Source organism: Buteo buteo, chromosome Z (genome assembly GCF_964188355.1).
Source record: "Buteo buteo chromosome Z, bButBut1.hap1.1, whole genome shotgun sequence".
Taxonomy (NCBI): Eukaryota; Metazoa; Chordata; class Aves; order Accipitriformes; family Accipitridae; genus Buteo; species Buteo buteo.
The window spans coordinates 84,743,367-85,320,082 of record NC_134204.1 but is presented as its reverse complement, the minus strand read 5'-3'; the positions used below and the strand labels follow the sequence as shown (position 1 = coordinate 85,320,082).

At 38.1% G+C, this 576,716-nt stretch overlaps 2 protein-coding genes and 1 long non-coding RNA gene across 3 annotated transcripts; 1 reads left to right on the top strand and 2 right to left on the bottom strand.

Annotated features, from left to right (window-relative positions):
* Window positions 1-182,053: 182,053 nt before the first annotated feature.
* On the bottom strand, window positions 182,054-197,394 carry LOC142027301 (uncharacterized). The gene is made up of 4 exons (XR_012649077.1): window positions 197,268-197,394; window positions 192,976-193,111; window positions 191,602-191,732; window positions 182,054-183,769 (listed from the first exon to the last, which is right to left on the bottom strand). It is a non-coding gene; the product is annotated as an uncharacterized LOC142027301 (long non-coding RNA).
* Window positions 195,331-209,545, top strand: ARRDC3 (arrestin domain containing 3). Its single transcript, XM_075021208.1, has 8 exons — window positions 195,331-195,861; window positions 199,269-199,350; window positions 201,802-201,949; window positions 203,192-203,294; window positions 203,682-203,938; window positions 204,348-204,510; window positions 205,363-205,517; window positions 206,941-209,545. Exons 1-8 carry the CDS (start codon window positions 195,582-195,584, stop codon window positions 206,995-206,997), a joined length of 1,245 nt encoding a protein of 414 aa, XP_074877309.1. The 5' UTR covers window positions 195,331-195,581; the 3' UTR covers window positions 206,998-209,545.
* Window positions 209,546-274,657: 65,112 nt separating this feature from the next.
* On the bottom strand, window positions 274,658-559,460 carry ADGRV1 (adhesion G protein-coupled receptor V1). The gene is made up of 89 exons (XM_075019382.1): window positions 559,244-559,460; window positions 557,109-557,258; window positions 555,928-556,023; window positions 554,725-554,829; window positions 553,211-553,324; window positions 549,437-550,002; window positions 547,898-548,168; window positions 546,760-547,089; window positions 543,292-543,468; window positions 542,010-542,233; window positions 533,615-533,741; window positions 533,341-533,526; window positions 532,252-532,432; window positions 531,486-531,649; window positions 530,706-530,829; window positions 530,062-530,328; window positions 526,859-526,985; window positions 524,508-524,725; window positions 522,621-523,364; window positions 520,193-520,566; window positions 518,163-518,339; window positions 516,265-516,445; window positions 515,445-515,647; window positions 514,676-514,805; window positions 513,092-513,172; window positions 511,620-511,759; window positions 510,579-511,188; window positions 509,407-509,622; window positions 507,966-508,181; window positions 506,560-506,804; window positions 506,182-506,363; window positions 504,617-505,428; window positions 503,158-503,367; window positions 499,001-499,131; window positions 498,629-498,728; window positions 496,337-496,516; window positions 494,622-494,785; window positions 493,913-494,006; window positions 491,161-491,239; window positions 490,408-490,546; window positions 489,747-489,888; window positions 488,459-488,721; window positions 486,728-486,903; window positions 485,895-486,019; window positions 484,545-484,711; window positions 484,320-484,463; window positions 483,737-483,844; window positions 482,994-483,246; window positions 481,891-482,037; window positions 481,463-481,685; window positions 480,780-480,984; window positions 479,669-479,815; window positions 473,779-474,034; window positions 471,885-472,087; window positions 470,977-471,150; window positions 470,374-470,556; window positions 469,457-469,636; window positions 468,654-468,818; window positions 467,176-467,293; window positions 466,464-466,587; window positions 465,165-465,303; window positions 464,841-465,026; window positions 464,277-464,509; window positions 463,622-463,770; window positions 463,321-463,522; window positions 462,613-462,832; window positions 461,220-461,459; window positions 459,543-459,692; window positions 458,232-458,705; window positions 457,319-457,462; window positions 455,894-456,065; window positions 455,373-455,508; window positions 452,890-453,737; window positions 450,804-450,921; window positions 449,750-449,921; window positions 446,873-447,115; window positions 444,059-444,466; window positions 442,867-443,051; window positions 441,436-441,685; window positions 441,120-441,259; window positions 439,305-439,465; window positions 436,686-436,786; window positions 365,450-365,566; window positions 357,962-358,140; window positions 330,477-330,634; window positions 314,577-314,698; window positions 285,512-285,703; window positions 283,642-283,819; window positions 274,658-275,117 (listed from the first exon to the last, which is right to left on the bottom strand). Exons 1-89 carry the CDS (start codon window positions 559,424-559,426, stop codon window positions 274,999-275,001), a joined length of 18,657 nt encoding a protein of 6,218 aa, XP_074875483.1. The 5' UTR covers window positions 559,427-559,460; the 3' UTR covers window positions 274,658-274,998.
* Window positions 559,461-576,716: the final 17,256 nt, after the last annotated feature.

The window sequence follows — 576,716 nt, the reverse complement described above, 5'->3', positions numbered from 1 at the left end:
CTTTTCCTCCATATGCAACAACACTGTACAGTGAAAGTTATATTAGATGAGTTGAGACTAGATACCCATTTTACATTTCTGCAGTTCACCCTTTGAAATCCACAGCCTTTGTTCTTTACATAATATTCCTGTGCTGCTGACCTTCCAAATGTTTCTTTAATTTCTGTTCCCTGCTGCACTGCAGGAGTTTTATGAGGGTGAACATAGAATTAGTAGTCCATTTCCATTAGTAATAAATCTGCTTTTGCCCTTGCAGGGGAACCTTTGCTTCAGTGTCTGTACTTTTGCAAAAATAATGAATTCATGCAGGAGGTTACCCAGATAACAGCAAACCAGGGTTTAAAGTCTAACCTGGTACATCACCACCTCAGGGCTAAATTCTGAGCCCATTTAAGCAGGAGAGATGGGCCACAAACATGAAAACACTCCCAGCAGCCCCCATGGCTGCTTGAGTCACCAAATCACATTCAGAGGCTAATGATTCTTTAATTTAACTGTGCTGTGAATACTCTGTTTTCAAGGGAACAAAAAGGCCCTTTAATCAGGATTTTCTCTCTCTTTTCTTGATTGGTTTCAACCATTTAACTGGCTTGTGTTTTAGCTGCATGAGTTCTGGGAAGTTAGTGCATTCATGATCATCTTCAGAAACGTTACATTGTTTCATTTATTTGTTTTAAATTTTTATACATGTTACCTTTATTGCTTATTCATATATTTATAATTCATATATATGTAATTTATATATATAATTTATGTATTTTTTTACTATGAATTTGTTATTCTTTTCTGCTATGATTTCAACAATGCTTGAGAAAATTCTACCTCTATTGTGAACCTCATATTCAGATTACAGTGTCAACATTTAAAGGAATTTCTCCTGCTGTTTTTAAATGAAAACAAATTGAAATATTTATCTTGAGGTTCCAAGATAGCACAAAAAAACCGCTATCATTACATTTTGCTACATATTCTTTGCAGGACATAGAGAGTACAAGACAAGGCTTAAATATATAATTACCACACCCAGAAGTATAATAAAACTGGTTAAATGACAAAAAAAAAACAACACCAGCATGTACCGTTTTTTGATGATATCTTTTTGAAATTTGGATAAATTTTTAACTGATGTGATGAGCTATAAAAATGGCCATTCAATAAAAAAAAAAATCAGAAAAATGCTCTTGTGTAAGAATGGTATTAACATTATATTAAAAGAATTAGAGAGACAGATCTCCTACAACTAAAGTCCACCATTGTTTGGTATATATTTAAAAGTATATTTGATATGTATTAAAAAACTAACTGTTTATCCACTTATTTATAAGAAAGCAGCTTTCTATACATGTATTGGTCTAAGCCTGAATACCAGGCTGCTGAATAAATGTAGAAAAGGAAGGATAGCTGATAACTTGCTCCACTGAGCAGCTCAGAAGAGTGATGGAATAGCATCAGAACAACTTTCCTAAGCAAAAGTTTATCTTATTAGTCACTTCCCATTTCAATGCAACAGTAAACAGTGTGATCTGTTTCGAGGAGCAACTGCCTTGAATAGATTAGCTTTTCATCTGAATTTGGCTGCTTAAAAGTTAATATGAAGAAGCTTTCAATACTGATCAGCTTATGAGTGAAACAATGAGGATTACAGGGTGTTAGGGAGGTTGGATGTACCCTAAGGGTATAATCTCTGGTGAGGTCAAGGCTGGATGGCTTGGGGAAAAAGAGACATGTAAGCACTGTAAAGATCCATTTTCCCAGCTCAATAAAAAAGGCCAGAGCATAGTTTGATGGCTTACTCTTTACCAGGTGAAGTGCATGGAAAAAAGGTTACACATGCTCCTCTTGCATTTAAATTGAAAAATAAGTAGAAAGATAGCTCCCGTTCTTTTTGTATTTAATCAGGTTTATAACCTGTTAAGCATGGACAAATATAAGTGACAGATAATGAAATTTTTGTAAATGTATCTCCATATTTGTTCTTGTCTGAGTCTCCAAGCTGCTAACATTCGGAGTTTCCAGAGAAGAGGTTGTGGAAACACAGGGAAAAGAGGAAAATTTTGAACAAGTAACTGTAATAAAAATTAATATAACCCTTTTTTGGTATATAAAACAAATGACCCATACACTCTGATTTTCTAAATAAGGCTTCCAGACTTTCCCCCAGACCTTTGTTCTGTGCTGCCATAAAACAAGATTAGCCTTCTGGAGGAAGGAGAGAGCATCACAGAACCAGTATTTCAGCAGCATCCAACTGTCAGAAATGTTCCCCCTTGCAGAATGGTTGCAGCTGCTTTGAGTGCTAATCTCTATGCCCATTGAAATCTGAATTTCTTACTTTCAAAAGGAGATACATATGTTGTGGTTTAGCAAAATTGCACAGTCAGGAATACTAAAGTTTCACAACACAGAAGTGTCTAAAAATCAGAATAGGATTTTTTTTTTTTTTAAACAGCTTTCTGAATAATGGGGAGCAACTGAGGGTCGGAGAACAGCATTTTGCAGCAAAAGCAGGCAAAGAAAACTTTTCAACTTATGAAAATGTTCCATTTTCCACATCTCATGTCAGAGTGGTACTTGCTTAAATGTGAATACTTTAAGTCATGAAAGGATAATAAAATGGCATAACATTTAAACTATATTTAATTTGAAATATTTTGAACATTTAAAACTCTTGAAATATGAAAACACTTGCACTTTAATATTGGGATTCAGTTGAGAGAAAACCCATTCTTGTAATAACTAATCAAATTAATTGCCCTGGTCATATTCTCCTAATATCTGGAACTGACAGCTGCCAGATGAGATGAATGTGCGATGCAAGCTTGTGTAGTAATTTTTTTCTTTGCAAATGTTTTTATCATACAATCTAAGTGATTCTTGCAAATTGAGAACCACATTAAGTGGGTAGTTGAAGTCACTTGCTGTTCATACTAATGACTTGCAATATCTGTGTAGTAAGATATATTTTGAATATCTAGATACGTATCGGTGTAAAGCTTCTCTGTGGGATAAATTGAAAACCCCACATTCCACACTTTTAAGAAAGCTTATAAATATTACATAAATCCTTTAGAAATAGCCCAACTATAATTAATTAGGCTGATAATGAGATCAAGTTTTCTAGACCTTTTCCCTACACAGGACTGTAATAGAAACTACAAGTACAGCTGCACTTCCTTAGATGAAAGCTACAATCTCCATGTGTTATAAATCAGTGTCTTTTTTTTCTTTTTTGGAAAGAAAATGTCAAAGTAACATGCAGCCAGACTTTTCCACCTCACTGCACCTTTCTGACCACGATCAGCAAGACCAGTTGCATAATAATCAATTCTGTTGCTCACGTGCTTAAATTAAGTGTGTATTTAGATGTTTTGCTGAGAGAGACTTATGCTGCTATACAATGCAAATAAGGGGGTTGAAGCTAACCCTTAGGGCCTCTGACAAAGTTAATAAGAACCTTGCCATTGATTTCCATAGGCTTTGTATCAGGATCTTAGATTTTAACAAGTGGATCCTTGGGACCTGAGGGGTAGAGTGAATGTAACACAACCCACAGGGGAGGTTTCTCTTCTCCTCCTGGGACATATCCACGCTAAGGGTATGAGTCAGTTACAGCTTTCAGCAATCAGCCCTGTCAAATTCAAGTCGTAAGTGTTCGGATGTTCTCTTCTGACATTTCTCCTGCTCGGCCCCTATGAGTTAAAGTGGCAACCACCATATAAATAAAGCCGGTTGTGAGAGCTAAGCCTGCTAATTATCTTCAAATGCATCACAGTAGCATGTGCCTTAGTTAAACGGTAAGGTTTTCCTTCTCAGTAGCACGGCTTTGAATAGGAAAATCGATATTTGCGTTATTTCTAAAAAATAAGCACGTCCTTGGAGATTTGTATTTTTATGTCATCTCTGGAAACAGAGTGACCTTTCACACTTAAGGGTGGGACTTCAGTAAGAGAGCCCACTAACCTGACGATCACTTCCTGAGTTTAAATCATCCTAAAAAAAACTACCAAAATTTTCTTAATTTAATCTGTTAAAAATGTTAGAGTAGCCTGAAAATTTTCTGAAGCAAGTCCCTTAACACTGCCACAGCTAAGGTTGGACAAAATAAATAATTGTAACTATTCCAAGTTTTTTTTTTCCCTGCAAGCACTATTATCTCACTCCCAGAAATGGCAGACTTTTATTTTTCCATCCAAAAATAAAAATAAAAATGATGATCTTGTTTTAAAGGATAATCTAATTTATTGTTAATGGTTTGAATCATTCCAGGGGTCAAAGGCATCTTTTACATCAATTTGCAAAAGCAAATTAATGTTTTGAAGGAAATGTAAAAGTCAAGTTGCTTGGGAGTACATTAAATTATATGCTAGTTAATGGTGTTAGAGAGATGGTTTAAAAATAAATTGCCCATAATACCTTTTAATAAAGGAGCTAAATGCATTTTTGTTCCCTGCTAAAAGCAGATGCCTATTTGGCACTGTTTTGAATCCCATTTGCCATGTATATTTTGATTAATACTATGCTGGGTAATCTGCACTACGTGGTCTAGGTTCAGTAACCTCACTGTAAAATAATGAGCCTTCAAGAATAAAAAATACGTTAGCTATAAGGTTGTATATTCTGAGGGGCTCTGAACATATTCAAACAAAAATAAAATAATAATAATAAAAAAGGCGCTTTCACCCAGTAAATTTGCTCCAAAGTGAAACTTGCATATCTCAATTTGTATTTAGCGTTCTGTCTGAGCTCTGAAAATTGGACAAGTCATCAACTCTTTGCAGATGTTTTCTATAAATACCTTTTCTTTGAGTTAGCTGCCACAGGACATTGCAAAAGCCCCAGTCTTAAGGGAGCTTATGGCAACTGGGATGCAGCCAATAGCAATGAGTTCATTCGCTAAGTAGTGTCTTCAGAAAAAGGTCCAGCACTCATATTTTATGAAATATGTAACATGATTTACCCAAGGTTGTCAAAAGAGATGAATTTCAGCCAAATGCAAGGTAATAAATAGTAATATGTGCTGCATATAGTTGACTTATAACCCCTGGCATTTTGAAACAAAATTCTTTTGAAGAATTCATTTTATACGTCATAAACTTTCCTATTGTTTTTCCTGTTTTGACTGTCTTTGTCATCAGATTTCTTGTCGAAAGTATTTGTGAAAACTGTAAATGAAGCAATATTTTCAAGAATACTTATATAGGTCTCTATTTCCATGGTATTCTTGGAATAAGAAAGTTAGTAGTGTAGAAAAATGGTCTGTTTCATTAAATCGGAACCTAGGGGGAAAAAGAGGCAATAAGGTAATGTATATGTGAGCTTTTTTATTATTATTTATTTAATGATTATAGGAAAACCTTTTCCAAGGTTGAAAGTTATTTGTTTGCATGACATACACACGTTATTTTGAGGAACAGAGTAATTTAGGGGTTGTATTATTGTTATTATTATTGTTGTTGTTGATGTTGTTGTTATGAATCAATTTTGTGATAGAATGCAAAGTACATTTATTCAATCATTTATACTTACTTTAAAGTAAGTATAATTGAAAACCTGTATTATATTATGATGTATCCACTTCAAATCTGCTGGTTTAAAATATGTATATGCAGTTATGAATCCTCAAATATGAGTGAAATACATGTCCTTTACTGCCATCCCATGCACCTCAATTTAGGCTTCTATAGCACTACCTGACATCTGTTAAAACAACAACAACCAGGCATCGGCAGGGCATGCTGCATGCTGGTGAATCTTAAAATGGATTTGTTGACTTCCAGACAGCATGATCATAATTTGGCACGTATTCCAATTTTTGAAACATTTTCTTGCTGAAAAGTTTCACTGACCACAATGGTAGCCAACAGGGGATCCTATGAAGAGCCTCAAAGCCCTGTAAGCATGCAATGAGTTTTCCCCAAAACACTGCCCCATTGACTAGTGGTCTGTGTCTTACTGAGTCCTTCAACCAGGACTGGTATCTGAGAATAACACTATACATACATACATATGCTTTCACATATATATACATATAAGTGTGTGTATATATATATATAAAATGATATCATAGAGTCATAGAATCATTCAGTTTGGAAAAGACTTTTAAGATTACCAAGTCCAGCCATTAACCCAGCACTGCCAAGTCCACCACTAATCCGTGTCCCTAAAGTGCCACGTCTACCCGTCTTTTAAACACCTCCAGGGATGATGACTCCACCACTTCCCTGGGCAGCCTGTTCCAATCCTTGACAACCCTTTCAGTGAAGAAATTTTTCCTAATATCCAATCTAAACCTCCCCTGGCACACCTTAAGGCCATTTCCTCTCATCCTATCACTTGCCACTTGGGAGAAGAGACCGACCCCCACCTTGTGTCATGGTTTAACCCCAGCCAGCAACCAAGCAGCACGCAGCTGCTCACTCATTGCCCCCCCCCAACCCCGCAGTGGGATGGGGGACAAAATTGGGAAAAGAAGTAAAACTCGTGGGTTGAGATAAGAACGGTTTAATAGAACAGAAAAGAAGAAACTAATAATGATAGTGATAACACTAATAAAATGACAACAGTAATAATCAAAGGATTGGAATGTACAAATGGTGCACAGTGCAATTGCTCACCACCCACCGATCGACACCCAGTTAGTCCCCGAGTGGCAATCCCCCACCCCCACTCCCCCCAGTTTATACCCTAGATGGGACGTCCCATGGTATGGAATACCCTGTTGTCCAGTCTGGGTCAGCTGCCCTGGCTCTGTCCTGTCCCAACTTCTTGTGCCCCTCCAGCTTTCTCGCTGGCTGGGCATCAGAAGCTGAAAAATCCTTGACTTAGTCTAAACACTGCTTAACAACAACTGAAAACATCAGTGTGTTATCAACATTCTTCGCATACTGAACTCAAAACATAGCGCTGTACCAGCTACTGGGAAGACAATTAACTCTATCCCAGCTGAAACCAGGACACCCCCACCTCACTACAACCCCCCTTCAGGTAGTTGTAGAGAGCGATCAGGTCTCCCCTCAGCCTCCTCTTCTCCAGACTAAACAGCCCCAGTTCCCTCAGCCGCTCCTCATCAGACTTGTGCTCCAGACCCCTCACCAGCTCGGTTGCCCTTCTCTGGACACGCTCCAGCACCTTGTCCCAATCCAATGTGGGGGAAGGTTTTCGATATGATCCCAAGAGTGAGATTAAGACATGGATGATTTCAAACACTGTATACCCAAACCAGCTTTTATTACCAAAAGTATCAAAAGTAGAAAATAATAGAGATGGGATAGAATGGAAGAAAAAGGCAGAAATCAAGCAAGCAGTCGGGATAGGGTTGCAAGGACAGCCACTGCCATGGATCCAGCGGTGTCCCATTGGTTGTCAGTCTTCAGTTCTTCTGTGGTGGATGCACACCACATCTTGTCTCCACGGTTTTTTATAGGGCACAGTCCTACATGCACATATATACTGTTCACGTGCTGCCGGTTTTGTCTATCTCGGGACCTTCATTTTGTCTATCACAGGACCTTCATGTGGTCAACAAACCAGTACGTTATCTCAAGGACTACAATTTCCATGACAATGGTAGTCTCCTTGTATTCCTGCATGCTACGGGTGGCTCCAGCCCTTCTCGTCCCTGGGAGGATTCAGTGGCCTGGTAATCATCCTTATCGGCCAGAGGACTGTCCTGCTTAAACAAGCCATCCTCGAGACAAACAGCTCGAGATAAATAGTTCACAGTTCCATCTTTCACGGCAAACAAGCTTTGAGACATATGGCTGGAGATGAATCACTCTCACACACCTCCAAGTCTTTCCTGTCGTGAGCGGCCCAAAACTGAACACAGGACTCGAGGTGCGGCCTCACCAGTGCCCAGAGCAGGGGAACAATCCCTGCTCCTGCTGGCCACACCATTTCTGATACAAAATATATCCTATATACCATATGTATGACATATATGGTATATGTTATACATATACATGTGTCCTCAGATACAGGAACAATGTATGGATGTACAAGAAAAAGTTTTATAGAAACCCTCTGTGGACAATTTTGGTTTTCACCTCTTCAGTTTATATGCAGAGAGATAATAACAGTTCAATGATCCACTTTTTCTAGACAGATACAGAAAGGCTGCCCCCAAAGGCTCTCCATGTGAAGATCTCACAGGATTGTCTTTTTCATAATGTCAAGGCAGGAACTGTAAATCTGAAGCATTTGGGAAGGTAATCCATCCCCTCAAATTTTAGGGTCCAGTTAAAACAAGTTTGGACATTGTTGAATATAATCCAAAATTATAAGTATCTGGATAGAATGCCATCTCAGTAATGTTTGCAACCACTGCTCAAATAATATACAGGCAGATTGAACCTGATCTTGTCATACTAAGCTCCAATTACAGCCAAGGAAGAAAGTAAGCACTTTCAGGGAGCAAGTAATCTGAACTATTTTCAATATCTAGCCTGACATTACAATAATTGAACTCTAAAAATGTTTCCATGAACCATAAAGTAAGGATAGAGGACCAGATCAGATGCAGAAGTCTGCATTTCTCCCCTGATGCCAACATATTAAGAGAAACATTGATCCACCCAAGACCCTTTAATTTCTTTGTTGTTCTAGAGCAAACTGTAATAAGCTGTTGGAAAGAAGCCAAGAAGTGTAAGCACAACCTTAAAAAGCCAGGGATAATACCAGTAGGCGATGAAAGATTTTGGAGAGGTCTGTAGGTACTCCTGTAGCTAAGCAGGAATACTTGTCCCAAGCACAGTCCTCAGACATGCTGTTAATCCTAAAACCCAAGATTCTCAGTGGTTTCCATTTTTGCACTTACAGGCACACCATAGTGGAAGAAACAAAAGAACATATTAGAGAACTTTTTTTTTCCCTACTTTTGGCATATATGCATTCACATAAACATAAGCTGGAAGAAATTGAACAGATGCTACTTAACTAATAAAACGGTACAAGATTCAGATGCAGGAGACACTATAATTTTTTGAAATACGACACGCATTAAACATGTAGCCAATGTTCAACTTATCATAGTTGGATGTAAGGAAACAGACTTTAAGGTCAGAGGTAGATGTTCTCATTATTTAACCTTTTACTCTGGCCCTAAAGAGGACATACAACTTCACTTGGCAGCTACTGGAAAAGGGCTGCAACATTTGAGTCAGCTTGGGTGAGCTGATGGTAACTCCAGAAAATGTAGGAACCTTCTAGAAGGTGGTTGTTACCTTGTTAAAACCTTCATGAGAAATTTAATTTTTCTGAAGTATTCTGCAGAAGTCTTCTGGGAAATAATGTAAATACCATCACCTCAGCTGCGGAAAGAGTATTGCAGATTTTGATGTAGGTACTGGAAATTGGGAACTGTGATTTAAGGCAGAATGCACCCCCAGGTTTACAGAATTAAATTGAAGTTAGGTTTTTTTCCTTCATTTCAACCACTTATTTTCAATAAAGTGTATATCTTTTATTTTATTGCAAATAATTAGTACGAGGGAATGAGACCTTTAAATATAACAAGAAGAATTTGGAGACAGGAGTCCCAGGAGGATCTTATCTGCTGCACAATCTAGAAAAGGAGATTTAATTCCTTGATTGTTGTTCAGTTTGTAAACTGGGAGGTACTTGACATCGTCTCTCACTCCATCTAGCCCTCGGCTGACCCTCCGAGGCATCGCGGCCAGCACACCCCAGGCATTGCTGAAGACACCTTCTGAAGCACCATGGAATGTGCACAAGGGGCTGAGGACAGCTGCTCAGCAGGATGTGGTGGCTCCCAAAAGCCATCTGGGCTTACAAAGTTTAATGTCTACCACAAGGCTTCTACACAGCACTATTTCAGAGCTGACTGACACCATAAGTATAAGCATTTCAGTTTGTGCTTTAGTGAAAGTATGTGTCTTTAAAAGAGCTGTTACTGATTTAATAAATTATTTCAATTGTTTTCTTTAACAGAGAATCTGAAAAATTTTTACACCTAATTTTATTTCCATATGATTTTTTTTTTCCTTATTGAGAGGAACTAAATATGGGTGTTTTCTGCACTGTTCTTTCTAGCAGTTCTAATATTTAAATCATGTTAGCACACTTAGCAGCATACAAATTACTGTTGAAATGCAAAATTTCATACCAACATTAAAAAATCTCTTAAAAAGTCATCAAAGGTAACATAAAAAGGGTTATGATTTTTCAAAATACTTCAACCACAAACTCTGCCCTGACCGCTTTGATCTCTAGGAAAAATACAGAAAGACCAACTTCAAAACTCCCGGATTACATCAGGTGTGTAACATCCTTCAGAAGAATACATACAATATGTGTTTATTTAGATCAAAATGCACATATACAGATATATAACTTATGTGTACAGTTATAATATGGATTCAAAACTCTCTCTATATGTTTATATTTATGTGTTGCATATAGATATTATACACACACACACACATATATTTACACACATGAATGTGTGTATACACCAAAACATATACACATACTTCTAATCTGAAATCTGTATAAAGGGTGGAAGCCACTAACCTGAAGTTAGGGAGGTGATATCAGGAAGATATGCTACTCTTGGATTTTTTTAAATGATCTGCTGCAAGCACATAGTCTCATATGCAAAAAGAGACAGTAAATTATCGGAAAGGATGACTTGACTGGTGGAAAAGAGCTTCTGCTCTAAAACCAAATATGTGTGAAAAGTCAGGCTATGTTACTTTTTTTAAAAAAGAAGCATCCTAGTGCTACTTTTTTAAAACAAAAATCTTACTGGTGACCCCATTTACCTAAATTAAGTACCACTTTCATTTTGTGAAACTCTTAAAACAGGAGATTTACAAGGACAAGATAAGAGGACTGGCAGATGTTCTTTGATTCATTCATTTGAAGGGAAGGGCATTTGGAAATGGCACTGGCACAGAATGACATTTGGAATAATGGCCTGTGATTCTGTTGGCACTTTTAGTGTTAAGCAAGTGATCTGCAAGGTAAAGTGGATTCACAGTTAGAGTCAGCACCAGTGCACAGGTCGCCCGTAAAAATAGAAGATTCCATTATTCTTCAGGCTCCCCAGAGGGAGCAAGGTCTCCAGCATCATTACCAGGACTAAATCTGACTTTTCTACCTCCCCTAATTTCCTCCTAGTAATTATAGGTCAAGCACTCTTTTGTAAATTATAAAACCTTTGTTCTTATCAAAAATGAATAGCTGAGAAAAAAAATTATAAAGAGAGTCCTAGGAAAAAAATTTCAATTAGAAAACCAAGCTAATTTGGTATGACCAAAGACTGTCAGGCATACTGACAGTGCTCTATTATGCAGTCATTTGGGCTCTTTCAAATTAGTTATGTTAATGTCCTGTGAGTGAATGTAACACTTGGATGGGACAAGATTTCTGCAATTAATTTCTGCAGTCAGTGGAGAGACAAGCAAATTTATTTTCCCCCTCTCTGGGAATTGGTAGTGGAGGGTGTGAGGTAGAGAAAGTGCATTTAGGAACAGAGTACAAGCTAAACACAAGCCCTAAATAAAGCAGAAACAATGGGAGCCAATGCCTCCTCATTCATTCAATTGACAATGTTTTGCAGCTTAAACCTGTTTTATTAATTATGTTTGACATTTCCTTAATTAGTTTCATTTACACCAAATCAATCCCTACTGCTGTATGGCATCATTTATCATTTTGAAAAATTTGCATACTGAGTGCTGACTTTTTCTACTTAATTATACATTAAAAGTGTCAAGCGTGCTTGCTGCCTGGCATTATCTGCGCCAGAAAGGTTTGTGGCTGGACTGTGATGGTATTAATCATTAAGAGCCCCCAAGTGCTGCTGGGTAATATCTGGGGAGTAGAGTGGCTCTCATTTTAACGCTAGAGAGCAGAAGTGCTTCTGTAAAATGACCCAAAGCAAAAACAAAATAAATGACCTAAAACATCCGGTCTACTGTAATGCTTCGCTCTTTCAGTGGAAATATGCTCTGGGAAAAAAAAAAAAAAGAAAAAAATGTTTACTGTTAACTATTAGCCTCCTGCATGTTGAAGCTGCAGAGACACCTCTTCAGGATAGCCAATGTTTTGTCTGAATGTGAAATGTGACATTTCAGTTAAATATATATTGATGGCTGAGTAACAGACCAAGCAAAGCATGTACATATCAGTTTTTTCTGATTTTTACTGTTTGGGCTTTTTTTTTTCCACTATAAAGGATTTAAGATAAAGCATGACCAGGAATTAACATCTCCTTTCATAAAACCTGTAACTTACTTTAAACCTCTTAAGAAATAACCGACCATTTTTTAAATAAGTGTTTATGTCACATTCTGCAGGTTGTTAGAAAGAACGTGGCTCCAGCCACAAGTCGTTCCCAAACAGAGAAGTAAAAGGATGGAGTGCATACAACACCACATTGCTAATCTGTCTGTAAGTACCTATAATCCAGTACAGGTATTTCAGAGGCAAATTAGCTGTGAGTCTGACAACTCACAGGTGCACTTCCACATTTAGAGCAGCAGCTGCTTTTGAACAGCTTTAACTACTTATCAGCAGTAGCTTTCAGAAATGCTCTTTCTCTCCCAACAGTTGTGCTCATCATTTAACTCCTTCTGAGACCCCGTGAAGACCCTTAGCCAGGCTGACCATTGATTTCAGAAAAAATTGAATCCATTTCATTTATCACATGTTCTCTCTTCTTCCATATGCCTAGTTAGGACCAGGGCCAAAATTAATGTTTTTGGCTAGCCCAAGGTTATCAACAGCCAGCTTAGTTTCTGCCTTTGACAACCAGTTGCAAGAATTGTTTTGATGCCCCACCAAGGCAAATGCAAAAACCTCAGAGTTCGAGTTATTGTTAATAAATATTTGTGAAGCCATGTTAGATATCTTGTTTCACCAAATTCTTAGCTGTGTTAGAGTTTTTAGTGGTATTACATAAACCAGCAAGTTTTGCAAAATGACCCAATGCACACTTTGGGAGCTGGACCCTCCTACCTACCCCTCCCAAATCTTTATCCACTCCAGCTGAAACTGCAGCTAGTGAGCTGCTAAATATATTCATAAATATGCATTTCTGTAGACTTTTTGATCTGCCATGATGCCTGCTATGAAGACCACCAACTCTGCTGAGTAGGAACTAAAAATCGCCACACAAAGATGGAAGGAGTTAGCATGGCCAAAAATGCAGTTTTCAGTGAGAAAGCTCAGAAATACATGAACGCATCTTCTATCAGCTGGCAAACACAGGCTCAAAAGCACCCTGTCACTCTGTGGCACAGGACTGATTTCTCCTTTTCTGCCCTTCTCTCCTTCTCATCGCACCTGAGCAGAATCAACCTCAAGCAGAGAGTCAAGTCGGAGCTTGGTGTTGGCAAGAGGTGAAGGGTAACCCTCTGCCAATATGGGACATCACCACCAAGTGAGTCTGCTTTGGACATCCGACCGTTCTCAGTTTTCCATTCCTGTAGTTGCAGAGGCTGTGATACTGATGAGGACCCTGCCATTACTCTGCCCAGCAAAAAAACCTATGAGCTGTGAGTGTTCATTCCTAGCTGAAATAAGCAGAATTTGACTTCTGTCTTTGATAAATATTTTTTTTTCTCTCTAGTACACACATGTGCACACATGCCAGTAGCAGCATTTGTAGACACTCCCAGGCACGTCAGCTTTCCCCGTGCCTGCCATTCAGACATGCCAAGGGTATGAAAGACCATGAAAAAAAAATCTCATTTTAAACAGAATGTTTCTGTTTAAACAGAAGAAGGCTAAACAGAGAAGGGCTAGAGATAAGGTAAAGGCTGAGACATGCAGCTATATTGTAAGGAAAAGCAACACATTTCTGCAGAGGACCCCAGAAGTTACTTGTGGTCTATGAACCAATGTCTCATAGCCCAGTGCCTGCTCAGAGGATGAGGGAGGAGGAGCAGTGATATAGCTGTTTAGAGGACTAGAGGGATAATTAAACAGGTATCGTGGTCTCACACGGCCACAAGTGGGGATCATCTTAATTCTTGTGTTTGCCACCCATAATCCACTCCCATGCAATTCAGTTTCATTGCTTGTAGGGCTGGGGAAGGACCATGAAGCGTGTGACTTTCTGCGTGCTCTACAAGAAAGGTTTGGAAATAGTTTCACTAGCACTCTGCATGACGAAATGGGGAACAAAGTGACATGTTAAGTCAATATGGTCCCTCTTACTTCTGCACTCCGTACTCCATGGTTTCTAAAGGCACAATTATGGACATACCCAGTGGTGCTCACAGTCATGGAAGCACGCAGTAATTTCATTTGCAAGGGGTCTCTGGAGGTCTTTTGGTCTAACCCCCTTTTCAAACCATGGCCAGATCCAAAGACACATGGGGTTGCTCTGCACCCCGTCCAGTCTACCTTTGAGTATCTCAAGGATGGGAAGCATAGTGCCCTCCCTGTGCAACTTCTCAGGGCAACGAGTCAGCCCTTAAGGAAGACTAGAGCCCTATTTATTTCATGTAATTCTAATTGCTTTTGGCTGAAGCCAAATAAAACGGCTAAACATGTGTCTACCCCTATTATACACTTCAGAAACTGCTTAAAAACTGGCCAAAAGCCGATGACACATCTGACATACCGAAGATGAGAGTACATATTGTGGTGGTTAGTCTTTCACATCTCCATCATGATTACAGCTGTGATAGATGCCTCCACCACAAACTAAGCAATCACCAGTGAACCATATGCGACTCATGTGGCCAATTTCCAGAGAGCGGTGCTCACCATTTCTGCACATTTCCTGAAGGATGTGCGGGGCTGCGGCAAAAGCAGAAGCAGCTCATCTCCTACAATTATTAGCAGCAAAGTCTGCTGGACTTGAGCTTATTTTAGCCAACAGAGCACAACACAACTGACTTAGAAATGCACTGATGTGGAGGAACACAGGATGAGCTGTGGGATTTGATATGACAGGGACTAGACTTTAATAGCAATACAGATGGTCATCTAATATTTCACTTATAATTATGGGTATTTTGACACAGACAATATCCTACCCTGTAAGAGCCCTGAAAGGGTTAAAAAAGAATCTATTTCCTATGCTTTACATCAGCCATGCCTGCATTCATGTCAGAACCCAAACTTACTGTGTTTAATATTCAAGTTCATTTTCAAATTCTTGCCCATTAACATAATCTATGCCATTTTGCAAGCCTGGTCAGGGAAATCTGTAACTAAATAATTTTCAAGTTTCCTTCATATCCAATGCATTATATGCAGTGTGAAATTATTTCCCCACTCTATCCTTCATAGAAGAGCAGAAAAGCAATACACAATATACATGATATTGTTGTAAAATGTATTACAGACTTTAAAAGTTACTACATGTGTATGAACAATAGTAATAACTAATCCTAAATGACTATTTAATTGTCTATTTTAAGTTATATTTGATATGCCTTTACAAGGTAAGCATTCAAAACTTGCAGGACAAGAGATACATAAATGTTAAAATTATTTTTATGAAAACCTTCTTTCTCTTTCTTTTGGTACTGCAGTATAACTCTCCTTAGTCCAAATCCTCTTGTGAGTATACCCGCTATATGTCAAAATTATGAGAAGCATAAACATAAAAGAAGCTAAGAATTTAGGCCATGCCTAATTCATAAGTAATTTTTGTTTACACAAAAATTTCTAATAAAAATTTAATGAGAAAATCAAAGATGGAGACTCTGAGAAACTCATGCAACAAAACTGGGAGTCACCCAATCATGTATGTAGTGGATTAGATGATACTCTAAACTCAGATAGGCTTATCATCAAAGAGTTCACCAGGTTCAAAGAACCCTTTTCAGCGTAACCAGCCACTGCTCCAAGCAGACCTGCCTGTGTATGGAAACCGAGCAAAAAATCTGTTTTTACTGAATTAGCTTTGAGATCTCAAGACATTCTAAACTAAAAATTCAAGGTAGATAACTGGTTATGCTATGGTATGCAAGCACTTAAAAATAAACTGATCTTATCTCTAAATATAAGTCTCTAGACTTTAAATTTATACCTGTTTATACTGATACTGATTTTGAACCTCTGTTGAACTTCTGAGATAGGAAACAGAAGTCCACATATAAAAAATCCAAATTCCACTACTGAAAATTCTGTAATAAAGTATTACTGAAGCCAGTAAGAATTTGCACTCAAATCAACAGACATTAAGATTTTAAATTTCTGAATATTTTGAAAATATTCTATTTTCGAAAATGGTTAACTATACTTGTTTATCATTTAATCAGATTTTTTAATTTTATTTTTTTTTTTTACAATGAGATTCAAATTAACTCAAGATACAACAGTAAGCTTATAATAAATATATTGCAGGTATTTTTTGATCACACTGGCATAGGGATAACCACAGCAGGCTTACATTCAGTGTATGCTGTTTTAGATAATGCACATTACTGAGCTCAGATACAGTGTACAGTCAAATATCATGAAATTCTATTCATAATAATATGCACACACAGTGATATTTGAACTAAAATACAGTCCCAGATCCAGATTCTGCTACATACTTAAGCTCTAGATTAATTTAAAGAACTTCAGTAATTCCACTGTACTGTTACACAGGTCTTTAAATGTAAAAATATGTAGTACAATTTACTTTGGTAGAGCTAGTCACAATGGTAAGCCTTCACAAGATCAGTCTCTAAAATTCTTTAAATACATTAAACCATTTGTCCCCACTGAGCATTAAATCTCTTGTCAGTTGAGTATTTTTTAATGAATATACTTTTGAGTTTTGTCATCATTTGAATGACTCAATTAACAGAAAGTCACCTCCCCCACTTTTACATACCACTAAATTCCAAAGATGTCCAGAGAAATAATTTTGCCAGATCCTCCTAAAAAGTCCTCAAGACTGGAATAAGCACAAGAATTTTGACAGAAATTTGTTTTCTTCAGAAATGTATAAGCAAGTGTACTTCATAATTTTCTACAAACAGCCATTTCAAAAAAGTTAATTCTGATTGTAGTTGAAATAATTTTTGCTCCATAGTTTATTCTTAAAAAACTTATTCCCAAAATAGAGGAATTCAAATTTAGGTTATATGTCAATTAGTCACACAATATTTTGCATTTTCTTTCTGGACAACTTTTGTCTCTAAAAATCAATGCTACCTAAAATAAAAATAAAAATCAGTTTATAGATATTTTTAACTGTGTTTTACAAGCATGCCTACTGGTTCTCTTGCATCAGTCCTATACTATTTCAGTAACAGAGTTATTTCCAATTTTTCCTAAAAATTCAAATAACAAGAAAGACAAGCTGATCCTTTTCAATACCTATGTAAAATGTTCAGTGCCTATGATTTTTTTTCTTTTATCAGTTTTTTTACCTTACAACTTTATTCCAAAGTGAATCCTTTCATAAATTCCTCTTGTTTTGATTTCTAGCAGTATTCATCCATCTCTGGATGCATAATTTCTAAAGCATAAGCACTGCAGTCATTTCTCATCTAATGCAATCAAAGATAAATGGAACCAGCCTCTCAGAGTCTTTACAGCACCTCTACAGTCATACCATAGTCATCGTCACTCTGCATTTTAGTAGCAAAACTTCCCGTATTTCCACTTGCCTGACATGAGGTCCATCAATGTCATGGGTACCCTATATAAACAGCTATTATGTAAAAGTATTGAGAGGATGGCTGTGACAAAGACAGAAATTCTTCTGAAAAACAAGCGCGGGCAGATGTCTTTCATTCCAGGGCTGTGGCTCCTCTGCCAGCAAGTGTCCCTCTGTAGTCCTGGGCAAAGTCCATTGGAGAAGATGAACGTCCTCCACAGTTCCAGGCGATGTTCTCACCAGGAGGGCATCACGAGAGAGGGAGATGGTGGCAGCACGTGGGCAGGCAGTTCAGGAGACATCTTTGCAGAAGGTGCAAGCGAGATATAGGCTCAAGACTGTCAAGGGTGTCTGTTAGGCACCAGGATGAAATATCATTCCTTTTAGATACTGCAAGCTAAGACATGCATGGTCTCACGACTCAGGTAAAAAATAAGCAAGTATGAAGGACAGAGCTGTCACAATACAATAGCTGTTTTCAGAGGTTTAAGGAGTATGCTGAATTCCCAGGTCTGCAAGACACAGACAGTAGTGCTTTCTAAAAGTATATAATGAACTCCATATCTCAAGAGGCAGGGCTGACCTGAGGCCAGCTGCTATAATTTCCTCTGCTCTAGGAGAATGATCCTTTATCTGACTTTCATATGACAGCCCTACCAAAAAAAGTAGCAATACAAAAAAGCAGAAAGACAACCATTTTACCAAAGTTATTTTTGCCTAATTTGTTGGTTTAAAATAAATAAATAAAGCTAATACAAAGAGTATAAATAGCCCATTGAATAAGGTTTTTCTCTATTGCAGATAGGGGAGAAATGAAGGGAATTTTAAGTACTGCTTAAGAAATAAGACTTCACAGAAATAAGAGAGCCAAATCCTGTTTGCTTTGCTAAAGTGAGTTCTCCCACTGACAGTGGAACTACTTATGGATGAAATTTTTTTGCTGTGCAAGGAAAAGACACAAAGTCTAAGCACCAAATACGCTCCTCTTCAGTTCTCAAAACAAGGGCTAGTGAACCTTCATGTAAGGGTAGAATTCAATCTGCATGAAAGGGAACTGGAGGGTGATGCCGGATCCCCAGCCTCACAAAGCCCTTCATGACTTTTGCAGATCAAGGTACATGAGGAAGGGGATAAAACTGGAAACATACAAGGAAAAATTAAAAAAAAAAAAGCTTCAGAGGAATTCTCTTCACCTTTAAAGGGGTGAATTACTTGAAGTAATTTTGGTTTAAGGTTCCTACCATTAGTCAAACTCTGTTAGACCCATAATACTATTCTCAAGTAGGTGAAATCTTGCTTAAAGAAAAAAAAAATCACTTAGAATTTTGAATTTTGAATAAAGCACAATTATGTTTTATTAGATTGTAAGATCTCTGGCTCATTTTAAAACTGAATAGTTAAAAGAAGGCTACTAAATCTGTATTTGTGCACTTAAGCAAGTGGGCCAGTTTTATAAGATGCTCTCATTGTTTTGAATTCAGCAGGACGTTCAGCCAGGCCTAGGTAATTACCTGGCTTAATGACTCTGTTGGAGATACTTTGCTTTTGTGCAAAATGTTATGTGTCTTTTTGTCTGCACAACAGGTGTATTAACTCAAGAATCTTTTAAACTCTCAAAATGAACCAAGATGTCACCCTTAACAAAGGTCCCGTGGTACCAGCAAAAACCAAAGCAAACAAACAAAAAAACCCCCCTTCACTAAATTGTTTTCCAGTACTGCATTGTTGCCTTCCTGGATGAATTTAAAAAAACATAATCCATAATGTTCAGAAATTAAATTCTGTTAGAGGTTTCATGCAGGAAAGAAGAGACACTTTTTCTACTTTTCATGCATGCTGATCTTTCATAGTGATCCCTACTGGAAGCATTATTGAGGGAAACTACATTTTTGTTGAACGCCTGTCCTTTTAGTCCTGCATTTCAAGATTTTCAAGTCTTTGAAACTGAATGATAAAGAACAGAAAGATTTCTTCATGATGAAATTGTCCATTCTACAGCCTCAGCGATCACTTGACAAATTCAAAAATATTGTTTGCTTTTTCCTTGTGATTTCTGTTTCAGGCCACCTGGTTCAGAAGTTTTATTCTTTGGGAATGTCACAACAGATCAGTCTTCAGCTAGCCATTGAAGGACAATCAAAAAGGACATTTTGATACTTTAATCTATAAAGATGATCATTCTTCTTGAGAATTTTTTAAAGTTATTTGCCTTTTCCTTCCTGTCATTGTGATCTTTGAATGTAACTAGGCTGTATTTAATCTCCTAGGGAGGAGCAAGCTCACAAAGATACCATTCATTACGAACACAGGTGGCTTCTATTTCAAACATTTTTATGTACAATGTAAATTTATTGTTAATACTGAACTTCTGTACTAATAATAATATTGCATATGTTCATTTTTGACAATTTTCAATTATGGGAGAAAGTACAAAAAAGTCCCAAGGACTTAAACCAAAAGCATTCCAGTAGTAATGAAGGTGTAAAATCTCTCTCTCTTTTTTTTTTTTTTTTAATTTACATTTTAGATTTAATTTATAGAGCTATGCCTCATCTTTGGAGAATTTTACAATGAAATTTTTCTGCTTGATATTTAGACACAGCTAAGTAAATATATATACACTGATATATGGATATGGTGTGTGCAGAACATATATCTATTATAATTTAGTATTATACAGAAAGAAGTGTATTTGAATTTTACCAGTGCACCAGAAAAAGGCTCCAAGTACAGCAGGCACAGTCATACTAGCTGTACATAGGCAGTCAATAGCAGTGAGGATGGGGTAACATGGATTTCAGAACAGATCAGCAGTGAAAGAACACATCTGAGGTCTGCACTAGGCTCATGCAGCCCGTGGTAAACTATATGCTGCCACATTTTCCCCTGTTACTGATGAATACATTAACTATATTAACAGAACATGGTTGTGTCTACTTGCAAGGAATCCTGCTTTTATTTGACTTTATGGGTATATGTGAAGAGACAATAGAGGGAGTAGGAGCAATTGATTCAATTATGATGGAGGACTACTTGAGTTTAACAAATTTTCTGTATCTATTAAAAATAACAATAAAGATAAAACAAGAAGAAATACATTATGCTATCTTTATAATGTAATATTGAACTAAATTTAATTTATTTGATTTTGGATTTCATGACACTTCCCAAATTGTACTCACATTCTCTGAAGATATGCTAAGACTTATTGTCAGCCAAAGCCCAGCTTAGACAAATAGGCACTATTTGATTTCATTCATTTGTGGTATATTTTCATGTAATATCAACATTTAATGTGCTTCAGCATTTTCAGCTCCATTCGGAGATACTTTACAAATTCAGATTCCAAAGAGAAATTAGGGTCTGCAAGTGCACCTTAACTGAGGCCAAAAAAAAATGGTGTTCTCAGGAACCCCTGTTAACCAAAACTGCTATGTTTTAGAGAGCTCTGGAATTAACACAATTCATGTTCAGGCAGCCTTTCCAAATGTCTTCTCCAGATAATTCAGCTAAACTGTCATATTTTTTAAAAGTATTTCAGAGTTGGTACAGAATGAGATCATTGTTAGAAGCCTCTCTAATATACATGTGCATTCATATGCATTTTTCCCCAAGGTGATTCACACAGCTGGCTGTGGAATACATTTAGTAGACACTTATACATAGGGCTGTCTTTCTGTCATAATCTTTCTTTTCATAGGACAATTTGTGGGACTCCATGATATGCAGCTAGAAGTGCCTGTACTCAAATGAAGTGATACTGAATTTCTATTATGCATGTGCCTTGGAAACCTAGCAGCTCGCCATAAAGATTTTATTCACACAGCAGATTTGTTGTTACTTAGATAGTTTCAGACAATTTTAGATTTGAATGGACATGGCAGGATCTGACAGCATAAAAAGAAATACCAAGAGAAAGAAGCATGTAGAACCAAATGATATATGATGCAACCTAGAGAGCAACAAAGAAAGCAGGATGTCGAGGTACTCTTGTAAACAACTATCTTTCAAGGAATTCAGGTTTCTTTTTCATAACACTTTTAAAATATTCAGTATGCATTACATAGGGAATAGATAGATGCATCGATAGATACATACACACTCACACACGCTTGTACACAGATGCTGTGCTTGTCAAAATCCTTTCTTGTCTCGTAATGTTTCTGGGATCACTTTTAAAAATTTTGTGTCTAAGCTGCAAACACAGAATATGCAAATCTACATATCAACCAAAAATGCACACACAATTTACACTTCTCACAAAGTTTCCTTTTGCAGTTGCACCTGCAACTGGATGTATAGTTTTGTTCATGTATTGCAGGAGGAAGTAGTGTACTATTTTTAATACAGACATAGACTCTTTATTTCTTACCACAATTAATTTTTCATTTTCCAGCAGCAAGGGAGGAAATGTTTATATATATATGAAGCTGAAGTCCTGCTCATTGATGCAAATGATGAGAGAGAGAGAAGAGTATGTCAAAGAAGCCTTGTCCTTCTATGTAAAGAAAAGGGGCAGAACAGCAGTGGCTGAAAATTTGCTGCATGTGAAAAGGAAAAGAATGTTCTTTGTTTAGGGGAAATTGTAGTTACTTATGTCTGTGGATGGAAGCAGCAGTGTCAGGATTTCCCCATACAGTCAATGTTTCTTTCTGGATGCAAGACGAAAAAAGGACAGGTTATAACATATGTGGTTTAATCAAACCACAATTTTATTAATTCAAATCATCTGGGAACAATCCATCAGTAACTACTACATAACTTCTTTTGTATTCATCCCCATGTAATGTTCTGCCTCAGATTCCCCACCTCTTCATAACTCCATAACTCACGTCATCCCTCCTATGGTGATTAAGCAGTAAGGGAAAGGGCCTTGTCTCCTTATTTCCACCAGGCAGCAGGACCTCCAGCCCCTTCTTTTATCCTCCCTTGATGACATCTTTTCTTAGCTTTTTTTTTCAACTCTGATTTAGCAAAAAATTGGAAATTTTATGCATTAAATATACTAATTATTAGTAGCAATCAGTACTTAGCTTGTTTATACCCTCTCCCACACACCTGTTTCCACTCAGAATAGAGGCCAATGAGGCTCCCCACAGGAGAAGATGTTGTCCCACTTTTCCACTCAGGAACAGTTCTTGGAATTGTGAGTGGGGAGAGAAAAACAGGAATCTTAGACTCTGTAAAAAAGTAAACCATCATGTGCAACATTATGCAGATATAGCCTAGATCAAACATCAGAGATTTATCTGAGGACAAATAACTATAATAAGGAACCCAATCCTTCTGAGGAATTAGATCTGTGGAGGAAAGACCAAGAGAAAATGAAAGGAAATTAAACAGAAATAAAAGGTAAACAGAAAGCAGGGAAAACACCGAACCCCACAGGAGGGTGTTATCTGGTCTCCATGAGCCCATACCTTTGTTTAAGGGAAGACAGCATCACCAGCAACTGGACCATTTCCTACAACTTCTTGTAAATCTGAAGAAGAACACCATTCTCTGCAGATCTTCCTCCAAGTATTTTAGAAGAACGAGTCAAGTAAGAGTACACAAAAAATTAATATACATATGTTGGTGTTTGATTAAAGCGAGAGACTTGTGACGTGTTTACTTGCAGTATCAGGGTAAATGACCTAAAATGACATTTCTAGTGCTTTGTTCCTCTGCTTGAATAAGATTTGATGCTTTGCATAAAACAAAACACAGTGGAGAAATGTTTTCATGTATCTGCTTTCTTGCTTACATGCAGAAATATGTTATATAATTCATGGACAACCATGAACATAAGGACAAGGCTGCAGCTTTAAGTATGCATCTGGGACATTACCTTAAAATAAATGTGTTTAGCCTTTATTTGTGTTAGACATGGACATTACTGTGAGTGCATTTTTCAATGAGTAACCTCAACTATCTTTTTATAGGGAATACTGCAGAATGCTTAACTATATTTGTAAATGCTTTGTGTGATCTTCTTTCTGATTTAAACACAGGATCTTCAAGAGTGCAGAGCAGGCCCTTTGGTAGGGGTTGCTAAGATAGCTAAACCTATGAAATCAGCATTCTTCCCATTCTGCCTTCTCTCTCCAGTTTATAAACTATCTCTAAAATGAGCAAAAATATTCTCTGATATTTCATTGTCTGGAAAATGTATTGACTTGATAGCATGAGTACTCCTGCACTGAAGAAATCTGGGGAATACTTTGACAGCAGGTAATCAAAATCATCCTTCAATTGTTTCATCCTGATTATTAAAGGGAATCCAACCTCCAAAGTCAGGCCTCCAAGCCCTTGCCCTTCTAGTTGTGCATCTGAGAAGAAATTATGGTAATCTTAAAATCCTATTGATGCTGAAAGGCATTTCATCAACTGCAAAAATTAAGAGTGAGATGCAGAGGATGTTTTTCTATTTAGAGGAACCCCTGCTTATATGAATAGGCTTCATGTGGTGACTCTTTTGAAGCTGAGGACTTCAAAGGAGATCACTGACTTCCAGTGGGATAATCACTTAATGCAAGAGTGGGTAGATGGAATTATTACCATGCAGTCAAGCTAGATTTATCCCTCCTCCCCTTCTTAAAAAAAAAAAAAAAAAAAAGAGAGAGAGAGAAAAAAAGGAACAAGTGGAGCTTTGGCTTCTCTGTCCCCACAGTTCAAAAGTGATGATGATACGTTGTTAAGGGTACTAATCCTGCATCAGACATCAGCTGAAAAGTAGAGCAGGCAAATGAACAAAAAAAATCAAGGATATACAAGAAACGTGAGTAGCTTTGATTCATTTACAAGAACAACAATTTTTTATTTTCACTACAAAAAGCTTTACAATGTAAATACTGATAGTCACCTTTGTAAATAAGATCAGACCAGTGTGCCAATTTACTTTTCTAATCAACAAATAAAATGTCTTTTGGAAAGTTCATTTACAGATATTTCTACATGTAGATGGAGCCATGGCCAAGAGAGAAAATTGCTGAATAGGTAACAAGCTTCCTTGTTTCTTAGAAAGTTGAAGAAATTAACTAGGAAGTGCAATTTTCTACATTTTCAAGCAGTATTGGGTAGGATTTCTAGTCATTTCTAGCCCTGCAGATCTGAGTTTGAACCAGCAGCACCTTTGTCTCTCACCTCTTAGAAGTACACAAGTTCAGTGGGAGGATTTGGGACCCTTAGTTTAGTGTAAGTGAGGTTATTCACATTAGAGAGAATTAGGCTGTTGCCAAACTCGGTAATGCATAGTACCTCTGTATCTTTAAATAACATTTCTGATGATGGAAAAAAGAAAATAAAAGCAATTTTGGTTTGTTTCTTTATTTTCCTGTTCATTTTTTAAAAAGGGGGAAGAAGCATGAAAGCCCAGTGATCTGATCTCACCTCACTATGAGATTTCATTTACTGAATACAACTGAAATTAACCACACCTCTGATGCTACATGTCTGATTGTTAAAACTGTGCTTGAGAAATCTTGGTTGAAATGTGTCAAGAACCCAAAAAAGCATATGTGTGTGTGTGTGTGTGTGTGTGTGTGGCTGGACTGACAACAGGACTTCAATCCAAATGTCACTGACACACAAATATATATTCATATATATATACACACTTCCTACAAGCTAAGCATGTCAAGGGCAAGATTTCCAAGAACAAACATCATTTACAGACTAAATGTGTATATTACAAGTCTACCAACTGCGTAGGTAAAATTCTGCAACCATCCACTCAAAGGATGGCTCACAAAGCTTGTATGTCATTTTTAGACAGTTGTATGCCACTATTCTTCATCTTACACACACATTTAATGTTAATAAAACACCCAAAACTGGGAGTTAATGCAGGCTCACTATTTCAGAAAATTGGACACATTCTAGGTGCTCTGGTATGGATTGAAGGGGCACAACACTTTTGAAAATTTGAGCCTAAGAGCCCAGAACCTACAGAAATTCTGTTCTTACTGTTGTCCACACTGGTAAACAGGAACCAAATTATATCAATTATTAATTAATTATTAATCAATAAATTATTATTTAATACCTTCTTCTCAACTTTTTCAAACAGCTGTATAACATTCAGAAAGTTTTTAGAACATTATTTCACAAATTATTTCACCCTTCCTACAAACTAACATTCCTAAACTGTAATGGCCATGTTCTTTTATGCCACATATAACACAACATATTGCAAACTACATTTATTATCCTCTTTTCTTGTTGTCTTTTCCTACCAAAACATGTTTGCAACCCCTTTTTCTAGTAGCTATGTCCCAGATACAGGAAATTCCTTTTCCCCTAACTATTCCCTATATACTTTTTTCAGGTAGAAGAGTTTGCACTCCTATGACAAAGGCTGGGAGCCATCCTTGACCCTGGTGGTAGCTGTATGCCAAATAGTATGGACTTGTGATGACAGATTTTCAAATTAAAAACAGTTAATACTTTGCTCTACTAACTAATGCAGGATTGGGGTTTGTTTTGGTTTTCTACTTCTGTGTTTATCAAGATAGCCCCAGTTGCATTAGCATCCTACATATTATAAAGGAACAACAAAAGGTGTCTTCTCTAAGAAACATTGTGAGTAAAAATAATTACATAGCAGAAAATACTGGAGAATACATACAGTAGTATCATTCATTGCTAATGAGTTAAAAGGATATCACAGTGCATTTATAAATCACTACACAGTGTTGCATAGTTTATTTAAATTCATTGTGCCTCATTATAATTGAGCTATGCACCTTTAGGTCTGAGTTGATTAGGAATGCTATAGCTCAGAATAGCTTTTAATTCAGCAAAACATGGTCTGACCTTTACCATAATCCTGTGTGAAACACACTATAGTTTAGACATTAATAATGATACTACATCTTTTTTGTACTGGTAAGATGCTACTTAAAAAAATTGTATTATTAGTTAACAGGCTCAGGACAATTTATCAAAACCAAATTATCCTTCTGTGTATAACTGCAGTACTTAATTCCAAGTTCCTCATCTCTCATAACTATTACCTACTCTTTAAAAATGCTAAAAACTAAAACATAATAGTGTCATGTCAGAGTAATAAGTCACAGACACACACTTACTGACTCCCCATGGACTTACGCCGTACCCAGCTTAGGGATCTGAACAACATGATGTACATTACACAGGATAAGGCATCTCTTTTGTTTGACCTTTGTCTTCATATTTAAGTGTAAAATTTCCTTAAACCACTTTCTGGTAACTCTGCAGTTTCCACTAACAGCACTTTGCTGCTCTTCCGTCATTATTGCTCAGTTTCAGACTAAAATTCCAAGCATGACCAAAAAAACCTGTGTACAGCCTGCAGCCAGCAATCAGTCTCATAGGAGGTGAAGGGCCAGGTTAGTCTGAGAGAACTTAAAACTCACCCAGCAAGCCTGCCTCGCCATCCATGACCCCAGGGACCAGAGTGATTTCTTCATTCCCTCAGACCTCCTCTACAACTCAGTGCATTTGCTGGTCACAGCTGCTCCTTGGGTTTTTGGATGATTTGCAGTTACCAGCCTTCCAAAGTCTTGGTTGGTGTTTGCATGAATTGTCTTCTCAAGACAAGTCCTTTGTTTCCAGTGTTGTCAACAGCCTATTTTTAATGGCTGTCAGGGCTTCAGTAATCTTCTCATTACAGCTACATAAGATTCATAAAGATTAATTCTGATGGAAGAAGATATGGGTTTGCATCTGTTATACAAGTGTATTTCTGATCTTGAGCTCAATGAGCATATTCTCTAAGCAAGAGTGACATTCAGAATAAAAGGCATCAAAGAATTGGTTTTAATGTTCCTACATAACAGTGATTAGGATTATATGTCATCAATCTACTTCCATTTACTTATGAAACAAAAGACATCGAATAACTTTATTTGTTCACACTTTATCTGTATAAGAGGAAATCAAGATCAAACTGACATTAGCTAACACGTTAAGTAATCTAATCCTTTCCCCTAGCTGTAGCTGTAGGTTAATGTCCCAGTTTAGCAGACTGAGATCAACACAACTGGGTCAATTTCAATTCCCTAAGCTGAGCTGTGGGAAACACTGTTTGTGTCAAAACAAAAAAAATATGTTTTTTAAGTTGAGATTTAGTAATTGCTGACCTAGTCTCAATGTTCCTGTTTATAAAGTTTCTCTCCTCAAGGGACTAGTGCTTCCTGAATACTTAATAGAAAGCAAACAAAAATACTTTTTTTTCTCTCCAAAACTAAAGACAACAGTTTCCGTTGTTTTCATGGCTTGTGCTGAGTGCTGCTCGCTGGTGAGGAAGAGGACAGCATAAGTGATGGTGTGAGCCAGGAAAGGAAAATCGGTTTAGTATGGTGTTTACTTCTGAAAAATGTATCCAAGAATAAGCTGCATTTCCATCCTGAGCAACTGATTACAGGTCTTCTCCCTCCTCCAGCATGGTTTGTCTCATCACTCAGAGTATCCAAGGGAGGAAAAGTCAGCATCGTGCCAGCTCTGAAGCACAGACTGAATAAAGAGAAGAAAATTACAAAGAAGTTTGACCTGGTAATTATCCACATAGATTCAAATAACAAATACCTATTAAAACACTTTCTGAAGGCCTGGAGCTTTCAGAAGAAAATATAAAGGCATCTCTCCCTGGAAAACATTGTCTTTCATCTTTGCATTCTTTAGAAAACCAGGTCTTTTCAAGTTTTCTGGCTAAGATGTTACTTTGTGATGTATCATGTGTTATATCTAAATGCATCTGTCATGAAGCTTTGAGTTGACACATGTTCCTATTTATACCTGTTCACTCAAGCAGTATTCACTTCCACACAAGACGGTTAATACAGTATCAACTTCTAGTGCAGATATTCTCAGTGTAAATCTTTATTATAATAGCCATATTCAAGACAAAGCTTCCCAGGTGAATACAGGGCACAAAAAATAGGTCAGAATGGGTCAAACTATGTATTACAGATAATGCATGCTATATATTTATATTAAAATTCTGCAAATATAAATGAATTCATTATTTTCCAATGGAATGTTCATTTTTAGCACTCTGCAAAATTAAGTCTGCAGAAATAAATAAGCAAATATGTCTTTATTCTCTCTGAATATTTATAGCTAATAAATAAATATTTGATAAAGAACATTCTTTCCATAGGACTTATAGTAATACTTAGCATTGCATAAAAACTCTACAAAAGATCGTTTACAGTGTTGTAGGTATTATTGGAAGAAAATAGCATTTCTTCTCCTTATTAGTGGTAACGTTGATCTGCATTTGCTTGCAAAAATATCAGAAGGCACAGAGAAGATTCTACAGAAGGGAACAGCTCAGGTGCCTCATGGTATTGTCCAGACATCCATGTGTGGCTGTTGGGGATTTAGATACCTCCGAGCTAATGCATGACTTGGAAGGACTTGGCAGGAACATTGACAGACTGCAAAATGAGACCAGTCACGTACACCAAGGGATGACAGCACAGATTTGGTGAAGTACAAGGCTTTACAGACAATCCCTTTTAAAACCTTTCTGGTCTTGTCTCTTGGTTTTTTTTTTTTCTGTGTTATGAGATCTTACATAGCCATAGGTTACCAGAAGCATACGCAATGCTGTTTCACTCTGCCCAAGTGGAAACTAAAGAGGACAGCTTTGGCTGAGAATAGAAAACAAAGTGCAACCCAAGAAAATGGTGTGGGATCCAGTGGATGAGGAAAAAAACCCACATAATTATACTAGCCCTTGTTGCCAAACCAGTATGTCCTCATATTGTTAAAAGCTAAATAAATTGGTTAATATCATTTATGTGCCTAAGTCAAATAAATAGATTAAAAAAATTAATAATGTACATATCCAAAAACATTTTAAGTAAATGAGAGGCCTTAGCCAACTAAATCAGTCAGTTCCCATAACACCAAAAATCAAAAGCCAACAAAAAAAATTACAGAAGTAAAGGCTGAATCTGATAAATCAAGCAACTGCAGCCAAACCTCAAGCACCAGAGTTTTCCAAGCAAATTCTGTTTAAAGGAGAAAATCCGATGAAATAAATCAATTCTGATGCACAAGTTCAAAAACTAATGTCTTTAAACAGGCTTCCATTGTATTTAACACTTTACAACAGAATCATAGGAAGATATACCCAGAACTGAGAAAATCCATTAATACATATTTAGTTCTGTATTTTTTCTCTCTTTTTGGGGAAATGTATAATGTTAAAACATTTATCAATTTTGAAAAGCTATATTTGGAAGTTTCTTTGATTTTTGAATCTATTTAGCTCTTAGAAAGCACTGAGAATTGGCACTGCTGAAGACCACATAATTCTGATGTTTATCCAAAAGAAAGGAAGAGTAAAGCCAGTAGCGCTTCTCTCTTTCACACATGGATTTGAAGGGATCTCCTGCAGAAAAAAAAAAAAAAAGTACTATCCTCCATGGGACTATAAGATTTTTTTGATATATGTGTAGAAAATGCCAATAAAAATAAAATCAGTGGTTACTGTAACTCTTGGTATTCTGAAATAAACCAAGTGCCTCATTTAAAGGGTCAAACCACCATGTCATTTCCCATGGTTTAACAGACAGCTTTGATTTTGTATACATTTTTTAAATAGTAATGTACAGCATGGTGGAATTAATGGTATAAGAGATGAAAAATTTGTCACTGTGTTACATCTCAAAGATCTCTATAGGACTTATACATATTTAAACATAAAAGATTCCTGAAATAAATATTTTACCAAACCTGTTGGGAAGTTGGTTTATTTTTCTCAGTTTTTATGCTTAGAAAAATAAGTAGAAATCTGTCATACAGTTACAAGCCTAGTTTTTAAGCTAGGTTTTATCTTGTGCTAGTATAAACATTGCCAAAAACATTTCTCTACTGTCACTATTTTGGAGGCAATTTCCAAAATGCACGACGTTGTTATAACTCTGTCCTACTGAAACCAATACAAATTAGCAAGTGAAGAAGATAGGAGGTCTCATGGGATATTCTTCAGTTGCTGTGGGCAAAAAGTATGTCTGGCATTCTCGAGGAATTGTTAAAAACAGGGAAGGAGAAGAATTCAGGCAACATGAAGCAGTTCTGTATGGTAGGTAAAAGAAGGGCTGGCTGCAATCCTGGTGCAATGGTGGCAGCCCTGTAGCTACCCCTGCTAGACATCATGTCGAAAACAATTAAAAGGATGTGAGAAGCACCCATCACTACCTCATTGTCAAAATTTAGCCTCATTCCCCAAAGAAATTCCTTCCTGAGCAGACAGGTATTGTCATAGACATGTTTTGAGGACAATTTCATAGAATATTCTTGAATGGGTGAGGCCATACACATCCTCAGCACTAAGGGTTGGGCAACACAGCTGAGGAATCATCTCGTCTAAGAGAAAAGGTGCTTCTGAAACTCAACATGGTACTCCATCAATTTTTCTGATACATTGTCCTCAACTAATAAGGCAAAGGAGAAAATCTACACATATTCACTCCATTTTATTAAAAAACCTATCAAATAACAACAAAAAATGGCGGAAGATGGAAGAGAGAGAGCAAGTTAATAGCATATTCAAAAATTAAAGTACAGGAAGAAGGGATGAAATCCTAGAAAGTAAATTGCAGTAATACAGCAAAGGCTCAGGAAAGTCAAAGACAATGTTATCCTTGAAATGTTACGGTGGTCTACTTCCTCAGTGTAATTCTGTATTTAATAGGCATGCTGATGGGTACTTGCCTTCTTATTCATCATGGTTCTAATCCCATAGAAATGTTCACCTACCTCCTTCTTGGAAAAAAGTTAAGAGGATTTTAGAAGATCAGTTCTGAAACACGCCCTGTCCCCAAGTTGTTTTGTCAAGTTACATTACAGGACAAAGGGTTTGGATTTGGGGATTTTTTTAAATCCCAGACTTTCACGTTTGTGCACAAACATAGTTTAGCTTAATTTTTCCTCAGAAATTACAGTGGGTTTTTAAATGGTTTGGGGTTTGGGGTTTTTTTTGGAGGGGGGAAGATGTTTAAGAGCATGATTTGTCCCTTTGGCCCCTGACTACATACCTAATGGCTAGTTCTGTGAGTTTAGTGACTGAAATCTCAAAAAGCATATAATTTCACTTATCAACTATCTTTGCTTAATTCTTACTGATAATACTGATCATAGGGTTCACTGAAATGAACTGAAATTTATTTCAGTTCTCTTATTAAAACAGCAACATCCTCTGCAGGTAATATTGTTCTTATTCCCATTACTTACTACACATCCCAAGCATTCATTTGTTTAGTTTCCAAATTGTATATTAAGGCTATTTCAGCAAAAGTATTTGTTTCTTCATATCCTGCTTAGGTGTTTTTCAGTCTGTCATGATGCTGAAGAGGGGCACAGTAAGGGTAACAGGCCTGTGTAAATTGTTAGTACCACAGAAAAATATTTTGTTGAGAATTGAATTTCAAGAGTTAGAATGGGCCCAGGGGACACCCTAGCCTCAGAAGAAAAACCCAAACCAACAACAAAAAAAAACCAGATAGCTCAGAATAATAAACACATCTTTGAAAGTAACTGACTCACATGGTTACGAAGAAAAGGTAACCAATGTAAGACTGCTAAGAAGTGAAATTTAAGTAACTAGAGAGTCATACTAAACATGGTACATTTAGTCTTTATGCAAGAATTTCATGATAGGAACCAGACAGCTTTAAGTTTGTTTTCCTCCAACATCACGGACCTGTACTTTCTATAATTGAAAACATCATAAACACAATACATGGCACTGGAAAAAACTGCAAGAACTCCAATAAAATGCATTACGACTTTTCACATTTTTACTAAGTTATGTTATGGACTACGTAACGTGAATAAAGAGACTGGCAACAGCACACTAGCTTAGAGGAAAGTTTCAACAATCTGGAGGAATTGGCCGACAGTAATTCCATAAAGTTCAGCAAAGGCAAATGCCAAGTCATCAGCTGGGGAGGAACAACCCCATGCACCAATACATGCTGGCAGCTGACCAGCTAGAAGCAGCTTTGCAGGAGATGTTTCTGGTGGACACCAAGTTGAACATGAGCCAGCGTTGTGCCCTTGTGGCAAAGAAGGCCAGCAGCATCCTGTGGTTGAACTAGGAAATGAGGACAACCATCATCAGCAAGTGGAGGGAGGTGATGCTTGCCTTCTATTCGGTACTGAGATGTACACAACGGGAGGACAGTATTCAGTTCTGGAGTCCTCAGTACAAGAGACACATGGATATGTTGGAGAGAATCCAGCAAAGGGCCACAAAGATCATTAGGTCATTGGAGCATCTGACATAAGGAGAGGCTGAGACAGCTGGGACTATTTAGCCTGGAGAAGAGGAGGCTCAGGGGCATCTTACCTCTGTGTATAAATACCTGATGTGGGAGTAAAGACAGACCCAGACTCTTCCCAGTGGTGCCCAGCAAAAGGGTAAGAGGCAATGGGCACAACAGAGAAAACTCCATTTAAAGAAAAGAAAAAAAAATGTTACTGTAAGTGGGATCAAATACTGGAACAGGTTTCTTGGAGGGGCTGTGACGTCTCCATCTTTGGAGATATTCAAAACCCAGACGCGCATAGACCTGAGCAACTTGCTCTAGTTGACCCTCTCAGAGCTGGGCGGGTGGAGTAGATGATTTCCCAAGGTTCCTTCCAGCCTCAGCTATTCTTTAATTCTGTGAATATCAGACTAATCTCAAATCCCAGGTCTCAAAGAAAATATTTTTTGAACATCAAAGATCCTGAACAAAAGAGGCAAAATTTGAAAATATTTGCAAGGTTAGAGAAATTCTCATCTGAGCACAAGATATAGCCAAAAGAGATTAATTTCTCACTAATCCTTGCCTTTAGAATAATTGCTATTAGTAGGATGCAGAAGGTAATAGATATCCTAGCTGGTTAGCCTATTAAAAGCCATAGGACCAACAGAGACAGGGTCTGTTTTATTGCATGAAAGAACTAATTAATTCTACCTAAAAAGTGCAGAATTTTGATGCGAGAGATATTGGCATATTTTCTATATTCGCTGTGTCAGCACAGTTCTCTACAGGTCTTACAAAAATCAGAATATGCATTTATGTTCAACTCGTACTCTTCTTGAAAGTCATTCTGGAGATTGTTGTCTGGTTTCTGTTCAACACTCCAAATATTTCACAAATAAATACAATATGGTTTACATTACAATGGAAATACAATGAGTAAATACAAAACAAGTAAATACAATGGGTATACAAATAGAATAAGGAACACAAAAGTCTAGATGAGATTCTGTTATGGAAAAAAAACAGTGTAAGAATATGACAAGAATTTTTGAGCAGCATGGAAAGCAGCAGAGTTTCTATCCCAGAGCTAAGCAAGCAGTAATGTAAATACTACGCAAGAGAAAAAAAACAAAGCTGAGGGGAATTTACCACTAAGTATACAAATAGATCTCAATAAATTTGTGGCCAACCTTAATATGTTTGCCTTAGTAAATATAGACAAAGTACAACATTTCCTCAGGATAATAATTTATGTTAGGATTATGTCTAAGTGCTTATTCCATCCACTTGGACTGGTAACGACCCTGGGAGTATGAGCACGCTGCCACATCCAAAAGCCATGAGATGCAAATCTTAATGATGAGGGGAAATGGAAGGCATTAAAGATGCCTGAGTGTTAGGTACAATGATAGTACACATTTAACCAGATTTCCACAGATGACTCACAAGGAAGGTATAGCAGGCAATTATCTCACAAGAATATGAGGCTGTTAGTCTGTATGTGACAAAATGTAATGAAAGTTATATGTTAACCCATTTTAAAATAAAATAGGCTCAAGCCACAGCCCAAAGGAGTAACATGTTTTGCACCATTAGTTATGGCATGCATATGTTAGCTTAAAATGATCACAAATTACAGGTTATGATTGCTGAAAGAATCCTAACAAATAGTTCACACAGAAATACACAGGGGTTTCTTTCATCCTTAAATCTTTCAGTTGGAAATGGGATACAAATCTGAGAGATGTACGATATTTGTAAATACACTCCATAATATTTACCAAAAGCATGGTTAATATCTAGATAATTTAACAGCTGTACATGTTAAAATTATTTTTTAAAATTAATCAGTTTCATAAAAAAAATGTGAACTGTGATTGCCAAACACACTACTAGTGATGAAACCTTGTAGGCAATAATTAAAGCTACCAGTAGACTATTGCCAAGACAGTGTATTTTCTACTTGTTTTGAGAATTCACATTATACAGAGGTTTTGTTTTAAAGCAACTAAAAGATTCTTGCTAAGGAACAAAGGACAAAGATCATCCTTGAATTGTCAAAGAATAAGAATTTTGAAAATATATAAAAATTTATTTACTTTACAGATCTAAAATTTGAAGATCTGAGACAGGAATGTGCTCGTTCTTGGCACATATACTCAAACATTGACCAAGTGAAGAGAGACTGTCTTTGAAATGCAGGAAAAATGAACTTGTCATGAAGTAGACAATAAACATTATATTATCAGAGCTGAATTTTAATAGGAAATGAACTTTCATTAAGGTCTAGATCCAAATACCACAGTGTGAATGTAAACTTAAACCAAGAATTGTGTTTAGAGAATTATTGGTAGTTAACTGTCAAGAAGGAAGGATGTTACAAATGTACTATGTAATATTAGGAATATCTACATATTGAAATAAAAGGTACAGATATTAAATTTGCAGATTGCACTAGACTGGCAAGGCCTACTAGCATCTTTCAAGATGATTTTACAGTTCAAAATGATCTTGACAAACTGGAGACATAGTCTGTGTTCATTTTCAGTAGGAGCAAGTGCAAGATGTTACAGCCAGGCAGAAAAAAACAAACAAACACACAAACAAAACCCCCTTGCTATATAACCTGGGAAGCAGTTGGTAGACAAAATATTCAGCAGGAAAGGATTAGAGCCTTTTTGTGAATCATAATGACTCTTAACAAAGTTTTCCATTTGCAAAAAGGGTGGTGCTGACCTGGGGTTTATGAACAGTAGAAGAAACACACTGGCATCTGAAATTATCTTCTTTTTTCTGTTCTGACAGGCAAGGCTTTAGGTCGATTACAGTGTATTTCTACAAGAAATTAACTCCTTACATAGAGTCCAGAAAACATGAATGAAAATAGCAGTGGTGTAGAAAATATAGCCTATGAAGAAATATATAATGAATAGGAACTGGTTTGTCTAGAGGACGAAAATGAAGGGCCACGTGACAACTGTTTTCAAATTCATGAACCATTTCTACAGAGGGAAAAGCAACACTGTTCTCCAAGTAAATAGGATAAGAAGTCACAGGCTCGTACTGCAGGCAGGGTACATTAACCATGGTAAACATCAGAATAAATTAGGAGGTTACAAAGATCTTACAGAAAGTTTAGACAAGCCTGTACCAGAAATTACAAGGGCAACTGACTCTGGAGACCTGAGTTGCCTGGATGATTTCAGAGGGTTCCCCCCAGCCCTATGACCCACTTACAAGACATGAAAAAAAAAAAAAGGGAAAGTGATTGATTATTTTCATATGGCAGCTTCACTAGAAGATTCTATAGCTAATAATTGCATCAAAGTTTTCTTAATCGCGGTTTATCTAATAATGTACTGCATTAAGCAGTCTGCAGTGAAGTGCAAGTTACATCATGTTACTTTCCACGATCCCATGGAAACCATAAACCAATAGCTGAGTTGAAAACGGCCTATATAAGGATACAAACTCAAACTTCAGCCTATAATTAGTATTATGAAATTCCAGGAACACATCAGCGAAACATGGGTCACCATCTGCTGACATTTTGGCAAAAAAGGGAGGAGAGGAAACTGAATGCCTGCCTAATTAGAAACTGATGTCAGAATCACCAACTCTTACAGCTAAATACAGGGATAGGAAAGGTAAAATAAAAGCCCATCCTATGCTGAGTTCACAGAAACTGATATTCACATTTACAGTGGGAAACAAGGTTTTTAAACATGCAGTGCTATCATAAAAATACTTCTATAATCCCCAGAGATCATGATTTCAGACTGATTCAAACCATAATCCTTTTTCATTGTTCTAGATTAGAAAGGGTCCCTGTTTGTCCAGAGACAGTTGATAAAGAAATCATATAAAAGAGAACACTTCTGATGTAAATATTTAAAAATAAAAATATAATTGCATAAAGGACAAGAAAAATATAATGAACAAACACCCTATAGCCTCTGTTGTGCAAGCACACAGATCTCCTCACTAAGGGACTTTATTACTGAATTATATTATGTCTATAACTAAAAGGTATTATGAAAACTGAAATCTTCCCCAACAGCCATCAGTCTCAAGGACCCATTTTCCTATAATCTTCCAAGAATGTAAAAACTGATAAAAAGCACCATGAAGCCTTACAGTCTCCATGACCTGACTGTTCCTGTGCGCGGTTAACAAGGACAATATAACCTGTTCTGCTCAGGTGCAGAATATCAACGGTGGTTCCATCACAAAACATCTCCAGGTTGACACCACCACAGCACCATTGGCACTTGCCCATCTCCAGTCTATCTAGATTTCCCAAACAGGAGCTAAACACTCAGACCTGACTTTGCTCCGGCTCTTCTCCAGAAAACTCCAACTTCTTGCTTGTGACCAACCTTGTCCAACACCTTCCTACAGCTTAGGTTGGGTATGAAGCTGGCTTTGGCTAAACTACATCCTGAAAAAATGTAAGTGCTTTGGGTTACAAATAATCCTTTTAATGCAGGTTTAAAATACCTAATGAAATGCCATCAAAATCTATGCTTTTTAATATTTAATAAAAATATTAAATACTACATTTACACATCAGAGGACTCCACAAGAGTGTATTAAAGCAGAAGATGGATTCAGAAAGTTTGCATCCCACATTATGCACTGAAGTTACTAGAGCTTCAGTCATTATTCAGTCAAAAGAGATTTGCAATAACTGCTGAGGAAAATTTGAAGTGTTTTAGAATCAGCAATTAAACATTTTTTCCTTATTAAACAAACTTGACTGATCTCAAATACAAAGACTATAGATTAATGCCAAAACTGGGAAAAAAGGCTGAAAAACAGGTGTAACAAATTTAAATTTCTGAAATTTATACCCTCAGGATGAGAATCCCTTTATTTTATTAAAACAGTGGAAAACTTCATAAACAAGATAGCTAAAATCAAAATTTTGTTAATTTTTAGAAAACTTGCACCAGGTCCCCTCCACACAGCATCAAACAAACATGTTTTTAGCACATTTAGATTGGGTTGGTCACAACTTCTTAATAGGTGTGAAAAAAGCAAATAAGTTGGTAAAATAGTCTTATCAAAGGGCAAAAAGATAACATAGTAGTCCTAAGCAGTTAATATATGAGAGACTCGGTCACTAGATTTTCTGCTTTATATGTAGCATTGCAAATTTTCTGGATTTGAGAATATGTGTACAGCTTTTTATGTTTAATGAATGAATATCACATAAATGAAATTACCAGTTATATGATACCCACAATCTTACATGCACCTTAGAAAGTTATAATATAATCCATCCTAGCAGATTTGCATCATTATGAAAAAAAGAATGGAATCTGACAATTGTTTTGTCTCAAGAATCCATCCTTCAGATGTTAGGAATTTTTCTGTTAAATTCAGGCTAACATTACAGGAAAATCTGACTTAAACTATTGGCCAGTCCTATAACATTTAGGATTCTGTTTAGCATTTGCACTTAGATCTCTACAGCATCATTAAAAGATTTTGAGCCATTCTGTAACTTGTATTGAAAGAGTAAGACACATTAAATATTCACAGGTTCAATATGGTGCAAAACTGTTACATTATAGAAAACCATATGTTTTAAGATTTTAATCATTTCCAGCAGTCCCAGTTCTAATATTTTAGTTTTAAAAACATAATAATAGAGCAAGAAGTGGACAGGCAGACTCCATGGTCTTCCCCAAAATGAGAAAGCATATAGACTATAGTATAAAAGTCTTGCAAAAGCTACTTAATATTCCTCCATTAAGTTCCTAGAGAAGATCCTTTCTGCCTCTTTTTTACATACAATCAATAGATTACTTAACACAAAAGGTCAGTCACGAACTGTATCGCTCCTTCTCAAAGCATTTAAATGACTTTAGGGACTCAAAGACATATTTCAAACTATGATTTCTTGAGTTTTGATGTTGTAAATATGCCATTCTGCACTGTAACATTTAACACAATAGCCTAATTTTATATTGAGTAGACCTTTCTAAATAATTAAGAAACTTATTTGAAAACATAATAAATAAAATGGCTGTTTCACTCTACTGTGAAATCATTGCATCTGCATCTCATTTGTGCAAATTTAAACATATGATAAACGTGGAAAAATATTAAATCTGAACAGTTTCATTAATCCTAAACCAAATTATCATTCAGGTAACTGGAAATTCACTGAAAATTCAGGTTAACAGTTTACCAGATATGCTAGTTAACAAATTTTGGTCATTTGTTACTATCTTCCCGCCCCCCCCCCCCCCCCTTATCGATCTAAGATATCTAGTCAAAACATTTAGTTATTTAATTAAAATAACTATTCTAGGTCATAGTGAACATGTTACAAGTCAGCTCTCTCAAACCTTCCAAAACCTAGGTATTTGAACAAAACTGGTAAAAAAAAAAAAAAAAAAAAAAAAAAAGTCTTCTATGTATTTTTAGTATTTTTTCATTGAATATTTTCCTGGAACTTTTTCCTAGAATATCTTGTAAAAAGTTTAATTTTGTGAAAATTTTCATGGCCGAAAATATCAAAACCATTGCAGAAGATTCATTTAGAAACTGTGCTTTTTAGTTATTCTTTTTCATTTGTTATTATTTGTACAATCTTTCATCTCTTGCTCCATGTCTAAATAAAAATTATGTTTGAAATGTCAGTCTGAAAACAGAAAATCCTATCTCACTTTAAAAACTAAAAAAATGTTGGTGCATTCAGCAAATAATCATAATATTTACTAAGTAATTGTGATAATACAGTTTCACAAGGAAAATAAATGGGATGAAATGTACCTATTTCTCTTATTCAGGGTAGAACTCTGATTTAGGATGTCTGCTGAAGAAAGGTATTTAAAAGATATTGTACAATGGTTGTTGCAGTCAGTAAGACCTACACCTTCTGCAACTATGTTTACATGCTCTTTTTACCTATGCATTGAACAAAGAACTGGTTGTAGTAAAATTCTCAGACTTCCCATAACATAGAATATATTTGAAAGTAAACAAAGGTGGATTACTGAATCAGCATACTGTTTATTTTGTTAGACTCTGTCAATTGCAATAAAAAATATTTAGGTTAAATTCATCAGATATTAATTGAATAATGATTATGGACATATGGATTTTTAATTGCTGTATTGTTCTACTGTTATCATTTTTTTACCAAAATAATTTTATGTTTTAATATTTAAAAACATATTATGGATATTTGCTTACCCCAATTTTAAGTAAAAATAAAGTAAATGTGATTCTAATTTTATTTGATTACATACTGATAGCACATCACTTGAAAGTGGTGAAATACAGTAAAAAATATATCCCCAAGTTTAAAGCACTGTTAAAAAAAAATTACATGATTACACTACTGCATGTGTACCACAGGAGCATTTTCTAAATAGTACTATCATTCTCAGTAGAATTTTATGTTCAAAACAAAGAATAAAGAAAATTATGGGGAAAAAAGTGGCAAATTGGAAATAGAACCAGAAGCTCTGTTTCACAGGCTGTTGATGATCACTTTTCTATTTTATGTGTCAGGTTTAAATTTCCCTGTGGCAGCAATTTAAATCTTTTTTTCTTTCCTGAGGCTGCTTAAAAATTTAATTTAGCTCAGGCACGGTGTCTATGTTTTATAATAGGAATATAGAAAACTATTCTAATTTGGGGGCTGACCCTTTTAACAGATTATAGAAATTTAAACATAATTAATCAGCTTTATTCATAGAGTTACATGGGCTTTCCACAATTTACTCATGTAAATTTCTTTGCTTGAGTTACAGTAGACTACATTAGAGAAGGGTATTTGAAGGCAGATATTCACAAGTCACACATTCATGTGGTGCATATACAGTGGAAGAGTCATTTGCATGCACATCCACACACACACAGATACACATACATAAATCCAATAAATCTACATCTCTTCAGAAGTTTCACCAGTCATCCTCAACTCACATTAACTCCTTCACATTCAAGTTCCTGTATTATTTTTTCTGTATTTTTAGCTAAGGATTGGAAATGGATTCTCACTTCAGAAATTACTGCGTGGTACAGTCCTTTCATCCTTCTCTGCTGGGTTAGAATATCACAGTCCTCAATATGAAATGGTACTAAAGTCAGATATTAGGATCACAGGTTTTTGTTAGGTTCACTGATTGTTAAAGGCAAATACAAAATTTTAAAAGAATAATATCACTGTAAAATCCTTAATTACATGCTTTACTATTTTCTTTGTAGGTTATAGCTAAAGAGTATTCTAAATGGCTTTAACTAGTAGGAAGGATAGCATCATTTTTTTGTAAAGCATAGAGTTCAACACAACAGACTTAAAGACTGCATTTCTCAGAACTTGTATTCTACCAGCGGATGAATTTTTAAAAGGAAAAAAGGTGACACTTGATCCACTTCTGGCATATCCACAAATCTATAGCTGCACAGAATTCAGGCAATGTCAACAACAGTGATGTTCCCCTTAGCTTTTATCATACCTATGTATATTTAATTTCTTTGCAATGAGTCACTCTCTTGATTCTGAGAAAGAGTGTATTTATGCATTTCAATTATTATGTTCTAGATTCACCTCATCCTCAAAAACAAACAAACAAACAAACAAACAAAACAAACCAACCAACAAACCCAAAACATGTGGACTTCATGTTATCTTCCAGACCTACCAAACAAGGTGATGGAGAATGGCAGCTCGATACAGGCTTCCAATTCTGCATGTTTCACAGTTGTCCAAACAGATGAAGAAGTGTGGTTATGAGGATTTCTGTGCCCTGTTCCCACCTCTTTCTCACTCTGGTTCCTACAGCAAATTTTGTTTTCAGTTCTGTGCTCTTCACCTTGCCCAGCTGTGAAAGAGTACACTTCTTCATACAGGTGTTTTTTAACATATAAATATATGACATTTAAAAGAAGATTAAAGACACTAAAGAAGAGAAGAGCTTTATTAAAATAGAGAAGAGCATGAGAAGAGATTTTGGCTGCTGCTCATTGTACTTTTTGAGGTCACTGAAGAGAAATCAGCTGAAATTATCTGAATAAAAAAATACCCTGGAAATATTGTTCAAAGGTTATGGGTGAATAAAAGATCACAGTAAAATTAGAAATTACTGCTAAGAGAAATAAGAGAAGTCAAGGGGATAATTAACTAAGAATGATTTCAGAGTAAAAGGACATTGCTCAGTTAGCTTAAGTTCCATCTATTATTAAAGAACACAGTTAAGTCTGTGTAATAGTATTGGAGTTGTTTTGTTTATGAGTTTATTGCAAACTGCTTTGATAGCCAATAGCAGAACATGTGTCACACACAGGAACAACTAAGAAACTGGGGGCTTTTTGTGTTGTTCCTGCTGCTCTTACCACAATTCGTTGAACAGAGCAAAAGGAGAGCAAGACAGTGAAACAAATCAGTGAACATATAAGAGGGGGAAAAGAGTGTTTTCATTATACCATCCCCACAGACACCATAATTCATCTCTCTGCTTGTAAACATCTTGTTCTGGTGGGAGGGGAAAGGACCAACAGGACCGAAGCTATCTGTGTCAAGATCCATCTCCATGACGCTACAGGGAATAAAACCATCTGAATTCAAATCCAGCTTGCATTAATTACCTTGTCCTGCTCTCGCTCTCTGTGATGAAGGTCAGAACAAATGACAGCTGAGCAAAAACCCTAGGTCAACATGGTTGGTCATGGTATCTTGCATGGATCATGGATGGCCACAGTATCTCAAGACCTACAAGCCTTTACTCCCACATTCACAACACCTGTCAGCTTAGAATACAGACACCACTTTCTTACCCATTTTACTTTTGGAAGTATTGTTCAGTGGTGTTAATACTTTTCCACAAAGAGAAATATGAAACAAACTTGATAAATGGCTCTTTTCCATCCCTTAAGAAAGCATGTCCAAGGGAGGCATGCAGGCTCCAATAGCCTTAGCAAAAATAAATACATTAAAAGAAAATAAAATAGATAAATAAAATAAAATAAAATAAAAAATAAAATAAAACCAAACCAGGACATACATACATACAGCCTGGCACCATAAACTGTCTGGGAAAGCAAATGTGACTGTTTCTGAGAATCTAGTACTAATGGTAGTTCCTTCTCTGTCAATGTCTACAGAAATAGAAATAGTACATAATAAATAAACATTTCAGTGTATGCTGATTAGTTTTCAGCTTCACTAAGGCTACTCTTCATCACTTAACATTGCTACCATCTTTTATCTAACTCTCCTCCTTATGCTTCTAAGTGTTTCTAGAAAGATATTTAAAAAGCCTTTTTCAGTTCAGTGAAACATTGGTATGAAAGGGCAGATTTATAAAACTGGCACCAAAACAATCTTGTAATAGATCACAGGTTATTACAGGACCACTAAGAAGATATGTTCAGCTAGATCCAATTGTTATAATAATTAAAATAACAAATGGATTGTGTATTAGTGATTTAATTATTTAAATAAAATATAAACTCAGTTGTCATACACTCTTCTTTAACCCCACCATAAGTTTCATTCAGCCTTGAAACCAATTTAAAGATGCTGTGCTACTGAAGGACATGTTTTTTGTTCTGAAAACAAAAAACGTTAGAGAAACATTCATTCATTATCATACTGGTCTATCAACTATATTCTGTCTACTTCATGTTGCACTTATGACATGATAGAGCATTTGCTTTTTCTACAATGTTTTTCAAGGTTATATATCCAGTACAATCCCAAACCAGCCACAAATAGCTAACCTTTTGTTGTTTTCTTCACTTCTCAGATCTCCATTGCAACAAACCTAAATGTGTATTAAGATAGAGCATTGGAGGTGATAAGGTGAGCTTTATTTTAAACACTATACAATAAAAAAAACCTGACTTTTTATCTCTGTTTTCAAATATAATGCACACAGTTGGATTATGGCTAATCCTTTTATATTTGGATTATGAGATTCTAAAATATTCAGGTGAAAACAATCTGGTACTGGATAGAGAATATTTGGAGAATACATTTTTTGCAAATTTTATGCTATGCATTGTTTATTTGCAATATTACATGATGGCTTCAAGAATTTGAGACTCAAGAGAAAAAATCGTCGATCTCAACATTCTTTAACAATTTTCTTCTTAGCATTTGAGTTGGACCAAGTTTTCCAAAGCTGAGTACCTACTGTTAGTCTTTTAAATAAAGATTTAGGAGTTCACAGATTTCAGAGTCTAGTTATACGGTGGCTTTGAATGGGATGTTCAGCACCTTAAAAGATCAAGACTGGTGTCTGAAAACTTAAGACCATGATCAAGAAGAGATTCATAAATACATTTAACAGTGAGTATAAATTTCAATACATGACATGAAGATATAAGCACAAAGGCCAAAATAAAGTTATTGGAAGCCTTCAAAAAAAATCAAAGACAGATTGCAATTTTCAAATACTCGTTATTCATACAGTAATAAAGAATGAACATTTAGTAGAATATATAGGTTAGGCAAATGCTTTAATATATTAGAGATTGGAGAATGGTTCCTATTTACAATAAGGCTAATTCCTGATGCTTTAGCAACATGAAGGGACCTTTCAAAGTGAAAACAGATACATCTGTACATGCCTACTGTGACCAGGGAGCTGATAATTAGAAAGGTGCTAAACTGTATTGATGCATGCCAGGATAAAGCCTAAAGTGGTTGTAAACCCAGATTTACACTACCTGATGCCAAAAGGAATCTTTTAAATGATGGCAAGGGATATTTCATCGGGATACCTATGAGACCTTAATTAAAGAATGAAAAACTAACTGCCTAATGCCTAAAATATGAAGACGTGCTGCAAGAAGTCCTTGGAACTGCAAAGCAAGCTGAGCTGCTGAAAACATTTCAAGTGGACCAAGTTTCTTCCTGTTGCAGAAAGTACTATATTCTACATGATAACCTCAATGCAGCTACGCTGACAATTTGATGGTACATTGCACAGATATCCACAAGATGTGCAAGTCTAACAGCATTATAATTCAGCCATGCCAGGGAGGCTCCTGCCTGTGGAAGAACAGACTATGTGAAACATGTTGCCAAATCAGGCACTGTATCGTTCACACCTCGTGGGGTCTGAGAATCTTGTAAGATCTTTTGCCAGCAGCTCTCCATGCACATTGAGTTTCCTCATAAGCTCTTCCTTTCAGCACCTGAGTCATATCTTCCCCTTCCTCAGTCTGTTTTGCCATCCCCATTAGCAATATTGGCCACTGATTTTTCTGTTATAAACTGTATAGCAGCTTTGGGATTATCGTGGTGTAATCCAGAGCAAAAAGTGAACAGATTGAAGACAGAATCCCACACATATGTTGCATAGCAGAGTCTTCTGACTCAGCACAGCAGGAGCTATCTGATACCATATAGAAATTACAAATTTCTTACATTGTCTAGATAGCTGAAACAGGATAAAATCAAGCCACAGCTCCATACTACTTCAAATTGTCTGTGCAATAAATTCCTACCTACATTGCAAAATGCAACTCTGCTTTGAGAGCCATCATTTCACAAAAAGTAGTGCAGTTTCTAGCAGTTTCATGAAAGCAGCCTCCTCTGGACCTCAAAGCCTTTTGCCAGCAGTGGACTTTTCTCAAATTGTTTTCAAATAGACCAGGCATCTTCATATTGTGTAATTTGCCTAAGTAGTTCAAAAAGTACCCAAAAATTTTATTCCAACAATTGATAAGTACACTGACATAGCAGGCATTTTAAAAAAACCTGACTAAACATTATCATAATGTAAGCATTAGCAGATTTCCAACTCCAGAGATGAAATGTGTTGTTTCTTTCTCCATTCACCTTTTTCTATGCTACACAGAATCACCTTTCTCCATATTTCTCCTTCCCTCCATCAGACAGAAGGGAGACTGGCCAGCTTCATTGATAGGAAAGTCAACATTTACAGAGTCAACCTAGACACAGTTGCATTGCAATGGTTAATGAATTCATTTCTCAGGAACACTATCCATGTAATATAAGCAAGTTATATAGCAGAACAAATTAATTTTAGATTTGGTATTATCTACAAAAATAAGCTCAGACTAAGATTAAAAATGAAATAAGATCCATTCATGATTGTTGAGTGGTTTTAGTGCATTGATCATTTACTACAATATCCTAATTGTGCAATTCACATTCAAACCAGGGTTAAGAAATTTATATTGCTTAACTGTAAAATGAATTTCTAAACTCTGCTCTATGTTGACATTCATGGTGCAACTCATTTTGAAAATGAAACAGAAAACAAGGGGAAAAAAGGAAATGCAGAAAAAGAGATAAAATTTTCTAGAAAAAAATTCTAGAACATACATTTAAAATCTTTTCAGACTTCAGGGTTTTCTTGCTATTTAGACATCTGAATGACCTTCATACAGTTATCCAGCAAATCTGAAGATGAACTGAAACACAGCCAACGACTGCTACCACCATGCTTCCAGTTGTACAAGTTCTCATAAGACCTTCAAGTGAGAAGGTTTCAATAGAGAGGCAATCATGAAACATGCATGAGAACAAAGCTATTGACATGCTGTATTTTCTGGGACAATCTCTAACCTTTAACACTTGAATAATGAAAAGTAAGTTAAATATAAAAATAAATGTAAAAATCTTTCCAACCAAAGGGACATTTTTCAAACTAATTTTTACAAAAATCCAGCTGAAACCTGGGCATTGTTCATGACTGAAAGGCAAATCTTTGACTTACTTTGAATGAACAGGTTTTAGTCATGAAAAGCAACTTTATCTTCATACTGATGGTGAAACTAGGTAAATGCAGACTTGTCAGCCAATCCTCTGTTCCTTTGTGCACTACCGTCAGTGGTATTTATTCACTCTCATATTTCTGTTTAAGATAAATTCTGAGTCAATTGGGGCCTAGAAATGTCGTAGTAAGTATTAGTGCCTTGTATTTAACTTTTCATATTACAACTTAATAGTTGTCAGATCATTGTTGATGATTGGAACATGGTAATTATTAGCTTTATTCTTGACAATATAAAAATGCGTGAGACAGAACTGAACTTAACCTTATAAAAGAGTTTGTGAAAGAAAATGCTTTCACCAGGAAAAGTTAAGGAATAACAAGTCGTATTCATATTTCTGTTTCATGTTATCTCCCTGTGAGGAACCTTTGCTCTCCTTGGTGATTCAGATCTGCTGCTCCATATACGCACTCTGTGACTCTCAGGAGAGATTAAGGACATGCTTCCAGCAGAAATGGACAGGCTTCCAGCAAGTTATTTCACAGGAATCACTTGAAAAGCTAGAAAGAAGTTGTACTTTATTATTACTGATTCAGGAAAGTTTTGAAATTCTGTTGGAGAAATGTATGCTGTTTACTGTGAAGAGTAAACATGCAAACTTAACATTTACTGGGTTTTGCTAATATCCAATGACACATCTACATTTGGCATTTAAATGAACAATTATGCTACATGCATTTTCCTAAAAGGTGAACAAAACCCACAGGTTACTGTCTGAGGAACTTTCTTTTAAAGCTTAAAAGACTTCTTCTACCTCCTCCCATGCAAGTATTCCTTTCATGACATTTCATACAATACTTCATGATGTTGGAAATCAACAACCATAAAGCCAAGAAAAAAATTTTAAAAAGAGAAAAATAATTAAAGATAATGAAGGCATAAATTAGCCTTGGTCTATTGAAACTGCATGGACATGAAAAAACACTTAGCGATGATACTGAGACACAATAGAGAATTTCAGAACTTGCTTGCTTTTGTTGTGTCATGAAAATCAAGACATTAAGATCCTGTCTTCTTTTCCAGATTTCTATGAAATGCTATACAAGTGTGCTAGTAATAAATCAGAGTGCAGCAGATGTCAGAGGCAGAAATTTTCCATTAGGTGACACCCTGCCTTCTACAGCCAATACAAAGTTATTTCCCAGCAAGAAAACCTTTCCCTAGACCGGCTTTCAAAGATTCAAACTATGGGGCTTCCATCACTTCTCTCTAGAGACTATTCCACAATTCTAATAGATCTCACTATTAGATACATTTCCCTGGTAATAAGACTAAATTTTCCTTTGCTCAATTTCATCCCTGCAAAATGCATCCCTTGGTTGCAGTATGAAACACTTGCTGGTTCAAAACTAACCATGTGTCTTTTTGCTTCCACATAGCAGCATAACCTACAGTGCTCTGGTTTTATTCACTTTATTTTTAAAGATTTTATATGCTATAAAAGTCACCATTTTAGTATATAAAACACTTTTTTTCTAGTCTTACTTTTTCATAAGTGGGAACTCCACTTCCCCCAGTTCCCAAACTCTGAAATTTAGAAAACTGCACCTTCATGCATTGTTAAAGGCTTGGGTTCTGTCTGCCTGGCTTTTCACAAGCAGTTCACCATTTACAGAAGAGGTTAGAAAAATTTAGTTCTATGTGAGCGAGTAGTTTAACTTCTTTAAACACATAATTTCATGGCCTACTTTCTTATACCAAATGGACTCAGACATATCTAGTATGTACAGGTGCATTCAAGAGGATTTTCTTCATTTAAATTTTAAATATTTAAATACTACATTTACCCTGTGTAAATTCATTTCCTTGACAAAAAAAACCACAAGAAACAAAGGGGGGAGGGGGGAGAGATAATAAATTTATTAATACTAACTTATATTTAACAAAATTTCTTCCCCAAATTTTTTATATTTATTTTACTTCTGTATTATTGCATGCTTACCCCTGAATTGCCACACATACCATGATCCTGTTTCTCAGAATATCAGCAGGGTTGCACTACATCAACCCCATAGCCATCGTGCAAGCAGACACTAGAAAGAGAGATAATTTTTCCTGGTTTGAGGGCCTTTCTGTACAACAGTGTACAGACAGATGGTATTTCAATGGAAATTTTTCAAGGTACTTTGCTAGGGTCCATGCCTATACAAGTCTTAATCATATGCATCACCAAACACTGACATAGATGCTTACTGTCTAATGGTTTAATATTATTCAAGGTGTAGCATCTTAGGACCCTCAAATATTTAGAAACTTGAGAAAATTGGTAAGAAGAAATGGATTTCATAAAAAATTACAGGAAGTGACTTTGGCTCAGTAGAAGGTGAAATCCAGTGTTCACTGCTAAGAAATGCAGCATGGAAGAGTGTAAAATGAAATGCCATATGGATGGCATACCCCAGAAGTTGTTAAAAGGACATACATATTAGCAAGGCATATAGGTTCAGTTTATCAGAGCAGCATTTGGCCAAGGGAACAGCTATCCTGCTTTGGCTTAAGTTTGGTTTAAAATCAGGGTCCAGAGAACTTGTTTTACTAAAACAAGAACTGACCTGAACCTTCACCAGACATGAACTACTTAGTAAATATTTCAGAGCAGCATAAAAAATGTAAAATTCTGCATAAATGCTTAAGCATGTCACGCTTGATTCTGCCATCCTTACTCACATCAAGTAGTCTCTTACTCTTTGAGTAGTCTCACAAAACATGTATTTACCCAGGGAATAAGATAGCTGCACAATGTAACAGTACAGAACAGCTCTATTTTTGCCTACTCCTTTCTTCAGTGGTTGGTGAGGAAGATGTCTTGCATACCAGACCTGACAGTAATGCACAATAAAATGCTTAGAGAGAGGTAGATACCACTTTGTTTAAAGCAATTTCTGAACTAGACCCTTTTCTAATCTCTGCTTTAAGTGCAGTACTTAGCAACAATCTGAATACATTTTTTCCATGTTAAAATCTTCTTTTGACACTGCACCTGTCACACAACCAACATGTCTGACCCAGATGTACAGAGTAAGCCCCACAGATTATTTGTCAAACAAATTCTGGAACCTAATATTTGGGTCTTTTATTTAATTGGTATGCAAATGAGGAAACAAGACAGCATTTGTGCTCGATACAGTTGTCACTTCAAATTCTGGTAACATTCATTATCATGCTTACAGATGTTTTTTTTACACCTAACATCTGCCAATACTACCTAAACCGCAGGAAGTTGACAAACCTGTGCAAACTTCCTCTGTCTCCCTCTCACTTTCTGTTATCTGTTCCATGCACACTAATTTTGTGCATCTGAGGCCTCTGCTCGCCAGAATTATGCCTGCTTCCTAACACCTCTGCCTCCAGAGCTTTGGATTTGAAATTGAACAGACACAGAGCCAATTTATCATAGGATGACATGTGTCATGTTCATGGTATAACCAGAGGGACCTACTGTATGCACTGTATTTATCCTTTTGTTGTCAACACGGACAAAGACAATACCAGCAATAGGCAGCTATTAAATTTTTAAAATACAATACATATACTTAACTGTTGTTCTGTTAGAGTTGGGATTTTTAAATGTAGTACTAGCTCATTTTGTTTAACACCAGATTTCCTTTGTCAGATAATCATCTGTCATTCAGGCATGCAGCATATTAAAATATGTGAGCACCAAATACCAATACATTAGCAGCAAGTCTTCAAAAAAGCAACATAAAAACCATTTCATACATACACTTTCTGCAAGAAATCATAATCAGATTTAATGACAGCTTACACATATTTATATATACTAATGTTGTTTGTAGCTATATTTATATCTAACTATACATAATGTGTTTGCAGAATAGACGTATAAATATGTGTATATGTATGTCTATAAATATATATGTGCATATGTGTGTGCATGTGTGTTTACATATATATGTATATATAACCTATATTTTGCTACAGATAAAGATGCAGACAAAATTAGTAACCTGACTAGTAATGAGTGAATTAAATAAACATCTCAAAATATTGAGAAGATATTTCTATCAGAAAAGTATGTCCAAAGATTTAATTCCCAGAGAGCAAGAAAGCAAAAGTTGATGTAATTTACCTGTCATCTCCTGACTCTGAGCCACCCCAGGAACAGAAAAATCCCTGGTACCTTTCAGCTGATTTCCAGGTATGGTCTCTGATACCTCATTCACCTACTGTCTTTTACTGAGGAATATCCTGGAGCAAGCAATGGGTCTACTCTTTCACTGCAGTGATAAGCCTCCAATGTGGCTTTATTTTAAATAGTGTTGTTCCTACAAAGTATTCTTAGTTAAGTCTACTGGTTGATCTACACAATAACAACAAGGTGGGTTTGATGAAGTAGTAACACAGGAGAACTACCCAGGGGACAAAGTTGAGGGCTTTGTTTCAGGAGCAGGTAAGGGTCAAGTAGACACTACTGCTCAACAGCCTGAATGACAAGTGAGAAGACCCATTTCTACAAATATATTTCTCATTCGGGAAAACTGAAGATATTGTTTATTCAAACATATTTCATATTATAGGAAGAATATGTGCTAGTTATTCTCAATTCATAGACTGTCAGAAGTCACCAAGGCCATATCATAGATTCATAGAATGGTTTGGGTTGGAAGGGACCCTAGAGATCATCTAGCTCCAGCCCCCCTGCCATGGTCAGGGACACCTTCCACTAGACCAGGTTGCTCAAAGCCCCATCCAACCTGATGTTGAACACTGCCAGGGATGACGCATCCACAACTTCTCTGGGCAACCTGTTGTTCCAGTGCCTCACCACCCTCACAGGGAAGAACATCTTCCTTACATCTCACCTGAATCTACCTTCTTTCAGTTTAAAGCCATTACCCCTTGTCCTATCCCTAGATGTCCTTGTAAAAAGTCCCTCTCCAGCTTTCCTGTAGGCCCCCTTTAGGTACTGGACAGAGCCTTCTCTTCTCCAGGCTGAACAACCCCAACTCTCTCAGCCTGTCTTCATAGGAGAGGTGCTCCAGCCCCCTGATCACCTTTGTGGCCCTACTCTGGACTCCCTCCAACAAGTCCATGTCCTTCTTATGTTGGGGACCCCAGAGCTGGATGCAGTACTGCAGGTGGGGTCTCACCAGAGCAGAGCAGAGCAGAGCAGAGGGGCAGAATCCCCTCCCTCAACCTGCTGGTCATGCTTCTTTTGATGTAGCCCAGGAAAGTCTGGCTTTCTGGGCTGCGAGTGCACATTGCTGGGTCATGTTGAGCTTCTCGTCAACCAACACCCCCAAGTCCTTCTCCTCAGGGCTGGTCTCAATCCACTCATCACCCAGCCTGTATTTGAGCTTGGGATTGCACCATCTCGGGTGCAGGACCTTACACGTGGTCTTGTTGAACTTCATGAGGTTTGCACAGGCCCACCTCTTCAGCGTGTCAATGTCCCTCTGGATGGCATCCCTTCCCTCCAGCGTGTTGACCACACCACACAGCTTGGTGTCATCAGCAAACTTGCTGAGGGCGTACCCAATCCCACTGTCCATGTCACTGACAAAGCTGTTAAACAGCGTCAGTCCCGGTACCAGTCCCTGAGGAACACCACTCACCACTGCTCTCCACTTCAAGCCATTGACCGCAATATTTTGTGTGTGAGCATCCAGCCAATTCCTATCCACTGAGTGGTCCATCCATCAGATCCATGTCCCTCCAACTTAGAGACAAGGATGTCGTGCGGGACAGTGTCAAATGCTTTGTAAAAGTCCAGGTAGGTGATGTCACTTGCTCCTCCCTTATCCACCAACGCTGTAACCCTGTCATAGAAGGCCACCAAATTTGTCAGGCAGGTTTTGCCCTTAGTGGAGTCATGTTGGCTGTCACCAGTCACCTCCTTATTTTCCATGTGCCTTAGCATAGTTTCCAGGAGGATCTGCTCCATGATCTTGCCAGGCACAGAGGTGATACTGACTTGCCTGTAGTTCCCCGGGTCTTTCTTTTTTCCCTTTTCAAAAATGGGGGTTATGTTTCCTCTTTTCCAGTCAGTGGGAACTTCACTGGGCTGCCACAGCTTCTCAAATATGATGAATAGTGCCTTAGCCACTTCATCTGCCAGTTCCCTTAGGAGCCATGGATGCATGTCATCAGGTCCCACGGACTTGTGCACCTTCAGGTTCCTTAGATGGTCTGATCTTCTCATACCATGGGCAGTTCTTCATTCTCCCAGTCCCTGCCTTGTCCTTCTGCAACTTGGGCAGTGTGGCTGGAGCACTTGCCCGTAAAGACTGAGGCAAAAAAGTCATACAGTACCTCAGCTTTCTCCATATCCCAATTAGACAGGTCTCCCATTTCCTTCTGGAGAAGGACCACATTTTCCCTTGTCTTCCTTTTATCACTGATGTATCTATAGAACCTTTTCTTGTTGTCCTTGACGACCCTGTACATATTTAATTCTATCAGGCTTTAGCTTTCCCTGGCTGCTCAGACAATTTCTCCGTATTCCTCACAGGCTTCCTGTCCTTGCTTCCACCTTCTGTCGGCTTCCTTTTTGTGTTTGAGTTTGTCCAGGAGCTCCTCGCTCCTCCATGCAGGCCTCCTGGCATTTTTGACTGACTTCCTCTTTGCTGGAATGCATCACTCCTGAGCGTAAAGGAGGTGATCCATGAATATTAACCAGCTTTCTCTGGCCCCACTTCCCTCCAGGGCTTTATCCCATGATACGCTACCAAGCAGATCCCTGAAGAGGCCAAAGTCTGCTCTCCTGAAGTCCATGGTAGCGAGCTTGCTGTCCACCCTCCTCGCTGCCCTAAGGATCTTGAACTCCACCATTTCATGGTCACTGCAGCCAAGGCTGCCCTTGAGCTTCACATTCCCCACCAGCCCCTCTCTGTTGGTGAGAACAAGGTGCAGCATAGCAGCTCTCCTCATTGGCTCCTCTATCACTTGGAGAAGGAATTTGTCATCAACACATTCCAGGAACCTCCTGGATTCCTTATGCCCTGCTGTGTTGTGCCTCCAACAGATATCAGGGTGGTTGAAGTCTCCCATGAGTACCAGGGCTTGTGAACATGAGGTTGCTCATACGTGTCTATAGAGCTCCTCATCTGCTCGGTCTTCCTGGTGGGGGGGCCTGCAGCAGATGCTCCCTATAATTTCACCTGTCCCTGCCCTCCCCTTAATTCTGACCCATAGGCTCTTAGTCAACTCCTCACCCATCCCCAGGCGGAGCTCCATGCACTCCAGCTGTTCACGGACATAGAGGGTGACACCCCCTGCTTGTCCTTCCTAAGGAGCCTGTATCCCTCCATTCCAACACTCCAGTCACAGAAGCTATCCCACCACTTCTCCATGATGCCAATAAGATCATAGCCTGGTAGGCGTGCGGACATATCTAACTCCTCTTGTTTATTCCTCATGCTGTGTGCGTTGGCATAGAGGCATTCAAGTTGGTCCCCTGATGAAGTTGACTGACTGGCTGGCATGGCTGGAATTCCTTTGTGCTGCTCTTCAGGTGCTCTCCTGCTGAGCTGTGATCCCTCTCCAGGCTCTGGGCATCTGTTGCTGGCACTGGCATCAAACTGGTAGGAGTGGGATGGGTTGAGGTTCCCCTCCCGTGGCAACTTTAGTTGAAAGCCCTCTTTACCAGCCTAGCAAGCTTGTGACCGAAGATGCTCTTCCCCTTCTCTGATAGATGGACCCCATCAGCCCCCAGTAGACCAGGTTTCTCCAAGCCAGTCCCACGGTCTAAGTAGCCAAACTGCTGGCTGTGCCACCAGTCCCATAACCATTTGTTGATTCACCAAGGTTCAACTGGCCCTTTCAAACCCCTTCCCTTTGGAAGGATTGGGAAAATAACTACCTGCGCTCCAGAGTCCCTTACCACGGCTCCCAGGGCTCTGTAATCCTTTGTGGTCCTCCTCAGACTGCTCCGGGCTGTATCACTGGTGCCCACATGAAACAACAGCAGCGGACAATAGTCGGTGGGCTCCCTCGGTGATGTCCCTGATAGGAGCCCCCAGTAAGCAGCACACCTCTCTAGAGCACATCAGGCTGGCAGATGGTGCCTCCGCACCGCTCGGAAGAGAGTCACCTACCACTGCCACCCACCGCCTTTTGTTAATTGCGGTGGTTGTTACACGGGGAGCAGATTGGGCTGCTTTAGCTCCAGCGTCTCTCCTGATGCGATGGGTCTTTCCTCTTTGGTCTGAAGACCGATGAAGTGGTTCTGCAAGGGCATGGAAGGCTTTGTGGGAAGTCCCTTCCTCCTGCAGGTCCTCACCATTGCAAGCTTCCATTCTTCTGCGTTAGTGGCCCCATTCCCTTCCGTGTGTGCCCATGGGGAAGTTTTTGGCTGTTTGGCCATGGGCTGTGGGTCCACTGCAGACTGCACAGTAATATCTGATTACTTCTCCTCCCATATTGGTGAATGAGTCTGTTTTAACAGGGGTTTAATGTATAGTATATAGTGAATAATGGCCAGACGTATCGTATTTTATACCATTTTATTTTAGTGATACAACTATTCCAAATTCACAAAAAAGTGGATTTGAACATTTTCACAGAGTGCAAATGATTGCATAATAGAACAAATTCTGTGTACATATTTGCATATGTGATGTGATTTACACTATTACAGCCTTAACACAAGTGGAAGCAAAAAAGGAGGGAATCTTGCTCTGCGCACATACACTGTTAAGAGAGAATCTACTACTGTTCTTCCCCAACTTAGCAGACTGCAGGTTTCCCTTTTTTTTTTCTTTGCCAGTATGAGAAACATCAGATTTTTCTGCTGAACATGAGGGATAGGAAAGAGTTCGTTAAAGTCTTCAAAAATTCAAGGTAGATTCAGATTGCCTTTTAGATGAAGTGAAGGATGAAAGGCTTTGATCTTATTTGATTTCATCCAGTTACTCTATTCCTGGTAATGTAAAACCATACTAGAAAAAAGCTAACAGTGGGGGGAAAAAAAGGAAAGAAAAATAATGGCTAAACCCAGGAAAGCATTAACATGAAATAAACCAAGTAATCCCTATTCTTCATAATAGTCTCTCTTCTGGAGGAATAAAAAGAAATAGAAAGTTAGGCAATACATTTTTGCTGTAAGTTAGCATAAAAGATAACCAGAACTAGGCATATTATGCATTTTGTTTTGTTTTATTTTTAAACAATTGGAGGGAGAAAAAGCTTGGATTTAGCAGAGAATTTGCAACTGAAAATTTTCTGACAGCACTGCCTCTGCCCATCTGTGCAAAGATTTTTAGTAATGCAAACATAGCAGTGATGAAGAGCATAACATGAAATACCATGTATTTGGCTCATTTCAAGATACCAGCCAAAGAGCATGGCTCAAAAATCATAAAATGACTGTGCAAGTTTTCCAGCATAGATATTCCAGTGGATAGCTTTTAATTGTCAAAACAGTCACAGGTCAGTTCTCACAATCACATACTTAAAAGTTTTAAGGAGAGCTTCATTTTCATTATAGGGCAGGAACAAGGACTAACAGTGAATGGGGGGGGTGGGAGGAGGAGATTTTCATATTCATCCCATATTGTAACCCCATACAATCTTTCTCCTTAATCTTTTCCCAACTCCACAAATGTACTTCTTCATATATAAGAAATAGTTTGGAACAGCCTGATGGTGTTTATATTTTATTCACAAGAAGTTATTGATGTTATGGGATTAACTACTGGAGCAATGGGAATGAGATAGAAAAGGCAAACATCACCAGGCAGAAATAGGCCAAAATGTCTACAAAGTAGAATATCTTCATCTGACTTGTAAAAGCAATATAATTTGGTTCTATTTTACAATGAATACAGAAAAACATAAAAACATGACTGGGGTGAATTTTATGTGAACTGTTTATAGCTCAAATGATTCAAAGCTCCTTGTGGCTGCTATAGCTATCTCTTATGACATATGACCATGGGTATTTCCTGACCAGCATCTTATAAGTGACTAAAGTGCAAGTTTTTGCTCAGTTTCTGGTGTTCTCAAGTACACATTTGAAAAAAATAGTAAATCACATAATACTTCACCTTCAGTTATAAACACCTGTAGACAACAGTACACTTGTTTCACTGCTCTTGCATAATGGGACGTTTATTTCCCATTACACAAGTTATACAATATATAATTATACAATAAAATTTTCCCTACTAAGCAGATATAACAGAGCCAGGAGTACAGTTATGTGAGGACCAAATCTGAAAAAATGTTTGAGTCTTTCGGATGCTGCTGATAGCAGCACTGAGGAAGGTGACTGGAGTCCTCACAGCCCTCCAGCCAGGGTAGCAGCTCTATCAGTGGGGTCTAAATGGGAAAGACAAAAAAGTGGAAACTAAGAACAATAGAAGACAAAAAAAAAAAAAAGAAAGGGAAAGGAAAAAGACGTGTGAGCAAAAGGAGGTAAAAATGTCTTAGACTCATTAAGGGACAAATGCTCCAACTTGCCCACATGTATAATCCACATTGCTGCGGAATCACAGTCACAGTTAGCTGGTGGTTTTTTTCCATATAGGTAAGTAGGAAAGCTACATGCTCAGAAATTCAGACTGATGAGAAAATACTGCTTACAGGCAGTTTAGGGATTTTGTTTGGTTTTCTCAGATTATTTTTTTTAATACACAAATCAGGCTAAAACAATTTTGTTGGGATACACAAACAAATGAGCAGATAAATCAGACTGATTTAAGCAACAGACCTCAACATTAACACTAGAAAAAGTGCTCAGCCCCACACTTCCAGCTCTGTACAATAAGCATTTAATTATGTGTGGTGCTGAGAATAATACATTGTAACCTTGCTTGAATTTTTCTTAGGATTCATTTTATTTTTGAAATCCATACACTTCATCATACAATGAGTGAAGAAAGTCAGTGGGCATCATATTAATCCATAAGGACATTGGTTATTCCCCCTTCCACAAAAGACCCAGGTCTCTTTATTTGCTGGAAGTTGACCTATATCCAAACTGCAAAGAGTCCAAAATTCAACAATTAAATATAGATTTCCTAGCTTTATGCTATTCAATCTAACTTTGCCTTCAAAACACCAAGAGAAAGTTGAAACAAATCCTGGACTATTTCCTCTAAATAAGGAAAGAAAGTGGACAGAATTGGTTCTTGAAAAGTATATATGCAGTTTAAACAGACCAGCTCCTCCTACCCTACCAACCACTCAGTCCACCTGTAAGCAGAAGACACCAAACTTAATGGAAGAAGAGGTCTGTCCCCAGCTCTTGCAGCCATGTTGCTCTCCAGTCATATTTGATGGTATCGAAGAAGAGCATAACACCTATGTTTTCGATGACTATGCTTCTGAGGACTTTCATTGCAATGTCTGCTGCAACTTAACATCTGCCCATGCTCTCAAAGTGTCACTGTTTTGAAGCAGAAAGAAAAAAGAAAGACTGAGAGTGAGAACAGACATTAGAGAGTGCTCACAACATTGCAAAGATTGAATAGCAAAGCAAAAGTATGCAGTGATGGCTAGAGATATGGAAAAAGGATCACACACTCTTTTCAATACTTTCTACCTCAGCTGGCAAAGTAAAATGAAGGCAGTACTAAATAAAGAAGAACTGTCTGGATGTGAAGTAGTCTTTTTTCTGAATTTTTATATCTGTCTGCCTTCAGGGTCTGCTCATGAGTCTCCTATCTAGCATGTATCTCTGACACCAGCCTTCCTTGGTGAAGGGCTTGGACCTCCATAAGGAAGGGAGCTCATGGGTTTCCAGGGGCACAGGAGGCCTCCTGCATTTCTTGAAGGTCATCCCTAGACAGGAGTGGCATGTATGAGCAATCACCCAATGATCATTGCAGGGTGTTGAAGGAGACCAAAGTTTCTCACCGCTATCTGTCTGAGGTTGGAGCAGCGTAGGGATAACGTCAGTCAGCACAACTGCCTGCAGCTATAGAATCATACCCAGGATGATCTAAAAACTTTGACTCCTCTTATCCTCAGAGACGCTTTCAGTCCAGAAACGTGGTGCAAAGATGAGCTGTGAAGATAGTCTGGTAAAGAATGAAAGGCCATTCCACTGCAACCCCTCCTGCGCCAGTGCCAGTGCCAGTCCTGAACGCAGTATTTGCACTCATTGTCCACTTATGGTTGGATGGTAACCGCTGTGAACATGGAATGTGTTTGCACTACATCTCTGCCCTAGCCGAGTCATGTTGTGGAAAGTGAGTACCAAGATATGCCTCATAGTCTTCTACCACAGGTCCTTGCCAGGTGTGGAGCCCTGCTGCCTGTTTCCTTCATAATAATTTATATTTTCAGGGTTAACTGTACAATGAAAGCAAGTTAAAAAAAAAGAGTTAAGCTCACTTAGTTTAAAAGAGAAAAAAAGAAACAAACAGCAAAAAAAGTTGAAAGCTGTAATTCTCTTTCTAGGGGGCTAAAGGTTAGGTTTGTTAACAAGGATCTTGTCTGTGACCCTTCAAGCCCTCTCCTGTTCATCAGTGAGAAAAGCATTTTGACTTCTAAGAGGGCCTGAAAGTGCAATTTTTATCAAGTAGTGTGTCCAGGTAGATTTCAGTCTTAGAGGATATAGAGATGGAGCCTGCGATGAAGATGGCTCATAAGCAAATATTCATTTGTTAATTTTTGAAGGAGATACATACAATTGTATCTGGTAGTACATATGAGCTCCATCTATTTTGTATTGCAATCAAGTTTTCATATTATTTCTTTGGCTAAAATGGAGATCTATGAATTATTTATCCATTTGTGTAGCTGGTCGTTGCTGATAAACTGAGCAAACATGGGGTTCCTCTGATATCACATATCATGCAGCTCACAGAAAATCTGATGCTTTATGTCAACTACCTAATCGCTGAAAGAGGACAACAAATAGGCATAATGTAAAAAAAAAAAAAAAAAAGGCTGTTGAAGTATTTCAGAAGAAGTTAACTAAGAAAATCACCAATCCTTGAGATTAAGCTTTACCAGTTTCAAGGAAAGCTTGGGATAGCTAGTAAGGAAGAGAGGAAAAGTTAGAAACAATTGTGTTTCTTAACAACTTGCACATATTATTAACAGGCTACAATTGAAATTAGTGAGTATCTTTCATTTCTAGGAATTAAACTTAACCTGATGCTGTTATTCATACAGAGACTGGACTCATCTTCTCTTTCCCAAGTCACTGATTCAACCTATTTTCCTGCTTTCTTTGTTTCACATAAATCATAAAGCAGCTGGGATGGGGTGGAGGGTAACAGGTGCTGACCAGGCTTATTGGTTTAAGCAGGATTGTTTGTGCTCAACAGGGTGCTGAGAAATTGCCCAGCACTCTACAGCATGAGGAAAGTTAACAAAGAAGCATACATGCTACCCACCAGGTAATGAGCAAAACACTACATTTTTTATTTTGATGTATGCCTTTGTCACTTGACAGTGTCATTTCTCTGGCCACTGACAAAGTTACTGTGTTTTTCTTTATAGTGACAATCTCATTTCATTTCTCTCTCTCTGACTCTACATATTAAAAAAAAAAAGAGGGGGCAAAGAAAGTTGGTGTTCTCTATTTGGGATAGGATGACTGACAGCATACAAAGTGTGGACTGGATCCCTACTGTGTCAGGGAGACACCAGACAGCATAGTAAAGATGGTCAAGTTATCATTGACTTGTCAAGTGTTAACTTTATTTTCTAAGACAGGTTCAGCCCCATTTCAGCTGAAAGTGCCTAAAAAAATTACAGGATTGTTCTACGTGCTGCCACAGATCAGGAATGAGAGTTCTTATCCCTGTTCCTGAACTTAAACCAGCTACTTTTCAGAGCTTCTCAGTGTAGCCATACATAAACACACACACACACACACATATATATGTATATACACACTGAAGTCCAGTCTCATCCATGGACTAATTTTAGGCAGTTTTTGGGAAGCGGAAGACAGACACCCAGAGATTTCAGACTAAGATCTGAACTAGCTAATGACTACAGAAGGGGTTCCTGCCTTGGAAATCTGCACTACATGTGCAATGGTAGCTGAAATTAATCTAGGTCTCTGGAAAAAATTAATAAGGCAACAGTGTTTTTACATCTACTAGGTCTAGCCTTTCTGATACTATTTTGCCCCATCTTTTTTCACTATCCATTCTTCTCTTCCTACAGGCTTTAGTGTTAAGTCCAGGGCAGTCTTTTGCAGTTCTTGAAGATTATCTTCTGCTTTTTTTTCCCGTTAGGGATCTGTGAGGTTTATTTCAAAGGCAAGTTACATTTCAACATTTATTTTCAACTGCTTTTATGGCAATACTACAGTTGGATTCTTCCTGCAGCAGTCAGAAGTGTCAGAAGACCAGGCTCACCTTCCACTCTGTTTTGCTGCTCCTATGTTTCTCCTCATCTTCCCTTGATTCCCACTCCTGAACTTTGATGATCTTTAACCTTTCAAGTAAACAATAACTGTTTCCACATGATGCTTTTTCTATGCTGTCCTGGACATTACTAGGTAGGTAGATTGAAAGGCCTAAGGAAGGTCTCATGTATTCTGTCCCTTAACAACACTCTCAATAATAATTCCAACACCTTATGCTCCAGAAAATCCTCTTTATCCTTTCTGCCAACAAATATTATCATATTCATCATAAAAATGTTTAACATGAAGATTATTTGGTTTTAGTTCTGCAGAAAAAATAGGTTTTCCTCTGTGTTATTTCATGTTATAGAGATCATGTTAATCAAACTCTTGTAACAGATTTTTAGTTATGCAGCTAAAGGAGAAGAAACAAGCAAACCCTTAGTGATTTTAAAATAACTTCAATTCCCTACTAATGTACCAAGTGGATTGAGCAGGACACAATCCCTGAATCCCTGAATTCAAATAATCTATTACCCTGCATGGTTTCCTATAAATGAAATGCCAACATACATACACACAGCCAATGTTGAGCCACTACCACATAGATAGCTTCCCAATTGTAGTAAGAGCAATTATTAAGAGGTAGCAACTGTTAAGAAAAGGAGGCAAAATGCAGTATATAGCAATCAGTGGTGTAATGACATTGAAATATACTAGGAATAAAACATTGTACTGCCAGACAATACCCAGGTCACTGGTTCCAACTGAAATCAGTTTCCTTTGCTGGATAAGGTATTCATGCTGTACCATGCATTTAGTTTACTTTGTGATAATAAGAGGCTTCCACACAGATGTGTTCCACCATGTCTGGATGTCTATTATTTCTTCTGCTAAGTTACTCTGGAAAGAGGGGGGTTCATTTCTTTTCATATTAATGCAAACTAGTCATTAGACATGAAAGCACAGAGTGAATAAGACTGTAGAGCTAATCAAGGGGTAAATAACACTGAAATGCCTCCTTGCAGTATTTTCCTGAAGAAAATCATCATTCAAATAGTTGAAATTTGGTTCTTCCTGCTCAACTGAGGAAACACAAATTAAATCATCAGTACCCTTACCATCTCTCATTGCCTACTCTCATTTTTTCAGAGCCTGTTGTACAAACAGGTTTATGCTTTATGCATAAGGTGCTGGAAGTCAAGCTTTCCTCTGTCCCACAGGTCATCTAGTCGTCATCTTGCCCTTGTTAGTCCCTTTCCCAGTTGACCCTGAGCTACAATAAACAGGCTGAATGAACTGTTCCAACTGGAGCTGATTACCTGTGTTTTCACCTTTTCCAAGGGCCTCCTTTTGCTTAATTTGGTAGGTTTTCACCTAATTATATGGTGGGATAGAGACTGCAGAGCACTGAAGTAAATAGAAGTGGGATGTGAACTTTCAGCGCAATTCCTCTGAATTGCAGACCAATTCCCACTTAGCTTTGAGACACTTCGTCTGCAGAAGCATGAGACCTATCGCATTTGCAGCAGAGTGCGGGGAAGCTTTTGATCCAGCCACATGTCGGGAGCAATTCCACAGTACGGGATCTCATCAGAGCACCGCTGTGTACCACTATCTTAAGCTTTCCCAGTTAAAACAAAAATGGTACTCCAATCCACCCTGTCCTACAGACTAAAAAGAGAATACACAAACCCTAAGAAAACCCCCAAACAATAACCATTTTTCAGAAAGTCAACATAATCACAAAATCTAAAAATAATCCCCAGCTACCCACAAACATCCAGGCTGATGAGCAGAAAAAAGATGCAAGGAAAAAGAAAGACAAATATGGATTTGTCAAAAAATAAGATAATCTAATATAGGAACTAGTTATCTGTTATAGAGCTAAGGAGACAGGAAACAAAAAAGAGGAACCTTACTGAAATAATGGCTATGGCATGGGAACCACCAAAGCACCTCTTTGTCTTTAACACTGAGATCCTGACAACTTACCTGTGAAAAGTCAGAAAGACTGTAGATGACCCATTAACTCCACTGGCCATGACCAAGTCCTGAAATCCACCTGGACACTCAGACTTGTGCTTCTGTTGTCACATTATCTGCCATTTCCCCTTCCCCACATCACTACTTTTCTTTTTTTTTTGCTTTGTAATTAAAATCCACTTGAGCTGTTTTTCTGGAACACTTACAGTGATCCTGAAACTGAAAAGGTAGCTAAAAGCCTGGAGATGGTCCAAATATGCTGTATCTCTTGAACACATAATAAAAACTATATAATTCCTCTGTCTTTCCAAAACAACATGGTTGAAAACAAAAATCAACATGCAAAACCAAAGCTGTATCTTCTGGTTTTGCAGTTCTTTTCAGTTTTACATGCATGTCATAATATTTTTCTCAGGGAAATAGTTAGAGATTGGTAACAGGATCAGAAACTTCAGTTCTTCCCAACTTCTTTTTACTCATTAAGGATAGCTATTCCCATCTCTTAATATCATACAAAAGCCTGTCAATAGGAGGTTTCTCCTCAAAAAGAACACACCACCCCCCTGCCAAAAAAACCCCAAACAACTAAACAAATAATCCTGTAGCTGGAAAAGAAAGGTAATAAGGACTTCTACCTTTAAATATTTTATTAATGTTTTACATTTTCAGTGTCTGAAATTATCTTTAATAAAAGTTATAAACCATATTTATTTTAAGAATGCATAGGCCAAGCCATGCATATTCAAAACCTTTAACTATGCTTACTACATAATGATGTCAAGAGTTATGACCCTGAGGGCCTCTTATTCAAAAAGAAGTAATATCACATAACTTTCTAGCATTGTCTACTAACAATTCCCTCCCATTCCCACAACTATGAATACTCATTTTCCTTTTCCTTGTATGCTAATCAAAACTAACAAGCCTTCCTCCTAGTGCTTTCTTACTGTTCTTAGCAATTCATCACCTTATTACCACTACATCTTCTCCCCTCTTCCTGGAGATCTGAAGTCCTGAAGCTATTTATGGGTGCACAGAAATAGACAAGCAGAAAGCAAAGTAGTTACGAAATGTAATTGTCAAAGGAAACCAATTTTCTAACAGTTCATTCTGATTTATTTTGCTTATATTTAGGCAAATTTCTGTGGCAGAGCTGAAAGACCACTTGGGTCCTGTAAGGAAGAGAAAGTGTTTTGTTCAAAAGCAATCAGGTATAAACTTGGTTTGATGAAATTTCAGGAAGGATTCCAGCCAGGAGTGGTCAGTGTTAATATTCTTGAAATTCTCTTACATTGCAAGGGTTGCTTTTATTTTCACCAGAACACATTTGTGTATCAAGTTGTTCAGCACTTCATAAAGCCAGAGTCTAAATGTGTTTGCTTTGTTCACATTCATCCACCAATTTTGAAGGCTGAGATTCCAGTGATAACTTTTTATTGGAATTTAGCAAAAAAACTTTTGAGATAAGACCAATAAAAGGTCAAAATCTAAAGGAAATTTTTGATACAGTTACATGTAAGTATAAAGAGAAATTTATGATTGAAGCTGAATAGCAGCTTTAAATATAGACCTTATTGCTGCCAATGTGATAGTCAAAACTGAAAAGTCTGGTTTTATTATATCCTTCTGAAACTTCATTGCCACATCCACCAAGGGAAAGATTGGGCCTGCAGAAAGTTCATTACTGATGGTTACTCCAGAGTCCAGGGCAAGAGGACAGGAAAGGAGACAGGGAGATACAGCAGCTTCAACCAGAGGATCCACCACAAGCTCTCTCTACCAGCCTGAAGAACAGACAAACCATTCAGTTCTCAGGTGAGCACATTTTATAAGGAAGACATTGAAGCTATGGAGTAATGGGCATTTCAACAGCCATTTTACAGAGTGCAGAACACCATTTCCAGGCTTAGAGTTTTAGTTGGCATTGTTCTGTGAAACAAATGGGAAGGAGCAACAAAGAAGAAAGAAAAGTCCAAACCAAAATCTCATTTCTCCTCTCTGTTGTGTCTCATGTTCAAAACAACATAGCCAGCTCAAAAATTTCAGTCCATTTCTCTTGAACCTGTCTGTATTCAAGCTCTCAACTAGCTATCAGTCACAGGCCTTCAAAAGAAAAAACCCCAAACTGTTGTGCATAGAAATAGGAGTACAATAGGTACCATACGTACAAGCAATATATCACAGAGCCAGAAACAATATCAACAACATTCCTTCAAAGAAAAAAAAAAAAAAAAGCCTTAACAATAGCATTTCAGCTGCCAATTAAAGAAACACAGTAACTTCATATTAAGGACAGAATCTTCACAAAAGCAACAAGCCCTTTAAGAACAGGATATTTGCATAAGAAGTACATTCAATGAAACTTTTTCTGATGTTTCACTGCATTGACATAATCTTTTTTTCTGAAACTAGATAAAAAATTGCAAATCTTATTTCTTTGTGTATGTAATCTGTTTGAAAAAATTTCCTTTCTCCCTCCCCCCCTCCCAGCCCCAAACAGGAAATTATCTTCAGGGCCAAACTCCTAATCTTTTAAGTCCCTTTTTGTGTTGAACAACTATGTAATCTTCCTCAGGCCATTGAGTTTTGTGAGGAGAAAAGTGATCACAATCAGAAAACCAGAAAACTTTAAAGTTTCCAAAAATGCAAGATGGATAATGGCAGTGTATGATCCATGAGACAAATTTAAGGGCGCTGTTTCATGACTAGACAACTTAATCAAGAGTTTAGAGTAAGAACAAGAACTGTAGAGTTCAAAAATCATCAGGGAACTGTAATGGACTTCTTATGAGCGTTGACTGTTTATGTGACCTTGGATAAAATGTTGAATAACTTCTATCTTTATTTTACTCTGCAAAACAAAACCAATAAAATCGTGTAATACATAAAAGGAACAAAACCCACTTTGTGATTAATGAATGCCACTGCACAAAAGAAGAGAAGAGTATTTTTAGTGCTTATATCTGAGACTCCTAAAAGTACTGACATATCACAGTCTCCTGTATATTTAGCATAAAATTGAAGGACGACTTGGGAAAGCAAACTATATTTTTCCTTCCCTGTGAAGATGACCTCAGTATGAAAATTTGGATTTTTTCCATAGTGACTGATTAGTATAAATACTAGCAGTTGAAGAGCTCTGTAGTCCCAGTTCAACCTGTTGAAAGTTTAAGATACCTGATCACTTGATCTCTTCCAGCTCTTACTCTATACATTGAAATCAGCTACTTGCTCAAATTCTGCTATTTGAATTAAGTTAAACCTACATATCATTTTAAGTGCCCTGTTTATTGACCTACACAAACCAAGTGGGGAGATACAACTACAAATCTTCTTCTCATCTTCTTAATGCTCCCCTGAATCAGGTAGGTTCTTTGACAGTCCATTCATTTAAAGTGTAAGTGCTCATTGCAGCTTCGAGATCGGTGAGCGACAAACGGGCAGTTAGTTCTGTCTGCTCAAGTGCACATGAGGTGTCTTCATTGAGTCCTTTTTTCCTATCAGTTTAGGAGCTGACATAACTGAATAACTATTGATACTATTACATATTACACATATATTCCACGTTATACTGTGGGATAACTCCAGAAATTTCAGTGAAGTATTTTTTTAATTTACACCACTGCAAATATGATTAATACCTAGTTTTTACTTTCAACAAAATCTTGTGTATCATGTGACAATCTCACCTTAAGTTCTGGGAGTAAACACTCTTGCGTCCTGGGGTTATCTAGTTCTGGGTTCTGCAGTAAATGCAAGTGCCATAATAACAGCCAGTACAATAAAATTGTGCTTCTCACTGGATTAAATTTGAAATTCTATGATACATTAAGTATAATATACCTGTACCAAATTTCAGATATTGTATCTGCTTGTGTAAATCCCCAGTAATCTAAAGTAAGATTCTTAACTTTAAATTTAAGCCCAGTATGATTTTGGACACCTGAATATTACCCCCTCTTTAGTATCCCAAAGCTTTTTATAATGGCAATAAGAAATTAGTGTGCCAGATATATATGTTAATATATGTACAGATAAGTGTAATTTGTAGAATTTGTCCTTTCACAGGCATGAAACTATTTTGATTTCAGGTCTGGAAAGAGAATTCTTTAAAAATCTCCTTTATGAGGAAACGATGGGGAAAAAATTTGAGGAAAGGGGGAATCAAAATGGTGATTTTTTAAAATCAGCATTGAACTAGAGAGAGTTCAACTGAAGGGAGGAGGAAGGAGAAACATACAGGCATGCCTCTGCATCTCTAAACAATCTCTGCCTGTTTTGTACAAAAAGAACCAGTATCTACTCAGGCTAGACCATTGTAAGCATGCCTTTATCACTTCAGCAGGAAAAAAATAGAATAATAGGCAATACACTTTTTATTGTTTTATATACCTAAGTAGTTTTGATTTTGTGCATTAATAGATACAAATGAGTTCATTCAGGGATAATTAAATGAAGTCAAATTAAGGAGTAATAAGGAAAGTAAAAGAAGAACAACCTCTCATGAAAAATGGCTCACTTTGACTTCACAAATGCTAGAGTTTAGATAAGTAACAAAACTGTGGTTTTCTCTATTTGAAGGTCAAGTTGCACTCATTAAGAAGTCAATTCCAATACGATCCTAATATTTACCACTATACCAAGTAATAAATTTCTCAGCTGAAATGGCCGAACACAAGAACAGTTAAGAATGGTGACATCTGAACTAATTCCAAATAAGTCTCAAAATTAGTGATTACTGAAATAAGCTGAAACAGTTTGCAGGCTCTCAAGCTAGTTTCAGACTGTAACGTAAAGCTTCAAATTCAGGTATTGATGGCAGCACAAGCAAAAAGACCTGGAACTCAGTATAGGCAGTACCAGGGGGCTGGACTAAATAATTCATGAGGTGCTAATCTATACACCTATTTATTCAGCTTCTCAAAAACATTCTGAAGCCTATGCCAAGCTCCACGTTTCTGTAGCTACACTGCTACCACTATCAATATATTATAACTAAGGAGGATAAAAATACAGTCAATTCAGTGACTGGAGATAATGTAAACCAGACACCTCCTGTCTACATCCAGGCCAGAGGAAAAACTACACTGGTAGCTTGCCTTGGTTCCTTTTTTGAAAACTCCTTAGTTGATATCTAAGCTTTTTGTCATTAAAAAAAAAAATAAAAAATTAAATAAAATAGGCTTCACTAAAGAGTGGCATGATAGACAGGAGATCTTCGGACAGGTTCTCTCATTAGAAAACAATGAGTTTCCAGTTATCCTGACAGTAACTTTCATAGATAATTATCTGGAAAGTACCTCTGGTGTTAGGAAAATTGAAATAAAAGAACCTAAGATTCAAGGGTATGAGGTCAGGTATGTGCTTGCTTGGATTAAATGGCTGATCTAGAATCACTCTAGTTTCCTGCATGAAAAAGTGCACTTTTGTTTGACAAATGCCTGGTTATATGCACATATGAAGCATTTATCTATACTCGTGAACATATACCTTGAAGTTGCCTTTAAGGTACAAAGAACCTTTCTTCTTGCTGCCATTTTAGGACTTAATTGCACTTTGAACAAAGAAAATTCTGGATTTACACCTGAGTAAATGAACACAGCAACTTGCAAATAATTTTAATGAAAACTATTTTCATCCTAAATAATATCTTAGAGTTTAGAAAGTTCATATTTGCACCTATTTTAATGTCATAAAACACTTTCAGAGACTGTATTTTTCATGTGTGGAACTTGACTCAATTTACTGAGTACTAAATTCAGCTCCTTATTTCTATACATGAAAATAGTAGTGGACATTTCAAACGAGCATCTAGTTAACTGTGGATAGATAACGATTTCACAAATGCTGCCATCTACATATCTAATAAGAAGGTATTTTACTACAACACGGTATCACTCAGCAACCTCCAAATCAAAAACTGAGCTGGTTTTCCTTCTGCTACTCACTTAGGGTTTTTGCAATTTTATGCACTCTGCCAGTTTTTATCCTATACACAGCAAGAAAATGAGGACAAGGAATAGAAACCATATTACTGTTCCTCACTTTTTCTTGCTCACATAGCTTACATACCAAAGTTGATTCTATGAAATAGCAAAGCCACCTCATCTTGACCTTAGTTTATAGGCCAAAGCAATACTAACAAATCTGCTAAAATGTACAGGATCAGATAAGCCAAAAAGAAAAAGTAAGCAAGCATCATGATAAAGAATATATTTCCATCCATTTCATTTAATATGAAACAACACAAATGTTATTATATGAATACTTAACACATTTTCTTTGTTGTAATAACTATAAGATGATTTAAATCTCAACATACATAAATGGCTTTTATCACAGTGGGATCTAAATACCTGCTTTTTCCAGGAATATATTTAACTGACATTATCAAGATCCTTTACAATTAGAATTCACCTCCTTTACATTAGAAATCAACAAAATTAGCTATGAAATAATCATCATTAGTTCATTGTTACAGACAGTAAGTGAACTGTAAGAATAGTATTTCAATAATAATATAAAAGGACAATGAGAGACAACAGATAATATTTACATACAATCTATTAATTATTTAACTTTTTGAATTACCATTATATATTTATAATCTTAATTATGCACACAAATGCCCTCAATATTAAATGGGGAAATTATATTATCATTATTATTATTATTAAATATGGCACAACAAAAGCAATGTCACACTGCATATTTATAATGGATCACTAGTGCCCCCTTCTGATATGAAGTAAGAAAAATCTAAGTTTTACACAGTATACTTCATGGTATGCTCTAATACCTAGAGATTTCTTTCAGTTATGTGTTATTTTTAATACAGAAAACCTGTTAAGAAGCTAGTTATAAACTGACCAGACTTGCATTCACAATCGTAAGCACTTTCACTTCGGTTAATCATATTGTAAAAGGGAGAAAAAAGATAAATGTGAAAATATAAGGCATATATTACTGAAAATACCTGATTAACCTTTTGGTTTTGAGTCTATCTTGCAGTATAACTTTTGGAAATAGTCTCAATTTATACTGTTTTTTTTTTTTAAATTAATAATAATTTTTTATGCTTGTACATGGGAAATAATAAACGGGAGCTACAACCCAGGATTAATCACGCTAAATGTCATATTGCCAGGTTTCCTACAGAACTGTTGCTGACGAGAATGAAGACATGCTCATTCATTATAGCCCCTTCCCTTTGACTTAATATAAAGGGCAAAAGGCAGCATGATAGATTTAAAAGATATTGTCTACAGCATTGATTGTTCTATATTGATACTTTTTTGTTGCTGCATCTTGATGCTGTTTTGTGTGCAAGATCTATGATCATTCCTTGCATTATTTGATATTATCTTACCCTTTCATTTTAATTACAATTATTTTCTAGTAATTGCTAAACTAAGGATTTGATTCACCTATTGCAATAGTAAGGAAATTAAGTCCTGAAAAACAGAAATAAACTTTCTTCTTAATTTGAAAAACGTTTTCTTTTCTCATGAAGACATATGAAAAACAGATACATGGAAATCAAATTAAGGAGTGTTAAAGTCATGTTACTCTTTTCAAAATTTTGGTATCTTCATCTGGCATATCCTATTCTAATTTTTTTTGCATATTCACTTTATTAAAGTTCTGAAACCTTCTGTAAAAATACCAGAAGCAAATCAACAGCAGGTTTCAGTGACACAGAAAAGATCCCAGTACTTGTTTGGGAGCTGTTACTGCAAAGCTAGTCCGCAGTACTTGAGATCAACACCAGAAACAAATTACAGTTGTAATCAGAAGTGCCGACTTAAAACAGGATGATTAGATGGATCTTAATAAGCTTGAAAACTAGTATTTATTGAAGTTAAGCATATGATTTGGCTGTGAAGTGGCCTTTCACAAATATTTTCATAATAATTCTTTAGAGAAATAATGCTTTCATTTTAATCTGATGTTTCCACTTTCTGCATCTGGGTAGTCTGAACATATTCCCTCTCACCATAATCACTTCACACACAAAAATGAAGAGATTCAGTTTTCTGACAGAGCACATTAGCTTCTGCTAACTATTGCACTAAATATATTTGGATCTGTGCTTCGTGTCACAAATTTTAAGAGGCTGATTTCATGAAATATGGCAAAAACAGAAGTTATAGACTTCATCGACAACTGCAGATAATAAAATTTTTTCTTTTTCAGAATCAGAAATGTGTTATATATTTAGCAAAACCTTGCCTTCTTCAAACAGAAATCTTAACATCCCTATGTTATAAACCAAGTAAGCTCTCAGTCAAATCACATTCTTCGGGCAAATCAACAATAAGAGATACATATGTTGTATATATGCTCCTCAAAATTCACCACGTTCATTTATTGGCCGCATGTCCTTACTTGTCATTACATCACAATTTCAGAAAATGTAAAAGCAAAAAAAAAAAAAGTACTATAAATAACAAATTCCAGTTTGAAAATTTCTCTATGAAAAACAATTGCTCTCAGAGACTGCCTCGCTGCAACTTCTTCGTGAGCATTCCCACTTACATTTCTAAGACAGCTCCAATATTTTTAAGACTACATGACTGACACATTTTGGAGCTTGGATGTTTTTGTACTTAGCTAAGTACATCACTTCCATTACCCCAGAAAAGTGGGTGCTGGTGGGGAGATGCCATTTGAAGACAGAAAATATCATATTAACAAGCAACAGGTGACCAAGCTGTCTAAGCTTGTCACCTGGGCCTGACCTCTGAATTGCCATGAAGTATGAACACTAAAGAGAATCATTTTTTTTTACAGTCAAAAGAGGCAAAGGAGCGATACAGAGAGGACTGAACCAATACATTGTGAGTTTTCTGTTCCAGCATCATACTGTCCTTCCAGTCTTGCACAAGGCACAAGGTTGTAAATCAGTTATGTTGCCTGCTATTTACCTACCAAACCCTTGCACTGGTAAAAATTGTGTCAAAATATGAAAATAGGTATATTTTTAAAAAAGTAAACAGCTTAGGAAGGATTCAAGAAAATAGCTTAGATGAAATTGTGCTGAAGAGGTTCTTCAAAAGCAGGTTTTTTAGTAGCTGTATACGATTACAGAGAAATATGCCAGATGTTGCATATTTCTTAAAATAATTTTAACATCTATTTATGGAGTAACAAGAATGATACAAAACATTGCTTTATGTTCTCTCTCTTGGCTGAACTTCCCAGTTTGTAACACTGCAATTTTTAAGGCTAATTTTAAAACTGACTGCAAAAAAACCCCTGAAATTGTAACAATTTACCAAGAGTAAATGAAAATACCATTGCAGTGGAGAAAACTTAGATGATAACACATTATTGCAAGGATCAGTCATCAATATATAACATATGGTAACTAATTGATGTATACATTATTTTCATTAAAACAATAACATGGCAAACTTACATAACATAATTACCTGAACCTGAATTCCAAGCACATCCGTCCCTCTCTGAAAACTCTAAATTATAATAGCTTATGAAATCTTTCAGTTAAGAAGATTTATTTTATGTATGTCTTTCAGAAACACTGCCTATCACCTAGTGTTTTAAGATTGTCCTTCTCAACAACATCCTTTTTCTTAGCCATAACTATCATTTCATTTTGTTTCCATTATCTGGCAAGAAAACAAAAAAGTCCAAGCAATAACACCTTCATGAAAAAAAAAAAAAAGAAAGAAAAGAAACAAAAAAAAAATAATTCAGAAAGGGCTTTTCACAAACTCATCAAAAAGGCTTTGAAGTACAAGACAGCAAATGACTTCTTATGTAGGAATCAGACTGCAGCAGGGAAAAAAACCCACAGAGCAGAGTGCCCTAACATATTGGCAGGTGGGTCACATGCTGGGAGAGCACACCACCCACAACACATATGATAGAGTTCTGCACTCACACACAGAGTAAATTTCAGTTTCGTAACGTGCAGGTACTTGACTGGCGGACAGCTTGGGCTCCATTGCGGGAGCAGTGTTTGGCATGTGTAGGGCTCAATTCTGGTTTTGCCTAGAGATGCCGCCATCACTACTTTGGCTTCCCTGTGTCCATGCTGCAAGGTGAGATTAGGATCAGTCTCAACACGTGCTTAAAATCTGAGTTGCAGCTTAAATTCACCAAGAACCTTGTTAGTGAATCCCCTAATAAATGTAATTGTCATCTCGCCTGACCCGTTGTCTACAGAAAATGCCTAAACGTAATGGAAGATGTCAGTGAACCACAAAGGCAGGACATGGGGGAGAGAAAAAGAGGCAGCTTTCTTGTAGAATTTCACAAAGCCAACAAGTAGAGGGACCTTCCATACCATCGCATCCTGCTCCAGACCCCCCAATCCCACCTCATCGTCGCATAAATTGCGCCTGCAGCTGCAGCAGTTCACCTGAGGCTACAGAGCTTTTATGCACTACTGTTTATCCAGCTGGAAGAAGTCAGGCCCACAACGAAGAGCAAAAGCTAAGGCCAAAAATTCCCCAGAATTTGTAGGCCAGGGAAGCTTATGCAAATGAATTCCAGAGTTTTTGTTATTCAGTCCTTATTATGCTGTCCCCGGTAAGGCACACACTGCGGCAATTAGTCCCTGTGCAATGCCTCCAGGTGGGGCTACAGATCTAGTCCTGCTGACATCCATTGAGTGTTCCCAGGAGTGAGAATCTGGTTTTCTTCTGGCTATTAGTCAATGTTTGGCAATGTTGCTCCATGGCTCCATCCTCTCCTACCATTTTTGTTCAATGTTGAATCCTTTTTTTTTTTACACCACAACCCCAACTTTCTCATATCATTCTGTGCAAGGGGTCCTACAACCGGAGAGAAATTGGGAAAGAATGGAAAGGCTGGCTTAGCAAGCTGGGAAATCTGTAACATAAGGAGAGAGAAGGAACAACTAATTTGTTAGGAAAAAAAAAAAAACTTGCCTTGCCTTGAGCAAGATTCAAGATTGAATTGTTCTAGCTCTCAACCACATATAGTTACTGCAAACATATATCCCCCACAGAAGATCCCGGATGCTTGCAAGCAGCCACATACATACTGATGCTTTGAGAATTTTGTGAGTTATAACAATAGTACTTCACATTAAAATGTTGTTCCCTAGCCTGGCTTTGGTAGCTGTAATCCAAGCTCATCAGTTTGCATTGCACTCCCAAAGTTAGGGGTTGTAAACAGGAAGGTGGTATAGCTGGCTATGGGCATTTTCACGTGGAGTTTGGGGTTTTATGGGGAAGTCTATGCCCCAGCTTTGTAGATTGTAAAAGTTCAGTATAGGTTACTAGAGTTTGACCCCCTTCGCACAGTCTTCCAGCTTCCTCACCTTTGTGACAGACCGTAAGGTTACAGCAGAATCAAAGGCTCAGTGGTAGCTGCTGGAGTTGGCCCACTGTGCTGAGAAAACGAACATCATTCAAGCTACTGCAGTGAAGATAATCACTCTTCATTATCCAAGCAAACTTTTTCAAATGCATTTTAACAACACTGTTCTTAAACAAAAGAAAGGACTGCCTGAAAAGATATTGGGAACTTAAAGTCTTCTGCTTGAAGAGCAGTTGCAGACTGAGTATTGTTTTGCAGTTGGAAATGTGCAACTGACAGTAGAAATGCGTATGTGCCTGTGTATGTCTGCTGCGTGTGAAGTCTAGAGGGATTATTCCATGTTAATGAGAGCCAAGGAATTCCTCTAGCAGCATCTTGCATAAGTGAGAATCACATAATTTAAAGCTGGCCAGGGGCAGCTTTAACTTACATGCCATTTTCAAAATTGCTTTTTTTTTTTTCCCAGGAAAGAAAAGCTATAACTACACTCGTTTTTGCTAGCTCCCTTCCATTTTGCATGTCCACTAACCCTTCTACAGAATGGATTTGCACCCTTCTAAAAACCTGTAAGTGGAATAGATGTTATTTCCTTAATGGACGAATACTGATTTTGCAGAACGAAAGTGATAATACTACACAATGCTTCCCTCAAGTCCATTAAATGAAACTCCAGGCTATACAGTCTGTAAATCACAGCAGATTATGCTACTAGGGTCTATATTCTTCCTCTCCTCTGACTCCTTTCTTTTTTTCCTATAACACAGCATGGAAAGGGTTGTCTTTCAATAAAAGAGTAGTTGTTCTTTTCATTAATGTATTTGTTTTAGTGTGCCCAGCAATGGGAAAACATGATAACTACCCCAGTTTATTTCTAAAATCTGTAAACAAAGATACATTAAAATATAGGACCTTTCTGTTTGTAGCCACTCACATCTGTGACAGTTTCCTCCTCTCACCATGCAGTAAATGAAAGTCTATAGTTTATCATATTTTATAATAATTTAATTCAAAATTTCTCCCATTTAACAAAGCAATTGCCTAACAGTAACTCATCATTTTTCCAAAACTGAGGCATTTAGCTGTACAGAAGCTACCTTTGATTTGCTGCGGACCTCTGGACAAAGCTCTTGTTTTAAGTGAATTTTCTCAGCTTTAGCTTTGCTTTAGAAATCTCCATCTAGGCTAGGCATGGATATAATACAAGGCTGCAATCTTTACACGGTAAAGTGTGTCACTAACAACATCTGTATAAGATAAGGCAAACTGCAAGACAAAAATCTAGATCCCTTTTAGTACAATTTTAATTGGATTTTAAATATTTTTCATGACACCAGCACAAATGAATCTAGCCCGTAGTTTTGTTGTTAGGAGGGGAAATGTGGTAATGATACAGATTGAATAGTTATGACCTTTCCATCTCTAGCCTTCTTTCCATCCCAAACACAGATAGGCAATGCAAATCAGCTGAAGAGAGAAGGTATGGTAAACCGCCTGACTCAGTGTTTCTGTTCAGCAGGTAATTAACAGGGAGCTCCAGCCACCACCCATTTCCAGTACAACAACCAAATAACAAAAAATTAGATACTATGCATATAGGAACTTCTTTTATTTGACCCTTGATGAACACAAGTACTAAATCCATAACTTCCATGACCTCCCAAAGAACTGAGAAAAGGCAAAACATATTTCTGCAAAGATTATAAGCAAGTATGAGGCAAACCTCAGTTTAAAATAGTACCATTAAATGTTGGCTGGAGCTTACAGTAGCAGAGACCAAAAAGAAACCATCCAAGACATTATTTTGTTTAAAATTACAAAATCTCTATAGAATTATTCAGAAATAGTGGGGGGGTTAGCTCCTGTACATTAATTTAAATATGAAGCAACACCTCTACATTTCATGCTAACTATCATTTCTTTTATTCTCAAAGTAATCTTAGTAGGTGGAGGGAGGGAGAGGCAAACCTTTTAAGCATTTCTAGCCTGATGTGGGGGTGGAAAAAAAAGCTTGTAGGCTCTGATAGTGACTGCCCCTGGAAAACAATAATTAGCTCGAGAAAAGCACAGCAGTTTCAGCTGTCAAAAGGCACGAAATCCCAGTGTCACCAGTTTGATCAGCTCATTGATAGGATATGCAAGGACCTGTTCAGAAACGCAGGAGCAGCAGTGATAGGGATCGGCATGTTTGTACTGTGTCAGTTTCAGGCAGTGAAAAAATAGTATGATTGTCAAATTTGAAAAAGTAAAAATAAATCCCAGAACTTAAACAAACTGAGTTATAGTTCTAAAGATGATGTCTTAGCTAAGCTTTGCCGTTCACTTTTCTGAAAGAATAAACAAAATACAGGCTAAAAATAATGCATCAGCAAAAGAAAAGGAGAAAAAAAGCAGGACAAAAATCTTTATAAACTGATTTCACTTGGCTTTTGGACATACAGAAAATTAGTAACTATGCAAAACAAATTTTCCTTTGAGTTCCTAATACAGCAAGTAAAACAAATTTTTAAACATTCTAACACTTTTAAAATTATTTTTATTTACTGGCAGACTTATCTGGTGCTTTACAAATCAAAAAAGTCACAGTTTCTGCCACTGCAAGTTTGTCACCTTTGCTAAAAAATAGCCTGTAGAGAGACTGCATATTCACTCAGGTTGAAGGTCAAAACTTCAGGTTTTGTTTGTGTCTTTTGCAGAAAAGCACATTTTTCCTAGTCAGCCACTTTCCATTGGAAGCTGTGCATTTGTAAAAATGTTGGCTAAAGACTGGAAGCTTTTCGTGCAGGGTTCATCATTTGCTGTATTTTTATAGCATGCTCAGCACGCCAGAGACATGGCCTCCCGCGTTGTGGCTGACCATGGCTGGTGCAATACAAGAAAGATTTGGAAAATAAAAACAGGGTGGGAACAGGGTAAGGAAATTACAGAAAACAACTTTCCTGCCATCCTTCTGCAGACTCTGTAAACCCACAAACACATCATACACATATACAAATAAAAGCTGATGCATAAACCAGTGTATCCCTAGTCTCTGGGAAAGCATCATCATCAATATTCTTACTTTGGGAAATGAACCCCTCAACAGCATACTGTACCAGCAGTGCCTACCAGCCTGGCATTTCTGCCTTTCAGGGGGAAGAAAAAAACCTTACTGTAATATTGGAGGAAGGAAAGGAGTTTCCCAGGTTTTTTTTTCCATGGGTATGAATGAATAGGAACAAACATAACAGCAATTACCCTCCAACTGTAGCTGATTGTCTTACTCTAGTCTGCTTTATCTTTTCATTCTGTTACAGCACTCACAATGAAGTACAAAACTTAAAAGCCCATGGGCCCAGCTATGCACAGATACCGATGCACACAGGGTGTTCCTCTGACTGTATCCAGCCAGCACTTTATGAATGCTTAAAAACTTTGTTTCTACAGAGCTGAAACTAGAGGAACACTTTCCTGAGATTCAGAAGCATTTGCCATTTCTGTTTCAAGAAAAAAGAAACTCAGAAGCAACTGCGATTGATAAGAAAAAGTTGTTCAAGCAGTATTTTTTGGTTCAAAAGGAACACAAGTTCATTCCAGAAACACACTATTTAGGAGATGAAGGCCTTTTGCATCAAGTCAGGTTAAACAGTTAAAGTACCAGGGACCTCCCTGACAGAAACAAAATTTTTAAATCTCAAGAAAGCACGCTGGATATATTCTAGTGATTTCCTCTGTATCGCTGGGAAACACATCACTGATATAATTTTCTTATCACAATTTAGAAATATTTTTAAAACTTCTAATTCCAAATATAAGGATTACAGATAGCAAGAGAATTTAAGAGGAAAACATTCATTGAGAGAGATCTTAATATATTTCAGGTTTTATGTGAAAAATAGCCACAATCCTGATCTGTTCTCAGTCAGTTGGACTTCTGCCAATATATAGTAAGATAAAAATATAAGATTAAAAGATGTTTCAAGATACTTCTACAATAACTGGCCTAGAGGTGAATTTTATTTCTGTAGCTAGTACCTAAACACACAATCTATGAACAATTAAATAGGAAAGTAAATTTTTCATTCTTTTTCCCTTAAAAGAAAAAAAAAGAATACTATTAATTCTGATATAGACTATTTCAATTACAGCTCTTCATGCCTTCCAACTCCAGTGCATTAAGTGAAACAGAAAGGTTATTCAGTTAAATTACAGAATCTCTGGAAATGTATGAAATCTTTCCAATGGAAATCTTAATTATTAAGGAACTCCAGATTGTAATTATTTTTAGCTAATTGGAGAAGAAAATATTTTTAAACCTCCATTTTTGAGAAGGTACAGTTATAATATTCCTACAATGTCTCTTGGTTTTGAAATGTGGCATATTATTCAGCCTGGGTCCTTTGATGTGTGTTTTTCCCTCAATCCATGCTCCAACAATTCTGTCATACAGAGAACTGAAAATTAAGTTATTCTCACCAGCAATACTCCCCCACAAAGAATCTATCAAACCATAGATATAAACCTCAGAACAATCCCTGCCAGGTTTCTCATGCAAATGCTGCAGAAAAACTTACAAGAGCACTTTAAGATATTGAGAACCCTTCAATACAACCCAGTATAATAACTTTTACTTGCTAATTTCTATGGGTCAGTTGCAAAGGAATAGACCTGTCAATCTTTTTCAGATGTAGCAGAATTTGTCTGTCTACAAACAGGGATGCTTTGTTGTTGCCATAGAGACTAATCCTCCACTTTCCTTCTGTTGACACAGCTAGTCACACTCTAAACTACCTGATCACACTTTTAATAGGCAGCTGACTCCAGTACCATAAAATGCTCAAATCAAGTTCGCAACACTTGACGCATCTACTGTTACTTTTTAAAATAATAATAAAAAATAATAATAATAAAAATAATAATAACAAGAACAAATTATAATAGAGGGTTGCATAAGGAGAATTCTACCACTCTTGTCCCAAAAAGTAGATTGTATAGAAATAGTGACTGTCTAACAATTACTTTGCTCAAGTTCCAACTTAATTATATTATTCTAAGTGAATAAATTGTTATAATAGAGGAAATGTTATTTTAAACTTGCTCTTTTATATCTTGGATATGAATTTCCTTTAAGCATCAATTGATTAAACATACAAAGTAGTATAACAATTACCCAGAAAATCATTTCTGGTTCTTTTCACAGAATTCAGTATATTATATAATTTTCTCATTTTCAAATTTTAAAACCTGACAAGATAGCAAATGTGGAGGCGACTCACGCCCTGCAATAAAGCAATGTTCTGAGAAAGGCAATTTTCATTTGGGTGACTTGAAACTTTGTGATGTTTTAATAAATATTCTATACGTAAAGCTGATTCAAAGTCTATTCATACCTTCTTGGTTTGCAAATCAAATACTCAGAAGTGAGCCTTTTTCTTTAAAAAAAAAAGAAAAAAGAAAAGGAAAAAAAAAGGTTCAAATACGTTTTCTTTTGTCCAGGTTAGAATAATTTTACAAGCTTTTTCCTTTATTATTCATTGCTTAAATAAAAGGTGAAAGGGACAAAAACAACAAAATGGAAGGACGTTAATACGTTAAATGAACTTTTTGCTTCTAAAATGACAGAAAGTCTTAATTAAATTTTTCATGATGGCATTATTTTGATGTTTATTTAAATACATTCTTTTGCACATTGGCAGTAAAATGTCTCTACTTCCATTCTTCAAGCTGTCTTTAGCTGCATTCAGTGTTAAATTGCTAATTCTCTTCCCAGTTCCTCCTAATACAAAATGAAAATTCTAAAGGTAATTTTCCAAAGCTATTTTGCCCTGCTTTAACATATATTATAAAAAGTTTGTTGTGACTCCTTCAATTAACAAGAAAAATTGATGTGTATCATTAATTACGTCAGTAGAAATCATAAATCATCACTGAGTGCTGCAATTAATTATTTTAAAGTCATGTGAAGACAAATGACAGGCAGAAGATAAATCCACAGACTCTTCAGATCAGAGTGAAATGGAAGAGAAAAAATGGAGAAGAAGAAAAGATGCAACAAAATCGGCAATAGTTTATGAATTACACATGAATCATTTTCCCTTGGTTTAACCATGTTAGTAAAGAAATTATAGCAAAACTAAAACACGAGTAGAAGTCAAAGGTGTTTCCATTACAAGCATTAATTTTCAACTGTTGTGTATTTTTATTTTCACTATTTATAAACTGACTGAAAAAGATTCTCTTACAGCTTACCCTTTTTGCTTTCTATTTGTCTTTGTTTTGGAGAAGGGTGGCTAAAATGCCAGAGGATCAAGCACGCTTTTTTTAATGTATTTTACCATCTTTTCTGCTGTAATGTCACTGAACAATATGATGTTTTAACCAACTTTTTCTGGTGAAAAATGACTAGCGTGAATGGGAATTTTCTGTATATATATTAGTCATATTTGAAATGATACAGCCTACTAATTTAACTCTTTTAGTCCTTTTCTCTAACATTCGCACTAAGAAAGGTGGCTCAGAACATCCAGGAAGATGTAGAGAAATGATGTTAGTACTGCATACCTTAAATGACAGGCTTTTCCTGAAAACTATGCCAAACAGATGGGCTTACAAATATCATGACTTTTAATAAAAGTTGCTATTCTTACAATCCAAGTGTAGGAATTTGCACAGTATTGCTACCTGCATAGATACATGGAGGTGCACAAATATGGGCTAATACAGTCTCACAAATTCTTGCAGGAACATAGTGCCTAGGTGAAAAAAAAAAAAAAGAACTTGGAATTTATCTTAGAGGATAAGAAATTTCTGGAAAAACTTCAGGATTTAAAATCTGTACCAACCTTCTTGATATAGATATTTGCAAATAAAACTATATATACCATTTCTGTATATACCTATGTGTCACTAGCAGCTCGCTTTCTTAGCCGCAGTCTTGGGGCTTAGGACAAAGCACAAATACCCACAGTATTAGAAAGTTTTCAAATTCAGAATGTAAACACAGTTTTTCCAGTTAATTAAGCAGAGAAATAGTATAACGGTTTTCAAATCATTTACAAAAGACCAAGGCATTCATACTTCTCACGTGCACTGAATGACACCTAACCCTTCCCCAACTTTTTTCCCACCATACTGTGTACACGGGGAATGCCAGCGTGAACATCAGTGTCCACAGATAACACAATTTAACATCCTCGTTGAATCACCAGCTATGAAACTAGGAAATGCTTTAATAGGGTATGAGCAGTTGTACTTTGAGGAGGGGAGCAACACACTGCAGAACCAAAACTTGCTGTGCTTTTCATCTTAATACTGTAAGGGCATGCGAGCTTTCAGTTTGCAGAATTGATTTACAACAGTGAAGACGCAATACCTGTTTTAAAGCATTACACAGGATGCTATGGGAAAGATCAGCAAAGAGGTAGAGTGAGTTCTGGGATTTTAAGTCACCCTCATGTCACAAGCACATGAATTTTACAATCTTTTGCTTTAGCTAGTCCAGCTCCGTAAACAAAATTGTAGCTGTTACCACTGCCCATCCGTTACCTGCACAACTAGGGCCAGTGCTTTTAGGTCCCTTTTTTGTTCTAAAATTCAGTTGTGCAATGCCGTGTTTAAAATGTCAGCAGCCACTTAAATTTTATTCAGAAAAATGCTTCTACTTCGGCTACCAGTAGCAGAGCTAAGCAGGAGACAAGAAAAGGAACCATTGTCAAAAGGACCCTTACGAAAATCAGTGTTTTCTCTTTGAGTCTCATGTCATTGAGAGCATTTAGCAATTATTCCTGTCAACATGAAAAATATTATTTTTTTTTCGGACAGTATTCATAATAAAAATACTGTTGTCTCAACTTAACATTGTGCACAGAGGCACAAAAATGGTACATATGGATGAAGATGAAGACACAACATCTTGTCATTACTTTTTCCAAAGACGTAGGGATTTACAGCATTTCTCCTGACCTTAAAGAGAGCCCTGCATTTAGAGTCCTTTTCTTTTTCTGATAAGTCAGCCAAATATAATATCCATCTGATAGCAAGTACACACTAAACTAGATCATAAAAGGGCCCAATAGGATCACTCATCAGTTTTGGGTGTCAGCAATAAATGTCCCTTTTTGACATTCAGCTCATCTTGACTACTGCATTCCTTCAATAATTCCAAAAAAATCAATAGGATTACCCACTGAGTAAACTATATGTTAAACACGAAGTTAAGTGGTTGGAAATTTGGTTCATATTTCTATTGGAAAACACGTCTTTGTTATATTCTTATCCCATATAACCTTGTCTGTTGTGGTAAACATATTTCAATTTACAGAAGCAGTGCACAAAAATGTAGATGCAAGGTTCCCCGTAAACTCAGTCTTGCAAATGAAGGTCCAGTGCAGTCTAATATGACCCTCAGCAGTCTAGTTTGTAAACTTGTATTGAGCTATTCATTCCTAAACTATTGAACCAGCAGACTAGACCAAGTAAATTTTTATAACATACTTTAACAAGACAGCTACATCCTACTTGTAGGATATTTTTGTAGACCACTAGTCTGGGAACCACTGTTCCTATAAGCCGTGTAGGTAGCATTTCCCACACATGCAAAAACATATATGCAAACTGTCCTTTCACTCAATTCTTTGTGCAAAGTGAAAAAATAGTGTCATTTGTTGCTATAGGGGATTTAAAAGTAAGTCCAAGTGTAAATAATGCAGTGATTCTACTTTTATAAGGAAATGTAGTCAATTAGGAAGGTCTAATAAAAAAATAATAATAATAAAAAAGATAAAAAAACATTAAATGATCAGAATCTTTCTACAATGTACTTTGGAAACAGTTCCTCAAACATAATCATTTACTGGAATATATCTTGTTTTCTTTTTCTTAACTTTTGCTTACATTGGTAAAGATGACCTATTGCAGATCAATTTTCCACTGTTTCCAATCCTTTGTCTTCCTGGTTGCACATTGCATGCTCTCCTTATGCAACTTTCCACTTGCAACAAGAGAAAAGATTTAAAGATCAAAGAATATTGATCTCCATTCCAAAGTCAATGCCACATATCCTAATGTGTGCATCAAGCAACGCAAGTTAATTTACAGTCATGCACATGAGGCCATGCAGGACAGACCTATCAGAGCTGCTGTTCAGAAACAAAAAAATCCAACAGGGTAAAAACAACAAGACTGCCAGATTAACAATTGATGCAAAATGGAAAAACTGAGCTATCAAAGAGGAATATAAATGCAAAAGTTACGTTCCTTTATTGTATTTCAATTCCAGTTTTCCCCTACCAACTTTTTAACAGACATTGCACTGCAGCACATAACCTGTTTTTATAAGTTCTGCATGCCTTGCTTGGTCTTAAAATGACTACCATCAACAATTCTAATTGTTGTGGACACTCTAAAGTCTTTACTAATTAAATTTAATGCTAAAGGGACTTGTGAGACAACCTGCTAAAACTGATTTCACTGTACTCTTCACATTTCTTCAGCCACACTTTATGTATCACAGTGGCCCTCAGTTGTGCTAGACTGTCAACTATGATGCAGTTTTATCTTTTTTATCTTTATCATTTATCTTATCTGTACAGAATAATCATCATTGATTAAAATACATTGCTTCTGTAAAAATGCAGTAGTAGACAGTGATTATTTTTTTTAATATTTTGTTTCCCCACAAAGATGGAGATACTATTGAAGACATCTCCTTGCTTCTGGAATTCTGGGTAGGGAAAGAGAGACTGAAGGGGGAAAGAGTGCATGAAGGGTTTTGTGTTGTTCTTTTGGTTCTTCATAATTTCAAAAGATAGAGATTTTGTTCACAAAAAGATTACAGAACTATACCCTGCTGCTTAAAAATCTTAAGATGTATTTTGTCTATTCTTCCAAAGAGCCCGCTTTTGTCACTCTTACTCCTCCTGAGCAATATTTTATATCAGTATTAAAGCAGCATTTTCTCTGTGTTAATAAATGGCAGAACAGAATAGGTTTCTTTTTATTAACTGCCTTTAGAAGTCTGCTCCTCTAAAATGTATTTTTAAATGTAGAATTATTCAGCTTTTGTCACAATCCTCTCCTCTTCAAAAATAAATCAAAATGGCTGATATATAAAAGTTCAAGATAGGTGAGATTTCAAAGGCTAATCCCTGGGAAAAATAAAACAGAGTATCAAGAAACCAGTTACCCAATTCTACTAGTTCTTGGGCTGGGAAGAGTAATACAAAGGATGTGTGTGATGGTGAAATCTGGAAAGTTACTTAAATGCTTTTCAAACCTACTTTAGACCTGGCTATGAATATGCTATGAATCCATTGTTCAAGAAAGATATTCTTTCTGACAAAATAAGTGAAGTCTGTCTTGATTGACAGCTATGATAAAAAGTTCTCCTTGGCATCTGTGGAACCAGGATTTTTCTATAGGGATCTTACCCTGCTTCTTATTTACTATTACTACAAGAAACAATTGCTGTTATAGCTAGTTGCTTTGACATGAAATGGAGTGGTATTTACTCCTGGTGAGGATCCACAGTAATCATACTCGGCTGGGTGTGAAGAAGTCACTCACCTACTCTACAAACACTCTTACATGAGACAACAAAGTACTTTTGTCTGTCTATAACCCATCCAGATCACTGTGTCTCCCTCATCATGAGAAAACTTGCCAAAACAATTTGGGCATGAGATCATGAGCGTGAATTAATTACATTTCATTAATGTGGTAAAATGCATTTTTTTCCTATTACATGGGCAAGACTGAGGGTGAAGTTTAAACTAGTGAACTAACTGAAGATGAAGATTAAAGAAGGATAATATTGATAAGTTAAAGAGATACTTCAGATATAAGAGGTGTTCTTTCACACTGTAAAACATTTTACACAGATTACAGCATAATCTGACATTATTAAGATTATGCAGGCAAATCACTTACTGAAGTTGCCTATTTATGTGGCATATGCCACATTTGCAGTGCACCTGACCTTATAAGGTAGACATTTTTAGAAGTGTGTCCTTTCTGTGAAAAATATAGGTTGCCTAAGGACACCTGGACCACAGCAGTGTCTGGCTACTAATAGTTAACTGATTAGCTTGCAGCACGTAAGCATCTGAGAGGGCAAATGCCTTTATGGATCTTTCTGTAAGGGAACTACTCCCTCTCTTTGCACCCACTCATTGGGGTTGGCTTATAGTCTCAAAATCTTAATCTGATTTCTGTGTGACAGCATTCCTGATTAACAGTTTAGCATCTGAGGGAATACCACCATCATCAGCCATCCAGGTTAACATTTGGAAAATTGAACATGATTTTATTTTCCAGGAAAAAAGACTGAGTCAGAATTTTTTACAGGGTTATTTTTGCATCTGGTGAATTAATACATTCCTTTACTGCTGTTTTTGAAGATTTATGTTGATTTGGATATAAAAAGTAGAGCTCTGATTGGCATGAAGACAATCTTTAACTGTATTTCTCCTGATTGTAGTAAACTTCCAGATTACTTTATCTGCCTTTATTACTTGTTACTCTGTAGAAATATGCATGTATGTACAAACATTAACAGCTTTACAGCAGAGAAGCAAGGATTAAAGAGGCTTTATCCTTTTATCCTTTCCATCATTATCAGCCAGCATGGTATGTGCTCCTGTATTACATGAAAAAGAACATCCCCTGCCTTATCCCTATTTAGACTATGGTAGTGTACTCTTCATCATGTGTGCCTAGAGATATAGTAAATAAACATAGTCCTTCTGTTTATTAGTTCTTTATGTATGATTAATACTGTAACTGAAAAAAAGCTATTCCAGAAAGTTTAGCAGACAGCATGTCCATACAATTACATGCAAAGTATTTGCTGCATAGCTGAAGATCACTTCAGAAAAGGAATAACCTTTACACACAAGCTTAATAAACAGGCAGGTCAAGAAAGGTATGAGAACAATGTCCACTCTGTGAAACTCCCTTTGGGTACATAAAGAACAGAATTATACAGTCTGGAGAGAAACCACTTCAAGGTAGAGAGTTTAGCTTTTATTAGCTGAGGGCCACTAAGTAGTTTTGGGTGTATCTATTACATTTTTTTCAGCTCTGGAGTAAAGGTAAAAGGGCCTTAGTGCAAGGAATAAGTTGGACTCCAGCCTTTTTTGTTGTTTTTTTTAAAATGTGATTTAGGTCAACAAGAAAAAAAAAATATCTGCAAGACAAAGAATAACAGAGACACAAAACAAAATGAAATGTTTGTGCTGCAGTTCCATAGAATAGCTGAAGTCCTTCCTGCTGGTGGGAAAAAACAGTTGCACAGTTTCTTCCTAGCCACGGGTCTCCATTTTAGCTTTTGTATATAAACATGTACAGCAGGATGTTTGCTGCTTAACTGAAAAGTCCCTGACTTAAGAGCAAGGACAGAGAAGCACAGTGAAACTGCATCATACAAATTGTCTATAAAGTTCTAAAGTCACAGGCTGCTGAATTAAAGGAGTGTTGATGGGTACTCTTCTCCAGAAATTTTCTATCCTTTCTGCTCCTAAGGATTATTACAAGTTTTCAAAACAAATTGAAGTTGTTGTTGTTGTTGTTGTTGTTGTTAAACAGTTCTATGTCTCTATTTTCTGAACAACAAATCAACATTTCTGTATGGGTTGAGCCAGACTATGCATTTTCCTTTACACTCCTTTTTTAATCTTTGGGGGATTTTGTAGCTGAAAACTTTGTTATTTACATGATCCTGTGGACCATTTTCTTCAGTGTTTCAATGTTATTTTTAAAAAATCTTATTCATATGCATGGAGTCTTAGGTACCTAAAGCATACTCCACTGACTGAATGCTGATATCCAGCCAAAAAGCTACATGGGTTACACTCACAACTTACACAGCTAGGAATCCGCAGGCAGAACATAAACCCATCAAGACCTGGTGATGAAAACAATTGTGAAAAGTGATGCAATACCACTGGCTTTCAATATTACAAAATCCTTTGAACTGGAAAAAACCACAATGCTAGCCTTACTCACGTGGACCATTATTTGTAGTGAGCTTTCCCAAAAGCATTGCACATGGTATAAAGCCTGCTTTTAAAATATGCAATTATTCATGGAGCTAAACTCAGAACTCTTTCAATTTTAAAAAAGGAATTAAATTCAGGCAAGTTTTTGGAATGCAGTTTCAGGCAGGAATGGTCATCTGCTTGTAGAGAGACAGTGATGCTGCTGCAGCTGCTTCTATTCATTATACTGTATTTCACATTTTCTTCACTGTCAACCTTTTATGCATTGAATCAACAGCATTAGGGAAGGACTTATTCACTACAGGAGCATGTTTCTGAGGTTCTCTGGGCTTGCAGCTATGCGCATAAGAGCAGAATCTGCCCTAATATGAAACACGGGAGAATTTACTGAAAGAATCCTTCTGTTTATCCTTCTCCTCATTCTATTTCTTCCGTTTCCTCACTTATCAAATGAAGCAACAGCTTTCTTCCATAACATTGGTAGAGAGTTAATTCCCAAGATTCCCACTTTGATACTTCCAAGTTCCCCCGAACTCACATTCCTGCCAAGAGCAAAAACCTTTTAGTAAATCTCTGAGAGTTTTTGTAAATAGGATGCTATCCAGCAGATTAATCAGACTTTCAAAGCAAATAGCTGAGGGGTTTGATAAACAAGAGTTATAATAAAGCGGAGTGTTAAAATACATATATATATATGTATTTTTAATATATATATATATATAAATGCTTGCATTACAGGCAGGAAACAATTCATGCCTGGGACGACTGCATTATTAGTCACAGCGCTGTGACCTCTCACCCCAAGTGATAAAGTACACAGGTCAGAATTGACAATACATACTCATGGCTGATCATGGCTGCCAGTTATTGATCCGAGAAGGGGAAAAAAAAGAAAACTTTGCAGGAAAAACATTGCTCTGAATTACAAACACACGTTCTCCTGAGACTCAGCAGCTCTCTGGGTTTCTCCCACTGGAGCTGGAAAGCAAGAAGTGAGTTCAGCCAGTATTTAATATCAAGTGAATGTGGTGTTTAATCAATACTATTCTGCTTTTGTTCCACGATGTGGAAAGCAGTGTCTATTCATTCAGTAAAGGTTAATGCCAAGGGTCAAGTGATTTCACACTCTCTGTAGGATCCACAACATTTCAGTAGTTCAGATGCCTTGGACAATGATGACTCAGTTGGACTGATTTATTGCCACTCTAAGGCCCTGCTTAATACTAAAGTGCTATCTTATGATAATACCTCAGAAAATAGCACTGATAAAAGAGGAGGCAATAATTACCTACATTTTGAAGTAATGTCTTCATTTCTAACATCCTATAAAGATGTAAGGTCCATTTAAAATGATCTGCTCCTCGTATTAGCAAGTCAGTTAAATCAGATATTATCAGTGTTCTCTGGTTTATGAAATGCTATCTATGCAAAAGAAATCTGGTGGATGTATTAAGAAAAATGCAAATTGCACGCAAATGTAATACAGTACATCATTTAACATACATTTTAAAGAATAACTTATTTCCTTGTCTACTTGCCCAAATAAAGAAATACTGTTCTAAGAAAGATTAGTAAGACAAAAAAAAGGGAGGAAATTGTCAGACAATGTAGAATAAAAATATAACAATCATCACAGACACTCTATGCTCTAATCAGGCTTTAATATGTGAGACCACATAACCAACAGTATTTACAATTGCTTCTATTATATTTTTTTTTCTTTAAAATTTCTAACTTAAGGGTAGATATGCAAAAAGGGCAAGGCTATATACTCCCCTTCAATATGATATACGGAAAATGACATTAGGTGAGGTCATTGTCTAAATCAGAATGCATTTGACTTTGTCAGGGGTTCTAATTTTGAACATGTTAGGATCCCTGATTATTATTCAGCAATGTCTTATTCAAGATGTGTTTTATATAATGAAAGAAGTTCAGATGTCACCAGGAAAATAGTGTGAGAAGAATTAATTGGAAGGCTTATCAGAGAAAAGTAATTTAGAATCCAGCTCTACCTAATATATCATTGAATGATGAATATACCAATCAATTAGTGAAATAAAATAAATTCTGCAAATTTGACTGAAGACATCCTATTATTATAAGTGGGAGGATATTTGGAACAGTTAATTACTCCTTATTTTAGGTTCTAAGCATGCAAAAATCCTTTATGTGAATTTTCAGCATCCTTCTCCCCCCAATTACAGATATTTAGAAATTTCTTCTGACTTGTTTTAAATGACAATGTCATATTTTCTATAACACCACAGCAGATATAGAAGAAAGGCATTTTAAGGTGAGGTAAAGGAAAAAAAAATCCTGCATTCTTACATTTGTAAGATACTGTGTTGCTTTACAAAATAAAAGAGTAATCAGTGCAAAAAAAAAAAAAAATGTTCAGCATTGTTTTTATTGAGAGATGGTTTAGTTATTATGAAAAAAATCTACATTGTAAGGCAACCAGTTTACTGTCTGTGATGTAATAAATTGTTACTGATATTATGAAATACTTAGTGAATGACTTTGTCTTTCCACTCTTTGACTACTCTTTGAATAGGAAATGTCAAAAATATCACTAGATTATGAATGATGGTGAAACAATACTGTTAAAGACCAAAACCAAAAAATGCCAAGACTCGCTGCTTAATTTTATAGACTTAAAAAGCTCTAAATAGTTCACAGTTCCAGACAACAGATTCATACTATCTGACATCTGTTGATTTCTTCCTCTCCCAACAAGGTTTCAAAGTCGTAGTCTCAAATATAAAACTCCACCACCTTTCTAGTTAAAATTTCATACAGAAATTTAGGTGTTGGTAACTAACATACTTCAGAGATTTCTAACGTACTTCCAGATATCTCCAAAGATGTCTGGAACAGAAAACAAAAAGTTTGTCTACTTAAAACTGACTGAAGTTAAAAAAATAAAATCCTTTGTGTTAGGAAGGAAAGTTTGTCTCTTTACTTGAACAAGATGCTTTTTTTTAATTTATTTAAAACCAGAATGCTTTGGATGATCTCAGTTTACAATAACAAAGACTTTGTCACACTAAATCAGACCACTGCACCATTAAGTTCAGAATCTTGCCTGCAGCCCCAGCCAGTGCCCAATGTATCAGACAACAGGAACATCCAAGGAAAAAGACATATTCTTTCTGACCCCATTGAGTGTGAGTATCCGCCTTGAAGCAGGAACTTTATTAATCCCATTTTTTTCTGCACAATCAGTATTAGAGATTATTTGCTGGTAAAGCTTCACAAGTTAGCATTCAGAAAACTCACATAGAGGAGTTTAGAAAATACAGTCCATCTTAACACTAACTAATTTTCTCATGAGTACATACACACCCAAAACATGTGTAATATGCAGTTTCGCTCCCAACAGGAATAGCTATATAACAGCAATATCCCAAGATCGCAATAAAGACATGGACTATTTGCAGTACTTAGTGGAATAAACAGCCAGGAAAGCTGAAGATTGCAAAATCGGACCAAAAGCTGTTCCTAGACAATTTAACATAACTGTATGATCTATACGATTCAAATATTTCATCTTTAGTCTAACGACTGGACTTCATATTACTTCTTTCTGTTTGGCACACTGCAGTAGAATTCTAGTACAGTGGGTATTTTGGAAATGAAGTGTTGAAAAAGAATAAGTTGTAGAGAGAAGAGAATGGCTATTCAGATCAACATCACTGTAATACCTAATAGGATACCAAGAATAAAAAAAAGAAAGAGAGACATGCCTAAAATTAGGCTTCTGAATCCATACTTAGGCAATTAAATAAAAAGCCTAATTACGAAGACAGCTAAGCAGCCAGGAGCTCCTATTATAGTGGGTGTCATCCTATTGCAGTGAGGGCAGTGAACTAGCTGGCTCCTGAAAAATGTGGCTGAGTATCCAGGCTAATTATGCAAAATACTTGCTTTGTGACAGAGTGCAACATCAGTGAGATTTATACAGGCAGATTTAGCTGCCTTTTATACACTGAGTGATACAGACTGAATTTGGATCTCCGTTCATGTGCAAGTTATATGTGATATGAATGAACGTGTGAATCAATCATGAATAAAGTGTTTATTACAACTCTGTTACTGTTCTGATTTATACTCTTGTCTACTGTTTTGTTCCATTTTTACCACTTTTTTTTTTTGTTTAATTTTCAGTTGTGTATGACTGGAGTTTGGCTGACTTGCAGTTGAGTTTTAACTGTGTAACTTTATTAGAGTACAAAAGAAATTAAAATAATACACATAAACCATTTTCCAAATATTACAAATAAATAAAATAAAATTATTTAAGAATTTAATTATTAGAAAACAGAACTACTGTTTTCATACTACTAGGCCACCTGCCAAAGACAGTCAAAATAATGAAAAAGCTAATCTTGCTTAGTTTTATGAAAAATAAGACATTGTTTGAGATAATTCAGTTTGAGATAAATTATTTGTAAAACAGCAATTTACCTAGTGGTACTAAATACATGCCTAATTAAAAAAACACCCATGCTAATCTGAGTTCTACTCCAACAGCTGGTGTTTCTCTGCAGCTCGCTGGTGGTAAAAGGGTGCTGCCTAGGCTCAGGGCTCTTATGGGAGAGGACTTCCTCCAGGACTGAAACTTTGATTGGTAGGAAATTTAAACAAAAATATCGTTGCTAAAATGAGGAGATCACCAAACCTTGAGATGCAATCTTTCCTTCTAGAATGGTTCCTGTGCCTTCACCGAGGTGTGCAATGGATTTCATGCACTCAGGTGCAACCTGTTGAGAATGCATACGTGCATCTCAAATCTCTTAAAATTTTATCTGAAGTCTCCAACTGTTAAAGGTTGGCATCCACTGACCTAGAAGATTAAAAAGCTACTGCCAGCGTGCTGAACAAGGTTGGCATCCTAACTGAACCCACGGAGTGACTTTGGAAAGGCAAGACACTTACTTTATGCTCCCAGCTGCACAAGAGTAGAGTAAATGTGGCTTTTAATATCACTATGAGTTGCAACAGACACCATACCAAACTGAAATAAACAAACAAGCTTTCAGAAATTACTCATATGATATCGTGCTATAGTCAGTTCAGTCAGAAGAATTAAAACCAAAACAGCTCACCAAGCCCCCCACAAAAAAAATTCAGAAGAATAGCAAATAATGTATGGTGCTTACCTTCTCATTTCCTTTCTTTCAAGAATTTCTTCAAGCAGTTATTTATGCTGGAAGTGCAGGTCACCACAAGGGAGACTCTAGGAGAAAAATATTTCCCTTTACTTTCAATTCTAATGAAAAACTGCATCTTTCCTCAAAACACTCATACCATTTGTAAAGTGCCATTATTCTCTGCACTGTGTTCACTATTCACAATGTCTCTAAAACAGGAAATTAAATCCATCATTATGGGCCCGTAAGCCAAATCCCCTCCTTTACTTATAGTTATAATATGATGTCTCTCAAGAAAATACTCAGGAGTAGCTATACCCTGCACCTCCAGGCTGCACAGCTCTTGCTCAGCTCCCTGTAATTTCACTTGCTGTCCTCCCTCCATCCTGCTAGGCTTGGCAAAGCATCCCTCGAGGACATGGCTCCCGTGGCTGTCCCCTCTCTGTCGTACATCGTGATACACAGGGCCCACCTGAGAGCGCAGCATCCTGAATCCTGACCCCAGGCATATTCAACAGCATTGCAAATTTTCCACACCTGTGAAGCAGACGGGGGGGAAGAATATGTCAAAGGCAGCTGTTTTACCATGCAGCATTAGTCTGTTTTTAATCTCTTCGCTTCAGTTGCTGAACTGAAATGTTATACAAATATGTCATTCTTTATGACAAAAGCCAAATAAATGCTAATACTATCATTAAAAAGAAACTTGTGTCTGGGGTGTAATGGGGAGATCAAGTGACAGAGGCAGTAGCTTTTGCTCAAGGAAAACAAATGCAAGTGTTCTTCATCTTAAATGAGTGATGCCATTGCAGCACATCAGTTGGGTTACGTCGGTCTGGGTGCTGCATGGCACAAATACTCCAAACCAGGTCTCCGTCTGATGTCATTAAGCATAGAAACACTGAACTGTGATGCCCAGACTGAAACAATACGCTGGCTAGCAGCAGCAATAATCCTTGTGTTACTGTTGGAGACTGGGCTTGACAGACCACATTCTGCAAAGAAGCCTCTAATTAGCCCGGAGAGATATGTTGTGCAAGCCCACAACCTTTTTGGTACAAAGTGCATAGTTTTTCAGAAAATACCATTTTTACCTGCAATATACATACCTTTTCTAGGAATGAGGCCTCACCACTTCATTTCTTGAGTGTGATTATCAAATAACACATACTTAAATTAGATGACAAGAGGAACCAGAACTCTCTTTGAGCCAGTCAAAGACAGTATGGTTTGTCTAGCTTGGATAAAGAAGTCTTTAATCTTTACATGCACATTATTTGTTCTGCCTTTGCACAGTGCCCACCACAGTGAGACCCTCATCCAGTGCTGGAGGAAATAGACAGTATAAAAATACAGAATGCTCTTACTTCCTTTCATAACTGATGACTTATCATCTTCCCAGGCATCTAAATACTGTGCTTACACATAATGCCGACTGAAGATCAAACGAGCGTGTAGACAGCATCCCTCCACAACCTCCCATCCCTCTTCACACAGCTGTTCACATCATATTTGAGGTCAGTTCAGTCAAAGCTACCTCAGCTTTGTTAAATTTTTTGACAATGCTGTAGCTTTTGGATGCCAGTGCAAACAAGCTGCCATCACATCCCCAGGATTAGGAAAGATTTTAAATTTCAGTCAACTTGGCCTTGTTTGTTTGCCTTAGCTAAGATGAGGAGTTGTCAAACTACACAATTTCCATAGCTGTCAAGGATGTTTTTGAACATGCAAATCTGCAGTACATTTTATCACAAACATTGCAAAAAGCTTTAAAACCAGGACATATGAAATATGTATACTTTCTTTTTGTTAAAAAAAATGAAGTCTCTAGCTCAGGATATAGGCCTTCACCCTGTATATCGATGTATTGCTGTCTTGGTTTTTTGTAGCCAGATGGAAACAATACAGCATCAACAGCATTGTCAGCTCCCTCAATTTATCTCTTTTGAGCCTTTCATTATACACAGGCGTAAAGAATGTTATTCTTATTCAGTTTTTATTCTGCTTGGAAGCCTTGAAATTTTCTGAGGATGTGACCTAATCCCACCTACCAGGTTTAATTTACCCCTCCAAACAGGTATTGAAGAGAGGTTGGTGTACAAAGCAGCAGCTTGCCAAACATACTGAGAAGGGTGATGAGCAGTCTGGAGTGTATTGGGTCCGTTTATCAGTTCTCAGGTACACATGCCCCCTCCTGCGTGTTAAGAGTGGAAGATGTCACTCTTACCACTTAATGCATGAGAAACCCAAGGTTACAATGACTAGGAAATGATGGGTGATTATTTCCAACAAGCATCACCACAATTTAAAACAAGGTACTTTGTCCAAAAAAGTGCATTTAACACTAAGGAACTTAACATAAAAAATTTTTTAGGAAATGTGTGTGTGTGTGTGTGTGTGTGTGTCCCCAGTTATTTTAAGTTTGGGGGTTTTGCAAACAAAAATGTGTAACCGTGCAAACTTCAAACCCGTTTCATTTACTTTAGGCACACAGCCATCTCCTTGGGCTCTCTCCCCCACTGCTGTGTTCTCCTCCCTCTCCTTAGACCTCTATCGCTGTTGACACACATAGGAGCAGACGTGGTGGTGATTCATCAGCCTGCAGGTCTGCTGCTGAACTCTGTATTCTTCCACTGGTGTCTAAAACCACACGTAAGCTGGGTCTTGCACACATGACAGAATTCTCTGCTTTTCGTGAGAAAAAGTTGCTTGTTGAGTTTTACCTGCTTGGACATTTTCATCTTTGGTTACAATTAGAGATTTCCTGTTAAATGGGCTGACTCTGCTACAGCAGCAAGGGAATATTTGAAATGCTAATGAAAGACCCAGACAAAACAGACTGAAGGATCTGTTGGAGAAACTGCAGAATCAACCAAGATGCAGAGGAGAGAGACTGTGAAGCGAGTACAGTATTTACCTCTGCTGTGGCAAGCATCTTGCCTTCATCAGGCAGAAATGTTGGAGAGTATTCCCTGGTTTTGAGCCTTTAGTTTAGGTTCATTTTGAGTCATTTATTTCAAATAAGCCAGATCACTGTGTTCTGCCTACAGAACCCCAATACAAAATATCATGTTTCCCCACTTCCCACATGGAATAAACATACAGGAGCAAAACAGACAAGATTTCATATTATATTTGGCAGTTAGTCTAATGACTCATTGCCAATATACATTTCTTCTAGAAACACATTGCTTATAGTATATATGGAGTGTTAAAACCTTTATATTTTAGAGTATTATAAGACTAAGATGAACACAGCTATTTCCTGTACAGAAATACAGTTGACAAGAAATAAGGGTGATTCAAATACTGCCCTTTTACTTTTTCTTAAGGACAACAATCCTCTGTGCTCCTGCAGATATCTTGAAGGGGTTGTTGAAATGTATTATTCTGCACATTTAATACCACGTAGGACTCTGAAGAGATAAAGTTATACAATGCCTTAGGCAATTATGAACAAGGATTATAGCGAAAAAGAAGGCTGTAATGTAGAGTATAAGTGGCATGATATAAGCAGAATATTTAATATTTAGGACAACAAAATAAATACCACACTTTCCTGGCTACTGCAATAAGAGACACCATTTCTTTTCTATGTGGTTCAGATCCATTTATCTGAACCAGCAATGTTCAAATTCATTAATAAAACCATTATTGATTTGTGGAACATGACTTAAAATCTCAGCAAACACCGAACAATCTGTGAGGATCTCTTAAATACTGAACGTATGTAACTAGACATCTCAATTTAACAACCAGACATACATTAAACAGCATTAATAGCTAGGCACTTAATGGATCAATTCCCACTGTTTGTGTAATGTGGAAATAAAAAAGGCTTATTAAATGACAAGCTTTCCCTGGTTTGTGCTAATTAATTATACACTGCATCTGACTGCTAATTTAGTGGAAAAATGCAGCCCAAAACTATGGTTTCTGCTTGAACTTTGCCTCAGCACCACCTAATTCAGCACAGAGTGCAGCTGCGACCTGCCTCTGAACGACGACAGTATTAAATTAGAGCACAAGGCCATCAATTTAATAAGTACTGTAGCAGGTAATTTGAATAAGGACAGTATTAGTATTCTACCAGTGCACAACTAAAAGCAGCTGACCTTTCAGACCAGAGAAGATCCTTGAACACATCTAGCTGAATCGGAGAACACAGTAATAATCTGACCATGTTAAGAGTGCCAAGAGAGACTTTTACAGCTCTACACCCATTACTATACATCAGCTACTCTACAGTATATAAGAACACTTTATGTACAGAAAAACAAGGTTATAAATAGAACAAAGGCAATGTGAAAGATATATTTGCAATAGCACATTTGAAAATTCTCCTTATTACCTTGATTTATGGTATAAAGAACGTAAAATTAATCAATGCCCATAAAAATGCACTATGAACACCCACATAACAACTCAGTGACTTTTCACCACAAATTTAGTACCAAGAAGAACACAGGTATGTGTTGTGTAGTAAAAGTACAGCATATAAAATTATTTTGCTATCATATCTGTTTTAAACGCAGCAATATAAGAAGGACATAGAATTCAGGCAGGAGAAAGATAATGCTTTTCAGCTAATTGGCAAGTTTTTTGGAGGTTTATAACTACAGTAAAAATTCCCTATCAACAGACTGTTGGTGTAGCCACAGCACTATGAGAAATTCCTCTAAATTCAGCGAAGCCACTTTAAAGGGAATGAGGAGGCTTTTTGCAAGGGTCTGCTTATAAATATTAAAAATCACATGTAATATCAACAAAAGAAAAATCACAGTCATACTCCTATGACTGAGGGCAGAACAATTTACATGAACAACCAGAGCAATGATTTTCTGTTTCGTTCATTTTCTGAGGGATTTGGGGGGGGATCTTTTTTACTGGGTGAGGGGAAGGTTTTTAAGAAGTTGGTAATGCCAGTCCTCAGGGATTCATTCCTCATGGATGTCCTCTAGCAGAATTTTTTTTTTAAATAGGAGTAGAGTTTTCTGTATGGCCCTGGCCCCTGTTTATCAAGTTGTCCCTTTCACAACTTGCACAACTAATTCTTAGAATGAAAGAGTGGAAATGTACACTACCCTGCCAGAGTTGCTCCAAAACCTAGGATGCATAGTAAAAACCTGATTGAGAGCCTTGTCTTTTACTTCCTTCCTAGAAGATACAGTTCAGGTCCTCAGGTCCTACCCTATCCACCACATTTCAGAAATGGGCATGCATTCGCATGGTGCCAGTGATCTTAAAAAAACTGTTTACTGATGCACGTCTGAAACATTTAGTAATACCCAACGCCTCTCAAACCAGCAGGCCATTTATTTTCCATGACATAAGATGGTTTGACATGATTTTGCTAGATCTTAAAGTAGAACTGTGCAAAAAACTGTGGTTCTTAAAATACAACATAGTTATATGGACATATGAATTGCTAAATAGCTATGAAAGAATTGATATTTCTTTTGTATTATAATGTACGCTGTTTCCTGGAGCATTGCTTACAAAACATTAAACACAGTCTGAGGTTTTAAACCTCTCATCACAGCAAACAGACGTAAGTTCATTTTGGACGTCTACCTTTTATCCTCCTGAGTTGGAGCTAATGAGACCCACCTGGTCTGGTTGCCAGTAAGACTCAGCAGAACAGCCATGCATATTTATGTAGACTCCTGGAAACTGACACAGTTTGTCACATCTCCTCAGAAGCCGGGTTCAGAAATTTCAGGCTGTTTTTACTTTTTTAACACTGGCAGGAAAATTGACCAAATTTGGAGGGACAATTGATATTTTGATATTATTGCAATACCGAACGCATTTTTCGTGGCCATAACCAGGCATATATCATACTGACAGACAATTTACAAAATGGGTATTGTTCAGTTAAAATATGCATAAAGCATTGTGGGCTATATAAAATATTTATGGTCCAGATGCAAATGGCAGGTAGAGGACCCCTCTGGGGCAGAAGGGGTCCAGTCTGGAAGGAACACAAAAGAAAAGCAACATGGAGGATAAAAGAGCTGATATGGAAATGGGGAGGATAAAGCCACATATGGAGGTGACTTGCTGCCTAGAAAATAATGTGATCCTCTGTTGTGGGTTCATGAAGTCCCATAGTGTTTATGCCATGAAAATGTTGTTATTCTGTACATATTCCGGATTAAAACACATGCATTGTCCCATATTACAAATTCAACCAAATTCAACAAGTATGAAAGCAAACTCTCGGGGGGGGTGGGGGGGGAAGGCTTAAAATTAAGACATAATATTAAAAAAAAAAAAAAATCATGAACAAGAGTCAGAGAATAAGAACTATGTAATTCTAGGTTCATTTGTTTGCCCATCCCAAATTCTAGTCTAATTCATGCCTTTACCTAGTAACAGGCTAAATACATTGGATATATTTATAACCAACCCATGCTTAATGAAAAGGGCCATGAAAATAAGATTTGAAAAAATTAGAAGAAAAGGAGAAAGATGATGAAGAATGAGATATGAAAAAACATCTAAGGAAAGAGGATCCCTTTCCTCCTCATCTGCTTCAGCCTGTGCAGATCCTGCAGTTACCCAAAATCAGGCAAGTGTTCTCCTAGTTTCCAGGGCTAAATTAATGCTGGGAATTGAAAATCATGAAGTAGACTTGTAACTTAGTGATTTTCAAGAAAAAAACTTCTACAAACTCATTTAGTTTTCTCTCTATTTTACTCATGCTTAGCACCTCCTTTCTTTTTTACTTTTCATGGTTTTTAAAAAAGGTATTGTTATGTGTTTAAGCCACAGAGGACTGAGTGCAATGTTGAAACATGTTACACAAAAGACACATGACAAGATATTTCCATTAAACTTACACTACATAAAAATGGAGGGTAAACGGGACATGATTCATTCATGAATAGAGCCTTTAGTCTGATTTGTGGCAATAAGTATGCTGTCATAGGCTTACTTATTGCTAAGAATGTATCAAATTACCTTTGCTGCAATTATTAAAATTCCTTCTCCACCTTACAAGTGAACTTGATTTCAAGTGCCAAGAATCTCCCCAGTGAGCTTTCCCATCAAATATTTCATAACTAAAACGTTAAATACATCTGCTAAAAGAGGACAAGTAATAGTATAATCCATTTTATTTTAAAAAGGCATGCAATTTCAGAAAGTACTAATACTAATAATATAACCACCTAGTTTAAATGTGATACTGTATAATACCTTACCTGCCAGTCTGCTTATCTAGCATCCACAGTAGCTGTACATACAGATGGCACTGCTTAACACAAATTGCTTAACTTTAGAACTAAAGTGTTTGAGATCAGTTTTAAAACAGTCCAGCAGAAAATGATAATTACTGCAATAAATACTGATTTTCTTCAGGGCATCCATGTCATACTAAAAAAAAATTCAGTGTCTTAACTCTACTTAATTAGGCAACTCATGTTTTCACTATCGAAATGGGATAAAAGTAGTCTATAAATTTGTTAATTAACTAATTGTATTCTGGCATTTCTGACATAACTATGTTCTGGAGAGAAGGAAGCAAAAGGATGAAGTCCTGCTACATAATATAGCAGTAGTATAATGACAAACCCTTCTTTCTAGATAAATATATAATTTTTCACTGCTACAACTGAAGCTCTCACAAAAGAAGCAATGACAACCAGATCTCTCTTCCCCACTAGCAATATGTATTTTAAAATTATTTTTAATGAATAGATTATTGGCTGTAAGGGTAAAAAATGTTGAAGCAGGTACAGTGTGCTACTATAAGAATGTTCCAGCATAAAGCAAGCTTTGCATCTGGTCCTGAATATAGCAGAAATAGCAATTTTGGTGGCTGTTTTTTTTGGCTGGCTGGTTCTTTTGCTCTCCCTCCCCCATTATTGGGTTCCAGACAGTTTGGATGTGACTGTTTTGAAATTTTGGGCTCTGGCAGTATTAAAAGTCCCTTACTGTCAGACAATTTTATTGCTGCAGTAGAGCACTGTAATGGAAGGCTGTTTTTGGGAAAAGTTCCTGCTGGTGTGAGGACTAGTCCCATACCAGGACTTGTAGATCACAAGCTTGAACAGGTCTGCATTCAATGGAAAGCCAATGCACAGTATGGTACTTTGGTTGGGATGATACAATTTACTTGCTTTAGTTTCTGCATTTAAATGAATAACAGAATGCCATTCCCTTTACTTCTGATAGTCAATGCTCTCCCACCTCTGTTTCTGTGCTAAGGTAATTTAATGAGGCCTTTACATTCATTGTGTGATGAAATCAATCTTCTCTGAATCCAACCTTGACAGTCCCAATCCTACTTGCACCTTGGTAAGAGCTCTGTTAGTCTTTAATGACCTTTTCCTGTTCATCCTTATTCCTCTTCACACAATAAATATCTTTAATGCCATCAATGACACAATCCCTTTTGCCCTATCATTTCTGTGACTCATCACATGGGGAAAAAGCTAATTCTCATAAACATCCCTATTCCTTGGCTAATGCTTTTACACTAATTTTACACTAATTTACACTAATGCTTCTTGGGAAAGAGCGTTCTGAAAATGCTGGAAAGCATTACAAAAGTCAAATGTAATGTTAAAAATTATTAAGAATGGACTTGGGAATCCAACAGAAAATGTGTCATTTAGCAGAAAACTATTTTATGAAGTCCTAAATAAACTCACATCTTGAATACTGCTTCAAATCTGATCACTCCAACTCAGAAGAGTATCACAGAGCAAGGTAGGGTTATGGCACATAACTGGGCAAAAGCATGATCCGATGCAGGGACCAATTTTCTACGAGGAAAGGCATAATAGGTTAGGAATCTACTAGGGGAAAAGAACCTAAGCATAGCAAGGAGGGGGATTACACAGCAAAGATCTGTGCAATCATTAAGGGTACAGTGGGGTGTTTAGAGAATAATTACTAGTTATTTCACCCTGAGAACTAGCAGGCATTCAGAAAAGCAGGTTTAGCACAAACAAAAGGAACCTAATGTGTCATGCAAAAAAAACAGATGCAATCTTTGTTCTCGGGACACTGCCAGACAGAAACAGATTCAAAAGGATTCAAGGAGTGTAGGCCCAGGTGTAGTCTGCATCCTTCTGGATGTCCAGTTCTCAGCATAAAGTTAACATAGTCAAAGAAAACTCCTAATCTTTCTGTCCACTCAGGTGTCCCATCACCTACTAATGCAAGGCCAACACAAACACTAAATCATCAGAATTTTCTCAAAAATCAAAATGCCAGGTTTTCATGGCTATTGTTTCTGTTTTAACGCAAAGTCTGAACTAATGGAATTATTTTTCTTCTCGAATACTTGAAGTTAATAATTTCAATCCAGGCCTCAATCTCAGATCATTTATTTAAACCAAAATAAAACAAGATACAAACCTTATGTGTGCCTGAATTCAAACTCTCAGGTTTATCATTCTCTTCTCCCTGAGAAACCACCCCAGTCCTGTTACCCATACTGACAATGTGGGCATCATTTTTGACTAGGTCCTCTTCCTAAGGCTTCAATTCTAGGCTTTTGCTAAGTATGCTGATTCTTCCTGCATAAGGAAAAATCTCCAATATACTGTCTTATCTATTCATCCTCATAGCTAAACCAACTTAAATCCTGATTACTGAGACATCAGCTTCCATGACCCTGTTAAATAAAACCTTGCCCTCCTCATATCTTTCATAATACTACTGGAAAGATACAAAGTATTGCTTTTATATGTGATCTTTGTCTATTTGTAATACAAACAACCCACAATATTATTACTAATAAAAGTAACAACAATATCATGGTAAATATAATAATAATGTTTAAAAGTAATTACATAGTACACACCACAACACACAAATCTCAGAAAAAGATCTATTCTCCTTTCAGTTTTATTAAGGTAGACCCAAAAATGACTTGATTAACTTCTCTGTATTTACAATGGTTCTTGCAAGAGGAAAAATCACTATCTTCTAATCCTGACTGGCCCAAAGACCCTAAAACAGGCGATTCAAAAATGCTTACTGATTTTCCTAAGGATAGTCTTATGCTGTTCTTGTTCTCGTGTCTACCTGAACCTTCCAGACTGATAAAAGACACATCTTTCCTTGAAAAGGGAATACTGCTTTTTCAGTATTTCTCATATTTAGTCTTGCTTTTAAAGAGTCCTTTTTAGAATCACAGAATCACAGAATGGTTTGGGTTGGAAAGGACCTTTAAAGGTCACCTAGTTCCAATCCCGTGCCATGGGCAGGGACATCTTCCACTAGACCAGGTTGCTCAAAGTCCTGTCCAACCTGGCCTTGAACTCTTCCAGCAATAAGGCATCCACAACTTCTCTGGGAAACCTGTTCCAGTATCTTACCACCCTCATCATAAAAGATTTCTTCCTTATATCCATTGTAAATCTACCCTCTTTCCATTTAAAACGGTTGCCCCTTTTCCTGTCATTACAGGCCCTGGTAAAAAGTCTCTCTCTGTTTTTCTTATAAGCCCTCTTTATATATTGACAGACCACAAGAAGGTCTCCCTGGAGCCTTCTCTTCTCCAGGATGAATAACCCCAACTCCTTCAACCTTTCTTCACAGGAGAGGTGTTCCAGCCCTCAGATCATTTCCGTGCCCCTCCTCTGGACCTGCTCGCACAGGTCCATGTCCTTCTTGTGCTGACCCCAGATCTGGAGGCAGTACTGCAGGTGGGTCTCATCAGAGCGGAGCAGAGGGGCAGGATCCCCTCCCTTGACCTGCTGGTCATGCTGCTTTGGATGCAGCCCAGAATACAGTTGGCTTTCTGGGCTGTGAGTGCACATTGCCAGCTCATGTCCAATTTTTCATCCACCATTATCCCCAGGTCCTTCCCTGCAGGGCTGCTCTCAATCAATTCAACACCCAGTCTGCACTGATACTGGAGCTCACCCCATCCCAGGTGCAGGACCTTGCACTTGGCCTGGTTGAACTTCATGAGGTTCACATGGGCCCACTTCTCCAGGCTGTCAAGGTCTCTCTGGATGGCATCCTGTCCCACAGGCATATCAGCCACACCACTCAGCTTGGTGTCATCTGCAAATTTGCTGAGGGTGCACTCAATCCCACTGTCCATGTTACTGATCATGATATTAAATAGTATTGTCCATTGATGCAGTCACCCCGTTGTAGAAGCCCACTGGATTAGTAAGGCATGACTTGCCCTTAGTGAAGCCATGCTGGCTGTCTCTAATCACCTCCTTGTCTTCCATATGTTTTGACATGTCTTCCAGGAGGATCTGTTCCATGATCTTACTGGGCACAGAGGTGACACTGACTGGTCAGTAGTTCCCAGGGTCCTCGTTTTTACCCTTTTTAGAAATGAACATGATGTTTGCCTTTTTTCAGTCACTTGGGGACTTCACCTGACCACCACAAGATTTCGAATATGATGAAGAGTGGCTTGGCAACTACCTCAGCCAATTCCCTCAGGACCCTGGGAGACATCTCCTCGGGTCCCATGGACTTAGGTATGTTGAGGTTCCTCAGGTGGTCACGAACCTGATCCCACTTACGACGGGAGGGACTTAATTCCCCAAGTCCCTGCCTTGAGGTTCAAGGGTTTGAGAGGTGTGGGAAGAGGGATTACCATTGAATACTGAGGCAAAATATTGTTGAGTACCTCAGACTTCTCCATGTCAGTTGTCACTGGCTCTCCTGTCTTATTTAGGAGGGGAATACATTTACATTTACTGTAATTACTGCTTAGAAGGGATGGAATACTGCATAAACCAGGAATCAATTGAAAGACCTTAAACTAAATACACTGAGAAAAAGAAAACCCTAATTTGTATTGAATAAAATTTGCAATTTTGTAACTAGTAAACTGGGTTTCTTAAATTGGCCAATACAGACTTTTATAGCTCTACGCTTACAATCAAATGAGGAGTAAAATTATGTGTAATGAATTGATAACGTTGTACATTTTAAGTCATTGAAAATGAGAGCTTTAATGTGTAACTGGTTGAACAACTCTGAGATCATATCTCTTTACTTTGCATCATTTTAAAAAACTGAAGTAATAAAGCCTGTTAGGCAATCTGGCAATAATAGTTTTGAAGAAACTTAATGCACTGGCATGAGTCAGTGACTATTATGAAAGAAAGTAAAATTAGCATAGGTAAACCTCTGAAAAGGCAAGCTGCCTGCCACATATCAAGCATGCCTTTAACAAGGCCATTTTTTAAATTATTCATCTGGGGTTGTTTTTTTCAGATCTATGTAAAGAAAAAAAAAAGTTGCAGGGTTAAATAGGAATAAATATCAAACAATAATTTGTATATTAAGACTGGAACCAGTTGTTTGACAACCTTCTCTAGCACCGTATTGCTGTTTTCAGGAGGCGGCATGCAGGGCTTTTGACACCAAGAAGACAGATAATCAGAAAACAAGCAAATCAACAAAAAAGTTATGAAAATACCTTAGGGCCTTATGATACCAAAACCCAGCAAGAACAACAGGAAATGATCCTATCACCTTTGTGTTTATGTTTATTATCACTATAAACTTTTAACTTCTCTGAATGAACACTTTCCATGTTAAATTCATTCCTTAGACAGATCCCACATTTCCTGGGAACTATCAGAAGCTTTATTTTATACAATTGTTCAGAACAGCTATGATTAAAAAAATAAATCTCAGAAGACATAAAACAAAAGAATTGCCGTAACAGGTCAGGCCAGAGGTCTAATATAGTAACCTGTCCCCAGCACTAGCTAAAGGAAGTGTATATAAAACAGGAGATGCATAGAGAAATCCTGGTACACCACCACATCTTCCAGCAGTTAGAAACATAGAGGCTTCCTGGCTATGGTTTGCATTCCAATCATATTTAGTAGCCAGGAGTGGATTTACCATTCATGAACTTAACCAAATTTAACTTATTCGTCCCCTTTGCCTCCATGATACACCACGGCAATGAGTTGCACAACACAGCTAGGAGTTGTATGAAAAAGTATTTCCTTTTTGTTCATTTTCAGTCTGCTACCTGATTATTTCTTACAATAAAAGAACCAGCAGAAATACAATGCACCTGCAAATAATTGTTTCTTATACACTTACTTGCTGGCTGTGGAGCAGTAATCACCCCTCAGCTGCTAGTACAGCAGCAGACTTGCAATAGGTGTTTTGTCTTGTGTTCCTGTTACCAGAGGACTGTTGGCTTCCAGATTAGTAACAACACACTACAACACAACAAGGAGACTTTAAAAACAAACAAATAAAAGGGCAAAGTGCTTTCAAGCTTTCCAGCCACGCAATGAATTGTTACAGGACTTGAACTCTTCTACTTCCAGTGGAACTGCTTTCCAGCTAGGGAGTGAATTTTGTGCTCATAAGCATGAGAAAGGACAGTGCACAGCACAACACTCATGGTGAAGTGTCCCCACAAACCTCAGGTACAGCACTTTATTCCAGACCCACGCAGCACCTCTGTTATCCCAACCCCTGTGCCTCTGCCAAGCTAGGATGGTGTCAGGCTGCGCGGTGGCTTTTATTTTGTGGACAAGTGGGGAAAGAGGGAGAGAAAATTATTTCTAATTGACACCTGTATGTGAAATTGGGTCTTGGAGGTGAAAGGCTAGTGCGGTAGCCTAGCTCTAATGGAGCCCAGCTCTGGTTACACTTATTTCTGGACCTAGATGGATAATGACAGAACTATGGGAAGGGAAAAAGTGTCAGGGTCTTAGCTTTACTATAGGTATGAGAAAATAATCATCTTCAAACTAATGGGAAAGTGCAAGAAGGAAAACAAGGACAAGAAAAGAGTAGTTACCTGGTAGTTACATGATGACACGCACTATTCCAGGTCCAAACTACTTCATCAGAGTACAATTATATACTGTAAAAAAAACCCTGTCAAAATCAGAGGACAAAAGAAGCAAAAATATGTCCCATCCTGCTATACTAAAAGGTAGCAAGGCTTACGTGAAATAGACACCATAAAAATAAAATATACTCTATTATGTGAGAAACAAAACCTAAACAGAGTTGAAACTGACCCTGTCAGTCATAGTGGTTATTGTTTCTACATCAGATGTTTCTTTACCAGAGAAGCTATCCTGCAGCTAGATTAAGTTAGGTTGTCAAGTGGCATTCCTCACAATATTATTATACAGTGTAATAGAAAAATATTGTATAGAAAATAAAGAAGAAGAAGAACATCTAAAAAAAAAGTCTTAGAAAGCAACAGTTACCTTGCAAAAGGCAGAAAATAACTTTCAGTGCTCAGAGTAAGCATTCTGGAAAGAGAACCTGCAAGAGCAGGGGGTAGTGGGTGTAAGGAATATAAATCAATTTCCAAAAATGAAAGTTCAGACCTTTCTTTACTACCCTCAAAACAGCGTTATTTGGTATATTAGCATAGCAGCCATTTAAATTAGTTTATCATATGCAAAACAGTGTGCATGGTTTTTGCTCAATTTGTTATCCACGTCCAGACAAAATTTTGTCAAAGCACGGCATGCACTCTAGTAGCAAAGAGCCAAAAAAATTTCAGGAAAAGAAGGACTGCTAGGATTTGGAAGAAAATCCATGAGCTGGCAAAGGGTATGTTGTACTGTGTTCCCTCTCTGGAGGAATGCAGTTGTCAGGTGTTAGAACAAAAACAGGTCCAAGCTTTGCAACGGTGTGGTCTGAAAAATTTCTAAAGGTAAAGCATATGTAGATCCAACCACTGGCTACCAACAGCTATCAACAGGGGTCAAATTATGATCCCTCCTGAAAGGTAACTGTGAAAGGAGACTTTTACAAGGGACTTCAGCGTGGCAACGGAGGAGCAGAGCTAGACCAGCAGTCTGTGTCATCCCACAGCTGCTGTACAACACCTGGCCTGCAACAGCATGTCCTGCCTTACATGCCATGGATCACAGAGCAGCTGAGCCATTTATCAGTTTCACACAACACAGCCGAGCAAAAATATGGTCAATAGTGGGTCCATTCAGCCCAGGCTCCTGCCTCTCACAGTGACCAGATGCTCAGGGAAAGGGGATGAAGAGACAGGGTGGTAAGGCACTCCCTGCTGCTGCCGGAGAGCCTTCCAGCTGCTGGCAGCTGGATGCTGCCACATGTCCTCAGGAGGCATTTATATCCACATCTTCATGTGGATACATGCAAGGATGTAACTAACACATTTTAGAAGCCATTTATAACTTTTTTCTCCACTGTATGAGAAAATTAGTTCTACAACTTAATCATGTGAGAAAAAAAATCTTTTTTTTTTTTTTGACTATTCTAAGCCTGCCACCTCCTAATACTGAAAAGAATAACTGTCCGCTCTTCTTCACCTTGGCTGCTCTGGGATCAGCCTCCATGTGCCACAAAATCTCATGCAGCCTGCCACATTCGTTGTGCACTCTGTTAAGTACTACAGGGAAGAAGTTCTGCATGTTCCCCCATTCTTTATCAAATACTTGCCAAATGGGTTATATACTGGCCAGGGTAAGCTGAAAGCACGGACACAGCTCTGTAAACACACACTATTTTTAATGTGCTGTTGACTACGCCAATGGGGCAGTTGCATAATTCCCATTTTATTGCACATCCTTCATCCTGGGTTTACACCAGCCTGACCAACAGGAAAATGCTACGTGCATACACTAGTACAGCGCTTTATCACACATCCCAGGATTTTTTGGTTGAGTTTGGGGGTTTTTTGAGCAAACCTACAAATATGAGAAAACTTTCTCCCTGGCATAGATGAAAAGCTGAATTTGCATTCCAGCTGTACAATATGTATGGCTGTAAACATCTCTTGGTGGAGTTATAATGTGATCTGGAGTTGTTATCGTTTCATATACATCTCTTTCATCTGTCAGATCAGGTGAGAAGTGGAGATCAACTTCAAATCATTCCTCTCCATTCCTGCCCAGAACAGGAATATTGAGGTACTGAGTCTTGGATCCTCTAAACTTTCTTTCCATCTCTCTCTTGTGGCAACGTGAGTGTGTTTTCCCTATCTATCTGGTTTAAATAAGTCATATTAAGATCTAATCTTAGTGTTCAGAATTGTGGCGGTGTTCTCCCTGCCCTACTCCCCACACCCCCCAACCTGACCTGAATACCTGTATTTCCCATAACCCTGCTGTCCTGATTTCAGTTGGGATAGAGTTCATTTTCTTCCTAGTAGCTGGTGTAGTGCCATGTTTTGGGTTCAGTATGAGAATAATGTTGATAACACACTGATGGTTTCAGTTGTTGCTAAGCAGTGTTTAGACTAAGTCAAGGATTTTTCAGCTTCTGATGCCCAGCCAGCGAGAAAGCTGGAGGGGCACAAGAAGTTGGGAGGGGACACAGCCAGGGCAGCTGACCCCAACTGGCCAAAGGGGGATTCCATACCGTGTGATGTCATGCCCAGTACGTAAACTGGGGGAAGTTGACCTGAGGGGATCGCTGCTCAGGAACTAACTCGGCATTGGTTGGCGAGTGGTGAGCAATTGCATTGTGCAGCACTTGTTTTGTATATTCCAATCCTTTTATTGTTATTGTCATTTTATTATTCTTATTATTTTCATTATTATTTTCTTCCTTTCTGTTCTACTGAACTGTTCTTATCTGAACCCAAGAGTTTTACCTTTTTCCTCCTGATTCTCTCCCCCATCCCACTGGGTGGGAGGGGAATGAGTGAGCGGCTGCCTGGTGCTTAGTTATCAGCCTGGGTTAAATCACGACACCTGCTCAAGCGATAACCACCAGTGGCAGTTTTAATGGATGTGTCTGGTTGTGGTGGCTGCATCCGGCTCAAAGTAGATTCGGAGGAATCAGATAATGACACAACAGCCAAGGGCTAACTTGAACAACGCACCCACCTAACCACAGCGCTGGTCAATGTCCGACTCAAGCCAAATTTGGAAGAAGCTAATGCCTGTAGTGGAGATGTTCATATGACTATGAGTCAACCCTCTTATTCCATAAGTAGCAGACAGCCCAGGGCCCGTTGACCAATCCTGCACAGCAGCAGGTTGTGCACCAGCAGCTCCCCTTAAGTAGGATGACTGTCAAGGTTAGTTGTCGAGGTTGAGAGATTCTTTTCCACAACAGATTCTTGGTCAGTGATTAATAGCATGCTAAATTTTGTAATCTTGGTTAAGTGATGTAAAGGACTGATTGAGCATATGTAATCCTTTAGACATAAACTGTTGACCAAGTGTGGGACTAAGTCTGGGTCCAGCCACACCTAAACTCCTTCTGAGAAGGAGTTAGAACACAAGGGCATCCTTTCTGAACCTCATAATTCAACGGGAGGGTCTCCCAGGCAGTTTTGTTTGACCCTGTCCTCTGTGCAGTAAACATCAAGTGAACCTTGCCATCGAATCTTGTTAAACCACTGCCGCATTTACTATCAAACTTCATTAAATTGCTGGTTTATGTCAATAAACATATTGCTACTTCTCTTTCTTACAAGTGAAGTGCATCACTCCATCCACGGCAAAAATCTATGTATAAATACATAATAAAAACTTCTGAATCAGTTGTTTATAAACCAGTTATAGAAATTCTTTGTGGCATAGAAATTTTACAGATATTTTTGGCCTGGCAAACTTAATACTAAATGCTAATAACATATTAACTAAACACTAAAATATATTTTAACTTGATAAATTTATCTGAGTTATTTCTAGCTGTGCTCTAAAACATGGACCAGTACACACACATTCTTAGGTGGTCCTGTTTGCATATACCATTTCTGGGGAAGGGTTAATGACTGCTCAGTGTTAATCAGAATGGAGCATCCTTACTGTTATCTTGATGTCAAAAGTAATTTGGGAGGGCATACTGGGAAGAAAAATTTGTGTTTTGGAAACAAATATATAACTCTATTGATAAACCAAAAACTGAAAATATGAGCCAAATTCTAACAGGATATTCCCAGGAACAGCCAGCTTCCTTCACAGTTTAACCAGTCCAAAGAAATCCTAGGAACACCTATAGTCATATGCAAAATTTAAAAGAAGTTGACATTTTTATTGACTAAAAAAGTAGTGTATGCCCATATAGCACAGTAATGTTAGGGACTATGCTTCTAAACCAGTTCACTTGGTCTCTGCATTAAAAAAAAATTTAAAAATCAGCATGTTTGTGTGCAGAAATTAGACTTGCACATAAAGAAATCAGATGCTTAGCTAGTCCTATGCCTGTTGGCATTCATTTATTTGAATATATGCATTTAGTTATTTGGTGCATATAAATGTTCATGATCTACCACTTCAGTGACACTGAAAAGCAGTACTATTAACTCCCTCTAAGCAATGGTGAAAACAGTCATCCGCTTTACCTCATTATTTCATAAATTATCTTTACTAATGTAAAATTACTTATTTCACAAATAATAACTGATGAAATATTAAGGAACTATACTAGCATTTTTGTTTTGAAATATCTCAGCTGCACAGGTAAGAATCCAGATTCCACAATACTTGCCAGAGTATTAGGAGTTCTTTCCTAATCCCTTTATAAAACATTTTCTATGTTTTATATCACCTTTTCTAAAAACACTGAGACATCAAATCTTTCCGGTAAAGCTTCTGCACAGACTGACTTTTGCCCAAATCTACAGAAATTGAAGGTAATGTAAAGAAAATGGAACAATAAGCAACAGAGATAAAGCATTTGGTCATATTAGGCAACTGAGCCAATAAATAGACATTCATTACATTATGTTATCAATAAACATGCAGGCAGTTATTTTTGCTGGGCAATGCTAAGTAGATAAGCTTCAGAATATTGACCAAAAAAAAATAGATTTATTTTGAAACCAGAGTTTGCAGCCAATAAACAAGAAGAACCAGAAAATTTTCTCATGACACAAAGTATTAACAGTCAAAATCTAACTATGAATGTGACAGATTAATCTCACAGTGAATGATTGCACATTATCTAGAGCACTTTGAACCTCCTAGCTTATCTGAACCCGAGGAAGTTAATTTCTCCAGAGAAAGTAGTTTTTACCAGTTAGGAAGATGCTCTAGGTTCAACAAATATTTGTTGCAATGCAAAGCTGGGAATTTTGCTCTTAAACTACTGGAAGTGTGGCTGTTGTCTGTCCTGAAACGGGAGGTGGTGGCCAGGAGATGCCTACAGAGGGGAGGTGATGGAGTCCACAGCTGATCCAGAGGTTGTGGCACTTCTGGAGGTCACAGAAGAGCAGACACAGGTCATTAGCAGGCTGTTCTGTGAACATGCTGCCGCAGGCCATTTCCACCATCATTTTCCTTTCTACCTGTTTACTTGTGTCTATGCACAGGCCAAATATATCTTCTGAGTCATAAAGTGCACATATTTTTAGGCATGTACCTTGGGGTGCAAAGGAGAGCTGAGGGAATAGCAATAACAGTAAAACCTGCAGCAACAAGTATGTGTTAGTCTGACATTAATGGGTACAGTATGGATTTTGTGTCATTTTGCCAGAATGGAGCAGGAGTGTCAAGGCAAATTCAATTTGCCACAATACCCTCGCAAGAATATCTGCATAACAAAAAGGTCAAGTGGTCCAAAAGAATATCTTTTAACATATTAGAGCTGAACAGCTGTGTGTGGTCTACCTAGCAAAACACACTATTTCCTACCAGGCTTACCCCTGCATTAAATAAGATGGACTATATTCTGCTAGTCTGATCTTTTAAGTTACTCTTTTTTTCTATTAGGAAATTAGAAGTGAAAATGGGTCTGGAAGAGATGATTTGTGACAGCCATGGCAGATTGTGCATCTGACAAGTATAAGCTCTAAGAATAAAAGAGCTTTTGATAATTTTATTCCAAGTGACATTCAATGGGATTTAGGCTTCTACATTGCTCAGACACTTTTGAAATTTTTCCCCATAAAAGGAAAAAAAATTGAATCCATTCATCAGATGAGAAAATTACAATCTTAGCTCCAAGCTGAAAAAGTCTTCTCAGAGAGATGGTTTCAACATGTAAGAGTGGTTTATACCAGAAATGACACAGCAAAAAAGCCTACCAAGCCGAAGCAAAACCTTCCTTACTTCTGCCAGTCAGATAAAGACTCTCCTCCAGACTGTGAGGCGTTTGGAGACTTTACTTTTGATGGCTGATGGTCTTTCTCCCTCCTGCTGAATGTTGAGAGAGCATGGATCAGAACCATACTGTTTTCTTTTTAGACTTGAAGGTGGGGATAAAAAAAAAGGTGGGGAAAGAAAAAAAAAGGCACAATGAATATGAAAATGACTGAAAAAATTTTACTAAATGGGCTGGCATTTCTGCATACGTGGATCATATTTTGTCTTGTGCTTTGTTTGTTTTAGAAAACATCTAAATAAATGACAATCCATTCTGACCTTCCTTCCATCATCAAAAACATGTCAAAACCCCACGATGTTTATTTCCTGCTAGTAACTTCCAGAATAGAAGTGCTGTAGAGAAAAGTCAAGCAGTGCAATCACACATAGAAAAGATGCATAAACTGCAAAAACATCTACTCTATCCATAAAAATCTTAATCTCCTCATGTCCTTTGGGCCTGTTTTTTGTTGCTCTTTGCCTTATGGAGTTACTTACACAAGTCCAGAGGAGGTGTAAGGTTAGGGCAAAGACAAATTAAGTCTCTTTAACTACAGAGCGAAGTATGTGCAGGTGAAAAACTGGTTGATATTTTCAAACTAAGGGATTTAGCCACACACAGTTCCCATTGAAATTAATTAGAAGTGAGCAGATTATTCTCTCAGCTTGCCTTAAGAAGCCTCAAGCATAGAGTATAAATGAGAAAAGGGATGGGAGGAGGGGAAGAAAGTGAAAGCCCCATAAACCTTTTAAGTAAAAATAGTCTAAGCAGAATGTGTATTTCAGTTGTAACAGCCAAAAGATTTGGATGCTTTGTGTAATATAAAGCCTACCAATACACAAAGCTTATTAAAAATACTCAAGCCTGTTGGGTTGCTTTACAAGTATGAATTACTTCATAAAACTATACTTTAGAGTATAGATGTATGCAAGCACACCACACCACCACCACCACCCCCAAAAAAGAAGGAAAAAAAAAAGGGCAAAAAACTTGTAAATTGGAATTTAAGGCTGCAATCTCCCCTAATTTTTCTCTCAGAAGTTGGAATAGAGCCAAATATTAAATATCAGCTTTACGACTTATGGTATAAGTTAACACAGATATACAATGGCACTGCATATGCCTTAAAATGCTTAAGGCTTCCTTTCCTCGGAAATTCTGCGTCAGTCCATATTGAATATATTTGCAGTGGAAAGCTATGAAGAACAGGTTCCCAAAAAATGCACAAATCTTTACCCATCCAGTTGGCCAGCCAAAAGGCTGCCTTTTGGTATTTTTTCATTTCCATTTGGAGAGAGATACTTGAATATCTTTATATTTGATAGATTAAACTATAAATCAAAGCAGATTAAATCATAACTCCTCATCTTTAACAATAACACTGCAGTTCCTAAAATGACTAGCACTGTCACTGAACTGATCATCTCTGGAAGCACCATCTGAGACACGGCTTTCCATTGAAAGTGATGACCCCTTTACGACAGCCACCTCAAGTAAGCAGCAAACTGAGTTTTACAGGGCACTCGGTGAAATGCTGTCACGGATGTTGTACACTTTTTCCCTGTTAATTTGAAACTCCATCCATATAGCTTTTAAGTCCCCTTTCAATTACCATAGTTTGCTTTGAAATATATAATTTTGAATGGTCAATCAGGAGTTGAGTAAAACTTTTATTTGAGTTTTGTGCAAGAAAAAAGGAACAACTTGTAGTTCTAGTATATTTTTTACTAAATATATCTTTTTCAACCAGTTGTTTATAGCAATGAAAATTTAAGTCTTTATTACTCTTAAAATGAATAAATGCGCCTAATGAAAACAGGGGAAACCTTGTCGAGCAACACAGAGTATGTGAAAAACAGGAATTGCTATGAAGGAAGGATGTAGCAGGATGTATACTATCATTTAAGATAGTATAATGTAATAATTTTTTTCCATAAAAAAAGAATGACCCTCCTGAACTCATGGGTGGTGGCCCAGATTTCTTTCTTCCTCTCTTCTCTCCCTTCTTTTCTGGATTGTTGGCAGTATTTTCTGAAACCCAGTGCCCCAAAAATACATATTGAAATGCCCTTTTTGGCTTTCCACGTGGATTTCTACGATGATGTGTTTTGCTTGCATTGCTAGAAACAGGAGCCACTTCAGAGCCACTTTCAGAGCCATGGCACTATCTTTAGTCTATCATTTGTAGAGTCCATGCTACTGTTTTTATTCATCTTCCACCTCTCATTGAAACATTATCTCTATTAGATAATGACAACAGCACTGAGGATGACCATCTATCCAAAAGATAAACAAATTTACTTTGAGTAGGTAGTCATTCAGTCTACCAAGATGGGTTCCAACAATTCAAATACAGAATGGCTCAATCCACCTCTCCCTCCCTGCTTCAAGTTAACAAAGTGCTCCTTATCACTATCAGTCCATGGGCCCACACTGTCAGAGATCAGACCTATATTCTTGGTTATTTTTTGTGCATCACCATAGCTGGTTATGCCAATGAATTCCAAAATAATGTACAAGAAAAATGAGTGGAAATATATAAGGACAAGGAGGTGGTCCCTTCCAATTTGTTGTCCCTATGCTCATGGTAACAGCCCTTTTGAGAACAAATGGCATATATTAACTGGTGAAAAGTCATTTTCACTTCATAGCATTTCAGTGGCTTTTTCCTAAATGCAGAATTTGTTAAATGTGTTCTGTGTTGTGACAAAAATATGCTGAGGTCAATCTATTACCAAAATATTTCTGAAAAGTCCAAAACCAATGAAAATTGTTACAACACAAAGACATTTAGAGATAGCTTTAGAGAAAGCAGACTTGAACAGATGAGATTTTACAGCCAGTTCAAAATTAAGAGCTGAAATAAAGTTCTACATTATTCATGGTTCTTTTGGAAGTTTCTTTAAAAAAAAAAAAAAGATGACTACTGTACATGTTTTACAATGTGGTTATTTACATGCTGAGCTAGGTGCATTAAAAAACAAATAAAAGATGCCATCCCTGCAGGAAGACTTTATGATCTAATTTTATATGTCACCTAGATGAAAACAATGAGGTAGAACAGGGCAAGAAGAGAAGACCTTACCACTGTAAACTTACACAATTTATTGGAATCGTTCACATTTCCTGTTAGCTCAACTACATGTTATTTGATTTTCTTGCCTGGATCCTCTTCTCATTTCCTGTTTTATGCTATCATGGGGCAAAGTAAACTTTTGACTGATAACACTTGGATTGGAAGGGATGTGTGTCTTCTGAAGAAATGAGGAGAAAGGAGGTTTTGGCTTACAAAAGTAGGGAATACATTGTGGGGAACCTGGGAGAAACCTCAAAGGACCCAAAGAAGGTCTGGAAAAATTAAAGGAACCTAGAAATAAAGGCTAAGCAGTGAGATCTGATAGGTAGGTCCAAACACAACTGTGCAGAGGCCTTAAAAAATACAATGCAAATCCAGAAAAAGAACTAGAAGATGGCATGATATGGAAAGGTCAGTAAAAGGATAGGCTTTTGATGAAGTGGAAGAAAAGAGCATTGACAACAGAGATGAGGGGGATGGAGTAGCCTGTGGAGAAAATGACTGAACCCAAATATTGTTTTGGTCACAACTGCAGTGGTAGGTGGATTTACAAATAGACTCATCAAGGAAAAATCAGAAAAACTTCAACTCTCCAAGACTGCAAAAACAACCATAGCAAATTGTCATTGATGACATCTTCAGGAACAAAAAAGCCTTGGTAGTTTTATCTGTGCAGATACTCAGTTTTAATACACTAAATTTGATCTTCAGCCTGTTTGTGAATATACAAAAGAAGGATGAGAGAGAACCTGATAAATAGGATTGGGCAGAGGGGAACAAGTCCGAGGAACAGAAGCAGTTTTGCAGGTCCTGGACAATAGCCACATCCAGAAAAGCCGACACCATCCTGCAGAGATGCGGTACAGAAGAAGAATGAAAACAAAAAATAGCATGATTCTCTGGGCAGCTGTTACACAAAGATGTTGTACGAATTTGTACCGTTCTGGAATACTTGTACATCCTGAACATGCAGAGCAGGCTGCTCCAGTTTCCACACTTAATGAGCTTGCTTTTCGACCTCTGTGTGACCCTGTTTAAGTACATTTTTCTTGAAACAGAAGTCAGGATGCTTACCTCTAATAAGTTTAGCAGAAAAGATTCATTTCTTGGCTCAGAAGAATTCAGAGCTATATATTATTGGCAATTCTTTGTCATAGACTTAATGTTTTGACTTTGGGCGACATACAGCTTCCCTTTGCCTCTGACACCCTGTTTTTAAAAATGAACTTCTTCCTCTAGCAAGATTGTTGGTGAAACTAAAACCACTCGATTGTCAAATACCTTGAAATACTGGCATTTAAAATGCTTCAAAAGTGCTTAATTGTGGTAAAAGTATAAACTTTTACTTGATGACATAAGGATAAGAGCTAGGTTGTGGGGAAAAAAGCAGAGATGAAAAGAATGTGGTCTGTAAAAAAAAAAAAGAAAGTAAAAATTTGCATATTTCTATATACATTTTTCAATTTGCATTGGCATATATATTTTCTCAACACCCGAGGTACTGAAATCTCTTGCTTGTCCTATAATCAAACCATTCCTTTGTCTCTCTATAGGTTTTCTTGGCTTTTCTTCTGCTTTCCATCTGCATGTCAGTTGCTAGTGACCACATCACAGGCTCTAGATGACTTCTAGACTCTTCTCCAATTTCGCTTACAGTATGGTTTGCTGAGAAGAAACAGAAAATTGTTTGAAAACAGCACAAACAACAAAAATACAAAAGGAGGGTAGTGAAAGTAGGCACAGAGAGGAACCAGGGATGCACTGGTGGCTGGACAGGAGCACTGGGTCCAGTTCTGGGCTCCCCAGTATGAGACATGGACAGACTGGACAAAGTCCAAGGAATGGTCACTGAGATAAGTAAGGGACTGGAGCCTGTCTCCTATGAGGAGAAGAAGCTGAGAGAGCTGGGAGACTTGGCGAAGAGAAGGCTCAGGGGGATCTTATCCAGGTATAGAAACACCTGACGGGAGGGTGCACAGAGGATGGAGCCGGGTGGTGGTTTCTGTGGTGCCCAGCGACAGGACCAGAGACAATGGGCACAAATTGAAACACAGGAGACTCCATCTGAACATCAGGAAACACTTTTTCACTGTGAGGGTGACTAAGCACTGGAACAGGTTGCCCAGAGAGGTCATGGAGTTTCCATCCTCAGAGATATTCAAAAGCCACCCTGGGCAATCAGCTCTAGGTGACCCTGCTTGAGCAGGGGGGTTGGACCAGATGACCTCCAGTGGTCCCTTCCTACCTCAACCATTCTGTGATTCTGTGACCAAGGTTGGTGCAGGAAGATAAAGAGGAAACTTGGATGTCAAAGGAAACTAAAAAGGACCAGCAGTGTTCCTGCAGAGAAGGTGTACAGTTTGTGAAGTACATAGAGTCTGCATACAGAGACAAAGCAAATGTTTTAGCTAAGATTAGGAGATCTCAAAAGGGTCAGATATTAAAATCTTATATGCTTCCATCAGTACTTTTAACAAAAAAAAAAGAATTTAATTAAAAGAAACACAAAGGAGGTATAAGGTTTAGCTACCAGACTGGCAAATAGTCTCATGCAGTTAAAATTAGTAGGATACCAAATGAAGTGGAAAATGACTGTAGCTAAGTGATATTACTGCTCATAGCAAACAGGATTTTAAATTAATAAACATGAATATATTACTCCACTGTACATTGTGCAATAATGAGGGATGCTGATGTTACATATGCATCAAATGTCAGACCACAGTGTGACAGAACAATTCCTAGCAATGTGCAGAAGCCTGGGAGAAGACCTCCGCTGAAGAAATCCCCCAGTGTGAAATCACCCTAACGCTCTCATCGGAACTCTTTATTCTAAAACACATTGTGAAATCCCGAGTTACAGAAACAAAAAAGGATCAAAAGAGTAGACACACAATAGATCTTTTTCTTCCTAATCTCTACCTCTTAGAGACATAGAGGCTGAGATGCCTTCTGACTCTCAGACAACTGCTTCCCTATGTTTTCAGTAGTGAAGAGGCCAAATCCTGTCTACAGGCTGCCGTCCCAGAGTAGTAAGAGAGATTCTTAGAGTGGGGCACATTGACAGTCCCAGGAAGAGGCAGAAACACTGCCTGCTTTCAAGATGTGAAGAAAAACCTGCCATACCACCTAACATGTAAACTCTTTATCTATTTTCCTTATCTGCTGCCACCATTTGTCCCCAATCCTGCAAGCAGCAGGAAGCTTGATAGTCTTAATTAGGTCTTAGCACAATATTAGCCTCCATTTTTGTGGATCTAAAAACAGGACTGGCACCCACTTTTGAGCTTTGAACTTGTTCATATAATTTAGTCCCTTCCAAAATTTCATTTTCAAAAAGTGCAAAAAATTAACATTTAAAATAGCATGCAGGGATGCCTTAGTTTTTATTCCATCTAGAACAGGCCAAACTAATAACCAAGGTCACCAGTCTTGAGCTTCTATGTGACATGTGGTATAACTAAATATATGTACTTATTTGCATTGATTTTTGTTGCAAGCCAATTGAATTTGCAAATCATTTCCATCTGCATACTTACATAATTTGACAACTTTGCCCATCCTCAACTAACTTATTTTTAACTTGCTACAGCAACTCAGAAATGGTAAATAATTATTACTTACACTACCTTAGTTTGCAGGGATGACTACAATCAAGTTTGCAAGGGAGACTGAGCTGCCATTGGAGATTCCCTACGGTGAGTGTCTTTGCCCAAAAACAGTTTAAACAGGAAAGGATGAACAGAAATTGAACAGCAGCACTAAGTAGTGACTTGCCTAATGTGGTTCATCATTCATGTCCTGTCTGTTAGGTTCATGATGCCTCTCAAGTGGTGAACGTTTTTCCCCTTAATTTTTGCATTAAAGTTTCCTCAGTTCATTTTGTGAAATTTCTTTTTAACTTTTCAAAATATCATTTGACAAATTTTGAGGATCCAAACATTTTTCCACAGACACGTTTGTTAAATTAATTTCTAATTCAAAATGTCATGCTTTTGCACTTCATGCATTCAAAATGTCATATACAAGTGCCATGGCAGCAGACTATGGAAATCTTGGCTTGTGGAGGGAAGACGGGAAGGAATACAGTAACAGATGCTCACACATATTTATAGACTATTGTACATAGAGACAGACACACAGCAGGTAAGGCTAGGACAGAAAGGGATGCAGTTCTTCTCTGGAGCCCCTGCATGTTCATTTAAAATGGTTTAAATATTCCTGGTTAGAATATGACTTTAAGATCAATTGCCAGTATGGCTGGAAATTTTCAGTCGGACAGTCAGTGTTTCCACAACTTCCTAGTAACAGATCTGCTGTCTCCTAACGGCACAGCTAACCCTAGTGCAAAGCATAGCCTGCTTCGCTTGGTTGTTACCACCAGATTTGCTGATCTGCAGCATCTCATGTGGAGGAGGCCAAGGAAACTCAGCACCATTTTACCATTTACTCCTAATGGAGCTCAAGGCCATTTCTTTGGCATCTTCCAGCTTCTCTGCATGGCTCAGTAGTCCAAAGCAGCCATAAAAATGGTTTAATTCCTGGGCACTTGGGGATCCTGTCAAGGTCAGTAGTATTCCCTTCCTCCACTCCATGATCCTCCACACCTCTCCAGACTGGGAAGCCAAACCTCTCAATAACTACAGCAGTAGCCTTTGGAAGGTGCTGGCAGTTGGCAAAGACCATAAGGCAGCTCTAAGACTGACCCGCACTCTGCCATCATTAACCTGAAGCTGCTCCAGTCACCAGCTTCTTCAGGTATGCCTTTAGAGGGTTCAAAGACTGTTTAAACACTTTCTTAATACTGCTTTTTAATTTAAACAGTCATGGATATCAGCAAAAAAATGCATTAAGTTTTCATCCAAGGGATAATCTTTAATAAAAAATGGTGTACAATATTAAAATGCCTAGCAAAACATTGTCTAAGTAGTTTCAATAACTGTCATTAAGATATTTATTTTTAAATATTCTCAGTCTGAAAAAGCAGCATGTTTACTACTCCTAATGCAACTGAAGATTTCAGAAGAATTATTCTGGAGTGCAAAGTACCTGTAAATATTTAATTTTGTAAGGTGGCAGAACACTGTTAAAAATTTCCTTTTTAGTAATTGTTTTGGGTTTGTTTTTTTTAACCAGCAACAAGAAAGTCAACAATCCAGAAACTGAGGTGGCTTCTCAGTCTGTTTCATCACAGCCTTGAGTGAAAATAGGATTTAGCACCCTTCCACTTAAATGCAACTTCATGGTGGCAGAGAACAATAATGCACACAGACAAAAAGTGACAACCTTCCTCACCTTGGGGCACTGCAAAACTGTATTTCACAAGATACAGAAAGATGAGAGAAAAGGTCATTTTTTGCTGCCCTTTTTTTTTCCCTTTTTTTTTTCTTTTTATTTCTAGTCCTGAAATTCATCTGCAAAACAAGAGAGTCTCACAAAAAAAAAGAGGTCACACACAAGAAGCAGGAAAAGGAAAACATCCTTCTTTTACATGCTACTCCAATTATTTTCATTACATTAGAGTTTAGACACTAACAAAACCACTACTTTGCAAAATTCATTGATACTAAACCACTTGATACAAAGGGTATAGCAGGCCCTAGTAAATATTAGGGCCATAGTAACTGTGATTTCTCTGTGACTGCTTATGGCAGTTCATGGTATAGTTGGTGATAAGAGTTTACAGAACGAACTGAACACCAGCAGCGAGCAGAAAAATCATGTCACAATGATCATATTTCTTCCTGAAATCTTCAACATGGATGTCTAGTACCTATGGTACTTTTTCTATCATACATGTATGCATTATAATTCCAAATTTCAGTAGCATCACAAGTGAAAACTGAACTATGACAGGGACATAAAAATAAATTGGCATAACTTTTCTGAAATCCTGACCTTTTCTGGCTCTCATGTGCTTCTCTCTATCAGCTGTATGTCAGATATTGTCCCAAACACAAAAACTGGTACTGGTCTGAATTAAAACCAGCTGAGGATCATATTGAAAGAAAAACTCAAGAATGGTGTCTAAAAACAAATGACTATTTAAGTCCATCTGTTATTAGGATGGTATACTATATATATACACATTGTAATGTACACATATACCTACATGCACACACACACTTAATTTATGCATGCTCATACATATATGCATTTAGCTGAAAATCTCACTATCCAACAGAAGGTAAAGAATAATCTAAGCTAAAAATCAAGAGTAAGAACAGGACCCCTAGAAGCATTGAAATGTTTAGGCTGAAAAACCTCTTTAGACACAAACTCATATTTTAGCTGTACTCCTGTAAGACCACACACAAGATTTTTTTTCAGCTTGTCATTTTACAAAGGGTATCAATCTGCAAATCCTTGGGATACTTCTCTAAGTCTTGGCCTGGACTATCATATTCCAGAAGTCACTACTGAGTACAGAAGTCAAGTATGGATGTAAGATGCCAGCCCAAATACAGAACCAAAATCACTGTTTCCGTCGTGGAAATAGAAGCAAAAGGCCATGTATGGGGTTTGAACATGGCCCAATCACTAACATGAAGGTATTCAGAGTTCTGTGAGATATTGTTTGGTTTTACTATCAGTTTTGTTCTCACTTATTTAAATTACTTCAGGAGTCTCCAAGTGTTTCAACATAAATCAGTATCGATACCTGGGAAGGAAAATAGAGGATGAGAGAATGATCTCTTGCCTTTTCATACCAAATGCTGCAAGAGCAAAGGTATAGGAATAAATGATCAAGAAAGAAAGTGGAGGAGGAGCAAATACAAAATGAAAACATGAAGCATACCTTTGCGGTGAGATGTTTCTGAAGTTTACAGCAAAATCTGCTCCTTGTGGTTTACTGAACTCTGATCATTTTTCTTGAAGGATTAGTAGCAATTATCATTAAGGTTCAAGCATTTAACTGTGACTGCTGCAATAAATCTTATTAAAATAACTGAAACATACTTTTTTTGCATGTGGCAACCTGTCTCTGAATCACAACCATCTGTACATAGTTATTGCCTGGTGCACACAGATGGCAGTAAAACAACTATAAAGCTATACCATTCTTTAATCATAACTTCTAACAAAACTAAACAAAGTGAAATTTGAGTCAGACCATTAGCATTTGAAAGACTATATGATCACTGTAATTAACAAATACACTTTAGAATCCTGTTATAAAATGTTTTATTAGTTTCTGATTGAAAAAATAATAACAACACTTGCACTGGGCAACAGCTTCTTTTAATCTTTGACAGCTCATTTAAAGAAATCATATGTTAACAATAGAATCACAGTCTTAAAGTTTTTATACTGCACAGTTCCTTTACAGATTTAAAATGACAGTGAAAGGTAGTAGAATAATTTATTCCTTCTTGCTTAAGGCACAGAATCATGAATGCTTCAGGTCAGTAACTGCAGGGCTACACTAAACCCCTGTCACTCCAAATCAGTTACAAAGTGAGCATCTGTACTCTCTGCTTAGCCTTCAAGCAAAAAAAAAAGAAAAAAAGAAAAAAAGAAAAAAATCCACATTACTTACAATTGTTGGACGTCTGAACATGAACAGCTCTAAATGAAGCCAACAGGCAGCTTCCCAAATGTCTTTCTTCTGCATAATACCAAATACTGACCTGCTAGATCCAGCACCTGCATATTTCTACTTCAAATGCCTGATCTTGTAGTGTAATTTTGGGTTGGAGATGAAACGGAAATTTATACTAATGGCTGTCAGCTGATTCAAGATCTTAAAAGTGCACTCACCGTACAGGTTTTGAGACCTGTAAGACTAGTACCAAAATAAGGTCTCCCACAGAGACATATTAATATTTCCACCAGAACACATCCCTGCTTTACCTAATAAAGCTCAATATACTACTCATCCTTCATCTCCTATTCCATTCCAAGGAGACTATGGGCACAAAACATCTTCCAAGTTTATCACCTCACTTTTTCCTGAAGCAACACAGAAAAACAGGGAATCACAAGGAACTGCATTGTCATGGCTTAAAAATTTACCAGTTATCATCTGCCTGCATTAACTAATAACGCGGATGCTTTTACCTTGTTACAAAAGCAAAGGCAAAGCTCTTTCCATTTGAAATGAGCTAGGAGCCTGAACATGGTCAGTTGCATAGTTCATCTGAGGAGAGGTATCTTGTCAAGCTATGGCGGCTTGCTCCAAATCCATTAATGTTTCAGAAAGCATTTTACAGCATCCTCTGGTTGGTTCAATCTTTGGGAGGACAGCTTTCAGAGAAATCAGAAAGGAACTGAAGAAGGCAGCAGGTCCCCAGATTAAGGCTGCTTGTACTATGTTGTAAGACTGTCAAAGCACCAGATGAAAATGAACAAATTTAGATTTAAAGTACTTGAATAGGTTGTCTTGGTATTTAAATGGATGATTTGGTCTTTTATAGTTAACGTATAGATCAGCTACAGAAACATTTCACAGAATATACAAAAGAAGTTTCATTATGAAATTATTCACCGAGATGTCTACAACATTTGTCTTTTACAAGCACCTTGTTCTTGCACAGTATTAAAAATGCACATGTTTGTCTCAGTCCTTTGTCAGTTCCGAGTACAAGTAATAGGAGACAGATGTGGCGAATGTATATGTATCTTGCGAAGCATAATAGCTATTCCTTGATGGGCTTAGGGTAAGCAATTGCCCTCCCTGGGGCATATTTGAACTGTTTGAGATTCTTTCCTGCCAGCTACACAGCTTGCTACCTGTCAGGAACTGGAATTGGCAGAAAACAGCTGGTAGAAATCAATGGATGTGCCAGTTCTGGTTCATCCAGCAGAGATACTGTGGAACAGTGCCGTAACTCTGATAGGAATTAGGCAGCACAAGCACATTTTATTTGCACATAGCTTCAGTGCCTTCTCAGCCAGGGAATATTAAGGTTCAAATGATGTTAAGTGTTTATTACATTTTAAAACCTGACATTCACATAACAAGTAATACAAGAAATCAGTTGTAAACAAGGAAAAAACCAGTTGCTCAATAAGGTATACCACAAATCCCATTGTGGTTCTGCAACAAGAAATGTCAGCAGTGTTATTGGATATGTTGGTCCTGGGAACATGAAAGAAGAAGATCTCAGGGAAGCTGTAGGTCTTTAAGGACAGCAACATTCAAGTGCAAGAATAGTCTAACCCAATAGTCTGGAAAAGAAGTGGACAAATAAGGAGACCAGCCTGCCTTGGTGGGTAACTCATGACAGAGCTCCAGTGCAAAGGTGCAGCGTACAGGAGGGTGAAGCAAGGACAAGCTGCAAAGAAGAAGTTTGGAAACATTACCTGGGCACCATATTAGGATGTTGTTAGGAAAACCCCAGCTTAACTGGAGACTTGCAGGGAGTGTCAAAGGCAAAAGAAGAGCTTCTACTTTACAACAGCAGTAAATGGCTCAACAAGGAAAAAGTGGGGACATTGCTGAAGGGGGTGGATGATTTCCAAGAGCAGACACAGATGAGGATGAGGTACTCAATGCCTTCCTTGCCTCAGTTATCACCACCAAGGTCTCCCAAGCCTCCATCCTTAGAGGCAGGGTCCAAGGAGAAGAAATGATGTGGGTGAGGGTCAAGTTTACTGGAAAGAACACTATCCACTGGAGAAACATAAATCTACAGGTCTAGACAGGATGCATCCAAGAAAAAGTGTAGAGAACTGGCTGATGTCCTTGCAAGGCCACTCTCTATCATCTTTGAAAGGTAATGGAGATCAGGGGAGATCCCTGACAACTGGAAATGGGCAAACATCACAGCCATCTTCAAAAAAAGGCCAAAAAAGGGGACTTTGAGGGTCAGTAAGCCTTAATCAGTCAGGAAAATAATTGAACAAAGTCTCTTGGAACACATTTTTGGTCTTGCTACAGAGAATAAGGTGACTGGGAACAACCAGCAGGGATTTAACAAGGATAGATCATGCCAGACCAACCTGATTCCTTACTATGACAAAGTGATGGGATCCATAGATGATGGGAGAGCAGTAGACATCATTCACCTCAGCTTTCAAAGGCTTTCAACTCTGTCTCCCACAGTGATCTTGCATTCCAAAGTAGGATGTTATGGTCTCGGTAGGTGGAAAACCAGAGGGTTGTATGGTCGGGCTCAGAGGGTATTCATTAATGGGTTATGTTCTACCTGGATGTTAATAACAAAAGGAGTACTATAGTGGTATCTTCTGAGGCCTGTCCTGTTCAATACTTTTATCAATGACCTGGAGGAGAGATTGGACCGTACCCTCTTCAAGGCTGCAGATGACACCAAATTGGTGGGACGATATGATAAGCTTGAGGACAGGGCCCTCATACAGAGACACTTAAGATGGGATGGGTTTAACAGCATGTAGAAACCCTGTGGAATTCAGCAAAGTCCTGCACATGGAAAGGAAGAATCACTTGCAACAATACAGGCTGGAGATTGACTGGCTGGCAACCAGCTCTGCTGAAAAGGATCTGGGAATCCTGGTAAACATCAAGCTGAACGTGAGTCAGCAGTGTGCCCCAGCAACAAAGCAAGCCTACTGTCTCCTGGGCAGTATTCACAACAGCATAGCCAATTGATCAAGGAAATTATTGTTTCTCCACTACTCAGCACTTGCTAGACCACATCTGGAATATTACACACAGCTTTGTGTACCACAATGAAAGAATAACATTGATTAAAGTAGAGTGCATTCAGTGGAGGGCCACCACTATAGTCAGGGGCTGGATGGAGCACATGCCCTGTGAGGACAGCCTGAGGGAACTGGGCTTCTTCATCCTGGAGAAGAGTGTGGGCTTAGAGGGGCCTAATAGCAGCCTTCTAGTACCTCTCTGGAGGTTATCAGAAGAATCGTGGAAGTTATCATTGAATGGTCCACGGTAGGAGGATGAGATGCAATAGGTATAAATTGAAGCAAGAGAGGTTCCAGCTGGGTATAAAGAAATATCTTTCATCACAAGGACAGTCAAGCAGTGTAAGAGGTTGAGCAGTTTCCATCCTTGGAGGTTTTCAAGACAAGACTAAAGCCCCTGACAATTTTGATTTTACAGCTGCGTTTTTGAAGAAGAGGTTGGACTACATGATTTCTTAAGATCCCCTCCAACCTGAATTAACCCATAAACCTGTAAGAAAATAACCATCTCATGGTTACAAATGTAAAAAAGGACTAAAACACCTTCACAACATATCCGTCTAGATAAATCAGATAGACAGATAGCTAATCTATCTGTCTATTTAGATAAAAAATACATGTAGATATTACTATATTAAAGCCTTCTGCTGTCAGATTTTATGCCTACAAATTGGTTTAGCATCACAGAGTAAGTTAGCTTTAAAAAGAGACAGAAGAATACCTGGAGACAGAGAGGAAATCAATTTTACAATACTTTAGTTACATGGAATTCTCTTCCCTATCAAATGTAAACACACTGCATAAGCCCCACACTTGTGCACTCTACAGCTGAAAATGTCATTATCACACATGATACGATAAGAAAAACAACATCTGCACATTGAAAGAGGGAAAAAAAGCCTACTTTAAAAGAAAAAAAAAAGAAAGAGAAGATTGGGTCAGAGGTTTGTGATTTTTTTTGAGGAAACACCACAATGGAGAATATTTGAAAGTTAAATGTACTTTAGTATTTATACCACAGAAGTTACAGGTTTAACCAAACTCAGCCAGGCAAGACAAAAGCTAAGAAAGAGAATCTAGGCACAAAAACAGGACCTAGAGACATCCCAACTGAGCTTAAACACAAAGCCTTGTTAATAATTTGTAAGTGTGCAATGAAGTGGCTGCCTTTCAGATCTAACAGACCGAGCTGACCTAATGCTAGTATGGTGGGTTGACCCTGGCTGGATGTCAGGTGCCCACCAAAGCCACTCTACCACTTCCCTCCTCAGCTGGATAGGGGAGAGAAAATATAACAAAAGGCTCGTGGTCTGAGGTAAGGACAGGGAGACATCACTCACCAATTACTGTCATGGGCAAAACAGACTCGACTTGGGGAAAATTAATTTAATTTATTACCAATCCAATCAGATCAGGGTAATTAGAAATAAAACCAAATCTTAAAACACCTTCCCCCCACCCTTCCCTCGTTCCCGGCCCAACTCCACTCCTGATTTTCTCCACCTCCTCCCTCCCCAGCAGTGCAGGGGTACTGGGAACGGGATTTGTGGTCAGTTCATAATGTGTTGTCCCTGTCGATCCTTCCTCTTCGTACTCTTCCCCTGCTCCATCATCAAGTCCCACCCTCAGGAGAAAATCCTCCATGAACTTCTCCAACGTGGGTCCTTCCCATGGGCTGCAGTTCTTCACGAACTGCTCCAGCGTGAGTCCCTTCCCCGGGCTGCAGTCCTTCAGGCACAGACTGCTCCAGCGCCTGGAGCATCTCCTCCGCTCCTTCTGCACTGACCTGGGGGTCTGCAGGCCTGTTCCTCTCACATGCTCTCACTCCTCTCTCCTGGCTGCAGGTTGTTGTGCAGTTCTTTTTTTCATTCTTAAATATGTCATCCCACAGGCGCTACCACCATCGCTGATGGGCTCAGCCTTGGCCAGCGGTGGGTCCATTTTAGAGCCGGCTGGCATTGGCTCCATGGAACACAGGGGAAGCTTCCAGCATCTTCTCACAGAAGCTACCCCTGTAGCCCCCCTGCTACCAAAACCTTGCCACACAAACCCAGTACAGCTAGTTACAACATCTCCGCCACAGCTTTGGTTGAATAAGTATCACTTCAAATCCTGAAGAGACAGTCCCGATAAAGAATACTAGTGTGAAAAAGGCACCAAAGAGCTATTTGGACAGATTTTTCACAGATGCACACGCACACAAACACACACATATATGCACAAGGAAAACAAAATTATGAAGGATATAAGCTTTTGTAAATGCAACATCGAAATATTTCCGGCTGTCCAGAAGGAAAATGAAAAATGACAGCAGCAGTTTACACTGAAATACAACTCTTACAGGACCTCCAGAGCTAAAACCTTGATCATCTGCATTTTCAGCAAAGCACTACGATTCTAAGGAGTCAACTGTGATGGGATTCCTCTGGGTGCACCTGTAACAGACTGTTAAACCTACAGAGCCTATGCATTTTGTCTCGTCTATGAACAATGCAAGTCAGCTGCAGCCTAACTCGCCAGCATGTGCATACAGATTAAGTATCAATGACACACACAAATATCTCAAAGTCTGCCTAGATAAGACTACTTTTTTGTAGCTGAACTTTACTGTAACAATAGTCAGTAGACACCTGGGAGGTAGAGCACCCACTCACTTAAAATGGAGTCCCAAACTTGACTATCTAGGCTGACCAGGTTTGAAATAAAATATTTTGGTGCAGGGAACACATCACAAGCTTTGTCTCCCAACCAGACTTTCAGTAAATTTATAAAGACCATTAAGAACTGATATCAGGTAAGAGAGAGATTTCGTCACTTTGTTAATTTTCTTTTTTATGATTCACAGATGGATGAACAAGTCTCTATTTTACCATGCATGTCCTTGAAGAAAACAAAGCTTTCAAAGTCACCAGAGCTATAAAAAACTATTTTCAAAATACTGTTTGGAAACAGTGAAAAACATGATATTAACCGTGTGTAAGTAAAGGCAGATTTTTTATGTAACTGTTCCCTGGTCTTCAGAGATGACTGACATACTGCTCAAATTGGAGGATGGAGCACAGCATCTTCTAATTAGGCACAATAATACAACAATAATAATCAGGAGGCTACGATGGTTTAAAAGAAAACAGGAATCTACTTTTTAAAAGACTGTAACGGAAAACAGTAAGAGTAACCTGGTGGAAAAAAAATGACAATGACAATGATATACAGGAGGTAACAGTAGTCACTACAAGCCCCCGAAATCTATAAAATTTAAAAAAGTTATAAACAAAATTCTTATTTAGTACTGCAGAACTCCAAGGTTTTCCTTTATGTTTTGGTAATGTGAATCACTGAAAACCCAGCACTATTTGTGATCAGGCTGCTATTCTATGTTTTCATCTGAAATGTACTATATTTAATACTAAAATGCCTCCCAGTCACCATGCCAACGCTTCTCTACTTTTGCATCCTTTGATACCTGTTATTCTATCATGACCTTCCCAGTCAGTCCAGCTTAATTATGCTTCTGTCCTTCTATGCCTTCTTTTATAAAGATCCTTATCTCCTTCTGATACTACGCATCACACCTTTTTCTCTTCCTCCATGAGCAAAACTTTTGTCCGCAAAAAATACCTTCAATTAAACTGAAAAGCTCATACTACTTAAAAAAAATGGTTTTGCAAATGTGTCTGATAGCTCCTAAGGAAGCCATGCAAACTTATAGGCCTTTCCTTTGTCTCCTCATTGGCACATTACCTTCTAAAGCTATTATTTTCTTTCAGTATTGTAGAATTGATGTGCAACAAATCCAGCTTCTGTTTGTTTCGTGGACTACCACTTGTGTCATCTGAAATCATGTGAAGTCATCAGAGCTATACTGATTTATTCTAGTTGATGATCTGGCCCTAAAATAAAGCATGGATGCCTCTGCTTTTTTCAGGCAAACACGGAAGTATGATGAATTAAATCATGTACTCCAGTATTTACTACCCCCAGTGCAATGAGGAACATCCTTGCTGAGACCATATCTTCTGTTGCAGGGAAGAGGACATTCATTCACTGAAGAAGTGGAAAGAAAAATACACACCAGCACCTTGCATTTTACCAGTTTTGGAATGAATTAATGGCAAGAACTAGAACACAAAGCTCAGTAATCTTGTAAGCCAAAGTTACTAGCCTTTGGTTGGGGGGAAAAAAAAAAAAAAAAATCGTGTGAGGCACTTAAGCTTGCAGAAAATATCCCTTGACTGGTTTATGTATGGGGATTATGTGCATCATTCTCTAGTAAATCTAACCACTATAGGCTAGGTATGCAGAAAAAGGGTTTTCTTTCTATTAGCTCATGAAGTCAGCAATGTGTGTCTGCAAAGTGAACTGCTAGGGAAGCCATCTGTGAACTCTCTGTTAATAAATATATAATATAAGCTTTTCAGGAACATTCTTATCTTGGAAACAGAAGGCGAATTTCTTCCATTTTAAGTTTTATGCTTTTCTGCATAATTCTTTCTAACATTAAAAAGAACTTCAGATATTTTGTCTGATGCTGAATTATCATAATTCAAACCTTCCAGGAATCATGTAATCTGTTTTCTGCAAGAAATCATCTCCTCTGTGTAAGGAAGTCTTTTCTTTTGCATATCCTCTGCCCAGTTTGGTTTATTGTCAAAATAATTTGAATGATAGGCATTTGGAGTTCATGCAGTTGCCTCTCCCTCTTCCACATTTTTTTTTACTCCTACTCCTACTAAACCTGACCCTTTCTAGGCAGCATAGAGAGAAAATTAAAGTCCTGTAGCCTTTGGATCACTCGTGATGTCTCAGCACTGAAGATATCCATATTTACTTTTGCCATCAGAATAACAACCATTGCTAAAATAGCAGCTCTGATATTCCTTACTGAATCTATATTGGTACTCGCTCGCTGGGCATTTAGTGTGTCCAATGCCAAGTGAACAATTGTTGTGTCATTTTCTGCCAAGAAGAATAATTTTTTTTAATACTTACTGAACATCAGCAGCAATGACACATGGAAACTGTTCCAGATTATATCCACCAGTCACTCCAAGAACAGTCAGCCAGTCTTAAATAGGAAACTCCTTCACCAGAAGGTCAGACTAACTTCAAATACCTTTGGTAAAATCTCCTCTACATTGTGATTTTTGTAAAAAGAGTAAAACAGAACCATTATTTTCAGAAAACACTCAGAAAGAGGAAAATAAATTTGAGGTGGCCATCTTGCTATATTTTTTAAACTCCTAATCCTTCTAAGGTGTGATCACAATCGGAAGAGAGGAGAGAAGCTCAGGAGGGGTTCTGTTGCACATCTGCCCATTCCTGGTTTTTATTATTTTTTGCTGAAATCCCATGATGGATTCCAAGAGCACATGGTTTTGGGTAGCCATCCCACCAAAAAGCACACACCTCTATGCTTCACCATCTGTTGCATTACGTGTTCAAAGCCATTAATCTGAAACCTGCAGAATTTACCCTATTTAGGCTTTGAAATGATGAACTGATTCTGTACTGCCTATAAATCCTCTTCCCCCCCTCTTCCATCAGCACCTCACATGCCTCACAGGAAGGTAAATGGGTTTAATGAAATTACTAAGCAGTTAGGACTTTAAAATTTTTATTTAAATGGAGCACAACAGCGTTGCTTGACTAAAAGAAAGGCTGATGAAGGATTCAGTGGGTTTCTAAGGGAGCAGCAGACTACAGCTTCCAGCTTTCGGGACTCTTTGGACAGATGCTCAGCTCAAAGCCAGCCAGCTCTGAAGTCACTCTCCAGGCAGCCTGGGTACCCTCGCAAGGCTGTGCTTCCCATGCTGTCAGTGGACTGGGAACAGCTGCTCCAGTTCCTGGTCAGAAAGTCACCTCCTCTGCGAGAATGAAAGCAGAATTTATATATCTGGATAACAGACACCTTCTCCTTCAAACCTCTTCTAGTCACCAGCTGTAATTTCCCTTGTAGCTCTAAATAGCTTTAGCAGATATCATAGAGCAAATGTGCCCCAGCAGAACTACCCAACAGGTTTCTGTAGCTCGGCGGAGTTGAAAGGGAGCTGAGGCTTCTGTGGATCCCAATTCACTGAAGTCAGCAGTGCTATCAAAGCAGCCTACGCACAGGTCTTTGAGTTACCAGAGGAAACTTCTCGCCGTTTCCCCAGGAAGCACAAGGGAATGCAGGCATGCAGTTCCAGAAATCAATTCCTGTGCTGTAAATTGTTTTGTTTTCTTCTTTTACCTTATTCTACTTGAATAGCCAGCCCATAGGCGTGATGAGGTAACATTTGTGCAAGTTCTCCTTGCTTCAGAGATACCTAAAAACAATCAATGAGGCTCCTCTGAAAAAGGGCTTGAGATTATTTTTTCATTTGTTTGCCTGATTTATTTTTTTGCTGCAGAATAGCCTGGTGCATTTTTAGGTGAGGTGACAGAAAACAAAATTACTATATTACATCTCCAGAAGCATTCTTACATCTCTCTCAAGCAGAAAGTGATGTGCAAATGCATGCAAAGCCACTTTGGCTTTTGGTAACGAGCTGAGTTCTCCCTCAGTTCTCTGGGTAAGTGTTACTAATTTCATTGTGAAAATATAAAAGGCCAGCACAAATAACTATTTTGATGTAATTGGAGGGGGGGTATCTCCCCAATATCCCTCATTTTTCACTCTTAATATTTTTATTACCTCTATCTCACTTCTTCTCCATGATTTATTTTCTCATTCTTAATTAATTTAAATAAGGCTGGTTGTTTACTGTAATTAAAAGACAGTAAAACTTTTTATGACATAACTTTTTGCAATTCCTTAAAACTTCTGCACCAGTTTGATTCAGAAATGCTTGAAGCATATTCTACAAAGACAACAAAGTCAAAACCTGCAAAATTACTGCAAATTTCCATTGAGTTACATATCATTAGAAGCAAAAGAAACACCCAAATAAGATTATTTGGGTCATTTTGAAATACTTAGCCAGTAGAGACTATTACTCGCTAAACCAGGGTGATCAAGCTAAACTATTGCCAATTATTCTCCCCATCAATAAACCCAATTTTATGTAGCACATGTTGCATATATTAAATAGCAAAGAATTTTGAAAATGTTCAAGTAGCACAATGAAACAGGGACAGTATTAGAATGTATATAGATAATATACACATTTTTCTTCAGCAGAAAACTAAAGGTTGGGTTTTCTGTTAAGCTGTTCTCCGGGGCTTATCTATATTATACTGCTTTTTACTAAAATAATTTAGAAGACATTTATTAGCATTAATTTCACCCCAAAAAAGTTGTGGAAGTTGGAGAATGGAAGTAAGTTCACAAAGATATCTGGTCCTCCAAGTGGAGCTTAGCTGTTGTATAATAGTCTAAATCAGGTACACTGAAATCAGTCTAATGGGCTGTCAAAGGGCTAGACCAGGACCAGCATTTTTTTCTGTACTTTTTATCTTCACTTATGGGCTAAAATGTAACTGCGTTCTTGGAAATATTAGGCACATTTCTGCAATAGGAAGAGAAGGATCAAGTACCATGGGGATCAAGTATGCCCTATATCCACAGTTCCTTACCTGGCAGGAGGGAGGGGTAGGAACACAACACAAAAAAACATGGGCATGAAGTTCCCTGGCACTGCTGTGGAGGGCAAAACATGGATTTTCTGCTAGTCTTCTCCACTGCAATTTACAAAAAGGCAGGAAAAGGCTACAGAAAACGCTGAAAATCTCTGCCTCATGTCAGAACTGAATTGTACTGTATATCAGCATCGGGGATTTGACATCAGTGTCCTGGAGAGGATGTGACACCTAGCAACTCCCACATTGCTTCTGATGAGATGTTGCCTGTATAGGTCCACCATAAATAGATCACGTTTGCAGTTTTCATGTCCTTGTAACTTCCACTTTGTAGTTTCCAGGACTGCAAATGAAAGTATATCTCAATGGAAGAGCTTTATTTAATACCTACTAACCTGAATGGAAAATGGTTTAGTTGCTCTAGCCAGGGAAAGATTTCTCCAATCGAAGGGTGGGGCTAGATTTTCATTGACATCTCTGTCTCCCATTCATATAATGTATTCATCGTAGTTTACATAAAATTATTCCATTCCATCAGAAGATCATATTCCTACCCAGATGGCAGTGCCGATTCAGACTGCACAGTTTCAAGAAAGCAGATGGGAAAGGAGGCTCCTAAACCTCTGGAATTATCCCAAATATACTGTACGCCACAACTGGCAAAAAAAAGAAACTAAAGGGTAAGGCAACAGCCAGATAATGGAGGGCCCAAGAGCAGTGAATTCAGCCACAGAATGACTGACCCAATGTAAAATCACCCTAAAATTTAGAAGAAAAAAATTATAAAGCCCATACTTCTCTATTTGTCTTAAAAAGCAATGCCATGTTCTGTAATGTCTAACATGGTCAGGAAATGAGAAAGAATAAGGATCTTTAGCTGGTTTACGAGATTGTTTACTCACAGATAGCAAAGCACTTTACTAACATAAGTGGTTAGGGGTTTTGTCCTGATTTTCTAAAATACGGACTTATCAAAATCAAAATGTTTGATAAGAACATGTTGGTTGTTGCTAAATCCCAATAAAACTCAGAAGAATCTGCCTGGCGTCCCGCCAGCCTGTCCATCTGGCCTTGTGGCAACCCGTCAGGCAGGCTGCTGCAGACACCACGTGCCCAAGCTCTTTGCCCCTCAGCACCCCAGGAGCATCACGTTACACAGGACCCCCAAATCCTCAGGTTTCTACCTGGCAGGTGATTGGAGATGACCCAAGAAGCCTCAGAAACACTCTCAGTATTGCACAATGAAATGTCACTCTGACCTTCTCTAAGCAAAATGTCAGAATTTTCATTACATGGAAAATTTCAAAATGTCATTTTTGTTGCAGTTCTGAATGGTACTATTTTTAATTTCCAGAGGATAGGAATTCCAGTGTCTGTTTAGCTCTAGTCAGTACACGTTCTCCTTTCTATAGAAATCTAGGCTTACTGACTTATTGTCTAATGTTCTAATGACTTTTCTAAAGTAGTGAGAGAGTGAATCAGGAGTCAAGCATAAAATTCACAGGTTTATGCTCAAAAAGTAGTCTACCCCTTGCACTTTCTTTGTGTTCAGAGTAATTTTCCAGAGCTTTCCTAACATCACCCAAGACCATCATAACTTTGTCAGTGCCAATATATCAGTTTCAGAGGAAACAAATTCTAGCAACAGTTCAAAGTTTTTCCAGTAAAATATTCATAACACTAAAGGATTTAAACAGCAACCATTTCCTCTGCTCATGGTTAGAAAACATATCTCATTGCTGGCGTCATTCCAGTTTGCAACCAAAATACCATGCCCAAACCGTGTTAAAAGTCACCTATTTTAACTGAGTGAATTAGCATAAAAATGGTCACTTCTGAGATATAAAATTATTTAATTGCCAGATTCAGGAGAGAAAGCAAGTTGATGAGAAGGCATAGAAAGTGATTATTTGACCTTTCTGGCCATGTATGCGCTATCTACTTGATGCAGTCTTGTCTTGGGAGAAACAGCATCTTAGCCACCAGACCTGATATACAAGACAAGGACAGCTTAGTGCCTGAAGAATATTAATTCTTGAAGAGACTGCCACATTATCATTTGTTGGCATACCTCCAGCAGGACTCAGCTATTTTAGCATTCGCAGCTCCTCCAGTTAATATTCTTTGACATCCATCCTGAACAGATGTTATTACCGAGGTTATCTATAGTTCTGTCTTCTCTGCTGATTGAATGGGAAGGTTTGGAGGGATGAGCACTTTAGGCAATGGCAGCACTCGGTTTTGTCTACTCAGGCCTTAATCAGTTTTATTTCTCATCACCTCCTTTCTGCATTACCTTTCTAGCTGCTGCTGGCTTAATTTTTTCTTCCAAAATATAAAAGGGGGGCTATGAACATCACTTTTTTCCCTTCCTTTTTTTTTTCAGTCTAAACTTCCAGAGTCTCAAAAAGTGCTGTGGCACTTTGTTATTTTTTTTTACTGCCCTCCATTTAAGCTACTCCCACTCATCCCATCCAGTATCATCACTGGTGTAGAGATAATATAGACAAGGGAGGGACCACATACTGTTCTAAATAGCTCTGGATGAGGTCATGTTCATGCAATAGAAGAGATAGTGGAAGAGGAATTGACAAGGGAAGGATGTGGAAGATTGCTGGTGACAGACAAAAGACCATCAGAATAAGACTAACCGTACAAGGAAGCATTTTGTCACTGCTCTGATATACACTTTCTTAAGCAGAACAAGAGAAAAACTGTCTTTTTCAACTGTAACAACAGCATTGAGCCCTAACTTCCAAACCACAGAAGAGGGAGAGACAGAAGACAGTTTTGCAAAAATATAATCGTACAGTTATGAGCCTAGTTTGTACAAATCAATCATACAAAGGCATGAGTAAATAACCAAAAGGCTTCTAAATGCAAATCATTTGCACATCCACCTACTTGATCTGTAGCAGGTACTTGATCCACTGCAAATGCAGTGCAAGTCTTATTTCCAGCTTTGCTTCATGCCTCTTAAATTCCTTTTAAAGAGATGTACCAACTGTCCAAAATTACAGAAAACTAGGTTCAGTTGAAACACCACAGCTTGAACGGACTCTCAAAAAGAAGAATGAAAGCATCAGTTTTTACTGCAACTTGTCAAATATGTACTACTGAGGCATATGTGTATCATTTCCTTTCTTCCTGCACTAAATTCCATCAACAATGAGAAACACTAACAGGCTTTCTCTGCCTGATCCCCCCTCTTCTATCTCCTAACGAACTATCATAGCAGGCACTAGAACTTACTGTAATTTCTAGCTTCTTGACACCACAAAAATAATGATTTTTCTCTTGTTAATTTCTGACAAGTTTCATGAGACTTGAAAACCTCCCATAACCTTGTTTTGGCATGTGCGCTTGCAGATACCCAGTAACCGAATGCTTTCTAATTGAGATTGCCCAGTACTTCTGATGTTCATGCTGTTCAGCAAATTTCAGTATTTTGTTTGCCCACCCCCAGAAGCAGAATATATTTTGATTACATAGCATTTGAGCCGATGTCTGCTGGGGTTCAAAGGACACTGCCGGGCTTATCTCTCAGAATTTGCCTTTTCCTCAAAGGGTCTAGGTCAGGGTTGTACTTTTGCTGCCGAATTTAACTTACATCTCACGTGTACTTAGCAGAAAGTGAAGGATTATGTTATGTTCATATTAAAGGGTATTACGCCTTTCTTTTCTCACGAACAGGTGATACGCACAGCTGGGATACTTACATGATAAAATAAAGCACCTTTGATAAACAAACATGAAGTTAGCAAAATGAAAGGGAAATATAAAATTGTAGAATGTATGACTATACCTGAGCTATATTTCCAGTTCTGTTTCTGAAAGTGAAATATTGATTCATATGACAGTTAAAAACAGATCCAGTAGAAGACTCTCAGAGAGCCTATTCCCTAATTTTGAGAAGTGGTTGCATTCCTGCCTTTCAGGATATGCATGCATACACTGAACACAATATAAATGTTACACTGGTTCTCATGTTTTTCTCATTAATAAATAACTAATGGGAATTAATTTTCCTTAATTATATATTATGAAATAAACAGATCTTTAAAAATGTAGGCAGTGCCAGTGAGTAAAGCTGGTATTACAAAACCATAAATACGCCTGGCCTATGATTAACCTTGCAACCAATTGAGTGCAAAAATTGACCACTCAACCTGTGTGTTAAAACTAACCAGAAAAAGAAAAAAGGAAAACTGCTGTGTTTTGAGCCACCCTTTTTTCACCTCTGTGCTAGAAATATTATGAATGCAAAGTGGATTTTTTTTTTTTTTTTGCATTTGGCTTCTAAAATGGATCTTTCTCTTCTTTCTTTCTCACAGTCTAAGTAAAATATATTTTTTCAAACAACTTCTATTAGAAAATAGAAAATATTTTCTTAAACTGAGAAACGACAACTCAATCCTGCCTTTTCAAACCCTGCCGTTGGCTTACCCCTAATACTATCTCCTTGTGCTAGAAACCCAGCAGACTCAGACACTAGTGATGTAATGCCAGAAGTACAAATGTACTAGCATTTTATATTTTTAATAGTATACTCCTATTTTCGCTTTTACTTTACGAGCTGCGGAACGATTTTTGCTACCTGCCAGAACTGCGCAGACAACAGCATTCAACAGCTCTTTAACACCTGCAGCCTTACCACGCTGAATTGAGAAATACCGAGCAATGCTGGTGATGTTATGTCTAGTCCATTAATATAAGTGCTTCTTTAAGTTGCCCTAATTACTTTTGACCAGAAACATATTATTTTTTATTGCCTGTGCTGCCAGCGGCAGGGCTCTGCGGGAGGGGGTGCCTGCAGCAGCTCGGCTCCCCGCGGTGTGAGAGGGTGGAAGCTCTACCTGTCCCCAGCTTTACCCTGCACATCAAGGGTTCACAGTAAAACAGTCCTGACACTGACCTCTCAAAGACCCAGCAGCTGAAACAGCCTTAACAAGGTATTAACACAGCAACATGCCCAGTAAACTATTACCAGCTGCAGGCTGGGGAGGGGGGAGCCGGAGCAAGAGGGAGGGAGGAAGGGAGAAGGGGAGAGAGAGAAGGAAAAAGAAAAAAAAGGGGGGGGAGAGGGAAAGGGGCTGTTTCACAGCTGGAGGAGTCTTGGCATGTTCTTTTAACCTCTTTTCTGAATTCATCTCCTAGTGGCACGGCAAGGTATCCTGAGCTAAGGGTAAGCTATGTCTTATACCCTTATGTCTTGCAGTGCCTGATCTGGGTTCTCTGCTGAGTCCCGCCGTACCACACCATGCTTCTTTAGCAACAATAAATGTGCTTAACACAACATCAGAGAAGGCAGAGTTTATTTGCCTCAATTATGGGTGACTAGCAGCCTTCTGAGCAAAGAGAGAGAGCAGCAAGTGGGAATATGCCAGCCCCTGCACAGTCCCATCAGCTTTTTATGAGGCCAGTACATCGAAAAGTATGCTTCCAGTGTAATCCAAATTTACAGTTGGTCTACCTGCAATATATTAATTAGGGTAGATTTACTTCGCTGGTGATTCTGCCTTTGGGACTCTTTGGGCTACATCACCGCACTAATCAGAAACACTTAAAAAACGGAACCTTAATTTCATTTTACATTCAGTTAAGCGTGTATATCATTCACCATGCAGCAGTGCTCAACTTGGGGTTGTTGCTACAGTGCCCAAAAATGTTGTTTGATGATAGACTGCCTGTCACAGTGTACCCCTGAACTTCAAGGACAACCCACCCAGAAGCTAGACCTGCTTGAACAGTGGCAGATGATGTTACCAGGACTCAAAAAGTTAATATTTAAATGATTTATAAAAGTATCGAGAGCCACCATTAACAAACACGAAGGGAAAGATTGCTGGAAGGAGAAAAAGCCTTGGTTTTCAGGATACGAGCTTAACACTAACTATTTCGGCTTGAGAGGGCAATTTATTCCATACTGTAGTTTGTACTCTGATACGGCTGATTCTTGCTTCTGTCTGGTCCATATCCCCACCCTAACAAAGGCTCTTCTGAAACACTCTGGCGATGCCAAAAAAACCTTCTCCTTTGAGCTAAAAACATTTACATGAATAACAAGAAGCCTAAGAGCTGCAATGATTTTCATTGAGGAGCACGACAAAGGAAGAGAAGGAGGTGTTCACCCATTAAGTCTTCAAACAGGACGGGAATGGAGCTGTATCGTTATGTGTTGCAACTCGCTCTATGAGCACAGCTGAATTATTTGTACGCATTATCTTTCATTGTCTGATCGGTTGTCTGGTGGGTGAGCAAAAACAATGCCTTGTGCTAGAGGCTAATCAGCAATCCCAATTAAGAAAGAACAAATGGCTAAAACGAAAAATTCAGTAAAGAGCCTGTAGTCATAAAAGATTATGTCCAAACTCTTCCATGTGAAGTTATAAATAAGCAAATATTGGCGGTATTGTAGCAATGATGGTCTAAAGAGAAGATAACCAAGGTTGTAGGGGGATTTGGCCTAATGATTTGCTATGTTTGGAAATAATATGCAAGCTTTCAGGCTTGAGCCTTCTCTATCAGACATCATAAGAAACAGTAAAATCCATGCTGGGCAATCGTTAGAAATAATTTTTATTAGTTTAGACTAGTGATTATAACATGGATTAATCAGCTTGAAAGAAAACTACTTAGCACTTGCAGCATAGAAAGATGTTAGCAAGGCAAGAGATCACTGGAACATGTGTAAGAAGCTGTAAAACCAAGGGTTTTATTTACTCACACACTGTTAGCTTCCATTTGAGTCTGCAATTTCAGCTTCCAGGCTTAGGTCTTTTGAAGATACTTTATATGTCTTAACTGAGCAATTAGTTGTGGGATAGTAGTATGAAACATTTTGAAGAAGCATTTTTTCATTTATAACTGGGTGTCCCTGCCCTTATCACCTGTCTGTGTGTCATATGTTCACTCTGATGCCTACTGATTATTCAGTTTCAACCACTTAAATTGACTGAAGACATTTGGTGCATACATGATATATGTTCCTATATAGACTCCACTGTTAATAATGAGGAATAATAAAGTTTCTAAGAGAAAAACAGAATCGACTTGGAAAGAAGGCCAGTAAGCAAAGGAGGTTGAATTCACAGTCTGGGTTGTAAGACCTTATTCTATCAGCTGTACTGGAAACCACAACTTTGCAGTACCTAACTGCAGCCAAGGTCAGATCTGATGGCAGTGGCAAAAATTGTTGGCCAGGCAGTAGTATGTCACTGCATGTCCTTTTCCCCTTTCCCTGAACTGAAGAGAAAATAAAGAGTCCAAAAGTACACGTGTACTTTTTCAGAGATGTGCAGTAAGGATGAGGAGAGTTCAGCTGACCGAGACAGAAGAATAAAGGGACAAAACAGGTAAGAAAAAATAATGAGAAAAGATGGCATTCAGAGGGAACACAAAACAGGAGTAAGACAGGAAAAGAAAAGCAAGGGGGGAGGAAGAGGAAGGGAGATTGTAGTTGGATGAACCATGGAAAAAGGTGGGCAGAGTAAAATGTTTAACACAACAGAGTGAAGAGAAACATGACAGAAAAGAAAATCCGGCTGAAAAAAAACAAAGCCTAAAGGTCATGTTGCATCCAGAAACAGAACACGAGGAAGAAAGAAAAGAGTTAGAAAGAAAATTAGAAAAGAGTGAAGAGGGGTTTTTAAAATGCTGAAAATGTGCACAAAGAGTGAGTGAAGGTGAGTTTTGATGATGGGAAGTACAGATAGGAAAGGTACGTGAAGGCATGGGAAATGAAAAGTGGAGAATATATAAAATGAAATAAAATGAAATGAAAGGAAAAGAAATAAATAAAATAAAATAAAAGTTACAAGTTGAGATCAGTTTGTTTTACTTTCAGTAAAGCACTGTAGATGAAGTTCAAAAATTAACAAAGTTCCAACTCGTGTATTTGACTGTATTGAACACAGTAGTAAATAAACACACTGGTATTCCATAATCTGTAAATTTTATTTTCTCTGAGCAAGTTCTCTAAAAGCCTCCAGGACGTAAAAAAGCAGTATCTTGCAACATGAATCCTAAAGATTCCTTCTACAAAAAAAAAAAAGCTGGCTTTTTTGCACTTGCCATCTTCTGCAACTCGCCAGTTTCCAAGACAGAAAAATACATTACACTTCCATGTTCCTTGCAGGCAGTGCAGGGCACCTCAGATCCCCGTTTCTCCCTGGTTTTGTTGGGGTTTTTTTGTTTGTTTTCGCAGAGGAGGCGCAGGAGGGATGCTCGGCTCCCGCCGCGTCCCCGGTCCTGCAGTGACATCCAGCGTCCAGGACCGGCAGCGCCGGCTCCGGAGCAGTTTTCCTTACCAAGGGCGGTTGGTTATTAACGCCATTGCCAGGATGATTTTTTTCCACTTGGAAGAAGGGAGGATGGGGTGCCAGTGCCGCTCGGGACAAGGCTTTCTAAAAAAAAAACAAACAAGGGAGAACTGCTAGCTGGCATAGGGGATGCACGCGAGGTCGAAAGCAATTTGTGAAACAAAGAGGATTTCTTTTCAGTAACTAAGCGAACATGGGCAAAACTTATGGCGTGTAAACTTATGAGCAAAAGACCTAACTTCTTCCCCGTGTAAAGCTTTGGAAGAACCGACACAGATTGTTGCGAAAGCACTGTATTCTCCCCCCTCCCCACCCTCATGATTCTGCATAAAATGGTCAGGAATAGAAGAAATAGCTTCATGACAGTCCATTATAGAAAATACAACCCCTTTTTTTTTTTTTTTTTTTTTTTAATTTTAACTTCAGGGATTTCTCCGTTCACATTGGTGATAGGGTCAATGCACTGTGTAAATCCAGAATGTGCTGGTCAGAATAGACAAAGTACAGGCAGGCTGCTGGAACGCTCAAAACCCCTTACATTTTTGCTACAGGATCACAAAGACCTTGATTGTAGCCCTCCAAAGATAGGCCTATAATAACCTAGCTGAAAGTTTGTCACAAACAAGCTTTTAGAGTAATCAGATTATATAGGAGTAAAAGAAAACTTCTACGAAACAAGACAGCTTTCCAGCCTCCCACTCTCCTCCACCTACAGAAAGTGCTAGCCCTCTAAAGCTACTTGCAAAAATAAAAATATCTGGAGGTGCAGTTGTCATTTTACAATTTTATGGCTCCTATGGGAAATTTGAATATTTCTCCGGCACTCTGTACATTGCAAAGCTCAGTAGTTTTAATTATGAGGTGCCCTGACTGTTTTCCCTTTTAATGAAGCGTATGTCTATCTGCGTCCACAGGATGTGTGAGGAAAGAAAAGAAGCCTGTAAGAGAGGAGCTAACTTTCGGTTAGAGTTTCCACGGATTTAGGCTGCCGACGTACTTTAAGATGGCCTTAATAATCTGCCGCAATTCACAAACTCTTAGTTTTTTAAGATGACGGCTACCCAGCTCTTCTGTGTTTAGCAGACGCGATTTGCAAGGGCTCTATTCATTCACAACAGTCTGCAACCTTTGATGTCAAAGAAGCTGTGGAGTGGCTGACTGCAAGCTCCAGAGGGTCACAGAGCTCTGCTCCGCACCCAGCCTTATCTATTCATCAGAAATTCATCCAGGCCATGGAAACTTTTTTATTTTCACTGCACAGGCCTCAGAAAGCCAAATGGCATGGGAAATTTAATGTAAGTCAGTCTCACATTCCCTGACCATGAATGTGAAAAAATTAATCCTCTGCAGCTAAATACTTTTGTAGTCATTTGGTATAAAAGGCAATGGTCTGTCACTTATATCCTGTGCTAAACCAGTAATGAAATCTTGAAGGGGGGGGGGGGGGGGGGGCGGGGGGGAGTGCTGCCACAATGAAGCCAAAATTAGGCTGTTGCTTTCGTACCCCGAATCAATTTTGGAGTTAGCATAATTGAATGCATGGCGTTATCCTCAGTGGCACAGGGTGCAAGCAGACCTTGAGAAGGCAGGTGCGATGGCAAACGTTTTCAGCGACATCTGCAGAGCTTTTGCCCTTGCTTCTTTTTATGCATCTCACCATTGACTGGAGGTCTGCAGTGATATTCAATATCTGGGTTGTTCTCACCTTGTCTCACTCCGCTAACTCTGTCGTAATAATATTAAAAGCAAGTGAAGCCTCGAGGGACTCCGTCAGAGATGCACAACCAGCACTTGCCTACTATGTCTCTTCTTGCTTTGCTGCCTCCTTGGGGCAGGCAGTTCAGTAGAGAATAAGAGCCACAGGTGACAAATGTGTGTTACAGTGGTCTTCCAGCCACAAATACAGAAAGTAAATACAATAACAATAGGAGAAAAAGTTTAACCTATCAGCAGGAGGTAATAGGTGCACATGAGCAGTGACAGGTTTCCGTGACTGCTGCTTCGAAAAGCACACATGAGTTATGACTGTCTTTAGCATTCATGACACCAATTATCTCTACAAATGGTCATCAAAAATGAAAGGAATGTGGTCCTGTAAACATTACACACTTCATATTCTAAGAAATAAATATGCTGAGAATGTGCTTTATGAAAAATAATGTATTTTTGTCCTTTTAATTTAAAAGAGAGCAAAAGATTGTTACTATTGTGAAATATGGGAGATCAGCTTCTGATGAAAAATCTAAATGTTAAAAAAAATCCACAGCAAAGATCAGAAACATTTATCAGAAGAGTTCATGTTTCTGATAAATATTTAAGTGTGCAAGGCAGAACCACTGAGAACAGTAAATACTTTATAGCTGGCACTTTGTCAAAACTATAAGTGGCTCTGCCTTCGAATTTTACATCATCACTAAATTTACAGTCATTTGATAAGTGGCACAAGACAAGAATTACTTCTTTCTAAATCTAAACCAAGTAATAAATCTAACATCAGGATTCCTCTTATTGTCCGTTATCGTCTGATGACAATGCCTTTTACCTTCATTGTCTTGACAGAAATATGATATGTAAAATTGTAATGTCACATCACTCACTATGATTTAACACTATCCAGCCCATACCATTTTAATCAATCAAAATTGTCGCTTTTTAGTGTAATGATTTTCTGGTGGATTCCCTGTGTTTAATATGATATATATGTCTTATCAGCAGTTGATTTACTATTTCATTTCAGAGTCTAACAGCTCAGAAGGCCATTCTTGCCTCCTTCAGACACCACTGGAATTAGCAAACAAGCATCATTTTAGGTACTACTGGAGAACTAATTGTTGTGGAAAGCAACCGGAAGACACAAAATTATTTTTACCACAAACTAAAGGTGCCTGGGGGGGAGAAGAAAGATGAGTAAATATTGTGAAAAAAAGGAATTGGAGGAAAATGCCTCACTAAAGACAGTACAGCATAAGCAGGAGCAGTTTTTCTGTCTTTGGTATACTGAGATGGACACAGGCATCCCTAATTGGATAATGCAATTGCTGAGCTCCGCAATTTGCTTTTAAAACAATCTGAACTGCACGGTAGGCTTCCCTAAGGAAAGAAGCTCTTTTCATTATGTTCTCTGCATATTATATAGTCTTTTTTATTTATTATTTACAGAAAACTACTGCATTTATTTCTTAGACAATTGCAAGAAAAACAATTTGTGCTTGTAAAGCTCTTTCAAACACTATCCAATATATGATTGGAATAACCGACCTACATTAAAACATGTCTTTACATTAGGCTGCAGCAAAGCACAGATGCTTAGAGCTATCAAAGAATAATAAAGCAACAAGTTTAACATGAAAATTTTGCTTTTACATTCTCTTGCAGAACACCAGGCAGACTATACACTCATACATGGAAAAATGCACATGTTCAGGTAATGAACAAATGGGTGGGAATTTATAGATTTTGAGGCAACAGGTTCCTTATAAGTATCTTCAGTCATTTAATGTTTGACAACGTATAAGATGTAAATTTTAAGGGGCAAAATCACTTCAAATGGAATAAATATATCACAAACAAAAAAGGAGAGAGACAACAATATCCCTCCTTGCTTCGACTAAGGATTTTAGAGGTCTCAATCTGTCAATTTTCATTCCTGTTAGCTAGCATTTACATGAAAAACTCTGCTGAAGTAAACAGTTCTGCAAGCATAAACACATACCCCTGGGTAAGTCAAAGACTGATGACCCAGGTTTTCAAGACTGTGAATACAGGTTGCTCTTGGGCAGCAGAAGAATTACATCTCCACCATGTAGACAGTCAGCCCAAGAAGAAATGCACATCACAGTGCTCCACACCTACCTTCTTTGGAGTACAATTGCAGGTTGGTCTCCTAGATTTGCTGGGGGCAATTTTAAAATCAACAATTTTATGTTGTTGATCCAACAAGCAAGGGGCTGAGGGGCCACCTGTCTTCCTCCAAAAGTTAAAAGGGCCTCGCTTAGACCAGCTGAGATGAATTATTTTCATTCTTCAGGAACAATTAGCCTCCTCTTAGTGGCAGATAAAGAAACAAAGGTGAGACAAATGGTGTGACAAATAGCATTCACAGGGAAAAGTGACATGACACATTCCAGTTGCATCACAGATTATGTAGCTAACCTAGAAGACATGAAGTCTCTTTCATCAGTTCTTAAATGGGTACATATTCAATACCCTTCTAAGAACCAGCAAAATTAAAATATTATTTTTCCTCTGCAAGAGCAAAAATGTTTAGGAATATTGTTTTTCCCATAAAGTTCATTTTTCACAATAAGAAAACATGTAAATTGTTTTCCCTTTTCAGCACACTTTTCTTTTTTTCATAAATTTTTCTTTCTTCTAAACATATGATGTAAGTTACTCAACTTAGGACACTGAAACTTTTTAGAACAGTAACTAAAAAAAAAAAGTGAGAGCTGCCAGTAAAGAGTAGAGTCCCAGCTATGTCTTACTCTTCAATGCAGAAATTCAATTTACTTTGACAGTGTTTGGAAACCACAGAATCCCTTCATAATCCCTACATTTTTTTATTCTCCTTATAAGGAATCACAACCAAAGTGACAAAAGCTAGTTACGAATTACCAATTTTCCCTTGTGCAGAAAAACTCTACTGAGAACTTTTTAGCTGTTAGTCCATGTCTTTTATAGGAAAAAAAATTTATCTTCCAGCATGAAGGGACATTACATTAAATACCATTATGTTTTTCCTGTTGTTTTTTTTTACTGTCCTTAAAATACTCTGTGTCAATGGTATGTCTTGCAGCTGTCTAACTTCTTCCTCTGGCCATCATGAATAAACATCTTGACTTCTCCTGCAGCGTCCAAGTTCCCTGAAACTCTAGTGGTGGAAAGAAACTCATCTGCGGTGTCACAGGGGACTTCAGACACCACAGACTCAGTTCTTACGTGCTGCAAGTAAGCAATGTTGAACGAGAACCGCAAGCACCTTCATTAAACCCTTATAAACACAAATTCACCTTTTCCATATTTATTTTACACCTCTTGCAATAGAGTTTTATATGGGGGAGGAAGTCATATTCAGCTTCAAAATGGCTTAGGTGTGGGAGCCTAGAATAAATGAAATGATAAGGCAATACGGGACAACAGTAATGGGAAATACTAGGAAAATAATGGGAAATTAAAAGAATTAAACTGCAAACATTGAGAAGTCTGAACTATTTTTGTAGCCAAACATTCAGTCAAGTGATAATTCACAGCTGCTGCAGGCAAGCATAATTTGTACCTGGACATCCCTGAGTGTAGGGTATTCTTGTGAAGGACACCCTGACCTGCAGCACATCGCTGCCCTTCACACTCACCAGAACATGCTGCATGTGATATTGCTATTTGATGCTCAAGTAGCTTGGCCAGCTGCCTATGGAAAAGCAGATTTGGAAAAAAAGACAAGCTATAACATAGGCCTGAGGAGTATTTCCTTCATTAATTCTTTGGTTTTCTTGTTCTTTTAGATTGAGAGTATTTCACAGTAGGAACCACTTTACTCGTATTCCTCCATACGCAACTTATACTTTTAGCTATCCATCATACAGAAAGAAAAAAAAATAGTGTCAACTTAATTTAGGAAGAATCTTTTTATCTGATCAGGTTATTCTTTAATTTTCCATAATGGACTTCCTTCATCTTTTTCCAAAGTCTTTAGTTCACCCGCAGCCTCAGCTGTGACAGAAGTCTGGTCTGGTACAGCAATTCCTACCACAAACCACATGTTGCCGTATCTCAGATATAATCACTAGATCTGACTAGGGAATGCAGAAGCCCATCCCTTCTCCCTTGACCCTAGGGATAAATCAGCTGCCTGTATCACTCACCATTTGCTCAAGAAAGGGGTCTACTGCAGATTTTGAGTTAAAACATCTCAGAACTAAAGCAGCTTCTAAAAACACCTACCCTGCAGCTCAATACATTGCAATTAGTTTGTAGCACTCAGAACTAAATACACCTGTGATGCAATTCAGTACAGAACTATCAGCCTATAGAGCACACGCTCCCATATCACAATTTCCAAAACACCTTCTACCGTTTAAAGGGGAGAAGATACTGTATGTCATATCCAAGCTTTCATTAATTTTATGGAAGGCACGGTTTCAAGTCTGAAATGTGTTGTGATAATTTAGCACTCTTCTTCCTTGTTATTATCTCATTGTTATAGTCTTCATTTTGGGGGTTATTACTCTCAGTATACTTTCCTTTAGAAATATTTGCTTTGTAAGAGGAGCTTGGCCTGATTTGTAGACACCTTGCAGAGCCTTGTTCAGCCATAATCCCTTGGAACAAAAAATATACATCAGAAGGAAAATAGCAGATTATTTCCTCAGCAAGTGGATAATATTTTTATTACATTAAAAAAAAAACAAAGGAGGAGGGGGGGAGCACTAGATTTGAATTTCATTTTAATAAACCTTTGGCTCCTTGCCCTTATGAAGAGCTCAAATAAGCTTAGTCTCTCTACCTTTTTTCTATAATTCTTTGATCCAAGGGTTTTGCTTACACAGTACATAATAAAAGTACTTAAAAATGGCTAATGTAATTAAAAGTTTTAGGGCTAGATCTAGCTGACAACCCATACACAGGCTCCCACACTCATATCAGTGGGAAAACAGGATTTTTAAATAATCTCTTAGATCTATTCTTTATGCCCACAAAAAAAACGATTGTGTTCTGTGTTATGTATGGCTGGCACAGGGACTTCCTCTTGCTTACTGAATTGAGCAATACCATCTTAAGTATTAGAAGACGAAGCCGTAGTAATTAACCCAAAAGTTCTGTTACCATTTTTAAAATGCAATTAGGGCAGGGTAAGACTCACATAACTTTCTTTCTGGAGTGTCAGTTTGGCGGTGAAGGAGCCCTGTCCCTTGGACTGTTGTAACCCATTTTTCTTGATGACATTTTGCTAAAATAGTGTTTTGGATTTCTGGCATTCTCCAGATCCCCACGGTCAAGAGTAGGTTTAGATTCCTGCACCTAAACAATCTGAAGTGACTACTAGGGGCTACTAAAACTTTCTTTCCCTGTTTGCCTTAACTCTTTAACTGGGAAAACATTTCCTGAGTCCCAGATGGAGACAAGTATGGAAGGAGAAGCAGGCCACACTTCTACATAAGAGAGTGCCAGAATAACTTGCAAGCTACTTTGGTAGTTCTATGAGGCTGGAGAGCACCTCATTTTTAGAGCACTGCATAATGCAGTGTTGGGGCTCGCTGAAGGTCATTTAATGGTCCAGTGATAGAAAAAAAGAAAAGAAAACAGAATCCCTTACTCTAAACCCATTGCTCCAGCTGTCGTACAACATCTGCAGATCAGGTGATTGATTTGTAGCTTCACGATTAACCTGGAAAATTTAGATGAGTATGCAACACTACTTTCTTCAATAACATTGTATAGGGCAGATCAGTCACTGAATGTCTAGGGCTCAGCAATTCTGCAAGTCAAAATTACCCCTAACAGAAAACAATTCTCCATGCAAAGCACTTCAGCTCACACAAATCAAGTGACACAAAGAGGGTTTCATCTACTTAGCCAAGATCAGGTTGATAACCATGACAGGTTGATATTGGTTTTCAATGCATCCTTCCCTGATAAAATTGGACTGCTGGAAACTGTATAGAAAACAGTTTGCCTTATACTGGATTACAGACATCCAGGGTAGTTGCTAAGATCATATTTCTTTCCACCAGATTCCTTTACAGCCACCAGAAAGTCACCTTTTATGAACAAATAAAGTTTAATCTCTTTCTTCCCCTCCAGAGAAAGGGTTTCAGACCTGAAGGGAAAGAACAAGTTTGGTTCTGTGCCATCAGACTTGGCCTGAAAGCTGTAACCATATCCAGACTGCAGAAAAAAATTACATTTTCTCAGTCAGTATCTGGCCAGTGTCCTCTGGACATTAATGTTCAGGAAGTGCATCTCCCATGCACACATCACTCCGCTTCTTCAGTGCAGGTTTGGGACTTGTTTGTGATAAACAGACAGTTAAAGCAAGAGCCAAAATACTTTAATCAGATTATTCTAATTCAGAAGCAGTTTGAATGGGCTGAGTTTTGCTAGAAATAAAAATATCCCTATTCACACCCATGAAAAGCATAGAAAGTGATCCTGTTTGTTCCCTGCAGCTTAGAAGAATACCCTTTCAGAAAAAAAGACTTAAATTTATAGGTCAGCTTTAAAGCATATAGAATATGCAAGTTCATGACCTGTATCCTAACACATGCAACTTTCATTTCTTTAGACAACATAATGATAACATTTCTTCAAAAGTACACAGGCTAGAAGACATTTCCAAAAAGGGGATAAGGCCACAGCCTCACACGCTACATGACTTGGCCCTCTGTATCTGTAAAAAGACATGTCTCCCACTGATTTAGATAATAAATAATCTTATCAGTGCAGAAACAAAACATTCTCATATGCCTTTCATTCTTAAAAAAGTGAAAATAAATTCAGAATTGACAACTAATAAAACATAACATAAACTCTGCAAATATCTAGAATAATAGACAAGTTAGATTATGCAAAATGAATTACATAGAAGGCTGGTAGATATAGTGCAGGCAACTGTAGTTGTCCCTCAGGCTGCCTTTCTGTAAGTACATTACAGTATCTTATGGAATCTTACACTTACAATATCTTATATTTTCTCTGCTTACGTTGAACAAAATGAAATAGTGGACAATGACTGCTTGGTACATACACCACAGCACTGCTTCCATAGTATGACATCCAGCACTTCCAAGCATACTCCCTTCAGTAAATTAGGTTTCTTATTGAATTATGCTGCAGCTGCTCTTCTGCCTGTGTTCAGCTCAAAACAGTACAGACGCATAAATGAAACACTGAAGTTGCTAACAGAAACTACTCCAGCAAAAAGCACTTTATTAAGTATAAAATCGAGCTATCACTAACTTATTATTATTTGATTGATTTTTTTTTTAATATTTGTAACTTATTCAGAAATTTTCTTACAGAAAAGTGGCAAGGTAGATACAGCCTACAAGTATGCAAAGCAAAAGCCTATATGAACGATTTTATTTCCTTGGTAAAAACCACTTCAGAAAAGAGCTGGTCAGGCATACAGATGTAAGTGCACAACCTTTCAAAAAGCTTAAAAAAGCCAGTCACCTAATAGCAATTTGGTTTCAGGTTTTATTTGGGTGTCAGTAGAGAGCAGGGAGGAAAAAGAGAGGCTTGGACTTGGTTTGGTGCACACTGGGTATACACTGCATTAATTTGCTCTACATATGTTCTACATAGATGCCGAAAAGCTGAGACAGCCTCCTGTAAATTTAACCCTATAAATAATGAACTATATCCTTTTTAAAAAAGCACAACTCCATCGACTCCAATGTCATCAATGTTTCAGAGAAGTACATTCACATTGTCCACTAAAATTTTGTCTACGGTTACATCAAACCAGTCTGACAAATATTTGCTCAAATGTATATTTTAGCAAATATGCTCAAATTTTTTAAAAACGGGTATGGAAATGCTCATTGCAAGTGATAAAGAATTTATGCTGGTGCAAGCCATTACAGTTAGCTGAGATTTAGTGTTAGTATGGTTATCTTCTGATGGTAAGCTGTGACGTTCAAGCAGGAATTGTGAATTCAAATATTTTTATATTACTTATGAATGCAACATACTCAGCATGTATTACCTTCTCTGAGCTATTCGTGTTTGGCAAGAGGGACATCATAAAGAAAAATGAGAAGTTATGAGGTTTAAATATTGGATTTTATCCAAAACAAAGTCATAAGGACTTTAATTAGGTAGGTGACAATAAAGTAACATTAATTTCAACATTACATAATGGACAATGCATATGTGTAGAGTCAGCAATTTGATTGGAGACTGAGAAACCTGGTGGAAAAATATGGATTTAAGGAAGGTGACCTCAGTCTATACACTGGCACCGCTCTAACACTCCTTCGTATTTGAAACCAGTAAAAGTAATAAATACTTTAGCCTAACACTTATTCTATGTTTTAAGAGTTTAAGGAAATTACCATATTCCTTTGATTCTTCTTTAAAAATATACAAAGCTGCTGCTACAGGACTAAGCTCCACTATTGACACCTCTTTTTCTTTGACCCTCCCTGCCTTTCCCACCTGTCCTATGCATATGATAAGTCCTGTATCTCCAGCAAGGTCCCCAGATCATGGCACCAACTGTGCTACATGAATTGCATTCAGAGCAATTGGTGGGTCCTACAAGAACTCAGCACCGCTCCCAGCATTATGCACTGTGCTGGAGCAATAAGGAAAAAAAAAACAAGTGTAAAAAGAATTCTTTTTTTTTTTTAACTTACTTCTTGTCACAGCATTTAGCTCCCATTCACTTCAGTTATTTTGAAGGGCTGGGAAAACCATGTTTCTGTTAAAAAAAAAAAATTTTTGAATCTCTTCTTGAAAAAAATGCCACTGTATTTTCTGTATCACCAGAGTTTCTGACAAAGTCAAAAGGTGCAGCCTACCTGCTGCCACACACTGTGGTCCCTGTCTCCTTACCAAAGGAGCTGGTGATGCACCACTTTATAGAAATATATTATCAAACAGTGCATTAGAGAATTGTTGCTAAAGTGTTGGCACATGCTAGGTATAAGAAGCAATGTTATTGTTTTTCTGGCAATGTGCATGGAATGTTTTGTCATGATATCATAAAACCTTACCACTGACAAACTAATGAAAAGAAACAATGATAATATCCAAAGGAATTCCCCATATTCCTTAGGCTACTATTTTGTGTAAAAGATCTATAGTTTAATATAAAATTGGTTTTGTTTTTTATCAAAAAGTGTTCATTTTGACTATGAAAACTAAAAAAGTAGCAACATAAAAAGAGAAAATAGTGTAAGTTTGTATGCTGCAAGCTTTGAGGCTGAGACATCTGTAATGCCATCAGCTGGGCTGACAGTGTACTGTGGACAAAATCAGTGGCCAGAAAAGCCAAAATGGTCATGGCAATTTCCAGCAGCAATTTTCAGCACTGTTCATTGCTGACCAGACTGAGGTCCTTCTGAAGTCCATGGAAGTTTTAGTAAAGATATTAGTAAAAGGGTATTTGGACAACTATTGAATACTTCAGGAAATGCTGACCAAAATTGACACCATGCTGCAAAGTTCAGCAGTATTGGGAGCATAACCTGAAAAAGCTGAAGGTCCTGTAACAAAAACAGAAGTGTGCCAAAGGATTGTGTTAATCACATATGTTACAATCTTGACCTTATAATAATTAAAAATTGATGTTTAGAGTATAATACAGATGTGCAACCATATTTAAGCCTTCTGATTTCATAGAAAGAAGAAAGTTGTATCAAAAGGTCACAGTCTAATTTCATGACCATATATTTACTCTTTATTCCCACAGTGAAAATGTCTAATTTTCAAAAGAGCAAACCAATAATTACTTATTATGAAAGTATTTTAGTCAATACCTAATTTCTTAGTATTGATTACTATTTAGACATTTAAAATGTACCCTACAGCACCAACAATATGTTTATCATACTATTCTTCTTACTTGTGCTTGTAAGTATTAGAGATATTGATTAAAAGCAGTGGGCTAAAATGCCAAACATGGCATTCATTATAATACAAATAAATTTTGTTTAGCCATCTCAAAAATAGAATTTAATTAGCAAGTAATTTAAACACTCAACAGTTAAAGATACATTGGTGAAACAATGCAGATTTCTGTTACAAAATGCATTTAGTCCTTGACTGGATTAGACATTACAAATTCTGCTTTCTGTTTCAGGGGTACATTACAGGAGGGGGGAAGGGCCAAGGGGGTTTTTGGGGGTTGTTTTTTTTTCATTGAGTGGCAAGATGTTCGGTTCCTTAACACAAACTTTCAAAAAATTATGAAGAGCCATTTAATTAAGAAGTTCCTTGAGTATCTCATTTTAAATTACTGGCATCCTGCTAAATACAACTCACCTGTAATTCATTATGTTGTGCAGTAGGTATTCAGAAATCTAAGATCACCAACACAGCTCAGTGAATGAGGCTGAAAATGAATGGATAGTTCAAGCAAGTAAGAAACCTTCTGGTTGAATTTTTCACTGAATTTGTGTCTCTCGTGTAAATATTGGGCTGGAAACTCCGCATGAACACTTGGCTAACTAATCATCTGGTGAAGAAATTCACAGAGATATGAGAATAGCTTTGTAATTTTTACTTCTGAAGATTGACCTCAAAGAGTGGACAGATACACTATAAAAATGACCAAAAAAATAAAATAATTAGATCTTGATTTTTCAATGTTAGAGGCCAAAATTAATTAGTTTGAATATTAATAGTTTTCACAAAATCATCATCACTCTATTTTCTAAGTAAAACCATGGCATTATCTTTTGAACTACGCAAATTGCCTAGCCTTTCCTAGATGCTTTTTGAGGCTTCAGTCTACTTCTTACTATTTCGATAGACAAAGCCCAGAAAGACTACTGCTCATTTTTTCTGTCTCAGTTGGAAGAACGCAGAAAGCATCTGGTTTATATGCATGTATGCTTGTCAGCAACAAGTTAAGAAAAGTCTGTCTCCTGAATTTTATCTTCCTTGATTCCCTTGTTGATGCTATCTGAAGCTATGAAAAGAATGTCCTCAGAGGAGGTTCCTCAGATGGGAAATTTCCAGAGCAAGTATGCATGCTCCTTCTCTATGGAATAGCACCAAAAGTTTATACTAGGAATACGAAAATAAATAAATATTTAGAAGCTTATGAAGTTGACATACACATACTAAAATTATTTGAAGTTCTTACCATCTTCAATTAATACACAAATATGTTCTGGTGTTTTAAAATATCTTTCGGTCATTATGAAAAATTATTGAACTTCTGCTGCTGAATACTTGCAAACTTTGCACCTACAGATATAATTAACAGCATTAGTCAGTAATTCTGCTTTGTACACTCTGTGTAGATATGAATTCTACCCCAAGGGAAAATTAATGAAATGTACTCTTTACCAGGAGACATGTAAAAACATCAGTTTCCATTTCCTAAGGACTGAGTAGAGAAAGCACAGACTGCACAGTAAAAGTCTATCTCTAATAGAAAAGTATGTATATCTTACTCAGTTTTATGTTCTTGTTCTGAGACTCTTCTAGAAATGCAGATTTTAAAAAAAATCTTTATATTAAAAATAGAGGTAAGTGTAAATTCCTAAGTTTTAAAAGCTGCCATAGATCTAAAAGCTGTATGTTCTTATGGGTACGCTGTCTTTATGTGAGGTTAGCAGGACAGGTGTTACATCAACTCTTCCAAAGCCAATTTCTAAGCTATAAATAAACACGTCTTTCTATAAACACGTGTATATACAAAACCAAACATGACTTATGATCGCAGGCAATGCTTTACAACATTTTGCACTCTAATAGAATATAAGGTAAGTTCTACCTTCTCCTTCATTTTAGTGATATTTGTGCTTTATGAAGCATGCCAGCCTGACTGCATATCTTTATCCAAAGAAAAGGTGGTATACAAAGTATACGGTGGTATACAAAGCAAGACAAAGCACAGGCTGTGAATATAGGGGAACAAATGTAGCTAGCCAAGATTCATTTAATGCTAAATTAGAACCCCTTCAGCAGTTAATCAATACCTTTGAAGAGACTCCAACAAAGCCTGCCAACTGTGCTGGTGATATAATTTTACCTTTTAACACTGATATACAAACAGAAACCTAAATCAATAAGTAATTCATAAAGCAACTAAAAAGTAACAAACTATGCACACTACTAAGTAAGTCTTGAAATAATAGCTTGAAATACTCACTATCAGGCTAGGAGTCTACAGAGTCATCAAGTGTCTGTTCTCTTTTTTTTTTAACTATTCAGGTTAGGTCCTCTACAGAGCCAGAAAATACACTTTTATTTTCCTTTAAAAAAATAGGAACCTCTGGTCCTTTTAATTTACAAAATCATGAATAAACCCAAAGACCAGGTTTGGAGAGAATGTGCCATGCACAGGGGAAGGAAGAGAGAAGGGAGCAGTTCATTTCAAAGCTGAAGGCAGTCTTTCCATTTACTTTAGGTCAGGTCTTTTCAATGACAGCTTTTCTAATTCTTCCTGCATTAGTGCTCTACGAATGTGCTTTTTGTGACTGGAACAGTCTTCAGCAGACAGAGCGACAGACCAGAGTATGGGGAAAACAGCTTTTACTTAAGGGACGGGTCAGACAGTTAAACAAAAGCAGTAGAAAGCAATTCCAGCCCATCGCAGACTGTACTATTTATACAAAAGGTTAAAAATTGGGGTCTGCCTGTCTACTGCTGGGCAGCGGGAAACCCTACAGGTCAGCTGCCTTATTCATCATTTTTCACAGAGTCTTTTTAGCAAAGGAAATCAAGAATTTCACTAGGCACCAGGGGGAGCTGAAGAATGTAATAAAAACATTGACATTAACTGCAAAGGTTAATTAAACATTTCTGTAACAGTAACAAGAGTTCAAACAAAGTGCTTCTCTAGCTTTCACCAGCTATACATAAATAAATTTCATGCTATAAAATGCTCCACACAATCACAGTCAGTCAGGGAAAATTCCACATTAATGTAGCAGGTATTTTTATTACAGGTGAATGAGCATGACTATTGAGTTTTTAAGATGCCCAAACCTTAATGTGAGTTCATGAAAGGACTCCAAGTTCATGAAGAGAACCAGTCAAGTTATTATTACAAGTAAATAATAAGTCTGTCTGGTTGCAAAGCCAACCAGTCTTGGCTATATATATCATATATGTATGATACATATATATCTCTCATATATATCATAGACAGTTGGACTAGATGATCTTTGTAGGTCCCTTCCAGCTGAACTAATTCTATTCTATTCTATTCTAGCATTAATTTGTAATGAGGGCATAAACACACACCTATAGGATCTTCATAATAATAATTTTACTTCTTTTGCTCTTCCTTGTTTCTGATACATATTTGGCCAGATAAACCAGGTGATGCTTTTATCTGGCATACAGAAATCAAAAGAAAGAAAACTAAAATAAGGTTTGTGAATAAAAAAATGATTGATAAACACCATATATTATGCATGGATAGCCTAGTTCAGCTATAAACAGTGCCACATTTACAAATGGCAAGAATTGACCAAAACCAATGGAAAACAGAAAAAAACACTGTGAAATAAAAGTAATGGGTAAGATTCAGACACAGCTTAAAAGACCAGTCACTCCTTAATACAAACAAAATGTTGGCTCATTTATCTCTCTCCGTCTGCACAGCTTTCTCCTACACTAATATATCCATATCTTGCTGTTTATATAACAAAATCTGGCTGAAAAAGGAGAAGTTACTCCTTGTGCTAGGAATAGGAAAGCAATCCTCCTCCTCCCCACCATCCTCCCGGACGTTAGTCTCACTCAATGAATTATCGGAAAGAATAATTGGCAGAACAATTCATATTTCTGAAAATCTGTGCAAACCAAAGCTCTTCTGAGACTTGAGATAATGCTGAAGTGAAATTTTTGTTTAAGAAGCACAGACAGGGGTATCCAAGCAGGACTTCTCAGCAAAGGTTTCCATGGAAGTGGGGAACTTTGAGCGAGACATAGAATCACAGAATGGTTTGGGTGGGAAGGGACCTTTAAAGGTCATCTAGACCAACTTACCTACAATAAGCAGGGACATCATCAACTCAATCAGGTTGCTCAGAGCCCCGTCCAACCTGATGGTCCCTGCAACTCACTCCCTTGCTGAAAAAAACCAACTCCCTAAGCAGGAATGATGTTTCCTTTTTCTCACGTATTTTGATAGATTTATTTTATAAACTTTTCAACAGGATAACCAAGTCCTTGTAGGTTTGCATTCTAGATTTCATGAAAGGATCCCAATATCAGTTGTGCTCTGTTAAGAAAGTAAATATAATACAACCACTATAGGGGTTTTTTTTAATATGTATAATTTAATTACATATGGCAAGGAAATAGAGCCAATCCCCTACATTTGGGGATTCAGCTGTGACACTATAAGTGGATTCAGACATAGAAAATTAGTAAAATGAAAGAAAAACATTTAAGTATGTGAGAAAGCTCATGAATGAATCTTATTTGACAGTGTCTTATCTCAGAAGGAAGAACTAACAGCGGTGGTTGGGACCTTTGAAACATATCAAGGGCAAACAGCTGAGGAGCCTCCTCAAACATAGTGGGCAGCCTGAATGCAGGAGAGCAGCTGAACTCTAACCAAAACAAGCAAAGACCCAAAACTAAGTCTTACTTGTGCAGATATTACAATGAAATATTATTTACTATCATGCTTTTAACACAAGTTTCATTAAATCCAGTTCTCTGATGCTTTGGATCAGCATTATTACAGCTCCGAAGGTGCAACATACATGAGCCAGCGATGTGCCCTTGCTGCAAAGAAGGCCCATGGCATCCTGGGCTGCATCCAGCAGAGCGTTCCCAGCAGGTCAAGGAAGGTGATCCTTCCCCTCTGCTCAGCACTGGTGAGGCCACACCTGGAGTGCTGGCTCCAGTTCTGGGCTCCCCAGTACAAGAGAGACAGGAACAGACTGGGGAGAGTCCAATGAAGGGCCACCAAGATCAGTAAGGGATGGAGCATCTCTCCCATGAGGAAAGGCTGAGAGAGCTGGGAGAACTGGAGAAGAGAAGGCTCAGGGGGATCTTATCCAGGTATAGAAACACCTGATGGGAGGGTGCACAGAGGATGGAGCCGGGTGGTGGTTTCAGTGGTGCCCAGCGACAGGACCAGAGACAATGGGCACAAATTGAAACACAGGAGACTCCATCTGAACATCAGGAAACACTTTTTTTTACTGTGAAGCTGACAGAGCACTTGAACAGGTTGCCCAGAGAGGTCATGGAGTCTCCACCCTTGGAGATACATAAAGCCATCTGGACATGGTCCTGGGCAACTGGCTCTGGGTGTCCTTGCTTGATCAGGGGGATTGGGCAAGATGACCTCCAGCGGACCCTTCCAATCTCAACCATCCTATGATTCTGTGATTCTGTGAAAGGGGCTAAACCTCTGTTTTAACGCTTATTTGTAATCATTCAACAAAATATACGTTGGAGGGAAGTCAATGGCTTCTTGCTCTACAGGAGCAGGTGGAAAAGGAAGGAACTTGCAGGAAAATCCTAAATTTCCTTTAATTGGTGATGGCAACTTAGCTGTCTCTTCCAGTTAATGATCCATCAAGTAATTCGTCAAAGCATAATCTCACCTAAAAAGACAGTAAATTCTTCTGCTCTTATTTTAGCAAGCCAAATGCCTGTATGTAGAGTACAAGAATGTCATCATGTACTTATTGAGTCTCCAAAGGCCGTAGTCATAAAAAAAGCATTTTTATGAGAAACATATCTTTAAAAATAGACTTGATAGAAAATATATGCATATTCTGATAAGAAATTTAATGCGCTGACAACAAACCTGAGCTTTAACAGATTCTGTACAACAATAGACTCAATCATTCTAAATGTTTCTTGCTATGTATCAACAAGCTGGAAAATCATATTACCAGACTCAATTTAATTATCTAAGTATACCTTTATGTTTTGATATGCTACCTCATTCTCTCCCTCAGATATTTATTATACATCAGTCAGTTTGATTGTGTTGTATGCAGAACACAAGGCCAGATTCACAAATATTCAAACAGTTGTTTCATATAAAATACACTGCACATGGGAGAGGCATTTGTATTATTTTCTCAGAATGCCACGGTTCTTTCAATTATAGCTCTTATGAATTTATATGTCTCATTATAAAGTCATTCTGATGGAGTTTGGGGATTAAGAACTGTAGTCATTAGCTGTTTCTTCAGAGGAGAACAACTGTGACCTAAAAAAGGCAAGTTGTAAATAATAATTTCATTTTTAATATATATTCAATGTTTTATTTACAAGCAATGCTCCTACTTATCTATTAACCAGTCTCCTTGAATTTGACCATTTTCAAAAGATGGACCTAATCCTGATTGTCTAAGTTTGAATAAATCATGACATGATCCTAGAAACTTGGCAAGTACATCAATGATTTTACATCTGGCATCACACACCAGCTACATGTTGAGGGAATGAAAAAATTTTCGATTTCTTTACCTTGCCTCATTAGTCATCATGTGGTGATGCATGCATTACCAAGAGCATGCAGTCTGCAGCTCCCATGACAGTTAGAAATCCAACAATCTCATAAAATTCATGAATTACTTGCTGCAGTGCTGATTATCTTCTGCAAAAGCTAATAAGATTATTAGCTCTGCTGAAAAGTGTATTTATAAATCAATATATGCACCGTCAGTGAGAATATTAACTTACAGTATGTTAAAGGAACCTGTTGAAGAAACAATTAATGTAGGGGTAACCTTCATGTGTTACAAGTGCTCTGTCAACGCTAAAATCATTGCACAGAAGGCAGTAACAGTCTTTTTGCCAAGTCTGTGGCCACAGATGTTTTTCAATTAGCTGTCAGAAAATGCTGTATGCTCAAAAGTCATCTGATAAATTGCATTAGATGGGTTTGATGAAGTTTTCTTTAAACTCAGGGAACAAGCCTTTTTATTTTAATTAGTGACCTAGGGTCTTGAGTTACTGAAAAGATAAAGGTTACATTTCAAGCTGCAAGTCAAAAGGGTTATTAACAGATTATTATTTGCAAACTGCGTAGTCCACTGAGAAATTGCCAACCTATGCAGTTAATTTTTATATCTACTGTATGTCAGAGGATTTGTAAGCACGAATGTCGTCTTCTTCTGCTACTGAGGCTTGAATGCTGTTTTGCAACATCACTTCTCTTGTTTTATTTGAAAACTGACTGCATAAAATAGACCATTCCAGTCCATGAGTTAGTAAGACTAATATTTATAAAGCAGTAGTGGTTTTGCACATACTTCAACATTTTCATTGTTCACTTCATTTCATGTAACAAGTCATCTTGTCTCTTGAAAACTGATTATAGACAAAAACCTGTGTTCACTGAAATCACTCAATATCTTTGCATGCATTCCCACAAGCTGTATCTTTTATGGACATTGCATCAGTTCCAGTGAGAAGTACGTTTTACTAATTATTGTAAAAATTAAAGGAAAGAATTTAATCAATTCACATAACTCTTCATAATTAAAAAAAAGATGGTTGCAGGTTCAACAAAATGTCCTCATCTATGCTCATTATTCATATTTACCCTTTTTAATTACTTCTTCTGTGAATTTATCACATATTAATATTGATCAAGCTTTGCTGTTGAGCTTCAGCTGGTAATGGAGTAGGTTCTGCTTTTCACTGCATAAGCAAGCACTTTCCAGATGCGTACGTGCAAGGGTGAGCTCAAGATGCAGTTCCTATAACTATTCATGCATGTGACTGATACTTGCTTTTCTCCGACTCTGGTCAGCAAGTCTCACAGCATCTACTGAAAGAAAATATAAAAGAGAAGTAGAATGTGTTTTAAAATGCACATAAATATTTTTTGGGGATTTGGGGGGCAGGTTTTTTCGGGGGGGTGTTATTTTATTTTGGGGTCGGTTGGTGGCTTTTTTTTGCATTATTCACTGAAGTCTAGCTACAAGGCAAGCAAGCAGACAAAAGGCCAAATCCTAAGAATGATCCTAGCGTAATGAACCTCCATGACACTCTGCTAATCTGCATCTGCTAAAGAGTTGCAGCCCAATATATTTCAGCTCATAATTCATGAATAAGATGTATGAAAGTGCTGTCGACTGGTGATGGGTGAGGAGGGGGTGATGGGAGGGGGTGCTTTCCCAGGCTCTTGGGAGTGTCACACTGAAATTCTACAATATCAAAGTTTCGGATTATTTCTTTTCACTCTTGTTGTTTACCCCCTCTGGTTTCTGCTAATTCACCTCTGCCAAAGACTGCAGCTAATGAAATATTCCAGAAGTCCCACATTTTAAGCTTCAGTAAAAAAAACTACAATGAACAGACTGTCAAATATTTCCTCCTTTTGTTCCTTTCCTGTCTCTCCTTTCTGGGCTGAACAACCAATCCCCAAAATATCCTAGGTGCAGTCACCACTTAAAAGTAAACTTGTCAAACACCACGCTAGGTGTTTACATATAGTTGCCTTAGGATTCAAGTTCAAAATTTGTATTTTTTTATGAATATAATTAGCATACCTTAGCTCAACCAACTGAAAATTTAAAATCAATTTTTTTTTTTCCCAAAAAAAGAACATATTCAAATCACAACAATATTGTGGAATTGCTGTTTTTTCTCCTTAAAATGAAATAATATGTGCCTATAAATATATGCTTAATCCATTTCCAAGTATACTTAACATTTTTTACCAGTAACACTTATTTCCTTCCTAACTAACACTAAAAAAAAAGACAAAAAATAAGCTTTCCTCATGACGCCCATGACAAGTTGCTGAGTATCTTCTCCATTGATTTTGAGAGAGGGCATTTTTATTCCAAAATTAAGGAATAGGTTACCTAATTCCTTTGTTCTTCCATCTAAAAGGAGTTGTATGGATGGTTTACAGGGCTTTTCATAAGATAGCTGCTCTTTATTAACATAATGCCAGATCTAAATCTATCTGTGTGTTCAGTGGCAATTTTAGGTTAAAGAAAGAAATACTCAGTATGATAAGTGGCAATAACCACTATCAGTAATAAGGAAAAAGAGTGATTTATAAACCCTACTTTTAATATTCTTGTGGCACTTAATTCTGCCATCAGTATTCAAATCCATCTGACATCTGTGGGAGCTCAGAGTACTCAGCAACTTGCATAAGTACTCAATAAATTGCTAGATTGAGCCCTAATCCTGCAGTCAATGTTATGGGTAAGGGAAAACCTAATTATAATGAGATTTTTTTTTCAGGTTTATTTACTGCAAGAGTTCAAAGCAAGATCACATCATTGATCTCAAACTATAATACAATCAAACACAAGAAGGAACTAAAAGCTTCCTTGTAGGTCTGATCTTCTGAAAGCCTTTTATGAATTATGAGTGAAGAAGAGATAATGAACACTTAAAGGTCTCTAAGGGATTTAAAAAAAAAAAAAAAGGCATATTATTGTAAAATAAACCTGCATAATTGTGAGCTCAGTGTCCCAGCCCCTCTCAGCCACTAGTTGAAAGCAGGAATGGATTTCGCTACTGGCAGCTAAACTTGCACGATGCACAGGACTGATTCTGTGCCCACGCCTGGTTATATTCTGCATCACGCAGATTCATCCCAGGAGCTTCATGGCGCTTGAGCAGCAAGTTGTCCATCAGGTCTCAGGCGGAAGGTCCCACCAGATTGATTCAGGAGTTGTGCAAAGCTCATCTCAGCTGGAAGTCGTTTTTTGAGACAGTAAAAATAAGACCCACTTTACTGCGAGGTGAAACAGACATGTAATCATGCTCCCAGTCAAATGTGTCTCAAAATGAAACCTGTTCTTTGGGCTTTTAGCCAGTTCACTGAAAGGAAGCTTTGGTGGAATATGAAGCAACTTGCCGTGGTGCAGCCTGAACCTCTGTTTCAAAGAGCATGAACATCAGCTAGTTTGTCTGAGCTAATAGAAGCTCACATTTACTTTAGTAAATGAACTAGACATAAACATAAGGGTTAAAGAACTATTTTCCATATGAGTGGCAGAAGTTATGTATGAAATATTTTTGTTTGATTTGCAAACATTAACAAATAAACTGAGGGCCTGATTCAGCTACATTCCTAACCATATGAATAGTCCCACTGTAATCAAAACTGGAAAAACATAGAGACAAGTATAAAGATAGTACTTTTTCTTTGTACTTACTCATTTAGCATCAGTGCAAAATTCTCTTACTGAAACTACTATCAGTGGCTTCTTTTCAAAACTTGAAAGAGTAACACTCTTTGGGGGAAAAAGGACTCCAAATGGATAATAGATTTTAAAAATGGATTTTCTTTTCTATGTCCTTGCTAAGCAGTCCAATTCATTACATGAGGTTGACAGTTGTTTGTCAGGGTTTTTTTTATTTTCTGCACCCAGCTACACTTTTATTCTTCTATACCATTCCCAATTTTAACAGCATAAATCAAAGTTGAACTAGTTATCTAAGAGTAAATATCTCCTTAAAATATAAAATACCTTTCCTTTTCAGTCTTTCAAGAATTAAGATGATTGAAAACAAAAATTGAAATAACTAAAATAAATTCATGTAAACTTCAGAAATAAAATTTAAAAAAAAACAGAAAATAACCAGTCAAATTCTACCACTATGTACTATCAACTAAGAGAAGAAAACCTTCTCTGTGGGTCACAGTATGGAAAACATCACATCTCTTCTAAGCAAGTAGTACAGGATTTAACAAACTAATCTAGGTGTTGGGTTTTAAGTTTCTCATTTTCTGTGGAACAAAACACATGCACTATATGCATGGTGATCAGGCTAAAGTACATCACGTGGTGATAACCGGAATGAACCTCTTACAGGCAAGGCCAAGGCATCAAAGTCCAGTCCTGTCCACTGACACCCTACCCACATGTAGTTGTGAAAAAGCACCTGAAAAAAAATGGAAACCCAAGATATTCCAGGTCACTGGAGGCAGCTTACATTTTTTGTAAACACGTTTTGTCTCCTGCATTAGTGAGGGTTTCAGCAATCAAAATATGAATTAAATATGAAAATATGTATTCTCAACCAGCAGGGATGGCCACCATCTTTACCGCCACACATTTTGCAACATGCTTCTCAACCCGTTTCTCCCGCTTCTGAAAAGCATGAAAGTTATTGCAATGAAACAGGCAGCAACATTTCAAAACAAATCCCTTTACAGACTTTAATCTGGGGAAAAGAGATTCAAGGTCTGTCGCCAGTGGTAGGAGATAATCTTGTAGGGTAGCAAGAAGAAAGTGCCTGAGCTGTAGATAAAAGACAAACTCCTGCCGCGGAACATTATACAAATGCTGAAGATGCTGGAAAGATGCCAGAGCTCCCTGGTGATGCAGGCTGGAGACACAAGGTACGCAGCCACCGTCCTGCCGAGCGGCAAAGGATAACAGTGGCAGAATTCAATCAAGCACAGCTACAGTAAGTGCCGGTGGGGACCTTTCATCTTCAGAGCTGTCAGAAAGCACGGCCGTTCGTGGAGAGCCTTCGCTGCGGTGAACCGTCCTTTGTTTACCAAGAGTGATGACGACTTAGACAGGGATGAAATACAGGGAAGAGGAGTTACAGGACAATGACTTCTTTTTTTAAAAATCATCCACTTTAATAGTGACACTTAGCCCGTGCAAAATAATCCTGTAGCCAAAGCTGACACACTGTGTCACCATTAACTTTGTTAAGAGCCATTTACCATAATTTATAGAAAAATGAAGAGGTGTGAAACACTACACAGTTAGAGAGCTATGCTGAATGAAGGAGCCATTTATTATTGTCTAATGCAGGTAAAAAAAAAGAAAAAAGGGAGTAGGTAAAATAAGTTTGCAGATAGACGAATTCATAGGTAGTATAAATTGATCAGAAAGTGGAAGCAAGTGACAGAGAAATTGTACTAGTAACAGTTTATTTGCTAGTCCTTTAGAGGATGTTCTGTACATGTAGCTTTGTGCTAGGCAACGTCCCAGAAAAACAAAAAAGCATGAAAGAAGTAACACCCTCTGGAAATCTCGGCAGATTGATAGCATTCAGACTTTGTGATCCAAATTAATGCAAAAGAACAGTGATTTTATACAAAAAAAGTACTGTTGAGATAAGATGAGGCTCAGGTTTGGGGATGGGGTGGAGTTGGCAGTAGACAAGTAGGCTGGTGGATATGGGGAGAAGTTCCTTACATTTATCTTCCCAGAAAACAGATGTGTGTTGGTATCTTGTTTCATATCTGGATGAAACAAACTCTTTAAAACAAAAAAAAAAAACCAAAAAAAAAAAAGGAATTACAATGCCTGCTAACACATGTTCCCATTTTCCATCATAGTGTTTAGGAAGGCCATGCACTAAAATCAGGAACTGTATGTATCTTCATTACTCCATTTTTTTTATTACTATGCCAGTAGTAATCAACAGTACCTACAGCTCCAGCAAGTGCTTCAGCTCTGTCAGAAATAGCATACTGAAGCAAAAGATGCAGTACTGAAATGTGTATGAAATATGCATGAACATGATATGGGAAAGTTTTCATATGAATTTTAAAATCACATCCATGTACAATACTGTAAAATCCATTTAGACTCAAACACCTCATTGTTTCAGGCCATTGTGGGGTTGCTGTTGAAACCTATTAACTCCACTTGAGCACAAACAACCATTCTCTGGGCAGTTCATTAAAATCCACCCTTTCTTAAGCTCGAAGGGACTTCTGACTGTTTAGTTCCCATGGGAAATATTTAAAGAAAAAAAATGCAGAGAAAAATCATAGCATGTCACAACACTTAATAATAGCTACAAATGGAGTAATTTTAAATAGTTTGCATTAACTTGATGGGATAAATATTCTGAGGTACTCAAGACCCTTAGGGAGAAGTGTCACAGGGATAAGCCATACTGTGAAATTGCTATTTGAGTGCTGAATACCAATTATTTGTGATTTACTGTAATTTACTTTTAAACCCAGGAGCTTACCCAAAAGCAGTTGGTGTATGTTTTAAATGATGCATCAAGGACTTGAGATGTGAAATATCCAGAAACAGCAACAGAAAGAGAAACACCCTCAGACAATGTTCTAGATACTTCCAACTACCATATGAAAAAAAATTATAGGGAAAATGTGAGGAGTGAGGCACTGAGAGTGACATGCACATTGACTATTCTGCATCCAGGAAGCTGCAGTACTGCAAACTAATACAACTACATAACCTATTTTTGAGCAAGTTTACTCTTTCAAAGAGCTGAAATACAGGTGTAGTGGGAGCCCACCCCGGCACACTTACTACATGGTTGTTATGTGTGGGCAAGAAGCTGAATTTTGTCCTTTTTAATGAGCTGCTAAATGGAGCTGGTCGGAAAACAGACTTTCTGCTCTGGGGAACGTGCTTCTGCTTGGACCTCCTGAGGTCATTGCATCTTGGTCTTTTAACACCTTTCTCGTGCCAGGAACCAACCTCTCCTCCTCCAACCAACTTCTTGACCAAGGAAATTCAGCATAGCCGTTTTGCCCAGTCTTTTGGAGAACAGATGTTAACTCAGAGTGGGGCTCAGTGCACCCAGCTTCAGTCACCCAAACACTAATTACGCAGCCCAATTTAGCTGTCATAGGCACCCAACACCATCAGTGGTGAGAGGCAGGTATCAGCGGGAAGTGGTGCACTGCAGCTCCTGATCTTAAGATCGAATGAAAATATGTCTTTCTCCATTAATCATAAAGGCAAATCAATAGCTTGGCTGTTAATCACCTCATCTGCAGTTGGTTAACTGTTTTGAAGTTAGGTGCTATGAATCCAAAGCACAAGCACATGCTTCTGTGGTGGAGATGAGACAATCCAGTTTTCAGAAAGCAGGATATTATTTATTTAGAATAGACGTACCCATTATATAACAGCCAAATTTCTGCTTGAAGGTGCAAGTAGTTTAAGGCTAAATCCACACCGTACTCCAAATCGAAGCTTCTAACCATGACAAGCCCAAATCTGCTCTGTCCCCATGTTGCAAGAAAACAAGACCTTGACCAGACACAGGATTGAAGAGTATCGTGGGAATAACTAGTGAGAAATTTTCAGAGCTCTGCTACCCAAAACCTGCTAAAGGAATATGATTTTGGCAGCTGCCACCACCTATCCTCTCAGCAATACGATTGAATCTTCAAGGGGCATCTGGATGATGCTCTTAGTCATTTGGTTTAGTCTTAGGTAGTCCTGCGAGGAGCAGGGAGTTGGACTCGATGATCCTTATGGGTCCCTTCCAACTTGAGATATTCTGAGATTCTGTGACTCTTACATGGGGTCATTTGAGGATGGTCCAGGTAATGTCCTTTACAGGTGCAGATCAAAGGCTATAATGCTATTCATTCCCATCTTACAAGCTCTCTTTCTGGTTGTGGCTCCAAATCCTTTCTTAAGTCCAGTAAGAGTTATCTCTTGCACAGCTCCATACACTTTTATTCTCTTTGTAACCAGTGAGCTAATCAGCATTTTCTCAGGTGCTGTTTGTCTGCATTGAAAAAGTAGATACTTGCAGAAGTTACCTAACACAGACTTTGTGTTATGAAAGAAGCATCTTTTACCTGATCCATATTGTCAGAAGCACAAACCACTAGCAAAGCTACTAACACCTGCAATATTCATACAGGAGACCCTGAGTGTCTCACAAAACCTTGCTTCTATACCTCATCGCTATGTGTCTGAGTCATCTTTGATTTTACAACATCACTTTTATGACAAGTCACATAAAAACAAATGTCCTGTGAACTGATTTGAAATAGCCAATGCTGGAAACTACAGTGATTTTGATTGAAGAGCTTCACTTGAACAAGGTCAAAGAGCTTCATTTAACATTTTTAAAGCAATGGAAAATTTGAACTGCTAGACATAAAGAAGAGTGATTTGAAAAGAACCTGAGGACAGGGTGAACAAGCTGAACCAAGCCATCAACCTGCTGTTGTGGCAAACAAGACCACATGCTGGGCTGTATTACCAAGGTGCAGGGATAGGTTGATCAGGCTGCATCTGAAATGCTGTGTCATCTTTTGCACCTTCAAGTACAAGACAGAGACCCACTTACTGGAGAAAGTCTGGAGGAGGGAGGGCCACTAAATTGGGGGTTGGACCACAGTGACCATGACTAAAGGCTAAAGGAACTGGAGTTATTTAGCCTGAAGAAGAGAAGGCTTGAGGGGCATCTGACTGCAGACTTCTACAACCAAAAGCAGAGTTACGGAGAAGATGGAGCCTTCTCAGAAGTGCGCAGAAAAAGGACAAGAGGCAACAGCCACAAGTTACAGCAGAAGGAATTCAAGTTGTGCATAAGAAAAAACAGTCTTCCCCTTGTGAGTAGTTAAACACTGCAACAGGCTGCCCAGGGTGGCTGCAGCATCCTCGTCCTTGGACATATTCAAAACTGGACAAAGCCCTGGGCAACCTGATCTATGGTTGAAGTAGAAAAGGAAGTTGGACTTAATAGCTGCCAGTGGCCCCTTCCAAGCTGAATCCTTTTTATTACTATTTATTTCTGTTGTCTTTATTTCATGAAGTTAGCACTTTGTCACACCTCCAGTCAGTTCTATTTCACATATTTTTCCATTGCTAAGCAGCTTTGTCTAAAACGCAAGATGCTTTCCTGTGTTCCACAAACTTCACTTCCCATCTGGTTTCAACAGACCGTGTCATTAGTATTTCCTCACATTTTGGAATGAGGGATGCAAAATTCAGGTTGTGAGAGGAAAAATCTCCTTCCTTAACAGACTATCCTGCCAATAACAGAGGAGTCTCCACCCTTTCAACTCACCAGAAGCCCCATCTGGAGAAGCAGACAGTAATCCTTCAGTTTCACAGCTGCCCATGACAAAATGCTTTTCTCCATATTACTCCCAGGCTACGTAACATTGAATAGCATCCAAGGCAGGATTTTAGAATCACTTTTGTGTAATTTTGAGTAATTTTAATACAAGTAGTAGAGGAGGAGAAATTTGATAAGAGCATTTCTAACTTTCACTGCAACAGCATGTGAGATGAGAAATTAATCCTCTTCCCCACAAGATTAATTATGAAATGTCAAAAATACAATTTAAACTTTCATAAATGTCCCTAACTCTTTTTGCCTCTTAAGTGGTAACTTGAGCAGATTTTTGTTTTGATTCAACCAATAGGCCAGTTCTCCCACTCTACATTTTCTTTAAAATTTTCTATCCTAGATATTTGCAAATACATTTTTCCCTAAACAAATGGCAACTGATACACATATATGCATCCTACAAGAAATAAATTGGTCTTCAATACGTGAAGAACTCAATTACCTCCGTGTTGTGGTTTAACCCGGCAGGCAGCTGAACACCACACAGCCACTTACTCACTCCCCCACAGTGGGATGGGGGAGAGAATCAGAAAAAATTCTTGTGGGTTGAGATAAAGGCAGTTTAATAGGACAGAAAAGGAAGGGAAAATAATAGTAATGAAAAACAAAACAAGTGATGCACAATGCAATTGGTCACCACTCGCTGACCGATGTACAACCAGTCCCCAAGCAGTGATCCACCCCCCCACCCCAGCCCACTCCCCCCCAGTTTATATACTGGGCGTGACATCACATGGTATAGAATACCCCTTTGGCCAGTTGGGGTCAGCTGTCCTGGCTGTGTCCCCTCCCAACTTCTTGTGCCCCTCCAGCCTTCTCGCTGGCTGGGCATCAGAAGCTGAAAAATCCTTGACTAAGTATAAACACTAATTAGCAACAACTGAAAACATCAGTGTGTTGTCAACATTATTCTCATATTAAATCCAAAACACAACACTATACCAGCTACTAGAAAGAAAATTAACTCTGTCCCAGCTGAAACCAGCACACTCTGCAAAAAAATCCTAAAGCATTTTAAAAAATACATTTTTTACAATTTCAACATTTTTTTCAATTTTTTCCCTTCATTTAAAAATGCATTTTCATTTAAAAGAATGAAATTCAGCTGTGATATACTTCTTTCACTGAAATAAAAGTTATTCTTAATATTGCATTGGATTCTGACTCTCTCTCATATTCACAATGCACTTTTTCTGCTATGGATTTGTGCAAAAATACATGCACATAAAATCACTCTACATCACTTCTTCTGAAATAGTGGTGTGTCTTCAATGTCCTTCTGAAAAATTGAACTAATTTAAATAAAAAAAAAAATCACTAATTAAAACAAATTTTACTGCTGCTTAGTCTTTCTCCTGACTACAAGAAACATGACCACAAAGAACCCAGTTTCATGGACCTCAACTTCTTCCTCATTTGTTTCCAATCCCATTGGGCTCATTCTAACTAATGGGAACAGTATGAGATTATAAACCTCTGAGCAGTGCTGAATTATCATCCCTTTCATTCATTCTTACTGCTATTGGTGTGAAACCTTTTTATGCCATAGATCCTATCACAGGGTAAAGATTCCTTATCTCTCTGTCCTGTAACTTGCATTTTTCTTTCAATCTCAAAAACAATCTCCACATTTTTTCTCTTATTGGTTACTCATAATTTCTTTTTCAGCAATTTTTACTTTTACATGGCAAATGATTTTGTAATACTTTCTCTGAAAAAGATTGTCTGCACAGTTTATACATTTTTTTCACATTTTTACTCCCTGTTATCTTTTTCCTCTAAGACTGTAGTCACATCATATAGCTCTAAAGAAAGATGTCATCTAGGCCTGCTTATGGCCTTATCCATAGGTAGGTCATAGCAATGGATAAAGTAGGTAGGTGCATATCTTCCAGTGAATTCATATTCTTTAATTCTCTTTTCCATGCTGATAACTACTGTTGATAGTTGACAGATATTTCAAATTCCAAACTGGAGTTTATAGAAAGAAAGAAAGAAAAATATGTCCTTATTAAAAAGAAAATTTTATTTACCAAATGTGCGAGGACAGAAGAAGGGAAAGGCTTCTATAGATTTACCAGTCAGCCCCCAAACACCAATTCAAATAACTATCGCTCAGAGAAAGAATGTGCCCAAAAATTTCACATGTAAGCTAAATCCTCCTAAATAATAGGTCATCCTTCCTCAGCGGAAAAGAAATATAAGATATGAATATTTCAGGAACTCTCATGAAGCCTTTGGAGCTCATCTCCGTTGTCTTGTAGGACATAATTGTTTTTTTTAGGATTTGTCCCTACTCTACCTTAGTACTTATAATTAGTGCTGTATCAGTTAATGACTCTTCCTTGACTGGTTGTATCTCAAGAACTCAAGAGTATCCAACTCTTTTCTCCCTTTTTTTGTGGAAGAAGCTGTAAATATCAGCTACTTCACTTACAGGTCATCTTTTGGTTTACTATCCCTTTTGAGAAAGAAGCAGCAACTTTATGAGACACCCTAACTTTTTTCTCCTCCTTTGTACGCTCTTCTACAATTCATAGTTGCAAAGGCTCTAGGTCTTGTCCTGTGAGAGCAAGAGCCTTAAATTTTTAATGGAAAAATACTCTTAAATACTTGTACTTTTAAAAATCGGTCAAGTAGTTATGTTCAAAGCTTTTCACTTATCCAAAATGGAGTTGATGAAGGTCCTTTTAAATGGTGCTGCCCCACTATTCATTAAAATGAAACACAAATCTCTCTATGTTGGACTTTTGCAAGTAACTGTATCATCATTTTCCACAGCGTAATTAGGCAGTGAATATCCTGAACTCTAAGTAACATGCTTGAAATAAATACCTTCTTACAAAATACTTAAAATCACAATAAACCAAAAGCTGTAGCTTATTATCTGTTAATACTGTAGGTGGTATGCATGACTAGCTAATATCAGTTTGATAACTACGAAAACATATTTAACTCCTTAGTTCTCTAAAGATGTATTTTTTAATTTCATGAATTATAATCCAGAACCAACATTCAATGATCCTAACATATATAAGGCTACAAGAACTTCAGGCTTAGTGTTAAATTATCTGCATACATCACATATAAATCAAGTGCTAGTCATTGTTTTACCTTTTCTTTGTCATGCATCAAGAAAATAAGCAAAAGACTCTAGGTAATATTAAAATAGATTTCTCTTCCTGCTGCAAAATTAACTTCTCCTTTCCAATGCCTAAACTTTTTTTTTTTCCTGAGACACAGCCAGCTTCCGAAATTCTGTGGTAAATGTTTCTGACTTCCAGGAAAATCTAGTGTCCAACTTCCTTGTATTCAAGTACTCTGTTTCACGAAACAGTGCAAAATTATCTTTTCAAGACTTGTAAAATTTTTGTATACAGTTTTGATGCATTTATGGCATAAGCAATTTTCCTATTGTGTGATCTTAACTTCATTTATTTGAATTCAACATGTCTTTTCTTTAACAACCTTTTATTGAATCTTCAGTTACAAAATTAAGTTCTACATCAATACCCAACCTATATATAATAAGTGTGATATGCACATTCAGGTTAACAGTCCTAGATGATCTTTGGACAATTCCCACAAAAATGTTCCTTCATCTGTATTGTAGTTACTGTCTTTTTCACTGGATATGTATTTCTTTGGGTATCATAGTTTCTTTTTAGGCATGCAAAATACCTGTCTACATGCTTCTGCAAAATGCTCCTGTTTTCTATGCATAGTGCAGCTCTACACATGGTTCTTCTGCTGTCTTCATGCTGCTTCTTGAAAACACATTTAATCTACATTCTCTAGACTTCTCTGAAGTCTCAGCTTTTGCTTTGTCTAGAGTATTCCTGTGGGTTTGACATTTGCAGTCCAGCATGGCAGTGTCTTATTTCCTTTCCAAATTTAGTGTATTTTTGTTGTTATGAATATTTTATTCCTATGAAAGTCTAGCAATTTGTTCACACTTTCCTCTAGCCTTTCCCCTCCCCCCACAAATTTTAGTTAGGAACTTTTATAATTCTTTTTCCTAATTTTCTTTCTTTTATTTTTCTTGGATCTGTGATCATAATTACAACCTTGTTTTAAAAAAAGGATCCATGAGCTTTACAAATTGGCTTAGCTGCTTTACATATGGTATAAATGCCTTAAAAGTCTTTCCTTCTTGAGTTAGATCAATACCAGAACAAAAAAGAACTGTGTTGAGGGCAGTTCTACCACTTCAAAATTGCTCTGGCTTCTTAAGCTGCGTCTATTAACTGGCCTACTTTCCCTTACTTAAATGTATACTGCTAAGAAAAGACAGATTGTCTACCTAGGACTTTTCAAAAAATGAAATACCTTTTTCTCCCAATCTTCTTCATTAACACCACTCATTTTCATAAAGAAACAATTTTCTTATTCAGAGTTAATTAAATTACCTGCAACATACTTACAAAATTTGGGCATCTTTGGAGTTTTTACTTTCTCTGCAATTTTTAGCTACCACCTTCTGGTTCTACTTTCATTTCTAGTATCACATACTAGCAGGTAATGACGTTATAATTGAAATACCATTTCATGAGGACCACGATGACTGTTAGGCACTAATGCTAATGTTAGAGGGAAAAGTTGATGAGAGCAGAGATTTAAGTTTCTCTGCAAGGCTAACTGACTAATTGACAACTGAAAATTAAAGCTGATTGGTCCAGACTCTCCAGGGGCTACCACATTGCAACCCAAGCCACTTAAGGGGATAATTAATCTTACATACACACTATCTCACCCTTAGAAATTTTGGCCATGGAATAATAGTGCACTGGAAGTACATTTTGTAATACACTAGGTGTGTTTTTGATTCCTGTCAAAGAGGCAGCATTTTAACTTACAATGTTAAGAAAAAACCCTAGACACTCTGACACTTCAAAGAGTTAGTGGTAGAAGTTGGATAGTCAGTAAGGGGTTTGTTTTTCAACTCCAGCTAGAAACACAGCAGTGTAATTCTGCAGTCAACAGACAGGGAATTGCTCATTTTTAAATCATAAATATTTCAAAATCATTTATAGCACAGTACTGTAGGATTAAAAATATTTTTAATGAGAATAATTCTTAGGAGGATATACTGCTATACTGAAATTCTGCTTATACCATACCCAGGTCTTTAAATGCCACTTATCTAAAATGTTACTTTCAATTCATTAAAAAAAAATAGACTGTTGATACACTTTGTCACAACGAGCACCAAATTTTTATAAAGCTTAATAGAAATTAACCACCTTGTAGCAGACCTCTTCAAGAGCAACTGCATTGGCATGTTTGCCAACCCTGACCTTCAGCATAAGGGATGGGAGTTTGCTTTGAGGGTTTGAACAGGACCCATCTCGGAGACATAGGAGGCATGACTGTTGCACAGTTGGCTAGTGCATTCCCACATCCCCTCAAATCTTTAAGGCGAGAATAAAGAATTGCTGATTTTGTAAATAATTTAAATCTTTGGCTCTTTGTCTGGTCCTTTGGGGAATGGTACGTGTGTGTGTCTGGTATCAACATGACCTACCCTGTTCTACATAAAAGAAACCAAGACTCCAACTCGTAGTAATTTGGGTGCCCTCTGCTGAACCTTTGCTGGTGGCACAGATGGTTCCTGAATACCAATGCCCATTGCACACTTTGTTGTTGGTGAAGAATGACATACCTGCCTCTGTAATCAAATGGATGAAGGGACTGTGAACAGCTGACTGCAGTTGTTTCTTGCCGAGGAAAAAAGGGGGGGGGGGGGGGGGGGAGGAGAAAAAACAACAGAGCTCTTTTATGCAAGCTCAATGCATCACGTTTGGATCCAGGTTTCAGCACAGGAGTGACTCTCTAAGCATCACAGCCTGTGCACAAGCATAATCTGTAAATTGAGGGTTATATTTTGAAACTTCTGCTATTCTGACACAAGGAGTGGTGGCTGGGGGAAGGGAAAAAGTCATGTGTGTAAATGCAGTGTGCCACATGGTGTCTCCTGCCTGTTCATGTCAGAAACCATTCTCCTTCCTGACCTCAACCAATGATCCTTTTATCCATATACTACCTCAGGAGTTCCTGGAGTGGGAATCGGACCTCCTTCCCTACATTATTGGTTTGTACTAACTCCACTGGCCCAACGAATCTTGAATTATTTCATAGACAGATGGAAAAAAAAAAGGAGCAAAGAGCAATAATGGGTAAATGAAGCCTTATTTCTGCCCAGAGGAGGGCTGCAAGTTTTAGCATCTTAGGGTGAGGAGGGGACTGCAGCAAAGCAAAGTGGCGTGTGCTGTAAAAAGGCAATTAAATAGGTGAAAAAACTACTCATGATGAGTAAAAGCAATGACTGAGCTCCTCTGTGCTTCCAAAACACATATACAAACTTCCAAAACACATATAAAACATTACAAAATATATTTTAGTATGTATGCTGTGTTTGAAATCCTACGCCTTCTTATGTCAGTTCTTCCTTAATAAATCGCTGCAGGCAGCTCAAAATTTTAGAGGTTCTAGGTCCTTCCCGGGAAGCTAATCTATTCTCCTGGGCTCAACGAAGGGTCCCTCTCGCCGTCCTGTGGCAGGCACGCAGAAGTTAAGTATTGCAGCTCTCACTGCCAGGGCATCACAGTAACTTTTTTGGATTTACTCCAGAAACAACATATGGGGAGATGAAAAGTGGCAGCAGATGTATAACAGGCAGAGAGACAGACTATAATGTTGAGACAGGAGGAAAGGGAAAAAATGAAGACAAAAGTAAAGGTAAATAAAATACAGAAATACAGTGCTGGCAGAGGAGAAAAGCCACACAGGAGATCCCACTTCAGGAATAAACAGAGGAGAAAAGTGAATGGGGAAAACAACAGAAAACGATACTATAGCAGGAAAGATACGTAGAGACAGAAATGTGTCCCAGGAGACAATCTATACAGAAAACACTACGTCCAAAAAAAGAAAAACAGGGAAGAAAAATCATGTCAGCGTTCATTGAAGGGAAAATCAGGCTGACAGGTGAATGAATTATTGAACTTTGTTAGCTGTAAAATAAAAATAACACACACCAAGATATGTATCCTTCCATTCCCACATCCAGACCGAGACTTTCAGCCCTGAGCTGTATATATACAAGTTGAATCACAGCCTCTTCCTCTGATGAGCTTTTGGTTTAATTAACATGAAAGAAGCTTAACTTGACAAAAAGAGAACTGTGGTTAGCAATAAAATGGGTTCTGTTTTCCTGCCTTCTTCTGTAGCATACACATGCACAGAGTTCCATCACTGCCAATCCGCATATTTAATGCTATTGCTACAGACTGTGCTGAATATTCAGCCCCTCAGTGAGGAATTTCTTACACTTTTCCTTCCTGCCTTCTGAGCACATATGAACTCAGCAGACAGTTGCAGTTCTTGTGCAAGGACCTGCTCAGCAAGGTTTTGCTGCTGGAGAAGAACTTCTTAGTCCTTTCCACCTAAAAACTACCCCACCACACCTCCAGCTTATTCATGTCAATAATTCAAAGGCAGCATTTTAAAATTTTCTGAGATGCAAAAAAGTCCTGCCTATGCAGGTGACATCCAAAACCTTAAAAAGGCCAAGCAGCAACCTGATGCTGCCATTCCTCTTACGCTTCCACTTCTATGACAGTGTCTAACTTGGCACGATCTCTGTGGTACCTCTTATCTGCCTTTAAAAAGCTTGTTTTATTCATTTTTCCATGCAAAATGTAGGATATCAGGACCTTCTTGAAATACACTCCTTAACTTCATCTTTCATCTGGCTCACAGGTGGCAACTTCTGTTATAAACATTGTCTTCTATTGAATGTAAATATGATAAAAATTTGTCTGTACTCAATATATCTTATAGTCAATATCTAGTTAATAAATTACAAAGTCATTCCAGTGCAAGTACTTGAACTTCAAAAGAACAGTTATCTTTGCAACACAAGTGTGCCATAAACGGTTGTAGCAAATCAAAATTGACTGGAGAACTTGTTGAGAAAGCATTTGCTTTGAAAAGCAATCATCAACCTGCTCCTCTACCTTGCAGGAGTTGGGCTTCAGGGATTGCCTTCAGAATAGGCTCCATAATAGTACAGCTTGAAAGCACGTGTAAATCAAAGTAACTACAGTAGGTATGGTGTCTGGAACCGTAATCAAATAAATGCATAGAAATCACAAAACAGAAAAGGTAACTAAGTACACAATAATCCCTGTAACATACCAGAAGCAGCTAATGAAACAAATGAGAACAGCATGGGCAGGAAGGAATACAAAATACTTGAGTCTTAACTAGATGATTCATGCTTCGAGCTTACCATTATTGGTACATGATAAATAGCAGCACTGTTATTACACATTGTACCTGGACCACATTTTCAGAAGGATTCCCATATACCTTTGTGGTACTGGCTACCTAACTGCTGCTGACTATAAATGCAAAACATAGGGTCACAAAGGCTTTGCATGCATTAAACATCCATGCCTATAAATGTGGGTACCTAAATACAAACATCTCCCTGTTGCCTTCACACTAGTAGAAGTTAAGCTGCTGCTGAGGCATGAGTTTTTTGGGTTAGGGCATTTAAAAATCAGCAACCTATTCTATTAATTTCAAAGCAGACACTAGTTTTAAATAAGCAGGGTACCCACTTCCTTAATTGTACTAAAAATACAGATGCAATTTCTAGTAAAGACCTACTCCAATACATAAAGCTGTCAAAAATTAAAACACTTTTGTGTCCATTTACATTACATCATTGTGCTGGTTTTGGCTGGAGTAGAGTTGAGTTTCTTCATAGTAGTTGGCACGGGGCTATGTCTTGGATTTGTGGGGGAAACAGCGTTGATAACACAGGGATGTGTTAGTTATTGCTGAGCAGTGCTTGCACAAAGCCAAGGGCTTTTCTGCTTCTCCCCCCACCCCACCAGGGAGCAGGCTGGGGGGGCACAAGGAGTCGGGAGGGGACACAGCCGGGACAGCTGGCCCCAACTGACCCAAGGGATATCCCATGCCATAGGACGTCATGCTCAGCATAGAAAGCTGGGGAAGAAGAAGAAGAAGGAAGGGGAGGGGACATTCGGAGTGATGGAGTTTGTCTTCCCAAGTCACGGTTAGGCATGATGGAGCCCTGCTGTCCTGGAGATGGCTGAACTCCTGCCTGCCTGTGGGAAGTGCTGCATGAATTCCTTGTTTTGCTTTGCTTGCATATGTGGCTTTTGCTTTACCTGTTAAACTGTCTTTACCTCAGCCCATGAGTTTTCCCACTTTTGCCCTTCTGATGGTCTCCCCCATCCCACTGGGAGGGAGTCAGTAAATGGCTGCATGGGCCTTGGCTGCCAGCTGGGGTTAAACCACAACAATCATCAAAAATCATCCTTATAATCAAGTGAGGGACAACCTTGACCACTCAAGGCAGAATCTGGTTTGCTTTTGTATGGTAATTTTCCTGTTGTGATACTTATAAGCCCATTTTGGAAAATCTGGACAATTATGCCAGACCATCACAATAGGGACGACTACACAAGCAAAAGATTGCAAGTAATGTATATTGAAACATTTGGCTGAAGATTCAGCAGAAGGAAAGAGAACTGGCCAGATAAGGAATGGCCAAGGTGATGCCATCTGCACAGTGGGAGAGAAATCAGTTCCTGAAATGGTTACAGTAAGATGCAGAAAACTAAGTCCCTGGCAAGGACAAAAAAATATTTTTGGCCTTTGTAGTTACTGATTCTTAATGGTACAGTGTACAGGCACAAACAGTTTAGGCAGAGCCCTGCCAGACAAGAAGGGCAACTAAAAATTGTTGTGTGTCTTGGTCTTTGATGCAATCTAGAACTGTTTGCTCAAAAAACACGTGTTTGCTTTCACCTTTATATTGTGACTTCCATTCAAAGAACATAATGCACTTTACAAACATGTGTTTTGAATTATAGGTCCCACCCCCAACAGGTATTTGCTTTTTCATTTCTATTGTGGCTTGATGCAAGGGACACGGTGTGCTTTACAAACACGTTTCATTACAGCCATAGGTCTGACCACTGACAGTATTTACGGCTCATAAAAGAAAAGGTACAAGAAGCACCAAAAAGAAAGCGTGACATTTTACCCAGGGCTTTTGCTTTTCCTACCATGCAAGGGTATTGTTGACCAGTGTGATGACCTGGAAAAATCTGCCAAGTGTTGCGGTGAGCTAATTTCTTGCCCATTTCACATATCTAGAAGCTAGAAAAACTGATGCAATTTTGGTTTTTAATAGTATACATTGTAGGCTTCTGTTTTGTATTCATGTATTTTTCACTACAGTGTCTTATCGAGAAATCTACCTTAGGTGTTTTGAGGTGTCCTCAAAGGCAAACACCTATTTTTATTAACAGAATTTAGAAGTTTAACTTCATTCTCTAAATCGTATCTATATCAAATGCCTCTAGAGAACTAAGTGAATATCAATGTGGCAAAGCTGGGAGCATCTAATGTAACAAACAGAATAAATCCAAATAGCACAGGAAGGACAAGACTGTCTTTTGCCCCTTATGTGTTTCTGCAGGCAAAATGGACAACAAGTGCTTTGGGAAGAAAAGGGGGAGGGGGCATAAATTCATGGAATATGATGACTACAAAGAAATTTACTTCTACTTAGTTTACGAGATCATTAGGAGAAGACCTCAATTAAGGTTTCTATGTTGTGCTTCTTGGTAAATCGGATTTCCGTAACACCACAGCATACTGGATACTTGACTATTTTGGAAAGCCAAGCACCAGAAGTTTCTTTGATTCCAGCAGAATTTTAATCTATTAGTATTTTAATAATTTCTTACCTTAAAAACAGAGCTCAATTGCTATTAAATTATTATTATAAACCATTTTAATCCTGCTATGATCTCCTTACTGATATCATGCATTAGATAGTTTTGTCATCTACAGTAAAAACACTTTCTCCATAGACCTGTTCCTTGAACAGGAGTGGCACTGGAAAAATCTTTCATAGTACCTTCAGTTACCCAAGGGATTTTTTTTTTTCCTTCAATCTTAGTAAGATTGTAAGTACCATAAATTAAGGGTGTTGCATAAACTAATATACAAACTCCCCCTTCCTGCCTAGATTCAGGCTACCACCCATTCCTGTGAGGATGGTGCTTCCTCAGGCAGACAGTTTTAATACAATTCCTGTTTGAGTTTTTGATCCACACATATGTTTTCAAATCCCTGAACGAACGATGGAATCAGGAAGTTTCTTCTGGTTGTTAGGGTCAAGCAGGGCCACAGCATTTCACCATGCTGCTGTTTTGCAACCTCTTTAAAATTCAAAGCTTCCTCCATCCTTGCTTAGGTAACACTCCCATAGTCACCGGGAATTTAAATGGACACAGAACAGTATGTGTGAATCAACATATCCGTGTTTGTTCCCCCAGCTGAAACTTAAAAGAAGCTGGCTTATAAATGGCAAGCAAGGTCTCACATATTTTGTACAAAGTCTGTCTGCTGGCATTAATGCTCCTACAAATGCTCTACCAGCTGGCTGACGGTGGCTGAGCCAGCTCCTCTGCTGAGCAGCAGCATGACCTCTAGCTATCAAAGATTACAGCAGCATGAAATTCTTGCTCTCCAGCCTGATGTTAAGCAGGATGAAAAAGGGTACTGGTTTAGACCCCCTTGTGCCGGAAAAAGGCACTACCATAGACCTACAATATCAAGTGATGAGGTACACATCTACCCGCTTATTAAGGACCAACACAGAAATTAATGAATTAAATCTTCATGCGTTACATATACTGCAATACCCAGTGATGGACCAATTTTTTTTAACCTAATGTGTCACTTTGGGCATCAGCTCCAAGATTTATATAACATGTTAAATAAAGTTTACTTTGTTCTATCTACTCTGACAATTCTTTATCTCATACTACTTCCTTTCATTCCCCCCCTCTAATAACTCATTACAATTACTCACTCCTCCCTTGGGGCAGGATCTGGAAACAGAAACGTAGAGCCCAACTCTGAACTCTACCATGGCAGGTACTCAGTACCTCTCCTGGTTTTGGCCAGGACACATTCCAGGTAAGAGCTAAAGTGCAAGGGCATTTTGCACATTTCCATATTTTCAATAGAAAAAGGGACCCTCTTTAGTATCAATGTAAGAGGACCATCAACAGCCCTGCAGCTTTCTCTAAAAGTAAAAACAATAGGAGCCCAAAAGTTTTCCATCAGGCAGTATAAGGAGGTTTTGCATAAGGGTGAGCAAAGTCCGCAACGCCCTACACAGGTAATTCCTGAGGTGCAAATCAACCTCACCAGCTGCAACGGCGAGGAAGGCAGAGTCGTATGAAGTCAGTCAGGCAGAGGCAATCCTGGCAATGGTCCCGCATCTAACTGCCACCAGTTTCACCCGCTCAGCTGAGATGGCTGCCTTGAAGATGTTGCTCTTGGAAGTTACAAGACACTGACCCTTCTGTAAAACATGCAGGAGGAGGCTTTAAAACAGTGAGGCTCACAACATTCAGAGAAACACAGACACCCTCTCTGACACCATCTTTATTATGAGAATGAAGTGGCCTAAGAGGAAATTCGTAGTAAAGAAGGGGCGAGAGCACTTTACCTGGTAGTGCTATGTGATAGGAAGAAGTATGTTTTTTGAAAAAAAAGTAGCAGGAAGAGGCCTGTTTCAAAATGTTTCATTGCTCTGGTAATGAATGATTAGAGAACATCAAGATATGTATTTTTAAAGAATTTGATTTAATAACGGTATCAGACATTGCAGATTATTTTTTTCCAGTATAGACTGAAGAAATATGGGTGACAGTCTAGAGAACAAAACAAAAAAGACTGTAGCAAATGAGGCTGGAAGTACCAAACAGTGCAGACAGCAGCAGAAATAAAGGCAAGAGTTTGCATGAAGGAAAACCTGGCAGACAATAAACTCAGTGGCAGCACTGGGATAGAACAGCCCCATAAAAATAGTTTCATGAGCCAAAGCAAGAGCATAACAAGGATGGTCATGGCATCATCAATATAACCGAAGAGGAAATGACCTTTGGGGATAGTCGAGGCTTTCTTCACTTGCTTCGATTCATTTTGGGTAGCATGTGCCCACCTCCCACACTCAACATGCACTGTCGATGGTAGCACCAGTGCTGCATCTCCGGTCAAAGGCTCTCATGCTGCTGTGCTTTACTGTAGGTGGCTGCAGCAGCTGCCAGCTGATGGAAAGGAAAGCCTTTGTTTTCACCAACTCTAAACACCAGGCAAACTTTATGCTGAAGTTTCTATTTAGTTTATGCTATCCAAACACAGACATATGCCATGGGGCATGCACAGGGGACTAAAATCCACACAAATTATACTTTAAACCTACATTTAGATTTGTCACCTTGAAAAGGCTCTTCCTCCTTATCTTCCTGTTAAGATGCTTACCTTGCTGTTAGATCAGCGGTCATGTTAAATCTGCATCCAAAAGTTTGTGTCCACAGACATGGATGAAGCTTTTTTCTGGGTTTGCACTGAAATGAACATCTTTTCCTCTCCCTGTCTAAAGTACACTTGCATAAAACCTGATCATGATGCTGATCTAATCATTTTCCTGAAGGATTTTTCTATTACCAACACATGGAATAAATAAGGTGGACTACAGAGAAGCTATTAATGACTCCTTTTAAAAAGCCATAACAGAATCACAAACATTACACAAGAGTAGCACTTCTTTCTGCCTATGCAAAATGAAACTGAAATCTCAATGTAAGCCCTTTATTTACACTGAAACTTACATTTCTGATAAAAGTATAACCATGTATGAAACTAAATGACAAAGTAAAGCACACAAATATATCAATGAGATTAACGAATAGCATCTATTATTAGCACTTGAGTGTAGCTGGCAGGATAGCAACTGAACATGCTGAAGTAGAAAAGCAAGCTGAGTTTCAGGAATACTGTACCATATATATCCTCATATAAAAAAGAAATAATTCAAAGAGTATCTCAAAACCTCAAGTATCTTCTTTCATTTTATGATCACTGAAATTTTATTTTGGCCCTCATGTTACAGTTCTAGAAAATTGCAAATACCCGACGCTGCACAGCACTTTGCATTTTGAGTACTACTGAGGTCAACAGGACTTTTAGGCTGCATTAGTATAGGGTATTACATATTATATAGATTATGATATATAATATCACTGTATTTCCTAAATATGCTCAACATTGTTTATACAGCTGCTGATTTTATGCTTTCTGTTTGAAATTATTTGAACGCCAGCACACAAAATGTGAACAATTTGCAACAGCACTTTCTGAAATATACATAAACAGCCACCAGATGGCAATAAAACCCAGCTAATAAGCAAAGTTCCAGCTTTCTGCGATGTTCAAAATCACTTTTGTTGCCTTCCTTTCTTACAGCTAGTGGACACGCAGCAAAAATATCCACTCACGTAGTTCAAGTGCTATTCACAACTGATGAACACCTGAAATGAAAACTGGCAGTGTTTACATATTACACCAATAAGAGTGAGTTCAGTGAAACAGTAGATTAATTGCCCACCATAGAAAAACATGGCCCAGAATTACTAAGTATTCAGCATAGTTCCCCTGAATTGCAGTAAAAACTTTTCACAATACTCCCAGCTACCACCATATCCTCGTTGTTTTAATTCTTCCTTATTTATCCTCTTAGTATTTGCACAAATTTAGTTAGACTAAAAATACTAATCACCGTGACTGAGATCAATGCCACTTTATATCCTTCTTTTCCCACTATTTTTTAATTTTCAATACACATTCAGTGCAAGTGCTGACATTGAGATCTACAATACTCTACAATGCTCTCCCTTATTAACAAGAACTTCACTATTCTGAAATGTATTGTCAGGTGACATATGAGCTTTTTTTTTTTTTCTCCTTAAAGACAATTGCCTGTTTTTTTCCCATTACGTGTGATACCATCAAACACATCTCATTTTGGTTTTTTAATGGTTTTACTCAGGTACATATGCAAGAATGTATTCTTGTTGAGTATATTGTCATGTACGTAAGATATTTACTTCAGTTTAAAAAGAAAAAAAAATCAATTTATGTAAAAAAACCTATGCTGCTAGATGAGAAAAACTCCAGAGCTTTCTCAGACTCACTCAGTTAAGCAAAAATTGCTAGCCAGGCTTTATTTTCAGACAGAACTACACACAGTCATGCATAAAAACAAAACAGTCACATTGAATAGCTCTGCAACTGATATATGACATATATGAACTTTGCCAGCGTGTACCAGCCAAAGACCTTGCACTGGGACTTCTTGTTCTTCAGCAACTTTTCCAAAGAATATTTCTTAAACCTCTTCATCACTCAAGGTTAGTTTCGTAACTATTACACTGTCTGCTGGGAAAGGCATTGTGCTGAACTACCAAACTGCATATTACATTAATCAAGCTTGTTCACTTTTCTAATGTTTCATTAATTTGGGCCACTTGGATCTTCTGCTCAGCTAATTCTTCATCTCCTCATGTAACAGCAGAATGGTGAGGGGGTTTTGCTCCTTATCCAATTAAAAAAAAAAAAAAAAGGAAAAAGAAGAACAAGGTAAAAAAAATGCTGAAGTATCTTGTCATCTCAAACAGTAGGAGACATGAACCTGTTGGGTGATTTGGGATTTTTTGCACTCCTCTATTTCCTCAGCAGAAAAATAGGACTTTCTCCCTTTGCAACCCATCCTGAGGATCACTGCTGTGGTTGCTGCAACAATTAGTTTGTTAAACCACTTTACTGAAGCCACACGAGGCTTGCTGACAAACCCTGGAGGGGAGCTTAGGCTTGGAGGTCTGAGAGTTGTTTGGCCTTAATGAATGAAAATATGTGACAGCAACATTCGTCATGTTTTCCATAATTTAGCTGCTCAGCGTTACCCCTCCCTGCACTGCAGCACTTAATAAGGCCCTTAATGTCCCCTTAATCAGGCCGTACTTAATGTTACTGCTCTGCTGCCTTCTTTGTGTGACTCTTTTCCCTAAAGATATTAATAGCAGTTTCAGAGATAAAAACTACTGACAACTCCATATGTTATACAGTAGCAAGCTCCTTCCTTGGCTGATTTATTTAAGTGGAGAAGTTGCAAAAATTTCTAAGCTGTTGTTGAAGGATAAATCAACACCTCTATCAGTGAAGCATTACATCTTTTGGGACTCCTTCTGTGCACCAGTCACAATCAATCCAAGAAATATATCTGTGTGTCCCTTCGCCAGAGCACGGAGAATTTTTCTTGGTCAAGTACTCAGCAAGGACCATAGGTCATTAAAACTTAGCATCTATTTTCCTTCTTCAGTAGCTATTTTTAATGCTTACCCATGTTGGCTGAAAAGGCAGTAGATAGCAAACCTGCAACTCAGATTTAGCCACCCAGATGTCCAAAATTTAGCGTAACACTATGCTACACATGAAGGTCCTCTTAAGGAGTTCAAAATGGGAGGTATGGTAGTTTCTGTCTTCAGTGTGAAGGTGATTTTAAGCATCCCCAGCAGACCAATGAAATAACGACAGTCTCAGTAGAGCATCAAACCTGTTCAGCTAAATTTGTTTTTTCAATACAATTTTGCCAACCTGCTGAAAAAGACTCTTCTTTTGCAATCTTCACAGGGTGCAAGGTTAACTCATGGAGGACACTTAAACCCCTATGTATTAACAACTTACTGGTCAAACGAGATTACCCAATTTTACAGAAACTTCAGGGAAAAAAACAGTCTTAAGCTGCATCACTGATCTGAACATATGAATGCCATTACAAATTTTGTTACCTAGTATTTCCCTTCTTTGTAATTTCCATGTTCTGTATTCTACTGTGTTGGTGATTTCAGTGAAATGTGCAGGACTACATCTGGAAGAAAGGTTTAATCTGTTGGAGTAAGAGGAAAGCCTGAAGTGTTTCTTCCACTACTTAGTAACCATGTCATCATCACAGACAAAAACGGCAGTGAAGGAGAAAACACTAATGCTACTGGCTTCATTGTATGAGTTCATCTAGATCAGTGCTGCTTAGATCACCTTGGGTCTTCATAAAAAAGCTGTTCATTTAACGAAAGCATTCATCAGGTTAAAAAAATGTCCCCAAGTTATCACTCACCCTCATATGTTACCCAATGTGATTGTGAAAAAGTATGAGTCACTACAAGTGAGCAAGAAACTCACAGTCCAGTAAAACAGAATGCCATTGCCAAAACCGGTGGTTCCTGGAAAACCAGAGAGAAATTCTAACTACATGTTTCACTTAAATGCCTTGCTCTGGAATTGAATCCAGGCAGTTCTGCTAGGTCCAAACACAGTATGTATGGAGAATTAAGCATCTGACAATGAGACTTATAAGCAACATTACACTGAATCCACAGCTATCTGTGGCAGCCCACAAATATGTCCTGAGGGCGCAGATCAGTATTCTCTCGCTGCTGCATAGATGCTGGGTTGGGGTGGCAGGGAAACGAATCTGCTTGCTTGGGATCCACACCCTGGAGACAGGAAAATTTCAGATGGGTTAAAAAAAAAAAGGATACATTTTCTGGCACGTCAGGTTGCATGAAAAGATGAGTTGCACACACATAGTACCACACAAATGGAATAGTACAGATTTCCCTGCACAAATTACATTTGGTATAATTTCACCTATCTGCCTAGACCACCTCCTGCTTTTATATGGCCTTTATAAGAAAAAACACACACACACAAAAAAAAAAAAACAACCCAAACCCACAGAACTATGAAAAACCCAAAAGAACTCTAAAGGCCAGTCCCCTGTTTCTTAAAACCAGAGTACCCGAGAGGAGCTCAGCAGTAATACTGTCAACTAGAACAGCCTACAGACATACAAACTTTCAGATACGCTACACAAGAGTCACTTTTGGGGACCGTACTGCCCATCATTCCCTAGTGAAGCCCGAACCCCGCGAGTATACAGCCCCGTGCCAGGTGCTGCCTCCAGTGGGAAACCCAACACGACAAAGCACTGCCATCTGCTAGATGGCTGCTACGAGTGGAGCATGGACAAGGAGTAGCCTTTCCTTGCAAACTGTCCCAAACAAATTCGACATGCGTGTGCCCAAGGACATAGTTTTCGCACAACCAGAATGCTATCACAGCATAATTATGATCTGTTTTCCAATTGCGTCCCTGAGGGCTGGTGGCCAACAAATGCCCAGTTTCTGGATCCTGACCAGCTGGAATAAGAGGAAGACCAAGCTGCTCAACTCTGGCAAAAATGACCCATGCAAAACTTTCTAATAAACCTTTGAGGTGCCCCTGAAGCAGAGTGTCTCAAAGGACAGGCAGGAATTGGGCAAGGACTTTCCCATGGTCACAGTTCTGCCTAAGCTCCATTTATGGAGCCTAAATCCTTTCTCTCATTCAAACTTGGCCCACCCTGTGGAACACAAAATGCACAAAGGAGCTGACTGTGAGACATTTGTGTGGCACAACGTGTGTGCAACTCATCTTTTCAGGCAACCTGACGTGCCAGAAAAGGCATCTCTTTTTTTTAACCCATCTGAAGTTTTTTCCCTCTCCCATAATTCCTTCTTTACTCTTCTCCAGCTCGTAAGTACTTCGCTGTGACCACTTTACCCACTAACATTAAAAGTTACCAAAAATCCTTAAAACGCCCATGCTCAGTAGACCATCCTGCATCGCTACGTTCTTGCACTGTCCTTTTCTGTCCAAGCAGCTTCACACCCTGAGGTTCCAGCACCAGCCACGTACGGCTGTCAGCCCCACAGCCATCACCCCCCTGCCATTTCGGTTTTGGCTCGGGCATGAAGGCTGACTTGCTGTACTGAGCACCCTGTATATTTCTGCACGGCTTGGAAATCCTCCCCACAGAGCCGCTGAGCCAACAAGGCGTGCACAGTGTCCATGCCTTCACTTTTTAACAGCACACACCACCAAGAAGGAGAGAGGCATTGCTTCCACATACATCACTTAAGGGGCCAGAAATACAGAGAGAAGCATGGCTTCCCCAACAGTGACAACCATCACTCTTGTTGGTGAAATGTTTATCTCACTACTAAAGGCACATTGTATGTGCTTATTAGTTTAGCTCAGAAAGTTGAAGTAAAATAGATGGTCTAAAACAGAACTCAGCTCGCCTCGGGGTCACTTCCTTTCTAAAAATACTGCCTTACTAAAGGTCTGAAACTAAGCTAAGGAAGAGCTGGTGTGCTGAAAGCTGGTCTGTTCTTTTTCCAGACTATAAATTAGTCTAATAAAAGATATTACCTCTCCTAGAATCCTTGCTTACCAAAAAGCATAACAGCTTATTTCTGGAAATAAAATCACAGTATATAACTTTCCATTTTGAAACAGAAAGCTGATGGGTGTTCTTTGATGAACCAAAAGAAAGGGGAATAAAAACATTCTCAGTTTTCTTATAAAGCTCCAGTCCAAATATTTTAAAAATATTTCTTCTGCTTTTCCTGGATGTTGGGAAAGATCCTGTGACAAAAACACAAACAAAAAAACCCAGGGACTTCGTATAGCCACACCTATTACAAGATTTCTCTGTAAACTGCTAGCAAGAAGAGATGAACATGGAAAGAGAGGATGCAAAAGCAGTATTAAGAAAATAATGGTGTAGCACGGTCCTTAGTACCACCATGACCCAAGCGTGAAGCCTAGGCCTGGTTTCTCTGGCAGCAAACCTTACCAGAAAAAGCTGCGTAACATGTTTTGCTTCCTGGGCACCCAATATGGTTTGTGGCCTTCTTTATGTTGTAGCTTAATCACTCCAAGGTCATTTAGATTTCATAATCTTGCCTTTTCTCATATCCTTGCCAAAGACCTTCTAGGAAATGTTCATTAAAATAAAACACTGAGGAACAGTGGCTATCTTGCATTTTTCAAGGAATACGTCTTTACATGTTTTTTATATGTAACTGTGAGCCTGAGCCAAGGATGGAGGCTCTGCAGCTATGGCACGGACCACAAAGAGACAGTTTCAACCTAATAGGGAGCCTGTGTAAGGATAAAATAGGCGTGAGGCAAAGCCTAGAGTCCAAGCTCTGCTGAACCAGCACCCGGTCTCCACAGTGGCAGCTCAGGTATCTTTGCAGCATGCTTTCAGAAGAAGGAGTGCCCTGCTGAAATAGTGGGTGGCTCTGAATAGACCCAGATTAGCTTAGACACAGTCCCCAGCTTATCACAGTGCCAGCCCTTCTGGCAGGAGATGGAGGAGTTGGCAGGCGCCTACAGATGAAGTAGCTGCAAGGCAAGAAAGGGGGAAACGCCTTAGGGGGAGCAGGGAGGGACAACAGGGACAATCAAACCCAGTGCAGGACATGGCCACGTCCCTTCTAAACTATGTTCAGTATTCTAGCTCTGGCCCCTGTTTGACTGTCCATCGTCACGTCTGAAGTAGGTATTTCAAGCACATGCTTATATATTACTGACTGCAACTGTAAGCTTGCCCTTTGGTCATGTTTGCCAGGAAAGATTAGTTTAAATACATGTTTAACTGTTTGTTTTCTCAGTTTAACAGCACTAACAATTATTTTCTCAAACCAAAACTTGCAAATATTCAGTTTAACATGATTAATACATAACTCAAATTCTATTTTTAATAGTAAGTACACCTCAGAACTCAAGTTACTCTAAATCATTACTTAGCAAATATTTAGAAGTAAAAGAAAAAACAAAACCCTAACTAAAAACTGCAAACAAAAAGTTCCAGTTTGAATACTTTCATTACTTACAGTATGTACCTTCTGAAAAAAGAATGGTCAGAAATGCAGCTCTTTGTTGTGCACATGCTTTCTCACTAACTACTATTCTGCAAGGATACTGGTATGACCGGGCAAAGCTGCTCCTAGCTCCTAACTCCTTCAAACTCAGGAATCAGTTTCACAAACTCCAAGTTTCTTTACATCAGTGAGGATAGCATTCTCCATTATAAACCAAACCCAAAATATGCCTACTCAGTAAAACTTTCTTTTCTCTCTACCACAGCACTGACAGCTGAACAGCAATTCCAGTGCAGATGGTACCAAAAGGAAGGTCTGTAGACATCCCTCTGCATCTAGGACTTTTGGAAGCAGCTTCTCAGAGTTGCAGTGCATAGATCCATGTTATTGTAACATGATGCATCTCACCACCGTTCCACACCTTAATGTGACAATATTTCACAAATGTAGCCTCATAACCGATATGAGGAGGGAAAATTTTATTCCTCTTATTTTTATGGATGGATTGAGGATCAGATATAGCAAAGGATTACCAGAAATGAGTCCGTTAGGAGGACTTTCTAAGTACATTTCACATTTTCCATTCATTCACTGCATGAAATACAGAAACCGTCCTGGAGCATGCTTTTTCTTTCCAAGATTCTCCCTTTGATATGAACACCTCAGCCACCAGACAACGGGTAATGTCTGCTTTGACACTCTCTCTAGACCATTCTCTGCTGCACAGTGAAACAGCTTCAAAAGGAGGGGCAAACACGGTCGCCACCCCAAACCAGATAACATATCAGGATTCTCTATGAGGAGATGGGAGAAGAACCTGGAGCTTCCTATTAATGCTAGTTTATTGATTAATGAGTCAGAAGAGCATTGCAAGCTTTTCTGGCTTTGCTTTTAGAAAAAGTAATGACTGTTCTCAAGATCATTGTGCACCACACCCATCTTTGCAGGTTTATCAAGTGCACAGTGAGAAGCCAAATTAGATAAAGTCAGTAAAGGGACCAAAGCAGAATAATTCCTAACCTTTGGATTTTGGGTGGTCTTCAGCATGAATGTACTGTTTGGTCACATCAAGGCTGGGACAGCTCTGGGCTTGTAGAAAAGTGCAAATCTAGGCACCCAACAAACTCCAAAACAACAAAAAATCCTCCAAGGCTGGGTGAAAGCTCATCAAGAATTTTTAGAATATTGATTTGGGGCTTGGTGACCTAAATTCTGCCCATTCCTACATCCACATCCTTCTACTAGATCTCAGCCTGCACAGCAGTCTGCGACATAAAGGATTATGTCTGTGTTGCCTAAACACTCCAGCTAAGATCTGAACCGTGTGGACCTCTCAGAAGCAGAGCAGAGCATGCTGACACCATGCAGTCATCGATACTGGAATAGCTAAGTTCAGATGAACCAGCACTAATTTACAACAGTTTCCAGGGAAGATTCTCAGGCAATGCAATCTGTATTACCCAGCAGGTCAGGATATTTTTTTCTTTCTTTCCATAATTTTCCAACAAAATTTCCTCTCCTCTTTCCACTCTTTCCACCAAAAATAAAACCCCAAAACAACAACAACAAAAAAAAGAAAAAACAAGTCATACCCAGTTTCAGGAAATGGTTTGTTAAATGAGGTCTAATCTTTATCTCTTTATAGAGGCTGGAATATTGCCATCCTCCTTGAAGATACTGACTCCAATAAAAGACAGAGCATCACCTTCATGGTTTTCGTCAGCTAAAAAAAAAAAAAAAAAAGATTTGGACTTGATTTTTTTCAAACTTTATGCTGACTTCTATGCAGAGTCTATCATGTACAAGGCCTGAGAAAGATTATTGGAGGCTCCTGACAAATAATAACCACTCTAAGTGTGTACGAACTAGGTCTTCACTGCCTATTGTTGATCTAAATCATAAGACTTGACCATCTTTGCATTCAATTTTTTAAATCCTGATTCAGGATCTATAAAACTTTTAATACTTAACTAAAGGACAGTTTATTTGAAAAAAAAAAGAACCTCCTGAAAATTAACTAATATTCAGTTAACTAGACAACTGAAAACAATACCTCTCAATACCTCTTTTAGTTACACTTCATAGCATGTTCTCCATTTAAATAGAAGCAGAATTATTTTTTTTTTAATTGATTTTGACACAAAGGTTTCACCAACGGTTTGCAGAAATGCACAAGCAAAAAGGCTGGTAAAAGGCAGCGCAGGCAGTTCACCCCATTTGCCACAAGATGGCACGAAACACATAAATTATGAGGACGACAATAAACAGCATACCGTCAGAAATATTAAAAAAAAAAAAAGCTGCAGAGACTGAATGTATGTGTGACTTTTGGCAGAATGTGGGAAATGCATGAATACGTGCACATACAACATCCTTCTGCAGAACTGCCCACCTAAAGTTTACTATTCATAACACACACTTAACCAAATTGTGAGCCTCTTCAGGGCCCCAGGTTTAAACTCCATATAACCATATATATGGTGCAGTGATCTAGAAGGTGGCTGGAAACAAGCTGGCGTGGGATCAGAAATAAGAGCAGCAAAGAGGTAGTGGGTGGAACTTCTGGTGGGGAACAGGCTCAGATTTAAGTCAGGACAACCCGGGTGGGAGAAGGTGGTCGGCAGTGGGGAAAAGGGCTGTGGGGAAAAGGGCTGAGCAGTGGGCACCCACCCGGGCTGAATCACTCCCAGTCAGAGACAGGGGCAGCAGAAAGAGATGGGCAAGTGGGTGAGAGACGGGCAGGAGAGCAAGCACAAGTGGGCAAATGGCAGACTTAAAGAGAGATTTTTGTATACATACATGTACTTTGTACAAGACACCAAGACAAGAGATTGTTTCATTTCCGTGCTGATTTCTGGGCTGTTCTGGTGAACTCAAAGCTCTTTTCTGAACTCATCATGTCTAAAAGAGTCTGCTAGAGGTTAGCTTCTTACCTCACCTGAATCAGAGACTTTAAGTTAACATACCAAATACTGCCAGATTCATAACAAAATCTTGTGATTCGGGAGTTTACAGCTGTGCCCACGATAACCAACAGGATGCAACATGAGAAACGCTGGTCCCAAACCATTCTCCTTCCCCAAAGGACACAGGAGTGAAGAGCTGCAGGAAGGAGATTCATGTTTTAGGGAAGAGATAACAGGGACAAATAAAAAAAAAAAAAAAACAGAGGAAAGTTTCCTGACTGGAGCACTAGGAAAAGGTGGGTCATTATTACAAACAAGAGCAGATCTCAGCTCAGGTGCTTTGGGTGCGTATATATGTGCATAGCGCAGAGTGAATATGAAATTGATTTTTTCTTTTTTCACCAAGCTTTAACAGGAATTTAGAATTAGCCTTGAAAACTGGGTCAACTTTCATGTAAATCAGCACATCCGATCACTCAGGGTATTTTGTAATTAACTCAGAACAACAGCATAGCAATGTATGGAAATTAGAGAGCTTCAAAGATCGTGGGATTTTGCATAACACGGGTATCCACATGTCACACAAATTTCAGTGGACTCAGTTCTATGTGTTTGGAAGAACATCCAAGAAAGGCTCAACCATGCCTGCAGCCCTCAAAAGTTGCTCCAAATTGCAGCTGTCTCACTGTTGCAATAAAAATCAGATTTATTGGTGGCATTGTCAACATGTCCAGTAAGCCTTAAGAAGCAGGGCTACCATCCACTGCATTTTTCTCCAGACAGACATCCAAGAATAGGAAAGAGCTGTCTGCTGCTCAGGATGACGCATGGTCAGGACTTTTAAGTGTCTGCAAATTGGCAAAACCTAAAGTCCAAGAAGATGACCCACAAGTTCACAAAGGGTGTGATCTTCCTAACAGCGTACTCGTATGAAACGCTTGGCGCACATCCCACATCCCAACAGCAGCTGTGGTATTTTTAAGTTGTGTGTCTAGAAATGGATCGGCGAAAGACAGGAATCCCAGTGAGCAGGGAGGCAAGTTAGGGCTACAAGGTCTGCAGATGATATATATACAGGGGAGGTTTTACAGCAGCTGAGCAAATTGTTTTGTCCTTCTTCGACAAGCCTGGAATGGCCAAATGCAATCAATACACAAAACATATCACATGTTATCAGAAAATAAATGAGCACACACCGTACCCCAATTATGTAGGAAGGTCCCCTTCCTTATGTACATAAATACAAAAAAAAAAAAACAACACATGAATATCCACTGGGCTAGCTAGATTTGGGTCTGCAACTTCCCAGAAAAGGCAGCTTCATTTGTGCTCTTCATCATCTCTGCAGATTCGCCCTGAGAGAGGTGGATGGTGACAGCTGAGCCAGAACTGGAAGGACAGGAGCTGTGGCCCAGGCTCCGTGGATGGAAGCTGCATCCCGTCTGGCTGCCAGCTTTTGCACGTCCTACAGCAACCGCGGGCCACTGAGTTGTGGTTTCTATGACTCGTGGAGGACACGGTTACCTTCTAAATTGTAGAAAAGAGGAAGAACGTGCAAATAAACATATGCACGAGACCAACTGCATCTAAAGACACGACTGCAACAGGAAAAGCATTAGCAGGAGAGGAGTTATGACCCCTCTGCTTCTCTGGAGAGTTATCTTTTTACAGTTGGACTCTGTGATCTCAAAGTTCTGTTCCACCCTAAATGAGTCTATGACCGAAGGAAGGATGAAGCCTTGCCACAAGATGGTGCAAAAACATAAAAAGTCCCCTAACACACCCGCAGGACACAACCGAACATCTTCGTGATAAAAAAGCATGAGAACCTCCACCAGGTGTCACGTCAAGGGAAAAATGAATGACTTTTTTTTTTTTTTTTTTTACTTGAGAAAACCAGGGAATACAGGCATAAGCTTTGAAAACTTTTTAACTGTCGCTCCGAACTTCCAGCGCTGCGCCTCTGTGCCACCGCTCCCCGCCCCCAAAGCAGAGCGGCTTGGGGAGGAGATACCCACCACCATCACACCAAAACCTGGGGGAAACTGCAAGAATTACCAACGCAGGAAAAAAAAAAAAAAAAAAGAAAAAAAAAAAAGAGCACGAGAGCGTTTACCCAAGAAACGGGGATTAAAGAAAAAAAAAAGGCGGAAAAGTAACCACTCAAACGGGATGGGGGGGGAGAGGCACCGCCCCCCCGCCCTTGCACGATACCCAAAAAGTCGTGTCCAAAAAGTCGCGTTCAAAAAGTCGTGTCCAAAAAGTCGGAGGGGGGTAGATGGCCCGACCCGCTGCAGCGGGGGCGCGGACAGGCCCCGCCTACAACGACCGGTGGGCGGGGCGGAGGCGGGGCGGCGCATGCGCGTTGGGTCTTGTTTGTCAGCGGGCTTATAAGGCGGGACCGGCGGCGGCTCCGGTAGCGCCTTTGTGGGGAGAGAACCGGCAGCAGCGGCCGGGCCCCCCCGCCCGCCCGCCCCCCACCCCGCGCCGGTTGGGCTGGGGCCGGGGCTCCCTGCCGTCCCCATGAGCGCGTTTTAAGGTACGTGCTGCCAGCGTTGCTCTTTGCCCTAAGGGGTTTGGGGATTTTTTTTTTTTTTGAGGTGGGGGACTCTTCCTTTTTTTTTTTTTTTCTTAGAGTCTATTTTTCTACTCTTTGCTATAAAATCATGGTGCTGGGGAAAGTGAAGAGTCTGACGATAAGCTTTGACTGTCTGAACGACAGCAATGTCCCCGTCTATTCCAGCGGGGACACAGTCTCAGGAAGGGTCAGTTTAGAAGTCACTGGGGAAATTAGGGTGAAATCGCTTAAAATCCACGCCAGGGGACATGCAAAAGTGCGTTGGACGGAATCGAGAAATGCTGGATCCAACACTGCCTATACACAGAACTACACTGAAGAAGTAGAGTATTTCACCCATAAGGACGTCCTGGTCGGCCACGAGAGAGGTAAGGGTCTGCCTTCATAGTGCAATTTGGGGTGGCTTTTTTTTTTATTCTTTGTGGGGAAAAGGATGCATCTTTGCATCCCTGGTTCTTTTTTAACGGATGCAATTCGTTACCTTCCTGTTAAAGCTGCGGGAGATGGATCCGCACCGTGCCTGCAAGCAGGGCTGTGTTGATCTCCCTGCCCTTCAGCACAGGCATTTATTAATACTTTTTCGTTTTTTTAAATGACATTACCGTTTTGGGGTGGGTTTTTTTCACTAGTAGCATTAGCAGGATTTGCCCCTCCGTGGGGAGCATTGGTATAAAATCAAAGCCAGATAAGCAGTAAACGACTTCACTGGCAGCATCCAGGCAAATCCTGAAACACAATGAAGGCATAAAACCAGACTTTTTGACACATGGGGGGTTCTGCTTTCCGGGCAGAGAATGTGATGGGATTTTTAAGGATGGCTGCTTATTGGCCGCTAATAGATTCCCCGTGGCTTATTTTGACATGGCTATCGCCACCCCACGTGTAATTTTATTTTTTTTCCTAACCTTCTCCCGGATAAATCTCTTTCATTTCCCTCGCCCCACCCCTCGGGAAGGGTCGGGGGGGGGGGAACACCCCAATTTAAAGATGTGTCCAAAAAGCCCTGATGGCTAGCAATGGGGAGGGGGGGAGGGCTGGAAGGGGGTAGTTTGCGGTATGGAAGCATCCCTCCCCAAAACTGGGGGAGGCGAGGACCTCCTGTTCCCCCCCACCCCCCAATTAGTGCCGTGGGCTGCAGGGGGTCCCCACTCTATGGGGTGTACCCCCCCAGTAGCAAGCAGAAGGAGAGCAGCGAGGCTCGGGGTGTGTGTGTGTAGGGGTGTGTGTGGTTTTTTTGTGGGGTTTGGGGGTATTTTTTTTTTCCCCCGAAGTTCGCAGCCTTTGTTCGAAGCGGTTCAATCCTGTTTGGGACCGGTCCGGGGGGGGTGGGGGGGGGGGTGCGCCGCCTGCTCCGCGCAGATTGGCCGCACGCGTCAGGTGGTGGCGATGACTTAATTCCCTAGCACAAGAAAATAATGTTAAAAACCGGTTATGTAATTTGGGTGCCGCTTGCTTTTCCTGGTTGGGTTTGGGGTTTTTATTATTATTTTTTTAAAATAACGCCTGTTTACTGCGGGGATGGGATATTTCCCCTTCCTTTTGGGGGGGGGCGAACCTAAAACGTTAATTTCTCAAGAGCTCTGCCGGCAGCAGCGAGCCCATTCCCGAGCGTTTCTGACAGGAACGCTGCAGCAGAGCTGGGGGGGGGGCTTTTTTTTTTGGTGTTTTAATTGACACCTCCACAGCTCGCTGAGGGGGTGACTGAAGTGCCCCAAACCCCTCCTCACGCCGCCGCCGCCTCAGAAATCACTCGCCCGAGCGAAACTCCACGCACCTCCGGGTCGCGGGTGACAGAAGGGGTGCAGAGCCTCCGGTGGGGTGGGGGGTGTCGAGGAAAGGCCGCGTCCCGTCAGCCGCTACCGGCGCCCGCCTTTCAATAACTGCCCCCCGGGCGCCGCTCCCCGGACCTGGCGATCCTAAACCCGGCCCCCCGCCCTCCCCCTGATTGGCCGGTCGGCGTTTGTTGGCCCTGTTGCTAAGGCGATACCAGCCGCTGATTGGAGGAGCCGTTGGCCGCGGGGCGGTGAGGGGAGCAGGTTCCCCTGCCCGCACAGCCGGCCTGCGCCGGCAGCGCAACCCCCCCCCCCCCCTCCTCCCGCGGGGGCGGGGAGGGAGCGCTCCCCTGAGGAGCTGCGGGGGGGGGGGGGAAGCCCCTCTGTGAGGGCGGGACGCCCTGCCGCCAGTCACGTCCCCATCGCCCCCCGCCCCACACACACGCACACCGGTAACGTCCCCGGAGGGGTCTCGGCAAAAGGCGGTCGGCGCCCCGCCTTCCTTCCCTCCCTCCCTCCCCTCAGCCGGCGGGGAGCGGAGCTGCTGAGCGAATTGCGGCGGGTGTAACGTATACCGTATGTATATGAGCGGCTGGCTTGGGGATCCGCTCGCGCCGGTTTAGGCCGGTCGGCTCCTGCTCCAGCCTGGCCCCTGATTGACAGCTCAGCACTTGTTTACCACAGCTCCGCCGCGGCCGCCCGGCTCGGCGGGACTGCTGAGCTGGCAGAAAAGGGGGGGGGGGGGAGAACTTGTCTGTGAGGAGGAGGTGGCCGTGCGGGGACAGGGAGCCAACGCCAAAAGCCACGCTCCCCTTCTCTCTCTCCCTCAAAAAAAAAAAATAAAAGGCAAGCCACCCTCACGCTAATATACATTGTCTCGCCATTTCGGCGCGTCTCCCTGGCATGTATTTCGTGACGCTGTGTGCTGAAGGTGCATTTGGTCGACAGCTTGCTGGTGGAGGCTTTTTTCCTTTTTTTTTTTCTTTGGTTTGTTTCGCCTTTTTTTTTTTTAAAGATTTTTGTCGGCCTTTGCGACGTACGACAGGAAAGGGAGCATCGGCATTTCTGCAGGACAATGGGAACTTAAAACCCTCCTGTGTGCCTGCCTACCTCCATTAATGCTTCAGACCATTAAGTATAAGCGGTTGCTTTTCGCATTGTCTCTCTATATCCCATTCTATTATTCCAGCCCTTTTTATGTGCGAGGTGCTCAGTTATTTTTCTCTCAACTTTCTATTTTGATGGAGTCAGCATTTTTCTGCTCTTACGGTAATTATGTCAGAATAAACTGCAGATTTGTTGCAGTGCTTAAAGGCGTACAAGAAATCATGACCATAAATGAAGGCTGGCTTTCTGGGTGGAACCAGCAAATACCTGTATCTCGCTGTCCAAGCAAGATCAAGTTAACCTATCAAAAACCGAAAAGTTTAGCTCTAGACAGCATTGATTGGGCAGCTTGCCATTTTCTGTGCCTCTGGTACTTTCCAGGTGGTGCTTGTACAACCTTTTTTTTCCCCTCACCCCCTTTTTTTTGTGATTAATTTGTGGACGCTCTTGCTGGGCAGGAGATAAAAGGAAGTTGAATTACTAAATTTAATCTTACACAGCAGACTTCATGCAAATTGCTTAATGCTGTTAAAGAGCCATCTCTATTTCATTTTAACTAAGAATCACAGTGGAAAGCATGATTTCCATTACAGGTCTTGCAGGCAGGCCTTGAAATGGCAGCAGTTACAACTGTGTCAGTGTTCAGAGGCAAGATCATAAATGAAAGCAAGTTAACGTCTGCTTCTCTGTAAGGTGAATCTGGCAATCTTGCCTACTCTTCTGTAGGTAGGATTTGTCCATGCAACCAGTAGTTAATGTGAATGGACCAGACACCCTTGCACCACATTCTCAAGTGCTGTAATGAGTGTGTAAATCCTTTTATTCTGAAAGAGAAGCCCATGTAATGTACAAAATGTGTACAGGTGGAATAGCATATTGGGTTTTTTCCCTCCTAGATGATGACAATTCAGAAGAAGGCCTTCACACCATCCACTCGGGAAGGCACGAATATGCATTCAGCTTTGAGCTTCCACAGACGTAAGTGCCTGCGTGCAGTCCTCGTGCCCTGCTGCCCACCCGCCTGAGCAAAACTCCTGCTGTGGGTGGAGGGGAAACCTTTTCAATGGTAGTAGGAATTGTGCTCTGACATGCAGTGGAGGACATAATCTCATTAAACTGAAGAGGTTGCTTTTAAACTGACACACGCTTCCTTTTCTTTTTATTTCCACAAACTGGGAGCTCATTGCTGCCCAGTTGCTCACTTCCTTTTGACCAAGTCTTACTGATTTACTAGGTCTTCCAGTATTTTACCCCTTCCCAAGAGGAGGAAGAGGAATTTGAACCATTGCTGGAGTACTGCAGAGTGGCTGAGATACCTTCTAATCCAGCCAACAGTTTACTGGAGCCATGTAGGCTAGTAGAACTAGAGATAAGATCACAGCTGAATTGTTTGGGCTTAGTCTGGAACAGATGTGGCAAGTTTAACTACCTTTGAACAAAAGAGGAGGTTGTTCTAGTTTAAATAGGTTGTCTGCACCCGGGCTGGCCTTTATGCAGAAAGCCTGGATGGAAATAAGCAGAAGGATGGGTGGATGAAGCAAGAAAAACTCCGATACCTTATCCCATTTGTCTCAGCAAAGGTGAAGCAGGAGTGAGAGCAGAAGTGTTAAGATAAAGATTGTTTCCACACCCCCCTGAGTCTGAAATGTGTAATGTAGACATTGTGAATGGGAGATTTATACATAGAGGAGTTACCAATATGGAAAGGAGCTAAAAATACAAGTTGCAATAAAATTAAGTGCACTGGAACAGAGGGAGTCTCGACATGGATGGAAAAAGGAGCCTTTTGCTGTAACAGGCAAGCAGTGAAGTCATTAAGGTTGAAAAAATTTGGCAGTGTTACGTGAAATAGCTCAGTACCTAATATTAAAGCTAATAAACCATCTGTTTATTAGAGGTGCTGGTTTTAGGAGAATCTGCAGATGATCAACACTTCTGCGGGTCAGTTTGAAAGTGAATAGCACTGGACTTTACAGTAGATCTTACAGGAACAGCGGAAAAGAGATGTATACATGGAGATTTTTAAAGACAATGTAGCGTTCTGAAAATCTCAACTATAAAAAGAAGACATTGATCTTTGCTGGAGTTGGAAGGGGCATTTAAATACAAAAAAAAAAAGCCAAAACATTATACACAAATGTGAAATGCCTAGCTTGAAGTGAAGCAGATAGCCACCAAGATATCACAAGCATTGGCCAAAGCACAGGTTCTTTGTCTAAGTGACCTGAAGGAATAACTGTGAAACCAGCTGTTAATAATACTGAAAAAACAAAGGCTGGTATTAAAAGACTGAAGTTTAACACTGCTTATTTGTTATTTTGTGCCCACAGAATACTTCCAAAATTTACTTAAACTAAAGAGCAACAGTGGAAAGAAAGGCGATGCACACTGGCCATACTGATTTTTGCCCTAAAGAGTATGGGACAGGATGAAATATTAAAGACTGATTAGAAAATCCTTTCATTTGGATTATTAGGGAAATAAAGTAAACATCTCAGATGTGTAAGGCTAGTAGTATTCCCCATGGAAGATACAGGAGGTTTGCAAAGAATTTAATTTATATTTTACAATGTATTCAAAACATTGTATAATAGAAAATGATTTGCGTAAAAATAAGTTACAGAAAACTACTGTTAATTGGAGATAAATGGAATATAAAGATCTTCTGTCTTTCATTTTATGATGTTACAGGAAAAAAAGGTGATGCTGAAAGGTTTGGAGATCCTTTCCACATCGTTTTGCCTCCAGCTCCCAAAAAGGACTTCTTTCATCTGTCAAAAGTTCAGAGCAGAATAGGCTTGATGTTTTTATGTATATCTATGCTTATAAATGTACAGTCATATACAATGTAAAAGTTTTAAGCTGGTCTTGTCAGGGTAGAGGAAGATTAGAAGGTACTCAGAATAGCCTCTCTCTTCAGAACTCAAAATATTTACTCTGCTTAAGGTGAAACAAACTACAAAAGTGCTGAGTTACAGCTAAAATTAACCTGACACTGAGATACCAGCCAAGTGGACAATAGACAATGATTTACAAAATATGGTATCCAAAACAATAATTGGTTGATGCTAATTTTAAGTTGGTAGTCATAATTTGGCCTTAAAAGGGCATGCTTTACTCCAGAATTGAAAGTGGCCTCTTTAAGTTTAAAGGAACTGTGTACCCTCCTGGCTTTTTCTAGTACAATTCTTTAATTGATTTTTAAAGTATCTGCAAAACTGTAGTAGGATGAATTGCAGATAATTTTTTTCCTCTGATCTTTAATCTTGAATTTTGCTGAGGGATAGAAACTTTGCAAATAAGTTACGCTGCATTAAATACTATAATGCATTAAAAATGCCATTCTACATACTAATCCCTGATCTGATCAATTGTATCATTATTGGACAGAAAGACATTACTCAATTTTGACCTTTGTGTCCTGCACAGACCACTTGCTACCTCATTCGAAGGCAGACATGGCAGTGTGCGCTATTGGGTGAAAGCCGAATTGCATAGGCCTTGGTTTCTACCAGTAAAATTAAAGAAGGAATTTACAGTCTTTGAACATATAGATATCAACACTCCTTCATTACTGGTAAGAATTGACAGAATTACTCATTCTTTGTTTCTGGCATAAAAACAATGAAGTATAATAACTGAAACAATATCCACATCTAATTTTACCTAATATTTATTTGCTAGTGTAGTTACAGCTGATCTTTTAAGTACTACATCAGTTCAGCAGCTCTGTAACTACGGGTATTTTGAAAGCTATGTTTTCCTGTACTTGGAGTTTCTTTACTTCTAACATATGTAAAAAGGCTTTGTCAATTTAAATTGGTAATACTAAATTGTAAAACGTCATTGAGAATGAAAATTCTGAGAGCTGTTCCTCTTTGATTTTGAATAATCTGTGGAAGGAACAGTGAAATGTAAAAGAATACTATAGTGAGAGACTGCTAACTTAAAAATGCAAAGTAAAAAATGTACTGGCCTGCGTAATTGATAATTTCCATATAGATGGTTTTCTACCAATGGGAGGAAATTATCACAAATCTGTATAATAATTTCTGAAATGTCATTTCATTAAAATATTTTCAGTATCACATCTGCTTTCAATGAGGTTCTGATTTCAATTCAGCCTAAAATTCATTTTCTTTTTTTTCTCCTCCTCTTCCTCAAATTCTAATCCATGGAGGGGGGAAAAAAACCTCAAAGTCCATTGAAATAGGTTTCTTGTGTGTATGGGTGAAAAATCAGACTTGCAAAGGGACATTGGCCTTGTGCAAATTCCATTAAAATCAAAGGACTCCCATTTGACTTCAGTGGTCTTTCGATCAAGTCCTAAGTCCTGAAATAAAAAATAACGAAGTCTGTTTAATGTAGATGAAATGGGGTCATTCCAGAGCAGAGGAAATAGAGGGAGTCAAGGTTACAGTACTTTAGCTTAGTTATTGTTTCTGAAATGCAACGTACTTGTGAGATGTTCTAGTTTACTGATAAATGAAAAGCTCTGCTAACTATATGTTGGGATAATGTAGGCTGTAAAGCCTTTTCTTAAGTTATACAGTATTTATGTGTAAAAACTGTTTTAAGTCTGACTGTAGTATGGAAACGTAGCAGAAAAAGCAGTGTTAATGAGTAGTGGGATTAGAATAAACCTTATCTGCACAGTGCTGTTTAAATACCTTGAGGTTTTTCTTCCTCCAAATAAAACTAGCTATGTATATCAAAACAATAAGTATATTATGAAGATAACTTTTTGTGCTGATCAAAACAGATAAAGAGATTCATGGAACTCTTAATGAAAATGAGCAATGTTGTTCTTTTCTTGCAGTCACCCCAAGCAGGCACAAAAGAAAAGACTCTCTGTTGTTGGTTTTGTACCTCAGGCCCCATATCCTTAAGTGCCAAAATTGAAAGGAAGGGCTACACCCCAGGTACGTAACAGAAGTAATTATAGGAAATGTTTTTCCTTCCCTTTTAAAACAACAGTTTGTGCTTGCTGCTTTTATATAAATGAAATATTTGAACTGTTCTTACACCTCAGTCTGCATTCAGCAATTGTCTTGATATTTTCTTAACTGTGACTAATTTTGTTAACTAATGCTAGCTGTGTCTCCACATTGTTGAAGGACATCTGCTTCTGAGACCTGTACATTTTTCTTCTAGATTTGCTTGTGGTGGTCCTATTCTGTTGGCATCAGTGGATGTTTGTGAGGGTAGAGCATTGCTAGCAGCATCTAGTGCATTATAACAGAATGTGGGAATTTGCTCTAAGCTGCCTTGTAAATGTAAAGAGAATGTGAAATTCTGTTTTGTTTCAGGTGAATCAATTCAGATCTTTGCTGAGATTGAGAACTGCTCTTCCCGTGTGGTGGTGCCAAAGGCAGCCATTTACCAAACACAGGCATTTTATGCCAAAGGGAAAATGAAGGAAGTCAAACAGCTTGTTGCCAGCCTGCGTGGGGAATCCTTGTCATCTGGCAAAACAGAAACCTGGAATGGCAAACAGTTGAAAATTCCACCTGTTTCCCCTTCGATCCTCGACTGTAGTATAATCCGTGTGGAGTATTCACTGATGGTATGTACGTTGGATGGTGTGTTTCACTTGAGCATGAGTAGTTTCCATCATTTCTTGCAAATTGCTAACAAAGTGTTCTATGCCAACTAGTTACAAAAGAAATAGATACCCTATTATTAGTGACCTGACAGGAGTTCTGTAAATAAATTCAGTTTAAATCATGCATGTTCTTAAAACAGTTATGGAGTGCTGGCTGAGCAAACGTGTTAGGAGTAGGCAACAGTTCCATGTAAGGGCTCATGTTAAGAATCCTGAGCTGCTTTTGACTTGGGGAGCTTTTTTGCTCCACAGGGGCATTGGCCCTAAAACAGACAATGAGAAACTTAAGCTCCTCATGGAAAATGCTGTGGAAACTTAGTCTAATCATTACAAAGTGCTTATGCATGTCTTTGTTGTTGTTGTTCTTTAGGTATATGTTGATATTCCAGGCGCCATGGATTTATTCCTTAACTTGCCGCTGGTCATTGGTACCATTCCTCTACACCCATTTGGTAGCAGAACATCAAGTGTGAGCAGCCAGTGTAGCATGAACATGAATTGGCTTGGTCTGACATTGCCTGAAAGACCAGAAGGTAACTTGACAATACAAATCCCAGTCAATTTGCTAGTCTTGTTTTGATTTTTGTCTGCTTTATTCATTGCTGTCATGCAAACAGATCCAAATTATATCCTTCATAATAAAGCCCCTTCATAATAAAGCCCACAGGAAATCCCTTGTGGGTGTTTCCTTGCCACCTGCTTGTTCTCTGTAGAAGAACAGAGTTCCCTCCCTGCCTTACTCTCTCAAGGAGAAGCAGTGAAATGCCAGCTGCTTGGAAGCTGGCACAAGTGAAAACACAGGATGCCATTGTACCTGTGCAGAATTAATTCTGCCTCCAGTATCCCAACTGCATCCTTGGTTATAAGGCATTGTAACCTGTCAAAATAGCAATTTCTCGTGTCCTTTACCAGCCTTAGTAGCCAAGGCTTTGTGAAAAGTTAATGTCATTCATTTCAGTGGGAAATATCTCTTGTGAAAGGAGAAACTCTGTGTCTCCTTCCCTTTGTTTTCATATATCTAATAAACATCCCTTTTTTTTATGTACAAGTCCCAGACTCAGGTTTGTGGAGTCCAGAGGAATGCAATGTTACATCATTCCTACCTGTACAGAAATTTAGCATTCTGGATATGCTTTAAATTTCAAGGGGATAATTAGGCCACAATAAGCAGTGGTCAGTCTGCTCTTGGATTTGAGCATAACCTTACAATAAAACAAAACAGCCTACCCTCCTTTTCATGTTTAATAACTGTTAAAAAGTCACTGAAGTAATTTACCTACCGATGGTACATTTTACAATGATAGGAGTTTAATATTTATCATGTTACATATTTTGACATGCATAAGAACTTGTTGTTTGAACTGCATGTGCCTTTTTCCCTGCAGCACCTCCTAGCTATGCAGAAGTGGTCACGGAGGAACAAAGACAGTCCAGCCTTGCACCCATAGGTGCTTGTGATGACTTTGAGAGAGCGCTTCCAGGACCATTGTTTGCATATATCCAGGAGTTCCGTTTTCTGCCTCCACCGCTCTATTCAGAAGTAGGTACCTCAGACAGAATATGATGATTAATTCACTGCTTTTCTGAATTCTGTCTTGTGGAATAAATGTAGAAAACTGTTTCTCCTTCCTAAAAGTCAGGAGAAATCATTAAAATGATGAACAGGGGATAAGGTGACTTCATTTTGGCAAAGTGCAGGTGGACTGCATCAAGAGTTTTCAGGATTCTTCACAATTCTGATGCTTTGTAGAAATTTCCAAACTGTTGTCTGCCCTCTTAGCAACTTCATTAAAATCTTAATTACATATACAATATATTGTATTGGTTAGCACCAACATTTTGGGTCTGTAGATGCACAGCATAGTAATGTTTTTCAGCTCTGCTTCTTTCTAAAACTACTGTGCATTTTTGGTTCTGTGTGTGTAGTGCCTTCAGAGGTTCCACGTAGAGAAGTTACAAAGGTAGTCTTTCTGACTTCTTCAACATCCCTGGCTGCATTTTTAATTCTGTGAAAGCCACTCAATAACCATGACATAACTTCAAAAGCTTTCCATCTCCATATTTTTCAGGAAAAAGCAGTGCTATCACACAGAAGTTAAATAGTGTCCTCTAGCTATGTGTTGCCTGAATTCACCCTCTGATTTTTTTTCTTTTCTCCTCCTGAAGCAGTAATCTGCTACTGAGTGGGCAGAGAGGAGCATGGTTTTTGTGTGCTGGAGACTTCTCTGAGGACTCTTCCATAGTTTAACCCTAGAATACAACTCAAGTCCTTTTCATTTTAAGTACTTAAAGATTTAGAAAGAAGGCTTTTTTGTCCTCAAAAAAATGGTTATATAAAATCAACTGATAAGAATGTTGACTCAACTACATACTGTACACTTTAACAATTCTTACTATCCAGTTTTGGAGACTGAAGTTAGCAGGTTATTCCCTTTCCTTTTGTAGAAAGGAAGAAGTAGTAAGGTGTGGAACACATGAACCTCTAAGACATTTTATGGGGTGTATGAGGACGAATTACTTGTAACTTAAGTGGCATGACTTTTTACAGTAAGTTTGTGTTTTTTGAAGCAAAACATCTTCTGAAATCAATTAAATATTTTAAGTCACATTCCTAGTGATGAGTTGTCTTTTTGTCCAGTAAACAACTGAAGATTCCTGTGCTACTAAAGCAGATTTTTTCAAGATTTTTTAGTTTCTTGTGCTTAGCCTTAAATTACCATCAACCTGTAGTTTAAAATTTTCCACTAAGTTACTAATCTTTCATTCAAAGTTTTGTATAATTGACTAGAGGTTTTTCAGTTATTTTAATAACCTTTGGATTGGGAATGACATTTATCACTATGATTGTCTTAAACTTGTCAGTTTTGGTGGGGTTTTGTTGGGATTGTTTATTTCTAGCAATTGACTCTAAAAATGCCTTGTTTTTTTTTTTCTTTTTGTGTTTTTTTTCCTCTTTTGTTTAGATTGATCCAAACCCAGATCAGCCCACAGATGACAGACCATCTTGCCCCTCTCGTTGAAGGAATCCGTAAAAAGCTGACTTGACTCGGGTTTTGAATCATACCTGCCGTGTTGAAGGTCAAGGCATCATAGTGGAGACACACTTTCAAAGAAGTGGTTTTGCTCTTGCCTGTATGGTGAATAAGTGAAAACAACCTGTGATCATGCTCTGAAGCCTACAGTATCACTGTAGGACTGCTCCACATGCTTGAAGACCTGAGCTTTCCCACCTCCCCCCCACCCCCCCCCTTAAATACTGGCACATACTAGGAGCAGCCTTACTAACCTACAGTCATGTGTGTCAAAACACTCAAACCACATTGTAAGAGAGGGATGGTTTCCTCTTAATGGTTTGGAAATTTGCACATGCTCATTGCTTACGTTGTGCGGTTCAGTGTCACTACAGCTTTTTCTCATTTATGCCGGACTGTTGTTACCCCCCCTTGTTTGTGGTCCGCACAATAAGGAGCAAAAGAAAGCTTTGGCAAAAAACAACAGCAACAGACTTTGACAAATGCACTGACTTTTCTTTTTTTAATTTAATGTAGCCTGGACTTTACCTGCATATGCACATGCTCAGAATTGTCCTAGTAGGCTGATCATGTATCACCTCTTCAGCTTGGATCCTATTGTGGATTTATTTACAAACATCAAATGCCTTCAAGCCAATTCTTCTTGCTGTATGTTTTGCAGCCTACTGTAGTAGATAAGCAACAGATGTGGGGATAGGGTGGGGGGTGGAGAGCTGATAGAAACTAATAGACTTCATCAAGATTGTATATCTTCCTGATTTCTTTTGAGAATTTGTTGCCTTTCTACTATTACCACAAAGCAGCATTTTGTTACAGACTGCCTAAAAATCACTTAATCTCAGGTGAACTCATCACTTGCCAAACTGTTGGAATGCTATTTGTTTTGTTACGTTGCACTGTTGAGTTACTTCTCTTTCGTTTTGTGTTTGTGTTTTGTTTTTGTTCTTTATTCGAGAGGGGGATCTGGAATAGGGACATACACAAAAGTTACAAAACCCACCCGCATTCCCATTTCTCTTTCTGCATTACAAAAAAAGATGTTCAAGTTGTGAAGCTTTAAAAAAAGAAAAAAAAAGGCACAAATGAAAGCAGCACCAGCAGCCACCAGCTCATCCTGAAAAGAATTTTAAAAGGAAATAGTCATACACTGTCTAGGTTTCATAGACAGATTGATATCTCAAGTAGTAGGGATGGGAAGGGAAAGTAAATTTATTTTTATATATAGTTACCTAATCACCAAAAATTCTATATGTAATGAGTCTCTAGTAGAAAGTATATTTCAGACTGCAGGAAAAGCTTGGACTATGCGAAGAGCTCAGTTTGTGCACTTTGTATTATCTTCAGGGTTTATGATACTGTAAACATAGTAAGACTAGAAGTAATAATTAAACTGGGCAAGATTAGTGTTACCAGCCATACTCAGTTAGCTAGAATTGCTTTGATGATTGCATCTTCTGTGGTACTCTCAAGAGCTTTAAAACAAACAGAACAGTGAATATTACCATATTTTCATTCAGAATGCAAGAAATTCCATGGAAAGAGCACTCGCCCTTGAGTGTGCCCTAAGGAAGAAAAGAGTGCAATGGAGCTATTAGATGTGCGAACACAAATAACAGCACTTACATGCTAGAGATTTACAACAAAAGTCAACTTTCCTTTTCAGAAACCATGTAACACAGACCATTGACAAAGGGACACGCTTCTGGTGTTGACGACTTAAACAAATCAAGATGTAATCCATCAAGTATCTATCTCCTTGTGCAATAAAAGAGCTCAGAAGGGAGCGGGAGAGGGGAGGCTGGTGTTTCTGCGTGGTGCTCGTTCTTAAAAACATCTGCCTTGCTTTTAAGGCTTCATAAATGCGACAAAGTAGGCTTTTCCATAAGTGGCCTTTATGAGAACATGAACAGTAATTCATGTTTCAAAAATGACAACAGGGTGATAAAATATAAATGAGTCGCGTTTTAAGTGATTCAGTTAAAAGGCTTGGGCTTTGAGCAAGAATATTGGACGAGAAGGAAATTGGGTGATGTCTTATGTTACTAGGCCAATTTTGTGAATGTCCCTTCCCTCTACCCTCTCCAACCAGACAATTTTAAAAGCTGATGGGATCGTTGGCATAAAAGGGCATTTGGTGGTTTTACTTTCTTTTCCTTTTTTGTTACTTTAACAGACTAGGGAACAATTGCTGATATACATAGCATTAAAGTACTTACCACAGTATAATGGAAAACTGCATATGAAGCAGGATTGACCAATATCGTAGTAATTGACATGGCATCACAGCCTTTGTGATTAGAGTGAAAAATTCTGTAACTTTTATCAAATAAAGACTTTATGTTTAAATTACGTTAGTAGTTGTTCAGAGGCATTACTCTTCCACAAGTATTGGTCAATTCTCAGCATTACAAAACATGAGGTTCACAGCTGTAGCCCAGTATTTGATATAGAATTCTGATCTGAATTAGGAAAAAGTAAGTAAAATCCAAACATTAGAGAAACAAAGTGCAATATTAAATGTTTGCTTTATAGATTATATTCTATGGCTGTTTGTACTTTTTTTGTTTTTAGTTTTGGTGCTGAATATGTCCTTGTAGACTCTGTTTCAAGAAAACTATGTGGAAAACAGTTTAATTTTTCCTATTGCTCTTCCTCGTGGAAAATAAACTTTTTTTTTAAAAAAAAAAAAAGCTTTTACATGTTACAACTTACTATACATGACCTAAATAGTTTATTCAAAGCATGTCTCTCTATAAAATCCTAACCACAAGGATCACATAATAAGGTACTTAATACAGGAACGCATGTAGTACCTGTCTCAAACTAGGTAGGGAAAAGCTATTTCTAGAACCCGAGCACCACCAAGTCCGGTCTCGGCACCCTTGGCCCCTTTTATTTACATCGGTGACCTTTCGGGGCTGGCTCCCAGATGGGAAACTACAGCTTCCTCCGTGTGGAAGTGCCAGGAACTGGCAGGACCAGGCATGCTTTTCCAGGATACTGTGTTTGTCTATGACTGCAGCTGTGGTGACCCTCGTTCCAGGCGTCTGGTCCCTTCCATGAGATGGGGCTGGGGGCGCAGGGAGGGGGCGAGACGCGTTATGGTGGGGATGGAAGGAAGTCGGGGAAGGGGAATCCTGAATCCAAAGGTCTGGCGTGCAGCTGGAGCTTTGGGAGGTGGTCTGGAGGAGGTTCCCGTTGCCGTTCCCTCCGGAGCTGCGGTGTGACCAGGAGCTGAAGATGTCCACCTGCGATGCGTTCGCAGAGCTCCCCAGCGTGCCAGCGGCGAGGCACTGCCTCCGGCTTCCGCATACCACGCACAGCTGAACCTCCGACAAAACGGATTGTCGTCATCCTTCGGTATCAACATGTCGTTTGACCTAAGAGAAGGTTCAGCGGGCGAGCCGCCAGGGGCTCGGGTGGCCGGCCCGCCCCGTTGCTCTCGGCTGGTGTTCGGGGAGGGGGGACCACTGCGTTCCTGTAGTACGTACCCTCAATTTAATGGTGCAGCTGGTTAGGCGGACAGCCCAAACGTCTGGTCCCATGCCATACATGTCCCATGCTTCCTGATACAAACAGGAGGACCTTGCTCTCTGAAACGGAGCATTTCAGTTTAATTTCAAGTTTGTTATGATAGAAAATGCAGGCAGCCTTTTTAGGTTTTTTTTTCCCCCTATTAATAACACCATTAATCATTTCTGCCTGAGTTCTGGTTCAAACCGCTAAGAAACAAAAAAGCTTGTCTCTCATTTTGCTCATCGAGTGGAAGCTCTTTTATAGCTGAGCGACAAGATTCTTTTTCTAATACCTGCACAAAGTAACCAAGTTTCTAATGCTATGTGGCAGTGTTAGAATTTAAATTAGCATCGTTTAAGGGACACACACTTGAAGCAGTTCTGTGCAACATGTTCTTCAAATCTCACATTTTTAGACCAGCACCTCTACTTAACAATTTAAGCTTAGCTTTCTTGTCACCATTATTAAAGTTGGAAGTTACCGAAGTTTTGTTATTTGAGATCCAATTTTTTAATGTAAATGTTTCTTATTTCTGAGTATTAAAATACATGTGCGCACATACAGATCTGTGCTACACCAGGATGTAAAACTACTGTCTCTTCCACATCAGCTGTCCATAAAAACATATGGAAGGGCAGCAAGTTACAATGCTTGAGCCCTTCAGCTTCTGAGAGGCGCAAGGCAACGCTGCAAAATTGATCAACATCTTTTCTGGCAATTATCTAGCTAGAACATGTATCTAGCACTTTTTAACCCCTTTCTGGATTTAAGCCCTTTTCTCTTTTGCAGAAACAAACCACCAACTTGCCATAAACTCCAGCCACCTGAGCTTTCCACGGCAGGGCTACAAGGACGAAGCCCAGCTGCAGAACTGAAGAAGGGTCTCCAGAAGCGGCGCGTGAAGGTGGGCATCCACCCAATGGCGGCTTTCCACGGGAAAACGGCTTTGCCCGGGTGAATGCTGACGATTTGAACCGACTCCTGTGACTCAAGGTACAGGGCTGTGGGCAACTCTGCAGAGAGTCAAATGCCCAAAGTCAATTTTCAAGTGTTGCGGGAGGACAACTGCTCCTGGGGACGTAGAGTCTGGATGTCCCACGCAGGGTGGGTTTTGAGCAGACCCTCTGCTTCAGAGGTCCACAGAGACTTGAGGAGGGACCAGGATTTGCACTGCATGACCGTTACCGTGGATTTCAGCTCCTTGATTTTGTTTGTTTAATGAAAACCACTTGCAAAGGCTCATTGTCAGGCACATTCCACCTGCCTTCCAGACCATACCCTGGAAATAGGAGAAAAGTAACCTATTTCTTCTCCCAGCAATCATTCACTCCTAGAACTCCCTGACCTAGCTACAGCTTGCTATTTTTAGAGCTGGATGTCCCTATCTCCTGACCTAGTGGACATTAGGACAGAGTGGTAGCTTCTGAGCAGAGACCAGGTGCTGCCACGAAATCTGAGTTGAAGAGTGTACCTTTCATCTAATCCCGCTCATAACAGGGAAGATAACAAAGTTCAGAAGGACACTGTGTTTTGAGTTTGATTCAGGCACCTTGCTATGTTTGTCATATTTGGATGAAAGGCAATGTCCTAGAACAGAGAAGGTGAGAGCTTTAAACATGACATGAAGTCATTTAAGAGATGTATTTTCAGGGGGGTAGGAATATATAATTAAAAAAAAAAAAGCCCATCCAGAAGCTACTATCGAAGTGCAAAGCCTAGCACTATGCATTCATTCTCTGCCGCTCCAGCAGTAAAGTCTGATGTCTTACAGAAGAAAAAACAAAATCTCTCTAAGATGGTGCATTCCATCTACCACAAGCAGCTCCCTGCAGGGTTTCCAGCTGGGGACACCGGAGGGAATGACCAAGTTCACAGTGGTCCCCATCACTCCTGCGCATCGCTGCCGAGGGTCTCTCGCCTTCCATCTCAAGTCTCACCAGGATAAAGCGTGCCTTTGACTTGCCAACTCTCCACCAAATGCTTGGGGATGGGGAGGCCAGGACACGTTAGCTATTTGTTGGTTTAATAAAAGTTATTTCTAAAATGAACCAATGAATGCGATGCCATTCAGTTGTTCTCAAAGGAGGTAGGACACTTCTGTTTTCAGCTGAATACATGGAGAGGACATAGGAGGAGGGGAAAAATTCTTGCAAAACCTAATATTATTTATTTTTATCTGAAAATTAATGCAGTTGCCCAGATCTAAGCAAGGCCTTGCTGTCATTGGACTGCCTAGAATCAAAATGAAACTTCCCACTGGAGATGGTCATAGCAACATTCAAGGCAAATCTATCATGATTGCCCATCAGCTAAGAAACAGAATTTAATAACTCACTCTGTGGTTTGGTAGCTTTGTAAAAGGTATAGAGTATTCACTAGGTAATGATTTCTGATTAACAAATTACTTTTTTATTATTTACACCCTTGTTTTGGGGCCTATCCTAAATCAGTTGAATTCTGTCAATACTGGTCCATTTCTTCTGTAAGCAGCCCATTTTTTCCTGGTTAGGATTGCAAAGAGAATAGATCACTAACATCTTCTGCTCCTATTTAAAAAATTATTTCAATATTAAATATGTGGTATAAACAAAGAGAAACCTGCGTCAGTGTTTTACAGCTATTTAATTATCTCCCATAAATTAAACTAAATGCTCCACTTACCTATCTTTTAACAGGCTAAGACAGGAAAGACAGTTTTACTGCTGCCCATTATTTTTTTAGTGCATCAAACACCATTTATTGTGACAGAGTTGCACACCTCTAAAGCAATAAAGCGATTCATCAGTTGTACCGCATAAAACTATCCTCCCAAACAAAATAAATGAAGAAAACAATACTTGGCCTGTGCAGAAGTAGAACAATGTAGTATAAATTAACTTTCAAACCACAAGTCTGTGTTTACTTTTCTTTCTGATGTTCCCCTTTTTTCAAAGTAATTCAAAGGAGGTAACAATCTTCTCTTAATCCCTTCACTGTCTTCCCTTTCCTGTATTTTATTCAAATTTGTTAATGCTTCAAAACATTCTACTTCTTTTTGTGCTTCTATTTGCTCTTATATCCTATGCCACCAATAAAGCCTCATATAAAGCTGGAATTCCTCAAAGAAAATCCCTTTCATCTACCTTTTTGACCTGAAATGCCTTCCCAGAATGCACTTGAAAAGCCACTATATATTTCCTCCCCAAACCCACCTTTTATTGAAAAAACATGAGGAGTAGTGATTAGATAGAAGGCTATCTATCTATTAGATAGTAGTGATTAGATAGAAGGCTATTATACTAGGAATATGTAAAGTATAAAACTTACTTTTTTTTCATGGTATGACCTAGTAAGTAGGCAGTTGCAATATAGGAGCTATTGTGAGGTCTTCCAGCACTGTTACCCTGAAGTATCTCAGAATGAACGCAAATTGGCTTACCTTGAAGGTGATTTTATCACAGGTTAAAAGCATACACAGGAACGACTAATATTGGAGTACACCACAGTCATCTCTTTTTTACCTGTGAGATAACACATCCTACCACTGTCTCACAATTACCCCTCCACCCCCCCAAAAACCAAATTAAGCTTTAAATGGCTTATAAACATCATTTTTATGTAGCTAACATATGGAAAACCTGTTCTAATGAGGGCTATATTACCCTACACCCGTGCTGATCCTTTTTGCTTACCATATCCGATTAGAAAGTAATTTTAAAATACATTCATTTCTTTGGCATATAGTTGGTATTATTCCATGATTTTGCATGCCCTAGTACTAACTAGGCTTCTGGCACTACCAGAGGAAACAAGAAAAAATACACTAGAGAGCATTCTTAGGGCTGAAACAAAGTACGAGCAGCATGTTGCTTCCATTTATTTGCTGCTGCAAAAGGCAAGCTCCGCTGTGCTAAACCTTACTCTCTTGGCAACTAGTTGATAAATACAAAATACTCCAAGTCATTTCTTTCTCACTGGCTCGCTGTGAGTAGATCTGAAGGGGGAGAAGAAAAGTTGCTATCATTACAAGTAAAGAGCAGCGCAGGGAGAAGGAAGAAACCCAAATACTGCACTGGCGACTGGCCCACCAACCCAGAGCATCCAAGCAGCCACCGAGAGAGAAGCCAGACATCTCACCCCTGACGAACACATGGATATCTTTAGCTCAACAGTCCAATCTGCAGCTTGTAAGCGTGCTGCAACAGTGAAGTCCCTTGCTGAATGCAGTGCGAGCCCTCCAGGAACCTCTGATGGAGCAAATTTCCCACCAGCCTGCATCACCTCCATCCCCTAGGTGGGTCCGCGGGGACAACATGTGCACGTACCCCAAACACAAGCACACACGGACCAAGCTCCCCGGGCTGTGGGTGAAGAACAGCTTCAATTTATGTAATCCAGAAGCCTGCTAACTGGTTACACAAAACAGATCTTGTGAGTTCAGACAAGGACATTTTGGACTTGGACACACTGTTGTATTTTCCAACCTTATAAGAAGATGTTCTGTTTCTGCAACCCATAGATCTTTCTAAACATGGTGACAGTTTTAATAAGGGGTTTCAATATGCTGTTATAGGATTATTCTAGGGTGCTCTGAATCATACCCAGGAACCAAACCAAATGCTTTTCTCCAGCCTTCATGCAAGGCAAGTTGTTGACAGGAGGAGCAAGCATTCGGGTGACCTTTAAAAAGTTTCACATTCGTAAATTTTAACTCAGGCCCCCAGGAAGCCTTAGGGCTAGCATTGTTACAAAAAGATGAAGAGTGAAAAAAAAAATAAGAGCCATGTAACTTGTTGAAAAATAAAAACTACTGAGATTGCTCAGCGGCAGCAGCATGTGCCATGGATGTAGCCGGTGCAACAAAGCAAGGACCCTCCTCACAGTGCCCTCTGCTTCATTTGCTCCGAGGCAATGGGTGCCATCCATTTGCTTTCAGCTTAGTCCCGCATCACTCAGCAACGTTGAACGCGACAGCGGGGCAGCAAACGAGGTACGGTGCAGCCTCTGCAAACGGGGCCGCTCCAGGGATGATGCTAACTGCAGCACAAAAGTCATGGGCTGGTAGGGAACGCCCCATACCGAGCAATGTAAATGCGTTCGTAGGGGTGGTGTGGGAACACCGAGTCTTGTCAGCAGGCTCCAGATACCATCGCCTCGAAGCAGGGGATAGCGAAAGTGCACCCTCATCCATGGCAAGGGCTGGCTGACTCTCAAGAGCAGCTGCAGAGAAAAAAAACCAGCCCCTTGGCTCTCCGTGGGACTTCTGTAAAAGGTGCTGCTGACAACAGCCTGCTCACCCCGTCCGGGGCCAGGGAAAGGGACTGTGTCACCACCTTCCCCGGGGAGGGTCAAATCTGTCCACGCTTGCATGGGCTTTATATTCTTGGCTTCTCCTCCAGAATTCACAGCTGACACTAGTTATTTCTAGGAGTTCTTTCTCTCCAAAAGGCAAGAGTGGGGGAAGAGGATGGTTGCAATTATTTAAATAAATAGCACGTAAGCAACTAGTCTTATTAAAGAAACAGAAATAACAGGCTCAGCCTTTTCACATCTTATGGGCTTCTGTGGATTATGACAAGCCCAGTTCTGCACAATTGCTTTTATGAATGCACATTGTGCTTCTACATGATGGTGCATATAGCTAGCTAGCTTTTTTGGGGGGGGGGAGGGGAAGGGGAGGCTCATCTTCCATAAACACGGTACATAAAAAAGGCAAAAATGATGATCGAAAGTAGGATTTGTGGCTCACTGACTTTGTTTACTGAGTTAAAAAGCTAAAATTTCTTCCATCCTGTTGATTTCCTTGTAGTTCACTGACTTGGTTTACTTTTGCCTCTTTAACCCCATTTCTTCTAGCTCTGATTCATGACTACAATATTACTAAACCTGCAGACAAAGAAATTTTCATCTTCCCCAATCATCTTTATTTCTGTGGAAGAAAACTGATAGAGGAGTGCTTCACTCAAACCACACAGAATGAACACAAACCAGAGAGAGGCAATTCTGGGGGAATGAGTGGACACTGGTCTATGAAGAACATCGTGTGTTCCCCTGCATCAACATCTAAACAGTCACTGGCGATAGGCCTAAATATTTTGGATGTTGCATGTCTGTCAAATAAATGAAAGATCCAGATGTAGAATCTGGCAATGATGACATTCCGCTGGTGACTTTCAATCCATAAGCTAGTCAGCAGGACACAGAGAAGCATAAATATCATGTTTTTTGATCAGATATGGTATTTCAGGCAGCTCTTTAATTTATAGGAAAATTCACATTTATTTCTTTCAGTTCATCAAACTGGTATTTCAGAAACTTTTCAGAGGAAAGGTTCTAAGAGGAGACTTCTCTCTCAAATCACAGAGAAAAGCAAAGGTGGCATCAACCTTCAAAACATCACCTCCATAGAATGACAAGGAGGAAATGGTTTAAAGATGTGTATGAATGAAGGTAATGAAATTTAAACTATTACTTCTGAACTGAAAGGAATGCAGCATCTTACAGGATAGGCATACTGTAAAATTAAGAGACACCAACTACCTGGGGCAGCTTACTAAAGGCAAATGTACTGGATGCATTCTTGTGTTTCACTTCATGATTTCTTTTGCCTAAACCTGAGAATTCTGCAACCAAAACTGCAGAATGCTCCGTCAGACTTGCCAGCTTCATGGATCCAGCATGCTGCACCCAGCACACCCACAACTGCTCTACGCTTATCATGGCACGTCTAATATCTCCCAGACTGACGGCACACTGATTATGTCATTGGGCACATGGATTCATTTTGCACATGCTCTGCCAGGTTCAGAGGAACTTCAATAATTCATCAGTAACATACTAGGTAACGTTAAGAGGGTTTGATATTTGATAGCAAAACAAACTAAACAATTACTGGAAAATATACTATATTGCAGATTTTTGCTTTAAGTCACTGTGTCTTTCAGAAAGCTGGAAGTCTTGTCAGCCAGCCTGTGCTGAGTTTTCTGATACACACGTCGTCTCCTAATAGACACTACTCTAATTTCCATTGCTCTCTAAAGCAACCGGTGCTCTCACTGACAAGTTATTTGTCCGGTCACCCTGGAAGGACAGCAGTGGTGTCCACCACTCCCAGTGGAGCACTTGGATCAAGAAAAGTATGTTGTTTAATGCAGCTAAGCCATAGGCAGCACAGAGGATTGCCACTTTGAAGATCCATTATCTGAAATCCCATTTACTAGCATCCCTCTGACAGCGCTGTGCACAGAAACACTCGGTATGTTTGCTTAGGAAGAGGAAAGCTGCTGAAGGAAGGAAAGCAAGTGTCCTGTACGCCCCGTGTTCATGAAAACTAGTCTCTCAAAGTGCTGCAATTATCTGATGAGTTACCTGAAACAGTGACCATAAACCAAATTCTGACAACTAAATCTCACAGTTCACAATGAGATTGTTATGTTTGTAATACAACATTTTGCTGCCTTTCTCTTCAAAGCCATGAACACAGTGTGTATTAGCCATGACTGAGAAAGACAGACATTTCAAAGCAGGAGGTGACTATCCTAATACCTCTTAATGACTGCACAAGGAAAGGTTAACTATGGTTAGCCCTTATAACCTAATATAAACTCACCTTTTTATCCTAAGATAAACTACAGTTGTGGTCTTCCATTTAATATAACCATATTGGTGCCCGTCTTCTTTCATTCATTCTCGGGGTCAAGGCTTTAAGAACTATGCAACATTTATGCTAACCATTGAAAATCTGCTTTTCAACAAAAATATTTGCTTAAGAAAGCCTTTTTTTTATTACTGAGAATATCCAGTGTGCAGTGGAATTAATAAATACGCACAAATAAGCATAGGATAGAAAGCAAAATCTCAAATTTGCTCTCTGAATTTGTTCCTGGTAACTCTGTCTCTGAGGAGTGGATTTATAAGCAAACCTTATAGCCAGACATATAGTTTAAATGCCACTATCTCATCTGATTGCTGTGGCTATATGCCATGTCAACTATCTACCCAAAGTTTAGCCTTGATCATTTTTACTAAGGACAGCATTTAAGCATATATTTTTTGTGAATCCAGAGTAATTCTTATGCCATAAAAGCCTTAGGATGCAGGAGACTCAGTATTTGAAAACCATCATAGTGATCTAATTTTACAGTCTTTATAATAACATACTAAGTATTTTGAAGACCACTTTCCCACCTTCATATACTTTTTCCACTATGATCTCAGTCGAACCTTCAGACTTTCAAAGCTGAGCAGGCTAAGAAACTTTAAATAGCAATATATTCCACATAGTTTCCATCTCCCACATCTTACAGTATGACCATAAAGTGTTAAGTGAAGCCTCAGATAATTTTGGATTTGAATGAGGTTTCATGCGAGTGAATCATAAAACACACAAGCAGCACTTTCTGTAAAGAGAAGGGAAGGAATTCTTTGCCAGGGAGAGCTACCCAAATGATTTCCTTCATTATGGTTTTTCAAGTCCATGTGCTTCTTTTTAAGTAAAGGAATACTAGGCAATTGCTATAATCAGCAACACATTCCAGCTATTCTAGTCTAAAAGACTACATCCAATAACTTGACAGGGAAAAAAAAATCTAAGACAGATTTCATTTTAAGATTAAAAATTAAGATGTTTTTCAAACAAACAAACAAACAAAAAAGATACCAGCAATTTATTTTTAAAATATAAAATGCTTTTCCTTCCTCCCCTATTAACGACTATAATAAACAAACCTCTGGTGGCTTAAAACTAGAACTTATTTCCTTACAAAAAAATTGTTTTACAATTTATTTTATATAGAGCTGCATTTTTTAAATGTCCATTGAAACTAATCTGGTAGAACATGGGATTTAGAGCTGAGGTTACATGACTGCATATGAAATTTCTTAGTTTCCTGTTTTCATATACGTGCATGTCATTTGGATAGATGCTGAAAACAGAATTGACAGACTAGTCTATTGTTGTGGAGTTTCTTATAGGTATTAACTGTTTCAAATTCTTTGGTATGTATAAAAGAAATGAAAGGTGATTTTGGAGACAAACTCAACTGATTCTGATGTCCCTTTATTTTATTATCTGTTCTCCAAAGGTATGGCACATATTTGGTAAGTTTTGTGCCATAAACTCAAAACAAACCTGCACATGAAATGCATCTTTCTCACTTCTGTTTTCTTCATATGCATTCAATCCATATGTTTGAAAAGCTTTTAAAAGCCACAGTTATGGCTTTTATGCAAGGTTAAATTTAGAAATAAGGAAATACACTGAAAAAAGTGCATTAAAAATGAAAGGCCTTGTAAATGACACATGCCTATTTTTGATTTATGAAGAGTTCAGTGCTTGGAAAATGATTTGAATGTTAAGAGCAGGAAGACAGCTGGGGTACGCGTACCAGAACACACAACTGCTGCCTGTATGAAATTACCATGTTTATTGTTAAAGATTAGGACAATGCTAGGACAGCTCTAAAGCTAAATCCTGCAAAACTTGCTCTGACAGAGAGCTGCCCCTGCAGTCTGGGTCCAGCTCTCACGCTGTTCTGACAAGTTTTGTTCCTAGCCTACTGTAAACAGGAAATCAGCACGGACAAGCTAGGAAAGAAACACAAAAAAACCCGTTAAACGTGCTGTGTAATGAATTGACATGCTTGAACAGAGGGCTTACTTAACAGAAGCTGAGTCATGTTTTTGCAAACCAATGCCTGGTTTCTCCCCCCACCTCTTTTCTTTTTTTTTTTTTTTTTTGTTATTTCTGAGTCATCTCAGTCAGCCCTGACATATCCCTCCACTGCCTGGATGATTGAGAGCAGCTGTTTATAGCAATCGTCTTGATAGCACGCAAGACTGAACTTCTTGCAACTTCTCAGAGGCAGCAGCGGGAAAGGAAGGGGGCACAGACCAACAACGTCTAAAAAACCTTGACAGTGTCATTTTCATTAAGCAAAAGCTCCTCTTTCATAGGCTGCATTATTTTTTTTAAGGAAAGGCAGCAGGACAAAGTAACCGCGGTTGCGACAGGGCACTGTACTCACTCTGCTGTTATTAAACTTATACGGAGCACAAGGCAATGAATTCATTAACCCACCCACTGAGCCTCCAAAGATCAACAGTGGACTTAGCCTCACGTTGCAGGTGGGGAGAAAGTGACACATCACAAACTCATTCCACTGCCTGGAGGAGAAATCAGAAATATTTAGCTGCTATAACTCTTAGCACTCTGCCAGGCAAATATGTCAGTGCTCCAGGCACGACCAGGCTGCTGATGGAAGGGGGACGGCACAGGCTGCAGTTTGGACTCTGCTGCTGAAACAAACGCAGCAGAAAAGGCAACTTCACAGCTGGAAGGCAGGGGTTTTTTTCATTAAAAATAAATAAATGAACCAAAACAACAACCAAAAAAAATCCAAACTAAAAAACAAAATATGAAAGTTCTAATTTCAATTGCTATGTTGTTATCAGAGCATATAACACCATTCTGAGTATGTTTTTTGTTTCAATCATTTCTAAGCTTTGAAGACCTTGTCCCTCAAGTCAGTTGGTAACAGGAGAATCTCCATTTTTTTTTTTAAAAAAAGAAAGGAAATGGCTAATGCATTGTTGAGGAAGGTTTGAAGACACAACTGGAGTGAACTCTGACATCATTCACAATGCTAGACACATGCACACATATTAACTTCAAACTTAGGCCTTTTAAGAAAATCCTCTTCTTGCCATTCCTTTTAAATGGATGGAGTTGGCAATATTGATTATTTTATGTCACACACAACAACCACTAACAGAAGAAAAGTGTGAATTTCTGCACAACTAGCAATGAGATTGTGCTGCTCAGGAGAAATATTCAGCAACAGCTACATGCAAAAACAGAAAGAAAGAGGTGGAGAAGGCAATGAGAAAATAAAAGGAGCTGAACCGGCCTTATCATATTTTCTTAGATAATATTTTGTCACTTTTTGCTGTTAACTTCATTTCCCAATAAAATATAAAAGGAATTATATTCCTCACCATTGTTGGTTTTCTCAGAAAGCAGTGGCAAGTAGTAAATAATCTTTTTTTGCCTTCCCTAACTTGTGGCTACCTAAGGCAGCTTTCTTTTTCAACTGCCCTTAAAGCTGGCCCTGCGCAAGAGAGATGCATAAAATAGCAGAGGTGCTCTGCGCAGGAAAAGTGATATGTCTGTCAGCTTCATCTGGAGCCCTCAGCAATAGCAACTTGAGTTTTAATTAGTACCCAAAATTCTGTCAATCTTCATTCTGAATTGGCTTGACGGGTCATCTGCATCCTTCAGCGAGTTGATTGAAAAACAGCTGGGGACAATGCCATTGTTGCTGCCCAGAGCTCGGTCATCCACCACCTATCTCTTTCAGATGATGCCCAAATTATTCCTGAGAGAAGTCTTCCTACCTATGAAAAGCTTGACTTTCAGTAAGAAGATTTCTTCCCCCACCTAGCACTCCTACAACTCATTGTCTTGTGGTGAGCAGCAAGTTCACCTCTCCTTCAAATGCTGCTCAAAACCTCATGTTGCACCACGGCATGGTGAAAAAAGGCAACATGGCACATCACTCTTTTCTCAGTCCTCCGCCTGGTCATTTTTAAGCTTGTCTTAGTTTTGGTAGGCAGCAGACATTTTGTTTTCAATGTCAGGATTATGTCCAAAACCTCTTTTAGATAAGGAATACATTCTCACTGGCACCTCTTCTCAATCAACAGTTGCGAGTTTGGGTCTGACTCTCCCCCCCCATGAAAGCAGGGTTCGGTGAAGAAAGGTGGGAAGCAGGCCAAAGGGATGAAGAGGACCAACAGGCTGCATAGGACAAGTCTTCACCTCTGCAGTGGTGGAGGCAGCTGTGGAGTTAACCCAGCCACAGGGACTTCTGCTGGGAGGTTATTCCTCTTTCTCAAGAAAGAGGTGCCCACGGGTGTGATTTCACCATGTGCCTTCTGGTGCTTCCACAAAAGCTCCAGTCCCTGGAGCAAGGCAACACGACTCCCATGGGAGCATTGGGGTTTTGTCTGTAGCAAGTTTCTAACCACCTTGTTTCAGAAGAAAAGCTTCAAACCTGGAAGGTTAAACAAACTAAAAAAACTCAAGCCACAAATAGAGGATAAAAAAAAAATGTTAACAGCTACTCCCTGAATTACATTTGAAATCTTACCAAAAAAAATCTAAAATTGTATTTAGCTCATTGCTTTCTAAGAAACTCATATCCTACGCAGTGTCAGCAAGTCCACTCTGGTCTTTTTTTTGAACTCCACACTCCCAACAAGGCTCTGCCCTGTCCCAGCCTAGCAAGACCATGTTCTTGTATGAATTCAGGGGACGCAACTGAAAGAGAATCCAGAGCTTTACCCCATCATGAGTTCATCATTAAGGCTGTGCAACTTGTCCAAAACATTAAATTGAGACTGTCAGTTGCCATTAATTTTCTCAAATGATGGACAAAAATAAAGTGTAGCACATGCTGGCTGTACCTTCATATGCTAATGACCCTCTAACTCCACTCCTGGGGATGGAAATGGGGAAAATAATCAGCTTGGTACTTACTAATCTCCCTGTTCATGAACATACTCCCTTGGGTACTCAAAACAAATATTATCTTTCCTTTCATCCTTCTGTTTGTCTTCACATATGTCATAAATAATCTTGCAAGCAGTAAAATTCCTTATCTCTTAGGTAAATAAAGCTTAGCCCATTTTATAACCTCCACAGTAGGATTTTTCTTTTAAAGGGAAACTTAAATGCAAAAGCAGACATTCATTTTCATAAAAGTCTTTGTGGGAGTCAAAATTTCATAACCCCCCCGTCTTGTGAAGTAAGCCAAAAAAAGCCAGGAATTTCACTGCCAACAGGTCCAACGTGGCTCTTGACATTGTGCGTGTTGGCTTTAGCTGCTCTCCTCCTGTCTCTCCATCTTATTCTAAGCCACACGGAGAAGGGGAAATATATGTGCAGCAAGAGATCAACGCACAACCGCTGAATAAAGAAAAGGCGTGGGGCAAACATGAGGATTAATTTATTTTGGATCTGCTCCCATGGAAAGGGAGGAAGAGTTGAGGAGTTTGGGGAGCTCGGTATGAAATACTGAAGGTGGGAAGATACAGAGCAGAAGGAAGGACCCAGTGTGACAGGGACAAAAAGGAAGCCTCAGACTTTTTTCCCCCCTCTTCCTAGGTATTACCTTGCAAGGAAACAACCCACTTTCAGTTTTCATGTCACCTCTATTTATGAAAAGCCCTCATGAAGATACTGAGTAACTACAGGACAGAATAAAATCTCAGCCATGACATCAGGATTTGGCCCTGCCTCTTAAACTGGCAACTTAAATGAACACGTCATTAGCGCCCAACGAATTAGTCAGTACCATTCTCAGGATTACAAACTATACCATTAATTATCCCAATACACAAACAAGGAAGTAAATTAACCACAAACCAGTTCACTTCTTCCTTACTCAGCAAATGGGAAAAATTCAGTCATTGAAGAAAACAGTAGAAACAATACAGGGGAAGTGGAGGCGAAAGTTTTCTTCAACTTGGAGAAAAATAGGTAATACAGATATCTGCAGCTCATTGCTGTGTAAAAAGCTTCATATAGTAAGTTTACCCAAGTGATCATAACTCTTTCCTCTCCCCACCTTGTGGTACTGGGAGTATCCATTTGCCCCAAGTGTTACCAGCAGGATTAGTTAGAAATTTTATAGGATATACTAGCCCATGTTTAAAAAAATTTGGGTGTACAATCCATAAACATAAATTAGAGGAGCTCAGGAAGAAAAAAAAAAATAAAGTCTTAGTTTATGTTTAAAAATAGCCACTAAATGGCTAACAAACAGCTCTTCTGAGATCAAATTCTCCCACAAGAGAAAAAGGTCTCAGAAAGTATGATATGTAAAATCTACACACTAATAGCAGGTCGTCATTGAATGGACTCATATGTGCTGAGGAATGCACTGTAGTTAGTTCCCAAGGATACTGAGCTGGTGAGGAATGTTTAGGGGGCCTTAAAAACCAATAACAATATGCATTATTCATCCCCAAAAGACATATATGAACAGAACCAGAGAAATCCTAAAATAAGGCAGGAAGACTGATTTTTATTATATACTAATCTGTAAGCTACAGTTAATAAAGAGGCTGAAACTGCACTTCATTAGATCTTAACTAGCACATCCTTATGTTAGGAAAACCCAACAACTACCACCATTACAAATCATCAGTCATCAACTATCTTGGCTGAACAGTGATTCCTATATGAGCAAGAAATAATTTGTACTTCATTATCTCTCACTTTCATTACTATCCCAACCCCTCACAGCATTAAGAAATGTACAAAATATAAATGAGGGGAGTTACCTGAAATTTCAAAACTTTCAAAAACTATCAAAAAAACTTTCAAATATCATATGTCTTGTCTAAGACATAAGAAATATCATAAAAGGGTACAGCTCTCTCTTGAACAGTGTATCAGGGTTGGATACAGCAAGGAAAGGCATAGAGGAAACACTCCACGATTCCCTTATCATCTCTGTGTCAGGGTCATGGGGAGACCTATCCTCTCCCAGAAAATAAGCTCTTGATTTTAGGGATTTATATACACACCTGCAAATCTTGAGAGGTCCGTTCATTTCAGTTAAAATAAACTTTGTCGTGAATCAGTGATTGGCTTTCTGTAGTAGCTGACAAAACATGCCAATTCTAATTGCAGCTGTACTAATTCAGTTTGAGGGTGTGACATACCTTAGAAAGTCTTATAAAGAGGGAATATTGACCAGGGTATAAGCACAGGACTAAAAATAGCCACAGCTTTTTATGACAGGCAGTCTTTTCCACCCTTGGCATCTGCTATGATTCAATTGTTGCTCAGAAGGGAGACAGCATCTAGTGAATGAATCATCCTGCAGCAATTGTGTTTTCTCTCGTGGTCTTCCACAGAAGAATTGACGAGTCCCAGCCTCTGCTAGTCAGAGGGATACAGCTGGGAGCAACACTGCCAGAAGCAAATGAGTAAATGAAGGAAAAGGACAATGCCATACATGACACCATTTACATTGCCCAGCCTTGACTACACATAAACATATGCATTCATGCAACTATGTAAGTAGTCATACTGTAGTCAGGTTATTCACGTAGATAAAGTAACTTTTGTTTAAATCTTTAGAAAACAGAATGCTTGGTAAAGAGCATCCTTTAGAAACAGAGAAATGTGTTGACTAAAGGAGTTACTCATGTAGAAGATTTCTGTGATCTTTCACTTAGTTCACTTTTCACTAGCAATGCACAGCCTTAAAACATAGCTGAATGTATTTGTTCAAAATATAAAAATACTGGAATTGTAGTCAAATAATAATCATTTCAAGTATACTATCAATCTAAGCACAACATTTTACCAGAACTATCTTGAGCAGATCCTTTTATCTCCTTCATGGAAAATTGTTTCTAAAAGCCAGGCAAGAATAACATGAGTCTGACAAATTGCAGCATATCTGCTGAGGGTCTGAGGTGTGCAGGGGTGCCTTATTTTTTGTTTGAGATTTATGACTGGAAGTCATGGAAAAGAGGCTAGTTTTTCTGATTTTGCTTTCTCATCCCAAATAAAACTTCTATTGGTAAAAAAAAAGGGGGGTGGGGGAACACGGGAAAGGCTCAATGTCTGCATAAAAGGATAGTAGGTGCTCAAGTCAGTCACATTAATATTCTATTCAATTTTCTTCCCCTTGAATTCTTGTTACAGATAATATTAAGCAATGTTTTTGCAGCATGTAACCTCAGTTAGACAGCCTTTTCAAAACATATCACAGTCTCATAAAAGGAAGATCTGCTGGTTCCTGGGATCAGTCAGGCCTGCTTCGAAGCTAATTCACAAACAGTGTGAGTTTTCTAAAGACAATAAAAGAGAAAACATTGGCAAAAAGATGCAACCCCCCTGCCAAACATGACACAAACTAAGGTAAACGAGCTTCACATTACAGTACTGGTAATCCAGAAGTATACATTTTCAAGGCCGTATTAAGCCATAATGTCTTTATTTTTATATGTTATCAGCATTAGCAGATCATTTTCTGGATGCATAGACTTTATAATAGAGTTATTGCAGTTCTTTCTTTCAAACAGTAACATAATATAAAACTGGCAATCAAGAAAATTCAGATACTTCTCTTTAAAATAGGTATAGATGCACACACATGTATACACACACATATATACATATATATACACACACGTATATACACACAAATACAAACACATACTGCACATACAAATATATACACATATCTACATAAAGAAAAGCTAGAAAACTATTCTATGTAATATTCAATTTTATATCAGAAACATTGAGAAATGGAATTTACATCTAGGGAATAAAGTAATTTTTCATGATAGGAGAAAGTTACCAGCAAGATCTCTGTTGTTCAACATATACATAAGCAATTTAGATAGAAGAATGAATGGTGATATGACAGCAACCTCTCACGACACAAAACTCTTTGGGAGAGTCAGAATGAAGCCAATTATCAAGTTCTGTAGGAGGACCTCTTGGTATTACACCACTGAGCAACAAAATGGCAGATGAAATTCAACGTGATAAATGCACCTTTGCTACTCAGGAAGAAAATGATCCTAATTTCACACACTAAGTCATCTATGTCATCCCTCTTCTGCTTGTGGGTAGTCCTCCAAGGGCACCGGGTAAGAGCCCAGGCAGCGTAAGCTCCTGAAGTCTTGAAATGTAGGAGCATATGGGGGCTCCCTCACATGGGGGAGCATATGGTGAGTATATAGGGAATGTCTTTTTACAGGACATAAGAATACATATTTCAACATGTGCATGATCATTACTTCCTTAAGCAGCCTGTAATCACTGGTGCAATCCCTTCACATCCTTGACATTTAATGGTTAATAATTTTTCCCATTCTTAGACTCTTTCTTAAATGTCAACTCTCTCACACTCATGATGATGTCTTCAGATGTTATGAAACCTCCTGAGGCTGAGAGGAAAGCCAATGATGCAACCTCCCTCTGCCAAATGAAATTTCACAGTTTGTTCTTCAATGTTTGCTTTGACTTCAAAAATATATACTACGCATTTCTACATCCATCTTAAATGGAACTTAACATTACTGAGAACCAAGTTACAAAGCCTAAGAAAATATTCTCTGAAGGGATAGGGTGGAGGAGTCTGCTGAGTCTCTGCCAGCTGCTCTCCATTTTCTTTCATCCTGTGTTTATCCTGGGTAGAGATATTAAATCCAACATCCAAACAACCAGTACAATCATTTCTAACCAACAGAAGAGTCCACTGAGTCTAATCTCATTCCTCCCCTGTCTTAGTGAGGACGATAAACCCAACAAGCACTGGGGCAAGACTGAAGAAGGGGGCACTTAGAGCCAAGGAAACAGCTATTGTCTTTCTCCAGCTCTCAATCTGTGCACGTACACAAAGAAAGATGGGACATTAGCCATCTAACAGCGTGGCATTAAACACCATGTAATACTGCCTTAATCATACTTTCATCCTGTTTTCTCAGTAGGTTTCTCCTATTTGTCATTCTTCCATAATTCATTTGGAAGCTGAAATAGCTGGAGAGCACTTTGGATGTATGACCAAGTAATGAATGATTAAACAGGACTCATAGGTGAAGGACAGTTCTCTTCTTGGTCCTGTGACTGGAGAGAGGACAGCTGTGTGTGAAGGATGCGACATACATCCTACACAAGTGAACACCCATAGCTCCATTGGTGGCTGCTAAGAGGCAATAACCACAGTTACGAACACCCAAACAAGAAACTCTGAGCTCCCACAAAATAAAAATGAGTTGCAGCCACAGATGCCACTTCCTCGGCCAAAATTTTCATATGATGTCATGAAGTTGTGACATGAAACATCACTACAGCTCTGCCTTCTAGAAGAGGGTGGTTCTTCAAGGATGAAACAGATATGGATATTTCTAGTGATTAACTAACACTTGTATGGTCATTGAATGTTCTGTTTTACATATGCCCTTCCTGAAAGTTTGGTATTTTTGCCAGCCATTTCATCAAAAGTTCTGCTGTCTTTATTGGTCTCTATAGAAGGGTCAGACTCTCAAAAACATGAACTTTTCCACAGAGTGGTATGAAGCTAATAAGCAATTTTTGAGCCTAAGATGGCTGAAGCATCTACGTAACTACCAGTTCAACCAAGGAACCAGAGAGAAATATGTTGGGCAGGTATTTTTCCCACCACTCATGTCATTCATTATTCCCCAGTCCTAAAACTACAATCTTTTCAGAAAATTAAAAAGATACCAAGGCTAAAATATAAATTGGATTTACTCAGTTTAGAGGGGATCACTAATACAATAGGTACTTCAAACCAGAAACTCTCCAGTAATGATCTGTAAACAGTCATTGAAACATTGGATGATATAGATTGGAAGGGACCTCTGGAGTTCCCAAGTCAAACCCCATTCTCTCTTAGTCAATATCATAGAGCTACATGGCTACTTTTCCCCATTGTTGTGGTTTAACCCCAGCCAGCAACTAAGCACCCCGCAGCCACTCGCTCACTTCACCCCCACCCAGTGGGACTGGGGAGAGAATTGGAAGGAAAAAGGTGAAACTCATGGGTTGAGATAAGAATAGTTCAAGAGAACAGAAAGGAAGAAATAATAATGATAATAATAACAATAATAAACCAAAACCAATAATAATAAAAGGATTGGAATATACAAGTGATGCACAATGCAATTGCTCACCACTTGCTGACCGATGCTCAGTTAGTCCCCGAGCGGTGATTCCCCCCAGCCCCACTCCCCCCAGTTTATATACTGGGCATGACATCACATGGTCTGGAATCCCCCTTTGGCCAGTTGGGGTCAGCTGTCCTGGCTGTGTCCCCTCCCAACCTCTTGTGCCCCTCCAGCCTTCTCGCTGGCTGGGCATCAGAAGCTGAAAAACCCTTGACTTAGTCTAAACACTACTTAGCAACAACTGAAAACATCAGTGTGTTATCCACATTCTTCTCATACTGAACCCAAAACATGGCACTACACCAGCTACTAGGAAGAAAATGAACTCTATCCCAGGCAAAACCAGGACACCCATACATACTGAAGCTCTCACATTTGACAACTGTTCCTGTAGTCTATAACCAATCCTTAGTATTGCCAGTAGCAAAAGTCCCATCAACTTCTCCATAAGCAGGATTGGGTTATGAAAACAAACCCTTGATCTGTCTGTATCTGATGTACCTATTAATGTAACATCCAAGCCAAAGGCTGTAACACTAAATGTTTGCTCGAAAATTCACATTATGTTTTTCTTCTGAATAGAAGGCATGAATATCATAAGAAATACCTTTGGTTTGCAATACAGGTATATCAATGATAAACAAGCAATTATGTAAAAAAGAACGAATTTGCACATATCACAGCACATACTAGGTATCTAATTTGTTAGGCAGTCCAATTACTCAATCTGATCCCCTACAGTGAATTTACATCTGGCTTCCCCAGAGTGAAGAGGTTAACATCTGTTCCAACTCTTTTATTTATTTAGCAGTCTCTTGCTTATAAATGTAGAATTGTTAGGGTTGAAGTAGATTTTGCACCAGATACAGAACAAAAATAATAGATTACAGATTTTATACAGTACAAGAGTTGTGGACACATGGGTGCTTATTCAAAGTTTCTGTGAAATAACCAAATGTCACCATATAGCAGGTCCTATACTATACCTTAACCGATCATTCTCCAGACTGAAGGTGACATTTTTCCTTACTTCCAGTAAAATTTGGTTCCTTTATTTCAAACTCCATACAACTTAGGGCTCTTTGGCTTCTCCCCTCAGCTTTCACAAGCCACCAGAGGACTTAGAATGATATTTAATTCATACTAGAAGTTACTTATTTCATGATAAGTCATTCCATGTAGCCCACCCAAAACCCAGATGGTAACAGCTTTCAATTACTGTTGACATAAAGTGGATATGAAACAGATGTGGAAAGCCTAATGTAAATGTGAATACTGGCTTGCCTGAAATGAAGTTCAATACCTACTGTAGGAGGTATCCTTTAGCAGCAAAGTTTTCCTGTTACACTCCCAGCACTGTTACACATTCCTGCTCAAGGAATATATAGGAATCACCTATATATTAACTTTAATATAAGCTAGTATACGTCACTCATTTCTGCCTGATCCTGTTAAGCTAAACCAACACTTCACTTACAATGATTTTTAAGTTTTTCCTTCAGGTCTAACCAGGGTTTCTCACATTTTTTCTGAGATTTATTTGCCACTTGCTTGTCAGCAGCAGTTTCTAATGTTTATCCCTCCCATAGCACTGCCAGTTATTGCTCCAGTCCTTGCTTTTATTGCCTGATGCCAAGGAAATCTCTTGGGCTGTAAGGTTAAGCTTTTATCTTGCTCTGTGTCTGTTTTCAGCAGTGGTGCACATTGTTTTAACTCTCTGCTTCCACAGAGGAGCCTAAATGTTTCTCAGATTTTATCCTAGACGATAACATGGGGTCACACATATCAGGTACAATAAGGTTTTATCTACAACTTCAGCATAACTGTATGTTGAAAGGAAAATGAACTTTATTGTGTTTCCATTCCAAGTTTCTCTGCCAAACATATTTACAAAATAAATGCAGCCATTATATTTTCTAGCTGAAATAATTACAATATAGCAAAGTACTGCATGAATATTCATAGCAGTTTGCCAGCCAATCCTTTTTTTTTGTTAAATTTCACTTCCACAGTTTGCATTCCCTTAGTCACACAGGCGTGACTGAAAACCAAACAGAAGTCATCTGATTTCCAAAATTTTGGAGTTTGGGGGTTTTGTGTTTTATGGGGGTTTGTTTCTTCAAATATTTCTGTCTATAGATAGCCTGTCCTCTCCACAGACTCCGTCCTGTCCCACTCAGGCCCCTGAACCCCAAGGACGAAGCTGCAGCTAGGTCGTCAGCATCTACCCCTAACTGACAAAAGTATCTTATCCAGCTCAACTTCTTGGTATTGTTGACTGAGCTTGCAAGGTCTTGTACTCAACTTGAAAATATTGCTCCATTTGGATGTTACACAACAGCTGACGAACGTCACGCATGCTCAATCAATTCTGAAGTTTCAGGGAAAATAAAAGGGCAAAACTCTACTGCTGTCGTTGGGAAAAGCAGAAACACAGCAGGGTGGAGACATGAGTCTACTGGAATGTGATCGTCAAAACTTCAAACTCTAGCAATCTTTGACTTTTTTCCAAGGAAGTTGTTCCATTTCAGCTCTGTCAACTTTCTAATACACTTCTGAAAGCACTCACATCCTGAAAGAGGGGGAGGAGAAAGAGAAAGAAAGGAGTGAGAGTGCTAAAGGGCAGAGGCATAAAGGCACAAGGGAACAGGAAAAAAGGCACAAAGGAGTAGAGAAATATATAAAAATCCCAGAGTGGTGGAGAGGAAGTACATAGAGAAAGCCAGAAAGCCATTGAACAAGTAAAAAATGTGGATTAAACTTTTGGCAAGAAATGTGAGATTTGTCCCTGGAATTCAGGGCAAGTAGCAAGTAGCTACAGGGAGGCTGGAAGGGGGAAAAAAAGGAACACAAGATGCCCTTGCTATGCATGCTGAGTCGATCCTGTAGGAATAGTAACATGTAGGCCTCCAGTGCATGTAAGTTAGACTTTATCACACAAGATCCTGACAAAGTGATACAGCGTACTTTGGAAAAACACTAGCTAGTATCCATTTGGTATATGTTTTGGTAAATTATAATATAAATCTTGCAGAAGAAATCTCTCTACTCCCTGCTGGCACTATTGGAGGCTGCTAGTGTCTAATTACACTGAACAAAATTAGTGTCAACCAACCGCTCTAATTTCTAAAGGCTAGTGCACGCCCCAAAATCTTGACACCATGAACATCGCCTGGATAGTGGGACAGCAGAGTTGTGTGAGAGGCATTTATTATGGGTGATGGACAGATTTCACTGTACTGTGATGATTCAAGACCTGCTCCATCTGGCCCTGCTACCAGCTCACTGAAACAGAGGAGGAGGAGGAAGAGGAAGCCCACCATTGCTCTGCTCCAGCAGTGAACGGTGGGAGGAACCAGCAGCAAGGCTTGTATGTCCTCACCTCCTCCATTTGCCTTCAGAAAGTGGAGTGCCAGCAGGGATGGGAGCCACGGTGTCAGCAGACCGCAGAGAAAGGGGCAATGCCGGGCTGAAAATAAAACAAAAAATTTTTTTGCTTCACAAAAAGCAAAGCACCCGCATGGGGTCCTGGTCTTCCAGCAAGACTAATTCTCTTTGAGAAACAAGAGGAAGGTAATGTGAGGGAGATAAGGAGACAAACACATCTCCTTTCTTCACCGTTTATGGTTGACTTACCAACCCCTTAGGATTAGTAGTACATTGTGAAGTTTCAGTGCCTTTTCAGTGCCAGCTCCATGAAAGATTTAAGATGGGATCACCGATGACAGAGAACAGGGATGCTCTCTAGGCTGCGGAATAATGGAGGAAATTTTTCGCAGACCCTGCCCCAGCCTGAAATCTGAAGGAGGGTGTGTGTAAGCTACATCGATTGTCCACAATAGGAGACTGCGGACCAGACTTTGGGCCTCAGCATGTTATTTGCATTCCCTGACCCACACCCAAGCCTCTTACGTGACTGCAGGCATGAAACGTCCATGGAAGTGTATTCATGGCGTGCAGTTGTTCTGCAGCTGCGCTGAAGACCAAGGGCAGAATATTTGCGAATAGAACTAAAGAGATTGTCAGTTTTTGTGTACTAAAATATTTTTAAATATATCCTTCAGCATAAAGTTGTAACTGAATACAGAATATATTTTCTATTTCACCAGTTGAAACACAACATTTCTAAAAGGCTGGTAAAAATAAGAAAAAAAGAGCGCAAAATAGTCTTCTGAATTTAAAATCTAACATACTTGTGTTAGTGAGGTCTTAACTCCCTTACAAATCTAATCTATCTAAATTTCCACTGAATTAAAGAGGATTTGAGGGCCCTGGCTGCCTCACTAGACAGACAGAGAATTTTATGAGATCGGGGTCTTAATTAGATTGGTCTTGCCCGCTGATTCTTTTTTTAAACACAAGTTGATTACACAAATACATTAAGAAAGGACATACAGCCACTGCTACATAACACATAAACGCGCAAGAGAACACACTAGTTCAACACAGAGCAGGTCAGAAATAAGGCAGTATTATCAAGTTATATAAGTCCTGCTAAAAGGACTCCCCTGTTACCCAAAGTCTAACCTATACCATGTTTTCTGAAAGAGCCTCTTTTCTAACAGTCTTTCCAAAAGAGCTGCTGGAAACAGCTGCCTCCCCCCCTTGTTTCTGTGCTACATAAACTGGCTAACACAGTTCACAGTCGGTTTGGAGAGCACAAAGTGATTGCTATGTTTATGAAATCCTATTCCTGTTAGTCAAGGAAATGAGTTTGACTCACCGGCTTGTTTATGAGTTTTCCTTTATGCAAGCTACTGCTGACCTCAAACTGCTGACCCACCAACACTGCTCAAAACTCCGGCTCAGAGGGGATTTGCACAAAATAAGTTTCTACTTATGCAAAGCATTCCTGTTTCTTCAGACGTAGTGTTTTTTACTGTCTTAAAGTATTATAGTGAAAGTGGGTGATGGGCCTCATATGGTAGACGTGTAACCACAGCAATGCAGCGTGGCACCTCTGTAATATTCTCAGCTCATTTACCCTGTGAGAGGATGATTTACTCTCCCTGAGCACTCCCTTCCCATGCCAGTCCTTGGCAGCAAATATTCAACTGCAGAATTGCTGCCTTTAAATTCAAGAGTGACTCCACAGACTTCAAATTTAATCAATGACTTAAAAAAAAAAAATAAAAAAATTAGCCTTTCATATCCAGGTCTGAAGAGCTAGAAGGTGAACCCTCAAGGATTCTGAAGCAATTGCAATTATTGGTTTGAAACAGTCCGAGGTCTCAGCATTGGAACAAAGATAAAATTAGCTTACTGGAGAAAAGAGAAAAAATAGTTGAAACACTTGCAGAAATCTTGGTTTGAATGTTTCTTTTGGGGACTCTACTCTCTACTTGACATGCAGTGGAAAACGTTAATAAGATTTATCCCTCTCTCCTTTCCGGGGGTACATAACAAGTGACTGAAGGCTCCGTTCATGTTCAGGCTGTCATTCTGCCTCCCTTTGTTTGAGCCTAGCTTAGCTTGTAAACTGAGGCTGGAAGTTAAAACCATCACAAACCCATACAAAATACATTTCAGCATGAGTCAGAGATTTTTTTTATATTTTTTTTTCAGCTAACCAAAGGGAAGTCAAAGAAGAGAAACCACCCTCTGTCTTCAGTACATAGAGTTCACTGATGAAGATACGATAAGAAAATTGCACATATGAATGTACAGCTATATAGCTTGTGTGCACATGCAAGCTTACACACTGTTTGAATTTGAGCCCATTTTCAAATGCTTACTTCTGGGAATTTTAGCTTCTTAGGTAAGCATAATGTTACCACAGACTATTGGATAGTATAAAAAGAAGAGAACAAACAATAAAAAAAAAAAACCAGCAGTTGTCAGCTTTTTTTGGTTTTCAGAGATCTGAAATCTTACTTTCCTTTTTAAAGAATAAAACATTCATCCTAATTATATCCTTTCTTTCTTAATAAAAGGGGTGTTCTGTTGGTGCTGCTGAAAGACATTTAAATAAATTTTCCTTTCACCCTCCGCATACCAGGTTTCTCTCATTTGTACTTTTCCTGCTCCTTGTTATTTCGATGGGGATGGTAAGACAGCTATCAGTCTCACACTCTTTTGCACTAAAGCATCTGACTCACCGTTTTCCCTCATGCTGGCATGGGCACTCAGCTGGCCTCACAGGAAGGCAGCTCAAGGAGTTAAACTGGCAAAAAAACAAGCACAAAAAAATAGTTTTCTGCCAGCATAGCTCACCCATTGGCAGGAGAAGCAAGAACCACAACACCATGGCTAATATTCAGCAGGTCAGCTCAAGGGGCATTGCCTAGTGATACCCTAAGCCCAGTTACGTCGGACCCAATTTGTTGTATAACATTCATTTTCTGTGGCTTACAAGCTCTGAGCACGCTAGAAACGCTTCAAGCACAGCCCCGTTCCCAGCGGCTGCCAGGGGCAGTAAATATAGAACAAATCCAGCCTGCTCACGGTTCATATTGAGGTACTGTGTCAACAGCCTGTGATCTGAGGAATGCTTTTTGGACCGCTTTCAAGTTCCTGAAGGACAGTGCAAAAACCAGGTCACAGTGTGCCCGGCTCTCCCAGATGCTGAATCAAGGGAGAAAGAAAGAGAGCAGAAATTCAGTCTATCTGCTCCTCCCATCTAGCTGCATCCACTGACATCAGTGCCGCACAGATATTCTGCAGCTGCAAAAAAACAGAGCTTGCGAGGTCTGCATGGTTCCAACTTGAGGTGACTTTTTCTCAATACCTCCCCTATTCCAAGCTTGGACAGGCTTTCAATACGGTAAGAAACCCAAAGGATAAAACAGAAAAACCCAAGAGCTCCCTCACACTGCTTGTTTTCTCATTCAGTACACGGTTTAGTGAGCATGGTAGTGTTGGCCTGACAGTTGGACTCAATGATCTTAAAGGTCTTTTCCGACCTAAATGATTCTATGATTCCTACCTAAGTTTTTGGCAACTTAATGTCATTCAGGCCATAAACCTCTTCCCCCCCCCCCCCCCATTTAGGCCTGTATAGCTCTCTATAACTTCCAACTACTCCTGCAGTCTTCTCTGTCCCGGTCATCATCAGATGAGCAAGACACTTTTATCAGCCTCCTTGCTGGCTTTTTGAATAGTCGTCATTTCCTTCTTTCCCCTGCCCCTGAAACCCATTTCTGCTGAGAAACTCTTGCCTCATCTCTCACGTGTTGGGATCTGAAGTGGTACCCAGCATATCTGCTATCTCAACAGATGCAGTTGGACAGTGAAGTCCACGGGGAGTGACTACAGCTGGAAGGACAAAGGGAAGGATGAATGAGTGGGGTCATCTAGATGTAAGAGGACGATCAGATCTTGAAGAGAGGTTATGCTCCTGGTTGGAGATAAGAGAAAAGATGGGCAAAACAAAAAAAAAAGACCAACAATTAAGAAGGAGCTGGGAGTCCCTGACTTTGAACATCAAAGAATGTCTGATTCATTGCAGAGGCAGAGTAACACTCATCTGCAGAGAAAACTCGCTGAAGAAATGCAGTTTCAATGAAATGCATCTGTGATGTTTTTTGAAAACACAGATTTTAAGAAAAAAAAAAAAATGGTCAAATAGTCCTTTCCAACGCACGTTTTAAAATATTAAAACCAGCCTAATTTTTAAGAAGTTGGAGAGAAATTGAATACCCTGACATTACTTTTCTTTTTTTTTTTTCACCATCAGTCTAAAACAACTAACATTTTTTCAGCTCAAAAAAGTTGTACAATGTGAATTCAAAGTGAAACATTCTTTGTCATTTCCTTAGCAGCCCCCCCCCCCCCCAAATAATGTGGTTTGTATTTACTTATCTTAAAGGAACCTCATGTCAAGTATTGATAACTGCTTTCTGGAAATCTGTTGCATCAGTCTGGGCATCCAAAAATCACGGAGTTTATACCTTTTGTTTTTAGAAACCCTTTTCCCTAATAAAAAAAAAAAACAACCACCACAGACTGTTTAGATAGAAATGATAACGTAGGCCTGCACTGCATCCATTTTTCATGTATCTTTTCAGGTGTCTCACCATATAGATTAACAAAAGGCATATCTGAGGCAGCGCAAACTCTGCCTGCGAAAGGCAATCTGTGAGATTTGAAATATGTCCCCCCCTTGGTGACGCAAGCTATTAGCAGAATTAGAGATATGCTGAAGAGTGTGGCTCAAGATCTGGCCTTACCCATGGAAGACTGGAATCACACCAATTAACCAGCTTTTACCTAAGATTTTCTGCAATACCTGGAGCTGAAGTTTGCGAAATGTCTCCACGCGAAGCCGTAAGAGACTCAGCAGTTGCACTCTGTAGGAGTTTCCATAAACATTTTCACCTCCTGACATGCATGTGAGTTCCCCCCCCCAGCAACATAAAACAAGTCCCAATCTCTGACGGTGCTAATTCAGTTCAGCGATAACCAACTGCAGCCAGTTTTACAATGAGAAAGGGAATTGCAAGACGCGAAAAAAACCATTGTACGCAAACCTGATGGCAAAACCAGGAACTTCCCCAAATTAAGCCAAAGTTGAGGCAAGGGAGATTTAGGTTAGATATTAGGAAAAAATTTTTTACTGAGAGGGTTGTCAAACATTGGAATGGGCTGCCCAGGGAAGGGGTTGAGTCACCATCCCTGGAGATATTAAAAAAGCGAGTGGACAGGGTACTTCAGGACATGGTTTAGTGGGCATGGTTAATGGTTGGACTCGATGATCTTGAAGGTCTTTTCCAACCTAAATGATTCTATGATTCTATGATGACTACAACAGGTCGTTAAGTCAGCACGCTCCAACGCTGACGCTGCACTTCAAATCTACGTTGTGCGCTAAATTCTCACTTTGGGCTTGGACTGGATTCTTCCAAAAATCCATTTAAACCCACGAATGGATAAAACCAGCAGAGCCGTGCCAGCAGCTGTACGAGTTTCTGTTGTGTCGGGGTGTGGGGGGAGGAAGGTTAGGAGGTTTGTTTTGCCCTTTTTTTTATTTATTTTTCTTCTCCCCCCCCTTTCCTTTCCTGTTTGTTTGCTTTTGACGCACTGCTGGGAGCTGAGGAAACACATTGCTTGCGAATATCCTCCGCCCCCCCCGACCCGCCCCAGCCGCCGGAGCCGCTTCCCACGGCTGCCCGACCCGGGGACCGGGACCGGGATGGGGATGGGACCGGGGGGGACCAAAGGGGGGTCGGCGGTGAACTCCGCGGGGACTCCCCACACAGGGACAGGGTGGTGGTGGGGGGGTTGTTACTCATTTCTGTACTTGGTGTTCTGCTGTTTTGTGGTTTTACTGCTTTGGTTTTTATCGTTTTGGTGTTCTACCGTTTTATCGTTTCATAATTTTATTATTTCATTATTTTACTGTTATTTAATCATTTTATCATTTCATTAATTTGCTATTTTACTGTTCTGCAATGTTGTTATTTCACTATTTTACTACTTTATCATTTCCTGCTTTTATTATTTATTTTACTATTTTATTCTTTCATAATTTTATTGTTATTTCATTAATTCCTTATTTTATTATGTCATTATTATTTCATTATTTTATTATTTCATTATTCCATCATTTTATTATTTCATTATTCCATTATTCCATTACATTATTATTTAATTATTTAATTATTTAATTTTTTAAATTTTTATTATTGTTACTGATGTTTTGTCATTATTATTGTTGTTGTTGTTATTCCTTTGGAAGATTTATTAAAAAAGCTGAAATGCCCATGCATTTGCGCCAGCCAGAAGGTAACAGGCAAGCACTCCCCCTGGCAGTCAGTGTCTCCGTCGATCTGTACCACAGAAAAGAAAAAGAAAAAAAAAAATTACATCTATCTCTCATGCCTACTTCTCCTCACCCTCACCTCCCTGTAAGCCCCAGAGTTACAAGGTTGTCATTGCTATACCTTGCAAAACTAGCATTGGGGCAAAATCACCATAGCGGTGACGCAAATCAAGTCGGCACTTGGCACAGGCTGCCAGCACTAAGTGGCAAAATAAAACAGCAAAGGACATTTTAGATTGATAACTAAGTTGCATTTATTCACTTCAGATTGCTAACTAAGTAGATAATATTTCTGGTGTTCTCATTTCTGAAATACCTCTAGTGTTTCCCTGAACATGATAAGGGAACACTGGTAGTGCAAGTTACTTTTAGATTTCTAAATAACTTGTGCAGAATTTAACAAGATGTTTATTAGTAGCTCAGTTTCTTAATCTGGGAAGATAGTGCCTTAAGAATGGCTGAAAATCCACAAGTGCAGGTGCTAAATGCTTAGCTGCTATGGAAATGTTGATGCCTGAAGAATGCTGGCCTGAATTTCTGGGACAGATAAAGCTGCCCACAGTTCCTGGCTCTGCACTTCCGCTTTAAAAGTGTAAAAAGTCACTTGATTTCTCATTTGGCCATTTCTCTGTCTGTGAAATGGAGTTAACACCGCAGTGTTTTCCAACACACGGTGAGAAGTGCTGTACAAAACACTGACTGCCAACATCTCCCTTGGATGACTGGAAGGACAACTCATTCAAAGGTCATGTCAGTGTGTTATTAAAATATAATCAGAGCACTGGTTCGCGTACGTGCAGCCACATTCTTTTGGGGTCATTGTTTCAGTGCTGGAAGGGGAGTTGTTTGCTCTTACTCCACCTGCTTCACAGCGAAGATGTATGATTTGAAGGACGAATGAAGGAGGGGGAAGGGACAGAAGAATTGAGCAGGCATAGGAAGTGCATCACTTCTCCCAAGAACTTCCAAGGACCTTTGAAGAGGACCACAGCCAGCTCTTCTTTTTCCACAGCTGTCCTGCTACCAGCAGCAGACCATAGAATTCATGGAATGATTTAGGTTGAAGAGACCCTTAAGATCACTGAGTCCAACCTAGCACTGCCAAGTCCACCTCCAAACCATGTCCCTAAGCACCACAACACCTCCAGGGATGGTGACTCCACCCCTTCCCTGAGCAGCCTGTTCCGGTGCTTGACAACCCTTTCGGTGAAGAAATTTTTCCTAATATCCAATCTAAACCTCCCCTGGCGCAACCTGAGGCCGTTTGCTCTTGTCCCATCGCTTGTTACTCGGGAGAAGAGACAGACACCCAAGATGAAGCAGTTGGTAGAAGCTGCAAAGGTGTGAAGCATCCTCCTCCCCCGCCCAGGGACACAGCTGAGGAACAGTTCCTCAGACGAACCTGAGGTCCCTCGGTGAGGAAGAGACCAAGGCAATGCTGGAAGTGGCATGTGGTAGGAGAGCTGTTGGGCAGCTGGGAGGTTTGCAGGCTCAGGAGAAACAGGACTGCAGTGGAGGTAAGGTGGCTTCCCCCAGCAGATGATTTGCACTGACTTGGCCAGTGGGTGAGCAGCACCCTAAATTTCCTTCCCGATAAAAATCCTATTCCCCTTCTTCCCCAAAAGACCCTAAAAAGTGCTGTTGAACCTGTTTAGGAGAAAACAAAGCATAGAAGTTTCCTAACATACGTCCGTTTCCTTGAGGGGAAGCACATACGTACCTCTCAGATCTTTCATCTGAAGAGCATTTAGCAACCCATTTTCTGAGTTCACAAACTGCATCCGTCCCTAACACGTACCCCCACGCGAAAGAAATCCAGGCCCAGCAGAATGCCTCACTCAAGCTCCTAAAAACCAGATAAGACTGGTTAGACAGTGTTTACTTTCTGGGACTCAGAGACTGAGTCACTCTCTCTTCCTGTGCTGCCTTTGTTTCAGATTAGGACATATGAAACTCATTGCCAGAAGTCATCACTACTGGGAAACTACATACTGGGAAACTACGCATTTTATTGTTGTTTTTTGGGCTCACGTGACCTTCGTTATAAAATAGCTACGCAGATTAAAAAAAAAAAAAAAAAGAAAAAAAAACAACAAAAAAGCTAGACAAGTCTTGGTAACTCATGGAAAAATTACGAGTGAGGCAGCAGTTGCACAAGGCTCCTGGTGTTGCCTCAGGGTACTCCGACAAGAAGTTGCCCTCTTGGTCTCTCCTCCTTACGGGATGGTTGCGACAGCCCACGTGTGATGCGTGGGCGCCGGGGGAGGGCAGGAGGCAAGCCCGTGCAGTAGAAACGAACAACCTTTTCTCCAAGAAGAAGCGACAGAGGAAGGGATACAGTCACAGCTCTGTTAGCTCTCGCCAGCCCATCCATTGTGAAGCCCAGGACGGCACTGCTTGGGAGCTGGGGCAGGACAAAAGACTTTTCCCACCCTAAACCTGCGGCAGGGTTAACAGTCCTTCCCCGCTCGCTGCCTGCAGGGCGAGCTCCAAGTGTCTGCACTGTGGAACGCAGGATGTTTTTGCTGAAGAGGGGTGCTCATCACTGTGAACTGCACTGAAACCCCCGAAAGGGAAAAAAGATTTAAAAAAAAAAAAACAAGTTGTGCTGATACAGTTCTTGCATTTCAGTACTGAGTCAAAACCCCCAAATTTTGTGTTAAAGTTTGACCTTTGTTATTCTTTTCCAATAAAAGCAAATCTTGAATTAAAATTATTTCATCTAAAGATCTGCATGTTTTCTTTTAAAATAGCAAACTAAGAATTTGCAAGTTTTAGAGTATTTTTTATTTTCATTGTTCCAGCTAAGAAACACATCAGTTTATAAGGTGTTATGAATCTACATAATTTGAAATTTAATTTGTACTTTTAAAATTAAATCTTCCACAAGACTTTCTTCATTCAAAAGTCATTTAGACAGTAATAGTATTTTGGTACTACTGCTGTTAACATATGATCTTGCAAGATGATTGCCTCATGACAGACATACATTTCTTCAAGTCATCTTTCTCTATAGGATGCAGTATTGCTCCTCTCCACTTTCTTCCCAAGACGTATAGAAGTGGAAAGCACTGAATTACCAAATCTGAGCTCCAAATCCCACATCTAAAAGCACATGATCTGCTATGACATTTCTGTCCATCTAAAGCTATGCTTGCCAGGTCTGGCTGTTTCTTTTTCTGAAAATCATAGAATTTGGACAGACATTCTGTACTTTTTTTCCCAAATAGCAGGATATGTTTCTTGGAAGGATAGCATTGAAGGAAAAGAAACAATAGGGATCAGGAAAAGCATCCTACTATACCCAGATTCATGTATTCCCTTCTGCATCCTCATTTTAAAACTAATGAATTTTTGAATCCAGTGTTACAACTGCACTTCTCTCTTCTGCCAAAAATTAATTTCCTAGACAGGCCTTATAGTAACTGTGAGTTTGTACTTCAGAGGAATGGCTTCCTTGCTAATATTAGTATCTCATGCACCTGAATTCATGCTAATTATCGACATATGGACCGATTGGTGAGTCATATTTGCACACTTAGAGAGTATAGGAGGGATCTCAAAACTCAGCACTAACTAAACTTACCATGGCTAACACTGTAATCTCTGGATTTATGTTCAGAAGAGCTGAACTGGTACTCCCTGACTTACCACATCAATATTGTAATTAAAGTTTTCAGAGGGAGTGAAAGTCTGCTTTGGAGCAAAAGAAAGGATAAGCATCTAGTTTCCTGCTCTGGAGACTTAAAAGCATTTGAAAACTCTCTGTCTTTTACATCAAGAATGATATTTGTGATTAATTCTTTGGGCAAGTTTTTTTTTTAAAACCATATTTTACCTCTTTTTAAGTGAAGACAGATTTGTACAGGCCAGCACCATGACAGATTTGACTTTGTTTTGCAAGGGACAAGTTACATATTTTAGCTTGTATTTTTAGCTTTTACTTTGAAGCTGGAGACATATATGGTCTGAACTGAATATTGTGAGAGGATCTTTTTGCCTGGAACATACTGAAAAGTCCGTTAAGAATGCACCTAATTAAAACTGTCTCTCAAATTATTGAAAAAAAACCATTATTTCATCATGAATTATTAAATTGCTACCCATGTCTCTGTGGAATACTGATTTAGTCAATTTTGGCCAAGTGATTTTGGGGGAGGGGTTAGGTGAATATGCTATGTAATTTTAATTGCCACTTTTATTAATAACCCCAAAGAAATTCTAAGATACATGAGCTTTGTCTTCCACACATTCCACAAAGCCCAAATACCACACCAAAAAATTACTGGTTTGGATATAAGGTGCTAAGGGAATTATAATGTAAACCAAGGTACTTTCCTTTATTTCAAGTGAATTATTTAAGCTTTCAAGAAAAAAACTAACCATACCACTTATATTACTAAACCATTTCAGTTTTCTGCAGCAACCTTTATGACTCAATGTTCTGTTCTGCTCAAATATTTTGTGTTTGTGAAAAAGAGAGAACAAAGTTTAGTGAGATTAGGAATTAAATTATGTGAAGGGACACTATAGGCGTTAAAGGCTATGCCAATGAGGGAACTGAATGTGTCCATAGCATATTCATGGTAGTTAATGCACTTAGCCAAAGTCCTTCAAAATTTTGTATTTTCTGGCCTTATCTTGTTAGGTGCTTGTTGGATCATGCTCCCTGGGCCAGCTGTAGAGAGGAACCCTGAATTCTGGATTTGTACCAAGCAGTTGAGCCCTACCTGATGTCTCCTACGCCTGCTTGGTGCTCAAGCTGGAAATTTGAAGGCCAGCAAGGCTAAAGACATACGGAAATTATGGTCTTGGTGAGAATACAGCTCCTGTTTTGGAGCTGGCCCTTTCTCAGAGGTAGGGGCTTGCCAAAATAATGCTGTTCACCCTTAGAGACTGGAGTGGTCCTCTCTGGATGCTCCTGTATTCTGGGTTAGCAGCGCTGAGCACGCTTGTAACACACCAAACACAGAAAATTAATAACGCTGATGCCTTTTTGGCCTTGTAGGTAAACATGATACAGTGTTCCAGCTCTTCCACAGTTAATTCACAAATCCTCCACCTACACACGCATATACTATAATTCCTTGTTTTGACAGCCACTAAATCCCCAAACCTGAGAGCGGCTCTTTTTCTCTCCCAGTGTGTGCCGTGGGGCCTCCTGCGGCTCTGTCCCTGGCACCAAGCTGCTCGCCAGCCAAGTTATACAACAGAGAGTGCATTAGCTGAAAGTGGGAAAAGCTTCAATTACCTAAATAGCTGAAGGTCTAAAAATAGTTTCCCAGTGCCAGTTAATACAGCCATGGCCAGGATCCCGTCTCTGGCTTGCAAGGAAAGTGCTGAGTTCCACCGTCCGTTTATGAATCTCCAGAAAGAGTCCACTTTAAGTCAGTAAAGAACCCAGAACGTCTGTTAATTAATTTCTCTACATTATATATGGCAATTATATGCATTAAAGTGTTATAGCCATCAGTGGATTGGGTGTTCAACAGGAGAAGTGTCTTTGAAGTAGTACTGCAAAGTTACTTCAGACCTTCCTCCAAAGCCTTCTCCATTTAACTTCTCAAATAAGAGAACCAACAGCTAGGTTAAAATATAACTAGCTGAAAGACAAGAATTCTTATCACCAGGGCGCAGTGCAATGGAAAAAAAAGCAGCCCAAAGTAAATCTCATCGGTCCCACGATGATGAAAATCTAACACAGCAGCTGTTTGCCCGGGAACAGTCTCTCAACACATTTTGATTTCACAGCACTGAATTAATCTTTTCTAGAGAGCACACAAGAACAGCAGCTCTCCTGGAAGATGGGGTGGACCATTCTTCTGATACAACTCAGTGGCTGCTGTAACACCAACACATTTCTTAGGGCTGTGCCCTGGACACGGCAGGATGGGAGCGGGAAAGAACATCCATGGCACTGGGAATCTTCAAAGGGAAGAAGCAAAGTTACACACTTTAGGTCTGATTATATCCACTAATGAAAAGCAAATTTTAAATTAGCAACAGAACATTTGCTTGCGAAGTGCATAATTAACCTTTAAAACTCAAAATGCCATTGGATTTAAGAGACCAGCTGGAGGCAAGACGGATTATGTATTTATGTTTACAATGCAGACATCTATAGATACATTAGGGAAAGAAAGAGAGCTGCCCTCATGCTGCAGATCTGTGTATATGAACTGGTTTGTGCCAATAAGATTAAGTCAGCAGAAAAACTGATGTCATTAAATCAGTGAAAATCGCAGGTTGCAGAGCGATGAACATGTGTCATTTAGGTAAACTACTCCAGTATAATCACAATTTCTTTGCATTTTAAGTTGAAAAATCTTCCACTCCTGAAATAAAGTGGTACCACAGAATAATATAAAAACGTTGTTATCAATTCTTCTGTAAATGTGATGACAGACATAGATGTTAAAGCTTATATGTGAGGACGCGTACTAGAAAGCAAACAAAAGATACCATGTTTTCTCTAAACCACGATGATTTTCTACATACAATCTCAGTTCTTAAGGTGATTTTTTTTAGTACAATGGCTGTACTAAATCAAACTGCTGTGTAGGAATGGGAAAGTAACTTCACCAGACTATTTCCAGAGCGTTCAGGTTAAGATATATCACACAAGTCAGGGAAGAATATGTGCCCGTATTCTTTCAGGTTTTTAGTTGCAAACCTACAAAACTTTCTTCACAAAGATTTTCAGCAATTTCTGAAAAAGGAAAGCAGACTAGAAATAGTAATCCTGATCTCACCATGTAATTTATTTTGGCAAATTTAGATGGGCTTCTTTTTCCCCTTGGAATATAGTACAGCAATTTCAAGTGGACACTGTAGGTGCTACAGCTTTGTAGAAGAATGTTGAAACAAATTTAAGTTTTTTTCTAACACTCCTAATTATATTTTATGTACTGTAATAACATGAAAAAATATTAATATTGTAATATTAGCATGTCAAAACAGTGTTCATAAGTCCACAGTGATTTGTCAGCTGTCTTGTTACTATGACATTAAAAATGAAAAGACAGATGCGCAAAGTCTTAAAAAATGCTACACAGCAAACTGAATATTCCAAAATATTCCATATTCCATGAAGATAAAACTCTCTTTTATGTTAATTTCCTATGGAAGGAAAGTTTTTCTGTAACTGCATCTGACCATCTGGCCAAGGCAGAAAAGCTGGAAATCAGAGTAATGAGATGCAACTTTACTAGTGGTAATGGTTTTTCTTGAATTGTTGGATCTATTCTGCTTTAGATTGACTCATGCAAGTGGTGTTTAGGTTTTATTTTTTAAACACACATGCACACAGAGGTTTTTCTTTACCTGGATTCTCTACTAGTGATTTATCTGCCAAGAGTTTTGCATTAAAGGCATTTCAGAAGATAATATTTGTTCTCAGCTGTGACTCTTAATTCTATAGGAAAGCAAGTGCAGACCACGTCTCCTGCTAATAAGAAGCATGAATGTCAAATTTCTATGGCTTTTTATGGGCGGCGAGGACAACATTAAAGGGAAGCAGCATCCTTGCAATGTCAGCTTTTACACTGACATTTTTTGCATTCTGTATGGATGTTTTTTTGGTACTGTTTTCTTTTTCATATGTGCATACTCTCTCTATACGAAGAAAAATCTTATAAGCTGCATAGTAGTGTGTTATGGAAAGATTACCTTGAGAGAAATATCTGCAGACATAAACAGCAAAATCCTGTTGCCTTCCAATGAAACTAGTGCACATTTATCTGTTCACCTGCAGAGACAGCAAACAGAATTATTAAGGAGAAGAATAAAGTGCAGAAAATAGCGAGGTTCAAAATTACAGCTTAAGCAAGTTTCCATTCACATTGTTTGTGCTCTGAAAGATATAGAGATACAACTCAAAAATTGAAAAAAGTCTTACCACCAAGATATTGAAATAAGTAACTGAATCATCTGTGTATGGAAGACTGATCTAAAGTAAACAATTCCATGATAAATTAAGGGCTATTTGTTTCTCACTTACTGCTAAACCAAAGCAAGCTATTTTTAAAAGGGACAAGTGTTACACAAAAAGGCTGCCCTTGCCAGCCTGACAATGCTTAATTCAACAGTTGTGTGTACTCTGAGATCCAGATCACAGTATTTCATTCTGCTGTGCACATTTATTCAGCACGTCCAGCTGAGTTTGGACTAGCAGCTACACACCTCTGCTTGGGTGCCTGGGGTCAGCCTGAAAATCACAAAAAGAGGCAAATGCCTATTATACATGAGAGCAGAAAAGAAAAAGTTTAAAAGCACACAATCTTACCTAAAATCTAGGCTCATTTTATAGGTGTCTCCCAGCTGCTCCAGTCCCAATCAACATCCCTGCATTGAGGCTTGCAAGTCAATTTGAACCTTCGGTTAAAATTTTCCTAACTACTGGTCAATGACACAGGCTAGAAGATGTGAAGAAAACTGATGAGCACATCTTCCATCCTTCACATGTCTCATGCCTGAACATTTGCCTAAGCTATTCTTCACAGCTACAACATGCCACCAGTGCTCCACAGCTTTCCTGCACAGTACTTCCTTAGCCCTAAGGAAAAGTCTTAACTGGTAATCAAAGCTCCTTTTTTGCAAGTTAAACTCACTGCTTTCTAATGTATTTCTCATCCTTATGGGAGAACAGACTGGCTTTGGCTTTTGCAACTTTTTTTATGTATTGGGAGGCTTACCTCCTCTTGGTTAGATAAACATGTAAACATTTTTTATCTCTCCTCTGGAGATCTTTCGTTCTAGATCTTTGACCAGGTTGTTACTTATTTGATTGTCTCAAAATTATTTTTCCTCCATGCACGGTATCTCAAACACAGCACTGCCATGGAAACCTTGCAGCACTGAATGATGAAGAAGAAAGGTTGTTTCACCTTGCTTTCACAGACTATCTTCTAATTTCACTCCCAGAAGCGTGTTTACTTTCTCACCCGAACAGCATTGTTGACTCATCCAACCTGTGGATCACAATCATTCTTGGGTCCCTTTTAACAAAAATGTTGCTAACTCAGTTGCTCTTCATTCTGTGTTTGAAAAGATGATGGCTCCTGCTGAGATGCAGTGCCCTGCACTTGTCCTTGTTGGCTCGTATTCACCAACTTGTCAAGATCAATTTTAATGCTGATCCTGTCCACACACTCTCATTCTCTTCCAGCTTAAATGTTACCTCTAAATTTAATGACTGTACTCTTATTTCATCATCCAAACATTAATACAAAGTATTGATGAGTGCCACACACAGGTCATATTCACTGACTTTAAGCCACTGAATTCTGAGTACAGTTTTCCAACCAGTATTGCACCGAGCCTTCAACACGTACAGCTAACCATGCTTCCTCGCCAAGAAAGTGTCAGGTGAAACAATACAACAATTTTGTACCAAAAGCAGAATGTGTAACATCTGCTGTTTCTATCTGTTAAGAAAGCCTTCCTTATTTTCAAAGGCAGAAATTGAATTGGTTAGACGTGATTTGTTCTTGACATATCTGTGTTGGCTGTTTCTCAGCATGTTGTTTTCTTTTAGATACTTGCAAATTCTACCGTATTTGTCCAGCATTTCTGCAGAAATTTCTAGCAAGCTGTGAGACAGTTTGCCATCTATCCCTTTTCTCCCTTTTTAAAAATTAAATAAGGTAGACAACAGTTTTTTCCTTTTTTTCAGCCTTCCATCATTTTGCCCATCCTACACAGATTTTCAAAAGTAGCTGCAAATGCCACAGGGATATCAAGATCTCCCCCATGGAGTTCACAAGCAATGCTCTTGTGAATTTCAGGATCCTTCGGCTTCACTTGGATGACACTGAAGATGGTCAGTTTTCTCACATCAAGATGGACTCTGTCCTCCAACACAAGGCTGCTGGTGAGTGCATTGCATGCTGCAGTGATCCGTGCTGGAGCTCTCTGCCTTGCACGGTCCTTGTCTGTGCAAACGCACCCATTTTCCCTGAGTCACTCATCAACAGTGACCATATAGTGAAAGCCCACTGCTATAGACGCAAAGCAAATCTCACTCACATTCTTTGTGCTGTGGCTAGGCAGAATTATCCGTCTTTCCTTTGGACACTTGTAGCCATGCAGTTCATGTAAACGGATAAATATCATAAGAATATCATATCCCTTTCCACAATCTACTTTTTTCAGAAGCTTGGGGGGAAAAAAGATAATGAGCCAACTCCTCAGACCTTCCCAAGCAGCAAGTTTTATTAGGTAATTGTACAAGTTTTCTTGCTGTTTGGAGTCCATTCTGTGTTACTCATGGGAAGGAATAGGAATTAAACAAAAATAGGGTGACCACTTCCTCCAGGAGAGAAATCTATGGTAACTGATAATGTTTGGTAACGCTTAAGGCCAGAGGTAACAGCTGCTCCCATCCTCTGCCCAGTATCACCCCATTCAACATTCCTCCTTAAACAAAGTCTGCAAGGAATTAATCAAGGATTCAACTGAAAACGCTGGAGTTTCTTTTCATGTGGGAATATGCCAACTCCCACCTTCACTTGCAGACCCGGGAAGATAATTTAATCCAGAATTAATTTCACTGGAACCAGTTAGAAGTGAACATAAAATCTTTTGAATGAGGGACGACTTTGTTCCTCCAAAGCTGTCTAATATAACAAAATGAAATAAATCTCTGATTCTCCAAGTAATTTTTTCCTCTGTTCAGTCTGTCTCCACTATAATGACTATTTTCCAGCTGTGTTCTCACATTGGTTCTGCCTACCCAGACTTTCCACATCGATGAGGAGCCCGATTTCCGCAAGACTGAGAGAAATGGTTTGGCTGAGAAGGAAACCAGCTCTCCATATAATAACAGTGCATATAACTAATCAGGAATTCGGTGCTCTCAAATGATGCTGAATGGGCAAACCTGATCCAACTGTAGTGAATTTAAGCCAGCTGCTAGCAGGAGTAAGTGTCTTAGGAAGAAGAGGAGATAAAAGAGGAAGGAGACACCCGCGTGACCGCACAGAAAATGAACAGGGGTCCTCTTGAAGGAGAGAAAAGGACCTCTCCAAACTGACCTGACAGACCATGCAAGGCTTGGTAGAAGTCAAAAGGGAAAAGCTGGCAGGAGAGCAGAAACCAGCTACACTCAAAACTTACTTCACTCTTAAATGGAATGATTATCATATAGCCTTTAAAAAAAGGCACAAGAACAAAAAATCACCACCTTTGAGGGACAGCATATCGTTTCATCATGTTTCTTGATTTTATTTATGTTTGAAGGGCTGTTGTGCAAACACTATTTGCAGAATGTCAGCAAAATTTCTTGGAGTCATTCAACTATGCAAGCTGTTTGGCAGATAATTGGCACATCCTACTGCTGGAGATGGGCAATTAACTCTTTTCTGTATTTCAGATGTAATATGAAGGCATTGGCCAATATCTTTATATGCTAGTTGTGTTGAGTCATTGGATAATGTAAAAAACAAAACCCAAACCCAAAACAATAAAAAAAACCTATCACCCAGGTCTTTTATTGCCAAAAATGATCCACTGCATCACAATATACAAAGTGTCTCCTTTTGGTACAGTAAATGGATTATGTTAAAATATCTTTTCTCTGAATTCACTGGAGGGAATTTAACGATTAAGAGAAAAACAGTTTCATTTAGCCCTGGTCTTTGTTCAGCATTAGACAATCATCATCATCTGCTGTTGAGCGGAGGAGTTTGATGGAGAAGAGATGCCATAATTAGCTATTCTGGCCCTCGCTCCTCTAAGGGAGGTACAGTGCTCTGCTCAGAGATGTGTATCAGCCAGGACTCCTTGGCATGTTGCAGGCTTGAATCCATCAGCCAGGCATGTTGCAGGCTTGCTCTCCACCTCACAGCCTCCCGAGATCCTTTCAAGGATTCCAGGTGTTCCTTTTCCAATCCAAATGAAGGCAGAACATGCTGGCAGAAAATGGGACACTTTGATTTCGTTCGTGATAGAAGCCCATCCTATCGTCGGTTACATCCAGCGCTTTTTATAAAAGCAAGCTACCTGTGCACCAAAAGTGGTTGCCTTCGCGTTATTATTGCATGGGGACGGCTGCCAAGTTAACTCTTCCAAAAACAAATTCCTGGCCATAACTGGGAGGCACAGGACTCGTGTGATTTGTAAACAAGCGAAGGAAGAGGCCTGTCAGTCTCAGAGATGAAGTCAGCCACGCCAAAGGAGCAGCAGGGTGGGACCCGGCTGTTTGCAGTTGGAGTTTCGCTGATAAGACGTCCCCTCTTCAGCAGCCTGCTATCAGCTCGGGGCGCAGGGAGGACAGACCGCTTCACCCAGAAATCACCAGCACACTTCTCCCAGGGGAGTCAGATGCTCCTCGGAGTCTGAGCACCGACGCAGACAGCAGCCGGTGTTAAATAAACTTCTCATGCCTATCATTTATGGGCAGTGTCCAGTAACACCCTTGTGCCTCCATCCTGATAAAGGGCGGTGAACAGCTCTTGCCTGCGGCGTGGGCTCAGACACAGCAAACTCCAGGGACGTTAGTCACCTTTCTTGATAAAATTCCACAAGACCAGACTGCTCTTTATCCCGAACCCTCACCTCCAAACTTAACACGCCTGGCCTCTTAGTGAAACACACGGCTCCTATCTGAGCTATTCTTTGTCCAGCAGTAGAGCCAACAAGAAAAGACCACAAAGCAGGACACAGGGAAAGCAGCTATTTTAATCTGTGCCACCCATTGGTGTCTCAAGGATGGTACTAGCCTGATCCTAGCTGGTGCAAGAATGGGGCCTCTATAAAATGGTTACAAGCAACAAAAACCTAATTAAGAAAAGCCATGGTGCACTGTTACAGGGAGTAGAACTCAGCAGAGTTCTGATGAATTACTGCTTAGCAGCTTTTTGAAAGCAAAAGTTGTTTAATCTTAAGTCACCCTCAGTCACCATTTCATAAATGCAGAGCATAGGGACAGAACTACCTAGAATTATATTTTCTAGCCAGCATTTGCTTTCTCTCATGTGCTTCTACACAAACCATTTGCGGGTGTAAAACAGTGACCCTAACGCAACAAAACTCCGAGCAAACTCCCTAAAAAAAAAAAAAAAAAGAGAGAGAGAGAGAGAGAAAAAGACTTTGCTGCAGTTCAAAATACACTGGCCTTTGAGCCCAGCTTGCATAAGGTACATGCTGACACTAGTTTCCTGAACGCTGGCAACATAACCACAGTGCAGAAAGGCAAAAGCAGCTATTTTGACTCATAGTTTGGGAAGCAGCAAATCATTCATCTGAGCAAGAAAGAGAAAGAAAGCTCATGTGCTGAAGCAGCAGGGAGATGCTCAGCATTTTATTCTGTATTTCTTAAATAGACAGTTTAAGAAGGTATTAGCTCATCATTACCCTTCGGTGCTGTACAGGCTTGCCAAAAGTCATGAAACCTTGGAAAGGAGGGGCAGGACCTACTTTTGGTAAAGTCCACATGTATTTAATTTTATAGCTTTTCAGTACCTGAATGATGACTGATCTTATATAAACACAAGAAATATCAAAGTACCTTTGTAATGAGACATTTGTTTTAACTAAGGGGCCTAATGCTGCACTGTGGTTTCTTGGTTAAATAAGCCAAATCTCCCATAAATCATGTCAGTTTTTCCTGTGACTAATGGAAATTTGAATACCACACATGCTTGTTTGCCTGAAGTTTGCTTAATGCTGCGTGATTGCAAAGCGTTTGTAGATTTAGTCTTTAATGTATTGATTTTTCTTGTTAAGCTTCGTTATTCAAAGTCAGCAAAGTCTGGTGAGAAAACTGCAGTGGCCTGATCATCTCCAAGGTAGAGAGATCTCACAACCCTTATTAGCTTCATGGTGAGCTGAAGGTGTTTTAATCCTCCATGGGAAGGAAAATCAGGACAGAGATCATTTGCCAAATCCTAACTATCAAGGTTCTGGCAACAAAATATGTCAGAAATGTTAAAGATAAAATCATCTTTGTACCTGCAAATAACCTGCTATTTATCAGAAAATTGGAAGCAATGAGGCTGTCCCTGACTATTAATAGTCATTTGAAAGTTAACTTTTTTTTTTCAGATAAAGGTTCCAGGAATTTTGTTACATCTTGATAATCTCCTGACAGTATCTGAGGAGTTTTACAGCCTGAAAATAAAATATGGACACTTACACAGGTTTGGATAATTCAGGCACTGGATAAAATAATTGTCTGTATTTTCTGTGAGGACTATAGGGAAAGAGAAGCTCTTACATGGAAAAAGATAATTTTCAGAAACAGAGAAAAATGAATTCTGTTCCCTCTTACATTTAGCAGCAGTGGTCCCCATTCAGTAGTGCAAGCTCTGTGACTAAATTGTCAGGCATCAGCGTAGACTGGTACACCTTTTTATTGCAGAGACTTCAGCTCTTTGTGAGTTTCATCTTAAAGTTTGATAGGGTTGACTCTCTCTGGAAAAGCAATAAAGTTGGCAGCAGAAATTCTAGAATACCCTATACTAATTATCTTCTTTTAAAAAATACCAGAACTGAAGGGTTTTAGAAGATATTTGGAAAAGGTTTGAACACAAATTTATCATATACTGGTGGTAAATATATCATTCACCATATAGTCAGACTTCTACTCTAAACACTGTGTAAAATCTAAGGTTAACATAGCAGTCAAATTTAGATTTCTGAGTTTTGGTAAAGAAATAAAAATACCTCCTTTTCTTCCTTAAACTTTCAGGATCATCTTTGGCATTTCTGAAGTACTGAATCCTCATGATATGCAGAATGAATCAGGGGCAGAAAAAGATTATGGCCCACAATAGAAAATAAGAAAAGGCATTTCATGTGGAGCAGCACCACATGGGAAGCTTGCTCTTTCATTTCCATCAAAATAATTTGGGCAGCCAGATTAAGAAGAATGCTGATATTGCCTTATATATCAAATGGGTGAAATCTCCTCCCAGTGAAGTTTTCCAGAGCTTCATTTATTAATCATTTGGGAGAGAACACTCTAACTCTGTAGATGCTGAGCAGGCTGACACCCTGGAGATCAAGCTAAAGGGCTAATAATGTTCCTGGCTCAACCAGGCTGGGGATAGGTCTAGTGACTATTCCATGCTAGCAAACACCAGAGGAGAAAGGGGTATTATAGCAGGCATTTTGAAAAAGAAATTGATTCACATCGTATGCTCCAAATAAAAGGTATTGGCCAAGATGTGGGGTTGACAGACACAAGAATGTTTTATTGTTGATAATAATTCCATATTGTTGATGAAGAAGAGAGTTGCCATCTATTTAAACTGCTTAAATGAAGGCTAAACAGATTTGGTCAGTGCATATATTTTGTGGGCCATTCTAGATTAATCATAGGATCATAGAATCACAGAATGGTTCGGGTTGGAAAGGACGTTAAAGACCATCTAGTTCCAACCCCCTGCCATGGGCAGGAATACCTTCCACTAGACCAGGTTGCTCAAACCATCCCATTCTTTTCTTCCCCTATCTCCTCCCCTAGCCTCCGAAACCAAACCAAACAAACCAAAACAAACCAAACCAAAACAAACCAAACCAAAACAAAACAAAAAACAAACACACAGTGATAGTTTTAACAGTTTAGAAAAAGTAGGCATTTTCTAAGCTCCTGGGGACAGATTTTATTTTCCAAGCTGGGAAAACTACAACACAACTTCACTGTTATTTCAGCAGAACACCATAATAACTGAGAATAAAATTTAGCACCTGCTGTTTTGTGTTTCTGAAAGAAAATGGTTGCCTTTTACTCTTGTTTATTCTTAAAAAGTTGAAAGGTAGTTGAGGTTTGTTTCTAAAAGTTGGCTACAGAAGAGCAAATTTGAGTTTTATTTTCATATGCCACTTCTGCTAAAGTGTGGGATTCAATAGCAAAATCTAGCCCTAATTCAAAGTGTTTATCAGGGTCCTAGTCTAAGAACTGATATCAATTAATTAATCCTAAGCCCCTATAGCAGTTTCAGATTCTGTAGCACCATCCTCTTTGGGGTGAAAAATAATAGGATATATCAATCTAAAAGTTCATCTACCAATGTAAAACCCATACTCATGACTAAATCCTGTAAGCCTTGATGTTTGCTGACCTCCATCATGGTAATGTCTATCCACACCCCTGAAGGCTGTTCTGGGGTAGAAATTGCAAAAAATCCTCCCTCACTGTCCTGTCCTTGCAGAGAAGTAAAATTTTGTTTTGACACTGATAAAAGGGAGGAAGGACTGACTGTTTGTTTGGCCAAAGCGTCAGGGTGATATGCAGCAATGACACTGGTGTGTAGAAAAGAGCTGAGCATGGCTCAGCATTGCTGTCTGTGGAGGAATGAATCGGACTGAAGATTTCTCCGAACACAAACAAAAAGCACCAAAAGATGGGGCTTGTGAACAAGCACTCTACCAGCTCAACTCAAGTCCCTCCTGCCCACAGCATAGTGGAAGCCAGCGTGGCAGTATATATTTAAATATAGAAACCTGTTTTGAAGTCCTATGAAGGCTTTATACAGGTTATCTATATCACAATAGAAACCAGTTAGGCATAGGCAATTGATGCAAACAAACAACAGAGCAATTGTGCCATTGGGAGCTCAGGGGGAAGTCACAAGGTGATGACCATTTCAACAAATTCACACTCTTCAGCAAGCCTCACAAAGCACTCAAAAACGGTCATTTTCTCAGGCTTTAAGAACAGGAACAACAACAAAAAGTGATAGGTGCGTATTTTCTAAGGAATTTCCCCATCTCCCCACCTCTTTTTTCAAGGAAAGTGTTAACTGCATACAGAATTGTCCTCTGAGTCTCAAAAAGCTGCCTATGCAAACTGCCAGCTTCTGTATCTCCTCGGAGGTGCAATCCAAAATGCAATCGGTTACCACTGCCCTAGCCAGCCTACTTCTGCATTTTGCCAACAGATGACACCGCTTTGCCTCAGCGGACACTGCTTTGTTTCTTCTTTCATTCCTACCCTGCCAACAGGCAGGGCACAGCACCACTCTCCCAGACTCAGCTTTTTGCAAAACTTCACCTCACCGTGAAGCTTAAGCCCACGTTGTTGCAGTTTGCTGTTCTGATTCGCCTAATCCGCAGGAGCCAGGAAGAGGCTGTTTCAGAAAATTGCTGAATTCCTGGAGTACAGATTTCTGGGGGTGGGGGAGAAATATAAAAATGACCACGTCTTTGCATCTGGCCCAGAGAGAGAGTACGTGCTTCATTGAAATGATTGCAGCTGCCTCTCTAAGGCTGATGCTGCCAACTGCGAAGGCTTGCTTCAGCAGGATGGCAAATGTAAAGGCTGATGGCCAAAAAAGTGATACTGTGCCATCACCAGTCCAGCCCTGGCGTCCAAGAAGGATGAAAGGGTCAGCAGGAGGAGTTCATGCTCAGCTATTGAGCTCTCACCAAGCAGAGGCCAAACTTTTTCAGGTTCATTCTTCCGTGCTGAAAGAGAGAAAAAGCAAGAATGAAAGTGCAAGGGCTCATGCTGCAGCTGAGGGCACTGCCACCAGCTCTTAAAAGGACCTTGGAACAGAGCTAATGGCTTGGCAAGGAATATTAGCATACTTAAGGCACTCTTGCATGACATTACGACTGCATTACCACAGAGCAGACACCTCCAGATGCCAAGAGATATCCACGCAGCACTGAATGCTACTGAGACTCTACAGATCACTGAGCACCCTGGAAAATCCTCCCAGATCGTACTGAAATGTAGTAGTTTGGCTGTGTTGATGTTGCTATTGGAGATGTTCTCTCATACAGTATCCCTCACAAGTTTATTCCAAGGTGACGTGCATTGCCATTGCACAAGTATGCGGGGGACACATAATATATTTCACATGGAATGGTTTAGAAACCATTACAGCTGAGAGTGTTGCATTAGATCTTCAAGATTGCTTTAAAACAACAGAAAGCTTTAATCCTCAGAGCTAGCAAGGGTTTAAAGTAAGATGCTAGAGCACAGTCACAGAGTGCTAGCCTCCTCAGCTCTTGCTTCAAAAATGAGCACGGGGTTTTGAAAGAAATAAAATTACATCTGAATCACAAACTCCTTCACCTGCAAACTGATTAGACATACCGTGTTCAACATCATAACACGCTGTGTCTGTTCCTAACCCACGCCTTACACAGTCACTCTCTACAGGGTGTACACATTGACACCTAGCAGAAACAACACAAAGGGGTCAGGATTTGGGTGGGCAGGTATACCTACACGAGGGTATAAATTTTCTGTCTAGCAAAGTTGGGGTTGGTAGGGAGGAAGGCCAAGAAGAGCTACGTAATGCAAATCCAGTACTACTTCTACCAGTGCCGGGCCATATGGACAAAACTGAAATATTTGGCGGAGCACTTCCATAGCAATCTTCTTCCTTTGGTTTTGTTCAACTTCTCAGGCTGCCTGTGGGCTCTGAATTGTCCCAATTTTTTTTCAGTGGAGGGCTAACCTATTATAATTTGGTTTTGCCACCTGAGCCATTTCCTGAGAATAGTACTGCTTCATAGGTCTTCTTTCATATTTCTTTTCAGAGACTCTATAATACACTTCCTAAACTCTTTTTCCACCCCCTCCCACAAACTCCATTACAAATTTTGCTCATGTAGCCTAAGAAGAGGAAAGTTGTCTGCTCTTCTTTGTCTTCCATGGTATGCTAAACAGCTACAGCAGAGTCTTTCAGCCCTTCAGCAGTACAAATACTGAATGCCCTGGGACACTGGGTCCCAAAACACTTCACAGCTTATGGAGTATCTGCTTATGGTATAAACTGCAACTGCTTCTGACAAGTTCATCTTGTCCCTGATAACAAGTTTACAAAACTGAGCGAGTCTGAAGTGAGAAAATGAAACACTGTCTTCATTGACAACGTATTGAGTAAAAATCTTTTAAATGTAGAAATTTAATCCTTAGGTAGTAAATTTTTGTTCTGGAATAAGCAGTTTCCCTCATATATGACAAAGATGGTTGAAGTACTTACTGGCCTAACAGCCAGTGTGGGCAGCAGTCCATTTCTAGGAAATTGCTCATTAACTGACCTTTCTATCTGCGTAAGTGTGCATTATTCATATGTGCTCACCAAATCCAAATACATTTTAATCTCAGGATTGCTCATCAACATTGTGACTTGTTACTTGTGGTAGAGCAATGTCAAATAAAACATTAATTTTAAATTTATAAACACAATGATACTAGCACTTCATTTGTTTTTTTGCAAGCAATAAACCTCTCAGTTTGAGAAAACAATAATGTTTAGTAGCCTGAATAGAGACGAACAACAGATGTGCTATATGCAAATAGTAGCAAAATGAAGGTCTCTTTCAGCCGTTCAAAGACTAATGAATCAAGTTTGTTATCATTTGGCCAGCTTTACTGTGAAATTTATCTGTAATTCTAGACTAACCACCTTCAAGTAAGACTTTGCTCCTATTTAAGTCATTAGCAAAACTGTTCTGCTGGCTCAGATCAGGCCATGAAGTCTTGCACATTACTCAGTCAGCTGTAAAGTCAACATGCTGCACTCCTACCATAGTAAGTGATGTCCTACTGCCTCAGGATCTACTACTACATATATGCATATTAAACATGCATGTGCAATTAACCTTGCAAATTAAGCTATTCAATACAGCTAAGAGATGTACATCTGATTTGCCAAAAAAAAAAAAAAAAAAGGGAAAGAGATACACTGACTCATGAGCAGCTTATTTAATTTGCTTATTAATGGCCTTATGCTTGACTGAGTGATTATTTCCTATTGGATGGTGAGCTGACTTCCTGCAGTAACAAATACAATTCTTGGAAGATTTATTAATAATAATTCTTCTTTTTTTTTTTTTTTTTAAAGCTGACAAAACCTACATACTGAGATTTCTGCTACACTACAGATATTATTCCTAGTACCTGAGTTACTTTTTTGAAGGTAATACAATATTTTCATTTAAAAACACACACACAAAAAACATATAGCACATGATGAATGGGTGAGTAGGATGGGCCCAACAGATCTGCCAAAGCTGGGAAGCAACGTCATTATATATGTATACACACACATACACACACTGGATTATATATATAAATATAAAATAATTCTCTATTAAAATTTTAAATTCAGTTATTCTAAAACTGAATAGATAGGTGTAAGTGTATAGTATTATAATTGGAGCCATAAGTGTTCCTACACAGGTATCAGACAGTAAGAAGTATTTTGTTGTAGTAAAAGCCCACCATATGCACAGTGCCACAGCCTACTGTCCAAGCCTAAGAAAAGCAGTATCATTGTGTACTCATTTAGTATCCATTAATATGTTTATGTAAACACAAAGTATGGGACAGTGTGGGGGCAAAAGCCAAGCAAGAAATCCCCAATTGAACATTTTTTGGTAGCTGAAATTTTCTTTCTTCTCTGTTTTAAAGCAAGAAGCAAACAAATCAAAGACAAGCAAAGGCAGAATCATAGAATCATGGAATGGTTTGGGTTGGAAGGGACCTTTAAAGGTCACCTAGTCCAACGCTCCTGCAATGAACAGGGACATCTTCAACTAGATCAGGTTGAATCCTTCTGGCCTCCTTCTTTTGGATCAAACCCACTACATGGCTAAACATAAACAATTTTCTACATGATATGCATACCGGGAGGTTAAATTGTAAGAAGCAACATTTTACATTAGTTGAATTTTCAACTTTCTTAGGACTTCTTTTTTAATTTGTTCATTAAGCCTAGCTGGGTTCTCCAGCTATCTTCCTCCAGCACAGAAATCTGAGCTGTCTCAAAGTCCCAAACAACAGCCATATTTCCATTTCTAGGTCTAGGAAAACTAAATTTTACTCCTCACATGGCATCTTCAGCTGCGGGGAGGTGTTCTTTCCCACCATGTCCAACTGATGAAGTAACTGGAAATATAAAGCAATTGATACTTTTTTCCAGGGGAAAAATAAACAAGACATGTACCTGAAGAAAACAGTTTGTTCACCTAAATCTGGGCCTTTTTTTTTTTTTAATCCTGGATTTTTGCTATCCAATCTGATGCTGGAAAAATGAGGAAAATATGTACGTTTAGAAAGAAGAAAAAAATTCTGATTCACTGTGTGCTCTGCCCAATGAGGAGGAAAGCTGGCTACATATGCTTTTTTAAGCTTCATTTTTCCTGTGAATGTTGTGCTCCAGACTCACATTTTACTGCTTTCTATCTTGCAAAAACACTTCTTCAGGCCATACATCTCCAACAGCCACCTTCTTACATAAATACACTGACATGTCCTATTTACTGCAAATTCCCAGAGCAGAATGCTGCTAAATTCCAGATACAAACAGAAAAAATGCAGTAGGCTGGAGCTGCACACGCCATCTTCAGGCCCTCAGCGACAGCCTTCCTTCCGTCTCCAGAGGCAGGGACAGATCTCCTTCTCACTCTGAAACTTTAGATTTTAATGAAAATGTTTTAAATCATGTGCTCACATTAATAAGCATGGGTTAGCATCAAAGATTTTTGGCATACGCACACACACAGATGCACATTTTGATTTTTGTTAAGCTGTTTTAGCATTCCGAACCCCTAAAACTTCACTCCCTGCTTCTCTGAGGGGTCTGGATGGGAGCTATCATGAAGTTTTGAAGCATCCTGTGGCCACACTGATGGTCATTTCACCCTTGCAGCTTTCACTGACCAGCATGGACATTAACCAAAGTATTTCTACAGACATCCAAGTGCGAGGACACAACTAAACCAGGATTTTTCCTAAGGTGGATTTGCCTCTTTGCTCAGATGGGTACCTGGGATGCAGGGAGGCAGCTGGGCTTGTGCCAGGTCAAGATGAAGACCAATGCCCACTTTTCCCTTGGAGGACCAGGAAAGTCTCCTGTTGAACACCCACACTTTGGAGGCATTTGTCTAACAGGTAGTTTGAACAAGCCCCATTTTTTAAACTCCCTAGGTAAACTGTACTTTTGCTCTCTCCTCTGTGTGTGTGTGTGCTTTGAGAGATGTATTGCACAGTGTGAATTTGTTTAGGCTCCTGACCGCAGCCTTCTGCACTTCAAAATGCAACAATGAACCTGCAATTTTGATGGGCCCTCTATTTTCATTGCATCAACTGATGGTATTTCTAGTCCCGATGTGAAAATCAGATAGAAATCGTGCTCACAGGCACCTTTTCTGACACCAAAGACGGGTAAGGTCTAACTAAGGATTTATATAGATAGCTGTCACTTCTAGATATTGGGGAAAGTTTTATAAGATTAGCAAGAGTTGACTGAACCGTTTGGGTTGCTGATATGAAATTGAAAGCTCCTCCTCACCCCAAGTGTTTTTCTAAAAGGGACTGAATACATTAAAGAAGGAAATTATCACCAGAGAAGTAGAACATATCCTGCTGCTACTAATGGGAAAGTGAACAGTGACTCAATAAATAATAAAGTAAGATATAAGCTTGTCTTGGCCCAGAGAGCCATCAGGAAAAAGCAAAGATTATTCACTGAACGCTATAAAGAAAATTGTTTTTAAGTAGAAACAATCTAGACAATCACTTTCCCCTCAGACTCTTCCTTCCTAGAAGATCAGTGGTTTTAATTCCTTCAGTGAGGATTTATTCTTTATTTTTTATATATAAATGCCACACATCATGTTGACAATTAGAACAGCAAGGAAGTACTTGATAAACAATGCTATGAAACAATTTTTTCCAGAGATATTGTTGTTATTCTTCCCTGTGGTTTGCATTTGCTTTGTTTTTTTTTTCCTTGAAAAATCTAAACAATATAAGCATTCCTGGAAGGGTTTATATTTTTCTTTTACACACTTCCTCCTTTTAAGTCCTTCAGTCTCAACTTGGAGTTTCCTGGGACTGGCATGCCAGTCTTTGTGTGGCACCAGCCGCTGTGTTTACACAAAGTCCGGCAACAACTCCGTCACTGCATCAGATTTTCTTTTGCAGCTGATAAAAGCTGATGCTTGTTCACATGGGCCCAAGGGTTAGACTACCCCGTTCATTTCTCCTACAGCTTTGCTTAGTAGCACGGTCTTCCTCAAGGATGACTTCTCAAGGGTGGGAGACACTTCACCTGACTGCCAGCCCTGGATAATCTGATTCCTTAGCATTCGAGGTTTAGCTCTCATGCTGAGTAGGGTATTTAGCATTGTTAGATGATCTGTGTGCAGTTTTGCTTTCCTCACTTTGTTTTCCTCACTGCAGGAAAGACATGGAGGTGCTGGAGCGTGTCCAGACAAGGGCAACCGAGCTGGTGAGGGGTCTGGAGCACAAGTCTGATGAGGAGCGGCTGAGGGAACTGGGGCTGTTTAGCCTGGAGAAGAGGAGGCTGAGGGGAGACCTGATCGCTCTCTGCAACTACCTGAAAGGGGGTGTAGTGAGGTGGGGTCCATCTCTTCGAAGTAACAAGAGGAAATGGTCTCAAGTTCCACCAGGGGTGGTTTAGATTGGATATTAGGAAAAATTTTTCACCGGAAGGGTTGTCAATCACTGGAACAGGCTGCCCAGGGAAGTGGTGGAGTCACCATCCCTGAAGGTGTTTAAAAGACGGGTAGATGGTGGTGCTTGGGGACGTGGTTTAGTGGTGGATTTGGCAGTGCTGGGTTAACAGTTGGACTCGGTCATCTTAAAAGTCTTTTCCAAGCTAAACAATTTTTGGAGGTCCTCTATTTTTCGGTGTGACACATGTGTCAAGCTCCTGAGCTGTTCCAGGGAGCACTTTAGGGCACCTACAAAGAAATGGCACTTAAGCCATTCCAGGAAAGGGGGAGGAAACCCAAAGGGTTCAGCTGGTGTTTTGAGGATCACATAAAAATTCCTTCTAAATCCCAGTCCTTTCTAAATCTTTTCTAACCCGACCAGGACTGTTATTCCAGAGAATGTACCCTGCCCTGTTGTAAATACCCACAGCACAGATACAGCTTTAGGACTCCAGAGCTGGTTATTTCCCACAGACTGGTAATAAAATGAGGGCAAAGCAGTGAAGAAGCATTTCCAGAAAGCAGCTAATTTAGAGCAAAGAAGAGGGGAAAATCTCCAAGCCGTGTCTGCAGTGGCTTCAGAAATATAAATTGGGGAATACTGATGAAAATATCAGTAGTTAGTGGTTAAAAATAAAGGACTTCTGGCTAGCCATAATTCAGGACACATCTAGCTTTGGTGGAATGGTTGCAGTTGATTAATTACTTTCTAGCATGTGTCCACTAATTTATGTTCAAACGTTAACAGAAACAGTTGAAAAGAACATAGTCTTTTACAGCCCTGATGGTAGCAGCCACGTTATCAGATTGCTCCACTTAGTATATTTTACTGAAATTGAGTGCATTTGAATACTTTTGAGATTATGAATGATTTACTAATTAATAGGCCTAACCGGTCCCTTGAATTATACTTTACAAACTGTTTTAAATTACTTAACCAGTCTCTGGCTTCCTGCTGTTTGTTTTCCACAGTGTGGTAGAAAAGAGGTCAAGGTACACAGTACAATTATGATTTATTGATTTATTCTGTGGAAGGGTAACAGTCTTCTTGGCAAGACTTTACTTTCCTAGTGGCTTAAAAAAGGCTATTAGGCAATGACTAATATTATTATAGCTCTAATTTAACATGATTAAATGGTTGTATTTTATTTGGCAGTGCCTGGTACAGTTTGAGAAACAAGAAATCACTTAATTACTAGAGTGATGGGTGTCTTGGAAATACTAATTGAAGCAGGTAGGAAGTTTCATTACTTTTGTTTCAATGTGGACTTAGCGGATATTGGCTAGTTTCTTTCAATTTGAAAATTCATCATGTGGCATTTTTAATATTTTAGGTGGAAAAAAAAAGACAGTAAGTTCAAATAACTTTGATTCAACCATTTCAAAATAACATGGATTTAAACCCTTACTCATACATCTCCTAGCATGCATGACAAGCTAATATTCATGGTATGCTTTACACAAATTTATCCTAAACATTACTGAGACTGCAAAGAAGTGGTAAAGGAGTCTCTATTCCTGGAAAGACCACTATGTCCCATTTCAACAGGGGCTTTCCTCAGTCACAGCAAGTTGGTTGTCTTCATGTTCAGCAGGTATCTGCTCTCAATAAAATCCTTAAGGAGGAGCATTTGAGCAGAGAAGAGTAGGAGAGCCGAGCAGCACCTACTGAAATCCTAGAGGGGTCATGCTGTTGTGCAACAGGTTAGCATAAGGAACTGTCAAGGTGATGTGCTCCCCAGCATGATCATCACAACCCTGTGACACCATGAACCCTTCCTGCACGCTGGATGCTGGTTTGAAGTGAAAAATCTGCAGCCAAATGGAAACTGCAACCAGGTGTCACGTGGCATGCCTGTATACGCAGTTAATTCTGACTAAATCCCATTAGATACATATGGAAGATGCAAGCCAAGTTCTTTTGGGTTGTTTGTTTTGCAAATTAATGATTGAATATTCAGGCTGCTTTCCATGGGAAAAAGCATTCACTTTCAGTCAAATGCATGCACATAGATAACCTCTCCCTTCCTATTCAATCACAAAGTCCAAACAAATGTTATTACATTACCTCCAAGCAAAAATATAACCTTGATCTTTAGATGATGTTAGAGACCCTCTATTTGCATAGGATGAAATGCAGCAGTGTTCAGTGCCTCCTGCAACAGTGACGTAGTTATGTATGAAAGAAAAACAAAAAAAGAGACACAACCACACACAAAAAAGGGAACTTGGCATGTTATCTATAACATTTCCTCTTCCTTTGACATTGAGAAGCATGTTTGTTTTTAATCAAGGTCAAGCATTCCGGAATATACTGGTCATATGTAAGGACAGTGCACTAGAGTAAGAGACATTTTATCAGGTATTAATAATATGTTTCTCTTTGGTGTATCTTTCCAGATTCTTGATGCAGAGAAAAACCTTCACGTTTTTATTGCTTATAAACAACACCAGAGTTGTTTTGGTATGATTAATAATACAAAACTGCTGGTTTGTATCACTGATAATTTGCACCATTTTTACACAAACTGACACCACCAATATTCTGGAACTCTTGCCTGAATAAGGCAAAAGCTGAAGTTTTCAGAGCTTAAGAAAAAATGGTGTCTCTGGAAGAAGCTGAAGTCCAAATTCACTGAGCTAGAGGGTTCAAACCAGTCGTGTCCTTCGTACAGCAGGCAACTACGGCAGGCAAGGAGCAGGCTCTAACCCATCCACCACCACAGTCCCTTGCAACACACACGCTGCCCAGCTTTGACTTGCATCAGACAATTGTCCAGCATGTATCCCAGAACCTGCGTACCTTCTTGAGAGCCAACATTCCCTTCAGCTCAATAAAAATTGGGTGAGTGCTGAAAAGAAAGTGCTGTCACAGGGGACAACCCTAGCAGGCTGTGCTGTAGAAAACCAAAGGAAGAGAGAAAAGGGAAGCAGGAAACGGTATGGTCACAGACGGACTTTCTGCCCCAAACTTGAAAGCCTGAAACACAACTGGAAGAGTGGGTCTCTCCAGCCCTCGCGGTGTCCCTGGAAACCAGTTAAAGATCAATCCAGAAACAAAAACAAGCCTGAAACAACCTCTCAGAATCAAACGGAGCTATTTTTATGGCCTCAGAGACAAATTAACCAAGCAGCCAGGGATGAGTCTTGTAGCACAAGACTTTAAACCACCTTTATTGACTACGTAATCTGGTTGTGGTGGGTTGGCCCTGGCTGAGTGCCTGGTTGAGCAAAGATAGGGTAGCTTCACACCCACAGATCTCCAGGTCTGGCTTACAAGGAAGCCAGATCAGACTTTGCTGATCCTGGGCTGTGGGCTGGGCCACAGGTGATCCACGTTGTGCAATTCAGTGAGGGTTCTTGGTAGCCTTGGTATAGGCTGAAGCTGAGACCTGGAAAGATCCCAGGACACCAGAAAGCTAGTCTTCTCTCTCTTACTTGACTGTTTGGCCTCAAGAGCCCAGATCTGGAGTTTCCCATGTCCTTTCCCTCTCCCACCTTGTGCCAGACCAGTTTCCAAAGCTCTTTCCTAACATGCTGGTCATATGCATGCCATGGGAGTCCAGTCAATGAACTGCTTTTCTTTCAGAACATAGCTGGAACTTGCATGACCCATAAGACTGCACAAGCTGAAGACATACAGTGGGGTTTGATCAGGTGCAACTAGTTCTTCTCCACCCTTAAGACATCCAAAGCATGGGCACTGCAATGTTTTATCTCTGTCCCACCTAGACCTGCAGTCTGGATGTCAGCAATAGTCCTCGGGAAGAAGATCATCCCTAAAGCATGATCCTAGAGCAAAGATAAACATCCCCAAGGACTGTGAGAGGCAGAAAATCCAAGTCATCATCTGGGTATCACCCAAGGCCATCACTGTGGCTGCAGGATAAGGGGGAAGCGAGACTCTGGGCAAAGGAGGTGACAGAAGCAAAATCTATGTTGTCTCTGCTGTATGCAAATACCTCCCGGAGGGGGACTCCTGTTGTGTGCATGTCTAGTGTATGTGGGGAGTGGATGGTGAGCTTCATGTTAATAAAGTCCTAGCCAGAAATAAGAGTGATGGTTGCAGATACACTCTGGATTCTGTAGTGGAAAACCAAGGGCAGGTGAATGTTAAGTGCTTTGATATTGGGACACTGCATAGGATGGCAGGTGGGTGGCAAGAGCTCAAAACTCCTGAATTACAGTGCAAGGGCTGTGAGTGAGCCAGGTCTGCCACCTGCATCTGTGTTGCCGGTGCAGGTGGTACCTCTGCCCATCAGCTCCCCCTGAGCATCCTCTGCTCTCCTCTGCAGGACAGACAGCTGCCAGGTGTCCTCTTTGAGACCAAGGGTATGCCAATACACAGGATTGCAGGTGGATGGCTGAGGGCAAGCTCACATATCAATATAAATGGTCAGGCACGATCAGGTATAGTTGTTCTAAAGTGGGCGTGCCAGTCCTTGCATTCTGCTGTCTTTGCTGGGATTGCACGCGCCATAGTCTCACACTGAATGGACTGTCACGTTGTATTCCAGGTTTTTATGGGAGGTCTGGAGATTCAGTTTCTCCACCTGCAAACCAAAAAGAGCATTGATGTTAACACCACCAGCCAGTTAAGACCAAATTTTCATGCCTGCAAATACAAAATGTAACTTCTAGCCAGTGAAACCTGATGTTAAGAAATATTGTCTGAGAGCCACTGGATCAGGACCTGACCTTGAGAAGCAGCAGAGCTGTGACTGCCAACTGTACCCTGCCAGTACAAATGAAAACAGTCACCCCAGGCAAAATCCTGCAGTTGCTCATAATCAAGCTAAGACAATGACACCCACTGTCACTGATTTGTTTTCCGTGTTTTCAGTTTTGGCCTAGAATGGGTCTTACTGGGAAGACACTCTTCTTCTTCTTCTTCACATTTAATGGGATTAAACATCCCTCATCCCTTCCTGCTCTTTTTTTCTTTCTGTAGAAATGTAGACATGCAAACACCTCACTTTCAAACCTTCCCTCCCAAATCCAAGAAGTATTATTTGTTTAAAGTCTTATTTATTTATTTAAGTTTGAGGCTAATTCATAAAATACTGAGCTATTCACAATACAGGAGCTCTGTCTCCAGTGCAAGGAATTAAGCATGCCTTTATTTCCCTCTCCCCAAGGAAAACCAGAAATAATGGACCTAATTTTGAGCAAAACATGTGTTGCCACCACTAATATAAAACTCATATAAGAAAAAAAAAAGGGGGGGGGCTTTAATTAGTTTCAACACAACAATTTTCCTTCTAGAGTAGATATCAGATTAAAATAAGTAACAAGCAGTTCAATTAGTCAGAACTAATGAATTCTGAGCACTTGTGGTCTACAGGCACTGACTTTGTGTTTTATGATCTAGATGTTAACTTACTTCATATGGTATGTGAAACGCTGCCTCTTGTTGGCTAGTACTTCCGCAAAAAAAAAAAAAAAAAAAAGAGTAATTCTAACAGTATTTCTGAGAGTATTTGAATATAACCAGAGAAGACATGAACAGAAAAGCACACTCTGTTTCTCTGCTAATTCACAGTTTCAGAAAGCTATGACATTTTTTAATCATGTTAGCCTCAGTTTTATGAGGAGCAGAAAAATCTCAACTTCTGTTTCCTTTGCAATAAAAGATTGTTTTTGTGAACATTCAAGGCTCCTTTTCTGGGTTAGGAAAGCAAGTTTATATTGTTTTTCCATTTGCTTTCTCCTCTAGAGCATGCTGCTTTCAAAAACAAGGTCTGTGTCCCCAGGGTCGGATGGTATAACTGTGTATACTGGCTCTGAGGATTTAGCTGTCCATCTCCTGAGGCTATGTGGGATTCTTTTCCATGCTCAGAGGATTATCTTTAATATTAATCTCCCAATGTTTGTAATGAGCCATTCCATTTGCAAGTCAGAAGGCTTGCTAGTAACCGCCTGGCATTTGCCCTGCTCGTTCTCACTCTGCACTCCACAGCAGAGCATGATTTTTAAGGTGGGCAGACTGTTTCCCAGCAGTGGTCCACACCACTGCCGTAGGTCAGGTCTCACCCTCATCCTTAGTCCACAAAGGACCAGGACTAGAGGTCTTCTAATGCGCAACAGAGGTCTTCTGCCATCACTGAATATAAGGAGTTGATATACTCTTAACCCTGAAAAGCCCCTTAGTGCTGTAAAGTAACATGATTCTTATTATATCTGGCTCTCAGGATGGAAGAACCTAAAAGCCGTAGGCACATGGCCCTTGGAGGAGAATTGCAGTGCTTGCCTTAGGTGCTCTGAATCAGCAGGCAGTGCTCATCAGAAGGCAGAGTATCATGCATATGGTGACAGTGGGAATTGCCTGGGTAATGGAAAAAACATGAAAAAATGAAGGCAAGGAAGCTCTCAGCAGTTTCTTCTCTTTGCTTGTGCTCTCCAGCTGTATTTTTTTTCCTGCCAGAAGCACCTACTCACCTTTCCAAGGAACTGCCCAGGGCACATGTAAGGAGTGGCAGAAGCAGTAGACACCTCACCTTTTATACAGCAAACAGCTAACCAGAGCTCTGCTGACAGATGAGGGCAGGGTTTCAGGCCCTCTGCAGCCCCACCAAATTCAAACTCACCTCTTGAGTCTAGTCTAATGATCGGAGTGGAGAGTTTCCACTGCCTGAGCGTGGCTGTGCTTCAGCGCAGGCAAGGTTTCAGCATTCGCTGGGACACATACCACAAGGGAGCATGCATGTCCCAGAACTTGCAGAAAGTCCCAGTTAAAATGGCTAGACCAGCTTTATTAAATGTATAACAGACAATGGCTGGATACAGGATTCATGTGGGTGGAGACACATTAACCAGTGAACTGTGTATTTTGCCATCCCAATAGCCAAAGTAGGCATATGCTCAACTCTGAGGATGGTCTCAAGTGTTTTTTGCTGGAGTAGGACATGACTTCTTAGGACCTTATCCAGCAGAAGGTACAAAACATGGTAACTGCAGAAGAACAAAGAATTAAGAAGGAAACCTGTTCCTTCTTACAAGACAGAAAACCAGAAGATTTGTATTTGGCATTATGTCCTTACAAAGGCCTGGCTGAGGAAAAGGAAGCACAAGCCCATTCGCTATTGAGGCAAATGCTGTTAGAAGGAATAAGTGAATAAAGAATCTCTTTGGGAAGGAATGTGGGCCTGCAGCAGGGACTGAGATGCTGGACAAGTGGGAGATCAGGGAGAAGGATCAATCCTTCAGCAGAAGCAAGTCTGTCAGTGGGCTATTTTTAGATTTCTGCTGCAAAAAGCATTGCAAACAATATCCGTGGCATGGAGAACAGATGCAAACAGGGCTCATTTTGGGGCTGAAGCACCAGAGAACAAGCCCGTTTTGAGTCACTGCTGCAGATACTGCCTGTGTGCTGCAGCAGAGGCAGCGGGGCTGACCATCCTATAGGAAGGACCACATGCAAACACTTGGCGAGGAACAACTCGCTATCTCCCTATATCAGGACTCAACAAGGATTTCAAGTGAGACCACTGTTGGTCTGTTCTTTTCCTCCAGCCCTGCCCCAGTCTCCAGGACACATTGTTATGCAAAAAGAAATATGGTCTTTCATACACATGGAGCTGAAATCTGCCTGGTCCTTGCCAGATGGGAAAATCTTTTATAGTTGCTTCTCTGCTTCCCCACTGCGGGGGGACAGACCTGAGGCAGCAGCATTGCATAGAGGGGCTGCAGGTGGTCCGTCATATGCTTGTGCACTGCGGGACGCTGACAGGAAAGGGAGATTTCAAGTATCCCCTTTTCTTGCACTGTATATCCCATACCTGGATGGGTGACTCTTTCCAGTTACGAAACTGGGAAATCACACCCTTAACTTTGGTTCAGGAATTGCAAAGCAGAAGCCAAGAAGTTTCCAGGGAAACCTGTTTCATAACCTGGACCACAATGTTTTAGCTTCCAGATTGAAACTGAATTTATTTTTATGATATTAAATTCTTGTATCCTGTAATTATTTTCTGTCTCTGTGTGCATGGTGACACATACTTGTGTTTCACACATAGTTTGAACCATCAAAAGATAGGCCAGATGCTGCTATTTGCTCTGCATGATGAGTAGAGCCACACTGAAGACAGCTTTTTGAAATTAGAGCATCTCTGGATAAAATCACTGTGTGCTCAGATCAGGGGTACTACAGCACAGGAGTGACCACACCATCTTCAAGGCCTACCTGCTGAGTTGGGGAAGATCACTGACAGCTTCAGTAAAAACCCTTCTCTGCACTTTTGACACCAGCCATCGTTATGAGATGTTCCTGGGGTCATCTCCAAGCTGCACATTTTAGGCAGGGAGCGATGCCAGGGTTATTAACTCTGTGCTCTGAAGTTCTGTGCTCACCGTTCCGAGAATACGCTTCTCTTTTCTGGATATATGGGAAAGTCCTTCTGGCAGTCTGTAGTACGAACCATTGGCAAAATAATCCTGTTAGTAAAACCACCACCTCCAGGAAGAGCAAAGCGTTCACCTTTCTAGGGATGCAAAGGAAGAAGGCAGGACCAAAGACATGCCACATCAGTCTTTAGGTTTGCACAGAAAGCAAAAGTGTTGAAGTGCAGTCACAACAACAACAAAAAGGTATTTATAATTTTCTCCAAATCTTGTCTATTTGTGAAAATGCCATGTCTAACATGAACATAACTTTGACTTGGTTGAAACTCAACCAACAAAACAAAATTATTCATAGAGGTTTGGGGCCACCATTTAGGCGAGTTTACACAACTGTCTTCTCAGTTTCAGCACATCATTAATCCCAGGTATTTTGTTCAATAATGCTTAGGTATTACATTGCAATTATTTCCATGTATTTATTGCATACAAGAGTATTGCATTGTAATTATTTCAATGTATTTACTGCACAGAATATGATTTTGAACCATGCAATGAAGAATGGAAAATCTTTTTTATTTTTTCTGTGCAAATTAACAGAATAATGTATTGAATTGAGCAGATGAGCCCAAACTTGCATGTGCTATTTTCACTACATGTTACTGCCAGTAGAAGTGACACAGAGGCAAATTCTGCTGCTAGCAAACTGGGCACACATTCTGATTTCTTACTGGTTTACACCAGTGCTGGTGAAGCAGAACCTACAATATAGTAGCTCAAGGTCCACAGTGTAGGCTGAGCTATAGTGAAATGTATCTGAAGGGAGGATACGCCTGAACTTAAGCAATTTTCTAGTCAAACCTCTACAAGATCAGTCAATTTAACAGAATTTTATGTTGAGAACATAGGCACTCTATTGCTGTAAAGTTCTCAATACAATTTAATTCTTTGCAGATCAAAGCTCTCACTGTGCAGTTCTCAGCAGGATGATGACTTTGGATGTAGGATATTGGAGTACTAAGCATTTGCACGATAGGGACAGAACATGGATATACTGGAGCTCTCAACTAGGTTTTAAAGAAAAACAAATCTGAATATTTCTGTTCAAGTCCCTGACATGAATTGACTTATTTTCGATATGTACCACAAAAAAAAAAATCAGAATCTACCATGGCGGCTTTCTCTAAAACACCACCTAAAAGATGTCTGTTGAACTTAGCATTGTTCATCACTTATGCACTTGAACGTGAAATATATTCAGACATAATTTAAAAAAGTGAATTCACTTATGTTGGCATATGAGTGGTGATAAACTCCTGAACACATCCATTCATTCATCTGATGTACATACATATTTAAGTAGCTTTAGGTGAAGCTTGTGTGGAAAAGGTGTCTCCTTCACGGAGTGAACTACGAAACGTTACTTCCATATTAATTGCAGCTCCTTCTATGCCTTGAAACACAGAGAATGGCCTCTTGTGTAGAAATGGTGGCTCCTTTTATAGGGAAAAAAGCAAAGGCAGCAAGTGTCGTGGTGATCTTCAGGAACAAAGCAAAGGGCTGAATGAGTTAGCCATCGTAGCATGGTAATGGTTCGACAGCTATCTAGCTGTGGATTTATTCATCTCATAGAAACAAAGAAATGTTTATCAAATTTTAAATAATGCCTGAGATCGGAGAACCATGGGAGGCATTCGGTGTGAAGTCAAGCCAACTGTGAAGGTACTCCTCCTGTCCAGGTGTGGCTGTCGGGCACCTCTGAGTCAGAGCACACAGCTGCCCTGCTCCCATCCCAATCCTCAGCTGCTCAAGGAACAGCAAAAAGGAGCTGAGAGAGACCCATGCTGTTAAAACACTGAATTTCCTACAGACAGACTATTTTCTTTTTTTTAAAAAAAAAAAAAAGTGGTTCTAGAACAATAGCAAAATTCCTCTCATGATCCGAAACTGTGTGAGCACCACCTAGAGATTCAAAACTCAAGAAATGCTGGCAGCAGGCGTCATCCAACTGATCTGCTCTGAAAATGCTGATGCATTTACAGTAAATCCCTAACCAGGCCAGTTGTGCAACAAGTTGAAGTGACACAAAGTATTAACATTTATGGTGGTGAGTCAAAATCAAACAAAACATCCTTCTTTTATAAGCTTTCTCACAGCATGTAGTAGCATGTACCGCGAGTAATGAAACATCTGTTACAGCCCTGACTCTCTCGCAACTGAGCAAGTGTTGCAATCATTCTGCAGGGCCAGGCTTCATCTTAGGGCTTTAGTGGGGAGATGAGAAGTATCAGCAATGGGCAATGCTCATCTCAGTTGATTCAGGAAGAATGAAATAAAATAAAAAAACTCTTCATGAGCCAGGTTTCCCGTGTAGAAAACAAAACAGTTCTATATTGCAAACTGTCCACAACTCATTTTAACTCCAGACTGAGAGACTTGTTTTGATGATACTTGCAGTTCATTCAAGTGCCCAGAAAGTCCCTTGTCAGCAGGTGTAAGTATGGGCAGAAAAGTGAATTATAAAATATGCTCAGATGGTTCACTCTTGCCCGCTACGTTTCAGATGCACTGCACCCACTTTTAAAGGTTGTTCCTTCTGCACAGGGGTATTTGTCTCCCTGACTGGCCTGTGCTTCTGTATATTGCCCATGGTGAAGCAAGGTATATTTCCCCCCCAAGTTTTGCCATTGACCACAAAGACTTGGCCCTGTTTGCTCTGTAGTGTGACCACCATAAACAGAGTCAACAAAATTCCTGGGAGTCAGAAATTTAAGACTCGATGCAGCACAACTTGTATTAATTAAATATAGAAATGCTCCATTTCCCATCAATTCAAATGCATGCTTAAAAAGTGCTTGTTTAAGGGCTTTGCTGACTAGAAATAGTTTCCTGTGTCTGTGAATGCTTTTGCATTAGACTTTAAAGATTTTGTCTGCTTTGGATATGAGTGATGACTGTAAGCTGTGCGCTCCTACCAGCTATTACAGAACTGGGACACAGAAATGGGGTTTGTCTGGGGGTTTTTTTCAGCTCAACAAGAAATTAGATACAGCAAAATCTGTATATCACTACAGCAAAATTCACAGAAATATTTCCACAAGAGAAGTTTTCTTTTAAAGGGAGAGGTTGTTGCTCAAAGCTTGCCCAGCGTTAAGCCTTTAGGCAAGTTCCTGAAGAAAGTATGAAAGGCTTGCATTCTCATTTACTGTATTTCTATACTATGCTCAGAAATGTTCAGAGGAAAATTCCCTTGGTCTCCCGCTTTAATGTGTTTTTCTTCCAGTGTCTGTGCAGAAGCAGAGTTAATGATTCCTACGAGATCAGCCTGCCTCCCCCTCTCAGTTCTGAAATACTTCCTCTATATTTTTTTTTCCCAAGGGAGGAACTTTTCTTGCTCATTTATGACCCCAGATTACTGATCTAACTCTGTTTGTAATGCAGTACTTGAACCCTTCAATCAGAACAGGGATATCTGTGTAGCACCTACAGAGACTAACAGAAAATTCAGCTCTTTGGAATTCCCCCTTATTTCTGACTGTGAGGAGAGTGAGAGTTTAACACTATGAAATCAGCAAGGTAACACAGTTGACACCATGCAGCTGCCAGTGGTTTCACTCTTGTCCTTCATCTCCCCTTCCCTCTGTTTGTTTCAGATCATTGCATATTTTATCATGTCACAATTTAAATTTCAAGCTTTCTGGCTCAAGACTGTGTCCTTATTTGAATTTTTAAAGTTCACAGATTTCGGTACTCAAAAACCAGTGAGAAGAGGGCAGCTTAGAAAACTTAGAACAACTGTGTAATTAAAAGGCTATCCTGTGCAACAGGGTATCTGCATCATCTTCCAGTTCCATAAGCAGCAAGCAGAATAAACAGACTTGTTTTTATCAAACAGACTCTATTGTTTTTATTAATCAGCGTTACACATACAGGTTAATTAAAAAAGCTACAGTTTGTGAAATATGTAATCTAGCTACAAGATACAAATCTAGGCTGATTGCCATGGTATCTATTGATGGTCAGCCACTGTAAAAAATTTACAGTTTTTTTTCTGATATACAAAACCTCAAGCAAACATTCCACGTTAAACATTCAGGAAAGCTCACAGCATTCTACTACACAGTTTCATATAGTGTTTTAGTGCAAAAGGAAGTACAAATATAAAAATACTGAGGCTTGAATTAAAAAAAAAAAAAAAAACAAAACAAAAACAAACAAACAAAAAACCCCAAAACAACCAAGCCATGGAGTTAGAGGTGAGTGTCTGCTATGGGTATTCTTCTAAGCTCTACGATCTGGGAGTTAGCCATGCTGCCACCGTCCTGGCTGCCATGACAAGATTCATTATCGCTGACACTGAGACCTGCACCTGAAACAGCAAAACAAACAAGCAAAAGAATCGGTGAGAATGAAATCCCAACACAGAAATGGTGGTATCGTGTCCTGCTCTGCTTTATTCTGATTATTGAAGTACTTCCCTACCCCACAATGATGTGGCAAGTTTCCTTTTCCTTCTCTACAATTCTGAATCCACAGATTATAACGTTATCTGATGTAGTTCTGTACCATCCAGATACACTTTTTCATAATTCCACTGTCAGTTACTTTATTTGTCTCAGTAAATGGTACAATAGCTATTCAGAGGTTGCCTTGAAATCACAAGAGCATAAATCAAGGCCTGGTTTAGGTTGGGTTCATGGTCTGGCTGTTAGAGTCTGGTATTTCCAAGGACTTCTTCACAAAGAATTGATTTTTAATGATACAATTTCCCTGTTAAACTATAATTCCAGCTCTTTTAATAGGTTTGTAATTTCAGCATGAGAAAAGACACTGACTAAATATTCTTTAAACCCACATTTGGCACAAGCTGGTGTATTGTGTTTTTCTTCTGCTGTGAGAGAATACTAGACTTTGGCCCATGGAAACTTCCAAAACATGTATGGAAGAGACCTCAGGAGGCCACTTTCTCCATCCTTTTGTCACAGGAGTTCTACTAGCTTGTTGCATCTCTGTTGTTTTTGGGGGGACATTGTTTGGGGTTTTTTTTGGGGGGGGGGAGTTGATTAGTGTGAAGATACATAATCCTGCACTAATTTTAGGAAATGTGTATTTTTTCAGACCACTTTTTCACAGAATATCAGCTGTAACTATGAACTTTAGTGCATTTTCAGCTGTTCTCTTTGAGTTGTAGAGCAAATCCTAAAAAATACATGGGACTTGTTAGGGTTTAGGCCATCTAGGCTTTAAATTTGTTGAGAACTGCACATCAGTGTAATTAGGCATAGTGACTTCAAGGCAGATTAATTTCAGGGATGGTCTTACAGCAATGTGACTTACAAATAACTAGGGAAGTTATTCATTTTCAGCAGAAGCGGATCTGTAACTACATGCAGTTCAATGGAGTTGCAAAGGAATGACATTTGGCTCAAAAAGCCCCGAAGAGGTTATGCTGGGAGAGGCCGTAATTGGCATTTTCATACTAAAAAATATTTTCAGGAGTTGCTATCAGTTGTGCAGAGCATCTCTTATTTCTGCCTCAGCTGATGTTCCATGCTTTGGCTTGTTCAGTAAAAGACAAGATAAGGGTCGTTTAATTTTTTGGAGTTACCTCATCCTTTCCTGTGCTTCCTATTGTTCCACTTTTACAAAGTTTTTCCATAGCACCCTTCCTTCTACCACCCCCCAAGTAGAAAACAAGTAAGGAAAAGGGGGCAGCAGTGGGATGCCCTTTTGCTGTGGGAAGTCAGGCTGCAGTCTTGAATATGGAGCTTGGTTCAGAGAACCTGAGCAGAAGAACCTGCAGGACTAGGTAGGCTTTCCTGCAGAGGTCTGGAAGAAGTCCTGGTAGGGGCCAAACTCAGGTACAGTGCTGTGTGAACCCAGCCCTACTGCATCCAGGTGAAAAGTAGGTATTTCTGCACTGCGATCCTTCTTACACCTGGATTTGGTGTTTGGATTGCAGAGTCAATGTGCCTTCATTGACATCTACTAGATGAGTCCTGTTCTTGGGTCTGTATGACCCAAGCTCTTGAGAGACCAGCAATTACTGTCAGAGTATGACAAGAGCAAAAATCCATCAACATACAGAGATCAAATATTAAAGACAAGAAGATTAGGCTCTGAATCATTAAAATACTTGTTTATAAGTGTAGTGAAGATGATTAAGCCATACTTACTGACTTAAATTTATATGCATATTTAACCTTTTCATTGAATCATGGTCCTGATAACTAAAAGCTGCTTGACAGTCCTGGGAAAAACAGCAATTGAATAAGCAAGTTATTTGGTTTTTTTTTCCTTATCTTCTCTAAAACTGTTTTAGAAAGGAAACATGAGTGTAATACAGAAGATAAATCAGTCTGCTGTACTTACTGTTTGTTGATGGAAGAACAAAGTAATAACCTTGAAGTAAATAAAATACTTTGAATGGAGAAACAAAACAATACTTCCTATGTAGCATCATTGACACTGGAATTCACTCAAAAATTTTTTTAGGCTGAAGAGGGGACAAATTTCAAAAAGGGAAAAAATGCATTATTGAACACATTTAAAATCATGTTATATAAATATGACCATCCTGGGTTGAGATTTTAAGATGGACACTGACTGTTGGGGTTAGAAAGATATTTGTCTTACTGATGGCTATACTGCAATTACTCAGTATGGGTTTTCTTAAAGAATCTTGTGCTGGTCACTATAAAAACATTGGATACCGGTCTAATATGGTGTTACACTATGTATATTCTTAAATGTCATATGTGTGCATGCTTTGTGCGTGCTTTGTGCAAAGTAAGAAGAGGTTTTTTTGTTACAGAGGTTCTTATCAGGAACTTGGTAAACCAGAGACTGAAGTAGGCTACTCAGGGTTTACAAGGGCCTTGTTCTGTTGCTGATGCAAAGACAAACTATGTATGAGCTGATCCTTTTTAGGAATGAGAGCTGAAACATAACCAGCATTCCAGCTTACCAAACAGTCGGCAGACTGGGAATGGGAATGGTAGGGCTGCTTACATGATGGAGTTTCACAGAGTTCATAGGTCCGGGGCATTCTCAGATTAGAACAGAATTTAAACTCAATCAGATCCCCAAAGGCTTGTGCTCCCCTAGAGATGCTAGAGTTGGATTGTAGGTACGCAACGGGGAGTATTACTTTTCCCCAATTTGTGAATAAACTATTTTAAGAAAAAGAGGCAGGAAAATGAGGCCTTTCTTCTTCTATCAAAGGACTAGCTAGAAACCGAAAAGTCAGAGCCCAGTTTCTCGCAAACCCAGCGAGATCCCTCCAGTGACATCTACTGGCTGAGGGATTTCGTCAGGCCCTTCCCACGAGCCCTTGAACACCCGCTGTTATCATCTGCTTCCTCAGATCACTACAACATTTTGAGGGAGACGGAGTTTGTTTTGTAATTGCTGTACTCGTATCTCTGGAGAGACTTTTTATTTTTGTAAGCACTTCCACCTTGTTTTCTTCATCAATCATTGTTTTTATTGTATATCTAACATGTATTAGACAGAAATTAATAAACTACATGAACCAACTTTAATTCTTCTTTCAGGGTTTTGTCTTTACAGAAATGACACCAACAGACACTCAGAATTCTACCAATAAAGTTCAGATTGCACTAAAAATGCTTCCTGGATATTATGCAGTCATGTTCAACAGCCAACAGGTAACATACTCGTGAGCAATCACAAATGAGAAGTTGAATTAATATGCAAACTGGCTACCCTTCCTTCCTTTTTTGCTGTGAAGTGAGCCCTTCAAAACAGAAATGACGTAGGTTGATAAGGCAGGCCACGAATCTGGCACTTTGCCACTGTATACAATTAATCTACCCTGTGACAGACAGTCCCCACGAGATTGCACTGAACACCTTTTGGAATTTGAAATTTTAAATGTTTCCTCTTCTTCAGGATGCCCAACATGAGATTCTTAGTTCTTAAACCAGGCACCTACAGTGGTAACACCAAGGTTTAAAAAATGCTGACTTTGGAACACTAGCAGTATTAGATTGAAAATTATGAGTTGGTTTATATAGCATCATTAGTGTAACAGCTGCACTTCTGGGAGATTTTTAACTTACACAGTAGATCTTTCCAAGTATTCTCTACATAGAATATTTATTTAGGATTTATCACATACGTGTCTATTAAGAGCAAAAGTACACTGAGATGTGGATGTAGCAATAGCCTCCATTGACACTGTCCAATATATATTTGAAAAGTACCACGTGCTAGGCTGGTATTCTCTGCTCTAACATATAAATATCTTTGCAAGCAACTTCCTACAGGGGTGGGTCACCAGTGATCCTTGGAGGAGTTTGGGCCTTTCTCGGAGGTGTTCCTGTGGTTTGCGTTCACATCTCACCCAAAGGAATGAATTGGTTCAGTTTTGTGCATCACAGAAGGGGGAGAACAAGAGCATTTGTAGGAGGTGGGAATGTGGATGGAAGCTCAGACATCAGTAAAGCTATCGTGCGTTTATGGTATTAATGCTTTAGAGCAAAGCTGATGGACAGCTTGCTGCTTTGGGACAAATTCCATCTACTTTTATTCTGTTGGCTCCCTTTTTAACTCTCCAGACCTAACCAGAGTAGAAGTCCTTAGGGAATTCTGCTATATTGGGCTTTAGCCTCAATGACAGTAACATATGACTGTGACAATCTGGAAGGCAATGGTCTTAATAAATTGTTTATCAATATAAACCTTGCACAAGAAAACAGAGGGAAAACGAGATCTAGCCCAAAATAACAGCACTTTTAAAGTTAATTAGTGCAATTAACAAGAACTAATTAGTAAATAATTGTCCTTCTCAGTAGCAGCTAAGCCTTTGATTCATTATAAAAGCCATAAATGAAATATAATAAAATAAATAATTTAAGCCAAATTCATAAACATTAAAAAAAAAGGGGGGAGTTTAGCACATATCAATAGGCCCCTAAATTACTTTTTCCTACCATAATTGTTCTATAATTTCCTTCACATAAACTGCCTTGGAGCTGGCTGGCCTTCCAAAAGTTTCCCACAGTATAAGGGATGTGGTGATATAGTGAGCGTAGTGAATCCTAACTATGTATTCCTGTATGGACATGAACATACTTGATGGTAGGAGGAATTAATTGATAAGGCATTCAGAGGCCGTGGCTTTATGATATAAGAAGTCTAGCTTTTGCATTTCTTGCACCAAACAAAACATTCTATGTCCATGTGATGCAAAGCTTGCATAAAGCTAGCATAAAAGCTGGCTAAGAAACAGTACACTGTTGTCCACCTAATTTGCTAGAAATGCAGTTCTGTGCCTTCATCTGACACAGTCCGTATTTCAGGTTAATCTGTAATTAAGCCCAGCATTAATGATTAGGGAACCAAGGGCTAAGTGCACAGTTCTACAACACATTTCTTTAGCAATAAGGCCAAGTGTGCCAATGCATCTATTTGTGGAGCTGCACTGCAAACTGGAAATTACTAAACCATTGCAAGTTAAAGAATAAAGTTGTGCAGTGGGGGTTTGTTTGATTTTTTTAACCTACATCAGTCACCCTTCAATTGTACTGCTGAGAGTGGCCAGCTGCAGTGCAAGGGTGGGGTGGGAGGACAGGAATGAGATTTTAGCTTTGCTGTGATTATGCTCTCATTCTCACTGATCCTGGCTGACAGATTAAACCTTGTGGCTACAGACAGTGGGCATAAATTAAAGTAACCTTCAGACAGCTCCAAACTACATAAGAAGAAAGGACAGATGAAGTGCAAAGAGGCATAAAGACATTTTTGCATATTCCTCTGCTAATCAGTGCTGATCCTCAGCCACCCTTCAGAGTGGGAGCTAGTATTTTAGCACAGATAAAGCTGAGTTTGGTTATAGATTGACAGTTTTAGGGAACGACAGATAATGAAGGTTTCTGTTTCTGCTTATCAGAGGTGAAGCTCAAGCAATAGCAGAGCAAGCACTTCTATTCTTCCTCTATACCCCAAAGCCACACTTCCCAGTTTAGGAGTGATAAAAGCAGCTAATCTGGTGCAAAGCACCTCTTCCCTGCTCTCCCAGGGTCTTGTCTGCTTGAGGAATTCTCAGCCTACTGAAACAAAGCCTGGTCTAAAAAGGTTCGAGAAGCACTACTTACAGCAAATGCCAGACCGGAGCAAGGCAGCAAAAAGTAATCTCATCTGCCCATACGTTTTAGCCTATTTAAGAGAAGTTCTGGTCTTCCATTTGCTGATGACCACTGCTTCCTTGGAGCTGGGACTGGTGCTCAAAGGGCACCAGGCTGATGTGGAGTGGCAAGGGGAGAGGGAGAGGAAGGAAAGGAAGGCGAGAGGAGAAGGCTGTAACCTGAGTTATTGCGGTTTCATGCGAGTACGAACAATGATGCAAGAGACAAAGAAGAAATGTGCTGCCAGGGGGGACCAGGAGACGGGCTCCTTTCAGTGCCTGCTGACTTAACCGTATCATGAAATTCCTGTCAGAACACAGCTCAGTGAATACTTTAGCAGCATAAGCCTACACTGCCAAACAGAGAAGAAATCCCACTTTCCACGACCTCATCTCCCTTTTTATTGCTTCCACGCGCTTCCCTCCCTCATGCTATTGGGAGCACCTTGACTCCTTGGCCATGGACTGCACTGGACCGAAGAGCAGATCTGGATGAAAGTAGTAAAACAGATACGATTTTTAGTTACAGAAAAGCTCACTTTTTTGGTTAAAAGTATGCATTGAAGCTACAGCTTGTATCTAAGGCAATAGCTGATAAACATTTACTTTGGTGGTTAAAGCTACTCTAACCTCAATACCGCCTCTTCAGTTTGGCTTGTTCAAATGTTGTGTGTGGGACTGGAAACAAGTGGGACAACTGGTTTGGCTTAGAAACCACCTTTTTTTGCCCCTGTAATGTTGCTGTGGACACAGTTTGGGCACATGAGTAAGCACTGGGGTAAAATGGTCAGGTATTACTTGAATCAGTAATGAAAACAAAAATATTTCTCTCCAACTGTGGCCTGAGGTCTCTGCTGCAAATCACATTAATATGAAAGCCTCATAGGAACAAATGATAATAAATTATTAATAAAGAAGACAATAATAAAATTTAAGCAAAATAATCAAAAGCTGATTCTAGACCTACTTCCTTTAGAAGCACTGAAAGCAAATTAACTAAGGATGCAGCTTGAAGATTTATTAAAAAATCATTAAATGCTAAAGTTGTGGTGAATTATATTAACCATGAGTTTTAACTACTGTTGTTGCCTAGATTGTTCTTTATGATTTAAGAGTCAGTCTTCCACAGTGCATGAAGTTTAATGCAGAAAATAGGCCAACTGTTGTCAATTGAGCTACTTAAGCAGTAAACACTGTGCCATGGTGGGAGTGTTAGATGTGAATGGCTTCATATCTTATTAACTATCTATGAATTATCTGGTTTCCTTCAAAATATTCAGGAAGGAGTAAAAAGGTAAAAACTACCTCTTTAGGTACTTAAAAAAAAAGGTTTGTAACTATAAGCTTATGCACCTAGATTTGAAAGTCTTGTCCAAAATCTTTAACTGCATAACAAAGTAGAAGTAGACTGCAAAATGTCCAGGAAAATTAATAGGTACAATACAAATTTTGTGACATTCTTCATAAAATTTTTTTTTTCTTAGCACTAGGCCAGTTATTAATCATCCAATTACCTTCATAATTAGAGGATTTTTCTGCAATGGAAATTGGCTTAGGAAATAAAGTATTATGAATATACTGAACAGAACTACCCATTCATTAAGCAGCATTCCCAGTCTTCTAACCAGTTTGACTGTTTTCCTTGGTGTCACTGAAGGGAGCAAACCCATGAAATTACCAGTGCCAAAGCACTTAACCAGCTAATGTCTCCAGTACCTCGCTGCTGTCTCTTGTGAGGCTTGATGGTGTCCCCAAAGACTGTGCAGGTGATCTCCTACTACCAAGCTTGTCCATTTGTATTCCCCCTGATGCCTAGAGGAGGTGGACTTGGGTTAGCATCTGCCAGGTCTTATCAGGGGGAGCTCCTTTGACTTGTGGTTGTCTTATCAGACATTCCCATGTTGACCTATCTTTGAATGAGGTTTCACTTCATTTCTTCCGCCGGTGGCCACGTCTGGCTATCTATTTATATCATCATTTAAATAACCTGAAGTTTCATTGGTGGAGTGGGTGAGAAGGCAGAAAAGCAATACATAACTGAGGGCAAAGCCTGGGATTTTGAAGATTTGAACTCTAAGGCTGTTGAGAGGAATCTGATTACAGCTGTTTCGTTTTGCAGGTGTAGTTTGAGTGTGGTCACCTAGAGCGACCTCTCCTGCTTCTGTCCTCCAGCAGCATGGTGAACCCATCATAGCTGGCTCTTGTGTTTGGGCAGAAGTCTATTTAGTTTATCTTTCCAGTGTACACCGTTTTTCAGGTCTGAATGTGTTTTATGCAAATGTTTTGTCTTACACTTATTGGGAGAATCAATATTTATGAAGTTATGCTGTTTCTCACAGATATATATATATGTATAAAATAAAGATAGGCATTTTATTTACACTATATATCAATTTGAAAAAGAAAGGAAAAGAAGACAAGACAGCTCATGTCTAGAGGCAGCAAGTTAGCCATTTAAGCACTTGTGAAAAAATGTCAGAGCCTCCAAACTGCTGCTACTTTCTGTAAGTCTGCTTAACATCATGACTCAAAAAATATTTTTGCAGACTCCTGCTCTGTTATTTTAGATAGTCCACACAATATTTTTCGTGGAATACCAGTCCAAGGCAAAACAATTTTTCTTCAGATTTTCACTGGCAATCATATTAATGGATCTCATTAACTGGATCTCTTGGAATGGTGACACTGTTAAGGTGAAGAACAACATAACAACCTCTGAGGAACAAGGAGAAGAGTCACTTACCAGTCTTTAAAGCAAATATTAGGTCATCGAACTCCTGTGATTCCTCATCAGCAACCAACGAGCTGGTACTAAATCCTCCAGAAGGGTGGAAAACATTGCCATTTTGTGGACTTTGCTTGAAGGCAGCACTAGCTTGACTAGCAGGCTGCAAGGATGCCCTCTCCCAGTCTGCAGGCACCTGCAAAGTTTAAAAAGACATAGAAATGCAGTAATCATCAAAACTATAGTATAGAAACAGGAAACTATGACTAGAGCTGAACTCAAGACCAAGAGATTTTGGAGCCAGCTATTCTGTCACTTCTGTAGTGAACCAGCTAGCCTTTTTTTTTTTTTTTTTTTTTTTAAGAAGTATATATATATATATATATATGTAACTCGATTACAAGTCATTTAACCTTTTCTTTATTATGCCTGTCCAACCTGTCTCAAAAAGTTGAAAAAAATTGCTATTTCTGAACATTGGCCCCTGGTATGGAGATCTTTAAATTAAAGCACCAACAGGTTCCAGCTTACTCCTGTCTTACCACTGCCTCTTCCTCTGCTGGACCCTGCTTCTACCTTCTCCACTAATCATCATTACCTTCCATTTTATGATCTACAGGTGGCTACCCACTGCTTCCCATGTTTACCAATTCAATATTTTAAGGTAATTTGCCAGTCTTTGAAAGTTCTGGTGGTGGTATATAGACCTACAGTTTTGATATCAACTTTGTTCATCTTCTGCTTCAGTTTAAGGTGAAGCTGCACTAAAAATCAGAACTTCTGTTAATGAGAAAAGAGGTGGTTTTCAAAATCTATCTCCTTAAATGTGATGAAAAGCCAAAATACTGAACTCTAAAAAAATATATTTTAGTACAATTTAAATATTTTTTCTTCGTTTATTGCTCATCCACTGTTTAGGAGCTCAGGAACATAAAAGCTTGCCATGTAGAGCTGAAAAGCTATGCTGTCCACTGCACTGGGGAGTCAGGGACCACCTTGAGTGAGACACTGAGAAGTTGAATAAATTCAGTGGTCTACCAGGAGGCACCTGAGGAGCTCCACAGTCCAGACAAACCTACAGTCAATCAGGCAAAGAAATGAGCAAAACAGCTGCCAGGCGAGCAGCTTGCTTTCCACAAAAATTATTACTAGAACTGGTATTCCCTTGAAAAATTTCAATTCCATTAAATTTTTCCTGGAAAACCTGTTTAGCTGAAAAATATTCAACTAGCTCTTTCGACATGCACATGTACATAGCAGCAAAAGTCATCTTGGTTTACTACAGGTAGTTAAAAGTGATACTAGCAGCATTGCAGTTCCAGCAAAAAAGAGATTGAAAATCATCTCCCTCAAAAATTCAATTCAATTCATTCGATTCTATTCTATTCTGTTCTATTCTATTCTATTCTATTCTATTCCATTCCATTCCATTCCAATCCATTCCATTCTAATTTTATTTTAATTTTATTTTAATTTTATTCTAGTCTATTAAAATTTCCAGAAATTTTGCACAGCATGACTACGGAAAATTATAGACTTAAAACTTATTTAAGACCTATAGAAAGCTGAAAGAATTAACTTGATATTTTGATTTCTCATGACCTACTTTTGACAACACTTTAACCAGCCTCTATAACAAACTGAAGACTCAAGTAGAAAAGGGGAAATTCTCTAGATGGGATGTTACCAGGGAATTGTAAGTTCCAAGAATATCACCATGGCTAAAGATAACAAATTTTATGGTAAAAAAAAAAAAATAATCCTCCCTTCCCCAAAGCCAACCTATAATAATTAGCATCTCATTCCTGTGTATTACACTTCAGTACTGCCACTTAAATCTCCAGGTACATTTCCAATACACAAGGTAATGACTATAGAGCATTGTTACCTCTTCCATAGCACTGATGAGGTTCTGAGTAGACTTGCTGATCTCTCCACCTGCAGCTGGCAAGCCACTGCCATGTGTGAAAAAAGCCGATCCTGGAGTCGTATGCCCATTCATGTCTACAGTATAACTTGCTTTCACAGGACAGCAAAGTTGGTTGTGCAGGATAAAATATACCACAAAGACATAAAGACCCTGAAACAGAGAGAGAGAAAGAACATCAGTGGGTGAAATGCAGGAGCTTAGATCCGAGCTTGAACGTAGTCATGGCAAGGTCCTATATGCTGTAGCAGATGCGTTCCCTTACACCAGCAGTCCATGCCTCAAAGGGCTGCAGCCAGTTTTTATGGAAAATAAGGGATGGCATCACTGCCCATCAGAGATCTGAAAGTTAAAAGCAAGTTCATATCTTGAGGCCTCCAGCTAAACACACACACATACAAAAAAAAAAAACCAAAAAAAACCCCAAAAGAGTAATTGAAAATAATTATTTGGTTGAACCCACACAACTGCAAAGCAAAGCCAAGATCCCAACAACAACAAAACCGAACCAAGTTTCACAGTTGTCATAATAGTGAAAATGTGGTTAAGGGCCACCCTTACAATAGGATTTGGCTGCTGGCCCCTAGCCGCAATTCTTTATTTCCTTACTGACCTGCTGGCTCTTTGCATTCTTGCCCCAATTTCAATCTTATGCAAACTGCACTGCTGCCGTCACAGATACTGAGTTGTAACTATAAATTAGATTCTCTGTGTTATCCACTAATTTAGTACTGTCTTTCATTTGTGATTACTACAAAGGCTCTGCTGTATGCCTCTGCAATTCTTCTTTAAAACTTGCTAATTTTGACCTTTAGACTTAGCCAAGAAAAGTATTATAACCACGTCTTTTGTTTGCAAAGAAATCCAGTGATTGAACTTCTGAATATGAAATCTGACTTTCTCTAATTCTTAAATTGCACTAATACTGAGGGAAAACAATCCATTTCAATTGATAAATCAGCCAGTTCAATGATTACTAAAGAACGGGTTAACCAAAAGAGCATAGACAGAAGACTTCTGGATTATTCCTGATTGCTGCAATACAATTACATTTGCATTGGTTTTTGTATTTCACATTGTTTTCTAGACCCCGTGAAACCAATTGTACTAAACAGAACAATTTATTGGAAAGGTTACCATTGGCATGAAAGTAATAACTGGGATTATAAATAGTAAAGAGTTTCATCTAATTATGTTTGGAAATACCTAATGGAAGGAATTTTGAAAATACATGGAGACTGCAAATACCCAAGATATATGTTCATTTCCATCCCTATAAAACAGGCACCAGCACTTCATGATCCACAAATTCATAAATTCTAATGCCAAAACTATATGGCAAAACAGTCTGGTCCAAAGTGACACATAACAGAAGTTAATGGGATTCAATGCGATTTCAATCCTAGCTGGTCAAACAGTGAAAATAGCCTCATACAGCTGCTATAAAGCCATACAGCTCAGTGTTTGCATTTTTTTAACAGCAAACCAGCAAATAGAAGTGTTAAAAACAACTATTTTGAGGAAACATTTTCCCACTTTTCCAGATTATAGGTTTTTGTCATGAGGACCCAGAGCAGTTTACTGAGAGGAAATCTCTTTCTGATACCTGTAAGTAAATACATTCCAAAAAACTTATGCAAACACATGTTGCACTTCAGAGACACTAGAAAGGAACAAAAATGTCCTTTCATTCTATAAACAAATCCAAGGACTCTGATGTAGGTCAAGCACAATGGGACCAGCAAATGGATTTCTTTTAATTTAAGTTGTTTAATGGATATGAAAAGGATAAAAAACCGAAGAAGAACAGATAACAGTGATGACACTGAATTCAGAGCAGCCTCTGGCATTTCAGTCTCTGAGGACTTAGCCACAAAAGCTGCACACACATTTCAAGTGGTTTTGTACTTTTGAAGAAAACCCATTAGCTGAAAATGCTGCACAGCCGTGTCTTTCAGAATCGCCGGGACATAAGGCATTGGTATGCCAGGCCCATGCTATGTCCCTCTGCTGCGCAGCCCCAAGCGTGGACGCTCACTCTTCTAAAACAAATAAACAGAATAAAGTGCCACAATTATCTCCTTAACTTGGCCTGGTGTCCTGATGTAACTCTCTGTGTGTTTCGGACAGTGCTATTTCTGAGGAACTATTGTTCTACCAGAACCACAGAAAGGCGTTTTGACACCCAAAGCATCCTTGCTGCCACTCCTCCCTGCTGCCACCACTTCTGCCCCTCACTGTCACCCAGAGACGCAGACCCTTCTGCTGCAGACCCCCTTTTCTAGAGGCTGAGAAGGAACCTCAGTACGTGCAATTGAGAGAACTCCCACATAGTGATGCAGACGGGTGATGAGACAGCTCCTCTGGGTCCTTCCATAATGAGAACATGGACTCGGGGAGGTTATCTGACTGTCTGAGGACAGGAGGAGTCACAGGCTGAGTTAGCTAACAGAAATAAAAATTGTGATTTTTTTACTTCTCCTGCTCTTGCAAAATATTATGGCAATGCCTTACAAACAGAAGCTTATACCTAACAAAACCCAACACTCCTAAGTAGATTATACGATTACACAGGAACTGTGCTGATGGGTAGAACATTTCTTGCTTTTCTGGAAAACGGATGGAACCTTCTTGGACCCATATTCCTATCCAAATCTAAAGTCTCAAGAAGATACACTCTGTAGAGGTGAGTTCCTATGTGGCATCGCTGTGGTTTTATTATCAAAAGGGGTTTGTGGTCTTACTCTCACTATCCTGTATCTCTATTAGAAACCACTGCAACTGAATTTGGGGAAATCAAAACAAGGCAAATGGTCCTGCCCAAACGACACCGGGTTCCAACAATCATACACATGAAGATGACATGGATCAAGTCGTATTCATCCACACTTATTTTGGCACCAGCAGCTACCAAGATGTTCACTCTGAAAGAGCACGGGCAGGATACAGACACCTGGTTGTGTCAGTGCAACCACAGCTTTCACAGTCTCAGGGGTTTTTTTTCAAAAGCACTGGTTTGAGAATTGAATTGTCCTTCATTGCACTTTTGACACTTATTATATTCTTTTTCACTTCAGCTTCTAATACTGTAAAAATAGTCTTAAAACTACTATGAAAATAAAGCTGTTGGCATTGTAATATATGTTTCACTGCATTTATCATATAAACAACTTTGGCCAAGTTGGCATCACTTTACTTTTTCAGAGACACACAGACATTGTCCTTGCCAGTTGGACCAAATATGAAATGCACAGAATAGTCAAGTTCTGTTGACAGGTCCACCAGACCTGCAGGACATTCAGTGAAGAAACCCACACACTCCAAAGGGATCGAAAGAAGATAGGTCTGGGTATGATTATTAGTAACACAGGCAATGACATCTCTGTTAAAAATGTGGTAAAAATGTGGTCCTAAGTTGAAACAAAGAAGGTTCCAACTGGCCATAAGGAAAAGATATTCAATGTGAGGGTAATTAAGCACTGGAACAAGTTGCCCAGTGAGACTGTGGAAAGTTCTCTATAGGAGAAGAAGGGAGGTTTTTCCTGGTACATTTTATAATTTGTGGGAGGGTTTTGTGCATGCATGGGTGTGAGGGGGGGTTCTCATATACAACAGCTTGATTTATTTATTCTGTGGAGTGACAGCTGCAGGAAGCTAGTAAATTAAGGACAGACTTCCACCACTGTCAGTAAAAGGGCAGAATACATTTTACACTTCATAAGATCACATTCAAACCTGAAGGACTGATCCACAGAAAGCCTTCATTGTACATTTGACATTCGTAGTCAATCTGTCTCTTTATCCTCTAATTTTGTATGTTCCAACTCACTGTGCTGACACTAGACTATGTCTAAATTTGGAAATTGAGATAGCTCTGCTAATAGTAATGAGAAAGGGTACAACAGACTGTAGGCCATCAACAAACCTCTTCATCATCTGCTTTTTACACACTGAAAGAAAATCAAGATGCCTACTATATCACATAATTTTAAATTGGTCTTGTAAGATAAAGACTTTTATTGCTCTAATAAACACAAACACACCAAGGCATCAGATTTAAGAAAAACAAACAAACAAACAAACAAAACCCAACACAAACTCTAATATGCATCATACTTCTCACACAAGTATTTTCATCCACGCCTGAGATACCCTACCCTGAAATTGCAGAAACTGTTTTTCCAAGGAGAAGTGGATTCCAATAATGTCATCTATTTTAGACGAATGGTATTTTTATTTATAAAACTAAAGTATCTTTGCTGGACTTTTGGTAAAGAAAAGTCATTTGAACACCCCATCTGAGCAGTTCCTCGACCTGTTTCAGGGTATGTATCACCACTAACAAAAATTCAGTGCACTCTACAGAGGCACTCTTTGAGTTCCTATTTTAATTTGGAAAATTTTATTTGATAACTATCATCATGTGACTATATCACTAATCATGTGACTATCACTAAAAGTTGGTTTTTTTCAAAAGAGACTCTTTTAAGTGAAATCAAGCCTTGTGAAGAAAGATGGTATGTTGTGTTAGACGACAAAAAGACCTCTGTGTCCAGAACTGGATCATTCTGATCCTTAGATCACTGTGGCTACAACATCACTAATATTTTTAAAGTTTTTGGTGCCAGGTGGTGAAAACCCCAAGAAATCACACAAACAGGTGTCTCTGCCAACAGAGGAGTTGTCTTTACTCAGATCAGCTTTTGAGACTAGCTGTCTGTAGTCACTGTAGAGGAATTTCCGCATGCTGGTTTATGCTTTGGTTAGTTTCACTTTAGTTTTTTTAATCTTATCAGGGTACGATTTAATCTTATTCTCTGTCTGGACTACACTAATTTACTCTTGGCAACCAGTCCTAGAAAATCCTTTGCTTCTCAGTTTAACGGCCAGGCTGTCCTTCCTGGGCGGTTGTCAATGGCCACGGGTGCTGCTGCCACTGCTTGTGGCAGCATGTTCCCAGTGCTTGTGCACCTTAACGCCTTAGCTGACTTCTTGTGAACATCCCTGGGGATTTCACTAATTTACTGGAATTTCTTATGTTGCGGACTTCTCTTTTCTCACGTAGTTTCCCATCACTGGCCAGTCAAAGCCTGCTGTGGATTAACACTGATTTACATAACAAGTGCCTACTGCTTTTGGGAAAATTACTGGTCTGATTAATCCAGATAATTTGCATGTTTTGCCATGTTCAAGAAGCTAGTATCTACGTAGCAAAAAATGACTCACAATGTCAAAAGGAATCATATTCAGGAAATTATAATCAGGGCCATTGTACAATCCATGATATGTATTTGAAATTGTTGTCTTTCCTAATCATCTGTGGAAGAAAATTAGCCATGGAAATGAATATTCATAGGCATAATAGCATTAATAATGCTAACCAAGTAACACACATAAAACATACATAATTCTCTATTTCCTTCTGCAAGTTTCCTTGTTTTCAGAGACAATTATGATAAATTGCAGGCACAGCATTTTTGTGCATGTCTAGATACCAAAAGCAGACTTTAATGTACATTTTATTTTTCTGTATCTTCTTCAACCACGTTGTTCTTTGAGAACAGCTTGAAGATCTTTTATTGGTATCATCATGACAGAAGTATCATCTTAGTCACATGATACTACATCCTAAGCCATCATATAACATCTCCCACTCATAGCTCTCCAGAAATATTAACCTTTGAAATGTAAATCAGATCCTTCTGTTTAAATCTAACTCTTTTTCTTAGCATTCAGAGTGACTGTTGTAAAAGCCATGTCCTTAGAAGTGCAACCCTGCCAAATGCCGATTACACTTACTAGGTCAACTTTGGACCCACTGTATATCATCAAGGGTTTGAGTGTTTATATGCCATTAAGCAACAGTTTTGATGAAGCTATTATAATTCTTACCAATCATATAATTTCTCTTATCACAGTTTCTATTGGGAACATTTACTGCTTACTCGCACTTTGCTTCCTGAGGTATTTACTTTCCATTTTGCTCTGTAGGAAAAGATTTGTGTCAGTTACAGCTGAATTTCTAAAAATTCACATCAAAAGCAAAAGACAACAATAAATGTAACTGAGGACTGCAAAAGTCATACCATCTTGGTAGGCAATGCCATAAGACTACTTGTTGAACCAACCAACTGCCACCACATACACATACACATACATGCACAGAAGCCACCATAAAAAATGGAATGAAGAAAAGTAATAATTCACACATTTATCATTAAAATAAGAATGTATTTACAGGTTTGCACTAAGATAGAGTTATTTCGAGTGCTTTCTCTTTTTGTAAAATTAGAATTCCACAGATAAACAGGTATACTCTGTAATAATGATGAAAATACTGGGCTTTCAGCATCATGAATATATTTTCCTAATATTAACATAACACCTGAAACTTAGTCTAAACTGCCAAGTTTCTCTTTATGCAGAGACAGCTATGCCAAGACCATGCTGAATCTTGCAGTTTCTACCCAAAGCCAAAGCCATAAATCCCTTTCTGGCAAACTGCATTCAGCTCAGGTTTAGTCTAAACTTGGCTCAGACTTACCTGAAAGGTTCAAAAATTTTGGCAAATCTTTAAAAAGCAGATTTGCTTGGATACTCAGGATTCACTATAAATATTTTGCATAGCTCTCAGCACACTTGCAGCTACTCCCACACAACAGCCATTTGTACCTCCGATTTCAGCCCTGCAAGTGGTAGAGAAGATTTGGGGTTTTTTTAATTGTTGTTTGTTTTAAAAGGACAGATTCAAATTTTAAAAGAGAGGTGTTCAGCCTGAAGATGCACTGAAAATACAGATGCCTTGCCAAACTTGTCAGGTGTGCAGATTGGGCTAGAACAAGATTCTGTTACTTCCTTCCACTGTAGCTATCCTAGAAATATCAAGAAAGCCCTATTTTTGTGTTTCAGCTTAGTTGAGGAAGAAACAAACACTGAGGCAAAGACCACAGGTACAAACAGTGGGACAGGTCTGATCCATGGAGGGCAAACATGGGAGAGTCAGCATGCAGAAGAAGCTTGCAATTCATCTCCACAGTTCTGGCTGGAGTCCCTTGTTACAGAGCTCTGTGAGATTCAGTAAATCACACCAACCACATGTGGTTGCAGGAGGCTGAGAATAGCCAAGAGCAGACAAAGCAGACTAGCATCCCATTGTTCTCCATCTCTGCCCCATTTCTTGGCCTATGGCTTTTTTCCCCTCTGCCTTCTTTATTTTTCTTTCCTGCACAGGCAACAGAAATCGGGGACAGCATCCCTTGAGGTCCTCTTTGCATTAGGTTCTTCTTGTGCTTTGTCCTTTGTGGAGGACCACTCTGGTAGCAGAAAGCAGCCAGATCACATACCAATGAAAAGCAGACTATTTGTCCGCTGATGAACCTTACACCAAAAAAAGAAAAAAATAAAAGACCAAAAGCTGTTGTTCCTCACATATTTTTCAACTGCATTGACTGTAAAGCCCTAGAGATATCAGAGGTCATGAATTTGCACAGATGCTTCACAAAATTTTGCAAACATTTACTGTCATACTTGCTTTCCAAGGTAAACGTTCATAACCCTACGTTTCAGCTCACGCCTTACGATCTAAGCCTACTACTGTTTTCATTTCTTTCTCAAACAGACAAGAAATGGCAGATGGAAAAGCCTTTGTCACCTCTACCCCTAGGTCAAGAAATTCCCTGACTAACAGTGTTAGAGCAGTTAATTCTTTAGTTATATCTGAAAGCAAGCTGAAAGCTAGCATAGGAAAGCAATACTCAAGAGGGAAGCTAGCAGTTGAAGAAACTACATTCAGGGACCATACAAACTAGCATCTCTGAATACAGGCCAATCTTGCCCATATAAAAAGTCAAAGAAAGTCAAAGCTATTCCTGCAGCACATTAAAGTATTCTTTTTATTATTATTTTTTGTTAAAGCAGTAATTTCTACTTATGTATATTAAGGACAAATACACGGAGTTACAAGAAACAGGGAATTGAAGGTCAGCATTGACAGACAGGAATAGTCAAAAGAGAGAAGCTAATTTTGTGTTTATTGCTGAACTTTTACTTGCTATTACAGCAAATCTTAAAATGAAGACTTAAGTAAAGGCTAGGAGTTATTGCTATAACAACATTTTTTCCCTTTGATTTTTTCAGTGTCATAATCTCTCTCATGCCTACTGTTATCCCTTTATTTCTTGTTACTCTGTGATATCTGATTGAGAAATTGCATAGACCATCTATTTAGCAGCATTTTGCAGCAGTGCCATAAAAGAGTAAAACTGTAACTGACTGGTGAAACTTCAGAAGCCATAAATGCAAGAAACCTTCAAAAAACTCTGGCTTGGAGGGAACCCAAGGGTTGTGGATTACCAATATAATTATTTTCCATACCTGCTGCTTGGGTGTTTTAGGGCAAGACTGGTGGGAATAAGGTGTTTGTATACTTCAGCATTCTCTGACTATTGGGAAAACCTTTGGGGGATGCTGCAGCCAGTTAGAGTGCTGTAAGGAACCAAATAAAGTTATCACCACCTTCAACCTCCCCTTAGTTAAAACTGACACCAGCAAGTACCTTACAATGACTTTTTATGTCCAGAATAACAGATGTGTAAATTACTACAAGAAGGAGGTATTTTTGCCAGAGAGCTCTGATTGTCTCAGAAGTAGAGGTTTTGTTTAGCAAGCTTTGCTATTAAATAATATTCATAGGATCCTGTCAGCAGTTTACACTCCCTACTACCCTTGCTTTTAATGAAAATTACTGTAGATATTTACTGCCTTTCCACAGCTTCAGAGACAGCAGAAGGCAAGTCTTATTTATAAAGCAGGAAGTTAACACTGTTTTGGGTAGGGATGCTCCTTAAAAAAGGGGAAACGTGGGCAAAAATGAGGACAAGGACTAGACGTCCTTCGATATCTGACAAGTAGGTGAACAAGAGTAGGTGGAGGTATAATAATATATTTGGCTCTGTCATTGAAATCATTCACTTCCTGACTTGAGATAATGAGCTTATTTTCCTCCCCTCATCCTTGCCTTCAGTCTGTGCAAAGAGAGAAAGCTCAAGATTAATAAAAAGTACCTCAAGAGTTAATGAGATCTCTTTTCATAGGGAGTGTTACTCAAAGTAAAATTAAAAACAAACTCAAATTAAATATGGATATGATGCCAGCCTTGTATTAGAAACTTTTGTTTTCAGGTTTTTTTTAGCAATGGTAGCTCTAAAGCTTCCTAGAATTTGCATTTGTGGGTTACAACTTTTTGGTTTTTAATGGAAAAAACATTGGCACGAAAATTTATATCAGGGCTTTCTAAATAGACTGAGACAGAAATACCACTACTAAGCTGTGAACAAAAAAAAAAAGGGGGGGGGGGAAATAGAAAGGGAATGAAAAGAACATTGAGACAAATCCATTGGCTACTCTAAACATGGACCACTCTGTACTTCTGAGACAAGAACAATGCTTGGGATAGTAATGGCCTTGTAGTATTTAGTTATTTCACTATGATTGTGCTTATAAAAACGTAAACTGTATGTCAATGCAGACCAGTGTAATACCAAAGGAGATATATATATATACACATATGTATTTCAAAACTGAGCAATTGGAACATTTGATTTCCATGCCTTGGTATATTTAATGAACTTTGCAGGAATTCAGCTCTACCCATTGTCAGCAACAGATAGTGTAAGTCATGAAACACATATCAAACTGTTGGTTCTTCTTGTACTTGGAAAACAAGAAGTAACTTTCCCTCTTGGAAATTCTCTTTAATGGATTAATGCCATAAGTGACCCAAGATATGTTTGCAGCACTAAACAGAAGAATTTGGATATGAACTGCTCTGTGACCCATTCCTGCTATCTATGGAGCATTTCTTAAGAGGAAAAAAATCATAGGAGCTGTTGAAGGATGGACTTTCACATATTTTTCAAAGCAATAAGCTTCTCAGAAGTTGTTTTGGGTTTTATTTTAGCTTAGTTTTTTTCTTTAACTTAGCAAGGAACATATGTCTTTTTGAGGTCTCCCTCTTTGTGTGAGGGCTGCAGATCAGTCTCTATTCTTTTCCAGCACCCTCGGACGGCAGTAACTGCTGGCTCTGCAGTATCGTGTTTTCTCATTGCAAAACCACCCAAAGTGTTCGACAGAGCTGTCTTGGCTGCACAGTGGAGTCCAATGTAAAGCAAACACAGACAGCTGCCAACTCCAGAGCTGCATGGTGGGTCAAGAAGAGAGTGCATGACTGGAAGAAGCCCTTCACTATTTTTTATTTTTTTCACTCTAGTGCTTTTTGACTTTTCTTCCTTTGCACTTTCCCATTCCCAGTTGCAGCAGAGCAGCTACCAGTTCTGCCATTATCCCTCCTCCAGTCGGTGCTGGGAGAAAGACCTCCAGCCTTGTCCCTCCCTGCCTGCACAATCGCAGGCAGCACCGGCTCTGCCTGCAGAGCAAGGACAGCGTATGGACGTGAGCTCCACCAACCTGGAGGTACTTACAGGTCAGACCAGATCGGGAACGCTGACCTAATTAGGCTTCCACCTCCAGACTGCTCACGTTCAGGTGTTTGGAACAGCGTTTTGGCTCCTTGCAGAAGTTAGCAGAAAAGATGGGCTGATAAGCAAGTAATGAAAAGCCCGATGAGAGGTAAAAGAAATCTCCTGAGGGAACAAGTAGGAAATTCTGAAGTGAGACAGGGAAACCTTGCCAGGCAGGTAGATTTTGAAGGAATTTTATGTTAAGCCTATAAAATCTGGCCATATAGGCAAGTACTGGACATCTCATAGCCTGATGCGGTAGTGCCGTTTCACCTTATTAATATTTATAATAATTAATATAATTTAATTAATATAGAAGTCAGTAGGGTGATGTTCACCATCCCACTCCAGCGAGGATGGTGGGAATGGTAACAACCTGAGCATGCTTCTGCTTTCTCTGCTCCTACGTCAGGCACCATGTCTCCACCACCACCACCCGGACAGTGGTTATTGCCGCAGGCTCCCTGGGAAAACTGCAGTTTAATGTAATATAATGACAGTCCTAAAACTGGCCAAGCCAGTTTCTCCAAGTGCTCTCAGTGGAAAACCGTTCGTCTCCGCATACCTACCTCCTGCCTCACTGTCACTCCATGCTTTTCCTTAGGAGTCTCTCAAAGCTACAAACAGCCCATGAGGGTTTTGTTAAGGTAGTTTGTGTTGTCTAAGATATAATAAATATTTTCTGGGTAACAGAAATATATATTCATTTGTGTTTACCCATAACTATATATAATGTAGAACTATATACCTACAAATGTAGTTTAATATAGATAACTAGGCACAGGCACAATTGTTCTCTGAACAGAGTCAGCAAGTAAGGCAAATTTTAAGATACAGATTAACTTCCATCTTAGGCATTAGATAACTCTGCTCCACATGGACCTACCTCTGAATTCACATATAGAACTACTCAAAGCATACAGATTCAGTTATTTGTAACTGCACTCACAGCCTTAGGTTAAGCTTCACGTGTAATGAATTACTAGATGTAATGCTAGATGTAAAATTAGATGTAAAATTACATTACTAGATGTAAGATTTGTGGCAAAGATGATAATATGACTTTTTCCCTCCATTAGGAAGTATAAACATACAATGAAGATCATACTTAGCAATGTGAATTAAGGCAACAAAATGCATTTACTTTGTGTCATACTTTAGTTATATGTTACCTTTACTGCAGAAATGGAATGAATGGAGGCTAAACTGAATTTCTTAATTTGAAAGGAATCTAGCAGGAAAATGAAAAAAGTACTGGTAGTAGCAATCTTTCCAAACTTTGCTGAAAGCAACAGAAAAGGAATTAGAGATTATGATTTCATCTCACATATGAGTGTCACAAATACACCACTTCAGCTTCAGTATGCAAAGAAAATGCTATAATAACATCCAGTATAAGTATAAAAGGAAGACAAGTTGCTAGTCAAAAAAAACATTAAATGGTTGGTAATACGTTGGCCTATACAAGAATGTCACCCATGCAAGGCATTTTTATGCTTGGCAAATGGAGTCCTAGCAGGTGTAATCATTTATTACTATTAATTCTGAGATAACGGACAGAATCTGTTCCAAGATTCTATTTATACACAGTTTCTAAAGGGTCAATAAATCATTAATATATGGTATAGACATGACTATTGTATTTTGCAGATGTTATTAAGTGCAGTATTTGTAGTACGGCTGTTGTGATAGTTACAGTCCAACCTGTTAGACTTTAACAGACTTTGTGCAACAAAGCACTTAGCAAAGCACCTGTTATTTAGTAAACCTTAATCATACATATGAAAGTGAAGTTTTAACACAAAACAAAATTTAACACAAAACAAAACATGACCCAACTGAATGACCAATCCAAAGGCCACTAAGGAAGAGGGTACCTAGAGTCATCACCTGAGCAGTGATGTGGAGGAGACGGGTCAGCAGCACCGTAGCAGAGCAAGCAGCGCTGAGCCCAAGCTCGGGAGATTTTCCCCTCATCGCTGCGCTCCCTGGCTCTGCGTCTCTGTTGACACTGTTATATTACTCTTGGCTCCAAAGCAGATGTGCTTTATGTCCGCTTAGGATTAGCTGTGTCATATCACATAGCGGATGCATTTCAAATGGCAGCCCAAAAATCCAGCACTCGCGCTTTAAGGAGGCACTGACAGTTTTTTTGTAGAGAAAATAAATAAATATCCTTACACCTTTTTCAGTATTTGTGGAATGTGCTAAAAGGAAGGTTTCACTTTCAATGGCTGATTTTCTATGTTCTTGTTGCATCATCAAAATCAAGATTTTTTCCAGTTTCTAATCAAACGATCCCAAAGGACAGGATATGAGTCTAATTTCACCATGTAGGAGGAGAGGATACAGTAACCTTACACGCCGCTTTTTTCTGGGATTATTTTTGCCCTGTTGCCTCCCTGGGGTCAGCAAGGGACAGCAATGAAGACAGCAGTAATGGTACAGGCCTACGAAAGTAACTTCTGATCCTCTGGCTCAGCAGTGCAGGCGATGAAATTACTCAGTGGGATAGGATGAAGTATCCTACAAAACACACCCAAACCCCAAACTGCAAGACTTTTCCATCCTCTACACAAAGTCTTTGAGTATTGACATCATGACTGATTCTTCTTTTTTATTAAAAATATGACTGAACCATTTAACACCTACGTAAGCACTTTTTTGAAGAGCTACAGTATACAGTATAACTTAGGTTTTATGTGAACAAAGCTAATAAAAATAATCTTTTAATGTACTAGATGGCTCAACCTATACAAGTCACACACAGAAATCTCATTCTTGGCAGAAAGCTGTAACTATGATCCTGGGGTTTATTTATTTTTTCTTTTTTGCATTGTTGGTATTGGTACTGTGCAATGAGAAACTTCCAGGCAAGTTAGATGTCACTTAGTGTTATGTACTGCATTATTTTCTTCCAGTCTATGCTTGGCATTTTAGCCATTACAAATAATTTTTACACACTAAGCCAAGCCATGTTAGCAAAATGACTAAACAGTTTGTGCTAATACTCTTTGCCAATGGAAAGGAGGGTCGCAATCTGAAGCAATCCAAAAAGACATGTTTCCAGGAAGAGGAGGGTCTTTATTTAGATTATGCTGAAAATTACCCATCCCACAGCTCCTTCTACTCTCTACTGCTACAGGGGTTTAATGAACTAGTAGCACTAAATTTGGCTTCTACTTAGAAAGTACAATCCATTTGAAAAATAAAGTACTTGCAGCAATACAGACTAGGAGATTGGTAGTGATGTGGTTTAATAAACTAAGCACAAACCTGAAATGTAGAAGCCATTAAATTTGCTTCCTATATTAGCAAGTATGCTGGCCCTACACAAGTCAATTATCTTGCCATGGCTTTTATTCCAGCCATCTATAAAACAGTGAGGATAATATCCATCTCAGAAGATTGACAGGCTGGTAATTCATGCTGCTGCAGAGAAGACATGACTGCTTACAGGCCAGGTGAAATATAGAAAAAAGATAGTCATTAAAAAATAATTTATTCTCAGTTTTTCATATATTATGTCAATGTATCCTATTGTGATAATTTTTACAAGCAGAAAATTACTAATTTCTTTACAATATATGAGCTTAAAATTTATATTACATTAGTGAAAATACTGCATTTCTCAAGTTTGTTATTTTCTATATTTTCAAATTTTATAAGTTTGTCCAAATACACCAGATAAAATCTGTGTTTTTCTACAAATACATTTTCTGAGAGGCAAAACTATGAAAATTTTTGTTACTTTAAATACTTCTAAAATTTTGTAAAGGCTACCCTATAGGTACTTTCTCAGTCAGTTTTCATGTGTCCTAAAGGAAACTAGGACAGTTACATTGTTTTTCAAGGGATTGGGATAATAACTGCAGATGAAATTCAGCACGCATGGCTAGATCTTGGGTAAATTACTTTTTAGACTATTTCTACACTGATTATTAAGAAAAACTTCAAGTGGTCCAAGAATCTCATCATGACTCCATGGCCTCACTGCATCCTATACTACTGTAGCCTATGTGAAGAACATCTACACTGTACTTATTTGCAAAGCAAAGCCCCTCTAGAAATGTGGATACAAATGATTTGTTTGTCCTTATGAGATAACCTATTTCCCAGGGAAAAATCAAAAAAGGTTCTGAGATAGGCAAAGAAATATTCGAAAGGGTGCTAGCAGACTTTCTGTTCTCAATGTATGTGATGTCTAGATATTTTTTTAAAACCTATGCAGATGGGGACAAGGAAGCAGGCGTGTAAGGACAGCATTGGTTTGGGGACTAAAACTCAATACAGGTTCAAGGACTGGACTGGATTTCTGCCATGGGAAGAAGGGGAGAAGCTTTGCTCCTTGTTGCAAAATGCTCCAAAGCGATGGTCCGTAGTGTGGTTTTAGAGCACAGAAATAGTCTTTATTCCTTCCTGACTCAGCTCAAAGGTACCTAGTGTACTTGAGGTTTATTTCAACTTATTCCTATTGTCTCTCATCCTCCCATCATGTAGCACTTTGAACAGTGCAGTGCACTGCCAGTTATGATTTTTATGGACAAACAGTTAAATACGCAACCTGCTCACCTTCTTGATGACCTCCTCTTAGGTCTCTGGCTACAAAATCTTGCTGCCTGTCTGTCATGCTGGCCTGTTGTCTAATTGCCTGCTTGTTCTGTGTGCCCTGTGTGTCCATTTCTTGTCTCACATCGGAGTTTCTAGACATCTTAGGGCATAGGACATCTTTTTGTTCTCTGTACAGCATTCAACACAATAGAAGTGTGGCCCATTCATGAACTCTAGAGCACTACAGTTAATACAGAATCATAGTTTCTCAGTCTAAATAATTGCTAGGCATTAGCATTTACTGAGAAGCAAGTATATAGGTACCTAGCTAAAGCAGATGGTCCTAACATGAGCTTACATCTCAAGACTTTAGCAGATGTTAATCAGCAAAAATACACTGTAATAAGGATGAAGCACTCTTTATCATTAAAGGCCAAGCTGCAAGTAACCAGTTTCTAAGATGACTATTAATAATTTTCACTTTTTTATGTGTTTGTTAGTTTCTGTTGGGTTTTTTTAGAACACAAAACCATTTCTATTTAATAAAACATTACGGTATAAAGAGCCTAAATACTGACTGAAAGTAATGAGAAAGCAGGAACCTCACACATGTCTGGTGAAGCATCCTCTGGAATCACATTTCTTTCTTTACTGACCGCATAAAAACCTACTGGAAACCAGTGTACTAATTTAGGTACGTAAAGGTGGGGAGTGTGACTAACCCTTTTTTTGTTCACTGATGGAAATGAAATGACAGAATTGAAAATAGACCTATAAGCACATATTCCTCTTATGAAGTAAAAATTTCTGTCACATAGGTTGGCCTATTTGGCTAATAATAGGTGGTTACACAAAAGCTAGTGTGAAAAAAACAAAGCTTCGCAGGAAAGCAGCAGTCTTCATGGTGAGAATCACTGTTTTCCTGCCACTTTTCAGAAGTCAGGAATGAGAAAAAGGTCCTGCAAGAGCTGCTGGCTCCATTCCACTCAGAAAAGAATCACTCTGACTATTACAATGCCAATTTCTCTTTCTTGGAACTGAAAAGATTAATCCTAGAGGGTGTTGGGGCATAAGAAATACTGAAGTTTCAAAATCCTCTACTGGGAATGCAGGGTATTTGAGCATGGTTTAGGACAAGTGCTACAATTTTCAGCCTGCTTCCCTGTTACACATTTTTGGAAGCATAACCACAACATTAGGAAGTCTCCAGTAGATCATGTGTTTTATTTACACACACACACTCACACACAGAAAATAAGATGATATCCTTCTCAAAACCAAGTCTTCTACTCACCCTCCTTTAAGAAGACATACAAAGAACAAAGAAAAAAATATCAGTGTGGTTCCCAGTTTTGCAATCGAGGATCGAATACATCTTTGTCACCAAAACTTTTCATGGCTCTGTTTTAATAGCAAAACAACACATCTGAAGATTTAAACAAATAATCAGCTGACAGTATGAGTTGATTTGGTGTTTTTTTTAATCCAATTGACCTTTGTCAAGGCAAAGGCAAAAGAGCAACACTTGACATTTTGCTCAAAACAAAGAAAACATAATTTAGCAATTTTGATCCAACTGTGGTTAGCTCCAGCTTCACAGTTGCTCAACTCTTTCCAGACACAAATGATTTGCAGTCCTGACATGCATTAGAAAGCTTCCTGAGAGAGTTGCTACTAAGTGGTTATATTCAGATCTCACATTTAACTGTTGACATGTTCCTCTTTGGAGAAACAAATCCATCGTAAAATGTCAGTATGCAAAGAAAACATTGGCAACATTACACTTAAATACTTTCAAACAAACTGACTTTGGAATGAATTTATGACAGTACAGTTAACATGTTCCTTAAATTCATGGTCCTTTTGTTAATAGAAGGAAATACTGAAAATCTCAAAGAATTTAGTGGTATGAGATCACAGCCACACCCCCTCATACTACCTTGCCTCCTGAGCAGAACTGAGATGTTGGAACTCAAAAAGTTGTTCTGAGTTAGAAACAACTACAAAAAAGGACTGAAGTCTCTGAAAAATCCCTGCTGAGAGGCAGGATACATTATTTTGCGTGCAACATGACACTAGTGTGATTATACAGCTGCTGGATCAAGGCCAGTATGCACACAGACAGTAGATGACTGCTGACATGTGAAATACTCTCAGGCTTCTGAAATAAGTTTTTCAAACCCTTGATCACCACTAATACCTTTTTTATACTCCTACCATATACAGAATTCATCTCTTGGACCAATGGGCTCAGAAATGTCCACAGGATCCCAAATAACACATCACCAGTACCTTTTACAATGGCACTCATATTGCTGTTGGGTACAAGATTAGCATCACATTTGCTTCTTTCAAGCCTGTATCACACTGGTGATTTGCATTTGTCCTGAGATAAAGCAACACACCCATCTCAGTTTGTACTTCTCAGTTATATATAGTTTATCAACTTATAGCAGAAATTCTTTCACTGTTAGTATCTTAGTGCATAATTCTGCACTTAGTGTTGTCAGATCTCATATAATTCCTATTTAGTCATTCCACAGATTAAAAATCATCCATTTCATTGTGTAAGATACATCAGTCCTCTGAATCACCAATAACCCCTAAATTTGTGTAACCAAAAAGCTATATTAGCATTTTGTCTGTCAAGGTTGTAATGAAAATGCAAGTGAAGATTAGTATTGAGATGCAATATTACTATTTTTTTATTTTTTCCCATTTCATTTTTACCATATTTTTCCCTTTACTCTTACTCCTCCAATTTTGTTGTGGCACTGTATCAAATACCTCCCTAAGAGTTGAACGGATTTGCTGCATTTCCTTTATCGGGATTAGCAGATAATGGCTTGGACTACTGTGCCTAACTTCACTACATCCGAGCTAGATTTTATCTTACTTTTAAGTATCTGATCTTTAATTGTAAAACTGATGTCTAGCTAACAGGTTTCTAGTGGACAAAAATCAAAATATATTTAGTATATAAGATATAACTGAACCTATGTTGTGGCACAAAAAGCTTTTCCTGATGTCTAGACATCTCCCAGCTTTATTTTAGGGATTCTGTGTTTACTCTATTCTAAAACACTTGTGAGTAAAAAAGCAAGTATCTTTTCATATCATGTCACTGTTTCAAAAAGTCATAGTTTCTTTTGGCAAACTACCTACCTCCTCCCCCCCTTTAGTCCTAATATGACCTGTTAGAGTGCACAACAACAAGTCTTTAGAAGAAAGCACTTCTAAAAAGAATCCATTGAACAGTTTCTTTCAAGCTAACTCTGTCCTAGTTTGGACAACTTCTAATTCATTGTTTCCTAGGCTAGCAAAATCATTATCAACTGTACTTAGAGAACTGTTCTGTCCTCCCTGGAAAATAAGCATTTGCAGTTTATGTCCATGTAGATTAATACAAGCAATTTTTTTTAAAAGTACTATAAGAAACAGCTGCCAAGGATTGGTCTCACTGATGGTTTCAAGATGATTTTAACTCTGTCTTGCCCACAATACAGGAGAATTTCACTAGGTGAGAAAACTTACCAGGTGGTCTATTTTTTTAAAGGTTGGAACTCCTACTTAACTCACACTGGTTGCTGTATGCAATAACCTTTTAACCTACATGACAGAAGGAACCTTCATGCATTATTCTATAAGGACCATATGCTTATGATTGGATTTTCTTTTTCCCAGTCTTGTACATATTTTTCATACCTCTTCCTGTTCTTTTCTCTTACCAATTCAACAAGTCATCCTATAAATTAAGGCTGGGTCATGGTCCTCTAACTCATATTCCTTCAACAGTCATCAGCTAGATGACATTCCAAAAATCTAAACAATTTCCAACAGTGACACCTGTTTAAAAGGTATTATATGTCAAGGACAAAATAAAATACAAAGAGGGACTTTATATTGCATATAGTACTTCAGAAAAAAGTTAATTAATTCAGTCTTTACTGAATTCCTGTTATTTCAGAATGAAATCTTAGCTTATCATGGTTTCTGCATGTTGAGTAATAATGAAACTATGACAGATAAAAGCAGTAATGCCATTCACTCTTTCTTCAGCAGTTGCTTGGAGGCCACTAAAGCTGTATATAAAATAAGAGAATGATTTTATTTTTTTTTTAACATGAGTTTTACAAGCCCCCAAGCAAGGTCTCATCTGTATTTATTATGAAGAAAAGGAGAAAACATCTTTCTCATACTGGTGAAACATCAGGCTTGTGCAATATAGAGGGTTCTTGTGCAGGAAATGTGTGGGTGGAGGAAAAGGGAACAGTTCTTTTCCTAGAGACTATTAAAACTTAACATGCATTTATTTCACAGAAACATTCAGATCAGCCTTCATAACATAATGATGTTCAGCATGAAGATATGTATGCATAGAGACCACTCTGCAGTGCTGAAACATGAGAAACGGAATCCACTGCTCCGAAGTCATTCCTAAAGATGGCTAATATTTTACTTAAACTTTCCTGTCTACATAATTTCCAGGTCTTTGGTGTTTATCATCAGCTCTGTAATATTTGATGCTTTCCTAAAAACTCATGACCTCAGTGCCATGTGGCTGCTGGTGTTTGTCTATCTAACACAATTAATGGGTTGAGAATAGAGTTTCCCACACGCCAAATCATAGAACTACAAGAAAACTGTCTGGATGTGACCTCTGGAGTTCATTCAGTCCCCTCGGAGGGTCAGTCCACTGCTCAGGTCAGTATGGCTTTGTCTAGCTGAAATTTAATACGCTACAGCTGTGGAGGTCCCAAACCTCCTTGGGCAACAGTTCCAGTTCCAGTATGTACTCCTAGTGAATTATTTTTCCTAATGTCCAATCTGAACCTCCCATGCCACAGTTTTGTGGCCATGTGCCTTTGTTGTTATTACCTGGCACTATCAAGAGAGTAGAGGGGAAGAGAATGACATGATTATCTTTTTAATTACCTTTCAAATATTAGCATGCTGCTATTACATTTTCCATTGGTGTTCTCTTCATTGGACTAAATAAACCTAGCTCCTTCAGCCACTCTTCACAGGACATGTGCTCCAGGCCTCCAACCACCATGGTAGCCCTCCCTTGAACCCTCACCAGTTTCTCCACACACCTCATAAACTGGAGACTCCAGGACTGGATGGAGTATTCCAAGTGTGGCTTCCTAGGACTTGAGTAGACAAGCATGATAACTCAGTTCGTTGGGCAAATTCCTCCTAGTGCAGCCTGGTATGTGCTTTGCCTAATTTCCAAGAGGAGTTCCACTTCCCCTAGTTATCGTCAGCCACAAATTTCCTGAAGTTATACTCTGCCTTCCTAAAATTTGAGAGTAATGTTATCCTTTTCCTTGTCATCACACTTATCCTCAGTCACCATGATTTTCCAAAAATAGGCTCACAACTACATGGCTAGGTCTTTCAGCACTTTTGGACAAATCCCTGTCAGCCCCATGGATCTGGGTCTTACAGCTTCTCTAAGTGCTCCTCAGCCTTTTACTCCCCTGCTGCTTGCTGCCCCTCTCCTCAAATCCTGCCACTGACTGCAGCAGGCTTTGCCTGTGAAAACTGGTGGGGGATTAAAAAAAAAAGGCATTAAGTACTTCAGCCAATTATAAAGAAACTCATTATTTTCAAGACTTAGAAGCCACACTGTCAACTTCTGAATTCTCTGACCATCAATTAATGGTCTTAGAATAATAGTACAGAATTTAGAAGTCTGGATTTAAAGGCAAAATATAGATTGATTCTACATTATGATTATACTGAGATACTTCTTTTACCTGAGTTTTTGGAAAAAAAAAATGCTATTTGTGGTGACACAGAGGTTGGCAGCAATGTAAAATGAAAAGGTGGGTGACTTGTTACAGATACCAAATCAAATTGTCTGATATTTTATTCTTCACGGTAAGAAAAGTCAACTCTTATCAACAGAGTTGGAAGAAGAACACACCTGAACCCAAGTCCTTTTCAGTGGATATACTTGACTGATTGCAGCAATATATGTTACAGTTACGTTTCTTACTTCTTGTTGTGCACTATGTAATTCTTGCTGTTACAAATGCCTTCTGAGAGGAATGGTTGAAACTGCTTCGTTATGTTCTACCTCAAAAAATTATTAAGAGTGTTCGTGAAATATATTTTTAACATAAAGTTCTTCAAGAACAGCTGACGGAGCTTCATAGATGCTGGAAGACCTAAAATGTTATTTAATGACTATATTTGTTTTGAAATACACTATAATCATGTTTTTATACTTTAAGTGGGCAACTGATTGAAATACTCTCTAAACGTTTTTGACTGATGAGCGGTTGAAAATCCAGTAAATCAAAGCCCATTTCAGTACATTCTTTCACTCTATGCTTTTTGCAATTTTATTATGCATTTTTCTGTATACTCTCATCTTCACAAACACAGCTCTAGACACAAGCTACTCTCTTCTGACATCAATTTCTCCTATGTACTTAGGAGATATTTAGTTCCAACCTAACAATGTTCCTTTGTTTACCTAACACTGCACAATTTTTTCTTTGTTTTGCCTTCAGTTATAGACTGATTTTGGGTCCATTACATAAGGACTTGAATAGGTAAAGGGAATATTTTACTGTCATTTTGTAAGTCATTACAGTAATCATGTATTAGAGTATGTTTAGGGTGGTAACTAGGACCACAGAGAATTATTCTTTAAGAAGGAAGTAATATCCAGAGAGAAGGGGATATAAAATTGAATGCTGCATTGTCTCGATTCACTGAATAATCAAGTCACTCAGATAGCTTTGTAAGTTTGCACGGCTGGTATAATGTATACCAATGCTATTGTGCAATCAGGATTACATCCCGGAAATTAGGCTGACAATGTCAAAAAGTGCGAAGTCTCAAAAAGTGACAAGCTTTCTTTATTTGCTTTATATTAGTTCTTTTTACTTGTTTTAAAATAAATGCACATACTGAACAAAATTTCAGGGGTTTTTACTTTAACAAAAATAACTTTTGTTTTCTACTCCTTTGTTGTTCACTTACTAAACAAGTGAACTGTACTGAGTATACTATTTTCTTTCCTTCCAGTTATAGTGTGTCTGGAAGAGAATCCAAGCCCCCAGAAACAGCATAAAAATATACTTTATTGCACAGACATCAAATTGCAATGCCTGCTTTGGATATGTATTTTATTCTGCTTCTGGGCTAGTGTATGAATTCTCTGAGTTGTGTTTAGTTGTGTTTGGTTTATGCACTCAACCGACAGAAGAGGGTTTGGTTTTGCCTGGACTATTTCTACTTGAACAAGCTTATGTGCTTTTCTTGCTTAGTTATTTAAAACATTAATTCTGCTTGTAGTTCACCTTATCCTGGCAATACTATGACGACTTCATTGTCTTTTGTTGGGCTTATCTGCAGTGTAGAATCACTTTTTGCAAAATCTTTAGGCAGCCTTTAGTAGCCCACCCCATTTACTTGCATCTCGTGTCTGTCTAGTACTTGATATTGTTTGGCTTTGCGTGGCTTCATTCGTCAGAACTGCTGTATGGGATCATCTAGTCCATCTCTGACTCATCAGGAGGAGAGGCTTTAGGAAGATGACATAAGAAACAGGAAGTGAACCTATTTATAGTGGTGGCCTTCGCAGTGTCCCCTGACTATGTCCCAGTGTTAAATAGTATGTTCTAGGAAAAAACATATTTTTCATTTGCAACTGGTGTTGGCATGAGCTTTATAAACCATATATTTTTGTTTATTTTTATTACTGCACTAATATAATGCAATTACAAAACTGTGTACCTTTGTTCTCTTGCTGCTTTCTCAATATGTTGTATTTTTAATCTTTTTTTTTTTGCTTCTAAAACTGTGGCATATTGATTTCTCTTGCTACATTTATTTTCTGTTGTTCCATACACAGGGTATTCCTCATTATAACGTTTTTGGTTTTGCCACTATATCTATTAGTTTTCTTTGATATTTTATCTCCTTTGCTACTTGAGCTAGCCCTTGCTCTCGTTCTGGTTTGCCTCTGCTATTTTAATTAATGAAGCTTGGTGAATCACATCAACTCCAGACAATGCCAGGTTTGGGTGTGTACCTGTTCACTTGTTTTCTGTACATCCATATTTCTTGTTAAAGGTACCATAGGCTTTTCAAACATCTGTACCTGAACCCCTGAATCTTCTCTTACTGTAATCCACTACAAATAAGTTGACTTTTAAAAATTGTCATATTAGGCAAGTCAGCCATTTTGCCCAGTTTGGAAAACCACCAGTCAACTCTTACTTCCAGATTTTTCCTGTGTTTCTTGGGAAGATGTATTTTACGTGTAACACTGTTGGTCATTATGTGGGCATGAGTCATCCTGGTGTGCTCAAACACAGAACAGGCAAAGACATTTTACCCTTATCGGCATCAGCCAAAACCACCCAAGATCTTCTTCAATCTGTGGTTAATCATGGGATACCTCCCAGTGCTGATTTATTTTTCTCCTGATTTACAATTGCTGAAAAAATTGAGTTTTGATACTATTGATGGGTAACATCCCAGTATTTCATAAAAGCAAGGTTTTGATACAAACTTACTTATTTAAAAAATTTATTAATTTATTCCCAGGGCTAGGGTGTGGTGGGGCTTAGCACAAGGTACAGGAAAGCACAGAAAGGGTAGCTATGGGGTATCTAATACCTTGTAGTTTGCAGTGTAGATACACCCTAAGTTATGAGATAGGGGGTTGGGGTGTGTAGCGCAGTTTGCTAGAAATATCGCCAAAGAATAATCAGGATTATACTAAGAAAGTTGACTGCAGGGAAGAGCCTGAGAACAGGTCTGAAGCCTCATCCCAACCCCTCTGCAAACAATGGGAAGAGATCCACCCACTGCCCTGAACTTTGGATCCATCGAACGGCAGATATGCCACTGATGACGTTAGCTACACAAACCAGAAACACCCCCCTAATTGCATGAAAAACACGGCAATTGTTTAGACGAGTATAGTGTATGCAAAACAGCTTGTGAAATCCTAACCTTTAGAGAGAAGCACATAAAAGAGCAGCTTATTCTTTCACTCCTGACCCCAGCAGATATCTTGTGAATAAGTCCATGAAGGCAATCATATGTAAAGAAAAGAGGTAAATGTTCCTGTCAGTTTTGCAACCGAAAAGATGAGGAGCCAAGGCCTTTCACACGAGAGCAGGGAGCACACTTCTGCAACACAGATGCTGCCTGGGCAGGGTAATCGGGAGCATACTGCTAACGAACTCAAAACATCAAATAGCCCAAACACGCTTCTTGCCCTTTTCCTTTTATGCTTTTTTAAATTTATTTTTTAGTTTGTAAATCAGCTATTGTCCCCCCCCATATGGCACTCTGCATGTTTATTCCTGAAGTTCCAAAGAAAGGGTTGCTTTCCCCTCCATGCACTAGAATAGCTCGTACTATAAACTCATCTCTGATGGGAACTGTTTCCCGCAGGAAGTGCTCGGAAACAATTTGTCCTTAGTAGATGATTTTTCTATCAAGAGCATTTCCTAGGAAATATATGTCCTAAGGCTAGACAACTAAATTGGATAACATGCAATGTCCTTCCAGTCTCCTGAGTTGAATCCATTTGGATATCCAACACGTTTTAATGGGTCACGTTCTGCTTCGTTACACAGTCTGTAGCTCCTGAGCAGCAGGGAAGCAGGTTTCTGTTTCTCGTAAACTATTTCATGTTCTCTTTCCTGTTGGGGAAAAGCTCTTAATGAACACCGAATTGCTTTCCAGCTGAAACAGGGCATGTTGTATAACAGAAATGCCCAGCAATAAATGGTAAAACTGCCTTTTATTGCAGAAAAACAGCCTTGTTTTAACAATCATTATCAATTCGGAGAGCTGATAGAGACATAACGCATGGGAATGAGATGCCAACAGCATGCACTAAAAGACAGCTAGCTCCTCTCAAAATCATTATAAAAATGTGTTATCCTCTGTTAAGTCCCATTTTCCTCTCCCATTCCCAAACAACCGGGCTTGAGATAAAGCTTCAAAGGACACTAGAAACGTCCGTCTGTGTCGTGGATGAGCCCGGCTCTGCAGAGCCTGCAGGCCAGAAGGAGCTCTCAGCAGGCAGCCTGTGCCCCCCAGGACCAGCCCCTCGTTAGTGGGAGTGTGGTCTGCAAAAGCTTTATAAAGCCATACCTGCTCACAGCAAAACCTTCATTTACTCAGCATCCAGTATTTGCAATATGTAATTTCCTTCTAGACAAGCAGTTTGCATACTGACATGGTCTCTAACTAAGAAAATTCAGTGTGTCTGGTTGTTTGATGAAAACCATAGATTAGGGAAATTTGCAGACTCTTTACCTTGTTCCTTCCCTGTTTTTCATTTCATAGTGCATGTCTGGTCACCTGAATCACACATCAGTTTTTCTGTTTCCTGTTTAGATAAATGGTAACTTTAAAACAGGAGAACAATATATGTGGGGTGGTTATTTAAAATGTGGGGGTGTTCCAGGAAATGTTTTTTAAACTTGCTTTATTGTAGAGATTTACAAAGCACTGAAGACAATCACCTACTAAAACAAATATAAAAACTGTAGTACTGTGAAAGAGCTACTCCATTGTTTTTACTGTTCTCAGGGTACCCAACACTAAAAAGGTATCTTTTTCTTTGATATATTTGGTAACTTCACACTCTATGCATTATTTGTATACTATTTGCATGTATTTGTATACATGATTTGGTAACTTCATACTTCATACATCATTTTCAATATCTAGTAATAAAAGGTAGTGGATACTGTAACGATTACATTTTATGTCTGAAAATTCCAGCAAAGGATAAAAAATGTTTTTAAAATGTGAAGTGTGGAGTTCTTGAGCTCTTCATAGCTGGAAGGAAAAGTTTTTATTTACTACTGTTTGAGTTGGAGTTCCAGACCTGCACATTTTAATTTAAAATATTAAACAAGAAGAGATTACACATTTGAAATTTTTTTGCATTTCCTTTTGGTAAAGTAACATTTATTTTATATTTGAGGTTTTACAGACTCTCTAGGGCTAGGAATAACAAAAATAACTGATTTCTCCTTTTGATGTGGAAGCTCAATATTGATGTAATTTGAATAGAGACGCTGCAGTATCTTCTGCAGGCCTGTTAACATCTACAGTTATTCCCCAGATATTACCATCTATCATTAGGGCAAGAAGTCAAATGAATTGATCCCAATACAAAAGAGACGATATCTATTGGTGAAGCAGTTGCTCGTGTTGGCAGAGAGTTAAAGGAAGGATTATGGTCAGAAGGGTAATGCAGGCAGTCCAGCTTTACCACAAGTTTGAAAATAAGGCTGTGCTCCATGCAGGGAGTTGCACAGCAATGACAACAACATAAGGCAAGCCAGCCAGTGGATGGTGAAGCTTGTAGTATTTGGTTTCTTAATTTTTCGTTTCCTAGCTCCTCTGAAGGATTTCAAACAAAGTTTCTTATATGTATTTCCCAGCTGTCTAATTGAGGGTGGAGATGCAACTGGGGTGATGACTCTGAAAAATTAGAACTGCACCTGCCAATAGAGGTTATTTGATCTTTGTGCACGACCTGCTGCAGGATACAGGTGACAGAAGAGTATAGCTCTTGATAGTGAAAATTTTTATGTCAGGGCCTTGAATACCAAAACAATATATACAGAAAAAATGTATTCTTTCAGTTGCATGAAATTATGGTAGAAATATTTCTAAAATACACCAAAGAAAGTTGCAGCAGAACACAGAAGAGTTATGTACTACCTATGCAAGTCTTATTGGCATTTAACTTTTTTATGGACAAGCAATGCTGATAAGAGACAAGTCAACAATCAAAGAATAGATAATAAAAGAAAAAAAAATTACTTCCTAAAGTTCAAAGATTTTAGAGTGCATGAATGGAAACAAAACTACATAAAGAGCATTAAATTTAACCAACTGAAAAACTTAGCATAGATTGAGAAAAGCAAATATTTCTGGTATCATCTCACTTTTAGCTGGATCTAAACAAAATCCTAATTTTGGAGTCATTCAGTGGTGCATCTCTAATGGCAGTCATAACTTATTATTCTAGGCATGCTTTTATATCTGCATTTTCCATGTCACCTGCTATCATACTGTACCGCTAGTGCAATAAATCCCCCACAGACCTTGTGGGCCTCATATTTTACATGACTGGCTTGCAACATCCTGTTTTACTTCTTGATCCTATGGCATGAATTGGTGTAATGAAACTGGCAACATTAATTAAAATAATAATTCTATGGCTCTGAACTTTACTTGAATAAAATGAAATTTCAAGTTATATAAAGCAGGCTAATATAAAGTCTCTTCTGGCAATTACACAGAAGGTCAACATTCTGGCCAAGAATGGTAATTTTCACAGAATACTCATATCCCTTTTCTATAAATATGCACTGGCAATAAAGAAATTTTATTTTAAACCAAATATCCATGCATTTTACAGTGGTCTAGCACTGTTTTACCTCTGCCATAAAAATCTCAATTATAATGAATTACCCTTTTAAAAAATTTGTATCAGAGATTGATCTAGGTAACACAAACCCAGACTGCATTCTAGTAATAATTCTTTGTAGAGAGACAGTGCGGAAGAATATATAAAAATATATATGTATAGCTACAGGTACGTACACAAATGTCACCACACATTTATGCTTTACGTCAGTGCATTAAGTTTCACTATAAAGCTGCAGTAGTTACAGCTGTAGTGCTAAAACTCCCATGGGGGTTTGCCTGTAGTCTGGGATTTTGCAGGGGGAGAGGAAAGGGAGGGAATGTGCTTTGGTACCACTGCCAGTCCTGCAGAGCTGTGGCAGTCTCACTGCAAAAAAAGCAATTTTATGCCTATGCTGCAGACAATTACTAGAGCAAATCTATTCACTTAACTCCACAGAAAAAAAATGTCATAACTAATGTGAGCCAATGAATAGTTAAATGACAACATATACTGAATAATCAAATATATTACAAGGAGAATAAGCTACATTTTTTTCCCTTGATTTAAAAAAAGAATTTATGTCTGAGATGTATATTTTGAAAATATTAGATTGTTGCTTAAGGAAACTCCCACCTTTTGAATTCAAATCTAAAATAAAACTGTGTTATGAAATTACACCTTTTTAATTAATTTTTATTTGATGAGGTATAAACATTTTTAATATTGGAAAACAATACATGGTATCACGGATATTTCTGTTATAAAAATGGGAAAGGAATTTGCACACCATAGATTTGGATATATATTTTTTTAATTCCTCTTAGTTTCACTGTTTTCAGATATCAGAGGCATTTTCCCATCTCTGACATACTAACCTCAGTTCTGTAAACAATTCTGCAAAAAGTGCATTATGGCATTGAACGCAGTGTAATGCAGTACTGAGTCCAGTGGAAGCACTTACACTTGCAAAATTTTGCAAAGGGCTATTTGCATTTTTTATAATTAATAATCAACACCTAGTCTATATTTGTTTTTTTCAATGAAAAGATCTTTGCTTTACCAATATGTATGCTGTATGAGAAAAGCTAAACCTCAAGGCTCACCGCTGATAATGGAAAAAAATTCAGTATTAAGGTTATATAATTTTAAATCTTTGTGGTTTCTTTTTTTATTAGAGTTACCAGATAGAGAAAATTGAAATACTCAGTGTTTTTGCAAACGCTGCAGATATTTCAGTTTTACTGATATAATTACCTCAGTAACACATTACACACAGAAGCAAGCAATTTTCTTTCCCAGTGTATTAGCTATGAAATTAAATCTATGCAATTATACAGCTATTGTTTCAAAACAATGCAACCCTTGCCTTAATATGCATTCTATATGTTAATTTGAGAAATAAACAGAACACATGATTAACACTTCCACCGTGTCACACTGTGTTTCTGGATGGAGAAGCCGAAATGCCAGACACGTTGTGAGCGGTGGAGGTGTCCCCCAGCTCTGCAAGAGGACCGAAGGAAAAGGTGCCGGCTCTTACCTGCAGGCTGTTGAAGATGATGAAGAAGACTAACATCCAGAGGTGCCGGTAAGCCATGTGCAGTCCTCCCCACAGCCAGGTGACGGAAATCAGGGCAAACAGGTACAAGACCAAGGGGATCTCTGAAAACCACAAACACAGCATTTCAGCTGGCGCGCCCTGGGAAAAACACTTTTTAAAGCATTACCGATGCAGGACACGCTTTCGCTGTCTCTGGCCAACCTTGGAGATCGTTCTCCAGTGATGGGCAGCCCTTCTGGGTGGGGGGGTCCCATGGCTTTCAGGACCCCCCCAACTCGGGGCCAGGAGACCAGCAGAAGGGCATGGCCAGCTGGGGGGGACTGGGAGGTGGGGGTTCAGGGGAGCACAGCCCAGCTCAGCAAACCAGGCATGGGTGCTTTGCGGGTGGGAAGAGCACAGGTGGAGTCAGAAAACATGCTGACCTTGGGGGAAGCACGGGAGAGCTCTTGGCAAGCTCTGGAAATTTTGGGAGGAAAAGGATTTCCAAGAATGGAGAGGAAGCAGAAAAGAACAAAAACATTATCAATACAAAAACTGCCACGGCTCTGGCAGTTTATAGAATTATATAGAAATTATAAGAATAGCTTATTCTCTGATTTGTTGTTACTTTCTCTGCAAGCCAAACATAAGAAGGCATCTGACCCTATAAAACTTCAAGCAACAATCTCCACTCAGTCAAGGACCCCCTCAAAAACAGCCTTTGCACCAGTTAACTCCATTCACCTTCAAAAATATGTGCAGAATCCATTCTTAAGCACGCATACATACAGCTGCATTTTATATTCCCTACTGTATTCACAGCATAAAAGATTTAAGGAATGCTGGCAGGAAGATGCCTGCGTGGACAAAGTTTGCAAAAAGGAAAGAAGTTAGCTTTTGCCCCCACCCGCTCCTGTTGCTGACAGCCACGTACACCACGCTGCGCCCCCCCGCCGTGTTGACCGTATTCATGGCAGACTTCAAAGTCCGTGTTTGCCCAGGTCTGCCCACTTCGGGGTCGGAGGTGCTCGGCCAGGCATTGCCCCTCTCTGCATTAGTCATGCAGCATCAGCAAAGAGCGGGGACACACTTTTGACAGGCATCGTTCCAGAAAAGAGCAGTTTGGGATCACTTTAGGCATTTTGTATAATACCATACAACTAGTAAGTGCTTTCTGAATGCAGGCAATAGCCAAAGTCAAGACTACCTTGCAGTGAGGCAGGCAGTAGTTGCTTCAGGGTTATAACTATTGCTTTGGCAGAAATGCGTGTGCATATTTTTTATAAACAAGGGAATGACTTGAAGCAAAGCACAATGTGAGCAGGTACTATGTTCCTAAAGTTTCCCCTATTAAAGCCTAATACCATGCAGTAAAACCTGGGGTGCAAACCTGGGCTGCTCTGCAACCACTGTTTGATAGTATGACATAACTTTTAATGAAGATAGGTATTTCCTTAGTGAATTATAATGAGATACTGTGTTACACATGAAAATTAACATTATGCTAGGGTAGTGGTAACCTAGGACTAGAGGTAATAAAACCGAAATATTAAAATAAACTCAGTTCTTTGGAAGAGTTAACAAGGCCTTGCTTTTTCTGTGGGGAAAAAATAAAAGCAAAAAAACCCTACCTGTTTTTACTGGAAATAACAAAGGCCATTACAGCTTTAAGAAAATCAGTTGCCTAAGTAAAGGTGTTTGAAAGCTCAGCTCTAATCATTGTTAAGGAAGTCCCATCCTCCCACTTATGTCCGATGACATGACATAAATCTTCTCCAGTTTGGCCGTTTGTAAATAATGCTATTCTGTGCATACAGGATTGTGAGCTTGCTTGCAGTGGATGGGAGGATGCAGTGCTGTGAGCCCTAGGCAGCTAGGAATGGAGGAGTCATTGTGAGTGGGTATTGGTGCCTTAGAATGGCATTAGATCTAAAGGAGATCTAAAGGATCTGTACATGGCCAGTACATACAACACAGGCCCTGTGGAAGACCCATTCTTTATGAAAAGAAAGCTGGAGGCCAGACTGGATAACCTTGGCTGTCTCAAATGACAATGTCCATTAAGCACCTGAATCTCTTCTCCCACAGCAAGGTGAGGTCTGGCCAAAATTTACTACAGGTCTGAGACTTCCCAAGGATCCCTGATCCAGAACATAACACCAATAATACATGTGTATTTTTCATAGCAGCACTGGGGAAGAAGATTAAGGCTATATACCTCTGTTATTTGTCAGGGAGGAACCTGATTTTGTTAGATGAAGAGAATGGAAATGCAATGTATTTCTCACACCGCGCTCCAGCGTCACTAGTATCCCTTGCACACAAAGCATCTCAAAGTCTCTTGGGCAAAATGCAAAAATTCCTTGTGGCTTTGATGGATGTTGAAACAAGCTTTTCTTTAACGGCCACTAATATACATGACCAACATGACAATGCTTTTACATTAATTAAAAATGCAAAGCCCTCTAAAGTACCAGGTACTACAGTAAGAAGTAGAGCATTAAGTACTTCTCTATTCTACATTGCCTACACTAATGAATACAAATACTTATTAGATGTGTACTTAACAACGGTCACAAAAATCCAGCGAAGAACTGGCATCCTCAAAGTTTTTGAGGTTATAATAACAAAATTTAGCAAAATAAAAAAATAAGAAAACATACATCAAAAGCTACCGCTTTTTGTAAATACAATTCTAAAGGTAAATTCAGTAAATATCTGTAGAGCAACTCATTAATTTATTTGTGTCACAGATATTAATTGAATTATATCATCTTTTTGTTTAAATCTCAAAATCATGCAAAAAACTTTAGCTGCTTATGAAATTGAACTGATATAATGGACTGGCAGCTAATGATCACTAATGCATACAATTCTAGATGCTGTACATAGACCAAAGCGAACAATTAAGAGAATTGTCTCAGGAAGATCTAATAATGATTTGGCTTTTGTATTACTTTGCAATAGAGTTCAACTTAGGTGGGGGCAGGGTAGAAAAGAAAGCAAATTGTGGGAGGACGAACTGCAGACAGTAGAACATGCCAAAAGTTAACACCATGATTTCTGCTTTTAGTGCATAAATATCACCTAAGGAAAAATACCATGATATAAATCATAACCTAGCACCTCTAGATTGTTGAAACCATAGATTGCTGAAATACATGAAGCTGAAGGAAATGGAGCAATATGATCTCTAGATGACATACGTCTAATATACAATGATCTGACTTTATTATCTTTGAGTGTGTGTGAGGCAGAAATTTGATAAATTCACTGCCATCTCACCAGAATAAAACTACCACAGGTAAAACCAGAATCGAGCTCACTGAATCTAACAAGGTCTCTGTGGAGCGTATCTTGAGTAATTCTGATAAAAGCTTATGTAATGAATGCTACTTGAACAAACATGTCGATTTGTGTATGCATTTGTGGCACTTTTGGCTGGGATAGAGTTAATTTTCTTCATATCAGCTGGTTGGGGCTATGTTTTGGATTTGTGCTGGAAACAGCGTTGATAACACAGGGATGTGTTAGTTATTGCTGAGCAGTGCTTGCACAGAGCCAAGGGCTGTTCTGCTTCTCCCCCCACCCCACCAGGGAGCAGGCTGGGGGGGCACAAGGAGTTGGGAGGGGACACAGCCGGGACAGCTGACCCCAGCTGACCCAAGGGAGATCCCATGCCATAGGACGTCATGCTCAGCATAGAAAGCTGGGGAAGAAGAAGAAGGAAGGGGGGACATTCGGAGTGATGGAGTTTGCCTTCCCAAGTCACGGTTAGGCGTGATGGAGCCCTGCTGTCCTGGAGATGGCTGAACTCCTGCCTGCCCGTGGGAAGTGCTGCATGAATTCCTTGTTTTGCTTTGCTTACATATGTGGCTTTTGCTTTACCTGTTAAACTGCCTTTACCTCAGCCCACGAGTTTTACCTTTTTTCTGATTCTCTCCCCGATCCCGCTGGGGAGGAGTAAGTGAATGGCTGCATGGGGCTGAGTTGCCAGCTGGGGTTAAATCACGATAGCATTGTAACAAGAAAAAATTTCTAAAGATACCTGCTTTTTGCCACATGCTGAATATTCGTACAGTTTACAGTTCTGCTTTTATCTTTGCCAGTAACAATTGCTTCATTATCAGTATTGTAAACAGTTAATACAGAGTTAAAACTTTGGCAGCATTTAGCGTCTCAGCTGTTTGAATTCTCTTCACCCATTTTGTTGAGGCAATTTGTTGTATTTTGATCAAACAAAAGCTCGATAACTAAAACAAACATACCAGAAAATCAGCAACAATTTTTTTTAATTTGTAAAAACAGCACTGCATAAAGGAAAAGGACTCCAATAAATGGGCTTGAAATGAATCAAAATAGACAGTCTAGTTATGTGTGGTTTACTTCATATGGAAAGGAAACCAACAACCCCCTCTCAAACAAACTCAAAGGGTATTTCTGGGCAGATGAACCTTCACTGACATGAATTTTACTCTAAATCCAAGTGCAAGCAGTTGTCTTTAGACACTTCAGTAAACCTTAGCACATAAAAGACTGCCATGGAGCAGTCAACTCAACATCAGTGTGATGTAACTGAGACACTGTCAAGCAGCTTTCTTGGGTATTATATATTCAAACCAGGCTGGTCTACACTCTTTTTACACCATTACCACACCTTTTTTTAGTACTAGGATTGATGAAAGATTTTATTTAAGCAACAGCCAGTCCACCCACTCCTTAAATATATATATATATGTATGTATGCATATATCACTATCCTGACTGTTCATGCCTCTTCCTGAATTATCTTCCCTTTTGCCTAACTACAAGCTTAAGAAACATTGGCAGAGTTGGCAACTCAACACAGATAAATGCAGCTTATGCAGCTCCAGTTGCAGTTTGGGGGAGTTTGAAAACTTACCATAGTCCAGCTTGGTATTTGATCAGGTGAAATTGCATACATTCAATTTATCAAAAAACTAAATGTGCCCATTGTTTCTCACTTCTTCCCCATTGCTGAGGAAAGATTATTTTCCTTATTAGCTTATCTATAAAATTTATTGTTCTGCAATGCTTACTGTTCTGAGGACTGTGGTACATTGTAATCAGTTTTTATGTTAGTTTTACTACAGTAGGAAAGTCCTTAGAGTAAACACAAGATTTTGTCCAGTGATTTACATAATAACGATGCTGGTGAGAATTTGAAAGATAGGCTGCAGTATTTTCATGCCAGGTTTGTAATTTTTAGATTACAAAATTCACGAACCAGGAAAAGTATTGAAATGATACAAAAATTCAGTTACCTCAAAGGGAACCTAAAAGGAGCTGTAATGGGTACGAAAAAAATGTTTATCTGGCCTTGCCTCCAACAAGGGCCAAGATGTGGCCAGATGGGGTACTTCTACCAGTAATTGTCCCATTTACAACTCAGGAGCTTCCTGTACCAGACACAGTTTCTTTCTAAACTTTCTAGTAATCTTCAGGGGACTTCTCTTTCACAAACTCATGTTGAACCAATTATGGTGAACTTTGATAATTCAGAGTATCCAGTGACAAGGAACTCCACAGGAGTAGCATGAGATTCAGATAATAAAATGCCAGATCACTCAGCTGAAATATCTGTCAGCCCTGCATTTGTTGTTTGGTTTCCTTATAGCAGAAGTAAGAATAAGAAATAGAAGGAAACAAAAAACCCAGAACATTTCCAAACAGCTATGCTTTCACCTACAGTGGTTTTAAATCTGTAACAAAATAAACCCACACAGTTTTATATTTCTGAAATAAACCCCAAAGAGAAAAGAAAGACTATGGTGACAGTTTTATTTTCTGCTGTGCTGTAAGACACCTGTACTGACCCATGAAGAGAAATAATCTGATGATGAGGCTCATGTGTCTACACCTACACCTACTGCAACCCAAGCAGCAGCTTACTGAGGTCCACAAAGAAGTTTACTACCACAGGACTGTGATCCGGTCAGCCTCTGCATGACTTCTTCAGAAATGAGAACTGCAATGGTTGTCACATCTATGTGCCTGAAAGGACTGGAAAAATGGTAAGAAATACTAAATTTTACAACACAGGATGAGACTGCCTAAAATTTATTCATAGCTGGGGCCTGGAATAGATTCTGCCAGTTGAATAGTGCTGGTTCAGACACTGCAGAGAAAGAAAAAAAGAGAAAAGGAGAAATAATTTTCCAGTGTCAAATGCATGCTGTATACTAACTGCCTTCATATGCAGGATACACCTATTTTGGAAAGCATGGCAAAGAGATACGCATCAACCTCTGACCCTGCCCCTGTCAGCACTAAGAGCTGTGTGGCCCCTTGCTAGCCCAAGGCTGGGAGGACAAGGAGGAAGGAAACGAAAAAAAGTGGAAACAACTGCAAAGAGGAACAAGAAGACAACGAAGAGCCTTGCAGTGCTCCCCATCGCGATCCACTGTCACACCTTTGATGGTTCACCTAATGGCAAGTTGAAGATTGAGGTGGTTTCGTATATGTCATTGTAATTTCGCCTAATGATGGGACAGTTCACACGGCTAACCTCTGTTATCCCTGTGTAGTGCCTACTGATTATGAAAGAATACTTTGACGGTGCCTGCCACAACCTATTTTACCAGGGAGGGAAGCAGCAATGGAAATCCTCCTGCACAATTCTATTCAACAACTGCCCACGGTGCATAGTAAAAGGTTCTTTAAAAATGCCTTCTTGCTATATATTTTATACTATACAGTTAGGAAAAAAAAATGGATGAACACTTGGGCAGAAAGAAAACCTACTATGTGAATGAACCAAAACCTCAGTTGAACAAAGGCATCAAAACAGAAGTAAGTCATAAGACCTATGAAAATATGATCAGCTCATTGCTCTGGAGAAAATCTGTAGCACCATGAGGAAAAGTAACTGAAATGAACTAGAAGCACAACACACTGCTTTTATGGATTGCCAGCACTGGAACTCTCTTCAGGACACCAGGATTAGTGCCTTCAGGATACCACGTTCAGTCAAGCAGGTGGGTTTTGATGATGTTTTTGCAGTTGGTACCCAGAAAAAAGCATAATTTTTCAATTTGAATTATATATTTCAGAAGATAATACATTATCTTCTTCATCGAATAGACATATAATTCAAAAGAAAATAAACTTCATATTCTGAAATTGCCAATTTTTCTGTTTCTTCTGTCTGTAGAGTTAGAACTACGCCTTAACTTTACGTATTCAGTCTGTTTCATTACAAAACTGTCAGGTAGCCTACCTGAAGGTTTTCTTCCTTCTGTACCTGATATTACAGATAAAATTCTCCAGGACAATGAGTCTGAGTAGTGACAAATATTAAATCAAATAGAAATCAATAAAACTGGAAATTATTAAATAATATTAAAATTCTGAAGTGTAATGTTGAGTATGTCTTTGCAGCAAGCATCTAGATCATTTAACTATGGAAAATAAAGAATGCACTATGCTTTCATAATGTATCCAAATGTTTGTATTCTCACCACTGTGTTGGCCCATATTATGTCTTTTTCTATTGCCCGAAGTGTTTAATTTTTTTTTTTTTTCTAAAAATAGGAAAGTCAATAAAAGAAGCAATTAAATAATATGGCTTTAATGATCTTATGAGTTTACCTATAAATATTTACTAGGTGTCTTCCCCTTAGGTTGTTAAACTGATAATGCAATTTTAATTACTTTTAATTGTTCTTGGATAGACATGAAGACCTATTGCAAAACCTGAAAGATGTCTACAAATATTTTTTCCTAAATGATTGGGGAGTATGTATTGCTTCACAGAATTTCACCAATTTGAGGGAGACCTAAATTAGTAAAACATTTACAGACTATTGCTTAAGAAGTCATGGGTTAAACTTAGCAACAGAACTATGAAAAAGCCACAAACACAATTTTTTTTTAAAATAAGCTTGAATAACAGTGTTCCAAATCCTGCTGGCTCCATTTTCAATTGCTTTTGACAACTGCTGTAGAAAAGGAGCTTGGTAACAGGATTTTGTGGCCAAAATAAAGAAGTTAAGAGATTTCCTCATAGAGTTCAAAGGAGAAAATACCATTACCACCACTACGACGCAATCAGTGACTCATGACAAAGCCTCTGATTCCAGATTGGGAATGTGAGAGATGTGCAGGATTTAACAGTAGTGGATACTGAAGAACAGAAAGGTGGTAGGTACATGTCCATGAAATCCAATTGGACAAAATTGTTCATTGATAATTTGTAAAAATAGGAAGCAGCAAACCTGTTAAAATACTATTTTTGATTCATTTATATTTTTTGATCTGCTACTCCTTGTGGCAAAAAAAGAGTTTGAAAGTAAAGAATACTTCCTAAAAGAGAAGCACACCTCCCATTAAGCGTAAAGACTACATCACTAGTGCAAAATCATAGAAGACTGGCCTCTCTAACCTTTCCACTAAATCTCAGTTTTTCTGCAAACTTTCTCATACGTCTTTAAGACACTTTTTATGGTATAATCAAATGAAAGATGAGGCATCTTATTATAGCTTATGCTATTGCTGTTATTCAGGGAACACAGCGAATCCCAGAACAAGAGCAAATCAAAAAAGAAAGAAAAATTTAAACCTACTTACCTCCATTTAATAAAACTATTTAGAAGTATTATGCAAAATATTCAATGAGCGCTAAATTCACAACTGTACAGGCATAACTCACGCAAATTAACTTGCTTCTGCAGATTTCTTTAAAGGAAGAAAGCTAATTTGGGCATGTGAAGCACAGTGCAAACAATCTAAATTACATGGGTGCAGATGATGCATTTAAGTTGTTATCTTATTCAGATCTTTTTTCTTTATTTCAGCTTGTAATTGTGCTTGTGCATTTTGCCTTTACTGTATTTGTAAAAATCTCAGAGGCAAAGATTTGTTTTTCTCCTAATTACAAAAAAAAAAAAAAAAAAAAAAAAGCCCCTGGAGCACTACGAAGACTGAGATATTATATCCAATGCATGACTGTGATGAATATTCTGAATACAGTGCATAACTCTTAGTTCAGAGGTAGCCAACATCGTTCTTGATTTCTAGATGCATATTGTCATGTCAAGATGAAAGCAGTCCTGCAATTCACTGTTCCTTCAATTCTCTTAGATACATGATAAGTATCTTATAATTCGAGATAAAGATTTTAGCGTACAGCTCACAGGATAAGGTAGACATGTAACTACAGGTTTAGAAACACATTCTCACTTAGAATCAAAAGCCCCGTCCTGAGCACAAAAGCACGGTTGGAATGTCCTGCACTTGCATTTTGTATGGCTTATTTGTTTCTTGAGACAATCAGATAGTAGTAGGTATAGGTGGACCATCCCAACATGTTCTGTCATGATCAGGAATTGCATACTACTAAGACAATAAATATATTGAAGAAGTTTATATGAAGAAACACGCAAGAAGGTAGTTAAAATTTTATGGCTAACTATCTAAGGCATTCTTCATGAAGCTCTATTTTGGCAACATAAAGTTTTAATCTTTAAATTAATTTTGGCACATTTACAATGATGATACTTGAATCAGGTACGTTCTACTGCGTATTTATGTGTAGGGCACGAAAATTATGCCACTACATGTTGTTCAATAAATGGAGGTCATCTATTCAAAAAGGTATTATCAGAAAAAAATGCAGGTGATTTTTCAATTCAAATTTTTCTGATATATTTTCAAAGCTTTTTGTGAAATTATGAAAGGTTAGCAAACAGTTGGAAAATAAAATTATGTATATTGGATTGCTGTCTTATTCATCACCAATTTCTGTATTTGCCTATTATTAGGACTGTCAAGAAAAAACAATCTTCTCTTATATATGCCTATTTCAACCTCCTGTTATTTCAGCCAAATACAACCATCCTGCTTTATACCACCTGATTTCTTTCAAAAGCCATCTTTCTTGTTGCAAACTTAAATATTAGTTCACCCAGAGGCTGTTTATCCAATGCACACTTCTGACTTGGCTCACGTCAAGGTTAACTTTTGAGAAGTTAATTTCTATATATAGCAGAATAATCAGTCAACAGAACATGTTTGCTGAAAGGCTGGCAAACTGAATAAGTTCAAACTGACGTCTCTTTTCTAGAAAATGCAATGCATATCTTTGAAAGAGTATACTAGAGGTAGGCTTGACATTCTTTGTATTCAAAGAGTTGACATTCACGATATTTTCCAACACTCACTTTTGAGGAGGAAGAGCTGCCTGCTCTAAGAGAAAATTAATTCTTGACTCTCCCACTGCCCTTTCTTCTATCCTTCTCCTGTTGAGGAAAATTCCCTGACTTAAGGAAGCTGTATCAATCACCATGTAAAACAACAGGACTAGTAATAGAGAAATTCTGGAGCAGCAAAAAAGAACATGAGAGGGCAACCTCACATATTTGGTGTTCCAGACAGGGCAATGAGAAGTGTGCATATTGCTCAAGTTAGGATTTGGCAAATGCTATTTATTTGTGTTTATTCTCTACTACAACCCAGTTTTAATCACATTCTTTCACAGTGATATCCTGGGCATAAGAAAAGAGTATGATAAGCTCTCTGGTAATATCACAGACGACTGCCAAAGGAATTGACAAGAATTACTAAAAGCAGAATTTTGCTGGCCTAGCTGTCCTTGGGTCATGATAGTTTCTTGAAAGCCTGGAAACTACAAGAACAGGGTATGAGAGATGTGACTCTATGCAAGAGTACCCAGGATAAATCTAGAGGACTAGGAAGAATATATGCATGACAGAAAAGGAGGTACAACTAATAAATTAATATCTGTGTATAAATGTATGTGAAATACCCCAATTCCATCCTATAGTTTTCCAGGAAACTATACAACCATATACAAACAGATCATCTTTGCAGTTTTTCTCTTAGATACATATGGTGAAAGCCAGCATTGTTGTTCTGCTCTTAGTAACAAAAACATGTGGAAGTCCCCTTTAGTGTGGGTAACAACAAACTCTCTGCTCCTACAGACAGAACAAAATAGTAAAACACAGTACTGTTACCTAAGTTCAGGAAGATGTTTTACTACAGCAGGCAGAATTTATTCTAACAGCTGTAGAAGACTCATCTGGTGGCCCTCTAAGAAGGAGTGACTGCGTTGGTAGATAAAGGAAGAGCAACTGATGCCATCTATCTTAACTTCTCTGAGGCCTTTGGCATGGTCCCACACAATATCCTTGTCTCTGAATTGAGGAGATATGGGTTTGATGGATGGAATACTTGATGGATAAGTAATTGGCTGGATGGCCACATCCAAAGAAGTGCAGTCAAGAGCTCAGTGTCCGAATGCAGATCAGTAACAAGTGGTGTCCTTCAGGGGTCCACGCTGGGACCAGTACTGTTCAATATCTTTATTAATGACAGAGAGAGTGGAACTGGGTGTGCCCTCAGGAAGTTTGTGGATGATACCAAGCTGAGTGGTGTAGCTGATACGCTTGAGGAACGAGATGCCATCCAGAGGGACCTTGACAGCCTGGAGAAGTGGGCCCATGTGAACCTCATGAAGTTCAACCAGGCCAAGTGTAAGGTCCTGCACCCGGGATGGGGCAATCACCAGTATCAGTGCAGACTGGGAGATGAAGAACTGCGAGCAGCCCTGACGAGAAGGACTTGGGGATACTGGAGGATGAAAAGCTGGACATGAGCTGGCAATGTGTGTTTGCAGCCCAGAAAGCCAATTGTATCCTGGGCTGCATCCAAAGCAGGGTGGCCAGCAGGTCGAGGGAGGGGATTTTCCCCTCTGCTCCGCTCTGGTGAGACCCACCTGCAGTACTGCCTCCAGATCTGGGGTCCTCAGCAGAAGAAGGACATGGCCCTGCTGGAGCAGGTCCAGAGGAGGGACACAGAAATGATCAAAGGGATGGAACACCTCTCCTGTGAGGGAAGGCTGAGAGTTAGGCTTGTTCACCAAGAAGAAGAGAAGGCTCTGAGGACAGCTTAGTGCAGCCTTTCAATATTTAAAAGGGCTTATAAAAAAAGACAAAGAAAGACTTTTTACCAGGGCCTCTAGTGACAGGACAAGGGGCAATGGTTTTAAACTGAAAGAGGGTAAATTTAGAATAAAAAAAGGAAGAAATTTTTTTACAGTGAGGGTGGTAAGACATGGGAACAGGTTGTTCAGAGAAGTTGTGGATGTCCCATCTTCAGAAGTGTTCAAGGTCAGGTTGGACAGGACTTTAAGCAATGTGATCTAGTGGAAGATGTCCCTGTCCATGGCAAGGGGGCTGGACTAGATGATCTTTGAAGGTCCTTTCCAACCCAAACCATTCTATGATCCTGTGATTCTGGGTAGTTCAAGATGAACCTTCTTTGCAAGGTAAGCTTCAGAGTATTCCAACAATAGGAGAAAAGAGAGTAAGAAAAAGATTTGACTCAATTTTTAACGTAGCCACTTGCATATTCAATTTATTTGATAAAAAAATGGTATACACTACAAATAAGGATGAACTTTACTGTTTCTATTCTGATTAAATTTCTACTGAAGTTAGTAATAGCCTTCCTCAGGTAGAGATGACAAATATGGAACTTCAGAATTACCAGCTATAGTTTAAGAGGCTTTTCCTACAATCTGTGAAATGACCAAAAGAATGTACAGTTAGAAGCCAGATAACAATTCTTTTTTCTTTCAAATCTGCATATCCAACACCTTTTTCTGTTTTATGGAAATATGCAAGACAGTGACCTTGCTATTTTATTTTTATTGACAACATTCAGTAATGTTTTGCATGAATTATTGCAGAATCCACATGCTGTCACCTGCATCACACTGCATTTCTAACTATCTTCTAACTGAATGACTCCCAGAAAGGGAATAAACACTACTAGTTCAAATATTCACATGCAAATAGGTGTTTGTATGAATATCTATGTATAAATGATAATTACATGTCTATATATGCCACTTTTTCCTTTCTGCAGTACTCTTTGCTCTCTGGAATTTCAATCATAGAATCATGAACAGGTGTCCACAATTACTAGTAAAAGTAAAACCGTATTTAAAAATATTTTTGTCTATGTTTACAGCTCTCTACTCTTGATATGTCAGAATTGTTTACAGTGTCATTCACCTGGAATTCTATTCTTTCTCTAGAAAAGGTGACTAATGGAGAGCAGACAGTTTTCCAAAGCAGTGATTTTCTTTTTTTCTTTTTTTTTTTTCCTTTTTTTTTTTCATTACTTACTGCACTGTTCAAAGTGGAGAAGTTTGGGTGCCGAATCTCAGGCTGGAGGCTGGGGAAGGTTTTTTCTGCTGTAGGAATTCATTCTTGTGGTTGACTGAACTGGGACTAAATCAGTATGGGGATGACAGCCAGAGACAAGCTAGAATAAGACACTAAACATAGGCAACTGTTGCTTGGTAGCTCCACCTTTCCTCTGGTTTTGGATGAAGCAGAGAGAAACCCTGGCAATATTCATTGCCATAACAAACCAGCAAAATATTGGGTGCCTCTGCAACATAAAGAAGCAACATTAGCAAAAGACCTCCCTACCCCATAGGATCTTGTAAGTCTCACTGAAGCCAGAATTCGGTAGAGGCGTGATCCAGGAGCCCCTCTCTGTTGCAGAAGCAGCACACAGCTGACTGCAGGCAACTTTGCCATTATGAAAAATGTTGTTTCCCACAGCACCCCCTGAGGTGATTGCAATAACAGCACTGAAGCAGGAGCTGCTCCCACTGAGCTTGTAAGAACATGGAGTCAGTGAAGTGAACTTCTCCAAAGAGTGGGTCATATGGTAAGATCCAAAATTTAAAAGTGGTAATAGGTCTCACCACTGCAAACTGCCTTTGAATATGTCTTTAAAAGCACAATATACCCATGAAACATTAAAAATAATGTAAATACACTGCCACCATCTCAAATTTCAGACAGAAATATTCAGTCAGAAAGTCAAAGGCCTTTAGTTAACAGTTAGGACCATGTTATGTAGTTATAGGCAACATTACAAACTACAGAAATCACCAGCCTTTCTTTCTGGAAGCTTACGCTATAAACACAGCTACACAGAGAGCCCTTATACAACCCCAGGCACCATAAACCTCAGCAAGCAGCTCTTTTTCTTCTCTAAAACAGCCTCTCTCCAACTTGCTCTCACTCACACTGCATGAGGTTCTTTCATTTGTGCTTGCAAATGCCCTATGGTAGCAAAACGCCAGTTTGCTTTGCAGGTGCACATGTAGTAAAAGTTACAACCTGCCTTTAAAAAAAAAAAAAAAGCTCTTATTGACATTTTACTGAACACATCTCTTCCTGATTTTTCTTTTCCTTTTCTTCTGAGACCCTAGCATTCTCTATACCATTTTACTGGAAAAAGAAAACACTCTGAATCCTATGTTAAATCAAACAAACTTTTGTTTCAACCCTATTATTTCATGTCTTTACGTCATATAGATATAACTCCTATTAGTACTTTCTGCCATTTTGCATGCTGTCTTCATTTATGGTATTGTTTCAAAATTCAGTATTTTTTTTTCCTTAGTTCCTTGCTCTGAGACAAGCCCTAACCTTCAACATATGAATATGGAATCTCCATCCTTAGAGATATGAAAAAAAATTATTTATAAATAAATAAACTGTATTATTCAAGACTGAATAAGGAGCCACCTTTGTGATTGCTCCAGGCAGTCCCTTTTATACCAGAAAGAAATGAAAGAGTAAAGTGCAACTAAGGTCTTGAGTATCAAACTCATAAGCTGTGTTTATCAGACCTTATCCAAATTCATATAACTCTTAGTCAAGCTGACATTTTGTCACTAAGAAAGAAATTATTACCTGAAGAAATGCCCAGATAATAAATATTTAATAATTATTTTCATTTTCTCATAAAATGAGTGTAGTTCTATAACGCAAATGTTAAAAAAAATACCCCCCCCCATTTCATAATAAAAACATCACTGCAAATTTAAGCATTTGAACAAGACAGCTACTCTTTATAAATCTGAACAGTTACAAGCACTGGGCTACTCCATGGAATTTTTTAATAATCCACTGTCCCTTTTAAGTTCAGATGACATTTATTTAATGAACTGGGAAAAATGATTCAAGAATCTTTCACAAGTTTATAAAATCTAACTGACTTCATGCAGTCAGGGAGAAAATAGATACACTTTTATTAAAGTCTGTATATTTGCACTTGTTTATAAAACTCAATTCTTTTTCCAAAAACACCACGAAAACAAAAGAAATATTCTAAGCTTCCCACAGAGTGTCCTATTATGATGGTGTTTCTCTGAACTGCTGCAACTTTATTTTGGGAACATTATTGTATTTGAAATTGTTCTAACAGAGGAGACCGAGCGATACTTCCTGTTTTGCACGAGACAGATCTTTTCTTTCAAGCACGTTTCAGTTGCGAGCAGCACTAGGAAATTTGAAAACGGGGGCATTAACTCCAACACGCAGCCTGCGCCTGACCGCTCCGCCACTGAATATACTGCCAGACACAAGGGCCAGGAGCCGTGCAGAGGAGCGCAGCGGGGGTTTGTACGTTATCGCTGCCCCGCACGCAGGCAATCACTGCTCCTGGGATATAAGCCCCAGCCATCCCTGGGAGAGGGCTGTTAGATACCCCCAGCCAAAACCGGGCACGGGGACACGGTGCTGCAAGCAGGGCGGTGCTGTTTTATCGCTGTTCCCTTCACTAGACTAGACTTAACCAGTGATACTAATTTCTTGGTTTGGGTTTAACAGGTTTTTATCCTCCTAAGACAGTTAAGCATCTGCATAACATTCACCATTAAAGTACTTTCACCGACTTCAAAGGGACCGCTAGCATGCTTAATCTTAAACAAGTGCATAGGTATCTATTGAACTGTGGTTTCTAGTGGGGTTTTCTGAACTGGCAAGAACAGTCAGTACTGTTCTGAAAGTCCAACTTGTTTGCGCAGGGGTAGCCAACGAATCATACCTGCAGCATTTGTTCTTCCTCTGAAGATATCGTCATACGCTTTCCATTGTGGGGTCACCTGGTAGGCGTGGATGAACACCACAAAAACCACTACCAAGCACATTAATGGCACCAGAGCAGCGGTGAAGAGAGCAGCGTAGGCATTTGGAATGAAACACCTGATGGAAAAAAATGGAAAGAAATGCTGTTGATAAATATAAGAGACACCTTGAGCAGTCATGAGTGAAATTTCAAAACCAAGTGTTTTTGAAGATGGATGTGCTTTACAAACCATAAAGTCTTTAACTCTATTCCCAGAGTAACCTTGATAGGATGCATTGGGCTCTGTTGGTTCTTATCCCCTCATCACATCTTAAGGAATATGACATTTGCACCTTAGAAGTATGCATGTTACATTTTAGCCTAGCCAGCTGGAGAGAGTTTGAGAGATTTGAACTGTTGCAATGGAACAAATTATATTTTAACAAACTCCATGCATGCTATATCCATTTAACATGATCACTCTTAGTCACCAAAGTCTAAAAGGGCATTATGCAATTTTCTATACTTAGCTCCTGAAACCACAAATTAAATTTTGAGAAATATATTTTTTAAATAAATGAACAAGTCTTAAAGGCAAGATAACTATTCCTCCTCAAGTTGTTGGAAATTATATGTCACTTGCACACTGAAGCCAAATGCTCGCTCCCTCCCTTTTTTTTTTTTAAATTGTCCTGTCTCTCCTTACCCTTTCCATTTATTAAAGTTATAATTATTTATAAAGATGTGACAGGAACATGAGTTATTCCTGAAAATAGTCAAATTACGCATATAAGATGATGACTTGAGGGATATGGAGATGATAGTTAAAGAGAGCTCTCAACAGTATGAGAGATCAGGGTTTTCTGTGAACTCCCTGGAGATCACTATGTGCTTTACAGCCACTGACCTACTCTAGAGATGACGCACAACAGAGCAGCCCAAGGGACGGCTCAGGAGTCAGTATGTCTAGAGAGTATGTGGTCACTGCTATCCCTATTAAGAGGGTGTAACTTACCCAGCCTTTCTGTTTGTCAGGTCAGTCAGCTCTGCTAAATAAGCTTGGAGTCAATGCTGGTATAATATGCATCTGAGAAGAGCCTGGGTACATGTTTCACTGGTATACCTGGTATACCTTCTGGGGTTGCTCAGGCGGACATGCGTACTCTGTCCAGCAAGTCAAGACTGCATTCTATGTCAGCTCTTCCAGACTATCAGTCAGGCACACTCACTGAATCCCAAAATCACTTCCAGCAGAATCTAGATACCTTCTACGACTCTCTTCAGAAAGTACAGGCACAGTCTGACACCAAGCTGAGCTGCCACCTGATTAACATCACTGAGCAAGTAAGCAACAGGGAAGATAGGAACTCTCTATTGCAATTAAAGGTGTTTGTTTCACAGAATCAAAGAATAGTTGAGGTAGGAAGGGACTGCTGGACGTCATCTTTCCCAAACCCCCTAATCAAGCATGAACACATAGAGCTGGTTGCCCAGGACTGTGTCTAGATGGGTTTTTAATATCTCCAATAATGGAGACTCCATGACCTCTCTGGGCAACCTGTTCCAGTGCTTGGTCACCCTCACAGTGAAAAAGTGTTTCCTGATGTTCAGATGGAGTCTCCTGTGTTTCAATTTGTGCCCATTGTCTCTGGTCCTGTCGCTGGGCACCACTGAAACCACCACCCGGCTCCATCCTCTGTGCACCCTCCCGTCAGGTGTTTCTATACCTGGATAAGATCCCCCTGAGCCTTCTCTTCTCCAGTTCTCCCAGCTCTCTCAGCCTTTCCTCATGGGAGAGATGCTCCATCCCTTACTGATCTTGGTGGCCCTTCATTGGACTCTCCCCAGTCTGTTCCTGTCTCTCTTGTACTGGGGAGCCCAGAACTGGAGCCAGCACTCCAGGTGTGGCCTCACCAGTGCTGAGCAGAGGGGAAGGATCACCTTCCTTGACCTGCTGGCAACACGGTTGTTTCCTGGAAACAACATCTGATCCATTTCATCCTTCTAATTTTTAATATTTCTTAGGCATGAAAGTTATTTCTGTTCCCCAAACGTAATCTTGAATGGGCCCAATTAGCATTAAGACATGAAGGCACGTTACCATAACCGGTGCTGCTTTTAATGATTATACTGAAGCCAAGAATCTTAGTAAAAATATAGTCTTCTACAAAATCATATTTATGTTCTGAAACTTGTAATTTTTTTTTAATTTGATACATTTTTGTATTTCAGAGATTTCAAAAACTATCTGAATGTCTTCAAAGTTTTCTGTGACCACTCCTTTATATTCTGTTAGTGAATGCTGCATAAAAATGAAAACCCACAGAGCTGGATCACTTTTACTAATACCCCCAGGTACTTGCTTGAAAAAAGACACTGAAAAGTTATGTAGACAAGAAGTACACAAAGCTGTATTAACCTACAAAGCTTACTTTGGATTTTTTTCTTGAAAGCAACGGTGAGTGATTCAGCGATGACCACTATTTTCTGTACTTTTTATACACATATGTGTGTGATGATATATGTTGAAAGATCTTTCATGTTGGAAATCACATGGCATATCATTATAGGGACCAACTGAAAACATTCATGATACTTGACACTAGGGGCAGACATGTATTATTCCATTACCATGACACATTTGTCACATGGAGCTACTGTGTGTCTCGTATTTCTAGCATTGGATGGGAATAGAAGAAAATTGTCCCAAAACATCAACAAAACTGGTGTTCCAGAACACAACTATTCTACAGAAAAAGGCCTACAAAGACTGATGTGGAAACTGGAATGAACTACATAATTACAAACCTTACTTGTTTAAAGAAAAACATTATCTCCTGCAGTATAGCCTTCAAGCAAGTTTGGTTGTTTTGGGTTTTTTTCGAACATGCACTAGACTTTGCAAAGTAAGTCTTTAATCCACGAAAGACAGAGCCATTGTGCATAATGAAGTTCTTTTGTATTTCTTTCTTGGGAAAGTAACTTAAGGTTTTTGTTTTGCTTATTTTGAATCTGAGTAATAGCAAAAAACCAAATAGCTACCTGTTGAAATACATGCCTTGTGCAATGGGGACAACAAAAAATCAAACACTGTTAGCTTCTTCAGAGACTGTCATTTTATTACCAAGTTTCTGTGACTTCCTATTAACACTTGCTATTACCAAATCGTACTTCCCCCCCACCCTCCGACTGTTTTGAGGTTTGCAACCAGCTTACACCTCCTCTGGCATTGAAAAGACAACTGTTTAGCTTTTGTCTCAAGCTGCCTCCACTCTTGCCCTTCTTGATTATTGTTACCTGACTGGAGGGTCCATCTTTGATTATGTTTTGACCACTTCGTTCTGACCACTGACTTTGTTTTGATCCCTGATTTTGTTTTGATTACTATAAATTTCTCTGGTAAACCACAACAGTAATATATACCCATTGGCTGATTCTCTTTCACTACTCCAAGTACTTCTCTTTCACTGAAGTAATTCATTTACATTATCTTCAAGACTCCCTGTGGTAGCCTCCCCATCTCCTACTCCACTCATGGTGTCACTTTTCCCATAAACAGCACTCTACTTCCATCTCAAATGTTTCTAACTTACAAATTTTTTTTTCTAACTTATGATAATATTAAACACATTATCCAAAGCTCTGTGTAGGTCTGTATCTGTTATAATTCTATGAAAGAGGCTAGAAATAATTTTAGAAATAATCCTCTTTAGAATGTGTCTTCTCCAAGGTATAAACCCATACTAGTATGTAATGATTTGTTAATCATTTTAGAACTGAAAAAAAACCCCAACCAAACCCAGAAAATATATTAGGTTTTTTCCTTCAGTATGAAGAAATAAGACTCTTACTTTACATATTTTTTTGCCATGACTAGAATGATGAGAAACAGCTTTAATATATGATTTTTTTTTCTCTTTTGAGAACTACTGAAGATGTTAATTAAATCTAAATTGATACTTTTAAATACAATAAACACAGAGAGATTAGGACATACAAATTAACAGACAATATCATCTTCCTTTTGGGAAAAACATAATCTCAGAAAATCATATACATTTAAATCAATTCATTGACTAAAATGACCTCACTTATTGGCCAGCCAGAATCAGGGCTTTACCTTGGTTTTGTTTTTTGGTTTTTTTTTTTCTCTTCTAATCTATAAAAAGGGATTGCTAGGCTTGCTTTCATCTCAAGGGGGTGAAGCATGTTTATCTGACCCTTTAAGTGTCTTTGTAAAGCCTTATGTGATCTCTTAAACCATAACATTTCCTAAAATCTGGAGAGGTATTCCAGCTACATAAGATATGGAAGGCCCTCTTTTATTTTTCTAATACTTTTAAAGGAAAAAGAGAAAACAACCGAAAAGATGTATACTGGAACTATTTGCCAACACAATTACATAATTAGTATTAAAAAAGGAAAAAGAAAAAAAAAACAAGCAATATTGCTAAGGCAATAAAGACTATTTAAAAATTCAGGAAGGTATTCAATGAAAGGACTGACATATTTTGTTCCCGTCTAAGTGAGAAAGATTTAAAATAACTCAACGTGTTAAAGACAGTTTCATTCTGTTATTGCCATAACTTGAATTCTAAGGACAATCTCCTTCAACTGCATCTTGAAACTATGGAGACTTAAGTTTGACAAAAATTGGAAGTGTTCTTGTCTATTAAATACCTGGTGTTCTCATTTAGTTTTGTCAGCAGGCAGCTAACCTTTTGACTTCTACTTGTCATGTGAGTTTCTCTCCAGAGATAGACCTAGATTATTATTATTACTATTGTTGTTCCTATTTTTTAATTTGTTATTTTTTTAATTTTCATTATTGTTATTTAATCTGGGCAGAAACCTCGACAACTCTTGAGCTTCTCCCTTGCTTCAAAAGGCACAGCTGGTTGGTGGGCAGCCTGGCATAGAGAACAGGCAATTGTGGCACCATGTGTGTTTGCTCATATTGTGCATGTTACATCAGGAAAGTAAAAGGCAAAGGTCAGACACATGAATTTGCGCTTACATTTGTATTTCATCACCTCCATTTAGAGAAAGAAATCTCTGTACCTAAAATAACCTAACAAAAGGCAAAGCCTGAATCACTTATTCATACTTACTCAGCAAATTCTTCACAAAGTAGATAAGACAATGCTAAAAAATGAAAACAGGCAAGCTAGGTTATGATCTACATACACTTCTAGATATTCACACATTCTGGGCTTTCTTAAAAAGCAACTTGCTCTGTTCCAGATCTTGGCTTTGTTGCAGAAGAAGGCTACATTACCTTTGAGTTGGCACTTCATATTTCATCTTAGAACATGCTCCACAATTTTCTACTAAGTGCAGAGCAGGCCAGACAATAGAAACATTTTTTGCAAATAATTACTTGCTAAAAAGTTGCTAATCTTACAAATTATCTACAGCAAATTGTGTATGACCTGTATCTAAGCAACATAACAAAAACTAAAATGTCTTTCTTTTCTGAACTCATTCTAGATTATGATATTTTTTATCTGCTTCTGATGTTTTGGGCAGCTTAAAAGTTTGATAATCAACCCTTTTTTGAAAACATCATAGGTTTTTAATAGGCAGAAGCTCTGGGCTTTTAATTTTGACACAATTGTTAAGTATAACCCTCTGAGAAGATCTGATCTCTTGCATTGCATCTCAGAATCACCAATAAACTCAGTTCTCTGCTACAAGTTTGTTTGCAATTTCAGCTGACAAATTGCTCCCGTGTGAGGCTATATCTAGTGCAATAATTCTTTCATTTAGCAGTTTATGCTGCTCCCTCTCGTCCCTTCTTCCAAATTTCTGCTTGTTTTGGAATACTGCTGTTCTTTATATCAAATACCTTTGCACCACTTGGCAGTGAGGTACAAACCCAAAGCAGCAAGCGTCCAGGTAATGCTGTAGTATTTTATCTCCCTCAGCACCAAGCTAGAGGCCCCAATCCATGGACACTTCACATGCAATTTGGGATTGCGGAAGTTTTTGCATATGGCCATCTACCATGATGGTAGAACCAATGCAGTGAATCAGTGCAGAGCAGCTCATGAGTCACTGAGCTTTAAAGAAAAGCTTTTAAAGCAAACCAAAAATAATGCTCATTTACATTAAAACTGCATGCAGGAAAATGCCAGTATTAGCAACTGTTTCAGACTGAATCAGTGGTGTACATACCCTCAGAGCAGATAACCCTATCAGCTTTTGCAGTGTCAAAGCATCATGAACTTGAAGAATTCTGAACCTGAACAGATGATACAGTTCCACTCTTCTTTGTTTTATATTGTAACAGTAGTCATTTTCCATAAATATATTAAGCAACAAGATTAATGTTTGTGTTGTGTTTTGTTTTCCACTCTCCTGACACGGAAAGAAACACGCAGAAAATTTTGTTATATGTGTTTCTTTTTTTAAAAAAAATGCTTATGTTTCTATGAACCGATGTGAAGAAAACCAGCTGGAAAGGGTTGCTAGATACACTAGCAACAGACCCCACAACACCCTGAAAACACAGACTTAATACTTTTAAAACTCAGTGGAAGACTGAATTAAAGAGAGTGGCCCAATCTGATGTGCTTTGTGGCTGCCTTGGGCAATGGAAGGTGGTGTAGCTTTCATTTGGAGGTTTTTTTTGAGCTTTACTGCACAGATAGAAAGTTTGCAACCCAGCCAAAAAAAAAAACAACTCCATGATGCCACCTTGCTACCTAATGTTGCAGCAAGTGTTCGCCTGTGATGGTATAGATACAGCTATCGGATGGTTTAATACAAGTGAGAAATTGAAAATATTTTTGAACTACCATCAGAAATGAGTCACTGTCCATGTGAACCTTTGGCTAAAGGAAATTGTACTGTGGCTGAGAACTAAAAAGCTTTTCTCTCCATGAAAAAAGCTTTTCTCTATACCACACCCCATGTCATTACTGCCTGATGTCAGTCTAACCTGATAAAGAACATGCAACCTCTCAAAGAAACCTGTTTCAGTGCTTCACAGCACTTACCTCTAGACACCATTTCCCAGTGTAAAACTTAACTCTTTCTTGGCACAGTGTATGCATATTACATCTTGGCATAGCCAACAAGGATGTGGGAAACAGATTTTTCCCTTGTTTGGTGCAACATTTCTTTATCTACTTGTAAATTGCTACAATTTTCTCCTCTGGTCTTCTTTTAACTGAATAGTCCTAGATCTTTCAGTCTTTGTGAGCATATTTCGTACTTAAGACCTTTGCTGGTCTCATGGATTACACCACTTTACTAATGTATTTCTTAAATTATTGGGCCTAGCACCTTTGCTAGCATTTCATCTCCGTACATGACTACAGCAGAAGGACTTTGTGTGTCCTTAAGACTAAGTTGCTTTATATATAGGCCAATACCATGTTTGCCTTTTGTGCTGTTGCACAAAGTTGTTGACTCATGTTCAGTTTATCATCCACGATATGCACGAGATCTTTTTGTGGAGAACTGGTAAACAGCCAGTTATTCCCCATCCTATTTTTGCATAGCTAATTATTCTTGGCAAGATGCAATTCTTTCCACATGTCCCACTGAATACCATACTACTTTTTCAGAACTGATCTCAGATGTCAATAACATTATGAATTATAACCAACATTCAATGTACTTCTTTCCCAGCTTTGCGCTGTGGTAAATTTGAATGCAAACTCCTTTATCCCAGGCTTGTATTATATGAGACAAATGTAATATTTTCCAGTCCATTAGTAACCAAGGAAGATGCTGAACAATATCTGAAGGACATTTTAAAGTCATGATTCTTTGAGAATTTTCACCTAAGAATTCTGAAAAATTTACCTTAGAACATAGTCAGTCTTTTTCAATATGTCTTGGAATATATAGGGAAATTTGAGATGACTAGCTATGTACTGACATTACTTCAAAGGTCAGAAACTGAACAAATATGAGACATGATAAAACATTCAGCTCATGAAGAATTAAAAAGCAAAAATCAAGATGCTTTTCTGGACAACAGACTACATCAGATAAACTTGATTTCATTCTTTCATGAGGTTACAGGTTTGGTTTCTAAATGCACATGGAAACTTTTGACACTGTTTGAATTACACAGCAGGATGCAATAGAAGGAAAGCAAATGTTAAACCTACTACACACCTACCACACTCACTGGCTAATTCTGAATTCTGAGGAAAATAATCTGGAAATTACTGTGGATCACATTAAGCAGAACATGAGTCATAACTTTATGCTGTTCCAGAGAGGTAAATGTCATACTTGGATGTATGAACAGCAGTATATGCTGCAACACATATGAAGTAATTGTTCTGCTCTAGTCAGCATTACAAATACCTCAGTGGCAAGCTGTGTCTGGTTTCGGCACATTTCAAAAACTTGAGTTGAATGAAGAAAGTTCACAGTAGAGCTGTGAAGGCTACCAGAGGTCTTATAAATGTGTTCCACTCTGAACAGACTGAAAAAAACTATTATTTTGATTTTTTTTTGTAGTTTGTTTGTTTTTCTAAACAGAAGGGACAAGTATTGTAAACTACAAGTAGGCAAAGAACTGGCAAACTATGAGTAGGCAAAAAAGCAAGAGCAGAATACTTTCTCTATGTTGTAATACATTTTTCTTGCTGGAAAACACAAGCCAAGGGGCTTAAACTGTACCAAGATTGGCCGATGGCTATCAGAGTAATCACAGAAGGGATTAGCTGTATTTAGCAGATCCACAGGGATCAGGGCTAGGTCCCTTAAAAGAGGATCCAGACACAAACTAGCAGGGTACTTTCAAGTCCAGAAATTAATGCTTGGGAAAAACAATATAAAAATACCTAAAGCACATGCCTTACAATGAAAGATGTTAGGCAGCTCTTATTTCTGTGTTTGAACTGTTCTTTCCAAAGAAGCCCCTGAGGTTCAGTTCTAATGTAAATAAAGCTTTCTCTTCTGGTGAACACTTGTTAAACATTTCCTAGGCAATCCACAGAGTCAAGCCCAAAATAGGAAACAGAGAAGATCAGCTGAGTTTTTTTCTTCCACTGTAGATAATTTCTTAATTCTACTCTTTTTCTTTCCTTGACTCACCTTGATTTTCCTTTCTCCTTTCCTTCCTCCTTTCCTTTCTCCTTTCCTTCCTCCTTTCCTTTCTCCTTTCCTTTCTCCCTTTACCCTTCCCTTCATTATCAATAACTGCAAACTATGCACATACACAGGATACCTGCACACATCCAGAGAACATGCCTAGCATGCATTTTATTTACATTCTATTTGGTGTTTTACTAGGATGTTGCCTGCCAATGCCTCATGATAAGCAAGCTCACTTATATCCATAATCAACTAAAATATCTCACAATCCAAACTGCATAATAGCAAAAGCAATGCTTCCAATACCCAAGGATGAAAACCACATGTATAGCTCCAGTCTAACAATGCAGTCTACTTTATCTAGTACCCAAAATAATGTTTACCAAAAAATTTACTTTCACTGCTAATATGTCTTGCCTCTTGCTACTGGATAGGCAATCTCTCTCTAAAAAAAAAATGCATAAGACACAAACAAGAGAATTCTAAAACAACTGATCAGCAAAGATTTTTTTTTTCTTCTTTTGCAAAGGGCAAAGTGCATTGCAATAGTCAGCATGGAAGCACCCCAAGCATTATATTTTTCTTCCTAAGCCTTCAGAAAGCAACCATTGTTTTCAGGTGTGCTCTAAGTAATAACATGGCATGCAAATGATAGTACTGAGTAATGCTTCTAACATCTATACTTATTATATATTAAGCATATGCTATAAAGATTACAATTTCCAATTTGCAGCATAGAAAGAAAATTTAGTGATGTAATATAATTTTTACAAAGCTTTTGAGGATGTTAGCACCAGGTCAAAAAGTACAATATAGGGGATTACAGCTGCCAGGACAGTGCTTAGACAATCGGGTCTCTCTGTCATTATGGATACATTTACATGTAAATGTAGCTGGAAACAATATTTTTCAACCAAGTGTTGGTCCAATGTTGCCACAATATGTCTGCTTGGGTAAGTGAAAAGGAAAAACAAGGATCTAGGAAAAATTCCCATTCTCAATCAACACTGGCTTAGTGGGGGACATCCACACTGGCAAATGAAGATCTAGGTCAAGCATGGATCCTCTTACCATCCAAAATGCCTCACTCTGTTTTGCATTGCTCCAAGTAGGTGTTTTCAAAACAATGTCCACGCAGAGGCAGACTGAGTTAAAAAAGTCATTACTGATGAAACTTATCCTGGTTTTGGCTGGGATAGAGTTAATTTTCTTTCCAGTAGCTGGTACAGTGCTATGCTTTGGGTTCAGGATGAGAAGAATGTTGATAACACACTGATGGTTTCAGTTGTTGCTAAGTAGTGTTTGTGCTAAAAGTCAAGGGTTTTTCAGCTTCTGATGCCCAGCCAGCGAGAAGGCTGGAGGGGCACAAGAGGTTGGGAGGAGACACAGCCAGGGCAGCTGACCCAAACTGGCCAACGGGGTATTCCATACCATGGGATGTCATGCCCAGTATATAAACTGGGGGGAGTGGGGCTGGGGGGAATCGTCACTTGGGGACTAACTGGGCATTGTTTGGCAGGTGGTGAGCAATTGCATTGTGCATCACTTGTGTATTCCAATCTTTTTATTATTATTATTATTGTCATTTTATTATTGTTATTATTATCATTATTAATTTCTTGGGTTTTGTTCTATTAAACTGTTCTTATCTCAACCCATGAGTTTTGCCTTTTTTTCCGACTCTCTCCCCTGTCCCACTGGGTGGAGGGGAGCGAGTGAGTGGCTGAGTGGTGCTTAGTTGCTGCCTGGGGTTAAACCAAGACAAACTATATCAGATTTGACTCCTTCTATCCTCTAGAGTCTGTCAACACTACTCCAACCCTACTCCAGGCCCCAAGGTTCTGTGGTGGATTGACCATGGCTTGACGCTAGGTGCCCACCAACCTGTTCTATCACTTCCCTCCTCAGCTGGACAGGGCAGGGGGAGAAAATAAGATGGAAAAAAATTATCAAGATAAAGGCAGTTTAATAAAGCAAAAGCAAAGGCTGTGCATGGAAGCAAAGGAAAACCAGAGATTTATTTTCTACTTCCCATCAGCAGGTGATGTCCAGACACTTCCCGGGAAGTAGGGCTTCAGTAGGTGTAGCGCTTGCTCCAGAAGACAAACATTGTAATAATGAATGCCCTGCCCCATCCCACTCATTTCTCTTAGCTTTTATTGCTGAGAAGACATTATATGGTGTGGAATAACCCTTTGGTCAGTTTGGGTCAGCTGTCCTGGCTGTGTCCCCTCCCAAGACCTTGCCCACTCCCAGCCTGCTGGTGAGGGGGGAACGTTGGAGAGACAGCCTTGATGCTGTGTGAGAACTGCTCAGCAGCAGCCAAAACACTGGTGTGTTATCAACACTTTATTGCTACCAATACAGAGCACAGCAATACAAGGGCTGCTATGGGGAAAATCAACTCCATCTCAGCCAGACCAAACACAGGCTCTCAAAAATGCCTGTGTGCCACCTGCAAGGACACAACACACATAACCTCAGTTTCATGTTAAAAATATACTCTCCTGGTTGCTGTCAATCCAGCTCTCATGTTGTTCAAATACTCTGAATTGAAAAAAAAGAAAAAAACACACAAAGCAATATATTTTAATGCTACGAAGACTCTGCAGAGAGCGGAGCAGATACAGAACCAAATAGGTTTGGCTGCAGGAGAGAGTTCCAACAAATGTGAATGAGCATCAGTCTGTGTCACTTAACCTTTGGTCCAGGTATCAGTCCTTGGAGCTCTTTTGTTTGGCATGAATGTTTGGAATTTGAGGCATCATTTTATAATTTAAAATGTATTTGAAAGTGACAAGTAGTAACCTCCTCAATTCTAGGAAGCCTAGTGAAATTATTAATAGAGTGGCCAGCAGGAGCAGGGAGGTGATCATCCCCCTGTACTGGTGAGGCCACCCCTCGAGTCCTGTGTTCAGTTTTGGGCCCCTCACTGCAGGAAAGACATGGAGGTGCTGGAGCGTGTCCAGAGAAGGGCAACCGAGCTGGTGAAGGGTCTAGAGTACACGTCTTCTGAAGGAGCTGCTGAAGGAACTGGGGTTGTTTAGTCTGGAGAAGAGGAGGCTGAGGGGAGACCTGATCGCTCTCTGCAACTACCTGAAAGGAGGGTGTAGTGAGGTGGGGGTCGGTCTCTTCTCCCACGTAACAAGAGCAAATGGCCTCAAGTTGTGCCAGAGGAGGTTTAGATTGGATATTAGGAAAAATTTCTTTACTGAAAGGGTTGTCAAGCACTGGAACAGGCTGCCCAGGGAAGTGGTGGAGTCACCATCCCTGGAGGTGTTTAAAAGCTGTGTAGACATGGCGCTTAGTGACATGGTTTAGTGGTGGACTTGGCAGTGTTGGGCTAACGGTTGGATTCAATGACATTAACAGTCTTTTCCAACCTAAATGATTCTATGATTCTGTGATTTTGAGTGATGGAGGATACCTAACAGTTGGAGAGAAGCAGGCCCCTTTAGGGTATATCAAATTGGTCCTAAAAACTGATACATCAGTTGTTTTCTTTTTTCCTTTGTCTTGACTTACAGTGGTAAAATCAAACTCTACAGAAAAACCCCATGATGATTAGGAGAATGTATATCCTTACAGTCTTAGCACAGGGTTTATATGTAAATTAAAATCACCTAATGAAGTATATTGAAATACTGATTCATTACACTAATTTCATACTGTGATAGTCATATTTCAGTAGTTAAAATAAGAAAATATACAAATGAAGGCCAAACTATAAACTGGTCTTTTTGCAAATTTGGATATTGTAATTTCCCAGCCAGCAAAAGTGAATGCTTATGTTTGTGCCATTTCAGAAACTGAGAACAGTGTTTGAGGATCTTTGTCTGAAGCAGAAAACTCCAGCCACTACAGAAAAAAAAAAGTAATAACAAAATAATGTACTGCAGCTGCATAATGACCTGCATTAAAAGGAAGCAATAGCTTCCATTCTTTAAAAAATGCATAATTATTACATAGTTATGATGATGTTAATGATAATAATGTTTATGATAATAACATTGTTTTTCTAAATTCTATGCATCCCTCATCAAAAAGTGTAAAAGCATGATTTGATAAAATCAAACGTCTGGGTTCTAGTGTCACTACACAAGGCCAAGAATGCCTTGATAAAAATAAGGCTCAAAAGGCCATGGCAGCTGTACTGAAGCTAAGCAGGAATGGTTAGATGCACTGTGCATTTCTAACAGCTCATTATTCATAATAACCTTTTAAAAGAAGAATTGACATGGCTTGGGTAAATGGAACTCTGGAAGACAAGCATGGTGCTATCATGACTCAGGAATACACAGTATGTCCCCTTTCATGATTCAGTGCTTCAAAAACCGTCGTATGAGCACACTGAGCAAGAACCTTCCCTCGAACTAGGCTGATTTTTCTACAAGACTGAGCAGGGAAGAACAATTTCACACTGGTCAGCATAAATTACAGCTGCCTCAGGGTACTCTAAATTACATTTGGCAGGCCAGAGAGGTTGTTCAAGCAGTGGAGGCTAACTGAAATGTGGCACGGCTTCATATTTTGATGACTCTCCGATATGCAAGGGTTTCTTTTAGCATGAGGCTCCTCTCAAGAAATAGATTTTTTTTTTTTTTGTCTGCTCTGCAACAAGAGAGAAGCTCAAAATAGCCAGAAGAGAGCTATCTGATTTACATTTGCATCAGGTAACTCCAATAAATGGCCCTATAGTAAGGTGAAAGCACTGCTTTATAACTGAGTCAAAGGGTGTTGCTAGGGCTGTCAAAGAGGCATGACACGACACAACCCACATCCCACTGACAACGCCTTGGCAGGATGTGGTTGCCCACCAGCTCTCCTATGTTCTTTGGAAAATCCCTGCCACTTTTTTTTCTTTTTTTTTTTTCTTGCAAACAAACTGCATGCTTAACTTATGTTGGCCAAATTACATGGACTATGTAAATTTTTAAACTTATGTTGGCCAAATTACATGGATTATGTCAAATTTTAAACTGAACTCTGATTTTCTTAGATCAAGTTGCTGTACAGCATTATAAAGTAGCTCAAATTCTGTTTTTGTTAGAAAAAATCTTGGAAATGTATTCATTACACAGTGGAAATTTTTAACCAGATAGTTTAAGATTTTAAGGTGATATTTACATATGTACATGATCTTACTAGTAATATTTTGCCTATTTCTTTCCATAAAAAAAATGTAGGCAGCTGTGACAATTGGGTCCCAAATGCAAGCAATTGGGTCCTAAATACTGACTGTATTGAAATAAAAGGGTGCATGATGATTACAGAAGTTTTTTCAGAACTGGCACTCTTCTGGAGTTACATTTTAGGAAGCAAAAAGTTTTCTAATATTAGTGTGTTCCAGCCTCAAAGAATAATCTGTTTTGTATAAAGCACCTCTGAAATTTAAGATGACAGAGCAGTTGTAAATATTACCCTTGTCTCTGCATGATGTGTATCTGAAGCTATTTAAATGTCAGTTCCTGTTGCTTCTAGTTCTGAAAAAAAATCCTTTGCAATTTACAAAGTAAATTTGCTAAAAACAAGTAGGCTTTCTACCAGTAAGATAAGACATTTAGGAAAGCTAAGAAAATGTCAGGTAAAACAAATCAGAATGTAACAAAATGCACCAGCATTTATAAAGATTTATCTCTTTTTTTAACTTAAACAACACAGTGTTTTCTGAACTTGTACTGTAAGCTCATGTCGGTGCTGTTACTGATAAGCGAAGAACACCAATATAAATAAATGTTCTTGCTGATAGTGAAACACAGGCGACCCTTCCTGATATTCATGAGGTTTTTTCAAAACCTTGTCTCAGTTCTCACCTCCAAGCAATGCAGCCAGAGAATCTCCAGCTCTGGATGTTAAAAGAGGCCTTTGCAACATACAGAGTTTTGTTTGTTTGGGGCTTTCAGGATGTTTCCCCCCACCCCCTGCTTTGCAAACAGACGCAGCTTTCAGTACAGTGTGTGCAGGACACCGTGCAGAGCGGAAACTCGCGGCTCTGGAGGAAGTACCAGTTTCTTTTCTCACAAGCAGTCTGAAAAACCTAAATTTGTGAGCCTGCAGAGCGCCGAGCCTGCACCCCCCAGGTCCCTTTTATCGAAAGCACTGCATCTGCCGTTCCCAGATGGTGAAACGGCCGCCCACCAAAGCTGGGCTCTTGGCTCCAGGCTGCTGAGGGCAATGCCTGAGGAGCTCGGGTCCCCTCCGGCAGTGGTCCCATTGCCACCTCCAGCAAGGGGAACGGTTGGCACCACCGCCACGTCTGTTAGCCCTGGGATGACAAACTGCCACTTGTTGAAGGCTGAGCGTTACTGGCTCCACCAGCTGTTTATTAACAGGGTTTTACAAGGCTGTGCTTTGTTAGCTGGGGTCGGCGTGGTGTAGAAACAGACTTTGAGATAACTTCTGGCAGCTGAGCGTCCCAAAGGCAACGCAGCTCCCCGGGGGACAGGGGGCACCTAGCAAAGATGTGGAACAGCCCCTGCACCTCTGACCCAAACACTGAGCATCTGCCCCCCAAAATACCTGTCTGGTTGGAGCTACAAGTTCATGTTACACTTCTGTGCACCTTTGCAAGAAATCTTATTCTCTGTATGTTGTGCAAGTTCTTCATAAACCCATGGCCATGGTGTTCCACCAGCTGTTTCTCAGGTTATCCTGCATTTAGATGTGGTCTTGACCCATGGTGACAGCTACACAGATTTTTATGTCACAATGGAAAAGATTCCTGGTTCAATTTGCCCTACTTAATCTAAGAGATGGGGTGCAAGAACTGGAATCAGGGAGAAAACACTTTCCACCCTATAATTTCAGAAAAACAGTTGATTGAGAAAGGTTGTATATCTCTATAGAACTATTTTGGAAAAAAAATTAAAAAGGCAAGTGCTTTCCCTATAGCTGCAGCTCAAAGATTACACCATGATGATACTTCTACTCTTGTTTAATTACTTTTCCTCAAAAGGAAAGAAGGGATTTTCTCTGGAACATTGTCTGCTTATGGGTCAAAGAAGGCAAATCTCAGATGAACCACAAAAGCTGCCCCAAAGAGTCCAGTACAGCTGTGAAACAAGACACCGACTTGTACAAATACATTTTGAGACTTCTGGAATCAAATACTACTGCCCAAAGCACAACACAGGCAGACTGACCCCCTTTGACTCAGTGCTGTACTTGGCCTCTGTCACCTCATCGGTATGATGGGAAAATGAACAACCCAAGAAATCTCTTATTTCCCATACTAGTGCAGAGGATAGTGTTTGGTATGAATGAAAATGAAAGCTGCGTTTGTGTTTGATGAATTTAAATCACTTCATATCTCATGCAGATTAGCTCAGAGATAGGGCCATACCTTTTATTTCATATACAATTCAACATGGGGGAAGAAATTCTTTTATTGAATGTAAGTTTCAAATGAAATGCAAAATGTTTAATAACAGTTTTTTCCAGATTTTATAGAGTGATAATGTGGCAGTTAACCTGTTAGCATTATTTAGTTTTCTTTTAGTCTCTTTCCTCTATGCAGCAAAAGAAATAGGAAAGAGAGTGAGGGGAAGAGGAGAAGAAGGACAAAAACATAGTTAGACCATTTTGGTTAAGAAGTGTAAACTCAGAAAGCAGTGGAACTTACAACTGCCAGAAATCAAGCCAAGGCTTGCTTGTTCTTACTTACATTTGGACAGATTGTCCCAACAATTTTTTGAAAGACAACTCTGCATCAGTGGCAATTGCTTCTAGAAATATAACCCTAATCACCTTTACTCACATGTCAAAATTCATTATAAGTAGCACCATATTCATTAACAGAGGTACTCACAGAGTAACTACCAATGATAGAAAACAGTGGGGAAAATCCAGTCCACTATGAACAAATAATGAAGTGCCAAGATGCTGTTTTGAAACAGCAAAGAACAGGATCTTCAGAAGATTCAGTTTGAGTCAGCATGTGCAACAACAGTCTTGTCAATAAACCAGAGCTATTGCATAACAAAGCAAAAAAACAATTTCCTTGTTTTTTTTGTTACTGTAGAGCTAAACAGTGGGGAAAAGGGAAAAAATAAAATGCCTAAGCAATGCTTTTCTATAATGAGAAATCAAAATGTCATCTGCTGTTGTTTTAGAACATAGCCCACTGTGTTTCAGTCTTCTCGTTATATCATCCTCTGGAAATTTCTCTGAACAATTTTATACCTACTTTTTTTTTCTTTTTTTTCCCCCTCCTGTTAATGTAAATACTAAGGAAGCACCAATTACCAAAGGAGAAGCAGCAAGGACCTAGCAGAAGCACTGCCTTAATACAGTTTAGGCTTCCAAGGCACTGGAAGCTCTGGAGTCCCCAGGCAGATCAACCCAGAAGTCCCACAAGCCTTGTAGCCTTCAGCATTCGATCAGGAAAATAAGCTGGTAGAAACCTCCTTGAAATCTCTTAGAGCAGGGTTCTTGCTAACACTGCAATTTTAAAATTATATAAGGAGTTATGTGTCTGATTTCAGTTAATTATCTTGCTTCTGTTTACATCTAAGGCTTCTTCCTTGTCTATCAGCCATTATCAATGGCTTTGAAACAATGATTTATTATTACAGTTATTTTGGGTTTATTTTACTATTTAATGTTTGTTACAGTTCCTCACATGCAAGAAAATGTTTCCATTGTACTAGCTTTTAAGGCAGACACTCCTATTTAGCTTACTTTTTCTGTCCATTCTCTAAACCAAGGATTTTAATATAAATCTAGCTGAAAAAGGTGTTTCCATGTACAAACTGTCAAATATAAGTAAGGTTCATGTTCACAGTCCTGCCCTTTGCCATGAAGAATAACAAAATGTCATGCAAAATGTTTTTTCTCACTTCAAAATAGTATTTAGTATGTACACTTTTTTTTAATCTGCATGTTTTACTGTAACATAATAAATGCCCGGGATAAGCACGCACTACAACTGCTTCTATTGCAGCCTCTCTGTTAGACATACTGGTTCTGTATAAACCATAGCAACAATTAAATTTAATACTACTAATACAAATCAATCTGCTAAAGCTGCATTCCTTTTTCTCAGATGTACCGTAGCACAGTTCTGTGAGACCCGCTTTTAATTCCTGGTTCTGTTACATATTGCAGACGAGAGTTTGCCTTCCAAAGCAGAGCTCACTGCACTACATAGAGTCAACGTCCATGTACTTCACACAAATAAAATGTGAGCGCAAAATCAACTTATTGCAGAACAGTCCTTTAGTGAAGTTAAAAAAAAAACAAACTGATTTTTTTTTCTACTCTTTTTAGGAAGATCAAATACAAGAGGTTAGATATATATACTTATTATAAACAGGATGTCAGTGTCAATGAAATAGAGCCAGTTGCTGGTATTGATCTCACTATTGCTTATTTTAGCATTTCCTGCTATATTCTGGCATATCAGATGAAGGCTTTTCTAAACTGCTGGAAAACAGATAAACCAAGAATGAGCTTTTTGAGTAGCAGTAGGCGGTATTCTGCTAATTAAAGATCATAAAGTAGGAGGGACTAACTTGCTAGTTTCTTACACAACCTGAAAGGAAATATGAAGCTTTTAAAAGCTGTCAGTGGCAGGGATACAAGCCTTTATCCTGCAGATGTTCTCTGTTACTCTTGCCATAGTACTACGCAGGCTTTAGAGAAGTCTCTGGAGTTTTGCGTGGGCACAAAAATCCCTTTATCTGAACTCGTTTGAAGGATCAGGCCCCAGGGTCATTTGTGGGTGCAACTTTCACCTATAACAACCTATCTTTGTGTCCTGGTTTCAGCTGGGGTAGTGTTAATTGTCGTCCTAGTAGCTGGTACAGTGCTATGTTTTAGGTTCAGGATGAGAAGAATGTTGATAACACACTGATGTTTCACTTGTTGCTAAGTAGTATTTGCACTCAGGTAAGGATTTTTCAGTTTCCCATGCTCTGCCAGCGAGCAGGTGTACAAGAAGCTGGGAGGGAGCATGGCCAGGACAGCTGACCTGAACTGGCCAAAGGGATATTCCATACCATAGGATGTCATGCTTGGTATATGAACTGGGGGGAGTTGGCCAGGGGGACGGATCGCTGCTGGGGCATCGGTCAGTAGGTGGTGAGCAATTGCATCGTGCATCACTTGTCTTGGGTCTAATTTCTCTCTTTCTGTTATATTCCTTTTCATTACAATTCTTATAATTGTTATTTTTATATATTTTTAAATTTTTTTGTTTAATTTTAGTTATTAAACTGTTCTTATCTCAACCCACAAGTTTTACTTTTTTTCCCTGATTCTCTTCCCCATTCCATTGTGAGGGAGGAGAAGTGAGCAAGCGGCTACATGGTGCTTAATTGCTGGCTGGGGTTAAACCATGACACCTTGCAATCCTTTAAAACTACCTTCATTTGTCAGAACTTAACAGCGGTTAGGAATTTTACCTTAATAACAAATATTTTTCTCTACTCACTTTTCAAAATTCCTTCACTCAAATCAGCCAGAATTTATTTTTCTTTATTTTAATGCTTTAAAAACACAACACAGTGATTATGTCTGTTTCTGATGTGCTAACATTTGCTTAACATTAACAGTAAATATTTGCCAAGATATAAAAAGCACTCAACCCCCCGCCCCCGCCCCCAACTATTTTCCACCACTGAAAACATATGTTGGTAATGAGGGATAAATAAAAGGTAATTAAAGCCATCACATTTAGCAGTGAGATATTTTTAAATAATCCTTAGCAGTGGGTAGCACATTAGGCAGCTTCACTGGAAATAATGGAGGAGTTTAGAAAATAAAGCACAAGTACTGAATACAAGAAGGCCAAACTTTGTACTCTCTTAACTGTTGCTATAGGTCAGGGAAGTAGTGTAATTAGCCCAGTATATATACATATATATATATATATATGTATATAAAAAATACAGGATATATTGTGGTGCAGTGTAGACATAACGCACGTTGCCCTGGTTCATCAGAAATATTTCTCCTACAGTAGCACAGAGCTCAGCATGGCCCAATTTACCCTGCTGAGAAGGGCAACACAGCAAATGGTTAGAAATCGGCCAGTAAAAAATGCAGGCTTTTCCGCCCCACAGCTTCAGCTGAGTGGTTCGCACAGCATTCGGCCCCATGGCCAGATGTCCAGGCATCATTCCGCGCTGAGCTCTAGCAAAAGCAGTTCACAAAAGCTTTGAATTCCTGGATGATTTGCCAGTGAACTGGGGAGAAAGGAGGTGGAAAAATTGGGGTAACAGGAAGCACAAGCTGGAGAGAGAGGACCACACGGGTAGACACTTCCAAGTCCACGCAGAATATAAAGCAAGGTTCAGGCATTAGGGGATGGGAATTCCACATCCATTTGTCATTCAAACCTCTTCCTCTTAGGACATCTGACAGTTCAATTAAAATCCCTGAATGCTTTTTCTGGCTATTCTTAGCTATTTTCTTAGCTATTCCTGCCTGTAAAAGTATAGTGTTTCAAGCATGTTGTTCTAAGGCTCAGGACTAAATTCAGCACTTTTGAAGTAATATGGGAAGGAGTACATGAGACTTCATCCAAATACTTGGACAGAAATTAGCTCACTTAAGCTAAAAAATTCCTGTTACTGGTAGTGGCACAAGTCCTTGGGTTTAAGAAAGCAGGGCTCCATTTTAGGGAACAGCTAGCAAGCCAGGGATCTGTGCCCAGAACGTGTGCCAGCAGTGAAACAGTCATACAACTTCGTGAGACCCAAAGCAGGGTCCAGTATTTTGTCTGACTGGGTTAAGAGTCAGTGCACCAGCCAGGCAGGTGTTCAGTTGAAGAGAAAGCATGGCTCTATCTGTAACAAATAATTAAGGTTTACAGGGTTCTCCTTGTAAGTGCAGGCAGAAGTTGCAGGGCTGTAGCCCTTGAAATAAAACTTAACAAAAAGTAGTGTCTGGAAATCTGCTTCAGGAAGATTTTATCCTTACAACAGCATGAAAGCAAATGAACCTTGGAGAAGTACTTAGATAACTCATCATGAGTTATTACTTCTTACGTTTTTGTTCAGGTTGAGCCCTGAGTCTAGACTGTCCCCATCTTTCCACCTATCCCTATGAGTTAAAACTTCTTTAAGAAATCTTTGATGGCCCTTATTATTCAAACTTCCTATCCAGGCAAGACTTTAAAGTAAACGTTTCTCATAACGTGCAACTTTTATGCATTTTGTGTAACACCAAAGATACAAGCAGGACATAATCATCTACAGGTTTGTGCTTCTTTCAAGCCTTCCACTTCTTCACTACACTGGAAAGTAATGCAAACCCTGCTAGCCTGGCTAGCATCTGTGCTTCAACACATGAGGGTATCTTTGGAAGTGTAGACTACCTCTATTATTGTGCATTGTACAGCTCTCAGCATACAGGTGTTAAACAAACCAACAATTAAGACTATATCTTAGAGCATTAGTTGTCACCATTTTTCTATTTCGTTGCTGGTTTGTGTTACAACCCAGCAGGGCATGACTTGCTTAAGGAAACCGAGCATTCAGACAGCAACTGCACTGCTTGTTTTGTCTGAAATCCAGGTCTGACTCCCTCTCATGTGAGGGTACACAAAGCACCCTTGACCCATTGCTATGTAACTGGTACTGGAACGCATTTTCTGTGAAGTTTTTTTCTAAATAGTGTTGGCCATGGCTCCTAGACATTAATTTGCGCCCCATGCTGTGTCCACGTGTAAGAGCTTGATTCAGAGAAAATTCAGTGTGAGTAATAGGAAGAGTTGTAACTCTTAGTCACAGAAAAAAGTTCATAATTTCCAGCTTTCTATAGCCTTCTGTTCTCCTGTCCCCTGGATGTGGCTGCACAGTCACAGATCCAGTGACTTTGCTGGAAAAATCTCTGCCTTGGGCTAGACTGTAGAGGAGAGAGAAGTGTTTAGTTTTTTCTAGAAAGGGATTTTGCTGGACAATCTTTTTTTATTATTTCTCATAGATATCATCATGGCAGATGATATGATACAGGGAAGATATATTTGTGAGAACATTTAACTTAGACTTTTTCTGATGTGAGATGTTATCATATCACTATCAATGAAACCAAATACACAGATACTTCCATAATTTTAAAGTATTGTAATGGTACATGTTGTTCTTCTGTGCTGTTTGCCACAGGGGATTTTAAAGAGGAAAATGAATAAATCAGGTGAGACCTCCTGAGCGGGGAGATCATTCTTCCCTTGGGCAAATAAATGATCCTGCTAAAAAAGAGACACTTCTAGAAAGTGGAGGGATTGGCAGAAGGAAAAGAGCTCTTAAAATTGCAAGGAGCAGGCAGCCATGTCTCGGACATGGCCAAAAAACTGGGAACTAGAGGAAACTATACAGTTTTCTTCAATTAAAAAAGGTAGGCTAAAGCTTGACAAAAGCCATGCTTAAAAACCAGCTTGACCCGCTTTTGCAAAGACACAGTGGACAGGGAGATATTTGGTTACAAACTTTTAAATTTGTATTCTGTCATGTATAATCACTTCCAGTTTTCTCCTTTTCAAAGATTACTTCTTTTAGTTTATACTCTAATAAAAATAGTCCTTTGGCCTTCTTAGGGGAGTTCGCTTTCAGGAAGAAGGTCTAGTCAGACCCAAAGCTTAAAGCTGCAACAAGACTACTTCTCAAGTTTATAAAAAACATACTTTAATGCTATTGTAGGTAAGAGTTTTCAATTCACCCATGTGAGTTAGAAGTCCAGGCTCCTCTGAGCTGTGATTCTGGCCAATTTTAGAGTAGCACTTTCTTTTTTTATAACAACTATTATTGCTCTGGACGATCTCTTGGGTACAAGTCTAGTGAATGTAGCATAATTAACCTCTAAACTCATGACTGAACAAAAACTGATACTTGTAATTAAATAATTCTGGCCTCTGATCTCAGCAAGACATGAGTTAAGGCAAAACCCTGTGAATGGGTGTGGTTCCACTGACTTCAAAGGGTGTTGAAATTTTTACTTGTATCCAAGTCTGGACAATTAAATTTTCAGGGTTATATGAGAAATTAGAAAGCTACTTTATTGTCCAGGATTCCCATATTAGAAATTCTTTTGCTTGCTTCTTTGTTTTGTAAGTGTAAGAGAGTTATAAGGTATCATGCACCCCAAACCAGTGTCCTCCATAAAAGATGATGGAATTGTTGCTAGTCTCGAGTCATTCACCAGTTTGAGGTTTTATATCTATACCTCCACTGGTTTCTAGAACTGTCTGCAGTCTGTAAATCCCCTGTGATGCAATGCCTCTAAAGATACGTGGTAGACAGATGTTGCTGACACTATTCTTCAAAGTAACTACCAATGAGAAAGTGATGAAACTGGTGGGAGCTAGATTTTATGTAATGCTTCACATTCCTCTCTTCACCTCTCCATAGCACATTACATCTCTCTTTGCCAATATCTACAGTTTCAGTTTGCCTCCATGTGCTTTCCACCATATCAGGTGAAATGTGTCTTTGTACTTTAAGAGACCTATTAGAAATATACTACTCAGTTTAAATATATTGCTAAGATTAAGCTCACTTTGAGAACATGAGCTAAAAAATTTTCAGAAATGAGGCCATGACTGGCTAGCCGAATATACCAGGACAACAGCAAATGTTGAACTGTCTGAAGTCTGGGAACCACAGTGAGCTTTGGAATTTTATTTTAAGCTGAACTCTTCTCTTGCTGCGAACTCATTTGTTCATAAACTTTTCTTATTCAACAAGAAAACTTCTTCTCAAAAGGAGAAGCGGGGTGTTAAAGTGTGCAAGGGCATTAACAATTCCTGTAAAGAAATACAAATTATGGGTTTGTTTTATAATCCTGAAAGAGACAATCAGATGGGAGATAAGAAAAAAACCACACAAAACAAATGGAAGAGAAAGGTTATCCTGAAGTCTCTCCTTATGTCACAACACAAAGTCATAGTGACATTCAGTGTAATAAGAAATGACAAAAGGAAATACTTTTGTAAACAGCATGTACCTAAATGGTAGTATTTTTGTCCTTAGAAGATATTTTAGACAGAGTTTGCAGCAAATTCAAACGGGGGTTGGAAAATTGTCAGTATGACATAAAAACTCAGAAATATAGAAGAATAATACACTTTTTTTTATAGAGTGATTTTGAACCATCTAGTTCAGAGCTTAATTCAAATTTCAGTTTTTAGCCAGTTGAAAGGAGCTGACACCTGCCTCTTATCACTGAAAACACTAATGCTTCAGCCATTGTGGCAATTCTTAAGCAAGGATATATATTTCAGAGCATGGTTACTAGAGACAAGGGTAGACAATATACTTGTAATTTAAACACCCATTAGAGATTTCATTTACAAACATTGAGATACCTTCATGTAAGACTTTTATTGTAACACAAAAGTAAAAAACAGGACAGATGAAAAATGCCTATCCAAGTCCCTTCTAGAAGTCAGCTGCACACAGAGAATGCTCCTACTTTGAAGTTTCATGACATGATTGAGCCAATGGTTATTACACACAGAAATTAAACAGAGGTTCCATTATAGACACCTGCATCTGAAATAACTTGTTATTATTTTTTAAAAGAAGACATGAGAACTAATGCATATTTTTAAGAGGGGATGAAATCTTACTACTTTCCTTAGTAAAGGTATTGTATCAGATACTCACAGAACCTCCACATTTTTCTTTACAGATAACCAGACAGACTGCTCTTCCTCCATTCAAACCCATCCTATGCAAATGCCCATATCATTACTTCTTTCATTCAAGTTTGTCCATATGCCTTTCATCAGCAACTTTTCTGGTCCTATTCAAACAGCCTTTCACCTCTTCAGCTGAGCAACGGGGAAATTAGCAAAGAGAGGAGTAAAAGAGCCCTTTCTTGGCAGTTAGCTCTTTCACACATTGTTGAGCTAGGATCTGAAAAAAATTGTGCTACTTGGTGGCATTGATACAGAAAAATTTACCAGTATCATAAAAAAATTCACATAATGCCAAAGAGTGCACTGTTCATGCCATACATAAACTCTGCTAATTGTGAAAATAATCACCAATATGTATACTAGTTATCACCATAGCAGCCTGTTAGTTTCACCCTGTGACATGTTATGGGAGTTATTGTACAAAATATACGCACTTGTGTGTAGAATTCATCATATCTGAGGGAAGACCCTGTCATAACACTTCTTTTGAAGCACAAAATCCAACACAGATCAAATAATTTTTGTTCAGTACAAGCATAAAATGAAGTTCTTTCAGCACAGGCATCCTGCTGTCTATCAATTGTGCCTATGGCATTCTGGCTAGGAACAAAAGAGTTGGTCAGACACAACAGTAATGCAAAAATGAGTTGCCAGAAGGAGTGATCACTTAGGAGAGAGCTAAGATAACAGGCTTTGCTGCTTTTGTTACTTTAACTAGTCTTCCAGCTCTCACATGAAATGAACTCCTAAGCAGCACACCATTGTTCTCAAATTATTTCTGAGGCTGATTCTGAAGTTAGCATGCAATGACCTTGACTTTGGAAATCTCCTTGTTACTTTTTCCGCTGCTACATCATGGTTTGGAGAAAACAAAACAACTGATGTAGTTGAATCTGCCCTCCTTCCTACATTCTGGCTTTGAAAGTCCTCTTTGTATAATTAAGAGCAACTTTTAAAGTGCTCTTCAAGTTAGGAATTAGCATCAATGCTATATGTGAAAATCCTTGCAGATACCTCCTTACAGTGTTCACATTGACGGAGCTGGAATAAGCTGTATGCTCACTAAGCATGGGATGATTTCTGGCATTTGCCCACTTAAATAAAATGCTGGAAACGTTTAATATTTAATTTGGGCAAATGAGTCGGACTGAGTAATTTTCATCTACTTAATAATTTTATCAGAACTTAGGGATTTTTCCTTTTTTTTTTTTTTTTTTGTATGAGACATGGACATCAAAAGAAAACAACTGTGAAACTGTGGTTCACTGCATAATGATACCATCAGCTTACTGTCTGATTGCAATCAGAAGACTTTATTATGCTACACACATTTCTTGTGTTTACTATGCACAGAGAAGCATTTTACCATGAAGAACAATACAATACTCTTGTTCGCCATGTTCTGCAAAGAAACATCTATGTGTATGGGATGGTATAGAGCTATGCAGCACTATCTGATGTAGCATGAATATCAGAAATGGTCTGATATTGTGGACCTCAGATACTCTTCGGAGTTGAGAGCCGGTGTCTATTAATGTGGGACTAAACCTTGGCTAACATGGCTAGGCAGCTTGTAGTACCCAGTGTAGATCATTCAGATCTAAATCAGGTATCTCTGCTTAGCATGCACCATACGCATATACACATATATGTGTCTATACAAGTAATATTTGTAAGTGCACATATATAGGTATATGCATATACTCAAACACACAGATACTGAATTCCAGTATCTACTTCTCACAATAATTCCCTTTGTATGATAAAAAAACACTGTGCTGAATTTTGTTCAGTTATAATGGAATGATGCACACTGTATCCTTCTCTTTGATAAAAGACAGATGGATATTCTCCTGGTTTTGGGTCTACTCTGAAAGCCCCCTCATAAGAAGTTTTCATAAAAAGAATTTGTACATTCTTCTATTATTTTAAAAAGAAGTTGTGTGTTTACTCCTTCCTGCACATGAAGCATGTAATTATGACACAAAGTAGATAAGCATAATAGCCTCATATTCTAGAATAGCTATTATCATAGATTAGTTTTCCCAGAAAAGGGGCCAGAGTAAAAGAGGTAGGGAAGGACAACAGAAATATTTATCTATGTATCTTCACAGTTAAATGTCTCAAGTTCTGTGAAGATGTATTGTTTTAATTAGGACAGTTTTCTGAGGTTATATATAGCTTTGAAAGAGCTGTGTTAATTATTGTCATTAGAGCAATGCTCAAACTGGGAACAGTTTGGAATATAACATATTCAATATTCCAAGAGAAAGACTTCAGGAAATATATTTGACATGTTAATGTAATAAAATTTTTTAGCAGAGAATATATTTAATAATCTAAGAGACGGGGTTTTAAGGCTTGGTTTGGTGTTGTGTTTTTTTAAATACAGAAATGAAATGGAAGAAAAACATCTCTTCTGCTCACTTCTGCAGCAGTAGCCATTTCTATCTTTTACCCTGGAATTGCAGAGTCTCAGAAAAGAATAAATAATTTACCCACAAAGCAGACGTGCTTGATTTGGCTCTGACAATGCTCAGCCCAGGATGGAACTGTGGCGAAACTGGAGCAAGGCCCAATTGCTCGGAAAGTGCTGCATTTTATATGAGTGACATACTTGCTTCATTTCTACCAAAAGAGGAATCCCCCTACCCCTTATTTGGCTGTATGCATATCGCCTTCTCTACATGCAGGCAAATTAAGTATAAAACAATACAGAGAGTACAATAGATAGCTCTTGCTCTTTTAAAGGAAAACTTACAGATCACTGTAGACAAGGCCATAAATCTGTGCTGTGCTGTGATGATAGATTCCTCTCAGGATTATTAAAAGTAGGATCACAACAAAAGCTGGAAGACCCCAACTCAAAAGGAAGTAAAGCAGATAGCGCCGCTCTGTATGTTCATCATTCATCACCAGGACGTACCAGAAATTAACAGCCTGAAGAATAATGAAGAATATTAATCAGTAGACTTGGTGGATGATTAGCTATCCCCAAAACCAAATCACTCTGAAAGTCATAATACAGCATATTTCTGTCCCAGCATATGTGTATATGTAAACATTTTTCAGCATAAATATTTTGTTCTCATTTTCTTCTCTTAAGTAATCAAGAGACTGATCATAAAAGAAGTATGCTTATTTATTTAACTGTTAGATTTGGAATTAGACCATCAGAGAGGAAGAGAGACCCTGTTTAGTAGAAAACACTTTTTTGCGGCACAAAAATAGCTTTGTGGTGCAAAAGTAGCTTTCTCCTTGGATTCCCATACCTTTGCAGAAAAGACATAACATTGCTAAGTCTGATCTGTACTGAATCTTTTCTTATTGTTTTCACCTCTGTGTATCTTCTTGTAGGAAATGCACTAACCTCCTTCCAACGGTTCTGACTGTGGTCCAGTTCTGGGCTCACCAGTACAGCAAAGACATGGAGCAAGTCCAGCAAAGGGCCATGAAGATGATTATTAGACTGGAGCATCTCTCCTATAATGAGAGGCTGAGAGAGCTGGGAATGCTCAGCCTGGAGAAGAGGAGGCTCAGGGGGACCTTATCCATGTGTGTAAACACCTGATGGGAGGGAGTGATGAAGAGGGAACAAGACTGTCCTCAGTGGTGCCCAATGGCAGGACAAGAGGCAATGGTCACAAATTAATATACATGAAATTCCATCTGAACACAAGAAGGATCTTTTTTACTGTGGAGGTGGTCAAGCAGTGGGCCAAACTGTCCAGAGAGGTCGTGGAGTCTCTATCCTTAGAGAAAACCAAAAACTAACTGAAGGTGGTCCTGGGCAACCTGCCATAGCTGACCTTGCTTGAGCCAGAGTGTTAGACTAGACAGTCTCAGGATGCCCCTGCAACTTCAATGGTTCTGTGATTCTGTGTAATATTTGTATAAGAGTTTGATTAAAAAAAAAAAGTAAATAAGTGAATGTAAATTCACATGCATCTCTACAGCAATCTGTGTCTTCCTATGATCAGCTCATCATCTAATGGCATATCTAAGAATTTAAAATCATGTATGAATCAAAATGAAGGAGTGGAATAGCTGAAATCTCTTGAAAGAACTGGTACTATGAGTAAGGAAACCCTTCAAGTAAAACAAATACTTAGAGTTTTGCTTGGATCTTTGCATTTTCTTTGAGACCTTAATAGTAGAAGCACTTTCCTATGTGCTGAGCATTTTTTATGTACATCTACATACGTTACTACTTTCTAATAAACACTTAAATTATCCATAATAAAAATATGGTTTGCAAAATATTTCTTCACTTCCTCCACTTCAAACGTATTACACCAGCTACAGCTCTGCATGTTACATAATTATTTCTGGCCTTTTATATGGGGTGAATGCGAGATTAGTTTTGTCTTGTTCTGTCTAGAGGGCATTTAATTCAAGCTTGTGCCTCTAGCCTGTCTTGACAGCCAATGGAGAGAGGATAGACCTCTTCAGGCACTCATTGATCCTCATCCAATCATACTCATCTCTCTCCATTGTCTACACATGGAAATCATCAAATAATGTTGATTTATATGCTTAATTTGCAGCTGTTTATTGTTAGGATTTGGTAAAATCCATATACAGTGACAAGACAATTGCCAAGTGATTAACTGTGTTTTTAAAATTTTGCAGATTCCCCTCAGCCAAAGGTTTGTCTACCAGTTTGTTCAGGCAGCCTGAATTTTCACAATCAAGTACTTAATTAGTGGTTTGTGGATTCCCTATGTAAGTGTCATCAGTTAATTATTACAGGGTTTTTTTCTATGATTTATATAGCATGCATATACAATACTTTCTAGCATGAATCATAAAGCACATTGCATATGCTAACGACTTGTTTTCAAAAACAATTATTAGTTTAGTAAGCATTTTAAATGCTCCGTTAGAGAATGACATTTTATAAATATGTCCAGTGTAGTAATTATATTAACTATATAATAATTATTAAGGCCTTTTTTATTTCCATTTGGTGATTGGTGCTATGTGAACAAAGGCAAAGTTTGTTTTCCTTAAAAGAACACAGGAATATCCTACCATATAATTGTAACTGTCTTGTGTAGGTTGAAAGAACACAGAAAAACTATTAATTCCATTGTCAGACATTCACAGGAAGAAAACATTAAACAGATGAAAATGGTATTTGAAAAAAAAAATTCACAGTTTGTGGAGAGATTTGGTTGTTCTCTTACAAAGTCCTTTCCTCTCTTAACTTTTATATGGGATTGGAAACCCAGTCAAGATTCTGTTTGTCACCTTACGCCAATAAACATTCTTCAAATCACATGCCCTTGTAGTCCTGACTAGGCTGTGCTTCACTGTCAGCATTTCCAGACAGCAAAATTCTTGAACTGATTTATGCCATTATGCTCAGTTGGTTCTACTAATTCTGACAATCTGGTGAACATTGTTCTCAGTCATCCAGCTGAGATTGCCTTCTAAGAAACTGTACCTCATGTCCTTGCTCTGTGTTTGTTTAGCCATATTTATGTATCTCACCTCATTTATCAGCAAAGAACACGTTAACACCAGTGCTGCGGCAAAGATGTAAGTGGGTTTGGACAGTGAACCATTTCCTGCGCAGTGACATTTCTGTCTTGATAATTAGAATTTCTTGTCTTCGACCCCTTTGATGTTCCAAAATTTAATCAATTAAATACAAATAGTGGAGCTAATTTTAGCAAATCCTTTCCTGTTGCCATGCTGCAACAATAACCAGTTCTACAGAAGAATAAAATGTACAGTCCATTTCCCAGCTGCTCAGGTGGAAGAACAAATGTACAAGTTGTGATTGTTCTGATGTAGAATGCAAAACAATTACAAATTCAAATAACATGCTAATGAGACAATGAGAACTTCAATGAAGCTTTTTTCTTTTAGAATGAGGCAATTTAAATTGCCTTCCCAAAACTGGGGTGCTTTTATTTATTTCTTTATTTATTCATTCCTTTATCTTTAGTGATAATCTGTGGATATCCAGTAAATATTAGCTGCAAAATACTTTAAATAAAGTCTTTCCCAACTCAGTGGGAAAACTTCCATTTTTCTTCTTCCTTCTTTTTAGGAATGGGCACAGCTTTCACTTTCAGAATGGTTGCATGCTTTCATATAATTCCTTTTTCAAAGCTGTTAAGCAGTCCATAAATAATTCTTAAAAATAAGCATTAAACTTATTGTAAGATAAGTACTTGTCTTACAAGTCTGCAATAAATTTATAGAAAATTTAAAGTGCCATTAAATCCACAAAGGAGGAGGATTCAGATATGGGTGACAGCAAGCTCATGATATTCACTCTAGTTTGCTTATTGAACTGCCACTTCTGCTGTTGATTTACTCCACTGTAGCAATGGCTCAAAAAAGTATGACGAGTTCACCTTTTCCCATAATTTTACTCTGTGTCAGAACTGGTAATAGGGAACTACACAATTTTAATTTTTTCCTCAAAATACAGCTTTTAACTTTTTTTTTGTAACCTTTTTTTTTTTTTTATAATAAGTTAGAAAGTGCTAAAAGAAGAAAATTATATTTCCTGAGAAATGGTTGTCATACTATAGATTTGTCACGGGAAGGACAACAGAATACAGAAAGGCATCCTTAGAGTGTGCTCCTAAGAAGAAAGCATCGACTGCACTTGAAAACACAGGCTTATTCTGTAGCAGTGTACATTTGTGTGTAGGGACATTTGTCAGCAGGAAGACTGCTGAATTTCAGACATTAGTGTAAGGCAAACATTTCAGGCTAAGCTCTCTCTGCTGGCACAAAGTCATTTGCACCTTGCTTACTCCTTTCCTTCTGCAGTCAAAAAAGCCTCATCCTTAAAAAACTGGGTAATGTTATCAACATTCTGCAACTTACAAGACTCTCTCTCTAAAAGCCAAGAAACAAGACAATGCAATACAAAGGGACAGGAACAGTCGGACAAGCAAGGATGATTTGATGTGGCCTTTGTTCTACTCTGAAAATGGACCAGGTAATCTCTGAGGTCCTTTCCATTCCTGCATTTCAGTCTATATGCGGGTAGTAGCTACATAAGTACTACAAATACTGATACTGAATGTAAGCCTATAAATACAAGAAGCTAAAAATTGAAAAAGAATTAGAATACAAAGCTGTAGATTTTGTTGTTGTAACTACTATTAAAATATGATATAATGCTAACTATAACTACTATACCTAGCAAAATGCATAAGACAGAAAGATTAGGACAAAAAGGTAAGGAAGTTTTCCTAGAGTCTAGAAAGTGAAGATCTTTGATCTGGACTGCGGAACTGAAGCTGTATAGGTCCAACTGTACTGTTAAATTTGTGTTTTCCTATAGACCTTTGTTGCCTGGAAATGTTGCTCCACCACCTTTTGATCTTAATTTGAAGATCTTAACCTTCGACCTTAAAATTGTTTGGATTTTCTGGATGTTTCAGTTCCACATATCTGCACATATCTGCACAATTCTTGCACTTGATTATCACATTCGCCCACTTCTGTATGCAGTGATCAAGACTGACACTAGTAGATTTGTATAAAATGAGTTAGTGATCAAGCATACGCGTTATGCTATACAGCCTCACAGAGGGCAGAGTGACTGCATGAGTGACACAGAATCTGTTCGCATATTTTTGCTTTTTCCCCACTCAGAAGTATTAAAGTCCCATTTAATTATAAATACATTATTAATTCTGCCTTCCAAATCAAATCATGTGTATTAAGTATACCATGCTGAGAAATACAAACATTCGTTTTCCAGGCATTTAAATTTGCCATTTAGATAGCAATAGCATCTAGACTTCCCAAATCAGTCTGGTTTTCCCTTGGATCCGCAAGGTTTGCTAATATTGTCATGGAGACCAATTCAAGCACAGAGATGAGCCTGGCACTCCTTTAGTGCCCTGGCATTGCTTCCTCACTCTGTAATGAGAAATATAAATTCAGGAAATATTCTCAGTCAAGTGGAGTAAATTGTGGCTGAAGGCTGTGTTGATCTATGTTTCAGATGATTTTTTTCCTTTTGTGTCTTTCAAACTTCAGGAATTATTCACAGCTGAAGACCTTCACCTACAAAAAGGAGCAATCCCCTACACTCTGAGTTTTAGTCCTGGCAGCTCTTGTCAGCTCATCACTCAGCAGGTTACAACGGATTCCCTCTTAAGCACTTTTGTCCCTTCAGATTTGCATGAAGAGTCTTCACGACTAACACAAGCTGGAGGCTCCATAAATGCAAAGGGACTTGTAAGTTCTTAGGACCTGGCCAAAGTCTACTCCAACAAAAATAACAATGGATTTCAGCTACAGCCATAAAAAAGACTAGCTGTTAACAGTCATCCAATTTTTTGTCTTGGGATGGCAAGCATTTGAAATGGGAATCCTTTTGCAACTTAATATAATGAAGCACACGTAGGATGGGAAGATGAAACACTACCAAACACTGAGCAGTCAAAACATGAGATATCCCAGTAAAATGGAAACTTAAAAGCATTACTTTGTCTGTCCAAAATAGTAAAAGTTCAAGAGATCTGAAGTGACTTAGGAATGAGGTGAATGATCACCTGTGAAGAAGAATATAATCTACAGCACACAAAATAATTTAGGTTCGTTAACCTAAGAGAAAGTCATAGGCCAAGCAATGAGAAGGGGGAGTACAGCAGAAAAAATTCTGTATTGAGACAGTAGAAAGTAACATCCACTGGAGAGAATATTTAATCTTGCTAACTGTATAAATTCAGGAAAAACATCAAGAATAGAAAGACTATTAGTATCACTAGAGACAGAGCAGTTTAGATCTCCCTGCTCCATTTTTACAAGCAGTTGCAGCAGCAGTGTACATGACAGACCATCTACTTGTAGCTTGCTAAGACCCAGTACAGTGGAGCTGTCAGAGAGGCTGCTAGGTTTCTCAGTGAAAGTGACCTTGACATAATCCCAGGAAAATGCCAGATACTACATGGATGTCACTGGGAGAGAAAGTTGTATTTAGATACATAGCCTAACTTGCAATTCTTGGTTTTGTCTGACAACCTGCTTATTGAAGGATTTGTATGGTAATGTATGAAGCTGCATATAGAAAGCTGTATGCTATAATAAATGTGCTATGGACAAATCCTATTAAAATAACAGACAAATAAATGGCATAATTCATGCATTAGTGCTAAATATACGTTTCTAGACAAAGACATGATAATGTATTTTCCAAATAACCTCACAGCTTGTTATTTTGACTAACTTACAGCTGGTAATTTTCCATAACAAATTTCATTGTTCATCATCTCCCACATTAGTTCAATTGGTTTTTACACCATTTACTGTTCTATAATGCATCCAAAGAGCAACGAAGCTGGTAAAGGGTCTAGAGAACAAGACGTAAGAGGAGCCACTGAGGGAACTGGGGTTGTTTAGTGTGGAGAAGAGGAGGCTGAGGGGAGACCTGATCGCTCTCTACAATTACCTGAAGGGGGGTTGTAGTGAGGTGGGGATCGGTCTCTTCTCCCAAGAGGCAAGTGATAGGATGAGAGGAAACAGCCTCAAGCTCCTCCAGAGGAGGTTTAGATTGGGTATTAGGAAAAATTTCTTCACTGAAAGGGTTGTCAAGGATTGGAACAGGCTGCCCAGGGAAGTGGTGGAGTCACTATCCCTGGAGGTGTTTAAAAGACGGGTAGATGGTGGTGTTTAGGGACATGGTTTAGTGGTGGACTTGGCAGTGCTGGGTTAACGGTTGGACTCAGTCATCTTAAAGGTCTTTTCCAAACTGAATGATTCTACAATTCTATGAAAATTCTGGCAATATTTATGAATAAATATACTCCTTATTTTAATGCAAACTTATGAAGGGATATTTGTCATATTATACAAGTCCAATGACTAAAATGCTACTGAGTCAAAGAATTACAGTGCATTTTACACTTACATTTTATCTGTAAGAGACTGTTTCTAAAGACCAAATAAGAGATGCTTAGAAAATCTATTATCTCTAATAAAAACAGTTCTTCAGTGTTTTGAGACAGTAACTTCTACAGGATGAAGTGAGATGTGGAAATTCTTACACAGTTGTAATGGATAATAGTGGAAAAAGTCTTTACAGGGTTTGAATATTTACCCTTAGAGCTGTGACACTCTAGGTTTAATAAAGACCATGTAATGTTTTGCCTCTCTAGTAGCATTGAATTGCAGAGATACACACACTATGATATAATAGAAACACAGTCTAAGTATCAGTTACTTTTACGGAATTTTGGAGGAAAGGGTAAAAAAGACTGAGACCAACCTGAATAAGCATCCAGCTGAACTGGCAGAGGTAAAGGTAATGGGTAACAGATGCAAGGGCAGAGCAGCTTTCCTCTGAGAGGTGTTGGCTCATGTAAGCAGAGGCCAGAAATGAAATCTGCAGGGAAAAAATGAATACATGCATGTTGGAATTAAACAAAATTAATTTAATAATAATAATAATGAGAAAAAATATCTATCTTCAGTTTGGAAGTAAATTATACACTCAGTTACTGTTCCAGAGACTCAGGAAAGATACCTTGGACATTTAATATTCACCCAAAAGAAGTGACCCTTTAACACTGTCACCCACAAAACTAGCTTTAAACTTTTTGCAGTCTAGTATCCATTACATCCATATCTGAAAAGACCATATAGAGACTTAATATTTACAGTTTAATATTGTTCCCCAGACTAATTGCCATGCAACATTACACACCAGTTTTTTAACTGAGGGTGGAGATTTTCCTCCATAAAATAGAGAGAGACATTATCTTCTGGTTTCAGTAAGGCCAGAAATTTTATCAAGCAAGCATACAAATGCAAGAGGCACTTACTGTATTCAGACTGTCAAACATGTAGCAATATTATACCCCATCAAAGATAGCAATGCTGGATAAAAGGAAGTAAGTATTTCTTCCGTTGCCTAAGAGCAGTCAAGGATTTCACACTCACAAGGAAACAGTTCTACAAGCAAACTTTGTTAAAAAATTAAAGTGTTCTTATAAAGAAAAGCTCAATTTACCTACTGAACACCTGCAGTAGCTGATGATTTTTCCTTTACTTTACAGCACAATAGCCAACAGCCCATTGACTTGTTAGTAATAGCAACTCGTGGACTGTGCAGACTGATTTCATATATATAAAATCAGGAGATGGGGTGGTGAAGGAAGTATACCAAATGATTTGGCATATACCTGGACATTGTGTTTACAACATAAATACATGTACGGTATTGAAAACTCTTACGCAGTCTCTTTACTATAAAAATATCCTTATAAAGGCAGGGTCTGTGTCTTGACAGATAGACAATGTTATCTCACCATGAAATGGAAGAATAAAAATGAGAAACTGAACAACAACTGGACTAAAAGCAATTATGAGATGCATTTCAATATCTGAAGAAAAAAATGCACTTTCCATATTTCATGTGGGGTTCATCAGCCTTCTGCTGGGAACTGGAATCTAACCATGGCCACGTAACCATTCAATTATTAAGAGGTTAACACACAGCTTAATATAGGCTGCTGTTTGCCAAATTCTGACACTGCTAAAACCAAATGCCGTTGTCTGGAGTGGGTTAAACACAACTGAAATATGTGTGCAATAGGTGCCATCCATTAAGGATAAACACAAGAAGTGTCTGTGTAAACAACTCCAATAGCACCAGCTAGGTCAGACAGTACCAGCAGTACTTTTCCTAAAACTTGAGCAAATGCTTTGACTTACAACAAGCAAAATACAACACACTTCTGGGTGGAGAGGCTTTACTACCTTTTGTTCTCTAAAGGCTTGTGTATATGTCAAGGACAGACTGTTACGCTAGAGACGGAAACAAAGAAGGGATGAAAACACAAAAGCAGACTGATTGAGTCCTGGAAACATGTTTTTAGCACCTTCTGGACTGAATGTTGGCTTGAAAGCATTTTGAATCTGTAACCAAAGAAACTATAATTTCTAGCCTTTTCCTGTGTTTCAAGAAATATAATTTTTTGTTTATTGAAAAAGAGAAATATCTCACTATGTCAACAGTTTTCCAACCAAAAGAATGCAAAGAGCCCAAATATTTCCTAAAAATTAATAACTTTCATGGACACTGACTTTTATTGAAGAAGTAAAACAGCAATATGGCTGAAATAATCACTCAGCTAAGAATTCATTGTATTTACTGGCATTACAGGGTTTTAGACAAAAAAAGGCTGAAAATGTAAAAGAGGCAAAGAAACATTTCTACATTATTTTCATGTAATTGTTATCTTGCATCTTGAGCAGAAAATACAAATGAGAACTGGATTATAAAACAAAAACCAAATGGCAGACCATATTTTGAAATGTTGGAAGGAACTGTATTTTAGCTACACTGTTCTGACAAATGCTGGCTACTTTGGCACTTGCAGCTTAAAACACAGTGCAGTGCAATTTAGTAGAAACACTTGGAACACAGGCCCTGAATAGACCTTTCCCCCATAATACCTGAGGTGGTCAGGGAAACATGCAAAAAAAGCAGGTTCCAAATGAATTGTTCCTTGGACCTAACTGCCTCATGTCTTCTGTACTTTGCTTAATTTTTAAATGTAGCAGGCAATCTTTTGTAATAATGAACCTATTACTTTACCAAGCAAAATATGTACTATATATTGGAATAAGTTTTTCCCTCTTCAAACATTAAAAAAAAAAATTGGATGTGTTCCTTTTGATACCAATTGCTCAGAGCTCTTTTTACAGAGATCATATGATTTTAAATACCCCTTTTCAAACAATCTTTGTAACCTGCCATGTGGTTCTATGCTGAGATTATAACATAATGCTTCTTCCTGGCACTTCTCAAGGTGATCAGTCTTGAACCAAAATGATTTAAGTAAGTGATAACAATTTACTTAAGTCACTCAAGTAGCAGGCCTTTGTTAATTTGTGTGTGATATAATAATTCAAAATTACAGTGATAGTGTATCACTCACAAGGTTCTTCTTGACAAAATGAGAAAATAAAAAGTTAAAAAATAAAAGATGAGAAATAGATGCACTTCTGTTAAAGACCAAAAAGATCTTTGACAGTGTTCCCATCCGACAATCATTTACTCAGTTTATTAATCAAAGGGTACAGCAATTCCTTTGTAACTCTAAGACAATTACCTAGCAATTACTTGAAGGAAATTAGCACCTGGGTATTCAACTTAAGTCATCAACACCAAACTATAAATTAATAAAACCAGGTGATTTACAAAACTTTACATTCGTGTATAAAGAAGAGTATTTTTGTACTGCTGTTCCCAAGCAGTAGGCTGCCTCAGAACATCACTCCTCTGCTAGTTAAGAGCTGCCTCCTAGTTTCCAGCTTGCACTTATTCATGGCCAATTTATATCTATTTTTTCTTCTTCTGGAAGCCTTTCAGATTAAACAGGATTTCCTCCTCCTTTGGGTTTGCACTATCATGAATTCATGGAAAGCAGTAGTATTCTCCCTCAGGCTTCATTTTTCAAGGTTAAATAAGCCAACCACTGCACAGCGCAGTACTCTGTAGAGATGTCTAGGCTGGCCTGGACAGCAAAAGCAGTTTAGCTCCATGAATACAGCATCTGCCTGGATCAATTTATCTTGTTTCTCCAAGTAATCCTATGTGCTTCGCTGTGAAATGTATACTCACACGTGTGAAAACCTACCCTTGTGCAAAAGTCTTTGCAGCTTACACACCAATTTCACCGTCCTTCTCTATATTGGTGCCACTTTGATTCTGTCCTTTGTGAAAACATCTACTCAGGGTTGGATGGAGAAGAGCTGCAGAAGTCTCATGAGATTCTCATCCAACAGTTTTCTTATCTCCCTATATACCGTGCACATACTTCTGATGTATGGTAATTCCTCAGTGATTATCTGGTACACAGTTTTTCTTCTCACTTCCAACTGACTGCCTCTTGCCACAGAGTTAAAGATTTGCTGTTAGCCTACAACTTAAGAGTTTTCACCTTGTTCTAGGAAATATCCCTGTATTTCACACTGCAGTCTTCAAAGCTATTCACATCTTTCTATATGCTACCTCACTACCACTTCAGAGTGTCCATGTTCCTCTGTTTTCTTCCATCAGTGCATTCTGCCTGGGCATGTTATTTTGTGTTCCACAAACTAGTCCTTTAGGATCAGTGAAGTACTTCTCTTCATTCCCCTTAGTCTGCCTCTTTCCACATCCGAGTTCTTGGACTAATCCTCCTCCATTATTATGTTACTAATTATGTGACATATAATGTATTTTACTGCATTTATCTCATAAAAGAAAACTAGCAGACTAGCCTGGCACAATGTTGCTATAAACACAGGGGAGTCTAACTCTCCACTTCATTTATCACTATGTCCTTTCATATAATATTTTTTCTAAACTCTTACATGCTTCTGAGACTGAATGAATGGGCCTGCAGTTACCAAGATTACTTTTTTTACTATATATTACTTTTAATATATTATTTTCCAGTCACATAGTAGCACTGCAAAATGAAGGATTTGTTAAAATCCTTGGTGTGAGACCTGCAAGTTATCATGCCAGCATTTTCAAAGAGGAATGGGGACCTTTTTCTTCCAACCTATGAACGCACCTATCCTTTGGGTTCTCCTCCTGCCCCAGTAACCATAAACTTCACTCCATGCTACTAACTCTATTCACCATCTTGCCTTTATCCCAATGGTGATCTTTAACATCACTATCTTCTCTGAAAATGTGATGATTTTAATTTTGTTTGTTTGGAGTGACACTTAATATATTTACTTTTCCTGCCTCACTGCAAATTTTTACCAGAAATTTTACATTATTCTCTCTTCATTTATATAACAACAAAAAAAAAAATTGTCAAAAATTCCACACAACAAGATTACACTGTTGTCAACCAAACCAAATGTAAATGGCATATTCGTTAATGCCAACTATTGTGACCAAGCAAGTGTACATGGCATATTCACTGATGCCAACTACACATGATGTGAGGAAATCAATCAGCTTTCCCATGATAAAAGAATTTATTAAAACCTAAGTTCAGAATTAGCAGAGCTAAACTTGGCCTCATTACAGAAATTTACAGAGAAAACAAAGAGCCTAAGTGAGAGTTGCCTTTTGAATACTGTATAAAAGAGAAAAAGGAAGGACCAGAAGACTGAAACAATTCCATACCAATCAAGTAAACAACAGTGAACTGAGGATTAGGTTGGCTGAAACCTAAATAAGAAGATGTATGAAGAATAAATAAGCGTAATACAGACTAGTAGTAATTACAACTTGCCATGGTAAGTGCTGAAATGCTACCATAAGATGGACTTTAAAATGAGGATACAGCACATGACACATGGAAATGAATCTTATCTCTACCTTGAACCAAAAGGGGGAAGTACCGAATGTCTTCTCTAGCAAGACCAGCCTTCAGGAATCCCAGGTCCAGACACCAGGGGGTAAGGTTGCAGCAAGAAAGGCATGCCCTTGGTAGAAGAGGATCCTGTCTGTGAATACTTAAGCAAACTGGACCATGGTGCCTGATGGGATGCACCCACAAGTGCTCAGGGATCTGGCAGATGTCATTGCAAGACCACTCTTGGTAATATTTGACCAATCATGGTGACTAAGACAAATGTCCAAACACTGGAGGAAAGCAAATGTCATCTGCATCTTCAAGAAGGGCATAAAGGAGGACCCAGGCAACTACAGGTTGGTCAGCCTCACCTCCATCCATGGGAAGGTGATGGAGCAGCTAATCCTGGAAACCACTTGCAGGCACATTAAGGATGAGAAAATCATCAGAAGTAGTCAGCACAGCTTCACCAAGGAGAAGTCATGCTTGACCAACTTGATGAAGAAATGACTGGCCTGCTAGATGAGGGGAGAGCAGTGGATATTGTCTACCTGGACTTCAGTAAGGCCTTTGACACTGTCCCCCATAAGATCTTCATAGATGAGCTGTTGATTTATGGGCTGGATAAGCAGACAGTGAGGTGGGGTGAAAACTGGCTGAATGGCCAGGTCCAGAGGGTGGTGATAAGCCGTGCAAAGTCTAGTTGGAGGCCAGTGACTAGTCGTGTACCACAGGGGTCAATACTGGGTCCAGTCCTGCTTAACATCTTCATTAGTGACCTAGATGTTGAGGCAGAGTGTACCCTCAGCACATTTGCAGATGATGCCACACTGGGAGAAGTGGCTGATAAACCAGAAAGTCGTGCTGCCATCCAGAAGGATCTAGACAGGCTGGAGAAACCAGCTGACAGGAGTCTCATGAAGTTCAATAAGAGGAAGTGCAAAGTCCTGCACCTGAGAAATGTCCTCAGGTACTGTATTGGCTTTGTGTGGCAAGGTTTATGGTAGCGAGGGGGCTTACAGGGGTGGCTTCTGTGAGAAGCTGCTGGAAGCTTCCCCCATGTCGAACAGAGCCAATACCAGCCAGCTCTAAGATGGACTCACTGCTGGCCAAGACAATCGGCAATAGTGGTAGTGCCTGTGGGATAACATATTTAAGAAGGAAAAAAAAGTTTCTGGGACAGACAGAAATAGCAGCCGGAGAGGAGTGAGAACATGTAACAGAAACAACGCTGCAGACCCCCAGGTCAGTGCAGAAGGAGGAGGAGGAGATGCTCCAGGTGCCGGAGCAGAGATTCCCCTGCAGCCTGTAGGGAAGACCCTGGTGAGGCAGGCTGTCCCCCTGCAGCCCAGGGAGGTCCACGGGGGAGCAGATCTCCACCTGCAGCCTGGGGAGGACCCCATGCTGGGGTAGGGGGATGCCCGAAGGAGGCTGTGGCCCCATGGGAAGCCCACGCTGGAGCAGGCTCCTGGCAGGAGCTGCGGATCTGTGGAGAGAGGAGCCCATGGAGCAGGTTTTCTGGCAGGACTTGGTGACACTGTGGGGCACCCACACTGGAGCAGTGTGCTCCTGAAGGACTCCATGCCATGGAAGGGACCCACACTGGAGCAGTTTGTGAAGAACTGCAGCCCGTGGGAAGGACTCACATTGGAGAAGTTCATGGAGGACTGTCTCCCATAGGAGGCACCCCACACTGGAGCAGGGGAAGAGTGTGATGAGTCCTGCCCCTGAGGAGGAAGGAGCGGCAGAAATAACATGTGATAAACTGACCGTAAACCCCATTCCCTATCCCCCTGTGCTGCTGGGGGAGTTCATAGAGAATTTGGGAACGAAGTTGTGCCCGGGAAGAAGGGAGGGGTGGACAGAAGGTGTTCCAAGATTTGGTTTTATTTCTTATTACCCTACTCTGGCTGATTGGTAATAAATTGAGTTAATTTTCCCCAAGCTGAATCTGTTTTGCCCATGATGGCAATTGGTGAGTGATCTCTCCCTGTCCTTATCTCGACCCACGAGCCCTTTGTTATTTTCTCTCTCCCCTATCCAGCTGAGGAGGGAGGAGTGATAGAACGGTTTTGGTGGGCACCTGGCATTCAGCCAGGGTCAACCTGCCACAGGTACCAGTACCTGCTGGTGGCTCCCCAGCTGGACAGCAGCATGTGGCAGAAGAGGTCCTGCTGGACTCCAACCTGGACGTGAATTAGCAATGCGCCCTTGGCTAATGGTATCCTGGGCTGCATCCAGCAGAGCATTCCCAGCAGGTCGAGGAAGGTGATCCTTCCCCTCTGCTCAGCACTGGTGAGGCCACACCTGGAGTGCTGGCTCCAGTTCTGGGCTCCCCAGTACAAGAGAGACAGGAACAGACTGGGGAGAGTCCAATGAAGGGCCACCAAGATCAGTAAGGGATGGAGCATCTCTCCCATGAGGAAAGGCTGACAGAGCTGGGAGAACTGGAGAAGAGAAGGCTCAGGGGGATCTTATCCAGGTATAGAAACACCTGACGGGAGGGTGCACAGAGGATGGAGCCGGGTGGTGGTTTCAGTGGTGCCCAGCGACAGGACCAGAGACAATGGGCACAAATTGAAACACAGGAGACTCCATCTGAACATCAGGAAACACTTTTTCACTGTGAGGGTGACTGAGCACTGGAACAGGTTGCCCAGAGAGGTCATGCAGTCTCCATTCTTGGAGATATTAAAAAAATCATCTAGACACAGTCCTGGGCAACTGGCTCTGGGTAGCCCTGCTTGAGCAGGGGGTTTGGACAAGATGACCTGCAGAGGTCCCTTCCAAGCTCAATCATTCTGTGGTTCTGTGATAAGAGTAATGACCTTAACTGTATATGTCAGACCAGAGTGGACTGAGTCAGTTTTTGGACAACTAGCATATGTACAAAATTCACATTTTATTTATAGCATAATATACTGTTTGATCACTGTTTAATCAAATCCAAGATTATGCATGGGAAAATTTACCTATGTGTAAAGTTGTCAGTGCCTTTGAAGAAACCTAAATATCCTCCTTTCTCTTAGCTTCTTTTGCTGGGCATGACATCGTATGGTATGGAAAAACCCTTTGGTCAGTTGCCAACCTATTGCCCACCCCCAGCCTACCAGCATTTCAGCAGTGACAGGGGTGAGGTTGGAGGCATAGCACTGATGCTATGCCAAAGCATTGGTGTGTTATGAACACTGTTCTAGCTACAAATAGAAAGCACAGCACTATGAGGGCTGCTATGGGTAAGGTTACCTCCATCCCAGCCCAGCCCGAATGCACTAGGAACTACACACATCTGCAGTGGTACCCACTATAAACCGGGCAGTGCACATTTTCACAAGCTCTACTGAACAGGTAGCTTTGTTTCTCTGCATTTAACATTTCAAGAGTGATAAAGGCCAATGATTCCAAAGAGATATCCAAAATATCAGCACTTCCAATTACTTCTGGATTTAAGACTGCAGCTTATTTTCCACCAACTGTTTGAACTTGTTTGGAAAGTACTTTACTAAAATGGTTAACATTGTGGCATCCCTTCAGAACCATTCCACAGAAGTGCAGTGAAACTGATGAATTCAGAATACTTTGATGAAAGGATATTACTTTTTTTACTTGCTTAAATGAGATTTTTTTCCTTGCATTTTGTGGCAAACCTTATCACATAATCTATTCCTGGTCAGAGAATACGCAACACCCAGTGAGGACAGGGATGTTTTCCTGTGAAATCCATAGGTAATTGATTTACCATGTTCCCCTCAACTTGAACCAGTCTGTCTTAAGATTCTGTACCAATTTTTCAGCCTGACAATGCAGTAAATACTGACAAATTTATTTTACAAAGACTTAAGTGTTTCTAATGCGATATTAGCTAGACAACTCCTTCAAAAATACTAGAAAACAGGAACTTTCAGCACTGATATTGCAAATGTTAAGTTAAACCCCCTAAGTAGTAAGTAAAATAAAGGGTAAAAGTAAAATGACAAAACAGTAAAGTATAATCAAAACTTGATTTTTAATTTTAAGAGTTGCAAAAATGCTTTCACAGGAGGAGAATAAATCTGGGAGTAACAATCTTCCCCTATTGCAAGAAGTGCTGAAAAGGCAGTATGTTGTGCTGGGTGAGGAATAAAGAAAGAGAACACCTTGCTATGCTCTAGAGAAAAAGCTGTGGGGAAGGCTAACCCAAGCAGATATAAAAGCATCAAGGATGAGAACAACAAACATTTAGCTCTGGAAAAGTGCGCAGAACTAGGGTCTGCCACAACTGCTCAAAACTGTTTCACTTTCTCATCTGTGCAGGAAGCACCCTTGCCTCCTGTAGCAAGAAAAAGATCATTCCCCACTGGGAGAAACCTGCAGACCAAGCAGCAGACTCCTCTAGAAAGTTTTGGAGTGCATCAGCGAAGAACATGTCAGTATACTTATGTCACGTTTTTGTAATTTCTGTAAATTCCTGTTCCACAGTACGAACTCATGAAGCTTTAGACATTGTCTTCTTCTAGATGGAAATGTCTTCATGTATGTCTTACAGAAATGGAACCTAACAGTGGACATTTCATTTCTTTTCAAATTAAATATTTTTTCTTTTTATTAATATTTTCTTTTTATTTTCTAAATTTATTTCTTTGTTCCATGTAGGAAAAGACTGTCTTCCTTATAGAGCTTGTTTACATGCATTTCTAGTAAAAAGGAAAACAAAACGAAGAGCCCAAACACATGCTATCTGTCATTATATCAACCCAGTTTCAAAAGAGGAATAGTACCAAAGGCATAATTTGCAGTGCTGTTCCTTTTGTTGGACTTAATTGCAATGAACAATAACATAGGAAAATAAACACATTAAAACTCTCATGTCCTCACCGAACTGCTTTCTTCTGCTTTGAATTTACTTTATATGGGTAAAAAAAGGGATCCCTCCTTGAACACAGGGACACTGCTTAATAATAGTGCATATGAATCATACTTTTTGTTACTGCTCAGTAGGTCAGGGCAGCACTGATGTAAGCCAAGTGTTCCTCTTGTGTTTTGTGTTCTGATGTTAAAATGACATGACAAAAATACCAACAAAGGATGTAAAAAAATTGCAGAGATTTCTGGACACTAGCAAAAATTCTAAGTCACTCTTCTTGAGAAAAGTAACGATACAACACACAGCACATTTCACAGCACAGAGGAAAAGGTTATGTAATTTAGAAGATTCAAAAAACAGTGTTTAACTGGGTCAAAATAAAAGTTCAATAACTAACTTTTAATTTCATATTTATTCTGTATTAATGATGCTAAAATAAGCAGTTAAAGTTCCTTTGTGAATTTACACAAATGCTAAATGACTTCACTGGTGACTAAATTGTTTGAGAAATTACCATAATTCAGAGAGGGGTGTTTTATAACTGACATCAGAAAAAACAATACATGTGGGTTTAGCTTTATGTCTGGCTTCAGTTAAGTCAATGAACATATATATTAAAAAGTAAGTACCTTAGGAACAGCAGCTCTGAAGTCTTACTGTATAATTTGCATGCATTCTGTATTTTAGAGATATTTTTGTGATTATGAATTATTTGCTTAAGTATGTTGATTATATATCACTGTAAACTGGTACTTTAAGAAATGCCAAACAGCTAAATAAAATATAATCACATGAAATACTGATGGTATATTTACAACAGTGACCCATGGCGCTTTTGTGTAAAGATGTTTACACTTTATTAAGCAGCAGCAGAACTGGCAACCATTTTAAGTAGTGATCAGACATCAGCAACCACACGTTATTCATTCCCTTCCACCAGCTAACCAGGATGGCAGTTTCATGCTGGGTTCAGTCCTTGCCCTCTTCACTTCCTATTTTTAGGCTCAGGGACTTTTTTTGCTTCTCCAAGCGAGGCAGCAGGCAATCTGAGGGTGCAGGATACAGGGTAGGCGGGGGTGAGGCACCATGATGCACAGCACAGCAGCTTGCAGCTGGCCATGCAGCAGAAAAATTAGCTGTTGGGGAAAGGCTGGGGTAGCTCGTACCCTCTGCAAAACAAGTCTGACACAAGTACCCAACTGCATGGTCTCCTCTAACACAGTTTTTCCATGTTCCAATCATGCTGTCCCTTACAAAGAACTTGTTGAGTCATACTCACTGAGAAGTTATACTTGATTTTTTTTTATTATTATTATTTTTGTAAATAAGGAAAAACAAGGACCAACAGGCTCTTAGCAGGTCCTAACCCATTTAGTTTTCTATACAGATTCAGAGCAATGTGTCTGGCATAGTACATTATAAAGACAGTTCTTATTATCACCTCTATTTAGATCTGGGAAAAGTTGCATGTTGCTCTGTCATTCATTACAGAACACAACCCAGACCTCCTGAGTTCCCCTGCAAGATCCTCAGTAACACAACACTTTTGCTATAATGATGCAAATAGAAGCCGAAAAAGCCTCTTTTTAAATGCATCAGAAATATATCTACAGTCTTTTCCTGTTTCAAGTACCCAGACACAGCTCAGGGCATCTTCTGACGGATGTTGACTTTCTACGGTAGGATCTGCCTTGTATTGTTTCTCTGTCTAGAAGCTCATATTGGACACTGAGCAGATCTGCCATGACAGATTAATTGGCTCTAGGAACTTCTCAATCTATATATGCTTAGGGGATATATCAGGAAAAGCTGTTAATAATGTGACTTTACACTTCCTCCATATCTGGATACAGTTTTTTAAAGTTCAGGTGTAAGCTTCTCGTAATAAGTGCACACGAATTCGGCAGCATGACCATTTATTACCTCTAAACTGAATTTAGGACCCTATCCAGGGTCAGCAATATGTGATGTTGGGTAAATAAAATTACTGTAAGGGAAATGCATCTGTTAATTCCTGATGCTTTATGTAAATAGTTAGAAATGGTCAATGCCCCATTCCCCATGGCCAAAGCCCCATGCCTGTCAGTGTTTAAGAGGCATTTGGACAATGCCCTTAAAAATATGTTTTAACTACTGGTCAGCCCTGAAGTGATCAGACAGTTGGACTAGATGATTGCTGTAGGTTCTTTCCAACTGGAACTATTCTATTTTTTCTATTCTATTCTAGAAATAACATGAAGATGAGAAAGATAAAATCACTCCCCGGAGTCTAGATGCTGGCTGGAGTTACATGCAACTCTCTTTCCACCTGCATGCCTACAGTGGATTTCCCCCCTGTAGGAATCACAACACAGAGTAGGGCAAACTCACCATAAATTGGGGTCAGGATGCAATCAGGGTGCCCCCTTGGTTAATATTTTAAGTATGGTAGCAGAGGTCTCCCATGCTTCCTTATATGTCTAGCCAACTGTGAAGGATAACTATTTATCTATCTTCTTAAGAAATAACCAAGATGTAATTACAGACACATAGTGTCTTCTGGCTTCACTGTGCCTCAGTAGCAAACCTCTGCCTAGAGATCAGTCCCTTTATACTGGTCTGGAGATCATCTTGAGGGGCTTTTCCTCTTCTTCAGTTAAAACGTGCTAGGTTAAGTAAAGACCTCCTAGTTAAACTGCTAATGGTAATCTGAGTCATGTTTACAGAATTAGGGGCTGTGTAAGCAGATCAAAAAGCAGGTACACTAAAACTGTAACCTCTAGCAGAAGGCTGGCGATGGTAAATGGTTATGCTTTTCATCAGTACCTCTGTTGGTAGAGCGCATGCTGTCTGCAGTCTCAAGAAAAAACAGAGGTTTACATATAAAAAGCAAGATCTTCACAAGACTGTGGGATCTGTCTTCATTTATTGGTTGGAAGAACTAGTCTAAGATGAAGTCTGGTGTGATATGAGAAGCAATTCAAGTCTTGCCAGAAGTTTTTAACAAATCTAGAGAAAATTACTTAACACAAACCAAGCATTCTTCAACAAGGGCTAACAGGTAAGTTCCCTAGTTCTACTATTGTTTGTAACCTATGATATTAAAGAAATTCTGGCCTTATTTAAATATCTGTGGCAATCTTTGAGTCAGATTCCTCCTAAATGTAGAAATATGGCCTAGAGAATGATCAGTTCAGTAATCAGTATAATCTGTCTTTAACTGCTGCTTTCTCTGTGCAAAAGGCTTCATAATTACAGAGCAGAAGGTTTCCCTCCCTAACAAAAATAGAACACAAAACCTTTGGATTTTGTCGTGTTAATGGAAAGGTTGACTTTTGAACCCACAATAATCAATGTGAATCAGTAAACAGCACAGGCTATAACAAGCAGTAAAGATTTAAGACATTCCACTTGAAACAGGACTTTTCAGATGCCTGTAATAAAACCATCACAAGCATGCCAGCTGATGTGGATTATTAAATAGCATTAAATAATCTCTTAGTAGTCATAGTTTATCTGTTCTGTACAGACTCACCTCATCTGTAAACAAGCAGGGGAAAGAACTGGGTCACTAGTGCTCTGAGCAACAACTTAGATTAAAAACAGACAAACAAAGAAAAATGCATTAAATATGCCCAAAAGATAAGGATCCTATAACTGTGACTAACCTAAAGCAATAACATAGACTAAGTATTAAGTACAACTTTTAGTTCTTTTGTTTGGAATGCAAACAAACAAAAAAAAATGGTAAAAATAAGTTCCAGAGTGTGGTTCAAGTATTTATAGAATTTAGAAGTTGTATTCTGCTGCCATGGACTTTGTTCAGCAGTACAGACTGAACCACTTTTCAAACTCCAACATAGAAACTTCCTTATCTAGCTGGAATCTGTACTCTGTGGTTCTGCCAACATGTGAAAACGAACTGCAGAGAAAGTCACTTATTCCTAAAATAACTGTTATTCTAATTGTCCTCATGCAAAAATGATTTAAAATAAACTGATGTTTATTCTGGAATAGAGCATCTGTACACGAAACTAGTCTGAAAAATTACTCTGTAATGCCTACTTCATTATTTGATACTTAGTGACTAGAAGTTCGGGTAAGCACTAGAGAATATGATGTTTTCTGTACTAGTTTCTCGTAGTTTCTCGTGTATAATGAGAGTGCAGAACACATTAACTTCTTTGTTGAAAGCAAGTGGGCTTGCAGATAGTAGTCAAAAGACAGACTTAGCAAAATTTCTAAAAATAAAAAGTGATTCAAGTTTAATTACTTGAAATGACATCTCAGATGCTATTAAAGGGACTTCTATTAAAACATTAATGTAGACATAGATTTCTGTACTTAAAAAATAACTAAATACTATCTGTATTTTATTCAGTAAATCAGACAGTCATGCCCAAGACTGGACTATGTAGGTTCATATGCTCTAATTTGTGTTTCTTTGTCAGGATCTCATGTCAAATGCTAAGGAATGTGAGCACACAGATCTATACTGTCATTAAGTCAGCTGCTTTTTGCATGTTTCTATCTTAATTACTCACAATTTGAAACATTAGTTTGGTAAACTAGTACCAGGGGACCCTGGGAATGAAGCACTTAAACATATTCCATGCTTGGGGCACCATTTTGATCATACTTGTACTTATTATCACACTTATTAGCTTCAAATTTGTGATGCACATTTATGCAACATCAAAATCAGTTAAGTTGAGAATGGCTGTCCCATTATTGAGACAAATAGAAAGGGGGTTTGGTTTTTACATTTTAAATTCACCTGCTATATTTTCATCAATACATAAAATTATTTATGCAGTTTATGAAAAGGGTGGCAAAAAACTGAGTTGTGAGACAGTCTTTTCATTTCACAACACTTCAGATACTTCAAAACTGTTCTTACTGTAAAAATCCTCAAGCTGTGTATAGGAATTAAAGCAATATTTTATCTGTCATACCCAAAGCACAGCCAATAGCCAGTGATTTGGACTCACTGTATCCACATGCAGCTGAATTTTAAGCACTGTAGATGTTCTGAAGCTACAGTAAGTAAAACAAGTTATAACTTTCAAATGCTGTGACTAGAAAGGTGTACTACTGTCCTTGTATTCTCTCATATATACATACTTGTGTAGCTGATTCTTTCTAACAGTTTTAATGTTATTTTAATACCTTTAGGTTTTGATATGTGTAATGGTCACAGGATTGACTGGTAACTCATATCCCTCTTGAGAGAAGCTGTGAGCCACAGGCTCGCCTTTCTGCATTTCACCTTGTATGGAACCCCTTGGTCCAAAAGTCTTTAAACTGCACCCCTGGACTTTTACTGAAAACAGACAAAATATCCAAAATACCCCTGCTCTATCATACTGGAATAGGAACTGAAATGCACTCACTAGTAACTCATTTTCCAGGGAATCTACTGATTAGGTTGGAGTTGCAAATACAGAAAGACAGAAGGATAAGAAACAACTCGTAGACTCCTGGTTTCATGAGACACATGTAGTCATTCTCAGAGAAGGACATCCAGCATCCTGGGGCAGATGGGGAGAGTACAGAGGCAGGGGATTGACTCTGTTGTCCATCAAAAAGTGCATATTAAGTTGGAACAGGTTGATAATGCATTTCTGCATTTGGCACTTTTCTCTGAAGATGATACACTTCAAGCTGCTTTTAAAGTCTTCTCCTCTGTTCAAATACTTTGTTTCCTTGCCCTGATGATGATGATGGTGGTATAGAGGTAGTGACTTAAGGCAAGTCTCATGCTAGACTTAAACACAACAAAGGGTCTGAACGTAAAATAGTAGATGATTTTCCAGATAGAAGTGACCAGTTAAAAAAGAGGGCTTACAGTAGCTGCAAGAAATAAACAGGAAAACTTGGCGAACTACAAGAATCCAATATAGGGTTTAGCCTAAACCTAGCTGAGAACACATAGAATAGATCATGCACTAAAGGAAATCTTCAGCATTCAGACAGAAAAGCTGGGTTTAAAGTATACTTGACCAAGGCAAAAAGGCCTTTCTATGCCTGGACTGCAAGGAGGTGTGGGACAAGCTAACAAGTCTGGATGAATTCTGTAAATCCCTCAGGGAAAAAGGCATCTGGAAAAAGAGCCAGCACCTATGGCTTCAGCATGAATTTCTCAAAGCCTCATACTCATACGAATGAGGCAGCTCACAGCTATCACGGAACGTTCAAGCTCTCACCTGAATAAGGAAAAAAACCATTGCACCACAGTAAAGTTGAAATTGTGATTTGGGTCTATTTCTACATACTCAAGTTGCAGGAATATATCATAAAATGAAAATTCAGACTCCAGAGCACAGTTCCGTCATAAGCCAGTTCTAAATTATACAGCCCTTACATTGCAAGGATTCACCCGTGGGGGTGGGCAGGTAAAAATGGGTCCATGCAGCTTTCCTAGCCATGCCAATCCAACTGACTGGGCAAATAAGACTGCCGAGAGAGAGATCATTATTCACATTAGCTGTAAGAAGCTTCAAGACTCTTTTATGACTGCTGGGCATCAGTAGGGAGGCTTTAGTTATGGTTGCCACCTGATTGCACAGATTGGACACTGCATGTGAGAAAGACTGCACGGGGCAGTCAAGACAACCTTAGGAAATCAGATTTGTGTTAACATGCAGCAGGATTTGAGCTCAAATTTTTTTTTTTTTAAAAAAACTCCTCCCTGAAACAAAGCTGTTATGTGATAAATTGAAAATTAGTCCTATTTTCTTAAGTATTGCTTATTTGTTATTCAAAAAGATGAACTTCTGGCCTTGACGCAGATTCCAGTTATTGTGGCAACAAGAAGGAATAATGCCACTGAAAGGAAGGGTGGATAAGATGGATACTAATTATGAGATGGAGAAAGAATGAGACTCCTGATCTCCCATTCTTGTTTCGCTTTTTTCCCTGTAAAGTCTTAACACTGAGCAACTTCTGTTGTCCGTTTCTATCAGCTCATCTCAAAGCAACACAGGTGGCATTCAAAAACCCTCCAGGAACCGCTGCCCGAGAAAGTACCGACCCTCTTCCACTGACTGCAATGCCAACGAGGATGTGGCCACACGAGATGGTCTCCAGTGGGTTCAGCTGTGGGTCCCAAGTGGGGACATTCTGCCAGACAGGGATGCGATGCCTCTCCCAGCAAGTGTGTCCCTATTCCCAGCACCTCCTCTGCTGGGATTTTGTTCCCAGCCACAGCAGCACTGCCCCAGCTCTCAGCAGCTCCTCTGATTAACCTGATAGCTGCCAGATATTGCAGGACACCTTCTGATAAAAAGTCATGACCAAAGGCTAAATGACAGCCTTTTTTAGTGCAAATACTTCAGATGGCTTTATATTAGTAGTAACATTAATTATTTATAAATTCTTCTGGCTTTAGCAGTGAAGAAGCACTACTCCCCAGCCACTTAAATTTAATCCATTGAAACTACATTTAATAATTCTACTTATGTGATCCACAGACCCTACCTTGTAAGAAAAACAAAGCCCATTCCTAATAGGACAGTAATTTTAGAACCCTCTTCTGTTTTCACTGTGTCACACTGAAACCAGAAAAAGTAACTAACTGGAAACATTTAAAATTCATTTCTAAATGAACTTCCTTGAACAAAAATCACTTTTAGACAAGAATGTATTTCACAGGTGATTAAGATGCTATGCAATTTTTAGGCTCAAAAATAATGTCTTCTACTGTACCTTCTAGAACAGTAAGGAAAGCTTGTCATATATTATGACCATGAGTTTTGTATTTTTTTAATGATAGTAAAACTGATATCTGGACCATTCTGTGTACCACTAGCTGACTGACAAAACAAGCTGCAAGAACAGAAAATCTTCTGACTTGACAGGATATATACTGTATAATGCAGTGCAATGGAGAATTCTCTTCAAACAATAACTCGGTTACAGCCCAGTTTACATTCCTTCCCTGAGGTGACTGCAGCTCCTCTGCAGATCTGTTGCTGTAAAACAGAGCTGTTTACGTTTAGCAGGCCTAAAATGATGAATATTTCTCGTGGATGTGTGGTAATTCTGCAGGCAAAAGAGCCAAGACAGAAACTACAGTTCTGAAAACCAGCTTTGAAGAGCATACACTTAAATCACATATGCGAGGAAAACAGGCTGAGCAGAATTGGCTTTGTGTATGGGTGCATATGTAAGAAAGCAAACACCCTCTCTGCTTAACCGATGGTTCTAAAGTGATTAATCACCACATTTACTTTCAAGATGTGAACAAACGCTCTTCTTCTGCAGTCTCTTTTTTCTAGGAATGTTGTATTATCCTCCTTATCTTTTATTGCAACACAAACCAAACACAAAGAATGTTTGTCTTAAATAGTCACACTTCTCAAACCTGTCACCTTTTAGAGATCATTTCTGTATTTAGTCTCAACATTTTGCTTGTTCCTACAGAAACAGGGATGTTTTTGCTGTGACCAAGTGCTTCAAACACTTCCTATGCTTGACTATACTAATAATAGCAAATGCTCTCCTCAGACCCCTCCCATGTGTTAAATTAATCAACATAGAAGGTCAAATGTGCATAAAGTAGCTTATGCACATTAATTTATTAACTGGAATGACCTCATCACCACATGTTTTGCTTTTCTGTTTCTTCTTAATATGTTCATGTAGTCAACTGCTATCACTGAAATACCTTCTGAACTCCAGACTTGCATTGATTCCATGCTACTTCCATACTGCATTTGTGGATGAGCTTTCTTGCGTTTGCTTCTTGACAGCAAAACAAAACTGAATTTTGTCATTTCAAAGAAAACAACTTAGTTTCCTCTAGTTCCTTAGTTAACCTCATCGGTGCAGGAGCCTTCCTGCGCTCTTCCTTTCTGCACCTCACCATTCTGCCACCCACCTCCAAAGGTTGTGTCTGCAAATAGCCCTAATATATGTCCGCAGGCCCCTTGGGGCAGTGAGGACAGACTTTCTGCCATGCACGGCCATTACCCATGTTGCATAAGATCAGTCTTAATTTGTATTGTATCTTGCACACAGATGTGATTTCATCTGCCTTATGCTTTAAGTCAGCTGAGTATGAGCTAGCTCCAGATCAAAAGCTGTATAGTTTGGCTAACACTGTGTAGTACTTGAGAAAATAAGTCTTGCTGAGACACTGAATCCCACATTAGCTTGAACACAAAGCAACTCTAACTGCAGCTAAACAGTTTTTGTTCAGAGCTGGCCTGACTCCAGCTTGAAGCATGACAAGTGTATACTTATGTCTGCCAGGAAAGGACTGCACAGGCATATCCTTACTCTTCAAGGCCTGTTGAATAAAATGACACTGGATAAGATTAGGTTCATATGCTTCATTTTTTGCATTGCACAGTCACTTGGATGAGAGTTCAGGGAAAAGTACTAGGCAAAAAAGTAGGGTTCTCCTAAAATTTTCCAGCGATTGGAGGCTGCCATGATAGCCCCTTTGGGTCACTGGCAACCAACAAAATTTACAGTGAAAAAAAGCTGTCTGCTTAGGTAGTAAATTTGTGCAAACCACCTAATTAGTAGAAGAATGTAGAAGTTGAGGGACACCAGCTTCTTCTTCAGTTCTTCATCACTAAAAATGTTGGCATATTAGAAGATATACCCAGTTTTCTCCAACTGTGCTAGCTGGTGTAATGAGAGATATTATCTTGTCCTACAAATTTTGCTGTGAGCAAACTGCAGCTACAGCAGTATTGCTACATGAATCATACTATAATTTAGCATGTCTTTATGAACATGTATATCTCTGCTTTTTCTTTGACTGGATGTAAGTGTACAGCATGAAAATACAGAATCAGGCAAATGGATTAAAACCCCAGGTGTACAGCCTATGCCAGGCTGAACCTTTCCTACACAGACACAGATACCTCAATGCAGATTTTCCTCTGCTTCCCTGATTTGCACACAGCCAGCAGCCAAGCTCAGAATCTTATTTGGAAGCAATGTGAATGTAATTGAAAAACATAAATTCTACTTTTCACTCCATGTGATTAGACATTTCAACCATTTCTTATTACAAAGTATAAATTAGTAGATGGAAAAAAATGGGATTGTTCTCCTATGTTTTACCACATTTTTTTCTCTTGAGTGCAAATGTAAAACTCTAATGTTTCAAAAATTAGTATCTATGCAGAGAAAATGAGCCCAAAATTCTGTTAATACTTTTTTCGCTCCACAGTCTCAAACCTGTTTACTTAATACTTCATTTGCTGCTATCTGTAGCATACTGCAGATATTGATGTGGCAGCTCAAGATACAGCATTAATTCAAAACGTTTTAGAGACTGAAATATAGGATTCCCTTTCATTCTCTCCTTAGGTAAATTAGTTGTTAAGAAAGTCCACATAGAATAGGTACAAAAACCCAACATAAATCAATTTTAAGAAACGTCACTCTTCTGAGCATTCAGATTGGAGTGTGGGTAAAGACTGCCTCTCAGTGGGCTTATCTGTTCAGTGTGAAAGCGAAAGTCATCTAATTAAGTGGAAATCCCCCATCATCATATGTGTTCTAGTGGTTTTGTCACTGTCTAAATTAAACAGATCTGAAAGGAAATTGTCATCAAGCATCTCCCAAGAAATGTAGCAATTCATATGATTTACTATACTTTTATGCACTATTATGCGTATCATCACTGGAATTCCTACACTGAAAATACAGGAGGCCTTTGTGGAAATAAAAAGGACTTTTTTTTTCAGCTGTACACATTAGAAGTGGCCTGTTCTTCATATTAAAATCAACTTTGGCTGATTTTATAAATTCTGTTCCCTTTTTATTTTTTCAGAAAAGATGGATGACAGCAGTGGTCTTACCATTTTACCAGGAGTATCAACTCACTCCCCTCTAATTAAGACCATGGGTAAATAGCAGTCCTCTGCTCTGAAAATCCCTAACTTGCAACAAACCCCTTTAAAGTAGAATTAAAGAATACTTGCTTTGACCAGAAATTAGAAAACTAAAACTCAAAAAAATACACCCGTCAGGAATTAATATTCAAATGAAAAACAGGAGGCAATCACTTCTGTAATACTCTGATGATAGTGAGCATGTGAAAACAAAAGACAATTCTGAGGAGATTATTATAAGCCAAGTAAAGACCAAGCAACTGTTTATTACATTTGATAGCATACTCTACTAATTGACAGAGCAATATATTTTATTTCTGTTGAAGTAAGCAGTTCAACAGTAATGCCATAAAACTGAGATGGAAATGAGTAAGTTTTTATAAATAAATTGGCATTTGTCCTGTGTTCATTTTTGTCTCTGAATTCTGATTTTTTTTATCATACTTTTATTACACTGATCTCTACCTCTGTTCCAGAAATGTAGACTGCCATTATATTATCTTCAATCTCATCAAACTTCTTACTCTCAGGAAACAATTTTGCAAATACCTACCTTCATTCAAAGTGGCTTTTGGTTTTCGTTATATTTAAACAACACGGCAGAACACACCAAATGAAACCAGTACCCACTGTTTGCTTTGGGCTCTGACTATACGATGCAGGAAGAGATGGTTGGCACAGAGGTGGGAGAGGGGAAGAAGAATTAAGAAAAAGGTTAAGGGTGAAATAAAGTTGCAGAGGATCAGAGGAATGTTAAATTGAGAGTTTGCAATGCAGCATTTTTAGAAAGTCTGAATCACAGCATAGATGGAGAGGAAAAGTCATGGTTTATGCCCCTCAGGAAAAGAAAATCTTTGAAGACCATCTGTTTTCTTGAAGACCAGCTCTTTCTAGGCTCAAGTCTCGTGACTACAAGACATGCCTTTGAAACGAAGGTTGCCTATGTTCTTTGCACAGGACTGACATAACCAGTTCATGAATTGAAATCTCCAAAGAGGTTAGCAAGCCACAAAACTTGGAGAAGAACATATTTTTAGCATGCACTCACATTAGGACATTGCTGCACAGTGAAATCTCAAGCTTTATGCTCCAAAAGCAATCAAACAGGTTTCCATTTCTTTTATTCTTCTAAAACCTCTTTCCTCTAGGCCTGAATTGACCCTTACAAAGGAATTCAGCCAGACTGGTGAAGCATGAGTCACAGGGGAAGCTGACTTGAAAATAAGTATTCTTTGGCTTCCGCTTTTCTCTCCCTTTTCCCACCATCTTCCCTGACTTAAAGTTCTCAATTTCTTTTCTTCCTGATATGCAGCCTAACAATCAAAACATTTTATTAAAAATTATCTTTAGGAATGGAAGGAAGATACATGGAAGAACAAAATCACCAGCTGGAAATACAGGAAGGGGCTACAAAGAAAAAGGCCAGAAGCAACTTCAAATGACACAGCGAATTAATATTATTCATGTTTTGAGGAACCACACAAAAAGGGTTACCAAGCCCTGAAAAACTGTGTCGATACTCAGAAGCAGTACCATTGCATGTAATAAGTTAATATTTTGGAGTTGTGACAGTTGCTTTTCATGTCTAAATTAATCCAAAACAGAGTTTATTGTTAAACTGACTATCCTTTAAGAGAAAAAGCTTGTTCGCAATGTTACCAAGTTCAAAACTGTGTTGCAGCTTAGTTAAAAAATGTAACAGAACTTCTTCCCCCCAAAACATTATTAATTAATTATTAGTTGGGTGATAAGTTAAGGTTTAATTCCCAATATGTTTTTCTGCTCTGGCAGAATAATGTTGCCGGACAGCTAAATAAAAACATTGCCACGCTGATTGCAGCAGTGAATCTGCACTTGGCACCTGTGCTCACCAGAGATGTGCCGGTCTTTGTACATAGAGGTTGAAGGTATTTTTATTTGAGAGTCTTCAATGCTTTCTGTGGGAATGAAATGCCAGGTATCAGCCAAATTAAAATATTCTCCACTTGTCTTAAAATATTTCTGCCAGATAATCAGATGGCTTCATAATGAAATGCATTTTAAACTTGAAGTATAGAAGCAGTATTATTATCTTTATCCAGCCAGTACATTTAAAAGTTTTTCACATTATTCGTGTCACTACAGAGAATTAATTCACAACTGCAGGCTGGTTTGTCAGTTTTGAGACACTGTAATAAATCTGTCACAAATGCCACCATACAAATACCTTACATGCTTTTAATGGGAATGTTCCTTTTCTTTCGTTTTGAATTTTAACATCCTTTTATTTGTGATTTAAGGCAAGAAAAAGTTACAAAGACCAATTACAAAGAACTTTGCTACGACATGCAAGCAGAAGGTGGAAGTGACAAGATTACTGACTGCTAGGAGACAGCACTTTTAAAAAGAGTGGGCACCGTGTCTCAGTAGGTGGTGCTGTGGGTAGAAAAGACTGCTCTAGCTGTCAGGAAGACGGAAATTTATTACTACACAAAGAAGTTAAAGAATACAGTTTATAGGTGATCGGTATAATCTCAAATATCTGAAGATTATAAGCAGGAGGAGAAGAAAAAGTATGTGTTCTACTGCATTATCTTCCATTTTTCCCAATGATGAAACTGAAATGAATGCAGCATTAAAAAAGATAGACTAAGTGCCAGAAAAATATTCTTGCAACAGACTATGTGAGAAATCAGTACGAGATCATGGACATAATAGTGCTGGCAATTTTAGTATTAGATAGCTAGTATATATCCTTAAGTAAGTGTGATTTTCAAAGCAATCACTCCTACAAGTATAATGCACTGTTAAAGATAGGCAAAACATGGCCTTTTTCTGCCTGAACATGCAGGCACTGTGGTCAAAGAAAACCACCCTCCCCTGGTGCACAGGCATGTTTTCCTAATGTGCACTGAATACAGGTATGTGGTGGTGCATTTCCACCCCCCTCTGGGCTGATCTATCAACTCAGGCAGTCTCGCTAGTTGTTAGCGTAAGTGTAATGAGTCGGGCGGTTAGGCATCCCTTGACCACACCAGAAACTCTTGCACAGCTAAGAGAGGGAGCTGCACCGACCGTACCAAGGCAGAGTAGGGATAATTCCTGACAACCTTGGGACATATCTCAGTCCTCTCCTGACAGCCTTAGAGCATCCCGTATCTGAATCTTAAGACATTCCCTGACAGGCTTGGAATGGTAACTCACATGAAATGGTACCAGCACAGCTGGAATCCCAGAAATTTGTTGGTGGCTAGAGCCAATCGTACCCCGAACCTATAAGCAGCGGTACTAAGTGAGGCCCTTTGAGCATTCCCGGACCACAGTGGGCTGCGACCAGCATCTCCCTCTGCGGGGGACACTTCTCGGAGCTCACAGACTCTTCAGCTGGCGCACATCGGAGGTCTGTCACCAAAAGCCGATGGGACTTGGGCTGATACTCTCTGCTCCCTGAGGATTGACCCTTCACCCGTTCAGAAAGATGCTGAAGCATTCGAAGTGAATATTTTCAGTGAACTCAAGGGGAATTTTTAACGGGTATACCTCTTTCACTTGCTTCTATGATGCTATATCTCTTACTGTCTTTGTGCATGTGTGTGTGTACTAACCTGAATATTCTATAGGAAGCGTACTAATCTGTACATAAGTTGCTGTTATGAATTTTATTCAACTGTGAATAAATTTCAGGCTGCTATTATATTCCCTTTAGACATAAACCGTTGACCAAGTCTGGGACTAGGACTCAATCCAGCCGCACCTAAGCTCCGACAGGAGTTTAGAGAGCAAAGGGGTCTTCTCTGAACCTCGTGACTCAACGGGAGGATCTCCTTTACCCTTTTTACATTCCCCATCTCTGCACAAATAACGAGAAATCAATTCTAACTCAATTTTCTTTTGTATGTTTCTCTTTTACCCTACTGCGTCTTCAGTCTCTGTATACATAATTTTAGTTTGATTCTAACTTAATTTTCCTGTGTATGTTTCATCCATGTATTAAGTAATAGAGTGAACCTTGCATCAGATTCTGTGACATTGAGCTTTTATAAATTCCTATTAAATCAGTTTTGCTAATACCCTTGAAGGTGATTCTTTAGATGATCCAAACCACTCCATTTTGTGACAAGGTATCAAATTAGGAAGTGAAATGATAACAGCAAATGCTGTCATTAGTGCCAGACAAGAGTTGATTCCACCTACAACAAATTCAGGTATGCATGAACTTCCTGAAATTCCAGAAAAGACTTGCATGAAAGTATGATTAGTTTATAAATACAATATGACATTGAATATGGCTTTTCTTATAGATTTACAAAACATAACCCATAGGTCCACTGCCTTTTACACAAGCCAATATAAACAGTAGATTCCTGATCACCATTTGCCCCCTGACCGGTGCTTTCTACTGCAGGTAAGAAATGGTCACCACTCACTGAAGAACAGAGAGTTGTGACAGTGAGCATAACCTACTCAGTTTTCACCTCTGTGGTACTCTGTGGCCTGCAAATAAGTTTTAAATAGTTCAACATAAATCCATTTCATCCCTGCCCTCATCCTAGGAAATTATAATTGTTCTTTTTTTTTTTTTTTTTAAGAAGGGAAAAGTGGAAGAACTCCTCCTGAATCAGCATTAACTAAACATTCACAGTTTCTAACGATTATATGTGGAGCTCATATAGAGAAATGTTTTTCAGGGTAATCAGAAAATTATTTTAATCATTTTGTACATTCTGATATTGGCATTTAATTTGTTTGGAGACAGGAGACTATGGCTGTTCCACTCATGAACTACCTCAAGTCTTCATTACTGAAGTTTAAAATATGGTTAGTTCTTAACATATATAAATTTACTGAAGTAGTTTGTATTTAGGGGAAGGTTTTTTTCATTCCAGCATATATAATAGAAAAACAAGAGACTATTTGCAAAATTCTGTTTGTGAACACAAAATCAGGCTCTTTAAAAATAATTTCCTCCTCCCCCTTTTGCCCCCTTTTCCTTCTCTGGATATTGGGAAAGCTACCAATGGAACCACTGGAACCAATCTTGCCTGTTTCTTTTCCAGCTGCTAACAAAAATGAAAAGTCTTCTTTCCTGCGGAAAAAGGATTGAAGCTTCTGGCTGCAGTATAATTGTTTATAGCTCCCTAAGGTGTTCAACTACTCACTTCACTCCTTTGTAAATTTATACATTGAAACAAAAGGAGGTATTTATATGTAACTACAGTATGTTTTTAGCACTGCAAGGGCTACTATAGGAACAACCTTTCTAACTTTATGGTTTCAACCAATTTCTCAAGGGAGAGATTTTTCAGGAAAATAATTAATTGTTTGAGTTGCGGTTAATGGCATTGTTAATTTATAGAAAAGCATCATCAATAGTTTAAGAACTTTTTACTTACCCTGGTCAATCAGTAACAGATAAAACCACATTATGAGGGAGAGCTGTAGAAGTGATTAATTCCAAATCTCACATAAAATGCTAAGTAAGTAGCACATGGAAAATTACAAAATGTCTGCCCTGTGGTAAGAATTTAGCATCCTATTTACTGTGGAAAAATCTAGGAAAATACACAAGAAAATAAGAGAGGGCTCTGCAGACAGGCAGAATTTTAAACAATTTCAAGTAAACTATTTTGAGAAACATAAAAAATAATCACTATATTTACTTTTATCTATATTAAATTTAAAAGTGGCTACTATTATTTAAGGAACTTTGTTTAAACATTAACATCTTAAGCTGACGATTAATATACAGCATCAATTTAAAAACAGACAAGAAGAATACTGCTTACTGGAATACCAGCCCAAAATAACCCTTCACAGGCTTGAATTCCAGCAAGTTACTCTCAGGCAGTGGAACTGCTTTTTAACAGAAAATTTAACAGAGAATTTGAGCTGCTGTCAATGGGAAGCTCTTTAAGGTAGAAATGCCTCCTCAGAGTGGAATATCTCAAATAAAATCCTAATAGCTAGAAGACTAAATATCTGGGAAAGCAAGTCAGAATGCAGTATAGATCTTAACTTGGGTTAGTGTCTTAAAGACAAACCAGGATTATAGAATTGGTAGTCAAAATTTAGATTTTTTTATGAAGAATATGCTTATGTTGTGATTCTTTTTACATTGGAGTAAACAGAGCACTGGACTGGGACCGAAGGGACCGAGGTTTGAATCCTGGCTCTGCCCTATCCTAGTGTAAGGACTCACAGAAGAGTAAGGATGCTTCTCTGCCTCTCACTTTCTCCATCTATAACGCAGAGATTTCAAATATTTTTTTAAGCACTTTGCAATGGGCTGTGAAAAAAATGACACGTAAGTATTACATGCTGTTGCTGTGCTTATTTTTAAAATGATCTGTCACTTGAAAGAACAAGAGACAAGTTGTCATGCTTGAGTCATGCAGCTGCATTTCAGAACTCTACTGACCTAAGGCTACAAAGATTAATAAGTAATACCATAATTATGAATGGTGGTTAAACAGCAATCTAGATTCCAAAGCCAAAATATACAGTTCTCTTTCATGTATATAAACTTGCCCCAAATTAAACAAACTAGCTTCAAAGGTCTACAAGACCAGAACTGAACTCTGTCACCTTTGCAGGCCACTTTATTTGAGAACACTGTCCTTGATGTGTTAAAGTTCACTGGGCTACATTCACACTGTTTGTTATTAAACATTAAATCTGATTCTGTGGAAAAAAATATTCTTTTTCTGGAATATTACACCCTGTGCCAGAAGCTTACAATTTACAGCTTACAATCTACTGACACCATTCGAAACATCAGCCTATAAAAAGACTTAGCGTAGTATTTTCTAGTGGTGTTTTCACTTCTGTTTTTCCTACCATAGCAATCAGAAGACATCAAGGCACTTCCACACCAGGAGGTTTTCATCTGCCAAGCTTAGTTTCATCATATTATTTGACTCAGGAGATACCCAGCTGGCTCAAACTTTTTATGCCAACACATATGATAATTTTTTGCCTTGAGGAGTTTTGACTACCTTTACTATAGTCCCCTAGACATCTCTGCAAAAAGTCTATGCTGACACAGCAATATCAACAAAAAGGTATTAATGTCATAAGTCATGGCCACTATGAAAGAATAATGTTTAATTGCAGCAGAGGCTACTTGTGGAAGCTTTACTTGTGGAAGATGTGTTGAATGAACCTCATCCCAGGACTTCTGGTACACCTCTAACTACTCCTTATAGCATTCTCAGTTCACTCATTTTGAAGTTGCAAGGTGAACAGTAGAGTAGGGATCGATAGGGGCAGCAGAAGGAATAGTCACACATTACAAGAAAAGATTCTCAGAGAGAAGGTAGAGAAGTGACACATTTTGGTGGCCAGAGTGTTGTCATCCATCATTGGTGTCCCTACCTTACAGGTTCTCCTTGCTAAGAAGTATCAGCAGCCTGGAAGGCTCAAGCATGATTGTCTTGTTTCATTGCTGTTTGGCTCTCTACATCTCTGTACAGTAAGGATGTTGAGTAGTTTTTATTTTTCTTTTGCCATCATGAGAAAAGTACCTTAACAAACCATGAAGTATAACTTTTATTACATGATCTAAGCGCAATAGGTGAACATCTGAGATCTTTCCATAAAGATATTTCTTATAGAGTTTGCCAACTCTAGATTTCCAATAGCTGGTCTGGATCAATAAAACAAAAAGTTTCAGTTCTACCCATTGGAAACTTTGACTGAAATTAAAATTTTGAGCACAATATTTCTATTTTGGTATAACATGACCTGCCAATAAGAAAATTATTAACTAAAATTCTTCCAGAGAGCCCGGCTATTAACCTAGGAATGTCTTCTGGAGAAAATTAAGTTAAGCTAATGTTATTCTGCAGAATAGTTATTCAAGGGCAACACAGCGGTTGTGTCACATATCTGACACAGAAGCTGTTGTGCCCTAATGGCCATTTACATGCATGAATCCCATTGAGCAAGCAGATTCGAATTATTCCACAACACAAGAAAAGGCATAGTGAGCAGGAGCTCCTCCGCCTAAAAATCTATGGTACTGTATTTTGGATCGAGGGCCAAAAGGTGACTAAGCAAAACTTGAATTATTATCCAGTTATGCTCTTTATTATTAAGCCAAAGATGCTAACTGCTGTCTCCTGCTTCTCACCATGTTTCGATAATTCCTCTCTTTCTCTACCAGGTTGAGTCACAGAAAGACATTCTCTTCCAAGAAAACACTCACAAACTGTATCCTCATCTGACTTTTAATCCCTGCTATTCCACTGCTGTGAATCTCTATTTCACTGCTTTAAAATCTCTGATTTTCACTGTGATTTTCTGTGGTTTTACTAATCCTGAATAAATGTATAACACAAGCAAACTTCTTTCTCTACTATAGATAGAGTTTATACATAATAGATATTTTAGCTTATGGAGTTCTACTGTTGTTTCATAGTTTTAACATTGTGAACAACTATCAAATTTGTAATCTCTTCTAAAAAGATACAAGCTTTTCAAGCAAATTCATTGAAAAATGAAGTCTGTTAAGACTCAGAATACCTCATCCTTTTTAATTACCGTGGTAAATGAAAAAAATTGTTCAAAATCCCTCCAGTTCTGCTTGTTTGTGTGAGTAAAGTAGAAAAGTAAAATTTACTTCTTATGTATTGTTGCCCTTTATATTCCTTTCTTCATTTTGGAAACATAAGCCAGGATCACACAGGAGATACACATAAGGCAGCATCTCCCAACTACATAGGAGGCACTGATGGTATATTCTTGCAGGAGAATCCAAAATGGGATTCTGTATGTGCTTTGTAAACAAGATTTCCTACATTTCTTCTGACTTCCAACAGAAACAGTTATTATTTGGTATTTGAAATTTGTAAAAAAACTTTCAATGATGCTTATACACAGCCAAGGAAAAATATCATCATGGTCATGGCATACAATGTACTTTGCCATCAAACACAATACTCCCAGCTGTTTAGTAAACGACTATTATTCTACACTGTTTCTGTTTCCTGGGAAACACAAGAAGAATGAACACAAAGTAGACCTCAGCATGAACTCTGGAAAGATACAAAGGTGACTTGCCCACACACTCAACACGTGCTAGCTGAACGAGAATGTTTGGGTCTGGAGATGCTGGCTCATACCTATATTTACTGAGAATGAAAAAAAGTTAACAAAGCCAATGCACAACTTCCAAACTCTCTGCCTGTGAACGATTACCTAAGACGCTCTTTTTAATAATTTTTGTTTGTCCTTTTGAAAACTGAACTATTCTTGGCTACAAAACTAACTCCATGCCCCATTTTTATCTCTCTCTGGAGTGTTTGCAATGAAAGTATGACAAAAAGGTTAGCCTCTAAACTGTCTGTTTAACTCACTCTAAGATTAGGTAACTTGTTTTCTAAGGAGCAAGAGCATTACTCTTGTGCAAAAGGACAATATCCTGATGGTACTTTGCTCTGTTTGTGAAAAGGCCCAGTAACAGGCATATATCACATTCCCATTAGAGTACCAGAAAACAAACTTAGTGGTGATGGCAGCCTGAACACACGTGAGTTTTGCTTGCAGATCCCTGCTTGTATCTGCCCAAACATGGGCAAATTCTCACTAACTCTTTCTATTTAATCCATAAATCTAAGACTCAGCACTTAGACTTATTAAGGTTCATCAAAAGCACCAGGGGCAGCATTGCAAGAACAACACAATCAGAAATATTTGACAACAAAATAATGCTATAAAAGGGGTTGGACAGACTACATTTAGTCTACTACATAGACTGGATTTGCCTACTGTCAGTACACCCCGAAGCATAACACTTCGAGGCACGTAACAGAAAATTAAGATAGCAAATGATTATCCATGTTGGATAGTTCAAATTGGGTTCACAAACTGCAACACACCACCATCACAACAACATATCAACTCCTTTGTAATAAAAAAGTGCACCTTCCTAGAAAAATCAGGCTTTTCTCATTCATGAAAAACAGGCTAAACATAGTGCTGTTAACAGTTTAGTACTTCTGTCTACCAGTCACCAACATTATCACACCTAATCCCCAACAGTGGCTTTCCTTTACTATTTCTGATTGGAGAAACAGAGCACTAATGATAACCACCCCCTCTTCTGTAAAATTCCACATACAGGGATTTTCCATCAGTAAAATATTTATTCAGAAACTTATTTGCCAAAATGAATACTTAAGCTATAGCTGGCAAGAAAAATAAAAACTATTCAAAGACTAATGAATCCCTCCTGTGGAATATTTAAAAACCTAGTAGTAAGGATACTTAGCTAAGACACAGCAGACAAAGGTACAAACGTCTTGCTCTTTCTCAGTATATGGCACTAATTCATCTGAGGTGACTATACCAATAATGAGCTACAAAACACTTTATGCAGAGTGGAACAGCTTAACAGCTTAACACGTCAGTTGTATGATGGTCACTGAAAAACAATTATCCAAAAACAATTCTTAAGCCAAATACAACCTATGTTATTATGCAGTAGAATGGCAGTACAAGGGGGCAACATTAAATGATAGAGTGACAATTATTTGTGGGGTTCTAATTAGTAACTCTCTGCTTTAAAGAACTCTTTTAAACTTTAACCTAACTTTAAAATCTTTCCCTTAAATAATTAAATAACTGCTTTAAACTTAAGCTGGTCACATCACGATTAGGTTTTTTTGCAGTGTTTTACATGACATTTTTAAAGCTAAACTGCCACTGTGAAATTATAATTGTTTCAGCCCATGAGTATAATGTGTTTCTGAAGTCACCTAGGGCCAAATTTTCACTGTTTTATTCCTCTGTGTGAGTCAACCCATTAGCTTTGGTGGCAAAATCTGCATTACTAATATCTTACCAACATGAATATGAAGACCTTAAACTGGCCTTCCCTGCTTTATTTATTTGACATGCATATGTATTTACATGTATTTTACTATCCTTACATTTATTAATATAATACTGTGGGACTAACTTAAATGAAATGCATAGGATTGCACCTATATGCTAGGGAAAGGAGAAAAGTTGCAACAATCTTGCCAGCCATTTCTTGTATAGAGTCAAGCCTTGCAACGGCAAGCCATCTGCTGCATGACATTATCTCCATCATGGAAAGTCCCTGTTTCAAACAGATTCCAACAATTCTGCTGAGACTACAATAATCTAGACTTTCATTATGATGCTTTTGAAACAACATCAAGTGCAGCAGTCTTGAAAGTTACCTTCTGTCAAGCAAGTCTATCACACATCCAGATATCAGAGCTACACACTTCTTTACATTGTTCTGCCCGCAGAAAAAAAGTCAGAAAGGTCATTTAATCAAACAACTAGAGTATTCCAAGGAACACCTTGAAACATCTACCAGTGAACATTATGGTGCATCTTGGCTTCCCAGCTGGTAATTTCCCATTTCATATACTGGAAGAGCTTTATGAGAACTTTCTGGTTGCTGTGGGAGACTGCAGAGAATGATTTTAAGCTGACACATCTACTCTAATTTTCATCAGCAGCTATTTCTAGCTGTTATCAAAATGACAGGAGGTAAACATATCATGCTAAATCAGCTTTTTAAGTACCCCTTTAACAGATTAATGGATTCATCTTGGTATTACTCCTTAGATATCTATGGCTGGAGTATAACTATTCAGAAAGCTAGACTTTGTGGTATGCCAACAACTATTGATTTGCAGGACTAAGTGCCACATTTTCTGATACTCCCTCCACTAAGAAAGTATATCGATTTGTACAAAGTCTGCTTTGAGAAACTGTAAACTTTGCAGGAGAAGTGTGGGCACCATTCAGTTTCAACATTTTCAGTATTTAAAATGCTTTACAGTAACTTTGACAAGCCTTGGAGATGCATGCAAAGAAAAGGGTTATTGAATTAAATATAGATTTCAGGAAGAAAACGTAGCTACCATTTTTGACAAGTTCCTGCTTTCTTAGGATCACCAAAAAAATGCCATGCTTTTCTTAGATTTTTACAGTTTCCAGAAAGAAAACCCAAACAGAAGCATATTCTGCTTTCAGTCTTGAGCCAGATGGACTAACACATCAAGAAATGATGAAACCACCATATTTATGTTTTTCTCAAGAACATTTGATAATCTAATCAGCTTATTGCTAAATAGTATCAGGAAAATGGAGCATGTGCCCTCTATTGAGCAAAGATCGTGTAACAGTCCTACAGAGATTTTTCTTCACTCTGAAAGCAAAAATCTAACCTAAAGCTTGGCTGTTCACTATATAACAGTGTGCAAGACAGGCTGCTTGCAAACACCATGCAGGGTGATGAAAATTTCAGAGTGGCAGCACAGATAAATGTATCCTGTCTTCAGATAACCAGGTTCATAATTACAGCAAAGCATGGCATGACCAGTCACTGAAGATGCTGTACTACAGGGGCCGAGGCAGAAGCAGTTTCATATAATTAGTTACTCAAGGGATGGAAACAGACTTCTCCAAAGCAGCAGTACAAAAACACAAAAACAAAACAAATTGGTGAACCTCTATAAATGATTGCTAGGCATATAGCAGAAGGGAAACAACATGAATTCTGTCAAAGCCAAGGCCTGAAGTGCAGTAGATTTAGGAACTACTCTGGGTATTAGAAGTAGAAACTTTAGGAGGCTATCTTCAAGCAACTTTTTGAAGACTCTGGGATAGCATTTCCAAGTATTTATATTTGGTTTTTGCTTACACAGTTTGCTTCAGTAACATTTGCATGTGCTCTCTTCCGGCCAATAGCAAAAAATCCTGTCCTACATAATGAATGCAGGAAAATCTGCTTGGTCTTCGTAACAGGCTAGATTCTATTATTCTCAAGCCAGAACCACAATAAAATACTTGCTTCTGATATACGGTATACCCATCACATGGTGAGCACATGGGATTCATGCTAAGTAGATTGGCAGCGCAGCAAAAAGGGTGTTAGGCAAAAAGAGGTACACGAAAGTGGTGGGGAAAGATCTCCTCTATGGAGGCACAACAGGAAATCTGCACGAAAACACAGCTTTTTTGGGACAGACAGCTATGGAACTGGAGCTAAGGGGAGGTACTGAACCAGACTGTGGGTGAAGTCAGGAGGAAGAAGACTTGATGTCTCTGACCTGAACTTAGACAACGGCAGGCCATTTTGGAAAATATTGGTTTACAACTTCAAAACTTTTATATTAAATATGAAAGCAGCCTAAAGTTGGTCTCCCTGCCAGTGAGAGTTGGGTACATAGGAGGTTTTGGCTAGTTGCAGCATCTCTCTGCATGCAAGTTTTATATTGTTTGCTTAAACTAGTTCAACGAACAGCTATACACTTTAAGGTTACTCTTTATTCCAGAAACACATTACTGCTATTTAAAAAATTTATTTTACTTTTATATCTTACATAAACATTCTATTAGAAGCCTGAGTAGTACTCCTCCTTAAGGTTAGCTTGTTGAGAAGCTAATGCAGAGCAAACTCCAGGTTTGGCTCCTTCCAGGATTTTCTCTCTTAGTTCTGTATGTACCTGTACCCTACATTCCTCTGTTCAGATAAGCCACTCTTACCTTTGCTTCAACTAAGATAGGAAAATGAGCTGCCAATACTGCAGGGTCAATAGGACCCAATTAGCATCACTGTAAGCTTTCTATCAGCTACGTGGGAAAGTCAGGAAAAGAAGGTAGCTGCACTCATGCTTACTTAGGCATTTTCTTGTTTCTTATTTAACTATATTTAACTAGTTTACCTGATAGGAAAACAAAGTTAATGGACCAAGAATTCCCATAACTGTACTAGGGATAATAAGTCAGAGAAACTGCATCTAGTTGCCTGTAACTCAACCACTCCATCTCATTCCATCAAATACTCTATACTAAATAATCAGCTTAAGGGTTGGGGATTTTTGTTGTTGTTGGATTGTTTTGTGGTTTGGGTTTTGTCTTTGTTTTGGTTTTTTTTAATTGTAGGCATGAATAGGACTTCATTTTTAGTATCCAGAAATGGAAACTCCAAAGAAAGAGGGGAATTGACATCTTTTGCCCTCAATCGCTATTTCTGTTTTCTCTGTTCCTCTCTCCATTCTCTAAAAGTTTAGCTAGCCCAATAATTTGTGTGCTTTCTATTAGTAAAAAAATAAGCACCAATTGATAAGTATTCTCTATGATAGACTGGTCCACGGTCTGAGTAGGAGTTTTTCCTCAGATGACCTCGAGATGTCCCTTCCAATGTACATTATTTTCTGATTCTATGATCATAGCCTAATACCATGTCTGATTTGTGACAAAAAGGTCTGTTTACTCATCTTCCTTGCATATGAGAACCTGTAACCAAAGGGAAGGAAATGAGAGGAGACATCACTCATGGAACAGAAGGTGAGAGATATATTACAAAAGAAGAAAAAAGAATACATGGATGACTCGGTCTGCATAAAGTTGCTCCTGAAAACTCAGACAAGAAATGTGGGCTCCATGAGACCCAGAGGAGCAATTCAAAGTACTTTCATGTCACCTACATTGCGTGGTATACAAGAAATAATATTTTTGCAAGATGAGCTTGAATAGACAGGATTCAAGCTCATGCAGATGAGCTCCAGGAAACAAGTAAAATATGTGACTGCATATGAAGCATTTGGGATATAAATTAATGAATGGATCTTTAGAATGTTACACTTGATCACAGCCTAGATATGCAAGACAAGGAGATGGAAGATTTCACAGTAAATCCCAGATTACACACCTCACATACAAAGACTGATGATTAAGTTTGTAATAAAGATTAGAAGATAAACTTTAAAAAGCTGGGGTTTTTAAGCTGAGACAATGTCAGTTAATTCAAGAAAGGATTTGGTGTTAAAAGGTGAAAACAAATTGGTTTGCATGAGTTTGCAGTTATCCACAATCAAAAATATTCATGACATCTACACTGAAATGATATTGTGAATGTGGTTTTAACACTGAATTTTTGCCTTATATTAAAAATCCATGCAACACCACTAATTAGAAAATGCCATGTTTCTACTAGCTGTAGTGCATAGAGTTTTAAGGAACATCATGCTTGATTGTGTATATCTAAAAAGACTGCCAACTGACTGCTGACAGCACACTCTTATGGTCTTGTTTTTATAACTTAACTTAAAGAATGCAGCCATTTGGCAAGCGGTGTGGTAAATTACAGCAAAATAATATTTGCCAGAAAATCTCTGTGATTACCTCATTTTGACAATATACCACAGTATATGTTTAAGAAATTTTTAAAAATTGCAGAGTTGGGCTTTGAACATGTAAGAAGCAGACCGTATTAATCACAATCTAATGCCTTAGTTGCTCAGTTGCTGAGCAAATCCTATTCAGACCAAGTTAAGCATTGTATTCATCATTTAAGAAAGTAAGATCCCTCATAATGAATAATGTTTAAAGTGATTGAGATACTGTAAATTTCAGCAAAATGGTAGTACTTTTGATGTTGTCCTATGTAAATTAAGAGTATCTAAGAACAAAAATGTAATCATGCCTTTTATAAATCTGTTGAAGGAAGACATAGCCTAGAATAAAAACTGAGGCAGAATAATAGGAATAGGAAGATAATAAATTTGTGAAGCCCACATATAGAGTCTTCTGATGCCTTAGATATTAATGATGAAAAGAGAGAGCTCGGAAGAGACCCTGTTCAAATAGAAAAAACAAACTGAAGGCTGATCATTGATACCGAGGAAATATTAAGAATTTAAGCATTTCAAATAATGTGCAAAACAGACAGTGGAAGCCTCCAATCGTACCTCAGTCATGTGAGGAGTACTCTTGTCAACATGCATGAACCTACCAGTGAGACAGCTTAAAAGGGGTAAGATCGCCAGTGAGGAAGGTGACATTTCTGTGTCACCAAATGCAATATAAATGTCACTTAACCATCAGAAAAAAATCTTCTTCACTACCTTGCTCTTTCTTTTACGGACAGAATTCTTGACATATTAACTTCCCTCTTCAGCCTGTTCAACTAGCTGGTCCTATATTCTTCAAATAGTATTATTTTCAGGGTCATTAACATGAAATTACTCACGAAAAAAAGGAGAGTCTATCATCTTTGGAAGAAGGGGCAGGCAACTCCGGAGGACTACAAAGATGTCGTGAGGTTATGCAGGGAGAAAATTAGAAAGGCCAAAGACCAACTCAACTTAATCTGGCTACTGCTGTAAAAGACAATAAAAAATGTTTCTATAAATTCATTAGCAACAAAAGGAGGGCTAAGGAGAATCTCCATCCTTTATTGGATGTTGGGGGAAACATAGTGACAAAGGATAAGGAGAAGGCTGAGGTATTCAATGACTTCTTTGCCTCAGCCTTTAATAGTAAGACCAGGTGTTCTCCAGCACCCAGCCCCCTGAGCTGGAAGACAGGGACGGGGAGCAGAATGAAGCCCCCATAATCCATGAGGAGATGGTTAGTGACCCGCTACAGCACTGAGACAGACACAAGTCTATGGGGCCAGGTGGGATCCACCCAAGGGTGCTGAGGGAGCTGGCAGAAGTGCTCACCAAGCTGCTTTTGGTCGTTTATCAGCAGTCCTGGCTAACCGGGGAGATCCCAGTTGACCAGAGGTTAGCAAATGTGATGCTCATCTACAAGAAGGGTTGGAAGGAGGATCCAGGGAACTACAGGCCTGTCAGTCTGACCTCGGTGCCAGGGAAGGTTATGGAGTAGATCGTCTTGAGTGCCATCACGCGGCATGTGCAGGACAACCAGGGGATCGGGCCCAGCCAGCGCAGGTTTGTGAAAGGCAGGTGCTGCCTGACTAACCCGATCTCTGTCTACGACAAGGTGACGCACTTAATGGATGAGGGAAAGGCTGAGGATATCATCTACCTAGACTTTAGTAAAGTCTTTGACACCGTTTCCCACAGCATTCTCCTGGAGAAACTGGCTGCTCATGGCTTGGATGGGCGTACTCTTTGCTGGCTGAAAAACTGGCTGGATGGGCAAGCCCAAGGAGTGGTGGTGAATGGAGTGAAATCTAGTTGGCGGCGGGTCACAAGTGGTGTTCCCCAGGGCTCGGTATTGGGGCTAGTTCTGTTTCATATCTTCATCAACTATCTGGACAAGGGTATTGAGTGCACCACCAGTGAGTCTGCAGATGACACCAAGTTGGGCGGGAGTGTTGATCTGCTCGAGGGCAGGAAGGCTCTACAGAGGGACCTGGACAGGCTGGATCGATGGGCTGAGGCCAATCGTATGAAGTTCAACAAGGCCAAGTGCCGGGTCCTGCACTTGGGTCACAACAACCCCACGCAGCGCTACTGGCTTGGGGAAGAGTGGCTGGAAAGCTGCCCGGCAGAGAAAGACCTGGGGGTGCTGGTCGACAGCCGGCTGAATGTGAGCCAGCAGTGTGCCCAGGTGGCCAAGAAGCCCAACGGCATCCTGGCCTGTACCAGAAATGGTGTGGCCAGCAGGAGCAGGGAGGTGGTTGTCCCACTGTTGTCAGCACTGGTGAGGCCGCCCCTCGAGTCCTGTGTTCAGTTTTGGGCCCCTCACTGCAGGAAAGACATGGAGGGGCTGGAGCGTGTCCAGAGAAGGGCAACCGAGCTGGTGAGGGGTCAGAGCACAAGTCCTATGAGGAGCTGCTGAAGGAACTGGGGCTGTTTAGTCTGGAGAAGAGGAGGCTGAGGGGAGACCTGATCGCTGTCTGCAACTATCTGAAAGGGGGGTTGTAGTGAGGTGGGGGTCAGTCTCTTCTCCCAAGTAACAAGAGCAAATGGCCTCAAGTTGTGGCAGGGGAGGTTTAGATTGGATGTTAGGAAAAATTTTTCACCGGAAGGGTTGTCAATCACTGGAACAGGCTGCCCAGGGAAGTGGTGGAGTCACCATCCCTGGAGGTGTTTAAAAGACGGGTAGATGGTGGTGCTTGGGGACATGGTTTAGTGGTGGACTTGGCAGTGCTGGGCTAACAGTTGGACTCGGTCATCTTAAAAGTCTTTTCCAATCTAAATGATTCTATGAAGGCCAATAAAATTACCTCCTGTTCACATTCATTTGAATGAGAAGAAAACACTGTTTCTTTAAATTTTTTTGCTTATTTTCTCCACAGAATTTCATTTTTCAATAACTTGATTTTCTTTCAAAGAAAGTACACCTTTAGCAGAGAAAATTAAATAACTGTACTCTGTTTTATAAAATGCTTGCTTTTATAGCACAATGTAACAATGTTATCTTACTCTTGATCTTTTTGTATTAATATCTGTTCATCACCAATGTTTTCATTAAAATGCAAGTCAAGGAAAAAAAGCAAGTAAAGAACAAAGCATGAGCATTAACAGCACTTAGAGAGCTATTTGATGGCCTAAAAAGATTAAACAGCTACACTTTGTATACAGAATTGAATGATCTGCATATCTAGGATTTTTTGTTCTATCAAATTGCTACTGGTTTAGGTTACAATCTGGGGTAGACTAAGAGACAATCCTGGATGTCCTCTCCAGCTGAGAGAACAAAACCTCGACATCGGCTTCTCAGAAGGGTTTTTTTTATTGCTTAATGTTCTCTAGAGCTGGTTATTTAACCACTGATGTTTTAGAGATGAAGTTGGTTCTGATTTTATATATTAAAAAATAGCTGCTGAAATGCATGAATGTAGGTATTGCTGTGTATGAAACATTTTTTTAACAGTTTGCTGTTATCTGGGGGAGTGACTTGAGGGGGCTTGGCAATATCTGAATTATGCCTAAGGGTAGACTTCATTAATTTGCACAGGAAACTAAAAGCCCCACTGCAAATTAACTGAGATTGTCAATTTAAATAGTAAAGGAAAAAGCAATTATATGTGAAAAATAAAAAGCTCCAGAATATCAAGGTATCTCAACAGGCTCTATATTTAAGAAACTTACAGAAGGTGTTATATCATTAATAATAGTTTATAAACCATGGAAGCTATTATAGCATATCATTCAGACTATTGCCAAACATTCTCAAAACTATGCTTGATTACTCTCTTTAAATATTCATCAGAGTGGGAAAAGGCAGTCTTTCAAACGCAAATAATGCTTTGTGCTATGGAGAAAGTATAGTTAAGGTGCCAGTCTGAGGTCTAGGAGTTCAGCGAACTCCCAACATCACCATAAACACCCTGTGTGATCTTAAGTGGGTAATGTAATGTTAAAAACCTAAAAAACAGATTGCAGCCCTAAAAAGTAGCTGCCTGGACCTTGTACTGGGTCCCTGCTTTGAATTAGGACTCTGACATCTCTGTCAGAGAAGTAGGTCCCACCAGACATGCTACAAACAGTTCTCCAAGGTGGACAGTCAAGAGACAAGACCAAAAGAACATGCTTCAGTGCATACAGGACCATGCTGGGGTGGGTCTCAGTCCCATCACTGCCACAGTCTCCCGTGAATGTACTTCACAGCCCACAGCATTTTGAGCACAGCCTGCACATAGCATGAGTTCCCATCAACAGGGGACATAGAAGGGAGAAACCTTCATAAAAACTTGTCTCTTCTCAGAAGCTAGGCTTGCAATTCAGAGTTGCAGGGAGGTGTTGATAGCTGATTAGGGTTAACAGCCAGAAAATTTCTTCTAGACTTTGGCAGGAGGCTTATCTTTTTCTTTTAAAAACCACAAATGTCTCGGATGGTAACAATGCTGTTCTTTTATACAACAGGTCAGTGTTTGTAAGATCCACCTAAGTGGAAAGACTTGGCTTCCATGCCCTCCTCAACCTGCAGGTTGGCATGGGGGCCAGACCCACATCTCTGAACTCTAATAACTCTTGAGCAGAAGGCTCTAGTGCAGTCTTTTGAGCAGAAATCAGAACAGGGATCTCCCCTCTTCTAAATAGGTGCCCCAATCATTTAGCCGCAGAGTCATGCTCCCTCTTGCTCCCTGTCTTTGACCTAAGGAATTCTGATATATTTTTTTTGAGCTGGCACAGCATCAAAAGGTGAAGTGGAGGGAGCCTCCCACCCAGACTAGCCTATAGCCTGGTAGTCAGGTCCCAAGATGAAATGAACCATCTTTATTCAGGCTGAGAACAGGGCATGCTGAAACATTTCATGTTAGGGTGTGTAGTTTATGTGGGACTGTATCTCCATATTAAAGTTTCACTCTTAGGAAACTGACTGTAGCTGACTGTCAACAACACTCACAAATCCTTACTTGGACAAATGCTCTAGTGCTCCTGCTTTTAAAAAAGTCACACTGTAAATGTATTAGCACACAACGTCTTCTTGGTTTCCACAAGTTAAAACCAGATTAACTACATCTGGGAGAAAAAAATGGAGTTTTATACGCATGGCTTAGTACGCACTTCTTCAGCATGGCTACTACATGTAAAATATTTATCTCTAAGAAAGGGCAATGAAAAACCTTCCCAGGCAGTCTGATACTACCCTGTCAGGGTCACTATACATTGCTGTTTCACAAGGCTGTGACTGAATCCAAAGAGATTATAAAAATTAATTGTTCATTGGTAGGCACATGGGGAAGAGGAAAGATAAATCAAACAGGCAGGAGTTGCAATAGCAGCACTGGGACATTAGCATCTTCAGCGCTGCGCTTTCCTCATAGTCAAAGCTTGCTTGATAAAAGCCAAGGAATGTGGCACTGGTGACAAAGTCCTTCTACAATAGCAGTACTCAGAATGGAAAGGGACATAAGTTGAGAACAGGTACGTTCGGTCTGTGGCAAACATGGCTGAAATATTAGCTCATGTGGCAACAGTTTGAATAAATAGGAGCTGGTATGCTAAATCCTAGTGATGTTGGCTGGTGAATACTGCTTGAGGTTTAAGGTGTGGCAACTTTTCTTTACAGACTCATTGGCACACACACACTGAGCCTTATTACCTCTCATTTACTGAAGCTGGCACACCTTGGGGGTTTTTTTCAGTTTTTTGTTGTTGTTTTTTAAGGAAAGAAGAACTGAATCATAAGAAGACAAGATGGGAGATGTCAAGTCTGAGGCATATATGTTTGAAGTTCATGAAAGAAGAAACCAGAGAGTCAAAATCAGATCACTGTATCTCAGCAGCACAAGCTGAGTGAAAAACTCAATGAGAAAAAGGTTGAAGCTGAGAAGCAAAAGAAAGATCAGACATAAAATAATACAAGTTTGTAGGTTCCTCTTTAAACCAGATCCCCAGCACAACCTGTTATGGATAATAAAAATTTCTATATCCCTCATCCATTTTGGTATGTTAACACAGCATGTTGCAGTACAGTACAAACTTTCTTTCCAGGCTTACCTGCTTCTAATTTTCCTCTAAGATGTGTGCTATCTTATCCAACTTGGACATCTCCGCCAAAGAACCCCTCCCAGTTTCCTCATATACTAGTAACAATACACATGCAAAGAATGAGTCAGAAAAACGTACTTAAAATTGCCTGGCAGAATCAACAGCTGATAATACACTGTCAAGCAAGCACCTGGATAATTTCTAAGCTTCTTTGACATGTGTGTGTCACAGAGAGTCATTAAAAAGACAGACTTTTATGTAAAACTCATGAAAAAAACCCACTTTTTTTTTACGGAAAAGGAAAAAATGAGATGAAAAAATATCATATTCCAAATTAGGACTAACTTGAAGACCATTTGAAGTGCTTTCAGTGTGCAAATCAGAGGAAAAGCATGAGAAACCTTCAACAGAAGCAAGAGCTCAGGAGATTTAACTGGCTGCTGAGCCATCCTCCTTTATCCCAGAGGGACACCTCAACCAACAAGTCTGTGCTTATACAGCATAGGGTTCATATTAGTCTTTCCAGATTCAGCTTTGCATTTTGTAATAACATTCAATAGAGCCAGGTTTAGTCTCTCTCTCTCTCTCTCTCTCTCTGGTGAGAAATAAATCCAAGCTTTTCATTCTAAAAATAAAACAATGATACAACTCTTCAGAAAATGTCTCACCAGCTCTCCTTTTTAGTGATGTATACCAAGAAATAGAGAAAAAAATAGTGAGGGTTTTTTTCCCCTCAAATGAACTGGAAGGCTTATTGTTAATGTAACTCCTAAATCGACATTATATTCATTTTAAGCCCACGTTTATCAAGCAATCATGGAATTATTTACAGGTTTCAGAAGTAATGAGAAAAATCTGCATATGATACATCATGTTTGGTATTTTTGCTATTCTATGTTTTGATAGACAAGTTTGCAAAACAGGATGCAGATTTATTTCTACCTTCTCATATTAAATAACCAAAGAATAAAAATATCATTTTGTGACCTTTAATTTACATTCACTAAAACAAGGCAAAGTAAAGGTTAAAATACCAGTGAAGGTGAAAAAAAAGCCCTTGGGGAGTCAGGTATATTATACTTTTCAGCCAGAAGTATACCCTGAAAAACAAAAAGAAACCCCTTCATTGCTGATCCTTAAGGCACAGTTAAGTGAGATTCAGGGAAGAGATTTCATAATCCTTGGGCAGAGGAAGACTGAGGGAAATCAAGATAATAGTGATGGGGCCAAACAAACTATGTTAGTATTTGAAATCCCAAAAACATGAAGAGTAAAAGGAGTGGGTGGTCTTTACTGATAAATTACAGATTTCTTTATTGAAGCAGAAAATATATTTCTGGATATTGCAATGTGCGTGTCCAAAAGTAGCTGGCCAAAAATCTGCTAAGAAAATTCTGTTGAACTTATTTCAGGAAACTGGTATTTGGGTAGATCTGCTCACTGATACATATGAAATTTAATCATACATATGATATTAATAAATTCATGAGGGTGATTTCTGGTCCTTTTTTCTAGGCGTTTAAAACATTAGTCAGAACATTTATCACATATATAAAACCCACTCACAGTATTCATTACTATTTTACTGGGACAACTGTTTACTTCTAGAAAGGAAATGTAATATACTTGACACCAAGAACATAAGTCTTGTTTTGTTAGGAATAGTTGCTTAGGACAAATGCCTGTTCCTGCTGTATTTCAGTGCTGTTACAGTTGCCTGTTTAGAAAGGGAACCTTACTACAATGTTTCTCTCCTTCCTAAAAACTAGTTTTTCTTCAACCAAAATATCAGCTGCAAGACGGTGGAAAACTAAAAATTAGAAAAAGAATAAAAATTTTGAAAATACTTTCCTCCTTAGCTTTGAGCTAGATCATATGAAAGTAATGGGATAAATACTCATACAAATGAAAAACCAGTTAAACTTTACATTTGCTGCAGTGCATAAAGTTTGCTAAAGGCATTTGTTAAAGGTAGCACAAAGATATAATTTCCTTTCTAATTCTTACTTACTATTTTTATTTTTTAAATTGCGGGGGGGGGGGGGGGGGGGGGGGGGCTGAAATGTACTCAGACTGCTAGTAGCTCAAGGTGTATGTGGCAGGTTGACCCCAGCCAGCAGCTAAGCACTGCACAGCCACCTGCTCACTCCTCCTGCCCCAGTGAGATACGGGAGAGAATCAGAAGAGCAAAAGCAAGAAAACTCATGGGTCAAGATAAAGACAATTTGGTAAGTGAAGGAAAGGGAATAAAAACAGGTGTACAACAGCAATCACTCACCACCTCCCACAGGCAGACAGATGCCCAGCCAGTCTCCAAGCAAGACCAATCCCCCACCCTCAGTTTTTATTTCTAAATATGACATTATATGGCATGGAATATCTCTCTGGTCAGTTTGGGTCAGCTGTCCTGGCTGTGTCCTCTCCCAGCTTCTTGCCCACCACCAGCCTACTTGCTGTGGAGGCAGAGTGGGAAAAAAAGAAAGCCTCAATGCTGTGCAAGAACTGTTCAGCAACAGCAAAAACACTTCATCTTGACCACAGCCAGTACAGTCTACTGAAAAGAAAACCAACAGAAAGAAAAAAGCACATTGCCAGTATGACTCTTACTTGAGCTCTACAAACACACACAAAAATACATAGTCTTTTATATGATCACAGTCAAAACTCCCTGCTTTGTAAAAACACCTTAAGATAAGAACATCAAATATTTATATAGATATACTTTTTTCTATCTCACTGTATATTAAATTGAGAAGTAGCCCAGTTTGCTAGAAATCAGGGTCAAAAGTTTAGAAATTATGAATTCCTGACATTGGCATTTCATAAATGTATGGTATGTTCTTTCTATTTCTCTGCAAACTGCCTTTATTTGTAAATATTAACATATAACTTACAGAAAGACACCATTTACCTAGGAGAGGGCATTAGAGACTTTCTAAGTATTAAATTGTCCAATCTGATTTCTTAATTAATGATGTAACTTGCTTTATCCTCTTTTTGTTACCAACAGAAAAACAAGTTGGGGGTGCTTCTGCAGACAATGAGAATCAAAGGTGGTAGCTGGTGTGGAATAGGTAAAAAATGTAAGCAGATGAGATTGAGGAGAAATGCATATACTGCACCACACTGCTAATCTGAATGTTAAAAATCGAGTCAAAGTGTTATTAAGGACACATGCACCTTTGCAAAGGTGTCTAGCACATGGGTCCTTGACAATATCAACAGCCTAAGCCATTATGTCCCAACAGTGCAGTACAGCAGCGTACACAAATACTACCTGGTGTCTGGAAGAAGAACAGTTGCATCAGGTCTAGATGGAAACAGATAAGCCTTGCCTCTGGGTAGAACCAATTGAGTTGAGTGGAATGCTACAGTAACATAGCTGTCCAGTTTGCAAGTCTAAACCAGGTTCAATTAGTGGTAACTTAGAGCTGTCTGCACTTTACTGTGTTATAATGCATAGCATAAAGGGCCTCCTGTGCAGATTTAGGAACACAGTTCCACTAACCAGCCTTTCAAAAGGGAAGCTAAGGTAAGATCTGCTTATGAGCTGCAGAAATCTATGTGGGAAGAATACCACTGAATAGTGATTACTCTTATCAAATAGACCAAAAAAATTCGGTTCCATAAAACTGAAAAAAAAGAACAAAAACAAATACAGCTCAGAAATTAGGTGTGAGGACTTACTTTACAGGAATTGCCTTGATATACCTTAGACAGAGTTGTAGGCTTAGATTACATATGCTATTTGTCCCTATTTTTGAAGCAAGGCTTATGGACCTATACAGTTGAGATAAAAAGATTCTGTTAAATCATAGTCATCTGGAACAACATACAATGATACTATTTAGGTAATCAACATCGTATCCGGTTAATCAAAGAACTAAATGACCAAAATCAGCATCTTCAATTTTTTAAAACTTTTGCACAGTTCATAACCAAAAGCAAGCAGGTTAATAATGAAAACACAGTATTATTTTATACTTAATTCTGAGTATTAAGTATAAAAATACCTTTCACATTGTACAACTCTTCCTGTGTTTAACTTTACAGCTTCTAAAAAAGAACTGAAAGCCCTATCACTTCTATTAAAACTTTTTTCATTCCCTCGTGGTTTCCCACCAACAAATGCAATAGTCAAGAGGGAAAATTTTCTGAAAAGAGAAATCACTTAAATGTAGAGAGCTTAGGGGAAAGATGACTGATCCTGTCTCTCAAAGCTGCTACTGCTTATTAATTTCAAATTTCTGAATTTGATCACTCTTCAGGTTTCCTCAAAATACAAACCTCCTACCCTACTGCTACTGGATGCAGTATCTCAATTTAAACTACATGTAGTCCTAACGTTCTCTCATCAGAGCTTCTTAGGTATTTAAAACATGCCTGAAACTGTGCACGCCACATTCATCTACACAATTACAGCAGAACAATGGGACAATTCAAAGGAGAAGGCTTGTTTACCATGAAACGAAGTTGTTTTGGACCTGAATGGCATCCAGCTGTGATGTTTCATGGAAAAGGAGAAGACAAGTTTCTCATGTTCACCACCACAGAGAAGGCATTTGTAACTGAGCACATTAAAAGGAGTCCCACATCATGAAAGAGTAAGGAGAGTACAGTGTCCAATAACAACTGGTGACCATCATTTGAAGAGTTAACAAGGGATACTGGTTAAATAAAAAGGAGGTAAAAGAGTTAACTAGCTTAGCTAAATCCAAGAAGTTTATGTTGGCATTAGCATGGGGAGTAACAGAAGTTGCAGGGAGGTATCAGAAGAAGAAAGGCTTATATGAGAGAGCAGCAGAAAGTCAAATTACAGCATCCAGCATTCAGTCAGAGCTAAGAAATAGATATGAAGAGGTCACGGATGGTAATGATCAGCGAAAAAGTGACTGTGGGCTTAGACAGACAGACTGCTGAAGAAAGAAGGAAGAACTCAAGCAAATACAGCATTTCAATGCAGCAAGGGTAGGAAGCAGAAGAGAGTGGAGACACGGCTATAATGAGCACAAGCATGATATAAGCCATTGTTAAGCAGCAGCTGATCAAGAAAGAAAGAGAAACAAGGAAAATTCCAGTAACTACGGTGGAGGGAAACATACTGGTCTCTCTGTTTATGACACAAATTTTCTTTAACCTGGCAAAGAGCAGTAATGGGGGTGCTCTGACCTCTGCACTTTGAATCACTGCAGGACAGTTTAGAGGAAAATGGTCTGTGCCTCACTGTCGTGGTTTAACCCCAGCCAGCAACTCAGCCCCATGCAGCTGCTCACTCACTCCCCTCCGGTGGGATGGGGGAGACAATCAGAAGGGTAAAAGTGAGCAAACTCACAGGCTGAGATAAAGACAGTTTAGTAGGGAAAGCAAAAGCTGCGCATGCATAGGCAAAGCAAAACAAGGAATTCCTGCAGCACTCCCCATGGGCAGGCAGGTGTTCAGCCATCTCCAGGACAGCAGGGCTCCATCACGCCTAACCGTGACTTGGGAAGACAAACTCCATCACTCCGAATGTCCCCCCTTCCTTCTTCTTCTTCCCCAGCTTTCTATGCTGAGCATGACGTCCTATGGCATGGGATATCCCTTGGGTCAGCTGGGGTCAGCTGTCCCGGCTGTGTCCCCTCCCAACTCCTTGTGCCCCCTGGTGTTGTGGGGTGAAGAGCAGAAAAGACCTTGACACTGTGCAAGCAGTGCTCAGCACTAAGACACATATCCCTGTGTTAATAACACTGTTTCCAGTGCAAATCCAAAACATAGCCACATCCCAGCTACTATGAAGAAACTTAACTCTACCCCAGCCAAAACCAGCACACTCATGAACCTGGAACGCCTACAAGAGGCTAAGTATCTAGATTAACTATAGCATATGTAATCAGAATCTTAAGCAAAGTAGGAGATTACATTTCTTCAATATAAATCCATCTTGGAACACATTTGAAATACTTTCAAAACAGCTGGCATTGCAAAAATAAGAAGCAAACAGAGTCTCCTGAACAGGTGAGATTTCAGGAATAAATTGGAGAAAAACAGGAAGGCAATAGAAGGGCACAACCACCATGTTCCCACATTTGCTAATGCTGTTAAAGAAAAGAGGTAATAAAAAAAAAAAAAATTAAATATGCACGCATTCTGTAGCTTGTCATTTTGTGTAGCTTTGTAAGTTGCGCCAGTGCTTATGTTTTCAACTTAGTCTTCTAGTCTGTCTCAGCTGGTTTAGTCTAGCTTGTCTGGTCTAGCTAGTCTCTGTCTTTTGCTCTCTCTTTTCTCTGTAACTGTATCTATGTATATATATCCATCTCAGATGTATATATTTTTATATCCACATATATTTATAAATGTATATGTATGCATGTATACAAAGAGAGGTCAGTTTTTAGTCTGGTACAGTTTAGACATACTTTTAAAATATGGGAAGTTTTATATACTTTATATGTTTATACTTTATTTTTCACTGACACAGTGATCCCCGAGGAACGATATTGATTCACTGAATATCCTCAAAACATCCTTAATACAGGATCCAATGTCAGTGTACTGCAATCAGATTTTCCCAGTTCAGAAACAGGTTCCAGAATTAGGTTCTCCCATCTTGACATTCTCATTCCTAAGCAGGCCTGATGAAATAAATTAACCTAGTCAGAGAGTAACTTATAGTAAGTGGAAAGGTGACAGAAATTGGTTATTGATAGTTGATATAAACCCTCCCTTTGGAAACACAAAACTTTAGTGAGATGAAAACTACTTCTTAATAGTAATAATTCAGGAAACTTATCAAAGCAGGGCAAATTTTCTAAGTTTTGGCAAAAATAATTCAGTAATATCATCCTTACCAATCTAGCTCTAGGTATAATTAGGATGATTACAACTAAAAAAATTACAACACATAACAGTGTTAGACATGAAAGACTTTTTTTCTACTATCCTAGGATATTAAATAACCAGTTCTCCAACATCAAGGGAAGAACAGCAATGCCAACTGTACGTTAATTCTTCCTTCTCTATTAACCACACAATGTAGAAGATGCACTCACAATTAAATACAGAAGTACCTGGTTGCCCTGTTTCTCATATTGGGATTGTATCTACTTCTGCCATTAGTCAATTGTGAAACTCAGTGCTGTTTAATGGGACACTTTTATCATGACATGAAATTGCCACTTGATATTAAGGCCTACAGAACAAACAAACTTCACTGTAACACCATACAATAATTTCAAAGAGGACAATGGAAACTGATGAAGCTTATTCGTTTCCAGTTTCTTATATCACTTGAAAACTACATAACCTTCACCTTCATCAGGGGCCTGAGAGCCAAGATTCACTGTCCAAATAAAAAAGTTTCCGAATTCATAGGGGCAGTAGGAAATATAACACTGGATGAATGGAAAAATACAAGATTACAAAACCCCCCACAGTAATCCTTTAATGAAGGTTTTAAACTAACATGAACCCATTAAATAATGTCACATTTAATGAGTACTTAAATAATATCATTAATAATGGAGTAATTGGACCTCTTTACAAAAAGAAAATCTATTTAACAGTCATCATTTCCAGCAATACAAGTTACTGAATAGTGTCTTATTCTTAGTTGTTATTATTTTTTAAACATAAATAAGCCAGAAATAATGAGTGAGAGCAACTTTTCCGGGAACTGCAGCCCAACCATTTAATTTCTGTTCTGTAAAAAAAACCCCACACTGTCTATCTGTGATTATATCAGGTGGGGATATAAAATTACTATTCTGCTTGTGTTGTCTTGGAAATGCCTGCAGCTTGGCCAACTGACTCAAGCAGGATGGCATTGTATGGAATTTCACAGCAATTATCACACCAGGGACAAAATCTACAATAAGTTTTTGCCACATATGTATTCACTTACACATATGACTTAAATAGTTTATCATACGTAGTTTCATATATTGTTTTTTATCAATTAATAAAATTAAATTAGCATTCATCATCTAAGTCTTTAAACAAAGTCATAGTTTAGACACTATGATGCCACTTAGATAAATAGACCAATGTCAAACCAACCAAAATTAATTTTTCTTTTGTTTTGTTCAGTCAAGGGAAAGGAATTACTTTTATTATTATAAACACATAATTTTTAGAGCAATGATTTTGAAAGAAATTCTAAATTTGAAATATTTCTATACTGACATTTCTCAAGAAATTAAATCATGATTTAATGATGAAAACCTGGACAGCTAAGAAAAACAAATGTGTCAAGGACAGTCCCCAAACTAGTAACTTTCAGTTAGTCCACTAACTAACATTTTTAATAAAGCAGTTTCTTATCATATGTAATTTCAGTTCTGATGTTCTACCCCATAATGTATTATATAAGATTTAAATTACTGATCCAAGATAGCTAGACCACCTTTAGATGTCTAATTAGAAAACATATAGTTGGACTACTTATGTAACTACCTAAGCAAAAACAAGCATTGATGTTTCCCTTTCTGTACCACTCTGTGTATAGTTTTCTTCCTGCAAAAAATTTAGAAGCTACCTTAATTTCCTCACCCATATTCTGAATTTATACTAAAAAAAAGGAAATATTTGTTATGGTTGGACAACTTTGTGACTACTGCTCATTCCATTTGTAAGCTTTAACACTCCAAATGCTGATTAGGTTCTGCTTTGCTTTGATACTAGCAGGACGAAGGCACCGCTAAAGAGAAGTGGAGAAGCGCACTTACAAAGGCTAAATTCAACCTGGTGAACATAATCTCACTACAGACCAGAAAGAGTGATAGACTTCCCCACAAAGTAATTCAAAGCAGGAGTCCAACTCGACTGCTCTGATGCTGAGGAAGGCTTTCACTACAGGGAGGGAGCATGGGGAGGTTAGGCTCACTGAACTGAAGTCAGCCTTTGTGAACAGCCCTTACATCAGCTTGAACAGCTGCTGAAAAGGTAAAACTTCTGTGACATGCTCATGCAGCTCCATCCGTGTCTAACCAAAAATACGTAGAAAACACAGAGTAGAAAATCTATGCTAACATAGGTTACTGTACCATTTTGTTAGTCCAGTACTTCGAGGATGTAGACTTTTTCAGTGATGAAATTTGTGTTCAATTATGGGACAATGAATTTTGTTCTCAAATCATATTTTATTAAGTACTAACCATGCTAGTAACTTTTTGTCGTTGTTTATAACAAAGATTTGCAAAAGAAAATGGTGGGTTTGGTCCCTGTGAGCAATTATTGAGAAAGAATCTGAATAGAAAGGCAGATCCTACAGATTTCAGCAGCATATAGCAGGTATGACTTAGTAGTCACATGTAAACCAAATTCGGGTGTAAATCAAACAGGACTGAATGACTGCAGGGCTGGATTGCTTCCTTTTCTCTAGTTTCTCACAAAACTTTTTGGAGCCAACTTCCTGTTTAGCTCAGGAGTGGCCAGTTCTAAAAGAAGCTTCAGTTCTCCTGTACACGGTTGGATTTATCAGAAGTCTTTTCTGTTGTTATTCTTGATCCTGTTAATAACTTCAACACAATGTATAAAGCACATGAACATTTCTTTTCACTTGTTTGCTTTTAACAGGTTTTTCTAAACAAAAGGCGTATTTTTCCTGTACCTTGGTACACCGCCTTTCTTCACTTTTCTATGTAAAATAAAAAAAATAGTTTGATCATAATAGGCTTAGAAAGTTTGATATAGATGAGCTACCTAATTATCGAATGTATCTTCATTTCACAGGAAGCAGGACACCATTGACAGGAATTAACCTTACACTACACTGCTTGATCTTGATCCATATTCTAAATCAAAGTTAAGTTTGAGAGAAACAACTGATCACATCAATATAGACCACGTGAAAGAGAAACAGACTGGAAAATGAAATGAAAGGGGAGATTAGGCTTCTAAAGGATTCTATGAGAGATATGCAGTAGTCTTACTTTTGGTCAAACCTGCTCTGCCAGAAGAACCTCTAGCACAGCATTTCGGCGTTTCAGTCTTCAGCAGGAAATGGTGACAGTGTGTGTCTCAGATACACCTACACAGTTATTCTGAGCAGCTTATTAGAGTGTGAGAGAAAGTCTGGGTTGGCTGTTTCACTTGAATTGCTTGAAAACAGCTTAGAAAACAATATTAAAAACTTAATGTGTCTGGTAACTCTAAGTTTTTATAGTCTATAAAACTCTTAAGTTAAAAACACATATTCCTGAAGCCAAAGTGAAGAAGACTGAATCTTCTCTCCACATCACCCAGAACTACATAACATGAATAAAATAACTGCATTGGAACTGCTGAAATTAACCAAATGAATGTGTTTTCTAAAATTCAGCAGGCTACAATATGAACTACAGAGCTAAACCTTCAGAATTATCTCAATTCTCACCTCCAAGTGTAATCACTAAATACAGCATTTTGAAAAATAAATGGTGGTTAGAATTATTTAGACTATCTAGAGCATTTAGACTATTGTTTAATTATGATCCATTTCAATGGGAAGCTTTTGATTTATAATTTGGGACAATCTGAGTTATACCAAGAAAAAACTCTCTAAATCCTGTTTTGAATTTTAAATCCATCTAGAAATAATAGAAGCACAAGAAACAAGCCACTTATCTACTTGTTTGATCAGAATGAAATATAAACTACACAGTTCTTCGTATATTTTTTCATTTGAATGGGGATCTTTGAGCAAGGAGTTGGACTACATGATCTCTAGAGGTCCTCCAGTCCTAATTATTCTGTGATTCTGTTCTATGATTTGTCCATTAATGACCAGTTAATTTCTACCATGATGCACACTTCATGTAGCTGTATTTGGGTCAAACTCGTTCTCTGTTCATAGCTCTGTTTAAGTCACCTCAAATATTACTAAGCACTGGTCCGAAGAACTACATGATAGAAAGAACTTTCAGGGACAGATTTGCTGTTGGAACAAATACTAGCAAAAACACAGAAAGAGAAGAAGTGGCCCACTGACAACATATGGCGTCACAACTTTTATCATTTTACACAGAAGTGTGAAAACAAGAATAACAAAAAATGACAAGGTCAAAATTGATGAGAATATTATCACACAGGGGAAAAAGCTCCCCATTCCCAAAGTGGATTGAGAATCACTAAGTGCTACATTGATGACCTATACCAACATAAGAAAGTCTGCCAAAGCAAAAAAAATACCCACCTCCACACCCCTAAAATAAACAAATAGCAGGTTCTTTCCTTGGGCTTAGAGAGAAAGAAACCTCAGTACCTTGAGAAAAGGGCAGTCAACTTTGAAGACAGAGGATGTGATTTTTTTTTTTTCAAATGATAACATAGATCTAAAGAACTTTTTCATATTTTGAACAGACTTCCAGGCTTGTTAAAACTCTAGTGAAAGCAGAAGGATGTATTAAAAGCACATTTATTCTTTAACCTGCTCCATATCTTTGGCTCCACACCTATAAAAGTTAGAAGGGATATTTTAGCAGCTAAGTAAAAATAGGAGAACTTCAAGTAATATATTCTCCCAGTATTTCTCTGACCACACAGGTTTTAAAAAATGAAAGAAAAAAGCCCCATCTAGAACATAATATGAAAAATTCCACACAGACTGCTGAAGCTCTGTAAATCTGATCTAGGATATGGCTGTATTATCAACACTGATGGATAGGTGTTTTAGTGAAACACAGAAAGGTTTACTGTAGATACCCAGTCCAAATGGCTGGGGGGTGTGCTGGTTTTGGCTGGGGCAGAGTTTTTTTCTTTATAGTAGCTGGGATGGAGCTGTGTTTTGGATTTGTGCTGGAAACAGCATTGATAACACAGGGATGTTTCCATTACCGCTGAGCAGTGCTTGCACAGAGCCAAGGGCTGTTCTGCTTCTCCCCCCACCCCACCAGGGAGCAGGCTGGGGGTGCACAAGGAGTTGGGAGGGGACACAGCCGGGACAGCTGACCCCAACTGACCCAAGGGATATCCCATGCCATAGGACGTCATGCTCAGCATAGAAAGCTGGGGAAGAAGGAGAAGGAAGGGGGGACATTCGGAGTGATGGAGTTTGTCTTCCCAAGCCACGGTTAGGCGTGATGGAGCCCTGCTGTCCTGGAGATGGCTGAACTCCTGCCTGCCTGTGGGAAGTGCTGCATGAATTCCTTGTTTTGCTTTGCTTGCATATGTGGCTTTTGCTTTACCTGTTGAACTGTCTTTACCTCAGCCCATGAGCTTTACCTTTTTTTCCGACTCTCTCTCCCATCCCACCGGAGGGGAGTGAGTGAGCGGCTGCGTGGGGCTGAGTTGCCAGCTGGGGTTAAACCATGACAGGGGAGTAATATGTTAATATCATATAGAACAAAAACCAATTACATGGGCCTAGTCCAAGTTCATCAACACCTGTAGGATGAAATAGTCTTTGGATAAAATCCATTTGCTTTTTACATACTGCTGATCTGTTCAGTGGGACAGTAAATTTATCACTCCCCTTGTTAAATATATTTTCCCTGTTATCACTCTCAAACTATTTTGAAGACCAAACATTTCAGGGCAAGGCCTACCCCTTAGGCTGCTTCTGTTATTATACAGTCAGTTCAGGGTAAATATTCAACTCTCTCTGACTGAAACTTAGCAAACCAGAGCTCAGCAGTGGGATTAAGCTTGGAACTGAATTTTCTGAACAGTACCATCTGTCATAGAAAGCTACTCCACAAAGCTTTGTAAATCTTAGAAAGCACTAGCTATATTAAAAATGGTGTTCAACAATGTGACCTAGCAAATCATTTATTTTTGCGCATGTACCACAATTAATCCATCTATCTCATTCTATCTTAAGAAAACCCACTTTATTAGTGAGTAAATGACAGCTCATAATTTGCTAGATTATTGAAAGCATATTAGTTTGTAATTATCAAACAAGGGCCTATTCTTAACCTCATGAATTTGTTTCTTTCATTTGATGAAAATAACGTGCAATGCTTAGTTGAAAGTCTTGACAAGTAGGCATGAAACAACATTAGAAAGCAGAATGTCAAGCCTGACTTGAGAATGCATCCCAACTCCCTTTGTTTCAGACTAGAAATGCTGAAAATTAAATTACAGGGAATCTACCCACCTATTTTAATCTACACTACTGCAATCCTATTTAAAAATTATGCCTCTCTCTGTTTAAATAAATGTAATAAATTCATCTGAGGTTTTGAAAGCATAATTTTGAACCTTGGTTGAAAGCTAGCTACTATGCTACAACTTCAACTCTTTACCTGTATAGTAGCTTAAAAATTAGGATGGTACCAGAAGAAGTCTTAGAAAGCATTTCTTTTCTGTAGTTCGGTGTTCCCTCAGTGTTTGACTATGGTTGTGTCATATACCAGGTTGTCTAAGTAATGGACCTACCTAGGATTATTTAGCATTCAAGATCATTCAGTGCATGTCAGGACAGCATCACTACAACTTCTTGTGGTCAATTTAAGACTAAATTGTGAAGGAATATGAAATAAACTGAGTGAAGCTATAACGCTTATATTTTCATCACTGATGGCAAGTGATGACCTCCAAAGTTGGAGTCATATATATGTCAATCAACAAGCCTCAGCAATTTAAAATATTCTGCAAGGGTAATATGATGCTATGTTCAGTGGAAACTTCAGGCAGGAAAGACATCTGCTGGAGCTGAAGCCAAAGTGGATTCTTTTTACTAAAAACTCCTCAGGTGAGTTCTCTTCTTCAAATCTCTGTTATAATGTTTAGCACATTGTAAGCATCACAAATACTGCAGCACTTCATAAATTAATGAAACTAAGAGTAAGCAACGTGTATACAACTATGGACTAATTAAGTGGGCAATGAACTACTGAAAAATAAAAGCTCACGTCAATTTGCTTTTGCTTTATTAAAAAATGTTTCCAATTTTGTAAAACTATATTAACTAATTAGGCAGTTAATTTTGAAAAGGGAACAACTGTTGTGCTATACATAGCTAAATGTTAGCAGAATCCTGTAGAATATTGTAACATTTTGAAGATAATGTGTCAGTAATTTCAGAGGTTGGAAAAATAAACTGCTTCTTTTTTCCTTTGATAAACAGACTATCTACTGGAATCTGACATTTATCAGACTCACTAATAACACCTGTGCATCTCAGCATTTCCAGACAAAGTTTCTGAAGGTGCTTCTTCCCGTTGTGAAGCTTAGTAAGGACACTTGTCATTGTGAAAGCTGGAGGAAAGAATGATACATGCCTCTGGGCAGACTGTTTGATCGGCAAAGTGGTATGTTGTGTTTCTGCCTCCGAAAGTGCGTGGTCTCAATATAAAGATAAAAAATTAAAGATCTAAAGCATTAGCAAATGCTGTGAAAGTTACCACAGCTCTGTGCATGTGGATGAGTGTCACGTGGTGCAGCAGGATGTTAAAACTGACAGCTGTGAACAGTTGCCTTCAGAGAGGTCTATTACCACATTTTTTTTATTTTACAATGCCTACTTTCTGGGCCTCTAAACTAGGCTGAGCTTAGTAAAAGTTTATTATAAATCTGAAGGAAAATCTTGCAGGCAACAAGAGAGTGAGGATTTTGTGGGAAATTCCCAGTGACTCCTGCTACCAGCCAGAGCAAGCCAGCTCAGCTGCAGGCTCAGTCCATGGCTATCACTGGAATTCAAAGGAGTTACTTCTTATTTGTACTTGTGATAAAAAGACACGTTTTCCATTCATGCTTCTAAGCAGAAGATCAGCGAAGCCTTACCTTTTCTTCCTATGTCAGGAATGATCTATTAGTACAATTAAGATCAAGTTCACCTTTGATTTTATCTGTTTAGTAGTTCTGAGCATACAGGCACAGAACAAAGAAAGCTTACAATCTAAATGCTAGAAGCATCAAAGCTAAATTAATTTAAAACTATTAAATAAACACAACAAAGAGTACATTATGGAGGAAAAATTTCACATAGATAGAGGAAGATAAATGTGACTTTTCTATCACTAATTCGTAGGATTTTATAACACAGAAGGTGGCTGAAGATCTAATGCTTTAGACTTACAAGTCACAAGGTAAACACCATTTCACCCAACTTCCTTATTTGCTTCTATTCCATTCCTTTTCCAGTGAAACCACATTTATGCAAGGCTTTAAGAAATCAGTCCAACGTTAACAAAACATATTTTAACAATACATAGCATTTACTATCAAATATATCCTGAAAGCTTTTGTTCTTCAAAGTTGGGAAGCTGAGACACCCAAACTAATAATTATCCTGAAATGGTTAGTTGCCATCATGTCTGATCTCAGCTAAAAGTTAATAATGAGTTGCAAAGTATTAATGCCCTACATTGGTCTGCATAAAGTAGAAGGTAATGTACATGTTTATACAAAATATAAAGATTAATATATGAAGATCTCTTTAACCTGTCCCACGTTAAGGGTAGAACTCTGTGTATCACAATGAATTAATGACTTGGCAGTCACTAAGATGGGGATTTAGGAACACATTAAGCACTCATCTACCCAAAACTCTGCTCCAAGGTAAGAGACTGCAAGGATCTGCACCAATTAAAAAGCATGATTTAATGTGAGGATAGATTTTCTTACAGAGCTCAGTCTTTTATCTCCTGTGGTGACCTTTTGAAAATGTTCATGTAATTGTCTCTAATTGAAGTACACTACTGTATCTAGATCACAGATTATACTCAAGCACAACTTGCAATATTTTAAAAATACTTCAGAAGTAACAAATAGCAGTAACTATGAGCCACTTTTAAGTGTGAATTTACATAGAACAGACAGTTCTGTATCTACACTTTTCAGCTATATATTTCTATATCTTCATCTCATTTATTTTGTGCTGAATCACGCACACCTATGAAAGAGGTGGTGGAAAGATAAAATACCTGTGTATGTTAGATTTAGAGGACTGATGTATCTTCATGGGACACATTTACATTGTATGACTTCATGATCCCCCTCTTCCTAGCCTTGTTCTCGTTGTGGGAACATATTTAAAAAAAAAGGTCATCTATCATGAACCAGGGCTTCAGTTATTGTTTTAGAAAATTTTTTTATCTCAAAAACAGAAATTATTTCCTAACTTACTTTCAAGGCTGAGTTTTCCTGATTTTGAACCTGGACACTGTAAAGCACAATCACCCTAAAAGCACATGTAAGGAGGATCCGCTTGACCTCGTATAACATAGTGAAAACATTTGTATGATGTCCCCTGTTTGCCACCTGCTTCTATAAAGTGGTAAAAGATCTATGCTTGGACTGGCTGGAACATGCAGTTCTCAATCAGACCATGGACTAGAGCAGTATCTGTCTAAAGCTGTTGCAGGACACAGTAAAATGCTATACATCTTTGGACACTATCCATGCAAAGACTAGGGATAAATATTGGTGGGGAGCAACATTTTCATCAGAAAACCCATCCTTTGGGTGGAGCAGACATTTCGTATACCTGGGTAAATGATGATATGTCTGCGTGTTCATTTGATTCAATTCTGTTTGTTTACTCACAGACAGCCAATCTTAAGACTTCAAATTCCTGTGCTTTCCAAGTTACTTCAGGCCAGCTGACCCACAATTATTAACTAAGGAAAGATTCCTATCCCATTCCAGCTGTGAAGTAAAACAAAGTAGTTAATCATCTTATGTTTGCTTATTCCCCTCTCTCTTCTCTCCTAGAGACACATAAAATTCTATCATACCCAGCAAATGTTCCAGGCACACAACTTAATTTCTACTGATGCGCATGCCTTGTGTTTTATAAGTTGTTTCCATTCTTCCATCTATCTTATTCCAAGAAGAGCTTTCCTGGTTCCTTCATTTCCTTTGAATGAATGGTTGTCCACCAGCTGCCTAGCTATTAATTTAGAAAGAACTGAGCAGAATTTGATATATGATGTATCTTCAATGACTGGCTTCCCATCAAAATAGCACCTCAGTGGGTTTGAACTGCTTTGTGCAATGTTTTGAAGTAGGTGACATGATTGGGTCATGTACTTTGCAATTTTGTTACATGAGGTCCTCTTATGCAAGTAACCTTTTAGATTGCCTGAATTTCCAAATCCGTTAACATAAAAAAGTTTACCAATAAAATGGAACTATGGAAATATAATATAGTCTATGATCAACCATCATGGTTTTTCAGCCTTTTTTCAAGACTGAACACAATCAGTCCTTTTTTTTTCTGCACATGAACACATACTTCATACGCGCCTGGTTTCTCCCTCCACCTAATATACAGCCCAAACTCTTCAGTAATTATTTCATTGATCATTCACCATCATTCCCAGCATTTATGGTTTTCATGGTCATTCTTCAGTCTGTTCAGATCTACATTTTTATTAGTGTCTTTGTTTCAAATCATATATTATTTAGTACAAAATACTGACATGACCTACATGGGACAATAAAAGAATAACCAAAATGAACAGTTTGTCTTGTCTTTGTGTTATGACCTGTTTGTTGATTCTCATAAATCCACATAATGTTATTTTCAAAAGGCGCTTTCTATACAACTGGAAAAAATCACCATGTGAACAAAATCACTTCCACCAGTGTATAAAATTCTACTATAGCCCGCTGACTAAACTATCAAAAATTATACAAGTGTATTTAATCACAGTTAACTGTAATCATTAGTAAGCTGGTATTTATGAAAATCTTATTCAGTTATTTTCAAATGCAATCAGGACCCCAATATGTTTAAAACTACACTTCCTGTATGAATCTGGCAAGGTCAGGCTCTGGTTTCATGTATATCAATAATTAATCCAATTAAGCTTTGAAAAGGACTTGTTAATCTACTGTGTATGGAACATGAGCTGCCTGGAAGATATGAAGATGTAGGTCATGAGAAAACTGCCAAAAATGGAAACAAAAAGACCCTATTAAAATACTTTTGCACATGTTCTTGCACATGGAAGTAAGCAAACACAGTGACAGCAGTGGAGTAAAAACAGAAGCTAAACTTTCAATGGTTAGTATAATTTAATTAGCTGTAGAGGAAAACCATTGAGGCACTATTGTTCATGAAAGCCTATGGATTTCTTCCTCCAAAAGATAAGCTAAATTAAGAATGTTTTGGAAACGTCAGATTAACACTGCACAGCTGTTGCTAGGGTCTGAATTTATGGGTAACAGCAACTGCTGAGGTTCTCTCCATCAAGACAGGGCTGAGGAAAGCCTTTAGCAGGGAAACGAGCAATGGGAGATTTACTAATTAGGAGAATTAATAGATATGTACCTTTTCATTAAAGCAGAATGGCATGCATGAGTGGACAGAACAAAGGGAGAGGAAGAAAGGAGGCAGAAAATGGGACTAAGAGTTGAAAAATTACAATGAAAAGCATGAAGCAAAGAAAAGCAGCAGTATAACCTGCTTCACAGTAAGATACAGAGAAAAGCAGTGAATAGGCAACTTGGGAATGTTGCCGTCTATTCCTCTCCGTGTGTGGTCCCCAACTGTTTGTGATGTTGGGAAAAAATAGGGTATAATGAAAAAAGAGCTGGAAGGCATTAGCTGATAGAAATCTCATACTCTTATACTTTAAAGTGATAAACAGAACATTTGACTGTTTGCAATGAGGACAGGAGGTGTGAGATAATGTAACAGCATTCTAACATATGTTATAGTATTGCTCATATATCTGAGTTTTGGCAAACACTAGCAGATAATCTATAAGAAGATACTAACAGCCTGTGCATTAACACTACATGGTGACTCAACATCAGAAAAGTGAACAAGGGTGGTAAAGTAACATTATCCTTATGAATAGCAAAAGTAGAAATATACGGGTACTGCCGTGGTGATAAGTTATCAGTGAGAGACCAAAATCCTGTGTTGGTTGATGAAAAAATGTTACATAAAATTTAAATTATATGAGTATTTCAGATTTATTTCTTACATGCCTCATCACCTGACCATGACTACTAGAGCACTTCTTCTTGCCTTCTTTTCATGGAACAGAGGTATTTCAGCTGCTGCTACATCTCCACACTGCCTAGACTGAGACCTTGAAGAACTGCTCTTACAGCATCTGCATTGCCTTTTACTTTTGCCTGAGCTTTAGCTTTAAGTATCTGCAGATGGCATCATGTTTATATCAAGCCTCTCAGAAACACAGCAATTTGACATCTGATGGAACTCCCTCTACTGGAAAAAAGGGAAAGATGCTGCAATAAGGTTCCTGTGGGTAAGCTACTCTTCCCTCTCCTTCACATGACGTTTAGGTGATCAGGGCAACGAACTGCTTGTTGTATTATGGGAACAGTCCTTCCTCACCATTATATTATGTATAATACCTACGTTGATGATAGTGTGCCCCACTGCTTGAGATAAGGGTTTCCTGACCCTCTGATTCTAAATGACCTCATACACCTTATCTATCACCTGAGGATACTTTATATACTTATTTAAAATGTGTGTGTATATATATAATCAATACATCTTATAAAGTCACTGACATCTGGAGATAAATGATAATTCTTTCTACTACAAAACCCTGATTAGCTCCAGCTTTGACTACCTGATTCTTCTTGGATATTGCAGACTCACAAGTAGTAACATAATGTAACAGAGATGGGCCCTCAGAGCCTTACTGATCATAAAACTGTATTGCTCTGCTATAAAAGCATTAAATTTAGATTACTGTACTATGAAATTGTCTTTTATGTAAACTAATCCCCCAATAGTTCTACTTATTACTAGGTTGAAACTGCTTCTGAAAGAAGCTGCATGAACTTAACACTGTGCTCTGACTTGGTGGGAATGACTAAAATCAGCTAATAAGTAATTAACTAATTCAGCATGAAACCTACTAACACAGTCACTGGGAGGAAAGGTTTAGGTGCTAATTCTTCTTGCAAAGGTAACAAAGAAGTTAGGTGAGATTCCAAGAAATCACTGCATGTTGTATTATACTGGAACATGTTATCAGCAGGACTAGGGAATATACATCTCATACCCTGGAACAGCATCACTGTTGTTGCAAAGCAAGTAACATTTATTTACTGTGATCATACAAAGTCATGTAAGGAACTGGTGAAAGCACCTTACCTACACAAACATTGATGCATCTTTCCCTTCTGACATCACCAACAAATGTCTTAGCTAGTTATGCTGTACAGAACTCTAATTTTAACAGAGATGCAGCAATTTAATTTTTCTACCCTTCTTCTACAAAATGAAAATTCCCTGTAAATACAGAAAAAGTTGCTGGAAAAACTAATTGTCATTCTTGTATTTGATCAGCTAATTAAATTGTGGTATCAGCTGAAGTCTAATGCTGATTCTTGAGTGTGATCCCAGCCTCTGTGGAAGTAATGTAAGCAGGACTTGCAAGAATATTTACTTATTTCTGTGAGATCAAATGATTACCAGGAGGGCTGTCTTCCCTTATTAGGAAATATGACATCAAAAGGCTTAGCAGGAAAATCTGCCTGTCCTATGGAAACTTCACTTACCCAGGATGAATGGAATATTCCACAATTGTCTTAACAGAAGTCATGCAGGGACAGAGAGATTGCATAACGTCCTTAAGAAATCTATCCATTGTGATATCCCACCTAAGGACTTAATGGCTGAGTACTCATTTGAGAAAAGTTCTGATCAATTTAATGATATCAAATAATCCAAAATACAAAGAATGTCCAGTTTTACTGAATAAGTTACAATATTCCTCTAATAGAAATGGAAATCTTTTCCACTTTCCATTAGGAACACCTGTAGAATCTCTCCTTCTTTAAATGAGAAATTTTAGACATTATTATCCCAAAGATAGGAACACTGACATTAAGGGTGGAAGAAGACTACCTACTACTCATCATTCTTCTTACTGAAACACTTCACATTGAAGAGTAACAGGATAAAACACACTAACATAGAGCAGAATTTCTGGAGTGAGCAACAATTCTGGATCACTGGGTCCAGTTCTCTTGTGTTTCCTCTGTGCCCTGTCAAACCTTATGTGTTGCTGAGCCTCATGAAGGGCCGATGGCATCATGTTCAGCATTATTTACTGCTGTCAGCTACAGCAAGTAAATCAGAGCAAGGAAATCTCAGGCCTAGTTGTCCTCAAAGACAATTAGGTTTAATAAAGCAAATTCCCTCAACCTGGGCAACTGGGCTCTAACTGTATAGTAATGCATAAAAATATTTGTTGTTTCCTATTCCATAAGAGTTTCATATTTCAAATGGACAGAGGGTTTAGTGAAGCCCTGCATCAGGCTCCTTCAGAAACAGCCCTTTAATTAGTATTTCCCATCAGCTGAATAAAAAGTGCAGGCTTACCATAAGGGAGGACTGAATTGACATGAAGCCTTCTCTCTACTGCCAGGAGGGAGGCAGGGACCCAACCACTCACTGGCATGAGTTGCCCCTGTGGGAATGGTACCAGAGGATCATTCTACCCACCTCATCCTGGAATATGCTTTGCAAGCTCCCCCTATACAGGTATATATGACAATTTCTTTAGGGTTTTGATTATGTATGGGGGAAACTGAGAATTCATCTATTTCAGAAGAGAAGGGTTAAGATTAACAATACAGCAGAAGCAACATTTCACAGTTAATGCAGAAGTTTCACTTCTATACAATGGCAGAAGCAACATGATCATTCATTCATATCCTGCTCCTTCACCATCTCTTGGAGATTTCATGAATTTTTAAAAATTTATCTTAGTTCTGGCAGAATTGTGTTTTCAATCTTCCTCCAAATCTGAGTAAGTCCAAATAATAAAACAATTCTAGCAAGGTTGTAGTTTATAATTTTCAAATAAATGGTTAACAATTTTTTTAAACTAGGATTGCTTGCACAATGTGTTCTTAAAAAACATAACTGACATGTATGTTTGTATTTCTGCTCAGGTTGAATAACGCACAGCTTTCAAACATTTAAACACTCTAAGTATAAATCATCATGCATTTCTATCAAAGTCAATGGTAGGATGAATTTCGCTTGCCAGCTTGGTAATTATTACAGATATTATAGTGATGGATGATGATGCTAAGTGCTACTGTAGCTTGAGGACTGGTTAAATTAGAAAATATACACTTACTATTTGAGACAAATAGGATGACACAGTTCCTCATATGCCTTTTTTTCTATTTGACCATTAGACTTTAATTTTGCATTGCTGGCCAGAAGAATAGCAGGCCATTTGTACACAATTATTGCTGTAAACAGATTGGGAATGTTCAAATATTCCAGAGACATAGCTACTGCACATATACAGAGCAGCTCAGCAGCAGACACATGAAAAATCTAAATGGAGAACGTAGCACATCTCCATGTCATTTGCAATACTCAGCATGTGCTGTGGAAATGGCCTATGCATCCACACTGAAATTTAATGTGGACAAGATGCATCAAGCTGTGTACACATGCAGAAGCCACATACAAAGTGCTTATTCATGTATTTCTGCCTGGGAATTCCCAGGCAAAGCATGGGAGGCATAAGCAATGGTTCTTATTAAGATTGCAATCTAGGTTTATATTTTTTTGAAAAGGAGAATTTTATTGATTAGTATTACTGTACTGAGACATTAGTATTACTGTACTGAGACACTGTGAAGTATGTTCTCATTATACTTTAATTTTTCAAATACACAAATCTTCACCTCAATTTACTCCAAACCTGAAAATCTCAGCCCAGTAATTTTTTCCCTTGTACATTTAAGGTATTGTTGCATGAACTTGTAACATGCTGGTTAAACAAACAAACAAAGTACTATGACTAAGTACTGATTCAAGAAATAATGTTTGTTGGAGACATCATGATTCGCTGAGTAAATATCAGAATGGAAAGGAATAAGAAATGTTTAACAAATATCTAGCTTTTTATGTCTTTCCAATGAGTTTCACCAAACACTTGGTGAAACATCCATTCTTGAATGCTTTACAAATGCTCCATTAATGCTGGAAGCTCTAGACACACCAAGAATGAAATGAAGATCGAATATTGTGAATCACCATTCCTCATCACTGACAGAGTAACGAATTATTGTGAGCAACCACAAAGCAGGCACAGCCTTGGATTAGCAAATCTCTGAGCAATGTGCTGAAAAGGTTTGACTGCCATCTACAGATAATAGTAATTAGTGCACTGCTAGCAACAACGACAAAAAATACTACAAGCCTAATAAACATGCAGTGCAGTTATTAGAGGAAAACTAATTATTCATGTATGTATAAAACAAGGGAGATAACCTGAAAAGCTTCTTAGGTTTTTTTTCTGGTAAAAATACAACAGCACATAGAAACACCAGCTTCCTTCATTCTCTAGAGTGGTTTGAGATCTAATAGATATGAATCCACTGTCTACTACCAGCTAAATATTACTAGATAAAAGTGCAAAGTATTAACATTTTCCTTGTATTTAAACTAAGAATTATTAATTGCTGATTTTCACGTATTAAGTTCTCAGTTAAAACTATCTTAAATAACTTCTCTCATATAGAGTCACTGGTTAGCAAAACCACAAAACTTTTAACTGTATTGTAAATATCTAATCATACGTATACTGTCCAAATACTTGTAGGTGGGTATAGCTATATAAACATCTTCTATTTAGACTTATCTGTTAAACTTAGGCTTCCTAATCAGGCTAGCTCTCTCTAGGCAGAACATATGCCAACATATCACAACACAAGTAACCGTATAAAGATTTTCCTTCAGCTGTTCAGCACAGCTAGCACAGTACTTCAGTTCACCCTTGTCAGACATATCCCTCCTCTTTTCACTCTGCCTTAAAGCTACTTTCTTTCCTTCAACAGCTGCTGCCAAGCTGTCTTTACCTCTTCTCCAAGCTAGCTAACTAGCTAAGCAGTTACCCTGCTAAAATCCTCTTTCAAAAGTTTTGTCCTAAACTTGGAGACTAATTGTATGGCAAAAGGAAAAGAGATCAGTAAAGCCATGGATTTTAGGGGTTGAGGATGAATAACAAAAGGACTTAGAACCATTCTAAATAGTATCTCTGTACTTAAACTAAATTACTATATTTAAACACCACATGCAACTGTTCTCAAGAATTATTCTGCATAGATCAGTATTTCATATAAAAGTTTAAATGCAGTGTATTTAAACAAAAAAAGCTAGCAGACAGAAAAGCCTGTGAGCCCAAGCTGAAGTTAGCCTTGTCACTTTCCAAGTCCTTCAGCAGCCTGAACCAAGCACAGTATTCCAGTAGCCAGAGATATCTGACTTCTCAGTATTACTTTTGTACATGAAGAAGGAAAGGTAATAATGGCATTTTTATGCTCTTATACCTCAGTAGAAAATCCTTTCTATCTTAATCTGTTACCTTCTGCAATCTTTCCGTTCATCAACGATTCCCATTTTTTCCACCCATGAAGTATATGCCTTTCAGATAGTTTTTCTTTATATATAGTTTTACTAATTCTCAAACCTTTTTCTACTTATAAGAAGAAAGATTGAAAAACAAAGACATTCAAAACCTCCCTTCCTTCCTGCTTAAAATGCTTACTAGAGATCAACATAAAAATGAGAGAAGCTGCCTTTATGTCAGGGCATTTTGTGCACTACTACACTTCAACGGTCCTGACCAGTCCCAACTGGAGTCTCCACCTACACCCTCTCCTCCAAGGCCCAGCAGCTCTATTTAAGCTCAGCCCTGGGACATTAGTCTCTATCTGAGCTGGTCTCCAGCCATACCCATACCCATGTCCATACCTGTGTTCCTGCCCAATGTTGAGAAGAAACCGATGAGATTACAATAGAGTTACTATTTGAAACCTGGAATTGTCAGCAGGTAAGAATGACTAGGCATACTATTGACAAAACGCTTGCACATCAGTATATGAAAATTTAAAACTGGTATATTTATGACATTTAAATAAAGCCACATTTAACAGAAAATGCAGCAACTTTTTTTTTAGTTCCCATTAGGCCACGCTTTAAAAACGCCTTTGTTTAGGTTCTTCCATACATATCTTGGAGGTAAGTTGACTTAGACCACCTTCATGAAAACTGAATTTCAGTTGAACATGCTGTTCAAGTGAAATGTTTCCTATAGCTGTACCTGCTTTGACTATACATTCTTTGGCAAATGTTTGTGACAGAGCAACATTCATTTTACAGCAAAGCAGCTGCAGCACTGGACTGAGAATGGAGGAACATGAGTTTGGCAGCTTGTTAAAACCTGGAATTAAAATTCTATCAGTAAATCACGGTATCTTCAGAAGTAAATAAGTTCATTAACTACTACTGCAGCTAAGTAACTCTAAGGATGGTAACGATACCTTATGAAGTAATGAGACCAAAACTGAGAACCAAGGCAGATCACACAAGTAATGCCTCAAAGTGCAACAAATTCTGATTTGGAATACTATTTAACATATGACTTATTTGGGGGTTTTGAGAACTTTGAACATGAAGTTAGGCCTCAACTCTTCACCTAAGGTACAGATAGTTACCAAACCAACCCTTTAATACCATGTTTACAGATGTTGCTTATACCAGTGAGGTTTCAATTTATTTTTATAAAAAAATTTTTTTTTTTTTTTCTGATTAACTATTAGGCATAGAGATGAATCATTAAATTCCTGGTAAAAAGACCTCTGTACTATACACCAACCAGCCTGACTGCAGTCCCCAGGGCAGTTATAGCGTAAATCCTGCTGGAAGCTGTACGTAGGGCAAGGACAGGAGGGTGGCTGGGAACAGCCATCATAGATTTATGAAGGGAAAATCATGCCTGACTAACCCAGTCTCCTTCCATATGGAGATGACTGGCTTAGGCAAGTGCAGCAAATGTTGTTTACCTTAACTTTGGCAAGGCCTTTGACACAGTTTCTGTGGTATTCACAGTGTTATCATTAAAATGCTGAGACATGCTTTGGTTAGACGGATTATAAAGTGAGTGGAAAATTGCCTGCACCATGAGGCTTGAAGGGTTGTGATCAACAGCATGAAGTCCAGCTGGAGCCTGGTCACCAGTGGCACTCCTCAGGAGTTGGGATACAGTGGCCGATACTATTTAAAGTATCTGGGCATAGATGATGGGACAGAGGGACACAATGGAAGTTTGAGGAGGACCCAAAAAGCTGGGTGCAAGTGGTTTGTAGGGCTGTTGTTTAAAGGAAACTCAGCCTTTTCAAGGCTGGAAAAATGGGCTGACTTCTGACAAGGCTCAACAAAGGCAAATGCAAAGCCATACAGCTGGTGACAGAATAATGTCATGTAACAGCACAGGCTGGGGCCAAATGGCAAGGCAGCAGACCTGCAGAGGAAGACCTGGGGTTCTGGTGGATGGCAAGTTGACCATGAATCAGCAGTATGCCTCTTTGCAATGCAGCCTAGTATTGCTCTTTGACTTACGCTAGCAAAAGGTAAAGGGAAGTGATTCTTCCTTCTGTTCCACCACTTGTGTGACCACATCTGGGTAGAGTTGAGATCTCCACTACAGGAAGGAGATCGACACACTGGAGCAAGTTCAGTCAAGGTCCACCAAGATATTCAGACCACAAAATACACAGAGGACCTGGGCCTCTTCAGTCTTAAGTGTGTGGAAGAAGGAAATCTTACCACTGTTATAAATTACCTCACAGAAATGCCTAGAAGTGAGGGAACCAAACTCTTCTTGCAGATGCATATTGACAGCATGAGAGACAATGGATACAAGTTGCAACAAATTAAATTGACATTAGATCTTGGGAGACACTTTTCACAATGCATAGTCAAACACTGGACCAGGCTGCCCAGAGAGCTGGTGGGATCTCCATTGCTGAAGATGCTCAGAATTCAACTGGATAGGGTCCTGAACAACCTGACCTAAGATGGGCTTGCTTTGAGCAGGGGTTTAAACCAGAAAGCTTTCAGAGATGGCTTCCAACCAAAACTACTCAATAGGTCTAAACATATGCAACAGACTTAGGAGAAATGTTGAGTCACCATCCCTGGACGTATTTAAAAGACAGGTCAATGTGGTGCTTAGGGACATGGTTTGGTGGTGGACTTGGCAGTGTTACGTTAATAGTTGGACTCGATGATCTTAAAGGTCTTTTCCAACCTAAATGATTCTACGTTTCTATGATTTTAACTATGTAATCAGTGTCAAAATAGCAAACTAACTTTGCTTGAATGAATGCACCGATATGTGCTGGAGGCCACCCAGCTTGCCAGAAAAGGCCCTGGGACTGCTTACGGACACCAAGTTGAAGGTGAGCCAGCAATGTGCCCTTGCTGCAAAGAAGGCCAAAGGTATCCTGGGCTGCATCCAGCAGAGCGTTCCCAGCAGGTCGAGGAAGGTGATCCTTCCCCTCTGCTCAGCACTGGTGAGGCCACACCTGGAGTGCTGGCTCCAGTTCTGGGCTCCCCAGTACAAGAGAGATAGAGACATACTGGAGAGAGTCCAATGAAGGGCCACCAAGATCAGTAAGGGATGGAGCATCTCTCCTATGAGGAGAGGCTGAGAGAACTGGGACTGTTCAGCCTGGAGAAGAGAAGGTTCAGGGGGATTTTATCAAATTATATAAATACCTGTAGGGAGGGTGCAAGGAGGACAGAGCCAGGCTCTGTTCAGTGGTGCCCAGTGATAGGACCAGAGGCAACAGGCACAAACTGAAGCATAGGAGCTTCCCTCCGAACATCAGGAAACACTTTTTTACTGTGAGGGTGACCAAGCACTGGAACAGGTTGCCCAGGGAGCTTGTGGAGTCTCCATCTTCAGGAATATTCAAAAGCCATCTAGACATGGTCCTGGGCGACCGGCTATAGGTGTTCCTGCACGGGGCTGGACAAGATGACCTCCAGAGGTCCCTTCCTATCTCAATCATTCTGTGTGATTCTGTGTGTAAATTAAGATGTTTTAATGGGTCCAAAAGACCTGGTAAGGAGTTCTTATAGAAAAAAAGAAAATAATTCTGTAAAAAGAAACTCACTGTAAAAAGAAACAAGCTTCTCTATAATGGAAATGCAACATATTGCCAAAGAAATGGAAAATTATTGAAGACAGAAAGAATGCAACATGGATAAGGATAGTTCCATTATATGCAAACACCAAACAATTCTGGGAACATAGACAATTCAACATTCACTGCAAAGGAAAAGAAGAAGCTTTTGCAAAATCTATCATTAAACTGTAAAATGCACTGCAAAGATCTCAGCAATCTTGTTTTGTATAATCTTGAGACATTACCATATGCAAGTCCTTACCTGTGTTATGAGCTATGTGTTCCAAATTAAGCCTGCACATTTGTATGCCAGTAACCATGCACATTACAGGTCCCTGCAACAAACTAGCTTTCTGTGTAACTACACAGAACTATTAAAAACCATTAAGTATGTGTTTCAAAAATCAAGAACTGAGATGTCAGAATACTTCTATACCCTAAGATGCAAGAGACCTGCTGGTATCCAGTGATCACTAGAAGTGCTGTGAGGACCTTTCCTGCCCTTTATATTTTAAGTCCAGTTGTGCAATGAACATTATCAATGCACTCCATTGTACAACAAAGAACTGTATCATGAGGTAACATGAATAAAATTATGTACTAACCATGGCAGTATACAAAAGCTTGTCTGAGATATGTCAGTTGCTAAGCTTTTACAGGTAACACAGGGCTGTTTCAATTATCTACAGTGTATTTCTCTGATATGACACATGCCTCTAAGTACCTGCCTGGTAATATGCTTAAATTCTCTCAGCATTTCTGCCTTCAGCATATATTTAAATTTTTATTGACATAATCTTTATAGCATTAAAAATATACATAAAATCTCCTTCATAAGGAATCTTTCCATAAAGTAATTTTAAGATACTTAAGGTTGTTCATAGCTTTCCATTTTACCAGATGTACCAAAGCTGAGGAAGCTATATTTTATAAAACAGAGAGACATATTCTCCTTTTATATGTTCCTTCATTTTGCTGACGTTCTATTACCTACTATTTGAAGCAGTATGAGAGAACTAGGAAGACTTTCTACAGTTTATTCTCTTTTATTATTTAAATTTTTCATAACTATACCTTCCTACAAATACTAGAGTGCAAAAGAGCTTTCATCATCTACTACTTAAAACTTTCCCACAGAATTTATGATTACTGACATTAATCTATTTAATAAATAATGATGTTAATGATGGAACTCTTTTGTCTCAATTATATACGTCATCATCAAAACATTTATTATTCTACATACAGGACTATCTTCTCATGTGGCTATACCATCCATAAATTTTCTCTAAATATTTTCAGAAAATGTATAATTTCAATTGAATTCCCAATATAGGATATGAATATTGAATTAATTATAAGTATCATGTGTTGAAATTTTACATTTTCCAAATACGTTTCTGTTGTGGAAAAGAAAAGGAGGTCTGTTCAGACATGGCCATGGAAGCGAGGAAAAGGAAAGTAAAGATGTATTTAATTTACACTTAGAGACTTCAGCCTTTTTTCTTACCTGAGTACCCAAACAAGCAACCATCATGTGAGTGAGAAGTTTAGCTGCAAACATTGCACACCTGGTGCAGAAAAGGTGGGAGATAATAGCCAAAGTGAAACCTACACAGAAACAAAAAAGAAAATGAAAAAGGAAATTTAAAGCTTAGGCTAATATACGATGCTAGATAAGAACAACCATGCTGGATCTCTTCAAGGTATAGATCATTAAAAAAACAAACAAAAAACCCCAACCCAAACCTTACAGAGAGAATATGTTCACTTTGGTTCACACTGGGATCATTCATGAATTTTTTACTGAAGTACTAGTATCTATTTAACTTTTACAAAGGCTTGGGAGCTAAAATACTGCATATTGTAAATAAGTCATTTTTGCAAAGTTTGTTCTTTTTTTTTTTTAATTTCTGCATGATGTGGATGATTGTCATAATAGTTAAATGTAAAGCAAAGGCAACTCTTTAGTGTTCATATTACTGCATCCAAAAATGCTTTTAGGAATGAATAAATAAAAAATTTCCTCCGGCTGGGTAGCACTGCTTTAGGAGATAGCTATAACCTTCTAAAAGCCAGTCTGCCATTTCATCTGCATTCAGTGTAGAAATCTATTATAGCAGTACTCAGAAAGAATAACACCACTTTTCATTTCAGTAATTCATTGTGAACATGAACAGAAGTGGGAAGGGCCCCTTGCCTACCAGTAAGTAGTTCTTGGAAGAAGGGCCCTGGGAAAGCTGAGCCACTAAGGAAAACACTGCTGAAGTTCATCTAGAGTTAATTGTTTGTGCACTTCCACACCCCAAGAAGGGCAGGAATTTGGATACTTAAGGCAGATCTTTTATTCTCTCTTGAGATAGACTGGTTGCTCAACTACAAGTATTTGTAAGATATGAAGTAAATCATTGCAGAAAGAATAATTTCTAAACATTTCAAAAATTAGCTAGTGATATTTATATAACTACCTACATAAGAAAACTACCTACATATTCAGAAATAGTAATACTCTATTTCACTCTACTGTGCTATTTTATTTTTTTTTTTTATTCTTCACACAGAGGTGGAGATATTACAGAAATAATAACTTTATAGCTCTTTAATCTAAAGCAATTTGTTAATTACTAGATTTAAATATATAATCATGTAAGGAAACACCTTCAACCAGCCAAAGAAGCTGAAAGGCATAGCAGTTATATCCAAGGCAAACACTTAACCAGACTAAACTGTTCTAATTTTTAAAATACATTCTTATGACACATGACTACAGTAAACAGCTAGTGCTGAACAAGGATCTGTAAGTCTTCATTGATTCCCATTCAGCAAAATATTTCTCTTGGCTTCAGTTTCTACAGCATATTGGACTACTTTGTATTGTTTTTTTCTTCAGTTTCTATAGCATTTTGCATTCTATGGCATATTTGCCTTATCAGTTTACTTTTTTTTCTGTAAACCAGTAATTACATTTGTTTATTATAGTTTGTCTTTTATTTTTTTAACTTTCACTAACACAATCTAAACTAGAAGCTGAACCGTATTTTAAAATCTGCTTGTTTTTATCTGCTAAAAATGTCTTTCATTATTGTTAAATAAAACAATCAATTTGTATGAAGTAGGTGAAAACTAGAGGGTTTTCTTCTCTTCCTTTGTCTTCTTTTTTATGGCTAGAGTTTCAAAACAATTAAGGAGCCTAGCTTTAGTCTGCTAGGACAGTTTGCTGAGAGGGGATAAATAGGGGATTTAGCTGGTTGCATTGTTTTTGTTACTTATACAGTGATGACCTAGTATAGAAGTCATAAACCTCACAAGGAGCAGACCGAGAACCCCATTTAAGTGCCTTAAGGTCAAACTAAGAATCCCTTTAGCGTGCTTTCTCAGTGACTCTGTTACTCTATGGTTCCTGCTTGCACACTGCCTATCAAAACAGGAAGAAAAATTTACTTTCATCTGGGATTGGCTGCAACATAATAGTGAAACTGATCCCCACGTGAAAGATGTAATTTCCATTTCTTTCAGAAGCCAAGCGGAGTTTAAAACTTAGATCTCCTACTTCCTGTCTGACATTTTGGGACTTCTGCAAATGCTGTCAACGAAGTGAGTCGTGATCCTCATAAGTTAAACTCTCACGCTGCTCCGAAGATGTTAGGTAGCAGTTAGGCAGCAGACTGTAATGGAGCTCTACATGTGTGATATGGAATATATCTCCCTCAAGTTATCACTCCTGAGTATAAACTGACAACTAAAATCATCAAAGAGTTTTCAGGCTAGGTAGAAGAGTATCTGAAAGATTTGACAAAAAGGACAACTGTACAGCTGCTAGAGACACAGGTGAATTTAGGATTTTTAAGTTTCTTCCCCCAAATGAATGACGTATTTCTCTTTTGTATGGTTCAATAAAATACTCAAAGGAAACATATTTCTTTGCTGGACTTTTTTTTCAGTGGCAAAATTTGTCAGTGTACAAATACGGGACCAGATGTCAACTTTAATACCATGAAGTTAGTTAACACTCCTCTAACACCCCTCCAAATAAAAAAATTGTCATCAGTTACTAAAATCACTAAAAATCAGTCAGTCTTACTGGTCATCAGTTGTTATTAATGAATAAAACTGTCCTAAATCAACTGACCTGAAATGCAGATGAATCCAGAAGAGAAAAAAGCCTCATTGTATGAAGACAAGTTATCTGTTTGGGCATAAACTGCATAAATGGACATATGAGAACAAGAGCATTCCACATAGTCTGACGTGTCATCAACCACTTTGCAGAAGCCGCTATCAGACAGCCAGCTGCAAAACAAAAGATTCACGAAGTTGGAAATGGACTTGTGTAATTTACATGGTAAGCAGGCTTGAAAATTGTTGAACTAACAAGTTTTCTAAATGATCACAGAGGTGTTTTGTGTAATCTTACAGGTGCCGTTCTCAGAACAGCACATTTACATGAAATTAAAATATAGCTTTTTTTTACTTTTATGATTTAAAAAATTTGTAAATATATGACAATGAACATTGTTTTCCACTAGAGAATTTTTGTGGCCATGTTTTTAAAACTTCTGCAGGATTTACAGGTCTGCCTGGCTTTTCAAATAGTTTGTTACTTAACTTGCACAATACCTTACCCCATTATGGAGAACACTTCATTTTATACTTCTATTTGTTGTTTTGAAACTAAAATTCATGTTTCATTTTCTTTCAGCATTGCTGAACTGAATTTGAAAAAGGATACTACAGGTGACATTCTAAGCCATTTCTAGTGGAAATCATGTCTGCTCAGTGATATAGTGTCTAGATGAAAAGAGAGCATACAGGTAAATCCTGTTGCAACTCCTTTCTGAAGAGATATAGTTTATATCAGTGATAGATTGATATAATCCAGTCAGTCTAATGAAATAATATCTAAACTAACTAAATCTCAGCAGTATACAGAACATAGTTCTCTCCAAATTCATTTATACTGTGAGAACAGGAAAGACACAGGTTAATCGAATAATGGGGCATTGAAGAGCATATACAGAAAACTTTATTCCATGGTTTGCAATGGTATGAGTAGCAACAAGAATGAAAAATTATCAGCAGTTCACCATTTCTTCTAAAAACCAGGAGACACCAACTTAAGCTAGTAGCAGCAATATTAAAAAAAAAAAAAAACAAAAGGAGATGGCTTTTCTGTTAAGAACTAATCGTCCTATAGAGTTCATTGTCAAAAGTTGTTCTAAAATTCTGGGTGGTGCAAGGAAAGAATAGACAAGTTTGTGGTAGACAAATCATTTGGGGTATGAAATACCCAAAATCACATTCAGTTCATAATGTCACTGGAGAGAATACTATTAGGGGAAATACTATTTATGCTTGTCCTGATCTTAGTCTTCCCATGGCATTTACTTTCAGCCACCACTGCAGACAGGACACTGGTCTAGAAAAATCCCTAGTCTGCCCCTTAACAGGTTTTTTTTTGGCTCACTTACACAGTGTCTTTCACAGACCCAAAGAAAAGAGTGGATATTAGCAGATTAGGAAAATTCTGAGCCAGTGACTTGAAGCAATACCAGAGAGGCAGGTTTAATTCTTTACTTTTGTAAGAATGGACTTAAAGTGTTGTCTGATAAAAATTGTACAGAGTACAAAGTTATTAATATTAATGAAGGGATGCAATTCTGGGATTTATGGCCTGTCAGCATTGCCTAACATATCATTACATAATCTAAATGCTATTTTGGTGAAAAAAGCCAAAAGTGGAAGTCTGAGAAATGTCTCAGCTAGAATAACTATGCATTTTATTATATGGAAAATAATACAAAGGACAGAAAAATTAAGGAAAAAAGACTGACAGGAAATGGATCCATTTTATACTTGCAAATGATCTAATTGGAGTTATCACATCTCAGGCAGATTCACAGGTTCACGGTAGAAACTGGAAAACTAAACAGATTAATAAAATAACCTTTCAGCAACTTGATTCCAGAGGAGACATAGAGACTTGTGTGGAACAATCCGACTTCCTGTAGCATAAATCCGATAAATGACTTCATTGTTATCTTTCAAAGGATGTGAACTCCGACCCTTCAAACTCATAGAGAAAACCTGAAACAACACGTACAACGTAAATACAAATTTAATATTAAAATTCAACAGTCAGTGCTCATTTTAATCAGATACACACAAAAATGTTCACATTATTTTAAATACATTTAAGATGTTTTGAGCAATATCTAAATTAAAATACTTTATTGAAAAAATAAATTGCATTATCTTCAAACCTTGTTCTTCAGGGCAAGTTCTTTATCTCCAGTAAGGAACCACTGCTGACTGCTGTATTCTGTGAACTGTACAGATTCACAGTTCTCTTCTTGAGGAGGCGATAACACAACAGACACGTCTAGTAAATGTTCAGGTACTTGAATAGAATCCCCATCTTTTCCATCAAATCTGTGTCCATTGATTTGCTGAGGAAACCAGTTGTGAGCCATTATTGCAATGTAGGGGCAGCTGTCAAGGATATTTTTCCCTCTGTTAAAATGGAAAACCAATAGGGCTGGTAAGTGGAACTAAGTTTCACTATTCTTCTTAGAATGACTCTAAAATGTATTTGTAATTAATACTTTATTCCTCCATCAATTTTAGGCTTTATGACATTTAATTGACAGACAGTTTCAGTTTCTGTGAAAAAAAGAGGGACTGAATTATGCATTTCAGCTTCTCCATTTCCCTTCTGGGTTTTGCTCACCATGACCTGCAACCAAAATCCCTCCGTAGTAAAGTAGGTTATCATAATACTCATCTTTATAACTTCATGTAGAGGATGAGTCTACAAGAAGGAGAGGCATTAAAATGGATGACCTTGCTTTACCTCTTTTTCCCAACAGATGATGTAAAAAAACTTGGAATAAAGAATTTGAACTTTCAAGTTCTGACACTGTTCAGGATATTTTTTATATTTATGCCATTTACTGTCATTTGGCTGAGATGGGCCTCATAATCCCTACAACTTAGGAAATGGCAAGAAAAGTTACATCTCCAAAAGAAGATGAGATAGAAATCTAAACTATGCTGATTTTCTGAGTGAAAAAAGTTGTTTTGTTTTGGTTTTTTTCCTAAATTCTACTACCAGTTGTTTAATAGATTCACAGTGGGAGAAACCCACTGTTTAAAACCACCTGTCTCATGAAAGAGTGTCATCTATTTCTGCAGTCACCTATTTCCCCTGTCCATTAGCCTGACCACAGGGTATTGTGCACTGGCAGACAAAACTAGTAATTTCAAAATAATGTTCAAGTGAGCAAAACCAAGCACATAGAAATTACAAAATGCCAGTAGAAATTTTGGGTTACTTACTCTCATCTAAGTGTTAGAACATAGCTCTCCATCATACATTTACATATTATTTTCTCAGTAAGATAAATGAATACTTTTCCAGGCAATATTTGAGCTAAAGGTAAATTCATACATCCCAGATCTCCCGACTTGTATTGCCACAGCTACTCCCTATCAGTGTACCAGTTATTTGTGACACCAGCTCACAGTGCCAAGGTAGTGCTTTGCAAGATTGTGACAGAGTGCAACACATTTTCACTTAGGTAACATATTAGATGATAGACAAGTCCCTTTTCTAAAAATGTCATTTAAATTTTGACTATATTGGTAAGTTGTCTTGTATTTCCAAAACATACTATGAATTCAAGTTTACTAACCTTTCTCCTGGTGATCCACACATTATCCCAGTTAACAGGGAAAAAGCAAACTTCTCAGTCACCTCAGCAAGCAGGCTATATCCTCGTGTGTCCTCGCGTTTTGGGCTAGCCAGAGCACAGAGTATTTCATAGAAAAGACTTCTACTTTTATCAGTGAGTAACTGTTTTTCACCTACATCTGTAACCTAATGAGAGGAGAAGAAATCAAACGTTTTATGCTTATAACATTTCCTCATGTTGAATGGTTTAGCAATACCTCCATTTTTATCCCAATGTTCACTCTGAAAGTTCAGAATATTTTTTCCACCCTCTGATCACTGCTGCCAAGGTGTGACATGCAGTCTGTGTCAAAACTACATAAAGATATGCTTACTAATAGGGATTTGATTATTAAAGAAACCATATGGCACTTTTCATTCTTTCAGAAATCAAAGATTGTTGAGCCCTGAGAATTTTTGATATTTTTCTCTGTTTTCCATGTCAAAATGGTAACAATCACAAATGAAGTGTTGTTCATCAATATTGTTATACTGCTTTGTGTCTAGGTATTTAAACATTTTCCAGCTCCTGTACATTACTCCACAAGTCCAGAAGAGCCAGAAAGCTGTAAAATTAGTCCCAGAGTTTTCACAGAACTTAGTGCAATGCTGAAGTGCTCAGCTGCCCTGCCAACCTGACTCCCAAAGCTACTGCAGGAAAAAAGGCAAGCTGCATGCCTAATTAAGAGCACAGCAGACTCCAGCTGACCCTGGTAGGATTTGCTTGTGTGTTGACTGCAGTCAGTTGTGAAGATATGAGCAAACCTTGAGCCTCACTGTCTTATGCCAGGGCTAAAACCAGTAAAGATGTGGCCTCAGAATCAAGAAACCATAATAAGCTCTATGAAAGTATGGGCACCAAAAGGAAAATTTTGCACAGCAGAAAAACTTGAGCTATAGGTACATATGCAAAATTAATACTGGTTGCTCTTTTCAATCTATTTGATTTTTGATTTCCTGCCACCATCCTAACCAGTGGCAGATGAAGTTCTTCCTTGATTGTGGGACTTCACAACTTTTATTTTTACCTTTGCAGCCTGTGGCCCTGAGTCACTGCTGTGGATGCTAACCTTGATCTTATCACAGGCCTACATGTTATTATACTCTTATTATAAAAGTCTTTGGTCATTCAAGAAAGAGCAGGAAAGGTTTACCTTATCTATTATATGCATCACAGCAGTAAGCTGCTCTTCTGTAGTTTCTGTAGCCACTTTGACATTCAGATTCTGGAGGACTCTGCGTAAAATGGTGTCATCAAGTGGCTGATGCAGTTGGTCAATCAGCCCCCAAACTGGCAAGGAGTCCAAATCCGAGACAATGGTGACGTTAGCAATACCATACATGTCACCTACTCTGGCACCGCCTGTGGGGTTAGAAAGTACAACCTGGAAACGTTTAGGAAATGGGTTTAAAGATCCTGTCTTTGGAGTCAGGGTCACCTCCAGAAATATATTTCTCTGTCCAGGTTCAAAAGTCAATAAACCTTCAGATCTGGCAAAATCTTGTCCTGCCACAGCTGGAGATATGAAGGTCCGACCAATAGGTTCAGGTTTTTGTAGCTCCTTAAAACAAACCAAAAGAGTTTTAGGTAACATTATGATAGATACAATTGTTCACAACCAGCTGCTGTAGAACACACATATTTTAAATGGGTAAAATTTAAATGTGTAAAAAAGAAGTCCTCTTTCAAAATGCAGTTAAGAATGATACAACTATTACATTAAAAGAAATATCTCCCTGAAATAGCAATCTATCACTTGTAGTCAGTGACAACCTAGGGGAAGATTTATACATATTGTCAACAGTAAACAGGAATCCTCTCTTTCTTTTCCAGAACAAAAAATCACAAAGCTTTTCTGGGTAAACAGATATTATAGAAATGTTAGCACATCTGTAAGGTGAATTCCGGAGGGATTGATGTAGGTTTATGTCTGCAGCACGAAGTTCCTCAGTTCAGGGTATAGACAAGCATTACAGATACATAAAAACTAAACAAAAGCAAAGCAAAGGTTTTGGAAATCTGTGCCCAAACTAGTAGCAGTTCATGATATTTTCAGTCCCAGTATAAATACTTAAAAGAAGAGCAATCCATTTAGGTCCAAAGGCAAAGCAAACACTATAGAACACACATGCAAGGCAGACAGATGAACTCCTCTAGGAATGCTATATGGCCTTATTTCCCTGTGAAGCAGCACTATTTTTACCTTCCATGAGGTTTGCAGATACTATTTCATTCTTCACATTCTTGCTCTTTATGTCAGTTGCCATAACCTTGATATTGTATCTGGTAATATAATAAACTTCCCTTAAGTGGAAACTAACATTCTGGGCTATTATTCAAATGTGTGATTTTTCAATAGTATTTATCCATTTAATAAGTACAGATTTATACTGACTCTTAAGTACAGGTCTCCTACTGTAAAAAACAAGGATTTTTATTTGTGAAATACTAGACCCCTTTTGAAAACATTTAGCTTTTATCAGTTTACTTATGGAATAAATCAGACATTTTTTGAGTTCACTGGACAACTTGGTAAATCAATGCAGTGTGTATCTGTTCAAAATTGCTCTCTACCATAATCGCATCATCTGTGTAAATTCCAGTGAGAAGTTTCCTTTTGTTTATCCCTTCCAGCTGAGAATTAGGAGACAGGGAAATAAGTGGCAATAAAAGCATTAGTGACAAGAACAATGTTTAAGAAACCTTTGTAGGAATGAGATAAACATCTGTTTAGTTAGTGCCTCACACTTCCTGTCTGCCGTGACTTCTTATTTCACAAGCATCAATAGTACCAAAACTTTGGTACTTGTCCATGCACCCTCAAAACCCAAAAATGTCCAAAGAAGGGCTGTTATGTAAAAAATACAAACAGATAAGGAATTGCCCCCTATATTTTAGCTTAGATATACATCAGGCAATAGCAGTTTCTTCTCCATTTAACAGCTAAATTATAATGAACTCCTGGCTGGAAAGAATGTGAAAATTTGTTACCACACAATCTAACTAAAAAAATTCCCAGCTACTGTATAATAAATGCATGGAAACACCATGTAAACCTAAGCAGTTAAAATAGATATGCATGTAATATAATAATAGACTGCAAACCCTTTTGTTATAAAAGGTGAGTACAATGCCTTGTTACAATAACCCTCCCCTGAAATAAAGCTTTTAGGCAAAAAATCCCACATATTCAAAGTAGATCAGGCTAAGCACTATTCCAATGCAATGGCAAACTTGGAGGAATCCCTCTTGCAGCCTGTGACCCGATGTTGGATTCACAACTATAAGGAAGTGGAAGGAAATATGTTTTTGCAGCTGTGTTACTTCTGCCAAAGGAGAATCTTCATCATCTGTCAATAATAATGAGGTACTCATTTAGAGATAAAAGGGTCAACGGTTAGAAGAGCCTGGTGTTACAGCTGTAAACATAACAAAAATGAATGGGGGTGATAAAACTGACTATAGAACATGAGGTTTTCATTCAGAAGAACAATTTTCAACTTTAGTACTTCAAGAACATGGAATAAAATTTGATGAAAATTCTCTCTCTCTTTTCCTAAAGTATGCTCTGTGTAACAATAAATGTGTGATCTAACACAGCAAGCGTGTTGATATCTGAATCTTGTAGTCATACTCATGATAAAAACTTCAGAGAAAGAAGCCTCAAAAACTGGAGTCTCATAAGAACATTAGAACAAAGAAAAAAATGTATTTAATGCCTGACTGACTGTGGTCTTTGAGGTTACTGGAAGGTACTATGAACAAAATCACTCTTGACAATGCAATAAGAACAAGGTCTTTTTACTAAGGGAAAACCAAAGAAGCTAGACCATATAGGCCCAGCAAATGTTTGACCATTTCCTGAAAAAATGCTAGTTACAGTCACTTTAGAGAATGAACAATGATTTAATGACAAAAATAATACTAAAATTAAGTTAAATAATAAAAATAATAATACAAGTCTTACCTGCATGCTGTAGCTCACCATTGTGGTTACGGATGTACTAGAATCTCTAAGAACTTGTAGACTGATTAAAGTTGTCTTCTTATAAGCCACAGCAAAACGAGATCCCACAGCAAAATATACTAAACCACGAGGATCATCACTTTCAAGGACTGTTATAAAAGCAAATCTGGCACTGCTGTTCAATGCAGCTCCTGTGCTTACAGCATACAGCTCAACAAAAAAATATGTTTCAAATTCAGGTACCTGTAAACAAGGAATGATTTTCATATCATTATAAGACCTACTAATTACTTTCAGCTTTAAAAAATATATATATTATTTTGTATGCACAATGGATTACTTGTACTAACACTTACCACAAACATGCTTCTGAAATGTGCAGTAAGTACAATGAAGTATATCCTAAACATAATATTGTAACAGGCACCACTCTGTTATGTACACTAATGAAATCTCAGGTTTTCACACGGAACTTATTGCAATAAAGTAGCTATTTATATACTACATGTATTGTGGCTGTAAATTTGCCATAATATATGACAGTAATCTCTCCAAGAGCTCCAAATGCCACATTATGGATTTACATAGATGTATATCTTGTGAAGAATTTGCTCTTTCATTTTCTTTTTGCCTTACAAAAAGGTATGTACACACCTACTCACCTGTGGAAAAAAAACTGCACAGAAGTCTAAGAATGCAGTTTTGAAACTGCATTTAATTAACTTGTCTGTATTGAAGCACTGAACTCAAGTAGAGTTGTGAAAAACATTTTACATACAGCCTTATTACTTAAACACTATCATATTTATGCATGTTTTTACACGCAAATCTCAGTAGACTTGAATGCTTAAGTGCATTTATTGAAAATCCCAAGGCTTAGAGATACTATCTGATAGACTTTTGTGAGGCTTAAGATATAGAGAAATCTGTTATTCTGGAAATACAGACTATTGAATTTTAGTGTTCATATATCAAAGAATTAGCCTAGTCAATTCTACATTCTTAATGCTTGTTTATTGAAAATAAGGTAGCAGTATTAAATTATAGTATGACATTCTGCCTCTTCTTTGATTTTGTACCTACAATACAAACATAACATGTTTAGAAGTAGAAATCTGATTGCTAAGATTCCAGAAATCATTGGAAATATATTATTTGTATCTATTACATGGAGTCATGAAGAAGCAAACTTGGGAAAAAAAAGTAGTTCTTTACAAGACAATAGCATTACCAAAAAATGATGATCATTGAAGACCATTGGGGTTTTTTTAGTAAATATAGCTTTTTGTTTCAGCTCTGGATTTTTTTAAATCCTACTTTAATTCTAGGAAAGCAGGATTCAGCTCCTAGCTAATGAAGTCAGTACAGCTGACTAAGTAAAAACTTTCAAAAGCTAGAATATGTCATACCATATGCCCTAAAAAATGTGAAATATTTATTGAATGTATTTATTACTCCATCATTTCATAATGTATTTGTTACTAATTTATAAGCTATCTTATGGAAGAAGAACTGGAAGAAGAATTAGGAAATATTTGGGGGGTTAAATAGCATATATTTTTAATTGAGTTGTTGTTAAGTAATTCTTTAAATGGAATGATCTTGACTAATTGATGACAGGCACAAATTTACTGGAATGCCAGAGGGAAATTTAGCCTTCCATTAGCACCTGTTAGAGTGCCACAGGCTTGTGCTTCATGTGGCACAACTGCATGTCTCTGCAGCTGCTGCACTGCTGTCATTAAATAATGATATCACTCCTTTGGACTAAACAGGTTCAAAATTCCAGTTTACTCAGCAAGGCAGCCTGTGCCCCACTCATGTATATATTTTATTCATTGGCTCTGTAATGTAAAAATAACATCTGAAGATGAAGAAGGAAAATGGTCTTCTTACTGAACCACGAGGATGTACTCTGCTCCCTAGTGGGAAATCACTATTCCCACATCATCCAGTTTGCATTATTTTCTAGAATGTAGTCAGAAAAAACATGGAAACCTTCTCATCTTGTCATTTTCCATTCCCCAGACCTCAGCGTTGCCACTAGCCTGGCTGTTAGGATACTTTCTTGTCAAGTTTCAAACTCTCCATTCTGAAAGAATGGCAAACGTTAATCCTTCCTTTCTTAAGGGACTACTCTAAACACTAGGTGTTCACATAGACATATTTTTTACTTCTCTTTTCAATAAAAATGACTGAATGCTGTGCTTTGTGTTAGTTCAATGACGTCTGCATTTTTGAGTGCCAGCTGGGCCTCTCAAGGCTCTTAGGCTTAGGCATACCCAACTGACAAATGCTAAATGGCTTTAGTGGATGATGGCTGCTAAATTGAACTTCTCTACTCACAAGATGGATGTGCACAGTGACAGATTTTAAGTCACTCAGAAATTCTTATGCAGCTTTATGGTTGAGTAGAGTTTTCACAGATCATTGTGCTAGATTTAGGCACACAAAAATTGCAATAAAAGTTTTTTGTTGAATGACATGTTATTACTTACAGGATAGGCTTTCCATAAGCCACCCTGAAAAGTGCTTTGATAGGTGAAAAATTCACTGTGTGAAGGACAAAAGTCCAGTATACAAATATATATCTCATCGAAATAACTCTACTCTTTTTTTCTTATTGTTCTATAAAAATTTGAGATCTGCAATTTACTCTTCAAACTAAATACTCATCTCCTTTCCAAAATTCTATCAGTCACAATGGAGGTAGTACAAGCCTGTAAATAAACATGTGTTTGCAAAGTAGCTGGGCAGAGGTGAAGTTACCATCTTCAAACTGCACATCAGTTCCTCTGGATCAGAATGTTTTTTTCATCTTGATAAACTGCAATTCAACATCATAGTGCTGTACATAAATGAGCAATAATTACTTACATTATCAGGTTTTATTTCAATGGAGATGTTGCACATTGTTTGACCTGCCATGCAGGTAGTAGTTCCCAGCACAGATACAAGTTCGTTCTCCAAGTTCATGCCATCTTTCAGAAGGACAACAGCTGTTTTATTAAAGGTCACACGCCAAAAGATCTTCACATCTTCAAAAGCCCTATAAGCAAATCAAAGGAGTATACACACACTGAAGGAGAGCACTATTGCTTTAGGAAACATAAACTATAAAGGTAACATATGTTTTATGTTACTATTCAAAACTTACACTAGGGAACAAACTGCTTTAGGATGAAAAATTCTCTCTTTTTATTTAAATTCCTTCCTTTAAAATCTGTTTAGATTACCAAAACGTAACACGGGAAGAAAATAAAGCAATTACAGACACCCAGATTCTTCTCAATTTTTGTTTCAGAAAACATGAGATTAGCTGAATAAGGGACAGTGGTCCCTGGAAGACAAGGATGTGCCCAAGTACTTTTCTTAATACTATAGTAACCATTTGTCTGGAAAGCAAGGCAGAATTTGTCTTTCCTATAAGTTTAAGGAACTTAGTGTATTTGAGCATATTTGTTTAAAGTACACATAAATGTGCAACATATGTATGTGTTAATTAGAAAAAACATAGTATCTGTGTGAGCGAAGACATAAATATAGTACTGACACTTAAGTAACTTCTTCACTGCTCATTTTAGTATTCATACCTACTTATATTACACAGGGAGATGAGAATTTGAGTTACACTTTTAACAGTGCAAATACTTTACCTTAAGAAAAACTTTCACACTTGCTGCCTTAAGGTATAAGTTGGAAAATACTTGTTTTTTCCATTTCTGCTTTATAACAGTGTAGTGACAGACCTAATCACATTCTCAACTTAAAAGCCCATTTGCCAAATTCTGGGAAGTTATTAAAGGAGCTGAAAGGCAAAGATTTATTATAAAACTCTATGATAATGTCTTCCATTAACAGCAGCTTCTGTGATTCAACACAGCATACTATAGAGTGTGGGAATAGCACTTGAATCAGCTGTTGCCTGCACCTGTTCGGTTGCCTTGTGACAATCAGCAGCACCTCTCTGTTTTCTGAGTCTTCATCAAGTACAAGACCGCTTTGTACTTCTGGAATGAATCCCAAAATGCCATTTTGGAGATCACTTCCTATACAGGAAATAGTCCATGAAAGTAATTAGCAAGAAAGTTAAGCTGAGACTACATTATGATTTTAATATGAATAACTGCTAAAAAAATAAAAATCAGGTATCAAAAGCATGCTGCAAAGTACCACTTGGGGACACCTCAAGAAAATTTATTTTACTATTTCTATTCTTAACTTACATTCCATACTTATCTACAACTTCATATGTTGGCATTTCTAAATTTTATTTTAACCATTAGAAAAAGTATTTTTGAAAGTAAATTCCTTATGAGAGTCCTGCACATAAGCTTGTATTTTCAGCAGCATTCAGTAAACTGGCTGAATTCTGTGTCCCTTGACTTCAAGAGATTGGGTGTTACAGTAGTCTAGAACCATGCCAAATGCCTTGCTTATAATGCCCTTATGAGACATCACTTCAGCTATTATTATTTTATGTTTACCGTAACCCTTAAAACATATTCTTTCCAAACAGAAATGGGCCTCAGCATGCCCCTAGATGGACAGCATTGACATACTAGGTTATGGGATAAAGATGGGCTTCCAAGGACACGACTTTAGCTTTCTTATTCATCCCACCCATAATGTTGTTGAACACATTCATTTTCCCAAATCGTTACATCAGCTTTTCTCCTGCATCTTTAATTCAGTGTGTGGAACTAGGGAGCTGCAAAATGCTGCATTGTTCTCATGGGAATGTAAATAACTTCAGTAAAAGAGCAGTGGGCGAAAAAAACCCAGGGTTAATGAGGGGAAACTAATGTCTTCACAGTGTCCCATTAAATCTTGCTTCTAAAGGATTTCTCCTTACAAGCAGTGATGGCTCTACTCTGCAGTTGAAAAGGCAATCCACTTCCCACCCAGTGCTTATTAAATGTCAATATATATACTGAAGATTAACAGAAACAGCGTGTTTGCTTATGCGTATGCACAAATATTTACCCTGTGGTATCTATCTGTACAGTTAAATGCAGATACATGCTTTGACTCTTCCTCTTAATGTAAGTTGTCTCCTGACCTTACTTTATGTACTCATTGTACTCAGGGTGCAACTCTAGAGCATGTTAATACATTCTGTGGGATTCAATACAAGTTCAAATTCCAACCTGTGCCTATGCACATACTTCTCCAGTTGCACATACGGGCTACTGGTTACTTGCATGGTGAATTCTAGAGACAATGCACATAAAGCAAACATGTTTTGTATGGTCTGCTCTTGCATAAGTAATTTTGGTTGCTGCATAAACTCATCCAACAGCACAGTTTAATCCTGGTTCTCAATATCCACCTTGTTTTTTTAAGACTATCTAAATACACAAAACTTCTAGTATATGTTGGACCTTACATATAATTTTCTTGATTAGCCTAAACTGTTTCAACTCCCAACTTGATTCTAAAACTTAATCTATCTTGTGGTTAAATTGGTTTATATTCAATTGATAAGTCTGATGATAGATATCTAAAAGCTAAATGCAGTGACTGAGAGAAAAATTCTTCCCTGATGTCCATGTAAGCCTATTCCTATCCTCCATCCCCAGAAGCAGAGGATGACAACACTGCAGATAGGAACTGCATAGTATCAAAGAATGAAAACAGAAACTGTTTTTTGTACTTTGTACAAACTCCATACAATGTAAAAGTGACAAAACGACAAATAAAAACAAAAAAGCCTGCAATGCTACTACATCTGCAAGAAAAATGCTCAAGCTTAGTGTTTTCCCTTCATGAAGGGGACAGAGATAGGCAGCATCCATAAATGTATTTTGAACTATGTTGCTAAGGGATGCAGGGTGGGTTTGCTGCATTAGACGCTTCCTCTGATCTGGAAAACTCAAGATTTGGGAATAGAATACCCTGGTTATTATCAAATAGAAATCCAATCTTTACATTAAAATTGCTATGAGAACATACAGTTATTTACTACTGTTGAATTCAGATGTATTTACGAATTTTCTAGGGGAAAAAAATACTACCTGCAATAATTACTGTTGCAAAAGCACCAAATCCATATTCATCCTTTCCTTCCACAATCTGAGCTCCACGTTCAGGATTTGAGAGGAAAACATAAAACAGTTCCTGTCCTTCGGGCTCATCATCATCAAAAATTTTTATGGACACCTTGTTTTCTCTTTCTCCATCCAGCAAAGTCAGAGAGATTGACTGTTCCTCAAAATCTTCTCCTTCCACTGCCCATGTGAAGTTCGATTTTTGATAAACATTTCCAAAGGGGTGTGAATCTACTCCACTCTGTGCACTCATTCCCCCAAAGGTTTTAACAGTTACTTCAACATCACCAGTAAAACCCTTGGTCCTTCTGATATGAAGTATCACTGTATTGGGGGTACTGTTGTTTGTATCTTCTTCAACATAAATAAACTCCGGCCCCAAACTTAGTATTCCATGAAGAATATCATTAGCCAGGATATTAACTGTTGCAACACTGAAAGCTGGATTCAAACGTGGACTCCAGGCAGGATTCACAGGTTGAACATCCAGAATTTCCACAGAAGTCAAATTTACAAAAAACAATTCTTGCATTTCAGACACAGTGTCATCAATTATTGATATTTCTATCACAGCACTTGTCTGAAAATGTAAAAACATAAGCTCTCCATTGTAGATGGGTATAAAGTCCTCTAGTGGTTTGGCACTTCCTGGAGTGGTCTGATATGTTAATTTAGTGAGATTACTTTGAAAACCAAACAATCTTTGGACATGTAGTGTGACTGCCTGAACATCTTCTTCAACTGAAACAGATATTGAGTTAAGAGCAAACTGGAAGATCCCCATTGGCTCAATTTCAGCTATTGTAAATCCTGATCTGAAACAGAAAACATATCAAAGTTGAGAGAGGAAATATGAAGTATGAAAAGTAAAACACTCAAGCAGATTAATTTCCAGTGAGCAATCAATGGTAGCTGTAAGAAATTGGATTTAAAAAATGTGTAACAGTAGAGGGAAGAAATAGCAGCCATACAAAGCAAGATGTAAAGATGTTCCCAGACAAATGTTTTTCCAATGATTGGATCAAACAGCCCTCCACAGGCTTAATGCATCCTGAGTCAGCACAGGGTACAGAGTAAAGGATAAATAAGGTCTTCCTGAGAAAACAGAGAGGCAAAGGGCAATATGAAGACTTTCTATTGTGGACACAGTGCAGGGAGATACATCACAATACAGCCACTCTGAGTAATACCAGTTTTAACTATTGAACAAACTTCCTGTACCAAGGGAAAACTGTGGAATAGACAGATGCTAGCAGATCTACAGTTTTAGCCAGGAAGCTAGAGAAGGAAGGGAAGTTATTTTAAAACTTACCATAGGGCTTTGAAATACTACCTGTCCCCCCCACAACATTACTCATAGTAATTAGCCCTATTATCAATATCCATTTAAGCTCTACTTTTTTCATATTAAATATATCCCCTTATTAGAAAATAAGCAGAGACTCAGACTCTCTGCTAAACTTTGGGTCTTACACTTACCTCTAGAACTGACCCATTTAGTGCTAGAGGCTACCAAATGTCACTACAACTACGGTGAGTGATTTTGGTTAACAAACTAGACCCTTTCCACCACTAAAGGAGACAAAACCCCTTCAAAATAATTGTCAGCTTTACCTCCTGTGGAATGTAGTCTTAAGTTTTCTAGGAAAGGTCATTCTTGTATACTCAAGGTATTTGACTCACAGGGTCAACAGGTGCCGTGAGGACACCAGTCCACAGGACAGCCAAGCCTAGGAGAAGGGGCCAGCCTCAGGAGTTTAGTCATCCAGTTCATTCCTTACTTCCTTCAGATTTGCCAGTGTAACTGCAAAATGGTGAAGCCAATACCTTTCTTCATACGCAGTGTTACTCTATGTCCATTCTTTTTATACCACTTTTAGGTATCAACAAGTAAGAAAGAATTAAAAGATAACAACTAGTGAACAGTAACAACTTAGCTCAGATGAAGACTACATTAAATGTAATGGTTTTGTTTTTAAGAATAAAAAGGGGGGTTTGTATAAATTAGGTATTTCAGAGCATTTCTTGTTTCATTTTATTCATTTTAAATAATGTTTGCTGTCCAAGATCTTCTAAATGTGGATTTTTAGGGGCACTAATGAAACCTGTTAAGAGTTGCTTTCATTCTTCAGCTTCCTGGCTACAACTGTTGATCTTGGTTCTTCATTTTCTTAACTGTCTCCGTCATTCCAGACACATTCTAGGCACCTTGGATCCTAGTGATATGAAACACACTGGAATTGGAGAAAAGCCTCAGTTCTGATCAGGTCAGATCTGCAGTACTGACACTTGCTTCCACCTGAGACAAGACATACAAATTTATCAAAGAAGGCACTACAACTTGCCAGCTACCTGTAATTTAACAGGGATTTGTATAAGGTATATGCCTGTACACAGGTCATAATTTTCACAGCATCTGTGTGACTCAAAATTACAAGTAATATCCTTACCTCAGGCGAGCCCCACCAGACACATTGGTGTGCACTGCTGTTAAAGTGATGGCAAATGACTCAGGTTTATTTAGGCTTGGAGTAGCCTGAAATGAAATTACTTTACTTTGCTCACCAGAGGAAAACACAACAGTACCTGAGGGAAAAGAGTGAGAGAGAGCACAAGTCAAGACCACTACATAGGAATCCTCTTTTTACCTGAGAATGTGCTGAGATAGGGACTTTAATTACAATTCTACTCCCTTTAAGGAAGAAGAAATCTGCATGATAAGGGTCTTTCCTATATAAATCTGTCCTTCAGGGGCATAGCATTGTGCCTACCTCCCAGACATGTATCTATAAAGCTTAGTTCTTTTTTTGCTCATAAAATAATTGTATCCCTTACAGATAAAAATTAGACCATACAATTTTGTTCCAATGACTCTTCATTAATAGAGATAGCATGTAGAGGTACAAATAACTAAAAGGCAGTGTCACCACTTATGCAACTTTCATAGCTGTTTCCTCAGACAAGTACTTACCAAATGGAGGAGTAATACTGCCTGGCTGAGCAAAGTCAGTGATTTGGTCTGGTGGGTATCCTGAAATCCAGCTAAGTATTACAGAGCCGTAAACTCCTTTTCTGGTTATGACAGCCTGGCCTGTCCCTGCTACAATGTCTGTAAGTCGTAAAATCACAGATTCAAAGCCAACCTGTAGAATCATAGTAGATTTTGTTATAGAAAATGGAATAAAAATGGGCAATAACATATATGAAAGTGTACTATATACTGTAAAGTAGGCATTTTACAATAATTATGCATGCATATAGATGTATGTATGTACAAATATACATGCATGAGTGTACGGATATACATACTTCCTTCAAAACTCTTTAACAATACTTCTAAATCTTAGATTTCTGAGAATTAGGTCTCAGGGGAAAGGAACCAGTATGACTGATATTTCAGTACTTAGAATACTGAATATAGCATTCTGTGTCTGTTGTTTAAAAGAAAAAAAAAACCAAACCAACCTGTCCTTAATGTTCACAGGCAATAGCTGTAGTACTACATATATACACATAGGTCTAAAGAAAATTATTAATTGCGTATCCAATGAAAAGTAAGTTGTTGCCACATGACATTGTTCACAAAATTATTCTTGCTTAGTATGAACTACTTTTCTTTTTCTTTGAGCGGCAAATGGGACTGAAAGGATAATTTGCACATTCTAAAAGCAATGATAAATGGATATATGGTAGTAAACAATGTTTACAGAAAGATCATTTGAATTATGTCCAATTACAAATTAAAATACAAAACAGTGCTTCAAGACAATTAAAATCATGAAATAAAAACTTCAATAAAATTTAAGAGAAAAAACCCCAGCATGTTATTGTCTTTGCCTGACATACAAAAAAAGGGAACTTTAGCACATATGCCACATCAGAATAGGCAAATTCTCTTTGCTCACCCTCATAGAAAGTAGACAAATTAAAAATTTCCCACTCAGTGATTAGCCAAATGTACTGTCAACTGCATTAAAACCCAGCATGACCTCCACCTCTTTTTGCACGTAATGATGCATGCATGCTGTTATCTATTTTGGGGCTGCTATACTTAAAGGAATAACATTGTCCAGAAGTAGTTATTTTCCTTTAAGTCTCAGAACTTCAATTTCCATGTTAAAAAAAGTATAAATTAACCATAATATTTACACTATTTACATTTTATAGATGAAGAGAAATTTTCAAACTTTATTACGACATTTCTGTAAGAATTTGTATCAGAGAAAATAAAATATACAGTAGAAGTAATAACTGGAAAAGTCTTGTCAGTCATTAAATTGGTTGCAATGATGAAAACTTTAAGGAGTCAACTGAATTCTTATAGCAGCTATCTTTGTAATGAAGTGTATACCTTTCTTCTGTGGTACAAATGTCACACTACAGCCAGTCTACTGACCTGTGAATTGGCAGCTTCCTCAGGAATAAGCAGAACAGCAGACTTTGCTTTTCCTAATATTTTAGGCACATCCTTGGCACTTCCCCTAACCAGGCTTACATTAATCAGTTCCAGAGTAAAATTCAAGCCCAGAAAAATAAATGCCTTTGAGAGAGAGAATTTAATTAAAAAGGTAGAAATTTAATTCCACTAAAAACATGCTATCCACCAGTTCGAAGAATTAAGTAGAACAATCTGCAGATTTTGTTCTACTTGCATACAAAAGGCAGTGTTTTCAAGACAAATGTTTTCTTTACTATTTCTCAAAAGAAATACAGCTAAAACATCAATATTGTGAATGTGATTTACCAGCAGTTTGTTGGAATGTGAGTTTGTAAAGCAACTATTGACATTTTAATAAATTGTATCTAACACAGTGGGCCTCATCTTGATTTTAATCCTTAGGATTAAAAAGACATAAAATGGATGTAAAAGAATGTAAGTGTGGATGTAAGACTGTAATAATAATAATAAACAACGAGGGAACACAGAGAACCGCAGGTAAATTTATCTGCTGCTTCATAAGTCAGCACTGACAGATCACTATTTACAATCCAAAAGGGAAACTTGAGAAAATATTTGCATACATATAATAATAAAATATTGAACTGATAGTAAGAAAAAGCAATAACAGAAGGAAACACTGAATATTTGAACACTTGCATAGTAGTGATTTTGCAATTATTATCTGAAAATGTGATATTTGAACCCAGTTCTATTTCATAAATAGGAAATTTGTAATACTAAAATTCTCTTTTCTGCTTCTTCACAGTGGATACTATTGAGAATTTAGTACTTATTGCAGCACATATGTATTGTGATGAACACAAATGGAAACAATCGATATCGTAGGAGGTAAAAGGATAATACAGACCTGATTGCTTATTGGCACTCTTTTCACTCCAAAGCTGGCACCATCTTTTACTGTGAGGTATCCCACCTCATTCTCAGGTTCAATTAGCGTTTCTTCATGATGAGACATGATATGATACTCAACAATCACTTCTCCAAATGCCCCAGCATGCCGAGTTATATTTATCTGAACATACCGATCCAGGTTTCCCTCTATGAATACTGACTGCTGATCAGAGTACAGGGCAAACACTCCATAAGGATCATCATTTGCAAACACATTGATCTTTGAAATTCTTTTCTCTTGGTCTAAATCTGCTCCACCTTCTACTGAAGTCAGCTGCACCACATAGTTTTCATCCAGTTCTGGAACATCATCAGGTAACAGGCAGATAATTATTTCAGCTGTACTCTGCTGGTCAGCAATGACAACAGATCCCTCTGTCCGAAGAAAGTCACCTGTGATGTCAGATTCACTATGTATTTCCCAGTAAACCTGAAATGAGTTTAGAAAATGTACAAAACAAAAGAAAGCAAAATTACCCACGGAGTCAGAAACTTTCATGTTCAGCATTCAGTATAGATAGGATATGGAACAGATTGTTTTTAAGTGGGTTTAGGTATGCAGAGAAAGAAGCACACAGACTATCTTACAAAACCATGACTTGTTCCTCTAACACTACTATGAATGTAAAGATTTCCTTTGTATATCTTCAGAAGATTTATGTAAAACTATATGGAACATCTGAACAATTTTTTGAAATTATTTCTATTTTTACACCAACATATTCTTGCCGGTTTTCCTGTTTCCAAGATTCTGCACATCAGAAAGGGGTGAAGAGTTCTCACTAAACACAGCAGATGCTTTAACTAATTGATTTATTTTTAATTAAATGAATAAGTGTTAAAATGCTGACTTCTAAACAACTTTAGGTAAAAAACAATGTGAGTGATGGTTCGAAATAGTCTGATTCTTACCTTTAAGTATGCCTAGAAAAAAGCAAATTGTGATGATCTCAAAGAAAGCTTACTACGTAACTATGCTCTGTTCTGTTCTTCCATCAAAAGCACAGGGGGAGAGGGAGAGAGAAAGAGAGAAAAGCACTGCAGTACTGTTTTTCTTTTTTTTTTCCTGACCAGAGGAGGCTGAATCTGAATCTCCAAACCACAAGTACTAGGACTGAGTCCTTGCTAAATTCAGTCTAAAAGGCAACATTTCAAAAATGAATTTGCGAAACAAGCAATTGAAAGGCACACAAAAAATATTCCTCCATACATTGATACTGAGGATGACTTCAAATTATACTGTTTATTAGGAAAAGAGTGAGAATACCGTTATGTTTCCCAGAATGCCCTGAATTCGTCTGACAAACAGTGTAATACTTTGTGGCCCTTCCACTGCTGAGGGTTCTGTATAGTTATTCTCAGTTAATGATTCAGGAGCAAACTGTACAATTCCATTGGGATCACCAAACTTCTGTATCTATAAAAAAAGTAAACAAACAAACAAAAAATCAGAAATGCAGAGTGAGTTGTATTCTTGTTCAAACCATTGAGATTTTCATTGCTAGATGCTACAGGGCACATATTTATTAGATCTTCCTGCTGAGTTTTCCCCTCTTAGGAAGATTCAACAGTACGTTAGTAGTTAGAACTGAGAACGAGAGAATAAAAAAAAACAACCTAGCAGGCAGGAACATCAAGGTATCAAAAGGGAGTGACATCAAGCCCATGTGCACACACACACAAACACGCACATGCACACAAAGCGAGACTGTTATATGATATCTATAGGTAACTTGCTCTTTTGTGAGAAAATCCTACAATGATACATAAATAAGTTTAAGCAGGATCTAAACTGAATAGGAGTCAATATGATGTTGCCAATAAATACAGAAAGTTTTCAGGCTTGGATTAATAAACGCGTTATATGTAAGCAAATTCAGGCAATTGCAATGATTCTCTTCACTGAGTTGAACCCTACTCAGCTTTAAACAACTTGTAAATTATAAATGGTCTAAACACAGTTCAGAGAGTAAATCTGAAAGGATTTGGAAAACATATCCCATGGATACAAGAGACAGCAGAGAAAGTATGAATGCCCTCTTTTCAGGTTTTCAGCACTATCCAAGGAAGAAAAGGACAGTTTTATTTCAAATGCTCTATTTGAATATTCTGATATTAAAGTAGGAAATGCTCAGGCACCTTGGGCTAGTGTCCAGAAAGTCTTCTAAAACTACCAGTTTGCAAACCCAGCCCTCTGGGATAGAGCTCACCCACATCCATCTGTGTGAATCACTAGCTGCGACAAGAGTTCATGGTGAACTGACTTACAACTGAGTTGTAACACCAGTGCCTACTGAGAAGCCAATTCATTGGCGTGCAGGGTGGGACATTCAAGTCCAATTGGACCAATAGGTCCCTGAAGGAGAAATTGAGGAGTCTGTGGAAATAGGAGCTAATTCTATCAACTCCACAGACCAGAAAAAAAAAAGAAAAAAATTCCAGTTTCTAGGAAAGATTTATTGTTTTGCAGGCTTCTTATAAAAGCCTTATAAATATTTCCTTAGTTGCCGTATCCCTAGAGCAATAATTTATCTTTGCCAGCTCCCTCCACCTTCTCCCACAAATTTTTGCATTTCTCTTGCTCTGCAATAGTCAGTTCTCTCCTTTCTTTTATATATGATAGCTGGAGCAGAAGAAGAGGTTACAAAGGGATGAACAACAAACAGACATTTAGAAATGAGGACCCAATCCATGCTCTCTCCAAAGAGAACCACAGAAATCTGCAAATAAGAGGGCCAGGTCAGGAGTTATATACCAATTTTTACTGACAAGTTCTTTGCCTTCTTTTTTAAGAAGTGAAGCTGTAACAATGCATCTAAGTAGTACAAGGGACAAAAAAAACAAATTACAAACTATGCAATAATTATTAATTTTTAAAAGCCTTGCAGGATAAATACCAAAGCCAACCGAGATCTCAGAAGAAAGAAAAGCAATAATGACTTACGATTAGTGTAATGTTGTTTGCCTTAGGATCTATTTCTGTTTCACCTTTCATAAGGCTCAGTCTAACAATGAAGATCTCCTGAACCTCAACTTCTTCATGAGGATAGATTTGTAGATTAATAGCTCTCAGACCTCCTTCTCCTTCTCCAAAATAGAATGATCCATTCACAGGGTCACCAATGTCACTATTCAGGGGAGATAAAACCTCTTCTGAATTGGGTCCCAAGATGTCCCAATTAATCTGTGGAAGATATCAGTTTCAGATTTAGAGTAGTGATATAATAGCCTCCCAGGGGCAGAAATGACATAGTACCACAAGTGACATAAAAATTCTTGTGTCTGGTAACCAGCTATGTTTAAATCTTTGCTGTTAATACAGAATACAAAATGTTCATAATTAATTCTATGTGTGAAAATATATAATCCTTTGGAAAAACAGACATGACAAATTACAAATGAAAATTTTGAAGTGTTAGTTAGCCACAATGCCAGTTTATGAAATTCTAGATATTAGTAATAGAAGAAAAAATGAGATTTCTTTAGCACATAACAGGAAACACACAGGCCAGTTTCCATTTCTCTCCCTTTCATGATTTGTTTTGTGAAGGTCCCCAAATGAGTACTCATGACCAAAACCATTCCCTGTGAAGTATGATATCAAGATAGAAAATGACAATTATTTTCTTAAGAGTCTGATATAAAAGTTTTTAATCCCTCAAGTGATGATTCATACTTCTTCAGCCTAATTAAAAGCTAGAATATTTTCAAAATTTCCCACAAATTAGATTGCTTTTGAGGAGGTCATAGTCACCACTTTAAAATCATTATTTTGGCCATTTTAATTGTTCTCCGCTTTTCTCAGATGACTTCTAGAAAAAGTCAAAGAACACCAAGGCATTTTTTTATATGGGGGGAGGAGAAGATGATGGCCTTTACTTCCAATCTTCCAGTCATTTGCCAGGACTGTGAAAGGCCTGCCTTAGTTCATATTTATACCTTCACTTTGTCACTTTTTTGTAGAGAGTAAAGAAAAAAATCTAGGAAACTCTCAGTATTTACTGCAAAAATTTTGACCAGCTTTAGGAAGTAATTCCACTGAATTAAATTAAATTAATGGTGGTGCATGAAATTAACCATATTTTCAATGGGATTAGGAGCTAGTTCGAAACAAATTACATCAGATGATAATAAAAGAAAGAAAGCAGGAGGAGAAAGAGAGAATTAAAAGGGTAGCAATATTTTCTGTTATACTGCAAGTATATGCAATTCATGCTTAATGAAAAGCTGCAATTATCCTATTATAAATCAATCACAAAGAAGATCTTGAAGGAAAATGCAGGAGCTTTTTGACCTAGTCACTGGAAAGCATTCAGTCTTTGACAGCCAGGGCCCACCTGTGTCTCCCCTAACAATCTTCCAGTCCTTTCCAGCACCAGGGACACTGCCGTGGGTCTATCAGGATTGGGAAGAATAATTCGACTTTGGTTGAGAAATCGGACGATGCCCTGGGGGGAGTCACTTTTAGCAATAGTGACCTGGCTCACTAGGTGGAGCCCAAGGACTGCTCCGCCAGTGGCTCCTGTCAGCTGGATTTCAAATTGCTCTGCAAATTCACTGCATGGAAAAAGAAAAAGAGGTTCTGTGATATCTGAGAGAAAAAATAATTAAAACTATACTAGCAATTCAATCATGCATCCAACTGGATCTGTTTAAAGGTATACAGAAATCATCTCTGTAAGCACACAGGACAAGATTCCTCCCATTTGCATAGAATGGTGATATCTGAAATAAAAATAACGTTCTATCTTCTACTGGTGTTAAATTTTTTAAAAAGGCAATATATTTTATTATTCACGGCGGTACTATAAACACCCAAAATTTCTGATAATCTAATTTTAAAAGAGTATTTGTTTGCATAAAATTTAACAGGAACTATGAAACTCTCACAATAGCTTCTTTTTTCTGCCTTTAAATTTAGATGATTTTTCAGCACTGCAGAAATTTGATTTTCAATTCCAATTCTACACACAGGCATACTGTACATGCTAAAAAAGGGTTTCTCAGAAGTAAATTAGTGAATAAATATCTGAAAAATTCATTACCTTTCTTCATCATCTATAATAGAGATATAAACAAAAGTCTCATTCTGGCCATGATAAAAAATGACAGAATTATTATGGATGACATAGTCAACACCATTGGGAAGTGCAGAAATACTTCGGGAAAGAAAATCAGCTGTTACATAGCCATAAGTTCCATGCTTTCTCACAACAGGAATCATGATTAATCCAGCATCCTCTTCCACTGCAAGAATAATCAAGAAAAAATTATTTTATTTCAAAATTTATGCTATAGCCACAGACTTATCTTCTAAATCACAGCAAAAACTTAAGGTAAACTTACCCTGTAGAAGGATATACCGTGGATCAAATTCTATGATGCCTTCTGCATTATCACTTTTTGCTATAGTGACTCGCACAGTGGAGATATTTCCTATTATTGGAGGTTGATCTATCTGTAGACCATTTTCTTTTATGGTAAAATCAAATCCACTTGCAAGAACATAAAAAAGAAAATTACGCAAAAAATTCTCATGCAAGTATTAAAATTCAGGTATGACAATTTGTCAATTACCACAAATACTTTTATCTTTTGACACTTATCACTGAAGACTTTTTGGTCACACTTTTTCAAACTATTATATATGCAAAAATAGTAGTTTATTCACAGAAATATGGTTTTTTATTTTTTCTTTCTCATTTTATTTTCTTATTTGAATTTCATGCAACTTGACAATTTGTATGTAACGTATGGGCTTTTAGCTTTAATAAATCTTAATCAGCAAAATCTTTATACTAATGTTAAAATAATTGGGTTCCCCATAAATCCAATTTCTATTATGATTACTATTATAGCTGTCTTATGAAATTTTATAGTAAAACAGCTGAAATCCAGTGGTAACTTTATGCAGGTAGATCACATTCCAAATATAGTTTGTTCTTCTGTTTGTAGTTTGTTCTTCTGCTTGTAATCAATCAACTGGGAATTTTATCTTTACCTTCCTTGGAGTTCCACTTCAGTAATCATCACTGAAAAGTCTTCAGGACCTTCAGGAAAGTCATCATCATGAATTTCAATCAAAATCATTTTACTCTTCTCATGTGGTTCAAACAACAATTCCCTTACTGTGGGAGTGAAATCAGTTCCCTCCTCTGCCGTTCCATTTATTATCTGAAAGCAAAGACGCACTTTGCCATAAGATCCCCTGGAACGCACAACAGTGATGTTAACCTGAGGGAAAGAGGACATTTTCTTTTAAAAATGGCTTTGTTTTTCTGTTATAATTGCCTTTAGGAGACTGTTCTAAAGGCTTCTTTTCAATGGTTTGCCAGGTAACAACAATTTTCTTTAATAAGTACAGAGTACATGTAACTTAGCAGATAGCCTTCTTTCTCAGAGCATTAAAAAACTCCAAAAGCCTCATACAGCCATTCTGGAGACTGTGCTACAATAAATGCAGAATAAATCTTTGATTTTTTTTTTCCCTAAAGTTAAGCATAAATATAGCAACAATATTGGTATCTATCAATATTTTACATAAGAAGGAATTTTAATCTAATACCCATTTTTCTTCTTCTGTTGTTTGCAATAGTTCACGTGAAAATGTAAATTCTCCATATGGAAAATCACTGGCAGCCATGGTAATATTTGCTGTGCTGCTAGATTCATTTATGAGTCCTCCATCACTGACTCCAGTCAGTTGAAACTGGTAGTAATGCTTCTCCTCAGGTCGGTTGTCATCTACAGCCTACAGAGGAGAATCAATGAAAGCTAAAAGGAGCTAAACTATTTCCAGGGAGAGAGGTATAACTAGTTTCTAACCAAGACACCAGCTAAGTAAAAGGAAGTACTTGTAATAGCTACTGGTGTTAAATCTCTCATATACCTGTATTAGAACAACTGCTGCAGACTGCCTATCTCGCATTGTCAAGGTCCCCGATGTCTCAATAAATTCTGTATGATGAGGAGGTGTTATATTCCAATATATTGTGATCTCACCAAAAATCCCTGGGCCACGTATCAAGCTGCAGGTAAGAACATAAACACAGATTTCATTTTCTACCTTTAATATTTGATATCCAATCCAGAGACAGACAGTATACCATATTGTTGTGCATGAAAGATGTTATCAGCACTGTGAAGCTTGAGTTTTAATGTATTAAGTCACTATTAAGATCTTTACAATTTCCTCTTCAGGGCAATAACATTTCTGGAGTTCTGTTTAATTTCCCTGTGTTGGGAGGCATCTTGATCTGTATTTTTACAGAGCAAGCTTTAAAGTTTTTTTGCACAAATAGCCCAAAGGTGGGGGCTGAAAACTAGGCACTCTTGGTTCCATTTTGCTTTTCAGGAGATAGACATGAAAAGCAGAAGGGAAATGGGACTTAAGGATAATGCCCAGAGGCAATTTGGTTTTTAAGGCAGAAGAACACTAGAATACTACCATAAGGTTGCTTGAGAAATGTTCTGTCTGCTGCTTGTCTAAAAACCTAGAGCCTAATCCTACTCATGACATCAACCTTGGTGAACTAAATCATGGCAAAAATTTGTCTATACCTAACATGATCTACTACATGATCAACTACTGCTGCATGAAGCGTCACTTTGTCTTTTGGGCTTCTCAGGGCAGCATGAGAAGCTGTTCTGTTGCTTATATTTGCTGGTTCACCAAGGGAAAGTGTTATCATTGTTTTTTACAATACCCTTAGAAGGTATGGTAACCTCCATTTCTTCATCTTGTTTTCAGTTGACTGAATGCAGTGAAATAATTTCATCTTGTTTCAACTAAAAACCCTTTGGTTCTGCTAGCCATCACAGCAATATACTGAAATACAGTTCAGGCACCAATCCTGAACCGAATCCTGAAAAGCAAAAAGCATCTTCAAATGTCATTGATTCCCTTCCCCCTTTCCCTTGATTACAATCCTCCTCCCTTTAATGCATCAACAGTGTAAAAAACTGGAGGACTGAGAGGAATATTTAGAGCTCCCCAGTAATACTGAAAAGACACATACATAGTATCTTCTGCCCTTCTTTAAAAACAAGCATCTAATTTTAAAAATAGTTCTGATTTTAGAACTGATAATGAAATGCAGCATTCAAGAAATTCTTGCCAAATGTGGAGTCTCACAGCTTTTGAAACTGAGTTGTTGCCCTTCCTTTGGAAAATGAGTGATGTACCCACCTAATTAGAGCAGTTCCATTATAATTTCCTGAAGGTTCTCCAATCAGAACATGCTTGGATGAATGGGCTATCCCAACTACCCCAGAAGCTCCTTCATCACCCACAATAATGATGGTTGCCACACCTGTGAACAGAACAAAGCTTCTCATGGTAAATGAAGACGTAACTAATGAGGTAACTTCTGTAAATTTTGTGACATGAGTGGTTAAGCACTGCCTTCCCAGAGAGCCCATGGAATTCCCATCCTTGGAGATATTCAGTATTTAAGTGGACAAGGAACTCAGCAACCTGATTTAATTGTGAAATCTCCTGTTCCTTGAGCAAGGTTTTCAACTAGATGTCCCCCCTGGATGGTCCCTTACAAATGAAATTATTTTATGTTTCTTACAGGTCTGAACCTGGTTTTGTTTTTTGGTTTTTTTTGTTGTTGTTTTTTTCTTTTTGTTAAAGAATTCTCTATGGACAATGTTAACTATCTGAACACAAAAGTCTACACTAATAATTAATTTAGAATGAAAAATTATGATCTAAAATTCTCCTTGATTTCTTCAGACAAGGAAACAACTTAGGGGAAAAGACTGACAGTTAAAAAAGCTACCAACTAGCTGCACACAAAATATATAAGCACTGCAGACTAAAACAATATGAACAGACTTACTAGAATTCTTATATGAAATGTCTCAAAATAGACTGTAATGAATTAATTCTTTACCATTTAGAGGGGATATCTCTGCATCACCAGTAGAGACTAGCTGAATGGTAAAGGTTTCATTCCCTTCCAGTAGACCATCTTGTACCGCATGTAAAACAATCAACTTCTGGGATTCAGTCTGCATCATGTAAAGATCAGAAGACAGATAGATAGATAGATAGATATACACACATTAAGTGAAACTAAACAAAATATGGTATTATAAAAAAGTTTTTTTCTTTAACAAATCAAGTGTTAACCATGCATATGCTTGATATATTCTGTAATATTTTTTAAATATGACACTTCTGATCTGACATGTTTTCTTACAGATTAATAAATAGGAAAAATCATCTCTCAAACATTGTGTGCCACCCCAAAAATACCCTGGCTATTTTCAACTGAATGATTGAAATAATTTTGAAGTTGTATTCACATAGAAGTTTTCAACTTAGAGGAAACTTTCTATACAAAATCTTTTCCATCATAAAGTGTATATTCAATAGAATACATACATTCTAAGGATTAACATTATTAAGATTAGCTATATTAGGTCATAGCAAATTCCTGTCCAATCCACATTTTTGTCAGTGGGCAGTAGCAAATGCTTAAAATAAGAATATAGGAAAAAAAGTATGTACATATCGTATAACTTTAGTACACCATGCATACATACTTGTATTCTTACACGTATGCATACAGAAGAATTTCAGGAATAAAAAACAATGTTCAGGCCTATCAGTAGACAAAGGATAGCAAAAAGATAGCAAAACTTTGCCAAATACTGGTGGTCTTACCAAAAAAGCTATTTTCCAGCTGATTAAAAGTAAAAAAAAACCAAACTGTATGCCTATTTATTTAATGCAAAATAGCCTTGTACAGACAGGATAGATTATACTTTATGTTAAAACACTTTTCTTCATTAAATATTTTGAGTAGACTGTAAAAGAACAATATTAAGATAAAAACAGCTTGACAATATCCAATATTGCAGCTCCTACTTCAGAGTTTTAACTTGCTATGAAAGAGAAATCAAATAACACTGTCCAGTTTGAAAGTCACCAGGGTGTTTTATTAATTATTGTTTAAAACCTGCAAATTTTGAGCATTCATTTAACCTTCTCACCCTTTCAATATCAATTTTCCTTTTCAGTCGTCTGATACTGCAATGGAATAACTGTTTCTGTAATCATTCTTCATATTCAGTACATTTTTGTTCCTCTTTGTTAATTGTAAAAACAATTCAGATGTGAAGAGTCTATCTTCCTGATGATTACATTATGCTGCCTTAAAAGGAGCATGTCAGCTCTCCTTTTCTGTTTGAAAAAACACTGCATACTGTTAACCCCACCAGTTCAAACTGGCCTTTTTCTAGTGTTATAATACTTGGTAACCCCCTACTTTTATAAACACATAACAACAACCATGCAAACACATATAAGAAGAAGAAAGTATTTATAAATCCAACAGTAAATAATTTAGTTCAGTATCAGAAATACCTCATTAAAGTGAAGGGTACCATTCAGAGGGGTCAGATCATATGTGGCTGCTTCCTCAAGAATCCATAGCACTTTAACGGCTCCTCGTCCTCCTTCACTTCGACTTACAGTGAGCAATACAACTGCAGCAGAGTCATCAGGTGTCTGAGGTTCTTTCACTGTTACCTGATGAAGAAGAGAAGGAGGAAGTAGGAAAGGCTGTAGCAAAAGGCATTGATTCTGACTTGAGATAAACAACAAAAAACATTATCAATGACAACGTAAATAAAGACAAGAGTGAACATCAACAGGAAGATAATAGATGTAAGAAATGTGTTGAATTCTTCTAGCAAAGATTATTCTCTCCTGTTATTTTTGTATGCCCTATGATTCAAAACAATTACAGACAATGAGTCACAAGCAGGCACAGCACCAGTAAAATGGAGAGCAGAAGAATCATTCACTGGCAAGGACTAAGATGAGATATGTTTCATAATTTCTTTCCAAAATTTACTTTCAGTAACACAGAGTATTACAAAACCATTTTAATATTTAACAGATACCAAAAATCCTACCTGAGACATCCTGAATTGTTAGTATATTGAATTAAATTGATTCAGTCATGCAGAAATCTACATCTATGCAGCAGCACTTTCATTGTTGTTACCATCCTACACAGCTAGATGAAGACAAGCACTAATATGCCTTTCAATGGAGTCATGTCTTCCACTGCAATGAAGGCTTACCAAAATCGGCTATGTGTTAGTGACACAAACCCACTATCCAGCTTTAATAGAAAAGAGTGCAATCCAAATCAAACTCACATTCTTTTCTTCAAACCCAAATACTCCAACAGGGGAATCATTTGGTGGAATAGCAACAGTTACCAGGGTGTCATCCCCAAGTCTTGCACCACCTGTTACCCTCACTAGGGCAATCTTGAATATCTCAAGGAATTCAACTTCACTGTCATCTATGATTGTAATTTCTATTTCTCCTGTAGCCTGCAGAAATTGTTAAAAAAAAGAGCAACAAAGTTTCATTTATTATATTTTGTGAATTGATTGAAAATAACTGAAATTTAAAATAGGTACATTTTATCTAATAATAGATAAACACATATTGTTCAGTTGTGCTTATTTCTTATCATACGTGTATATTTATAACGAAATAACAAAATTTCAAGAATGGTTTTTAAATCCATCATGGTAAATCTTGTATGTTAAAAACAGCAGACTGTTCTGCTTTGGTAGTCAGTAGAAAGTGCAGGTAGACAATACCATACTTGACCCAGAATTCTGCTCGTAAAGTATATCCTTCTATTTGCCAAAGACCAGTTCTGTTCACTTGAAATCAAAACCCTTTCTGTACACTAAGTATTGTCAGGGGCAGCATGAAATTTAAAACTACAAGTAGAACACAGCTAAGAAAACACACAGGCTTATTCTGAGAATTTATAGAGAAAAGAGTTTATGTTACAAATTTTCAGTGTAACAGGCTTCATTACTAGAAATTATGTCTTCACTTGTGGAGGTACCAAAGGCATACATCACTATTTGGTCAATACTTATGAACATTCTGCTTTTCCATGTTAAAGAACTGAAATTGGGAGCATCATTCACATACATAAGGCTATAAATAAAATGTTTTCAGTAAAAAGATGCAAATTCTGCTGGAAGAAAACATGAGAAACTCTTAAGCTGGTGACCCAGAGACAGCTAAACTTTCAGCAAGCGCATACCTGCCCATCGGCAAATGTAAGGTTTCCAAATGATGGTGTGAAGTCTTCAAAGCTAGCAGTTGAATGAATGGCTTCCCAATACAGAGTTGCTGATCCAAACCTCCCAGCCTGGCGAACAACTGGAAGTTTCAGTATATTCTGTGGTGGTGGTACCTCATAACCAGCAACAGCTCCAGTTATATCCTGTAAATTCAACCAGAAACTGGCGAGTGTCACAACAACCTTCCTCCCCCCGCCCCCTGCCTTGCATATTGACTTGCAGGTAAAAATAAATGATAAATAAAGAAATACATAAGCACTTGTAAAGTGGTCTGAATTTAGCATTGATCTTGCTCTGAACAGAAGTCTGGATTAGGTGACCTTCTGAGGTCCCTTTCAGAATATTCTATGACACCAGTTTTAGCACTGCCAGCTCCCTGATAAATTTCATATATTAATTGTGAAGAACCTTTTAAGAAGGAATTGTTTGTCTGGTATCTGACCTTTTTATCCAGAACAATTTAGTGTCATAAACCCTATTAGAACACTACATAAACTGGTCTGGAAACACAGACTCTCTGGCTGGAATGCTGCTTTAAATATTTTTCATTCAGATATACTTACCTTTGTAACGTTGAAACTAAATACTCCTCTGGCATCATCATTTTCTTCAATTGTTATTTCAGCTATTTCTAACCCAAGCCTCTTCACACTTGGCTGACCTCCAGTAGGAGAATCGACCAGTTGCACATCAGTAATATTGATTATAAATCCTTCCTGTAACTCTGGAACATTGTCCTGCAAAAAATATTTTTAAATGTCACTTTTTCAATAAAACACTCTAACTTATAATACATGCAGGAAGCTGACTACTTGTAGGTTGCTTACTGTTCAAAAATTCTCAGCACTTGGGACCATATAACTAATCCCTTGCTTCACACCATATGAAAGGTGAAAAAGACTACCTTTGCTGAGCTTTAGAAACTGAAGTTGGCAGTCAGATTCCAGATCTGTAAGAATGGTGGAAAATATTACTGGCTGTCACTTGTTTCTCCAATCTATAAGAAGGGTGGCTAGATTTCAGAAACTAAGCCAGAACTTGAAAAGCAATACCTCCATTCTGAATATATTTAAATAATATACATTTTTTGGTGAAAAATTAACATTTCATGAACTACAGAACAAATCTCTTAAGAGGCATGTGAAGTAAAATAAATCCTCTGTAAAAACCTGCAACAAGTTGAAAAGCCAGCAAGCACCTAAGACATTTACAATTTTTTCATTTGTCATTATTATACGTTAATTTGGGGACTACAACAAAACAAATAATTTGGTTCATTCCCAGTCATGAATACTCAAATTTTTTTGAAAGAGTTGGCTGCAATTCCTACTGATATAAAACCAACTGACGAAGCAAGAATCCCACCTTAGCCATTTCTAGAATGCTAAATCGGATTTCTGGTATAGAAACAGTACCATTTTCCCTTTCCTTAAAAGACATTATTAGCTAAAGTTGTTGTTAGACTACTCACAGGCAAAATTGTGACTACGACAGAAGTTATTGTTGCATTCTCTGCCATAATGATTGTCCTCTTTTCCAGAATATAATCCTCATTCTCTGTTGCTTGTTTGGAGAGGGGGAGTTCAAAGTTAGGCGCGGGACTCAGCTGAATCGCAATCTCTCCAACAAACCCTTGTTCTCGAACAATTTGTAAAATAAGAGTAGTTGAATTCACTTGCCCTATAGCAAGGAGGGGAAAAAAAATCAAGACATGATCGTTTTAACCCTTGCCCTGCTTGACTTTCAGCGCACCTAATTGTACTGGAGCTGCTTGCTAGAGCCCGCTACAATTCTGCTTAGCCACACAATACTTGGATAATTCAATGACTCAGGCAAATAAGCACATAAAAGTGGTATAAACACACACAACACAAAGTGTGTACATCTGGAAATCATTTTAAAACTGGATCTAGAGGATGAATAAAGTATGGAATATTTACAGTTTTCAATGTTTACTACATAAACTGTTACATCAACATTGACATTTTTAATCAGTTTTCCTTCAAAACTCCCATCTCACCATTTTGCCTGGCCTTTACATGCCCAGGAGATCACTACTGATTCCAATACAGAAAGCAGCATTGGAGGCAGTCACTCTGGCTGTAAATTTTACATTTCCTTAACTTAAATGTTGAAGAAAATGAGATACACTTCTATCTGTCAGGCTCAGATCCCTTTTGGGAAAGCAGATTTGCAATTTTGTCCAATAAACCACCAAACACAGCATTTGGCTAAATGTGCTGGAATTATGACTGGAAAATAGAAACAGATAAAATGCAACAGGCTTTGTACTTCAGACCAGTTTCTGTTACTTGTATTAACTAGATACTACTTCACAGTTAGCACCTGTATATAATTTATGAAAAATACAACATTTAAAGATTGGAATACAAACTGTGCAAGAAATGAAACCTAAGAACATGCCTTGAATCCTAACTTCAAAGCATAAACATTTATAATGCATGTGTGTGTATGTAAGTAACCAACAGAATCCCTTCACAGTACCTTCAGGTGCTAAAAAGGGGGCAACACTAATTCACTTTAAAATAGAATGGGTGAGGAGGTTTTATCTGCAATAATATTCTGATGGAAAATGTATTTTTCATAAATTTTATTTGTTAATACGGATGGAATGTTAACTTGCCAGGAAATCTCAATTGGGCTTTTGAAGTATGAATAGCCCATCAGGCAGCTGCTGGAAAACCACCAGGCTGTAGAGGATGCCAGAGCAATCAGCTGCCTAGCTCAGGAGCCTGAGCACTGTGGCAGCCCGCCTCTGGCCAACTGCCTGGCAGATCCTTTACAATTTCAATTGGTGCCTGGAAGGAAAACCAATCAAACACACAGCTGGCAAGCAGAAAAACCCCAATTCAGTTTCCTTGAAATTGAATTCACTCTTGCTCTGCTTCCTTCCTTCCCCTATCCCACTGAACAAAAAGCTTTACTTTTTGACCCAATTCCTGAGGAAAGTCTTTCTATTTAAGTTATTTTAGACAATATATTAATCCCATTAAATGGGCAAGTTGGGCTTTTTATCTCAACAGAAGTATTTTACATTTTGGTGATTTGCAACACAAGATGCCAAGATTTTAATAGTTTACCCCCTAAACAAAAATGACTGGATAATGTTGATATATGCAATGTGAAATACAGCATAAAATGTATGTATGAAATAGCATAATTACATATTGTGAAGGATATTTCTGCTATGATTTTTTAATAGAAAAATGCTGAGAGAGATAATATATATGAAATATATATATATATATATATATATATATAAAACCCACCAATGTTACAGCTCCAACAACGGTGATTTTGAAAAAACATTTCTTTTTTCCCTAAGAATCAAGAAACAGACTTACCTTCTGGCTCTGTGACTTTAACAAAGAGAGACTCCATATGCCAGCCTATCACACCATGTGGAGAGTCACTGGGTAAAATGGTGAGTACAGCTCTTGCTCTTTTGGCATCGATGATGGCTCCTTTTGTGGTATCCTCAACACCCACAGTGGTAACATGGGTAAGCATGATTTCCACGGTCTCTGAAAGCTCTGCAACACTGTCTGCAAGAATTGTCAGGGTGATTGTGGACAGGGCCTGTCCTTCTGAAAACGTAATCTAAAGTTTTAGAGGGAGGGAAAAAAAAGTCAAATTTCTTCTCAATGCTGTTATACCAACTGTTTTATTCTGTAAAACTCTATCAATTAAAAAAAAGATATATACACACACATATATACACACATATTCATACACATGTACATATCACAGAATCATAGAACCATAGAGTCATAGAATACCAGGTTGGAAGGGACCTCAAGGATCATCTGGTCCAACCTTTCTTGGCAAAAGCAGGGTCTAGACAAGATGGCCCAGCACCCTGTCCAGCTGACTCTTAAAAGTCTCTGATGTTGGGGAATCCACCACTTCCCTGGGGAGATTACTCCAATGGCTGATTGTTCTCATTGTGAAAAATTTTCCTTTTGTGTACAATCAGAATGTCCCCAGGAGTAACTTGTACCTATGACCCTTGTCTTTTCCATGTGACTCCTTGTAAAAATCCATCTTCTTTGTAGCCACCCTTTAAATATTGGAACATGACAATAAGGTCTTCCCTAAGCCTTCTTTTCTCAAGGCTGAACAAACCCAGTTCTCTCAGCCTTTCCTCATACGGCAGGCTTCCCAGTCCTTTGCTCATCTTTGTGGCCCTTCTCTGGACCCTGTCCAGCCTGTCCAAAACCTTTTTGCATAGCAGGGACCAAAATGAACACAGTATTGCAGGTGTGGCCTGACAAGCGCTGAGTAGAGGGGGATAATGACTTCTTTCTCTCTGCTGGTGATGTCCTTGTTGATGCAACCCAGCATCCTGTTGGCTTGCTGTGCCACAGCAGCACACTGTTCACTCATACTGAGCTTGTTGTCCACCAGGACCCCCAGGTGCCTTTCCACAGACCTGCTCCCCAGCCAGGTAGATCCCAGCCAGTGCTGCACTCCTGCATTATGTTTTTCCAAGTGCAAGACCTTACACTTGTCCTTGTTGAACTTCCTAAGATTCTTGTTAGCCCACTCTTCCAGCCTATCCTGCAGGGTGGCTCTCCCTTCCAAAGTGTCCACTGTCCCACTCAGTTTGGTATCATCAGCAAACTTCATCAGGCTACACTTGATCCCATCACTCAGACCACTTATGAAGGCACTAAAGAGCATTGGGTCCAATATTGATCCCTGGGGGGATGATTTTGAAAAGGAACTACTTACCACCACCCTTTGGGTGCGGGCTGTCAGCCAGTTCCCCACCCACCACATAGACCACTTTTCTAGACCATAACACATCAGTTCCTGCAGGAGGAGGCTGTGTGAAACTGTACTGAAAGCCTTGGAGAAATCCCACTAGACAATGTCCACCGCTTGCCCCACATCAACTGAGCAGGTTACTTTGTCATAGAAGGCGATCAGATTTGTCAAGCACAATTTGCCATTGGTGAATCTGTGCTGGCTTTTCCTAATCATGTGCTTCTTTTCATTTGTGATATCCCCCAGAAAGATCCATTCCATAACTTTTGCAGGGACTGAAGCAAGACTGATGGGCCTATAGCCTCCTGGATCCTCCTTTAAGCCCTTCTTGTAGGTAGGGGTGACATTAGCCTTCCAGTCTTCTGGGACATTCCCCAACCTCCACAACTTCTCAAAGATTATGGAGAGCAGCCTCGCAATGATGCCAGCCAGCTCTCTCAGCACCCTCGGGTGGATAATGTCAAGGCCCCTCGATTTGTAAGTGTCAAGCTCCTGTAGTAGTTCACATACCACCTCTTCCTTCACCAACACTGTGTCTGTATTTGCATAAACCTGGATTTTTGTTCCCAAGGCCTGGGGCCCAACAGTGCTGTTAAAGACAGAGGTGAAGGAAGTGTTGAGAACCTCTGCCTTTTCAGTGTTGTTGGTGACTAATTCACCTCTCCTGTTTAACAGCAGCCTAATATTTTCCTTCTGTTTCTGCTTGTTGTTTACATACCTGAAGAATCCTTTCTTGTGGTTTTTGACATCTCTGGCCAATTTCGATTTGAGCTGAGCTTCTGCTTTTCTAACTACATCTCTGCACACCCTGGCAATGTCCTTGTTCTCACTGGGTATTTGTCTGCTTTTCCATCTCTGGGTCACTTCTCTTTTGGTTTTCAGCAGACTCAGAAGCTCACAGTTAAGCCAAGGGGGTCCTTTGCTCCACCTACTTCCCTTACCTTTAAAGGGGATGAACTGTTTTTCTGCTTCCAGTCGAGCATTCTTGAAAAACTCCCAGCACTCACTAGCTCCTTTATTGTCCATGGAAGCTTCCCATGGAATCCCTCCCAACTGAGCTCTGACCAAGCTAAGTTTGCTCTTCTAAAATCTGAAACCTTTGTCTTAGTACTAACCTTCAGCTTGTGCAGCAGGACCCCAAACTCCACAATATCGTGATCACTGCAGTCAAGGCTATCACTAACCAAGATATATATTACAAAGCAGGGTTTCTTGGTTTGTGAGTAGCAAGTCCAGCAGTGCCTCATTCCTGGTTGGCACATCTAACATTTGTATGAGGAAGCAGTCCTCTACACATTCCAGTAACTTGATGGATGACATATGAGCTGCTGTATTGTCCTTCCAACAAATGTCTGGGTGGTTGAAGTCACCCATAAGAACCAGGTTCTGTTGACCTGAAGCTTGCTCAAGTGACTCAAATATTGCTTCATTGGCCTTATTTTCTTGGTTTGAATGTCAGTAGCAAATGCCTACTGTTAGATCCCCCTTGGAGACAACTCCTCTGATCTTGACCCAGAGGCGTTCGATAGAGCTTCCACTATTACTATAGTCAATTTCTATACTTTCTAGGTTCTTCTTAACATAAAGCATGACTCCTGCTCCTCCTCTTCTTCCCTGCCTGCCTTTAGGAAACAGCCTATAGCCATCCACCACAATTCTCTCGTCATATGAGTTGTCCCACTATGTTTCAGTTATTCCTACGGTATCATAACTTTCTGACTGGGCATGGACCTCCAGTTGCTCCTGTTTGTTCCTCAGGCTGCGTATATATATAAAAGAAGTGTACAGAAAAAAATATGAGACCCAGAGAGACAGGTGGCATAAAGAAATGCTTTGAGAAAAATGCAATGTGGTAAAATAATTTGAAACACAGGCCACAAACCAAGAAATAATTCTCAATCAGAAGCATAATAACCAGAGAGACCAAATTCACAATTGAAAATGAGTCTATGATTCTGTGCAAATTAGTTTGGTATAATCAAGCTACCTATAGCTGCTTTATAAACAGGCATTCAACCTGAGACCTCTTTATGACAACTACACTCCAACTTCAGGCAAAACAGCTCAGTTGTTTCAAAGTGATCATACATCTTCATTATCACAGAATCACACAATGGTTGAGGTTGTAAGGGACCTCTGGAGATCACCTAGTCCAACTGTCCCTGCTAAGAACAGATTCAACTACAGCAGGCTGCTCAGGGCCATGTCCAGCCAGGTTTTGAATATCTCCAAGGACAGAGACTTCACAATCTCTCTGGGTAACCTGATTCAGTGTTTCACCACCCTTACAGTAAAGTTTTTTTACTCATTTATAAGTGTAATTTCCTGTATTGTGTCCATTGCTGGCACAGGACACGGCCAAGAAGGATCTGCCTCCGTCTTCTTTTACTCTTGACCCCACATATTTATGCACAGTTGTAAGATCATCCCTGAGCCTCCTTCCTATGTCAGATGCTCCAATCCCTTCATCATGTTCATGGCCCTTTGCTGGACTCACTCCAGTATGCCCATGTCTCTTGTACTGGGGAGCACAGAACTAGACCCAGCTCTCCAGATGTGTCTCACCAGTGCTGAGTACAGGGGAGGGATCACCTCCTTCAACCTGCTGGCAATGCTCTGCCTCAGACCAGTATGCACACATAGCTGACTCATGTCAACTTACTGTCCTTTGTTATATACCTTTCAAATTATTCAAAATTACCTGTCTTCACTGAGGTTTCTTGCATAACACACTTAAGACCCTCTCAAAGATTAAAAAGAAGCAGAATCAGTAAACTGCTGACAGCTCAGCATCCTTTCTTCAGCAACGTACTGGGTCTGGCTGGGCTGGAGTTAACTTTCCCCACAGCAGCCCATATAGCACTGTGTTTGGATTTGTGGCTGAAATGGCATTGATAACGCAGCAACATTTTGGCTACTGCTGAGCAGTGCACTCACAGTGTCGTAGGTTGAGATTGGGCAAGGGATTAGATGGGGACACAGCCAGGATAGCTAACCCAAACTCACCAAAGGGATATTCCATACCACATAGTATCTATCACGCTCAGCAATAAAAGCTGAGGGTAAGGAGGTAGAGAGAACACACAGAGAAGTGACTATTTGTGGTTATGACATCTGTCTTCCAAAGCAACTGCTACATGTAATGAGGATCTGCTTCCCAGGAAGAGGCTGGACATCTGTCTCCTGATGGGAAGTACTGAATAAATTCCACTTTTTGCTTTGCTTCCATGCACGGCTTTTGCTTTTCTTATTAAACTGCCTTTATCTCATGATTTTCCACCTTATTTTCTTCCCTGTCTTGCTGAGGAGGGGGAGTAAGAGAGCAACTTGGGGGGGGTTGGCAGCCAAGGTCAACCCACCACATATAAATATGTCAAAAGAATGATGAACATATAATATTTATTAAAATCACTGCCAATTGAAGAAATGTCCAGTCAACGGTTTTGTTAATTTTTTTTTCCCAGATAAAATAATTGAGAAATGCTTTGTGTATCTATATTCTTCTTATTTTTAAATTCAAAGGGCCATTTTTAAATTCAAAGGGCCAGGCACTTGATTAGGTCTCTCTCAACAAGGAAGATGCGTCTATAAAGACTTAGGCTACACCTACGCTGAAGGAAAAACAGAAATTTCCAGCAAACTATTATACCTTTACTTTATCTTTCTGTCTCTTCCTACCTGCAAACGTGTGCAGGGAAATCATGTAGCATACATCTGGAATGCTCAAGGAGTACCTTAATAATTTCAGTATGACTGTTTAGGCATCCTTGATTTCCCTTCTGTTGATTTGCCTCTCTTACCTCAGACCCATTATTGCCAGGTGTAAAGTTTATTTCTACAGTCTTTTGGCCGTTCCTTCCCTCAGCTGTGGCTTGTGCTACAGCTCTACAGCCTCAAAGCCCATTGTGTCTTCTACAGACGGCCACGAGGTGGAGGCCCTTGACTTAAAGAACCAGGCATCTGTCGGTCCTAAGGCATACCAAGAGCTTTGGCTAGCAGGAAACACTGGGTTTTAACACGGCTGGAAACCTAAACAGTCTCAGAAACTGAGAAAATTGGGATTCGTCATATTGTCCTGGGCCACTGAAGTTCTCACTTGTATTGGCAAGGTCAGGACGAAGAGCAAACACTCCCAGATTCCCACCTATGCAAATGATTTGACACAGTAGCTGGATCTTGCAGCAGGAAGAAAGGAAGATGGGAACAGGATACTACAGATACACATTTCTAGTGCCTGGACAGCATTGCACTATCTGGTTCTAGAAGAGCAAGAGTGATGCTGCGGTGTTATGTGCCAGCCAGATGTGCAAACTGCCAGAATCAGAGGAAAGGACCAGGAAGCAGGAATTAACAGAAGAGTCGGGCAATCTAACATGCACTATCCTTCTCCCTCAGTACATCTGCACCTATTGTCTGAAACAGAACAGTCAGTGCTTCTCTAATATCACTGATGTGATTACATACCATTCCTGAAGCTGGAAATACATCACTTATGCTCCCATTAGCAATCCACTCTACTGTAACTCGTCCATATGTTCCTATTAAACGTTCAATATTCAAGGTGATTAAGCTGTCCTGTTCGATTTCTTCAACTTGCTTAAATAAAGAACTCTGGAAAATATAAAGTACCAGAACCATAATATTATTTTCTTATAAAGAAAAGTTTCTTTAGGGATCTGGGTATTCAATGGGGGACAGTGACATTGGGCATCAATAAGTTAATCTACTATTAAGTAGCTAAATACATGTTCATTGAATAAATTTATATGTCCTAATTTTCAGAGGTACTCAATACTCCAGATTTCATGGATGTAAGAATTTAAAATGTCAGGCCTCTTTATCCTAAGTCAAAAAACCCAATGTTTTTTGTTATTTTTTTTTAGTACATTATTGTATGTCCAAATTGTGTGAAGCAGATAACAAAACAAGTGGACCTTCAAGAGAGACATAGTTTTGCTGCTGTTACTTCACTGTTATTCACCCTCCTCACACAAGTCCAGATGCAATGTTTCATCTACTAATGACTCTTCTGTGTTTTATATCTTTAGTATGCATTTACTATATAGCTGTCTAGATACCTTCTACAGTGTTTGATGATTTAAGAATTAACCACTCCAAATAATACCTTCAGTCTGACATCTTTTCCAAAGAAATTATTCTGTTCTGGCAGACTGGTTCATCTTGTGATGTAACCCAAATAGTATCTTTTTCAGGGGAAAAGGATCTTCAGACTTGTTTACTTAATTCCCTTGATTAACCAACCAGTAACAACTCTATGGTGATATCATATATGCCATCTGAAAACTGAATTTTTAGGATGTTGCAAAACCAAGCTGGTAAACTAATGTGTTAATCTAAATGTAAGGGGATTATAAACATCTCACAAAAGGGACAGACTGTGGAACTGATTTTCTACCACTTTTTGTTCTATGTAATCACACAGCAATGCTGAATGGATGTTAAAAAGCTTCTAACTCTCCTGTCACATGCTCGAGTCTACAGTTTTTGTACATTTTTGTTCCATTATTCAGAAATTATATATACATATTTTAATGATTTACCTTAGAAGTTTTACCTGAGCAAATGCAATGACTCCGTAGGCATTGTCATTGGAAGGAATAATTATGTTAACAAAACCATGAACACCAATCTCTGCACCTCCCTTAGGGTTTTTCAACCACACTTTGAAGCATTCTTCCTCCTCTGGGATGATGTCATCCAGGACATTGACTGCTATCACAGCTTCCATGTCCCCAGGCTCAAATATCAATTCACCTGAACTAGCATAAAAACACACACATCAAATAATTATAAACTGAGTATAGCTGATTAATGAACTTTGAAAGCACTGCTGTAAATTTAACGAGCATTTTTGGAAGTGAAATTATTGTTTATATTACTGAGGAAGTAATTAAGGTTTAAAGGTTGTGGGTTTTCTGTTGGTTTTGTTTTTTTTTTTTAATTACAATAGATCATAGAGTAACTGAAATTTATTATGAAAGTAATTTAATTTATCCTAAACAAAAGCTTTAAAAAAATCAAGTCATAACCGCAAGTCCTTTCTTGCCATGTTTTAAAGCCATTTGTGAGGCTCTTTGACTTCAGGTTATCTTAAATCTACCTGTGAAAAATTCTCTTTGGTGTTAATAAGCACACCACACACAGAAGTATAGAACGCTCTCTACTGTAACAAAAACAGTATCACAGAAAAAGAAATGCAAGAGCTAGGAGAAAGTTATATAAAACAAAAAAACCTACCTAGGTATAAAATCTGACTGGTTGGAGATAGTGGTCAGCTCATAAATGTGGGAGTTGGACTCTACGGACAGAGCAATCAAGCTCTTGCTGGAATTCAGAGACCTTGCAGTAGCTGAAGTGATATGATCCGCATATGGGCCCTCCAGCATTACAGAGAACTGGTTCCCTTCTGAGTTCCAAGAATACAGTGTTGTTGTGTCCTTACCAGATAGAAGGATGTGAACTACATTGAGCAAGGAGGAGAAAAAAGAAATATTCAGCGATATATTTAAAAGTTCTCCTTGTAATGCCAGAAATGCCATTGGTAGTACAACGATTATAGTAACTTTTAAAGTCTGATAAATAATACGAAAAAATAAGCACACATATTTCTGCAATTCCAGCATTATAAATTAGGATTTGAACAAATATTTTCATTTAAGTCTTACCTAAACCTGAAGGAGGCACAAAAACATGGATGTTTCTTACAGAGCAGACTGGAAGGGATTGAAAGTGTCTAAAGGTAGACTGCCCTGTCTCCCAGATGAAAATTTCAGAAGAATTTCCAGATTCTGCAAAGGAGCAAAATGACAAAACTTGCATTATTTTGCTGCCTGTTAGCTAAATCGCACACTGGTGGCCATTCAAAAGGCAGAGTTTGGCAGCTTTAATTACTAAATGAGAATAATTATCACATTTTCCTTTTTACTTGGTGTTTTACTAGGTGGGTGCTGGTCTTTTCTATCAGATAGCTGGTGATAGGATGAGAGGAAATGGCCTCAAGTTTTTCCAGGGGAGGTTTAGATTGGATATTAGGAAAAATTTCTTTACTGAAAGGGTTGTCAGGTATTGGAACAGGCTGCCCAGGGAAGTGTGCAGTCACCATCCCTGGAGGTATTAAAAAAGCGCGTAGACAAGGCACTTCAGAACATGGTTTAGTGGGCACGGTTGACAGTTGGACTTAATGATCTTAATGGTCTTTTCCAACCTAAATGATTCTATTATTCTATAACTCCATAGTATGGCTGATCTCCACAGGATGATTCATCCACTGACATCATTTAAGGGCTTTTCTACACACATTCACATATAAGGACACTAAGATTCCCAGTAGACAATAGCCAATTGCAAAGAAACCTATCGACTTCAACAAAAACTTTTCAATAGGCATAGGGATGCAGTCATAAAACAATGCCTAAAATGTCATACTTGTAATAAAAACCACATGTGTTTTGCTGACCAATGATCTTTGCATATCACAAAGCTCAGAAAAGCTTAGAAAGGGTGCAATCAGCAGCTAGATGAATAGTTGTTATTTCCTATTGTTCTTGGGAAAATATTTCATTAGTTTCATAAGTATTTGAGAACAAACACAATGCTTTAATTTTCTGAGGGACAAAGCAGAGATTTCTTTGATAAAATGCTTATCAGTGAATTGTCACTCCCTAGTAATACTTTAATACCCATCTAAACTCCTTCACCCCAAATGCCTTTGCTACCAAACAAGCCAGCATATACTTAGCAAACTCAGTGTTCAGCTTCTGCTAAATACCTTTTGCAATAATTAAATAGATATCAGATCCAGAAATCCAGGCCTCCATATGTTTTATTTCTTTTGCTGGTAATTGATGAAGATTCCTAAACTCATTATTCAACCACTGGTACAAGAGCATGTTCTGGCTGGTATTTGATAAAGAAACTAATAGGTACATAATGCCTCCTCTAGGAAACAAGGCTATGTTCAGAGCTCTGTAAAGTGGAAGTTGATGATGCAGCACAAATATATCTTTATTCCACTGGAAAACCTGTAGAAATATAAAATACTTTTTTCATTATAAATTTGTAATTAGCACCAAGAGAAGACAAATTAAGTGTCATGATGAAAACCTGGGAATATAGTGAACTGAATTCCTGATTTCTAAGGTGGACCCTACATTAAGGCAGAAGCACACTGGTAAGTAACTATCTTGCTGCAAGCAGCTGTGCCTGTTCTTCAGATTAATAGGTTTATGGTCAGAAGCTGTTACTGTTCTCATAGGTGTTTAACATGCTAGATTTCAAAAAAGAAATAACACTAGCAATAAAATCAGATCAAATGTAAATTATATGTTAAAGTAGAGAGTATTGCTACATTTAAACAAGCCTAGAATTTTAAGTCTTATAAATCTGTAATAGAAATGTAAGTAATTTTTCAGAAAAATATACTTACAGTTTTTTTATCCTTCATATTTCAAACTCAAAACTAACCAACTACCCTACCCACATCAAAGCCAGGAAAGACAAGTGTATTCTAACCTGAATAGAACTGGAACTGGTTGTGTGACTCACAAAAATCAAATAGTCTTCTTCATCCACAGCAAAATGTTTCACATGTCTGGTATCCAGAATAGAAAGTGTCTGTATCTGTGAGGGAAATATGACAAAAATGGTGTTTGGAAGTCACTTCAAGTGACAAGTTTATCCATATATACACATACTTTTAAAATTTGCAAAAGTACATATAAAACTATATATAAAATATATAAAATTACATATATGTAATTCTACAATTTTCAAAATATGTCTACATATGTGGGGTTAATTTACAAAATTAATATAACTTAGCACACATTTTTCAGAGAATGTTTTATGACTTGAGTGCTCCACAATCTCTTTCCTTGCTTCCTAGGTTATTTCCCCCACCCCGCAAAATATAAGTATAAAAACACAGTAGACAAACAGCTGTAAATACTTAAATCACTGAAGTCATGCAGAGTGTTAGGGCCCCAAACTAGCTGAGCACAGAGTGCTTTTTTCTAAAACATGGCTGGACTAGAGGGCCTCCCGAGGTCCTTTCCAACCGCATTATTTTATGATTTTGTAAGTAAAACAGATTTACCTTCAACAGCCTGTGTCCAGGCATGAATGCATAGACACTGTTGTTGGAAGCTCCCTGCCTGGCTCCCCCATGAGTAATCACAAGGTAGGGAGAGGCACGGATTTGGAAAGGCACACAGCTCTTAGGATTCCACATACTGAAATTCTGAGGGAGGAATAAAAAATAAAATTGAGACTTAAATTCTTTATTAAGTAGCATGCTTGTTGTTTGCAAGCAAATATTTACCTCGACAGGAACAAAAACTCCCTTCCATTGGTAGACAGTAGAAAACGTAGCTGGAGGCATACGCAACAGAATACCATACAGGATTTCTCCTGATGTAAAGAAACACCAGCTAGACACTGACTCTTCCACAAAACTTTGCAAGACAGACAGGACACTGATACTACCTCCTGCAATATAATAAAAGAAAATACTATTTATTCTTGAGGTCTTTTTCAATGCCATTTTCATGGCATTGAAATAATTTTCATGATTTACTTGCCAAAACCAGATCTAGTATCAGAAATGCTGAAGTTGTCTCTAAATAGTTCGTATAAGTGTAAATGCACAGAAATGTTACAGTACTGAAGATGTAATGAGAGTTAAGCAATAAATGTATTCTTCATATATTACAATTGCATATGGAAGATGCATAGGCAATTTGAGTCTGATTCAGAACAATTCAGTTTGGAATTTAGCTAGTGAGAAAATTAGCTAGATAGCAAGTAGTGAAAAAAGTGACAAAGAAACTACAAAATGTATGTGTTTGTCCTTCTTCTCTCCCCTGTCACAACAAGCAGTCATGGCACTAAGATTCTTAAACTGCCTAAACTGTTTGATTGGCTTACAGGAAAAAGCACTGCATTGTCAGAACTAAACTCCAAGAGCTAAATTCCCAATCCCACACATAGGTTAGACCAGCTGTTGAGCCAGAGAGGGTATTCATCCATGTTCAAAATCAGATATTTCATGTTTTGCCGCCTTAGTTTCAGTCTGGATTAGTAAGCAGCTATTCATGTATCAGTACCAGAACAAAAAATGCTTAGCATGGAAATGGGAACAAGTGGGCAGAGATGGAAGGATGGCTTCTTTCAATGGCAGTGCTGACTTGGACCAGATTAAAGTGTTCATGAAATTCAAGTGTTCATCCTGAGACTCCCACAAATGCATCTCAGTAGGCACACTGGGAGATATGATACAAAATGTGTGGTGGCATTTTTTCAGGCTAAGGCTATGTCAGGTTTATATAACGTGTGTCTCTTATACCATGTTAGAAAAATCCAAAGTTACTAGTAGTAAAGAACAGATTTTACTAAACAAAAGTCTAGTGACAACAACGTTCATATAAGCAGCAAGGAGAGCAATACAGATTATTGAAACCCTGGCAGAAGTAGCTGATGACAAGGTGACTCTTAAGCAGCTAAGCTCTTTTATCTAATGAATTTTGACATGCTCAGAAAAATATTAATTAACGTCATCAAGTCTGAATATGTGAATTTACATTTCAAAGTTACATCTCCTATATGTTTGGCTAGTCTCTTGCTACCTCCACTCTGACAAAAGCCGTGGACACTCTTGATAAAGTGAACGTACTTATGCCAAATGCAGTATCCGACAATGTCTCCCACTCAACACTCACAGACACGTTGAGACCGTTAGTCCTTGAAACTTTCAAATAAACTGTAGTATTGGCTTCTTCAATTATGAGGAAATTTGTCCTGAATGTGAGAATTGTGAAAATAAAGAAAAATGTATTATTTTTATTGTATGCGAATAAGATCCTTACAGTACAATTCCAGTGCAGAATATACAAAAGAAATAAAAAGAAAATATTAATAACTGGGTTTGCTATCTGATGGACTCATAACTACATTAATGTAGGTCGTCCAATATTTCTTACGACAACACCTTGGGAAAATCATAGGAAATTCAACAAAATCTTAAACCAGACTGAAATTTAACACACCAGCTGTAAGCTTTAAGCTGAATGATTTTTGAAAATGTCATTCCATATGGTTCATTTGCTTCTGAAAAACAGCCTGGAGTGAAAGTGTATTTTACACAAGCTTAAAAACAAAAATAAATTAAAAAATGTATGACTCCCTGGGCACTGATCTGAGGTTTGGAGCTCTTAACATGGATTACTTTTAGTGGAGTGTTTAGGGACTAATGAAGTACTGTTTTATGAAAAAATCCAGAGAGAAATTGAAATTTTTAATGATGAATAGTCCATCTTAAGTGTTTTTCTGTTCCTTTGTATGGCAGTAATAGTATTTGACAGATAGTGTACTTTTTAAAATTACAGATGTTTTACAATTGGATTGCTGAATTTCTTTAAAGGGATTTATAAAAAAAAAAAATTGTGAAGAAATACCATCTCTATTGAACATGAAAAACCTCCCTTTAACTGAATCAGTGTTTAGTACCTATTTGTAACTGGATAGATGCTGAAAAGCCCTAGTGGAGCCTGGTTCTGTAATACTGTAATCATAGTTTGTACTCTTGTGCCTAGTCTGGCTCCTCCAGTTGGATTGAACAGGGTGACAATAAAGTGTTCATCCATTTCTGGTTCTTCATCCAGTATTGCAGAAATATGCAGCGTCTGACAAGAAAACAAGCATAGAAATTGTTGAGACTTGACAGCTAATGATGACACTACCCTATCAGACCATGCTACTCTTTTACTGTACGCCTTTGGATAGCACAGCAGGAGAATAGCAGCTCTTGAAACTGGAGAGGGCAGAAGTGAGGCAAGGATGGTTCAGGCTGAGGTTCTAAAGTCATCCCTCTGGTGACCTCCATTGGTGCAACACTAAAACGAGCATATCCAAATTTTTTTTTTCCTTCTCCTTTTTTCTCCTCTCATCCTAAGACCCTCTGAAATGTAATAGGTTTTGATCCTTTTTTTCATACTTCAGTTCTCTACTTATTCCACACATTCTTTGGTAATTCATAGTCCCTGTACAGCAACCTGATCCCCTAACGCAGCTCAGTCAAGCTGGTTTTAATTTACTTTAGTTGGCAACTAAACTAGCTCCAGGGCAACAGGGTAATTCCACTAGTGGTGCTGGGAAGAAAAAAGGAAAAAAGGCAAGAATAGAGGGATGTTTGAAATGCGCTTTCTCTCTTCTTGGTGTTTCTTTCCCTCTACTGCACCACTGCGGATGAGAATAGCATCCTCTCAAGGTGGTCTCAAATTAGCAGAGAATTATCTAGAAATAGGTAGGTGTTTTCACTATCATTTGGTGCTCATTGTCATCCTTCCCACTACCCAAACAAAAGTTACAGAGGTATGCATAGCTTTGCTACAGAAAAAAAAAGTTAGTAATGATTGATCTGGAACTAAACTGAAGCTTAGGACCTTTTAGAACCCTATTTACTTCTGCAACAAACCATATTTAGAGACTGTTTAAAGAAGTCTTTGACTTCCCACAGATCTGCTGCACAGGCCAGCACTACAGTTCCAAATGCATTTATGTGTTTCCAGAAAGGTTTGTTTCAGATTCTACCCCACCAGCCATAATGTGCTAACCTGTTACTGACCCTAGCGTCACTGACAAAGTAAAATAAAATAAAAAAAAACCCTGCCATTAAACTTCAGAAGGGTCAGGATTTCACAAAGATAAGCTAGCTCTTTCTCTAGCTGAAATTCTTGTGGGGACGGTACAGAGGCAGTGAGCTTAATAGTCCCAGAAGAATAAGTTATTTTCTATTCCTAGGACACTGAGACCTGTTCACTTTTTGCATTTGCTATAGCATACCCTGTTCAGTTCAGACCCACCTAAGTATCACGTTACAGAACAGGATTTTTACTTCAATTTTAACTATTTACACTTGTAATTTATCACATAATTTCAAAGTTTGGGTTTTCAGCTACATGCTGAATACATACAAAGAAATGTTCTTATGCATACATAAACATTATACACCCATTATATTGCTTCCAGTTTACCTCAACTATTACAAAGAGAGGAATATCTACAGAAGAGCGCATTTAATGTTTAGGCACTCCCACTGCCATGACTCAATTTGCTCTGAGAATGAAGGAAAACATAAGAAACAAATAAATACAAGAAAAAAACACAGACATTTCTGAAATCTTTCCAACAATTTCAAAAAAGCTTTCTTCACTTCTCTGGTAATAACAATCATATTACCTTGAATCTGACTCCCTCTTCCAGCACAATATATCCTTGAGAAGGGGTCAAATCCACTGATGCCTCTGAAGAATTAATTTCACTTACAAGATATTGAACAGTCACGGTACCAAATATTCCCTGAGGAGGTTCTCTAATAATATTCAATACTGCAACACTTTCCATCAAATGGAGAGCCGTTTGCTCTCTTAGGAAGAAGTGATCGCTGTTATTGAATGACAAAACTCCATGGCCATCATCATTGGCAAGTATAGTAATTGTGGCTTTTGAGAAATAAATAATGGAAATATTCTTTAATTAATATAGTAAAATATAATTGTACATATATACAAATAAAATACATACAAACACAAATCCATTCTTCCTTTAGTGTATATATAATGCTTTTATGTCCATGATAATACTTGAAAAGAATATGTAAGTATTTTACTTTATCTAGGAAGATTTCTAGGCAGGAAGAATCTAGACTCTCTTACTAAAAAGTTCACTTTCACACTTTTTGATTCCTTATTTTACATATTATCTTGTTAATTGCATAGACTTCATAGGGATGTTTAAGAACTTTCCAAAGGAGTATAAAGATCTACCATAGCAGGGTGTCATGGTTTAACCCCAGCCAGCAACTAAGCACCACACAGCCGCTCACTCACTCCCCCTCCTCTCAGTGGGATTGGGGAGAGAATTGGAAGGAAAAAGGTGAAACTTGTGGGTTGAGATAAGAACAGTTTAGTAGAACAGAAAGGAAGAAACTAATAATGATAATAATAACAACAATAAAATGGCAATAATAATAATAAAAGGACTGGAATATACAAAACAAGTGATGCACAATGCAATTGCTCACCACTTGCTGACCGATGCCCAGTTAGGTCCCAAGCACCGATCCCCCCAGGCCAGCTCCCCCCAGTTTATATACTGGGCATGACATCACATGGTATGGAATACCCCTTTGGCCAGTTTGGGTCAGCTGTCCTGGCTGTGTCCCCTCCCAACCTCTTGTGCCCCTCCAGCCTTCTCGCTGACTGGGCATCAGAAGCTGAAAAACCCTTGACTTAGTCTAAACACTACTTAGCAACAACTGAAACCATCCGTGTGTTATCAACATTCTTCTCATCCTAAATCCAAAGCATAGCACTGTACCAGCTACTAGAAAGAAAATTAACTCTACCCCAGCCGAAACCAGGACACGAGGCAATGGTGTTTTCTGAAATATGATTATGCAGAAGAATGAAATTAAAATGACTGCCATACAATTCCAAAGAACAAGAATGTTAAAACTAAGTTTTACCTGTTGTGTTCTCTCCTAATTCCAACCCCAGAGAGGGATTTGTTAATATTAACTGGAATTTCTCATCACCTTCAGGAATATCATCATCAAAAATCGTAACAACAACAGATTTATTCCTTTCTCCATCAGCAAAAAACAGAGTCTAGCATTGAAACACAGAAATCATTGAATACTTAACAGCTGTTAATAAACACAGAATTTTCCAACTAAGGCAAACAATTGTCTTAAATAGAAAGGAAAAGGAGGCAAGAAGAGCTATAATCTCTATGTCCCTTACAAATTGATTGAAACAGAAGTAAAAAAGTTCAGCATATTGTAGAATGAGGACAAGCAAGAACAATTTACTTTCACAGGTCTGTTGTAAAAAATATGAAACCTTGTATGAAATCTTATATGCTCTTTTCCAAGCAAAACTCTATTGAGATAGATGTCTGAAAGTTTACAGTGTGTCTTGTAAATAAAAATGCTTCAGTATTTTAAAAGAAAGAAACAGTAAAATACAAAGACTAATTTTATCTCATTCTATTCAGATGACCAAAGCAATTGAAACAAGTTGAAAAAATCTAGCTGCACTACTGATCATTCTGCAGAATAGACAAGAAGACAATGTTTTGATGAAGCTGAAGGAATGAAAAATAGTAGACTTAGTTTTGCTTCTTACCCTTGAGGTCACATTAAAATCCAAACCCAGCTGTGCCTCCAAGTTTTGGGCATAAAAAAATACAGACACGTTGCCATATGAACCTCTGTTTCGGTATGCCATTATTGTCAGATTCCCATGAGATTCATTAACTTCAAAACTAAAACAAAAAGCAAGAAAAATTCTCAGTGCTCACTGAGCATGTTCGTTTGAATAAGATATAGATAGTTGTTATACTTTCAGTTCAAATCATTCCCTCTGCTTTATAAGAAAAAGGTATCATCACAGTATCAGCATCATTACAATGGTCTAATACAACCTTTTTACCTTTGTTTCTTATCTAAATGGAATTAAGCTATATGACATTGTACTTTTTTCCTGGTTAGGAGTGGCAGATTAAGCCCGTCTATGTTCATGGATGCCTTCTTCCTAGCTCCTGGAAGTTAGTCAGAGAAAAAGATCTGGGAGATGCCAGTGTGTATCATTACATGGGTGTAGAGGCTGGGGGAGTGAGGGACGTTCACAATATAAAAGGACAGCAGTGAAAGTTAAGTACATGGTGGCAAAAGATTTCTGAGTAAACATACTGTAAATGTTGGGTTTCAGTGTGGGAATTATTTTAACACTTTCCAGTTCTACTGAATTGAATGATGCTTTTCCATCTCAAAGATCTGGCCCTATTTTTAATAGGAGTTTTACTGTTAACTGAAAATGAAAATAATCTGGCAACTCCAATCACTGACACAGTGAGTTCTTCAAGGAGACAAGACTTACTTGGTAGTTTCCCATTCAATTACTCCGCTTACTCCATCACTAGCATCAATAATAATTTGAGAAGCTAAACCTTCCACATCTAAAATGGAAAACAGGACAAAAGTGAAAGAACAATAAAGTACATTTTCATGATTTTCAAGAATAATAGAAGCATTTCTTAAATCTCTACTAGTTCTGTAGAAGAAATACATAAGTTTCCAAATTGTGGAGGAGAAAATGGTAGCAGGCAAGATAAGATAACTGGAAAGGCTCAAAGAAAATCTGTCCTTACTACATTACTATTAGAACTGCAACACAGTATCTTGAATTAATAATGCATACAGAAAAGACTAAAGAAAATTCAGAAAGCAAAAAACAACACAGAAAAATTAGGAAATACAAAAAGCAAGATTTGTCATGGAATCTTAATTTGTCTTCATTGTGTGTATTATGATGACATGCAACATTTTGAAGACTGTGCCATTTTGAATATGGGAGGGAAAATGAGTAAGAAAGAATAATGAATGATGCAGTATTTCATCTCCTATTCATGTTTCAGTGCCTGATCATAAACCTTACTGGCACACACCTCAGATTCTGCTACAAATACAGAATTATTAATTTCTTTGTAGGCTGTTTATGTACTGTAACATTCTAAGACTCCATTAATACATATGTACCTTCACAATAACTCTGAAAGATTATTGTATGTATTGCACTGTGAAAATACTGAATAATAGATCAAAGCCAGAAATGTCCACTAATTTCAGGGACCAGAACTTGACAGTCAGAACTTAATTCTTCTGAGAAAGTAGTGCCTTGATTTGTTCAGACAACAGCACCGCATGACTACCTTAATTTACTTCAACTTATTTTTAATAAGACTGAAAAAGAAATTAAGAAAAGAATGACAGTTTCTACAACCAAACTGACTCCACTGAATCCGTAGCAAACATACTACAGTTAGATCCATAGGAAAGATTTCTATCTATTCAGATAAAATTGAATAAAAGTGAAAGGTCATTGCCATAAATCCAAATGTGTCACTATGAGGTAGTGATGAAGAACAGCAGTAGCTGCAAAACCTCTACACAAACAGCAGAAATGTTATTGATGTTTAGAAATCCGGAGGGAGTGCTAGCAATTACAGACCTTTCAGCTTCACTCCTAACCCGCATTTTCCCTTGTCCTGTCATAGTCAGATCAGTTCACCTAGGATCTGTAATACTTGGCTTTCAACATCAGACCTCTTATTTCATGTCTGGCATCCTTCACCTCCCCTGATGTCCCACAGCTTAGCAGTTTCTTGTATCCATTAAGTTTACTCCTCATTCTTTCACCATTCTCAGCTGTTGATAATTTTCCTTTTTTTTTATTCCTTGCCCTCTTGTATTTGAGTCAGGGTCTTTCTTCAACCTTTTCTAGAAGATGGGAGCAAGAGAAGCATGGAGAAAACAACAGAACTATCTGTATGGTTGCTGTTTCTGCTTCTTATCAATGAAGCCTCAGATCAGAAATAAAGGTCACCTGAGTTCAGTGTCTTCAACTCTACATCACAGACATACCAGACTCACTCCACATATTGCAGGCACATGGCCATGATAGGAACAGCAAATGTAATATACTACGTATGCGTAGTATTGACTGCACATGCCTATATCGTGTGCAGTACACTCATCTCTTCTGGTATTAGACACCTCCTAGAAATACTTCAAATACAGGGTATGGGATCGCTAGAAATCCTAACAAATGCATTGCACCAACAAGAAGTTAAATTGTCAATCATAACAAATCAAAATATACCAACAGGGAAAAAAAATTAGAAAATAGTCTGATAACAGAATTTGCAGTGACATTTACAATGAGGACAAGTTTTTGCCTCATGGGTTAAAACTATTATCTGTTCATCCTAAGTACATTTAACCCAATGCAGATATTACAGCAGGGTTGAATGGTCACAATTCAAAGAGATTGCCAACCCCTTACAACAGAAGGTGAGACTATACAGCAACCAACACAATTTAGTTAAGAAAAATCCTCTGTAGTTATATGTTACTCTTTTTATGTTTTAGATTTTAGACTCAACTAATCACAGTCTCTACAAATCAGCAATGAGTCTTGCAAGTTACCTTTCAATCTGTAACGAATTAACTCTGTCACTTCTATAGGCATGCAAAGAAAAGGGAAAAGAGTCAAAGAAGATGTTAGAAATAATCAGTATAACTAGTCTTTAGTACCACAGGATAACCCAAGTGCCCTTAAAGCCAATGGCAGCTATGCTACTGAATTCAGAAGCCGAATGAGGAGCTAACTAAGAAAATGATAAATGAAGTTCACTGGAAGAGTAGGAAAACCATAGAATATGACTCCTAAAAGTAAATCTGATAACAAGTAATAAAAAGAGACTTCTAAAAGAGTGAACAAAGTAATCACATAAGTAATTTTTTTTTACATTTTTGTTTCCATTATGTACTTGGAAATGAAAATCAGATTAACACAGTGCCAATAAAACTTTTCAGAAAATTGTTCTCTCCAACTGTTAATGACTAACTCTTCTATGAAAATTGCCTTATAATTTTTCCAGAGCTCAAAAAAGTAAGAAGCAAGTGAATAATGAAAAAGTTTGATATTCTACCATGTTTCTTTCAGAATACCCTTTATCATTGGCATAGTGGGCAAGTAAGTGGAATAATGATCATATGCCAGAGTAATAAAATCTGCATGCAATTCATATAAAAGAAAACCGAAGATAATTCTGTGTAAGTGGTTTTACCCAGCCTAGGTGGGGAAGAAGTTGAATGGTTCATGATGAGTTCCACTGAAGTTAAATTAACCAAGAAGAATTCTTGCACCTCTGGCACATCATCCTGCAAAACACAAATTCATTACATCCTCTTTTCATTTTCCTCTTAGAAACTGTCACAGAAATCACCAAAAAGCAACACACTAGAAGTCTCTAATATTACAGCAACACTAGAATTAATTTTTTTTTCCATTTTCCTGAAATACTTTTATTGTGTGTAAAATTTATTATCTTGAATGAATTATGAAGACAGACATTATGTTTCATTAAAAAGACTCTGTGGTGAAACTAAATTATTCTTGTGAATAAATTTCTGCCCAGTTTTAAAGACATAAACTCTAACAACTGAAAAAGTAAGAGCCTGTAGCAAGCAATGAATTACACTGTTCTGAATATCAGATAGTAAAGTCTTAACGAGACAGCTTAATTTCATTTATGCATAGGTAGAGCTGTTTTCTGTTATTATTTCTCCTTCTGTGATTATAACATTAAGATTTAAGCCACCTTTCTAAATGACAATGAGATATATAGATTTAAGCAATATGTAGGTTGCAAGCTTCAGGTTCCAAAATATTCCCCTTCTGATCAGTATAGATCATACAGATCTATAGGTATAGAGGCCAATTGTATGATCTCAGATTTCAGAACTCAGTATAGAATGATAGGGTTTAAAGTTTACCTCTAGAATAGTAATATTTATGGCAGCTGATGTTTCTCCTTCTTCCAAAATCAGTGAGTCAGAAACAGCTATATAATCAGCTTCTGGTTCAGCCAAGGTCCCTTCTGTTTGATTACTTAAGGTGAGCAATCCTGGAACTGTGGCATATGTAACATTGATAGCACCTGTTCAATTTGTAACAAAAAACCACATTTTTTTCAATTCTTATGTAATGCTCACTGGAATAGACAAAGAAAAGAGATCAAATGCTCATCCACAAAATGAAAAGCCTAACTGCAAAACAGAAGGATATAAAATTAATCTGGAGCCAATGGAACTTTGTTACTGTTTTTAATGTGCTTTCAGTCCAGCCTTTGGCGATTTGTTCAATATCACAGGACTCAAAACCCATTAGGACCAAAGGTTTTCAGATATTGAGGTGCTGTGGACCACAAATGTTACATTGGTGAAGTACTACCTGGAACTTCTAATGTATTATTAATATCAGGTTTGGTGCCAAGGGAAGTAGAATGTTTCAGGAACAACTGAAAATATCTAAGAAAGGCTCTAAAGACAGTGCTGGGAAATACAGCTTAATAAACCTAGTTCCCTTCCCAGGCAGATTGACATAGACTTCAATAAAGAATAAAAATTAGGGGACACACTGATAAATGTTACCAAGGGAAAAAGTTAACCTTTTTTTTTTTTTTTTTTTTTAATAAAGCCACATCTTACTAAGCTGCCAGGGTAAGCCAAGTTGCAAATTTAAAGAGAGTGATCCTGGAGATAAAATGACAGATGAAATTCAAAGCTAGTCTGTATGAAATAAAATATAAGGTATAAAAGAATCTTAGTTTTAATAAATAATGATGGACTTTAATTTAAGTAAGACATCTTACATTTACTATGGATACTTTTCTTAAAGCATTAGTTTCCTAAGTAGTGTTCCAAAAGTAAGTTAGATACAGATTGATATTTAAAAAAAATGGGAAAACAGAAATTTCATTAAAATGCCTCTACAAATCTGTGTTGTGTCCAGATCTTGAACACTTGTAACTGGTCACTTCACTTCAACAGATACAACCAAAGAAACTAAGAGGGATTATCACTGGGGTCTCAATATAGTCTAAAAAGGTAAATAGGAAATGATTACACGTTATCTCACAATGTAAGTCGAAATTCTCCGGCAACAAACAAAAGAAAATATTTTTGCACACAGCACATTATTGAATTCTGAATTAAGTACCACTTAATTTTATGGATGTCAAAAGACAAATTGATTTAAAACAGAGCAAGACATTCTCAGAGGAGACATAAACTGAATTCAGTGGTCTGAATGCAACTTTTTCCATGGGACATTCCTAAGCTGCCAACTTCTGGAAGTTTAGTGGGGAAATATGTGGGAATGATCATTCCATACAAGCTCCTTTCTCACATGCTTTTTATTTCTTCTGGAGAAACTAACACTTTGAGACAGATACATTAGACATAAAGGTAGTAACCCTAATAGCCAACTTGTTACATCACAGCTCCCAGACTCCTTGCTGTGGAAATGAGGGCTATGGCTCCAGTTTTTACTAAAACTTAGTTTCCAAGCCTGCAGTAAGAACCTAGAAGTTCTGCAAATATCAGTCGTATCCAAGATTTTTCAAAATTTCCAGCCTCCCTGTCATGGCTTTCATTTGCCTAATGATTACCTAAACAGAACTTCCTTTCTCTTGAGTTATTATACAAACCTAGAGATCCAAATTCTCTGTTAATAAAAAGCTGAACCGTTCTGTTTTCCTCTGGAATTAAAACTACCCTGGATGGGGAAGCAAAATTCAAAACTCCATGTGGTTCATCACTAGCTTCTACTGTCAGGACAGCTTCATATCCTTGACTATCCAAAACAGCAGCACCTGAAGAAGAAACTCCTGCAAAATAATCAATGGACAACAGTGAATAAATTGTTATGCAACTAATTTTTCTGTCTTATATTACTGCTATTATTACATCCAAATAACAGTAGGTAACAGTGCAAATGAAATTAAACTAAACGCATTATGTGCTCACTGAAATTTATGGATGGTGTGGAACGTATATATATTTACATTCTATAACAGACACAGGAACATACAATCACAACAGAAATTGTATGCATACTAAGTATACAGTCACAAAACGTATTAAGAAATGAGGAAACTTAATGGGCCAGTGCCAAGTATCAACTGCTCTATACTTCCTCCATTGTAAAACAAAAGAGAAAGTTCTCCCAGGAATTAACTCCAAAAGTTAAAATTACATTCGACTTCTCAATGATTCCATTAAGAAATTACTCTCTTTTCCACATGTTGCTTTGAAGAATAATTGTTGTTCTAGTAATTCATGCTTATCCTGATGGATTACAAGAGTCAACAAATGATTCTGGCAAGTTGGTAAGGCACTTAGCTGCAATACAATCCATGTCCAGGTAGTTTGGTGTTTAGACGTTAATTTCAGTTTAACAAAGGATAGTTCAGAAGGGATGCAGTTTCATGCGTCTTTTCTCATTATAATTTGAATGGCAAGAATAAAATATTCTGACCTCCTTGAATTCAGAGACAGATCAGAAAGCCAGCTTGTGGCATGACAAGATTGCTTTAAAAGATAAAAATATCTGCTTATGTCATGGCAACTGTATCCATAGAATCATAGAATCATTTAGGTTGGAAAAGACCTTCAAGATTATCGAGTCCAACCATCATCCATGCCCACTGAACCATGTTCTGGTGTACCTCATCTACGTGCTTTTTGAATACCTCCAGGGATGGTGACTCAACCACTTCCCTGGGCAGCCTTTTCCAATACCTGACAACCCTCTCAGTAAAGAAATTTTTCCTAATATCCAACCTAAATCTCCCTTGCCGCAACTTGAGGCCATTTCCTCTTGTCCTGTCTCCAGCCACCTGACAGAAGAGACCAGCACCCACCTCACTACAACCCCCTTCAGGTAGTTGTAGAGAGCGATCAGGTCTCCCCTCAGCCTCCTCTTCTCCAGACTAAACAGCCCCAGTTCCCTCAGCCGCTCCTCATCAGACTTGTGCTCCAGGCCCCTCACCAGCTCGGTTGCCCTTCTCTGGACACGCTCCAGCACCTCCATGTCTTTCCTGCAGTGAGGGGCCCAAAACTGAACACAGGACTCGAGGGGCGGCCTCACCAGTGCCCAGTACAGGGGGACGATCCCTGCCCTGCTCCTGCTGGCCACACCATTTCTGGTACAGGCCAGGATGCTGTTGGCCTTCTTGGCCACCTGGGCACACTGCTGGCTCATGTTCATCCGGCTGTCGACCAGCACCCCCAGGTCTTTCTCTGCCGGGCAGCTTTCCAGCCACTCTTCCCCAAGCCAGTAGCGCTGCGTGGGGTTGTTGTGACCCAAGTGCAGGACCCGCCACTTGGCCTTGTTGAACCTTATACAGTTGGCCTCAGCCCATTGATCCAGCCTGTCCAGATCCCTGTGCAGACCCTTCCTGCCATGAAGCAGACCGACCCTCCCTCCCAGCTTGGTGTCATCCACAAACTTACTGGTGGTGCACTCAATACCCTTGTCCAGATCATTGATAAAGATATTAAAGAGAACTGGTCCTAATACCGAGCCCTGGGGAACACCACTTGTGACCCGCCGCCAACTAGATTTCACTCCATTCACCACCACTCCTTGGGCCTGGCCATCCAGCTCGTTTTTCACCCAGCAATCCAGACTACATTAGTAAGCTCAAGTTTGTATTCAGTTACAGGGAAGCAAATAACCACTGAATTTAAACAGTAGAGGTAGAGATAAATCAGGTTTAAAACCAATTAAGGAAAACTGCAAAGACGCTGTGGGTTTTTTATATATATATGTATATACATAAGGAGCAAGCCTTTTCAATAAAATATGAATGAACTTTGCATAGTTTACACCAGCTGCAGTATGCTCAGTTCTACGCTTCCAAAAGGGATTAACAGATATGAAAATATTACTACTAAACGGTAGTTTTAAGATATAGCAGGCTATAGTTCCACATTACCTTCTGTTTTGATGTTGTATAGGATGATCTGGTATTCTTCTTTTTCTTCAGGAATATGATCATCCAGCAAGTGAACATACAATGTTGTATTCAATGTCTCCTATTTATTTTATTGATAAATTGATTAGTCATTATTGTATAAAATACAAGTGATACCACTCTATCATATGTATTTTGAATAACACCTTTAAGAAATGTAAAGTTAAAGTATTGAAAACTATAAACTCACTCCAGTTTAGAACTCCAAGAGTAAAGGTGCAAGTAAATAACCAGACCAAGAAACAAAGACTGCTATAAAAGCACACTCATATTCTCAGCTCAGTTCTAATTGCAATATTCTCCTGTAGCCATTAGCTTTGCTTATGGACTTACCTCAGGAAAAAAGAGTATTCCAGAATAGTTTTCAAAATTTTGTTTTACGTTATGCCCAACTATCTTCCATTCAACAGTAACATTTCCCAGTCCTGGGGCAGTTCTTACAATATGGAATTGCAGTTGTTCTCCTAGGAACAAAGGATAAGATGCAATATTTTGGGGTTTCCTCTCCTACATATCAGTTACAAAAATGAGAAGCCAAAAACATGCATCACTGTTAAAATAATTTTTCTTAAAGACATTAATATTATATGTATAACACATTTGTTCTTAAAACTGAAACAAACAACCCATACCTAAACTCTTTCCTCCTGTTTTTTTCTGGTTTTAGTCTACTGTTGGAAAGAACTATCAAAATGTGAGGGAACCTGGTACAGATGAATAACCTAGAAAGTAAATGCCCATCAAAACATGCACAAACAGAAGAGCAATACCTGTCAGTGAACTGCACAATACGGTAAATGCTGTAAGCACCAGCTATAACACAAATAGTTTTCTACAACAGTTAACTGGCAAGGAATATACATTTTCCTACAACAGCTAACTGGCAAGTAATATACATTTTCCTAACATTTGCAGTGTCTTGTGACTTTAGATAGTGCATGCAGAAAAATGCTTATAATTACCTGTAAGTTCCATTTACGTGAGTTTGAACGTATAAATATTATCAGTGTTAAAAAATATCCAGAAAATGATAATCTTTAATAATTTATAAGTTAAAAATATCATATTTTAAAAATATATTTAATAATTTGTATTTTAAATTTTTAATAACTTCTAATTTCTGGGATAATTAGTATCAATTGACAATGTGCATCTATAAGAAGCAATTATGTTATTTTCCTCATTTGTAGCATTTAACCCAATGGGCACTTTAATTAAAAAGAGTAAACTCCTTAGAAATCTTTGTAAAATGAAGAAAATTTCTGTAATTTTTATAATATTAAATATTTATTAAAAATTATAAAATGTATATGTTTTATATAATATTACATATTTTAAATATGGCCATGTGAAATTAACATGTTATATCAATGTGAAATAGATCAGCAGGTAAAACTGGTAATATTATGCAATACATTCACATTAGAGGACCGATGTTTATTTATAATATGTAAGTGTATTGCATCCATATGTCAACAGCATCTTTCAAGTCTGTGTAATTTAACTTTGCCAGTATGTACAGTGTTGCATTGGCTTTCAAACACATGGAATATGCAGAAATCTGTAATACTGAGATGTCTGGAAATAGTAATACATGATATTTCTTTTGCTTACTAAAGAATGGAGAAAACTAAACAAAAATTTGCCAGAATGTATTCTACTGATGCAAAACAAGAAATCTGACAAACTTAGTTCCATCCTCAACTGACTAAGTCTTTCTTAGTATTCCTATAAACTGACTTGAATTTTTTTCACTGTTGCAAAATCTGGGAATAATCCCCTCTTTTGATTTGTGTTATGCAGACACTTAGAAGCAACCCTGTTGAGAAACATTGAGATACGTCTATGAAAGTGAATGAGAAGAGGTGCTGTTATGTGGCTTCTTACTCCATGGCATAAAGAGCTGAGCAGCACAGCTAGTCTCCCTGATTATGTAATTTAAAGAGCATCAGGTTAGGATGCTATCTGGCTATTCCAGTACATTATATTGCAGGACAGTGTTGTACAGCTAAAACTTGCAGGAACAATTTGAATATTTTCGATATGTGTTTTTTTTTAGGTAAGAAAATATTAGAGAGATGCATGTATATTGGCTACCAATGACAGAGATATGAACAACTAACCAAGAGACCTTAATATAATTAATTAAAATATAAAATTGTGAAGAAGTAATACAGGAATTTTATACACCCATTTTCAAATAAATAGAATTAGTATTTGTTATTCAGCCTCAACATTTCAAACTTCAGTTAAGCCTTGGAGATGTACGAACGTTCAAATCTTTGTTTTAAGTTGTTCCATATTGCTTCTAAGAGAATAAAGGAGTCCAAAATTTATTGACATCACAAGGATTCTGCTTCTACAACCAGATATCTGAGAATAGAGTGCCAGTTTACAGGTTCCCCTGAGGCTAATTTATCATATCGTTTAACACTGCACTTAAATCCATTCTATCTTATTTGAGAATTTTGCATATCCATTGCAAACAAATAAATATTAAACAGCAAAATGGTTACTTTAGTACCATTGCAGAATGCATAATTTAAACAAAGCTTATTTCAGTACAACATTATGTAATACAAAGAATTTTCACTGAAGACTGGGACAAAATGCTTTATGATGCAGAAGCCTATTACACTGTAATCCAAACACTAAGAAACCTGAACCACAATTCATCATAATTACAGACCCCAAGTAGTTTACTACTGACCCACGTTTCTTGGTCAGCTTTACCAAAATGTTTGGTATCCCCATCCAGAAAGAAATACTAATACAAGATTTCTGAAAATTGAAAGTGTTACTAGGTTAACTTCACTATTTTGTTTTAAGGTTTTTAATATTTAACCATGTTATCAATAACTTTAGATTTTTACATTTCTCAGGGAGAAGGGGGCCTCAGCCATCCTCCTTCCTTATTTCAAGCTGCAGTTCATTTTCCTCTGATACAGTCACAGCCACACAATTGTTGCATGTCTCTGCCTGCACTAAAATGCTACCCTTGCCCTCAATAAGGTGATAAATAATATGCACAGCTTGAGAATAATACACACAGCTTGAGAATAATACAGATTTGCTTGACAGAAATTGTTCAACAATACAATAAATATAAAAGATAATCATATTTGGATTTATGACTGATAAATTTTCTTTTCAGAACAAAAAAACCTTGATACTGAAAATGAAATAAAAACACTGAAATCATCTAAAGGCCTTCGCTCATTCTTCTTTTATAAAAGGGAATTAGTTTGGTTGGTTTTTCTTCCTGTAAGACAATGCACTGTTCTTCACAAGCTGGAGGAATTGGAATCAAGTCATTTCCAAACTACAGCAGAGTACTGAACCTCCAAATGGCCAGCATTTGCTAGCATGCTGTGAATAATATTTAACCAGCGGAAAGTATTCAGGGTCATCATAACCTTTGGGAATAAGACAGTCTGTATTAATTCCTTGTGCTCATTAACAGCTGCTCTTAGCCTGCCAGATTGCAGCTGGCTTGGCAGGCTGATCAGAACCGTTAATGTGGAGGAATAAAGGATGAAAACCAGGCACACACTAGCACAGAATTAACACAAACCATATCTAGATAAAAAACAAAAGGTTATGATGCCTTTTCCTTTCTGGAAAAAAAGCAGAACATGTTTGGTTGAGAAAGACTTTTTTCTTCAAACAGAAAATGCAATGCACACATTCCTGGACAGCAAGTTTCTGTTCTGTTAACTTTCCCTGCTCATCAGCTTACACGTCAGAGAATACGATACTGCAATACATTGAGATTCCAGCAAAAGCTGCCAAAAGCAATCACCATTAGTACTGTTATTATCCTATGCAAAACTGCATCAAACCTTAGATCAAACATGCAACACACTCTTTTAAAGCACTAGTAGAATCCTTTGGTCCATATCTAATTATCATTGTTTTTTCTCAAATGTCATGACTGAGTGATGATAGCAAGATTGCTACATTCCTAAGTTAGCTGCCATGAAAAAGCATAAACAGAAAATCTTAAAACAGCAGGTTATTGAGTCAGGAAAAGGGAAGATGGCATCCTAATCTTTCTGTAGGAATATTTTCTAGAAGATTTAAAGTGAATTGTAAGTCACTGATAGATGAGATTTTCTTATGACTACTGTGTGTATGATGGGAGTTATATACAGTTCTGGAATGTGGTATAAATGAGTAAGACAAGAAATGCTAAGAGCTTTGAAATGCAATACCAATAGAAGCAAGGCATGATCTTCAGAAAAAAGGAAAGCACAGATGATGATATATAAAATGGTTTTGGAAATGCTGTGCTCTTCCTTTCCCCTTTAAGTGCTACACTTGCAAGCATTAAAATTCAAAGAAATACATGCCAAGTATACGGTTAGAGCTGCTTGCTGGCATTCTTTGAACAGTGATACAAGCAATCACTGTGAGTCATTATCAACAGAAAGCATGGCAATGCACACTAATGATAAACAAACTCAGTGTGACCAACACAAAGAACCCACCTTCACGACCAATAACAGATCTTGAGGCTGTCTGGAAGCTAATAATTCCTGCCACATTGTCACTTGCCAGAATAATCACTGTGACAGTGTCAAAACTGGGCAGAATCCGACTCCCTCCTTCAGTATGGACCAGGCTGATTATGATACTTTCATTATCCTCTGGCTCCGGATCATCTAAAATGGTCAGCGTGACCATCTTTTTTGTTTCCCCTACAAGGAGAAGAACACAGACATACTTATGTGTGCGCATGGAAAAGACATTAAAAAGACTTAATCATCTCCTTTCGCAGAAAATACTTTAAAAATATAAAAAAAGGACAGGAAGCATATTTATTTATTTACCTGTCTAGAAGTTACTGGATGTCATTTTGAAGTTTTATTCAATTACTATTGAAAAGTTACTTTAAGGCAATGTAATTATCAAGTTATTAAATATACTATGTAGAAATTAACAATGCAGGCATAATTTCTGAATGTCTAGAATTCTTTATTTGCATTGTAAGTTCTCTACATTAAAATGGGCTGTCATTGTGCTAGTTACTTGTCTTCTGGACTATCCATGAATGATAATGTAAACAGCAAACATGATCAATTACCAGTCTCTATAATCCATGATACTTTACAACACAATCCTTTTGCTCAGTGCATGTGCATAACCTGTGTTTTATGATTATGAGAATATCAGTTTACAAGATACACATATTTCTTGCTAAATTGTCTTTCAAAATATTTTGAAAACAGTTTTTACTAAACTTATAACCACTAATGTAATTACATGTCAGCCTCAGAATCACTGCTGGCAACCCTTCTTTTGAGTTCAGATGATTTAGCAAGCTAGCTAGCACACTAGAATCTTTACTACACTCCCATAAATTGCTTTCAAAATAACTGTTCAATCAATTCAGACTTTGAAAATACAAAATATATCTGTCATGCTGCAAGGTACTTAAGTAATGTGTGCCATTGACTTGTTCATCCTGTGCAATTTTTTTTTAATATGTTGCTATGTTATGAAATCAATACAATCACAACTCTAAAAAGAGACATCATGAAAAATTCATACTATACTGACTGAAGGTTAACAAAAGACCAGTTAAGCCTGATTCTCATTTTCATTTTCCTTGATATAACAACTATATTCAGCATTATTATTCCTTATTTATTTGGTTAAAAGGTAATCTTTATAATCCACACTGCAATATTTCTTAAAAAAATACTTAGATATTTATGCTTTTTTTTTTTTTTTTTTTTTTTTACTACCACTATCTGTGTTCTGCAACATAACACTATATGCTAATGAACTATATTCTTTTGAATATGTGTCCTGACCATTCAGGGAGGTTTAGCCTAAGAACACGACATCGCTTATCAAAACATCCAGAGGACTGAATGCTTGTCAGGTTCTTTTTGCTTTTCTTTAGTTTTATAAAACAGAAGCTAGTGCAAAACCTTGCCTCACCTTCAGCGAACACCAGAATCTCACCAACACCTACAAAATCCAAGTCTGGGGTAGCAGTTCCACCAACCACACGCCATTCCACTGTCACCTGTCCCAGGCTGCCTTCTGTCCTATGTATCATTAGCTGCACATTGGTCTGAGGACGTTCTTCTACTTCAACATACAGACCTTTCTCTGTCGCATTGGGACTTACGCTGTAGATCTTAAATACTCCAAAAGCATCTCCATTCATCATTATGATAACTGTGGAAGTATTTGGCTGTCCTATAGTTGGCTGATTTTTTAAGCTGGCTGAGATGTTCATTAGTTCAACTTTCAAAAGGGATATAGTGAATTTCTCATCCAATTCTGGCAGACTGTCAGGGAGTATGGTAACTGTGAGATTTGCAAACTCTTCCCCTTCCTGCATTATGGCCCACTGTGCTGTAATAGATTCATAATCACTACCAGCGATGGCTTGTGTGCTGAAGAGAGCAAATGCACTGGTGATGTTTTTCTTGTAGGTCCAGAATCCTGAAGTGTTAGTTAATGGGCTGATCTCTGATGTCAGCCAAAGGCAGAGAGGAATCTCAGAGGCACTGGAAAATGTAAAGGCTGAACATGCTTGTTCTTTTAGGCACTGAGTTGCACAGGCATACAGTGGGTCACTTGCTGCCGACACATTCACTCTGGTCTTGGATGGTTGGTCAGGGACTCCTCGGACAGGAGACTCGTAACAGGCCAGGATATCCTGACCTTGCTCAATGGCAAGAGCTACAACATCAGTCTCAGAAGTGCTGTAAAATATCTGCAGCTGACCAAACCTTCCCCCACTAAAAGACATTAAAATAAAAAAATAATGTTAGTTGATTAAGTGTCTCTAATATTCTGTAAATTTCTGGGTTAAGAATAAAAGTGAGCAAAATCAACTGGCCCTTTCTGAATTGCTGAAAAGTTCCAAATAGCTAATTAAAGTGGAATCCCTTGAAGCCAGTACCAGAATAACTGAGTTTTTTGTGGATAGCAAGTTTGATTATTTATAGCTGGGGTAGCAGTCTGTTAAGAATGCATTTGCAAACATTTTTTTTTTTTTTCTAGGAATTAACTTAGTCTTCTTAGGGCTGGCAAGGAAGAAAAAGCCTGTGCTGCCCAACCTTGTCATCTTTCCTCCTAGGTGTCCTCAGGATATCATATCACATGCATAAAACCTGTTTTCCCTTTCTTGTTTCTTTCCATCCCACAAGCATTGACTCGTTTTGTCCTCCAGTTCAAATCACAGGAGCAGGCTGTTATGCAGCTTTCAATGATTTGAGGATTAAATAGGTAAAATGAAACTTCAAGTACACTGTGTACATTAGGTTTACATTGTACATTACAATGCATACTACTTTTAAGTACTTTATGTAGATTTCTAATAAGCAGACATGTAGTTCAAAACAATGTTTATGAAATAATAACGTGCTGAGCTGGCAGATCAAGAAATTGATGCAAATACTTATACAAGAGGAGCATGACATTAGAAATTACAACTAATACAAAAGGAAAGAAAAAATAATAGATATAAATAAAGCAAACATTATACAAACCTTCGCCTGACTGTTATATTTGCAAGCAAATTTCTTTCTAGTGGCTCCTGAATTCGATATAAGGATTGATGAAAGAAAACTGTGCCATAAGGATTATCATTGGCAGGTATTATAATATTTGCCACGCCATCTAACCCAATAGCACCACCATTGGAGGCCTGAGTTAATTCTACATGGACAATCTCAAAAAGAAAAAAAAAGAAAAAGAAATAATGCAGCTAAACAATTTTTGGTATTTCTAACAATAATCACAAGCAAAGTAAAATCTGAACTTCTTGCACCTTCCTGCCAGAACTTTCCTTGTTTTTCTTTCCACACATTTCTATAACAAGTTAAAACTCTAATACTATACAAGACAGACGTAACTGCTTTACTTACTTCTTCTACTTCTGGAACATCATCAGCCAGGATTTCCAACAGCAACATCTGAATGGCTTCCCCAGGGGCAAAAGTAATATTACCCAAGGCGACCTTCAAGTCAGCATCAGCAGGATGTCCATTAATGGTAGCAACCCACTGAACAGTAACATTACCAAGTGTCCCAGCATTGCGAATTATTGGCAGATTTATGGTTATGGATCCAAATTCAGGCTCCTCCACAGTGAATTCAGTAATCTGAAAAACTGAAGTGCAGCACAGAGAGATGTATTTCATTAACAATGAAACTGAAAGTAGATACATCAGCTCCTGAAGTACATAGTTTTATTTCACTTGATTGCGTTTACTTGCACAGGAAAATAACTTTTAATCAGGTTTAAACTTAAAAGTGACCTCTCAGTATTAATATTTTCATCTGTAGAGGAAATTAGCATGAAAATTAAGCCCTCATCCAAAAAGTTTGTTCCAAAATACCCATTGTTTGAGGCCACCAATGAGCTGTTTCCAAATTCTTAGAAGACAATTTCATAATTATTCCCAGCAAGGAAACTCTTTAGCAGTTTTCATGTCATTTACTGAAGAAATAAGTCAACATATTCCATCTAAAATTGTTTCAAGGAGAAGTCTTCCTTGTAGTAGACTTTTAGTTTTTAAGAATTAAGTTTATTAATTACCCATCTGGAATTATTTATTTTTGATATTTTTTTCTTTATTTCCTCTACCTTCTACTGACAAAATGGAACAACAGCAATTAAATAGGGTACTGAAGAGAGAAAAGGGTAAGTCAAAGGAAAAGGCAGGAAAAAAACAAACAACAAACAAAAAAGATAGATTTCTAAAATATCATTAAATTTTTTAATTCACCAAAACCCTTCTCAAAACCTGTGTAATGAAACTAATTTTGGAAAGTATACACAATTCATTTCATTGATAATAACAGGCAGAAGAAAAACTAAAGTGCTTGACAGAAAATAAGAGAATGTAATTTAATTTATCTTCATACTTTTTAAACCTGCTTTGGCTGATTATCTAGTAAAATAAAGATATCAAAGTACTTAAGCAACAGATAGTAGAATGCAGATTTTGGCTTAAACCAATTGCAGAAATGCAGCTCTTAGAATAGATAAAAAATAAAAAAGTAAACTAAAATCCATGTATCTCTATTGGGAGATTCCAAAATCTTGCTATATCAGCTGACTAAATAATACTTTTCTGTTATATTAGAGCACCATCACTCCTTAATTATATGTTTTAATTTAGTCTGTCTTATCTTTTCCTTTACCATCTTCATCCAGGTTTCCTCTTTGTCTTCTGAAAGTTTTTATTCAGTTGCCCAGTAACAGTTCACCCACATATCTGAAGTAAAAATGTTAACAGGAGAAAATATGCAAATAAGACTCATTTACCAAAGGATCCAAATGGGTCATCAGAAGCCTCAATAGTTATGATCGCCCTAGTCAAAGATCCAAGCAAGGCTCCTCCTGTTGTTTGATTCAGCAGCTGAACATAAAATGACTCTTCAACTTCAGGATTGATATCATTAATTATATAAATTGGCACAGCTTTACTTGTTTCTCCTTCTAGTAAGACAACATCTGATGAGGCTACACTGTAGTCCTCACCTAAAACAATAAAAACCACAGAATATTAATGCATTATGGTTCACTGTACTGAACATCATCTGTAACACTTCTCCTTTTGCTTACACATGCATTCCTCCATGGTTTTATGGGGTTTTTTCCTTTATCTTCAGAGCCAGACTGACCACATGTCTTTTTTTACTTCCCATTGCCTTTTAGATATCTGGATGGATTAAAATAAAACTCGGCTTGGCCAAAACAGAGTTTGCACAGTTAGACCAAGAGGTAGTTACAAAAGGTCCATTATTGTCTTCCATTGACAAGGTCACACTACTAAGATGTTTCTGTCTTTGATTTCTAATTGCTCTCTGGCTTTCCAAGAGATAAAAGTGAACAGAAGCACCCCTGTCAAAGTAGATTTTAGTAAAGGGCATGCTTTGTGTGTGGACCTCGCTTTAGGCAAGCTTGTCTCTAAGAATGTCTAGTTAATGGCTCTGCTTCAGAAACTAACTGAAAGCATACTCTGACATCAATCGAGCTACACACTTATTTAGAAATGTCTCTTACCTAAAAAGGAAACTAAAATACCAGTTCTCAGAGCATGGATCACCCACCTACTCAATTTTGGACACAGCTGAAATACAATGAGTTTGATTTATAACTTTCTAAGTGGTTTTGACCCTGCACACATCGTAAGTTTGCTCCTTTCCTTATGTACCTTCTCTATAGCAGGGATCAACTGCAGAAATTAACCTCCCATTTTTAGAAGTTCAAGTCTTCATGGGTTTCAATTTTTTTTTTGCCTGTTTGTTTTACAGCCAAGTCCCCAGCTCTCACTTCCTCTCCAATAAGCTCACCTAAACAATGCATGGTGGGTTTAAATACATACATAGAACCAAAGAGCAGCTACGTATACTAATATAGTATTTTTTATTTTTATTTTCTTTTTTTGAAGAGGTGGTGGGCTACTAGGGAAACAAACACCATAATTCCTTCACTCATTTCTCTTGCTAAATTCTTCAGTGATGATGTCTCAGAGCTTTCTAAAAGCTGATGCGTGATCTTTCCCATAGGGCTTGGACTCCTATTTGCTAAACAGAGTCAGTAAATGTCTCACTATTTTTTTTTTGTACTTGTAGTACTTTTTTGTACTTGTTATACAATAGTGCATCCAGCATACTCTTGTTTGCTTTGACTGCTCAAAATATACAGTATGCTCTTTCTACTTTAACATAGACTGCGTGCTTCTGCTATTCTGATTTCTTACCAGCTGTTGCAGTTATTGGCATAGCTTTAAATTTCACAGAAACATCTGCAAATATTCCCCCAGTTCTGGTCACATTAATGATTGGTCCAACATAATTTTCAGCAACTCGCACAGTTGAAGCTGAAAGCTGAAGTGTTCCAAAAGCATCATCATTGGCATTGATAATTACATGAGCTATTGTCTCACCCACTGATCCAAGTCGAGGAGAATTTACAACTGAAACGTAAAGAAAACTTAGTGAGGGGGTGCCTGAGATGCTTGCTGTCTATGGCTATAAAGTTCATACACATACATGTGAGTTTAGTAGTTAGTCACCACTAGCTTTCAATGAAATTATCTTTTTTAGTATTGGGCAAAATATCACTACGAACTGTAACAACATACTTTTGGTGTTTGAATTATATTATGGCAGAAAAATCCCTTATTATTATAGTAATAACTTACTATTCTACCCTGCTGTGGAGCATACAAGCCATAATTTTTTTGAAGAAGAGGTGAGGTATTGTGAAAAAAAAATTATTCATTTATTTGTTCATAAGGCCACTAGTAAGATCAATGCAGTTCAGAATAATTTTATTTTTACACTTGCTATGATGAAAAATAAATAAGATTTCAACCTCCCAGCAGAATTATATTTGAAGTTTCCCTTAACATCAAGATTAATCTGGGGTGGTGGCAGCAATTAGACATGCCAAGAAGCTTTGAAGCACAAATCAGGCTGTAATGACCTGAATTTATCTGAATGAGAAATGAAGCAAACATTCCCTACACTAAAAAAGCAACATGCGGCTGTAATTCTTTTTTTATTTTTAAAAGACTTTTTTGGCTTTCAATGAGCAAAACTAACTCAGTTATTTCCTAGTAACTGAACTTTACAGAAACAACACTAGATGAACAGGTATTAGTGCACAAAACCAATTCTGTAACATATTTGGCCTGAATAAAGAGATGCAAAAGGGATAAAGAAAAGCTCATCCATCCCTGACAAAATACTACACTAAAGGAAATATATGGCAACAGCACACAAGGCAGGTAACTCAGAGATTTCTTAACTATACAGAGTTTGGCAGAGGTTAAAAGTTTGTCATTTAAATTGTTGCATTTTATCCTATTAAATATAAATGCTAGCCTTCATGTTTAAATTGTAGGTTTTACATAAGTAAGATACTTACTTGGCCGATCCTGTACTTTCTCGATCAAAACAATACTGCTTAGCTCCACAAAAACAGATTCTGACCTCTCAGGATCATCATCATCCAAAATAGGCAAAGATATTGTGGCCTCAATTTCATTGGCTGCGAAAATCATGTAACCTTTAATGGGTATATAATCTTTTCCTTCTATTGCTCTAACAACATCAGGTGGAAGAAAGGGTGACTTTTCATCATCACCAATAGTTCTATATGTTACCATTACTGTACCGAGGAGACCACCACACCTTATTATTGTCAGGGAGATATTTTTTGTTTCTTCCTCAACTTTTATTGGTCTGTTTCGCTCAGAAAAGATGAAGACTCCATATGGATCATCATTAGCTAAAATAGTTAATGTTGCATTGGTATGATTTCCAAGACGACCACTGGAGACATTGATGATCAAAACTGAAAACACCTTATCCAATTCAGGAACTTCATCAGGAGAAACCTGTACTGTAATATTTGCTCTTGTTTGGCCAACATCAAATGTTACATTCCCATCTGTAGATATCAGGTCTTTGGTAAGATCACAGACTATGATCCAATGCAGTGTCACCTGAGACAAGGCCCCATGCGTTCTCACAACCTAAGCGAAAAATATAAAGATCTGCATATTTTTGTTCTATGAGAAAGAAAAACATAAAAGTATGAGATGGAATTAAGCAAAGACATTGACATGATGAGTTAAAAATAAATTTGTGTTTTAAAAAAACAGTATAATCTTTATTATCTCAGCTTTGCTGTATTTGTTGTATCATCAACACTGTTATTTTAATATAGTACCTCAAACGTAAACAAGTAGAAGTAATTTTAAACCTGCAGATATTATTATTACATCATTTTAGCTTCAACCTGCATGATACACATTAGAAAACTCAGTATGAAATGGCAAAACAGATGTGCATGATGAAGTTGTTACAAACCCTGTAGACTTATGGGAAAAACATCGCAGAACGCTCAGTAAAAACAGAGACAGAAGAGGACTGCACAGCAATATGAGACTCAAAGCTTTCTAACCTGCAGCAGAACATTGCTGTCTCCATCTTCAGGCTCAGTTCCGTTTACCGAGAGTGACTCAGTACTGAACTCAAACACACCATGAGCGTCATCAGAAGCCTCAATAGTCACAAAGATGTGGGATGCAATTCCCAAGCTAGCTGTTAAGTGCAAGTTCCAAAAAGGGTTATTTATTCTAGCGTCTCTTTTTACATGGAAGAAAACAGCTAAAGAAATATGTTACAAAAAAATACACAGGAGAGCATGACTGGAGTATCCATGATGGTTTGTCTTTGGTTTTTTGAAATGCATGATAACTATTCACATGGATAAGGTACTGGCTTTCAATAATGCAGTCCTGGCAGCCCTTCTATGGAATGATGCAACAAAAAAATATAATAAATATGAATATTTTAAGGGAGGAACAGAAATAAAATTACAGGTTTAATGAATGAAAATGGAGCAGAATTTAGGATAGTGGAGAGTTGTATGCTAAACCACAGTGTAAGCAGATAGATCAGATGAATGCAGGTCTCATCCTAACATAAGCTGGAATGAAAAACAAAGAAAAAAAGCAAGTCCAGTAAACAGTACTACTAAAAAGATTGTCTTTGGTGAGATAACTTGGCACTGAGAGAGAGAAAGAGCCTGGCACTTAAGAAAACCATTTCTGGAAACAAGGAAAACAGCCTTTCAAAAAAACCCAGGAAGCTCCAAGAAGTGGCTAAACCAGAGACTTACTCTCAGATTCAAACTGAAATCCTTTGCATTTACAAATAAAATTGAAAATCAGGCCATCACAGGGGAATAAATTATTCAGTTTGGACAATGGGTGCTCATATAACATTTTCAGCTCTGTAGGGCGAATTCTGAAGTCCTGTATGATTAGGGTTTTCTCTCGGATTTTATGTTATTTCTGCATCTAGTATTTTTTTTTTTATTTTCTCAGTATTAAACTATCTTTGTTTTCTGTATGTCATGACATAAATACAAACTTAAAGAGAAGAAATGAAAAACAATCAAAACATTCCTTTAAAAAAACTAACACAGCTTCCTTTTCTTTAGGAGTATTTTTGACGTGCAGAGAATCAAAGTAACATAAAGCACATATCAAAGCATACTGTCAGGTAATCTTTAAATTACCCTCAATTTAAAAGTTGTATTTGCTTTTTGGTCTCCAGAAAATTTGACAATTTTCAAACAAAACTAATTTTGCAAACTGTACTTCTGGAATTACTATATTGTGTTTTACAACAATAAAGTTTTGATGGTATAGAAGCTGTTATTTTCTGTGTAACACTGAACACTGACTGCTATTGAAATTATGCCTAAATTAAAACAGTAAAGAATGTTTTGACAGAACTTTATGATGATCTAAATTAATCACCTGTAACTGCAAGTAAAGTAACACTATGACAAGTTGTGTCAGTACAGTAATTTATGAGGGATTTCACAGTTAGCAATAAAAAATAGGATTAATCAAAAATGCTTACCATGTTGATGGACAGTTGGAAAGAAGAAATCCATGTTCCCATCACCACTACCACTGCCATCATTTCTAAAGAGCTCAGCAACTTTAAGGTGACAGACATACAGATATATACACATATATACATTTATAAATAAAAAGAAAGCAGAAAGTAATTTAAACATTTCTGGACAACACAAAAGAGAGGGAAGTATTCTGCGAAGGCATCAATTTTGGATATAAAAGTATACAGGATTTCTGATAAAAGCCAGAAAAAGTATTGTATACGCCACCTCTTATTTAATTTATGGCATTGGAAATAGCAATGGGAGGTCAGAAGGAAAGAAAACACATACATTCTGTTTTCTCTTTTCTTTCTTTCCCTCTTGGCATTTCCCCTTTCTCACTCCTAAATGAGGTCTGTCATGGAGAACTGGGAAATGTGAATTAACAAAACCCCAGGGGCTAACACCCCCCAAACTCTTTTATTCTAATCTTTTCTCACAAAGCAAAAACATGTGTCAGAAAGTTGGAAAGATCTGCAGAAAGCTTAACTAATGGAGACTATACCCTAAGTTTTGTGCTTGCAATGGTGCTGGAAAGGCCAAAAAGAGGGTTTGTGTTAAGAGGGTATCTGCCTAGTGAATTACTAAAGTTAGCTGTAAGTTTTCTGACAAAAAAAAAAAAATCAAAACGTTTGTTTAACAAAACAACTATTCAACCAAAAAGTCCACATGCATGAAAGGTCTGAAGTTTTTATCAATAGAATCACTACATTGCACCATAATGCCACGTTGCACCATAGACATTCAAGGTAGTATGATATAACTTCCCAGAAGGCATCACACTTGCATTTCTGGATTGCTTAAAAAAATAACATCAGTTGAAAAGTCATTTTATGGCTGCCAGTGTTTCTAATTACTTTTTTCCCTCCAACCAGCTTTATAATCTCCACTAAAAATTTTCTCCAATGGAAACAAATTCTGTAAGGGCTGAGTGGTTTTATGTGGCAGGAGCACTGATGCTTGCCATCCCTTTTGAGACTAACATCTCACACCAGGGTCTCCTCTACATGGTTTTCTTGTTCTTCCTCAGAGCTACCAGCTACCTCTCCAGCTCAGATGAACTCCCTAGGCCTCTCAACACCCACAGTCTCCTACTGCCATAATGCAGTTGAATAAGTTATGAGCCATTGTATCATAATTCCTCTGATTTCACTGAAGTGGCAGATAAAAAAACCACTTTGGCTGTTTAGCTTTACATATTTCATAAATATTGGTAATTTAAAAAAAAAATAAACTAGTATATTTTTTACATTATTTAAATTCTTATTATCAACCATGAAAGTATGTAATGTGAAAAGCAGCAATTGCCTTTAAATGACCTAATGCATGGTAATAATACACTTTCTTTGGGATTCCAGCAAAGACTAACAACACGTCTGAAGAACAGTGCTTTCCTAAGAAAAACTACAGCTCTCTGGGGGATGTGGGGGTGTTCGTTTGTCTTTAGAAATAACATGGAAATAGTACATGTGAGAAAGGTAGGATTTTTACAGATGAGTAGAGATCATGAAAATACAATCAATGGATTGATGTATGTGCCTTACCTCCTCCCTCTGGGTTCAACAGCTCCACTTTAAAAGTTTTTTCTAATTCAGGAATAGAATTATCTGTGATGTTAACAGTAATGTACTTGTATCTTTCTCCTGGCTGAAATTCCAGTGTGCCCACAACAGCCTGCAATATGAAAGCTCTTCACATTTTTGTTCAAGTCTAATGTTTACGTCCATACGAAAAAAGAAATAGAACCTTGATTTTGTTTGTCTTTGTCAAAACATCTACTTTTCTTCACTTAATCTTTTAAAAAATCTCCTGAATCTTTGTTATGAGAAAAAGGCCTCTAAATTCACAGAATTATGAACACCTGCATTCATCTCCATTTTTCTGCACAAATATCAGTTAGACAAACAAACACAGATTTGTACATGTTATTTTGTTGAACATGTACAAGTCCTAGTATGTACAAACACAATCTTAGCTATGCATCTGACTGCTCATAGAAAGAAAGATTGATATACTCAGCAACAATAGCAAATATGCCTTCTTGCTGCATTGTCAATTCTCTTGAAGAAAAAAATCAAAACCAGATGCTTTTCCTGGGAAAAAGGTACATGCTGCACAGAAAGAAGGTAAAAGTCACATAATGATATGTATTTTTAAAGTGAGTATTACACATTCATTTATCACATCACCTTATAAAACAAAGTGTTTCTGGGAAAAGAGTCATGGTTGGGTTAAAATACTCAAACTGGAGGCTATCTCCAGGACAAATTAATTAAATTCTAAAATAATTACACATCTTGGCAATGGCCATACCTGATAATCTTTAGGACTGAAAGCTGTAAGTGGCACTGTTCTGTATTCCACCAGAACTGTTCCAAGAAGGCCTTGTGCACGAACGACCAGCAATCTGATATGTCCAACTTCTTCTTTAATAGCAATATGGGGCACAGCAGACGCTGGCAGAATCATTCCATCACCTGGCTGAGGAGGTGGCCCCACTGAGAACTGTAGTAGTCCTGGCAAACAAGAAGTACTATTTACACGGCTTCTTGCACCAAATGTGAATTATGATAATAAATTTAAACCCAATTATTTATAATATTTATATTTAACGTTTCTGAAATTAAAAAACTATTTTTGATATGCCCCTAGGACTTAATCGTGCTACTTCCAGGGATGTTCTTTCTGTGTACCTTCCCCTCTCTCACTGTTATCTGTTATCAGTCTTGATAAAACCACAGCACAATAATAAATTCACCTCTTGCCAAAAGAGCCTCAATATGTCAAGTATTGGGTACTGATTGGTATAATAAGCATGCAGAAATGTCTCTCTTCATCAGAAATTCTCATCTGAGAAAAACTTGCACAGCATCAACTACATGCCACCTTTGCTCTCAGAAGGGAATCATCACCTGTTTGGTCAGGGAAGTTTTGACGCCTTTTTGTAATATTCTCAAGAATCAGTAACTCAGCTTTCATTCTTGTGTAAAAATTATGAATTAATCTCAAGTTAGATAAAGTGGAATACTTGGCATTGCTTCCTCAACTATCATAACTAAGCAAAGTTTTTATCTATTGAGCTAGAACTATATAATTATCTGCAACAAGACTGTATCATTTCCATCATTGTTACCATATGGGTGGTCACTGGCTTTGATGCTGATATCAGTAGTTTCCTTTTCTGGATCTATACTTGCTCCACTAGTAGGAGTTGAACCTAGTTTTCCATCTCCAGACACTGCAGAGACTAATGTCACACGGAAATATTCATTTAGCTCCGGAATGTCATCATCAATAACATGCAAATTTAAGACCTAGAGAAGGACCAAATCATGGAGAAATCAAACCATGCAACATAAATCACTTATGAGTTTCATGACCCTGTTTAACTCATTAAATTCTTTGATTAGTTAGCTGTATCTGCTGTGTACTTCTGAAAGTACTGTAGACAACATTTTTGCTTTCCACATAATTTAACCTAACTTCTAGGATAATATTTTATGTTTAGAATATGCCTTCCAAAAACAACTTTACCGAGCTACCAGAGATGGAAGGCGTATATTCTTAAGTGCTTCAAATTACATAAGCACATAAGCAAGCAACCAATTGTTTATTATCTACCTTAAAATAAGCATAGTTTAAATTGTGTATATTAAAAATGAAATATCTGATAGATTTCAAAATCTTGAAGAAATTGTGCTTCTGAAGAGACATTACAGTGATTAATCCAATTTAGGGTGCAAGTAAGGCAAGCTTTTTATGCCACCTGACACTTGAGATTGCAGATCATACAAACAATTAACATAAACAACTCTGTACAGGCTAACATATTCACCTCAGACAATTCCAGCTTTCTATATGTTGTGATACGATTAGACAAACATATAGAAGAAAAGGTTTAAGGAGCTGATTGTATTTAGAGGTGTGGGAATAAGTAGCTTACAAACATCAATGCAAAGTCTCTTCGGATATCTCACCTGCAACTGCTCCCAATCTGTTTCTTAGGGCCATGCCCATTAACTCCTCCATATTAGACAATTAATTGGACCACATAGCAGTGGAGCAAGAGGGTATACCAGCCCTTTTCTGCCTCTAGATAGAATAAGGCAGGCCTCATCCATGCTGGCAGACTAAAAAAGCTTTGGAAATTTTTGCTTTATATCACTCTATGCAATGTAGTAATGTGATTCAATGGAGAATTAAAGCTTAATGAACAGTGACATGAACAAACTATTTTCAGGTATCACAAGCATTTGCCAAGCTCTAATCGCTTACATTGTTTAACTGGGACCAGATCCACAGTTCTAGTGGAGCGACCTTTCAAAGGGTGTCAGTGGGTTTCAGTCAGTCCATACTGACTTCAGCAGAGTGATAAAAGTGAAACCAAGAGCAGCATTTTCTATGAACAATTCACCCTATTTTACAAACACTAACAGAAAACACACATTAACTTTCTACAGTATGGTAGTTCCACACCTCTTCTTCAAATAAATGTGAAATTCCTGTGTTGCAGGTCAGGATTGAATTCATAGAAACAAATTAAGCAAAAGGGACAGAACGTGACCACCACCAGTTGCAAGACAGTTGATTAGAGCAGTGAAATTTACCGCTGTCTATTTAATTGATGCGGATATAAATCTGCGTTCTGAAACTCAGATCAAAACCTAATCATCTTCCAATTTCAGAAGTAGCTGTATCCATTATTTCAGCCCAGGACTATCTACACTTCAAGTATACATATAGATACACATAAAACTAATATATACATATATGTAAACGTATCTCATATATTATGTTCATTCAAACATACATGCACGCATGGTGACCCCTGAACTGAGATACACACAGATCTATAAGCATCTATCATATCACTTGTTAGTTGTCACAGATGCAAAAAACCCTGCAAAATATAACAAAAGCCATGTGAAGGAACACTTTCTAGTATGAAAACCAGCCAAGCATCTTCAGAAGGTGTTTTCCAGCCGGTTTGCAAAGGACAGTATGAATAGTTAATAGGAAGGTAGGGTTTACCTCTGATCTCTGCCAAGGAAGGAATGTGATAGTGCCACTGCTTTTAGAAAAATCGGTAACAGAGTAATTAATGCCAGTGGAATCAACCTGTGAGATAATGTAATTTATATACACATAGTCTAGAGCTCCCCTTGTACGCTCCACAACACAGGATATAGTGGAACCCTCATCAGCAGTCTGGAAGAAAGCAAGAAATTGAAATGTTTGTTACTATCAAAGTAAATCAAAGCAATAAATACAAAACACAGAATTTTCTAATGCTAGTCAAATGTTCGGGTAAAAAATTGCTGTCATGTTACTTTCAGCTCTTTTGGAGTGGTAGGAAGCTGAAACTGAACTTGACGGTGGTCAGAACAATCTTATTGGAATTTGCAACAGCTTGTATTATCTCCCTGAGGACCATAAAGGTAAGCCAATAATTATATACTGTTGTTTGTTTTGGACATAATTTATTCCCCCAAACTACATGTTGAAGACAGAATCAATATGCTTGAAATGTACATGTCAAAAGCAACTGAAACTATTGTTTTATATTAATGTCAGTTATTTCAATTTTCATTAGCAATAACTTAAAGAAAGATTTGGATTCCCCCTTTCCCCAGCTAGAAACACTATGGAAAAAAAAATGGATACGTTAAAATAAAACTATACTATCATTATTCAGAAAAAACCTTAAAAAGTTTTCTGTCTCTTTACAATTCTGTCTTCACAGACAACTTGACTTCACGGGCAACAATTTCATATATTTGGAACAAAGTAGGTATTGATACCCACCATGTATTTTAGAAATTTATGAACACAGAACTAAAATAGAAAATAATTTTATTTGAAAATTGCCAGAATGGCTAAAGCTATCTTACGCATTAGATAAGTTTCAGAGCTGCTGTATAATACAGTGCAGATACTGCATGTGCCCTCAGCTTCCTAGTAGACAGATATGCACATAAAGCAATTAAACTACTGATAAAACAATACTGTGTATCTGCATCATCACTGAGAGCTCTAATACTTCCCTGGTGAAATGGATGTAAGGTAAGTGCAAAACAATTAACATTCCATGTAAATTTTTAATTTAGCTTCACGGTTGGTTGATGATCTGTAGCATCACAGTATTATCAGTGGCACTTGAAACTGAAGGAATCTATTATCATAGCATATGGTCGGCACATAGAAAGCAAACTGAACCAAACTGAAAACCAGTATCACTGAGGCACGATGGTTACTTTCAAACACATAATAAGCACTTTGGTTAGAAACAATGTAATTAAAAGGTCATAAGAGTTACCAAATTGGAAAATATTCTGAAATTTGTTTTCCAAAATAATCCAATACCAATAGAAAAAGACATCATGTCTTTCTCCCTCGTAATTGATTAAAGAAGTAAAACTGAATTATGTTTCTTTCAATCCTCCCCCCAAAAGTAATAAGTTTATATATTGCATATATGGTGACTACCACCAAAGAACAATTTCATGATTAAGAAAAAAGCAATTCACAGCCAATATCAACAAAATTCACACCAAACATATGCAATTTATACCTTGTAACTTATGACAGCAATGATTGTGGAAAAATACATCACATCTTGCCATTGCATGACCTGTAGTAAAATTCTTTCAAACACATCATGTAACACAGAAAAATAAAATAAAAATCTTTGCAATAATCCACTCTTCAAAAAAAGAAAATTAAATCTTGTATTTTAATTGATAACACAGTCTCAGATGTGACAGAAGTAAAGGAAAAAAATGTTCTTCCATAAAAATTTAAGCTTTAGTCTTCACTTTATGTAATAAAATCAATTTTCTTAAGAAAAAAAAAAGGGGGAGATTTTTAAAAATGATACTTCAAATACCAGTGAGACTGAGGCTGTATTAAGAGAACTTACACGTTTCCAAATTCTAGAAACACTTGGCTTAACCACAAAAGCTAACAATGTGAAATCAAGGCCCTGTGCAGGTCAATTGGTCTTGCCATTAATTTTTCTGTGTCCAAAACTTCACCTATAATTTGCCTTATGAACATCTTACCTCAGGAATACATGCTCCAGTGAAGCCAAATAAACCATTAGCATTATCACTTTTCTGTATTCTTAATCTTGCTGTGGTATTTTCTCGTGAAATTCGAGCTCCACCACGCACAGAAATGAGCTTTAGGATGAATAACTCCTCTCCTTCTTCCTCTTTGTCATCCTTTGCAGACACAATGAATGATTTATTGGTCTCTCCTTGCCGATACTCCAAATACCCAGAGACAGGGTGGACATCACTCTTTGCAGGAGTTGAATGGAGTTCATAGATCTCTGCTTGTGTCAATTTACGCTCATAAAGCCTTACATCCTGCATTAGCCCTGTGTACCTACTGCTGCCATTGATTCCTGCTCCGATTCTCACTATTCCTGGACCTGAGAAGGAAAGCATAATTTTTCTCGTTATTGTACTTCTTCAAAGTAATAAATCTGCAGCTGAATAGCTGTTACTGTTAAAAATCAATGGTAAACTGTTTATTTTGCCTGGATTAGGAATCATATTGATCTTGAAATGCAAAATCAGGAAGTTCCTCGAGCATCATCTCAGTGTTACAGGTAGATCATCACAGGTCAAACAATTCCATCCTAGACTGTTTAGGTTTTTCATCCTACTAGTTCTACCAGCACATTGTCACTATCCCTTAATTTAATGAGACTTGGAAACTTCATTCTTTCTATTAGAGATTCACAGAGCACAACTGCAACCCCTTTCAGCTTTTGTTTTGCTAGACAGACCCCATTTTGTCTCTCTCTGCTAAGACAGCAGATCCATTCTGATGATACTCATCATCACTGCATCACTGCATTATGTCACTTCTGGACATGCTTTTCCTCTAATGCACTGGGAATACGGACTTCAGAAATGTACACCAAATTTCACATGCTTTTTACAACAGCATTAATACTTCTCTGTCTCCAAACAATTATCCTACTCAGCAAATCATAGGATCACAGCTGCCTTTTTCACAAATACACTAAGCTCATAGCTCATACTTATTCCTATTGTGCTAAAACACATAGGTATCTCTTCTTCCAGCTGTTTTCTGTTTTCAGAAGAAACTGTGCTCTTGAATATACTGGCATACATATGACACTGAGTGTCAGTTCTAGAGATGAGCAACCACAGCTACTAATAATAGTCCCAGGGCACAAGGTGGATGATGGTGAAAAAAAATGGGCTACTATGCTCACCACTGTGTAGTATCCAACATTAAATGGAGAGAGACAAAATCCTTACCTTATACTTGTAGTACCTCCAGACAGAGCATATGACATCTCCACTAATATAGAAAATTTACAATGACTCAGACATATCCTTCTAGCAACAAAAGTGTTAACTGCATTTCACATATCTTTGTTTTAGAAACTGAGGGGGGGAAAAAGCCCTTTCTCAGCTACAGTACTGCAAGTCTGATGGAAATTATTAATTGCAGAGGCACTACTTTGTTACAGAGGGCAAATTTATTTCTCAGACTTCAACCACTGGAACTTTACAGGCAGAAATAAAAAACTACACTTGAAAATTAATGAAGTCTCCTATCTATTCTCAGTCTATGTTTGTGTACATATATGCATGTAGATGTATATGCATTTAACATGACTATATGTTTTTTAATTCTCCTTCTTTGATTACAGAAAAGAAGATTGTATTCAAGAATTTGATAACCATTCACTGCTTATTCCCAGCAAGAAAACCATGTGAAACTGAAGGTGAGGGGAAGAAAGGAAAAAGGATGGAGATGATCTCCAAGAAAAAAAATGCACACGGAAGAGTGGGAAACTGCAAAAGAAAGAGTAAATATAATGGATTCTGACCACATAATACCTGACTTTATAATGGAATTGTTCTGATACTTCTCTGGTCACTGCTATGCTAGTTCAGAGTGAAAGTCCATAATGGTTACCTATGATTAAAATCACACCTGGGACTATCCAGTCAGATAAGCTGACATAAATAGGCTAATGTTCCTTGGAACACTATTAAACTTTTAGGGATAATTTTTGTATACCATGTGAATATGTACTTAAGTAAATTTACACCCTGAAAAATTCCATCGCTTACAAGATATTGGTTTAGTTGTAATATACTACACAACCAGAAACAAAACCGTTATTGCATTTCGCTTGAGAAACTGAGAGGAAAACAGTCCTCTCTCAGCTACAGTGCTGTAAATCTTATGAAAATTATTAACTGTAAACATATATAACTGTATGTATACATGATAAGCATACATATATAAATATAATCCAGCTCTAATTCCCATATGCTTTTTGAAAATCCTCAGAATTTTCTATCCATTCTTCTCAATTAACTAATCAGATATACTAATTTCAGTATCTTGCATACACCTGTCAAGGAGCTAGACTCTTCTATACATTGCAGAACTTTTGGAGAATATGGATAAAAATAATGCAGACTATTGGCTCACCATCAGCAATTGCTTCTCCTTTAAGGCTCTTCATTCCTCCCAGAACTGGAATTCCATCCATGTAAAATTCAATTATACTTTCATCCAGAGTAATAAGGAGGTGAAGCCAAGTATTTTCATCCAGGTATTTCAGGACTGCTGCTTTAGCCATATATGTTATATTGGATCCTAATGCTGTATAATGAAGCACTACAGAAACATGAGAATCATTTGTTCGGATTTTCACTCCATAATATAAGGTCCCATTATCATCATCCTTTTCAACTATATAACCATCAGTACTGATGTTAGGAATTAACCATGCTGAAAATGTAAAATTGGTTACTGCAGTATTTCCATTGTATGGGTATTCAGGACCAATAATCCCAAATGCATCCTCTTTTCCACTGAAATACAAAGCATCTGTTCCACTGTGATGGCGCCTCATGTGGGGCTGAGATTGTACTGAGCTTGGAAAAGACCCCAGAAGCAAGAAGTCTACCATTGATGGTAGTCCAGCTTGGAATGTACTAGACAGTATTTCCCAACCTAAACGGACAACACCAAAGGTGCCTTGTTGTCTCCAGATGGTGAAGTCTGTAATATAGGAAAGATCATCTTCAGAAAGAACATCTTCCACTATCTCTCTGTCCTGGCTCTCTGGATCTATAACAAAGACCCCAAAAGGGTCATCATTGAATGGGATCATCACAGTTACAGCAAGGCTTGTTTCTGATAACTGACCACCAGGACCAGGAGACCCACCTACAGAACGGAAGTTAGGGCAAAAGTTAATGGTCGGTTTCAAACGACACAGTCTGAAAAATGCTACTAAGTACTTAAAGCTTTTTTAATAAAAAACATTTCTAAAAAGGCTTAAATCTTCTTTAAAGAGCCTCTGAACTCTTAGAAAGTGCTCTGATTTAATAATAACATAATTTAATTGTATTGTTTTTAAAACATTATAGTGACAATTTTCATAGAAAACAAAGCAGCATTTTTTTTTCAACTGTAAAACACACATTTGTCTTTCAGCTAAAACAAAATTAGCTCCAGCTATTCTGAATTAGTCAATGAGGTATGTTACTCTGATTCATTTGACAAACATAGGGCCAAATTCAGTTCTCATATTACTCCAAGATTTACATGAATATGGAATGGTAAAATTTGGCCCATTGACTCTGAAACAGATGCACAGATACCTTGCCAAATCAGTAGCCAATTGTGTATTAAAACTGCTGCCAAGTCCTGCCATTAGTCATCTACTTCTGCACAGTAAGAATTCATGATACAAAGATCATGATGTGAATGTAGAGCCTCCATGTTCAAAGTGTGCAGTGATCTACCTATTCTAAGTAGGAAATCTTCTGTACACACACATGGATTTCACTTTAAGGAAAGGCCAACACATATTTTCGTTGTATCTGGGCACAGAAGACCATAAATAGTATTGAGGTGGAATAAGTCGAGGAGGTTTGGAGTTCTACTCAGTAGCAGACCTACAGCAGTTGTAATTTAAGTCATATGAAGTGGTAACTATAAGTATTTTATCTCCTCCAGAAAAAAGCAAACAAACCAATCAACCTCCCTTATGGTAGACTTGCATAGCCTTTAATAGCTTTGTTTTGTCTTCAACTACACAAAGATCTACATCTCTGAAATCACCAAGAGGCATCCTTTTTAAAGGTTAGATCACCAAAATGTGTGTAACTAATTCAGGAACTGAATAACTGCATTCATATACCTAAACTAAGATGAAATGAAGAATAAAACGTAAAACCTAACCAGAAAAGTACAGGATATCAAGACATGATTCAAGGCACAGTTCTTTCCAGGGTTGGTTTCTTTTTGATTAATTAAACATAATTCTACCAGATATGAAAGCAATGGTGATATGGAATACAATACCTGAAGCATTGACCAACTTTAGAATGTAAAATTCATTGAATTCAGGAATTCTATCCAAAATAGCATGGAGTGTTATTGGCTTTGATCTTTCACCATCCATGAAGCACACAGTCCCATAAGTTTCATAGAACTCTTCTCCTGGCCTCAGTGCAGAGTTATTATCAAACAGCTGCCAGGTCAATGAGACATTGCCAAAGTGTCCCCTATGTCTCAAAACCCTGTTCAGCGATACAGAAAGAGTGAATGACCTTGCAGGTGAGCATCAGCATTCATTAGCAAAGGAAAACATGATTACACTAATCTTCCTTACTGTGAAAAATTATATACAACATTCTAGATAACCATGAACAATAAATACAACCATGAATAATAACACAATCCTCTTTGAAGGCCAGCAATTTCACAGTATAAGTCTAGTCCCAGGTATACCACAGGTACCTTAGAAAAAAAGAAACCAGTGCAGGTCCATGCAAAGTAGTACTGTTAAGCCAAACATCAGTTTGTCTTGCACTTCTATTATGTAAATAATAAAGATGAATGTATAACAGTTCAGCAAGTTAACATTAAAAATTTATATACCTGGCCACCCTTAGACAAGAAAGACAATCACCTGCATTTAACCACAAACATCTCTCCCTTTAACCATCAAGCCTCCTTAAACGCTTTCTTACATTGGTATTAAATTTGGATTACGTTCTATGCCCTTCAGAAATCTGTGGTTATTCCAGATTAAGAATGTAGTAAATAAAAACAAGATTTTATTTTTTTGTATAGCTATACGGTAACAAAATTTCACCAATTTCCAAAAGACATTATAAATAAAAACTGAAGCACAAGTGCCTTTATTAACAGTGTGTTTTACATACAAAAAAGTGTGTTTCTGTTTGCACAGTAAAATAAAATGCTATACAAAGAGATTATATCAGGCTGAAAAATTAGTTCAGCAACACTAGTCTAGGCACAGCAACATAATTATGTTGTTTCTGCTTCCAAAGTTTTTTCCTTTTTTGCCATTAACCAGGGCGCTCTATCCCAGCTGTGTAGCACTGTGTGCAGCACTGTTGCAGTAACTCCAGTTACTCCCTTTAAAGCTCAGTGCTGCCATTGCTGTTCTCAGTGCTTAGGTTATACGCTACTCTTGACCCTTTTGTTATGTACTACACAATAGCTAAAAGCAGTGAGGGTATGGAAGAGACAGCTCCCTAGCAAATATATTTCATCAATGAGGACTGAGGAAGGTCCTGCATTGATGGTGATCTTGGTATCATGAGCTTCCACAAAGCACCTGTATATAAACATGTTTAGTTCAAATCATTATTCTTCACACCATAAAATAAAAAAAATTATCTTGCAAATAACATTATAAAGGACCAAAAAAACCCCAAAGAGCAGCATAACAAAACCAAACATACAACATATTTAATATCCTCTTTTCTCAAGGATTTTCATTGTTTAGATATGTAACACAACCATAAAGACCAAATTCGCAGTCATAAGCATCTGTTTCAAGGCCTTAAAACAAACAAAACAATCAAATAAAAAGATACAAAAGATAATCAAACAAATGTGAAAAGAGCTTCTTCCCTAATGTTCTGACTACCACATTTATTGTCACCTAACTTCTCTTTATATCCTGTCTAGAGGTTTCTTATTGAAAAAAACTATTTTTGCCAAATTATAAACCCATCCTGACTTTATGGAACATAACAAGGTAAGATGCCAAGCAAATTCATTTCTTAACCCTTCCTATTCTTGAGTACATCCCAGTGGCTGGATGGAAAATACTTTCAGAGGTCAGACTAGGGAAGAGTATTTTCAGTCTAGAAGATAGTCACATCTGGACTTTGAGTATAGAATTCCATCAGCAATTAACAGATAGAAGAAAAACAAACTAACAGAAAGAATACAGTAATATAGGTTGTTTGTAGGGGAAGGATTCAAAGCAGAGTGCAAAAAGATATGAACCACCACATAGTCATATTTAGCTGTATTTTGAAAAGATTTTTTACTTCTCTTTTAGTCCAGGTTATACTCTACTCAATCATCTAGATTCTTCAGTATCTGAAGTCTACTGAGAATGTAACAGAACAACCATGCTGTAGTCTTATTTATTTACATTTTAACATGACTTTCTATGTACATTTTAATATGCACAGTCTACTTGATAATATAACAGTTGATGTCTTCAATATGTTTACAAATCATTTAATCCAAAATTTGGTAAAGCTATTTTTCTTTAATACATTTTTATCAATGCAAACTTGTTTGGGATTAGGTAAAAGTACTGTCCATAAAGTACCACACATATCAGTTCAAAAAAATTGCAAAAGTATTATTTAAAATTTACTTACAAAAAATTGTTACTTTTGCCTTCTTCTACTGGCTTCTCTAAAGGTTCCAAGGAGAAAATTCCATTAGGATCATCGTTTGCTTCGATAATAACTGTAGCCACTCCAGTCTTAAAGATAACAGTATCCCCTAAAAAGAGGGTGATTAATTTTATCAAAACTGGAATCAGAAATGGAGGTAATTCTAAAACTGAAGTTGTTTCCTTTTCTCATAAACTGCTTTTATGCAAACAAAGAAATGAACAATGATAAAACAACCAGTGGAAACCAGTATTCGAGATATTCAGTAACAGGAAAATAAGAGTAAAAATACTTAAGTAGCATCTCATGCAGAGATCAAGACATAAGTTTTGGAGGAAAATATATATGTGACATGACCAGAGAAGATGTGATTCCGAGCAGAAAGGATTGTATGAGAGGTAGTATTTTGTGTTTGATCAATTGGTCAAGTCAAAAGAAAACATGTATTCAGAGACCCTAGCTCTCCTTTAGACCTAGGATAGAAATATTGCACTTAAACTAAATATGGGCTAAGAACAATGTCTAACTGTTGCAGTTTAACCCCAGCCAGCAACTAAGCACCACGCAGCTGCTCACTCACTCCCCCCGACCCTGTGGGGTGCAGGAGAGAATCGAGGGAAAAAAAAGTAAAACTCGGTTGAGATAAGAACAGTTCAGTAGAACAGAAAGGAAGAAACTTAAAATGATAATAATAACAACAACAAAATGACAATAATAATAATAAAAGGATTGGAATATACAAGTGATGCACAATGCAATTGCTCACCACTTGCTGACCGATGCTCAGTTAGTCCCCGAGCAGTGATTCCCCCCACCCCCAGTCCCTCCAGTTTATATACTGGGCATGACATCACATGGTATGGAATACCGCTTTGGCCAGTTGGGGTCAGCTGCCCTGGCTGTGTCCTGTCCCAACTTCTTGTGCCCCTCCAGCTTTCTCACTGGCTGGGCATGAGAAGCTGAAAAATCCTTGACTTTAGACTAAATATTACTTAGCAGCAACTGAAAACATCAGTGTGTTATCCCTATTCTTCTCATACTGAACCCAAATCATAACACTATACCAGCTACTAGGAAGAAAATTAACTCTATCCCAGCTGAAACCAGGACACTAACACATATCACAGTCTACCTGAAAAGAAAAAATATAAGATAGCTGTGAAGTAGAGTAGACGATAGTAGGATTTCTGCGTGTGTGTTAGCACTGTAGGGACATTCTAACACCCTTCCTATGTCCACAGATGTACATTATGCTTCCACTCCCATCCCATTTTTCACCCTATTTAAGAGTGTTAGACTAGCATTTGTTCCAAAGTAAACAATGTGTTTACTGCTTTAACTTCATATACTTCCACCTGTATTTTCTCTGAGTCCAACATAATTCCAACAGTCCAACATAATTTTCAAAAGAGATGTACCAACCAAGGCCTGTATGTGCAACAGATCATAGAAAGAAAATATTTTTTTTTGCTTTCAGGAATGTGTATAGAAATATTCTGTATTCTTAGTGATTCTAGAGAAGCTACACGATGATATTATCCTCCTTTTAGAGACAAAGGGAGCCTGCAGCTACCCATTCTGGTAGGACCAGTGTGCCAGGAGGAAAGCCATCACATTTTCCCAATAGAGTGGTAAAAGAAAATACCAGTAGATCCTGAAGAAAGTTAGTAACATAGAAAGAGATCACCAAAGATAAAATTTAAGAAGGGAGAAGAATGGCTTTGTCCAATCATTTCTGTAAGGTCGGTGTTCTGTAAGAGACCTGAGTACCAGAGTGAATGCTAGCTGACCTCAGGAAACACATAAGCTACCTTATACTCAAATAATTGCTGAAAAATCCCCTATAATTCTCTGGCTGCCTGCTACCAATGCCTAGGACAGATGAAGTTCGAGACCAATGAAGCCTTGTGAGCAATTCATAGACCAGCCACAGGGTGTCGACCTGAGGCACTCTCTAGGTCTCACTGACTTTCGAAGACTACATCATTATAAACTGTCATGAGGGATAAGATACTTAGTGTGCATGCCTAAATGAAGAAATCTAGTTTTATGTTTCCTCATCTTGAATTGAGCACCTGGTAGGTATTTACTTTATGAACCTACCACACAATCTAATGTGAAGGTATACTCTGATGGTTAATGGTGATACTTTTCCTTTGCTTTATTAAATTACAGCCCCTCAAGTCTCAGTCATTGTTCTGGTGGCTTATTCAATTCAGTTTTGGTCTGCATTGCAAAGATATGCAGTGCATTCACTCTCAGCTACAGAACAATAACTGAAGAACAGTAAATCATAAATTTTTGCTAACACAATTGTAGATGAATCTCCCACTACACCTTGAGTTTTGGCAGGGCTAGGGTTGAGGAGGTTCTTTATTAAGCAGATCTCAGAGCCCAGGAAAATTTAACTATTTCTTATATTTAACTTATATTTTTTTAACAATATTACACAGCAGTGATGGTTTATTCCAGAAGATGTCTATTTCAAAAATCAGAATGTGCTGAATAATTTTGTATCATTTCCTGCTAAATGATAACTGGTAACTGTTTAAAAAAAAAAAAAAATGGAAGATAATGTTAGTTTTGAGATAATAAACCCATTCTTTACTGGTGGTACACTGAGTAATTTCTAACACACATTTTTCTGTAAATTAAGCCTCATAAAACTATAATGTCAGACTGAAAAAAATGCATGCATACACTGAACTGTTACAAAAATAAAAGAGAGACCAAGTTACATGGTTTTCCTCTAAAATAAGGCAGTTCTGTTTGTTTTTACAAAAATCAGGCAGTTGTGTAGTATACACTGGAGCATGACAAAATATCTAAAAAGAGTCCTTCTTTCCCTAAGACTGTTGTAGTACTAACATTCTTTAGCCTTGTGTTTCTGTAGTCAAGTCAAAACCCCATCTAATTTGGAGCATTTACATTTGAAAAGAGACTTGCACTCCAGTTGGTTTTGCAGGAAAGGTTTCAGCTGTATCATTTGATTTTTGTTTCCAGTTGAACAATTCAAGATGAAAATTCAAACACACTGTGTACAGTTATTGTATAGAAATGTTGAAGCAAATCTTATTCATATAATACTTGGCATTTTGCTTTATGATAAGACCAAGCTGGTAAAAAATTGCAGAAGAAAAAAAAAAAAGAGAGTTACTAAACATATGTCAAATCATTACTTTTACCTGTAGAATTCAAAAGGAAGATATAAAATGTTTCATCAGTTTCAGGGGTATCATCATCATTAATATACACAGACAAGTTCTGCTCTCTTTCTCCAACATTGAACAAAATGACACTGCTCCTTCCACTGGGAACAAAGTCTCCCTCTTCAGCTGTTGCATCTCCATTAACAGTAATATACTGGACAGCAACAGCAACATTAGTAGATCCATTCCTTAGGACTGTAAAGTTTGCAACACTTCCTTCTTTAACACTCACTGTCAGAGGTTCTGAAAATACACAAGGAACAAATCCACCTGAGTACAAGCCTGAGCTCGTTGCATGTGGCCTATTTTCTTAATCTTCCCCAAGAGGATCCTTCTCCTCAGTGAAACAGAAGGTAAATGTGGTAAAGACATTGAAATCCTTGCGGGTACAAGAGAATATTGTACTTAGTCACCTAACCAATCCCAGCATCAACAAAGAGAATAATGAAATAAAATATGGGAAGGTTCTGAAGGAAACAAATACAAATTCAACACAACAAAAACATGAACGTTTTATACTAGCTCAATTAGGATTAGGATTTCTCAGTGATCTGGTCTGACAGTAAAATCTGTTTTGGGGTAGTACATGTATTCTACATTTAAAAACAATAATATCTAACCTGCAAAATAAATGGGATCATCATTCCTAGTAATTTCTAAAATTGCACTGGTTATATTGCCCAGCCTGGCTCCACCAGTGGCATTGAATAAGCTGATGACGAATACTTCCATCTCTTCAGGTACCTGAAAGAGAAAGTATTATGAAACTAATTTCTTGCATACAGAACAATGAAGAAATTAAAATGAACAGCTGAGGTGTTTAACAAACTACAGATTTCTGAGTGTTATATTAATTTATTGATCCTTAAGTGCATCAAGAGGGATGACAAATGACAGTTTATACAGTTACACAGAAACCATCATCAGTCTAAAATCCTTGTAAATAAGTCACCTCATCTTTACTGTTGTACAGATGACCCAAAAGTTATCTTGTGGTTTCTGCTTCTGATACATGCGATTTATTTTTACAGCTTTATTTATTTATTATTAGTTATTCTCATTCTTTCTTATATTACTTCAAATATATCAGCATTAAAAATAAAAGTTAGGATTCCTGCTATGAAAACAAGGGTTTTATTCAAACGAACTTTTCTATAATTTAACCACTTTCAACTACTCTTAGCTTCTAATTTTTTTTGTTTGTAAGTACGCACAGCTTCTTAAATTCTTTTACGATTTGCTGAAGTAATCTCAGTTTTACCCAAGTATTTTGATTTTTCCTACAAATACTTATCAGGCTCTTAAAAAACAGACATTCCTTCTTTCTCCTTAAATTGTAATGTTTTCACACTTAGTCTTTGTCCCACGTACTCATACAAAAACACTGTAAAAATGTTTACCTCATCTGGCAGTGAGTAAATGGTGACATTTTTTGAAAACTCCAGATTATCAAAGAAAATAGTCCCTTGTTCTGGATAGATGTCATTGGTACATGGTGGGTCAACAACCCAAGACACACTAACGTTGCCATAGTTTCCTTGGTTTCTTACAACTCTGTAAGCAGCTAAAAAATGCAAACATATACAGTCAGTGTGCATCTTCAGAACAACACAAATCAAAAAGGTCAGCAAAGTCAAAACAAAGAAAAAAGGAAATGAAATAATAAGCAAATCCACTTCCTCCAAACTAATAATATATGAGAGCACTACCCAAAAGGACACACAAAGATAGACCATTAAAGCAGTTCAAACTGGCTCAAATCCGTTATTTTTTGCTTGTAAAGGTACTTGATAATTGAATAAAGATAGATAAATTGAAGTCATCCATATGAAGATTTAGTTATACTATTCTCTCACATGGCACCCTATTCTTCATGCTCCACAAGCAGAGCCACTACCTCCAGGTTGCATTTTACACATACATAATACTCTGTCCCTCCTGTCTGGCATATTCTCTAGCCATTTTTTTACTGGATTGATCTCTTTGGCTTTCCAGGCCATTCTCCTCCACTTCAGTCTTCATTGCTCATTGTGCTGGCACTGAACCACTCTGGAAACTCCTGAGTGGAGACTTGAGTCAGACATTGTCCTAGAAAGGTAAAATGGGGAAAAGAAGCCTTGCAGGGGCAGACAGCAGACAAAGCAGCAACTAATAAAAAAGAATTACCAGCGTAGATGATTTCTCCTTTACTTTCCTTTATTGTTACTGATAGTTCATCAGGTAGAAACTGAATGACACCATGTGGATCATCGTTCTTCAGAATGGTTATATTGACCCTTGTGGCATTCCCCAACTTGCCTGGCATTTCACTGTAGCCACTGAGTACTACAGAATATAGCTCATCCAGCTAGAAGAGGGAAACTCAGTCAGAATAAAAATACATACTCAGTATTCACATCCAAAACAAATGGGCAAACAACCACAGTCCCTAGCCAGGCAGAAAGAGATATAAATTTAAATAAAAAGAAATCACACACACTTTCTACATGCACAATGCATTTGTACATTGCCATCAGAACAAAGATATAATTAGAAATTTCTATCTCTGGTAGGACCATTTTTTCAAAAAATCTAGCATTATTATAGGCAAGGATTTTGTGTACTTAACTTAGAGTCACATCAATTCACTAGTACAAATATATTTGTAATGGTCCCTGAAAGGTAAGTTTTCCATAAGATTTATTAACCTTTCTGGCTTTGTAACAGGGAAAGCAAAGATTTTAAAACCATTGACAGCAAACTAATTAAAAATAGAATGTATCAGGTTGTTTTATTAATCTCATGGGACCTTGTACTTCATGTATTTCTTACAAAAAGGTCACAGGTAATGCTTCAAGGAACATTAAAACAAGTATTGCACCTGTTTATCTATATGGCAAATATTAGTCTAGACTGGGGACCACTGAGTAAACTAGAAGATGATTACTATAAAAGAAACAAAAACGAAGTGGTTCTTCACACAGAGTTCAATTAAACAATGGCGCTCTATACTACAGAATGTCATGGACGCTAAACACTTACATGGATTCAAAGCGTAACGGTTTCAATTCACGAAAAAAAAATCCACTGAGGAATATTAAACCCAAAGACACCTTCTATTTATCCAGGCATCCCTGGTTTGGAGGCTGGGGAGACATTCTGGAGAAAAGCCATTACACACTTGTTCTGCTCCAGTATATTTGCCTATATTTCAATAAGTGACAAACTAATATGCCTGTGAACACAATTTGAAGAGAGAAAAATATTATTTTTTACCTCTGGAATCCCATCCATTCTTGTCAGAAGAGTAATTATGATCTCTCTTTCACCAGGCTTAAACTCCAGAATTCCTGTGCTTCCATAAAACTCGTTATTGTCTCTTGGTTCTACAGTGTAGCGTAGAAACTGCCTGACGAGACTTCCTCTACTGCGGACAATCTGCAGTTCGACGGACTCCCCTTCCTGTAAAAAAGAAAATCCAGCTTTTTTCTAGCACTCTGCTTAAGCTAAGTTGTCCATAATGATTAAGAGAATTTACTTGGATATCTACCTTGATACTGTAGGGACCTCTGGAAGAGGGAGAAAATTCAAACACTCCTCCAGGATCATCATTTTCCAAAATAATAATTTCACGAGTAGTAAACCCGTACTTCAGTATTTGATTTTCCACGCTGACCCTGAGAAAGGAAAGCAAGAGGGTTTTTTGAGTGACAATTCTATGTGGCAATTAAATCCACACCTGTGCAAAGGACATCAGAATACTGATGAATTTTATTAATAAATTATGAAAACAATTACCTGCAAAGAATAACATAAATTAAGAAAGACACATCAGTATGTTTTATCCAATTGTAAAAAAACCTTTTCTTCCGAAGTAACTTTGTTTTCTGATTAGTTTTTATAGTTGGCAGTTCTGGGTTTTTTTAGTCACACATGCATACAACTCACAGGAAAAAAAAGAGAGTTGTCCAGTAAAAAGTTAGAGTCACATTCAGTATTACTTTGTATTTGAAAAAAAACATAAAGATAATCCAATATCACTTAAACAAATAGAAATTACATTGACAACTACACATTCTTATCCTCTTCTGCAAAATTTGCTATTGTTACAAATACGAAGACACTTGCCCCTCAGGATTGTGGATTTCATCCTCACCTGTGTGTTAACCTGCCTTCTGTAAGAAGTGGACACTACCTGTAGGATCCCAGAGAGTGGGACTGCACATTAAAAAAATACGTCAGCAGACACAGTAACTTGTGTTAACATGAACTAAATGTAGGTTATTAAAAAGATAACGGCTCATCTTTGACTACAGAAAACTTCTTCTCTGTAATTCTAGCCAGTTCAGTGATTTAGCTGGGGAAAATCATATTTCTGGCAGTTTAAAACAACTAATCCATTATTGCATCAAATGCTCAAATATCAAACGCTGAGCCATGCATTCATAACTTTCAACATTCACAGATCCTAAATAAAGAAATGCCTTCAAGCCAGAACCCCATGCCATCAAATTAAACACCAAAGGGCAAGCATGCATTGTCTGAAGAGATGCAGAAGACGTGATTCCTGAGAGGAAAAGAAATGATAAAGACAGTTTCTGTCCAAACCAATCACTTGTAACACAAAGCATTGATTCACTGAAGACAAACCACATTTCACTGCACTTACCCAAAGTACACGACAAACCTTTCTGTCTCTACCCTGTCAACACAGAAAGAAAGAAAGAAAGAAAGGGGATGGGGGAAGGAATGAAAGTGCCACTTGCTAGAATTTCAATAGTAGTAATCTTAGAGAAGAATAGTAATAATTAAAAAAACCCACACACAAAGCTTTCTTTTTCCTTTCCAAATGCTTATAATGTTCATTTTATGGGAACCCTACTTGCTTGGCATTTTCCTGTTGACAAATGCTAGCAAGTGGGCAGTTCCCACTTAGGAGAAATGACCCCATGACCAATTCAGCACGTCAATACGCATTCATGGTATACCCTACCAAGCCCTCCTCCAAGACCCTGATTACTGCCAACCTCTGTGCCTGCTCACAACTGCACCAGCAGCCCACATTTAAAATTGCCCACCATTTCAACGAAAAAACCTATATGCCTCCATGATATAGTATTTCATCAATCTGTCAAAGTAATGATAAAAACAGATAAGCACAGTGGCAGTTATAACAGGTACACATCAAAAACTATTTTGGTACAAAATCACATCAAACTATATTTTTGACAGTTTTTCAGTTAACCAGATTACCAAAGTAAAATACCAATATAAATATAAATAAATAAAATACCAATACAATACAAAAAATATAACAAACAAAAATAAGAAAAGAAAACAGTATTTGCTAATCTCTTATTTGGTTCTGTCTCAGTCAAGCACTTATAACAAAACTACCACATCAAGTCAGAGGAAAGGGCAGTATTATTCTGCAGTGGCAATCATGCACTTTGACTTTCTTAATCTAAAATAAATATATATTAAATGTAAAACCTGTATCTCCTATCAAAATACCACAGATAGATTACCACAGCATTTACAAAGTGAAATTCTGACTTCACTAATCTCAGAAAGAACTCAGATTCAGAATTCAACACAGATAAGAGTTCACTCAAGAGTTTGAGAAAATAACACAAATACACTTGCAGATACATTCTTTCAAACAGGAGATCTGAGTTAACAGAAATTTCTCACTGATTTGCAGTGAAGCTAGATTGTAAATACTACACATTAAGACATTCTCCCTTCCTTCAGACATATATGTAAAAGTGTTCCAAAACCATCAGAGTATTAATACAATGAAAAGATCAAGGAGAAAATGCCAAAGTTGGTAATGCTAAAATTTAATTATATCGCTAAGCTGTTGGTAATATAATTTACAACAGAGAATACAAATGAACCATTATGTCAAGTGAGTTTTTGATATGTATGTACAAGCTTAAGTAGTTAAGACATAATAATTCATCAGAAAGTGAAAGGGTATGCCAGAAATGAAATCTCTTTCAGCTTCATAAAGTTACACTGCATGAGTCCAAACACAGCTCAGACAAAAAAAGCCTGTTAAGATGAACTGAGGAGTAGTGCTAGAATCTAACATCGTGCTGCAATGTACAATGGCAGCACTGCAGAAATCCAGAGGGTAACAGAAATGAAACAGTCACAAGATACCATAAGGTATGCATCTTGAGCATCTCCAGGTGTTCTTTGGAAGGACTGAGAAGACTGGCAATACTTTATTACTTTTAAACAGTCACAGTGTAAGTCAGATCAGAATCTAGAGAACTTGCAGGTCAGAAAGCAACCAGTCAGATTCAACCCATCCTCTCCTAAAGAAAACCATCGCTCAGGAGCTTTCTCCAACCAAGTCCCATTTTCAACAGTAGGATCACTTGATTGATTGATTGATTGATCTGACCGTGTTTTCTCTGCATGACTGGCCAGATTGCTATCGCTGGTCTCCCATAGTAAATGTTGGTTACTATTCAAAAAAGACATAACATAGCCTATGCAAAAATGGAATAGAAGGACCTAGGCTTAGGCTTCCAACTCTGAGCTGCTGTTACATGAGCAACAGTGTACACAATAGGATCACCCATGTCTACACCCTGAGGTGCACACATATAAATTCTCATAACATCCCTCCACCAGGACCCACCAGATGACTCCCTGGCTTGACCTTGGATTTGTCTTCTCACTGTGGACCTGCCCGGCGATCACTGTGCTGTGCTTGACCCTGGTGACCACCATCCAGCCTAAACCTGACGTGTGTTCCTGGCTTGACCTGCCCCACCACCATGACCTTGCCTGATGCCCTGGACTCCAGGTTGCCCCCAGTTACCTGCTCCAGCCTGCTCTCCGGCCTTGCTGGGGGCAGTGGCCCGGGCCCCTGCCCGACCAGCCATGTTATCAGGCTGGACTCCTGGCTTTACGCCACCACACAGCCCGCAGGCCACCAGCCATCAGCTCTTGCTGGATGCCCTGACAAAGTCCAAGAACAAGGCGCTGTTCATTTACAGTCCTTTTGTCGCCGAGTAGAGACATCCAAACTGCCACGGAGTGCACGGTATCAGTTTAGTCCTGTTTCACTCTTTGTGGTATGTGAAACCATCTCTTTAGGCACTCCTATAACAGCAGTGTGGAAACAGAACAAAAATGGCTATTCAGAACTTCCAAAACGCATGGTTTGCCCTGGTGAGGGCATTCAGAAGTAACGATAAAAGTTAAAACAGCTCCTTGTACACAGTGGCTTAGCCGTACCAAGGAGCTCCAGCTACTAGAGAGAGCACTTGACCAGGTGTAAGGAGATCCCTCTCACTGGGAAAGCCACTCGCCTTTCTTTCTCCTCAGCTTAACTTCTTCTGTCATATGGCTATCTGTGGACATGAAGTTTCAGTTTATCACAGTGCTGGCAATGTTTATGATGCTAACATAAGAAATGCAATCTCAAACTGCATAACGGTGTTTTCTGTGATCAAACAGCTGTAAAAAACCACACTTCCCATATGAAAAACTCATGTGAAATGACTTGTCATTAGGTAAATTCTTTCTTTAAAAAGACTTTAATTATTATTTAGCAAGAACTACAGATTAATTAGGACAACTAACAGAAGCTTCAAAATGTTTCTTGCACTTTTTTAAACACATAGTACTATATAATAGCAGAAAGAAGATTTTTGACTGTTTTTAAAGTAACATGGCAATTTTAATGTTATTATGAACTAAATACCACTGCAAATAAAATAATAATTATTAAGAGATGCAATGTGGTCGAATTTGATAGCTTTGGACCACGAATTGGAGTTCTGCAGAAAGTGAATGTTTTGAAAGGCACCTGGGAAACTGAATTGCAACTGTGAATCTGTATTGCTGTTACTATTAAAAACACACTTCTCTAAAAAACTTTCTTTTCTATCGGGACACCTGAACCTAAAAGGTGCATTCAGACTGCCTGTGGAATGTTACTCAATTTGCTTCCTAGATTTATAGTCAGTGTTCACCCCTTCTTTAATTTTTTCAGGATTATCTACTGATTTAATTAGTAGCAGGACCTAAGTCTAAAGAACAGTATTAAAGTAGGATTTGCCACATTATAAATTGCACAGTGCTTCTCATCAGAGGGAACACCTTCTGTCCAGGTTTAATCCACAAATTATTTGATTTTGGAGGCTATTTTAATTTTTATTACTCATAGCAGGAGATAAGGGTGTTGTTATTTTGAAAAGTAATAAAAGCTAGCAGTAGGTGTCCAGTAGCACTCATTTAAAAATTCTATTTTCAAATAACTTTTTCCCTGTCAAAACAAAGTCTGCTCAAGCCCTTGAAGAAAAAAACCAACATTTTACACTGAAAGAGTTAATTCATATAGCATCACATGTATTAATAGAAAAATTACTTAAGTAAGAAAGATAAATATAGTTTTGAAACAGACACTAACCACAGGAAATCACCAAGTTAGGAGAAAATCCCAGCTCCATTAAACAGTATATTAGTGTTTCTGTGCATGCCCATGCAGACAGCAACCCATGACATACGAACATTACCTGAGTCCTGAATTAAGAACCATAGAGAGTATGCAAGGGCTTTCAATGGGCCTTCTATGATTTGCTAACTTTTTGTCATGAAGTAATGTCTTACACACAAAAATGTTAAAAAACTACCAGACAATTCACAATGAAATAGTCAAACCTATGTTTTGCATTTGCAATTTTAAAAAAATCTATTTTCCAAATTTACCCAAGACAGAATTTCAGCCTGTGGAAACTTGCATTGCATCACACAAATCACTAGAACTATAAAAATCCCCAAGTTCCATTGCTTCACTTTTGCTTTATTATATATAGTAAATGAGATTTAGGTCATAACATACGTACATGAATCTGTTTTGGCATCCTAAATTATATGTCACGACTCAAAAAAAATTTGAGCATAAGGACTATGTAAACAATCATCTCTTCATGGTTTATCACTTTCAGAAATTAATATCAATTTTTCAGTATATTGCTTTTCCCAAATCCCAAAGTCCACAAGTTTTCACTCTCAGCGCCATTCATTTAAGAGTGCAAACACAACCCGCGTGCCCTGGAGGTCCTGGCCCTTCACTTGTGCCAATTGCCAGATCGACAGCTGTGTATCTGCACCTTACTGAGGGGATGACAACTGCCAGTAGAACACGTTATGCAGAAGGAAAAAACAACAATCAGATTTTTAAAAAACTGATTTCTGTTCGTGCTTACCAGTTAAAATGAACAGCCCTAGTATGTATATATGCTTTCACAAAGCATACACACAATTTCCATGGCCTGTTCCACCTACATTCATCAAGAAGACCAAGGCCTTTTCTTTCTCATACAGATTTCACTACAGACATCTGGCTTTATTTATGTTTGGTCTCAATTCAGGCCTATTCAGATACGGGCAGGCATTCAACCTGAAGCTGCTCCTAAAAAAAGAAAATATGAAGAAGCTTCAGCAGGTACAGGATTGTCTTGCTTCTTTATTACTCATCTGTCTTTTTTGGAAGCATATTCTTCAAGATATACATTGGCCTCCATTTTGTGGACAGAATCTAGAGTTATTTTTAGTGTCTACAGCCTATGGACAGAGGCCATAGAGCAAGGAAGGAAAATACTATTTTTAATGGCTTGGAAAGTTTCTTTTATAGTTATGGATGCAATCAAAGCTCGTTTAAAATGTAAACTGCCTTAACAACACCACTGAGTTGTAATTAATACATCCTTGTTAGAACTAATTATTTTTATTATTTTATCCAAGCTATTACTAATTGCAATAAATAGAATGCTTATGAACATATTTCTATGTCTATAGTTTCATTAAAGTTCTTACATGCTCCATTTTCCTACTGACTTATGCTACAATTTATAGAACAGTACAAGCACATCCACAGCACAGTGCATCTTTGTTTTCATGCTAATTCACTACTGCTGTGAGGTGCTGGCTGCCAGCCTTGGAAACTGAAATTTTCTGTTCATCCAGAAAACACAAACTATGCAGAAAGCAATATCACAAGCTTACACACATAACCCTGCCAGTATCCTTCAATCCTGATTTGAAGAGTCATCTCCAGCACTGAAAGGATGATCTTTGCAGTAATTTCATGCTTGGCTTCTGCTGCTGTTAAAGTTGGCAAATTTCACTCATAGCCTTGAGGGACACTATCCACGTCTAGAGAAAAGTTTAGATTTTATCTCCTCGTTTACTTCTTTTTCCAGACCAGACCACCTGTTCCTTACTTCACTCTCTGACCTTGCCAAGTGTGGGAAAGCTGATTACTGTTGGCACACTTTTTACCAGCCACTTCATGATCAGCAGAACCTGCTATTCCCACCATACATAGTAAAGGCAAAACAGTGGTTACGTTTGTTCAGCTGCCAGTTCAATCCTCATTGCAGCTATCATTTTCAAGGCACGGCCTAGGGTTGCTAAGAGTAAGTGGCAGAAAGCTGTAGTTACACTTGCAGAGGTGTCAGAACTTAAAAGTTAATCTTTTATGCTGTCCAATTCTTCTACCTACTTATCTGTTTTCTACCCTTCCACTTCGATTTTTTGGCCTTCTTACACAACTTCTTCACAACTTCAATCATCATTTCTAATCTTAGTTTCCCGCTTTGTGCCAGAGACTCTAATTAATTCCTTGAGACGAACCAGTTTCATGCACAGGAAGGAAAGCAGAGAAATGCTTGCAATAGTCTCCATTTGTTTTTGTCTTGAAAAGGACTGCCTCTTCAATGCAGTGAATAGCCAAGGTAAAATGAAATAATTCATTCTGCACTAGATGCATCCACCAGCCAGCTTTTACAGAAACAGACCAATCCTGCAATGGAGTAACATCTTCCCTGTGTGACAGAATGATGTTCAAAAGACCACCTTTCCAAAAGAGGATCAACAGCTTGAGGAGCTGGTTGCTGGTTTGCTAGTATGTAATCACCATGGGTATCTAGTGTTGAAGCTCCCAAGAGCTAGTTTGCACTTCCTATGTAGGACAAGAATACTTCTCCATAAGGTAAGGACTGTGTAAGTAGTATATGTTCAACATGGACGTTGCAACTGGCAGACCCCTATTAGTGCATTTCCAGAAAAAGTAAAAAATTGTACCTTAGACTAATTGAAGGTAGTAGAAGAAGTGGTAGTATTTCTAACCTAGTTATACAATTGAGTTTTTTGAAGCAGGACAGAAGACATAGCCAAGATTCTCCTGTTAATAAACCAAAGAGGGAATACAGTCCTGGATATGAACTAATTTAAGTATTCTGAGTAGTGTTCATGTACAAATAATACTGTCTCCTGAGGTCCCTTACAGCCTTAATTATCCTATAATCCTGTTCTCATGCAGAATGGAGACTACAACACTGTGCTTCAGCAACACCATTGCTCTCTTTGTAGCCAAAGTGTGTGGTAATGGTCACACTGGGCTATTTTGGAAGCCAGGGGTTGTGATGGAAGCATCTAATTATCGAGAGCAAGCAATACTGAACATGCAAATCAAACAAATAAAAAACTGATCTAGTTCTGCAACAATACCCTAGCTATAGACCTTTTTCTGACAGAAACAGTTATGTTTTGCTTTATACTCTTCATTATAGTTTTCCCCATTATCTCACTAAACATTACTTTTCTGAAAAGATACGTGTTATAACCAAGAGCTTTAACTAAATATCAAAGCTGAAAGAACTTTCTAAATAGCATACAATATTTTCATCAAAATATAAACAAAATTAAGTCATTAGATAATAAACACAACACAGTTTCTTACATTGGTATCCAGTCAAAGAAGAATCCGTACACAGTCTGAATCAAGGGCCTAATATTCCTTCAGGCACTTACCAACACAATGCAAGCAATACGTCCTAATTAATACTGTGCTAATTTGTTATATATGAATTGAGTATTACAACTGATAAATATGAATAGACATTAGGGTACAATACCTGTCCAAAGTTAGTAACACAGTTTCATTCATTTCGGGTATATCATCAGCTTTAATAGTAATGTTGATTGTAGTATCACTTTGTCCAGACAAGAAAACAACAGAGCCATTAAAAGGACTTATGTCATCATGTGTAACTGCCTTTATATTGAGGCCAGAGGGTTTCAAACTCCAAAACACAGTTGCTTGACCATCAGTCCCATCTCGATGCAATGCAATGGAAACCTATGAAACACATGAGTCTGCTGTGACTTGTAAAATTAAATGCAAAAACAATTACCCCCTTGCAAATTACTATCTGAATATAAGCCTCAAAATGTTCAGCTTGGTTTTTTACTCACACCTATGTAAAAGATACAAAATCAAAGATGGTACATCAATAAAAAAATATGCTGAATCTTACCCTTTTAACCATTTATGAGTTATATACTTAGTGGAGATGACAGATTATTAATATCACAAATCACTAAGCAATTATAAACACAAAAAGACTTGTATGACTGATTTAATCAGTGCCCACCTCATCAAGACACAATCTAGGTTTTAAATGTAACTACCATAATTTTACTCAGGTAGTTATAGTACAGTGCCAACCTGCATTCTGCTTAAGGAAATTAGCAGTTTTAATCTAAGAATGAGAAACAAGGTATCTGATTCAGGATTTGTGGGAAGATTTCAGTGAAGACAGCTAGTGAAAAAAGGGAAAATGTATGAAAAAAACATTTTAAAAGATGTTTCTCTAGCTGGGACTAAAGCACTCGGATGGCAATGCTTTTGAAAATGCTTCTTTGGGTTCTCAGAAACCTAAAAAGCATAATTGTTGGAAAACACACCCAAATTATATGTTCAAATTTATATGTTCATATGTGAGTCAACTCTAAGATACACAGACATTTCCATGAAATTTAGGAGTGCTATCAGTCCTGCTTTACATTACTACTTTTGCAGTTGGTGACAGAGATTAAAACTGTCTGCAGCATCTTTCATTCTGTGTAAGCATCAACACTGAACAGGTTTTAGATGCTTACAGAGAAAGCAAAGATCAACCTCACTTTTCTGATAATAACTAATACATTACTTCAGACCTCACTTTTACAAGCACTTTTTTGCCCCCCCCCGCCTTTTTTTTTTTTTTTTTAGCAGGCGAGTATTTGCGGTCAGGCAGAATGTAGAGGAAGGATTTTCCTCACATTAACTTTCAAATATTACACTGAATATAGCAAACTTTGCTTTCTCCAAATAAATTTTCCATACTAAGGGACAATATAAAAAGATTTACTTACCACTGTAGCAGGGGAATCTTCTGGCTCAGAAAGAATAATTGGAAGATTGCTAGTAAAGCCTATTTCTCCATTTGCAATATCTGGAGTAATCCTCAGAGAAATATTTCGAATCTCACCTAATCTAGGACTCAGAGGTGGGACTAGAGGAATTCTATTCACCAGCTCAACTTTTTCCAGCTGTAGGAAAAAGTAAGAAAAAATTGAGAAATAAGAAGCCTTAGTATCGAGTCAGAACAATTCTGACATTTCAGAATAAGTTTCATATGCAGGGAGCAAAACATCTTCAGAACAAATTTCTCCTACTGGCAACATTGCTGTTACAAAAATGTGTAAGTAGATGTGTCAAAGAAATGAAGCAGATATCATAGAGCTTTGTCAGCAGGATGGTATACCTCTCAGACAAATCATGTTCATGTACACAACTAAATGTATGTAGAGGGAGAATGAACCTTCTAGATCAGGCAATTCATTACTAGACCTATGAATAACAGTATTGATTTGACAAGTGGCCTAAGCTATTGTCCTAACTTCATTTTTTGTGCCATGCATTGATAAAAGTCTGCTGAAGTCACTGGAACCATAATAATTTACAGCCTCTGTTGAAGCCAAAGAATGATCCATCTTCTTTCCTCTCTCATACAACTTCAAGAACTTCTCTATTTATAATAACTAATAAATTAGAATTGCATTCAGAATTGAAAATCAGTACAGTGTTTCAAAACTCTAGTCTCCTCTTGTGTTACCATATTTCTGATCATTTATTTCTACCAAGAAGAAATAGAAAAATGTTTACCCTTTCTCTGAATGGGACATATCACTCACTAAACCCAGCAGCAGTACTGACATAGTAAGGAAAGCAGGATTTGCATGATTAAATATTTCTTTCAAATATAATTTATACCATGTGATTCTGTCTACATGCATCATTATAATAAATGTTTCTATAACTGATTTGCATATAATTCCGCAAACATTTCACTGGCGCATAAACCACCAATGACAACCACCTTTTAACTCCCACAAGGATGATTTTGCTTGGAGTTATCAGAAGTTATCATATAGTAAGATTTTATTGGAGGAGAGGAAAGTGGCCTTATTTAAATCCATATAGTGATCATGAATCACCATTTCAGCTGATGAGTTTTAAAGCCCTTCAATTCTTTAAACCAATCTATATAAAATAACACACAAAAATATTCATGCACATTCTATTCAATGATAGATGGAACTGTTTTACAAATACTGTATTCAGTAATTGATTCTCATCCATACCAGCTAGTTATTGAGAGTCTGAGGAACAGATGATGGGACTGTTTGTTTCACTTGTTTTCTAAGCTTTCTTTTAGAGTAGGCCCTGATCCTGCAATTAGCAGTATGCAGGTGGACCACTGTGCGGTTGTTCACTTAGTAAACTTCCTGAAATACTACACAGCTGAAACAATTTACTTTGCTAAGTGTTTCTGATCCTGGATAGTAACTTTGAGATTAAAGTAATAATTAATGAAGAACCAAGATTTTTTTTTTTTTGGTTCAGTGTTTCCTTTTAAAGCAAATCAGCTCATGAGGAGAAAAAAATGCATTATGAATTGAATAATAATGACAAGTAGTTTATTAAATTAGTTAATCTTCCTTTCCATGCCAAAAACTGCACCTCAGACTACAGCAGGTTATTCAATTGAAGATGTCACTGAAGAATGTTAATCTCACTTTTCCAGTTCCTCTATCCATTCTCGAGTTGTGTTTAAGCTTCATTTCCTCCTCCACTACTCCTCCCCCAATTCCTGAGTTGATCCTTTATTGTGCCTAGTACAAACTCTGTAATCTTCTCATTCTAAACATGTTCGCTGAGATTATCATTTATTCACAACATAGAAGGATTGTCATAGTGATAAATAGGGGTACTTTTCTTCCTTCTCTAAATGAATTATTTGTGCTGGAAAGCCCCTCTGATTTTGTTTATTCAAACAAAAAGATTTTTATGGTTCATGGAGAAAGTACAGAACATACACCCCCTGCCTCCCTGGAATGTGCAGTTTGAAAAGCTGGGCAAAGTGCCTGCATTCTGAAATACTTATCACATGTGTGTCTTGTCCATAGTCCACACTGCAATGTTACTTATAATGTATCATTTAAAAGGGTCTTTGAGTTAAATTTTTCAATTCTTCTGTAGATCTTTCAGATCTCATGCTCACGTAAAACATACCAACCTATTCTAGTGTTCCAGAACGCAATTCCCTATCTAACTGTGAATGCAAAAAAAATTGCATACTAGTAAAACAATAATATAATTCTGTCAATAAAATTTTTTTCTCTTTTTTTTTTCAGTGAATGTGGGGAGAAGGAGGTAGAGAGAAGAAATCTTTTCAAGGTCCCAGAAGTAATTAAAACATCTTTGGTAGACCATAAATTAAAGAAAAAACCTGGCAAATTTTAAATCTATGGCTTTAACATCAACATCTTCATTTGAAAACTCTAAAGATGTCTGACTTAAAATGAAAAGATTAAAAGGAACTAAGAAATGCCTCTGTGATTTGTACTTTGGATGCGCCGAGTCATCCTTCTGTCTGTGTATCAAGATCACTACCTGGGCTCATCTTCCTAGATGACCAGAGTGGCAATGGTTAATCACAGGAAGTAGAGATTACAGGGTAGTCTTAACTGCAAATAAGAAAATGAGTATAACATATAATGATTACCATGCCTTGGATCTTCCAAAGCAGTATATCTGAACAATAACTTGCTAAAATGTAAGCAAAATTGGTTTTCTCCAGTGAAAAATGAAAGCCTGCATTGGAAAGCGGAAATTCATTCTTTAAATATTTTTGCTGAAAACCCAGTTTTCTGTCAAAAACAGTTTTAATGAATTTTCCCAGCCAATTTTAATTAGCAACAACAGACATTCCCTTCTTACAAATCCAGATAGAAAAAAAAAGAGGAAAAAACCCAAAAGGGCATATGCAGGGGAAACTGGAAAAAATATTTTTCAAGTTCTCCAGCCAAATTTATATGTAAATGAAATATAATATATGTTTTACTATTTTTAATATATATTTACTTGCTTGTAATTTCTAAAATTTGTCATGACTCTGTAATTTAATTTTAAGAACCTTAATTTGGTTAAATTGAAAGCCAAGGGGTAGACAGAGAAACAGTTACAACAGGTAACTAACTTCTGCAACATTGATCTCATTTTGTTAAATACCATGATTAATACCTGACTCCTGTTACAACAGTCTATTTTTTAAAAATGGTGTAATAAGTAAATAATGATTAGGAAAAAAAGTTCTTTATGGCACATTTATGGAAGCTGTCTCTAAATATGAAAGTTTTCATTGCTACAGAGCTAATCACTTTTTTTTTAAACAGGTAGAATCATTTTAATTAAATTAAAAGGGAAGAAACCACTACTAAATTATATCCTTTATATTACACAGGCTAAAAAAACACTCCAAAACACAACTGAGATACCTGTACAAGGAAATGAGCACCATTTTGAAGAAATGCGTCATTTCTTATTGGTATATTTAAAGCATCTTGTGTTTTTCCTTCTGGAAACATGAGAATGCTTCTTCTAGACATATTTAGAATGCCGTCTTTTGCTCTCTCAGGATCCAGAGCTCCAGCTGGAATATAGAGTGCAGTATAAACCAACTGCACATCTCCAACTGTTCCTCTCTCCCTTGCAAAACTCAAGGATAAAAAGCGTCCCGTTGGATTACTTTCAATCTTCTGATTCTCCAAAGGATAAAATTTTACTAGGCCATAAACATCATCACTGTCCTGAATGTAAAACAGAAGCTGCAAAACAGAAGACAGCATCACTTACTCTCTGCTATAGTTCCTGTATACCATAGTTTTCATGCTTTCACAAAAGCATGTCCTGACTGTCACCATACATTTTTCTCCTTAGTGAATTGGCACTCAAGAAAGAAATCAGACTGACAGCCCCAAAGTATTCTTTGTACACAAGCAGCACAACACTGACAGTGGCAACTTTCCCACTATACATAATCCATGTGCCAGAGTGAGCTATTAATAACTGTTTTTTTGGTTCAGCAGCCAAAGTGGATAATTTTAAAATGTTTCAGATTGTGAAAAATTTCCTTTTTTTCACCAAGTTCATTCCAACCATTTTTGAGAAAGACAAAGGAGCAACTTGAGTCACAAAACTGTCAGAAATGCTAGTGACCCTTTATTTAACAGTTCAAAGGTTCCAGTCTTAACCACCAACCCCTCCTCCTGAAGCTGTAGAAAACATTCCAATAATCATTAAGACAGCAAATGAGCAAGAGAAAATAACTCTCCTGCCTTCTCTTAGCAAGCAGTCACTCAAGACAGCATTTATGCAATGCTACATATGTTGGGAATACTCTAAGCTGAATGCTACCACATCAAAATGGTCTGGTTTTGTATACTATACTAATCCAAATACTTTGGATATGGCCATATACCCTAAAATCATATTAAGGATTAACTTGTTTGATTTATATTCAAGCCCAAACCCTTCAGACAGTTTAGCCAATCAATCAAAGTTACCAAAACTGGTAAAGTTCCTAATTATTACCTATTATTACCTTCTCCAAAAGAATTCTAAAAGCAAACTTACCTCAGATGGTTCACTGACTTCTGCACCTCCCTGTATTGTATGAGCTAAGAGTTTCAGAAGATAGGGCTCTGCCTCTTCTGGTATGTCATCATTAATAATGTTCAGAGGAAGTGTTAGCAGCATCTGTCCTTGATCAAAACATATTTCCCCGGTCTCTGGAGTGAGGTCTGCAGTCACAGGTGAGGGATCACTGCTATTTCGGATTATAACCCAGGTAACAGAAACATTTCCATGTGTTCCACCATTTCTTACAATCGTGATCCCTTCAAACCTACAGTTTTGAATGAAAATAAAAATCCACAATATAAAATTATAATTAATATTGGCTTGCCTAGTTATCAATTCCCTGAAAGATTTACACTGACTTAAGTGGAATAAAAGTTAACTGCTGCAACTGACATTTGAGTCCAGGCTTCAAGTTTATGAAATCATAACACACACGTAAGATTTTTCTTAGAGCACTTATTAATGAGCTCTCTGTAATGTCTCTAAAGATACTTATTAGAAATTATTTTGTTTACAGTGAGAAAGATACTGAGAAGTGGAGACTTGGCATGTTTTACCTTTGACTCAAGAACTATGTGTCAAATTTCAGAAAACTTTTTCTCTATTAACTTTCTACATAATTTTACAAAATACATGAAAATACAGTTGTCGGGCATGAACATTTAAATAATGTTTCTGAACGAACTATTTGCCTCTGTACTGAAATATTGTTATCAATATTTATGATACTGGAAATATCACATTTCCTGCATCTGACAAGCACATGACTACAACAAAATGTCTGGGAATCATGACTTACAAAACTTTAGAAAGCAAAATTTATTTCTTTACTGTGTATAAGAAAGAAAGATGAACACCAAAGTGCTGGGCTTTACATACTATAAAATATTATTTCAAAATTGTTCATAGTATGATAGCTTGATGCATTACCTGTTTCTCTAGGGATGAACTACCATCAGTAGCTAGCAGTGGACATTTTTATTGAGACCGTCAATATTATGTATCAGTCCTGCCTGTAAAATCTGTACAGAGCTTTGATTTTAATCTCTCTGTAAAATTACAAATATTTAATTTATTTTTAAATACAAGGTAAGTATTTAATGGGAGACACTCAATACCTTTTTTTTTTTTTTTACCAGAGACTGATTTCACATATAGTAAATACAAAGATTTACCAAGGAAGGAAGGCAGAAATCTATTTCCCACTTGTATGAACTGGTGTGTGGCAGCGTGACAACTTCATTGATCCTGCCTTTAGAATAAGGGTTTTTCAGTATTCTGATAATGTGATTAAATATTTACAGCTTTTACATACTGTTCATAAATATTAAAATACTTCCTGTATAATTAGACATTCCCACTTCCTTGAAATCTTTGTAGATACAGTTGATAATGACAACACACAAAGTGATTTCTAGATTATATTTTCAGTAGTGATTTTATAATTACTTTCAATGAAATCCTAAGGATACTTAACAAAGCCAAACAAATCTCTTAAACTGACTAGACACTAGACTTGAAGATCTGTGGTACCTTGAAATTTGGTCTTCATCAATGATAACAGTCTGAGCAAACAGGATACTGTTGATTGATAGTACTCCATAGGGTTTATCATTTGGTTGGATGGTGACATGAACAACAGATGGATTAACCAAAACAGCATCTCCCTGCAAAGTGTCCTTAAGAAGCATAATCTGAAAGGTCTCAGCAATTTCTGGTATGGCATCATCAAGGATCTTAAATTTCATATATGTTTCATGAACTAGAGGTGGGAAAAGAATAGTTGTATTTGGCTGTAGATCTAGAAAGTCTACATTAAGCTGTGCATGTGCTGTTGAATCCCCAGTTATGATGGCGTAACTGACAGAGACTTCATGTTCATCAGGTCCAATTAATTTTCCACTGACATCCTTACCACGAACCACTTGAATTGTTACCACATCAACTTCCTCAGGCACCATATAAGCACTCTGAATAAAACGCACAGGGCTGTCATTTTTCTTAATATTAATCTGAACAGAATTTTTTGTGTTGTTGATTTCAGCCCCTCCCTCCACGCTCCTCAGACGAACAACAAACAATTCATCATTTTCAGGTATCTGGAAAAATAATATTAGCAACTGGGTGTAAGTCACACTTTAAATACATGCAGAACACTGAGAAATGTTTTATATATTTTGCAGAAAAGGGTAATAATACAAACTTGACAGTTCATTTCATATTAAAACAAACAGGAGAGAAGTCTTCTAACTTTGGCTGAAAATCCCTTCTCAAAATTGAATGTTTCCATTTTCTAAAACATACTTCTGTGCTCTGGCAATATGAAAAAGGGTGAAAAGAAAAACAAAAGCAAAACAAAAACTAGGCAAGAATCAGAAAAAGCTGGATCTTTCCAACTTGAGACTACGAGGAGATCCAAACTCTATTTTTGGAAGACACCTCTAGTTGGAAGCAAGTGCTCCTCCCAGATATTTAGATTCACATCTTGATTTTCTGATGTTGATACTGATTTGGCCCTATGTATGCCTGAGAGAAAAGAGGAAAAATTTATGGACACAACCTACCTTGGCCCATCCATTCCTGTACAACTGGAAAAGGAACACTTCCTACGTTCAGACACACCCACTTCCCCAGAGAAAATTTCCCTCACAGATCTCAGAAAGTGTTTTCTGGTGCTTAGCAATTCATTAGGCTTTGGCATTTCTACAAAATGACTGTTTAAAACTACATTTTAGTTTTAGCTATTTCTTCTCCAATATCTGATGCAGCAGACAAGTAAGAATGGTTATAAACCACAAATTACAGAACTTAAGGATGAGATTTTTCCTTTATATTACTAGATTTTATTCACCTAATCTTGATTTGCTAAACCCATTTAACTGAAAAATATTATTATTTTGTTAATATATATAGGTAAAAAGTAAATCTTTAAAAATTATTTATGATCTTTGCATCTCATCCTTGCTGCGGACTTCTGGAAACTAGTATTATTTGCTCCTCAGAGGAATTCCAAAATTACTTATTTTTTGCTAATGGCAATACTCTGTTATAAAGTTGACAAATCCTTTTCATGCACTTTTGTTTGCCAAGCTAAAAAAGTTCTGAAAACCCTGCTGTCCAATATTTCTTCTCTTTCACACTCATTTGTTAATTGGCCACCCTCAGATCCTTTTCTAGGGCTAAGAGAGTGGGCACGCAACTGCCTTTATAGCTCATGCCAATTCTGTCCCTTGTTTGGCTTGTGGCACTTAAGCTTGCATAATGTTGTTGACCGATGTAGGTTTTGTTTGTCAACGTGAGATCTGGAAACTCTTAGTCAACTTTCTCCTATACTGAGATACAACACAGTTATTTTACCTTATTAGAATAGATGCTACCTTATGTTAAATTTAGTTCACTAATTAATATACCATCTTGCATCACAAAAATACACATTTAAGAGAGTCAAAATGTATCCACAATTGTCATTGTAGGTTACATCTTAGTATCTCATATAAATGGGATATTCTGGAGTTCTTAATGGCATCATAACTGACCAAAAAAAACCCAGTCAAACTTCAAAGACAACAGTATAAACGATTTCCAGTGCTGCCCTGCCTCTTTCATTTTCTCTTAACAAAGTTTCCATTATTCCTCACTAAGAAAGGAAATGTATACAATAAAATTACTATAAATGTAGTGCCATGGAGATCAGATCTGCAGTCCCCTAAATTCTGTAGGAAAAGGGGGCTACCCAATTCAGAAAAATACTTGTTTCATTGTTTTTCCTAACTTCAGATCCTAAAAGCTCAACATTCTCAGAGTAATATTGGATTCTTGTGAATTCCATCATCATCATCATCAATAAAGGTTTTTTATGTAAAATAAACCTTTCATGTATGCCTGTGAAAGACTCACTGAGTGGACCAGCCACACCTGTACAGATCAAACTTTGAGAAACAGAACTTTGATAGCATTTCTCAGAGGAAAAAAAAAAATCACATCCTCCCAAAAAGCCTAAGGATTTCTTTCTCTGTGTGTGTCACAGAAATATTACATCTAATCTGAAAGAGATGTTTCTACACACCAGATGTTTCTGGCACAGTCTGTTAACATTAAAAATATCAGTATAGATGTGGAAAACAGCTTTTACAACTAACAGAAATATGCAAAAAATTGCTTTAAAGTTGCTTACTTCTGAGACAGGCACTTTTTTGCTACTAATTTTTTCTTGTGAATTTCCTTATTAAGTTGTTCTGTCTCATATTTACTTATTTTGGTGCCTCTATTTTCCTTCTCATCTCCATCATAAATATATATTTAAAAAAAAAAAGAAAAGAAAAGCATAAGAAAAATGAAAAACACAAACTGAAAAGTTGAAGACTATGTTTTGTTTACTCTGAAAAAGAAAGAAAGGCTCACAACATATAGACATATTTTTTTCAAAGACCAATCTAAAAATCAAAAATTTTTAATTCTCACCCACTGTTCATGCTCTTCACAAGATTGCCTACTTCTTTTAGGAATACTATCTATTTTTAGTACATTTTAAAATATGTTTCTACCTTGAAACTTATATATATAAAAACATATAAATTTTTTCAATCTATCTTTTCCCTATGAATATTCCATGCGTTATATTCTTTCTTTAGTGGCAAACATAACATGTCTGCTCTTCACATGAGTGAGAGCCAATCAAGTTAACAAAGAATAAACTGGATTCTTATGCACTGTTAAGTGAAAGCAGAGGAGCTGCACAGGCATCGCTAAGAATGTAATCAAAAATGCATCATGTAAGCAATGTTGTGGTTAGGTTCCTTTTGCCTGAACAATTAATAAAGACAAAAAGGATAGCCTGAGTTCATTATGCAAACATAGCAAGGCAGACAATCAGGGAAAAGCAGAGCACATTTTAAAAGAAATACAGAAAAGTTAAACACAGAAAGGTTAGTCTAATAGATAAACCTATATCTAGTTCAAGAACACCGTTCTTGGCCATACAACAAGGACTTCAGTATTCTATTTGGAAGAAAAACTAGAATGTTTTCCTGATTATTTTTACATTTACTGCAGTAACACCTAACAGGTCTAGTCAGAACAGCCAGGATATGTTCACAAACTAAAAATATTCACTGATGAAAATTACAGAGGTAGCATTAGAAGGGGTAAAAATGAGAGCCCATAGAGCCAAAATTTAACATCACTTTATTAAGCACTTTTAACCTTGTTTAAACCAAGCATTTTTGTAACTTATTACTCTAAGTCTCTCCAGAACAACAGGTAAGCTTCTACTTATCCAAACCAAAAATGAAGTCAGCTTGTTCTTACCTGATCATCAAGTACTGTTAAATTATAAATCAGCACTGATCTCCCAGGGGTAAATGTAATATTTCCCTTAGCTGGACTTAAGTCTTCTTCAGCTGGGTTTGGTCCATCTTCTATCTGCAAAGAATTGATTTTTATGATAAGAAATACATAAAAACAGGAATAGAAATCTAGTACAACTACAATAATAAATATACAGCATGTGACATGCATAACAAACGACCATCTATTCAGTCATCTCCTGCCCACAGGCACACACATTCAGTTGCGAAAATGTGCTCCTTTTTGGCAGACGGAGTAAGTCAGAGTAACCACTCTGAAGAAATTATGTATTGCCAGAGAAAGAGGAAGAAAACTACTTCCATATAGGCCTACAAGGACTCTTTGGTATCTACTGATGCATAACTGAGTCTTTTATGAAACAGAAAGTATATTAATTCTAATTTAATTTAAATCACTAATATTTCACAATAAGTTCCAAGATAAAATAATAGCGGTTACTGGTTTTGTGTCCTTTCTATCTTGACTTGTGATATTAAGGAAATTACAGTTAATACTGAAGCCTAAAAGACTAGGAGGACCCTTAGAGGCAATATGTTGGGGTTTTTTTAGAAAATCTTGTAAATTTTTTTCAACATATGTATATAAACTACACTGTGAGAGGGATCTGATTAATTGTACAGAGAGTAACATTTATTGGACATTAAAACAAATAGATCTGCAATAAATTACACAGAGAATCTCATTCTGTATGTTAACTATACTTGCTGTATTTAGCATGCAATAAAATCCAGTACAAATCTTTTGAGATTTTGACAGGCCTATATTAAACCCTTGATGATGTATAGACCAGACAACTGATAAAGAAATATCCATATGAAAGAATTTACATGTAATTTTAAACTATGTAATAGAATCAGAGCTAGGTAAGAAAGAAAACAACAACAAAACATACCAATAAAGGCAATAACTGCATCACATTCAAACCAAGTAAGTAAGTAACAGCCTAAATATTAAACATGAGTAATTATTTTGAAAGGTTTAAGTTTCTGGGAATTTAAACTGCAGTCTTACAGATACAGAATTACATCAAATACTGAGCTCTCATACTTACATGTTTGAAGTTGGCACAAGCATTAGAGACTCACTCAGACATTTATGTGTAAAATACAGATAAATTTTGAAGAAATATTAAATAAGACATTTCTTACACACTTAATACGCATTGTTTTCTAGTAATACCAACTAATGCTGCCCCAAATATCTTATTAAATGGCATAGAATACTCAGTTTTCCCTAATATCTCTTAATTTTTCCTCAAATTAAACAGTCAGATAATTACAATATTTTCCATTTCACAGGTAATATCTTTGCATTTTATGAAGCAGATTTAACAGAAGTAGAGATAGGCATTTTGCCCTTCTTTCACTTTTATAAACTGATAAATTATGATTACAGCCTCAAGGTTTTATCAAACAGACTAAGGTATGAAGCCTTTTTGATAAACTTAAACTCACCTCAAAAGTTACGATGACCGTCCCGTAGGTTCCCCTTTCCCTAATTAGAGTGAGGGGCACAAATTCATTTCTGCCCCTGGGCTCATTCACTGTGATTAAGGCAGACTAATGAGGAAGAAAAGGGACAAGCAATCAGGCACAGATCAAATATCACAGCAGAAGGAAGAAACTGTTACCATAGAAATACCAAACTCCCACAGACAAGTTAATCCAATCTGCAAACCAGTCCCCTGATGGCATACATTTCCTAGCAACCAATTAGTTCAGCTAATAGAAAGCTTGAAAGATTTCAGATAAAACAATTATCATAAGTTATGCAAGTAGGGGGGGTCGGGGGGTGGAGTGTGAATTAACATAGTCAATATACACAAAGCACTGGCATATTAGCACTAGTATTTATAGGAGCTCCTAACCCCGTTAAAAATAGGTTTTCTCCATTAAAAACTCATTTATTAGATAACTAGCTATAAATGGACTCTGTGTATCACAGTGCTGTAGCTGAAAGATTTCAAAGAATTACACCAATTCAGGGAGCAGCATGGCTTAGTATCATGGTGCTACAAATTTCTCATGTTCTTATGCTTTTTCAGGGAAGTCCTCGACAAATATTATATTGCCATAATGCTGCCAGTAAGGCACAGTTTCTCTTTATACTAACACAAACTCTGTATTATTGCAAATATACTCCACACCACTAGAGTCACACCAGTGTCTTATTGCAGAAGGTGTTATACAACGCATTTATCATTATACTGTTCCCTCTGCTTGAGAGCTAAGTATAAAATTGCTCACCAAAGATAGCAAAATGTATATATTCTCAAGATTTCCAAATCACATCTTTAGCTTTCCTATGGTATTACTCCTTACTTCTTCCCTCCTATATTTAGATCTTGACTTACAGATGAGGGGCAGGGGGACTGAACAACTTTTAAAAAGTTTTATATTTAAGATGAGCAACATAGATTTTCATCCAGGTGTGAGGGTCTCAGGCTACATCTCAACACCTAGAAGTCTATAGAAGTATTAAAGCTGCTTAATATGTATGAATTACATACATATGTATGATTACCTCTAGAGATGTTTTCAAAGATGTAACTCAGAATCAGTTTTCAAGGAATTCAGTTGAATAACTAACCAGCATCTTTGAAAATTACACCTTTATGTTTTCTAAAATTTTCACATATACCATATAAAAAGCCATACCATGTTAAAAGAAATTATTCCAAAGGCATTGTCATTTGATAAGATTGTTACAGTGACAGCTTTGGGTGAGCCAAGCTTTATCTTTGCAGATGGTTTCTAAAATTAACAAAACAAAATAAGATATTAAGTACAGTGATGAGCAAAACCCACACATTTTGATTTTACTGTCTTTTCAGAGTAAATATTAGCCTGTAACGAGTTGTATGTCTTTTTATTATATATTACAATGAAAATTATTTAAAGTAATAGAATGCACCAAAGTAATTCTTAATTATTGAGGAAATACACTCTATACAGTCAACTACAAAGTGCTTGAAACAAAATTTGTAGATGATTAATCACAGTTTGGCAATCTATTAATGACACCATAGCAATAGGGAACTAGGTATGAAGCACGTAGCACTGCCAGGAACTCTGAAGTTGTTTTTTTTTTTACTAACATTTCTATAAATCTGAAACTTTGAAGCTATTACATTGAGATATCACTTAAAGGAAATGAAACTTTACAGTGTTGTAAAAATGAGGTACATCTACAAAACAAAGGAAGAAGGAAGGGAAAATATGCATTTTTATATTCACTGAAAACATCCCCCGAGATGTGTAATAATTGGCAATAAAATATAAAATTTATCTTTACTGAACTGACATCAAACTTAATCATGAACTGTTACCTAAAAAATTAAATGTGAAGCCCTCTCTTGTAGCATGACTCCTGTGAGACTGAACAATATGCAGAGATTTATTGATAAGTATTCAAAAAATTGTTTGTTTTTAGGTAAGTCTCGTTTACCCTCTGCTTCTGGAGGACTGGAAGCCATTCTCTTTCTTTTGCTACTTCTACCCTCTCTTCCAAGTATGGTCTATGCAGGAAAACAGGGAAGGCTGAGAGTCTCTTCACAATCTAACTCTTCTGGGCTCTAACACACCTTCAAATGTCCGCAGCTGAATGCAGTGCCCGCCAAAGTTTCAGCCTATGTCTATAGTGCACAGCAGAGACACCCATAGGAATGGCAAAACTTTCTGAAGAGCAGTAAGCACCGTCCAGATGTTAGTTCCTACCTATTAGGATTCAGACTACCACAAGCAGTATGACTACATTGAAATCTATGGAATACCATTCATTTATGTCAGATTACCCACTGCTTTGGGGGGGACAGATAAACTGAAAAATTGAGACTTACTGGTAGTGTCAAGTAAAATGTGAATGTCTCATCAGCCTCTGGAAGATCATCATCACAGACAGATATATACACTGTTCGGTTTGTTTCTGTATCAGGTATAAATGCAGCTGCATATGTGTCAAAAAAGTCTCCTGTGTCTTCTCCATCGATCTGCAATAAATACACAACTGAATGACATCTCCTTCTTCTCCCACTATCTTCTATAATATTATTCTGGACTCATTTAACAGACTTCATACACTCTTCTTTGCACATAATTCTTCCTGCAATTTCCCCTGCTGTCATATAGTTAATTTCTGGACAGAAGGTACAGATAATAGTTCCTCATATCCATGCTGAGTAACCAGGAAAAAAATAAAAAAACAAACATAACCCTTTATTCAGAACCATTTACAACTTCCTTCCTTGCAATTGGGTATCTTTTGCATAATGCACCATATGACCATTTTTTTAATGGAAAAGCTATTCCTAGCACAGATCTGTATACTTCATTTTACCCTACCTGAATTAAACTATCATAAAATGTAACTGCCCTCTGCCTTCCTGTCTCACTCTAGGGACTAGAAGGAGCCTAGGTGTTTAAGCTACATTAACATTTTGATTGCCAAAGTTGGCAAGACGAAGTCTTCTACAATGAGTAGCCCTGCTTTCATTTCAGTCAACAAAAGAAAATCCCACTGATTCTACGGTAAGTAAGGTGGTTAGAGGAGAAATTACAAAGGCAGTAATGTCAAGACAGCAAAGAGTCTAGGTTAAATTTATAGTTGGAAACAGACTAAATGGAGAGAAGCGACTGAACCAGCATAGCTGCCACACCTGAAACTACCATCCTTTCACTAAAAGTTTGAATGAACCATTGTGAAAAAGCCTATTCTTCATTTGAGAACAGTGAAATTAGAAGTTCAATGAAGAGGAAACAAAGTATGGAAGGTATTTTTGTGGCTCTCACCTATCATTGGACATATTGGTAAGTGCTTTTTATGTATCCGAGCCAACACTAGACTTAACCAAAAAGCTCTTACAAAAACAGGCTATAAACATCTTCCTAAGAGAGCTGCTTAAAATATTCATGTTAGGGACTGTCGTGGTTTAACCCCAGTTGGCAACTCAGCCCATGCAGCTGCTCACTCCCCCCTAGTGGGATGGGGGAGCAAATTAGAAGGGTAAAAGTGAGAAAACTCGTAGGTTGAGATAAAGACAAGTGTATGTAGTAAGTAAAGCAAAAGCCGTGTATGCAACCAAAGCAAAACCCAGCCAAACCCAGCACAGAAATAAATTTTGGAGTTTCAGGTCCTTAATATGGAAACTAAGTTACTCTGCTTGTTATGTCAGTAAAGTGCACTAGTTTCAAAGTACAATCAAATTTTCTCAAGGTTTTCTCCTCAGATTTTAATAAAGTGTGAAATCCCTGCAGATCAATTTCTATTCCTTGTAATTTCTAAGACATATATTTTTCATATTTAGTTACAGAATAAAATAATGTGCAGTAACATAGATAATTTCTTTTGTCTACAGACTGTAGAAATTCATAAGCAGTACATCTGCTCTGGTACACTGCTGTGTTCTCACGTGGTACTCATACCACATAGCATCTTACTCCATACACAAATGGTGCAGCACACTCTAAACGGTTTAAACTTTTAAAGGGAATACCATTGAGATCATGGTTAATAACAGCTAAGAAATAAAGCAAATAATGTAAAAATACTAGCTCTGATCTCCAAATGAATTGAACAATGTAATTTTCAAAATTCATATGGAAATCTGACTTAAACAGTGGAGTAGCTATTAAACTGCAGGTTCTACAGTAGTCTGGAAAGGAAAAATTGTTATATATCCACATTTTCAGTATGAGCTCACAACCACAATTAAAATCAAACAAGCATATGAGTTTGGACTTCTACCTGAGCAGTAAAAGCTGCCTCCTTAAGAAGATGCTTATATCATTATTTTGAAACTATTGATGCAGCCAGAAGGAATTTACTCAGAGAAATTGCGTGTTGCTTCTTCAAAGTGAGGCATTGTCCCAGTCAAATACCACCATCCTTTTCACTGGCTTGATAAAAACAAGCAACATTCAAAACTTCAGAAAGATACTAATATTTACTAAAAATATAACTGGCATAGTTTCTTACCGACACAATTGCTGTGATGTTAGCAGGCTTCCCCGTCCTTTCAATTACAAGACGTATAACAGTTGTACTTGTTTCATTAACTACAAATTCTGTTTGTCCACTGAACTTCACTTCTGTTTCTCCAGATGTGAAATGAATGAGTAATGCTAAAAGCAAATAAACTAATAAAGAAGCAGAGGGCATCCCTATAGAAAAAGAAAAGAATAATTAAAAATAAATTGTCAATCTAAAATACATAAAACATTCCTAGTTGACCTTACCAATCCAGCCAACCATTCTTAACCCTTCAAATACTGTGATTATCTTGTGAGCTTCAGAAATGAGATGAAAACATGCATAGGTCTCAGCTATAATTAAGTCAGACAATGTAATTATCAGCTACATCTAATTCTATTTTCATAATTTTAATCTAGTGATTTTCTAGACAGTATTTACCAACTTTTTTTCCAGTGGAGGAATAAGTAACTTCTTAAAAAAAAAAATAAAACAATGACATTGCCACAAATGTTTTCATTTTCAAACAAATAATTAGCTCAAATGTTGACAGTTCTATTTCCACTTTATTAGCTCTCTTGATTCTCTTTAGAAATAATCGTGAATTGGCAGGAAGGGTGAAGGGTTGGATGTTTGTAGTCATCTCATAGACCATCTTCTGACATCTTATGGACCATGAAATGTTCTTAAACATTTGTATATTTACAAGAGATTCTTTTCACTGCTTCACTTATCCCACGATTCTTTCATGTTTTCTTGTCATGGAGAATCACTGTGGCACATTTTAATGCCACTGTAACCTTTGTTCAGACAGACCTCTATTTTTATTTATTTCTGCACAATGTCTCGTTTTCTTTTCTGTTAGGATAAGACAACTTAAAGCTAAGGTGGTTTATCTCTCTTACATCAGAGTCCAGTTACGTAAGTTTAAGTTCCAGTGAAGTCATCAGGTGCCAATACTGTGAAAAAAGCATTTTTAAGAGGCTGTGCACAACAATTGGAAGCAGCTGCTGTGTTATGGAGAGGCTCATATTGTACAGTGCTGACCAGAACTGAAAACTTGGATGCTGGATGGAGCATATTTCTATTATAAGGATCTGAGCAGTTTTTGAACAAACCAAGAGAACAAAGTTGTGCTCTATACACCAAAAAGCATTATGGCATGTATTTTAATGGAATTAGTTCTTTCAGCAAGTTTCTTTTAATCTGCAGTCACTATTTTATAATGTTACTTTTTTAAAATTTCTGTACAAAAGGTACAAACAATATTTGTGTAATTACACATGTAAATGAAATGTCACTTTGCTTAAAATTATACTTCCAAGTGCTATGCTTACCAGACAAATCTAGTCAGTGATGGTTGGATAAACTGTGCAGAACATATTACATTAGTATCTGCATATCAATAATATTTAAGTTCAGCCATGTTTGCAAAGCCCTTGTTTTCATTATTTATGAGTGACAGTAAACGAATATTTAGTCATAAATGATACGTGAAACAGAAAATGTCATGTGTAAATTGAAACATATTTTTGTAAAGTGTGTGCCAAATTTGTAATCAGAGTACACTTGAGGTCCAGTGCAGATCTGAGTGTTTTATGTATGCAGTCAGGTAGCTTTAATCTTGCACTGAACGGAGAATAAGATAGCCTTCAGACCACTAAAATTAACACAGATTCAGAAAGACTTCAAGACTTTGATTCACCTTACAATAAATTCTATCTGGGCGAGGGTTAATTTTATGTTGTGAGGATGTGAAATAAGCTGCTTTCAGGCAAGTTAAAGAGCAAAAATTATCTACAGACATGACATATTAACTAACTGTAAGTTGGAAGTGCAATCAAGAAAACTATCAGTGTCTTCCAGAATTTCAAAACTCCTACAACCAAAGGCTGGTGAGATGACAGAATTAGCCCATTTTAATTACTTATAATAAAAAATTCTCCTACCTGTACTGAACATCACAGAGGGAACAGGCCAGCAATGAAAGTAAGTGCAAAAAATCAGGACTAACCATTTTCCCTATGAAAATAACTATCCATTTTACAACCTACTTGAACAGTGTTTTATTATTTCCAGCAAAAATGTCACACAGTAAAATAATTTTCCTGCAGAACTTCACATTGCTATAAGCTTTTATTAACCATGAACAGAGTCCTTCAAGATATCCATGGCTCTTACTGAGAATTCAGTGCGTAACAGACTTTCAGGAACAAGGCTTGATTCCTACATTTCTATCTACTTAGTAATTCTAGTGCAGAAAAAGTTTACAGTAGGAGGCAAAGATAAATATATATACATAAAATCCCTGGGATTTAAAATTGTCAGCATTTCCAAAGTTGACTGTATTAACTTGCAAGATGTTTTTGTTGTTTTTATGTGGAACTGCTCTGAAAAATACAAACCTTCAAGCTGGACAGAGAACGGTCGTCTAACCTTTTAAACTCTGAGACAATTACACTGTCTGCAGATGCAGGCATCATCCATACTAAACTGAGGAATTTGTTGACCTTTTAGCTTCAGCTGTTACCTTGTCATAGCCTTCGCAAATATCTTCCCACGGTACATGCTTCTAGTAAATAATACTGAAAACATGATCCTTGAGGGCAAGATTACAAAGTTTAGAATTACTTGAATTCTATTACTTCTACTAGAGAGCATTCTAAAACTATAGGATTACTCCTGTGGAACAAGAGAGGTTTCACAATCATACCATCAATTATTTAGCTGGTGTGTATTCTTCCTTGTTACATTATTTGTACTAAGATTTACTTTGCACGGCCTGCCAAAAGTAGTTTTTACTCTGTTTATATAAACTCAACTCTGAAAATCATGATTAGTTTTAAGAATTGATGTAATATAGTAAAAATAACATAAATCAAGACTTGGAGAATGCAGAACAAATTTATTCAAATAGCTGAAAAGATATTATAGACAACAGTATTTTACTTTACTAAATATGAACTCACTCTGTACACAAAAGTCCTACATAAATCTATATGGGAACAAAGTTTGTTCCATATTAACTGAATTGCATAAAGTTCAGCAGAAGCCTTTGCAAGATCAGGGAGTAAAAGATTACTCTTCCCCACCTCCCTCACCCCAGTGTATCACAGGTGAGTTTATTTTATTTTTTATTTTTTTTTTTAATGAAGCTGAAACTCTAGTCCTTGTTTACTGCTAAACTTTGGTAAACTATGGGTTTGATTCATTAAATACTTGCCTCTGCTTCAGCTTAATATTATTGAGTTCAGTTCTCTCAATCCAGGATATTCAGTCAGACTTTAAAATAGATTAATGAGTCAAAATAATTTAAATGTTCTTGAAACAACAACAACAAGCAATGGACTATTATACATCTTTAGAGTATGTACAAGCCAGTGGACCAACTATTCTGTTACTGTGTTCTGAGTAAAGCCATTTCAAATAATGATTTGTTGTATCAGTGTTAGTTAAAGCAACACTACGTACTGAGGCCTAGATTGTAAGGGCTTTACAATAAAAGTTTCTGGCATCAAAACAAAAGAAAGTACCTCTCAAAAAGTTATCTAGACATTTTAATGATATTAAAGAATCTTAAATTCTAAAAATCACATTCTTCAACCACGTAATTAAAAAAAAGTAAAGAAATCTACCTCAGAAGTCTGAGTCATGATCCCTAACATTTTCTTTTAGTCTGTGCCTTATGGCACTGTCTGAAGCACATGTGTGTTTCCCCCCAAAACACAGAATCCTACTGTAGAACCCAGCAGAGCATACACTGATTCCACACTGTAATTTCCACAGTAATGTCACAAATTATGTGAGGAATACCATTTCAACCTATTGCCCAGTTGGAGCCAAGGAGAGGTAGGCTTATGAGACTGGTGTTTCTCGTTACTGATGAATCACCAGGATTAGCTTACTTTTTCTGCTCAGTGTCTGGAACAAATTTCAGATGAAGATTTTAAGGTTTATAAAGAATGAGTGGTCTTTTCAGCAGACTTATAGAAAGAATGAGAAGTCTTTTCTGCAGATTTTTACACTGGCTTCTGTGCTTAATAAATCAAAACCCTTAAGAATGAAAAGATCTCCTGGCTGTTTTCATTGAAGGGTGACAGCACCTGCGGACTAGGGCACATGGAGAGATCAAGAAGGGAAATGAAAAGGCTGCAAAAGATTCCAAATCTGAAATGAACTGAGCGTAAAATGCCAGATATGGAATGGAGAACGGCAAAAGAAAGGGGAGTTCACTAACAAAGAAGCAGATGGAACGAGGGATTAGGTACCATATACCTCAGACTTGCCATTGCTGCTCGGGAGAAGAAACAAGCAGGTATGCTAAGCAGCACCTCTTCCACCCAGCAGCTACAACTTGATTACCACCACTCATCTTCACACCACTCACCACAGATTTCTGAAGTCCACGGACACAGTGCAGCAGAGCAAGTGCAAAGCCTGGTGCACTTTTCACTGCCTGTCCTTGACTACTCCCCGTGATTACAAATACCCAGCCAAGTAGAACATTCAAAAACTGGCATGCCTAGTACTTTGCATTGAGTACAGCATTACAGCTATCAATGGTTGCCAGAGAGAAGTCTATTCACAGCTGAGATGTCAGCACCCAGCAGCATCTTTGGCTGAATACAATGGGAGAGAGATACATGTGCTCTTTCATATGTAAAGAGGAGATTCTCTGTAGTACACAGGAACAGCACAGAGCAAGAAGTTTCACAAGGTCATTGGCCTTGCTGCACCTGTTGTAGAAACATATTAAAAACCTGCATATTTTCAGCATTTTTATTTTAGGCATTCTCAGAACCACTGAAATTTACAACAGTATTGGAGAACAACCTAGGAAAGCAGCAGTAATTATAAAACCTTCACTTTACTAAACTTCTTTCTATTGTCATGACCCCAAATTATGAGAGAAGTATTTTATTTCAGATTGGGGTTTCCTTTGCCTCAAAGTTCCCACAGTTCACACGTATGCAAAGGCAGACACAACAGCTGTGTCTGCAAAACCTAGCATTTGGATAGCGGGTGTTACCCAAGTCTGCTCTGTGGGTTGCTGTTTCTTTTTTGGTTTGAGGTTTTTTGTTTAGATGTGGGATAAGTAATTCTCTCACTCTAATATAGATGGGAAAAGAAAGTGTTCTAAAGGTACTATTTCAAAATAATATCTCCCTATATCCCTTTTTTGCCTTCAACCTGCTTAAGGTGGATAAAGCATGAGAATTATAGTAAGTCACAACATGTACTGCTTTGTCTGCACCCCTGGACTGCAATAATAGTTGCAGCATTTGGGGCAAGAGCCTGTCTCACTACTTTCCATGCACATTTTTCAGTGTCACCGGCTGCTTTTGCTTACAATTCTTCTCTAGGGCTTCCTGTTGTCCTCTTCACTACAGACATTCCAGGTACCTGCCCATCATCCCCCTTCTTATTAGTAACATTGCAAAGTGCTAGCCAAAGCACAAATACAAACTACTGGGGGCTGAAAATCCCTTGATCAGCTTTCACTGTCCTGAAGTTTTTGGGCTCAGCTGCTTACTTACCTACTCACTACTGCTGCTGTGACAGAACAATACCACAGCACAACCTCAGGTGCTAAGGAGATTTATCTGCATTTGAGATTAATGATGCTGATTCTCCTGACCATTTGCCTTCTAACAGTTACAATATTTTTTTAAAAAAATTATTATCTATGACCTTATGTATCACTGGGAATGGCCAATTTAATGTAACCTGAACAACATCTCTGTATGAAAATTCTTGCTCATGCAGTTACGTTCCCCTGAAAAAGGCACAGACCCTTCAACATAGATATCTCAAGTATGAAAAGATGCTTAAGCTGCCTGCCATTGCATCTATATTTACTAGTCAGAAAGGTAAATCTATCATCATAGCCAGGAACCAATACTGAAAGTGGTAAATCTGCAACCCAAGGCCAAGACAGAGGCCTGATGAGAAATCCAAATCACTTCATCCGGTTATTAGAGGTCACTGAGAGGTAAAAATTGTAGCAAGCCCGGAGTACCCCTTGGAAGTTTTGTGGCAGCTTTTTTTTCCTTCCTCAGAAGAATTTGAGTGAATCTAAACTATATCCTTAAATTTTAAGTTCTAAAGCATGTAATCATCACTGGAGAACCACCAAGTTTTCTCTCTTAAGCCAGGTAATGCTAAAGGCTTTCTGAGGTAACTGCCTGGTCTGCCTGTTCTCATTCTAAGCAGGGAATAAAGGGCAAAACTCTCAGGCAGTGCTGAATCCACTATATCTGTTTGCTAGCAGCAAGCAGAGAGAACACAAGCCTCTTCCACAAACATTTGCTGTTACCTTATAATTTGCTGGTCAAACAGAGAACTAGACAATAACTGACTAGCTGTAAGATCCAGATTATTTTTACCCAGAGTACCTCCAGTGAAATGCCCTGGAGTTATTAAGGCTACTTTATATTTAGAACAGAGATTAGAGTCTAATGTAAACAAACTTTGGCTGAAATCTGCTAATTAACATTGTTATGAAATACAGCAGTAGGAATCTGAATTTGCCCTAATTTATACTAACAAAACAACACTGATTTCACCTGCAGAACTTCTAACTTATCTCATGCAATTCATGAGAATCTATAGTTCTAATTATATACTGTAAAAAACCAAGATACTGTTTTGGAATAGTTCCACTTAGCATACAGTATAGATTTAAGCAAAAGGTAAATCTAGTTTTCAGCTCCACATTGGAAATCCTTTTCCACCTATATAGTTCTTATGAAAACAACAGACATCCTTCACTAATAGAAATTATTTTACAAGGTTTTCCAGAACCAGGGTCTAGCTTTTTACCTAGGCATTTTGCTCCAAGTAGGGCTTGAGACACTATAAGCACTCATACTCTCTCTGATGGTTTCTTGCACAAAAATGCAAGCAGATTAAAAACAAACAAACAAAAAAACCCAATCCAGCATGAAAATACTTAGCAGTCCCAGCTCATGCTTATTGTAGAAGTAACTGTATAACTGAGCCTACCACAGGATCAGGCTCTTACACATATGGAACCAGAAATCCAGCTGAGGAACGTCTGCAACCTTCAGTGAGGAACACCCATTTATTCTGCTTCAGTAAAGATCTGAAGTTTCACAATAATTTCCATTTGTATTTCTACTTTGGAGGTTTCTTGCACGTCCCCAACACTTTTACTTAACATATTTTTAGAACATGTGAGCTGAGGACAAAACTACCAGAGCTTCAAATACCTAGTACTTGTCCTGAATGAAGTACTATGGCCTGAATGAATAGCATATATCAGAAAAAATAATTATGGGCTTCTGCAGTATATTGGTTATCTTTCTTATACTTAAAACCAAAAATGTAACAACCTGTTTTGCAATAGTGCTTCACACATAATAATCTTGCAAGAAAAAAAAAATCTGCAATGTATAGAACAGTAAATTACAGCTTCATGGTGGGGATTAGACGGCATTATTTCAGATGTACTGACAGAAGAATTATCGCTATCCACAGCAGATTCTTACAAGTTAATACGCATGTATAAGCCAAACAGAATTTTAATGTGTTGCCTAATTATTAGAATAATTGTGTCAGTGAGTTATTCTTGAGTTCACAAAAGTGTATTATTAAACATGAAAATTTGTATCAACTATATATATTAAAGACATATCTCAAAACAAGCTTCATTTCTACAGTTACATGTATTCATTTTTTTTTAGATTACAGCAAAAAATGTTGGTTTATTACAGATCTGTATTTTACAAAGTGTCCCCAAGACTTCTTTCTGTGGAAGTGAAAATATATTTGTATCATTTTCAAGAAGATGATTAGCATGGGGCCCTCACTCTAATCTAAACTGTGAATTAATCATTTAAATTTGGGCAATCTGTTTTTAAATAAAACACATGATAACGTATTTATGTGCTGAAGAGAACTCCCCAAGCAAAATTTGTTTGGGTTCAAAGACTTCTCACACTCCTTTTATCATGTATTGTGCTTCCCTTGGCTTTCTAAACCCTTTAACCTATGTCACAATTTAATAATCACTATTTAATAATTATAATCATTCCCTTATTAACTGGGTATTTCTTTTCGTTCTTCTAAGGCACCCTGTAGTTCAAGACAAGGAAATCTCTTTGTTGATTAGTTATTTAAGACCAGCAACAATAACTATGCTGGAAAGAAAGGTGCTTTGAGAGGATTACACAGAGCTAGTTCTCAACAGCACCAAGCCAAGAGCAGCAAATTACAAATCCAAGTACTTCATTGCATGTAACCAAATTGGCTGGTTGAAATGCTAATTGCCTTTCAGCAAAACTAAAGGCAGACAGGGGACCCTGTGCTTCAGAGAATGACATGCATTTTTTACCCCACTTCTGCACCATTGTCTTGCTGAGAATTATTCAAAATCTATTCATAAAGGTAGCTCTTTTCCTAACCTTTAAAAATGTGGGAAATTTCTAAAGCTCTGACCAATACCTCAGATCTGTTGGCCTGCCAAACCCATAACAGATGGCTGAATTAAGGCCATGTTAAATCCTTAATGAAGCAAAGCTTGAAACAATTCAGAGCAGTAACATATTGGACCAGTCCAGGATAAGTGACTGAGAAGCAGGAAGTTTCTTTTGCCATCTGAAAATGAGAAACATTACTGTAATCTAACTAATAAATTTATACTAGATACCAAATGAGAAAACCAAACAAAAATCTCTTGGTATATGAAAAGACATTGCTATGACATTCTAGAGGAAAATCTGTCTTCAACTTGCTAAAAAATCCACAAACACAAAAGCTGCGATGAATATGGAAAGCATCTCTGTTGTTTAATTTTACCAGAGAAATTAGCCTGTCAAATAAGCCTGTTCAAATAAGTACAACTTTATCTTAATTGCAACCTTGGTTTGGACTTACAAATTATTTCAGTACAAAGGAATTTAAACAATTTTAACTAGATTTATAAGAAATATTCATAAGCCAACATATGAAACAATGTTTTTCATATTTTAAGTTTCCAAATTCTTTCTGCAAACAGCCACAAGTTCTCATATATGGAGTAAACTCAGTCTTGAAAATGTTGATTGACACAAAGTATTTTCTAGTGAGATTATTCACTCAAAGAGTGACTTAGGCAAGTGCAGTTTTGCAGAAATAGTTTCATTTGTGATTCAATAACTTTTTTTCAGAATAAAAAAAGTTACAGTGAGTCCACTTGGAATAAGATAAATGGCCTCTAACCTTGATTCCTTCTGTCAATCTTTTTTTCTAGGAAACAGTAATATAGCTCCTATTAGGTAGATATAATTCTTGAATTTCTGGAACTACAACAAAGGCCTACAATTGACAGCAATCATTCTGTAAGCTTCAATTTCATGATGGAGATGTTATACAGCATCTGAGTCTTAATACATACTGAAAGAAGTATTCAGATACTAAGTATACTTATTTCTAGTGAGGAAAAGTGTTATATTCACCATTATACGCAACAGTGACTATACCTAAATTGGCCAGTCTTGTAGAGCTGAAACACAAGCACAATATCTACAAACTAGTAAAACCAATCAATAGGATTACACATGTAAAACTAGTTATGTATGTGCTTCTAGGAGGTCAAGGCCAAATACTCCCTGAGCAAAGAATTTCAGCACATTCTTTGTATTTTCTCTTGCCTACCTACTTTTTTTTATTTCTTAGTGAACAACTAAATTGACCCAATACCAAGAACACACAGGAAGAGGCTGGCCAAGAAAGAAAAAAATCAGAGAAGAGGGTTATCCAGCAATAAAATGAAGCTAAATTGCATCAGATAACCTATCCCAAATAACAGGAAGAGTTGGACATACAGTTTACTGTTTTGATGTTTCCAAAAACATCTTAGACCAAAAAACTTCAGATGTGGTTGAGACAAATTTTAATCCTTCCTTTCTTCAAAGCGTGATGCAAGGACATACTTTTCCATCAAGTTTTCAGTGAAACATTCTAAAATTAAAGTTTTGTTAAGCTTATAGACCATTGCTACATACTTTTAAAAGTACAATAATTAATAATAAAAAGCATCGTTACCATGCTGTAATTCTGAACAACTATGGTAGCTGTGTAACAATGTCAAAGGTGATTTGTGGGTCATCAATTTTTTTCTCCCAAATTGCCATAAATTGTTTGTAACCCATGACTGAGATCCTTACAGACCTCTGTAGTGGTATTCTTCTTTAGTGGTTTACACTAAAGGTATGTGCTTTCACAGCTTCTCCAAGAGTTCAGTTTCAGTCATTATATTCATGTCTTAAGTAAAATATGCATGTAAGCATTTGCAGACTTAAGCACTCTTATTTTTTTTAATGGAATTCCAAAAGCAAATAAAAAAACCCTGGAAGACAGTAAGTTTAAATTACAAAATTCCATGTATATTAGAGGTTTTAATAACAGGTTATGATTTAGACCTGATTCTGAAAATGTCATTCAAATGAAGCTTACAACAATTTCCAAGGGAAGTATTGCACTCTGGGTGTGAATGCATAAGGATCAATCTCATTCACTAGTATCAACTCTTTAAACCTCATCCAGTATTCTTTTTCAGCCTTAAAAATGCGGACAGCACAAATAAACTGCCCAGCACTATTTCTCACAAAAGCCAATATCATTTTTCCCATTGATTTCCATGTGACCAGGACACAGACCACAATTACAAGTTAATAAGCATGTGCTCCTATTATTGATGTTAATTAGTTCACTCAGATGCAAACTTAGTAAATACCATTGATTTCTTCAAGTAAAGCTACTAAAACACAAAAGTGTATTGGAAAGCTAGTAAAGCACAAACCTGTGTGTTAGAAATCAGTAACAACATAAATATTAGTAAAAACAAAAAATTGGAAATTAAAAATTGTACATCCTTCCAATACGTAGCTTTTACATTATCAAATATTTGGCCACTTCAATACTAAGCCTAATACGCCACAAATTATTTTATTTCCTCAGGAATCTGGTTCTCCTTTCCACATGGAAACACTGAATACGTTTAGCAGGAGAAAGCTTGTTTTAGGCTTAAGGGACAGATAGACTAAAAATACTACATTCTACCTTCAGTTACTCAATTGCCCTCATGGCAGATTCTCAAAATGCTTAGTATTTAACTGAAAGACTCATTCTAGAAGATGTGTCTGAAGTACTACCAGAAAAAACACTTTTGGCTTTTATATAATGAATAAGATTTTTAAAAATCACATGTTATTTCACATCTGCACTATAAAGCAATTATAGACTCATTAAAAAACAATGATTGATTTTTGGCAAGCAGTTCTGCATACATTTGATCTTAACTTCATCTGGGCTAGACACAGTGAATTATGCAATGTCTTATACAGAATCAGCATATCAAAGCAAGAAGCATGAGCAATATTTCCAACTGTAATCATTTACATGTCATATTTTAATTATTAACATGTTTAATATTCATTCCTTATCAGATGATGATTTGAAAAATTCATTCTTACTTTTCACTCACTCTCCTTTGCAATACACAATGCATACGCAACTCCTCCACTTCTTTTATTTTCATCTAATTTAAACAGTCAAATTAATGATTTGTGCATTTTCGAGAGGTAAAAATTGCCACCTGGGACACTTCAGACTGAGTTTCATCCTCCTATGATCCCCTGAGAATAGGATTTTCCATTGGAAAGACGGTTGTCTCCACCTGCCCTGCTCTGCAGAGCAGAAAGAAGAGCTGCTGGAACAACAGAAACCTTAGCAGACTTACTATCCAGCAGGCACTCACGGGTGAGCCACACGCTCGTTGTCTGCCGCTGGTTAAACCCTCTCCCTGCTGCAACAGGTGCTGCTGGCAGAACCCTCGAGCTGGACAGTGAACATCTCTGCAGCTGATATGGGATGCTTCCAAAGCAACTACCACCTCAGAGAGACGACAAACCTACCTAGACCCAGGGACATGGACATCCGCGTCTTCTGGACTCCGCCAGCCGCCTGCACACTCTCTGTCACTCACGCATTATGCATTCCCCTCTCCTACTCCTCCCTCTGCTCCGCGCAGCGTCCAGCACTCTCCTCCCTCTCCTGACTCCTGCTGCCTTCCCACTGCTGTGGAGATAAAAGGGGGTGGGATGGAAGAGGACAAAATTTTTTCAAACACCAGCAATTGCCCCTGCGCTGCTGTAGTTGAGGTAGAGCTAGCCCCTCCAGTCACTGCCACAGCAGTTCTTCCACTTAGCTAGGACTGCGCTGTTTTATTACTGGAGGCAGCAAAACTGGCAGGTTTTATTACTGGATTATGACAGATTTTGGATTCAAGTCCTCGGCTGCACCAGGACATGCAGCTCATCTTAATTCACAGCTATTCAGTGCTTGGCAGGGAGAAACAATTTCCAATCCTAGATCAAGCGTTCTGGACTCAGTAATTTCTCTAGCTAATATTGAATTCACATTTTATGGTCACCGTCATTCCAAGCAAATCCTGAGCAACGGCAGAGATATAAAGACACAAAGGCGGCACTCGGATCTTGCCAGTGTTGGCCCCCAAACTCCCCAAGTCTCCCATTTAATGGTAAACAAGTGTCAAAATTCCTACTTACCCAATAAATGTTGATGCATATAAGCCCCCAAACATAGAAAATACTGAAATTTGAGGAATTCCACTTAGTCCCATTTACACAGTCTTCACTGTATTTCCAGAACCTGTAAGGGAGCTACTAGATCTGAAAAAGTGGAAATCCTATTGCAAACGAATGCAGCAGCAGCAGCACAATTTCATGTAGCTGAATCCAGTTAGATCCATTAACACGCCCACACTCCCTGCATCTCTCGTACAAATGGAAACCATCCTATCAAATTTTTAAAAAGCATCAATTCCAACTCCAAGGAAATCCCAATACAGTCCTAGTCTACAACAGTACACAACCAAGTATCAGGTACTTTGAGCTTGCTGGATCCTGTCTTTTTTTTTTTGTCCCAAATCCTCAGACTTTTCTGTCAAAACAGTACTCCTAAGTAGCTTGAAAAATCATGCCTCTGATACAACTGGGTGAAAAAGCAATGTAACAACCAACAGGCATCTAACATGGAACTTGACAGATGCATTTTTTAAAATCCCATATTGCTTATTAGTATTGAATGCACAGAATCTATTGTAAATGCCTATTTTGATACATATTAGCATATAAATACTTAGAAACAAATCCAAATATAACTCTAGCCTAATTTTAGATTAGCTTTATTTCAGACAGCAGATTTACAGAAAGGGCAGAGGGAAATGCTAAGCACAAAATAGGATTCTGCCTTGAATGAAAGCAGAATGATTTTTACCTTTGCTCTAGTTTGCTGAGAAGTCATGCATTTCAAATGAGCTTCCTCTGCTTTGCTTTTAATTTATTTGGAGCATATGGAAAAAGCAATCACAGTGATAGAAATCACAGAGAGAGGAAGCACCAATTCTCCTAAGGCTAATATAATCTTTGCATATAGAAGGAAGGGATACAGCACAGAAGTTCTTAGGACCAAAAAATGACAGGATCTAGAAGAATCTATGCCTTCTGATGGCATTAGCCTGGTCACTACATCAATACTGCGTTGAGCTATGGTGATCACAATTCGGGAATAATGTAAACAAACAGGAAGAGGCCAAGAAGTTGCTAGAGAATGATGAAAGGTTTGGAAAATTACTTATCAAAAGACTCAGAGACCTCAAGAAGTATTTTGATTATAACAGTAAGAGTGATGCTTCAAAGTAGAAGGCATTCCACCTATCATCAGCCATCCTAGTCACATGTAGGATTGGATGAACTACCTCTAAGAGGTGCTTATTTCTCTATGACTAAACAGGGAGTCCAAATGACTATCTTAGCCTACCACCTAACTTTTGGATAATGACATTAGGTTAATGTTAGGCAAGATGAATCTCCGGATTTACTCTGTATACAGCTACAGAGAAAAGGAATGTTGATAAATAAAAATCTGCAGTGTAACAGATAAAGGTATAGATGATCTAATATGCAGATGCCAAAGTAGACATTAATAATCAGAATAAACTCCAGGTCTTAAGAGTGAAGGAAACAATCCACTGGAATGACTCACCAAACATTATATTAAATTACCTCTTTTTTTAAAAACCGCAAGTGTACTTTTTTCTTCTAAAAAGCTATGCTGTGCACTTAAAAGGAATTCAGATAGATGTGTATGATAATCCTTGTTATATGTCTGATCACTTCTTGCACTAGTCCACCTGGGTTTATTTATGAATATATTTTTGATCAATACTTTATTATGCATATCCCACGCACCAGCTCCACTTTTTCTGTACTGAAAAGAGAGCAAGAAGCACTCCTTCAAAGGTCCATACTATTAGCTGCCAAATTTTGCATTAGACAGAAATTAATGTATGAGCATGAAAGATAAGCAGCATGTTTTTCAATACCATACCATTATTATTTTCCTATCTTAGCTTCACAATCTAGATCCCATATTGTTTTTCCTATCTGGACCAACAGGTGGAAAGGATACTTGAGGTGTAAGATTATTTTTATGTTTTATTCTGTAATGTTTTTTTCAGCTTATATAAATTACTTCATGTTGTCCTTCTGTCGTCCAGTTTCTGTGGGAAGTTTGGCTCCCACCAACAGCTATCAAGTTGCTCAGTATCAGAGGGGCTGCCTTAGTAGTCATCAGTTCTCAATTACAGCAGACCTGAGCACATTAAACATTGGTAATTACTGAGCTAGAAAACAAAGGAAGAGTGAGAACTCAGACTTGGGCTCACTAATACACATGGCTAATTTCATGGGGTCTTTCAACAAAACTGCATTTAGACCCAAAATGACTGTAGCTTTTGCTACTCTTTCCCACTCAACACACAGTACTCCGTGTTTTCTCTCGATACCCGAGGATTTCCCGATTGCTGTTTTTCATCATACCACTCCAGAGACCTGTGCTTCCCTTTGTTACACACAAGGATGAGACAGAGCTCCCATGGGATTTTGTCAATGGTGGTCCTCAACCAGCTGGAAGGTTATTGGTGATTGACATGGGACACTCCATACGCACTTTTAACAACTCAGCATGCTGCCCACACAGAACTCTCAGCCCTTAGAAATGTCAGGGGTAAACAATCAGGCCTGGTATTGAACCTACAATAGATCTGGCATTGCACAGGACTATGCCTCCAGGTCAGCCTTAACTGCTCTTTTCAGTAAAAGCAGTAAATAAGGTGTACTAAGTACACCCCTCAATTCTTCGTTTGTTTGGATTTCCTTTGTTTTGAATTCATTAAAGCTCTGCAAGTTAAAAATGGCTCTGCTGCGAATAAACCAATATTGAAAGCAGCCGCAACAGAATCAATGGCCCCCAGTTTGTTTGTTTGTTTTGAAAACTTGCCTTTTCCCTTTATTGGCATCATCTGAAAGGAAAGGCCAGAGAAGAGGGAGTTAGAAGAAGAAACAAATCCCTGAGAAGGAAAGCAGGACTTAAAGGAGCAAGAAGAAAAAAATCCAAACAAAGGGCTTCAGAAGGGAGCCCTTCTTGTTTACATTTTTGTTTCTATTAAGAAAGATTTTTGTGTTGTATGAAGGGCATTTGGTTGTCAATCACAGGTACTGCAATCTCAATCTACCAATATTAGAAATAAAAATTAAATGCTGATAATAAATTTTTCTGAATATCCATAAATGCCACCAAAATTAAGGTTTGTTTTCACCTGTGGCATCCAAGTTTCAAAATACTGGGCTAAGCACTTATTTGAACGCAAGCAGCAAACAAGGAGATTCTGAGAATCTTGAAATTTCAGTCCTGCACAGATTTCCACATTGCCCTATCTATCACCTTTTCTGGTACTTCAGCTGAAGCAGATTGAACTACTCAGAATGAGGAACATTAAGCATGTGCGTAGCTCTTTCATAGATCAAGCCTTAATTAAAATACACCAGATACAAGTTACCTTTACTTCCTTCCTGTTTATTATTGAGTCACTTCCAGTATGACACATTACTTCAAAAATACATAACATCCATCTGACACTGTTCTGATTAGTTCTAGTGTATAGGCAGAATACTGAAGCTGATCTTCCTCCTCTCTTCACAGAATAATCAACAGGACACAGAAGATTTTCTTGCAAGAAATTCACTTCAGTTTGGTGATTGGTTTTTTTTGTTGGTTGTTTTTTTTTTTTAAGTGGATTTTCTCTGAACAATGGTGCATGGTGGTGAGTATTTCTGCAAGACAGACCATTTTTAAGAACATTATAGACCACCACAAGCACTTACATTCTTCCCTATGCGGCTGTAGTTTGGTATTTGATTCCAAATAGATAGTTGTTTGCTTGGCTGATGTCTAGGATGCATTCCCCGTGTTCTTTCTTATTACTTCTTCTCAATGTGATTCACACTGAGGAGCAGATCCAACTGGCAGCGTTGAAAGAAACAGCAGCCAGAACTACAGAACATGACTTCAGTAGCATAGTCTTCAGGGAACTGTGCTGAAAGCCATGCTTTGGAAGACGGCAGAACTGACCAAGACTCATACCAAAGACGCGTGTTTACCTCAGAGCCTGACTAGTCTGTATTACCAGGCTTCTGACCACTATCCGAATAGCAGCGTGTGATCAAGTTTGTGTGGTCTGTTCTTCTGATCACTTTCCTGTTGCCATCTAGCTGCACTCTCTGCAGACTCCTATCCAGCTACCCCACGCCAAAGAAAGACACAACCACCGTCAGGTATTACCTGATGCCTCTTCAGTTGTGAAAGCCACAGTGTGCTAGCACTGAACTGCTCCACACCCTTCTTGATGGACTGGGAATGCTTTACTATTAAGTATTGCTTTTACTGCATAGCTTCTGGACAAATAAACAAACACATGCAAGAAAGAGCACAAAGTAGAGAAATACAAACAGTACTAGTGATCTGAGAAGACTGAATGACAAAATTTGAGTATTATGCTTCTGACCCAGTGGTTTATGATGGACTGGTTGATGTGCAGATGCATGCAGATAAATTCAGGTTTTGATCCTCTATTTTTCAGAGATGTCCAGAATTCAAGAAACTGAAAAATGAGAACTCCCAAGCAGATTGTGCTCTTTTTTGATGGACAAACATTAATTTGTTTATGCTTCCTGTGATCAGCTTGGCAAAGGTCAACTTTTTTATGGTACAGCTCCTTACTTGTATACTGATAAAGCATGCTGATGTTAATACCTAAAAAGAGCTTTTAACTGAAAAAATTAAGTATTCCTATTATGAGGAGAAAAGTAAATGTCCCCTGGCATCTGTTCATGGGAGGTTGCTATATTTTAACACATTACAGCAGAAATGCTGTTCGTATAATCATAACCTTTTTATTACTGAACTTAGCTACACATTTGACAACACTTTCACAAAAAAATGAGATGACTTTTAGATACTGTTAATTTAAATATGTTCAACTGTAAAAAACTAAACAAATTAATGAGAAAATAACTTCTTTGTTTCAATATACTGCAACTCAGATTTGGTTGAT

Excerpts from the sequence above, each read along its gene's own strand:
- ARRDC3 (XM_075021208.1), top strand. The coding sequence starts at position 195,582 with ATGGTGCTGGGGAAAGTGAAGAGTCTGACGATAAGCTTTGACTGTCTG. Across the intron at positions 195,862-199,268 it reads CCTGGTCGGCCACGAGAGAG|ATGATGACAATTCAGAAGAA; the intron begins GTAAGGGTCTGC and ends TTTCCCTCCTAG. Across the intron at positions 204,511-205,362 it reads ATTGCCTGAAAGACCAGAAG|CACCTCCTAGCTATGCAGAA; the intron begins GTAACTTGACAA and ends TTTTCCCTGCAG.
- ADGRV1 (XM_075019382.1), bottom strand. The coding sequence starts at position 559,426 with ATGCCCTCTGCTTCTTTATTAGTTTATTTGCTTTTAGCATTACTCATT. Across the intron at positions 524,726-526,858 it reads GGCAAAAGTAACAATTTTTT|GGTTTTGAGACATAGGGGAC; the intron begins GTAAGTAAATTT and ends ATCGCTGAACAG. Across the intron at positions 509,623-510,578 it reads GAAAGTACAGGATCGGCCAA|TTGTAAATTCTCCTCGACTT; the intron begins GTAAGTATCTTA and ends TTTACGTTTCAG.